Source organism: Thunnus thynnus, chromosome 7 (assembly GCF_963924715.1).
Source record: "Thunnus thynnus chromosome 7, fThuThy2.1, whole genome shotgun sequence".
Lineage (NCBI taxonomy): Eukaryota > Metazoa > Chordata > Actinopteri > Scombriformes > Scombridae > Thunnus > Thunnus thynnus.
In genome coordinates, this window is record NC_089523.1 from 9,762,076 (window position 1) to 10,322,095 (window position 560,020).

The following is a 560,020-nucleotide window of genomic DNA, read 5'->3' on the forward strand; positions in this document are numbered from 1 at the left end:
TTTTTTAATGCCAAAAATAGCGCCAAATACCCATTCATTCGGAAATCAATAGTAATTGGTTGTAATTATAATTAGAAAATGATTTTTGTGACATTTATGTGATTTAAAAAAAAAAAAAAAAGAAACAGGAAATCCGTCTTTTATTTTAATTTTTGATCAATGTCTATGATGTACAGTAATGTCATTCTTGATCACGGCAGAATTACGTCTTTATATGTCTTTGTTAATTGTTGCACAGGTGCAAAGATGAACCACTGTGGTCTGCTAACTGCCAAGAAGGAACCAGGTACAGAGCTGTTAGAAAACACCAACACAGAAACATATGATTTGCAACAAAACCTTTTTTTGTTCTCATGTAAGCTTCAAATGTTGGCTGTAAAGGCTTTTAGATACATAATGGTTTCCTGCACAAACTGATTTTAACTATCAGCTTGGATAACAAGAAAGTACAACTGTTGTGTAGCTAAAAATGTAACAATTCAGTACAGAAAAAAACCTTAATTACAATCAGAAATCATATCTTCACCCACAGAAAAGACAACAGTTGTCACACAGTGTTTGTGTTGTTTCTCTCTGTTTCTCATCAGTTCCTCTGAAGAGCATTGAAGTGGAGCTGGAGGTGAGGGACCATGTGGCTACAGTGGTCTCCACTCTGCTCTATGAGAACAAGGAGGACAAACCACTGGAGGCTGTTTTTGTCTTCCCTCTGCCTGGAGATGCTGCTGTCTGTCATTTCAGTGCTAAGATTGGACAAACACAGATTGTAGCTGAGGTGAAGGAGAAACAGAAGGTGAGCTGGACAGTAAAGACATACTCACTATAATGAATCTGAAAAGACAGTAAACACACCAACCATTACTCACATGTGTCATCTGTACTGCAGGCTCATGAGGAGTATGATGATGCATTGAGCTCCGGTCAGCAGGCCTTCCTATTGGAAGAGAGTGATCAGAGCCCAGATATATTCTCTCTGAGTGTGGGCAGTCTGCCTCCAGGAGAGAGCGCCTCCATCAGGCTGGAGTACGTCACTGAGCTGGCTGTGCAGGCTGATGACGGGCTGAGGTTTTGTCTGCCTGCTGTGCTCAACCCTCGCTACCAACCTCAGGGTAGGAAAACCAGCCAACACTTTCTGCTTAGTGCACATCACACCTGACACAAAGAGTCAACAACAGGCAACAGTGATGCACCTGGTGCCAAGTGCACCCACATACAATGGGGGAAGCCAAAACCTGTTGTGCATCGATAGAGTACATCACCTCAAAACTCCTTTTATGTCTTCCAACCTCTGCCAACTGTGGTGACGAGTAGATCCCAAACAATCTGTGAATTTGAGGCTGAAATCAATATTGACATTTGAGAAACGCTCTTATTCTTTTTTTATACAAACACCTACAGGGGGCTGTGGAGTTGTCTTATAAACAAACAAAAGTTATGTTAATATTCAGTGTGTCTTACTAAAATACACTGTGTTTAAACTGTGTTCAGACTGACAGCATGATTGTTCTCCTCACTGGCGGCCAAGTGTGGGAGGTGTTTCGTTTTCTGTCTTACCACCCTAACAAGGTAGTGTTGAGTCAAATTCAGTTTTATAGTCAATTTGTTTTTCATCTTGCCCTTTGTCTTTGGTTTGTCATTCGCCCTTGAGCTGCCCTCCCAGGCCTGGCTCCAGGAGTGGATTCAAGAGACTGAAATGAGCTTTTCCCTTGTTGGGTGGCTAACACTAGTCCCCATAGAGAGGGTGAGGAGCTCAGACATCTGGAAAGACTGCAGTTTGAATTCAGTGTTTGAGTTAGTTCAGGCATGCGATTAGGATACCCCACTTGCGCACTTGCAATTGGGAGGAAACCCATGGTGTAGACACAGAGTATGCTGGACTATGTAACCCATCTAATCTGAGAATGCCTCAGAACCCTTCAAGAGGGAATGATGATCACAGGGTGCTTGGGCTACTTTGCTTAACTTTCCACCACTGTGTCACTGTGTTTTGAGAACAGTAGGTCACAGTGGCTGCTGATAAGCAGCAGAAAAGTGATGAGTATTCCTTCAGAGTACCTAGTAGTTTTTTTAGTAGTATATTTTTACTTAAAGCAGAATATTTAGGTTGAGGATTTGTTTCCCCTATTTTCCTGGTCAGCCAGAACCTCATCTGGACTGAAGGTTTTCAGCTACATAAGTGGTTTTAATGTCTTTGATCACAACATTTTAAACCTGTTTCATGTTGTTCACAGGTAGTGAAGGTGGCAGCGTCCAGGTGACATCTGTTCCAGCCTCTCTGGTGCCCTACAGTCTGTCTTTCTCTGCCCGGGTGTCTTCTCCTCGTCCAATCTCTAAAGTAGAGTCTAAGTGTTCCCTGGACCCTCTCCAGTACCTCAACACAGAGCAAACTCAGGCCACGGTATGTAGAGTGCTAACGTGTCTGCTGTGTGTGATTGCTCCTCATTACTGAGAACAAGACATCTCTCTATTTATGTTTATGAGTGTGTTTTGTGAACTGCAGGTCAAGTTGGCTGCAGGACACAAGTTTGACAGGGATGTTGAACTGTTGATTTATTACAAAGACGCCCACCAGCCCACTGCTGTGGTGGAAGCAGGACAGGCCTCTGCCAAGCCTGGTGAGTGACAATTAGAGAAGTTGTTACTCTGTAAATAAAAAGTTAATTATCCTCATCCTCAAACTGATGAGTTACATGTGTTTTAATAAATGATAAAAAGCAGATTTCTGGTCATTTTTGTGTCTCTTTCCTGTGTTTCAGGCACTCTGATGGGTGATCCAGTGGTGATGCTGAGCCTGTACCCTGAGTTCCCCCAGGCTGTGATGTCTTCAGTCGTGTCATGTGGAGAGTTTGTGTTCTTGATCGATCGATCTGGAAGTATGGATTGTCCTATGGATAACAGCAACCAGCAAGAGACTCGCATTGGCAGTGCCAGGGTATTCATTATGTGTTAACTTTGTCATAAAATCATTCATAGTGTTCCTCTCACACAGTGGCCTTCACTCTCTTTTCTCTCTTTCTCCAAGGATACTCTACTGCTCCTGCTGAAGAGTTTACCAATGGGCTGCTACTTCAACATCTACAGTTTCGGGTCCAGTTATCAACACATCTTCCCGTAAATCACTGCCTCATTTGACTCAGTCCACAAAAATGTGTTTCAGTCTTTGATATCACTGTTTGCACATGTGTGTCTGTATGTCAGTGCTGTCAGCAGACAGATCTTTGATATTGAGTGATTCAGCAAAACCCCAAATTATGTTTAATCTCAAAGTTTTTTAACATTCACTCCCAACAGGGTCCAAAGTCGCTAGCCAGATTCTTCTCTTCTGTAGTTCCCCAGTGGTTGAACAAGTTACCAAACTCCATTCAATCCGCAGAGTCCCTCTCGATCTTTAAGAAAAAGTTAAAGAACCAGCTCTTTCGCAAACACCTCCGCACCTGAGGGACTGAAAAAAAATGTCATTATCTCTCATGTATTAACTCTCATGTATACGTCGCTTTATATAAAAGTGTCTGCAAAGTGAAATTTTGACATAGTAACATTCCAAAATCAATTGGTCTTGCAAAATGTGGTCATGGCAGCAACAATACAGTTAAGACATGTGGAAGTTTAGGGAAAGACTGCAGTTATGCTATAAAAAAGACATGATATGAATTTCAAATTGAATTGTGGAAGTTGGTAGTGCTACACAACCATCCAACCTCCCCCATTTGTGTGTTTCTGATGGCAGTAAGAGTGTGGAGTACAGTGAGAAGACTATGGAAGAGGCTCTGAAGAAAGTTGAGAAGATGGACGCTGATCTGGGAGGAACAGAGATCCTGGAGCCCCTCAAACACATTTACAGCCAGCCCTGCATTCCCAGTCAACCAAGACAAGTAATACACACACAAACACACACGCACACATTATGCACAGGGGACAGTAGATGTGTCAGTACCACGTCTGTGCTGTTGTCACCTGGTAATTTAGTATATATAAAAGTAAGTGTCAATAACAGAAAGCTAAATTCTTGATGGAAATACACATCATTTATGGAATAATACTAAAAAATGTAAATAGACAATTAATTTAACACGCTCCTACTGGTACCCCTTCATCCACCCATTTTCCGTCACTTTTCTGGTCTCAATGGCCTGGACCACATGGACAAAAATAGCATGTGTGCTTAGAAACAAGTCTTGCACTGTAACCCAAATGTTTTTCTGTTCACTGTGCTTGTTCCATCAAAATAAAGCCCTTACAATGTCCCAATCACCTTTTTACCCCGGATCCACAACAAAGTCTTTAATTAGTAGTATCTGCCACTCAGTCTGATCCATTGTTTTAAATTTAATTTTTGTTTACTTATTCCTACATAATACAGCATACAGTGCATATTTAACCATTAGTAAGTCTAAATTGTTAAGTCTACATTGAAGTGAGTAAGTTGGGACATGTGACAGCTGAATAGCTCTGCATTAAGAGATTTAACCTACATCACAGCTCTTCCCTGTGTGTAGTCTGGTGTAGTTTGTACAGTTTCCTGATGATGTCTGTGGACAGAAATGTTAGTGTGGATCTGTTGTGGCAAGAAGGTTTGGACAGGATTTGGAAAGCTACAGGTGTGATACATCTGGAAAATGTCGCTGAAGCAGATGTGACAGTTCAGCTGTGTTCATTTCACTCACTGATGCTTGCTGACATTTTTTATTAAAACTGCTTCTTGTTTCTGTTATTTACTCGCTGAAAATTCACTGGTTCCTGTGTTTTAATGGAGCACATGAAGTGTTTGACTGCTGGTGTAGTCAGAGCAAGCAAGCAAAGGATAACATATCCTGTACAATCTATAAACAATGGCTTGATTGATCTACTCAATAGTTCCTACTTTTCTGTCCTTTCCAAGTTCAAACCAGTTTAGTAGAGGCTCATATTTAACACACCTATGTTGTTCTATATACATCACTGTTTTATCTACTTGTGTTAACAGCAACCTGACACTGCTCTCAATATTTTGTGGATGACTCATAGCACATGTATGATGTTATGTAACTAACAGTGATATGTAAACACTTCCTCCCAGCTGTTTGTCTTTACTGACGGCGAGGTGGGGAACACCAAAGAAGTTATAAATCTGGTGAGGGACAACTCAGGCTCCCACAGGTGAAAGCACAATAACACAAAATACAAAAATCACCTACACAATTCCCAGAATATGTTCAATGTCTGAATTCTGTGTGTTAAAAACAAAAGTACTTCATTGCAGGTGTTTCTCTTTTGGGATCGGGGAAGGAGCCAGCTCTGCTCTTATCAATGGGTTGGCCAAGGAAGGAGGAGGTCACGCTCAGTTCATCACAGGAACTGACAGGATGCAACCAAAAGTAAGACATGACCATTTATTATTAAAAAATGTGTCTAGACAAAAGACATAATTAAAAATAAATAATGAATAAACATTTTTTATTCTTCAGGTGATGCAGTCGCTGCGATTTGCTCTGCAGCCAGCTGTAGTGGACATCTCAGTCACATGGGATTTACCAAAGGCAGTGTCTGTCACTGTCCTCTCTCCACCCATCACAACAATTTTCCAGGGTCAAAGGTCACTGGTTTATGCTCAGCTCACTGGACAGGTAGGAGCAGCACCATGTCATAGTGAAATACCTCTCTGGTCTGATTTTTTTGCTCTTAAAAACATAAATAAAAGTGTTAAAGTGTAAAGTGTAAACTATGTAGCATCTTCTGTGTCAACATTTAGGAGATTGAATTTTTCATCAGGTATGTAATTAAGATAAGAAGATTGGTTTCTATCACTGTAATGCTCTCTTAGAGTCCAGAGGTAGCAGAGGGCTGTGTGACGGTGAAGTACAGCCTGACAGGTCATCCATCCCAGAACCAGCTTCGCTTCAGTCTCAAACCTGCAGAGGACACTGGGTAAAATAGGGTTTAGTGGTCAGACAGCAAAAGTATTATAAATTAGATACTGACTTTACAATACTGAGTTTATAATGGTTGTTTGAATAAAGTCAGATGGTTTTGTATAAGAATAATTTCATAGACTAATGCTGCATCATTAATAGCCTTCTTTTGATATAAATTTAAGTAAATTTACATTTATATTTAACTCAGTTTTCTAGTTCAGAAAGAGAAAAAGAGACCAAGTACTTGAAATAGAGAGACAGACAAACTGTGTGTGTGTGTGTTGGTATTACACATGTGGTGGGGACGTAAATCTGTTTACACATTCATGCTGTGGGGCCTCACCTCCGCTTAACAAAAATCATTCACTTAAGGGTGAAGACTGGCTTTAAAGTCAAGGTAAGATTAGGGTTCTGGTTTCAGGTCCCCTGAAGTGATGGAAACACGACTGTGTGTGCGTGTGTGTGTATGCGTGCCTGTGCGTGTGTGTGTTACATCTTCCAACAGTGGGTATTTAGAAAAACAAAATTGTATTAATGATGTTTTGCCTCTAATTTCCATATTTTGAAAAGTTGTTAAATGTCCTGACTGGACATAGATCATTCATACAAATAAAATTTAACTCCTCTGTCTCGTCTACAGATTAACAGTCCACAGGTTGGGTGCTCGGACTCTGATTCGCTCCCTTGAGATGGAAGAGAGAGAGCGCAGAGGACAGCAAGATGGACGAGTGAAGCAGAAGGTGGTGGAGCTCAGTGTCCAATCAGGAGTGAGCAGTTCCTTCACCGCCTTCATTGCTGTCAATAAAAGTGATAGCAAGGCGATTCAAGGACCTCTGTTGCGCAGAAATGTTCCAGCACCCAGTGAGTGTTTCTAAGAACTAATAAAAACACTGATGATAGTGTAGAGAAGCATAGTGGTGTAATGCTTTAACAGTATGGAAATCATCATTCTTCATTCACAAATCTACTAATCACTCTTATTATATTATGAGATAAAAGCATTTCATCTGCGCTCACAGTGAATTTGTGTGTGATCATCTGTTCACATACCTGTGTGTGTTTGTAATAAGTTGCACTTTTTCACATTTTGAATATTTGAACATTTTGAATATTTTATGTAATGGTTTTAACTACTTGTTGTGAGTCATTGCAATAAACTCAAAAAACAGTATTTTATTAGCTGATACTTTTTTGTGAAGTAATTCTCATGTAATATTTTCTTGACCTCATATTTTGTATTTTTTTTTTTCATCTTAAGTGATGATGATGATGAGCTGTAGTATGCCTGCAAGACTTCAGAGGTGTGCTGCTCCACCCATGAGAAATTGTAAGTAAAAAGCTGAATTCGAATAAAAAATTTACAAAAATACATTTTTGTGGCAGAAATGCTCTTTAATTTCTTGCAGTTTTTACTGTGAACTACTGTATGTAGGAGTTGTATTGCCTCTGGTAGACTTTAGCAGTCCTGGGTATAGGCAACATATGCAGTTGCTTAGGGCAACAAGATAGTATAGAGAAGCACAATGATGTAATCACTAATATACTAATCACTCTCATTATATTATGAGATAAAAGTATTTCCTCTGTTATCACAGTGTATTTGTGTGTAATTACCTGTTCACATACCTGTCTGTGTTTGTAATAAGTTGCTCTTTTGACTATTGAACATCTTGCGTAATACTTTTAAGTACTTGTTGTCATTGCAATAAACTCAGAAACCAGTATTTTATTAGCTGATATTTTTTGTTTTTCTCATGTAAAATTTTCTTGACCTCATATTCTTTTATATTTTTTTTCATCTTAAGCATTGACGGGCTGTAGTAAGTTGGCTGCTGCACCCATGAGAAATTGTAAGTAAAAAGCTGAATTCGAATATAAAGAAATACAAAATACATTTTTGTGTCAGAAATGCTCTTTAATTTCTTGCAGCTTTTACTGTGAACTACTGTATGTAGGAGTTGTATTGCCTCTGGTAGACTTTAGCAGTCCTGGGTGTAGGCAACATATGCAGTTGCCTAGGGCAACGAGATAGTATAGAGAAGCACAATGGTGTAAGCACATATCTATTAATCACTCTTATTATACTATGAGATAAAAGTATTTACTCTGTTATCACAGTGTATTTGTGTGTAATTACCTGTTCACATACCTGTCTGTATTTGTAATAAGTTGCTCTTTTGACTATTGAACATCTTGCGTAATACTTTTAAGTACTTGTTGTCATTGCAATAAACTCAGAAACCAGTATTTTATTAGCTGATATTTTTTGTTTTTCTCATGTAAAATTTTCTTGACCTCATATTCTTTTATATTTTTTTTCATCTTAAGTGTTGACGGGCTGTAGTAAGTCGGCTGCTCCACCCAGGAGAAATTGTAAGTAAAAAGCTGAATTCGAATATAAAAAAATACAAAATACATTTTTGTGTCAGAAATGCTCTTGAATTTCTTGCAGCTTTTACTGTGAACTACTGTATGTAGGAGTTGTATTGCCTCTGGTAGACTTTAGCAGTCTTGGGTATAGGCAACATATGCAGTTGCCTAGGGCAACGAGATAGTATAGAGAAGCACAATGGTGTAAGCACATATCTATTAATCACTCTTATTATACTATGAGATAAAAGTATTTCCTCTGTTATCACAGTGTATTTGTGTGTAATTACCTGTTCACATACCTGTCTGTGTTTGTAAAAAGTTGCACTTTTGAATATTTGAACATCTTGAATATCTTGCATAAGACTTTTAACTACTTGTTGTGAATCATTGCAATAAACTCAGAAACCAGTATTTTATTAGTTGATATTTTTTTGTTTTTCTTGACCTCATATCCATTTTTTTCTTCTTAAAGTCATGATGGGGAGGGCCGTGTCACAGAGTTTGTCTACGCAGAGTTGTGATTTTGCTGCTCCAGTCATGGGAAGTCGTAAGTAAAAAGCTGAATGGGATGAACACACATCTGAGTATTTCTACGAAAACAGTATATAGATAGAAACACGGAGTAAATATAAAATAATTTTTTGTTGCAGAAATGCTCTTTAAGTTCTTGCAGCTTTTACTGTGAACTACTGTATGTAGGAGTTGTATTGCCTCTGGTAGACTTTAGCAGTCCTGGGTATAGGCAGCATATGCAGTTGCATATGCCAAAAAAAAGGTTAAAATTGGGTAAGTATCTGAAACCCTGTTGATCAGGATGTTGGCAAGCAGTTCTGTAAGGTGTGGAGGACCAGAAATTAACACAAAAGTCCAGGAACTTGGTTCAGAGCTCTGCTTTTTACTGTTTCTCAGTTTCAGAATACATAGTGCAAATGCCATGAATACAAAACAAAGGAGACTCATGAACACAGAGGGAGTTCCACAGCACACAGACAAAAGGCCAAATTAACTAAACAGTGGCTTTAAATACTGCCTGGTCAAACCAGTGAGCTAATATCTTGGGTAAAATTAAACAGACAATTAAAGCTATTAAACATAATGGTGACATTAACATTTTCATTAGAGATTCATTCTCTGGGGAACATAATGATAATATTAATAATAATACATTTTGTTAATAGAGCTCTTTTCAAGGTACTCAAAGGTACTTTACATAAGTTAAAAGGATCCGAAAAAACAAAATACTATGAGCGCAAAGTAGCTCAAAACATTAATCACACATTAAAAGGAGTTACAAAAAAGTGAGTTTTTATTGGTGTTCTGACAATAGACGGTGCAGATCGGTGCAGTTGCCAATGTGTTTGGGGTGCAGTAGAGTAAATCTGTGAGATGTTACTCTGGGTTACCAAATCTATGGGTCTGAAAGTGTTGAACCTTGTCATGATCATAGGAAGTCAGATACCCGATGCTAAACATGAACTAGTCAGGTCTTGGTTTTCCTGCTGAATGCACAGGTGACACAAACCAGAGTCAGGTACAGATCAGCTCAGGGCAACAAGATCCAGCATCAGTCAGTGCACTGTACCATTTAATGCAGAATAAACACTGATTTAACGATTTTTCTGCACTTGTACTGTAACAGTGCAATTCCTTTGAGAAAGCAGGTTTTGTTTGAGTGATGCACAACATAATAGCATTACTGTGTTTAGATTTGTTTAAATGTTTAGATTTTTTTAAAGAAACTCCTCATGTATTTATTAGTATGCTGTTAGGATAAGGTTCACTAAAAGATTCAAAACCATCCTATGTAGATTTGACTCTACTACTTTTCTCTTTACATTGATTTCTTTTAGTGATACATTAAAGGCACTGATCATTTCAATTAGTTTTAAATATTTTTAGTATACTTTTGCTATTGTAACAGTGCATTTCTTTTTGAGAAAACAGGTTTTGATGATGGTAGTTGGGAAGCAGAGCGATATAGTCTGGAAGAGTGCTGTGACGAAGGTGATGAAAGTGATGAAAGTGACAAAAGTGAGAGAGGTATCTGTTTTTTATCTGTGCACAAACTTTATAGACTAGACAAAATGTTCAGATGTTTTAGTGTAAACAGAACCCTCCAGAATTTATCAGCAGGCTCTGTGAAAATAAGCTTCAGTAAAGATTTAAAAACATCCCATTTCGATTAGATTTGACTACTTTCCCGCGGACATTGATCTCTAAAACTGCTTTTGCTCATCATCATCAAGGGTCTATTATCTCTGGAGGGCACAGACATTTATTTTGTCTGTGCTACTGTTTAAATACATGAACAATAATATCTCAAAATCTCTACAAAACTGTCACATATAGCTGTCAGTCCACAGATCTCCTGTGTCAAACAGGATGAATAACTCAACTCCACTTTTCTCAACTTGACAACATGTGAGAAAGACATTATGCTTTTATACACAGTAGTTACTACAACTAAGCTGCATTACTTAAACTTATATTCTACCCAAAATATTTTATCTTGAGAATCATCCTTTGCATAAATGCTTAAATGATTCACATATAAGAGTTAGGCGTGTGCAGGTGGTCACACACAAAACTGTTTTCTCCAAAACACAATGTTGCTAAGTCCACAATGATGCATATAATCTGGTCCAAGTAATGCATGTAAGAATTGTCTTTTATATCAAAGGCTATATTTGTTACAGCCATCTGAATTAAAAAACTTAAATTAAGAAAAAACCCCTTGATGTGAATATTAAGTGCTTTAAATTTAACCATCTACATTCTGAATCACCTTTTTCACCTTGTGATAAAATCTAGACTCGAGCTGGATCACTGTGTTGCTGCTTATAGCGATAATCTTCAGTGTATTTGTACAACTCAGTTATGTATTTTACCAGTCAAGCCAGCATGATATTCTAATCAATGCACAAATTAGAAAAGTAGAAACCAAACACAAATATGTCTTAACTTTGATGACCCTCTACTTTTCCTCTTGTGCCATCAGCAGGTCAAAGTTTTCCAGTCAAACATCTCAACATCTACTAGATGGATTGTCACAAAATGTATTTATTATTCCCAAAAAATGAATCCTTCTGACTTTGGTGATCCCATAACTCCTCTAGCACTCATGGTCCCCAGAGGTTGAATTGTAATGACTGATTTTGTTTTCAGCTCTGAGTTTTCAGTTTCTTGTTGTCCTCAGACTCTATTGATGATGAGGTTGAAGTCGCCATGCCCAAGCAGCCTCGCAGAGACCCTTTGCTGCAGTTGGTGTCCCTCCAGAAGGCGTCTGGTTGCTGGTTGCTTGAACCAGCTCTGGCTGCTGCACTGGGAAAGACCAGCGAGGAGGTGGAAAACCCCAAACCTTCAGCGGTGAGTCATTGAAGAAAATAATAAAGGAATTTATTCTAAAACAGATTTAATGAATCACTTTATAAAAAAATGTTACATACACCATGAAATAAAACCAAAACAAAAATCAGGGCTATACAGTATGTATATAAATAAAAAGACATGCCGAGATATATTGTTCCATAAAAACAATCAATAGAAATTAGTCCAGAAGAAATACAACCAGATTGAGAGATTGTGTATGGTGCCCTCTTGTGGTGTTTTTAAACCACCTGTTAATGATAGGTGTTGACCATATCTGAGAGTAAATCACATGTACTGTACATATTTGAGTGTGCTCTTATTTTATTTAGTATATAATATTGTTACCGCTGTTTTAAGAACTGTGCAGTCACATTTTCATTTGAAATGCTTTGCTGTCTTTGTTTTCCTTGATTTTGTTTCTTTCTGTTGTCTTTTATTCTTTCATTTGCTGATAAAGGTGAACAAGGAAGTGTGGGCCACCATTCTGGCTCTGATCTGGCTTCATGGTTTCAAGTCAGATGTTCAGGATGAATGGGAGCTTCTGGCTATGAAGGCTGCATCATGGCTCTGTGCACAGAAAGGTAATCATCATAATAATAAGTGCTGATCTGATGTTTTTAAATGTGTGTACTGGTTATAATCAGCTGCTACATTCGATGGCTTCTTCTGTGTTTTTTTTTTAGCACCATGTGTGACAGAGTGTGTGGAAGCTGGAAATGCACTGCTGGGTTGCAAGGTGCAGAAAGATTCACTGGGGATTTGAGGTTTTTGTTAAACTGCATTTACTTCATCAGCATTGAATGTTACTACTTTGCACTTTTACTTTTATGATATCTTGTGCCTTAGCATATTTGCACTGTGCTTCATCCATCCAGGATCAGCCATGTAACAAGACAGAATTGTTTTTCTGTGTCAGTGCTTTAATGTTGCTTTGTATCAGAAATGGTTTCTTGTTCCAGAAAATAAAGTTGAATCTTTGGACCTGAAACTTCTTTGTGCATTTAAGCTCAAAGAAGACAACAACACATTTCTCCATGCAGCGTCCCATAAAACTGTGAGAAATCATTGTTGGCACATACATAAGGGATACATGCACTTTACTGGATACTGAATGTACTGAATGTACTCTACACTAAGTCTCATAGATTTATTACAGTGCATTTCTGTTGAAACCAGACCTCAGCCTTTCAGCATGAAGTTGTTGTATACACCTGATCCTGTTGGTCTAATGAGAAGAAGATCTTTGCATAAGACCAGTAGGATCAGCTGCATACAACAAAGACAGAAAGAAAAGATAAATCAAAACAGAAAAGAGATTGAAATAATATTAAAATATATAAAAACAATAATGAAAAAGTTCTGTACACACACACACAAAAGGTTTGACTGGTGCTCTTTTAATTATGTGAGAGCTGTGAAGCTGATGCACTGCAAGTGTTTAACATTTTTTACAATTCTACCCACAGGGGGCGCTACTGTAATATTATAACATTATATTTCTACTATTGTTGTCTTTAATAAAATGAAACTTGGTACACAAGTTGTCCATAAGAAAGTGCACGACATATTGAAGCATGGCACCAATAACTCCACCTTGTATCCATTAATGAAACACCACCATACTACTTATTAACTGCCACAGTGGAGGTCAATGGTAGAGAGGAATAAGATATAGCCTATCAGGCCCTGAATACACATATAATAGCTGTTAGTACTGTAGGATGAGTTTATTTTTGTTTTTTGTTGACAATAAGAAAAATAGAAAATAGATAATATCACCAGACTTATCCTTTAAAAGTGTGATTAGATTATGTCAGATAACTTTATTATTCATCAGAGGGGAAACTAGTTCGGTCACCCATTCACAGTGACAAATAAGAGTCAGGTCAGACAGCAGATGTCATATGAAAAACATACAGTGCAACATACTACCACTATAGTAGTAACGCTAACACACAAACTCAATAATAAATATTAAATCAAGAAAAAACTAAATAAAAACAATGTATTTAATCAAAGGTTGAACATAAGTGACGCACCTGAAAAGTGGACCAAGGAAAAAGGCAATTAGTCATACCCATTTATTTGTTTTGTAATCTTGTTACACTTCACTGGAAAAAAATAAAACAGTTTTAATGGCTTATGGAAAGATCAATAATAAATAAATCAATTCTATACAAACTTCTATTATCACAGTTACAGTACATATATGTCATTGAATCTAATATTACACTCAAACGACCATTTAGAAGTTGGTATTTAGGTGAAAATACACCTTCTATCAGTCATTAAAAAAAAAAGCTTACAGGATGAAACCCTCTAGTCTTAGCTCTTTTAAGGCACACATTTTTTTTCACGATTGTTTAAAAATCATAAATGAACACTGAGTTATTCATGTTATATGAATATATCATTCATGATTTCAGTAGGCTACAGCTCTGCAGTTTCTAGACAGTGTAGGGATTGTTCATGCAGATGTAAAGCAAGAAAAAATGATGATAGTGGACTAACTTTGTCAGCCATTGAGGATGAAAGTCATCAACTTTGACTTAGCCTTTCAGGTCTATGAAACAGAGGAATATGGTATATCAGGCTTTGGAAACACACACAATAGATTTGTTGACAATAAGAAAATATAGAAAATAGTCAGCGTAATCCATTAACAAAAGTTTTTTTGTTGTTGTTGTTTTTTTCATTTGCCATCCACTTACAAAATGATTCTGTGCTATTCATCTCTGATTTTTATACCTTTAATATTTGGCTTTAATCTTATCGTGGAAAGGGTTCAATACTGATGGTAAAAAGAAGAACATTTGACATACTCCTCTCTCAATACTGAAAGGCTGAGATAAATGACCATTTGTTCTTATGGTTAGTTGAATACTTGTTTTGTACCCATTTAATCAAATTCAACAAGCAAGGCCGTGATACCTGATCAAAGGCTTTTTGTGTCTCTAAAGCTAAAGCCATATTCTCTCTACTCTGGAAATGAAGTTATAATATTCAGAATCTTCTCATTAGTAATAAACCCAGTTAGATCAGGATGTATAATGTGTTTTATTGCAGTTCCTTCTCTTTTTGCAAGAATAGATGTAAGCAATCTATAGTCATTTTGTGCAATAGGCCTCCCCCTCTCTACACTTTTTATGTATAACACTTATCAGTTATTCTCACCGGTAGCTCCCCAGATTCAAACACATCAGCAAGTGCTCTTACTAGTAATGAGGTCATTTGATCTGAGAAAGCCTTATAAAATTCATTGATATATCCGTCTGAACCAGGGCTTTTGTCGCTTTTTTGAAAATCTCATTGCAAACTCCATTATTGTCCTGTCTACATTTATTGTATTGTTTATTGTAACGCCTCCTTTGTAGACACACAGAAGGAGCACTTGCTGCTGCTGCTGCTCTGTAGCCGTATTCTGTTGAATGCCAAAAGGGTCACTTTCGTCTCCATTTCCACAGCGTTGATAACCACCAGGCATTTATAAACGCTGAGGAAATTGAGACAAATTGTGACCCTTTTGGCTTTTGATAGTATTCAGATCAAATCAGGCGTTGTGGTGAAAATGCCAGTGCTCCCATTCATTTGAACAGGCTGCAGGGGTTTTGGCTGCAGTGGTGCCACACTGGCCTACAGAAAGAAAATTGATCCAGAATCAACTTTTGGAGAAACACAACTCGACATCACGCTGTGGTGGCCAATCACAGGTCAGACTGATCAGAGCTGTAAAACCCTGCCATGAGGGAATACAAAGATGTAAATCCTCAGTCACGCCTATGGGGTACACTTGATTCCTGCCAAAGTAATGGGTGGGTGGAGCTTGTGTTGCACAGTTTCTAGTTTGCAACTGCACCTGCTAATACAGTAAATAAACTGCTCACAAACTCTTGTGTTTCCTCTAACATGATGAAGTAGACTAACATAATTAAATTGTTTTTTATATGTGTATAATAGTCTGCACATGAGGTATACGGCTGTCAACAGATTTACAATGTTTATATCTTCTCACATGTTCAGCAGAAACTTCTGTCAGTGTCTCTCCACATGTATCTTGTCTATCTGAACTCCTAATTGAAAGTTTAAGTCAAAATCATGGGACACCATGTAAAAGCAGACTGTTTTAGGTTCAGGTTCCAAAAAAAAGAAAAGAAGTGCTGCATACTTACTTGAAGTAAATCAAGTATTGTAGATTTTATGTCCGTTTGCTTTTAAAACTGAAAATTAAGTGTTTCAAATAAAATGAACATGAATGACTAAATTGCAAACTTCACATCTGCTCTATTCAAGTTTTAATCCTGAATCACAGCTGAGTCCTGAGGATGTTTTAGCCTGAAGATGACTTACATTCAGAGTTAAGAGCTCTCAGGCTGCACATAATTTTCATCTGTCGTGCTAGGAGACCCTCATAACCAAACAGTCCTAACACTTGTGAGAAAATGCTTTAAGTAAAAAGCTAAAGAGGGATTAAAAAAGGGCTAAAATGCTTAACTCTGAAAATTTCAACTTGTCTGTTTAAGGTTTTAGCATTTAAGTTGCTCTTACAACTTCTGACTCAAACCATTTACTTCCAAGAAAATCCAGCTCACTGTAAGGCTGTACAGTAGACTTCATTGGCTGCCCATTGTGTTGCTGTCACATGTTCACACCCTGACTTTTCTAAATACACTAAAATTTGCCATCTAAAGTTTAGAGCAAATCAGGAAATCACTAAAGCACAAAATCCTGTATCAGCTTTAAAAATATTCCTGGTTAAAGATCCGTCTTCAACATCTCTGCTGTGATCAGAGTCAACTTCTCCAGGTGCTTTTTCAATACAATCAACTATAATAATCCTGCTCTACATTTCAGAGGAATACTGTACAGACATCACAGAAACCCTGTGTATTATTATGTGACTCACTCTGAGGATTGGAGAACTGACTTTGCATCCATTTGTTGTAAAGTGTGTTTATTTCTCTCCCACTAGATGGTGATGATGTGAATCTTTTGGAGACCTAAACTCAATTGGCAGTAATTTATTGATGTACTGATATAACTAATCTGCACAGACATTGAAGCTGTGCTATGCTCCATGCTGTATGTTTCTGCCTAAACATACTGTCAATGAAATGACCTGTAGCTTTCAAACCGAGCTGCATTCTGTAAACTAACAAATATGTGTGGCATAATACTAGGTAGTCAGACCTGCTCCTCCACACTCAGAGCACTGCTTTGTTTATTTGATCACCTGAACTGCAAGAAAATATTAAAATGCTTTGAAAATGGAAATATTCTTCCACTCCCTAAAACTGCAACTAAAGTGAAGCATCAGACCAGAGTTATTCATCTGAGATACAGACGTACAGCAACAATCTTGTGTTGATTTCACTGACAGAAGAAGAAAGAAGGGTTTAGGCAACTTAAAGCAAATACAGTAAAGCTGCCAGTACACAGAGGGAGGCTAAATGTACTCTCTGTCTCTAACATTTGATCTTCAAGCAATGCTGAATTTTTGTGGTATGTGAAAGTTGTGGGTAAGCTGCTTGCACTCGTTCAAACTATCAGCTACACCTTGTATATCATGTATTAGGTGTGTGATGTCGGTCTGTGATGGTTTGGACCCTTCAAGATTACACCACAACATAAAAATGTTTTTAAATTACATTTTTGGGTGCCACTTTCTGATAAGTCACCCTTTATAAAGGCTCTATAAGCATTAATTAGCATTAATGGCTTTATTCATGGTTAAATAATAAACTTATTAGTTGATTTATCTCCAGTATCAACATTTCTTTGTCTTTTTAGCTCTCAAGTTCCACAGGAAGACCCCTTCCATTAATTAAAAGTCCAATGTTTCTCACTTTCTAATAAGCCGTCAAGTCATTAATATTGATAATTAATAATGGGTCTTGAGTTTCCCAAATTCTAATAAACCAATAATGAGCTAAACTTTGTCAGTCACCTGCTATTATAAATGTTAATAGAGCATTAATAAAGTGCTCTTGTAGCAAACCATCAAGTCTACAGATGTGAATGTTAATAATCTGTGTTTAAATGGATGTAGGTCCTGATGCCCTGCAGCCTTTTTCCAGAAAGTAAGTCATCCAACAGTCCATCTTCATGAAACTGAAATGCATGTCTCTCCTTCCCTCGGTGAGGTTAAAGAAAGCACACACATGAACACATTATGTACAAAGATAAAGCTAATGAACACAGCAAAATAAATGCAAACTATGTGCCTGTAAAAACACACACAAGCACACAAATATTCGCAGAGCTGTAAACCGTCTGAGCTCTGTATGAAGTAAGATTAATTAAAGAGCTAAAAAGACAAAACAAGTTTGCTGCTGGAGGGTGATTTTCCACAACCTGGCAACCCAAATGTTATTCTTATTAATGTCATATAAATGATCTACAAAGCATTTTTAGATTATTCATCTAATCAATTAATGTTTATAAATCCCGTATAAAGAGTGGATAATAAAAAGTGGTACCCATTCATGTATAATAGAGTTTGTGTCTCAGATATAATAAACTTAAGTGCTACTTAAAATCACCTGCTTTTATGATAAAATATCACGTAAAATAGTGTGTTATGTTGCCGCAGAAAGGCACGAAATGTATACTCAAGTATGTAGATAATAATGTATGTATGCAGTCTTTCTATATTAAAAAAGCAGCCACCTTTGTCAAAATAAACTAAAATATGCAGTAAGTAAGAAAATAATATAAATATAATTAAAACATGTATATCAAAACACACACACACACACACACACACACACACACACACACACACACACACACACACACACACACACACACACAAATAGAGAACTGCCAACAACTGTCAGGCATTTTTGTGTGGGCTGTAAAACTTTCTTTGTTCACCTTTTTACCGGATGAAGTGAATTTTATTTTGAAGTTATTTATCATTTCCATTGAAGCAGCTGCAACCTAAAAACATAAAAAAACACTTGTCCCCAAAGATCTTTCAGCACTCAGAGGCATTTCTGAATAACAGCAAGAGTCAGACATTTGTTTTGTTGTCGAGCATAAAGCTTTGGGAATTCACATGCCAAGCTCAAGCTCCACCCACCCGGTGCTCTTTTACAAGGAAATCGAGCGTACGTGACTTTATCTGTATATAAACTCTTTCTAGTTTGCACACAGCCCACAAGTTTGACTGCACATATTTACTGGAAGGACCTCCAGTAAATTGTCTCAGACATCATAAACATTCATCCTCAAAGGTAGGCATTTCCTCTGTGTTTATTTACGTAGACTGAACCATGAGACAGCTGAAAAACCTAATAGTCATACTGATAGAATATTTGTGTTGTGGTGTAATTGTCATTGATTTTAGTGAAATATTGTAATAGCATAAAAACACGGCGAAGAAGGTCAGTTGCTTTCCACAGATACTGACATTTAGCTTCTGTTTTGGTTTGTTAAATCGGAGTGAGATATGAACGACGTTGGTGGTGAATTAATCATTTCTTATTAACCTTCGCGAGTATAAAGCCAATATGACAAACCAGTACCTCAGTCCTCTCTATACCAGCGCTACCTGCAGGCAGTGAATCACAGGTGACAGGATGAAAGACTAAGTTACCTGCGCAGAGAGCAGCTGCGCACACACGCTGTATAGTACCACAAACAGGTTGTGATAAGGAAAAAAGAAAAACTATGAAATCGGGAGATAAACAAGTGCTGGCGGATATGTTATTTATGTACTGATACAGCATGACTACAGGGAATAAAGGGCATATGGAGACGTCGCAACGTTTTGTTTTTCTCTGAACGGATCAGCAAAATCACCCGATCAAAAAAAGAAAAAAATAGCATTTAACACATAATAATGCATCATCAATAGTATATTATTGTTAATATTGTCATATTCAGTCAGTGGTCATACTCTCCTCTCCTCTTTTCACCTTTTAACGTTTCCATCAGGCCAAAAGAGTATTTTTTAATGCCAAAAATAGCGCCAAATACCCATTCATTCGGAAATCAATAGTAATTGGTTGTAATTACAATCAGAAAATTATTTTTGTGACATTAATGTGAAATTTTCTTGAGTGTGAGTGTGAAATCCATCTTTTATTTTAATTTTTGATCAATGTCTATGATGTACAGTACTGACATTCTTGATCACTGCAGCATTAAGTCTTCATATGTCTTTGTTAATTGTTGCACAGGTGCAAAGATGAACCACTGTGGTCTGCTAACTGCCAAGAAGGAACCAGGTACAGAGCTGTTAGAAAACACCAACACAGAAATATATGATTTCCAACAAAACCTTTTTTTGTACTCATGTAAGCTTCAAATTTTGGCTGTAAAGGCTTTCAGATACATAATGGTTTCCTGCACAAACTGATTTTAACTATCAGCTTGGATAACAAGAAAGTACAACTGTTGTGTGGCTAAAAATGTAACAATTCAGTACAGAAAATGACATTAATTACAATCAGAAATCATATCTTCACCCACAGAAAAGACAACAGTTGTCACACAGTGTTTGTGTTGTTTCTCTCTGTTTCTCATCAGTTCCTCTGAAGAGCATTGAAGTGGAGCTGGAGGTGAGGGACCATGTGGCTACAGTGGTCTCCACTCTGCTCTACGAGAACAAGGAGGACAAACCACTGGAGGCTGTTTTTGTCTTCCCTCTGCCTGGAGATGCTGCTGTCTGTCATTTCAGTGCTAAGATTGGACAAACACAGATTGTAGCTGAGGTGAAGGAGAAACAGAAGGTGAGCTGGACAGTAAATACGTACTCACTATAATGAATCTGAAAAGACAGTAAGCACACCAACCATTACTCACATGTGTCATCTGTGCTGCAGGCTCATGAGGAGTATGATGATGCATTGAGCTCCGGTCAGCAGGCCTTCCTATTGGAGGAGAGTGATCAGAGCCCGGATATATTCTCTCTGAGTGTGGGCAGTCTGCCTCCAGGAGAGAGCGCCTCCATCAGGCTGGAGTACGTCACTGAGCTGGCTGTGCAGGCTGATGACGGGCTGAGGTTTTGTCTGCCTGCTGTGCTCAACCCTCGCTACCAACCTCAGGGTAGGAAAACCAGCCAACACTTTCTGCTTAGTGCACACCACACCTGACCACAAATGTGTTTGTTAGTTTACTTCCTGGTAAAGCCCATATGTTGAATATTTTAAATCCTGCATCAGGGGGTGCATCCCAAGTCTCTTAAATTGCATCCACGTTTCCCTCACTTGCGTCTTAGTCCCTCCCACTGTGGATGCATGGAGAGACGCAAGGAAACCAAGCAAGGAGAGAGGAAACAAGGACATTTGTTTTTAGAGACATGAGACGTGCTTTCCTCTGAAGTGCCATGTGAAGTGATGTTTCTGAATGGATGGATCAGCTGGATCAGCTGCCAGTAGACTTTAACAGCTGTAGAAACTTCTGATGGAGTTTGTGTCTACACACATGTGCACTTTGCTGACACTAATAAAGGTGCACAGTTATTACTGCCAGAGCAGCTGTTTCCTCTCTGCAGCCTGTTACATGTTTAACAAACACCTAAATAAAAACCTGCATTCTGCATTTATACCGTGTCCTTCTCAGACGGATAGGAACCATTTCTACTCACAGAATGCGTTTATACTGTTTATTGATTATTTGCATCTGTATTTATTGATAATCCTGATAGTGAATTCATTATTCAATTACCCAGAATATGATCAGGGTGTCCTTTGAACACTGGAAAATATGTATTTGGCCAAATGTTTCAAGGACAATGGAAATTATGTAACTCATATCAAACCCGACGCTCAGGAATTTTCAGCCTCACATGTGACTGAATGGAAATGACGATAAATGATGTAAAATATAAATGTGTTTAACTGTTATTATGGATAAAATTAAAGTCAGGAAGAGTCTGTCTGTCAACAAGGAACAGTTTAATGGAGGAAACAGCTCATGAAAAGAAAAATCTTTCTAATAAATGAAGAAAGTTGTTTATGGTTCTTTTGTTGATCAGGCCGACAATTAACAGATTTTTAACTATATGATGAATCAGAAAACAAATAAAATATAAAACTTTAGAGTGATACACTGAAATTTAATCTGTAATCTGTATCAGATCAGTCAGATCAGCTGCAGCGTCCAATCAATAACTGATATCCAATAAGGGGGCGTGTCGGCAGGTAAAAGACTTCTGTGAAGGCTGCTCTCGTGTTTCCTCGCTCCTCAGAGATCCCTCCTCACTCCTCGATCCTCGCTCCTTTGCAGAAGAAAAGAAATAAGAGACTTGGGACACTTGTCAAAATGGCGCAACAGGAACAACTTCCGGTTCAGGCGAGGAGCGAGGAAAGATCAAATAAGAGACTTGAGATGCACCCATAGATCCATGGTTTACTGATGAGCAGTGTTCTTCTTCTTATTTACTGTTAGCACCACCAATGGTCGATCTAAAAAATAGTATGAAACAATCAACAAGAATATGTAACGTTTCGTGCGTGTTTCCTCCTATAATATATTTCCTAAAATGGCGACCCAGTTGTAAAAACATTGCTTCATAGCACAAGTGGCCAAAAACCCCACAGCCTTTGACACAAACATTTTGTGCAATTATTTTTAAAATTTTAAAGGGTTAGCGTTAAACAAATCAAGATATTCCTTGATTTTCTTGCCTTAGGACAGAGCCAGCTTAGCTCTTTCCCCTTATTTCCAGTCTTTATGCTAAGCTAAGCTAACCAGCTGCATATTTACCATACAGACATGATGTTCTCATCTAATTCTTGGTATAAGACAGTGAATAATTTCACAAAATATCAAACTATTCCTTTAAAGTCACCACACAAACACTTGCATCTCCTGTATTTAAATCTTGTAGAAACAGAAAATGAGATGACATGGTTTAACAAACAGCAAGACCAAGTATTGGAGCCACTCGCTCACCTTCACCAGTTAGCAAACAGTTAGCACTGCATAAGCAGAAGTCCCATTTGAAGCTGCCAGTTTCACACACCCTCCCAGGTCAAAAAAAAGACAGCAGGTGGCTCCCAGAGGTACTGGTGGCTAGCAAGCCCTCTAAGAAGTTATGTTTGCTTTAAAAACAGTGTTACCAAAGCTGGTTGCACATGGTTTGGAGTGGTTTACACATTTCTACAGCACACGCTGTGAAAAAATAACATTATCTTGCATATGTGTTCTAGTGTATTGCAAAGGTTCTTTAACCTTTCAAAAGATCTCTCGGCACTCAGAAGTGAAATTTGTGTCCCGTAGGCCCAGCCACCATAATAGCTACATATATTTAAACTATCAATAAAGGCCGAATCATTCATGAAAACTCTATGAATTATAATGCTCCTACACACACGACAAACACAAGTAACTCTTCTTTAGAATAAAAAGAATACAGACACAGATTTCTGGAACAAACACATCTTCTGAATGAAGATATGGTCAGTTAGAAAGAGTACCTGTTATATACAGTATGTGGTTGATGTGACAGACATCCGTCAGTGGGAGAATTGGGTCATTTGGATCTGGAGGCTGCAGCAAACTCAGTTTGAAGAAGAATCAATGCTGAAAGAAACTAGGTTGCCTTACCGCAGGTGAACAGGAAACACACACTAACCGCATCTACAGGCTTATAACTTTGCATTACAAACTGGAACATGGGCAAATACTTGTCCATAATAACAGTGATCAATAAGGAAGGTAAAGATGTTACAGAATGCTCCTAATGCAGGCCAATATCATTACTGAACACTGTTCAAAGAATAATAACTTCAATTATAGTTAACAGATTAAAGGACATTGTACCTGATATAATAGATAATGATCAGTTTGGTTTCATACTCGGTAGGCTGTTGTCAGATAATATTAGACAGACTTTAAATATAATAGATTATGCACGGAACAATGACACAAATCTCTTATTACTAACATTAGACACATAGAAAGCCTTCGACTGGGTGTTGTGGCCATTTATGTTTGATATTGTAAGTAGTTCTGGTTTCCATGAAAGGTTTAGGATGTGGCTTCAAGGAATGTATAAAAATTCACTGTCTAGAGTAAAGATTAATGGCACGCTGTCCGGAAGATTTTCAATCCATAAAGGGACAAGACAAGGAGACCCTCTTTCAACAATTAAATTCGTAATTTGCATAGAGGCACTTGCAGAAAGTATAAGGAAAAATAATAACATTAAAGGCGTAAGTATAAAAGAAGAACAACATAAATTGGCATTATATGCAGATGATGTGATCATTTATTTAACATACCCAGATGAATCTTTAGCAAATGTAATGGAAAAAATCTCAGAATGCAGCAAGCACTCTAGATATTAATTGAAATTGTATTTAAAGAAAATTAAATATCTTAGAATCCATCTGACAGGAGACATAAAGACCCTGTATATGTAGATAATTATCAAGTTTTGGAAAATAGCATAAATTGAGACAAGACTTCAACAGATGGAAAATGGTACCAGAGTCAGTACTGAGTAGAGTTGAAATCGTGAAAATGATGATTCTTCCACAGTTCTTGTTTTTATTTCAAACCTTACCAATACCCATTCCACACAGTAGTTTTAATAGATGGAATACAATGCTTTCAAATTATATATGGAATTATAAAAGGAGAAGGAAAAAACTCAGTTTGCTAACCCAAACTAATGAAAAGGGTGGGCTTAGCTTTACAGATTTAAGGATCTATTTTTTATGCTACTCAAGTAGCATTAATTTCTTTAAATATTTACAAATAAGGAGATATCTCATGAATCAACAGAGAGAAGAACAGAGTCAGATAATGCATGGGTTACTGGAATTCATAAACAAAAATAGAAACAGTGAAAATAGTCAAATCTCAAAATGTACAAAATCCTACAGGAAGCAAAGGTAAATGTGTACAACACCAAAGAAAAATGTGAAGCGGAACTGGTAACAACAATTTCGGAAGAAAATTGGAAAGAAGCATGTAAAAGAATTTTTAAGACAACACAGTCAAAATATTAGAAAGCATGTGCTTGGAAAATTAATATGAGGCTTTTCGTAACACCCAAAATTATATCACAACAGTATATGGTATATGGTTACAACCATCCGATATTGTATTAGGTTCCATCCCATTATAAATAGAGAGGAAGGGAGATACATATCTGTATACAATAATTCACATAGCCACATTAAAACAAATCACAAGGCTTGGCTGGATGTTAAACTACCATCTATTAGCACCTGGAAACTAACAGTCGAAAGGATTAAAGAAATGGAAAGAATCACTAAGCCTATAAGTTGAAAAACACTGAGGAGGAATTTATAAACTGGGTCATGGAAATAGATGGAGTGGAACAGTAAAAGTAAGAGTACTGCAGAACACTGAATGAGGAGATGGTCAGGTAGAAAGAGTACCTGTTATACACAGTATGTGGTTGATGTGACAGACATTAGTGGGAAAATTGGGTCATTTGGATCTAGAGGCTGCAGCACACTCAGCTTGAAGTAGAATCAGTGCTGAAAGAAACTAGGTTGCCTTACCGCAGGTGAAGAGGAAACACTAACCTCACCTGCAGCTGGCTTCCAGTAAGCACTGTGGTTTACCAGAGTAGTCCTCTCTCAGACTGTTCCCTCTACAACCACACACATAGCTGGTGTTACATGAATTGGACAATGTCTACGTTTACATTTACATTGTAACATTTAAATGAGACAACTTTGGAGTTACGGAAAGGTCAAAGGCCAAAGTTTCAATTAAGGAAGTTCAACTGAACCTGCAAGGTTTAGAAAACTAATCATACTTGACATCTCACTTGTTAAAAAGCATTAAACTGTGTTCAGACTGACAGCATGATTGTTCTCCTCACTGGCAGCCAAGTGTGGGAGGTGTTTCGTTTTCTGTGTTACTACCCTAACAAGGTAGTGTTGAGTCAAATTCAGTTTTACCATCAATTTGATTTTTATCTTTTCCTTTGTCATTGGTTTGTCATTCGCCCTTGAGCTGCCCTCCCAGGCCTGGCTCCAGGGGTGGATGCAAGAGACTGAAATGAGACCTTGCTAGGTGGCTAACACTAGTCCCTATAGAGAGGGTGAGGAGCTCAGACATCTGGAAAGACCTCAGTTTGAATTCAGTGTTTGAGTTAGTTCAGGCATGCGATTAGGATACCCCACTTGCGCACTTGCAATTGGGAGGAAACCCATCGTATAGACACAGAGTATGCTGGACTATGTAACCCATCTAATCTGAGAATGCCTCAGGACCCTTCAAGAGGAACTGAAGATCACAGGGTGCTTGGGCTACTTTGCTTAACTTTCCACCACTGTGTCACTGTGTTTTGAGAACAGTAGGTCACAGTGGCTGCTGATAAGCAGCAGAAAAGTGATGCGTATTCCTTCAGAATATCTAGTAGTTTTTTTAGTAGTATATTTTTACTTAAAACAGAATATTTAGGTTGAGGATTTGTTTCCCCTATTTTCCTGGTCAGCCAGAACCTCATCTGGACTGAAGGTTTTCAGCTACATAAGTGGTTTTAGTGTCTTTGATTACAACATTTTAAACCTGTTTCATGTTGTTCACAGGTAGTGAAGGTGGCAGCGTCCAGGTGACATCTGTTCCAGCCTCTCTGGTGCCCTACAGTCTGTCTTTCTCTGCCCGGGTGTCTTCTCCTCATCCAATCTCTAAAGTAGAGTCTAAGTGTTCCCTGGACCCTCTCCAGTACCTCAACACAGAGAAAACTCAGGCCACGGTATGTAGAGTGCTAATGTGTCTGCTGTGTGTGATTGCTCCTCATTACTGAGAACAAGACATCTCTCTATTTATGTTTATGAGTGTGTTTTGTGAACTGCAGGTCAAGTTGGCTGCAGGACACAAGTTCGACAGGGATGTTGAACTGTTGATTTATTACAAAGACGCCCACCAGCCCACTGCTGTGGTGGAAGCAGGACAGGCCTCTGCCAAGCCTGGTGAGTGACAATTAGAGAAGTTGTTACTCTGTAAATAAAAAGTCAATTATCCTCATCCTCAAACTGATGAGTTACATGTGTTTTAATAAATGATAAAAAGCAGATTTCTGGTCATTTTTGTGTCTCTTTCCTGTGTTTCAGGCACTCTGATGGGTGATCCAGTGGTGATGTTGAGCCTGTACCCTGAGTTCCCCCAGGCTGTGATGTCTTCAGTCGTGTCATGTGGAGAGTTTGTGTTCTTGATTGATCGATCTGGAAGTATGGATTTTCCTATGGATAACCGCAACCAGAAAGAGACTCGCATTGGCAGTGCCAGGGTATTCATTATGTGTCAACTCTGTCATAAAATCATTCATAGTGTTCCTCTCACACAGTGGCCTTCACTCTCTTTTCTCTCTTCCTCCAAGGATACTCTACTGCTCCTGCTGAAGAGTTTACCAATGGGCTGCTACTTCAACATCTACAGTTTCGGGTCCAGTTATCAACACATCTTCCCGTAAATCACTGCCTCATTTGACTCAGTCCACAAAAATGTGTTTCAGTCTTTGATATCACTGTTTGCACATGTGTGTCTGTATGTCAGTGCTGTCAGTAGAGAGATCTTTGATATTGGGTGATTCGGCAAAACCCCAAATTATGTTTAATCTCAAATTTTTTAACATTCACTCTCAACAGGGCCCTAAGTTGCTAGCCAGACTCTTCTCTTCTGTAGTTCCCCGGTAGTGGAACGAGTTATCAAACTCCATTCAATCCGCAGAGTCCCTCTCTTCTTTAAGAAAAAGCTAAAGAACCAGCTCTTTCACGAACACCTCCACACATGATGGACTGAAAACTATTATTATCCACTTCTATGCACTTTATTGCCTCTATGCACTGCCTGTAGGCACCTACATCCTATCAGACCTGAACTTAGCTTCATGACACTTACTCGTGTTGTTCTCCTCCTGAATAGATCCTTGCTTGTGTTGTATTAATTCTCATGTGTACGTCGCGTTGGATAAAAAGTGTCTTCCAAATGAAATTGTAACATTGTAACATTTCAAATCAATTATTCCTAAAAGTTTAGGGAAAGATTACAGTTATGCTATAAAAAAGACTGGATATGAATTTCAAATTGAATTGTGGAAGTTGGTAGCACTACACAACCATCCAACCTCCCCCATTTGTGTGTTTCTGATGGCAGTAAGAGTGTGGAGTACAATGAGAAGACCATGGAAGAAGCTCTGAAGAAAGTTGAGGAGATGGGCGCTAATCTGGGAGGAACAGAGATCCTGAAGCCCCTCAAACATATTTACAGCCAGCCCTGCATTCCCAGTCAACCAAGACAAGTAACACACACACACACACACACACACACACACCTACACACACACACACACACACACACACACACACACACACACACACACACACATACATTATGCAAAAACTTAAGGGTCAATTTTGTGACACAACTATGATATTATGATTTTCCTGATCTTCAGATTTGCTTTGCTTGTTTGTTTGGTATTTATGTGTCTTGTCCCGCACTAACACTGTAAAGGTGGGAGGAGCAACACAAACAGAATTAACTGTGAGGTTAATTCAAATGAGGTAGTGCAGGGAACTTACTTGGACGTTGTGTGTTGAATAGATATCTCAAAACCACGTCTGTTTAATTCTGTTGTCACCTGTTAATTTAGTATATATAAAAGTAAGTGTCGACAACAGAAAGCCAAATTCTTGATGGAAATACACAACATTTATGGAATAATACTAAAAAAAATGTGAACAGACAATTAATATAAAATGCTTGTACTAGTACCTATTCATCCACTCATTTTCCGTCGCTTCTCTGGGTCTCAGTGGCCTGGACCAAATGGACAAAAATAGCATGTGTGCTTAGAAACAAGTCTTGCACTGTAACCCAAATGTTTTTCTGTTCACTGTTCTTGTTCCATCAAAATAAAGCCCTTACAATGTCCCAATCACCTTTTTATCCCGGATCCACAACAAAGTCTAATTAGTAGTATCTGCCACTCAGTCTGATCCATTGTTTTAAATTTAATTTTTGTTTACTTATTCCCACATAATACAGCATACAGTGCATATTTAACCATCAGTAAGTCTAAATTGTTAAGTCTACATTGAAGTGAGTAAGTTGGGACATGTGACAGCTGAATAGCTCTGCATTAAGAGATTTAACCTACATCACAGCTCTTCCCTGTGTGTAGTCTGGTGTAGTTTGTACAGTTTCCTGATGATGTCTGTGGACAGAAATGTTAGTGTGGATCTGTTGTGGCAAGAAGGTTTGGACAGGATTTGGAAAGCTACAAATGTGATACATCTGGAAAATGTTGCTGAATCAGATGCAACAGTTTGTTTTCAGCTGTGTTCATTTCACTCACTGACGCTTGCTGACATTTTTTATTAAAACTGCTGCTTGTTTCTGTTATTTACTCGCTGAAAACTCACTGGTTCCAGTGTTTTAATGGAGCACATGAAGTGTTTGACTGCTGGTGTAGTCAGAGCAAGCAAGCAAAGAATAGGAAATAAATGAGGGATAACATATCCTGTACAATCTATAAACAATGGCTTGATTGATCAACTCAATAGTTCCTACTTTTCTGTCCTTTCCAAGTACAAATCAGTTTATTAGAGGCTCATACATAACACATCTTTGTTGTTCCATATACATCACGGTAAAATCTACTTGTGTTAACAGCAACCTGACACTGCTCTCAATATTTTGTGGATGACTCATAACACATGTGTGATGTTTCATAGTGTGATGTTATGTAACTAACAGTGATATGTAAACTCTCCGCCCCAGCTGTTTGTCTTTACTGACGGCGAGGTGGGGAACACCAAAGAAGTTATAAATCTGGTGAGGGACAACTCAGGCTCCCACAGGTGAAAGCACAATAACACAAAATACAACAATCACCTACACAATTCCCAGAATATGTCCAATGTCTGAATTCTGTGTGTTAAAAACAAAACTACTTCATTGCAGGTGTTTCTCTTTTGGGATCGGGGAAGGAGCCAGCTCTGCTCTTATCAATGGGTTGGCCAAGGAAGGAGGAGGTCACGCTCAGTTCATCACAGGAACTGACAGGATGCAACCAAAAGTAAGACATGACCATTTATTATTTAAAAAATTGTATCTAGACAAAAGACATAATTAAAAATAAATAATGAATAAACATTTTTTATTCATCAGGTGATGCAGTCGCTGCGATTTGCTCTGCAGCCAGCTGTAGTGGACATCTCAGTCACATGGGATTTACCAAAGGCAGTGTCTGTCACTGTCCTCTCTCCACCCATCACAACAATTTTCCAGGGTCAAAGGTCACTGGTTTATGCTCAGCTCACTGGACAGGTAGGAGCAGCACCATGTCATAGAGAAATACCTCTCTGGTCTGATTTTTTTGCTCTTAAAAACATAAATAAAAGTGTTAAAGTGTAAAGTGTAAACTATGTAGCATCTTCTGTGTCAACATTTAGGAGATTGAATTTTTCATCAGGTATGTAATTAAGATAAGAAGATTGATTTCTATCACTGTAATGCTCTCTCAGAGTCCAGAGGCAGCAGAGGGCTGTGTGACGGTGAAGTACAGCCTGGCAGGTCATCCATCCCAAAACCAGCTTCGCTTCAGTCTCAAACCTGCAGAGGACACTGGGTAAAACACAGTTTAGTGGTCAGACAGCAAAAGTATCATAAATTAGATACTGACTTTACAATACTGAGTTTATAATGGTTGTTTGTATAAAGTCAGATGGTTTTGTATAAAAATAATTTCATAGACTAATGCTGCATCATTAATAGCCTTAAAAATTTAAGTAAATTTACATTTATATTTAACTCAGTTTTCTAGTTCAGAAAGAGAAAAAGAGACCAAGTACTTGAAATAGAGAGACAGACAAACTATGTGTGCGTGTGTTGGTGTGTACCAGGTATTACACATGTGGTGGGTACGTTAATCTGTTTACACATTCATGCTGTGGGGCCTCACCTCCCCTTAACGAAAATCATTCACTTAAGGGTGAAGACTGGCTTTAAAGTCAAGGTAAGATTAGGGTTCTGGTTTCAGGTCCCCTGAAGTGATGTAAACACGACTGTGTGTGTGTGTGTGTGTGTGTGTGTGTGTGTGTGTATGCCTGCCTGTGCGTGTGTGTGTGTTACATCTTCCAACATGTTAGTGGGTATTTAGAAAAACAAAATTGTATTAATGATGTTTTGCCTCTAATTTCCATATTTTGAAAAGTTGTTAAATGTCCTGACTGGACATAGATCACTATTTTGCATTCATACAAATAAAATTTAACTCCTCTGTCTTGTCTACAGATTAACAGTCCACAGGTTGGGTGCTCGGACTCTGATTCGCTCCCTTGAGATGGAAGAGAGAGAGCGCAGAGGACAGCAAGATGGACGAGTGAAGCAGAAGGTGGTGGAGCTCAGTGTCCAATCAGGAGTGAGCAGTTCCTTCACCGCCTTCATTGCTGTCAATAAAAGTGACAGCAAGGCGATTCAAGGACCTCTGTTGCGCAGAAATGTTCCAGCACCCAGTGAGTGTTTCTAAGAACTAATAAAAACACTGATGATAGTGTAGAGAAGCACAGTGGTATAATGCTTTAACAGTATGGAAATCATCATTCTTCATTCACAAATCTGCTAATCACTCTTATTATATTATGAGATTAAAGCATTTCATCTGCACTCACAGTGAATTTGTGTGTTATCATCTGTTCACATACCTGTGTGTGTTTGTAATAAGTTGCACTTTTTCACATTTTCAATATTTGAACATTTTGAATATTTTATGTAATACTTTTAACTACTTGTTGTGAGTCATTGCAATAAACTCAAAAACCAGTATTTTATTAGCTGATACTTTTTTGTGAAGTAATTCTCATGTAATATTTTCTTGACCTCATATTTTGTATATTTTTTTTCATCTTAAGGGATGATGACGGGTTGTTGTGTGCCAGGGTATCCTAGCAGCCTTTATGGTGCTCCACCCATGGGAAATTGTAAGTAAAATGCTGAATTTGAACACACATCTGAGTATTTCTATGAATACAGTATATAATAGAAACACAGAGTAAAATACAAAATACATTTTTGTGGCAGAAATGCTCTTTAATTTCTTGCAGCTTTTACCGTGAACTACTGTATGTAGGAGTTGTATTGCCTCTGGTAGACTTTTGCAGTTCTGGGTATAGGCAACATATGAAGTTGCCTAGGGCAACAAGATAGTATAGAGAAGCAAAATGGTGTAATCACAAATCTATTAATCACTCTTATTATACTATGAGATAAAAGTATTTCCTCTGTTATCACGGTGTATTTGTGTGTAATTACCTGTTCACATACCTGTCTGTGTTTGTAATAAGTTGCACTTTTGCGTATTTGAACATCTTGAATATCTTGCATAAGACTTTTAACTACTTGTTGTGAATCATTGCAATAAACTCAGAAACCAGTATTTTATTAGTTGATATTTTTTTGTTTTTCTTGACCTCATATCCATTTTTTTCTTCTTAAAGTCATGATGGGGAGGGCCGTGTCACAGAGTTTGTTTACGCAGAGTTATGATTTTGGTGCTCCAGTCATTAGAAGTGGTAAGTAAAAAGCTGAATGGGATGAACACACATCTGTGTATTTCTATGAAAACAGTATATAGATAGAAACACGGAGTAAATATAAAATAATTTTTTGTTGCAGAAATGCTCTTTAAGTTCTTGCAGCTTTTACTGTGAACTACTGTATGTAGGAGTTGTATTGCCTCTGGTAGACTTTAGCAGTCCTGGGTGTAGGCAACATATGCAGTTGCCTAGGGCAACGAGATAGTATAGAGAAGCAAAATGGTGTAATCACAAATCTATTAATGACTCTTATTATACTATGAGATAAAAGTATTTCCTCTGTTATCACGGTGTATTTGTGTGTAATTACCTGTTCACATACCTGTCTGTGTTTGTAATAAGTTGCACTTTTGAATATTTGAGCATCTTGAATATCTTGCATAAGACTTTTAACTACTTGTTGTGAATCATTGCAATAAACTCAGAAACCAGTATTTTATTAGTTGATATTTCTTTGTTTTTCTTGACCTCATATCCATTTTTTTCTTCTTAAAGTCATGATAGGGGGGGCCGTGCCACAGAGTTTGTCTACACAGAGTTATGATTTTGCTGCTCCAGTCATGGGAAGTCGTAAGTAAAAAGCTGAATGGGATAAACACACATCTGTGTATTTCTATGAATACAGTATATAATAGAAACACAGAGTAAAATACAAAATACATTTTTGTGGTAGAAATGCTCTTTAATTTTTTGCAGCTTTTACTGTGAACTACTGTATGTAGGAGTTGTATTGCCTCTGGTAGGCTTTAGCAGTCCTGGGTATAGGCAATATATGCAGTTGCTTAGGACAACAAGATAGTATAGAGAAGCACAATGATGTAATCACTAATCTACTAATCACTCTTATTATACTATGAGATAAAAGTATTTCCTCTGTTATCACAGTGTTTTTGTGTGTAATTACCTGTTATGCAGTTGTTTGGGGCAACAAGACAGTATAGAGAAGCACAATGGTGTAAAGAAAAAATTATGGGGGGGAAATGATGTATGTTGCAGAGTCTTCTTATATTCATTTATATCAAAGGCTATATTACAGCCACTTGAATTTAAAAAAATAAATTAAGAAAATACACTTGATCTGAATATTTAGTGCTTTAAATTTAACCATCTACATTCTGAATCACCTTTTTCACCTTGTGATAAAATCTAGACTGGAGCTGGATCACTGTATTGCTGCTTATAGCGATAATCTTCAGTGTATTTGTACAACTCAGTTATGTATTTTACCAGTCAAGCCAGCATGATATTTTATGCAATGCACAAATTAGAAAAGTAGAAACCAAACACAAATATGTCTTAACTTTGATGACCCTCTACTTTTCCTCTTGTGCCACCAGCAGGTCAAAGTTTGCCAGTTAAACATCTGTTGTTTGTTTTTTATCAAAATAATGCAGCAATCATTGGATTCCCAAGAACAGACGTTCATGGTCCCCAAAGGATGAATTCTAATGACTTTGATTTTGTTTTCAGCTCTGCCGTCCTTCGGCTCCTTTGATAACAGTTTTGCAGCCGCCATGCCCAAGCAGCCTCGCAGAGACCCTTTGCTGCAGTTGGTGTCCCTCCAGAAGGCGTCTGGTTGCTGGTTGCTTGAACCAGCTCTGGCTGCTGCACTGGGAAAAACCAGCGAGGAGGTGGAAAACCCCAAACCTTCAGCGGTGAGTCATTGAAGAAAATAATAAAGGAACTTACTCTAAAACAGATTTAATGAATCACTTTATATAAAAAAAAAATGTTAAACACACCATTAAAAAAAACTTAAAAAGAGAGACCAAAACAAAAATCAGGGCTATACAGTATGTATAATAATAAAAAGACATGCTGAGAAATTAGTCTGCAGCAGAATTCGAGACCATAATTTAGAGTCATTCCTAGGTGTGATAAACAGTGTGATCGTGGTCAAACTGCAATAACACCAGAACAAATCTTAGAAGCTGTGTTCTGTATGAAGATAAGTGAGACACAATGATGTTGTGGCTGCTCAGTAATAATCAAAGAAATGCAACCAGATTGAGAGATTGTGTATGGTGCCCTCTTGTGGTGTTTTTAAACCACCTGTTAATGAAAGGTGACAGATGAACCATATCTGAGAGTAAATCACATGTACTGTACATATTTGAGTGTGCTCTTATTTTATTTAATTTATAATATTGTTACCGCTGTTTTAAGAACTGTGCAGTCACATTTTCCTTTGAAATGCTTTGCTGTCTTTGTTTTCCTTGATTTTGTTTCTTTCTGTTGTCTTTTATTCTTTCATTTGCTGATAAAGGTGAACAAGGAAGTGTGGGCCACCATTCTGGCTCTGATCTGGCTTCATGGTTTCAAGTCAGATGTTCAGGATGAATGGGAGCTTCTGGCTATGAAGGCTGCATCATGGCTCTGTGCTCAGAAAGGTAATCACCATAATAATAAGTGCCGATCTGATGTTTTTAACTGTGTGTACTGGTTATAATCAGCTGCTACATTCAGTCTAATGATGGCTTCTTCTGTGTTTTTTTCTCAGCACCATGTGTGACAGAGTGTGTGGAAGCTGGAAATGCACTGCTGGGTTGCAAGGTGCAGAAAGATTCACTGGGGATTTGAGGTTTTTGTTAAATTGGCTTTTCCTTCCAGATTGGTACATAGGAGCAGATTTACTCCATCCTGCATTTACTTCATCAACATTGAATGTTACTACTTTGCACTTTCTACTTTTATGATATCTTGTGCCTTAGTATATTTGCACTGTGCTTCATCCATCCAGGATCAGCCATGTAACAAGACAGAATTGCTTTTCTGTGTCAGTGCTTTAATGTTGCTTTGTATCAGAAATGGTTTCTTGTTCCAGAAAATTAAAGTTGAATCTTTGGACCTGAAACTTCTTTGTGCATTTAAGCTCAAAGAAGACAACAACACATTTCTCCATGCAGCGTCCCATAAAACTGTGAGAAATCATTGTTGGCACATACATAAGGGATACATGCACTTTACTGGATACTGAATGTACTGAATGTACTCTACACTAAGTCTCATAGATTTATTACAGTGCATTTCTGTTGAAACCAGACCTCAGCCTTTCAGCATGAAGTTGTTGTATACACCTGATCCTGTTGGTCTAATGAGAAGATCTTTGCATTAGACCAGTAGGATCAGCTGCATACAACATAGACAGAAAGAAGATAAATCAAAACAGAAAAGAGATTGAAATAATATTAAAATATATTAAGAAAATAATGAAAAAGTTCTGTACACACACACGCAAAAGGTTTGACTGGTGCTCTTTTAATTGTGAGAGCTGTGAAGCTGATGCACTGCAAGTGTTTAACATTTTTTACAATTCTACCCACAGGGGGCGCTACTGTAATATTATAACATTAAATTTCTACTATTGTTGTCTTTAATAAAATGAAACTTGGTACACAAGTTGTCCATAAGAAAGTGCAAGACATATTGAAGCATGGCACCAATAACTCCACCTTGTATCCATTAATGAAACACCACCATACTACTTATTAACTGCCACAGTGGAGGTCAATGGTAGAGAGGAATAAGATATAGCCTATCAGGCCCTGAATACACATATAATAGCTGTTAGTACTGTAGGATGAGTTTATTTTTGTTTTTTGTTGACAATAAGAAAAGTAGAAAATAGAGAATATCACCAGACTTATCCTTTAAAAGTGTGATTAGATTATGTCAGATAACTTTATTATTCATCAGAGGGGAAACTAGTTCGGTCACCCATTCACAGTGACAAATAAGAGTCAGGTCAGACAGCAGATGTCATATGAAAAACATACAGTGCAACATACTACCACTATAGTAGTAACGCTAACACACAAACTCAATAATAAATATTAAATCAAGAAAAAACAAAAATGTATTTAATCAAAGGTTGAACATAAGTGACGCACCTGAAAAGTGGACCAAGGAAAAAGGCAATTAGTCATACCCATTTATTTGTTTTGTAATCTTGTTACACTTCACTGGAAAAAAATAAAACAGTTTTAATGGCTTAATGAAAGATCAATAATAAATAAATCAATTCTATACAAACTTCTATTATCACAGTTACAGTACATATATGTCATTGAATCTAATATTACACTCAAACGACCATTTAAAAGTTGGTATTTAGGTGAAAATACACCTTCTATCAGTCATAAAAAAAAGCTTACAGGATGAAACCCTCTAGTCTTAGCTCTTTTAAGGCACACATTTTTTTTCACGATTGTTTAAAAATCATAAATGAACACCGAGTTATTCATGTTATATGAATATATCATTCATGATTTCAGTAGGCTACAGCTCTGCAGTTTCTAGACAGTGTAGGGATTGTTCATGCAGATGTAAAGCAAGAAAAAATGATGATGGTGGACTAACTTTGTCAGCCATTGAGGATGAAAGTCATCAACTTTGACTTAGCCTTTCAGGTCTATGAAACAGAGGAATATGGTATATCAGGCTTTGGAAACACACACAATAGATTTGTTGACAATAAGAAAATATAGAAAATAGTCAGCCTAATCCATTAACAAAAGTTTTTTTGTTGTTGTTTTTTTTTTCATTTGCCATCCACTTACAAAATGATTCTGTGCTATTCATCTCTGATTTTTATACCTTTAATATTTGGCTTTAATCTTATCGTGGAAATTTGTTCTTATGGTTAGTTGAATACTTGTTTTGTACCCATTTAATCAAATTCAACAAGCAAGGCCATGATACCTGATCAAAGGCTTTTTGTGTCTCTAAAGCTAAAGCCATATTCTCTCTACTCTGGAAATGAAGTTATAATATTCAGAATCTTCTAATTAGTAATAAACCCAGTTAGATCAGGATGTATAATGTGTTTTATTGCAGTTCCTTCTCTTTTTGCAAGAATAGATGTAAGCAATCTATAGTCATTTTGTGCAATAGGCCTCCCCCTCTTTACACTTTTAATATGTAACATTGATCAGTGATTGTCATCAGTAGCTAGTAATGAAGTCATTTGATCTGAGAAAGCCTTATAAAATTCATTGATATATCCGTCTGAACCAGGGCTTTTGTCGTTTTTGGCAAATCTCATTTCAAACTCCATTATTGTCTTGTCTGCGTTAATTGTATCATCTTTGGCAACTTAGAGTTTAATGTTCTGAAAGAAGGAGTGAAGTTGCAATGAGGGTTTGTTTCTGACTCAGTAGAGGCCAGTGGAATGAAATCTCAAATCACCAGAGCATCTTTCTGCACCTCACATCCCAGCAGTGCATTTCCAGCTTCTATACACTCTGTCACACATGGTGCTGAAAAAAAAACATAGAACAAACCATCATTAAACTGAATGTAGCAGCTGATTATAACCAGTACACACATTTAAAAACATCAGATCAGCACTTATTATCATGGTGATTACATTTCTGAGCACGGAGCCATGACACCGCCTTCATAGCCAGAAGCTCCCACTCATCCTGAACATCTGACTTGAAACCATGAAGCCAGATCAGAGCCAGAATGGTGGCCCACACTTCCTTGTTCACCTAATTCACCAAATCAAAGAAAAACAGATGGAAAGACCAACAATATGAGTGAAGATTCAAGACCAAAGCTCACTGGACATTGTCCCTACACTGAGGAGTGATCAGCTGCTCACAATATTTACTACAATTTAAAAATAACCTATCAAGTTGCATTCTTACTGTATATCTAACAATAACCCACCGATGCAGGTTTTGGCTTATCCAGCTCCTCGCTGGTCTTTCCCAGTGCAGCAGCCAGAGCTGGATCTAGCACCCAGCAGCCAGACGCCTCCTGCAGAGACACCAACTGCAGCAAAGGGTCTCTGGGTGGCTGCTTGGGCTTAAAGGCTGCATCCTCGCTTAAATCTGTCTCTGAGGAGAAAATCATAGAAAGTGTAATCAGTATAATCTGTGTGTAGCTGCATAGATGTGGGAAAGGGATTGTAGAGATTGTTGGGACTGCTGTCTGTTTACATACATACATGTCCCTCTGAATGTGCAGCTTCTTTAAAAGACATATAGTTTAATAATGTCAATGACATTCAGAAAAAATCATTAACACACTATGTGTTTGCTTACCATTGCTCTGACATGACGCTTTCTGACCACCATTAAAGAAGCCTCCAACTCTGCTGAAAACTGTTGAGACAAAGGAGATTTCAAGCAAATCATCAGGATCTGTTTTTTACGTAATTTTATTTCACATTTAGCTATTGCCTTACTGGCACACATGTCACATCCAGAATAACTTTCAAGATTTGTATTGTAGCCATCTATGTTATGTTTGTTGTAATAAGCAATAAAACCTAAATATATAACCTAAACAAAAACCTAACGAAATAAATAGGTTTGCGTAATTAATAAGACAAATATATTACAACATTTCTATGCAATTTGAATACATGCAGCACTAAACACAAAGTACATGGAATCAGTTTTGCAAGTATTTGGTCATAAACCAAAGTATTACAAAGAAATGTTGACCTGATGATGTTTCCCCTTCTCAGCACAGACACAGGGACGTAGTGTTAGTTCAGGCACAGCACTGAAGTCACGCTAGCATTGCTTCACAATCACTGGCTTTCTTCATTAAGGGAAAATTTTGTTCTCTAGCAAAGTCTTCTTTTCTGCTCTTATTCTTTGAGAGCTCCCTCAAAGAACCATTGTTTCTAGAGAGAGATATTGCTGTTTTTTACATTTAATTTTTCAGTGCTTAATACAACCTAAAGAAAATTCTGTTCACCCCAATTTATTAAAGGAACCTCCTTTAATAAATTTTGATCTGTTTAAGAAATTAGATTGACCTGTTGAAATACGTTCAAGTACCACTACAAGTAATCTAAAAAAAACACAGGAGGAAGATTTACCTGATTTCAGTTTCTTCTTTACAGACTTTCCTGAAAAATGTAAGAGATACATTAAGAAAGTTACAACATTAAAGCGGCTATAATCAATATCGTTCATAAGGACAATGTATCAAATGCAATGTGTGATGTCAAAGGCGTCCCCTGTTGTGATGAGAGAATTCAGGTGTATATTCCTATAGAGAATTAACACACAACTCTGGAGCTCCCCCTGGCTTTTTGGAGCTTTATAGCAAGTTTCGACTCATTCTGTAGCTGTCCGGCCCCGAACTTTACTGTTTTGATTCTCTCTCACCGCTTTTATAGTGTCATTTTTGGTAAAAACAGCTGGCTGTTAAAAGTGCTAAAAACACACTGTACACTACCTGCTTGGCACCAAACGGCACAGACAGTTGACAACTGGCTGGTGAACGCAGTGGAGCATTAAGCAGCTTAAGAGTCAGATATTTCCCTCAGTGTGTAGCCCCCAGCCAATAACAGCGGCCAGGGTGTGAGGCTTCTCCATCTCTCTCCTCTGCTGCTGTACAGAGTGCTGCTGTGTGCTGCTCCTCTGCTGTCTGTTTGACCGTGCAGAGAGACCACAGTGGACCGGGTGTATTTTGGCCTTACCGCGGGGTTATGTGGAGGTGCGGGTGTGTTTATTTGTGCTTTAGACTGTAACTGTTGTGAAACAATCAAAAATAATATTTTATTTATCTGATTCACAGCTTTGTTCTCACTCTTTCTCTCTCTGGTGTCGTTGAGCCAGGGAGGAGGGGCCAACTTTGAATGCTGTGTTTACATACGCCAATTGACAAATCCTGTATAGTATGCCTTTAAACATACAACTAAGACAAACTTGATGCAAAATTAATATTCTGTTCTGTTATCATCAACATAGCTTCCAATTTACTGAAAGGTTTTTTTTTAGATTCTATGATTTTTATTGGCATATTTTGGAGCAGCAACTTCTACATTTCAGCAGTTGCTAGGAAACTTCTCTCACTGCAAAAGCTGCCTCTGTGTTTCTCTGCAGGTCTCGTATCATCTTTTGTTGCAGCTGACAGTGTAACATCACCTGTAGACTATAATATTCTCCTCTAATATCTCTGTGACTGGCACATGACCGCCTCTCATCATGGACTGCGTTGCTTTAGAAAAACATTTTTTAGCATCTAACTTTGTGTCAAAGCACAAATCAAAGCATGAAGCATACTCACAAATGCACACCTCCTCATGAACAGGTGACATTCATCAGGCTGAAACGAGCAATTTATGACAAGTTCATACCACAGCTAGCCTTGATACAGGGAATAATATTCATCACAGTCCTGAGAAGCCCATCAAGACCTTTATCATACAATGATGTCAGGGTCACTTAATAGCACCATGTAGAGGCAAATCTGATCCTCCAGAAAAATTATTTTAAAAAAAAGAAATTTCCCTTTTTGGGATTACACGTATGTGTGTTTGCTTACCATGGCTCTGAAATGAGGCACCAAACTTGTGGGACCAGCCAAAGCCGCCAAAACCTGTTTATGGGGAGATTTCAAGTAACTGATCTGTGTTGTATTCAGAAATAAAACTAGAAATAAAAACCCACATCTGCACAAGCGACAAAAAACAATTCAGCTTTTACAACATACCTGAATCACATGAATCCTCATCGAACCCCAGAGAAAAATCACGCAAACTGCATCCTTTTAAATTTAAAAAACAAAGAGTAGAATATTAAATCTAGTGTTGTCTTGCACAAGAGTTAGTAGACAAAAACTATAAATAAAAATGAAATTTAAAAAAAAATCAAAGCTGTTGGTGACAAATAAGAATTTTTCATTCGCTCTTAGAGTAACACTGACCTAACATTAGATCATTTCTAAACAACAGAGGCCCTTGAATTGCCTGGCCGTCGCCTTTATTGATGGCAATGAAGGCAGTGAAGGAGCTGCTCACTCCTGATTGGACACTGAGCTCCACCACCTTCTGCTTCACTCCATCTTGCTCTTGCTCTTCTCCATCCTCTATCTCCAGGGAGCGAATCAGAGTCCGAGCACCCAACCTGTGGACTGTTAGTCTGCAGACAAGAGAGAGGAGTTAGGACAGGTGGAGCTTACCTTATATTTCTATCAATGCACAATGGAGATCCATGTCGAGTCAATTAGGTCTCTATAGATCAAATTTACTGACCAACTCAGATTTCAACATGCAAGTGCATCAATATCACAGCAACATCAGCAATCTTTCCACCCTGCTACATTGTAAACACAGTACAAACCCTACACTTACAATTCTAATCTAGCTTTCTGTCAAGAGCTCCCTCAGCTTTAATCAACAAAGTCATGATATGGGGACTCCACACTGTTCTCCAAGAGTGTGAAGAGTTCACCAAATTCCACATGCTGGTACAATATCCTTTCAGTTATTAGGATCATATTTATCATTAATTTCACCCATTTAATTTTATTATATTTTTTTTCCAAAGCTTAATTTTTTTTCTATTGGAAACTCACTACCCAGTTCATGGCCCTTCTATTGTCTGACCAAACCCTGTTTTACCCAGTGTCCTCTGCAGGTTTGAGACTGAAGCGGAGCTGGTTCTGAGATGCATGACCTGCCAGGCTGTACTTCACTGTCACACAGCCTTCTGCTGCCTCTGGACTCTGAGAGAGCATTACAGTGATAGAAAACATGTTTAATAATGTGATGACAAACCTGATGAAAAAAAAAAGCATAATGCCAATCTCTCAGTTTACCGATGGGCAAATTCAGCCTCAGATATAAAATAGGTATTTCACTATGACATGGTGCTGCTCCTACCTGTCCAGTGAGCTGGGCATAAATCAGTGACCTTTGACCCTGGAAAATTGCTGTGATGGGTGGAGAGAGGACAGTGACAGACACTGCCTTTGGTAAATCCCATGTGACTGAGATGTCCACTACAGCTGGCTGCAGAGCAAATCGCAGCGACTGCATCACCTGATGAATAAAAAATGTTTATTCATTATTTATTTTTAATTATGTCTTTTGTCTAGACACAAATTTGTTGTTTTTTATGTTTTTTTAATAATAATAAATGGTCATGTCTTACTTTTGGTTGCATCCTGTCAGTTCCTGTGATGAACTGAGCGTGACCTCCTCCTTCCTTGGCCAACCCATTGATAAGAGCAGAGCTGGCTCCTTCCCCGATCCCAAAAGAGAAACACCTGCAATGAAGTAGTTTTGTTTTTAACACACAGAATTCAGACATTGGACATATTCTGGGAATTGTGTGGGTGATTGTTGTATTTTTGTATTTTGTGTTATTGTGCTTTCACCTGTGGGAGCCTGAGTTGTCCCTCACCAGATTTATAACTTCTTTGGTGTTCTCCACCTCGCCGTCAGTAAAGACAAACAGCTGGGACGGAGAGTTTACATATCACTGTTAGTTACATATCATCACACTATGAAACATGTAACATGTGCTATGAGTCATCCACAAAATATTGAGAGCAGTGTCAGGTTGCTGTTTCAGTAACACAATTAGATATAACAGTGATGTATATAGAACAGATAAGGTGTGTCATGTATGAGCCTCTAATAAACTGATTTGTACTTGGAAAGGACAGAAAATTAGGAACTATTGAGTAGATCAATCAAGCAATTGTTTATAGATTGTATAGGATATGTTATCCCTCATTTATTTCCTATTCTTTACTTGTTTGCTCTGACTACACCAGCAGTCAAACACTTCATGTGCTCCATTAAAACACTGGAACCAGTGAGTTTTCAGCGAGTAAACAACAGAAACAAGCAGCAGTTTTAATAAAAAATGTCAGCAAGCGTCAGTGAGTGAAATGAACACAGCTGAACTGTCACATCTGCTTCAGCAACATTTTCCAGATGTATCACATTTGTAGCTTTCCAAATCCTGTCCAAACCTTCCTGCCACAACAGATCCACACTAACATTTCTCTGTCAACAGATATCATCAGGAAACTGTACAAACTACACCAGACTATACACAGGGAAGAGCTGTGATGTAAGTTTAATCTCTTAATGCAGAGCTATTCAGCTGTCACATGTCCCAACTTACTAACTTCAATGTAGCAGCAAATTGCTGATGAAGATCAGGAAAACACCAAACTATGAGAGGGTCATAGTTGTGTAACAAAAATGACCCTTAAGTTTTTGCATAATGTGTGTGTGTGTGTGTGTGTGTGTGTTACTTGTCTTGGTTGACTGGGAATGCAGGGCTGGCTGTAAATGTGTTTGAGGGGCTCCAGGATCTCTGTTCCTCCCAGATCAGCGTCCATCTCCTCAACTTTCTTCAGAGCCTCTTCCATAGTCTTCTCATTGTACTCCACACTCTTACTGCCATCAGAAACACACAGATGGTGGAGGTCAGATGGTTGTGTAGCGCTACCAACTTCCACAATTCAATTTGAAATTCATATCCAGTCTTTTTTATAGCATAACTGCAGTCTTTCCCTAAACTTCCTCATGTCTTATCTGTACTGTTAATACCATGACCATATTTGTAGGAATAATTGATTTTGAAATGTTACAATGTTACAATTTTATTTGGCAGACTCTTTTTATCCAACGCAACGTACACACGAGAGTTAAAACAACACAAGCAAGGATCTATCCACGAGAAGACAACACAAGTAAGTGCCATGAAGCTAAGTTCAGGTCCGATAGGATGTAGGTGTCAACAGGCAGTGCATAGAGGCAATAAAGTGCATTGAAGCCGATAATAACTTTTTTTTTTTGCAGTCCCTCAGGTGAGGAAGTGTATGAGAAAGAGCTGGCTCTTTAGCTTTTTCTTACAGATCAAGAGGGACTCTGCAGATTGAGTGAAGTTTGGTAACTCACTCCATCACTGGGGAACTACAGAAGAGTCTGGCTAGCAACTTTTGAGTTTTTCAGAATCACCCAATATCAAATACCTGTCTGCTGACAGCACTGACATACAGACGCACATGTGCAAACAGTGATATCAAAGACAGAAACACATTTTTGTGGACTGGGTGAAATGGGGCAGTGATTTACAGGAAGATGTGTTGATAGCTAGACCCGAAACCGTAGATGTTGAAGTAGCAGCCCATTGGTAAACTCTTCAGCAGGAGCAGTAGAGTATCCTTGGAGGAAGAGAGAAAAGAGAGTGAAGGCCACTGTGTGAGAGGAACACTATGAATGATTTTATGACAGAGTTAACACATAATGAATACCCTGGCACTGCCAATGCGAGTCTCTTGCTGGTTGCTGTTGCCCATACAACAATCCATACTTCCAGATCGATCAATCAAGAACACAAACTCTCCACATGAGGCGACTGAAGACATCACAGCCTGGGGGAACTCAGGGTACAGGCTCAGCATCACCACTGGATCACCCATCAGAGTGCCTGAAACACAGGAAAGAGACACAAAAATGACCAGAAAACTGCTTTTTATCATTTATTAAAACACATGTAACTCATCAGTTTGAGGATGAGGATAATTAACTTTTAATTTACAGAGTAACAACTTCTCTAATTGTCACTCACCAGGCTTGGCAGAGGCCTGTCCTGCCTCCACCACAGCAGTGGGCTGGTGGGCGTCTTTGTAATAAATCAACAGTTCAACATCCCTGTCAAACTTGTGTCCTGCAGCCAACTTGACCTGCAGTTCACAAAACACACTCATAAACATAAATAGAGAGATGTCTTGTTCTCAGTAATGAGGAGCAATCACACACAGCAGACACGTTAGCACTCTACATACCGTGGCCTGAGTTTGCTCTGTGTTGAGGTACTGGAGAGGGTCCAGGGAGCAGTTGGACTCCACTTTAGAGATTGGACGAGGAGAAGACACCCAGGCAGAGAAAGACAGACTGTAGGGCACCAGAGAGGCTGGAACAGATGTCACCTGGACGCTGCCACCTTCACTACCTGTGAGGAACATAAAATGTTGTAATCAAAGAGACATTACAAAATGACATTACTTGAGCAACTGTGAGGCATTGTTTGAAGCAATGGATGACACAGGGCTATTGCATACAAAACCTTTTCAAAGGAAAGAACATGTATATCCCCAAAACATTTTACAGCTGCTGAAAGATCAGCAATGAATAGGAACACATCTGAGTTATGAATGGACAATGGGCAACTGTGTATTCATTAAAAGACAACTGTCAGAGTGAGAAATATGGGATAATTGTGACGCATGTGGCTGTATGTACAAATGCTGAACTTCATAGTGTATCTCTTCAGCCTAGAAAACTGGGAGCTCTGCATCTGCAAATGTGAATTGGTTATTGCAGTAAAAGTGTGAAAGACAACTTGCTCTCTGTGAATCCATCTTAAAATTTCCACAACAACTACCGTGTCCTTGTGTGTTTTGAAAATCCTCCACACACTTTCACAATCATATTAGGCACTTAGCCAACTGACTTGTCTACATTGAATTTTTTAAAATTTTGCAATGTTGGAAATGTGGAAGTGTAGAAGTGTGGCTATTGGGGAATACTCAACCTTTTTCTGAAACAAATGAAATTTTTTTAGTAATTAGTAAATTAGTAAAAAAACTAAGTAAAAAAAAAATCTGCATTTCGTTACTTCTCATTTTAGTCACATTAGTTAAGTTAAACAGAGAGTCAGCATTAACACACTGCATCCATCTCAGCTTTTTTTACAAACATTTTACAAAGCTCAGAACAAACAACAATCTGAAAACATTTTGTCAGTCACAATGCAATGGCCATGTTTCTACGGATTCAGAAAAGCACAAAATGTGCATCATTTTTTTAGGCAACTTTTGCAAGTTGAACATGATTGTTATGGAAAGTCAAGGTGAAATCTCACTTTCTCCCATATTTTCCTGCCATCTGTAACCTGCTTGGTTCTATGTTCACTCCTCAGTCCAACTAGAGGTTGGAAGACTTTTTACAGCCTGTAGCATATGTTTTCAGAATGTTTACTGTCAGTGTAGTGGACAAAAGTTCTTTTCATTGGTGTACTTTCAGGCATGATACTGTTGGAATGAAATTCCTTGCAGTTATGGTGTGTATAAGCAGAATGTGTTATCTGGTTTTCCTACCCTGAGGTTGGTAGCGAGGGTTGAGCACAGCAGGCAGACAAAACCTCAGCCCGTCATCAGCCTGCACAGCCAGCTCAGTGACGTACTCCAGCCTGATGGAGGCACTCTCTCCTGGAGGCAGACTGCCCACACTCAGAGAGAATATATCCGGGCTCTGATCACTCTCCTCCAATAGGAAGGCCTGCTGACCAGAGCTCAGTGCATCATCATACTCCTCATGAGCCTGCAGCACAGATGACACATGTGAGTAATGGTTTGTGTGTTTACTGTTTTACTGTCAGTAAAGTGTTTTCTGTTTACTGTCTGTCAGATTCATCACTGTGAGTACGTCTTTACTGTCCAGCTCACCTCCTGTTTCTCCTTCACCTCAGCTACAATCTGTGTTTGTCCAATCTTAGCACTGAAATGACAGACAGCAGCATCTCCAGGCAGAGGGAAGACAAAAACAGCCTCCAGTGGTTTGTCCTCCTTGTTCTCGTAGAGCAGAGTGGAGACCAGTGTAGCCACATGGTCCCTCACCTCCAGCTCCACTTCAATGCTCTTCAGAGGAACTGATGAGAAACAATTGATGACTGATTGACTGATATTTGACTTTGACAAGAAAAGCTTTTTGCTCCCTCCCTGATGGCCTAAAACACACTTGCATGGACAAAAATACAGTGCTGCTTGTAAGTTTGTGGCCCCATTAGAATTTTTTCTATTTCTGCATAAATATGACCTAAAACGTGATCAGATTCTTACACAAGTCCTGAAACTAGACAAAGGGAACCCAGTAAAACAAATGAGACAAAAACATTAAACTTATTCATTTATTTATAGAGGAAAATTATCAAATCTTACATATGTGAGGCAAATGTATGTGAACCCTTTCTTTCAGTAAATGGTGTGATCCCCTTTTGCAGAAATAACTTCAACCAAATTTTTCCGTTAACTGTTTATCAGCCCTGCACATCGGTTTGGAGGAATTTTAGCCCGTTCCTCCTTACAGAACAATCTCAACTCAGGTATGTTGGTGGGCTTCTTTGCATGAACTGCCTGCTTCAGGTCTTTCCGCAGCATTTCTATAGGATTAAGGTCAGGACTTTGACTCAGCTGTTTCAAAACATTAACTTTCTTCTGCTCTAACCATTCTTTGGTAGAATGACTTGTGTATTTAGGGTCTTTGTCTTACTACATGATCCACTTTCTGTTGAGCTTCAGCTCACAGACAGATACCTTGACATTTTCCTGCGGAATTTGCTGGTTCAACTCAGAACTCATAGCTCCTTCAATGATTACAAGCCGTTCTGGTCCAGAGGCAGCAAAGCAGCCCTAACCATGATATTACCACCACCGTGTTTCACAGATGGGTTAAGGTTCTTATGCTGGAATGCATTGTTTGCTCATTGCCAAACTTAACGCTTCTTATTCAAGCCAAAAAGTTAAATTTTGGTCTCATCCCTCCACAGAATATTTTTCCAATCACCTTCTGGCTTATCCACGTGGTCTTGAGCAAACCACAGACAGCAGCAATGTTCTTTTTGGAAAGAAGTGGCTTTCTCCTTGCAACTCTGCCATGAACACCATTGATGTTCAATGTTCTCCTGATGGTGAACTCATGAACATTGACTGTAGACACTGCAAGAGAGGCCTTTAGTTTCCTAGACATTACCCTGGGGTCCCTTGTGTCCTCTTGGACTATTACAGGCCTTGCTCTTGGTGTGATCCTCATTGTTCGACCACTCCTGGGGAGGGTAACAATAGTGTTGGATGTCTTCCATTTGTACACAATCTGCCTGATAGTCGACTGGTGGAGTCCAAACTCTTTAGAAATGGTTTTGTAACCCTTTCTAGCCTGGTGAGCATCAACAACTCTTCCTCTAAGGTCCTCAAGAAATATCCTTTGTTTGAGACATGACATACGTCCACAAAGCTGTGTTGTGAAGCTCAGACTTTGATAGTGAAAACCCAGATTTCTCTTCTTTAAATGAGGCAGGGCCTCCCAGACTCACACTTGATTGTTATCCAAATGATTGAAACACCTGACTCTAATTTCCCCTTCAAATGAATTGATAATTCTTGAGGTTCACATACTTTTGCCATGCACAAATATGTAACATTGGATCATTTTCCTCAATAAATAAACAAACCAGTGTAATGTTTTGGACTCATTTGTTTAATTGATGTCTCTTTATCTAGTTTTAGGACTTGCATGGAAATCTGATCACGTTATAGGTCATATTTATGCAGAAATAGAGCAAATGCTAAAGGGTTCACAAACTTTAAAGCAGCACTGTATATCCAAACACAGACACACACCAGACCGTTTGAAACCACCCTCATTCTTGCACAAGATAATACAAGAATACAAACTGAAATAGTAGTCATAGCATGATTAACATTTGGAATTTATGGAGACAAAAATAAAATATAAAAAAAATGTTTTCAGTTCTGTACCTGGTTCCCTCTCAGTGGTAAGTAGACCGCTGGAGTCTTCCATCCTACCTGTGCAACAGGTAACAAGGAGATTTGAGGACTTTCTGCTGTAGTGACAAATAAAAGTGTAATGCAAGTTACTTTAACATTATACTCTGTATATTGTTCAGTAGTTAGGACATTAGTTTGATAGTTTTTTCATTTTCATATGAGTGATGTCATCCAAATAATTTTTCTGATTCTCAACTTTTATCTTAGAGCTTTTCCAGATATTTTTAAGTTTTTTAGTTTAGTTTTCAGATACAGTGGTGGAATGTAACTAAGTACATTTGCTTAAGTAGTGTACTGAAGTGCAGTTCTGAGGTACTTGTGCTTTACTTGAGTATTTTCATTTTTTTGCTATTTTGTACTTCTTCTCCACCACAATTCAGAGGAAAATATTGTACTTTCTACTCAACTACATTTATTTGACAGCTGTATTTACTTTTTACATTCAAAGTTTACATTAAATAATATATAAGCTTATAAAATACAAGACATTGTGAAAGATTAAAATTCCCAAACCTTTTGCCTGGTAACCCCTGTGTCTATAGTTCCTTGTCATGTTGCAGATGTTTGACTTGTTAACAGTTCCACCAAATAAATCATTGTTTGAGGCTCAATGAGGTAAAGCTTTCCAATATTTCACAAAAAGAAAAGTTTAGAGATAAGTCTGAAAAATGCATCAAACTTTGGCAGAACTTTGTTGTTTTTTTTTGTTGTCCTCTACCTGGCTGATTTAATATATCTGTCACAGTCAGGGACATGTAGAGGATGTTAGAGGGCAGGGGGCCACATTCATAAAAGGCAATTTTTGCAGATAATTAAATAAATATATGCCTGTAATGACTAATTTTGCAACACTGTTAAATGGATATGTATATGTATAATGTATGTGTTTAAAACAAACCCATGACTGAGGTTGGTTCAAACACAGCTACATGACATTTAATTAATGATACATGCAAAGAAATGAAGTGTATTCCTGTAAATTCTCCTCACAATATTGCTGACAAAGATGTACTTCCTCTGGCTGCATGGCTGCCTCTCTCACTTCCATATTCATCTATTACCACTTCTACATAGAAGGCATAACTGCTTCAGTAATAATGGACAATAGGAGGATGCTGATATTGTATGGCTAAGATACTATTACTATGTGCCAACAACCAGTTTCATATAGTTCACATATCATATCATAATACTGAGGCTTGGAAGACACCATGCATGTAAGCCACAATTCTTTAGATAAGGTATATTAGACACTGGTTTATAAAAGATTTTAACAGTTAATATTCCTTCATCCCTTCCCTCCCTCCAAAAATGTATGCTTACAGTACACATAATCGTGCATTAGGTGTTACTTTCATGCCTGACATTAATAACACAAACACAATGACAACATCACTGCTGACTATAGTTAATGCAGAAACAATTTGACACTAGAAACTCTGATTAACTTAGCTAACACTGAACGCACCTCATTGGCTGTTTATGGAGGAAAACGTCGTTGTACTTGTTGAGTGTATCATTATCTTGTAGTTTATGGAGGATAAGGATGCTAATCTTTTTTACAACTTTATAACTAACGTAAAAAACTTGGTGAGACGTGTTACGTGACAGTATCCATACCAGCTTTGCATGAGATGTGCGATGACAATAATCACCTCGTGAAGTCCCCGTGAGTTCCGTCAGCAACAGCCACTTTACCTCGAGGTAAACTTTTAACCCTAACATATACTGATATAAATCCTCTGTCAGCTACACTCAGAAACAAGATGAGATTCTGAGTATATTATGTCACTCTGGATGTAGCAGGAATATATATATATTTTTTAAAAACACCCCAGAAAAGAGGAACTTTCTCTCTCGGGAAGCCAAACGGGCAGGTATTCAAGCCCCCTTTAAGATATATGTGCACGTGACTGGTCAGAGGGGGCGACGAGTACTTTCACTTTTGATACTGGAATAATTTTACATTGTAGTATTATTGCTACTTTTAGGCTCTCTTCCACCACTCTTCAAATACTGACAGCTGACTGATAAGTAACACAATAACACAACTGATTTAGCTGCATATACTGTAGATAGATAGATAGATAGATAGATAGATAGATAGATAGATAGATAGATAGATAAATAGATAGATAGGTATAACATTACTGCTCCCCTTAAATATGATAGAACTGAACCTTCCTGGAGGTCGAACTCCACTGTAAATGGTTTTAGCAAACGTTTACTGTAAATAATAAATATCTGTCTTGCTCACATAAAATCAACGTCACAGTGTGTTCTGCGTCATCTTGGACAACTTAACAGATAAACAAAAACATGCGTACCTCTGAAGAGAAATGATTATCAGCCCGGGATAGTTTTAACCTAGTTTCCTCCTGTAACGCTGGATGTTATGTGAGAGAAGAGTTTGCAGGACGATAAAACAGGAACAGTTTAATACTCAGCTGTTCATAGACCCTCACTGCCAAATCTATCACGCCTATGGGGGTACTCTCGATTTAACTACAGCGGCATCAGATGGGTGGGGTTTGTACTCGCTACTCATATTCCAAATCATTTTTGTCTTAGGTTTTTCCACAAAATAGCACACCTTATAAATTCTGAAATTACACATAGCCTACTTCTTCGTCCTCATTGAAACATCCAGAATCTATGAATAAACAAATATTTATATTATTTCAGAAGTTAAACTGCTGCACACAAGACGACTCCTACCTCACTGAATGGTTCATTCTAAGTATTTGTGTGCTGGGGGGTTTCACAGTTTGCATACTGGACCATGATTAGTTTACAAACCAGCTGTAATGTCACAAAATCATGTTGTTAGGCACAGAGAAACCTTCCTCTACAGTGAAAACAGCCTTCAGGTGTCAAAATCTGCACATCATTCTGCACAGTGAAGTTCAAACACCCCAATGAAGTAATGAAGAAATAAGTGAGACACATTTTTGAGTGTTGGGGATTTAGGTGCTCCCCCATGCCTCACAGCTGCTTTTTCTTCATATGTTCAGCAGTCACCTTTGTCTTTTCATATTCACCCTTTAAGACCACAGTGTTTGGTGTGAGTGTAACTCACAATAACTTCAAGTTGCATTAAGTGATTTTTCAACACTGGGTGGCAGTAAGACTCCAAAACAAGCTCACTGAATTGAGTGTGAATTGATAATTCATGACCTTGTAAGTAATAAAAAAATAACAGCTTTACGAAACATTAGTGACCCTAAAGGCTAAAGATAACAAATCACTACCACTTGTTCTTGTTGGCACTGTGGATCAAACATATGTATAAATGCAAAAAGAAAGCACAAAGTAGTTGTATGTAATAAAAATAACTTGAACTTTTTAACTTCTTAGGCAACAGTGAGGCCACAACTTTATGCTGAAAGGTCTGGTTTGTTTTAGTAATAATACAAAGCAACATTAAAGCACTGAGACAGAAAAACACTAATGTCTTGTTACATGGCTGATCCTGGATGGATGAAGCACAGTGCAAATATACTAAGGCACAAGATATCATACAGGTAGAAAGTGCAAAGTAGTAACATTCAATGTTGATGAAGTAAATGCAGGATGGAGTAAATCTGCTCCTATGTACCAGTCTGGAAGGAAAAGCCAGTTTAACAAAAACCTCAAATCCCCAGTGAATCTTTCTGCACCTTGCAACCCAGCAGTGCATTTCCAGCTTCCACACACTCTGTCACACATGGTGCTGAAAAAAAACAAACACAGAACAAGCCATAATTAAACTGAATGTAGCAGCTGATTATAACCAGTACACACAGTTAAAAACATCAGACCAGCACTTATTATTATGGTGATTACCTTTCTGAGCACAGAGCCATGATGCAGCCTTCATAGCCAGAAGCTCCCATTCATCCTGAACATCTGACTTGAAACCATGAAGCCAGATCAGAGCCAGAATAGTGGCCCACACTTCCTTGTTCACCTTTATCAGCAAATGAAAGAATAAAAGACAACAGAAAGAAACAAAATCAAGGAAAACAAAGACAGCAAAGCATTTCAAAGGAAAATGTGACTGCACAGTTCTGACAACAGCGGTAACAATATTATATACTAAATAAAATAAGAGCACACTCAAATATGTACAGTACATGTGATTTACTCTCAGATATGGTCAACACCTTTCATTAACAGGTGGTTTAAAAACACCACAAGAGGGCACCATACACAATCTCTCAATCTGGTTGTATTTCTTCTGGACTAATTTCTATTGATTGTTTTTATGGAACAATATATCTCAGCATGTCTTTTTATTATTATACATACTGTATAGCCCTGATTTTTGTTTTGGTCTCTCTTTTTAAGTTTTATTTCATGGTGTATGTAACATTTTTTATAAAGTGATTCATTAAATCTGTTTTAGAATAAGTTCCCTCATTATTTTCTTCTCTTATTTTTGACAATGACTCACCGCTGAAGGTTTGGGGTTTTCCACCTCCTCACTGGTCTTTCCCAGTGCAGCAGCCAGAGCTGGTTCAAGCAACCAGCAACCAGACGCCTTCTGGAGGGACACCAACTGCAGCAAAGGGTCTCTGCGAGGCTGCTTGGGCATGGCGACTTCAACTTCATCATCAATGGAGTCTGAGGACAACAAGAAACTGAAAACTTAGAGCTGAAAACAAAATCAGTCATTACAATTCATCCTCTGGGGACCATGAACATCTGTTCTTGGGAATCCATCCAATAATTGCTACAATATTTTGATAAAAAATAAAAATGTCAACCTTATAGTTGTGCTAGAGGAGTTATGGGATCGCCAAAGTTAGAAGAATTCATTTTTTGGGAATAATAAATACATTTTGTGACAATCCATCTAGTAGATGTTGAAATGTTTGACTGGAAAACTTTGACCTGCTGGTGGCACAAGAGGAAAAGTAGAGGGTCATCAAAGTTAAGACATATTTGTGTTTGGTTTCTACTTTTCCAATTTGTGCATTGAATAAAATATCATGCTGGCTTGACTGGTAAAATACATAACTGAATTGTACAAATACACTTAAGATTGTTGCTATAAGCAGCAATACAGTGATCCAGCTCCAGTCTAGATTTTATCACAAGGTGAAAAAGGTGATTCAGAATGTAGATGGTTAAATTTAAAGCACTTAATATTCACATCAAGGGGTTTTTTCTTAATTTAAGTTTTTTAATTCAGATGGCTGTAACAAATATAGCCTTTGATATAAAAGACAATTCTTACATGCATTACTTGGACCAGATTACATGCATCATTGTGGACTTAGCAACATTGTGTTTTGGAGAAAACAGTTTTGTGTGTAACCACCAGCACACGCCTAACTCTTATATGTGCATCATTTAAGCATTTATGCAAAGGATAATTCTCAAGATAAAATATTTTGGGTAGAATATAAGTTTAAGTAATGCAGCTTAGTTGTAGTAACTACTGTGTATAAAAGCATAATGTCTTTCTCACATGTTGTCAAGTTGAGAAAAGTGGAGTTGAGTTATTCATCCTGTTTGACACAGGAGATCTGTGGACTGACAGCTATATGTGACAGTTTTGTAGAGATTTTGAGATATTATTGTTCATGTATTTAAACAGTAGCACAGACAAAATAAATGTCTGTGCCCTCCAGAGATAATAGACCCTTGATGATGATGAGCAAAAGCAGTTTTAGAGATCAATGTCCGCAGGAAAGTAGTCAAATCTAATCGAAATGAGATGTTTTTAAATCTTTACTGAAGCTTATTTTTACAGAGCCTGCTGATAAATTCTGGAGGGTTCTGTTTACACTAAAACATCTGAACATTTTGTCTAGTCTATAAAGTTTGTGCACCACTGAAAAAAAAAAACAGATACCTTTCTCACTTTTGTTACTTTCATCACCTTCGTCACCTTCGTCACGGCACTCTTCCAGACAATATGCCTCTGCTTCACAACTATCATCACCATAATCTGTTTTCTCAAAAAGAAATGCACTGTTACAATAGCAAAAATATACTAAAAATATTTAAAACTAATTGAAATGATCAGTGTCTTTAATGTTATTGTGCAATAAATGGTGCAGTGCACTGAACTAATGCTGGATTTTGTTGCCCTGAGCTGTTCTGTATCTGACCCTGGTTTGTGTCACCTGTGCACCCTGCAACACAACTCACAATTGTACTCAACAGCACCCCAAATATGAGTTACTTAATTAATAACTATTTCTGGAATAGACCCCCTCAAAACCCACTCAACTATTACTATTGTATGTATAAAGCACTGCACCTTGGGAATGTCATTAGTTTTTTAGCATAGATATATACATGTAGACACCACATTGTACGCTGATGGTCATTGTATTGAATGTCAATGCTGCTGCCACAATGGTGTGGGGTAGTCGCACTTCCGAATGCATACAAAAATACTGTGAGAGAAGATCCAGATTTCTTCTATTTGTAGTGGAGTGCTTGGAAGAAATGTTCAAGACTTTTTCGTACAAACAGAACTAGTGTTGCAGTTTTCTTTAACAGCATAGGACTAGTGGAGTAGAGTAGCGTAGAGGAAAGCTTTAATGTCCCCGAGGGGCAATTTGGCTTGCAAACAGCTGTCAATAATAAGTAAAAATGGAATCCATACAATACTGACAGAAATGGTTGCAAAACAATCTCTATTCAGGAAAATCTGTTGTCTGCAAATGCTAATTCATCTGTCAGGGCTAACTCTGAATTGTGTTTCAGTAGAAAAAGATTTCAAAGCTTCAGCCCAGCTTTTGTCAGCTGTGATTAGTTTTCAAGTGCTATAAGCTTCAGGACCTTAATGCTAACAAGCATTAGGCTTCAAATCAATAGTGTCAATAAATGCTAAGTCAAAATTATGAGATGCTATTGTATACTTAGGATTTTTTATCTCACATTTATGAGATACTGAGTCATAATAATGAGAAAAAAAATTAATAATGCAAACAAAACTTAGTTTCTTTTTTGCAAATGGCAAAAATGGGCTTCCATAGATATTACAGTAGCACAGACTAGTCGAATGGCCGAACATAAAGCAACAAGTGCCCTCGTTGTATTTTGTGTTCAGTGGATGTAGAAATACACTGGTGTGTGTTCAAAGCGCTTTCAACTTTTTACTCACAAATGTCTGAAGAAGCACATGACATCGTACAGTAGGAGGCAAACATCATCCCTAAGATAAAAAGAGAGTAGGATATTAAATGAAGGTCATTAGCTAGGGCATAAATATCAAACAATAAACCAATAAATTCCTTCATATAAAACTTACAGTTTTTCACAAATTCAATGCAGATCCATTTGTGAGCACCACTGCTTGCTGAGACTTGACTTAATTGCTGAGACTTGTACTCAAAGGAATAATTTGACATTTTGGGAAATGTGCTTACTTGCTTTCTAGAAGCTAGTTATATGAGAAGATCAGTTTTATTCTTATATCTGTTTTTTCAGAATGCGGCTACAGTAAGCAGCCAGTTAGTTTAGCTTTAGACTGGAAACCGCTAGCCTGGCTGTGTCTGCAAGTAACAAAATTTGCCTACTGATCTTCAAAAATTCACTAATTAACACACTGTATTTAATTTTTTTCATCTATACAAAAATTCAAGAGTAAAAACAGCAAATTATGGTTTTACAGGGGTTATATGCTACTCTGTTGAATGAAGAGTCGTATTGATCTTTTAATCGAGCTTTTGGCAAGAATGCAAATAAGTGTATTACATCATATTGAATAAGCACAAGACCCAACCAGGCCAATGTCATGCTTATGCTTTTTTAAATTTCTTTTTGGAGCATTTTATGCTTTTATTAGACAGCACAAGTAGAGACAGGAAATGAGAGAGAGAGAAATGCAAGAAAGGTCCCCAGCCACACATGCAAATGCATTTTTAAAACCATGGCTCAATCCCAGCAGTGTGGCAATATATGTAATAATAGACATTATACTGTAAACATAGACATACTGTATGTGTGTGTGATTTATCTAGAATATCTTTACACATTGATTTTCCTAATCAGAACAATTATTTAGACAATGCAGCATTTAATAAATGCCATTGGATTAGAAATGGTTAAGACTTGAAATCAATGCACAAGTCATTGATCAGACCATGCAGTGCCTCTGTGAAGTTTTTGTTGTTTTCCTCTCAAATATTTGTAGAATTGTTCCCTCATTCCCACAATACATGGACATTAAATATCTAGTGCTATCATCAGGTCTAATTTTCAGTTTGTATTATATGTTTATTTATGACCAAATACCTGTAAAACTAATCGTATCCATCAGCCTCAGCTTGCATGGCTGGTAGACTCTTAGTCTTGTTGATATTCTTAACAAAAACATTATGATTCTTCATGCATAGTTTTACCATAGAAAATGTAGATTTCATCTGATTAAATAAACCAGTGCTCAAAAATATCAAGGTGTGTTTTTAGCCATACTATCCAGGTGCATCACACATAAGGTTTGCCATACTGAGCTGGGAATAAGTAATGTTCTTGGAAACACTCACTGGGTGCTGGAACATTTCTTCGCAACAGAGGCCCTTGAATCGCCTCGCTGTCATCTTTATTGACAGCAATGAAGGCGGTGAAGGAGCTGCTCACTCCTGATTGGACACTGAGCTCCACCACCTTCTGCTTCACTCCTTCATCTTGCTCTACTTCATTCTCAATATCCATCTCAAGGGAGCGAATCAGAGTCCGAGCACCCAACCTGTGGACTGTTAGTCTGCAGACAAGACAGAGGAGTTAACTTTTTATTTGTATGAATGCAAAACAGTGATCTATGTCCAGTCCGGATATTTAACAACTTTTCAATAATGGAAATTAGATGCAAAGTAAAAAAAACATCATTAATGCTACAAAAATCCACTACTGTTTCCCAGTGACCTCTCAGATTTTTTTTTCTTAATACCCAACGACATGTTGGCAGAGGTAACACACACACACACACACACACACACACACACACACACACACACCGAGTCTGTGTATGTGTGTGTGTCTCTCACAGTTAAATATAAATGTAAATGTACTTATAAATTTATCTCAATAGAAGGCTACAACTGAATATTCATTGGTATTTTGAGTTCTTACTGTATTTATAAGTGTAAATATTTATGTTATTTTACTGTACTATGTCACTTTATTTTAGTTACGTTGTACTGCAGTAAATACCATATTTCACATAAAAGCCTATGCTGTATGAACAAACCCTGTTTTACCCAGTGTCCTTTGCAGGTTTGAGACTGAAGCGGAGCTGGTTCTGGGATGGATGACCTGTCAGGCTGTACTTCACCGTCACACAGCCCTCTGCTGTCTCTGGACTCTAAGAGAGCATTACAGTGATAGAAACCAATCTTCTTATCTTAATTACATACCTGATGAAAACTTCAATCACTTAAAACTTAACTTTTTTGGCACTATAACACTGTTATTTACATTTTTCAAAGCTGAAAAATCAGACCAGAGAGGTATTTCTCTATGACATGGTGCTGCTCCTACCTGTCCAGTGAGCTGGACATAAATCAGCGACCTTTGACCCTGGAAAATTGCTGTGATGGGTGGAGAGAGGACAGTGACAGACACTGCCTTTGGTAAATCCCATGTGACTGAGATGTCCACTACAGCTGGCTGCAGAGCAAATCGCAGCGACTGCATCACCTGATGAATAAAAAATGTTTATTCATTATTTATTTTTAATTATGTCTTTTGTCTAGATACAATTTTTTAAATAATAAATGGTCATGTCTTACTTTTGGTTGCATCCTGTCAGTTCCTGTGATGAACTGAGCGTGACCTCCTCCCTCCTTGGCCAACCCATTGATAAGAGCAGAGCTGGCTCCTTCCCCGATCCCAAAAGAGAAACACCTGCAATGAAGTAGTTTTGTTTTTAACACACAGAATTCAGACATTGAACATATTCTGGGAATTGTGTAGGTGATTGTTGTATTTTTGTATTTTGTGTTATTGTGCTTTCACCTGTGGGAGCCTGAGTTGTCCCTCACCAGATTTATAACTTCTTTGGTGTTCCCCACCTCGCCGTCAGTAAAGACAAACAGCTGGGACGGAGAGTTTACATATCACTGTTAGTTAAATATCATCACACTATGAAACATGTAACATGTGCTATGAGTCATCCACAAAATATTGAGAGCAGTGTCAGGTTGCTGTTAACACAAGTAGATATAACCGTGATGTATATGAAACAACAAAGATGTGTTATGTATGAGCCTCTAATAAACTGATTTGTACTTGGAAAGGACAGAAAAGTAGGAACTATTGAGTTGATCAATCAAGCAATTGTTTATAGATTGTACAGGATATGTTATCCCTCATTTATTTCCTATTCTTTACTTGTTTGCTCTGACTACACCAGCAGTCAAACACTTCATGTGCTCCATTAAAACACTGGAACCAGTGAGTTTTCAGCGAGTAAATAACAGAAACAAGCAGCAGTTTTAATATAAAATGTCAGCAAGCGTCAGTGAGTGAAATGAACACAGCTGAAAACAAACTGTTGCATCTGATTCAGCAACATTTTCCAGATGTATCACATTTGTAGCTTTCCAAATCCTGTCCAAACCTTCTTGCCACAACAGATCCACACTAACATTTCTGTCCACCGACATCATCAGGAAACTGTACAAACTACACCAGACTACACACAGGGAAGAGCTGTGATGTAAATTTAATCTCTTAATGCAGAGCTATTCAGCTGTCACATGTCCCAACTTACTCACTTCAATGTAGACTTAACAATTTAGACTTACTGATGGTTAAATATGCACTGTATGCTGTATTATGTGGGAATAAGTAAACAAAAATTAAATTTAAAACACGAATCAGACTGAGTGGCAGATATTACTAATTAAAGACTTGATTGATGAAAGAGGTGATTGGGACATTGTAAGGGCTTTATTTTGATGGCACAAGCACAGTAAACAGGAAAACATTTGGGTTACAGTGCAAGACTTGTTTCCAAGCACATGATCCAGGCCACTGAGACCCAGAGAAGCGATGGAAAATGGATGGATGAATGGGTACTAGTAGGAGCATGTTAAATTAATTGTCTGTTTACATTTTTTTTAGCATTATCTCTTTATCTCTCTATATAAAGCAAGGAATCTCTGTCTGTCTGTATGTATGTTTGTCCTTTGTATATCTTGAGAATCGTTCATCCAATCTGCTTCACACTTGGCAGGTGTATTGCTGGGGATACAAGGGAGTGCACTGTCGAAATTTGGTCCAAATTGGATATGTGACACGTTTAATATTAATAAACTTGGAATAAACAAGCAAACAGCAAGTCGCTCTGCTCTGCAGCTGTGGGGCAGGGCTTTGGGGCTCTGCTACTACATGTCATGAGCAGAGCTGTGCAACCCTGCCATCTCTCTTCATTAAATAACTTTAAATGTTAGGCTTTGTCATGGGTTTCCCAACTCAACTTAAAAAACAAAAGAGAAAAAGAGAGAGAGAGAGACGGCGAGACAGGAGAGACAGCGGTGGAAAGCTTTCTCTGAGAGAGAGAAATCCTTTGAATGACAGAAATACATTATATAATTATTTTCTGATTGTTTCACAGCAGTTATGTTCTAAAGAACAAATAAACAACCATCAAACACTCAACAGTTGATTTACTGTGGAGACAGATGCTCTTTGGGTGCAATTTGGACATGTAACATGTTTAACATTAATAAACTTTGCTCTGTGTCTGAAGGCAGCGGGGGCTGATTGATATAATCACTGTCACATCACAGAGGGGTGGGGCTTCAGGGCTCTGAACAAGAGAGACGAACGAGGGCACACAGGAAAAAAAAAGAGGAGTGCAGGCACGTTTGATTGGCAGCAGAATCAACCAATGGAAGGCCGTAAAATGCTTCTTCGGTTCAACCTCTATTTAGTCTCACTGGTGAAGTTTCTGCCTGGATTAAGACCATTTAATTCATTAAATCCTTATTGTTTTAATTGATACATTACGTTGTTGCTGGGCTAGAAACATAAATACCAAGGAGACAAGAAAAGCAAATTGCTGATGAAGATCAGAAAAAAAACCACCAAACTATCAGAGGGTCATAGTTGTGTAAGTGTAACAAAAATGACCATTAAGTTTTTGCATAATGTATGTGTGTGTGTGTGTGTGTGTGTGTGTGTGTGTGTTACTTGTCTTGGTTGACTGGGAACGCAGGGCTGGCTGTAAATATGTTTGAGGGGCTCCAGGATCTCTGTTCCTCCCAGATCAGCGTCCATCTCCTCAACTTTCTTCAGAGCCTCTTCTATAGTCTTCTCACTGTACTCCACACTCTTACTGCCATCAGAAACACACAAATGGGGGAGGTAAGATGGTTGTGTAGCGCTACCAACTTCGACGACTCAATTTGAAAATCATATCACGTCTTTTTTATAGCATAACTGCAATCTTTCCCTAAACTTCCTCATGTCTTAACTGTACTGTTAATGCCATGACCATATTTGTAGGAATAATTGATTTTGAAACGTTACAATGTTACAATTTCATTTGGAGGACACTTATCCAAAGCGACGTACACATAAGAGTTAATACAACACAAGCAAGGATCTATTCAGGAGAGAACAAGGTGAGAAGGACCATGAAGCTAAGTTCAGGTCCGATAGGATGTAGGTGCCAATAGGCAGTGCATAGAGGAATAAAGTGCACAGAAGTGGATAATAAGTGGAAATAATTTTTTTTTCAGTCCATCAAGTGTGGAGGTATTTGTGAAAGAGCTGGGTCTTTGGCTTTTTCTTAAAGATTAGAGAGGGAATCTGTAGATCGAATGGAGTTTGGTAACTCGTTCCACCACTGGGGAACTACAGAAGAGAAGAGTCTGGCTAGCGACTTAGGGCTCTGTTGGGAAAAAAAATTGAAATTAAACATAATTTGGGTTTTGCTGAATCACCCAAAATCAAAGACAGCTGACAGCACTGACTGACTTTCACACATGCAGTCTATCCCTGAAATGTTCAGGAACTTTTCCTGCATGGGGTCATGTGTGAATGGGAGCAGGGATTGACATTCTGGAAAATCTGTACCACCAATTTCCCACCTCAAGACCTAGTAACATTTCAGGGAAAATGCTGGTATGGCTGTGTTGTGAATAAAAGCAGTAACATTGCAGGTACAAGGACTTAAAGGGTTACGTCTGTCTAACGAAAGATGCTTTCACGTGGAACAAACAAACCAATCACAAGACTCTGCCAATGACGTATTTGAATCCACGACTTATTTAAAGTTGCTTTGCCAATGCCTTCGCAGGTAATTTGTCATGCAAACTTGTTGAATATTAAATACATTACAAGAACATTGTCACCAGAAAAAAACAGCTCCTCACCTGCCATGTTCCTGAAAATAATGGGAGACATATTTTGCTGCATACACGTATGTCTGGCCTTGCCCCATGTTGGGTATTATGGTGGTTGGCATCCATAAGCATTACTACCATCTGCTGGACTGTCCCTTGCCCCATCTATTCCAGCATTGCCTGGCATGTGTGAAAAGGTGAAAGACGGAAATGTTCCTGAATGTAGCTGCATGTCGTAGTAGTGTGTGAAAATCACTAGCGGTGCCTAAAAGGTTATCCAAGTAATTACCAGGACCTACATGATAAAGAGGCTATAGAAACGCACATGTGCAAACAGTGATATCTAAGGCAGAAACACATTTTTGTGGACTGAGTCAAATGAGGCAGTGATTTACGGGAAGATGTGTTGATAATTGGATCCGAAACTGTAGATGTTGAAGTAGCAGCCCATTGGTAAACTCTTCAGCAGGAGCAGTAGAGTATCCTTGGAGGAAGAGAGAAAATGGAGTGAAGGCCACTTTGTGAGAGGAACACTATGAATGATTTTATGACAGAGTTGACACATAATGAATACCCTGGCACTGCCAATGCGAGTCTCTTGCTGGTTGCGGTTATCCATACAACAATCCATACTTCCAGATCGATCGATCAAGAACACAAACTCTCCACATGACACGACTGAAGACATCACAGCCTGGGGGAACTCAGGGTACAGGCTCAACATCACCACTGGATCAGCCATCAGAGTGCCTGAAACACAGGAAAGAGACACAAAAATGACCAGAAATCTGCTTTTTATCATTTATTACAACACATGTAACTCATCAGTTTGAGGATGAGGATAATTAACTTTTTATTTACAGAGTAACAACTTCTCTAATTGTCACTCACCAGGCTTGGCAGAGACCTGTCCTGCCTCCACCACAGCAGTGGGCTGGTGGGCGTCTTTGTAATAAATCAACAGTTCAACATCCCTGTCGAACTTGTGTCCTGCAGCCAACTTGACCTGCAGTTCACAAAACACACTCATAAATATAAATAGACTGATGTCTTGTTCTCAGTAATGAGGAACAATCACACACAGCAGACACGTTAGCACTCTACATACCGTGGCCTGAGTTTGCTCTGTGTTGAGGTACTGGAGAGGGTCCAGGGAGCAGTTGGACTCTACTTTAGAGATTGGACGAGGATAAAACACCCGGGCAGAGAAAGACAGACTGTAGGGCACCAGAGAGGCTGGAACAGATGTCACCTGGACGCTGCCACCTTCACTACCTGTGAACAACATGAAACAGGTTTAAAATGTTGTAATCAAAGACATTAAAACCACTTATGTAGCTGAAAACCTTCAGTCCAGCTGAGGTTCTGGATGATCAGGAAAATAGGGGAAACAAATCCTCAACCTAAATATTCTGCTTTAAGTAAAAATATACTACTAAAAAAACTACTAGATACTCTGAAGGAATGCTCATCAATTTTCTGCTGCTTATCAGCAACCTACTGTTCTCGAAACACAGCGACATGGTGGAAAGTTAAGCAAAGAAGCCCAAGCACCATGTGATCTTCAGTTCCTCTTGAAGGGTCCTGAGGCATTTCTAGATGGGTTATATGGTCCAGCATACTCTGTCTACACAAGGGTTTCCTCCCAATTGCAAGTGCGCAAGTGAGGTATCCTAATCGCATGCCTGAACTAACTCAAACAGTGAATTCAAACTGAGGTCTTTCCAGATGTCTGAGCTCCTCACCCTCTCTATAGGGACTAGTGTTAGCCACCTAGCAAGGGAAAAGCTCATTTCAGTCTCTTGCATCCACTCCATTGACACAACACTACCTTGTCATGGTAGTAACACAGAAAAACGAAACACCTCCCACACTTGGCCGCCAGTGAGAACAATCATGCTGTCAGTCTGAACACAGTTTAATGCTGTTTAACAAGTGTGATGTCAAGTATGATTAGTTATTTTTTCTAAATCTGCCAGGTTAAATTGAACTTCCTTTATTGAAACTTTGGCCTTTGACCTTCACGTAACTCATCTCATTCACTTGTCTCATTTAAATGTTTCAATGTAAATGTAAACATAGACATTGTCCAATGCATGTAACACCACCTATGTGTTTGGTTGGAAAAGTAAAACTGATTGAAAACCACTCTGGTAAACCGCTGTGCTTACTGGAAGCCAGCTGCAGGTGAGGTTAGTATGTTTTTAACCTGCGGTAAGGTGACCCAGTTTCTTTCAGCGTCGATACTTCGTCAAACTGAGTTTGCTGCTGCCTCTAGGTCCAAATAACTCAATTTTCCCACTGACAGATATCTGTCACATCAACCACATATATCACAGGTACTCTTTCTTCCTCACTATATCCTCATTCAGAAGAGGTGTTTGTGCCAGAAATCTGTGTCTTTATTCTTTTTATTCTAAAGAAAAGTTACTTGTCTTTGTCGTGTGCTTAGAAGCATTATAATTCATTTTGCTGTCCTCACTCTGTGATAGATATCAACACAGGTCAGAATGCTTGTGGTGGTGTTCTTGAAATTTCAGCTTCAAATGGGACTTCTGATTATGCAGCGCTAACTGTTTCCTAACTGGTGAAGGTGAGTGAGTGGCTCCAATACTTAGTCATGCTGTTTATTAAACCATGTTGTCACATTTTCTGTTTCCACAGGATGTAAATACAGGAGATGCAAGTGTTTGTGTGGTGACTTTAAAGGAATAGTTTGATATTTTTTGAAATTATTCACTGTCTTATACCGAGAGTTAGATGAGAACTTCATGTCTGTACGGTCAATATGCAGCTGGTTAGGTTAGCTTAGCATAAACACTTGAAATAGAGGGAAACAGCTAAGCTGGCTCAGTCTAAAGGAAACATCAAGGAATATCTTTCTTTGTTTAACTCTAACCCTTTAAAATTTGAAAAATAATTGCAAAAAATGTTTGTGTCAAAGGCTGTGGGGTTTTTGACCACTTGTGGTGCTATGAAGCAATGTTTTTACAACATTTTATTTGTATCATGCACACATAGAAGGAAACATGTGGGAGGTCGCAGCGAAACAATACATATTCTTGTTGATTGTTTCATGCTATTTTCTAGATTGACTGTGGGTGGCGCTAACAGCAAATAAGCATTTCAATGCACTTGCAAAGGCAGTGAAGAACACAGTAAACGATTATGCAGAATATTTTAAATCATGGATCTGTGATTTAAAATATTCAACATATTGCCTTTGCAAATGTTTAATGACGAAGTAAATTAACAAACATATTTGTTAAGGATACACACAGTGCGTTTTAGTAAGAAACACTGGATGTTAACATTTATTTGTTTACAAGAAAACTCTACAGTCTCCTGTAGGTGTTATGAGTTTTGAGGCTGAAATCAGCACAATTGGTAGAGGTTATAAGACGTAGTTTTAAGCCGCTTTTTGCCGAGTTTTGAGATGATGTGTTCCATCGGTGTATTGCACAGTGGGTTTGTGGCTTCCCCTATTGTATGTGGGTGCACTTGGCACCACGTGCATCACTGTCGAAGTAAGACTCTTTGTGTCAGGTGTGATGTGCACTAAGTAGAAAGTGTTTTCCTACCCTTAGGTTGGTAGCGAGGGTTGAGCACAGCAGGCAGACAAAACCTCAGCCCGTCATCAGCCTGCACAGCCAGCTCAGTGACGTACTCCAGTCTGATGGAGGCACTCTCTCCTGGAGGCAGACTGCCCACACTCAGAGAGAATATATCTGGGCTCTGATCACTCTCTTCCAATAGGAAGGCCTGCTGACCGGAGCTCAATGCATCATCATACTCCTCATGAGCCTGCAGATGACACATGTGAGTAATGGTTGGTGTGTTTACTGTCTTTTCAGATTCATTATAGTGAGTATGTCTTTACTGTCCAGCTCACCTTCTGTTTCTCCTTCACCTCAGCTACAATCTGTGTTTGTCCAATCTTAGCACTGAAATGACAGACAGCAGCATCTCCAGGCAGAGGGAAGACAAAAACAGCCTCCAGTGGTTTGTCCTCCTTGTTCTCGTAGAGCAGAGTGGAGACCACTGTAGCCACATGGTCCCTCACCTCCAGCTCCACTTCAATGCTCTTCAGAGGAACTGATGAGAAACAGAGAGAAACAACACAAACACTGTGTGACTGATTGTAATTAAGGTCGTTTTCTGTACTGAATTGTTACATTTTTAGCCACACTACAATTGTACTTTCTTGTTAACCAAGCTGATAGTTAAAATGCTTCAGTTTGTGCAGGAAACCATTATGTATCTGAAAGCCTTTACAGCCAACATTTGAAGCTTACATGAGTACAAAAAAAAGGTTTTGTTGGAAATCATATATTTCTGTGTTGGTGTTTTCTAACAGCTCTGTACCTGGTTCCTTCTTGGCAGTTAGCAGACCACAGCTGTTCATCTTTGCACCTGTGCAACAATTATCAAGGACATATGAAGACTTAATGCTGCAGTGATCAATAATGACATTACTATACTTCATAGACATTGACCAACAATTATAATAACAACAAATATGGATTTCCTCTTTCTTATTATAAATATTTTCACAATATGCTATTGATGATATATTATTATATGTTAAATTATTTTGCTAATCCATTCAGATAAAAACAAAAAGCCATGACGTAACTGCGACGTCATCTATTTACTGTAATCACATACTGTATGAATAAATAAATAAAAAATAATAATTTCACCACTTTTCAGTCTGTGGCTTCATTTTTTTTCAACTTTATTCGTTTTTAAGGTGCGTATGTAGAAATGTATCTCACTATGACGTAACAGACCGAAACGGAAACAGAAACCAGCTGAATTTATCTGCGCATCACTAACCTTCTTCTTAGCCGTGTTTTTTATGCTATTACAATATTTCACTAAAATTTGAGACAAATGTGACGCAGCACTACTGTAGCAGTTGTATTATTGAGGTTTTCCGGTGTATAAAATATCGCTGCTTCTGCTAATAGAGCGTCATATTGAATAAAAACACAGAAGAAATGCCTACCTTTGAGGATAAACGTGTTCGAGACTATTTCACTGTATTTTCCTCTTTTAAGTACGTAAACACAGCTTATGTTTACAAGGCAGGAAGTGTAAATGTACACAGTGCAGTGAGTCACGCCTGCGGGGTGCGCTCGATTTATAGCACCGGCTGAGTGGAGGCTCAGGCTGCTTATGCCATGACTTTCTGCAGCAATATCATTTTACATATTACTATTTGACATATATTGTGCACGTTTTATAAATGCAAGTGTTTTTAAGGCACACTTAAGTTTGTTCTATCTAAGACACAACTTCTAATACACAAAAAAATGTAGAAACAAAATACTGAAGGGACCCCTGGTCCATCAAGTTCTGATAGATGTGATACACCACACACAAGGTGTAGCTGACAGGAGGCAATATTTTAAGTCTGTCTTGAAACATTAGTCAGGTCCCCAAATGAATAGTGACACATTTTTTTTCTTGTCATAATCATTCCTCCTGTTCATACTGACCATTAAAAGATCCCTTCCTAGTGCATTTAGAATATACAGAACCAGTCAAAAGTTTGGACACAATTTCCCATTCTCATGAATGAAAATGTGTGGCCAAACTTTTGACTGGTACTATGGGGGCCAAAAAGATCCATAAGCCTCCTTCTGTGCAAAAACGTATTTAAAAGTTTATCTGAAGCTAATGTGAAGTTTCAGCTGTCCAAATGAGTCAAATCAAGCAGATATTGTTCAACATTAAAGTCTTTTCAGTGTCAAAGTCCCTCTTTTTGTACATCCAGCTCAACAGGGAAAGACCATCTGAGGAAACATGAAGAAGCAGGGGCAGATATCCCCTTGATATGATTAACTCAGACTGCTGAAGCTTCATATAAACTTCAGATAAACTTTAAAATACATTTTTGAAAAAACATGGATTTTGGCCCCCATCACTTACACTGAAAGTGCATTTGAAAGGGATCTTTTAATAGCCAGTATGAACAGGAGGAATGATTACAGTGAGGGAAACCCTTTTTACTATTCATATGGACTGTTGTTTTAAGACAGACTTGAAAAATTGTGAACCTGTCCTTTAATGAAACCTATAAACAACTTTCAAATACAACAAAAAAAATCAGAATCGCCTGATGATCAAATGTTAGAGACAGAGAGTACATCTGGCCTCCCTCTGTGTACTGGAAGCTTTACTGTATTTGCCTTAAGTTGCCTAAACCCTTCTTTCACTTCAGTTGCAGTTTTAGGAAAGTGAAAGAATATTTCCAGTTGAAGTGTTTTACAATTGCAGTGCAGGTGATCAAAACAAAGCAGTGCTCTGAGTGTGGAGGAGCAGGTCTGACTACCTAGTATTATGCCACACATAGTTGTTAGTTTACAGAGTGAAGCTCGGTTTGACAGCTGCAGGTCTTTTCATTGACAGTATGTTTAGGCACACACATACAGCATGGAGCATAACACAGCTTCAATGTCTGTGCGGATTAGTTATATGTAACATCATCGTTATATGACATCAATAAATTACTGCCAAATTTGGCAACATTTTTATTAAATACAAAGAAATCATGGCAACACTAACACAGTTGAGTTGAGGTCTCCAAAAGATGCACATCATCACCATCTAGTGGGTGAGAAATGAACACACTTTACAACAAATGGATGCAAAGTTAAAGTGAGTCCCATAATAATACACAGGGTTTCTGTGGTGTTTGTATAGTATTCCTCTGAAATATAAAACAGGATTATTATAGTTGATTGTATTGAAAAAGCACCTGGAGAAGTTGACTCTGATCACAGCAGAGATGTTGAAGACAGATCTTTCACAAGGAAACTTTTTTAAAGCTGATACAGGGTTTTGTGCTTTAATTATGTTTTCCTGACTTGTTCTAAACTTTGGATACCAAATTTTCTGTGTATTTATTTACAATGGGCAACCGTTGAAGTCTACTGTACAGCCTTACAGTGGACTGGATTTTCTTGGAATTAAAAAGGTTTTAATTGTAAGAGCAACTTTAATGCTGAAACCTCAAACAGACAAGCTGAGATTTTCAGAGTTAAAGTCCACTTCGACTTAAAAACATGTTTTTCTTTTTGTTCCCATAGTTGGATGTTCGAGCTTCAATGTGCAGAATGATGTATGTGCAGCAATCAACATTGGAGGGTTGTTTTCACATTCATCTGCTCTGAGTGGAAGGTTTCTCTGTGCTCATTGAAAATCTGATTTTAAGATGTGTACCTACAAGCATGATTTGTGACATCACAACTTTTAAGAATCCAATCCTGGTCCAGTATGCAACTTTCACAAATGTGATGTGGAACCTTGAAGCCTCCAGTGCACAAACACTGAGAATAGACTTTACAGTGAAGTAGGAAACATCTTATGTTCAGCAGTTAAACTTCTGAAATGAAGAATATTTGCATTTTCATGTGTTCTGGATTTTTTAAGCGTGGGAGAAGGAATAGATTGCATTTTAAGGATTTTAACATGGTAATTATACTTTTTTGTGGAAAAAAACATATCAGACATACATCATTGTTCCAAGAAGAGTATTTTTATGTCTTAATACATGTCTAGAGGGGATCTTTAAACATTTAATTGACGTTATTCCTGGTGACAGTCTCCTCACAGAGATACAACTTGTCTATTCTTCAATAAGATTAGCCTTTTTTTTTTTTTTTTACCCCTCTTTAGCTTTTTAGTAAAAGTATTTTTTCCCAAGTGTTAGGACTGTTTGGTTTTGATGGTCTCCTAGAACGAGCATTTTTTCACAATTATGTGCAGCCTGAGAGCAAGCTCTTAACTCTGAATGTCATCTTCAGGATTAAAATACCATAAAGATTATGAAAAAAGCAGCAATCTCTGGTTGGTTAGTTAAAAAAACATTACAGTTTGGTCCGCAAGATGTGTTTTGCAATTCAGTATATAGCTGGTGTCCCATTGTTTTTAATGCAAAATGAACAGAGCAGGTGTGAAGTCTGCAATTGAGCCACTCATGTTCATTTTTATTCAATTTTAATTTTCAGTTGTATTAGACACAAACAGACATAAAAGGCAGTAATACTTCATGTATGTATGTATGTTCAAATAAATATGGAGCACTTTTTTTGAAAAGTTACATTTTTTACAGGAAAACACCACACTGAAATAAAAAAAAAAAAAGAATAGGATTTAATAACTACTAATGAAGATAGTATTGTGCAATGTTAATGAAGTAAATGCTGTAGAATGGAGTAAATCTGCGATCTGTATGGATCCTGAAGGAGAAGTAGCTTTAATGGAAACCTCAGAGCCCCAGCGCATCTTTCTGCACGCTGCAGTCCAAAAGTGCATTTCCAGCTTCCACACACTCTGTCACACATGGTGCTTAAAAAAAACACAATAAACAAGCCATTAACAGATTGAATGTAGACAAACGAGAACACACTGTTAAAAACATTAGATCAGCACTTATTATTATGGTTATTACCATTCTGAGCACGGAGCCATGACACAGCCTTCATAGCCAGAAGCTCCCACTCATCCCGAACATCTGACTTAAAACCATGAAGCCAGATCAGAGCCAGAATGGTGGCCCACACTTCCTTGCTCACCTAATTCACCAAATCAGAGAAAAAAAACAGATGACATGGAACAGCCACGAGAGGAAGAAAAACATCAAATAGCATAAAGAAGACAACATATCTCAAGAGAAAATGTTGCTGTATGGCTTTGAACAATCTTCCTGACAACATTAAAGGTATAATATGTAATTATTCCACATTAAAATGTCTAAAAACAACTAGACCTATGTTATATATTTTGTTGAGTTGTGTACTTAGATTATCCCAAACGTTTCCAACAATTTTCAAACCTAGAGAAATCTGTAATTTAATCAAAGTAATGGACCGTTTCATTTGGTCGCATGTCAATGGCGTCATACCTCCTCTACCAAAGATTAAACACGCACAAGATGCATACAAGATGTTTGTCCGCTACAATGGCGTCTACCAAAGAGTAACTTACACACATACAAGATAGTACATCGGCGTTGTGGTTGTTCCACAGAAACTGTTATGAATTGACTTTTATTCAGTTTTAAGACACATTTTCATGATAAATTTAGGTCGCTTTTGACTATATATTTTAGCCGGAAGAAGCATTTTAGTCATTGAACGTCTGGATCCTAAGTTATCAGAGAAATAAACTGGGCAAGCGTTAGCAGCAGCTCGGCTAACAGCCCATACCGGACGTCCGGTCGTCGCCGTATATCGTCGGAGAAACACTGATTTTTTTTAGATGAAACAGCTTTATTCAGTGTTTTTGTGTGTAATCCCCGGGTCCGTTTGTTCTGGAGAGGAGGAGACCTCTGTGGGCAATTCGGCTACCGGTAAAAAAACATCCTGAATGATTAACACTAGAGTAATCCTATCCCGGTGAAGCTGGTTATTTAACAATGAAGAAAATAACTCCCATGATCCCTTGCTACTTCACACCGTCATCACACTCCGTCTTTTGTTATTGTTTTAATTGAGCGACCCCTAGCGGCTGAAATTACATATTGCGCGTTCAATTTGATGTACTAAAATAATGAATTTTTGTATACTGTATAATACCATCTTATTTATAATTTATGTTGTGGTGATTTAGTTCCATGCGTTTTACTCTTTCCTCTGTTGGTATATAAACAATGTCATGAAATCAGTTTTTAAATAAGTTCCATCATTCATTTGTGTTTTTTTTTAAATTTTTTACAATGACCCACCAATGTAGGCTTTGGGTTTTCCACCTCCTTGCTGGTCTTTCCCAGCGAAGCAGCCAAAGCTGGCTCAAGCTCCCAACAGCCACATGCCTTCTGGAGAGACACCAACTTCAGCAAAGTGTCTCTGCTAGGCTGCTTGGTCCAAGAGTCTGTGCGTCGTCGCACATTGAAGGAAAAAGACAAAGCAAGTGTAAAATAATAGAATCCTTTTGGATTATTACCGAATGGTATGTATTTGGTTTCTACCCGTTAAAGGGGAGTTTTTCCTTACCGCGGCTGTCGTCAAGTGGTTGCTCATGGGGGAATTGTTGGGTCTCTGTAAATTAAAGAGTATGGTCTTGACCTGCTCTATGTGAAAAGTGCCTTGAGATGACTTTTGTTGTGATATGGCGCTATATAAATAAAAATTGATTGATTGATTGATTGATTTGGAGCGTGATTTCTTTTTCCATTTTTGTTTAAATATGTGGCTAAGCGTATTTGAGTAAATTACTGAACTTAAAAATGTAAGTCACAGTGTTTTATAGGAATATGTCACTTTATTTCTTCAAATCATGCCACTGCTTCCAATTAGAAATAGCTGTCTTCACCTTTTTTCATAATTATTGAAAATTAAACATGAAGCATTCCAGTTTGTTCCAATCAGCAAGATAATTCTGTCTTAACTTTGATAATTGTGCAGACAGTTGACATGAATGAGTGTACTAAATTTCATGCCAATCTACCCAATAGTTGTGTCTTCAATAGCCTCTTAAAAGTTGTTACTTACCATAATAGATTTCTCCAGCAGCCTCGTTATCTAGACAATTAAGATTCATCATGTCCATCGATTTAAAAGAAAATGTGAAGTAGGACATTACTTGTTATACACATAATTAATTGTAATACACAAACCACTATACAAGAAACAAGGGCACAGTTTGGTATAAATACAACTCTACTTAATAACAAAAAGAAACACAAGGCAATTCATTTAAATAGGGTGACACCTGCACTGCTACATACACACATGACATGTCTCACTCTCCATTTAGTCTACCAAACGCAATTTGGCGATCTATCTAAGCTGTAAAATTTCCCATTTCTCCCTCTGCTATGCCAATGCTGCTGCAGCTCTGCACCACAGTATTGCTGCCTGCTGATTCAGCCCAACCACTACCCCAGCATCCACCTGCAGGCACCGGCTAGAGGGACAATACTTACTCATCACTCCCCAGTATCTCATGTGCATACATATCAGCGGAAAGTGATGAGGTTGGAGCCAAACTCTATGTTCTACTTGCTGTAAATTAACATTTCAAATGTGAGTTGTCTGACCGAAATATCTTTAAAGATACAATAATTACATAATAAATCCGAACAGAAAATATAGCGTTTGCAATACTCTCAACACATTCCCAAAAAATGGAAATTTCTATACTGTTTAACACCTCAACCTACAGCCTGAGAATTTATCATCAAGCTGAGTGTGCACCTGTCTTAACCAGGTTGAGGTGACTTGAGCCTTTATTATAACTTCTGAAAGTAATCAATATGAATAATTTTATTCACAAAATTAGTCTGAATAATTTTTCACAAAATTATTCAGATGAGTGCTAAATAAAATTATGATTTATTGGTTTATAGGCTTTACAGTGAGAACAAAAAGTTCTGAAGTTACTGAAGAGAAGTGAACTGAATATTATTAACTCTGTTCCTGATCTATTGTACAGGCCTTTTTATTTATTTATTTTTTGTAATAAATAAAGTCTGTTGTACCAGTATAATGTGGCAGCTTTCAGGGCACAGAACAAACAGTTAAATAGGGTAACTATGTACAATGTAATATCTGCCTTGACATAAATAATGCAACGTGGCAGCTATGTGCATGTGTCTACTTACACCCAGTATCATAAGTGTGTGGAGGCCGGTGGGAGAGAGAACTCTCAAACTGGTACTTCTTCTCAGACATTTTTTTTTTCTTCCTCCAGCCACCTAGCTTCTGCTTCATTCTGGAGAATAATGCTGTGCTGCGGGGAGACTGAGGTGCAGCAACTGTTGAGAGAGCACAGTAAAACACAGCCTGATGCAACTTACGACTTGGACATCTTGGACAACAAATTACATGATATAGCAGAGGTCCTCATACCCGACGCTATAAAATGAAAAACAAAAGAGAGAAGACTATGAGGTCAAGTAAATATTAGATGAGAAAAACAAAAAAATATCAGCTAATAAAATACTGGTTTCTCAGTTTATTGCAATGACTCACAACAACTAGTAGTATTACGCAAGATGTTCAAATATTCAAAAGTGCAACTTATTACAAACACAGACAGGTATGTGAACAGGTAATTACACACAAATACAGTGTGATAACAGAGGAAATACTTTTATCTCATAGTATAATAAGAGTGATTAATAGATTTGTGATTACACCATTTTGCTTCATGGGTGGAGCAGCTGACCTACTACAGCCCGTCAATGCTTAAGATGAAAAAAAATATAAAAGAATATGAGGTCAAGAAAATTTTACATGAGAAAAACAAAAAATATCAGCTAATAAAATACTGGTTTCTGAGTTTATTGCAATGATAACAAGTACTTAAAAGTATTACGCAAGATGTTCAATAGTCAAAAGAGCAACTTATTACAAACACAAACAGGTATGTGAACAGGTAATTACACACAAAAACACTGTGATAACAGAGGAAATACTTTTATCTCATACTATAATAAGAGTGATTAGTAGATTAGTGATTACACCATTGTGCTTCTCTATACTGTCTTGTTGCCCTAAGCAACTGCATATGTTGCCTATACCCAGGACTGCTAAAGCCTACCAGAGGCAATACAACTCCTACATACAGTAGTTCACAGTAAAAACTGCAAGAACTTAAAGAGCATTTCTGCAACAAAAAATTATTTTATATTTACTCCGTGTTTCTATCTATATACTGTTTTCGTAGAAATACTCAGATGTGTGTTTATCCCATTCAGCATTTTACTTACGACTTCCCATGACTGGAGCAGCAAAATCATAACTCCGCGTAGACAAACTCTGTGACACGGCCCTCCCCATCATGCCTTTAAGAAGAAAAAAAAACGGATATGAGGTCAAGAAAAACAAAAAAATATCAACTAATAAAATACTGGTTTCTGAGTTTATTGCAATGATTCACAACAAGTAGTTAAAAGTCTTATGCAAGATATTCAAGATGTTCAAATATGCAAAAGTACAACTTATTACAAACACAGACAGGTATGTGAACAGGTAATTACACATAAATACACTGTGATAACAGAGGAAATACTTTTATCTCATAGTATAATAAGAGTGATTAATAGATTTGTGATTACACCATTTTGCTTCTCTATACTATCTCGTTGCCCTTGGCAACTGCATATGTTGCCTACACCCAGGACTGCTAAAGTCTACCAGAGGCAATACAACTCCTACATACAGTAGTTCACAGTAAAAGCTGCAAGAACTTAAAGAGCATTTCTGCAACAAAAAATTATTTTATATTTACTCCGTGTTTCTATCTATATACTGTTTTTGTAGAAATACACATATGTGTGTTTATCCCATTCAGCATTTTACTTACGACTTCGCATGACTGGAGAAGCATAATCATCACAACTCTGCGTAGACAAACTCTGTGGCACGGCCCCCCACATCATGCCTTTAAGAAGAAAAAAATGGATATGAGGTCAAGAAAAACAAAAAAATATCAACTAATAAAATACTGGTTTCTGAGTTTATTGCAATGATTCACAATAAGTAGTTAAAAGTCTTATGCAAGATATTCAAGATGTTCAAATATTCAAAAGTACAACTTATTACAAACACAGACAGGTATGTGAACAGGTAATTACACACAAATACACTGTGATAACAGAGGAAATACTTTTATCTCATAATATAATGAGAGTGATTAGTATATTAGTGATTACATCATTGTGCTTCTCTATACTATCTTGTTGCCCTAAGCAACTGCATATGTTGCCTATACCCAGGACTGCTAAAGCCTACCAGAGGCAATACAACTCCTACATACAGTAGTTCACAGTAAAAGCTGCAAGAACTTAAAGAGCATTTCTGCAACAAAAAATTATTTTATATTTTTTTATATTCGAATTCAGCTTTTTACTTACAATTTTTCATGGTTGGAGCAGCACACCTCTGAAGTCTTGCCGGCATACCACAGCTCATCATCATCATCACTTAAGATGAAAAAAAATATACAAAATATGAGGTCAAGAAAATATTACATGACAATTACTTCACAAAAAAGTATCAGCTAATAAAATACTGGTTTTTGAGTTTATTGCAATGACTCGCAACAAGTAGTTAAAAGTATTACATAAAATATTCAAAATGTTCAAATATTCAAAATGTGAAAAAGTGCAACTTATTACAAACACACACAGGTATGTGAACAGATGATCACACACAAATTCACTGTGAGCGCAGATGAAATGCTTTTATCTCATAATATAATAAGAGTGATTAGCAGATTTGTGAATGAAGAATGATGATTTCCATACTGTTAAAGCATTACACCACTGTGCTTCTCTACACTATCATCAGTGTTTTTATTAGTTCTTAGAAACACTCACTGGGTGCTGGAACATTTCTGCGCAACAGAGGTCCTTGAATCGCCTTGCTATCACTTTTATTGACAGCAATGAAGGCGGTGAAGGAACTGCTCACTCCTGATTGGACACTGAGCTCCACCACCTTCTGCTTCACTCGTCCATCTTGCTGTCCTCTGCGCTCTCTCTCTTCCATCTCAAGGGAGCGAATCAGAGTCTGAGCACCCAACCTGTGGACTGTTAGTCTGCAGACAAGAGACAGGAGTTAGGTGATGCTTCATGTGTATGAGTAAAATAAAGAGATATACAATCTAGCTACAGTAATCATATATTAGGTTGAAAACATCAAGCAATATCTCAGTATATAATTACCCAGTGTCCTTTGCAGGTTTGAGACTGAAGCGGAGCTGGTTCTGGGATGGATGACCTGCCAGGCTGTACTTCACCGTCACACAGCCCTCTGCTGCCTCTGGACTCTGAGAGAGCATTACAGTGTTTGAAATGATATCTATTATTGTAATCACATACCTAATGAAAAAAATATGTATACAGTAATCTGCTGAGTATCAAAGTACATCAAAATACAAAACAAAGCTCAGCACACTGGGATTATATTACAAGAAATATTCATTTGTCAAGGACCGAAGTGTGCTGCTCATGGTTATACAGAGGAGTTTAATGGCTTCAAATCACTATGTTCGTATAGCTGAATGCTAAAAAAATCAGACCAGAGAGGTATTTCTCTATGACATGGTGCTGCTCCTACCTGTCCAGTGAGCTGAGCATAAACCAGTGACCTTTGACCCTGGAAAATTGTTGTGATGGGTGGAGAGAGGACAGTGACAGACACTGCCTTTGGTAAATCCCATGTGACTGAGATGTCCACTACAGCTGGCTGCAGAGCAAATCGCAGGGACTGCATCACCTGATGAAAAAAAATGTTTATTCATTATTTATTTTTAATTATGTCTTTTGTCTAGATACAATTTTTAATAATAAATGGTCATGTCTTACTTTTGGTTGCATCCTGTCAGTTCCTGTGATGAACTGAGCGTGACCTCCTCCTTCCTTGGCCAACCCATTGATAAGAGCAGAGCTGGCTCCTTCCCCGATCCCAAAAGAGAAACACCTGCAATGAAGTAGTTTTGTTTTTAACACACAGAATTCAGACATTGGACATATTCTGGGAATTGTGTGGGTGATTGTTGTGTTTTATGTAGTTTCACCTGTGGGAGCCTGAGTTGTCCCTCACCAGATTTATAACTTCTTTGGTGTTCCCCACCTCACCATCAGTAAAGACAAACACCTGGAGCAGAGAGGTTACATATCATGGTAGGTTAAATAATATCACACCCCAACACACACAACATCTAGTGAAAGTCATCCACATAACTATCTGAGAGCAGTGCCAGGTTGCTGTTTCAGTGAAGTGGTTTTAATGGTAACGAGATGTGGTGAGTATGAACTTAGAACAAAGCTGTTAGTTCAGGATTGTACTTGTAAAGTCACAAAATAGAACAGTTTAAGAAGTACTGAGTTATGACTTAATGGTATGGTATTGTTACTGACAAGAGATACTGTGTGTGTGTGTGTGTGTGTGTGTGTGTGTGTGTGTGTGTGTGTGTGTGTGTTACTTGTCTTGGTTGACTGGGAATGCAGGACTGGCTGTAAATATGTTTAAGGGGCTCCAGGATCTCTGTTCCTCCCAGATCAGCGTCCATCTTCTCAACTTCCTTCAGAGCCTCTTTCATGGTCTTCTCACTGTACTCCACACTCTTACTGCCATCACACAAATATATGAACACTAATGCACACATATATATACAAACACTGATACCAAAGACTGAAACACATCTTTGTGGACTGAGTCAAATGAGGCAGTGATTTACGGGAAGGTATGTTGATAACTGGACCCAAAACCGTAGATGTTGAAGTAGCAGCCCATTGGTAAACTCTTCAGCAGGAGCAGTAGAGTATCCTTGGAGGAAGAGAGAAAAGATAGTGAAGGCCACTTTGTGAGAGGAACACTATGAATGATTTTATGACAGAGTTAACACATAATGAATACCCTGGCACTGCCAATGCGAGTCTCTTGCCGGTTGCTGTTATCCACACAACAACCCATACTTCCAGATCGATCAATCAAGAACACAAACTCTCCATGTGATGCGACTGAAGACATCACAGCCTGGGGGAACTCAGGGTACAGGCTCAACATCACCACTGGATCACCCATCAGAGTGCCTGAAACACAAGAAAGTGACACAAAAATGACCAGAAATCTGCTTTTTATCATTTATTAAAACACATGTAACTCATCAGTTTGAGGATGAGGATAATTAACTTTTTATTTGCAGAGTAACAACTTCTCTAATTGTCACTCACCAGGCTTGGCAGAGGCCTGTCCTGCCTCCACCACAGCAGTGGGCTGGTGGGCGTCTTTGTAATAAATCAACAGTTCAACATCCCTGTCAAACTTGTGTCCTGCAGCCAACTTGACCTGCAGTTCACAAAACACACTCATAAATATAAATAGACTGATGTCTTGTTCTCAGTAATGAGGAACAATCACACACAACAGACACATTAGCACTCTACATACTGTGGCCTGAGTTTGCTCTGTGTTGAGGTACTGGAGAGGGTCCAGGGAGCACTTGGACTCTACTTTAGAGATTGGACGAGGAGAAAACACCCGGGCAGAGAAAGACAGACTGTAGGGCACCAGAGAGGCTGGAACAGACGTCACCTGGACGCTGCCACCTTCACTACTTCCACTATTTTCACTTCCTGTGAACAGTTTAGAAATGCTTTAATCAAATGGGCATTACATTTCATGTAAGCAGCAGTGAGACAGTAGTGGGAAGAAAATATATAATCTAAATAATAGCTTCTAGTAAAACTAACTAACACTAAGACTAAGAGTCTAGAGCCATGCTAACAATTCTGTAGGTGGTTCTAAGGCACAACAATGCAACTGTAGTGTATCGTCATGATAATAATGGCAATGCTTATTATACCTGTTAACATGCTGATGAACATGTGCAATGTTTGCCATATTGACCATCTTAGTATAGTGTGTTTTTGTTAGCATGCTAACATTTGTTAACAAACCCGAAGTAAAGCTGAGCCTAATTGGAATGTCATTAGTTTTGCAAGTATTTGGTCCTAAACCAAAGTATTGGACATATTTTGACCTGCTGGCGAGATTCAAGGAAGTGTCAGAGGATCACCAAAGACAACAGGACTCATCTTCTGGACACCACTTATATCTATATATAATCCATGGATGGAAATCCATCCAATAGTAAAACAATGTTGCTGTTGTTTTTGGCAGTTTTAGCATGGCAAAAAATATGAATATTTCCTTTAAAATGTCCTTAACCTCCATTTCAGACAAAGCCTAACTGATTTTTGGATGGAAACACTGAAAGTTAGTGTGAATACATTACTACCGTATTTCAAACTAAAGCAGCTTTTGCAGTGCAAGTGTTTTTTCTAGTCATGAGGTATATGACTGTCTGTATGGACATGTGTGGTGTGCACTAAGCAGAAAGTGTTGGCTGGTTTTCCTACCCTGAGGTTGGTAGCGAGGGTTGAGCACAGCAGGCAGACAAAACCTCAGCCCGTCATCAGCCTGCACAGCCAGCTCAGTGACGTACTCCAGCCTGATGGAGGCGCTCTCTCCTGGAGGCAGACTGCCCACACTCAGAGAGAATATATCTGGGCTCTGATCACTCTCCTCCAATAGGAAGGCCTGCTGACCGGAGCTCAATGCATCATCATATTCCTCATGAGCCTGCAGTACAGATGACACATGTGAGTAATGGTTGGTGTGCTTACTGTCTTTTCAGATTCATTATAGTGAGTACGTATTTACTGTCCAGCTCACCTCCTGTTTCTCCTTCACCTCAGCTACAATCTGTGTTTGTCCAATCTTAGCACTGAAATGACAGACAGCAGCATCTCCAGGCAGAGGGAAGACAAAAACAGCCTCCAGTGGTTTGTCCTCCTTGTTCTCGTAGAGCAGAGTGGAGACCACTGTAGCCACATGGTTCCTCACCTCCAGCTCCACTTCAATGCTCTTCAGAGGAACTGATGAGAAACAGACAAACACAAAGACTGTGTGACAACTGTTGTCTTTTCTGTGGGTGACGATATGATTGCTGAGAGTAATTAAGGTTCCTGAATTGTTGGATTTTAACTTTTCCCTCAAGTATGAATGTGTATATTTTATCTTACATTTTAAAAAGCTCATTTCCTGCCCCCAACCTGAGGCCCAAATACACACACTTGTATGGGCAAATATCAGCACACACAAGCCAATATAATCTCCCACAGTAATTATTGCATGTGTACAGAAATGAATAGTAAGGGCATAAATAAGGATTATTTAAATGACAAATTTATTATTTTCACTGTTAATCAATGAATTGCTTAGTCTAGATCATAGTTATCACAAGTTATAGAAGCCAAATTTGAGGTCTTTAAATTGACCATTTAGTTTAATCAGAATCCAAACACCCCAAGATGTTTACTTCGGTGGTGTAAAACAGAGAAAGTAGGAAATCACATTTTAAACGCTGTGATCAGCAACTCTTTGATATTTTTTTTACCAGACATATTATTTACTATATGGTTACACAATTATTAAACTTGTCGTTATTTAGTTATTGACTAATCATTTCAGTACTAACTAATTGGATACAAAAGAAAACAAAAACATACAAAAGAATGCAAACACAATCACAGGTTAACTTAGAAAATAAAGCTAATGTCCTTCTTATGTTATTCAAAGCTGTTTGTAATTACTGCAAGATAATGTGTTTGAACAACCAATTAGTATCACGAAAAGTGTACTGGAAGGTAAAGGTGGAAATCCACTTTTTGAATGAGTAAAACATATGTTTTGTATCAGCTCTGTACCTGGTTCCTTATTAGCAGTAAGCAGACCACAGCAGTTCACCATCATGCCTGTTCAACAAGTAATAATGTTGGAGTCGTTCTGGCTGTAAAAACAATGGTAAAGGGAAGTAAACTCTGTATGACATGACACTGCACAGATGTCCTTCTTATGAAACTGTACGTATGTTTCCATTTCCATTTCCTCCATTATCATTCTTTCATATAAATTTAATTAGCTGCATACAAATACAATATGATAATTCATTTGATGGGTTATGTGTTTTAAATAAGCCAACAGGTGAAATGAATCACAATATGGCATGTTTGAGCTTAGCTGGAATTGGGGGGATCACATAAATAGAAATTATAACTAATAAGACAGTAACCTACATAATACCTAACAATCTGTAGCCTCTATATTATGTAATTTACAAACCGGTGGGTATGTTTGTCCAATCTATAGCCAGAAATAATCGAATATTAAAATAAAAAGATAGCATTTGTAAATGTTGGAGGGCAAAAGGACTGAAAAAAACTCTATAAAAGCAGAATAGTTGACCTGGTACACTAGGTACAGTAGGTTTAACATACACACCAGCAGACATCAACCTTTTCACTATGCTATACAGTCAATAAACATTATTGACAAATTTACTCCAATCATGAAAACAATGCACCAAATGCCTACCTCTGTGCAGTGAGTGTTCAGAGAGAGATACAGAAGGTTTCTGGTTGGGTTTGTATTTAGTCAAACCCAGACCACACCTACTGCGTAATGTTTACAGGCAGTTTGAGTGTCAGGCTTTCTGCCACTGAGACTTTCCGAAATCTACGCCCTCCCTCCAGCTGGCTGCTGCTGGGTGTCCACTCCTCACTAGCTATAGCCTGACAATAAATAAAGCGAACACAAACCTGCTACTTTGTTTATTTTGTAAAGTTTAAATAAAGGGAGCCATCTCTAATCCCTTTGATTTCTAAATTTAAAAGTGACGTAGTTTTGCAGAATAAAATCCGTCTAATTTCAGTTTTATGTCATCAGCTTTGCCCTTAGAAAATGAAACTGCTCGGCTTTCATTCCTTTCCGAGTGCTTCTACAGGAAGTAGCACAGTAATCCACTTTATTAAATCAGTCCTGGCTCTTAAGCATCGATTAAAATATAACATAAACATCCGGAGCTGACGTCTTGCTTCTCAATCTTAATTTCTGGCGCTGCTTGAATCTCATCGGCTTCTTTCGTCATGGAAAAGTCAGCTCTGTTGACGTTATCCAGCTGTTTTGATCTTTATAGGGCCATTCCGTAGAATAAAATAGACTTAAACGACCACTTGAGCGTGTCCATCGGTGACGCCTTACCCTGCTGTCATGGCAACTTCATTCTGATTGGGTCCCTCTTGCATTTTATCAGTCGATGGGTAAAAATGCAAAACATTTAAAATCCAAACATACACGAAGCTAATGATGTGATAAAAAAAAAAAATCAGTCTACCCAACAAAGAGGGTGGTTACAATGTTTAATAATGATGAGCTGTCCATTGCCATTTGCTCACTGCTAGCACCATTGCTTTATTAGTATAATTATATTAAATACACTGCTCCCAAAGCAGGTTGCGCATGGTTTACTGTACTCTACACAGCACATGCTGTAAAAAACTAACATTATCATACTTGTGTATTCTAGTGTATTGCAAAGGTTCTTTAACTTTTTTTGTAAATCTCTTGGCACTCAGAAGTGAAATTTGTGTCCCATGGACCCAGCCACCATAATAGCTACATGTATACTATCCATAAAGGCCTAGTTACTCATGAAAACTATCGAAAAAAGGTGGTTAGTGTGCACATCTGACCCAAGCTAGGTGTAGGACAAAAACAGCATCCAAAGATAAAGAAGAGGTTGTCTGCACAATCTGAAAATTGAAAGTGTGTCAGATTCCTGACATTTGAGTTTTATTTAAGCTTTTCTGTCTATCTGTACCTCAAATTTCAAATGTCATGTATTTTTCTGAGGTTTGAGTTTCACAGAGTGAGGACAACAACATTGTTACAACTAACTCTAACTGTTCTTATAAGACTAAAAAGAATACAGAGACAGATTTCTGGCACAAACACATCTTCTGCAAGAGGATATGGTCAGTTGGAAAGAGTACTTGTTATATATGTGGTTGATGTGACAGACACATGTTTGTGAGAAGAAACTAGGTTATCTTTCCCTATAACTAGGTTTTATATATATATATATATATATGTGTGTGTGTGTGTGTGTGTATATATATATATATATATATATACATACAGACGGGTGACATGTTAAAGGAAAAGCTGGTACAAGTCTGAATGCTTGACCCCTACATTGAAGGGATCTGGTGGCTCTGCTATGCTGTGCTGTGGGGGGCATTTTGCTGACATGGTTTGGGTCCATTTGTCCCTTTAGAGGGAATAGTCACTGCAAATCATTACAAAGTTGTTGTGAGTGATCACCTTTATCCTATGATGAAACATTTCTATCCTGATGGGAGTGGTCTCTTCCAGGATGACAATGCCCCGATTCACAGGGCTCGTGGGGTCACTGAATGGTTTGATGAGCATGAAAATGATTTGGATCATATGCTAATTATTGTATATATACACACAGTATATTTAATTATTAAAGTAATTACTATTAAAGTAAGAAACAACTGGAAGTAGACAAGGGCATAAGAAATACCATAAACAACAAGAAAGAAGTGCTAAAAGGTTAAGTGGTTTAAATGTTGAGGTGTTAATGGAAAAAAATAGTTTTCAAGTGTTTTTTGAATGCCTGAAAACTCATGATTTTACACATTCTTCCCTGACTCTGTAGCTGTGCAGTCAAGCTTCTCACTGATTTACTTCCACTTTCGGTATTGCTCATCAGATTAATACAAAAAACAGACAGACTGTTGGGTTTCTTTGTGGTTTACAATAATACATGCAATATTGTAGACACAAATGTACAGCAAAATATACTATTTACTTTCACTCCTTAACTTAAAAAGGATTAAATGTTTTGGTCTGGACAGCTACACTTTATCTCTTATAAGGTAGTTGAGAAACATGTCAGAGCCAAACCACTGACACAACAAGAACAAAGCTGAAAAATACCCCAATCATTTACTTCATCTCCTTTTACACCGTTCAGTCCAACAAACTGAAGTTCAACACTGTCCCTATTGCGTTGGCTAGCAACTGATGCCCTTCTTTACATTGCCATTAGAAATGGGGGTAACTAGGGAGAGAGGAAGGTGTTGTTAGTGTTTGCATTTTTGAAAAGCAGTGATTTTTTTTGGTTTTGTGAGGAAAAGAGAGAGTGATGGATGCAGGGCAGGGGGGTTGGGAAGGCCTAAGTTGAACACCCTGGCTGGTAATATATGCGGCTCTATTGTGGTGAATCAATGCACCGTGCAATAATGGGGGGTAAGGAGGGGTGCAAGGCTGTAGGGGAGCTGAAATGAGATGTCTTCTGCCTCATGGTGTGACCACTCAGCGTCAACCAGACTCTCATCCGAGCTCAACAAAGTCCTTCTTCCACTTATATCTTGGTTGTTGCTTTTCTCACTGGAGGTGGTCAGAGATCAGAGCCCAAGGAGAGAGAAACATGAAGACTCAATAATTTTGACACAGACAAGAATGTCACGATATCAGCTGACAGGTTGTGGTGAATCTGTCTACACTGTTTGGTTGGTGGTGTTGCTCTCTGCTAAATGCTGTGACAGAGCAAAGTCTGAAGAGAAAGAGTCTAAGAGGATGAACTGAGGTGAGTGTGTAGAAATTCTTAAATTATAAGTGCAGCTTTAATGAAATGTTTGTAGTTTCCTGGTAATATACAAACCATAATTTAAAAATATAATATAGTATGCACTCATTTGTGCAATAAAGCTTTGAGGATAAAAAAATATTTGCACACTCCTAGCTGACATCATTGCATGGTAACAATGAAGAAAGTTTGGTGTGAAGCTAAGCTCACTCAATATTAATATACTGTACTGAGATTCATTAGTTTGTGGATGTGAAAACTATGCAAAAGATGAAGATTAGCAGTTGCTTTAGGTGAACCACAGTACACATGTGTATTAAAATGTTAAGAAAATGCTAATCAGTGCACTTGTATCAGATATTGCTTCACTCCTCCAGAATAAATGAAAGAGGGAGTCTCTGTGTTCTCAAATCAATTAGAACAGATTTGCTGAATGGAGGCAGAGGGGACAGTTGTTTATAGGCTTCAAGCTTTGTTTCAGTTTCTCCCTTGTGAAAGCACTATGAGAACAAAACTGAAGTATTGTATCTGAATGAAGATGACTAAGAACAATGGGACCCTCTGTACAGACGAAGCTGAGAAAAATGCGAGAGGAGGTTTGGGGAGGGGGGAGTGGGGGGTGTTAAGGAGTGGGTGATGACAGAAAAGGACACATGGATGACTGGTGCAAACTGATCAAATTAGCAAGAAACATCACTGGACCATAGGGGTTGAGTCAACTTATATCCATCCATTTAGCAAGCAGGAAACATGCTAGTGGGTGTGTGGTCTAAAACAGGAGAGTAATCATTACTAATGTGGTTAAAGAAGAAATACATAATAAATACAAATAAAAATAAGCTATTGAAAAAAATACTTGACTTGAAAAACTTAAAAGAAAAAAGCAACTAACTCTCAATGGTTAGCAGTGAGTGAAATTTCACACAAACGAAATAAATCTCTCTTCAAATACTGGAGGTGCAACATCAAGGCTAGCAACTTCCACATAGCTTAATTATTAAACTTAACAAGGCTGTCTTGCCATAACTGATGACAAATGCATACAATGAGGAAATAACTTAACACAACTTACTCGTTAACCTCAACATAACAACCACAATCAGTTTCCATGGCGACTATTAACTGAACAGTCTACTTAAAGTCCTGTCACAGTGACTGAGACTGTGGAGACTGTTTGCTATGTGGTAATGGGAATTTCTGGCGCCTTCCTGGGCTGGGTTGCTATGGTGACTAATTGGCTCGTTACCGGTGTGCAATACTTTGGTTCACTCTCAGCTCTCTCATGAGTGTTGTCTCCAGCAGCAGCAGCAGCAGCAGCAGGCAGCTCAGGAAAAAAAAGATGTGTGTGCTGGATGTGTAAATAAGCAACAGTTTCCAACAGTCTCATTTGCTAACAAGTTTGTCACATCAACTTTACAAGGTGATGATGTGTCAGTGGTGTGTTGTGTTTACAGTTTGTTACTCTGCCCCCAAGTGGCCAAAAAATCAGTTAATGCAGGTTTAAGTGAGGATCCACATATACATATTTCAGGTAAATTTCCAATAACCATTTGGAAGTGTAGATTTTAAAAGATTTGATTTGTCACAATTAAAAAACATGTTATGGCATGATACATTTTCAAATATTCCTGCTAAAGGTAAATCTGAACTGTTACCTTCAAATAGGACCATCATTAAATGCCATCAAATTGCAAAAATGTGTTTTATTCTATATAGGTAGGATGTGAAACACCAACCCTATCTCCAAAACATGATGTCAGAGTTGGGCAGAGGAAGAATTTGGGAAAGGACTGGGAGGCAGATGCACTGGTTTATTCTCGCTTACCTTCTCCTCCTGGCTTTACCATGCATGGGCTTCCTCCCAGGCTTTTGGTCACAAGTGTTAACACTGTCCTGGAACTCGCACACACACCAGTACATCACAGAGCAGGCCATCCTCAATGTCACCCTGGAGACTCTGAGGGGCACTAAAGACCAGGGAAGCCATGCAGATGAACAGGTAGGCTGATACAGTCCCCAGGATATTTACTCTTCAGAATAACAAAAAAATAATGTTGAAGACCTACTTTTGGTTTACAAAATTGATTGAACGTGAATACTGAAGAATTGAAGAAAGCTGATATATTTTACACAAAGGGTTCAATGGGAGCTTTGTTACAAGCTGAACAGTTTCAATGAATCCTTGTTGTTAAATATAAAGTAATTATTCTTCTTGTTTGTTCATATTTCATGTAATATTTAAGTACAGAACATCTCATTCCAATTATGACCATTTTCCTCCCAGACTAGACTGGGCCGTGGCTTCTGGAGAGCTGTGGGAGAAGTGGTGAAGTCTAACACAGACATGGACTTCCTGAGCTCCACCAGGTCCAACCCAGTGTATCACTTTGATTCAGAGCGTGTGAACAGTGCTATGTTGATGCTGCGGAAGTTCTGGGTTCAGACTCTGCTCTCAGTGTGGGCCAATGAATACCAAAGTGCCCGTCACAGCTTGGGCCAGCTATTTCACTCCCTGCAGGTACACAGCAGCATTTGAAATGTTGAAATGACATGTTGAAATGACTGCTGTACACAAGACTGAAGTTTGTTAAGGCAATAATGTAAGTTAATGCTTTGTCTTATGCCAGGACTTCTACAGCCACAGTAACTGGGTGGAGATGGGCCAGCGCTCCATATACCTGCACCTGCTGCAGCCAGACGAGCCTCCCATCCCTGTAGCTCAAGGTAATACATACTGTATATTCACATCTGTGAGTATACTACTGCCCACTTTACCACATCAAAAGGTGATCCTAAGGCTGGGAGATAATTCAGTGCTATTGATTATCGGCTTTCAACAGAATCATAGTGTGATGATATGGTCTTGAATGATTTTTAAAGAAATTTAGCTATTAAAGTTTCAGTTTTACACATATTCACAGTTTGATCTCATGTAATGCTTAACAATGGTAGCAGGTTAGTGCTTTGAAGAGCAGTGTGATTATTGTATATTTTATGTGATTTTGTATGCATTTGACCTGTCTTATAGTGATATTGGAAAATATACCAAGGCAAAAGAATCAAGATCAAGAATTTGATATTGTAGCAAGAACTTGGGGCATTTTTCAACAGTTGCTTTACATAAGTTCATGATATGCCAATTAGTATTGCTGTATACTACCACATTTAGAGTCAAATGCACTTATATATTCTTTTTGTAGTATGTACACTCCCTGCTTCTCAATAGGTTGTCTTTATTGTGGTGTATTTCAGTCATTTCTATCTATTGCAGTATATCATGATGATGAAAGTCAACACACATGATGGCCTTGACAACTGTAATGTTTTTTTTCCCTATGTTCTTGTTATAGTAATACATTTCAATTAGGAGAGACAAGAGAATGAAGCAAAAATAATTGTTTATTATACAGATGATATTGATGATTAAGTGTTGTCTTTGGTCTTTGGTGCTTAGACTCTACAAGGAGATTTTGAATCAAGGGACATCAGTCCTGAGCAGCAGCAAGATAAATCCCCCCACAGAGTCCAGACACTGGGGGTGGTGGTGGTGGCTAACGACTTCTGAGAATGATAAGGCTGATGAGGTTGATGAAGTGATGCACTGATGAATCTGCGAAGACTGGGCGTTGATGGGGAGGTGGTGGGGCGCACACGACGGCAACATGAAAGCACTAAGACAGAGAAGGAGAAAACATATTTAAAAAGACAGCTGCAATATGATAGGCTGACGATGAAGGTGTGTCACTGTGCTATTGGTTAGATGTGAACAGCTGATGTCTTAATTGAAGCCCAGGGGAATGACAGCAAGGAAATTATGAATGAGCATGTGTGAGGGATGGGAATGACAGATGGTTTGAGAAATCATACTACAGACCTGAGCATGCAAAAGATGACTGAACTTTCGCTAAACTTCATTTGTCACCATTCAGTATAGCAGCAGGAATGTGGACCCAAATGCAGACAAACAGACAAGACACTGACTTAAAGGCTTAACTAACTAGTTGAGGGGTCAGTGGTTTGTCAATGGAAAGGCAGTTAAAGCAGTTAAACAAAGGTAAAAACACACAGGGTCAGACAGAGAACAGGCAACAATTTGACTGCTTGTACAACCACACTTAGCAACATAAACAATCTGGACTGTATACAGTGAGGATAATGGAAAACAGACGTGCAGGCAGGTCACTGATCAGGTGATGGGTGGAAGCAGGACAACATACTGTGGATAACTTGAGGTGAGGCGTGACAGGTCTGAAAAGTTTCATTATAAATACAGGAGGAGAAAGAAAGAGTCACTGTAACACTTGGTGGTCTAGCTTGGTGATGGAACCAGTAGTTACTGTTGAGCTTCACTGTTAGATTTTATTTGCACTATACAATATCCTAAATCAAATCTAATTGAATTTTTTATATTCGTTCATTTTTAGTTTGCAATCATAACTATGACTTCAAAAACTCATTAAAGCATGATGCTTCAAAATTTGCACAGAATAAGGGCCAAGAAAGTAAATATGTATCCAAGATTTAAAAATGAGGCACTTTAGTGACACTTTTCCTAGTTTCCCAATGTACAACCACTTTTTGGCTGATTGCTAAGATCCCACATTGTCAGACTGTCTTAATGGCTGTATACAGGTGCATCTAACATGTCTTATCTTAACCATGTTTTATTTTCAGTGTTTTCAAAATACAAAGCCACCATGACCAACAGCACAGAAATCCCATAGTAAATACAGATGCATAGTGCTTCATTATGCTGCTCTGCCATGGTACGTTTTTGCACCATGGCATAGTGTTTGTGTCCAGTCAATTGACATGTTGCACGGCCCCTACAACTGATTGAAATTGTTATTTCCACAGATGAATCTCAATGAGAACAAATCTTCTTTTCATACAATGTGACCAGTACAAGGTGTATTTGTACAATGATTAGTGCCATGGTGTTTACTTATCTACTATGGTGAATCTGAAAATACTATCCATTACCTCACAGTGCCATTGTGCGTGACCTTGAACATGATGAGTGATTTGAAACCGATCCAGTCATTAGATCACATTTGATCTCAAACAGCAACATGTACCAAGACTTGAGGAAAAAAGACCTTCAATCCCAAAACCCAAACAAAGATAATAGCAAGTATCAGTGTTTTGAAAAGGGACTGAAATGGCTACTGTAGACATTTGGAGCTTTAATGGGCCTCACCGAACTAAACCATTATCCTTTCTGTCCACAGAAGACACTCCTACCTGTATGGAGTGCTTCAGCTTCACCTGCCGAGACAACCTCCTGCCAAGTCTGACAAACACAGAGCGAAACTCCCAGCTGCTCACCACTGGCTACTTCAGCAATTCTCCTCCAAAACCTCAGGGTATGTCAGTGCAACTTATAGCAGCAGTCTTGCCAAAAAAACCAAAGGAGCAACTAAATGCATTAGGATTGGGCTTCTTACTTTTCAAACTCAAATTTGGGCTCTATTGCACTTTGGGGATGCTATTTCTTTTTCAGGCAAATGTAGTCATGGAGGTATTCTGGACAGAAGCCGCTATATGGGGGCCAAAGGGGGCATCAACAAGGACAGCAACTCACCTGTCTTCTCCCCTCACCATTACCTCCATGTGGAAGCTGCCACTCTGGCTAATGAGGCCACCCTGACTGTACTGAGAGACCTCAGAGACACAGTGGGCAACAAAACCTTCCTCAAGTAGGTTTCACCACTGTTACACTGGTTGCATTTTGCCTAAATAGAAAATACTGAATAATATTTGTGGACCCACAACTTTCCAAATATATCATGTTGCAAGTTTCAGCTGTTAAGTGCATTTAGTATGTCCTAATTTCCTCAAACATTTCAACAGACTTTTCAGTGTGAAGCAGGTCCCTGCATTGGTATTTGTCATTGACACCACGGGCAGCATGTTTGAGGAGATCACCGCGGCTCGCCTTCGGGCCTACTCCATCATCCAGAGGCGAGCCAACAGCCCTGGTCAACCTGGCACCTTTCTGCTTGTGCCCTTCCATGACCCAGGTGAGGGTGAGAATATTGGTCTGTCACAGACTTGAATGAAAACAGGAGCCCTTCGAGGTCTTTTCAGTCAGATATAGAGCTGGAGGGATCTGCCTGAAGAGCTTGACAAATTTATTGATGAATATATTGATTGATTGATTGATGAGTGGCATAAGATCAAAAACCTCAGGTAATATGGTCTGACTTCTCTTTATGATGACTTTTGTGTACAGTTTTGGCCCTTTGTTTCAAAATGTCAATGCTCTCATGCACAAATTGGGGTCCATTACAAAAATCTTAAAGTAACAGTTTGATATTTTGGGTTATACACTTTACTTTCTTTATTGTGGAGAGTAAGATAAGAAGATTGATACTCTCATGTCTTTACAGTAAATGCACCTGGAGCCAATACCTGGTTAGCTTAGTTTAGCACAAAGAGTGGAAACATAAGGACATTATCTCCCTCTGCCAAGAAATAATCCGGCACATAATCTGTAAAACCACAATGTGTCATTTTTACATTTTTACACTCGTGGGTTGTTTTTTTCTACAGATTAAACAAGCAAGATATAACCTCTTAACTAGTGAGCTTTAGAGGTGCTAGTAGATTGTTTGTTCTTTTTGCACAGAGCCAGCCAGGCTTTTTCCCTGTTTCCTCTCAGGTTTTTGTGCTAAATTAAGCAAACTGGCTCCAGCTGTAGCTTCATATTTACATCACAGACATAATCATGGTATCAGTCCTCTCATCTAGTCATATAAACTTTCTGCAGCTGAATAGAGACACAAGACAGAAATCATAGTGTTCGGTACAAGGGAACAGTGGCAACAGGTCTGCACCTACTTGGAATCCTTTGCCATCCCTGACCAATACAAAAACCTGGGAGTCACTGTGATGTTGATTTAAATTTTAATTCATACATTAGCAAAAATTCCAAAACATCCTTCCATCATCTCAGAAATATCTTCATAGCTTTCATAGCTTTATCTTTCAGGCAGATTCAGAAACTCTATCCATGCCTCTGTCACCAGCAGACTAGATTACTGTAAATCCTCCCTACTAAATCCAATCAGCGGCTCCGAACTGAAGACATTTTTGTTTCGTCTAGCTTATAATTTATACTGTGTGCATGCATGCATGCGTGTGTGTGTGTGTGTGTGTGTATAATGTCTGCCTGTATCCACTGTTTCTCTGTTTTATCATGCTGTCAAGCACTTTGAGTGGCTCCTATATTACACTGTGTGCTCTACAAATAAACTTGACTTGGCTTGACTTGCTGCTCAGCAAGAATGTGAATAAGAGTATTTCCCACAATGCTGAAGTGTTCGTTCAAATATGATGTAAGGCCCTCTGAATTTTGTCTTAGCAATTAAATTAAGCTCCAAAGCTGTCAAAAAGTAAATTTAATGGTTAACATTCTAATTGTTATTGTTATTGTTATTGTTATTGCTTGCTCACCATCTAACATCTCTAGTCCCCTGTTCTATGCAGAGGTGGGACCAGTGTTTGAGACCGAAGACCCAAACCAGTTCATGCAGCACCTGCAGAACCTGATGGCGCTGGGAGGAGGAGATGAACCAGAGATGTGCCTCTCTGGCATTCTGGTAAATTTAGATGCTATTTCTTTTGTAACATTCAAAGTAATCAGGTGTGTGTACAGTATGAGAATGTACACATGCAAGCACACACGGCAGGTAATTTCCCATCTTGCTGTGTATTTTCAGCTGGCACTCATTCACAGTCCACCACTGTCAGAGATCTTTGTATTCACTGATGCTTCCCCTAAAGATGCCCACTTGTTTGATGCGGTGAAGGCCCTCGTACTTGAGAAACAGAGCAAGGTAGGTTTAAGACAATTCCACCTTAAATAAAATCCACATTATCTTAAGTAATGTACACATGCAGTTGTCATTTATGAATTTGAGTCTCTTTGTAAGATGAACAGCAGACACCCCTCTTTGTGTGTCCTTTATTATTACTTTATATTTTTATGTAACTGTGACAGCAAGAGGACTGCAATCAAACACATTGTATTTTAACATGTTTCATGTTAGCTCTACAATCGCTCACATTCTGGGCTGATTTTCCCACAGGTGACATTTCTCCTAACTGATGACGCCACCTACATGACAGAGAGGAGAAGGAGGGGGAGGAAGAGGAGAAAGAGGAGGAGGAGGGAAGCTTTGTCTCCTGATCGTTTCTCTCTCTACTCTTCCCTGTCTTCCCTATCAGGAGGACTGACGGTATTCACCACCAACTCTGACATCCAAGATGTCTCTACCATAGTGGAGGATAACATAGCTGTTGACAAGGTACGGCAGCAAGATCCTTTGATGGTTATCAACGTTATACATACTCACTTGACCCAAATCAAACAAGTTCTTAATGCAAATAATTGAAAATTAAATTGATGTTGCTTCCAACTCCTTGTCCTTGGTTGCATACTTCTGTCTACTGGTTGTGACTAGTTCAACCAAAGAGCATTTTCTGCTGTAGCCAAAAATGACACTATGTGAGCGGTGAGAGTGAATCAAAACAGTAAAGTTGAGGAATTGAAAACCAGAACAATGAAAGACTTAAAAGCTCTGTAGAGCCGAGGGGAACTGCAGAGTTGGGCGATAATTCTGTTTGTTCATTCATCACTGCTAATGACCCATTTCACATACAAATAGTCATGTGATCCATTGTTAATGTATACATTTTGGTTATCGCTGCTTTAATTTTCTTAGAGGTGCAAATATGTGCATTTATTGTTCGGATATGCTGAGCACAACAACTTTTTCTCCTTCCTCCCCAGGTGACCCTCCTCCACGTGGAGAGTGACCAAGAGCTGATGTCCTCCCATTCTTTCAGAGTTGACAGCTCCATAAAAAACGTCACCCTACATGTCACTGGCATCCTGAGAGAGTGTATCCTTACAGGTCCTTCAGGTAACTATAGAGTACAATCTATGTAGACTAGTGATGGAGGCCATCCAAGCAGTATGTTTTTTGCATCTTGCAATTACTGTATGTCTACTTTTTAGTTGCATACAGCATATCTGAACAATCCCACCGTTCTTCCATTACCACAACTCTCCTTTGCACTCAATAATAAAATAAGCCCATCTTATGCTACTTTTCAGGCCAAAACCAGTCTCTCCTGAACGAGCAAGGCCCTCTGGCGGAGTTGAAGCACTTTGAGGGTCTGTACCGCATCCGCCTGCTTGCTCCTATTCAGCCAGGCCAGTGGAAACTGTTAACCAAGTGTGATGGACACATCACATTCAATGTAATAGGTAAAAGAAAAAACATGTTAGACATCAAGCAGATCCACTGACAGAAAATTACAGGTACATTGATTATAATGTTCTGTAACTGCACTTGCACTTTTGAACTGCACCCCCAGGTGACAGCAGCATAGATTTCCTGTATTACTTTGCCACTGTAACCAATGAGACACACCCAGGTCTGGCCAGAGTGGAGGGCAGTCCTGTTGCAGGTGAGGAGGGATTTAGCTTCCTTAGATAGTAGTTTTTAAAAAATATAATTAGTTATGTATCAGTGCCACCATGGAATAGTGAGTCCCTGACATTTAACATGCTGCTTATTTAATTTCCCAGGTGCCTCTGCCTTTCTGGTGCTGACTGTGACAGGCCTGGCTCCAGACGAGAAGGCCTCTTTCAGTCACGTGACACTGCTGGGAGCTGAAGGGGAGAGCCTCAAAAAGGTGTGGCTGAACTCCTCTTCCTCCTCCTCTTCTTCATCATCCTATTCTGTGGAGGAGCTGGTTGGCTGGGTGGACTCTGTTCCCAGAGTTCCCTTCTGTGTTCAACTCACAGGCCGAGACAGCAGAGCAAACAAGCTGGAGAGGGTTTCCACAGAGATAATACAGCCCACTCACGTTCAGATACAGGTAACCTAGCGGTGAGGGAAAAAACAGTGATGATGCTAAACAACACCTGGGCTGCCCTCCAATATAATGTTGGACAAAATGTTAAAGAAAATATTCTTCACTGATCAATGTAGAATTATACTGTATAAGTGTTCCTAAATGATGTAGCATAAACTAAAAGCTGCACCAGTCAATGTTGACTGTATATAATGTGAAAGGAGTCACTCATAGTGACAAAACCACAGATTTGCAACTGTACTGTTTTGCTTCTATCGTTTCCAAATGCAGCATGTAGCTGTTTTCAGCAGTAAAGCTGTGGTAAACCCACTGTACTCTTCCTGCCCAGCACCAAACAGCAGACAAAGTTAACGACTAACTGCTTTAACAGCTAGAGTTCATATTGTCAAATTACGGCTGCTTGACCAATTTGTAATACGACTGCATTGGTGGATTTTCTAGAATGATGGACTCATGCAATTTCACACTGATGTACCTTAAATACACAAGATAATCTTACATCTTTATATCTTCAGGTGTTATCCACCCCCCGCCTGGTACCTGGTCATAGCACAATGGTGGACTTTGACATCCTGAACCACGGCCCAGCCCGGCTCTTCAATTTGACCACAGATGATGACTGTAGATATCTTCATACAAGAGGACCTCACAGGTAGAGCTAAAAACATCTATCCTCAGCCATGGAGTGAAGAGAAGGTCACCTTTCTTTAGGACTGCATCTAACGATTATTTTCATTATCAATTGATCTACACCGATTATTTTCTAAATTTATCATTTTGTCCGAAAACAAAATGCCCAAAAATAGTGAAAAATGCCTGTTCTAATTTCTTAAGAGCCCAAAGTGGTGTCTTCAAATGTCTTGTTTTGTCTGATCAATAGTCCAAAACCCAAAGATATTAAGTTTTACTGTCATGTATGACACATCAAATTTAAAACCCTCACATTTGAAAAGCTGAAATCAGATATTTTTTGTAATTTTTCCTTAAAAACATGGCTAAAACAACTATTTGATTATAAGAATAGTTGCTGATTATTTTCAATCGATTAATCGACTAATCGTTGCAGCTCTACCTGTCTTACCATCCATTTTCTTACATGTCCATCATGTACTGCAATATGAAGGCTATTTTAGAAAAGAAAAAAAGTCTCTAAATTAGGTAATGCTTGGCAGTAAAATTATATTGAGGAAATGTAATATAGTCAGCTTCTGTTTTATGACATTTACCAACCAAAAAATTTCAAAGTGATGACAGAACATAATTAAGGTTATTGTGGAAATACGGGCAATTTCGAGTTTCTGTCCCTCAGGTTCCACGTTGCTGAACAAGGGTCTTTCCGGGGTCAGGTGCACCTCCACACTCCTGCCACAGCTCAGGCAGGAGCGACCGTCACCCTGACACTCACTGTGCGTGCTCTCAACTCTGCTGACTCAAATTACGCAGTGACCTACTTGACTGTGGTTCCCCCGGTGAGTATTAACTGAAAACAAATGGACCATTTTATTTATACATAAATCTCTCTTGCACATTGTTGATTAATCTCACACTCTGATCAAAGATTTTCTTCCGTGTATGGCAATGACATCACTTCCTCTGTCTCCTGCAGGATACTGACACATCCCCTCCATCCTGTTCTGCTGCACGAGTGCAGTCCTCCTGCCCTCCCACCTGCAGTGAGTCTAACTGGAGTATATCTCTGGCTGTGTCAGATAGGGGGCGCTCTGGCCTCGCTGCCCTTCAGCTACAGAAGGGTGAAGGCACTCTGACCTTATTCCTCAACCCCCCACCCACAGGGGACAGCCTGGAAGAGGCCCAGCCTGGCCCCGACCAGCACCAGGCACACAGGAACGAGACAACCAGTGGTGGCCACCACCATCACCACCACAAGGCCATATTAGAGAAAGGAGACCCTCCTTTGAATGTATCTGAATGGGTACTGGACTCATCTCAGCCATTGTGGGTGAGGTACACATCCAGCTGCTGCTTTGCTCAGGCTGAGCTGCTGGTGTGGGACACAGCTGGAAACATGAAACGCTGCCATCTAACATCTGGTGAGCAGAGGCAGCAAAGAGATGGGAGTACAGAAACCAGCGGAGCTGGACAGATTACACTCACAGGCTTCTTTTTCATAATGCTGGGCCTGCTGTGGTCTCCTCTAATTTAGGTCGAACTGATTACAAATTGTTTTGCAGGTCAAACTCATCTATGTGTTGATCACTGGGTTCCTGCAGCCAGGACAAAATACTATGCAACGAAGATACATAAATGTGTATCTGTCAGAAAAGTTTTTGAAAACCAGATGTACAATTTAAAATAAGTACGCTTAATGCAAACAGATATGTCTTTAATTGCTCATTATGTGTTTGCTACTGTAATTCTTAAAGGAAGTTCACTGAATAAAGCCATTAATCATTTTAATATTCATGTAAGTCACTTAATTTTTTTGCTTTTGCAACTGCCAGTGCTCTGAACATCTGATACGCTACAGAATACACACACCAGAGAGAACATGTTGGAAATCACTGTAAATAAAGAAAGATTGTGCACAATCTGGCTGGTATGGCTTGATTACCCAGAAAAAACCACACAACTATATCACCCACAGTGTAATTTACTCACAAGGAGGTGAAAACCAAATATTTAATAAAAAAGAGTAAAATGATTTTACTAAAACAGTTTACAGAACGTAGAGGATATGTAGAGGCCTAACAATCTGTAACCAGTGTTGCTGTTGAACAGTAGCCCATAATTAAAACTTACTTCATTTCTGAAGACAATTATTGCCAGAGTAAGTCAAAGTAATAAGAGATATTCTGTCTGATCATTCAACCACCTCAGTTAATGGTACATTCATCAATTCAAAAACCCATAGTTCAAAAGTCATGCACACCACCAGAATGAGCAAGAGAATATAGAAAAACCAACCGGCTGCACTTCACTGCAGCAGCTTGACTGTCTTGTCATTAATTTACATTTCTTTCAACCAGTCTATATACAGACTGACATAGTTCAGGCCTGTTGTGAACTATGTTGACAGTTCAGATAGTTCAGGCCTGTTGTGTCATACCATAGTACTCCAGCATACATAAATGACTTACTGATGAGGAGTATCGTTACTAAACCACAAGACTGCTGAATCTCTTACTAAATGTGTTCCTGAATGTTTTGGAGTATTTTATAAATGGCATTTGATGGCATTTATCTAATTTATAAATATAAGTTTTGGAAACAAGAAATTTGGACTTTTCTAATCAGTCGTTCATGTAGAAATTGCAGTTCATCCTCAGACTGTTTCCACTAACAACTGATTAACTGTGCAGGTGGTTACACATTACATGACATAGAAATAACAGTAAATATAAACACAGGAACATCCCTGGACACAATGTGTAGAGGTTTAGAGGAGGACTGGGTTCAGACTGAGCTGTTGGGTATGTTGAATCAAAAATGTGCAACAACTGACAAGCAAGCCAAGGTGGAGGAGAGAGGACACTGGGACAGTAAGGTGGAGTTCCTCCTGGCTGTAGCGGGAAATGTTGTCGGCCTGGGCAATGTGTGGAGATTTCCATACCTGTGCTACAAAAACGGAGGGGGTAAGCAAATATGTCCATCACTGTTTGTGCCTCAAAAACTGTAATACAGATATGCATTGTTATGTAATTTGTACATTCAGGTGCATTCCTGGTGCCATATCTGGTATTTGTGGTGACCTGTGGTGTACCCCTATTCCTGCTGGAGACCACCATAGGCCAGTACACCCAGGAGGGGGGCATCACCTGCTGGAGGAAGTTATGCCCACTGGCAGAAGGTATACTGTTCAGGACTTGAGTATTGCAGTCTTGGCGTTACTTTTAGTTTCATTATGGAGCTGTTTCCCACTATCTGGGGGGAAAAAGCAATTTGGGCACAGGATAAATGGAGGAAGTCAGCTTTGTTGTAACGTTTCTATATAACTAAAAGTACTAAATCTGGCTCTGCAGGTATCGGCTATGGCGGGCAGGTGATCCTCCTCTATAGCTGCATGACCTACATCATTATTCTGTCCTGGGCTTTGCTCTACCTGGTGTTCTCCTTCAGCTCACAGCTCCCCTGGTCCAGTTGCAACAACTACTGGAACACAGGTAAAAGTGCACACAGTCTATTGATGAATTATACATCAGCAGCTCTGTGAATTTTAACAAGGTCGAAAAGGGGTTAATGATTTTATATCAAGCAAATGAATAACATTTTCATTTAAACACACGTTATGATAAAAATTAAAGAAAATGCCTTCTTCTTTACAAGTAACATTAAAATCTTTTTTCTAAAGAATTATCTGTGTGTTTTTTAACCTTACAGGCGCATTGAGAAACATTTTCTATTCATGAGACGATGGAACAAAACCACAGAATAAAGCACATTATGCCTTTATGCCAACAACTGTGACATGCATAAAAGTTTTGCCCGATGCATTTCACTGTCACAAACAAGGCAAAACACCCAATGAAAACATTTCTCTTTTTTTCTCACCTATCAGAACACTGTGTAGACTTTTCAACAAGAAATAACACCTTTGAATGGACCAACCACACAGACACAACCTCTGCTGCCACAGAGTTCTGGGAGTATGTCTATGTACATTATAATAAATTATTCCTCTAAATTCAATTTAAAACTTGGTCTAATTAAAAATAAATACATTTCACTTGACATTTCATCTAAGAAAAAAACAAGTCTCATAAAACATTTTGTTCTTTTTTATCTTTTTTTCCATGTAGACATCGGGTGCTAGGTATCTCAGGGGGGATTGAGGAGATAGGCAACATCAGGTGGGAGGTGCTGTTGTGCCTTATCACTATGTGGGTCACCTGCTACTTTTGTGTCTGGAAAGGGGTCAAGTCTACAGGAAAGGTATAGCCTATAAGCCCTAAATCTGCAGTAGATGTGTATACAGTACACATTACAAATACCTGAACAGTCACCTTTCCCCCCAGGTGGTGTATTTCACTGCTACCTTTCCCTATGTGATGTTATTAATTCTTTTGATTCGTGGACTCTCTCTTCCTGGGGCTCTACAAGGAGTGCTGTTTTATCTTCTGCCCGAACCCTCACGACTCACAGACCCTCAGGTAGTAGACCGATGATATGCTGTTTATATACTGTAGATGCACAAAATGTACTCACTGTTTCTTTATTGGAGCAGGTGTGGATGGAGGCTGGGGCTCAGATCTTCTTCTCCTACAGCGTGGGTGTGGGCTCCTTAACTGTACTCGGCAGCTACAACACTTACAACAACAACTGCTATAAGTAAGTATTTGTCAGTGTGTGACTGGGCTTGATGCTTGAGGCTTTTCTGACAGATGCACCTAAAGACAACAGCTATTAACATTAAAATAACATATTAAAAAATGAATCATACATGCTGTATTTCTGTGTTTTGCAGAGACTGTCTGTGGCTGTGTTTATTGAACAGTGGCACCAGTGTTGTAGCTGGCTTTGCTGTCTTCTCTGTGCTGGGATTCATGGCTCATGAGCAGGGCGTTCCCATTGCAGAAGTGGCCGAGTCAGGTAACCAGAAATATTCAGAGATTCAACTGATGACAAAACATTGTATCACGTCTGGCAGATTCTTACAGTATGGTAACATGTTTTGGCCTGGCAGATGAGGCCTGTGGTGTGAGGTTAAGAAGAGTAACAGTTGGTTTAAGATAAAAGCAGGTTCAGGAAAGAAAAAAAAGTGGTTTAACAAAAGTTAGGGAGAAATTAGAAAGTGATGAAAAAATGTTGACTAACCTTGTGCTAAGAATTCAAACTACAATTTCCAAGGTCTCAAGCTCCTATTTTGCTTTTTTTCGACATTTTGTCACCACATGACCTTCATTATACAGTGGTGTTTCACTAGGATCCTACACTCCCAAGTATCATGCGAGTAGGCTGGCTAATTCATGATGGGTAAAATCTTTGCTGCCATCTTGAGGACGACCACAGACAGAACAAGCACAGTAACAGTTCCTCTGCCTCAAATCAGTGTGAGCAGGCACACAGTTGGTTGACACAGCAGTTACATTGCATGCATTCCTGCTCTGGTATGCAGTGGGACACCCTTGTATCGCTGCTGAGTCTAGCTGGCAAGTTTTGGGTGTGATCATGGGACTATGCTTGGCGTTCAGGGACTTTGGGTGGGTCTGTGCCGGGGTTTTCCAGCTCATTAGCATTAGTACAGTTCTCTGGTTGATTGCCAGGTGGTCTTGAGATATATTAATTGTATTCTGTAAGCTTATTCGTTTTTTAAAAAAATTTCACTTATTCCCCTATTTTTGTCCCACACTTCATTTTAATCTTGATCCAACCAAAAAGTGTGAATAAAATCTATAAATGATCATTGAAATGATCATTGAAGGTTTTTCCTTAGAGTTTGGGCTGTGTTGTACTTCTGTGTTTCTCTTCTTCCACACTCGCTCCTTCGTTGTGTAAATTGAAAGCATATAGAGGGTGACCAGTCTCGCATCCCTTCTCACTCTCTTGTTCTCCAGGTCCAGGCCTGGCGTTCATTGCATACCCTCAGGCTGTAGCCATGATGCCCCTGCCTCAACTGTGGTCCATCTGTTTCTTTGTCATGCTCATTCTCTTGGGCCTGGACACACAAGTAAGATATGCATAAACTCCATTTGGAAACATACATTTATATTTGGAAATGTACTTATTCTGTCTCGTCTTCTCACCATGCAGTTTGTTGCAATGGAAGTGGTGATGACATCCATCATAGATATGTTTCCCACAGTGATGCGCAGGGCAGGCAGACGGGAATACTCTCTCCTCCTTTTCTGCCTCACATGCTTCTTCTCTCAGCTTGTCATGATCACTGAGGTCAGTATGGAGGGTTATATTTACATTTATTATTTATTATGCCAGTATGGCTATGTATTGCTGCCAAAGAAAATTATATGACCTTTTTTAATTCAAAGATTTCTCATTATAAGAAGATACTTTCAGGTTATAATGACATTTTTCTTATTAAAACATAATAGTTGATATACTGAAATAATGTTAAATAAAATAGGCAGGAATAGGCTTCCATATGTCTTAGATTGACATCTACAGTAAAATAAAGTAAACCCATGTCACATGAATGTCTCGGCTGTTGTCCCCAGGGAGGGATGTATGTGTTCCAGTTGTTTGACTACTACGCTTGTAATGGCGCCTGCATCCTCTTTCTCTGTGTGTTTGAAACCCTGGCGCTGGGATGGATATTTGGTGGGTATGCTGTTTTAAAGATACTCCAGTGATTTAGTGTTGGACTGCCGTAAAGTTTGCAGAGACAGAGAGAGATTTTAAAAAGAATTATAAAAAGCAGCAGAAGCTGCATTATCCTGACTTTTACTCCCTAAAATGGGTCAACTTAAAAAAAAAATGCTTGATCCTTAAAGCTATAATATGAAATTGACTTTTATCCAGTTTTAAGCCACATTTTAAGACAAACTTTTTTTAAACTATATCTTTTAACTGGATGAAAGATTTTAGTCATCGATGGATCTAAATTTATCAGAGAAACAAGCTGTCTTTAATTTCCCTTAATGCAACCAATTTCATTTTTTGTCCTTGTCTGGTAACACACATCATTCAAAATTCTCACCTACAGATTGTAATACAGGCTTTCTGTTATTTGTAGAAAAGTCTTTGTGTCCAAGCTGAAATAAACCTGATGACATCACCCTAATGACATCATCAGGGTTATTTTCTCAGACTTGACAAAGCCACCCCAAGGCTACACAAGACTTCGAATTACACCAAGTTTTTCACAAACATTATATAGTATTTATCCAACCTCATTTCCTATCCAGGGGCAGAGCGGATATATGGCATCATAGAGGACATGACAGGTGTGCACGCCAATTTGTTCTTTAAAATCTGCTGGCTCTACCTCACTCCACTGGTCTCACTGGTGAGTTGGGCTTTCACTGTTTGAGCCTCTGGATCACAATACAAACAACACCTGGAAACAGTAACACATGCGTGCAAAATCCAAGATCATCTACAAGAAATATCCTTTTGTTTTCTCAGGGCTCATTTATATGTTCTCTTGTGGAGTACCAGCCTTTGACATTTAATCGCTGGTATGTGTACCCGGCCTGGGCATACGTGTTGGGTTGGGTGCTGGCCCTCTCCTCCATCCTGCTGGTGCCAGGATGGGCGCTTTATAAGCTGAGCACTGGAACCGGCACCCTCAGTCAGGTGGGACAACTGTGTAACTGATTGTGCAAATGAACTCAAGAAATGGCATGGTATATCTGTCATAAAATAAAGGAATTATATATTTTCTTATTCTAATCATTTTTTTGCGTGCTCCTAAGTAATGACAAGGTTTCATAATATAATAATCCAGCTTCAGTGGACAGAATCCTTCCATCAGCTGCAGGTTAAGACCTCACAAAATGATTCATTCATGAGTCACTTTCCCTTGAAATCAACCGTTTGCAAAATATTAACTAATACATGGAATTTGAGTATGTGCCAATACAAAGCAAAACAGCAATAACGATGTGTGGTCAAACAGATTTTTATCATCATACTTGTATACTCCCATATACACTTCAAGAAGCCCAGCACAATGACTCAGGCTTATTACGAAATGTCAGAAAAGATTTCAGATAAGTCACGATTCACTACCCATCAACAAGAGGGGTATTAATTGTTAGGAATATTTTAGTTCGTATTGTTTTCATGGAAATATGATGTAGGATGGAGGGCCTTTAAAAGATTAAAACTGTTTCCTCTATAGTTTGTGCCACTATGAAGGACCTGAGAAATAGACAACATCACACTACTACTGATATTGATTATTGTATTAAAGGGGAACTATTATGCTTTTACTCATTTTCAGTTATATTTATAATGTTACAATGTTGACTGTTCAGACAGCATCCTTCCATCAGGTGCAAGTTAAGACCTCACAAAATGATTCATTCATGAGTCACTTCCCCTTGAAATCAATCATTTGCAAAGCATTAATACATGGAATTTGAGTATGTGCCAATACAAAGCAAAACAGCAATGAAGGTCTGTGGTCAAACAGATTTTTATCACCATACTTGTATACTCCCATATACGCTTCAGATACAATGACTCAGGCTTATTACGAAATGTCAGAAAAGATATTCAGTGTCATTGGTGAATATTTCTCTCTATTTGTTAGCGTTTCCATCACCTGTGCCAGCCCAACATGGACTTCTCATTGACCCGAAAGAGGGAGGCTGAACTGCAGCACATCAGAGAGGAAGACCTGGAACGCTTTGCCACTAGTTGATACTGCATGAAAGCTTTCCTAATCCTGTATTCTGCAACAACTGCAATTTGTTTTCAAGATTTGGCACTAAGTGTGCTGGTTTCATTGAATGTGATATGCTGCTCTGCTTTCCTCATGCAAATCTAAAATCCGGTGGTCAAAGAAAAACTGGACTTATATTATTTTAACTATATCATATACTGATCATGGATGCTGCACTTGTAAAGAAAAAATGTGATATCATTGCCAGTGTTGTGGAAAAGTTTATCAAAACAGCTCCCATTCATAGATAAATCAGAACCAACTATATATTTATATAAGAAAAAAACATTTTGCAGAAAAAGATTTGATAATCATTTTTAGTCATATCATAATCACCTTCCTATTCCTATTTTTATCTACAATTTAGAGTGAAAAACAACTGAAAATTGTATATTGAAAAACATGTAAAATTCAACAAATCTGTGCGAAAATACAGTTGAAATTCCAATTATAGACATAAACTGGAAATATATTAATAGAAAAAAATAAAACACTCCTTTTTACTACAGTCTTCCTGACAACTGTGTACTGTGTACAACTGTGTACTTAATGTAATTTTCTATTCATAACAAAATGACTCATTTCTTTCAAAGGCAACACAAAGTGCAGAGAGGTTTCTCTGTTACCATGGAGCCCACTGGAAACTGAAACTATTGCATGGCGCCCAGGTGCAGAAGACAGTTGAGCACATACATGTACTTCTCACATGTGCATCACAACCTTGGTGTCTTTTTTCAGTTTCCATGGTAGCAGCTGGACTAATGCAAGGTTATGTAAACTCACTGCTCACTGTAGAGAGCATCATATGAGACTCAATTTGAAAAAAAAAACACATGATACATGATAAGTCATACATGGCTTTATTTAAAAACCTTAAAATTGTGGAAAAATACACAGTATAAACAAACCACTTTGAATTTCAGAAATGTGTGTATTCTTGGCAGTGCCATCTGTCATGAGCACAAGCACAAATAAATGCAAACCATACACATATCACATGCATAAAACCACTGAATCAACATACGTTTATACTGTCAACAGCAGAACAGATGACCACATAACACCACCAAATAGAGATGTAAAACAAGAAAACAAGAACTGAAAATGGACAACAGAACTGTTGCATGAGAGTAAATGGTAACTGATTGATTACCTGTGTTGAATTGATACAGTATGTTGGATTTGCTTTCATTATAATGACACGTGTACTGATTTTGTGAACTGAGTAAAAAGATTAGAACAGCATGATAACCTGTGTGGTGATGTGCCCTGGCTAGGGAAAAAATCAAGTGAAAAAGGAGTTTTTAAGGCTTTGTTGAAGAGTATTTGGATGAAAGGCTTGACAGCGCTCCAGTGTAGCGCAGTCTGTGATGTTACAGAAACATCCTCTCTGAGACGTTAAGTTCCCACTTGTGCTACCAGCTTCCTTAAGGTGCCATTTTTCCACAAGCTTTTCTATTAAGTGGTGTCTTGAAGGCAGTGGTCTTCCATGTTGGACTGCTGGCTCTCTCTCAGGTGAAGTAGGTTATTAGAAACCATTTCTCAGCATTTATCTACCAGGAGATTTATTTATCTTTTCCCTGAATGAAGTTGGTCTAAGGTGACAGAAAAAAGACTGACTGAACTGATAAAATATACTGTAGCTGTAGTTCATCACTGTATTATAATAATTATAATAATAATGATAATAAACTTTATTTATATAGCACCTTTCTTAACAATGTCATGAAGTGCTTCACAAATGGATAAATACAGTGAGACAAAAATATGAATAAAAACAATGAAATAAAATAAAATTCACGCATAGATAAAAAGAATGTCTTAAGAAAAGATTTGAAAGCAAGATTTAGCAAACCTAATCTCAGCAGGTGAATTGTTCCAGAGTTTGGGGGCCTGGTCTGCAAAAGCCTGATAGCCCTTAATCACCAGTCGGACTCTGGGAATGACCAGAGAGACACTATCAGCTGGTCTAAGAGTGTGCCCAGGCTCATAAGGGGTTAATAGATCTTTAATATGATTGTAAAGGCTTGAAGGTCAACAATAAAGTTTTAAAATCAATGCAAAGATGAGCGGGAAGCCAGTGCAGGAAGGCCAGAATTGGAATTATATGATCTTGTTTTCTTGAACTTGAGCATTTTGAACCAATTGAAGGCAATAGAGGGAAGCCGGAGTAATACTTGTGTAAAGTGTATTACAGAAATCTAGACTAGAAAAAAATAAAGACATGGACAACCCTGTGTAAATCCTCAAATGATAAGAGGGATCCAATTTTTGAAACTGACTTTAGTTGAAAGACACATGACTGAACAACCTCCTTTACTTGGTTATCAAAACACAGGCCAGAATCAAACAGAACACCCAAATTTCTTGTGGTTGGCTTATTGTTATGTGATACTACTTCAAGATTGCAGACTATCTGACTGAAAGAACTGGGTGTGGCAAACAAGATGATTTCCGTTTTGTCATCAATAAGTTTGAGGAAGTTTTGAGAAGTCCAGCAATTGATATCAGAAAGGCAGGCAGTAAGTTGGGTTAGGCTGCTGTGATTAGTGGATTGTAATAGGACATATGACCAGGTGTTGTCAGCATAACAATGGTACTCTACATTATGTTTATTGATGACCTGGCCCAAGGGCAGCATATAAACGGAGAACAGTAACGGACCCAAGATTGACCCTTGAGGAACGCCATGAGTGAATTGGGAAACAGAAGATGGGAAATTTCCAACAACAACAGAAAAGGTTCTATTAGACAGATAGGAGTGTAAGAAGTTGGGAGCAGACCTTTTTAAACTTTTGAAACTAAGTTTCAAGATGCTGTAGAAGGATGGAGTGGTCTACTGTATCAAAGGCCACACTCAAGTCTAGCAAGACCAGAATGGAGCTTTCACCTTTATCTGCAGCATGGAGTAAGTCATTTGTCACCTTAACTAAGGCAATCTCAGTACTGTGTAGAGCTCTAAAACCAGACTAATTATCAAAAATGCTGTTAACTCTTATATAAGCAATCAGTTAAGAGGCAATAACTTTCTCCAACCCCTTAAATAAGAAAGATATTTTATTAATAGGTCAGTAATTTCTGAGGTTGAGCAGGTCAAGATTAGGTTTCTTTAACATGGGTTGCACAATTAATAATTGATAAGATGCAGGCTAAGTTCAGTGCTGAAGGAGAAGGAACCGCTAAGAACAGAATCAATAATTTTAAATAAGACTTTGGAGTTATGGGAATTTCTGGAAATCAAACTGGAGAAATAGGCTGATCTTGTCTCTTTCATAGCAGTCTGATAGTTGACCATGTGACTTCTTAGGATGTCAAAGCAGACTTTTAACCTACTAGCCTTCCATATATATGTTCAGCTTTTCTGTATTTTCTCTTGAGGGCCCGAGTGTGTTCACTGAGCCATGCAGAAGGATTATGCTTTTTCTTTTAATTTTGAGAGGAGCAATATGGTCAAGGATGAGGTAGATATTGTTGAGAGAATTAGCCAGAGCATTGGGGTATGGTTGCAACATAAAATAAAATATTTCAAGGTTAAGGTATTGGAGAAAGCTTCACAGAATTTATTGGCAGAATCAGCACTAAGAAAACATGAGAGGACAATGGCAAAAGACTTACCAGTGGGAGGAGATAAAGGTACATTAAAAACAATAGCTTTATGATCTGAGACATAAAAGTCAACAAGGTTCACATTTATGGGGAGAAAAACACTAGTGAGGACCAGATCTAAGGTATGGCCTTTACAATGTCTGGCACGTTGAACAATTTGGTTTAAACTAAAAGACTCAATAAGATCCAGGAAATCACAGGACAGAGGGACAACATACATGGATACTGAAGTCACCAAGAATGAGTGCTTTATCATATTTCGGTATAACAAAAGAGAGGAGCTTACAAAGTATACAAAGCAGAGGAACTGGACCAGAAATTTAAAAAAAAACTTAAAACTTCAAAGGAGTTAAAAGAACCAAAAGACAGAAAAGAGCACTTAAAACTATTTCTGTGGATGACAGCAGTGCCACCACCCTGACCCGAATGACAGGAAAGATGAAAATGAGAAAACTTAAAAGGCATAGCCTCAATTAAGTGTACAGTATCATTAGGAGTGAGCAATATCCCAGTAGCCGTAAAAAGTCCAGGCAATTAGCAGTTATAAAATCATTGCAGATAAAGGACTTATTAGAAAAGGAATGGACATTTAAGAGGCCACGTTTTAGAGGGGCAGGTGACAGAACAGGGAGTTGGGGAGTTGGAGGAAAAAGTTAATATAGGCAGTGATCTCTTATTATGACCACCCCTAGACTGATGAGTTGAAGCAGAAAAACTGGATCTCGAGTTCCAGATAAGAGGGATATGAGAAACTGGAGGCCAACAGGGGGAGCTACCATACTGGACGGTAGGTGGAACAACCTGGTTTGTAGCCTGAGTATGATTCTTATTTACTATGATAGCGGACCAGTAGGGGGAGCTGGAGCAAGGAACACTGTCTGTGCTGGTTGCAGAGTCATGTACTGTAAGGGAAGAAGAGTTTGTGACAAGTGTAGTGGAGTATGATGACAGTCACACAGCTGGGTTAATTAGAGTGTTGTGAAGAATATTGGCAGACACCATGCAAGAACCCAGTCAGTTTGGATGTAAACTGCCTCTTTTAAAAAATGTAGCTTTCTCCCAGAGCAGATTAAAATTGTTAGTAAGACCAATCTTGCACCCTGCAGTGAAGCTGAAGCCAGGAATGGAGCTGAAGGAGTCTGGTGAAACGCCCTAGCCCAGAGTGGGAATGGGGCTGGAGATGAAAATGTATTTCCCATTGAGTTCAGGGACCTTAGAAAGTCTCATGAAACTTTGTTTGAACATTTCAGATTGCTGCTGGGGAGTATGATTAGTGCCAATGTGTATGAAAATCTTTTTAATAAAAATAAGTATTGTGAGAGCAGGTGGGGGGTTTTGACCATTAAAGTTGCAATAAATGACATTCAGCTCCACTAGATGTCAGCAAACAACCATTTGCTATGTAAAGATATAGTGAAGTAATGGCGACCTGGGCAGAGAATTAAGTCACACTCCCTCTGTGCGTGTTGTCGTACGCGCCTTTCTGTCCTTTATTTTGGTAGCCACTCTGGACATGCGTGCATGTTAGTGCATGTAAGTCCCTTCATGTCCTCTGCATCCATTTCCAACATGGCAGCTGCCTCACAAACTTTCTCAAATTACAGCTAAACAGTACAAGAAAATTTGTTTCTGAAAACATACAGAAGAAGACAGAAGTGGTGTTGTACCTGCTTGCAGCTCAAGGTGGCGAAGAACAGGCGGTGGAGCTGTACCCCGCCCTTGGTGGATGGCCTGAGAGCAATGCGGTGTCAGGTGTAAAGGCGACGGAGAGAAGTCTGTCATTGGCATTAAGTGGTACCTGTGTGTAAGCCTCCTGAGGAAACATGTACTGAACTCTAGTCAATGTTAGATTTTCATTGACCAGGGATAAACCATTAAAACCACAGATAATATTCAAAAATAACAATTAAACTCACAGTTTTCTGGTTCTCAGCTGGCTAGCCCTGAGTACTCGCTCTCTCTCTGAAGGCACTACAGATTAAACTAACCGGTAGAACTGTCAGGAGGCATAAAGGTCACTTTCTCTAAGGATTCTTTTCTGGCTTCAAGTTCCCTGCATTGCTCTGTGTGAGACTGCTGTGCAACAAGACAGTTCTGGCTTGGGTCTGATATGGTAGTGAGAAGGGGAGACTGCAGCGTGCCTGAATCCTCCGCAGCTAGTGGCCCATTGTCGTCTCCTGTTGTAATACTCTCTGGTATGCTGGCAGAATCTGGACAAGATGGGATTTGTAAATTCTGCAGGATTTTTAGGTTGGGGTAGCTGCCTGACACTGCCATGGCTCTGTGTAGATTTTCGCAAACCGTGATACCATTCAGGCTGCAGCTGGGGTTGCAGGCGGCCTGGCATAGTAGCTCTGTGTGCTGGCGCAGCTGGGCAATGTCCTGATCTATGACACTGCTCTGGCGCAGCAGCTCCTTAGTGCGCAGTGTAATGTCCAACAAACCTGATTGTTTGAGGATTTCTACAGTGTTGAGGAAACGGTGGTAGCGAGTACTGGTGTTGCCGTTTCTGTCAAGTCCTCTGGTTATGAGGAAGGAGGAGGCAGTGCACATATTGGACACTGATGTGGAGATCTGTCTCGAGGAGGCAGCCGTGGGACTGGAGAAGGATAGATTATCTTTGGTTGAAGAGGAAAATGTCTGCCCAGAGGTCTGGAAAGCTAATTTGGGTTGCTTATAAAGATGCTGATCAAGTAGACTCCCAGCCACAGGTGTGTGATCGCTCTCGTGTTTTGTGCATACCCTCTTGCTCAGATTCTGGGAGTCATTCTTCGATGAAGACTTATCAGGTGGCATCTTACCAGGGTGTGGTGCAATGCGGGGGTAGGAGCTGAGAATGGGTAAGTAAGTGCCACTTATTTTCTTCCCTTTGATGTTTGTCTTCCGGGACAAAGACTTGTGGGGCTGGAGGGTGGCTGGCATCAAGGTGGGCTGCTGGAACAGGATCATATGGGTCCCACCAGACCCAGCAGTCTCTCTGCTTCTATTTCTCCCAAGCAGCTGTCCTCTTTTCTGGATCATGGCTGGCTGGTGGGACAGGGAGGAGAAAGATAACAATCACAAGATGAAGAGAAAACAATTACACAAAGGGCAGTATTGGAAGGAGGGATATGAGTAAATGTTGAATACAAAACAAATCCATGTTCCTCCCTGTGTCTGGCAGATTTAACATGAAAACTGTTCCTTTTAAGTATTGAAATACATTTCTGCAAATGTTTTGTCTGAACAAACCACTCTGCCACATATGGACGCAAAAATCAACACTCCAACCAAAATAACTGAGGGGCTTCAAAGAAGCCAAAGGTCAGGTCAGAGTATTCAAATATGTGCCATTCTCACTGAACAAGTCAGTCACCCTGACCTTTGCCTGACATTTCTCTCTCTGGCATTTTGTGGCTCAACAGCTTCACTTTGCAACTCTGCTTGATTTAAAACATTGTCTGTTCAGTTATTTTATCCCTTATTTTCAGTCCCTCATTCCTGTCTTGCAGGGGTTCCAATGCATTACTGACTCAGGAACATCTAATTTCTACATTAACTACATACTACATTTTGAGAGAATCATAATAAGCAGAGGAATAATGTGCATCCCTAACCTAACTGTCTGTGTCTACCTGTTTAAGTACCATGTCCGTGATGATGTAGATAGGTGGGAGCTCACGGCCTGCTGGCATCAGGGTAGGATTCCCAGGGTTCCCTTGCCCATGTTCTTGGTTTTGGCCAGACTGTGAAGTTTCTGCATGCTCTCTGGACTGGCTTCTGTTGCTCCGCTGGTCCTCCACATCTGTTTGCTGCCAGTCTGAGCCATTGTCTGCAAAAACATGGGAAGGAAGAGAACAGTGATATTTTTGCATGAAGGCCACCAGTCCTGCACATCAAGAGATCTTACTGGAGAAAAATGAACATCATGTGGTTGCTAAAAATGTCACTGCTGCTTCTTCTTTTACATTTCCTCCCACTGATTTGGGAGTTCACCTGCAAAAACAAGTATTCTGCACACACGCCTTTGTAGCAAAGTATTATCCAACACTAAGGCTTGTATTAGATTGAGTAATATAAAGGTCTTATTGTACAGTGTAGTCCGTAAGTATTGGGACAGTGACACAATTATCATCTTTTGGCACTGGATGAAAAAGTTACTTATGGGGTTAAAGTGCTGACTCTCAGCTTTAAGGCTTTTGAGGGTGTTCACATCCATACTGGTTAGACATTATAGACCTTTTTAACCCAGTTGTAGGACAATACAGCAGGATACTGATCCTTAACATACAGCCAGAGCAACCACTTCCTACACTCTACATCTGATGTAGATGTAAAGCTCAACCAATTAAAACTGAGAGTCAGCACCATTACCTCCTTCCCATTGTGGGAGTCCAGACACAACACAACATAAGAAGAACTACCTATATTATGTGATTTTCATAAAACAATTCAGATTTTATAATTATCATTGCCTGCACTAACTTGCGCAGATACATGGGAGTGTATAGGAAATAAATTCTCTGGTTATACAGTGTTTTCAGCGACATTTACTCACCAGAGTAGCCAGAGTCTTTTTCTGAACTGCAGCGAGAGCCCCTTCCACTGGAGTCGTCTGTGTCTTTAGTATCACGTACTGCCAGCAGAGTTGAACTGTTGCTCTTATCTTTAGCATCCTTGCTGGATGTAGCACAAGGACTGCGCTCGCTCAAGCAAGGCTCTTCCTTCGGCATAGTGGACCCTAATGGGAAAATACATTTAGACTGCCTCTGAGTGCCAAAAAATGCCTGCACAGAAACATACAATTTATTACACTACTGAGACAGAACTCTGCCCAAGTTGTACCCTGCCTACCTCCCACTACATGCTGGAATAGAAACCATGATGATTTTCTATTATTATTCTTTCAAATGCAAAACAGTAAAAATATACAAATCAATATAGTCAACAGCTTATAACTATTTAAAAAGTGACAGCTTGTTAGCTACTGGTGTCATTTGAAGCAATTAATGCACATTTCGAGTGCATCACAATTGAAATGCCATAGATGACAATAATAACCACAGAGTTGAATAGATAGCACTGACATCCTTTTTTCCAGCCACACAGTTTCATTCAGAAAAGTAAGAAAAGAGTGCTGTTAGTGTTACATAGCCCCTTAAAAAATATCAAGTAATATTTAATATTGGGTAAAAACATTTTTGTGAAATTTTTCTTAATATTTTGGGCAGCTGATTGCTCAGTCAGCAACTTTTTACTGTTTTTTTCCCCATATAAATGCACAATGGCATATGCTGACTGCTGTGTGTTTGCCTTTGGGGGTGTAACCGTGGCAACTTACGCATATGGTGACATCTTGTGCATACCCTCTATTAACATTAACCTGTGAATCTCAACAAAAATGTTCAATTTCACATTTTCAAGTCATAATGTGAGGTGCATGTAGTTTGCCAGGCTGTCCTTAAAGCCCCTTCAGATAAGTATGTATGAATTGTATCTATTTGAAAAGTGACAAATAACTGGAGACAGAGCTAAAACTCTACAATTACATATATATTTTGTGTAAGATTTGTGAGAAACCTAGAGAAAAAAAATACAAATAAGCCCATGTGTACAAGTTTTTGCGCATGTGTACATGTGCATGCCAACTGTGTATTTACATGGAAGCCAATGAAATGCAAGAATCATGTTGTTTTTGGTCCAAAGATACATATTACTCTGTTTACCTAATTGAAATGCTGTACTGCACACTGACAGGCACAGACATGGAGCAGAGAGAAAATTCATGTATTCTCAGGATAGTTAAGGCTGTAGTTAAACATTAATTTATTCTATTCTGTTTTACACACATGTGCCTGCATGACAACTGTCAATGTTGCCTGAGAATTGAAAGGAAGGCCTTATTAAATGTGAAAATTCCATTCAATGACACTTTGTTGCATCTAGCTCGTACTTCCAGTTACAGAAATTGTAAATGTATTTTGTTGTGCAATCAGTGGCTTTGGGGAGTTTTTAACAAATTAGCCTACTTTCTTGTGTGATGATGACAATTACTGGAGAAAAACAGATAAAAGAAACCCTGATATTCAAATTTGTCACCACTGTGTTTTAGTAAGTGAAGCTGAGAAAATAGCATTTATTTTTAATGATTACTTTATTTCTTCAGTTAAAGATTTGGCCAATACTTTTAATACTCGTCCTATTTTTCTTGTTCCCATATCCCACTTCATTTGTTCTCTTTCACTGAGCTAATGCAAAATGAGGTAATAGCCTAACTATTTTGAATTCACTTAGTAATTCCCATTCCACAGATATTTATGGACTTAATATGCAGTTTATCAAGACAATGTACATGGTTTTATTCCTCTTTTTCTTATCTTATCAATCTCTGTATTCAACTGTCACTTTTTCCATCTTATTGGAAATTTTCTCTAATAGTTCCAGTTTTCAAATCTGATGACCCAACCATAGTTTCAAATTACAGACCAATCTCCATTTACCAGTTACGTGAAAGATACTTGAAAAAACCCTCCCTAATCAAATAACAGAATATCTTGAGATAAACGGTTTTCTTAGTGAGTCTCAGTATGGTTTCCACTCTAACCAATCAACTACATCAGCTTTATTATTTTTTACTGAACAGATCTGCGTTTCCCTTAACCAAGGTGAGGTCACTAAAGCAATATTTATTGACCTACATAAGCCATTCGACACAGTAAACCATCAAATATTACTCAGTAAATTAAACTCTTTTCAATTTTCTCCCTCTGTTTTGAAATTGTTCTCTTCCCATTTATCAAACCTCAGGTAGACCTCAGGTTGTTAAAATTGGTAAAGTAACTTCTTCCCCCTCTGTCTGTGTTATTGGGGTACCTCAGGGTAGTATTCTTGGTCCATTACTCTTTCTCCTGTACATTAATGACGTATTGTCTGTGAACATTCTACATACCTTTTATATGCAGATGATACTGTAATTTTCTTTTCCTCCAAAATACTGATTTGATACACACTAAACTTTCTTCTGATTTTAATTCCTTATATAACTGGTTCCAGGATCATCACTTGACTATAAAAAACCCAACAAAAAAACAAACAAGCAACTGAATGTATGTATTTCCACTCCCCTAGAAAACCTTTGTCTTTGTTCTCATCTCATAGTTCTGGCCAACCACCTTGGTGTTTATCTCAACACCCACCTCACATTTGAAGGAGCATATCAAGAGACTAATAAGAGTTGAAAAAGAAAATACAGTCAGATCAGGCCATATGTTACACTTTCTGTTTCTAGTACATATCTTAATGCTGTCATACTTTCAAAAATGTCTTACTGTCTCTCAATTTGGTAATTTGGATTAATTTGTATTTGGAAATAGCTAGACTCGACAATAGAGCTTATTGAATTCATCTTAAACGTTCTCCTTGGGCGCATCATTGTGTAGTACTTTCACAATCTAAATCATTAAATTTTCATAAGTACTTAGTGGTATTAATTTGTACTATCAACTATATTATCACCTTCTCCCTTCTTAATGTAATTTCACCAAAACATAACTCCATATAAGAGGATTAACCAGAGCTGTTACAAATGAACTGAACCCCACACCTGCTTTTAATAACAACTACGGTTTAAGATATATTTTCTGAACATACACTAAAAATTGGAACAAAATTCCACATTACATCAGAAATCCTCCCTCCTTTTTTACAATTTAAACATTAACACAAATATTTCCTTCTTCTGAATCCAAATTGTAACCACTAATGTCTCAATTATCAACCTCATTGTTCCCTCTAAATTCTGTGTGTATATATGAAGAATACTGTTTGTCTAACCTGTTGACTTTTATTATCTACCTGTATTGGTTTATATTTTTATTGCTTTTTGTCCTGGCTGTGGGGCACCAGGAAACCTGCTGGACAACAGTTTCTAAAGTGAGCCGGGCCCACAGCTGGTAATGCTCTGCTGGTTTTTTCCTGCTAAGAGTAGAATAAAAATGAAAATTACTCTCTGTGTGAACCACAAGGAGCTGAATGTCATGACTCCATGATGGTCAAAGTACAAATCCAAAAGCGGAAGATCATGTAGTACAGAGGTGACTGAATCAGCTGGGGAAATAATCAGCTAGATCACCTCTTATATTTGATCCTAAACGACATTAGATACTCTGTGCTCTCTCTGTATCCAAGGGGAGATGGGAAGATAAGTATCTCCAAGCACACAAAAATCAACAATGCAGCTGCAGCCTTGCACTTAGGTCTACTGCAAGAAAACCGTCTCTGCAGCAAATGTACTGTGCATGTAAACATCTGCAGTGAGGAAATGGGCACTGAGCTTGCTATTAATAAAGTGATTATGATAATTAATGCTGTCCACCTTTAATAAACACCATGTCTCTCGTTTAAAATTCTATGCGACATATATTTAACACTTCTTAAGCCGTGCTTCCGATATTTTCGAGAGGGAGTAAGTAGGTGGAGACAGCACAAGTCGCTTTGAGCTCAAAAGCCACAAACCCCTGTCCTCCTCACCCCTCCTCCCTCCCTCCCCCTATTATGTAACACTCAACTTTGAGTCCGGCCCTCTGTGAACTTCCTCTGACAATGATCGTTAACACACGCAAAAACCACATAAATAATAATACGGTCGAAATTTGAGCGACACTTTGCGTGGTTATCAGACGGACAGCTATTTGAAAGATGAAAAAGTTGAGAATAAATGAGTTTGGACAGGAAGGAGAGGTTTGGCAATACTATCATGCAACATCAGATGAGTATAGCTCCACTATCTAGAGTAGAAAACTTACCTCTGAATATAAAACAGACAATTTTTTTCAATTAATGGTCGTTTTCCCGTTTATGCTGTTTTATGGCGCCGGGTGACGCTTAGGTTAATCTGCAGTGTCATATATTATCTGTCGAAATTACAGTAAAAAAATATATATATACTATATGATAAAACATTGATTTTTCTTTTTGTCAAATATGCGGTCTGATAGGAGTGCAGTGAAAACGGGTAGTTGCCCATAGATAATCTAGATCTGTCAAACTCGTCTGTATACGGTCAAGCATATCCGATTGATTTCAAAACAAAGCTAATAAACTATAGAGATAAACATATATACACATAGAAATACAATAATAAAAAAGGTTTTTATGAATAATACCAAATACTCCATAAGTATTCAGTACATTTCAAAGTAGTGGCCTTGATATACTTCTCAGTCAACACTTACCGAACGTTTTATCCACCACTAGCAACCTTCACGCTTTTGTTTTGAAAAAAGAAAAAAATCAGGTGGCTTATTCCAGTTACCTTGATGCCGCCACTTGACGTCAAGACGAAATGTTTTTAAAAGATAAAGTGAAAAAGCATATTTAATATCGACACATGTCATTCGATCCTGTATGTAGGAAAAACGAAAAAGGCAAAGCAGCTCGCGATGGCGCAAATTAACATGTTGATAAACGTCTTCGTCACCTTAACTGAACCCACGGCCGGCCGTTGAACCGCGAGCCACGAGCTCCATCTGCTAGCTGCACGCCCATTGGTCCATCAAACAACTACGACAGCCAATCCGAGATTAGCGCACATGCAGCAGCGACACAGCTGAAGCGTGCAGAAAGAAAAAGATTCTCCTCATTACAAGACCAGAGTGACGGTTGCAGCTGACTGAGTAATATGCTAAGAACTAACTAGACGTGTTAAGTGTCTAATAACGTTATTGGCTCTTACTCCAAACAGCTGCTGACCAGTGACCACAGATTTGCACACAGGTAACCTGAAACCTCATGAAGCAGTCAAGGTGTTGCTGTGTGTCAAATGGATATCTCTATTAGAAAACTGCAATTTTACAACATGCAGTGTGTGAAATTGTGCATTTGTTCTTTACATTTTAATAAAAGGGAATATTCCTCAGCTGTCCCACATTCTCTACAGTGACTCATTTGGCTTTTCAGCTGTGTTGGCATTCAGCATGTGAGCAGGAGTTGCCAATGATGCAGCCATGCAGTCGTTTTGCTGTCATGTAGGAACTGTTGTCACAGCCTGCTGAACATGGGTTGTCCGAGCACAGTTATTCCTGTCCAAATGCATACGTTTGTGCAAAATAAACATAGCTGTATCTCAGTACTTTGCAGCAGACACTTTATTTTACATTAAAACTTCCTTAAACAACTTGATAGACAGCCCACATCCTCTCCACAAATGACAAGACAAGGACACATCGATACAATTCAAAATATTTTCTAAACTGGCTGCAAGATAAGATCATAAAACAGGTGTGCCACTCAGCTGGCTAAACCACATACATGTAAGTGCGTGCAATTCTTTGTCGAGCAATGTTTGGCATCAAATCTCTCACTCTTCTTCCTAACCCATTGCCATGGAAACTCTTCAGGATCCGTAGCCGAATATATATCGCCTTGGCTAGAGGTTTGCGCCACACAGGAGTGAAGTCCTCAAGTGATACAAGCCTAGTATCACCACCTTGAAGCTTTGGGATATAATTTCTGCCTGTGTTTGTCAGCTATGTCAAGTGCATACGCCGAGCAGACCAGAGGGGTTCTTTAGACCAGGATGTCTGCTGACATGCATGGTTTCTGGGGAGGAGAATTTAATAAAAGTAGCGCTGGTCTCTCGGGTGTGGGCCTTGGTTGCAGCGTTTGCCAAAATGTGCATGATCCTCAGCAGGGCAGTCTCGCTAAAAACAAAGCATACAAAAGATCAAACTGACAGTGAGGATGGATGCTGACAGAACACTTGTACAGTAAAGCTTTGCAGATGAGAAGTAAGGATCACCAAGACGACAGAGCTCAGTGACTACAGTGCTGGTGAAGTCAAGGGCTTCAAAAAAAAAAAAAAGAAAAGGGCACTATGGATAAGAAGCGGTCACTAAACTGTGTGTGATACAAGATGGTTGAATAAAGGGAGTGCATTTTATCAGTCAGGTTACACACCTGCCAACATGGATGCTGGAGGCCAGACACCAGGCAGCCTCCCCCTCTGGTGTCGGAGGCTCCTGCAGGACTTGGCGGGCCAAGCAGAGGGCCGCTCCTGCCAGCTGCACAGGCAGGAACACCACACACTGGCCCTCCAGGAGAGATAGCTCCAGGAGATAACGAGCCATCCACACCACCTGGTGGCACAGATGACATTTCAGACCTCTACATAATGAGAGATAACCTCACTGACACTTCTGCTGAGGACGTGTCTAGCAGTACACATTGTCAACCCACCTTAGCACTGCAGCGGGCAATGGAGGCGAGGAGGAGGAGGAAGTGCAGAGGGGGACAGTAGGACAAATCAAACTTGAGCCCGCAGAGGACTTTTCGCTCCATTCGCAGCAGCTGATGCTTAGTGTAGGTGTGGTCCATCAAGTAGCAGAGTCCAGACACCTGGAAGCACAAAAAGGAAACATCTCTTTGATAAATATGTCCCTAGTTTATTACATAATGACAGATTTGGATATTACCTGTTACATATTTAAAAAAGGTAAAATACATAAATAAAATCTCCTTGCTCTACTCAATGAGCAGCAACAAACCAATCATGGTTTATAGAGATATTAGACACCATGCGCAGTCAGCCAAGTTTAACAGGCTGTAGCTTTGGTGTTGGAGGATTGAGCCAGCATACCTCAGGAAGGAGACACTCTTCCTTCTTTGCAGCAAGGAAGAGGCAAACCATGCCAAGGAGCTGCAGGTTGACTGTGGTCACCTTGATCTTACGCAGGGAGCGGTTGAGGAGGTGTATGGCCAGATAGAGAGTTTCCTCCTGGAAATGCATCATCTCCTGGCAGGAAATAAACAGGGCACACAACATTTAAAACCACTGAAAAGAATATGGTCCTTATTTCAAAGTATAATGGAATAGTTCAGCATTTTGGGAAACAGTTATTTGCTTTCTGCAATTTTACGAGTGTGGTATCAATCTTCTCATCTAACTAGGGCTGCCACAACAATTTTCATAATCCATTAATCTGTCAATTAATTTCTCAATTAACTGATTAGTTGTTTGGTCCAAAAAAAAGAATAGTGAAAAATGTCAGTCGCCATTTCCAAAAGCCCAAGATACAACCTAAAATCTCTAGTATTGTCCTGACCAACAGGCCACAACCCAAAAACACTCAGTTTACTGTCATAGAAGACTAAAGAAACCAAAATATATTCACATTTGAGAGGCCTGAATCAGAGAATCAACTTATCTATTCATTGACTAATCATTGCAGCTCTACATCTAACTCAGTAAGAATGCGAAAAAATAATATTTCCTAAAATGTTTATTCCTTTAATTATTCTCAAGTTAACATAGATGTTTTTAAATTTTCCTGACAGGTCATCTATCTCAAGACAAATAGTAAGAGCCATCCGTTTGCTATGGTGTTGCCAGCTTTTGACAGGTTCTGGTTTAACAATTATATGATCTTACAAATATAAATATTTAGACAAGCTTTGTTTTGAGGAAGGAAAAAACTCACATGAACTTGAATGAGCCAGTCTACCAGGATAGCCCTGGTGGCATCAGTGAAATGCCAGGGCAGGTCAGCGTTGGGAAAAGAGTTTTGGGTTTGAGTTCTCTGCAGGGTGAAAACACAGAACAGGAGGCACACATACACACTACATAACTCAAGAGATCCAGAGCGATAGCAAGTGCTAATCCTCTAGGTTGCCTCTCATATACTACTACTTATAATAATAATAACAACAACAACATTTGTACAAAGCACATTTCAGGTACAATGTTCCTCAAAGAGAAAATAAGAAAACCATACCCCAATACAAATGAAACCATTTAGAGACCCCTGATTCCTGATGTCTCACCATCATGTCCAAGAACATGTCCCAGGCGTACGTCCGGTCCCATATGAGGTCCAGTTTCTCCAGTGCTGTCTCCACCTCATGACGCAGAAAGCTGGGCACCAGTGCCTGTAGGCTGTGAAGACCCTGCAGCCCGTGAGGGTAGAGAAGCACAGGCTCCTCCAGACACCCATCTGCTACACAGGAGGGAAAGGAGGACACGAAGAAATAATATAAAGTAATAACCTCCTACCATCTGACTTTGCTTATATTTCACCACAATCTTCATTTATTGTTATTCTAACATCTTTATTTTGAACTGTGGACTTTCTGGTATGGGAAGAAGTTTATATAAACCTTTGTTATTGATCACACTGCCAGCTGAGCATGTCCGACTGTCCTCATGGAAGCCCATGATGATGCTTTCACTTGTTTGTGCTGATAACCTTCTTTCCTGCAGACAGACAACACCTTACACATCTATGCAATGGGCACGTCTCATCTGCATGCAAATACTCTCAGCTCAGGGCCTTCACATCTTGACAGTATTCATCCAACCACTCATTTATCATGTAAGATTATTAATATGCAAGAAAATGAAGTTAAGAGTTAAGTGTACGTGTTGGGAGAAGGTGAGAAGCAGGACAGTATGCGTACCCATCTGCGCTCTGGCTCCATTTTGACAGGGGCCATCCTGGACTCATCTACTTCTACAGGCTGCCAGCGATCTTTAGGCCCGCAGGCATTAGCCCAAGTTCTTAAGGGGGCTCGCTTCTCATCCGCCTGGAATGACAACAAAAAGTTTTCCCCCCACAGAAACTGATTCTATCAGGGGCACTTTAAAATGCCTGCCTACCCATTTTCATTACAGCCACTGGGACAAAACAATCTGCTTTCTTTGATCCCACTGCCTGTGTGGCTGCTGTTCATTCTCCGCAGGATTCTAATTTTATTGACAATACCGTTCACTCCTAAGTGAACTTGCTCAAATAGTGGTTCATCAAGGCCTAATCAGGGCCTCCCATCACACCTGAGGCAGCAGGTGAACTCGATTACTTTTCTGGCAGTACAAGTAGAAATTAGGCAGTTTAAGAAACAATACTGAAAACAAAGCATAGCACTTAAAAATAATAGTTTAACAAGCCTTGAGCTGAAGTGGAAAAGCTATTAACTGGAGAATTATGTCATTATGAAATCAAGGTTCAATTAATTACTTCATTTGTAAATTTCCCCACCATGTTGCTCAATGAATATTCTCTGCCATCAATTTATTTGGGAAATAAATGAACAGCGACGTCATCAAGGAAAAATACACATTTTGTTTTTTAATAAAGAGATGTTTTTTTTTTTCTTTTTACCAATAACCTAGCTTTAATTGCACATCTGCAGTTCACGCATATATGAAGACTGAAACTTGGTGTTCAGATGGAGATGTTAACAGCAATTAATTGGTAAAGTTTCAGTGGTCTATTGAGCCCACTGAACAGACGCTCACTTTCTTGTGTAAGTCCAGCAGAGGCTTGGAGTCGCAGAAACCGGTCCTGGCCATGATCACAGCCGAAGACAGAGTTCCCGTGCAGGGCCGCTGCAGCTACTTATCCACGGGTGTCGGCGGAGGCCTGGAGCAGAGAGAGCCGTCATGCCGCCCGCATAGCCGCTAATAAAGACAGGTGGGCCGCACTAATTGGGGTGGGGTCATCAACGTCAAGGTAGACAGAAGAACTTCCGGTCGATGCTTAAAAAATGAGCCACGTTTAAAATGTTTCAGAGTAGGCTATTAAGTTAAGTTTTGGGCTTAAATTCTGTGAAATAGCTTGCCATCTTTCTATATAGCAAAATTTAATTGGCTCTTGTAAGTTACACTCATCTGTACAGTCTAACCCAATATTTTATCCCTGCAATTACTCATAAACAAAAATGTTGCTTTTAGTTTGGTGGATGGTTTTCCTCCCTCATTTACATATTTGAGGGAGACAGAATAATGCAAATACTTTTCAATATTATGCAATAAATAAAACACTAATTACAACACCCTCAAAAACTACCCTCTAGTTAAATCAACAGCTCTGACATTGTGTCATAATCAGGACCGTAGCCAGAGTTTTAGAAATACTGAGTCCCCCAAGTGCAACCACAGCCACCCTATGGCATTTTGACTATACAACACAAGACATGTATTCCCACCACATTTCTGTATGAATTTAACTGTTTTTGGGAAGTTCTATCTCCCTACATAATGGCCTAAATGTTTCAAAGCCTTTCCCTGCAGTGCTGGAATTTACCAAATCCTATTTTTTGTGTTTCTGGCCTACAACAGTCCAATTTAAGGATATTGGGCTAGATATCAGAACCAGGCCTACTCACCATGTAAATGTGTTAAATTATGGTTAAAATTCTAACAGCATCGATAATATGACCTCCTAAATGATAGCTACAGCCCTGGTCACTATATACTGAACAATACTACATTGTAAGCTTGACAAAAAACTGCAGAGCTGGTGCAGTGGTTTGCATAAGACTGTACAGGTGAACAAGATATGCTGTAAAATTTAATAAAAAACACACACACAGCTTTTTTCAGTAAAAATGTTTACTGGCACATTATAGTTGCAAATGTTATAAGCTACCATATTGTAGCAGGTATCACCCGTTACATTGTAAAGTCTTGCAAAGGGGGGCTGAAACTGTCTACCAGGACATCGCCCTCCCCTTTAAGATTGCTTTTTTCATTGCCCTCTGAGCCTCAACTAACAGCAACAAGCAAAAAAAGAAAAAAAAATCTTGTTACACCAACATCAGGTGTGACATTCGTGACTGTTGATCACATTCAAATATACAGAGAAGCAAGGTAACCATAGTAAAGCTGCAAATCAAATACTACAAAGCTGCAGGCCTCCCCTTCTACGAATGCTGCATTCTCCATCAAGCTTTTTTTTTTTTTTTTTTTTTTTTTTTTTGGTATTTACACAATAGTGAAGAGGCACTTCTTGTGCCCGTGTATGCCTACAGGAGAGGTCAGAGCTACTAACTTGCATGTTTAGCTGTGAAGCATTGCTTAAAGCGTGGCCAGCAGCGAGGTTCAGTGTATGGCTTCACAACCAATATTAAAAAAGTTCAGCAGCACCCCCTTATGGCCATGATAGCAATGAAGGCAAATCCACAGTGGAGTCCATCAGTGCAGTGGTTCTGATATCCGGCCCTGCTGTTTCCAAAGCAGGACGCTAGGCTAGAAGTATGATGGCTGTGCCTGAGCCAGTGAGAAGAGGTGCTGGAGTTGTGAACTGTAAATCAAAGCCATTTGATCACATTATCATCCGCAGGAACTGGAGCCGCCTGCTGCCCAACGATGAGAATCAAAACCTGCTGCTTTTCTGTGTCTTTATCACTACTTTCACTCACAAATATCTCACAGTCAGCCTCTGGCGCTCTTCCACTCACACAAACTTAAATATAAGCAAATTAATATGTGACATGAGGGGTATCTCCAGAGAATGCTAACTGATGATTTTTGCTGAACCTTTTAAACCATTACTGTGTTTAGTTATTGTCTGAAAAGTAGCATCAATTTTTGAAAGAACAGTGTAAAAATGTAGACAACTTTGTTAATGTAATTGCTTAGGTTTAGGGACCGTTTTTTTCTCGTTTTAAAAAGAATCAAAGTGTATGTATGTATGCTTAAATTATGGTAATTATAAACAGTGAGTCAGTTGCCTTCAGAAAGTAAGAGATCCAACCAGAAATTAACTGCCTATTCAAACCAAATTACTGATAAATACAATCTAAGCTAAATAAGCAATCCTCTATTGGAAACCCCCTTAGAAGAAGAACTTAATCAAAAAGAAAGCAGTTTAAAAACTTTTAATATATATATTTTATATAATGTATAGTTAACAAGACAATGTGTCTTCCAAATTTTGAGAAATAGATGGACAAAGAGAGGAAAAAAAAAAAAAAAAAAAAATCAAACAAAAACAAAACAATGACAAACAAAAAAGGTCTTGATGTTCCTTTAGTGAAGCTCAAAGAGCAACCAACATCTCTTCCAGCAAATGTGGAATATAATATGCCTGCGTCAATATGAGCACTTCTAAATATGCTGTCTTGAGCGTCGGACTCAAAAAGTATGCAGGTTTTTATTTCAACTAAACAATACATCAGCTGGTATTGATTAGTTCCCCCTTTCTGCAGGTTGAAGGTTGGTCAACCAGCTCATGTGGCGTTCAGTTGGATTGTAAACCTGCAGACATACAACTAACGTAGATTTAAGTGCTTAGAAACAGCATCAAAGAAAGCACAAACCAACAACTCTAAACATCAAACGTGGAATCATTTGAAGTGTTAAACGTCCACCAAGTCAGTCAGTATTTGGCCTCATTATAACAACGATTGAACTCTCTCTCTTTTTTTTTTTCTTAAAATACGGGAACATTCAAAAGCTTATTTTAAAAATATTTTAAAAACTTACAATGATATTACAAATAGAAAAATGAACAAAAGATTGGTGCCTAACTCTTCAGCTAGGGAGTGACAATTACTGGACCGAGGACAGCGAATGGCTGTGTTCGTCTACATTGGTCTCTGTAGATGGGCTGGAGAAAAGGCTGTGGTCAAGTGTCTAGTCTCTATTCTCCTCCTTCCTTCCATTCTTACTGTCTTTTAAACACGCTGAGCAACTGGCCTTAATGAAAAAAACTCTGTTGGTCGGTCAGTCAGAAATATTTTACTGTGTATGTGTTGATGCAGGACACAGCGACATGGACTGCTGCATCATTTTGAGTTAAATTAATGCAGCTTTTAAAGCAAAAGGTAAGCCATGCAAGACATCCCAGTTTCTAATCCTGACTGAGTCAATTTAGCGCCAAGCTGGTCACAGCTCACCATAAATTACATGCTTGTTCCCTTTAAAGAAGGCCATTGAGTGTGCCGTGTAGTGTCCTCTCTTGTCGATATTCCAGCAATAGTTCAGAGTTCTTAAAAACATGCATAAAAACAGACACAAATGGATGGTTGAGAATCAAAAACAGTTGTTCATACATTCTCTTGCGCTCATATGCACACTCGCATACATTCAAACATCCACTCGTCCATTCGCATACACACACGTGCAGTGCAAACACAGAAATGGCAACCCTCCTCCCCTTCCCCCTCTTTCCCATTTCCCCCCTACTGTAGGAACGGTCCCACACTTGATTTGTAACAGCAAGTTCCAGAAAGAGCACTTGTTAAAAAAATGAAAATGAAAAAAAAAAAAAAAAATCACAAAAAAAATGCAGAAATATGGCTTTACATTTAAAACCGTAACAATCGATGAAATAAAATTTTGTCCCCCCCCCCCCCACCCAGATCTTTTCCATTTTCCTAATTTTGATTATACTTCTTAAAATTCTATCAAGTACGTTTGTATATATATGCAGTCTATGCATGGGTGGGTTTTGTATGCAAGTGTGTGTGTAGCATGGGTACAGCTGGTAAAGAGGTGGTACTTGCTGGCATAACCTGGTTTCAAAGTGTCAAGGCTTTGATGTGGTGCCCAGTGTAGTGCAGCAGAGGTCCTGCAGGGAAGCCTGAAGCGAACCCTGAGAGGACGTTCAGAGACAAAGCTGCCAGTCTGTCCACACAAACCTGCTGAGGTCAGTCATTCGTGGCCTGTGTGTTCGTTTCATACTCTATGATCCATGGCTTATCCGATTTGCCAGTATGTGTGTGCGTGTCTGTGTGTGTGTGTGAGAGTGAGTTAAAGACCAAATGAAAATGTGTCTTGTGCCAGTTTTTGTTTGTGTCATTCGAAATTCCCCCTCCCCCCCCAGCCCCCCCCCAGCAGTGCAAGTGTGTATGTGGGATTGGGATTGTGTATTAGCCTGCCTGCTTGTTCAAAAGTCTGAGCGATCATTCCCGTACGCTGGCAGAGTATGAGAACTGAGGGAAGTGCGTACGCTGATCTGAATCCTCTGCATCTAAACTGTCATCTGTAATATCCAAAAAGAGAGAGAGAGAGAAAAAAATGCTTATTACCACATAAATCTAGTTGTTAAACACAAATGAAAGATGCACAGAAGCAGATCTACTTACACTTGTCTGGAGGAGTTATTGTAATGGTTTGTGCTGTGAACTCATCATCGAAGTAACGCGTGTCCGTCTCTGATGTTACCTGGGGCTTGAAGGGTGGAACGAGCTGAGGAGGAGATGAAGGAAACCAGTCATTTTAATATTCAGAACATCTTGTTTGAAATGTCAAATCATTAATTTTCTCCTCCCGGTACCTCACCTTCTTTTCAATGACATCCTGCCAGTTGATGGAGGTGAAGAACTTGTGGCTCATTACGTCTTTGGCATCGTCTGGTCCTCCTCCGAGCCTGTGGAAAAAACAACAACACTGTCACCACCCACTCAGCCACCTTTTTTTTTTTTTTATACAGATAATAGTGTAAACACTATCATTAGAAATGTGCAAGCACTTATGCTGTGTTGTTCTCTTATGTCTTGTTTTGACCAATTTCTGGACAAATTTATTCTTCATTTCCTTACTACTTATAGGTGCATGTGTTGGTAAGCCTGCAGGCAGTGCTCAATGTGCTAATATTAGCACTTCTTCGACTGTTACCTGAAACACTGGGGATCGACCAAAACAACAATCAATTATGTCCTTGTCTACGGCCATTACCCTATACCAAAACTAATCAAAAAAGGAGCTAGGGCTTAAATAACGTGGTTTGCTGAAAACATGGTGCCCCCGAGCGCTGTGGAAGATGAGAAGGAAGGTTTCAGAAAACTAATCAAGCACTACAGACGAGGTGCAAAATCCCAGGAAGACGATGTTTTTCTCAAGCTGTGCTGCTGCATCTCACGGAGCCACACATTGAGTTGAATGGATATGTTTGCACAGTGAAACAGAACATAAACAGGAATCATTTCTTTTATCTTTAATGAATAGTGTGTTGTTTACCTTGATATTAATAGATTTTAACACACAAACAGCTTGAGATGTTTTTCTAGATTAGTTTGGTTTTTGGTTGTTGCTGTGCGTGCCATAAAAACATCTTTCAGTGCAAAGCTTCTTAATTTAAAAATATCAGTTGGAGATTATTTAATACGACAAGTAAAGCCTGACTGATAAATTGGCATGGCTGATATTATCAGAAGATTTTAGCTCATGACAGATACAGTAGAAGTGTGTATGTCCGTCTATATCTAACAAGAAGTAGCAGGGCAGAAATGCCAAAAATGTACTTCAGAAAGTGCTTCCATTACATAGTTTCTCCAAATGTTTCATTTTCAACTGTATCTCAATTGTTATTTGTGACCAATTGTTTTTACTAAATTTATGGGATCCCTATCAAAAACAATTATGCTATGTGTTAAAAAATGAATATTGGCTGATATTATTAAAATATTTTCAAAAATCTCAAATAAAGATGTCAGTCTGAAATATATAGGCTGGGTTCTAATAAGAATATCACAAACAGTACCACTGCAATTAATTCTTATTTTGAAAGGCTACATAATACAGTAATTAATGTTATATATTGCTGCAGTAATTTGGTGCCTACTGAGTGTTTAAAGAAACAAACTTGAGCAATATGTCAGTTAATACTAATAAAAAAACATATGCTTTCATTTTAAAGATATATTTGTGACAAATATCTTTACTCTAACTTATTTACAGTCTTGCAAAACAATGATACAATACTATAATGGAAACTACTGTTAGATTACCGTGTGCTCATTTTTACCCCAATTATTCTGCTATCTCAATTTTTTATAAGCCATGCTAGTGGCATGGCTCTGGGGATGGCAATGTCGGTCGGCCTGTCTGTTGTTCAGACGGTCCACCAGTCTGGAGCAGGCTATAGGATGGATGACTGTCATGAAATTATTATTATTATTATTATTATTATTATTATTATTATTAACAGTTCCCAGAGAACAAGGCCTGCTGTCTTTGGTGATCTTAGGACTTCTCCTCTAGCACCATGAGGTCAAAACGTTATGACCAAATAGAGATGCACTGATCGATCATCATTATCTGACAAACTGATATGAATCCTGCTGTGTGTTTCAATCTGCATGGAAATAAGACTTTTATGTACCCACCAGGGTTTATCTGCACCACTGACAAATATTTTATCAGTATTTTACTTTGAGTTGACTTCAATGAACTTGAAAGTTCATCATGTAAAACCAAATACTGTGTTCATGTTTTATAAGAACAATGTTTTATGAACATACAATTGAATTTTCTATTAAAGAAAAGTTATAAAAATGTTTGTATATATAGTTCTTAAAAAGGAAGAAAATTGGAATCCGGCAAAATCGGAATCGGCAGGTCAAACTTTTAACTACATCAAAACCTAGTGTATGGCTGGACCATGTATGGTATATATTAAAAGCTTCATCTGCAATTTTCTGTAGTGGTCTCAGTAATATTTGCTGGTAAAGTATACTGAAGTAACATATCACATGACATGGCTAAGCTACGTTTGAGTAAAAACAAAAAAGGGTATAAATGCAGTTGCAAGAACGATACTTTCAACTCATATCTTGGGATGTCTGATTTGAAAGAGAACTTATTTTAATCTTTAATTCTAATTATAACTTTTCTAATTATCTGTTAACTCCCGCTGCTCTTTCATCTGTTTCACTCTGAGGATTTCTCTTGTTTTTCACTCTGCATTGAGTGTTTTGTCAGAGTGATCGTTACTTGGGGTGCTTAAACTATGTGCTCTCCTTTATGCCTCCATGCACCTTTTTTCGGCCTCTTTCCCGGTTGATGATAATGGAGGCTGCGGTGGAAATTGTAAATGAAAGTTTTGTCAGCACTTTGGGTGCAAGTTCAGGAGGCTTATCTCCACCCAGTTACTTCAGTTACAGTCAAATCAAGTGCACCACAGCAGAGGCCCCACACTAACCTGATATAACAGCTACATGAGTCACATGTTTTACCTGCAAGATTTGTGTTTTAATGCTGTTGTTCAATGTTTGTGATGTGAAAACTTAAGAGAAATAAAAAGTTTGCCTCTTGGTATTAGTTCAGTTATAAAATCCAAATGCACTGCAGAGCGTCTCTCCTGCCAGCTGCTGACAGCGCTGCCAGCCGAAGAGTCAATCATACTGGACGGTAGAGGAGGAGACGGTACGGACACCGGTACGCGTCTGTTTAAACAGGAGTTTAGCCAACTTTACTGCATTTAACACTGCAGCTGAGAGCGTCGGAGCGCAGAGCAGGAAACACAGTTACTGCATCGCACTGCTGCTCTTCTTGCGCTGATTCATTTTGAAAGAGCGATAGCCAATGTGGAAACTCCCAACAAAGCTGACCGACCAATGGTGTAACTCCATCACTCAGTCACTCAGTCAGTCAGTCGGTCAGTCGGTCATGGACAACCGCAGTTATGGGGCTGGTCTGTGGCCGCTTCAGCCAAAAAAAAACGGAAATCGGAATTGGCCAAGAAAATTGCAATCTGTGCATTGCTACTAACATCATCTCTCAGCTGTACTTAGTGTTTCAAACTAGCAGATGTTGTCATGATAAGATGTTAAACTAAGATGGTGAAAATGGTAAATCTTATACATGCTAAACATCAGCATGTTAGCACTGTCACTGTGAGCATGTAAGTATTAAGCTCATAGAACCGCTGTGTTTGCAGCCTCAAAGAGCCGCTAGCATGGCTGTAAACTCTTAGTCTTGTTACTTATTCACTAGTTAGCTCTAAATTATTCCTTAACACAGACATACCTTTGTTTGGGATCCTTTTTGAGCAGGCCGGCCAGCAGGGCCTTGGCCTCAGGAGCCAGGTTCTTAGGGAAGCGGATCTCCTCCATGAGGATGAGCTCAAAGAGACGCTCGTGGTCCTGGTTGTAGAAGGGCAACCGTCCACACATCATCTCGTACATGACCACGCCAAGGCCCCACCAGTCAACCGCTCTTCCGTAGTCATTGTCTTCTAGCACCTGGCAGGGTAGAGATGGGAAGAGTTGTGTGAGAAATAAAACAACTGACGTGTGCAGGACTATCAATAAACCTTTTTACGTTGTTGCACTAGTTCCTGAAATCAATACATTTAGCAAGCTAAGACAAAAAGCTCTGTGGAGACAATTTACATTTTACATCCTGTGACCAGTCACAAATTTCACAGTGAAATTTACAGATAAAAATCAACATCAATACGGCAATCAGCTCTACTGGTTTTCACCAACACTGTCCAACAACAGTGTTGACAATTGTTCCAAAGCTTTCCTACCAGACATCCCACACAAGTTAACATTAAAGTAGTTAGTATCTAGCCCTGTAGCAATCAATGATCATAATTCTGGTCACAAAACATTGATGTCAGAGTCCACAGCCATTGTGGAGTTACCTCAGGTGCCAGGTACTCTGGAGTCCCACAGAAGGTTTTCATGGTGGCACCGTCTGTGATCCCCTCTTTACACAGCCCAAAGTCTGTTATCTTTATGTGACCGTCTTTGTCTAACATGAGGTTCTCCAGCTGGCCAGAGAAAGAGAATCACTTGATGAGCAACCATGACTACATGACCCTAAGAGAGTAGTCAAAGTGTTGAGTAAGAAATGTTCTTTATCAAGAAGCAGCTCTCCAAGAACTGACATAAGAGGGATCTTTTTTTATTATTTGTAACATTTTTATAATGCAATCATCAGCAATGTCATTGCACAAAATTATCTCTTAAATTAATACTGACAGAGTAAGAGGACACCTTACCTTTAAATCCCTGTAAACTACATTGCGTGAGTGTAAGTACTCCAGTGCCGACACTATTTCTGCACCATAGAACCGCGCCCTATCTTCTGTGAACACTCGGTCCCGGGATAAATGAAAGAAGAGCTGCAAAAGAATAAAAAAGTAGACACAGGAATGAGAGAGTAATTCCTCTGTGTGATATTTTATCTCATAAAAATCTGTCATCTCATCTTTGATGGTAATTTTTCAATGTGTGCATTTAAACATTTCTGGGTGCACCTCTACAAGCATTTAGAAAATAGCTTTTTAATCTGAATATTGGATTAACTACCTGCACGGTACATGTAGTAACCAAACCAATTTCTACAATGTATGAGTGTAACAATTAAGTCCAAGAATGATTTGATTTTCATTCAGCCACCACTCAATCTGATCAGGTTGGATTTCAAACCTTAAATCTATACAAAGTGCTGCAGCATTTTACTACAATGAGCCATCTTTCAGAATGTCATCGACACGACAGACATGAATGTAGGTCAGATGAAAAAAAAAGAGAAAAAAAAACAACTTACTTCTCCTCCATTTGCATACTCCATCACAAAGCATAGCCGGTCGTGTGTTTGAAATGCATATTTTAGTGTCTGTGTAGGAAGAGAACAAAAACGCGTCACTGCATGTACTGATTAAATGACACCTTAATATTGGTAAGCTCCAAATGAGGCAATGGTGCGGGCACTGGTGACTGACCGTTAGAAAGGGATGCCGCGTATTTTGGAGAACTCTGCTCTCTGTAACTGTGTGCGCCACCTCATCCTAAAGGAACACACACATGAACACACACACGTTCAATACATGCAGTGAGAGTAATATCACATAGTGAATAGATAGTAATGCTGCGCCAAAACAATTTCAAATATATTTGAATGTGATTAGCACTAACTTTAGCAATGATGACTTCTTTGCGGAGGATTTTCATGGCGTAGTACATCCCTGTGGCCTTCTCCTTCACTAGGATCACTTTACCAAATGTCCCTTTGCCCAGCAGCTTCAGGTAGTCAAAATCACTCATGGTCTGTAGGGATAATAGCCAAAGATACACCATGACAGAAAAGCTCTATGTTAGGCATAATCACCACAAGACAAAGTAGAAAATAAACGGTTAAATAATATGTTGTCCTCTGTTCACTTTAAGGTTGTTTCACCGAAAAAGCTTTGAGAAAGAGGCTTAAAGTTTGAACAACTTGCTCAATAAAGATGAGCTTAGCTTGACAAACACAGAAAACACTCAGCTGCCAGACACTGCTTGTGCAAATACTGACCACTTTTGTGCGGGATTTGGACACAGCAATCTCCATCTCCTCTGTGCCGCTGCTGTCACTTGGTGAGCCAAATTTGATCTCCATGGGCTCCTCATCCTGCTGCTGACTCTTCAGGCTATTCGCCACAGCCTGGATCGATCGCATCCATTCCTCCCTGACCCAGTAGAAAGCACACATTAACCTTATCAAATCTAGCCACTGTCATGTCTAAATTACTCTTAATAGATTCTCTAAGAATATGAAATGGCACGAGTTTTGCCTTAAAATATAAATCGTTGTTAGCAATAACATATTTTAATGAATTTCTTATATTCAGACAGATGGCAAAAAAAGTTGTGCCATCTTAAAGGAAAAAAAGGAGTCGAGTGAGCTAAGTTTAGAAGGTAGAGGATAATCTGTGTACTATTTATCTTGGGGCTGCTGGGATTTGGTACTTGGCAGAGCCGATGTAAACAAACCCCAATGACGATTGCTTGGGTTAGGGGTGAATAATCAGGTCTAATCTGGCACTGAATTCTATTTTGAACATGATGGTCTTTCCTTCTCTTACAAAGTAAAATGGATTTCACTGCCTGTAATGAAAAATGGCCCATTTAGGCTCTCTGTGATTCATTTGTGAGCATGTTTTTCCTTGTGTTTTACTTCCCTTACTTAAAAAAAACAAAAACTCTAGACACAGTAAGACGTACTTCTTTCAAAATATAATTTTCGTTGGCATTATTTCGATATCATTAACGGTTGAACAAAATTGCAAGCACATTTCCGCCGTCGACATTATAAACACTGTCAAATCCATTTTAATCTACAGTGGCGACTCAAGGCTAAGGGTCTAGGACTATGTCCATACTAAGCTCGCTAAATCTGAAAACCCATTTTGTCTTTTTCATTTTGGCCTTCTGTTAAGCCAGTGTTTTTAATGTCCAAAAATGCTTTCCACAGTGGATACATTTAAAAACAGTCTAACTGTGTGTTCCTTTTTTTTTACAAAAGAAACAGCTAGACATGGTCAGTACTGTGTGGCAGTAACGTTAAGAGAACAACTTTTAGTTTTTTTCCACTTACTTTAAATGCCAAATAACTGATCATGATAAAAGATATTCGCTCTTTAACCTGCATTTATGTTTAAGGTTCCTTAAACTGTGGATCACGTGATACCTGATTTTGATTGACATCAATTCCCCATTTTAAACTTGTTCAGTTGTCTGACAAAACAAAAAGAAAAGTATGTAAACGAGAACAACTAAATATTATGTTTTGCTATACTGAAACTCTGAGCAGGAAGAAGACGTTTAGCGGTTTTCTTATTGTTTTAGTGTTTCAGTGTCAATAAACAACTTTTCAGAAATATCCTGAAAGCAATGACGTGGACAGAAGAAGTACTGGCCTAGGTAATTTAAAAGCCCGCTACAGGCTGTGCTCTCACATTTTCACAAAAAGCTGCTTCAACCTCATAGAGAGAAAATGCAACCCTAAGAATAAACGTCTTTTACCTCTCCTCATTGCTGTCCACGTGGAAGGTGCGCTCGATAACCGAGGTCCACTGCAGGCAACGGATGACGAATGTGTTGGGCCTGGGGCGTTCTGTCTTCATCAGCTGGCATTCTACAAAGCAGAGGCACATCAGCTAAGGCTGAGGAGCTGAAAGCATGAACACCAAAACCATCTCTGCGTTTGTCGGCTGAAATGGAGAACTAACCTGCGACAGAGAAGTTGTTGAGTGGTGGGAGGCTGTGATCACTGGACACCTCGGGTTTCTCTTTGTAGCCGATAAAGGAGCCATCGCTCTTTAAGATGAAGTAACGAGGCCTCCATGTTTTAATGTATTCACCTGGAAAAACAGAAGATTCATGAGCAAGCTGAGGGTGAATGTTTGAGTAAACATCGATGCGTTTTGGCTTTAATATTACTAAATACACTACTATGCATCGCAGTATTGTTACCACCGTAAATGACTAAACTAGAGTAAACTACTAATTTTATCAGCCACCTTACAAGCCTACATGGGTGTGTATTAAATAATTTAAAAAGAGATTTTGAGATGGACTATTACTTTAATGTAGACTCAGATGATGGACTGTGAACACAAGGGGCCCCTTACCTCTCTTGTGGAGCCATCCTTCTCTCACAACACTGACTTCATTCATGCTGGGGCAGAAGACTGTCTGGGTTGGGAGGGGGCTGCAGACAAGCTGGTGGAAATCGTGCAAACCGCTTCTACTGGTCAAGTGCCTGACAGTGGCTCAGATAAAATACATGTATCATGTAATGCCTAGAGGAAGAGAACAGAGAAAAATACTGTTGATGCAGGATACACAATGACTCTCATGTTGTCAATAAAATGTGAGAACAACGCTCATGGCAGGCTGGTGTAGCTTCACCAAGTGATCATGAGAACATCAACATTCATTCAGACAAACATCACAAAAAAATACAGAATGTCAAGTGAATACATGAGGAAATAAAAACTTCCACTGACTGACATGTAGGGCTGTGAGCAAAACTGCTGCATGACTTCACTCGCTTAAAACAAAAACATAGCCTAAGGTAATACTGTTTTATTGCACAGACACTTGCCTTTTTGCCTTTAGAAAAGTCAATGTGAAAGGGCATGGGCTCTAAAGGAAGTTAAACTACAGCCAGGGAGGTGGAGGTGAAGACACAAAGTGAAACTGATTTCTCATAACAAAGGAAACTTTCTGTGAAATGCTACTGAAGCCTATCGAGTTGTCACCACCGCAGTGCGCTGGAATACATTCCTCATCTTCACTGTGTTGCCTTGAAACACAACTCCACAACAAAGAAAACTGCTGAAATCTGCACATCTGCTCACCACCTCATATCTGACCATCTGACTCTTACTACAGTGACAGCCAGAATGGGAAACAGATATTAAAACTCCAGACAACAATCCCTGACATCTGCCGGTGTTTCAGTGTCATGATATAAATATGGTAGATCTTGTAACTCTGGTGATGCCATATAGAAATCAAATATGAAACATGTTACTGGTCTAACAATTAGCAAAATGGCTGCAATGCTCTGTATTGTCAAATGTAATAGCCTACTGTACCACAGCTCATGCTGAATGTTTGTGGAGAGGCCTTGGTGATCAGGGTCAGCCCTGAATCAGCAGCTTATGTTAGATAATAGGTTTACCAGAATTTCACAGTATTTCAGTGAAAGTGATGGGGTTGAATATTACAGTGCATACAGTCACCAGGCCACAAAAAACTGTTTGAACTACTTTGTTTACAAAGATAAAAAAGATAAGGCTTCCCTCGACTTCAGACTTTTTTATGGCCATGAGAGGTGCATCTACGGCTGCACAACAACTACTAACTTCTGTGGCTGCTTTAAGAGACAATACAGACCAAGCACTACAACTTTTCACCGCACCTACGTTACAACTTCAATGGACAAAACAAGACATCAACAGCAGCTAACATCTAACTAATGAAGCGTTAAGACAGCTCGGTTTACATGCAGCACACTTGAGGAAACAACAAAGAGACAATAAATAGCAATTTTTTTTACAAGTATAGCTACCCAGGTAAATTGTGCCGTTTTTAATTCATGTCTCAAAAATTACAAACGGCACACAACGCGGCAACAAACGTAAACATGAACATTACGTTAACACATCCTCATCCTTCCAGTGTGGAAGCTAGGCTAGCTAACAGAAGCAAAGTCAACAAACGATACCTTCCAAGTCCAGGACAGGTAGTTAGCTTTTCTATCTCAGTTTGACTGTGAACAACTTGCTACGACACTTCAACCATAGCTGATGAGCAGTTTTGGCCAATTGGCGCGTCAGACAGCACTGAGGACACTGACCATGACCGCATTACGATCAAACAAGGCAGATAGCCAAACTAGCTTTCGAGCTAACAGCTAGTTAGCACGTCAGTTAGCGACTTGCGCTACTTCTCCTCATTGCCCCGGCTTTTCTTACCTCGGGCTTCAGCGACAAAAAAAATATCCCCCAGCTATCGGTCCTTGAAGAGGCTCAGAGGTACGCCGCACAAAGCTCCCACCAGTTATCACTTGAAGCTTGTGTGTATTGAACTCTGTCAATGATCACACAGCTTTAGCGGACTCCTCGCCGAGCTTGTTTTCTCCTCTCACAACAACAGCGGCGGCAGCAGCGGCAGCGGCAAAGGCGGCGACGGCGGCGGCAGCAGCGGCGTGCTCGGTTTGTTGCTACTGCAGTGGTTCACTGAAGCGTGTGTGAACCAGCGAGAGAATAAAGTCAACTGAGCTCCAACTTGATTGATAAATATGCTGAATACGACAACAAATAACTGTCAAATCCTAGACATATAAAAGCGCTTCTTTATGGTTATGGTTAGTCGCCAGCTGCTTCGCGTGGAAGCCCTCCGTCCCAGCCAGACAGTACAGCAGCCCCTCAGACGCACACAAAAAGGAAATGACGTACGAGGCCATAGAGGGTCCACTGCACCTGAACAGTCGGTGTGAAAGTACATCAAGTACTATACTATAACCTTAACCTCACCCCGACTGCACAGAGCTGGAGTACGGATTAATTTAGAGTTAGGCAGTGCAAAAATAGCTAAAAATGCATCTTCCTTCTTAACCAGTGCTCCCTCCTCCTCTATAAACCAACAGTTTCTTTCAAACCTGTTCCTGTTAAGGAATAAAGCACCAAGGATTTCTTTAGATGACCCATGCAACCAACTATTACATACCGTAATTGTGTCTACAGTGGAGTGAATGAAGAGAGAAGCAATGTTATGAAAGTAAGAAAATGTTTATTATTCACAAGTCATTTTCAAAAATGTCCATTTGTGGTATGAACTCAAAGGTGTGGTTCTGTCAGACAGCTTTACTCTGTTGTCTTTGTTGCTTTCGTTGCAGATAGCGAGCGCGAGCATCACTGACTGTGGCTTCATTGTTTCGCTTCTCCAGCTTCTTCAAGACGTCCTCTGTAGAAACCTCTGAAAAAAAGAGCAAAGTTATCTATCAGTTTGTTATTAAGCATGACAGAGCCTAAGCATGTTTTAACTTCTTTCAGTAAAACACTTTATCTAAGGCCTGCTATTTTATTCTTTAAGACTTAAGAAGGTTACAGTTTCCAAATGAATACTTGAGTATGAGTATGAGTAATTCTGAGAACCTGGTTGTCTTTTGGCCGCCTCCCTTGTCTCCCATTTTATCATCTCCTCATCTGTCACTTCTTCTCTTGCAACACTGCTCAGTTCATAAACGTCCACCTCATGGAGTTTTGGTAATAGGTCCTTCACCCACTCATATCGAATAGGACACGCTGTCCGGACATACATCCGTGAGGTCACCAGCACATCATGAAAGATGATCCAGTTCAGCTCTGCCTCCTGGTCAAACAGCTGGGAGCAACAAGGAATACAGATCAAAGGAGAAACCAGGGAGGAAGCATGGAAACTCCAGTTTGGATGCACAGTATCCAAAGGTGATGTGTTTTCTATGAAAACTGACTTTTATTAGAGATCTTTTTAAATTAATTGAAAAATACATTTACCGCTGATGATGGATGAATGTGAACCATGGATCCATGGCCATCCATTGTGCAAAATACCTTTCCAACAGACCTGCATAGCATATAAAAAAATTAACTAAAAAATATTCAAAACAAGCATAAATCTCACATTACTAAAGAGATATTAAAGGAATTCCAAATGAGACTTAAATATGGGTAATTTCAAATCAATCTTGATGATACCTTCTTGCGACGTTGGTGAAGTATCCTGTGCACAGGCATCGTCTGAAGAGTTCACTCTTATTGCCATCAAATGTTTCTACAGGGAAATCTCTCTTCTGGAAGGAGCGAGGATGCATGAATGAACAAAAATTAATAATCGCACTCAATTAGCACAGCAGTATGTTGACGAACTGAGTGCTAAATTTACATAAATTACCGAATGGAGATCTAATCTACAAGGTTCATTATAATTATTAAAGTTATTGTATCATTAACATGAGGAGCAAGATTATAGTTGCTATGTTTACAGTAATATGGTGTATTGGACACACAACGTGCTGCAGTGATAGGAAAATTAATCGGGTAAACTCCTGTACCTGCTGGAGGCGGATGAGGATCTCTCGCAGCTGAGTCTCCACACTGAAGGCAGACTTCAGCGCCCTCCAGTGGACCCAGTTATCTTTACACCACGCTGAGGGTCTATCACTGCAGAGTGCAAGAGCAAAACATTGATAATATCATCACATGACATCACTGATATTTCTTTGTACAAACAAAAAGAAATAATGTAGATTCATCTTGCAGAGGTACTCAGTTAAATACGGTACCTGGATTTACACGACTGGAACACACTCAGAAGTGTGGCGAAGTCGTTCATGCCGCCGCTCTTGGCAGCCAGCGCTCTGTGCTTCTTATCTGCCTCTTTCTGCTTCTCAGGGTGGCCTGTGGAGAAGTGAGAGGTCAGTCAAAGCTGTGTGAACTCCAAGATCATGTCTTCATTCTACACACATACATACTCTATTCACACATGAAATAAGTACATCAATAAATCAAACAGAACTTCGTTCGTTTTTTTCCTCCCTCATAGCACATACTTTTTGTTCTGCTTTAAAGTCCAGTGTGTAGAATTTAGTAGCATCCAGCTGAACAGACTTGGCAGGAATGGAATATAATATTGATAAGTATGTTTTAATTACTGTATAATCCCATGAAAACAAGAATCACTGTGTTTTTGTTACCTTCGAATGAGCCCATTATATCCACATAGAGAGCAGGTCTTCCATGGAGCCCACCATGTTGCGCCACCATGTTTCTACAGTTGCCCGAAACGGACAAACCAAACACTGGCTCTACAGAGGGCCTTTCGCATTTTTCGCGAGTTTTGTGGCCACCTTAGGTTGTCCTGGAAGGGGAGGGTGAGATGAGCGGTATTCAGTTGGTTGCAACTGAATACCCTCTAAATTTCAGGGACTCTAAATTTCAGGGACACATTTAGTTTCTTTCTTACTGTAAATATTAACCTCACCACTAGATTCCACTAAATCCTACACATTGCACCTTTAAAGCTAAATTGCTGACCTGGCCGGATGAAGATGTTCTCTACAGACAGCATGGCGGCCACAGGGAGCAGCAGGTCCTGGCAGCTGAGTGAGGCGGCCTTGAGCAGGGCCCTGGTGAGGCCTGGGTGCAGAGGGAACTCCACCATCAGCTCCCCCAGCTGGGTCACTCGACCTCTCCTACAACCCAAATACCAGACAGATGAAGCTCATGAAATTTCAGCAAGAACTACATAAACCCGCTTCTTTTGTGCTCGGAAAAACTAAAAACTTGATTCAAGTTCACAGGTACAACTGCTCACCTGTCGATGGCGTCGAACTGATAAAGCTGTTTTAGTGCTTCTAGGATAAATCTCTCCTCTGGACAGTCCAGATAAGGGAACCTTAAAAGAAATGAACTCTTCATAATAAATTAATTATGAACTATACGAAAGCACAGAATTACAAACAGACAGGATGGGTAACAGTGTACCTGATGACATCATGAACGCCCAGACACTTGAGTGTGAGTACCACAGCGGTCAGACTCGTCCTCTGGATCTCTGGAACTGTATATTCAGGCATGCACTTCTCCCAGAATTCCTTATTGTAGATCCGAAAACATTTCCCGGCTGAGGTTCTTCCAGCTCGGCCTGCTCTCTGCTGAGCCTCGCTCCTAATCACGGAAAATCCCCCCAAAAATCCAATCCAAATCTCAGTTGGCAAGCTTTTCTCATAGCGTGGTTGTTAGCACGGAAGTGACTTAAACAAAGCTATTTTCAGATTTTAAAATGACATGTCACTTTTCTCAAGACTCACTTTGAAATAGGCACCACCTCCAAAATATCCATGCCCACCCGTGAGTTGTGGTTGAGTTGTTTCACAAACCCGCTGTCTATGATATACCTGGAAAAGAAAGTGTAAGATTTTAATAACATTTAATTCACATCAACCATTTTTTTTGATGGCTGCATATCTGATAAAAGCAGCACACTCACTTTATTCCATTGATGGTGAGAGATGTTGCTGCAATGTTAGTGGCCACCACACACTTCCTTATTCCTGGAGGTGGAGGCTGAAAGATTTGCCTCTGCTGGTCTATGACGAGACCAAAAAAGATGACATCACACTGACTTTATTTAAATTTTTGATGTACTTTGCACTAAAAGAGGTGAACAGCTGCTGTATGTGTTTACCAGTGGGCATGGATCCATAAAGAGGCAAAATAAGAAGGCCCTCCACCGTCTGGTCCTGCACATCATAGCGGTAGTCTATAGATTCTGCTTTTTCATACAGCAAGTCGCAGGCTCGCTCAATCTCTGACTGACCTGTCAAACATGGTGGAATTAATGTGGCAGAATTCATCAGATTTAACATATACTCTCATCTCAGAGCTCCATAATTGTGTCTTACCTGTTAAAAACACAAGAATATCCCCAGCCATTTCACCGGTGTGCACATCAAAGGCTATTTTCACAACCTATGGAGCAAAAAAAATGAAGCATTATAAGCTTTATAACCATAAAGAACAACAAACTTTCTCCAGACTTAAACTCAGTACCTCTTTCACATAACCAGTGCTCTCTGTGTCTTTAGGTCCTACAGCTGAGCCAAACGTGCAGGTGACAGGAAATGTCCTCCCAGGAATAGCAAAGACGGGACAGTCGCCAAGAAAGGCTGAAAGTTTGTCGGTTTCCAAGGTGGCGGACATCACCACCACCTTCAGCGGGAAAGATCGGCCCTTGGTGGCTTTAGCAGGATTGGAAAAGACTTTCTTCAGTAAACCCAGGAGAATATCCTGCAACAAATACAAACGGTTGCTCAATGTGTGTGTTGACGGATGAATAGAAAGCACTTATTGTAGATTTTGTAACATGACAAACTGTATGCATACAACAGTATAGTGCGGAACTTATCAAATTGAGCCAAATAAAATATATTGACTTACTGTGTTGAGGCTTCGTTCGTGGACTTCATCCAAGATTACGACACTGTACTGAGAAAGTCCAGGGTCTGCCAGGATCTCTCTGAGCAAACAGCCGTCTGTCATGTACTTCACCACTGTGTCCTGGCTCAAACACAATCACAACTTCATATTATCAAATATTTACATGAAAGATATTGTATTCTCTGCATTTATATTTAGAGCTGCATTGTTTAGTCAATTAATTGATTAGTCAATCGCCAGTAAATTAATTGCCGACTATTTTGATGGTCGATTCATTGTTGGTTTTTTTTTTTTTTTAGGGGAAATGTCAAAATTCTCTGGTTCCTGTGTCTTAAGAATATTAACTGGTTTCTTCTTCCAAGAAATTAAATGGAATATATTTGGGTTTTGGACTGTTGGTAAAGGCAAAACAAGACGTTATAGGTTGTATCTTGGGCTTTGGGAAACAGTGATTGACATTTTTTCTCCATATTCAGACATTTTGTAGACCAAATGACTAATTGATTAATTAAGAAAAAACAATTGATTAAAGGACAGGTTCACAATTATTCAGGTTTGTTTGATACTTTCAACATTACAGTCTTTTTAGTGCCAAAGTCCCTCTTTTTGTTACTATAATTCCACCACAGCTCAACAGGGAAACACTGTCTGAGGAAACACAAAGAGGGAATTTGATGCTAAAAAGACTGTGTGGCAGATATCCACTTGATATGACTAACTCAGACTGCTGAAGCCTCATATAAGCTTCAAATAAACTTTTAAATGTGTTTTTGAACAAAATAACTGTTGACCCCCCCCCCCCCCCCCCATCACTTACAGTGAAAGCACATTTGAAGGGGACTTTTTAATAGCCAGTATGAACAGGAGGAATGATCACAGCAAGCAAATCCTCTTTAAGTGTTTATATGGACTGTTGTTTTGAGACAGAATTGAAAAATTGTGACCCTACCCTTTAATCAATTACGAGAATAATCATTAGCTGAGCTGTCTTTGTCTCTCACCTGTGTTGTGCAGTCATCAAAGCGTACTTGGTAGCCAACCTCTCTGCCCAGAGTGCACTGCATCTCCTGAGCCACCCTCTGGGCCACTGTGATAGCAGCCACCCGGCGGGGCTGGGTGATGCCAATTTTGCCATCTTTACATAAACCTGCCCACAAAAAGTAAACAGTGACCACTCCAAAATGATTCACATTTTCATCCCACAGCTTACATCTCATAAATTCACGTCAGGGCTGCTGTATTAGTTTAACCAACACAAAAATAGTCCAGTCATCTCTTTAGTTGCAGAATTTAGCTTACCAGGCAGTTAATTAGTTGGTGTACTTCATTGTAATAAGCAGTACTGTTACTTTGACAGTATATTATCATGCGTAAGACATCATAATGACAGCCTACCTGCTTGATACAGATACTGTGGAAGTTGTGTGGTTTTCCCGCTGCCAGTCTCACCGGTGATAACCAGGAAAGTGCTGTCTTTGACAGCCTGGATCAGTTTGGCTTTGTGCTGATAGATCGGCAGATGTTTCGACTCGTTTTCTTTTGAGTCCCATCTCGTTGATTTGGACATAACTGACCCAGCAGATATCAGAATAAGGAGCGGAGCAGACGGAAGAAATACTAACGTTAATCAGGCGGAACACGGCGTAGTTAGTGTCTGTGACCACAGACTGTTTTATGCTTCACAGAATAGATGTTTCTTTTTATTTTACTCCTCTCGTTTGGAAGACGACACGCTCACTCGATAACTTCCGCAAACTAACCCATTCTGCGTTTCTATTGGTCGAGTTGTGGCACGTGACCTAAGCTCCGCCACCACAGTAGAAGGTTTGCTGCCCTTTTTTAAGAAGTCGAACTTTATGTAGAGAAAAATGTTGCAATATTAAATAATCGAATAAATAGAAGACAAAAAGTAAATTTTATTACATAGAAAGCCATAAGTCGATTTGTTGAATTTAATTACATTACATCTGAATATTGACAGTTTTCAGAGTTTAGTCCCTAAATATTGATGCATGTGAAATTTACCCATTGATCAGCTAAGTCAAAATACATCCATGAATGTATTAATTATCCATATATGTATTATTATATATTATTGTATTTTTTATTATATGTATTATTATCTATTATTATATTATATATTTTGCACAACTATCTAAAATAAACAATAGCTAGTTAAATTTTCCCTTTCTAAAGCACAACATATTTAGACACTTAGGTATATGCTATGCAAAATTTTGAAGGATACTTCTCTGACTCTGTTCACTAGTATTTATGTTGAATACAGCAAGCCTTTCCCCTGTGTAATCATGAAATATTGAAGACCAAAATGATATTGCTGCAGAAAATGTGAGACCTTTTTTGGAGGGTGGTTTGTTTTCTACTGCAAATGTTCATTATATTAGCTTGTAGAGCTACTAACATCTCACTAATTTGACAGTTCCTTAAAAGTAGAAGATGCACATCTTAAAGTGACCTCTACAATATATCCTATAATTGTTGTTTTAAAAATCCACAGGAAATGATAGTTTAAAGGAGGACTTTATGAATCCCTCTGTTAAAACATGCAGCTTTTCTACTAGTCATGTTTATCTATTCACTTGTTCAAAAACTTGAAGTGAGAAGTTCATTGTTTATCCATTAAAATGAGGCCCAGTAGCAGATCTAAACAAGGGTTAAAGGTTCTGTATGTAGGAATCAGAAATTCCTTCTCATTAGTGACACCTGTGGCCGTTCAATAAGCTGTAGTCAGCATCCTGGTACTCATGGCATGAGACCATTGCAGGTGATGTCTTTTTCCTTGCTTACACTTCTCATAATTACATAAAAGATCTCTAACATTGTGTTTTGCACTGTGTTTCAGCGAAGCATCTCTCACTCCCAGTCAGTCAGCTCCCCTGCTGTTTGTATGCGTGCTTGCTTGCTCACACACAAACACGCACACAGAGGCTCCTGCTGCGCTGTGGCTGCTGGCCAGTGAGAGCCAATCTGCACCACCCAACTCACACAATATGCATTAATCAACCACCTGAACCTGACCGACCCACAAACCACCAACTTTTTTTTTACCAACCGTGTTTACTAAACACCAGTGGGCTCAGTGAGCTGTGGCCCGGCAGCAATGCGCTGTGGCCGCAGAGCAACACACTGCGGTCAGGCAGCAACAAGCTGTGGCTGGAGAGCAACACGCTGCAGTTTTGTTGTGAAATGTTTGTTTATTATCACCTTGGACTAACAATAGGAAAAACAAAAGGGGGAAGCTATGTTCTGCTATCGCTCTGGAGCTTGTTTTCTGCTCCTTTGTTGAGGAAATATTGTTTTAGCCGTGTGTGCTCAGGAGTGGGTGACTTGTCATTGCAGCTGTGTTTTGTTGTGAAATGTGTAGTGGTTGATGGAAGCAGCTGGCAGTTTCATTAGCTGGAGAGATAATATCTGCAGGGTGTTTCTAGTCGGATGGCGTAGTTTTTGTTGTGTTGTTATGCCGGTGGTTTGTTGACATTAGTATTTGTACCCGTTCACTAATTGGCAATAAAAAATGATTAATACATGTAAATTGCTTCACAATTCTACATATAGAACCTTTAATCAAATAATATCTTCACCATGGGCAATTGTCAAAAATCAGTTGTAATTGTACATTTTACACACAAAAACAATATTTTAGTATATAGTGAAACCCCAAGACAGGTTTTTTGCAGGAAATTGCCTTTGCCCTGACCTGTGACTGCTGGGACCCTAAACAGAACCAAGTGAACAAGTTATCTGGATAACTTTGCTGAGTAAAATCCAAACCCCACTGACATCTGGAACATGAACATGGACTGTTAAAAGTCCTTGACTTCATTTCCCAAAAACATTTTAAGGTTACAGTGATCTTGGGAAATCTTGTGTTTTGGGAAACAGGGCACAGTTCTGGTAAAGATAAATCAGAAAACCTATTCTTAGAATAGGACTCTTGTTGGAACAGGGCTAAAGGCGCACAGCTCTTTTTGATATCAAGTTGTACTGCCGCTCACCCAGGAAGGTTTTGTCTCAGGCACATTGGAATCAAAAGTGGACCCTCTGACAAACTGCAATACTCAAGGTTAATAAAATGAGCAAAGGAGTTGAGTTGATAAAATGAAAATGATATAAAGGGTGCCTAATTTGGCTATTAGAGGGAACAGATTTATTTTCAGTACAAATCATGGACAGTTCTTGGCTCCGCTGTTTCCAATCCTGGCGCCTCCAAACATTACAGAAATGAAATAGCTGCAATTTTATCTGATTCATTAAAGAAGATAAAGAAGAGGTCCGCCAGAGACCACACTGTAATAGAGCCTCTGTCCTGGCCTTGAGGTGATTCTTCTTGATTTACGCCTTCCTGAAAGACATGGAAAAAGCAGTTAATATCCTTTACAGTGTCATTAGCAAGCAAATGGGTAAATCAATACCCCAAGATAGAATCATTAGACAAGAGCAACATAAAAAAGGATCAATAGGCTGCAGGCTTACCATTGCTGCAGGACTGTGAGCAAGCTTCTCCTTTACAGATCTCTATATCGCAGTGGAAATATACCTGTTGGATGACATAATAGTCACAGGTGTCTGCACTCGGATTTGAAGGAAATCATTAAGGATAAAGAAATACCAATGATACTATTTTCTATTTCCGTCTATTTCTCTTACCAGGGTTTCAGCTGTTGGGGGCTTCACAAATGAAAACAGCTTGACCACAAACCATTTGTGGAGAGAGGGATACTTGAGCCCCTTATTGGAGAGAACTGGCAACACAACAGTCCCGTGACTATCACCAGTGAAAGGACACCTGAATTGGGATTCAAGCATGAGCTTCAGTTAACATTTTTTTTCTCTCAGGTGAAGAATATCGGCAGAAATCTACACATTATTTCTAGTGTATTCACCCTTTAACAAGCAGGTTCCATCTTTGTGGATCATGTGGGTTTTTAGTCGGTGTGGCCCAGCAGTCCTGCAGCAGCAGCACCAAATCCTTGTCCCGATGTTTGAGGACAAACACCTCCACATACACGGACTGGCCAAGCTCAGTTACTGTTGGAGGGTCACGAGAGGAATGAAAAGACCTGTAAGTGGAATCTGCAGATGAAAGATTGAAAAAAATAAATATCATACGTAGTTGGCAACAAGAGGGTTTCAGGGTTTTTCCAAGTTTGACTCTGGGACTTCAAGTCATTAATTAATTTTCATGTCAGGCAAATTTTGATGGTACCTTCTACTTTGAAGAGATTTTGTTGAATTAAAAAATATATGAAGAAATACATGAATTGAAAAAAATAAATCTATGTACTTACTGTACATATGGGAATGATGGAAAGTAAAAAAATATAAACTTGACCTTTAGCAAACCTCATTTCAGCCCTCAGAACTCCCTCGCTCTTCAGTGTTGATGGTTGCTCTGATTTTTCTCCCTGAATCTCGATGCCTAGTTGAGTCATTTGTGCCAGTGAGAAGCTGCAGCGCACAGTGAGGCTGAAAAAAAGAAAGAAAATTGAAATTGGTGTCCATTACTTTCAAAAAGCAAAACAAGTGGAACACTCTTTTTCTTACTGGAAAGGAGTGTCACGAAATATAGAGCCTTTCTGCAGATGATGTTTCACCTCAATGTTGACCCAGTAGGTTATAATCCCATCTACTACCTGCAAGACACAACAAAAACTTATTCTAGTTAGTCATAAAAATACCACCTGGCCTATCTAAAGACTGGTAGGTGATTTATCACAGTTACCGTGGACTGAGTGCCACAATCAGTGAATGGAAAGCTGAAAGTGACAGCATCAGTGGATCTTTTTTGTGGTTTACAATTGTGTTGTTCGCCAGAAGGGATCCAGACTGTGTCCAGGTTCAGAGGTGGGACTGTCTCATTCTGGGGAATGGTGATGTTGAACCCATCTTTGTTGCAGAAAAATTTCCTTGATACTGGTGGATAATCATGTTTGCTTTCCTCTGTAGAAAACACACTGAGAATTAATAATACACATAATTCTGGTGACTATATCAAGCATAAAGTCATGATATTTATATGTACACTCAAAATTAATACCTTTAATTTTCCTGTCACAGATGAGGGGTATTGACTTGACAATTTCAACTTTTCCTCTGTCTGCAAGTGCCATGATGACAACAAACAAACTTGTGATATATTTCTAATGAACAGAAATGGAATGGAAAGATTAGAATATGAAAAGTGTATACATCTGCATTAAACAGGAAGAGACAGACAAATTGAAGAGGCTGTTTAGCTTACTTGTCTTCTCACAAAACAGCCATGAGAGGCAACTGTTAAAATAATAAAGGTGTCAGTTTCTCCAAGGAAGTACTGGCACTGTTTTGCTATAGCAATGGCTTGGTAAAATCCACCATGCTCATCTGTAAATTTGGACAAAAAGAGTATGACAAAAACATCAAAGCCTTGTGCCATCAGTGGTCCAGGTACAACATATGCAGATAAATATAGTTTGTGACCTACCTTGAACATAAATGGTTAGAGGAAGATCGGCAAACTGTTCCTTTGGTATGTAAACGGACATGAACCCATCATGGCAAATCAATGTATTATCATTCATAATTTTATAAACTGTTGCTTGAAATTGATTTAAAAGGGTATGGGCTTCACATTTCAAAAGGAGCAGTGATAAAGAAATAAATGTCACCAAAAAGATTAATTGGTAGGTGTTCATCTTTGGTTGTTGAGACTCTGTGAGTGTCACAGGTGGACCAGCTGGTTCTTGTTTGGCTTAATTGGCCAGACAGAGTTAAAGCAACCTAACAACTCAAAGCAATCGCTGAGCCAGCGGTGTCTTTTCAGCTTTTCAGCAGATGTATATCTATGTAGAGTTTGCAGGTTAATCTATATCTGTGTGGGTTTCCTTTACAGTGCAAAAACATGCAGATCAGATGAACCAGGAGTTTTTAACTGACTGTATGTGTGAGTGTGGATGTGTTAGAGGAGCTAAACTGCTTTGGGTCAGAACAGTTTCATAACACACTTCACATCTGTACTATAAATATGTAGCTGGAGCCAGTGGCTGGTTTCTACAAAGACTAGAAAAGGGAGAAACAGCTAGCCTGGCTCTGTCCAAAGGTAACATAATCCACATACCAGCACCTCTAAGGCTCACTAGTCATACAGCGGGTTATGTGCTGGACTATTTCTTGGCTGGGAGCTGTTGCCACCAGTGGAGACTCCAGGAAGTTACTGCTCAAAGCCAAGAAATAGTCAGTGGCTGTAAAACTGTCTTTTTTCACACTTTTTTTGTTGCACAGATGAAACAACAAATGGAACACTAGGCTAGCTTTAGGATTAGAATTAAAAAATACTTTATTGTCTAATTTTGCATGTGCAGAAATCTGCTATTAAAAAGAGTACATTAAAACACATCATATCACAGAGAGTGGTATCAATCTTCTCATGTAACTCTTGAAAGGAAGCAAATAAGTGAAAAAAAAAAATCCTACAAAAATAAGGCCAAATATTGTACTATGACTTTAATATGTGAGACAAACTGAGAAGCAATTTATATGGTCTTTAGCTGTGCTGCTTTTCACGTGCATAAAACATCTCTAACATTCAACACACTGAGCTGTCACATAAGCATAATTTTCTACCACAACTTTGAATTTCATGATTGAACTTTTGGACAGATGCCACTTTGATTTGTCAGACACAGCTGTAAGAATGATACTGGCTGGTTTGATAAGAACATGTACAGACTGTGAAAAGCATTAAAATGCCAGTACATCAGACAAATAGAACAAAACATGAGTTTAGTTTGAACTAATGAATGTAAACATGCATAATGAGTAACTAAAGTTGTGAAAGGATGTTGATACTGAAAATGTTTAAACCCTGTTCTTCATTCTCTACAGTTGGTTGAGGTGGTCTGTGCTCCTGTTGTAAATTGGGTTTTGGTATTCATGATCTAAGAAGGAGAGAAGGGAGAAGTGTGAACGCAGTTTAGTACACAAGTACACCGGTACATGCCCACAGATGATGTCAGCACTCACTGTCTTTATTTTTTTTCTTCCTAACACCTGCAACGAAACAAAACACAGAATGCTTCTGTGAGTAATGAAAAAGGATTTTTTGCAAGAGGCAGATCAATTCGTACAATGCAAAGATATTATTCTGATACATACCACTAAGGATATAGCATGAAAGCTGAGGACAATCAAATCAAAATAAACCTACCTCTGTGCTGCCTCTCTGCCTGAGACGACGCAGCTTGCTGCTGCTGCTGCTGCTGCCGCTGCTGCTGCTGCCGGTTGAGTTCAACCCGGTTTACTGTGTTGTAAAATGAATAAGTAAATCTCTGACAGCATTGAAATGATGTAATAGAATAAGAGTTGGTTATATTACCATAATAATGTCGACTGAGACTTGCTTGCCGTAATCTGCTGATGAGTTCTGGAGAGGTGAGAAAAGATTGAGTTACTCCAGGTCGTCCTTAGAGTCCAAATGATACAAACTGCAGTGATTATACTGATTATGAAGCACCTCTATGAAAACCCTGTTTTCTTCTCTTGCTTTCTGTCCTTTCAAAGTTGCACTCGTTTGGATAAATCCCACTGGTGCTTTGTGTAGGTTGAACCCCTTCCAGATAATGCACAAATCCTGGTAGGACACAGTTATTCCTGGTGGGGTCTGCCTGTACGTAGGCTGGGTCATGGGCATCATTTTCTAATATATAAAAAAAGATAAACTTGAAAATATTGACACAGCCATTTGTTATGTGTCAGGCGGGATATAATGACTTTAGCTTTTTAACGAGATGACTTGAAAGATGACATGGGAAGAAGGGAAGAAGGGAAGCTGTGTGAACGCACCATAAACAGGATTGTTATCATCCGCTCCTGTAGGAAAAGGACACACACTGTGACAGTGACACAGGCTGTTTGTCAAAAAAACAAAATACTTTTTTTTTTTTTTTTAATTATTTATATATCACGTATGTACTGTATACAGTTGAGAGGGTGGTGTGTGTTTGTGTTTTAACGACCTCGCTGCTGCTCACCTACTGGTCCTCTGCCTGATGTCTCAGCTGGAGCACTGACACCTGTAGTGGGACATTACAGAAAGCAACTTAAAAGAATATTTTGACACTTAATAGCAAATAGTATTAGCTTTCTTGACAAGAGTTAAATGAGAAGATCGATACCATGGTAAAGCATGAAAAAAAACCCTTTAATGGGGAAAAAAATGGAAGAAACCTTAGGAAGAGCACCAGAGAAGGGAACCCTCTTCCAGGATGGACAGACATGCAATAGATGTTGTGTGTACAGAATAGAACAAGAAAGCAAACTCACAGAAATACAGCATGGACAAACAGGATGACAAAATCACAGATGGGTTTACATCACACCAGAGGCAACAGATGAATCTACTATGCTAACTGCGTGTTTATCATTCATAGTCCCTCAAAAGATCACACACATGAAAATGTAAAACATACATCCAGACATGTGTGCTATAACTAGACAGGAAGGGTTAAAGAGAGTCAAAGAGTAAAGAGTAAAAACAACAGTGCTTTGAGTAACAGTCTACAGTAGATGGATGCAATGGTGAAATTATTTCTAACCTTCAGTACCTGCACCAACAGGATTGTTCACATAGTCTGGATTTTTGTCATCACAAGGCACTGAAATAGGGCAAACAGAGATTTTATAAAACTGATCATTCATTCATCCATCCAATGACTCAACCAACAGTGTGGACTAAGAGTGTCGGACTGAGAGCAAGTGCAGATACTCACAGATGTATGTAATGCAGCAGTAGCTGCAAGCACTCAGCAGGATCAAAGCAGCCACGCCAACACAGATGTAAATAAGTAGTTTCATGTCTTCGCTCAGCTCATCTGCGTGATAAGTTGTGGTTTCACAGGAAAGATATATTTCACAGGAAACTCTAGCTCATTCAATTGTCCTCTCTCATGGGTTTGCCAACAAGGCTTGTGACCATGGAAGGAAATAGACATATCTGTGCAGCTCAGTGTTGAGAAAACATCACCTAAAAACGGAAATCCTCTTACCTTCTGTATTAATAACCAATTTCACTACAAGACAGTCTTGTCCCTGCGTACAGCAGTAAAACCCCAGGTCAGAGCTTTGAAACTCATCAATGTAGATGGAGTAGTTCCCCTCAGAGCCCTGATTGGGGAAAGCTTTCACCCGGCCATTCCTGGGGTCCAGAAACTTAATACGCCCTTTAGAAGAGAGGTTGACCAGGTGCGCCTCAGGAGTTTGGACCCATGACACCCAGTTGAGGTTACTTTTTCTTAAGTTGCATGGGAGGAGCACTGAGGAGCCAGGTGAAGCGCTGAGTGTCTGTATCTCACAATGCTCACAGAAGTCCCCCTCTGAACAGGATGAGTCAAATACAAGCAATACAAGTTTCAAGTTTAGGTCACTTGTCTCATGCTCAAATAACCAAATGAATAAATTTGTCTGGACATCTTAAGATTAACCGTCAGGGTTAATCAGATAATAAATATTAATAAATATATTAAATGAAAGTGGATAACAGAAAAGGCTATGAATTGAACGAAAGGATAACCATGAATTATTGTATTACAGACGATAGAGATGATAGAGAAATGATTAAATTTACAAATATGTTTGTATGAATTAATTAACGGTTTAAATGTAAAATATAAATCAAAATATATTCACTGTCTAAATTTAAAAAAGAACTTACCATATGAGGACACACACATGAAGCACAGGGCTAGAGAGTAAAACCACCTTTCAGCAGTCATTGTCACTATCTTGTACAGTGTGAACAGAAAGGTGGTTGTGCTGCATGTCAACCCCCCTAAGCATTATGGGACAAAACCACAAGACCATCACAGTTCATGTAGTTGTTTACGGAAATGTCTTTTGGTTTCATATAAACAGCAGCCAAATGTTTCAGATAAGTGTGTTAAACTGTGTGATGATCATGCCAAACATCAATTTCGAATGTTCTGCGATAAATAATTATCTTTTACACAATGAGCATGTGGATGAAAGATATAAAAGACTGTATGACTGTCGCCCAGACCACTTCCTGTTAAAATGTCTTGATGCATCCGGAGAAAGGCAACTGGAAATGTTGATCATCAACTAGGCTATAAGTGAAGCAAAACAAGCACATTTTAAATCTAGATTTTATGTTAGGTAAATATAAAGTATGGGCTTTATTAGATAAAGTGGACAACTACCCAGATTCACCATGTTTGCCTGTTTATTCACAGTAAATACTGATATTTCCACCCAAATAAATTAAGTTTAATTGGTGAGTTTCGAAGGGACTCCTGCTCGCACCTCCTCTTCATTGACCACTGCCACCAGAGCCACTGCTCCCTCCTAGGTTGCCTCCAACTCATCCTGAAAAGGGAATATATGTTCAGTGTATGAGTGTTATTGTACAAATCATCAAGTTTATAAAAAGGCTAATGATGAAAAAGAAAACATCATAATGCCATTGCCTCCAGATTTTTACATGCAAGTCAAAGCAATGTTTAAGATTAAACAAAGAAATGCTGGGCCATAATTCTATTATTATTCCATTAGTATTAGTTCAGCAATGTGGTGTTTGTCATTGTGTATTTTGTTTGTGCTCTTCTAAACTAAGAAAGCTTCTACAATAAGTCCAGGTCCTCACAAATATCACCTCTGATGAATCTGCCTTTAAGTACAGAGGTAGGCCGGCCAGGGCTGCTGTTCTAGCTTCACTGATCTCATCCTGTTTCACAAACAAAGACAAGTTATCCATACAGGGATGTTAGGGTCCGCTGTTCACATTCAACATCAATGTAATGCATTAAAAATATTTTTACCTTTTCCTCATATGCCATCAAAACTTCCTCCATCTTCTTACCAAAACTTCCAGTCTTCCTCTTTTTATAGAGCAGCTGAGGTGTATATTTGTGAAGTTCAGCAAAGAAGGAGAATGGTAGATTTTGATTAGTGAGCCTGTGAAAAACAAAAGCAATATGAGACTGTAAAACTGGATTTTTCAAACATTTTCAGACAAATAGACATACCATATTAAACTACTCAATTCAAAGCTTTTTATCCAGATCAAGCATTCCTACAATGATGAATTTGAAAAAAGTACACTAGCTGAGTGGCTCTTGAAAGGCATGGGTACATTAGCTAGCAAGCTAACAGTTACACTTTTAACATAAAAACTAATGTTACTCAGTAGATGTGACCGCGATTATCAAGTAACTTAATGTTATGAAACTTTTATTTCTGAACCACTAAAGCATGAATTGGCCTTCTTGCAAGCTAACTTATGGCTAATGTTTGCACAACTCAGTTTTCACAACAACTGAAACAGCAAGACAAACAATAACTTATGCAAACAGTAATAAAATAATGTAACAACCGCTGCAGTGCAGCAGCTGCAGCTTGTCAGTTATGTCAGTGCTGAGTGCAAACATGATATATACTCAACATTATAGCAGCCCATCAGCAGGGCTTACATTTTGGTAATGATGTAAAATCAACTTAAAGAAAATTAGTCAGTGAAACAAACTGGAATTATATCAGCAATATTTAAAATGCTCCAAAAATTTAAGTGCACTCAAAACAAATGAGTTATTACTTCAACAATTGATTTTTGAGTTAGGTTAAATTCTGGAGAATGAGTGACTCCAACTTTTCTCCAGGATTAAGTTATGTTAACTTACTTCTTTTATTAAGATATACTGTTAGGTTTTACAGTGTCCCATTCAGGACTAAGCACCAGACCTGGGGCAACAGAGCCTTCTCCATAGCTGCCCCCTCCCTCTGGAACGCTCTCCCCAAACACATCCTAGTCTGCACTGATCTGTATGTTCAAAACACTAATCAAAACTCACCTTTTCAGAACTGCTTTTAATGTGTGAATAATGTTGTGAGCTACCTTGTACTTTTAGTGTGTTGTTTTGATTTTTATGATCCTTTTAACTTATGTAAAGCATCTTTGAGTATCTTTAGAAGTGCTCAATAAATAAAAATGTATTATTATTATTATTATTATCTTTAAACGGCCAGTATGAACAGGAAGGAGTGGTTACAGCAAGGATCATGGGCACCTGACTATAAGTTGAAACATTGTGAACCTTATCTTTAAGGGGTTACATTAACTGAGAGATTAATTCAGTACCTTGGAAAGTGAAAGGTCCAAATTAATTAATTTTCCTTCTTGGCATGATCGTAGGTAAATACAGTATTTCTTTTTTTTTTTTTTTTTACAAGGTTTACAATGTAATTAAAGGGCCACTCCAGTGATTCAGTATTACACTTCCTTGCTTTACTTGGATGTTTGAGCTTCACTGTGCAGATTGATGTGTGTGCAGAGTTTGAGTTTTCATTTGTTGAAGGAGAAAAGTTTCTCTGTGCACACCTTAAATCTGAGTTTAAGGTGTGGACCTATAGGTACATGACATCCCAAATAAAACACTAACAAACACTAAATGTCGTCAATTCTCCCAGATCTACAAAGACAATACCGGATGTCCCTCTGATTTTATTTTTAAGTAGGCCGAGCATTGTGTTATTTTGAAAGGTATTTCCGGATCTTGCGCCTGTTACTGATGCTGACTTGATGCTGGTGGTGGGGTGAAAAAGAGGGCGATGTTGGAATCTATTCGGCGTTTACCCTGAGCTGCTGCACTGAAGCTCTCCGCCGTGTGGACCTGTCTGTAGATGCATGATGGCCGGGAACGTCATGAAAGGACTTTTCTGCTCTTTATTCGACTACAAAACGGAAAAATACATTGTCGCCAAAAATAAGAGAGTTGGAGTTTTGTACAGACTTATTCAGTTATCTATCATCGGTTACTTAATTGGGTAAGCGAATTACTGAGTATTATAACCTCATTCCATATGTTGATCTAAATGACTTAACCATTTGCAAATGATCATAAAAGTCTATTAGTATAGCCTAGAGTTTGTTTGTTTGGAGTGTATGTTGATCATCATACTGTAGGCTATTTTTGTTAAAAACATGAGCAAAAAAGCAAATAAACTTAAATTCAGCAACTCACATAAACAAATTGGTAGCTGATACATTACTGTAGTAATATACTACACCTTAAGTGAATATAAAGGGACAGGACCAGGCAGTAGCCTACTAACTGCTATGAACTTATAATTTACATTCAAAATAGCTTAATTCAGCACCTTTGATGCTATAATCTTTTTCTGTTTTTTACACTAACAACTGTCACAGGACTTTTTTCTCTAATCTTCAGTGTACACCTGTGGCCTGCAGCAGAGCCCAGATAAAAAGGCTATGTTGGCCTAATCTAGTAAGTGAGAAAGTATGTGTTATTTATACAGCACATTTCTAGAGCAGAAGTCACACAGAGCTTAGTAATAAAAGGCAAAAAGAAACAGGCTTATATACAGGACATATAAGTGTGAAAAATAAAATGAAAGATAACACTCAAGAAATCAAGTTTTATAGTGTAGCGTTTTTATAATAGGGGAGAACAGGGTAATATGAGCCACTTTTTACATTTAATGATTTTACTGCAAAATAAAAGTGTATTTGTTTCAAATAATAGTTACTATATATACTTCAGGTTGTTGTGTACCCATGGAAATTAAAACAAGTTATCTAATTATTATGGTTTTCGAACAATGACCCATCAAAAAAAGTTAGTGCTATGGCACAACTTACACCAAGGTAGGGGTAAAATGAGCATGGGAATGGGGTCAATAGTGCTACCATTAAATACTGATATAAAAATGACACAAAATCCTACAATTTTGAGATAATTTTGAACTTTATGAATGCCATCAATTTAACAAAGGCAAAAACTCATACTTTCAATTAAAATTATATGTTTGTGTCCTGTTGTTCAACATGTTACCTCAACATTTTCAGTAAAGATTAAATTGTGATCTTTTTGTGTCCACTACAGAAAGAGTGTGTGTGTAAATGTGCTTTTGTGTATACAGACAGGTGACAAATTAAAGGAAAAACTGGTCCAGGTCTGAATGCTTCACCCCTACAGTGAGGGGATCTGGTGACTCTGTTATGCTTTGGGGGGCATTTTGCTGGCATGATTTGGGTCCACTTGTTCCCTTAGAGGGAAGGATCACTGCAAATCAATACAAACTTGTTGTGAGTGATCACCTTTATCCTATGATGAAACATTTCTATCCTGATGGGAGTGGCCTCTTCCAGGATGACAGTGCCACAGTTCACAGGACACGAGGGGTCACAGTTTGATGGGTATGAAAATGATATGAATCATATGTTATGGCCTTCGCAGTCACCAGATTTCAACCCAATTTTACACTTATGGGAGATTTTGGACCGACCCGTTAGACAGCGCTCTCCACCACCATCATCAAAACACCAGATGAAGGAATATCTTTTTTAAGAATGGTGTTCATCCCTCCAGAAGAGTTCAGAGACTGCAGAATCAATGCCAAGGTGAAGTGAACTGAAGCTGTTCTGGTGGCCCAACACCTTACTAAGACACTTTATGTCGGCTTTTCCTTTCATTTGTCACCTGTCTGTATGTACAGCATGTTTGCGTGTAGCTTAACAGTAGACAACACTTAGGTATTTATTCATCAACATTGTAACACTTGTAACAGGAATCAAACATGAACAGTGTCTCTAGTCACTAGAATATCAGAAAATAATTTTTGGGTGGTAAATTGAGCCATTGACTCCCCAATATCACTGGCACGATTTACCCCACAGCCTCCATTTTGACAAAACTGTTTCACACAGTGGCTCAGATCCACATTAATGCTGAGTTTATGACCTTGTTTTGTAGCTTACACTGACCTAAATTAACATGTAATAATGTCCAAAACTTATCTTTTTTAATTAAGATACAAGACTGATAACTTTAGTAACATGATGAATTCACTTGGCATGACAAAAATCTTTTTTTTTGCTCTGTTTTGCTGACCACTCTCTCCATGTGCTTCAGTCCAAGATGGACTGAGTAATGTGAACTATACTTTCTTAATTTGTGGTCACATGATTATTTTTGTTTTTGGTTACCTAGATAAAGGGAGTGGCTCATTTTACCCACCGGCTCAGTTTAGTTACATTTTAGTAGCACACCAAACAGTACCATAATACTTTTTTTTTTTTTTTTTTTTTTTAAAAAGTGTTTTACGAAACATTTCAGCTGTCTTTGGTAATTCATGTCTTTTCCTAAATCCCCCAAAAAGAGAGGATTTATTAAAAATGGCACACTACAGTAGATGCTTTGAACACATCTTTAAGCTGTTTCTTTTTTTAACATGCTGGTTGGTGTTGTTAAGGTTCACGCTGATTATTTTGAGAGCTGCTTTCACCCACAGGTGGGTTTTTGTAAGCAAGAAAGGCTACCAGGAGACAGATGAGGCCATCCAGAGTTCTGTCATTACTAAACTGAAGGGAACCTCAATGACAAACACCACTGAGTCTGGTCTGCTGGTGTGGGGGCCGGAGGATTATGTCATCCCACCGCAGGTAAAAACATCCTCATTGCAGCACCTACTGGTACATACTCATGTCAAATGTTTTCTCATATAGCCTAGTGGAATAAGTGGTTTGATTTAGACTAACAGTCATTTCATTTCAGTCATTTCATTTTTAGCAAGTAATGTTATTTTAAGTAATTAAGACTGAGTCAAAGACATGCACATAAGAATGGGTACATGAGGACATTAAAAAAAAACTTATTTTCTTTGTTTTGTTAACCAAATACAGACACTCAGACATGAGTAGATGCGTTAAAGGAATAGTTCAACATTTTGGGAATTGTGTTTTTTTGCTTTCTTGCCAAGAGTTAGATGAGAAGATCAATAACGCTCTCTAACCACCCATAAAACCTTAAAGGACAGGTTCACAATTTTCAAGTCTGCCTTTTCTTGCCATAATCATTCCTCCTGTTCATACTGGCCGTCAGAAGATCCTTTGTCATTGCAGCTGAAATATCTGAAATATTGTCTAGTCAGATGAGATCGGCAACTAAATACCAGACACACAGTAGTGTTTTCCAACTGCCTTTAATAACTCTATAAAGCATATCCATACAGGCTCCTTGACCTCTGCAGGAAGAGTGGAGCACCTTGAACATTTCACACAAACATTTTATACTTTCAGCTTCCACCCAACACAACCGTTAACACAAGCACCTTGTCTGCAGTCATACGTCTCTGTCAAGCACCTATTTCCTGTAAGGTAATCAATAACAATCCCATATATGGTGTAATGCCCATCCTATACAACTTTCAGTTCTTGCATTTACAACCCCAAATCAGAAAAAGTAGGGATGGTATGTTAAATTAAAATTAAGACTGAAAACAATGATTTGTACATTTTTTTGACCTATATAACATTGAACACAATACAACAGCACGTTATTTGATGTTTTATCTCACACTTCTTGCAAAATATTTCAAAAGAAGTTGCGACAGTGAAGCATTTACCACATTTTTATGTTGCCATTCCTTTTCACAACACATAAACGATGTTTGGGGACTGAAGTGATGAAGCGTTTCAGTTGTAATTTTGTCCCATTCTTCCTGCACACAAGTCTTAAAGTATGCAACAGTATGGGATGGGGTCTTCATTGTCACACATTCTTTATTGGGGACAGGTTGAGACCGCAGGCAGGCCAGTCCAGCACCCGTAACCATCTTCTTCCGCAGCCATGCCTTTGTAATGTGTGTAGAATGTGGTTTTGCATTGTTTTGTTGAAATATGCATGGGCGTCCCTGGAAAAGATGTTGTCTTGAAGGCAGCATATGTTGCTCCAAAATCTCTATGTACTTTTTGGCATTAATAGTGCCATTACAGAAGTGTAAGTTACCTTTGCCAAGGGCACTGACACAACCCCATACCATGACAGACCCTGGCTTTTGGACTTGTTGCTGGTAACAGTTTAGATGACAGTTCTTTGGTCCGGAGCACACAGCGTCCATTTCCTCCAAAAAAGACCTGAAATATTGATTTGTTTGACCACAATACATGTTTCCGCTGTGTAATAGTCCATCCCAGATGCCTCCAAGCCCCGAGAAATCGATGGTGCTTCTGGACACAGTTAATATATGGCTTCCTTTTGGCACTGTAAAGTTTTAATTGGCATTTGTGCATGTAACTACATATTGTAGTGCTTGACAAAGTAATCCTGATCCCATGAGGTTATATTGCTTATAGATGAAGGATGGTTCTTGATCCAGTGCTGTCTGAGGGTTCGGAGATCATGGTTATTCAACTTAGGCTTGCACCCTTGCCCTTTATGCACTGAAATTCCCCCAGATTCCTTGAATCTTTTAATTATGTTATGCTCTGTAGAGGCTGAAATATCCAAATCCCTTCCTATCTTTGTTTGACGAACATTGTTTTTAAACATATCAGTAGTTTTCTCACACATTTGTTGGAAAACTGGCAAACTGGTGCATCTTTGCTCCTAAAGGACTAGGCCTTTCCTAGATGCTGCTTTTGTACCAAATCACGATTACAATCACTTGTTGACATCACCTGTTTCAAATCACATCATTATTTAATTATTTTACCTCATTACTAGCCCTAAATTGCCCCCGTCCCAACTTTTTTTTCAAATGTGTTGCAGGCCTGAATGTATATTTACAAATGAAATGAAGTTGACCAGACAAAACATGAAATATCTTGTGTTCATACTGTCTGCAATGAAATACAAGTCAAAGTAAATTTAGAAATCACTGCTGTCTTTTTTTACTTACATTTTTCATACCGTCCCAACTTTTTCCGAGTTGGGTTTGTAGTTAGTAGTGTGTAATTTGTCCAATAGTACACTTCTAATATCTTTTTTTTCCTCCACAGTCCCCCTTTTGATTCAATTTGAAATCACACAATTCAATCACAAGTAATGCAGGTGTGTGGTGAGATGTGAGAAATAAAGAGCGAGAAAGCCGCAGCCTATACAATGCTATACAGAAGATGTGTGTGTGTGTGTGTGTGTGTGTGTGTGTGTGTGCGTGTGTGTGTGTGTGTGTGTGTGTGCGTGGGGTGTAAGTGAAAGAGAGGGGGTGGTGGGGGTTGCGTGGGATAATATTTGCTGTGTGCTTCTCTACAGTTGAATTCAAGACAATACACTTTCTTGGCATGAAAGAAAGTGTATTGTTAATATATGGCTTCCTTTTGGCACAGTAAAGTTTTAATTGGCATTTGTGCATGTAACTACGTATTGTAGTGCTTGACAAAGGTTTGCCAAAGTAATCCTGATCCCATGAGGTTATATTGCTTATAGATGAATGATGGTTCTTGATCCAGTGCTGTCTGAGGGTTCGGAGATCATGGTTATTCAACTTAGGCTTGCACCCTTGCCCTTTATGCACTGAAATTCCCCCAGATTCCTTCAATCTTTTAATTATGTCATGCTCTGTAGAGGCTGAAATATCCAAATCCCTTCCTATCTTTGTTTGACGAACATTGTTTTTAAACATATCAATAGTTTTCTCACACATTTGTTGGAAAACTGGCAAACTGGTGCATCTTTGCTCCTAAAGGACTAGGCCTTTCCTGAATGCTGCTTTTGTACCAAATCACGATTACAATCAGTAAGTGAAAGAGAGGGGGTGGTGGGGGTTGCGTGGGATAATATTTGCTGCGTGCTTCTCTACAGTTGAATTCAAGACAATACACTTTCTTGGCATGAAACATAATTTTGATGTTATTATACAATATTAGTTTATTATTTTTGTTTTGTTGTAATTGTTGTTATTCATGATGGTTTGGCAACATTTACTATTAATTTCTCTGCATAAACAATCCATAATTACTGAGTCAAATTTGACCCATAACGCATCAGAAGTAATTTTTAAAAAAATGTTTCTTCATTGGCATTAAAAAAAGATAATGATTAAAATGTGTTTTATTGTATTCAATAGATCATTGTAGAGGATGTATTGAAGCCTTGTTTTGATCAGAAAAAAATTAAAAGCATGTTTCACACATCTAAACTTGAAAATGGGTCAAATTTGACCCTCACACAATAGGAGGGTTATGTTCAGTTATGTGGATGGTTCTGTCTACCCAACCTGAGAGTTTTTATATGGGTTTTGTGGGTTGTCAGATGATGAGTTCACATGTGTTTCCATGTATCCTTGTCCGCTGTAGATAAATCTGTGTTTCAAAAGAACAAGTCCAGTATTTAGCTCATACTGATGTTCTTGGTGGAAAGTTCGGCGTGTTGTAAAGAGAAAACTCCTCTGTAATTTATAGTGATCAGTTCTTGAGCAAGCTGTGATCTTTCTTGCTGAGCAAGTCCATGGTCAATGCACTCAGTTTCTATTTCTAGCCACCTAGGAAGTGATACCTTATCCATAAATCTTTATCAGTTGGGTTTGAGTGTGACAGTGCAAATCACATTCTCAGCTTAGCAGGATGAGTTGAGGTGCCACTGCATCGATGAAATCAAGATACACTAGTCTGAGCCTTTACTGCCCTGCTCATCCATAGGGGGTTGAGGTTGCTGTCCCGCCCACTTGCTGGGGTCACCTGCGGCCTTTCTGCAATGGCTGGCATGGATCCAGGTGGCTCTTTCCGCAATCTTTACTGCAGAGTTGATTACCAGTAGAACCTGGAATGGGCCTGTCCCATGTTGTTTTCGCCAGTTCCACCGTTTGCAGTCCTTAACAACCACCTAGTCTCAGAGTGAGAAGGAGACCTTGTAGAGGAGTTGGCAGTGCTGCTTTCACCTGAGTATGGATAGACTTTAGAGAGTTGGAGAGGTTAATGCAGTAATGCAATAGAATCATCAAACCCCTCTCTCCTTGGGGCGTGTAATTGCCCAGGAGAAGACATCCCTGTGTTCATGGGTCTCCCATAATTATATCAAATGAGAACAAACCTGTTTTAGGTTTGCCGTGTCACCTCATGCTCATTAGCATTCAGGGGACGGCTTTTACCCAATTGAGCCCTATTTCATCACACACTTCAGCCAGTTTGTTTTTGATAAGATAAGAAAACGAACATTTTGGCACAGTTTTCACTCTTGTGTAATAGCATTCTGCTGGGCTTCAACCAGTTCAGCTAAGGAGACAGAAAGGATTATAGGAAAAGAAATGTTAGACGTTTGCATTGCAGTTTGGATTGGAGCTTGTGCAGCTGCTTTTAGTGCTGCATCTGCACTTACATTTCCTCTTGACACTGAATCTTATACTTAGGTGTATGCCTCACCCTTGCACACAGTCACTTCCTGTAGGAATAAAGTCATATTCAGACAAAAATAAAATGTTGCGGTGCACCGCCGCAGGGTTGAGCGGAGGTGTGTGAGGGTATGGGCATGTTTGTGCTCTAGAGTGTAACTGGTGTGAAATAATAAGAAAATAATGTTTCATTGATCTGATTCACTGGCTTTCTCGCTAACTCTGCTCCCTTTCTTCATTCACTCTCTATCTTACTTGACCACAGCTGCTCTCTCTCTCTCTCTATCTCTCTCTCTCGCTCACTGGTGCTCTCAGCTCACTCTCTCTCTTTCTCTCATCTTTTTTAAAAGGAGTTGGAAAGCCGACAGCAGAGCCTAACTTTACTTTTATTTACTGTTATCAAATGAAAGGAAAATGTCCTCCCCACTTCTTAGTAACGTCTTTGTATTCCCTCATGGAAGGTTTTAGCTCTGATCAGTCTGATCACGACTGTCATTAGCTACTGCAGCATGACACTGTGGTGCCGCAGCCTGAATACACTAACCCCATTGAAATGAATGGGAGGACTGGTGTTTTTGCTGCACCGCCTAATTTGGTCTGAATACAGCCTAAAATAGACTCTAGCAGGTTAGAAACTAGTGATGCATGCACTATTTGTTTGCCAGTTGATGTTCTGCACTCATCAACTCTGTACAATGTCCCAAAATCATGTGAAACCCTGAAAGTATACTTGCTGTCTGTATAAATGGTGACCTTTTAGCCTATATGATTCACCATCTCCCTCTGTTGGGAGAAGTGTAGCAGGGTTAAGAATAGTGCAACGAGTTATTGTAACATTTGGAAGGTTCAGCACATTATTGTGATCCATCATTCTGGCAGGGGTCAAATGGTTAGTTTTCTGCTTGAGGCTAATAGGGCTAGTGATGCAGCTGCATCCAATCTGGAGGAGAAGTAAGCAACAGGTCTGAGTTTATGCCCATGCTTTTGCAGCAACACAGAAGACATAAAAACTTTTTTTTTTTTTTTACATACAATCTTTGATGAGGGTCAGGGAGGTCCAGTGTAGGGGCTACAGTCAATGCTTGTTTGAGTTTCATAAAACTGTCCTGTCCTTCCTCAGTCCAGGTCAGTGTGTTTGTAGGTCTCAGTCCATGGTCATGTGCCATGCTCTGCAGAGGCTATGCAATATGGGTGGAGTCAGGGAACCACTGCCTACAGTAGCCCATCATGCCCAAAAATTCCAACATTTGCTTTTTGGTAATTGGTTTTGGAATTTTCAAGATGACTTGGACTCTGTCATCTGACAATTTCTAACCGTCATGGGAAATGATGCGACCTGGCAAGGTTACTTCCTCTTTTACCCACTGCAGTTTAGAGAGGCTGGCTTTGTGGCTTTGTGCATCTAGATATTGTAGCGGTGCCACTGTGTCAGCCTGACAGGTCTGTTTGCTCTTGGAACACAAAAGCAGATCATCTACATACTGGACCAGTTTGCTACCACACAGAGGATAAAATCCTTTCAGATTTTCATGTAATGCTGCTGAATAGACAGCAGGTGATTCAACATGTTCTTGACACATACTGTACGTGTGAAAGGGTATGTCTTGTCTTTGAATGTGAATGCAAACCAAAACTGTGAATCAGGGTGAATTGCAATGCTGAAAAATGCATTTGCTAGGCTCATCTACCACTTTTAAATCTTGGACAAACCTCCAAGCCCTATGTTGGCCTTCCTGTTGCGCCTTTTTGACAGGAAAGATAGATGTGCACACAGGTGAATCTGGACATGGCACAATTACTCCCTTTTCTAGTAATGCATTAAAATTGGTGTTATTCCTTCTATAGCCTCTGGTTTAAGTGGATACTGGGTTTTGCATGGTCTGTAATCAGATTTTAGGTGTGACAATTAAAGGTGCTGCATTCTTCATCAAATCCACATCATATTTGTGTTGGGTCCATAGTTCAGTTGAAACATCTGCCAGCCTTAGATAAGAGACAGTCAATTATGTTATTGGTGTGCTGACATAATTTTGGCCTCTTTGTGAGGGTAGATGCACTGCATGTAATCCCACAAATATAAAACCAAATTATTTATTGTGTATGTTTGTCACGGGTGAGTAAAATATTCCTCCCTTATTTGTCCAGTCATAAATGTCATTGCAGCATGTCACCTATGGTGCAACATCCTTACACTTTTTGTTTGTGGTTTTGTTAGAGACACATGTGGATCAACAGAGGATTTCAGACACCTTTTGACATCATCAGTTCTCTGCACAAAATCCATTTCCCCAAAACAGATGGGCACCAGTTAGCAAACCTGACTCTTTTCCTTCTCGAAACCACTATTTCTCAAATCTTTCATCTGGTCCTGGTGTGTGTTTGACATAAGCAGTGCAGTGTAAATCTTGAATTTGCATGTGGTTTATCCCACTGGTTACATGTTTAGCAAAATATCTCTTCCTGCCACTAACAATTTGGTTACTGCTAATTCTGCTGGTGGAATAATTTTTGAAACCATTAGCATTTCTGTATCATGGAGTGTATGTGTGTGTGTGTTTTCTAACCGTCTGCCAGGCTCCTTCCTGCCCCCCCCACTTGTCGATAGCCAGTCCCTCCTCCTCGGTCTCCTCTCCACGCTCCGTCCCTTGAATTGTTCACTTTCACTTGCATGGAATATCCTGGTCTTGTGGCCAGGCTGCATCACCAGTTCCTTCCACATAACCCCAGCCAATGCCCAGTTTATATTTCAGCAGTTTCTGAATTTCTCCTGAAGTCAGGCGATGTTGGCATATTAGTTCCTGGAGTTTTCCTCAACAGGTGCCCAAATGAACATTGAAACAGGTTTTCCCTTCATAATGCACTTACAATGTAAGTGATGATTGTCGCCGTTGTCCAAATTAGTCAAGTAGATATCTTTCAGTGTTCTTTTTAGTGCCAAAGTTGCTCTTTTTGATATTATACTTCCACCGCAGCTCAACAGGGAAACACTGTGCAAGAAAACACAAAGAGGGAATTTGATGCTAAAAAGACTGTAAATGTGGCAGATATCCATTTGATATGACTAACTCAGACTGCTGAAGCCTCATATAAGCTTCACATCAACTTTTAAATGCATTTTTGTACAAAATGACTGTTGACACACAGCGGATTTTGTGCCCCATCACTTACAGTGAAAACACATTTGAAGGGGATGTTTTAACAGCCAGTATGAATAGGAGGAATGATTACAGCAAAGAATACTATGGACATCTGACTGTTGTCTTAAGAAAGGCTTGAAAAATTGTGAACCTACCCTTTAACTTGTTTTTACATTTCAGTTTTTGTATGGATGAAACAACCTAGATATAATGTGTTAATTCAGATCAATCAATAGGCTTACTTACTGGCAGTCAGGACAGGCAAAGATCTTGAACAAGGAAGCAAGTCAAGCAGTTCAAACATAGTTAGTTTTAAATCAGCATAACACTGGTTACAGGATACAGGCAGGCAACCAAGCAACAGATATGATCTAGTAAATGGGGGTGCTGGTAGTATAACCAAGGGCATTGGTCTGCAGGCAGCAGCAGGGTCAGATGATGTCCGTTGGATAGGAGTGAGAGAGGGAGGCAGTTCAGGTGTCAAAATGACATGGTTGTGAATATAAAGACCAATTTACAATGTTTTCTCTACATTTAGGGTGAAGCTGTCTTCTTTATTGTAACCAATTTCTTAGAGACGCCAAACCAGAAGCTTGGATACTGTGCTGAGGTGAGACTTGATTGAAGTGTAAACTATTGAATGTATGTTTGACTACTGTGCCAGTATTTCCATGAGAAAACTGAACGCCCAGAAAACTGCAGAAAACTCACACACACTTTCAGTGACAGCTGAGAGAGAACTTAATGTTTTTGTAGTGAGCATGTATTGTAGTGTTGGTCATATTTCAATGAATCCTCATCTTTTTGTTCTGGCTGATGAATAATATTTTACGTCCAATTTGCTAGTCATTATTTTGATATTTGAAAAAGAGTAGTAGTGAGTGTGTTAGTGTGCATATCATTTTCTATTCATTTCAAAAACATCTAAATCCATTTTAACAATCTAAGAAAGGTTCTACAGACGAACCTCTGATAGATAAACATCAGACAATATTAGTGTTTAATCCCCTGTTCATTTTATCTTTAGGCTGTATTTTTGGCCAACATAGATTTTGAGGGGACAATCTAAGTGAATGACCAAAGATATTTTTCTTTGCACAGCTACATCAAAGCTCCATAAGCCTTTTTTAATATATATATATATATATATATATATATATATATATATATATATATATATATATATATATATATATATATATATATATATATATATATATATATATATATATATATATATATATATATATATATGTATATATAATTTTAATAGTCAGGACAGACTTAGCTCTGGCCATCAGATCCATAATAACACAGTTGAAAGGTTTGGAGAATTGTTTAGGGGATGTACTTTGCTTGCTCCTCAGGGTAAATATGAGGTTGTGTTTTCAACTTTCAGTATGCCTAACAACATCAACGTTTCCTCTCATGCTGCTGTTTTCAGTCATTCTTCACGTTAAAGTGCCACCATTGCCTCTGTCTACCAAAACAAAGTTGTTATGATCATTATCAGGATGCATATTTTGTTTTGTTGGACACAAGGAAACCTGTGAGTTTTCAGCAATAGCTGGAGGACATGATGTACTGTTTAGTCACTGTGTACTTTCTACAAAACCCCCTCAGCTCGCAGTTTCAAGCTGTCCGAGACTAACTGTTTATTTTAAAGTTGCTTTATTTACTCTCCACTGTCTGACATCTGATCATCTGGAAACTATTCCAGCCAGCCATGTTTCAGAGATACAGTAGGCCATGTATGACTGAGGTTAGGGAAGAACTGGTAATGACCTGTGTTGTACTTAAGTGTAAAGTAAACTGAAAACATCTATACTGAAATAACCTCATATGATTATCTCTCTGTTATCTGTCTCCACAAATGGTTGCTTGAGCCAATATTAAAATGCCATATTGGAGAAGACTCATATTTTATGTAAATTTAACAAAAATCAATCAATGACATCTATCAGTGGGATGGTTGTGTCCCACTTCCATACCAAACACTAACTCTTAGCAGAGTTTGAGTATTCAGTGTGTCTACACTGGAAAAGTGAAAAACTAAGTACACCTAAAACAGTCAGTATGCAAACTAAACAACACTTGATTCTTGAATGTGTTGTTGATGTACAAAAGAAATGAAAGTGGTACAATACTCACAGCTGCTTATAGCAAAAAATGAAGAAAACGTACATTAATTATTACTTTATTAATAGATTATTATTTTTCATAATAAATTACAAATGGTGGTTACAGTTTCAGAAAGATTGCAGACAACAAAAAATTAACATGTTGAATATCTGTAAAAAAAAAAAAAAAAAAAAACCCCATCATAAACACTTTTATCTAATTAAAGTTTAAATTAAAGTTGAATTGGCAGTGACATTCTAAAGTTGCAGTTTTATTGCCGTGAGATGGTGCACATATAATTTAGCTGTATACTATAAAAATTAGTATGCTGTATACAGTTAGTATGTGTCATGTTATTGGGATGCAGCATTTGTTTTGAGTAAAGGAAGCCTACAGACATTTACACATTGCAGCAACCCCATAAAGTCACTATAATTTAGAAATCCATGATGAGTAGAGAAACAGAGTAAGATTGACTATGGCTGATCAGTAGTCCCTCCTGACTTTTCCAGTTAAACAACAAATGGCTCCCATGGTGGTACAGCCATTACAGTCAGAGGACCAGCGATCTGCATTATCTTCCTAGCACTTCGTCATAACAGAAGACTTTTAACTTTTAACAAACGCTGATACCCCCTTCTTCTTTCTGTGAGTGTGTTGCTTCTATTCATCACTTCCCTCGGCTGCAAAAGTACAGAGGGTTCCTGGTATGTAAACTTAACCACTCTCGGTTCTTGCCTTCCTGCCTGCAGCCAAGAAGAATAGCAAAGCTGTACTGCACAAGTACTACAAAGGCATAAAACACTGTTCTTGTAAACATTTTGGATCTCATCAGTGGCAGTGCCCCTGCTTCTAACAGCTTGCACAGTTCAGTGGGAGCCTTAACTGTCATGTTCCAGCCAGCTGCTGTCAAGCGTCGCTAAAACAGTTTTCAAGTTTCTCATGTGTTATGAAAAGGGCACAGACATATTGGAGCTCTGAAGTATCTCATAATGTTTACTTACTAAGTAGAAACTATGAGAAACTAAGTCGAAAATTATATTAAGTTAAATTGAATTTCATGATGTCATCCACAGCAAATGAGGTTTTTGCATCTCACAGTGTGACTCCTGTAACAGGGGTCTTGAGATCACAATGCATTTAATTCCTGAATCAAGTTCTATGCTAAAAAAAATGAGAAAAATGGTTAGTTATGGTTAAAGTGCTTCTTGAACATTTGTCTTTTTATATGGTGTTTGCTCCCAGAGCCCCAAAGTGCTGGATGGACACTGTCAAAATGACAATGACTGTGAAGATGGAAAGATGGTGGTGGCTGGTCATGGTAGGAAATCACAGATTTCAAATTGCCCATAAGTTGATTGACTTAGTGCCATTCAAAAAATGATTTGCATCTAAATTCAGGAAGGTTAAATTATGTCTTGGTGTCACAGTCTTATCCAAATAAATTAAAATGAGTGCAACATGTATGATACAAAATAGAGTAACACACATGGTAATAAGAAAGACAAGGAATATTGTCAGAAATACTTTCCTTGAGTTACCTTAGTTTCTGTCTGTTCAAGGCTATGGGCCAAATGTCACTGAAATGAAATTTGAAAATAATTGGAGAATTTTTTCAGAATTTATTCAAATTCACATGTAATGCCACTTCACGTGTGATGAGCTGCATGACTCATAAGGCAGGTTTTGTTCCACTGTTTTTCTTAAGGAGTCGAGAGTGGCCGATGCTTAAGAGAGGATGAAAACTCGAATGGTACCTGTGAAATCTTCGGCTGGTGTCCCATTGAAAGACGCTTCAAACCACAGTAAGCAATGCAGCTGCATGAAAACCCTTGCAGGCATGAAAAAAATTAAGCTATTAATTACTCTTTCTCTATAATAATCATGGATGTATTATAAGAGCTGGATACCGGACGGAAATGGTGCCCATTCAGTCCAATAACAATTGCTTGGCTGGCGCATACGCCAAAAAAGGTTTCTAGCCTCTGGGTTTGCTTCTGCGTTCTGCAGCCCACTGAATATGTGTAGTGGTGTTTCTCTCGCTCAGCCAACAGACTTTACATTGTGATGATTGAGATTTTTAAATTGCTTTTCTCGGTTCAAGGAAAGTTTTACAAATATAAAACCTCCATAGATCAAAAATTCATAATAGAAAGAGTCATAATTGACCTTGTTTGTATTTCAAGGTGTCCTGTCAGCAGTTTTACAGACATCTCTTTTACAATGGTGGTCTATGGGGAAAATGCTTTGTAATCTGCAAGGGGATTTTTCACTGCAATACTGCGAGTGACCACTGGGAAAAATTGGCTGCAAGACTGAGTGGCAGTGCCCCATCCAGCTCTTATTATACATCCATGATTCTAATGGATTTGATTACCTGCAAGCATGCACACACATCCAGGTGAGGTCATGAGACAACTTTGCATTTCCAGTTTTGTTGATTTACTACATATTTTAATTTCAGTTGAAGGATAACATACTCTTTTATTGGTTGAGAATAGTTTTTATGAGTTGAGAATATTCAAGATTTCTTGATTTTAAAAGGCAGAACTCTGTTGGAAATGTGTTAAAATTGCATAGTGGCAGAAAACAGTTTTTAGTTAGGTGTCGTTTTTTTCTTTCTTTTTTTTTTTAACATGAATTAGTAAATATCATCAGGTCACCATTTTAATTCGTCTCAGCTCAGTTGCAGGCTATGCTGTATTTAATGCAAGCAAATGTTAGCATGCATGTGATAGATAAATTATCAATAGACTGAGGTTGGTTGAAGTTAAGTGTCTCTTTAATTCAAACAACACACATGTTACAGACACGGAGAGTCTGCAGAGTCTCTGTGGAGAATTCTGAAGAGGAAAGGAAATTCACTGGTATATATATTGATAGCCTTGGGAGGCACCTTTAGCTGTTTACAGATTCCTACCAGACCTAGACAAAGCTTTACAGAGCTCTCCCTTCCACATGATATCTATATGACTTTGTCCTGCTGTTACCCTCGGGCCCTGCAGTCCAATATATATATATATATATATCCTTGCATGGTACACAATGTAGGCTACAGATTTTTCTATCACATGTTAATGTTGTCATTGTTCTATGAGTATGTTAGCATGTTTAAATAAGCAGTTAGCACAAAGCACTAGCAGTTAGCTAGCATGACTAGACTTGTTAACCTCACACAAGAAGTCAAACACCAAGACAAACATAAAACATGTCAATAATATACAAGAATAACTATATTTACATGAACAAAATATTGCGTTTTTTGCCCTTATTCCAAAAAGGACAATATTCATACTAAGCTGTTTACATGGCTAATGAAAATGAAAATTCCACTAATATTCCCATTTACATGCAGCCATGCATACTCCGATGAAAATAGGATGATGGATCATCATATTTCATTTCATTCTTTCATTTGTTCAACCACCCTTGTGAAAAGGCTGGTGTTTGGATATTTGCACATATCCAAAAACAGAAACAGAAAAAAACAGAAACCACCTCTTTAAACTTGAAGTCATTTTGCATTGAGTTCCTCAAGAAGTGTACCAGAAGGTCTTTTGGTTTATTCATTTCTGGCTATAAGGTTAGATAACAAGAACAAAATGGTGTAAATGTAGTGGTGACACATTTTCTGTTTTTTTTCAAGGTACATAATGTGTGTCAAATCCTCATGTTTTTTTTTACAGAGGGCCTCTGCTGACGAGCGCTGAAAACTTCACCATCTACATCAAGAATTTCATACAATTTCCTAAATTCAAATTTGTAAAGTAAGTCTTCTTTTAATGTGTTCATAAAACTGTGTTCATTTTTTAATGTGTTAATAAAACTGATCAGGAAACAGTGATGAAAACAGGAAACAGTGTGCACACTCTGTACTGCTGTGCTTTTCTTAACTCTGAGGTCCAACGTTCTGGAAACATCTAATGAATCCTATTTGAAGAAATGCCGATACGATGAAAAGCTCCACCCTTACTGCCCCATCTTTCGCCTGGGAGACATCACCAGACGAGCAGGACACAACTTCCAGGACATGGCCACGTTTGTTAGTGCTCTTTTCAACGACTAGATATAGTCAAGAGTTACTTTATATGCTGTGTAACTTTAAACCTTTAACTATGACAGTATGTCAAGAGCTGAACTTTACACAGAAATCAGTCCTGGTAGATTTTACCAGAGTACACAGAAAAGACAGTTTGTTAATTTGACCTTTTTTGTAACTTGCTCACAGTTACCCCAGAATGAATGATGAAGCATACAGCAAAATACATTTAGCAATATACAGATAATTTCTCAGGTTTATGGATTTTATTTTTCTATAATTTAGGTTATCCTTTATGTTCAGAATCATGATGAGGGAGTATTGAGACAAAACTGTAGAAAATCCTGAGAAAGCACCACAAGAATCCTGTTCTGAACAATTATTTACATACTATAGATGCCACAGATGATCACATTCGTTTTATGTTTTCCAGGGTGGCTCCATTGGCATAATGATACAGTGGGATTGTGACCTTGATAAAGGCTACTCCAGCTGCCATCCACAGTACCACTTTACTCGCCTGGACGTCAATGTCTCCAACAAGAGCATCGCAATGGGATTCAACTTCAGGTGCACCTCAGTTACATACTGCCTATGTTGTACAGACATTTACTTTCTCTTCAACAATGTAGTTATCTTTATTAACATTTGATTTGACGGAAGAGAAAATAAATCTGTATTGTCATATAATACTTTTACAATTAGTTGTACTCTCACGGCTTCATATCGTCCCTTTATTTTTCAACAGACACACTCGGTATTTTAAAAATGCTGCTGGTGTGAGCTATCGATCTCTATTCAAAGTCTATGGTATCCGATTTAACATCATGGTGCATGGGAAGGTATGGAAAATCTGTTTTTCAGGGTGTTGGATGAAAGAGATGAAATTTTCTGTCAAAACAATATGATGTTTTAGGATTTTAGTGAAAACAAACTGACAAAGGTTTGTCGGATCCTGGTTTATATGCAACGTTGAGATAAAAAGATGCCTTGTACTCTTCTTGTCTTGTTATCTTTTATTTCGTCATACAGTACCATGTTGCAAGACTGTTATATACAAGTCTAGGTTCTGTCACAAACAATCAACATGACATCACATTCAGAGACATGTTTAATGAATAAAAGACAGACATAACCTTATAATTCAATATGTATGTGATGATTTTTGTGTTTTAAAAGAAATTATCTTGCATTTCTGCTGTTTGTAGGCCGGGAAGTTCAGCATCATCCCAACAGCCATCAATGTAGGTTCAGGACTGGCTTTGATGGGTGCTGTAAGTACCATTCATAATTTAGTTTTAGAGAGCTGCACAGGATGTTTTGTACTTTGTCACAGTTACATCACTGGATCAAACTTGATTTAACAGGGAGCTTTCGTCTGTGACATGGTCCTTCTCTACATAATGAAGAAGGGCACCGCGTATCGAGAGAGGAAGTTTGAAGGATGCAGGTATGAAACACACAAGTACAGCTACGGATTTTCATATTTCCCTGTATTTATATAAACACACATCACAGCACTTAAATTAGATTGCATGAGGGAAAGTGATAAAGATATTAGTGAGAGGAATCAGCATGGGTCACGATGGAGTGAGAGGTTCTTTAACCAAAAGAAGAATGCTATTTCCTGCATTTATACACATTTCTATCAATCTACCAATTAACATATTGTGATGGAATGTGTTATCCTTCCTTTCATTCAAATGCTATGTATATAGCTGCATTATTAATGCAATATCCCTACCCTATTTTCAACTTCCTCAATAGAAACAAGATTCAAGACAAGATACTTGATATTTTATGATTAATGAAATGTTGTATTTCCATTTTAACTAAAAGATAACTCCTTTTCAAGCGTGTTTTAGAATCATATTAACTTAAAGGAAAAGCATACATTTTTTTACTCATGCACAGGTGGTCATAATTTTCTTGTGGATAATAAAGACCTAAAAGACCACAAAGACCCAGTTTGAACCATGTAATACCACTGTGATGACAAAGTGACACCAAAGATTTGAATGATGTGTCACACGATGCATATTATGGCCAATATTAAATGCTGTAATGAGCTGATTAATATTTGTTGTGATCTTGAAAGAAACACTGTAAAAAAAGGGAGCACATACACACACATACTCACCTAATATAATTGCTCTGATATAGGAAAGTGATGGACAACAGTTTTCTAAGTCTGGAAAGTACAGAACAAAGATATTTGACCTTTGGTGTTGCAGTGGTGAAGCACAGAAGATTAATTTGTATTTCTATATTTTATACATTTAGACAATATTATTCCTCTGAAAAACTTCAAGTTGTAGCAAGGAGACTGAAACATTATGTGGGTCCATTTCCATTCATTGTCAATGGGACAACTATAGTTACACTATAGCTCATTTAATTTCTATTTCTGCTGTTATAAACTGGATATGTTTAACATGTTTAACACATGTAGAATTTTAGCACATCTTTAGCTGTTCTTGGCTACGGTTATTCTGTTTTGACATATGGCTTATCTGCAAAAGGCACAATTTGTCTCTGTTCCACAGAAATTCAAAGCCAGCATCCAAAGACAACGGTGTGGAAGACAGAAAGGGCGCCATGGATCAGGAGACTATGACAGTTTAGTCTTTTACTCCAAGAGACGAGTTTGTAACACGCCCCTGTTGGTAATAGTATAATAATATAAATATACAGACGGGTGACAAATTAAAGAAAAAACTGGTACAGGTCTGAGTGCTTGACCCCTACAATGAGGGAATCTGGTGGCTCTGTTATGCTGGGGGGGGCACTTTGCTTGCATGGTTTGGGACCACTTGTCCCCTTAGAGGGAATTGTCACTACAAATCAGTACAAAGTTGTTCTGAGTGATCACCTTTATCCTATGATGAAACATTTCTATTCTGATGGGAGTTGTCTCTTCCAGGATGACAACACCCCCATTCATAGGGCACGAGGGGTCACTGAATGCTTTGATGGGTATGAAAATGATGTGAATCATATGCTATGACCTTCACAGTCACCAGATCTCAACCCAATTGAACAATTGAGGGAATATCTTTTTGAAGAATGGTGTTCCCTCCCTCTAGTAGAGTTCAGAGACTGTAGAATCAATACCAGTGCACATTGAAGCTGTTATGTGGCACATGGAGGCCCAACACCTTATTAAGACACTTTATATTGGTTTTTCCTTTCATTTGTCACCCATCTGTATAACAATATTATATGAAAACAACAAATACCAGTACAGTTAAAGGTTCTATATGTAGAATTGTGAAGCAATTTACATGCATTGATTGTTTTTTATTGCCAATGAGTGAACAGGTAGTAATGTAATGTAAAAAATGAGACCTTCCCTGACTTTCTCGGTTGTCTGTTACAGCCTGTGGACTGATTTCTATGTGAAGGACCCGGGCTGTGAAAATCCACCCGAAGTGATGTTTCTGCATGCTCCCTAGTGCCTTGCCTCTCTTCCGCTAATGTCAACAAAAGGCCAGCATGATGACACAACAACACAAAAAAGATGGTGCTATCCGACTAGAAATACCCTGCACATATTAAAACAATATTATTGCCTCAACAAAGAAGCAGAAAACAAGCTCCAGAGCGATAGTAGAACATAGCTTACCCCTTTTGTTTTTCTTATTGGTAGTCCAAAGTTCGTAATAAGCACATGTTTCACAACAAAACTGCAGCATGTTGCTTCTCAGCCACAGCTCACTGAGCCCACCAGTGTTTAATGAACACGGCTGGTAAAAACAGTTGGTGGTTTGCAGCTCGGGTCAGGTTCGGTTGGTTGATAAACACATGTTTGTGTGAGTCGGGCAGTGTGGATTGGCTCTCACCGGACAGCAGCCACAGCGCAACAGAAGCCTCTGTGTGTATGTTTGTGTGTGAGCGAGTGAGTGTACGTACATACAGCGAGGGGATTGACTGATTGGGAGTGAGAGATGCTTTGCTGAAACACGGTGCATAAACACAACGTTAGAGATCTTTTATGTAATTATGAGAAGTGTAAGCAAGGAAAAATACGTAAAATAAGTAAGCTCTTTAGAATAGAAAAATGTGAAAATATTGTATCTGGAAGACATTGTTAAAAATTTGCAAGATATGAAGGATCAAGATAAGGCAAGCGGTTTTTTAGTTAATCGTTAGAAAATGAATTTGACCATTACAACTGCTTCGTTACTTGAATGTGCCAAAAATGTTTTAACAAAACTGTTTTAACTAAAAATCAGATTTGCAGATTTCTGAGTAAATATAGACTTTCCATATGATTATCATGATATACGTGTGTTGTGATCTCACATTGCTATGAATGTCCTTTGTGTTTATTGATCTGTCCTCTATCAATATTTATGGATAGATTGAAGGGAAATCTGTAGGTGGACAGAAGATAGATGTTCTGTGAATATATAACATGCTAAAATGATTCGACAGTGTCGGTCTGTCCGATATTTATTGTTGTTGAAGGTCTGGGGTGCTGGTGTGATGTATTGAAGATTACATTGTTTAATGCTTGTTTTTGCAATGACTAAAAATTCCAATAAAGGGAAAATACCTCATACACGAATCAAGCTTTAAGTGCCAGGTGTCAGAGTGGTTCACCATTTCTGTGTTTTTTGTTTACCTACTTAACTTTTTATATATTTATTAATTATCAAAGAATAAAGCTTCACATGTCATCTGAGTAAATGTGCAAATTAAAGTTTTAATAAGAAACATGACATGTTGTGTGGTATGAATGACTTTATCGTTTATTATAATACTACTAACACACAAGAAGAGTTACTGTGCCGCAGTAGAAAACATTGGTCCGCAGTTTCCGTGTGTGTTTCACGGCTGGCTGGTTGAAGTAGGTGTAAACACTCAAAGCTGATAACAAACCTTCACAAACAGTACATATTCAAACACAACGTAGCCTTAGGCTGTCTACACATGGTCTGTGGCAGAATTGCAGTGAAGAAATATCTTTTGTTTACGTGCTGTAACTAATCACACACAATATTTTTTCCTTGAAATGAACTGTGACAACGAGTAAATCCTGTTCTTTGGTAAACATTTCGGGGGAAGTGTGACTAATAACACATTCATCTGTTATCTACTTACCTTCCTTCATTTATTTTTAAACCTATATTCAGCTTTAATATGACTCAGACCAGTAAGATTGAAATGATAGTAAAGAAACAATATCTCCTGCTGTACTGTGACAGAACCTGACAGTATCACTCAGCATTGCCTTCTAGCTTCACATGGTTTATCGTCATTGCTCGATAGGGCTCATTCAGGTGGTCACCCACAGAACAGAATATGTTTGTGGTGTTGTCAGCATTTAAAAATTACATTTAAAAAAATGCAAAAGCAGTTCACTGGAAAATCCACAGACCTTGAAATTGCACCTGCTCGGTGAGTTGTAATTTGAATACCCTCACAACAAACTCGACAACAATAAAAGCTCAGATAGAACCAAAGGCAGCTTGGAAGGCGTTAAAAACACAACACCTAAAATCTAAAACTTGAAAATATGTAAGGAAGAATTTGTGTTTTGGGTAAAACATGTGAACATTTGGTTCCGACCTACCAAATGAAAAAACTCAATTTATGATTCAGAAACTAAATCTCACAGTCTCTATATTGGTGCTCCTATGTTTTCATTTCTCCATAATTAAACAGAATATTTGTTTTTTGTTGTGTTACTTTAGATACTAAATCCTCATGCGTGCACTGTCTTGCACTTCCACATCAATGCCTATAGATGTCACTAAAGGGCAACTGAGCTTTCATGCCGTTGTCACCTTCAGCAGCAACTCACAGCTGGAAAGTTTGTAGATCTGTAGAGGAGGTTTTACAGTTTATCTGATGTATTATTAAAGCTACTTAGTGACTCTTATATTGTAGAATTTCAAAGTAGCAATGTACAGTGTAATATGATCCTTACCTACTGCATAAAGTATGATATATACTTAGGAATATTTATGAAACAGCTATTTTCTGCTTTCAGATGTGTGCCAAGCTGTTTTCTTGACTGGTTAAGTGAATAAAGCATCTTAACATTTCCTGTATTGTGCTGTATGACATATGAGGGAGTTACTGAATTGTACTGTTTGCAAACTGAATTTCTGCTGCAAAAATTGGGCTAAAGTGACTGCAAACATGCTGTAAGACACTGAGACATAATGTTAATTCAGTGCTTTCACACAGAGCCACCACATCAAACTCAGGGAAACATACAGCAAAATAGAGTGTTAAAGGAGATACAAACGGGTGACACGTTTAAGGAAAAGCCAGTACAGATCTGAATGCTTGACCCCACATTGAGGGGGTCTAGTGGCTCTGTTATGCTGTGGGGGGCATTTTGCTGGCATGGTTTGGGTTCACTTGTACCTTTAGAGGGAAGGGTCACTGCAAATCAATGCAAAGTTGTTGTGAGTGATCACCTTTATCCTATGATGAAACCTTTCTATTCTGATGGGAGTGGTCTCCTCCAGGATGATGACAATGCCTCCACCCACAGGGCACGAGGGGTCAATGAATGGTTTGATGAGTATTTAATGATGTGAATCATATGCTATGGCCTTCGCAGTCACCAGATCTCAACCCAATTGAACACCTATGGGAGATTTTGGACTGATGTGTTAGACAGTGCCCAACACCTCTCTAAGACACTTTATGTTGGTTTTTCCTTTAATTTGTCACCTGTCTATACATGTAGCCTATAACACATTTCAGTGAGTTATGTCATTGTTTTCTTTTTTTTAGAAGGATGAATGCAGTAATTAAAACACATTTCAGTGAGTAGTGTATGTTATAATTTTTCATACTTGATATGTAAACTTTGACACTAAATCTGACTGGATATTATTAGATTTTGAGTTTTGTAAATAAATATAGTAAGTACAGTATTTAAATGATGTCATGATATATAGATGAAAAAAAAAACTACATTTCTATAGTTGCATATATATAGTTGTGACACTATCCGGTGTACCTTATGATGTATTTTTTATCAAACCTATAAATGTTATTTATTTGCATTGTTGATGATAATTTTAACAGCCTTTAGGATTATTTGGTATTTTATGTTTTGAAACTACATTTTCACTTTCTCACTATATATATGTGTATATATATATATATATTACTTTTACAACAACTCTGTTAGATTTTTTTCACTGGTAAACAAGTTGGTTATATTAAACAGGTAATTAATTGATTTATAAATGAAATTACATTACTTCATCATAATAATAATGCTGGTAAAAAGCTGATAAGTTTTATATTTAATATACAAAATAAAAAGGATAAAAAAATAAGATAAAATAAACATCTGTTTAAAGTCTTTCCCCAACTTCACATTTAGTTATAAGACAGAACAGAACAGAATTTAAACTAATAGAGTTCGGTATAGTTCCTCTCCTGTCTTATTGTTGATTGTGTAGTTTGTTACCTAACAAAAATACCAACAAATTTGTACACTCACTGTGCTTTATATATATAATCTTTATATACAGTCTATGGTTGGACCACTTTGGCCCAGACTGAAATATCTCAACAACCATTGGATGGATTGCCATGAAATTTCATACACACATCAATGGACCCTGGAGGAAGAATCCTACAGATTTTGGTAATCCCCTGACCTTTTCTCTAGCACTACAAGCAGATCAAGGTTTTCACTTATGCAGTGAAATATCTATATCTATTCGATAGTTTAGGACAAAATTTTGTAAAGAAATTCATTGTTCCCAGAGGATGAATCCTACTGATTTTGGTGATCTCATGACTTGTCTTCAAGTGCCACCATGTGGTTGACATTTGTGGCTTGGAGTGAGTGTTTAAACAACTATTGGATGGATTTCCATGTAATTTGGTGCGGACAGATTATGTTACTCTCAGGATTAATTGTAGATCCAGATGTTTAAGTGTAATCATCAGGTCAAAATTTTAATGTGTCCAATACCTCGTTTTATTTGCAAAGCTAATGACTTTCCCATCAGCCTCAGCTGTACTTTGTGTTTGGTGCTCACACTAACTATAAGATGGTGAAAATAGTAAACATTACCTGCAAAACATGTGATCATTGTCATTGTGAGCATGGTAGCATGCTGATGTTAGCATTAAGCTCAAAACAACACTGTGCAAAAGTAAGCCACAACCTCACAGAGCTGCTAACTTGGCCATGGACTCTTATTCTTGTTTGTTTTTGATGTTTTTCACCACAATTAGGCAAGTTTTGATAAGTTGCAATCGAGCTGTACCAGAAGGGCAATGTTTCTACTACTTCTTTTTAAATTGAACAAGATGGAAAAAGCACAGCTTCTCTTAAATTACACTAAAATAGGCCACTGCCATAATACAATATACTGCAGTGGCTAACAAAATGAAGTACTGTTATGGGAAGGATGTTGCCTCACTGGCCTTGATCACTTCAGCTGAACCAAAGTATGGAGAAATCCAGATTAACCTGCTGAAATCTATGAAGTGGTCTGACGTGAAACTGCAACACAAGACCTTGCTCATTGACAAAAGAATGAAGCAGATGAAATCACTCTTTGTTTCCTTAAGTTTCTTCTTTTCTTTTGAGACAATAGAATTGAAAGTACTGGAATATCTTACACAAGGAAGTGCGTGATTCAGTTCTAGTTTGGTATGTGCTGTGCCAGTATAAAAGTGCCGGAGCAGGAGGTTTGTCCACATACCATCCAACAACATGAAGGTCCTGCTTCTCGCACTGCTGCTGCTGCTGTGTAGCACTCAAGGTGAGTAATCCTTGGTTTATATTGAGATTTTGCATTATTTTTTACTAAAGCAAACGTCAAAATGAGATGAAATATACTTTCATAAGTCTCTTTAACTATAATGAAACTATTTAATTTGATCATTGACACATTACACCTGTGGACGGACATTGTTTGTTTTACAAGAGGAGGGAAAACCTGTCATTGATAATTCCTACAGTACTACTGACCAAATTTAAAACAAAATGATGATGTTATGACTTCATAATATTTCTAAGTAATAAGTTCAACAAATGATAGACAAAAACTCAATTTTGATGGATTTGTTTTCTCGTCAGTGTTCACACTCAGATGCTACACCTGTGAAGGTGAGAACGACGACATCTGCAAGAATGTGTCAGAATGTCCCTCATCAGCCCAGTACTGCAAGACCACTGACATCGGTATGTAGGACTTCATGCTTTCACTTTGTTTTGTTTCATGTCTGTGTTTAAATATGTGTGTTTATCTCTATGTCCCTCTTTTATTACATATTGCAGTGACACTGGAATGGTTTAGTCATTGCATATTGTTGTATTCGTGTTTTAACAGATAACAAACTTTCTCGAACTTGTGAGGATTTTTGTGCTGAAGACCTTTTCACAACCTGCTGCCAAGGAGACCTGTGCTAGACCTGAGGCATCACTCAGCGATTGCTTTCACTTTCTGATGGATCAAAGTTAATTACATAATTACATAAATCTGAATGTGATGGAAGATGATTTGCTAGTTTAAAATGCTTTAATGTGACAGTTCTGTCCTTGATTCCTTTTGCTTTTATTTAAAGACTTTCAATGAAATCTGCAAATTCTGCCTCATTCATTATCTCACAGCCTTCTCAAACTGCACAACGCACTGGTAGTCACAGCTATGTTTTTTTTTTTTTTTTATGAAACAGCACTAGAAGCAGTGCAACCACATATACTAGCTAGCACACATGCACACAAACGCACACTTAATCCCTTCCTGATGTCACTTAGTGGGTCACTGCAACAGCCTACTGCTATGTGGGTCGCTGTCTGTCACTGCTGCAATGTAAAGTTAGACTGCCTTTAGGGATGCATCTGTTTCAAACTCATCAAGCAAAAAAGAATAAATCTTTTAATTGATATCATTCATTTGTTTCAGTTGTTTTTTGTTACAGGTGAGGTGAGAAAAAAGATTTAAAAAGTTCTCAAATTTTAGAGCATATCCATATTGTTTTACACAATCGATGTGCCATCCCAATGGCTAACCCAACTGTGGTAACTGTGCTCAAATTGAGGTCTATTCTGATAACCAGAGACTTTAAAGGTACCCCACCACTAGTGCTGCTACACTTTTGATCGGTGGATCCTTGTTTTGTTTTGATCAATACATGTTCCTGCTGACAGTTTCACTGATCAACAGTTGTTGTCAGTAATGCAACAAGAAACAAAGAAGACTGCTGGCCAAGGTAAACACTGATACAATCAATGCAGGATTCAAAATATTCAAAAAATCTGATTGGCAAAAGGTTTTATGCAGAAGAAAATGCATTCAGTGTGGTTGTAAGGCCTAAAGGATGAACACAATACATTTTTAGGGAGAAACACTCTACAGGGTAACTTTAAACTGGACCAGCAGCCATCAAGAGCTAAATTAAACCAGTTAATAAATGACTATAGGCCAGTTATCTTAGCCATCATGCCCATGTGGGCCCTATTGTACATTGGTTATGGATTATGGAGTGGTTAATTAGTGATGGACTAGCATTTAAAACTTAAGTGGGGTAAGAATTTGTGTATCAGCCCTAGTGTGTCAACCCATGTGGGTCTAAGGGGTCAGGATGGATTATAAGTGAGAACTAGGTGACCGGTCATCCTCAGACCTGTTAATAATTGGGAGAAAAAAAGCGTAAATGCAAGTTCAACCCACATCTTAAAAGGTCTTCCACTTTGGCCCATAAAGGGCCCAGTTGACTTAATGATGAAGGGACGTTTGATCCTGTTTCACCACACAGCCGCACCAATGGTTTCTCTTCAGTAGAGACAATAAAACACCTGTGGCTGACGTGAGTACCTGGCGTGACAGCATTCTCTCACTCTACCATGTTTTCAGAGGAAGACTGGCTATGTCACACCCTGTTACTGTCAGGACCTGGATGTCTGCCCAGAAACAAAACACCAACAACAAACAACAAAGCACATCTTCTTCAGAGGCTGACTGCTCAACTTAGAGCTAAGAATAGTATGCAATTAAATATCAACTTCAATCTACTGCATGAATATGCTGAGTAATTTGGCCATTTTAAAGAGACTCTTAAACTAAGCCAAGTGGTCTGAAGTCAGTGGAAAAGTGATTATTTGGTTAATTCATTTATTTGTAGAACTCATGTTCCATTTAAAACCATTGACATGTTTCTTGTTGCTCGGATGACACAAAGGCATTCACACCAGGTCACTGACATAAACATAAGAATATATCAAGAATGACCTGAGTTGAATGAAAAGGATGGATTCAAAATACTTTTCAACGCCACACATCATTCCACTTATTATATGCATATCATATTGTCTGTCATGTCAGCAGGAAAATATAGGTCATAAGTGTTAATCTCTCCAGCTGTTTCATTTCTACATTAGAGCAGATCAGACACCAGAGGCAGATGATTGGTGGATTAATAACTAGCTGGAGCGCAACCTTTACACCTCATGTGTGATGTGGTTAATACTGTATGCGAAACAGGTAAGAAACAGATAAGATAAACGGAAAAACTTTCCATCGTTTAGAAATGTAATTTTGATCTCTGAAGAGGCTGTAGTTGCACGTAGCAAGAGAGAAAAAAAAGTATTTACACATCTATGCTGCCCACACAGGAAAGAGCTGTGGCTGAGAGTGTGAGAATAGCCTGCCCCACGCTCAGGGCTTATTTGTTTAACGTCTAAATGACAATTGCATGCCTGAGGGCATTGTTGTTGTACTGTAAATGAAGCCTCAAACATATTTTTGGAAGTGCATTTTTCACATATTATAAAAGCTCTTTCTTTGATTGTTGTCACTCCTCGGACAACAGAACCATGTTGGAAGTTTTTTTTGAATTTTTAAAATGACTTGTCCTGGTAATAAGGGGATGTACAGTATAAAATGGATATATGTTAATGTTAAGTTGCATGATGTTATTATTTTGAATAGTGAATCTGACAGAATGACCATTAAAATGTACGTATCGAAGCAAAAATAATAAATCCATAAATGTTTATGGAATGGAAATACTCAAGTACCTCAAGATCATACTTAAAGGACAGGTTCATAGTCTTTCAACTCTGGCCGAAAACGAAAGTCAGGTTCGTGAGACACTGACACACTGAGACATGTTTTTCTTGCTGTAATCATCCTCATGTTCATACTGGACATTAAGAGTTCCCTTCATGATACACTTTCAATGCAAATGAAAATCCAAGGGTCTCCTTCATGAAAAAATGTATTTAAAAGTTTATTTTAAGATAATATGAAGCTCCAGCTGTCCAAATTTGTCCAATCAAGTCAATATCTTTCAAAGTTACTGTCTTTTTAGTGCCAAATTCCCTCTTTTTGTTACAATCCTTCCACTACAGCTGAACAGGAAGACGCTTTCCATCGAGATACGAAGAGGGAATTTTTTACTAAAAAGAGTGTAAATGTGGAAAATTTCCTCTTTATTTGACTCAGACAGCTGAAGCTTCACATTATCTTTAGATAAAATTTTAAATACTTTTTTTCTCAAAACAAACACAGTGGATTTTGGCCCCCATCACTTACAATGTAAGTACATTTGGAGGGGATTTTATAATGATCAATATGAACTGGAGGAATGATTACAGCGAGTAAAACCTTTTTCAATGTTCATTTGGGCACCTGACTGTTGTTTTAAGACAGACTTGAAAAATTGTGAACCCTTCCTTTATGTATGATTTTGAGGAACTTGAGTATTTCCATTTTATGCAACTTTCTTCTTCCACATGTCAAGAAAATCCACTACAGTTATTTTCCAGATATAGACACTGGTTACTTTTTAGTTTAACCCTCCTATTGTGTTTTCAAGTTCAGATGTGTGAAACATACTTTTCATTTTTATCTGATCAAAACAAGGCTTCATTACATCCTGTACAATGGCCTACTGAATACAATAAAACACATTTTGATATATATATACATATATTTAAATGCCTATTTAAAAAAGTTGCATCTGTTTTGCTATGGGTTGTTTATGCAGACAAATGCATAGTAAATGTTGCCAAACCATCATGAATAACAAAAATTACAACAAAACAAAAATGATAGTAATAAAATCCTATAAAATAGTATGCTATAAAATTATGTTTCATTCCAAGAAAGCGTATTGACTTGAATTCAATTGTAGAGAAGCATGCGGCAAACACGATACCACGCACACCCCCCCCCACTCTCTCTTTCACTCACACCCCCCCCCCCTCCCACACACACACACACACTCACACACACTCACACACACTCACATACACACAGACACACAGGTACAGACACAGATACACATCTCCTGTTCCCCAGCTGTATAGCAGTATATAGACTGGGGATTTCTCATGCTTTATTTCTCAAATCTCACTGCACACCTGGCACAGTGTGCACATGCACACATGCACACACACACACACACACACACACACACATCATGATGACACTTGTGTGTTTGACCAAGATAAAATGTTGTTTTTGGAAATTGACTTGACAACATTACACAACAGATGTAACAGCAATTGCTCATTTTAATGTATAAGAAAATATAAACAAGTTATTTTGGGAATAATTTTGTTCATCAGGTCATCTCATGGACTTATTTGCCTGTTCTGTTCATCATAAGCAATAAAATAGACATTGTTTGTTAAATGTGGTCCAAGGTACATAAAATATCAAAGTAAGTATATACATGTAGATATATTATGGTTATGGATGAATAATAAGTCACTCAGCAGATAAAACTTTTCACTGGATGATAATTAATGTTTTTTTCAGTGCTTGTTGATGAATTCAAACACGAGTCAAATTTGACTCATTTCAGTTTTAAACACTGAAGGTGTAAACCATTTTCACAACACAATAGGAGAGTTAAGATGAATTCTCAGCGATTAAATTAATTGTTCACAACCTTTTTGGCATGTGACTTCTGAAAAAAGTGTTGGGGCCTCTTCAGATGGTTTCATTTAAATAAATGGCTGATGAGGTAAAATTATCCAATATTTCACAAAAAGATTGTCCAAAAGTCCAAAAAATTAGTTTTTGTGGCAGAACCTAGTTCTTTTTTTCTGCCATCCTACCCCATTAATCATCTCACAACCACCCACATATGCTGCGATCCCTTGGAGGGAACAAATAGATTAAACTACTAGTTGGTAAAGTAGTTAAAACGGTACAGTGAATAATATATCAAATATTTCAAACTAGTTTCACCAGCCACAGCAGTTAAACCCTGCTTCTGCATTAATGCAATAGTATTAACAATTTAATGATGTCATATATAATAATATATCACTCACAGGGGACAGTTTTTGATAATTTTTACTTTTGATATATTTTTAAAAAATATTTGTGCCAATAATATTTCTGTACTGTACTGAACATGTATTTGTCGCAGTGTATGACATTATACATACATATATATATTTTAATATGTCAAATAAATACTTTTACTTCACAGGATTTCCAATGCAGGACAATTTATTTTTACTTAAGTAAAGTACAGTATCGTAATACTTCTTTCACCTCTGAGTGAAGGTGAAAAGGAGCATGGCTGCTGGTCAAAGCTTCCCTGCAGAAAAAAAAAAAAAAAAAAGGTTCAAAACAAACACTCAGTCTGTTGCTCCACCAATGGTGGGCTTGTTGTCAAGAGTGAGCTCTTCTTTGGCTGGTAGAGTAATGGTGGTCCATCTATTGGATTAGTGGAGGGATTTCACTGTGGTATTAATCTGAGAAGACAGCAGGCAACCCGGGCTGGGCTCACACTGAGCTGTTGTTTCTCTGTCGCTGGCTGTCACTCAGCTTGCTGTTCTCACTTCCATCAGACGCGCCAGTGTGAACTGGATACCTCTCGTCCAACATGAACCTTTTCTGCTTTTCACTGGTAAGAGACACACTTTGCTTCCTGCATTTATACCTTTAAGTTGTGTGTGAGTAGCTGAAGGAGAAACTAAGGAAAACTTGTGATGCAAATGTGAGCTTGGCTCCGAGGAAGACTGTATTGAATAAATGTAAAACATAACATGCTGTATTAACCATGAAGTGTTGTTATCAAAGTGTGTTAGCCTCTAAATAGGCTACACATGATGCTAAAGAGACGACTGTAACTCTAGTGTGACAACTGTCTGACAACAGATCAATAACTGTTTGAACAACAGAGATATTCTTCTGATATGAAGCTGCACTTTTTGCACAATCTATTTCAAAATTGTCTCAAAACTTTAAATACTTCCCTAACTCATCTTATTTATGGGGATTTACCTACAGTACATGAGAAATGTATGAAACAGTAGTATATGTGTACTATTAATTCTGTAAACTATATATTTACTTGATTTGTTGATGGAAGTGATGCTACAGGAGAAAGCAGAGAGATAGTATTGATCAGCAAGGTGACATGTGCAATGACAAGCACACGCAAACACACACACACACACACACACATATGGCCTCTCAGATGCTACTGCAGCTGTTGTGCTACACGTGGGGCTCAAAGGCGTGTATACAGAAACTTGCCTTTGGACAGATGTTGACCAATCATCAGGATTATTAACTTTAAAACATCTTCCTGCAGTAAACAGAGGCTTGAGAAGCGATTGCACTGATTGTCTCCTCTGCTGCTGTTATTCCACATCACGTGTGTGATGATTTCAAACATAACTCATTTTAAATACATGTAATTCGGTACGGGATATTAACTGGCATGACGGATAAAACACACAAGAGCAAACAAGTGAGATAAACATAAACTCACTCAAAAAATACAATACATACACTGCATATTTTAATCATTTGGACACATTATAAGAGTTCAAACCAGAAAAAGCCTGATCTTATAGAATTAAAATCACTCTTATCGACATTAAAGATAGGCCTCATCCTGTCCAGCACACAGATAAGACGTCATCATGAGAGAAATTGGTTATATGTTCCTAGAAGGAATCCAAGCAAGCCAAACAAATATTAATCCACACTGAAATCTGTTCTGAGGAAATTCAGTCCTTCCCTATATCCGTGGTTGACAAGCAAATTTAAAAGAGCTTTGGAGCAGCATCAGCAGCACATCCCTACTGTCATATCAAATTCTCATAACTCTAATTTTGATGCTTTGTGTCTGTTTACTGTGAAATGAAGAATTATGTGCACTGTTATGTCTTTGTGCCCCTGAAGACTGTATTTTTACTTAATTCTGTAAATGCAGGAGCGTGAGGTTTCATCGTGCAGCATGTGAAACCTTTAAAACCTGCTTGATTTCTGCACACTATGCTCTTCATCTTAATCTTAATCACGCAGAATAGATTAAATCCATTCATAAATCATGCCTGCTGCCAAATGTCAACTGTCTGACAGCTGTGTGTCTGTCCACATGGTATCAGGAGGGGTCTATGGACAGCCTGTATGAAGCGGTGCAGAACTCCAGCGACGGCCCACCACAGCCCGTTCCTAGCCGCTCCTCCAGCCGCTCATGCAGCCGTTCCTGCAGCCGCTCCTGCAGCCCGGCCGTCCTGCTGGATGACAATACAAAGTGGCGAGGCTCTGGAAGATCCATTTCTATGGTGAGAAGAACAATCGATACTCTCGAGCATGTCCACAAACATTCATGTAGTACAGACTGTGAGTGGTGGAGCCCTGTGAACAAACACGACCAGATTGAGTGGGGTCACTTCTCGTAGGAATTGGGACCAGATTGTACCTTTAAGATAAAGCTGATTATGAAATCATAATGATGAGCAGAGCCAGTTGACAGCTGCTATTCTGATTATTTTTTAGACAAGCTTGTCATGAAAATTAAATGTTACATGTCATGACACTGAATCTCTACATGAGTCTGCTAAAGAACACAACAATGTATAAAATCAGTTCAGATATGACAGAAAATCAGACATTCAGTACAGATACACACTAACATCTGGCTGAAAATGCTTTCTTTTCCTTCAGGAAATGGCTCCGATGCCGGGGACAAACTCTAACAAAAAGAAAAGAAGGTGAGCTCATCAGAGATAGACACAAACATGCACACACGGTGTTAGCTGCACCAAATGACAATGGGTTTATCTCTCAGGTATTTTTGTTTCTTGTTCCCATATTAATCATGTTCATCAGACAGTGAAATAGTATTAAAAACATCATAATCCTGACAGGCAGTCAAGCTTGTGTCGACTGTATTTAGCCCTCTTTCTATTTCTTTAGTTGCATGCGCATGTGAACCGCAGCAAAACAGTGAAAGGGCTTTCCCCATAGTGTAATAATATGGCTTGAAAGGCTCCCTGTTTATTTTCACTGGGGGTTAATGCTGTAAATCCTTCCTGTAGCAGAGCAGACCGGCTCAGCAGTACTGCCCTCCTCATCCTTACCTCAGCTCATCTATCTGCTTAATACAATGCTTTTTAAGAAGAGGGATTGACATCCCATTAGAAACAATTGCAAAAAAGCTATATATATATATATATATGTGTTACTCAGTGTGAGTGGTAGTGAATGTTTTTGTGTTTTTTTAGAAGAAGAAAGGCCCTGCAGACTGTTGGGCCAGCAGAAGGCAGATTATAGCTTTGGGCTAGTTGGACTAAGAGGATTCAAGGCCCCCCTACTTAGAGTCCCCAGCCTCCTCAACACCTTTTCTCCCCTGGCTTTACTTTAAAAGAAACATGACTCTGTGGTCACATTGTGGTGTTTGAGTCCACAGAAAGACTAGATTGTGCTTAAACAGAGTACACAACTGATGTAATATGTAATATAAATCTACTTTCCTACGATTCAATTTTAGTTTTTACCTTCATGATCTGTGATTTATGTGCTTTATGGTCGTATATTTATGTCTTAATCATGTTTTGTTGTTATGTTGTGTGTTCAGTGACTAAAAATCAACCATATCAATGTGGTTGTTGTAGTGTGTGTTGTACTTATTAATGGCAAATTCATAATATTTCTGTCTCTCTGTTCATTTGACTTTCAGAACACATGTATCTAAATCTGCGTCAGAAAATGAAGCGTTGGGTGAGTACTAACATATTTTTGTGTGTTTTTTATTGTATATCTTTTTAATTCAAAGAGATTTTATTGAAGTGATAAAGTCATTATGTTCATTATTGTCTGAGTGTATTTGCTGTATCTCACGCATTATCATGAACCCTCAGGAAGACTGCAGCGAAATAATTGACCTTTTGAAAGCTGCTAAGAATATATCATTGTCTATTAGATTAAAAGCTACAATTACTTACTCGGCTTCCTGTCCGTGACGCAGATAACACTTTCATTCAGCGTGATGTGCAGCCATGGCCTCCGTTCACCCCGACTTTTCAGATAAAATCCTCAACATTTCTGATTTGTCTCCCTCCACGGCAGATAACCCTGGCTGTAATACTGCAGTCTGGCAGCCTGCCAAGAGCCGAGAAGATTTAGTCCACATCACCAACAATCACAATGAAGGTAAATAGGAAATAAATAGGCTAAGCTCATCTATATGCCAACGTTCATTTGGACTCTCAGCATGACGTCTGAAGACTTTACTCACCACCAATTCACCACCAAAACTGCACCCCAAACTATTTAGTAATGTTACACAGGCCTGCGATAACAACACAAAGCAGTGACAGGCCTTTAAGTTGGAGAAAAAATGTATTAATTAGATTTTTAAGGCAGTGACACAGAGCAGTCACACAACTCAACTGATAACTAACATGACGAAACATATAATTATACTTTGCACCCTTTTAGAGCTGAAAAGGACTAAACACAGAACAGAAATCAAAGGAGGAAAAGGAGCTCATCATTCTGGCACTAAGAAAAAGGAGAAACTGCCTCCAAACCAGGTGAGGATGCTCTTATAAATCCTGCTGTCTTCTCAGCTTCTTCCACTTATTACAAATCTCCTTCAATGGCTATTTTCATATATGTGAACCAAGTGGCACAGCTTGTTATGTTTGGTTTACAGGCTGGTAATTATGAGGGATGGAAGCCAAACCCGGATTGGTCAAACAGCAACCACAAAGACCAGGTGAGTGGCAGAGCATGAACCTGTCTTTCTATGATGTGAGTTAGAACACCTTCCTTTAAACTCTGCACTGCTAAATTACATTTTTGTCCTAAAAACTCACAGATCGATGCATCTGTGTCGATCTGACGTTTAAGCAGCATTAAAATGAAACTGTTGCTGTCAGTTTAGGAGTTTCAAGCCGCCACCTGCTTGTGACAACCAGAGAGCCTCTGGTGGCCTAAATGGCACAATCATTTAACGCAAATGCTGATTGAGTTTTAATACAGTGCAGATGGTCCAAAGAGTGGTACTGCTCTCTCTGTAATCTCTGGGCCACATGGCAGAGAGACATGTGAAAACAAGAGGAGGACTGAGTGTGTGTGTGTGTGTGTGTGTGTGTGTGTGTGTGTGTGTGTGTGTGTGTGTGTTTGAGGTAGGGAGGGTTTACAGGCCTTGTGCCAGGTCACCCAGTGCCCATGCTGACTAATGCCCATCATAGTGAGAAGCAAACAAAGCAGAGCCTGCCAGTAGTGGATCAGCAGCAGTCACAATGTGTCTGTGCTGCTAAATCGTCCAGAGTAACTGTCTGACCCAAATGGGATTTGGACAATGTTACCGGACCTTTTTACTAATAACCACCAAAAAATCGTGCTGAGTCATGTGAGTGCGTCATAATGGGTCAATGACTGTTATTTTTTCTTGTGAGTACCAGAGGAGTTGTCATATTTAGGACTTAAAGTACATACATATAGATTGTCTCTCTGTGCATCATTTCAGAGCGTCCATTGCAACGGAGTGGCGACAGAGTCTAAACCTGCCGTCAAAAGAAATCAAAAGACTGGAAAGAAACTGGGCACAAAGAGCAGGAAGGAGGGGTCAAAGAAAACTCACAACTCAACAGGTGAAACAGCTTTAAACAACAACAAGAAGTTTACTGCCTCCTATTCCTTCCCCATAAACTGTCCTTTTTGACCTTTTTCGTGACTCTAAAAGCAAGCTATGACCAAGTTTTCATAGAAATGTAGCAACTCCATTTCATGAATTACACTTCTGCTTTTAAGTAGGTGTTGTGACATCCTGACTGTAGATGTCTACAATGTCTCCATAAGAGCCAAACAAAACAAGTAAACAAACGCCTCCTCAAACATTTAACTACACATAGGGGTTACCAAGGCAAAGAAGCCACCACAAGAACTGATTGGTCTGTTTCGCTACTTCACTACACTCTTTTTCTGGTGCTGCTTTGAGGTTTGAAATAGTCTCCATCATCTAGTAGAGCCTATTCCAGTGAAAAGCGTGTCTTCACTGTCTTTGTTACTACTCTGTCGTAAGAGAAATGTGTAAAGAGACTAAACAGGATTACTTTGCGTGCATGCAAGTAGTTTTGCGGTGGTGTTACAACAGTTAGCGTGGACAGCATATGCAGAACTATGAATCACTCTCCACTGCAGTGATGAACCGCTTTGAAGCACCTCAACACAGTGCAAAAGTCTATTTCCGGTTCAAAAGAGGAGACCATCAACACCACCAGTCCCTTTCAAATGTCACTTTTCATTTACTTTCTTCCATTCTGTCTTCTGTCTCAGTGCACTCCCCACCAGGAGCTATGAGCCCACCCGTGGGACCTCACTACCTGGATTTACCATACAGGTCAGACAGGAGGCCCTATCTGGGCAAGTCCTCCACCCTCCCCGCTCAGGAGAACACCACCCCAGGCCGCTGCACTGACATGGTCAGCCTCCCTGGTGGAGCGACACCCATGCACACGCACCACCAGCGCTGGAGCAACCCAGGTGAGAGCAGTCCCGCCTGGGGGACCATCCAGCACACCTGCCGCAGGCCACTCACAGAGTACCGTGTGTACTCCCACGACTTCGCCACGCCCCATGGGAAGGAGTGGGAGGGAAGACAGCAGGAGGCAACAGCCCAGGATGACAACTTGAAACAGGACTGTAAACCCCAGATTCCCCCAAAGGTGCCGCGGTCTGTCACTGATGTGGATCTGTCAGAACCAAATGTGAGTTTCTGCTGATGGATATATGTTTTTGAAACCATTAGCCCAGGAAGGAGATCTGGGCATGTTCTGAGACATAGTTTTAGCTATTCTGATGCATAGGTCTTAATGAATCATGCACATTTCAGTGCAACTGCAGTATTGGCTTCTATGCAGCTCTAATGAAGTGCTCTGCTTAAGGCCTTTTTTATTTCTTTGTTTGTGTGGGGCTCTTAGGGTTACAATATCAAACGGCTGTGATATTATATGACCCTCTTCAATGCCACGGATATTTTGGCAGGTCCATCACACACATGATGTGCAGCCAAGCATTCTGAATACTCTCCTACATCAGTTGCTGTTTGATACAATGAGGTGGTCCCTCAGTGCTAATACCACACAATAGTGCAGATTAACCTTAAAGGTCAATGCTTTCGCGTGCACTTGACATCTCTCAAAGCATATAAGACCCTTGCTGATACCCAGTGAGCACGTGCAGCATGCGCCCTGTGTGACACAAAGCAGTTGTCGTAGCTTAACATGACTTTGGAGGAAATTGTCCACGATGAGACGGATGATCCGGAATAAAGATTACAAGATCCCTATGGATCTAAAGTGTCGCTAGTTCTTAGAGATAAAAAGTAATTTCATCGGACATGACGCCTCGTTCTGCATCTTTAATGGTCTGAAACTTTAAACTGAAAACTGAAAACTGTTAGCTGTTAGCTGTTAGCTAAATAATACAAGCAGCAAATTCAGAACACAATGCCAAACAATTAGTTATAAAAGGTATTACAATTGAGCAGGTGTCTTTTTTCAAATGTTAAATATCTCATTTTGGAATAAAACTCTTCAGATGAACAATGGCCTCTCCAAGTGAGTCAGGAGCCTCAGAAGTAATAATCTGGATTGACAGGAGTTTACGGCTGATTGCAAGCAGTGGGATTAGTCAATGGTTTTGTCTGTAGAATTCCCTTTTCTACTGACCGATTGAAACCCCCTTGCAATGTAAACACTGGGGCAAATCCCCATATGGCAACATCAGAGCGATGTTAGGATCCTATCATGTGAGGATCCTGCGTGAGTTACTTCCTCACACTCCCAGATTAACTGTCTGGTTTTTGTGAGAAGGTGACCAGTGGTTATTTTCTGATTCTCTAGAGCAGACACAATCATGTCTTTTATGGTTAAGTGTCTCTCGTACAGACCTTAAAGTACAGACATAGAGTGAAATGTATGAACTTACATACTGAGAACAGAGTTTAACCGGAAAGCATTTCAACACAACAAAGTTACCACTTCTCCGCTATTCCTGTCATACGTCAGTACTTCCTTAAAAGCTTCACCCTGCATTAAGAAAGAAAGGCATAAGATAAAATACTTCCAGCATCATTTACCAAAAGCAAGTTCCTCATTGCTATTTAAAGGAAATTTTGAGGAATATTGAATTTAGGATTGTCTTACACTTACACTTTTACATTATTTCTCTCTATTTTCACCATTAAATAAAAGCTTATAAGTTTATGGACAAATACAATAATTATATTGTCAGTTTGTTCATGTGGATGCAAGTCTACTGACAAAATATGACACAGACTACTAGTGGTTACTTGATTGACTAATACTCCTGTTCGTGTCATTACAGCCCAACTTTAAGCAGATCAACCAAAGCAATACAACTCAATAGCCACTATGACATAAGTTCATCATAAATATCACATATCTTATAAATAACAAACACCACAATGTAAAACTGAATTGTTGCTCTTCCAGGAAGTGATGTTGTTGATGAGCGGGCCACAAAGTGCACACTCAAGCACTTGTGTTTTTCCCTTTCTGAAGCGATTCTGCAACGAGAGATACTGTCAATTGCCTCACATCCTGTGCGTTGTAAGGAAGTGGGCTAGCGCATCAGACAGGCAGCCTCACTGTTAGTTAACACTTGACTGTCAGCAGAGTGGACAGTGGAAATAGAGAAGAGCAAAGACTGAGACTTGACAAAAACACAAAAAGCTGAAAATGTTACATAGGACAGCTTCCAGCGTGTCAGACAGAGGAAAGATCAGCAAACCCAAGGTAGGTGAAAATCAAAACAACAATCTGAATATAGGGACATGACCTTTTGAAGGAAGCGTTTTGTTCAAATGTCAGCTTTGACACAGTCACCTCAAAAGTGTGAAAAGAAACAAGAGCGAAATGGAGAGAGAGACGGTTTATTTATCCGACTGAAGAGTTTCTGTGAAAATTTGCATTGGTTGTACCTGAAGTTACTGCATAACAACATTTAAAAATGTGTTAAAATCTCATTTTGTGAAATAATGATTGAACGCTCCCAGGCTGCTTGACAGTATGTAAGGTCATTTTTTTGCCGAGGCATATACAGAACAATGTATTTTCCACATTAATTTCCGCAATGTAGAACAGTCAAACAGCAAAGACAGTAAAACAAAAATGAAAATCAAGTTGAAGAATGCAGCTTTAAATGTTAAACCCTTCAACTGTCCTGCCATATTTGTGGACAGTGGAGTAAAATGTGTCTGTCAAAGTAGTCGACGTCGCATTAAATCAATCCACAGAGGGCTGTCTAGGACCATGGAGCTCATATTTAACCAGGATTTCCAGGGATTATTCATTTATATAATTATTTTAGTGCTCTGCTGTGGAGATGATGGGGGTTTGGGAGAGATTATAATGACTTTTAGTTTTATGAAAAATTAGGGGCAGGCAAGCGAGAGGAGAGCTAGTACGAGTGCATTACAGCGCTGCAGGTCGCTGGAGGACACAACTGCCTTATTTATGTAATTTCATTCATTTCGAATACTGACAAGTTAGCAAACTGTGCAACTGTGTGGAGTCACATTTTGACACACATTTACCACATATTTTACAAGCTCTCATTTCGATGTAAGTGATGGGGGCCAAAAGCCGCAGTGTGTCCACACAGTCATTTTGTGCATTTAAAAGTTTATTTGATACTTATATAATATTCAGCAGTGTGAGTTAGTCATATCAAGTGGATATCTGCCACATTTGCAGTCTTTTTAGCATAAAATCCCCTCTTTGTGTTTCCTCAGACAGTGTTTCTTTGTTGAGCTGCGGTGGAAGTAGAGTAACAAAAATCTGGCACTAAAAAGACTGTAAACGTTGAAAGATGTCTATTTGATTTGACTTATTTGGACAAAAGCTTCATATTAACTTCAAATAAACTTTTAAATACATTTTTGCATGGAGGGAGGCTTGTGGATTTTGGCCCCCATCACTTCCATTATGAAGGGATCTTCTAATGGCCAGTATGAGCAGAAGGAATGATTATGGCATGAAAAACCCGTTTCAGTGTTCATTTGGGGACCTGACTATAGTTTCAAAAAATTGTGAACACGCCATTTAACTGTCACAACTATTTCAGCACCAAGCATTAACTGTATACCTACATTTACATACTATTTATGTCTGTGGTTTGCTTTTGACTGAAGTTCCCTTTATCTGCGAGCAGAAAAATCAGGAACTCTTTGACTTCCCTTAATAGACAAATATATAGAGTAGATGTAGACCGTTGAATTCACTGGAAAACTTGATCTGTAGAGTGAAGATGCTGCAGGTTTTGAGGAATTTTTGAGCCTTGCGACAATTGAGACAAGAACTCACCAGTACGATGACTTAATGTTGCGTAATACTGTTAAATCTTGCTTCACAAACTGTGCCAGTTTTCTCAATGACATCCTTTGTCTCTGTCTTTGAATCTTCCTCACAGCGCTCCACAAGCTTTGGCAAGTTTGAGGGTCTCAGACATCACTCATCACAAGCCAAGCCAGAGGAAAATGGGACAAATATGGTTTGTAGATTTGTTTGTGTTTATTTTTAGAGAAATGGTGAAAACTCCTATTGTTTAAAAGTGGCAAGATAGTAAAACATTTGTAAAGTAATCGGATAGAGATGCTACAGTTTGCCTCTCATTAAAGGACTGAAAATAGATATTTTCAACCAGTGTAGTTGTATATATTGTGTTCTAAAGTATGACACTGGAAAACAAGTTCATCTTGGGAAAATCCCTTAGCTGTAGAGAAAGTGATGCATTTTGTGTTTATGGAGCAAATTAAATCTAAATGTACTGTCTTTAGTACAATTCTGTATGTTTGGAGTGCAAAACATTAATGAAATGATGTATTTCAGGCAAAGGTGTAACAAAAATGATGAAAAACTAACAAAACAAACTAACTTTTGTTGTTCACAGCTCACAGAGGAGTGTGAGAGTGTGGACCAAAACAAATCAGGACTTGGGAAGAAGATGAAGGCAATTTCACTGACTATGCGCAGAAAAATGGGCAAAAAACATGCCAAGTCCTTCTGTGAGGAGACAGTGAGTCACTAGAAAATAGACACACACAAACACACACAATTCCTATGCAAAATGTAATGATTTGTAGGCACAGATTTCTATCTCATCTATCAATAATGTGTATACACAAATGATCAAAAACCCCCTAACAGCTGCCAAGCGTCATCAAACTCCAGACTCACCGACAGTCAGCCGCAGTTACTGCAAACCACTGCCGTTTTTTCTAAAGAATCTTATCGCTTTCATCTCTTATGAACCCACATCCTCAAATGTGACGCTGTTTCTTACAACACTGACATGAAGCGCTTCACCTTAAGCTTCATCAAAAAGTGTCTTGATGCAGTTTTACTGTAATACCGATGAAGAGATACGACAAAACCTTTAGGGGCTTTGACATTTTCACAACCTACATGTCTCCCTGAAGCTGTTTGTTTCTTCGTCGCCTTTCACTTTCATATGGACTTACAGTTGTCGCAACTAATGTACATTTTGTCCGAGCTATCACTGACACCATTATGATCATGAAACTAATTTTTTTTCTGTACTCTATGACATGCCTCTCAATTAAAATAGTATGTCTTTTTGTTTTTTTTCTTCCCAGGGTGATGAGACAGACAAAGACCCAGAGGCAGAGACAGAGAGTGCCCCTCCAGCTGAGCAAAACTCTGCACAGACCAGCAACTCCTTAGAGAGTCTCTACAGCGGCCAGAGCTCGTCTAGTAAGGACTCTGCTGATGCTATTTTTATACACACATATATATTTACAGCTTCTTTTATTTTGAGGATTCTCCGTGTGATATAGCTCCAGAAACTTTAAGAGTAGTAAATCACCAGATCCATGCATACATGGTGTAATCATACTGTGTTGTGTTGCGTTTGTGGGTGCAGGTGGTGTGACCAGTGAGTCCAATGGTTCTGGTCAGAGGGACAGTCTGAGGCTGGAGGAGGACGGCTCCTACCAGGGACAGTTCTGTGGCAGAGCTCGCGTCCACACGGATTTCGTCCCCAGCCCGTACGACACCGATTCCCTCAAACTGAAGGTAAGATACAACACTGTATGCAGAGTTTTACTGTGAAATAACAACAAGGCCATCACAACTAAGGCCCTGATGTAACGATAAACTGCAATACTGATTAAGACAAAAGTGAAGCATTCCAGCTGAACTTGAAACGGTAAGCAAACACATAGATCAACATCCTGTTCATGATTCTATATATTTTCTATAATTTGCATACTAGGTCGGGGACATCATCAACATCATCAGTAAGCCTCCCATGGGCATCTGGACAGGCATGCTAAACAACAAAGTGGGCAACTTCAAGTTCATCTATGTAGATGTGTTGGTGGAGAAGGAGGAAGAAGAAGAAGTTCCCAAAATCAGACAACAGAAACTGTCCAAAAGACCTCGACCTAAAACACTGCTGGAGTTGCTGGAGCGTCTGAATCTGGAGGTGAGAACAAGATTTGCTCGCCTGAGATTGCCTTGTTGTTTCAGACTGGTGACAAATCAGCAGGTGTTCAAGAACATAACAGGAAAACATTTCAAAGTGTTTTCTGCTTACTCGTCTGTTTGACATCTTGAGGTTAAAAGAAATATGATGTGCAAGATTGTTGTTTTCAGTTTCAGCCAGAAAATACCACAAATTTTAAAAAAAAAGGGAAATTGCACTGAAAACGTGACCACTGAAACATTACCATGCTTCAACAACACAATCTTAAAAATGTACTGTAAGATATCCAGCCATCAATTCTCTGTGGTCTGTTTGAAACCTAAATATTTGTAACATACATCATCTGAAACTCAACGTGTAGCCACCTAAGAGCTGAAATGTGAATGCGTATGTATGTTGATTGTGATGAAGGAACTGTTGTTGTTGCAGGAGTACGCCTCTGCTTTGCTGCTAAATGGCTACCAGACAGTGGAAGACCTGTTGCACCTCCAGGAGAAACACCTGATAGAGCTGAACGTCAAAGACCCCGAGCACAGACGCAAGCTTCTCACCGCTGCTGATTACCGCTACACAGAAGGTCAGGAACATAGAGAGTAGAGATGTGCAGAGAGCCCAGTATTTGTATTTGTATCTATAATTGTTGAGACAGCAAAATTATTTATATTTGTATTTGTATTCAAATAAAAGTGGAAATAGGTATAAAAATCTAGTATTTGTTTTTATTATACTTTTCATTTTAGGATATTAAAATGTTAAAGTGTTTATGAGGTCCCCACACTGGGTCTGAGCTAAAACCAAGCGCATCACAAATATGCAGACAGACCTCCACTTATTTATACACCCATAACACAGAGACAACACAGCATGTAATATTTAGGGAAGAACTTCAAAGGCGATTATTGCTTTGCACTCTTCATTTATTGCCTATTTTTTATAACCTGACTTTGTGGAAAGGAGAAGGGGAACAACAGGTTGTGGAGAGTCCCTTGAGAGCACTTTGTGTGTGTCAGTAGTTTAGCTTTATCTTTGGGAAACACCCCTCCACTCCAGGAGTAATGTCCAAATCAGGAAATGTGTGTCATGTAGCAGGTGGATGTGACTCCCCTAGTTCAGACCTGCTGATAGATGTAAGACTGAGATAGTGATGTAACTGGCCTGCGCGCTGGTTATTTGATATGGTTTTCTTTTTCTTCCTGAAAACAAATCATTTTTAAAATATTTGTATGAAACAAATATTCATTAAAATAAAACAAAATAACCCAAAACACTATTTGTGCTTTGCCAAATAATGTATTTGTATTCAGCCACACGCCTGATAGAGAGTATCTATTATTCTCTCTCACAGCACACTCTCTGTCTTGTCTGACTTGTCATAGATGGAAAAGCACAGATGTTACTAATAACATTACTGATGGTGCTGTTCTGTTCAAGTGTCCCAGTAAGTCATGACAGCATGACAATGAGCCAGTATACACAAAACCAGGACTCTGAAGTTGTAGCAGCATTTTATTACTTACATGTGCTTTTCCTACTGTGACGTGTCAAAATGTCTTCTGTGAAAAAGACTTATTTTACTACTAATGGTATTGTTTTACAAAGACTATCACTTACAAATGATGATGTATCACTAGTTTCCAGTAACGTACTGCAACATCAATGCATATTGTAAGAATGTAGCATTGTATTTATTAAGTGTTTTTACTGCTGTAATCAAGCATAACAACTTTCTGGCACCATGTGGGACTAATTAGTTTGATTGTGATTAAATGTGATGCACCTGTGTGATCAACAGCCAGTCAAAAATGAGTACTTATCACTTTCAGGTAGCTTTAATGACTTTAGTGACACACAAACAGAAAATAGATAAGCCAAGATTAAATTCTCAGAAATAAACTTCCCTCAAAGACGTTTTTTTCAATGACAGATATGCTTGGAAATGTTTCATTACTGATGGAAAACAAGAATTGAAATGGGTTCACTGCTCAAAATGTAAAATAGCGGATGAAAGCTGAGACAATTGTGGCACACAGAATAGAAATACATCCTGCACGCTCTGAGAGGCTTATCAGTGATTTCCTGTTACTCAGATAGAAAGTGCTTAAGAGGGCAGAAGGTGTTCCAGTAATCTGATGTCTTGAACCAGTAGGCTGATTATCACAGAGGCTCACATGAATGAAAATAAAACTACTCCCTGGTGTGAAGAAGGAACAAAACACACTTGCTAGTTTTCTTCAGCCAGTGCCTGCTTTAGTGCATTTTACTTAAGCAGATGTGTACAAGTCACATTAAAGGTCATTGTAATTTCTCTGTTTGGGTGACAGTGTGAATAAACAGATGGTGGCTGCAGTGTGACCCTGCCAAGCCTGTTGACTCACATGACAAGCCAGTAATTTAATCAAGCTGAACTCCATTAGGTTAGTGGTTTGACAACCCGGACATGAAGATTAATAGCTTCTATCAGCGAGGTAGAAAAGTGAAAGAATGGTGGAATATTTTTATTTTGTGAGAGTGGAAAGTGGAAGTCACAGATGATGATCGAGGCATTTTTTTTTTTAAAAAAGAAGAAGAGATGTTATGTGCGTGCTGTTTGCTGGGTCACAGCTGCAGAACTTATTTTAGTATTTGGGTCATTCAGCCAACAACACACCTGTTATCACTTTAATTTAGGCTATTACAACCTTTAATGTTGAAAATAATGTGCAACGCTTTTGCTGCCACAAACATAAATTAAAATTTACGTGTCAAAGAGCATCCAAAGCATCTAAATATGGATTATTTTCCACTGACTGAATCATGTGGCACAGATTTGACTTGACACAGCTTCTTTAATGTGGTTGGAAACAGGAACTTGTAATATTATGACATTTGCCTCAATTCCATTTGCTTTGTGGCCGCAGGTGATGATGTCAGGGATGCGGAGGAGCACAAAACCTCCCACAGTGTACAGGAGGAGGACAGTGATTGTCCCAGAGACTCGGGCTGCTTCATACCATCCGAATGCTCAGACAGCAAAGAGGACGCAGAGCAGCTCACAGATGCTGTGGATTCTTAATGTGCTCATTTGTCAGACAGATACTTTGACATTCGGAATAACCTCATGGAAATGGTTTTAACATTTTTCTTTCAATTTTCGCAAAATGTTATGTGAACATTCCTTATTTTAACAGGCTAGCCACACACTTTCCTAATGTAGAAACTCTGTAGAAGCCAGTGCAATGCATGTAGGAAGAACATGCAATTAATGAAGCACCAATATTCTGAATGTCAACTTATCCATTTGTCACATTACCAAGATAATAATCAACTTGTAAGTTTTGATTACTGAAGGTTTTTTTTTTATGTTGTTGAAAAAAAATTTCATTGATAAGAATATCACTTGTATTTATTGCATTCTCAATCATCATTCAGTGTTTTTGCATATAATGCCTTTATTTATCTCAGCTCATTATGACTGTTCTCATCACATCCAATGTCAATTCAACATCTTGTGTCATCATTTTTCTTTTCCGTGAACGCAGTGATGTTGGTAAAGTGTGATGTTTATGAAATATAATGTCTGGGTTTGAACATGCAAACTCAAATCTTGCTTAAAATGTATACTGTACAGGAAAATGTGTATTTTCTGAATGTGTGTGTGTTTGTGTGTGTGAGAGAGAGAAAGAGAGAGACCCTGTTTGTGTGCTTATGTGAGAGTCAGCATTCATCTGTTCTCACAACTTTTTGTAAATAAAATTAAAGAAATACAAATATGATTTTTTGATTGTCAGTCAGATTTATTTATTTCACCTCTTTCTTTCTTTCTTTCTTTCTTTCTTTCTTTCTCTTTCTTTCTTTTTACCAGTACAGTGCCTGATATATAAGTGACTGATTTCTAAAACTATCAATGTTATATAACTAAACACACATTTGAAAATTGTGATTTATTATTGAATTTAATTTGAATTTATAAAAACATAATCTACATGAATTTTAATTTAATAATTCATCATTGCATTTATTTTTTCCTTATACTATTCAATTTTTTATTTTAATATAATTTAATGTAATTTTCTTTTTCTTTTCTTTTTTTTTAACCTCGACTGCTCTGGCTCTGTCTGGTTGGCTGAGAACACAGTTACGTCACGAAACCTAGCATGTCGCTAGCATTCATGGGAACTGAAGTACAAAGCTAACATCTGCTATACGACCCTTTTCGTCTACGGTATCTTCCATTAACTACATTACCCAGCATCCACCACAAGCAGTCAAGCAATGTTGACGTGTAGTTTATTGGTGGTCTATTTCGCATCACCAGCTGGCGAAGCCGGGCATCATTTAACCGAAACTTAAGCATTTTTACCGACATTTTGTGATTTTTTTGAGTGTTGGGTGATTCCACGACAGTGTGTGGGGATGGCTGGAGAAATGTCTATGATTGGTAAGTTGAATTACATGTATTTTTTAACAGTTATTAGCCAGTAAAGGGATGCTAACCTCAGCTAACACCAAGCGGCTCGGACTTGTCCACCTGTCATACTCGTGTTGTCACAGGTTCAGTGATCCTGGCCTTATTCCTGGCTGGTTATCTGGGCCAGCAGTACTTACCACCCCCCAAACCGAAAGTGATTGGCTTGGACCTGGGCACCACTTTCTGCTCGGTGGGCGTCTTCCACCCGGGCAGTGGAGATGTGGAGGTGATGGCAGATGAAGAGGGGAGGAAGAGCATCCCCAGCACCGTCTCCTTCACCACCACTGCGGTGCTGGCCGGACATGAAGCCGTGGACCTGGCCGACACCAACCCCCAAAACACCATCTACGATGCCAAGAGGTTCATCGGGAAGATATTTGAGCCGGAAGTCCTAGAGCAGGAGAGTGCCCGTTACCCGTTCAAGGTGGGTCATAGTGGGGGAGAGGGAGACTCTGGAGTCAGCCTACGATTCAGGGTTAAGGGGAACATGTCATGAATAATGATATTTAGCGGCTGATTCTCTGTTTTTCACCGCTTGTGAAAGAGTATTAGACATGGTAACAAAAGCTTTTACGCTGTTTAACCCCTCTTCCACTTCCGTAGACCCATTTTTGGAGGGACGGGATGTTTGGGGGGAGATAGCAGGTCAACGGTACATGACACATAGAGATAGTATAACATCACCTGAAAGCTGGGAGCCTGAAGATTAATTTGAGATGCAGTTCAGCACTGTGTCAAGTTTTTCTAGCAATAAATCTATAATGAACATTGTGTTTTGGTCAGGTCCCTATTCAAATTTTGAAAGTTTAGAGTGTGTAAGGGCTTAGAACAATATGATGGACGTATATGATGGTTATTCACATGCTCAGTTATGTCTCATAAGTTGTTTCAACAACTTTTGGGTTGATACCATTTGTTACACAGGTTTGGTGAAAATTTAACCATTTTTGTCCACTCATGGTGGTCATGACATGGTTGTTACCAGTGGATTCCTTACATCACCTAGTTTCATATGAAACCAGTATCAGTATCGCTGTAGCTTTAAAACTTAGCCCACTACAGCCTCTGAAAGACAGTAATGTCACCCGTGGACGCTGGCGTCTTCGGGGAGTGGAAGATGTTAAACCCACTTTCAGATTTGTGAAACCTTTATTTTGCTTATGAAAAATGAAAAACAAGGGCAATTTCACTGATATTTCTCCATTCAGACCACATTAGACCAGATCCAGATCAAAAACCACTATATTTACAGTTGTCAAATCTTAATAATAATAATAATCTAGTCCAGATTTGACAAGTGTAAGTATGGTGGTTTTTGATCTGGATCTGGTCTAATGTGCTCTAAATTGGGTAGAAAGCAGTGAAATTGCCTTTTTTTCAGTTTTTTCAGTTTTCACATACAATGAAGGTTTCACAAATCTGAAATTGTGTTTGAATGAGTCACTGGAGGCTCCTGGTTTAACGTGGTCTGGATGGAGAAATATCAGTGAAATCACTCTTTTTCTTTTCTATTTTCATAAGCAAAATAAAGGTTTCACAAATCTGAAAGTGGCTTTAAACAGCGTTAAGACTTTTGTTGCAATGTCTAACATGCTTTCACAAGTGTAAGTAATGAAAAAACAGAGAATCAGTCGTTAAATATCATTATTTATGTTTCCCTTCACTTTCCCCTTAACCTCGATACGGAATCTGAGTTCATCGTCATGGTAGAGGGTGAGTAGTGGGTGCTGTGGTGGGTGACTTTGTCTCCAGAGGTGTTTTCCTTTCATTAAAGTCATTTCTAAGAGTAATGAGGATACTTTGGAGTTGGTCAACCCTGTATTTGTAGTTTTTTTTATTACCTTAATTTTATTACTTCTACAAAGATGTTTTTATAGTTTTGCATCTCATAATCCAAATAATGAGTAATAATTGTGATTCATTGTCTAACTGTCATCAGACAGTTGTATGTAGGACTGAGTCTACACAGAACTACATGTCTAATAAAAATCAACTATAAATAAACCTTTTGGAAATATAAATAATCTTAATAGTTGTGCATCCCATGTCAAATATGTTTAAACCAGAACCATCATTTATACATAACAGCCTTTAATAAACAGACTGGGCTGCAGCAAAAGAATATTTTCATCATTTCATAAAACTATTGTTTGTTTTCTCTATTAATTGCTTAGTTTATAAAATGTCAAAAAACGATAGAAATAAAGCTGCCATGGTGATATTGTGAAATTGCTTGTTTTGTTCAATTAAGTGTCCAAAATCCAAAGACATTTAATTTATAGTCATTTAAAAGAGACAAGAGCAGAAACAGCATGCCTTCTGAGCATGAACAAGCAAATATTTAGATATTTTTCTTGATAAATGACATAAACAACCTCTGGATTATCAATATTGTTGATTATTAAATTTAAACAACGTAAGTTTGATGTATCGCTCGTTATTTGCTCTCACTTTTGTAATCTCTCCATCCTGACTCACACTCTCCTCTGTCACTCTTTCAGGTGATTAACAACAATGGAAGTGCAGAGTTTGTAATCTCCACCAACCACACCTTCACAGTCAGCCCAGAGTTCATCGGCTCCAGGCTGCTGCTGAAGATGAAGAAGATGGCCGAGAAACAACTGGGCGTGGCCATCCAGAAAGCTGTCATCTCAGTGCCCGCAGAGTTTGACGAGAGACAGAGGAACTACACAGTCAGAGCCGCCAACCTCGCCGGTCAGTTCGTTAATTATTTTAAGATGATGTTGGTTGTCTTAGCACCAGTTGCTGGGTTTAAAAACTCCCTCTCCCTTTACTGTGAACACTAACTCCCTGGTTACTGTCTTGCAGGCTTGGAGATCCTGCGTGTGATCAACGAGCCCACGGCTGCAGCCATGGCGTACGGCCTTCACAAGGTGGACGTGTTCAACGTGCTGGTGGTGGATCTTGGCGGAGGAACGCTGGACGTGTCTCTGCTCAACAAACAGGGCGGCATGTTCCTCACCAGAGCCATGGCAGGTAACGTGTTTCACAACTTAAGTAATAAAAGAAGGGACGTGATATGAGCCCATTGTTGTCTGAAAACGGAGCTTCACATTTTGTTGCTGAGTTCATGTCCCGGTTAAAGGCTTATAAATATCATTCTGTTGATTCTGTGCTTTCTTCTTCTTGATTGAAATTGATAGTAGTTTATAAGTCACAGAAAGAGCAGGTGTGTAACATCTGGATCAGATAATAATCTGGTTCATGTATAATGTTTGTTACCTGCAGTTTTTGTCTAAAGTTTTGTTGCTTAAGGGAACAGTAGACCCATCTTAAGTATTTCTCTGCAGGAAACAACAAGCTGGGAGGTCAAGACTTCAGCCAGAGGTTGCTCCAGTACGCCACAGAGCGAGTCCAACAGGAGTTTGGCGTCCCACTCACTCTCAAAGAGGACATCCACCGCCTCCGCCAGGTCGTGGAGGCCGCCAAGCTCAACCTCACCCTCCAGCCCAGCGCCTCCATCAGAGTGCCCCTGCACCTCCACACCCAAGACAGCTCAGAGTCACCCGAGGGCTCCACTCCAGCACCAGTCCTCTTCCAGACTGTGATCACTCGCGAGCTGTTCGAGGAGCTCAATGAGGACCTCTTCCAGAAGATCCTGGCTCCCGTCAAGACCGTGTTAACCGAAGGCCACCTGGAGAAAGAGGACGTGGATGAGATCGTCCTGGTCGGAGGTTCCACAAGGATACCGCGCATCAGGAGGCTGATCAGCGAGTACTTTGGGAAGGAGCCCAACACATCAGTGGACCCTGACCTGGCGGTGGTTACAGGCGTGGCCATTCAGGCTGGCATCATGGGCGGCTCCTGGCCATTACAAGTCAGCGCTATAGAAATCCCCAACAGACACTTACGCAAGACAAACTTCAGCTAATCTTGATTGAATTTATTTATTGAGAACAACAGGAAGCCAGAGACTTGCCACTGATTTCTAACTGTTTCATGCTTCTCTAATGTGCATCATTTATTATCTGCTGAGTTGAGAAAAATGCACGACAAGACTTTAAAGTCTTATCTTATGCTTCCTTGTTTGTGAAAGGCAGCGTTAACAACAACAACAACAACAAAAATCAGATATTAACATTCCTTTTCAACTTAGAGATAAAATCTGCAGCGGTGAACAGTCCTGTTCTGGTTTTTAAAGTAACAGCTGCTTTTGTTGTGCTCGAAACCTTCAGCAGAAATAACAGAGTGAAATAATGATGAAATGTGACTGAGACTCCTCATAGAATATGAAATCCTCTCTTTCATGTATCGATATTTCAATGATGTTCAATTCAGGGAACAACCACTCTTTATGAGGACTTAAAGACTAGCCAGTACATCTTCAGCTATTTATTTATTTATTCCCGTCAACTGTACGACTGTGTGTGTATGAGAGCGTGTATGAGTGCAGGTGTTTTGCAGGCCTTTAATGTATTGTACATCTTTATATCAAAGGTTGACACATAGTGTGCTTGTGCCTTTTCAGAAAGCTGCTATATTGTTGAAAATTAAGCGTAGAAGTGAACCGCTGCAAGATGGCGTTTCAGGCAGAGACCATAGTCCAGGTCCATGTGACTGAGGTGATTTTATGTTCACTGGAGGTCACTGAGACAGAGACCTCAGTGTAAAGATATGCACAGTTAATTTAAAACAAAATGTATTGCAATATAGACTCTGCACCTCATTCATAAGGTATTCTGGTGAGGTGTAGAACAGATGAAGGTGCATGTTGGTGAAAAGCCTTAATGTTCACACAGTACTGTAACTCTTTAATCATTCGCATCATCCCTCCATTAAACAGAATACAGATTATTCGTCTCAGACAGAGGAGGAGCTCAGTGTTGCACTTTGAGGACTTCCACTTGTTGGCCAACATCACATTTTTGTGTTATAGTGCATGCTTTATTTAAATGGCAATGACTCACATACTTCACATATTTAAGCAGCATATCAAAAGTTAAAAGCAGCCTGTTTCTGCTGCTGTAGGTTGAGTGGGTCAACTCTGGAAGTCTTACAGAAGGACCAAAGCATTTACGTCCAGGTGCCTTGTGTACTTGTAATTGAAAAATGTGTTGCTGTTACATCTGGGATGTTTTGCGGATGTAATCTTTGTGGTTGACAGACTTGTTCACCTTTTCCTATTTTGGTGGACAAATGCTCGTCATAGTACATCCAGTATGGAAGTTGATTTCCATTTGTATTCCAAAAATCTCTACCTTCTTTAGAAAACATAAAACCCAGAACTCTGTATGTCTGAAAGAAAGTATCATTTGCCAAATGTCATTTATGAGTAGATGTACTTTTTTTTTTGTTTTTTTTTGAAATGATGTATTTCTCATGTTGGAACTGAGATCTTGATGTAATAGAGCCTTCAGTAAAGCTGAAGGAAATGTGGTTACACTGTTTGCCTTTCATGCTGTACAAATCACTTATCAGTCCCTGTGGAAACAGGGAGGGAAAAACCCCATGAGACTAGGATCTATTTTTGTATCGCAAGTTTTCCTCATTGTCAGAGTCTAGCCACCTAGAAAAAAAAAAAAAAAAAAACACAAGGAAGTTAAACTGTTCTGACCTGCTTTTCAGCTTATTAAAATTCTGTTTCTCAACTTCTCCGTTGTCTGTTTATTTCAAGAAAAAGTCGAACAAGGTCCATTTTGTGGTTCATAACCCTGACTCCTCCTGTTAACACGTTGATGCGTCCTTGAGCAGAGAACAATGAACCCTAAAATTCATACTGTAGTCTCCTTGTAAGCCTGGAAGCCTCTTCTTAACCCTTTCAAACATCTGATGCAGGCAAACATGTCGGTTCACCTGAAAACCTTTTGAATGTCATAAGAATGGTGTCCTCTAATCTGATGCCTTTACACTAAAATAATAATAAATAACCAGAACAAAACACTAGTAGAAAAACTCTTGTATTAGAAGATTTTTTTAATGTTTACTTCTGAGGCACAGTAATACCCAAAGAAAGAAAAACACAAAAGGCAATCCGTTTCTTGACCCTGTTGTGATACCTGTAGCGTCCCTTCAATTAGCTTAGAGCTTTAGTTTCACATTTAGCACCCACTTCATTGACCTTATAGCGCTCCGTTATACACCAGCAACCAACATGGTGCATTTTGTTTGTTAACACTAAAATAGCACAGACCCGACTACCACTACTGTTAATTAACTCTCACGTTGTTCAAATGTCATTCTTAAGTTGGCTGGAGCGTCTCACACATTATATCAACTTTTATGTACAATAACACACTCGACATACTGTAGCACTGCACACAGGGTAGAAAATATACACCCAGCCAGGATACACGCAATACACTGTACACATCTTTAAAAAAAAAAAAAAAAAAGAGAGAAAAAAGTCCAAACGCATTCACATGAAACATAAAAAGACAACACAAATTATCACCCCCCCCCCCAAAAAAAAAAAACATTTTCACAAGTTCTTCTGGTTGCACTGGGAGCACAGCTCACACAAGTCAGTTGATATGATCATACCTGTCACATGCACCGGTCAGAAGTAGGGCGGGGGGGGGGGGGGTTGGGGGCGTTCAGCCTCTATCAAAATAATTATCTTACATACACCATGTGAATATTTCACTTGGAGGAGAAGGCAGGACTTCTGTAAACAGCTTGTATACATTTTTTGTTTTTGTTTTTAAATATAAATATTCATGTTAGTACTATTATGAACAACAGCACAGTGGAGTGCTGACAGAAGGCAGGAGCATATAAGCGTTTTATCTCATGCTGGAATAAAGCCTAGTTTAAAAAAAAAAAAAAAGGCATTCATCTGCTAAGAGAAGAATTTCATTTACAGTGCTTAAAAAGAAGTAACTGCTTTGGAAAATTAGCTTAAAATGAAGAATCTAGAATCTTGTGTTTAAAAAGAAGCAGGGAGGAGCGGTGGGGGTGGTGGTGGTGGGGAGGGGGGGGCGCTCTGGGACATTTAGATGTGTGAGAGGAGGCTGCAGCTTTGGCGAATGATTTCCATCAATAAAAAGTGCTTGTAGTCCCATGTGATATACAGTATGTCTACCAAGCAAAACACAAACACTATTTACAGAATGTACACAAAGCAACTGGGTGGTTGTTCTCTCCATCAGAGAAGAGCGATCTGTCAGTTCATCCGCTGGACAGACTGTCACGATATCTGGATGCTTGTCGTCTCCGTCTCGCTACCGCGGATTCTCACGGGCTCAATCACTGGCTGATGCCCTGATTGGTGTAGTAGTTGTAGCCAGTGTCCCCATACAGCTCATCAGCACCGCCAACTCCATTCCCCACCTCTGGAGGGCGCCAGAAGACAACAAAAAAAAAAAGTCAGTATTTTGCGATGGTATTGCACCTTTTTCAGTCAGATAACAAAATAAAATGATTAAAGGATAATTGAGTGGAAAAATGAATGAGAAAATGATTGATTATGAATTGATAAAAGCTGCTGACGCTCTGCTTTGTCATAGCTATCAGACTCACCTTTGACCACCAGCACTAGAGGCTGCCTAGACAGACTGGGGCGTCTATAAGCTCCCCCCTACACATGACGTTGTGTTCCAGTGGGAGGATTGTGGGGGAGGTGAGGTGCGTGAAGCGATGCATGGATGGATGGATGGATGAAGGGGAGAGGGGCAAAGTGGGCAGAGAGGCGGCAAGTAACGAGGGATGCAATGGATGCATGGAATTAAAAAAAGGAAGAAGTCACTGATGGCGGAGAAGATGGCAGGATGGACACATCACACACGAAGGATGGAGGAGGCAGGCCGCTACTGGGGTTGACCTTCAACATGGAGGAGAGGAAGAGGAGGAGGAGGAGGAGGAGGAAGAGGAGGAGGAGGAACGAGAACATTCACAGACACTCAGAGAGATGCATGCTGGGATACATGCTAGTCAGGCGTCTGAAATTCAAAATGGCTCGTTCTTTAGTAAAATAAAGTTACAATAAAGTAAAAATAAAAAGGTAAAGTACAGAGAGAGGAATCTGTTTATGAGTTCAGGAGCTCAAACGTCCGACAACAAGAAAAAAAACAAAACAACAACAAACATCCGAGAGTGGCAAACATGTACAAGTTCCCTCTGGTGTCAGTGCGAGGGCCTTACCAGAGAAGATAAGTTTCTCCTTCATGACGTTGATGTCTCTGCTCGACCTCCTGACTGCAGCGCTCAGCATGATCTGTTCAGGGTTGTAGCTGCGCATGCCGCTCATCCGATACCTGCGAGGGTCACACGTTAGGTCAGAAACCACCACGAGACGGGGAGAGGATATACAGAAATACTGCTGCCTCTACTCTCACTGCGGTGGATGATATCTGAATTGTTATAAGAAACAATGGGACTGTGTGTGTGTGTTGAAACATTTCATTGTGTTGTGCTGTGTTAACCGGAGCAGTTTTAGGTTGTTTGATTTGATGATTTGGTTTAAAGGCGACATGTTGGAACATATTTATTCAGTATATTAAGCTCAGTTCAGGCTGGCACAAAACAGCACATCTGCTTCTTATCATATGAACATGTGCACTGTACAGAGGTTTGAGATAAGCACTAAAATATGACACCCTTTATAAAAGCTTTATAAGTTGGAACTAATGGCTTTATTAATGGTTAATAAACCATTTACTAATACTTTACAAATCAGTTAGAAGCCATTATTAGTGAGCAAATTTTGTGTTGCCAGGTTTTGAAAAAGCCTGTTGGCAAGTGTTTACCCTTTCTATTTGCTAAAAGTCTAAATGCTTAATAAGTTAATAATAGCAACAAAAAAAAGATAAATAGTTAAGGTCATATGGTCTAGATTTTGTAGAGATTTTTTTTACAACTTGGTGACCCAAAAGTAAAGAATATTACTTGCTTCCTCAGCATTAGTAAATGATGTATTAACCATAGAAAATGGTGCCAAAATATGTGAGATTATGATTACAGTGTTTGCTGCAAATAAGTAATTTACGTTTCAATAGAACTAACAGAATAGAGCTAATTTTACAATTAAATTCTAAGTATTTTCCCTTTACTTATTGTATAACTATTGAAAATACCCTCTGAATGAATTATTAGGAAAATAAAATTACGTACAGAACATTTTGCTCTGTTCTTTGAAACATTTGAAGAGGAACGTAAGGACAGTGTTTACTTTAAATACACAGATTAGCCTCTAGATTTTTATATCAGTCAGAGCAATTCATTTCCTTTCTGTGGAAACGACATCCTCGCTTTAATGAAAACAGCCTTGATTTCAATTGAATAAACTGAAGAACATTAGTCACAATGGACCTCGACTAATGCACAGCAGCAATAGACACAGAAATGCAAACAAGGGAGACTTGAGTTCATCAGCATCAAAAAAAAAAAGCCAATCCTGAGGTACTTCCCTTAATGAATGCATATCCGTAGTTCACTTTAGACGTTTAGTTGTTTTGCTTAATAAGATGGATAATAAATTTGAAATCTCATTGGTGATTTAATGCTGTTGTGCTGTGTGGGTGGAAAGCAGTCATTTAGGCCCACAAGGATAAAGATGTGAGCTCCTACCTCTAGAGGAGAGAGGGAGACGTGGCAGCAGTGCAGTACAACGATTCAGGTGAGATAGAGAGAGAAATGAGACTGACAAAGTTTAGATGGAGAGAGGAAAAAAAAAGAAACTGATGGAGATCGATGTTGTAATAGAAAGAGGCAGACAAAGAAAAATAGAGAAAGAATGGAAAAAAAGAGATCGAGATCAGAAAGGACGATGGATACGGACAGTGAAAGACAGAGAGAGAGGGTGAAAGGAGAGGAGACTGCGGGTCAGAAGAGGTGACCCAGTTACCTGATCATGTGATAGCTGAGAGAAGATGCCAGAATGCAGCAGAGGAGAAGAGCATGCACATCAGGCAGAGGAAGAAGAGGACGAGGAAGAGGGCGGAAGGACAAAAAAAGGACAAAAGAAGGCGGGAGACAAGAGAGGTCAGTTTAGAAGCCGGCAGAAGCTACTGAAGAGCTCGGCTAAGCAGAGCAAAGCCGCACTGGACCGTAAAAAGAAAGAAAGAAGAAAAAAAAAAAAAAAATCATTGCCCTCCATACCGGAGATGGCAGGAAGACAGGCCATCTGTCTCTGGAGTCATCACAAAAACAAACAAAACCACACTTTCCTACAGAGGAACAGAAATACTGCAGGAGTGTGAGGGGCTTTACAGACTTAAGCTAAGAGAAGACATGCTCATATAAAATACATCTTCTCTGTCACCACCGATTGTGGAGGTGCGAAGGGAGAGAGGACAGCAAATCTACATCATAACAGCTTAGAAAACCACATGAGAAAAATACTCTTCAAGTCAATAACGACAGAATCATTAAATCATTACAACACACAGAAGCACGATTATGTATGAGCTGTCACTGACACGATACTGAGAACAAGAGTGTGACACATTAAATGAGAAATGTATCGTTAATTAGCGATATGCACTCACGTGTGTGTTGGAGTGTTAAAGAGCACAACAAGAGAGAAACTAACAAACTAACAGCAGTGTTTACTTTCCTGACATTAACTCTTGTGCAAGCACTCGCTGTAATGATTCGACTGCTGTTACATCACTGAGTGACTGTACTTACTTCTGGAAAATGAATATTCCTATTACTACAGCAAAGGAGATGAGGTCTGCAGACACCCACATCAGGCGGTATTCATCTGGGCTCTGGGAACACACACACACACACACACACACACACACACACACACACACACACACACACAGTCATGGTATGTCTGAGTTTTGTCTTAAACTTGTTTATGACAGGATCCACCACTGGGTGGCGCTACATGTCAACAATAGAATCTTTTATGTGCGCAGCAACATTCAAACTGTCTTAAAATGATATGTAGCATATTACTCTTGTGAATGAACTCATAATCTAATTTATTATTAATAAATAACAGTTAATTAATATAATAACACAACTCTACACGACAGTAAAAACTGGGATATAGCAGACAGGACTGCAGATGCCACGGCAGCCTGAACTCTCCGCGAACCACCGCAGGGGGCCGCGGTCACGTCCACATGTTGTCATGCGGCGTTCCCATATGGCGGCAGACAGGGAGACCAGGCGAGTGAAACGACACCACGGAGGCCCAGTGTGGGTGCTGCCCATGTTGAGAGGTTTCAGGAGACGACTGCACTAGAAAACTATGAGTCATACACTACAGGTTACACTACAGCGATGATGCTTGTCTGTCTTGTTATTGTGCTGGGACTTCAGATGAATGCTGGAAAAATAATAGGATACAAAGCTCAGCGCAGGAAATAAACAGACTAGATGAGCTCGGTTGAAAGCTGGGATCCCTTGTTGATATCACCTATTAAAATGCAGTTCAGTCAAGCAGAGGAGACACAGCTGAAGGGAAGGAGACACGTAAAAGTGGGACTTTATAGCTTTGAAAATGAGCACATGGTATGAAATATACCTTTCACAGGTGTAGCATATAAAACAATACAGAATTAGGCACTTTAATGTAAAACATGATCTATTTAAAGTAGTGAATACAGTCACTATGGCTGATCAGAAAAGGTAAAAAGAGAAGCCATCAAGAGAAATTTAACTTTATCTACAAAGAAATCCAAAAAAACAAAACAAAAAGAAAACATTGCTCGTGCAGTGGGTCCTTACCATGAGCCAGATGGGGTAAGGCACCTTTTTGAGGATTTGCGGGGCCTCAGAGGAGACAGACGACACCTCGCTGCACCAGAGCACCGAGTACAGCCAGGGCTCGTTGACAGTGTAGAGCGTGAGGTTGATGTCGCTATGGGTGAAGTTTCTGAAAGCAATCGCGCACGTTCAGACACATCTTAAAATATAAATCCATGTGTTAAGGGTAACAACCTGATATGTGTATGTTTTCTTTGTCAGGTCTGTGTTCCTACCTGATTTCCTGTGGGCTGGCCTGGTTGTATCTGAGCAGCAGCCTGCTGATGCCGTACTCTTCGAGGCTTTGAGGACTCAGTTTCTCCACTGAGGTCTGGATCAGACCAGGTGCCAGCTGTCTCACCTGAGCTCTGTGCTCATCTGGAGTCCACATCACCTGCACACAGCAAGTTATGGAGTTATGAATAGCATCGAGTGTAACTGTAAGATGAATTTATAGAGTCATTTTTATATTTAGGGCTACGACTAAATCGACAAACTAATCCTTTTCATTACTGATTAATCTGCTGATTATTTTCTCAAGTAATTGATTAATCATTAGACTATGAATTGTTCAAAACAAGTGAAAAAATATTGAGATATTCAATTTACTGTCATATATTACAAGGAAAAACAGCAGAAAGTCACATTTGAGAAGCTGGAACCTTATAATATTTATCAAAATAGCTGCAGATTAATTTTCTGTCGACCGACTAATCAATAAATTGACTAATCCTTGCAACTCTATTTACATTATTCACATTTTAACCCATGCTGTTTAAGAAAACACACAGCCAGCCTTCACGCTGCACTGAGGACCATATATGATGCTGATTGGGCCGATCTTAACGATGCTTACCAGGCTCTGAGGAACCCCCGACTGCTGCACAGCCTGCAGCGTATCATTGATCCAGCTGTGGTAACAGGGGTGCTCCAGAGGAGGTCTCCTCAGCCTGAAGACCACTGTGCTATTGTGATAGGAGGCCAGCTTTAGGAGCTGCTCCAGACTGCACACACTCTGGTTGGCGATCAGATCCTTCTCTCGCCGGGACAGGCTGTGCAACGTCCAGAAGGGGTCATCCTGAAGCAAAGGGACAGAACCAGTATGAGGATGAAGATGCATTTAACATGGTGAAGCAGTAACACACACCAACTGCTAGAAACGCAATTCTGTTTTTGGAAACATGTAGAAAAACCTGTATTTATTCATAATCCTAATAGGTACTTTGAATAAAAGCATCCATCTAAGTGTTGTGTAGAGCATTTGGACAACGCCTACAGGAAATAGAAATTGTGGCCTGTCTTTACTCCATATCTTTTCTTATTTTACTGCTCCCTCCCCACACTGGAGAAGATGATCAGATGCTCCTTATTTAGGGCTGATGTGCTTCACTTCATTTTACTGAACTCATCATTTGAAATGAGTGGGCATGTAGGAATCTGACTGACGGTGAATTGTTATAACTACTTACAGAAGTAGTTAAAACTCTCCTTGGAATGCAATCTAGCCCACAAAGTGCAAACACGCAATGTAAATAGACTGAGGGGGGAAAGTGGCGGAAATAATGCAGAGTCAAACAAATACTGACACAGCTAAGGCTCAACAGCCAAGGCAAAACAAGATTAACACATTTCTTTAGAAACAAAACTACTCTGTTAGAGAATACATTTAGACAATTACATGTAGAAATACTTCCCACAGTAGGAATTATGATGAGTAGTGGGAATTATATAGACTAAAACTATTTGGCTGTAGAAGGATTAAGTGGAACACAGCAAACTAGCACAGTGCGCCAAAAGCAATGAATGTATATATTCTCCTAGTTACAGAATATGAAGATTAATTCTGTTTCTGCAGGTAATAGCAAAATGTTACAGTTACATAAGAAAACAAAAATGGAGAGGGTTGTTTCTCTATTCTGCAGTATCATCTGCATCCAGGCAGGTGTTTTGACAGTGTGGCCCACTAGTCTAGCGCTTCAGGCAGGTTGAAACAAACTCAATTATCTTAAAGCACTAGTTGACCCTGATCCGCCTGCATACAGGAGAGGATCTCTAAAGCATCCGTGCTGATGAACCCAGAGGACGTCATGAAGGATCGATGAGCGAGGACAAATACAGTAGTGTACAATGACTCGTGACTCGGTGTGACCTTTATCACACATCACTGCAGCACGACGCACTGTCCGTTAAAGCTGCGATGGCTTCAGAATCTCTCTCTCTGTAGTTCTACCTTGAGGAACCACTGTCCTGCGTTGAGCTGCTGCAGATCTGTCCAGTTGAAGAATGAAGCGTCGTCCGTCTGTCTGTCTGGGAAAATTTTCACTATGTCAGTGGTCCTCCGGAGGGTGCGGTCGTGCATCAGGAAAGGCACTCCGTCCACACTAATGATCAGACAGTGCAAGTCCAGTAGGAAAGGTAGAAAGAGGAGAGATGATACAGAAAGACGTGTTAATAATAGATAAACAGAATCAACTGGAGACTGAGAATTAATTGATTAAAATTAGAATAATGTTCCAATTTTGAGCTACAAAGAATCCTTGATTCTGATTGGCCAGATGTTTTTTACTGTCTTTGGTAGAACAGCTTCATCACCATTTACCCCGTCATGGATTATCCCTTTACTGACATTAATGCTTTAATTACAAGTGCATTGATCATTTTTATTAGACGTTAATGAGGAGTGATGCATGTGTTTGTTGGCCAGTGGTGTTCATCTGTACAAATCATATTAACTTCACATACAGAAGAGGGATTTTCCTCTAATCACACAAATTGTTGCTCAGATTTTTATAATAATTCAAACTGAGCTGCCGTTTATACTCAAAAAAAGAAAAGAAAAAAAAAGGATCACCAACTATCTTGTTTCTCACATGTTAAAGCCGTCAGGGGTAAATGCTTTTAAAATGACATCAGATAAGAGCAGAAGAGACAGCAGTTGGTTCGAGGCTAAACTCTTGAAATCACATCAAACGGCATAAAAGAAGGGGAGAGCAGAGGAGACAAGACAAGAGTTTGGCCCACATGCGAGGCTTTGTAAAATACTGCTGCTCAACATTTGACTACCAAATGACTTCCTTTGATTTTCCTGTGTGGACATGAATGTGTATGTGTGTGTGTGTGTGTGTGTGTTTGTGTGTCTGGTCTGCAGCAGGAGTGGAGTCTCACTGTCGCTCTGGCTGTCATCAAGTCTAATTACTCGGCACAGTCAGGAGCTCACCTGTCAGCGGCGTGCACCAATCGCACACCCATTCACCTCTATTAGGACTGTACAGGCAAAACAAAACACACACACACACACACACACACACACACACACACACATACACACAGTGCCAAGGTGGTTGCTAATACATAAAAAAAGAGTCCGCAACTATTTAAGATGCAAGAGTGTATTTACAATAACTTGAACAAACACTTACATGTATACATATATACATGTACACGCCATCAAACAGCCCCAACATACACACACACACACACACTGTACAGTGCAAAGAAACTCCCTTCCATCACCGCACGTGCATGAGCAGACACATACACCCTCTATCCATCGTTCATGACGTCCACTACAGTATCCAGCCTTCCCACTTCCTCCCTCTTCCTGCAAGTGTCTCTGAGCTCAGCCTGTCACCTCCCATTACGTTGATGATGTCATGGCTCCATCTACTGCCGGCTGATCTAGTGATCTGCTGTTGCATCACTTTAGCCTGTTCAATGCTACGGTCATGTTACTGATGTAGTTAAGTGCTGTGAGTATGTGTTGACATTGTTACTTACTGATTTTGAAATAATATTCTTGCTTTGCCTTGTTCTCTCACAACAATTTGTTAAGACTATATAAGTGTCACATTTTTTTTTAACATAAATGACGATGATGATAATGATACATTTACATTTTCATATTAAATTTTCATTGGTAACTTTAATATGTGGCCCAGTTCTGCTATTAATATATTTTGGAAAAAAACTGTGTTTTCTTTACTAATGAAAGAAAACCAGAAAGAGAGGAAAAATCTAGAGAATATATAACCTCTGTTTTGTTTGGCTTCATCAGTCTGCTGTATAGATTGTGTGTGCACGTGTATGTACCTGATAGCTACGTCAGCCTCCAACCCAGTGACGTTCATCTGCAGAGCTCGCTGGAAGGACCATAGTGTGTTCTCTGGAGCAAGCTGAGAACACACAGATACAGTATAAAAGACACATAATGGATCATTACTTGAATGTATTCTACCCCATAGGTGACTTTCTTCCAAATATACTGATATTTTAAAGTATTTAGCAGTATGATATTTTAGCGTCTGCTTTTCCCTACGGCTAGCCTAACACAGACAGGGGTGTTTTGGGAGACCCACATTCTACCGTCCTTGAAGGCACTTCCTTGACACCAACTACGTCACTGTACGTGTCACATGACGGCACTGATGCCGGAAGAACAGCAGATTTTGCAGCTGTGTCTCAGAGACACAGAACAGTGAAAACAACTGTTGTTGTTGTTTTTCACACTATAATCGCTAATTCAGATAGGTAGAGATAAGGTCAGCAAAGCGGCACTTTAAGGTGAAATAACAAATGAAAATGCTGAACACAAATCAAAATTGTTTTATTAATTATTAGGAAGGTTGTTTACCTTGCGAGGCGGCTGGATTCACAAGATCATGAGAATCCATCTTGTCAGGCTTCAAGTTATGTGCCTGCATCATATGAGGACTCTCTAGTAATCTCGCGAATCCAGCTGTCACGCAATGTAAGACGCTGATAGACTGTGATAGACCGATGGTTCATCCAATCACCTGCCAGTATTTTTTGAAAGTGCCTGCCCTTTTCCAAACAGTGTCCAAGGACAACTTCTCAGATGGTTATGTGTAACAAACCATCTGGCGCATCAGGTTAGTAGGTTGCATTACTAAGTCAAAAATAAATATAAATATAAAATTTGTGGTGCATCACAGACATGTATGTGATGTGGAAATAGACTCCTTGCTCTGAGCACAAAGGGATGCAGTGAAATGAAAAAGGGCAGGGCTCTGCATTGCTCTCTTACTCATCAAGTCAAGGTTATGATCAATACTGAGTCAATAGGTTAAACCTCACATACTAGAAAACTATCTTCCTATGTAACCCTGTGTGTAACACCAATGACTGGGAACCAAAGCATAGGAATTATGTTGTAATCAATACAGAGTCCTTCTGGGAAACTGAGTCAAGTCATGTGATTTTTTCCCTCCTTGTGAGAGTTTCTCACAGTCTCACAGAGCCACTCCTAATTTTAGATTCCACTGTAAGGATCGATCACTTAACATAAATACCACAGAAAGCAGGGTGTGTGTTTGAGCATGTTATGAATAACCTTCCTTTTCCTTCCAAGTCTTGCATAATGCAAAGCAGGACATTGTGCCAAGTACATAAATCCCTCTTCAGGTGACATTTAGAGGCAATACAATTAATCCAAGCACATGAATCAAATATAAAAAAAAGGTACAATGTGTTTAGGCATGCATGAATCATATTTTAATGTGGCCTTTCACTGCATACTTGAGATAATCTTTTAAACACTGAGAGAACTGAAAACAGCTGACGAGAAAGCAGTGAATCTGATCATAAGAGGTCTAAAATCAAGCTGCCAAGTCTTTATTTTCACCAGGCTGAACTAAACAGAATCCAGCAGAAAATGTATCCCTGCAATGCATCAGGCAGTGAGCGCTCCAGGCTCTCACTGGGTTATGTATGTGGAATAGACTAGAATAGCCCTGAGAGGTGCAGGACAAGAAAAATGAATGATAAACAAGGGCAACAAATACCTATAAAAAGGCACCACACTTTTTACTTTGCCTTTTCCAAATCAAGGTCAAGTGCATCCTGAACGCTCGGGGTTCATTTTCTGCGTGGTTCAGTGTCATCAACAGTGTTGAGGTTACAGGTTTGATCCCCTGTGCAGCCAATTATCAGGCAGCTACAAGTGTATGAGGATGTAAAAGCATATATAATTTGTTGGAAGAGAGCAGTCACTTATTCCCACATTCTGATTTGGATGATGGATGTCAGCTGACTCACCATGGGGGCTCCCTGGTGACCAATAACAGTGGGGCGTGGTTTGAGGGTGCTAGGGTCCATGATGCATGGGGAACTGATGTACAAGGGCACCAGGTAAAGGCCCAGTAACACACTGAGATACAGCAGCATGACCACCACCTGGAACTCTGTGGAAAGACACAATAACATAGTTATGGTTCATATCCATGATATAACTATAGAGGTTGAAGGAGTAGATCGACATTTTGGAAAAGCAGCTGGTTAGCTTAGCACAGAGACTGCAAACAGGGAGAAACAACTAGACTGGTTCTGTCCAAAGTCAGCCTAGCAGCACCTCAAAAGCTCACTAATTAACGTACTATACCTCGTTTGTTTAATCCTGCAAAAACAGACATGTAAAAATGAAAATTCTGTGTATAGGGAGTTTGGTTACCATTAGACAGAGCCAGGCTAGCTGTTTCCCCCTGTTTCCAGTCTTTATGCTAAACTAAGCTAAAAGGCTGCTGGCTGTAGTTCAATACAGTCATGAGGTTGGTATCAACCTTCTCATCCAACTCTTGGTGTATTTCCCAAAATGGCAAACTATTATTTTAAGCATAAAAAATGTGTATACAGGTTTGTACTGCTTACAAACTTTCCATCTGATTTTCACACACAACATGTTTTTTTGGCAAATACTTGCTGTTAGATTTATATTTGCTTTACTAACGATGTGGCTGACGTAGTTAAAACGCTAAACTAATTTGTCTCTTTTAAGCAAACATCATCAGCATGGTCATAAAAAGACTTGATAAAGCCACAGCACTGACATTCATGTGAAAGCGACAACGTTGAATATTTTATCTTTTGTACCAGAGGGAACAATTTTGTGCGATCTAGGACCCTCGTTTGGAAAGAGATGTGTGATGCAAGTAGTCGCTGTGAATGTGGGTGATGCTCAGTACCATTTATAGCTATGCACGGTGGCCGACAGCTCTGACCTCAGGGGCCAAGGAGATACACTTTCCCATGCAACCACCTCAGTGTAAGCGAGGGATGAAGGCTGCGAGTGCAGGCACACACAAACACAAACACACACACACACACACACACACACACACACAAACACACAGGGGAATGTATTTATTTCAAGGTCAGCTCTGGGGCGGGGTTGAGTAGACAACTCTTGTTACACACAGGAGACTCACAGCCTTCATCCACACACACACACACACACACACACACACACACACACACACACACACACACACACACACACACACACACACACACACACATCCTCTTTCCACCCTAGCACAGATGCTGGAGTGGGAGTAATCTAGACCTTTGCACCTCATCAAGTCTCTCCAAAAGCAGAACCTAAAATGTAGCTATAACGACTAAGCATCTCTTTTATGAGTTTTAAATATTCCACACAGTGCAAACTTGTCTGCCTTGTCTGATATGGTGGAAATTATGTAACTTTTTTAGCTAAATGTATCTTCAGATTAATTAAGGGTAAAAATGTCATGATTTACTTGACAGACTGATTGCATCTACAACAATTACAACTACTATTTCGCAATAATTTCTTCATAAGACCATAAAACTAGATTCAACTGCAACACGCTGACTTTCACTTCTATTCATCAGACATCAATGGCAGTGAATACACACAAAGAGCCGCTAATCCTCAGATAGAGTCTCGAGGAGAAAACAAATCCAAGCTGTCCTGGCTGGAAAACATCACATGAGCCTGTAGGAATGTTCGTTATCTCCGACACCCTGGGTGGAGGTCTTGGCCTCTGTCTACATAGTGTTAATCATTCACCACTCTTCCTGTGCATGCCCGCGTGTGTGTGTGTGTGTGGCAGACAGTTATATCAGGTAAGATTCTGTGTTTGCAGAAGTAAACTTACTAGTTTTTTCTGCACGGGCGACCTGTCCAGCCACAATCCAAGACAGCGCCGTGACCGCAGCAAGAGCCCCGATGTGCAGGAACGGACCTGTAGCCTGGACATGATGTGAGACACAGTGGAGAGGATGAAGGCAGGACACAAAGAAAGAGAAATGGAGACATCGATAAGGGTTAAAGAGAGATGACAGTGAGCAAATGAGAGAAGAAACAAAGACAGAGATGGCAGAGGTGTGGAATTACAGACATTTTCTAGGGTTAAAAGATTGGCAACACTATCCAGAGATAATATTTATAATTTGTGGAGGCGTTTCATTTTAATGACATCAGTTTCAGTCTAATTGCACGTCCATTTCTATCACACATCCCTGATGGTGCAATAATCTCAAAGGGGCACACTAATAAGAATAAGATTGTCAGAACTCCTTAGATATTGTTTAGCTGTTATATCACAGGCACTAGTTTCAATACAGATTCAGTGCAGTGTCACATCTGTATGTGCAGTTTACTTTATTGCACTTTATAGCATATATAAAGCAACATAGATTATGTATATTTAACACAGTTACAAGTGCTTCCATTTGGAAGTATTGAAATTGCTTCTGGCATATGAATATCAGTGTGATGCCAGGTTAAAAATAGACACGAGAACTTTTCCAGATTTGAACGGAAATACTTCACTGAAAGTTACCGGTCATGTCAGAAATAAATGCAACCTGATTTGACTTTCTGCCAGTTTCAAACATTGTTGATTGATGTTGGTTCTTCCTCATGGAGGAAAACTGATTACAGCTCTATTTTACACAGTGGTAAAAGCCTGAGGTGTTATGAGGAAATAAACTGCCTCCAAACTTTGCACTTGGCAACAGCAACGATATCAAGCCATTGAACGTGGCTTTAGGGCTTTCCTGTGTTTCAGTCAGCTGACCTGCAAGGAGATGGGGACGACATCCCATTCTTGTCCCCATGTTTGATTGATAGATATCACCCCAACAATGGTGGTGAGCAGAGCAGCAGTCACCCCTATCTGTGTAGACAGAGAGGGACATAGACACAGAAAATAAAACAGACTGTTACTTTAAAAACACACACACACACACACACACACACACACACACACACCACAGAATAGCCCTGCATGGCTCCTGGCCCTTTCACACGCCAAACGGTGTTTGGTCCCTGTATTTGGGTTGCTGATAACATTCTAGACCAGGTCATTAACTGAGCTTTCACAACTCTCCTGGGACATCACGATCCAAACTGGAAGTTCAGGGGAAGTTCAACTGATCAGCCATAAACGAGCACACACACAGGCACCAAGCGTTTAGTGTAAAACACCACCAGCAACACACACATACACACACACACACACACACACACTGTGACACAGAGGGTAGAGTACATATGTAAAACTCTCCCACTGACTTCTACCTCCCAATTTAAACCTCACACACAAACAACACAGTTACTCAGTCTCACATTTGGCACGTTACCTTATGAAGCCAGTGCAAATTCAACTGTTGGCCAAGTGCAATGTGACAAAGTGCTAAAACCTGAAAAGAGTGCAAAACACAAACATAAGAGTACAACTTACAAAAACAAGTGCGCTGCCTCACAGATCTCAACTTGCTCAACATCAACATGAAAACAGTTCGGTTTGGCGACACATACAGACGATTCAAAATCTGTTTCAACACAATCGAGGCACAAGATGTTTAACACCTCCTCAGTGAATATTTGATGTAGGACTGACCATTAAAAATGCAATGTAGGTGAAGCCAGCAGCGGTGGTGGCCAGGATGGGAACAGTGCCATCACTCCACTCCCCAGAGCGGTTGTAGAGGAACCTGCGGGAACAAGAGGAATAATAACATTTCTCATATTGAGTGCTCGCCAGCTTTTTGTTATTATATTGACTTACAGGCAGACACCTATCATGTAACCTTGATCTTAATGCTTTATTGTCGCAATAAACAGGCCACAGACACAACAAAGACAGCAGCCTCAGTGACCAGAGACACTACTGTTGGGCCACAGGGAGGATTCAAACAAAAGAGATTAAAGTATGTTATTGTTATATTAATGGAGGAGTGGTAAATTATTGATGGCTGGTTTCTGTCTCATGGGGGTGTCTCAGTATGAGGAGCAGGAAGGACTGTAAAGGTGGCAACACAAATATAAATCTACAATATGTCAGTCTAAGCTCAAAAGCTCAATAAGTTCACCGCTGCAAGACAAAGGCAAAGTGTGTGAGTGTACACATGTGCATTGGGCCTATAGCACTAATTACACCCAAAGCCTTATCAGTCATTCAAGGGGCACAGAGCCACAGCAGAGTCACTTAATGCTGATGCTCGAAGCCCTTTGTGAATACATTTATACTGCAGATGGACTGGGACCTTCCCTGCTGCTTAAATCACTAGAACACACAATGGCAGGGATGTCATCTCTGTCATTATCTATGAAACCAGAAAAGCAGGAAGAAAAGAAGGAAATTTATACACTTCCTATTAAAAAGGAACAGCAAATGTCTGTTCACCAAAACTGGCATCTTAAGATAAAAAAACAAAAACAAAAAACAAAAACAAAACAGTAGTTTGATCTGCTGATAAAACTGGACTGGGCGGTTCTTTGCAGAGAAAAACGAGGGTGAGGACTATACACACAGAAAATGATGCTGAGAGAGTGAGAGAGAAACCAGAGAAAAAAATACAGTGGGAAAGGAATGTGAGAGGAGTTAATGGAAGGCAACAGACGATAAGAGGGAAAGGTGACATTGTGGAGGTGGAGGAGAGCTGGAGGAGAGGGGGAGGGGAGAGGTAGTTGGGAAGAAAGACCAGGGTATTTGATATATGGGACAAAGCAGTAAGCATGTTGTAACATATATTATGTATAATTTACAACACACTATATCAAATTTTACCATTATATTACAGAAGAAGTTTGGGAAAAGATCTGACTGGATGCTTTGTGCCTGTAGTGGGTAGTTCCTCTCAAGGAGTCCCTAAAACTGTTTGGTCCAAAAGCGCTTATAGTCTTCTGAAAGGTGACTATATATTGAAAACTGTGAGTCTGTTGTATTAATTTCAGATTGCTGGAGTATTTATATTGAATTTGGCAGCGCTTTTTCTATGAAATCATGTGGTCACTTGTGCTTTATGAATCTTGTGTGCAGGGTGTGTGAAAACAGCTGATTACAGGTTTTATTAAAAAACTTTATTTTTGGTAGCTGTTTGTGATGTTTTATGATGTGGATGATGTTAGTTGTCATTGGGCAGCAAAAAGATGCAAACTTGCATGAATACAATACCTCAAAAATCAAGGTTTTGGCATCCATTTTTTCCCTTATTCAGTCACATAAACTTGTCGTCACGTAAACTAGTGGTCAAGTAAACACAGCACAGGGCTGAGTGATATATATAGTATAGGAAATGTTGGGCGAGGCATCGCACTTATGTAATAGTGTAATCTGTGGAGGGATGGGTGGTCCCTGCTCAGATTAAGGCAGATTAAACTGATGATTTAGGAAATCAACAAGCATGGATAGCATTTATTTACAGCCTAAACAATATGGTGACAGACGTCTGGCGCTTGGTTTGACCGGACAAACCCACAAGAACGCTACGTTTGGTTGAGTACTCACCAGTTGAACTCGTTGTAGTCGTTATGAGCCTCCCACCAGAAGTAGAACCAGACCAGCAGCAGACAGAAGGTAAAGAGGAGGATGAGGGACCACAGTAGCTCCCACTGCACAAACACATACAAGTAAACATCATTAGTTCTGCGAATCAAAGATATTTGTTCAAATAAACAACAAAGATTACACAGATTACACAGATTACACAGTCTCTGTTCCATGTTGTGACAAGAAATGTAGAACCTGAGTGAAATTTGGAGGTTTCTGAATGCTGCCAAAACACTGGAAACTGAAATTGTATCTACTGAATATTACTGGGACAAAGCAATTATGCTTAAAAGGCTTCACAAGCACAACTTCAACTTTACTAAAAATATCTTCAGAGACTATCTATTCATTAGGAGTAAACTTTCTACAAACTTATCCTATGTTGAGCACACAGAGTCAACGTGGCTGCTGACCTTTGCAGAGAGTAAATCCCTTATACACTTTGCTCATTATCAAAGAATGACTTTTAATAACTTCTCATGCAAGCTGACTAATTACTGTCCTCCTCTGTCATGCACTTTTGCACCATGGCAAATATTAAATGGGAACATCTTAAGATAAAGACAGACACAAAAACATCCCTGGGCCATACTCAGGAGGATACATGCACACAGTAAAGCACACCGTCTGTCTTTGTCCGCGTACTTTAAATACATCTACACTTTTGCTGTGACACGGACAAGAACCTTTTCACCTTTTCTTAAAAGCACAGAAAATTGCTCATCGTTTAAAGAATACTCGGTGCACCTAAGAGACCTGAGAAGCAGACGTGTTGGCCCACTTTAACTGTGCTGATAACCCACACAAACACAGCACTGATAGAATAATGAACGTTTCTAGGTTAACGTGAGATAGGACTTTAATCAGCTGACGGGACTGGGTGTAGGAAAACCATACACATACACACACACACACACATATATATATTTCAATCACATTGTTAAATAAAAGCAGTAGTCAGACTTGCTTGATGACTTTAATTCTATGTAATCTGGACAAATCACACAATACGTGTTTTCTAAGAAAATCTCATCTTTAGACCTCCTGGGGAAAGAAAATCACATCACATCAAAATGCCAACTGTAATTACAGTCATTATAGATGTCAAGTGTCTACAATGTCCTCTTGAAGGTCAGGACTACAAATTCTGGTCAAACATATAGGCTACACGTTTACATAAAATAAGTAAGTGCAGTTATATGGTACATCAGTATGTTGTTTAATGCCAACATTTTGATTTGATTGACTAGCCAAAGCAAAAATGCCAAACATTCAGTGTGAAGATTTGCTACTTTTCCTTTTTTTTTTTTTTAATCATTGTAAATTGAGTATCTTTAGGTTGTGCTGGGCAGACAAAGAAATCAATGTGAAGATGTCACTTTAGGCTGCCAGAACTGTAATTTCTCACACTTTACAGACTAAAGGATTAATCATAAACCGGCAGATCAATCCATGATGAAAATAAGTGTTGGTTGCTACCAAATGTCCTCATGTATACAGTATGTGTGCACAGACGTGTCAAGATAAAAACACTCAGTTAAGCAACCCAAGCAAAGCAGCTTGACTGCACCATTGTTGACTGTGCACAGGATCAGATTATTATCGCCTCGACCAGCTGATGACACACAGGTAAGACAGTCTGTTTGACCTGCTTATGTCCGTTCACAACCTCACAGTTTTGTTGAATAAATATAAAAGCTTTTAAATGTATTTAACAGCTTTTTAAAAGAAGTTTGAATCCTAAAAAAAAAAAAAAAAAAAAAATCCTGAAATGATTCCAAACTAAAACCTAGTTGAAGGTCATATTTGAACAGCCTTGTTTTAAGAGCTTTCCCACATTTCACCATTCTGACCTGGGTCAGACTTAATGTGGAAATCATGATGGTACACTGGTATTATTTTATTTCTGGGCATGGTTATGTCATGACAGTGATCAATTGTACAAAAAAAAGGGAAACAAGCCTGGTGGCATGTTGATTCAATCACATCTCATGTTTGAGCGTAATAAAAGCATTATTTAAGAGGGTCATCTTACATCAGACAATATGGGAACAATCCAAATCATTTTGGCTGCACCTCCAACATTTTGGATATGTCTTGTGACAAAAGAGCACAGCCAATCAACCCTAGTACAACAGGGTCTCTGTGGGAGGCATCTGTTTGTGTATGTGTGCGAACATGTCAGGCGTGTTCGATGATGAGAAAACACAGACCCTGGTTCCCATGGTCCTTAATGACTACCTGAAAACACCTGGGAAATCCGACCTTGCTCCTGAGAGGGTACATTGTTCATCTCCCCCGCTCTCTCAACCCTTCTCCCTCACATCCTCTCTGGATTCTGATGGATGCGACCTGAGACGCCCCTGGGAGAGCGGCGACGGTGAGGTCAAAAAGTTACCACTGAAGTCCCTTTAATTAATCAGATTACCTAGTCAGCTATCTCCCAATGTCATCTCTGAGATCTGATGCTAAATCTTGTATTTTATTAGTCATAATTAACTCACGCTGCTATATTAGCTTGAATATAGCAATCACATACTGTACATATCTCTTGAGGCAGTATGATTTCTTATGATTAGTTTTATGCACATGATAAAAACTGCATCTAAATGACAAGTGCAACCATCACCTTTGTCCTTGCTCTGAACAAATCAAAAGAACAAAGACAACATGTTGTGTGCTTCCCAGCATACAGCACAGTGTAAGCTGTAACAGTCTTCTAGGATATAACACACACACACAAAAAAAGGTTTTGAAGAATAACTTGATTTTAGCACCATGTTCGGTCTGATGTTGCCTCTTCCCAGCTCGCTCAGCAGCAGAGCTTTTCCAGTCTGACATGACTTGGCGTGCCCTCGTGACATCACATTACCATTCTGCACGGCAGGCATTTTATTTGAACACAGCACCGCATGGCATGGATCGACAGTGCGGCAATAGAAATCTATCAGAACACCACAAACTCCGGAGAATCAAGACTGTTGAAGAGCAGTGCGTCCTAACAATCACTTGTGCGTTGTTCTGATAATTAATCTGAACAGTCTTATGCCGTTCGCCCCGCGGAGAAATCACAGAAGACAAAGAGGACAAGTTCACCTTGGCAAGATTCAGAGCTGTTGAATTAGATTTAATTCGAATCAAATTATGCGGTGAGCCGTAATTAAAAAAGGTAAAAACCGGAATGACTTTTCAAGACCATCAAGGGCCCTTTCTGTGGGTGCTGTAGAGTAATGCAGTCCAGACAGCCGCCATCGTAAATATATATTTTAAAAACAGTAAACAAATTTGCTCCCTGAACCAGAAACACTGGAAAGGAGGGAAGTCATAGACAGAGATACATGTCACAGTCGAAGCCTCGTAAAACAAATTCCACTGCTAAAAATAGAAGAATCAAACAAATCGAGGCAAAATTCATTGCAGGATGTAAACACTCATTTTAAAACTTAAAAAGGACACGTTCCCGAAAATCCACCGTTTGCATTTTTCTCTAAACTCTGAGCTATAAATGCTATGAACAAACATGTCTAAAGGATTTAGCAGGTCTTTGTAGAGACTTAAGAGTCAAACAGTGTTTAATTTACTATGAGGCTGCACCGAGGGTTCGCTCTGGCAAAATGATGAAAAAGAGAGACTACTAAAAACAGTGAAAATGGTGTGAAACTGATTTAATGTTGCTGACTCACCACTGCATCAGAGAAAACTGCGTCAGTGATTTAACATCTAGGAAAAGCAGGCGTAGAGAGAGAGACAACGGACAACTTTTTTCTCTAATAGTTAAAGACAATTTAATCAGTTACAGTGATGTAAAACTGCAGTCGTTAGCAGCTCTCGTCAGTGGTTTTCTGCTTGAATTTGACTTTCCTGACTTTTATTGGCTCACAGCAGGTCCAGTCTAGTACAGTATGATTGAGGAAGCCAATTATATATTTATTATATAGGCTTATTGATTAAAAAAATACAGTTTACAGTGTTTCTCACAGAATTAGATTCTATCTGTGGCGGTAGCTGACTGGGTGGGGGGGGGGGGCGTTGGTAAATTAATTATTAAATAACACCATATATAAGGTGCTCCACTGCAAATACACATGCAGCTATATACAGCGTGCTAACCTCGACAACCCAGCTGTATTTTGACAGTGTTGTGTTAAGAACATAGACCAACTTATCAGAGTTAACTTGTATGCATCGGGTTTGGACAGATTTTTGCAGGTGTTCATGATACTAACCATTCGTGAACTCCGGTTTGATTCTACTCAGGAATTCAGCCAGCCGTCTTCTCCGCGGGGAAAAGCCAACAACAATCCTTCCTCCCGCACATGATCATGTTTTGATTCAGAGTGCGTACGGAGAGGAGGGGCTGTTCACAGACGGGTCCGTTTTCAACGTGTTTGTGTGTGAGAGAGGTAAAGAGAGAGAGAGTGTGGGGCGAGGGGGGCTGAGTGAATCAATGCGCTGTGTGTACCGCTACTATGAAATAAGATTTTATCCCTTTTTAATAGAAAAAAAAATAGAAAATCAATATGTGGTGGTCAGTGTTGATACTGTGGCAGGCTACCACAAATAAATGATGGGAAAGCCTGCAGTGAATGTACAGAACATGGTAAAAATAAAGGAGACTGTAGCATTAAGTCGTCACTCTGTAATAGTGATTCTATAACGGTTACAGAGCTTTTCTGATATTCAGTTGCTCCACTTTTCCCTGTGAGGGCAACTGCTAATGACTGAACAATATATGCATGCTCACTCTTTTCCCTCCAAGCATGCTTCAATATGTCAAACAGAATCTAGGCTACTCTATAGTGTCATAACCACTGGATGGTTATTATTCATGCTCAGCAGCTTCTCTTACTACATATATATACACGCATGGACAAACACATGCTTGCTATCTGACTCATATACTGTAAACGTATGATAAAACATTCATACATACTGTTAAATTATTTAAAAGAAAGCAAACGGCAATGATATGTATTTTGATTTACATCTGGTTTGCAAGTCAACCGGGGACTGAGTATATTCAGGAGAAGTGATAAAAAATACACATAAAATACTTTCACACGAGTCATTCTGGTGCCTGCAGATTCACAAGACAAGTTGTGTATTGCTGTGTAGCTGCATAAATCTATTTTATTCAAAATTTCAAACCTACAAACACATCCGCAGTATACCAGCCATCTGTACTTTACTCTGACCCCCTTAACAGCAGTACAATCACAGAGGGCAAGCATGTGCATTTCAAGTATAATAACAACACCTGCACACATTTCTATCAGAGCATTGTTTTGTAGGAGCACGGTATGAACTGAGATGACAAACTGATGAAAGGCTAATTAAGCATGTTTGTGTATGAGCTGGCGGATGCAAGGACTACATGAAGAACCTGTCCTTGTACCATGGACAGCACGTCACCATGTACTGCGACACGCTAAAAGCTTCTCTACACCAATGTCACAACATTTTGTACTTGTCAGACTGTGTGTTTCTGATTATGAATTCATGTGTGTTACGGTACATGTTGAAATACGCCGACATTAGTCATCAGAGAGAAGACAAATAGCAACTCCTGTATTGGCGAACTACTGAGAGATGCTGGAAATGTCAGCAGCGGCACGACACCTGAACTTGGAACACTTGTAAATAAGACTGAATTATTATTATTTACTAATTTAGCATTTATTCAGGTTTTTTTTAGCTTTGCACCTAATATAAAACAATACAGAGATTTTCTGTCCCAAAATAGACAGAAAATAAGCAAACTATTCATATACACATGGTAAATCATTCATGGTAGAGATTTACAGGAATAGGCAGGGTACGGCTTTATTTCTGGTACAGCGCACATCTCTGCTATATAGACATCACACAATTAAACAACGCAATCAACTGGGTAAGCCAGCCAGACTCAGTGTGCTGCCATCTAACATGCCAACATTGTGGGGAGAGAAAAGCGTGGGATGGTCCCGAATCAAATTGCTGTCAAATATTAATCCAGACAGAAACAAACAAAAAAAAAAAAAACACAAGCATGTCCGAGCTTGTGAAAAAGCTTTTAAACTCATGTAAACAAAAGGAATTCATTTTTTCAGCTCCATTTAGTGGAAAAAAGACAGAGCTACTTTAGCTGTTATTCTTTTGCTGACAGTGCTGCTTCTGCTGAGGCACAGCCTCACATGCCTCTCTCTTTGCTTCTATCTTCACTGGACTTGACACCTCAGTCCCTTGTCACATTCCTGAGCATATCCAGATAAGTCCCTGGCATTTCACACACGGTGTGCTGCACTGCTCTGTAATGCAGCTATACCACCAATTCACACAGTGTAAAAATGTGTGCAAATGCGAGGAAGATGCTCACTAGAGTAGAAAAATATGACAAACGCCTTCCAAATACTGAGCTGAACCTCCATTTTCTCAAATATTTTAAACATATTCCCCACTTCACTAAAAAAAAAAAAACAAAACAAAAAAAATACAGAAATAACAGTCCATCTGTTTCATGGACAAATAATTCATTCTAATATTTAATGTGTAGCTCTTAGACATTTCAACAGATGATGTTACCATTCCAGCAAACAAGTGTTTTGGGTCAGCAGCCACAGGCTGGCTGACCCTGCATCGCTTGTCCCTTTTAAACCCCTCTAAATCTGATCACTGCTCTGCTCAGAGGGGATCACACTTTTGTTCCAGTATTTGTGTTTTTATTTACCCCTCTTGCAAGGTCAACACGGTCTCTAAAACTGGACTAAGGATTAGAGTTATGTGATTACAGGCAGTGCCAGCCAGCCAGTTAGTCCAGAAACTGTAGAGATGTTGTTGGAATATCATTCTACACACTTAATTTGTGTATGTTTTGCATTTACTGGTTGCCTGGGGTTACCCATTTAACGTACACCACACACTAACAATTATGTATATGTGGCACAATTCATGTAAATTCACAATTCACCTTCATCACCTGCCTATGTCCATGAGGGCCACGCTGACCGTATGCACCGGCTGCACAGGTGTGAGCACGTCTCCACGTGACATCCAGTGTAGTATAAACACACAACCTTCAGCAAAACAAGCCTGAACAGCCACACACCAGGAAGTGGTTTATATTTATAATTATAGCAGACAGAGTAAAAACTCTGTTCAGATACTATCTTATTTACCAGAGCACACTGGTGTAACAGGTGGAAGAGTGAGGAGAGAGGAGGCTCTCGCAGGAGCTTAGAGGAAGGAACCACAGGTGAATTTTGTGTGAACCAGTTTAGTGATTGATTTGATCTGATGGGACAGTAAACAGAGTGTTTGGCTGCTGGAAATTGTAATATTAATATTATTGCATAATTACAATATGGTAGATTTAACAAACTCAGGGAAACAGCTTCAAGGGAGGTTTATTCATAATCAACATCAAACCTACATTAAGTGGACAAGGCTTTGTCCATGTATTTCAAGACATAAGCTATTGCAGATTTATTGTGGATATATGATTTGGTTTATGCAGCCTATAGCTTCAGTCCGATGAGTGAATATGATCCAGAACTACACTCATTGCTTTTTTTAACACAATCTCTAGACAGGATGTGTAGAGAAAGCAGCATGATAGCAGAGCAGCAAGCCGTACAAACTGATGCTGCAGATCTCACCCTGTGAGCAAAAGCAAGAAGCGTTCAGAGGAAACCAAAACCTGATCATTTGTTAAAACAATGTAGTTTTATCTCAAGGGTTTGAAATACTACTCCTAGTGTAATATTAAGAAAAAGGTAATGTAATACCCTTCAAGACATGATTAGCCATCACACCCTCAGCCTCATCTTCTTGTAAGTCATCTCACATCTGATATATTGAAGTTTATGACCTTTCAGTCTGACAGCCGGAGGGAAAAAGAACGGACAAGGATGTGATCGGGCACACAAATGCAGGAAAAAAATGTGGAAAAGTTACATATTGGGCCTTTAAGTCCAACCAAGGAAAAAAGGGAAAACAAAGTGATGATCAACATCTCTACAAGAATTATTTGATTTGAATTCGGCTTATTAATCTCCTCTTCTCTTAACAATTTAAAGTTTGGTACATGAGGCAAATGGAATAACTTGTGGAGTTGCCATAATTTCTACAAACAACTAACTGCTAGTGCTAGCCAACTGTGTTGTCCTACAAAGACAAATGAAGGCAGAGCAGCTTTGCTTCTATTTTTGAAGCCTTTGTGTGACTGAATGGTAAAGACTGGCTAAATGGAAATACTTTCAATTATTACTGAGAGGCCAGATCAGCTTGCACAGTGTGACGTGCGCCGTCTTCCTTGAACACAGACAGAAGCAGTTTCAGTAAGACTCTCAGTCAACCTGAACAGCTCATTACAGTGAACAAAGATGAAAAAAAAGGGGAGAAATATCATGACCCACATGTGAATGAGTCTACAATTGTTTCAAGATGAGATTCTCAGTTCTCACACTTCTGTGATTCACTCAGGTTACGTGTAGCTGATACCTGCTCTTGATTAGTCACAGTTTGTTTACTGGAACTGTTAAAGATGCAGTCTTATATGACATCATTATACTAGGAGGCATTTCTCAATGCAAAGGGCAGCTCTTTAGGTTAAAGGCACTCAAAGCTAAGAAAAGAAACATTAAAAGCTGTCTCACATGAGTTAAAATCTACAGTGACAGTCAAAAGTCTGGGAACACCATCCCATTCACTTGTATGAGAAAGTGTGTCCAAACTTTTGACTGGTACTATATGTTTGGCCAAAATAAGAGTCTGAATAGAAAATAATTATCCATAAGAGTCCAAACTTTTCATTTCCATTTGTTGTTGCGCTGAACTGGTCAAATATGTACCAAACATCAAAAAATAGGACTTCAGACCACAGATGTTCAAACTATAAAAACATGCTCAAAATTAAAATTTACTTAAGTTATATTTAAACCAAATAAAGTATCAACTAACACAAAAATAAATAGTTAACACAGCTTTCCTCTCTCTCTCTATTCTCTACAATTTGACAGCACCCAAACAAGGTGGCACTCTTAGCAGTGGTCTATATTTACAATTATTGTAGACAGCATAATTTTGGCTCGTTCTGTTTTCGGTTCTCTTCACTCATAATGGAAACATACAAGAATGTTGAGGGGAAAAATATCCTCTTCCTGAATCAACTGAAATGGAAATGGACTGCAGCCTGTGGAGAGCATGCAACTGAATGTTTGCTTCTTACACTGGGGTCAAGACAAGTGCTGCTCAACACCATGGTCAAAACAAAGGATAAGCACTGTGAACAAAGTATGCTGACTTGGCACTATCCTATCAGTTGGCCTGAAAGACAACCACTTGCAACAGGAAACAGAGCTACACGGTGTCCACTTTCCTGCATACAGGAGGGGGAAAAAAAAAAAATCAATACCTCATTATTTTGTTCTGCAATGCTTTTTATATCGTCCAAGAACTATCAAGAATAACCACCCTTCCATCTCCGTGTTCCTTGTGTCTGTTTGTTTACACCTCTAATGTAGATTTAATGCAGGCCATATGTTGTCTTTGATGGATCTGTGTGTGTATGTGTGTGTGTGTGCTGAGTGACATGAATCTGTTGTCTGTGTCCTGGGTTTCTGCTTGTCTACAGTATGGTATGTGGGCATAAATAAATTATCCAACCTAGCATCTGAGTGCAAACACGCACATAGGTATGTACTGTGTGTTTGAGTTTGTTGCAGCAACATAACCTGTGTGTCCTTGCTAAATACAAAGGTCGGGACAAATGACTCATCTTGTGTAGGCCGTGATATTTACTCTAGCGTGTGCCTCATAGTAAAAAAAAGCATTATTATTCTTTTGTTGGGAGTTACATGTAACTGTTCTGGTAGTACATCTTGGTTTTAAATTCTATAAGCTACAAATTTGTTAAAAATGGTAAAACTATCATTAAAACGGTTTGTCATAGTATGTAACCATCTATATGTATACATTTAAATGCCCAAAAATCATGTGAATGCCAAGTTTGTCTTTCCAGACTATGATAAATGCATCCCTTATACAGCATACAGAATACTCTGTTTAGTGTTAACAACTGCCCAGCTTGTGGCTCTGTACTACACCCACTCACAAAAAAAAAACATTTGATAGTTACTATTTATTAGAAAATCTGATTTAACTAATTAAAAATGGATGTTGGAGCTGACAGACAACTGGAAACAGAGGAGTATTGTAATGCCATATGAAGCTCTATGTGGAAAGCTGAAGGTTATCGAATAGAGGACAAGCCAGCAAGGACATTTTTCACCAAAGATAATTGTTCTTTGTAAATCAATGTCAAGAGACAAACATGATCAGTATGTAGGGTATCTAGAGACCATGAAGTGTGAGTGCACACTGGTATGGATGCCAACCACAGACTGTAAGATGCTACAGCCTTCTATGTTTCTTTTTTCTCACTGGTATATTCAGTAACAACATATCTTTGAACTTTTTCCACCTCCTACACAGCCACCTTGTTATTCTGAGCTGTGAGAAGACTTGTAACAGCTACATACTTAATTGAATGCCTTAATTTTTATATACATGTTTTTGTCAAAAATGGAGTTGGCAGCTCATTGGAAGATGTTCATGAAAAAATAAGCAGGGACAGCTGTCACCTCTCGATAAAATTCATGTACAAAGGAAAGCTATCAAAAAGCTGAAAATGAATATCATTCTGCATCGATCTCTCACAGGAAAGCTGTGTCGTTATCATGGAAGATGACCTTGAGAAGATGAATCGCACAGAGAATGGGACGATCAGGTCTCATTCTCTACCAAACCTGATGGGAGCACATGCACACAATTGTGAGTGTGCACGTGCTCACAAACCGGCTGTAAATAGCTTCCGCTTATGAGATGTCAGAGTGTGACACAATCAATGGCAACAAGGGCAGTATATTATATTTCCTTCTGCTTTGCTAAACCAGTGTTGTTTGAGCGTACAGTTACAAACAATTAAAAGGAGTTTTCGTCTCAGTCAAAATGTTTTCTATAGATTACTGAATGTAAAAATTTTTTAAAAAGATATTTTTTATTGATATTATGCGGCAGAATCAGTTAAATGTCATTCTGTGCCACATTAACAGGCTGCTGAACACGTATATTATACACCAACCATCATACACATGTGTCTTGCACTGCCTTAATTTCAGCCAAGAAGTGTTTTTCAATAGCCGTTTTAGCTGCTGTATTCACACACAGGCTCAATTGGACATTACACAGACTTTGTACTAGGGAGCTGGCAGGGTAAAGTCTGTCAAGTTCGACTGATTCGGACATTTGTGTTTTCACACACAGCTCCTCTGGGTAATGTCCAGATAACTTCAGGGTTGCAGTGCATGTGTGAAAGGGGCTAATGACTGACAGCCAGATGTACAGCATTTCTGATTGGTTTAATACATCCACAGAAGGGGTTTCCACCCCCCCCCCCTCACCTTGGTGGTGTCATCATGGGAACGTTGATAGCGTTTCCAGCGGCAACCGTAGATCCCAGTGATACATGACAAACACAGCTGGCGCTCATAGACTTGGAGGGGTTGGTGTTTCACCATGCTCCTTCAGTCAGTCCTGCTTCCAGAGCTCTAACATCCCACTGACTACGAAGGATACTGTAAGACAATAAAAAAACAACAACATATGAACTGTTAGTATGAATGTTGATACAAGTTACTGGTTGTTGAGAACAAAAAATTAATGTACCAAAGTTGACAATCGATATGACCAAAAGCCAAAAGTCACTGGAGTAAGATGTCTTGCACTTTGACAGAAAACACATGCTGGCTTGAAAACCACCACACTTTTGAAACAAAGCTCAGCCTCAAATTAAGACCTTGTTTCTCACCTCCTGTTTCCAATGACAACTGAGACTGCTAGGAGCTCTCATCAATATGAACAAGGAAAAAAAAAAAAAGGAAAAATTAAATTGAAAAGGCCTTGGTGAACCAGCGATCTATTGAACATCGCATTAAATTACAGTGACCGTGAATACATCACAGTGTCACTAAATATCTGGGCCAAAAGGCAGCGTGTAGCCAAAGAAAGGGCCGGGCAAAGAAAAGGCCAACAGGCATAACAGGGATGTAATGTAACAGTCACATTTTAGCAAAACCCTTCAATTTACAGTATAAAAAAGAGATTCATGCTGCTTTGTACGGCTGTGATGGTTAACGCTGCAACAGAATCGGCAAGCAGCACACTCTTAATGCTGTGGTGCAGAGTCTCTAAAAACCAAAGTGTTTTTGCATCATTCAGTGTTTTATTTGAAAATTTTAGGCTGGCAAAAAATCAGTTTCATCCTTTAAAAAATTTGACTTGAAACATTTATCTAGACTTCATTTCACACATGTAAACAGGGAGGCACCAGGGTGGCACCCAACCCTGCTCCCAGCCCTTCTTAATGCGGAGGAGCAGCGGAACAGCATAATACTTTTGAAAAACCCAGCATGCCTCCTATGCCTGTCGAACACCGTGGTTGTGAGGCATGGGAAGAAGTACCATGCTGTACGGGGTGTGAATAATCAGTTATAAGTCAGTCCCTCCTCTGAGCTACTACTGATTCAGCACTGAGACTCTGCAATCAGCTATAATAACAATAATGATATTACAGCAGTGCTGACTGTTATCACAAGTTTACCCCTCTCTCCAGGGACATGACAGAGCCTGTTGTGCTGCCGCTGCAGCTGCGAGGCTCTCATCTCGGTTCAATCTGGGGCTGAAAGTTAATGTCGTATCAAAGCATACACTCTGCATAATTAATGTCAGGGTTAACAATCTCTGCTGACAAACAAACATGATTAAAAGTGTATAAAACACAAATCTATGTTTTAACTGGTGATATTCATCTTTCCTTACAGATTGTGAAGCACAGCTAGCATATGGCTAAGTCACATCTGATGTTTCAAAGCAATCCTGCATGTTAACTACACTCTTCCTGCTGTAATCAGGCTGTCTCAGGCTCTGGGCAACTGCTCATTAGCATCTGCTGCAGTGGCCATGTTTCCTGTTATTAGTAAAACTGCTCTGTGGAGGGCGGGCCTGACCCAGGGGTATAATGAACCTGGCCCACCCCAGCAGGACCACAAGGGTCTTTGAAAGGCAGTGTGCAATGCTACTGTGTGGCTTAAAATGAAAAGTGTTCAGTGTCATACACTATACCCTGACCCTAGCTAAATACCTCCAACTACAGATAGTTTGTAATTTACAACAGAGATGTACTGTATCCAAAGAAACAGTATTTGTACCAAGTATAGGAATTGCAGAACAACACTAAAAGGAGAACATCATTTAAGGTTAGAAAATAAACCATTGGGAAGGCCCTTTTTGCAAAAACATTTTAAGCACAGTGACTGAATATAACCCCGGCCACTGGCACGGTTAATGCTGTCTCTGATACGACTCTGTCAAATAAAACCAGGCACAAACTGGATAAATGCAAAGACTTTAATGTCCTTCCACTGGTCAAACATACTACGCGCCAGTGTGTTATCAATAAGCACCTTATCTTATTTGGAGTCTGTACTACTGTATTGCCCAATCTGACCGAGTAGCAACATAGCAGTCTGAGGGATTTGCACACATATCAGATCAGGCACTGCTTGAGTACCGGCATAGCTATTATGCTTGTCTGCTTATTCTTCTAAATAAATCATGACTGTCAGGCGAATGGTGGTCACAACTTTGTAAGCACAGGATTTTGAGTGTATTTTCTTCCAAAATTAGAAATGTGCAAAAATAAAAAATAAAAAAAAAAAGACTGCTCTCTGGGGCTCTAGGGAGGATCTTAGTCTTTCAGTTTGTTGGTCCAACAATCCTGTCTAAAAAAACAAAACAAAACAAAAAAAAACTTTCCATCTACAAGTCAAAATTTCCACTTGTAGTTTCATGAAACAGAAATGATGGAGGAATTCCCATGAAATCCACAATGGATAGACCCACAGATGAATCATCATACAAGAACTTTATCAGGTAATCATTTGCATGTGTACACAAGATTCACCACAACAAATGGTTTCTCTGGTGATTTTCCTTCACCTGTTACACCTGTTCTCCTGCATACAAACATGACAAATAATATTATAAATCAAGTCATCATTGTTACTGGGAGCCCCAAACTTTAATCGTGGTTGAAAATAGGTCAGGTAACAATGAACGTGATAAACAACTTCTGACTCGAGGGGCACTGTCATGTTGTCACTTGTTGACAAATTATAATGTTCAAACCTGTATTCACAGCAGTGCCTCCATGTTGTTAGCAAAGTGGTTTTTGTGGTCTATGTTGCAACACGTTTAGCTCCAAAAGCTTCTATTGCTGCCGGGGTTGCAGCCACTTGTATCCTCAAAGTCAAACATAACACACGTCACTACTACGTCAATTGAGTTAAACATCAAACGGCCCTTTAATTAAAGCTATTTGATGTGGGATATTATCATAATTAGGCAGAGCGGCACTGTGGCTACAGATTTGTCACCTTGAAATGGGAGTCTCATCCATTTTTTACTTCATAATGTAGCTAATATCCCCCCAACCCTCTCCAGGCTGTATAAATACCGAATGAAAAGCCCTGCAATTAATCTGTTTTATCAGCATGATGTCTTACCAGAAAGTCATCAGCTAAGTACGACCCTAATGGAAACAATTAAATCTTGAACGAATGAATTCACAAAGCTAAATTAAACACAGCATCGGTAATGTTCTGCACTTGATTCTTATCTAGGCAACAAACAGTGAAAAATGAGTTGGAAACTGACGACGAAAAACATGTTTTCCGTCTCTAATACAACTTTAAACAACAAATGTACGACAAATGTGCCAGATTTTTTTCTAAATAGCATTGTAGAATTATTATCAACCATCTACAGATGGAGAGTTACTGTACGCAACACTGACAAGTAAACAAAATAAATTATATCCAAAAGTCTGCATTTGCACGGTCATATTTTGCCAACAAGGATCTGACACCTCTGACCACAGTGCAGTGCAGAAATGTGACCACCATACGGAGCGTGGGCTGCACTGTTATACTGACTGTCTATGTTACAGACACAACAACCAAGGAACAAAAGCTGAAACTTGAAATAGAAAAACACTGAGCACGCACAAACAAACAAGAAACAACCACCTCCCTTGTGTTTTGTTGCACATGAGATTTGAACAAATACATCTACTTTGTTAAGCCTTTAAACATCATATCAGTTACTGTTGTCTACATGCCCCCCTTTGTGACTGAAACAAGTGAAATGAAGAAGTGATCAAAGGAGAAGCACACTTTCCAATCACTTGCATGTCTGTCACAAGGTATCTGAACTAAGGTGAAAGAGGAGATATGAGTGATATGTGAGTGCATATGGAAAACCCTTAAACAGCTGTTGTCATCTCCTTTTCTGCTGCTTCATTTCCTCCAATCAAAAGGCACAGAGAGGAAAAACAGTCTGCAGGGGAGGAAATACTTCAGCAGTTTCCCAGCAGAAAACACTGTCTCCTTCTGACCAGGGAACTGAGGGAGAGGCCAAGCAGCAGTGAAGTATGGGACCGAAGGCCAACCCACTACTGAGGAAGAAAGCTTCCTTAAAGGAATAGTTCACAAAGAAAGACCAATGTTCCTTACTTAACCACCACAATGCCATTCAAAATGCCATTGTAATATACCATGTGGACAAAACGACATTAATATCTGTTCAGTGTAATGTAACGTAATCCTAGACAACAGGCTTGCAATTATTACCAACGGTCTGAAGCTAATAATGTTCAGTTATTGAGATTTCTCAGAGAGGTATCAACTTAACGTTTACCTCAACTTTATTCAACTGGTGACTTTTTAAGCCGTAGCGTATGTTGTATTGTTGGACTGTGTTATGGTGCACGAGTTGAACCAACAACTCAACAGAACTCAACAAGAGATGATATTCTAAGCTATAGAAGGTAATGTTTATTGCAGGGCCACTGTCAGGTGTTCCTGATATTTCACTGATCTCTGTATATTATAACAGCATGGGCAACATACATAATCATAAGTGTTCTGGAGCCAAATGATCGCAATGTTGGTCCAGAACTCCCACAGTCCCAACAAAGACTTTTAGGCTACTTGACACAGTGACAGTAGGTTCATCTGAGGTGTCAAAGCTATAAATTGGGGTGAATCAGAAGAATTTGGTCTACAAAAGCCTAAAAAGTTTGCATTTTAAAATTTTGCAGGCACAAACATAAAATTAGATGTGAACACCTTGGTCACACTCCAGGTCATAATAGACTTAATATCATTAAGAATCTATTTAGCTTTCTGCAAATGGGTCTCCATTTAATCTTTTCCTGATCTCAATGTCATGTTTGAATGATCTGAATTGCTTATTGAGATGTGCAATGGATACTGAGTAATAAAGCACTGAAGACTTGGCTGAACCATGTTGCATCAGAAGATGCTTGTGAGGGAGTTGATTAGTGACACATGGGTGATAAAACCCATTATAACAAGCAATGAGAGTCATTATATCAGAGCTGTTAAAGCTGGCTCAGCACTGAAAGCTCAGTTGAATGCTATCACTACAGAGAGAACAGAGAGTCTTGGCAAGATTTAAAAGTGAGTCAGGAAAGACCCATCATACAGTAGCTCATGCTACCCACCTCCTTTTCTGTTTAATCTAAACAAACCACTGTTGCTGCTTACTGTAAAGTAAACCCCATCACTTCCTGTGCACTGTAGGACAGACTCAGACACTGCTTTGAACAGTAAATGAACATGGTTTTATAAATTCGTCATTGGTTCAGTCATTATTGTGTTATATCAGTTGGCAGCAGTGTAGATTGTGTATCCATGTAAAGAAAATTAAATATTCTTATTTTAAAAATTGATTTTAAAGTATAAATTATGTGACTCAACAACTTGTGCCCTGTGTTACACTTGTTTTGTTACCACCTCTGATCAAATCATCTCAAAATACTAAAAAAGGCAGAATTCCAATTGATCCATTCTGAACAACTGCAGATACATAAGAGCAGATTATTAACTGTGTAAAAGAGGTATGCACAGGTAATAAAACAGACACACACACACACACACACACACACACACTAATGCAGGCTAAGCTTCAGACTGCTTTCTTTAATTCCTCGGAGGCCAAGTGAGGTTAACTGGAGAACCAAAAATCTGGGAGCATGTTCTAACTGGCCAGGCGTAGACTACATAATGTGTACAAAATATAACTCCTTCAACTGTTCAGGTGAAGCGAGAGGAAAACTACTGTCACTAGCTGCTTCTGTTAGATTAAATTTGTTCTATAAAAGGAGAGCAGTGGATCGAGGAAAACAGGCGACCTAAAACTCTAAAAAAACTGTGACTACAGGGCAAACATTATATCCCAGCAGGGAAGTCACAGCACTTGGCTATGCCTGCTTAATTTAATATTGATTAATATTACTTTTGGATATTACTTATGGAGGAGCACTTACTCCCCCATAATGCAGCCTACTTACAATATACAGCATTCAATATTAATATATGTGAGAGTGCCAGCTCAACACATTAATGGTAAATTTTAAAGGCTGCACGTACAGTCAATGCTATCATAAAGAGCAGACAGGGAAATCACAACTAAGTTAAAATACATTTCAAAGGCAATCATGGAGTGAGCACTGTAAAAACTGAGGCAATGAGTTTATTCACACTAAATGACACCTGAGAGCAACCGCTTCATTTGCTTTATTTTACCTGAGTGATGAAAATAATCATGCTATGTCATTTGTTGTCTAGCATGTGCCGACAGTTCATTATCTGTCCATGAGCTTCTCTAAGTCAGAAGACATCTAACACTTCCTGATAACAACAACAACAACATAGGGTAGCACATGACCTCTCACTGACCAGCACCAGACGCACAGAACAGCATTTGTTAAACAAAAGTAAGCACTTTGCTCACCGAGTTGTTTCCACCTTCACCTCTTCTCTTTTATAGTGAACAAGCTTTCACAAGTACGACAAGCTGTTGCTCCAAATCTGCAGTCAATGCAGTGACCTTCTATGCTGATATATTTCCAAATATGTGCTCACTTCTCAACATTTTTGTGTCGCAATTCCCATCACTGGTCAGATTAAAGACTAAGAACATACTTTTTGTGGTCTTAAAGTATTGCATGTTATAACAATGCACAATTATACACACAAAGCCTATGTGTTACCTAACAAAAAATATGTTTGGCATGTTTCCACATAATCTCAAACGCAACCATTAACATTATCAGTTCAATCAGTTATCAACATACTTTCTGACCAACCCCTAATGTAAATCACTCCCAATGAGCCAGTGTGGTGGGAAGCAAAGAGTTATTGGCCACAGCCTATAGCCCGCAGCTCCTTTTCATCCCGAGTCTGACATCAAGTCCCACCGCAAACCACTCTCATATTGCCCAGTCAGCTGTACCAGTCAGTCAGTGACAGCCATCACACTTGTAGAAGGAAGGTGATTTGTGATCCTGATGAAACACCGGCCTTTCAGACATCAATCAACAGGGTGAGAGGAGGACTGAGAAGGAAAATAAAACTAACTCACCCCCTGCTTTAAAGTTTTCCAGCTGAGCGAAGTATTTTTTGATTTATGTATCCAGGCATATGGTATTAACTGAGCATTTCTTAGCTTTGGGAGACAAATGACTGATCAGTGAGAGAATCAATCACAGCCACTCGTTCCACTTTGTTAGGGTCCCCATGGGTGATAACATGCCTACAAATAGAAAGGGGTTACAATCAAGGGCCTCCACAGAATATTGAAAGATGAAGGGAGAAATGTTGATGAGTTGACTGTATGTAAGCAAAAAAGCAAGTTAATAAAGACTGACAATGCAGAATGAAGTGCATTCTGGCTAACAAGCAGTTTGCGCTGATGTTAGCGAAGGTTGATGTGAAGGAAATCATTCTCAAGGTCTTTACTCTTCGTTTTCAACACTGACAGTAAAGAGAAAAAAAAGAGAAAGATTTCTATACATTTTGGAGGAAAAGTGATGCAGTTTTCACTTGAAATGTACACAGACATCTTTTGTTATCTAGACTAAGCTGAGAATGAAGTCGCATTATCCTATGGAAATGTCTCCGATGTTTGCTTCTGTGTATTTCATGTCAGACTTTTGTGCACAAAAATATAATAAACAGAAATCTGAGTCAGCATGGGATCTTACCGTCTTTTGAAATCGGCTTGGTGTGTCAGGGCCATGAAAATATTCCTTCAAATATTCATCAGAATGAACAGAGTTTCATCTCTAAGCATGGATGACCTGAGACGCGATGAATGTTCAAGTAACATGAATCGATGTTCGAGTTTCTCCAGCTCTGGCTAGCTTATGACATTGAGATGAAAAAAAAGAATTCAGTATTCAACACATACTTGTTGAAAGGCGCTGGTGCCAGAACATCCTGGCCTGACAAATGAGGATAGAGGGGTATTGCAAAACGCTTACATAAGGGTTCTTGGTTGTTAGTGTCCTCCGTGGACATGTAATGATTTTATATTTACCATTATTACTGTGTCTGAACCTTCAATAACCCATTATACCAATCATCTTGAGTAATTATTTATCCTATGAAATTAAGATGGCGTGAGAAAAGGAGCAGCTCACAATATCAAAGTCATATAATAAACCTGAGATTTAAGAGGCATGCTCCAGCACTGTGCCACGTCAGGTAGTATAAGCAGCGCTACTAAAAGAATTATTGAGGGCAGATACTTTCAAACTGGCCAGCATCATGACAGAACTGGTGGAGTTAGGAAGACGGGGGGGGGGTGGGAGGGTGGTACAAGAACATCTTGACAATCTGACAGCTCATCAGTCTGAAAAAAAATTATGGGTCAGAGATAATCCAAGAAAAAAATAATAATTTAATCACAGTCCACCAGCATCCACAAATTAGAACACTGACAATAGGGAGAGGAAGTGTCATTACTGTCATGCTTTTCCATTATTACAGCTAAACGAAATGAAATAAATGACTGGGAGAAGAGAAGGAAATCCACCCACTCAATTCAGTGTGGACAGACCAACAGGGTGTAAGTGGGTCAAGTGATATGTGGAGATATTGTCGTCATTTTTCATCTGGAGATGAAAAAATTCTCTGTAAGAGTGGGCTTCAACTTACCGTTCGAAGCCTCCTTCCTGGGTGGGAGAAAGTTCTGGTTTCCGAGCAGCAGGGTTTTTATATAATAGGGTGTTGGTCTGATACAGTAGTGTAAGCTGGTTTGATGCTGCAGGGACAGTGCTTGTCAAAGCAATGTGGACACACTCAACAGTGAAAGCCTTATTGTCAGCCTTAGGGGGCTTTGTGGTTGGAGGGGTTGGTTTATTAACAGTACCTGCAAATGCAGTGCTTCTTCCCTGAGGCATCGAATGTTGTATATTAAAAACAGGGATCTGTTTTGAAGAGCAACATCCACAGAGTTCATACTAGTCATCAAGGGCAGAGGCAGGAGTATTCACAAAGCCTAACATGCGTGTGTTTTGGAGAATGAGGAAAGCGGACCACCCAGACACATGTTTTGGTGAAAAGGCGGAAAAGAAGACGTGCAAACATCACAAAGAAACTCCACAGTCACCCGCGCTGGCTTTGAACCCGGCACCTTCCTGCTGTGACGTGACAGTGCTAAATACTAAGCCACGATGCCAAGGTTACAGTAGTGATGGTGTGTGGGTTTGAATAATTATTACCTTACAGACTGGATGACACTGAAGCTTGTCTACTTAATATATATTTGCACCGCGCTTTCTTCTTTCAACTTTAGTACAGCCTGTGATTTTGGATGTCTGGAGGGAAAGTGAAGGGAAGCACTTTAGACCTGGGGCCTGGCACCGTCAGAGAAGAGTGCCAGGCTATGAGGAAGAAAGTGTATTTGATGGTAATATTTAGTAAATGCTTTAAAATCAACAATTAACTAATAAAATGCTTAGCAGAGGAACTATACCTGGTTGCACTTGAACCACCAGGCACATAGTAAATGTATTCAATATTTTTGCCTGAGCTTTAAAGTATATTACTATAGTTATGGATATAATAAAAAGCTTATCATGTCCTTGAATATCTCTTAACAACTGGATGTCCTTTTCAATCATGTAAAATTACCTGCACATTTATGGCAATAAAGTGCATGTCTTAAAGAGTCATTAAATAGTACAGGTAAGTAAACTATGATTAGCTTATCTGTATTAAGCAAACAAAACAAAAAGTGAAGGGTGCAAAGGTGAAAACCAGAGAAGGGAAAAATATTTTTGTTTCTACAGAGACAGCGCAGGAATGCTAAAGAGACAAAAAAGGGCATAAGGGTTAGAGGGATAAAGGCTTTTTTGGGAGAGCGAGAGATGAGAAGATGGTCAATTTGCCTTCTCAGCGTGTCAGTGTTAAGACCAGCAGCAGGTGTATAACATCTGGATTCTATATTCAAGCCTTATATGAAGAGATTTTCATTCAGACAGCTTTACAGTCTCACTGTCCTCTGGATTTGATGTACCTTCCTGCTGATTATTAAAGCCTCGATAATGAAAAAGACCTAAGCTTTAAGCTTCTGTGTGCAGCACACCTGGTATATCAGCAGCTTCCATTAAACAGCCTGTTCTAGCTATTCAAGCATATGATTGTTAAATCACCAAACTGTTCATAAAATGGTCCATAAATCTGGTCATGAAAGAGAAAAATGTGGGCAGATATTTTTGGATACTTGTCTGCTGATGACTCTTGATAAAGTCAGTGGTCCATTTTATATGTCTACAAAATGAATGTGTCTAAAAGGGGGTAAAGGTAACAGATATATACAGTCTATTACAACCACTTGTCACAGCTCTCTAGTCTGCTTTTAACACTTTTCAACAAGAAAGGCAGAAATTAATTTGAGGCATCGAGAAATCTAAAGCGATGTCAGAAAGAGATATGTGTGGACCTCCTCTGGCCTGGCTGCCTGTTGCAGTTGAGAGAAAGTAACTCTGGGGTTGGTTGTCGTGTACTGTAGTGCTGATACTGAGGCCTGGAAAGCAAACAGCTGACAAAGACATCCGTGGCATGCAGAGACACGGTGGGAACTATTGTTGCACTATAACGGCAAACGGACCACTCCGTTGCCTTCGTTCGCTCCGGCCTCCTCGGGTCTGACTGTTTTTTCATGGCCAAGAGGAAGAAGAAAAAAGCGGGTGGATTTGTATGTTTTATCAAGGTGCCATCTGTACGTCTGCATGAGGGCTCTTCACCGCCATCTGTGTGTTGACATCACACCGAGTTCTGTCCTCTACTGCTGTCTGAGCCCGGGAGGCAGGGACAGACGAGCAGGTGCAACCATGGTGAACTTGGCTTTGTGGGAGAGAAACCCAGCTTCCTGCTTCTATGAACATTTGGTTTCTTTAATTCTATTACAGAGCTGATTACACAAAAAAATTAAACAAGAGAACACAAAAGTGACAAAATTATTATCCCAGAAGCAATGAACAGGAAATAGAGGCCAATACCTGACAACTCAGATTATGAGATAACCAGAATAATTACCCTTTTTTCTCCAGCAGAGAGGATTAGACACTAAATATTTCTCACCTAAATTCAGAAACACCTGGATGGATATGAAAACCCATGGAGAGGATCATTCTCGTTTCACAGAATTTACATTTTTTCAGGTGCAGGAGACAATCTGTGGTGGCCAGTCTCAAATGGTGGGAATGTTACCAGGAATGAAAGAAAAACAAACGGACCTGTTATCCAGTCAAGGAGGTATTGTTACTATTTTCAAAGGGGGAACCTCAGCTTTGACAAAATAACCGTGCACCTCCCAGTTTGTATGAGTGTAGGGCTTTGAAGAGAGCTCAAGTTGCAAACTAGCAAAGAACCAAACTAAAAACCAAAGCCTGTAATGTTCCTCTGACAGTCAAATTAATAGCAATTACCTTTAGAAAGTTTACCTGCTCAAATAAGATGAAGCAGAGAAGCTTTCTACCTTTCCACAATATGTCAGTAACTAACGTCCGTCACACAGTGGCCTCGCACAGATTTCATGTACCGCTCAATGCACAATTGTCCAAAGTGACAGGATGCGTTGCAAATATCTGGCCTGTGTGACACAGAGGGGACTCTCGCTTAAAACAGCAGTCGCATTGCTCAGAAACAGCAGGGCTTCGACATTCTCACAGCGGGGTATAGCCTAAATGACACAATGCCAAATGAATATTCTGACTATACGCACTTTTCACAATTTATTTGCTTGTAAAACTGTTTTCGTTACACACCCAAAATGAGTAGAAAATACAAATATGACATATGATGTAACCTCTGAACCCATCAGCACAGTATGTTCTTTGATAGATTGAAAGCTGCAGACAGAGAGACACTGACTGAGTGTGTGTTATCATGTGTGGATAAAGAGCTGTCTTGTCACTTGGTCTGGTGGAAGAATGAGTGATTTTCACCATGTTGGCAACTTAAATTGTTGATTGCATTTGATGTGTGTCAAGTAGGCTTTTTTTCTTAGGCGTGCTGAAGCACAGCTCCATTATGTGACAGATGTCAAAGTCAATCACTGTGTGTTTAAACTTCTGTTTTTCACCTTTCCATGACACCTAAGAGACCCGTACACCTAACCGACTCTGAAGCAATCACAGAATCAGACCGGCTCACACTGTACTGTGTCTCTTTCTCCTCTGTACCGATTTGACTGTAACTGCTGCGTATATGCACCATTACAGCTCTATTAACCCTGGTGAAAAATGTTGAGAAATGTATTACACAATTGGCTGCAGTACAGTAGCAGTGTGACGTAAAGTACTGTTGAAATTACAGTCATCTACTGAGTCCGGGCTGTTATGTACACAGCTTTGTACCCGTGATTTTCTTTCTCATTTTCTCAAGTCTTTAAATCCAATTTAGTCGGCCATTGCTTTTGGATTTGATGTTTGTTATTGCTTCAGTGAGTGGAACCACATGAATTTGTTCTATGTGGGTGCTGCACATTAATAGCAAACACATGCCAGATCTTTGTGGCAGTTCATTATTTTTACAGATGGGAGGCATCAAATCGATCGAAATTTTATCGAAATCACAATGCAATTTTCAAATGAAGTATTGTTGTGCTGCGGACTGATGTCCTGGTACAGATCCCCGCTAAAAATCACACCATAATCATTTTAATGTTTTTCAAAGACAATGAGAATAATGATGTAAAAACAATCATTCCCTCTAATATCACAAAACATATCGCAATTGCAATCTCAGTCAAAATAATCGCAATTGGATTTTTTTTTTTTCAAAAACATTCAGCCCTTGCATAGAAGATATATGCATGTTTTAACCTCATTGTTTCAGGGCAGCCAATAACAATAATGGGCCATTTTTTTTGTCAGACTCGCACTCCCTCTGCACAGCTTCAACAAATCTTACAGATTAGTTTTTTTTTTCCCGGTATATCAAGCTGGCAAATATCCTGCTCGATATTGCATCGAGTGTATTATTATAAGTGTTCATCTGCTGGTCTCTTCTCTTAGGAGCAGCCTTTTAAGGACACAGCACATAATCATAAGTACATAGAGGCAATTATATAAGCAGGGTGCAGCGGAGAGCCTGGGACACAGGATCAATACTGGTCTCAAATGGACAACAGGGTCAGCTACTATGCACATTTTTAAACAGCAGCACAACTACATACCGATAAGCATTAAGATGGTCAACTGCAGCCAAATAGATAAAGAGGAAAGGGTTTGAAAGCTCTGAAATAGAACAAACATTCAGGAGAGAAATATACAACAGTGAGTGCAAACAAGTAGGTATCTGCTGTGCACACTGCTTCCCTCCCTGTTCTGATCTATTATATCTCACTCTATTCTACATCTGTGCTTCTAAAATAACATTTCTGAATTACAGGTGATCTTTAAAGTGCTTTTCAAACAAACCCAAGCCTTTTCAGCACAGCTGTACAGTTTTTGAACGCAACACCTTATCCATTTCCCACTTTAATCCAAGCAAATTTGAAGAATTGTACATGTTATGTGATTATTTATCCAGCTAACCTCAAAATGTAAACCGTTGTATCAATTTCTCAAAGTTCCTCAGCTGAAACTGGAGCGTTCTGAATGTCCAGAGTAATATTTATTTTCTCACGTGCCACACAATATGACTTTCAGTGCCGTGACCTGAAAATATTTTCATAGTGCTGGTTGCCCTCGGGACAGGAGCCCCACTTAATCATATACTCTACTGTACAAGCCAAAAAGATGTTCAGGAAGACAGTGTTCAGCACACTTTGCTTCAAAGCCCTTCAATCCATTAATAGACGTAGTAAAAGAGCAATAAAAAAGAAAGAGCCTTGCGTAGTCACTTTTACTGTCTTGTGTCATCCTGAGTCATCCATCTACTGAAACCGTGACTAAACAGGTTCTAGAAATCTATTTACATTCTTTGGGGATGTAAACAAACGTCCTCTGTCAACTTAAACTGATCAAACACAAGTGTTACCTGTTTTCACTGGAGGTGTAGTAGTGACAGATGGGGAAGTGTTAAAACAGACAAGAAGGAGGCGATGTACCAAATGGTTCCTCACCAATGATCAAAGTTTTACGATGATACAGTGCTACATAAGAGTACATGTAATAAGTAATAATAATCCTTTGATCTTTCTTGGAATGCTAACATACCAGGATCCGGATAAACAATTCCCACCCTCAAGTGAGTAGCAAGAGTGCTACACATGAGCAAGCACAGAATGCATACAATATATACATATATATACATACAAGCTCAGCCTCAGCAGCTTCACATGCATTCATTATTTTGTGATAGACATAAACTGGAGATGGGCAGGTGTTTCAATCAATCCACTTTCTCTCCAAAAGGGGGAAAACCCTTGCTGCCATGGGATACATCATGGGCGTGTCCCATGTTTTAGGGTGCACACTAGGGCGAGAACTGAGCTTATGAGTCATGTGATGGACAAAATTACAAATGAGCTGAATCCTCCCACAGCTGATGACAAATAAGGGTGATGAAAAATGCTCCAACTTGTGTAAATGAAACATGTAAACGCCCGTTTGAGGAAACTAACACCCTTATAGCACGTGTGAGGGATGCTAGTATTTTGCAGGAATGTTAGCTCGGTGTTACCATGGATATTAAAACTCCAAATAGCATGAACCACAAACACTTTTCACACATTGTAACTTTAGTATGTAATTGTAAAAAGGGTCTGAAATTTTGAAAAAAAAAAAGGTCCACACATGCTATTGAACTCAGGTACAGGTAAATGTGATATATATAACAGTTCAAACAAACCAGAAACACTCACCTGTCTGAGGGCTGCTACCACTTTTCTTTGATTTCAGAGTTAGCTTTCCGACGTCAAGTTGAGGCTTTTCTTTCTTTTTCTCACCCCCGACCCTCCCCACTCCCGGGGACAGCCCGTGTCAAAGGTAACGTACGAGAGGTGGGTGGCCGGTAAATGCTGACAGAGCCGAAGTTTTACACCGAAAACAAAAGAGAAACGAGCCGGGTGAGTGCGGACGGTGTCAGTGGTGTCGGTGTAGCGAAAAGAAGAACCGTATCATATTTTCACTCACTTCGTCCTCTAGGTTGTTGTTGTTTTTTGTTTTTTTTTCCTCCGCTCTATAGGTAAAGCGTGTCTCCTTGTTACACCGGCAAAATAATTCAATGGACTGGATAGTGGGAGGAGTGTGGGTCTTTTTTATCTCCAGCCCTCCTGTACAGCGAGAGAGCGTCACCAAGCTGACTTTACTCCTGGTCTGCGCGTTTAAGTCACCTCGAAAATGCCGCTGTTGCGCGTTGAAACGTCGTTTTCATCTACTTTAATGACCACGTCTAAAAAGAAATACATCGGAAGATATTTATGAGGTTTGGGAAACTCCTTGTCAGGATACCTTGCCACTACTCGCATGAGAGTAGTGGCATGAGATCAAGTGAGAGGTAAAGAAGTCAAATGATATGCTATCCTTTGAGGGTTCATTCCACGCGACAGCACGTTCGTAAGCAGAAAATCCGATGTAACCTGAACGCAACAACGTGCAAATAGCATTTTATCAATCTGTTTATTTAGAAAATACAACTAATACACTTTCTTGATATTGAGAGATGATGAACAAGGACTAGTTTTGTTTTTTAACACGTAGCAGAGATTAAAGGTCATGAACAGCCATGTCTAACATACTTGGATGGTGTGTGTGGGTATTTCATAAACACCATCAGATCAACATTATTTCAATAAAGCCAATCTTGGGGTTTTTTTTGCCCCTTCTTTTTTAAGCGTTTCATTCTTCTGAAATGAAAATTCTCTTTCATCAGATTTCTCACTTAGACTGCAAATTACTGGATATGTTTTAATACTTTTATTGGGTGTTTTATTGGGTCCATTTAAACAAGAGACAAGGTCCTGTTTCCAGCATTAATAGAGATCATTGCATCTGATTAAATGAATCACTCTTCAGATAAGTCTCAATGATCCTCAAACCACCAAATTTGTTACTGGCCGTCCACACCCAGTGTACTAAAGGTTTAGACATTGTCATCATTTATCATATCCACAGATACGAGATGACTCATGAAACAAAGCTGATTTATTGATTTTTGTCACAAGAACACCATCTGTAGTCATTATCAGAGACAGTGTGCCATGTCAGCAGGGCCTGGTGATAAGCCAATTGACACACATTGTGACACATTTAGTAGGCACCCCTATTTGGCCTCTAAGTTGGTTGCATTGAGTGCAAGTGGATTGTTGACATTGTACTGACTGCACAGATCAAATTGAATCCCTCATTGAGTGCTGACTGTTAGTCACAACAGTGCTGTGCTGTCCAAAAGTGGCTGCTGGCAACATTTCTTTAAATTCATGTTTAATTACAATGATGCTAGCTTGATTAGATGGACTCATTTTTCTGGGCACCATGACATTAGAACTCATTATTCAAAAGGTGGAAAACCCATAAATGACTGTTTTTTTCACTGAATTGCACACATGAAATGTATTTCATACATACAGCTTAGAGTGATATGTTTAGTGTTCTGTTTATTTCATTCTTGTTATCCTCATGTCATCATGTTAGTAGGGATCACGAAGGATTTTCTGTCATGTTTTTTATGCACCAACACAGACAAATTACCCAGTTAAACTTATTCAGACTCAGATGATCATCCTAGACAATGACAGGTGGGCAGCAGAGCAGGTCTCTGGTGTGTGAAATGACTCACCAGCAAATATAGATACGGTGTTTGAAGCTCTCAACCATTTCAGATCAGTTGCATTTAAGTGGTTAACCTGAACTATGAACATTCCTATGTCAAGTGGAGGAGGAGTTGTGGTTAAACGGTTCAGATTCATCACCAAGGAAACAGTCAGTACAGTGATGTTGCCAATACATTTGAATCATTCTGATGGAAATGAAGAGAGTGTCTGTTTGTGTGTGTATGTGTGTCTCAAGATGCCTTCCATCAGATCAGACAGCATTTTAATTATTTGACATTGCTATTATTCAATAATTCTTGCCATTTACCATTTCTTGAGATTATATCACCACCCTTACATGCACTCATACACAGACACACACACTGTGTCATTGTCTCTCCATGTGCATCTTCAGGTGGGGAAGCAAGGGAAATGTTACTCTCAGGATGATTTCCTGTGGCATATCCCTGTTTGATGTGGCTGACCCGGGCTTCCCTGCTCTTCTCTCCACAGGTTGGCATTAGTCAGCAGCTCCAGCTGCTGAGCTTTGTTTTGAACTCCACCCATTTTAAAATGCCAACCAGCATCCACAGGCAGGAAGGGTAGGACGGCTGGTAGGGGTCTCCTCTGCAGGTGGTGTTATGTAATACAGCAGGGTCGGGCAAAGAGTTTGTGACTGATACCATCTGAAAGGGTATAGAACATGACTGAAGCAGGATGAAGGGGAACAAAGCAGAAATATTGAGAAAACCAATGCAGACAGACAGACAGACTGTATTGTTTAAATGCCAATACAACGGCTTGTTCTGTATTTGAAGGTCTGCTGGAATTTCACAGCAGGGTTTGATCTGGACAAAGTCTTCACATCAACTCTGGAGAGGAACTGAAATAGCATTACTGTAATATTATACTTTATAGATCCGTGGGTATGAAAATTCTTACTTTGATCTGAAACATTATATCCAATATATGAGACAGCTATTCCACAGCTAGTATCCAAAGAGAAATGCTGTACAATGCTGATGTCAGGAGCCAGCATTGAGCTCATAATTGTTTGTTTGAGTTTTTCGATTTTTACTTTAATTTTGTCACATTAAAAAAAATGAAACAAAAAAAAGAGTCTTAACTGATGGGAAGCCACTGTGACAAGAGACACTCTTATTGACAATCAACAGAGCAGCCCAGCTTGTTTCTTTGAAAGTCCTGAGGCTTGTGCATAGCTTTTTGATTGTTTGCATACTATTAGTCACAAACGGTCTGTTGTGAGTTCAACTTTGAGAATGCAATGAAAAAAACTCTGGCATAAGGTATGTCGTTTATTTGGTTGCTTTGCACTCCATCTAGTGGTAGATAGCCCACAATACAATGCAACAGCAGGTAGAATACAGTACATTCTATAGGTAGAATATACATTATAATGGGTTTGTATTGCAATGGCCATCAGAAACTGATGTCGCTTCACATGATGGTTCAGAGGAAAGGATATTTTGCTGCTGCGTCTTCATATATTGTAGACTATCAGAGTTTGTATCCAAGATCATAGGCTTCCCCCAAAAAATGCATTCGTTGGTTGATGTCTTTGGTTTACATGCAAAATTTGTCTTATTGCATTTTTTCCCCTATGTTTGATGTGAAAAATGAAAACTTGCAAATAGCCTGTCTGCATTTTAAGAGTGCCTGATAAAGAAGTTAAATTGAACACCATCCATGGAGTAAAAGAAAGAATGCAAACTTGAATGCGATCTTAATTAATATGTTAATTACTATGAAGAAAACTTTGGTTCCCTTGGAGGAAGCTCTCAAACCTTTCCCACCAAGGGGCATGTTCAGTCAGTATTATGTAAAACAATTAAAAAGATTCACTGGACTGGCGCTGCTCTGTCCTCACACTGTAACAACTTTTCACAAGCTGGAACCAAAATACATTTTTGTTATTCTGCAAAAGTGATAAAAAGACAAAGTGTCTTTAATATCATACATCTACAATTTATTGGCCAGTATGGACTACCTTATGTGATGGAATTTCATTCAGTTGCCCATAACATTAATTTATTACATATTTCATTCAATTAAATCAGACAACTGGGTTCCAAATGTTGTATAATCTGTTGTTTATTAGTAGATATGTGACAGGATACAGACGTTTAACTCTTTTCTCTTAAAATTGCTAAAAATGGAGTGAGCAAAACTTTCTTTCAGGGGAAAGTAAATTAATGTTTCAAGGCTAGTATTGTTGCATAAAACTAATGGATCAGGACTATTCTAAAGATAACATCAATGACTTAATAATTTCCCCTTGATAACACTTTAGTCAGTATATTTCATGAAAAAAGCATATGTTCTTACCTCTCCAGTGGATATAAAATTCATTAAAGATATATAACTGTAAAACATTGCATCATAATAGGTGTCAGATCTATTTGCACCTCATTATAGCCAATGTAAGTCCAGTTTAGATGAACATACAAGGATTACAAACAATAGGTGATCAAGTTGTTCTCTGCACATAGACACAAAACTTCAGAAAGTTACATCATATAGCAGAGTTGAAACATTTCTCAGGTCTTGCGTCATGGACTTGTTGGCAGCTGTGCAGCTGTGCTCTACTTCTTGCAGTGGAGTCTTTGAGGCCAACGTTTTCTCACAGTGTGGAGTCGTGGATGCAGAAGTTTGTTTAATTCAGATAAATACTGTATATATCACTGACCTCAAAACAACAGTAAACAGCAATTCAGCCCATCTGGACAGTATATTGGAGAGGAAAACTCATCAGCAAGAGTTAAACAGGAAAAGAGGTGTTTGTAACCCCCCTCCCCCTCTGATGGTGCTCTCATCTGAAGCACTAACACAGATGGTAAGAAAGGAGAGTGCCCTAGCTCCTCTGTTTGTTCAGCCCCCATAGGTTCTGTCTTCTTCTTCAGTAGAAACTTTCACTTCCAAACAACTGCATATGTAACTGTTGGAAATGTATTTGGATGCTTACCATAGTCCCTTGTGACACAATACTTGTGAAGTCAATACTTCAAAAACACTGATGATCCTGTAAAATTGTTGGTTGTCTGTGACACACATGATTTATAATTTAAATCCAAGTGTATGAACTGGAAAAGAACAAAATTTTACTGAAGGAAACCATATTGATAGATCCTGATTTAGAAACTCCAAGAGAGATGGTAAAAATAACCAAGACTGGTGCTGAGGTTAGTGCAATGACGTCCAGATGTTAAATGGGCTCCTGTCCTCAAATAGAACGCCATTACTGCACCCTCTGAGGTTTGTTATTCCTGCACTTATATCAGATCAAAAAATGTGACGGACTCGTGCTTGATTCATGACTTTACTCACTGTCTTACTTTGAAGTAATCTTTTGACAAACTTTTCATTCTCAGTTATTGAAATATTTCAGATTTTTACTTATATAATTTGGTGTTGTGGCTAAAGCTCTCACATCTGTCCCTATCATATCTACAGTATTTGCGTGCGATGGTGGCTCAGGAAAGTGCTGGAAACTTCTTTATGCTCACACAGACACGTCTACACACGATATATATTTGACAGCAACATAAAGGAGGTACTGTGATAGGAACACCAGAGACGTAGCACAGAGGGTGTGTCCTGTTTGACCCCAATACTTCCTTAAAGAAACAAAGAAAAATATGTGCTTCTGTTTTTAGCAAAAACAGCATTGTGCACTATTCTTGCATGCAATTGATTCATTTTCTGTAAAGCACACATGATAATGCAGTATCACAATTATAAATTTGCCTTGAGATGATGTATTGTAACAAAAATTAATGTCCCCTTTATCACCAATTAACTGTAAGCTCCATTTTCTTCCCCCTTGAGCCTCCTTTTCTTCCCAATTTCACGTCTGTAGAAAATGAAAGGATTGCTATTTCAATGGAGATTATGTGTATTAGGAGATTTGACCCAGAGTTTGCCCTCACTCTGCATATGCTGAGGAATTTCAGGGTAAACTGTAGCTCCTGGGCCTATTTCACACAAACAAAAACCCCTGAAGGGAGGGAAGGGGTTGCAAGCCTGCATCTGTTGGAATTTCAACATTGCAAGGTGGGGTCACTGTCCCCAAAAATCAGTCATATGATATCTGAACTGAGATCAGCATCCTATTCTTCTGGTTTAATGTAAACTTAACAAAATGTACATCATAGTGATCATAACATAGCTATATGGAGTTTGGATTTGGGGATTTTTCCCCTCAAACCTTTGTAGAATCTTCTAGATGCCTCCCCCGATAAATCTCTGAAGGGAAGTCACTCATCAGTTGGCATGTCAGGACAATGTGCAAAGGGCTGCAAACAAGGAGGAGTTGTGGGATTGTTGTTGTGGATTGATGGAATTCCTTTGCTAATAAAAATCATTTGGAATACTCAGACACAATGATCCATAATTTTAATTCTGCTCAAACACAAAAGATAAACTGTACGACTTAAGCCAAAGATTTATAGCGATGATGATATCAAGTTTTGTACATCCTGCAGGATCATTATGGCTAACTGTTCATTATGCAATCATTGACATCAATCAGATTCATTAACGAAACAAGTCAGGTAACAAGTTAACAAAAACTTAATTTGTTTAAAATGTTCTTGTGAAAAATAGGAAATGAGGTCCTGGTCAGAACAAAGCTTAAATCACATTAGTTTTTACGACATTTGTCCCCCAACACCCCCATCCTTCAGCCATCCTGTAATCTGCAGCTGAGTTGGACAGACGTGGCACTGTGGGGGTGGGGGTGGGGGAAGGGCTGGAGACTTCTAAACTTCTGTGAAGCATTGTGAAGCACAGCTACTAATGTATGGAGTTTTTACAGTTTTGGCAGTTCCATACAAAATGAGATATCAGTGAAATAAAGGTTAATGAGTGAATACAATTATTGCTTTTCTTGTTTCTATTCCAAACAATGTACCTATTCACTAGTGTGTTGGCTGCTGAGATTGCAGGATGGTGACCCAGAAAGGTTCAGATTTAACAACTGCAAAAACAGATTAGTTATGCCAGATATTTTCATGCATGAGAATCATTTAATTCTTAGTAAAACACAATCCAATTTTCATCTTTTACATGATGAAACCAGTGTTAAAGATTAAGTCAGCAAGTAGCATTAGGACCTGGGAAGTATCCCCGCTCATCAGCAGCCACAGCTGATCCAGAATCAGATTTTTCACTGAGTTTCTGTCTGGATCAGCTGGTTGGAAAGTTTCAAAGCTGAGTGCAGACCAGCGCTGAGGAGTTAACTTGATCCGACCCCTTTCATTCCAGCCTTTGTCGTTCAAGGGGGATGTCCCAGCTTCCAGCTTCCTGAGGAAACACAGACACCCTCATTTGAATATAACCATTCCCACTTCTAGAAAATTCTCTCCCAGCATATATAGAGCAGGAGAGGGCTTTGCAGTTACACTTTCCACAGGACACAACTCAGAAGAACTCTACGAATCTGTGCCAGGTAAGGATTAAACTATAACTGTCTTTGTTTTCAGGAAGGAATGCAGAGAGAGGGTGCATGGGCTTCTTTGTGTTGTGGTTTAAAGTTACAGCACAGCTTTTTTTCCCCATTTTAACAAGTTTGAAATCTCTGCTATCTCTCTGACTGAGAATATTTTAGTTTGTCTGGTAGGTAGGAAAATGAACTTAAATTTGTTTGCAGGGCTTTTTTCATGCAACTTATCCAAGCGTGATGATAATAAAGCTTTTTGGCTTTTGCATGCTACTCTTTTGCCATCTATTTAAATGCATTCACTGTAAACAGTTTCATTGAAGGAAACTACTGCTTTGTGCACCCAATCTGCCTTTTTTAAAGTGAACTTTAACCTATTACTTCTGAAGTGCTGAGAGGTTCAAATCTGTCTTCTGGAAATGAATACCGCTCAACCGTGGCACATCTGATTGGATGAAAGTTTTTTTCTGGGTCACACACAGCCAATGAAAAACGTTTACGTGTCTGACTGTAGATGAGTGATGAGTAAAAAGTATAGAAACGTAATATGAAATGTTTGAAGGTTGAAAAGTGGGAAGTAAAGATAGGATAGAGAATTTAGAAATCAGACTTTGTAGAAAGAATTTGTCTCCGTCAGAGCCTGAATAATGTTGTGCTGTCTGCTCTGTGTAGTTTATTACATAGCTACACCTCTTGTCTTTCAGAATGAAAATCGCAGACATGAAAACATCTCAAGGTATCCGAGTATGATGCAAAGTGATTTCTGCATTGTCACAAATATATGAATACAAAGATGCAGACATCATATCCTGAGTCACATTCAGAAAGGAGAAAAGACACCAGAGACGTGTTAAGAGATGGAGCTGGTTAGTTACAGCCTTAGGCTAACATTACAGTAGGCCCTTGTTTGAACAAGTGATGGTATGAATTAGATGTAGCCTGCAGGCACACACCCATGTCTTGAAAAGCATCAAAGACCTCATGTCTACGCAGTCAAACTGTGATAACGTGATTTCTTATCCTTATTGCTGAGTTCAGTTTGCATAAATTACAAGAGAGAATAGGGAGGCATCATATTTCAGCTACGTGTCAGCACAGAGCTTCACTCTGAGTGGATAGCAGCTGAGCCTCAGTAGCTGCTGATGTGGCAAGGAAACATGTCTGCCTATAACTGGAGACGTTCTGTGTGGGCTGAGCCAACTCCCTACTACACTTAAAGCCTCACAAACCCGTATCACAGTCCGTGTCCTGGCATTTTCACATTTTCCCTCTGGAAAACATCAATTGATAGTTTTGATGATCTATTTATTCCCCAAACTCACTCTGATGAGATACCACACTCAATACATACAATACACACATGTTTTTAAAAGTGTACTAAGCCAAATAATATTAAGGATGAGTATGTAAACTCTATCTGTTACTTTTGTTTCTTTTTTACAGGCTGTAACTGCTTTTGGAGACAGACAGGATGTGGGTGACTAAAGTTGCAGCTCTTTGTCTGCTGGCCCTCGTGGCCTCTGCAGAGGACAAGAAGCTGAGTAGCCATGCCACCACACTGGCTGACAACAGCGCCAACCTGGCTTTCAGGTCTGTTAATCTGATAACAACTGTGTATATTATGACACTTGTAACATAAAGCTGCTTGATTATAGTCTCAATGATTCCTATGGATGTGCTTAAGCACTTTTCTAGTGACATGAAAACACATGTAAATAATCATTCTTTGGATTTTCAGCCTCTACCACAACATGGCAAAGGAGAAAGACACAGAGAACATCCTCATCTCTCCTGTGGTGGTGGCCTCCTCCCTGGGAATGGTGGCTCTTGGTGGCAAGGCATCCACTGCCTCCCAGGTCAAAACTGTCCTGAGTGCTGACAAACTAAAGGATGAGCATCTGCATGCAGGCCTCTCTGAGCTTCTCTCTGAGGTAAGTACAATAATATTAAATATGTGAGACTAGATAAGACTGATCTAATCTGTCATCTTAAACAAAACCAGTTTGGCATCAGTCTAGACCTTCTGTACCTCTCTTGTCACACAGTTTATATGCTGCTCATTCACAGGTGAGCGATGCCAAAAAACGCAACACTACCTGGATGATCAACAACCGCCTCTATGGCCCCAGCTCCGTCTCCTTCGCTGATGACTTTGTGAAGACCAGCAAGAAGCACTACAACTATGACCACTCCAAAATAAACTTCAGGGACAAGAGGAGTGCGGTAAACTCCATCAACGAGTGGGCAGCCAAGTCAACAGGTGGAAAGCTGCCCGAGATCACCAAGGATGTGCAGAACGCAGATGGAGCCATGATTGTCAACGCCATGTTCTTCAAGCGTAAGAATGAATAGTATCTTTTATTCAAAGGCTGATTGGAGATGTCGGTGGAGTGTACAAATGTTTAACTGAGTTTGTGTTTTGTCCTACAGCTCACTGGGATGAGAAGTTCCATGAAAAAATGGTGGACAACCGTGGTTTCCTTGTTAGTCGCTCATTCACTGTTGGAGTCCCCATGATGCATCGCACAGGTGCGTTTCGCCAAGGACTTTAATGGGTTTTTTTTTTTTTTAATCTTGGAAACTGATTAGGATTTAACAAGGTAAGATATCTGATTGGTCTGACTGCTCTTCACAGGTCTGTATGACTTCTATGAGGACACAGAGAACCGTATCTTTGTGCTGAATATGCCCCTGGGCCAGAAGCAGGCCTCCATGATACTCATCATGCCCTACCACCTGGAGCCCCTGGAACGCCTGGAGAAACTCCTGACCAGGAAGCAGGTGGACACTTGGCTCAGCAAGATGGAGAACAAGGCCGTGGCCATCTCCCTCCCCAAAATCTCTGTGGAAGTCAGCCACAACCTGCAGGTAAATGATCACAATTTGATCTACAGAGGAAGGAAGTGACAATATGAAGCTCAAATCATGCAGTGTTGAACACACTCTGTGTTTTTCTATCTCTTCAGAAACACCTGGCTGAGCTGGGCCTGACTGAAGCTGTGGACAAAGCCAAGGCAGACCTGTCCAACATCTCCGGAAAGAAGGACCTCTACCTGTCTAACGTCTTCCATGCGTCAGCCCTGGAACTGAACATTGAAGGAAACCCATATGACACCAGCATCTTCGGCTCTGAGAAATTGAGGAACCCCAAACTCTTCTATGTAGATCACCCCTTCATCTTCCTGGTGAAGGACAATAAGACCAACTCTATCATGTACATTGGCAGAGTCGTTAGACCCAAAGGAGATAAGATGCGTGATGAGCTATAATTTTAATGTTATGAGCTCTGGTGGTTAGCTTTGTTATTTGTGAAATTATGGCAGGAAACTGTGTGTGTGAGTTCCTTTTTTTTTTTTTTTAGGTATGATTGTTACCTCAAGAGCACATTCCAATAGACAACCTGTGTACTGAATATCTGAGCTAACTGTTTTTAGACACACTAAATCTTAGATTGAATAACCCCCTTGGATTTAATAACACGAACATGCGGCTCACTTGAGATTTCCATAAACAAAACATGCTTATATTAAGTATGATCTCATTTTCTTACATCCTGTTTTTGCCTGTATCGGTCAGCCTTTGGTCCATGTGTGCTTTTTTGCAATATCTTTAATGTTTAAAGAAAAAAAAAGATCCTTGCACAAGCTTGTTTGACAGTTCTGTCTCATTCCTTCCCTCCATGTGCTCAGTTTTTTTATACCTTGCCCGTCTGCACTGAATTGTTCCTCTGCAGTGAGCTGAGCTTGCAGTGGAAAGGGGGGCAAACATCTGGTATCATACTGTGTCATTTTGTTGCTCTAGGTATTTTCCACAAAGAGGCTGTTGGAATTGTGTGATTATGAAATAAGGTGTTCATTTTTCCAATAAAAATAAAGAAAAAGATCATTGTGTGACTGTGCTATTCCTGCAAAGTGTGTTTGAATACCATCCAAACGCAGTTGATACAGTCCTCTGGAGCAATGAGCAGAGGAATGTGAGACTGCAGGAGTTAACATCTAAAAAGAAAAGGATAACAATCTTTCCAGCCGGCTGGAGGTCAAACAGTCCTCCCAGGTCTGGAATGTATGTAGGGATTTGACAATGACGGCTCTATCCTTATCTCACTGATCTGCCATAGACAAAAGACTAAATAATGCCATAGACTAAATAATAGTCAGTGGGATCTTTGTTGGGATGTCCCGAGCAGAGATAAGGCAGACTTTGTGCCAGTGCAGAAAGTGGAGTGCAGGGTCCTCATGGTGAGTGGGTAACTCACCATTAAAAGCTACTATTGCAACTCATAGCAGGTTGGCAAAATAATAAAAAAAAACATATTTTAAAGGTCCCTTTCATGCAGCTTTTTTAGAATGATCAAAATTACATCAAACAAAAATGTCAAAGAATGCAACAGCAATGAAAATCTTATCTAATACTTCCCCCTACAAAATGATGTAACCCCTCTGTAATGTGTGATGAGAGCCACAGCGCCGCCCTCTGGTGGCAAAAAGTTAAATGACTGATTCCATTGTAAGAAAAGACAAACTATAGGGATGTTACAAATGAATGGTTTAATTATTATTATTATTATTATATTTGTAATGTCATATTTATATACATGTGGTACTTTGCATTGAAGTCATAACATACAGGACAAATAACAACATATAAATTACACAATGTACATATTTCTGACTGATTTTGCTGTTGTTTTGCACACCAAGCACTGAATTAAGCTGCTCCTATAGTTAACATGAATATGATGGGATATATTATTATATAGATTATTTCCAAAAATACTGTAGGAAAATAAAAACTATTGAACAAGTTCATGAAATGTTCTTAAATGTCAATAGGTGACTTTATAAGTGGTGTTAAATCAAAAACAGAAATGAACTTCTATCAGATATCATTTTTCAATTTTTTAAATTTGTTTTCATATTATGTTTGGTTTGTGCTCCCATGTATTCCCCTGTTTATGCATTGTTAATGGACTGCTGTGGACTTTCAATCTTTGTTTCAACACTAGATGGTGCTTTACGGTGGGTGCACAGCTTTCAGACACCATGTTTTTGTGAGGGAAAATGCACCCGAACATCTGGGGAAAGAAAACTGTCTTTAAATATTTGTAACAGACCTTTTATGTAGTTTTATGTTAAGCATAAAGTTTGGTGGGAATCAGCTGTAACACTGCCAGATGTGATTAACATTGTACACACAGTTTGCTCTCCCATGCTTAGAAATAAACTGTAATGCTGTGTGCAAAAGCTAATTTGCAATTTCTCATCAAGACATTTTGGCTGGTTGTTATAAATGAAATTACTGTGTGAGCAGGCACGCGCAGATTGTGTTCTTTTGTGATTATATTAAACAAAGGCTGACAGCTTAAGATGACACAAAAAACAAGATTTTAAGTTTTTATATTGCTGAAATGTTGAAAGAAATTGCCATTTCAAATAATTTTCCCAATGAGCTGTACTTCACATAATTTAAGGTTTTGTATTACAGGTCTATTACTGATAGTAAACAAATACAGCAGGAGTATCATATCATTCACAGATGTAGCACAACCAACCAATTGCATTCAGTTTAACGAGAGTTATAGGTGTGTTACAATAGCATCAGTGGAATAAATCACTGACCACTTTAACATTTGTGATTTTTAGGGAATTTTAAGGTCCTTTGTCTCACTAAAGAACCTTAAAATTCAATTGACTATAAAAGAAAAGAAAAAGAGACACACTTTTCATTACTTTAGTTGCATTGCCATTACTTTCCTGACAGCTTAAATTAAACATTAATATTAAAATGATTTGTAGGACTTGACTGACTTTTCCTTGTCATTCTGCTCTAATCTTCAGCTCTCCTTTCCACATACAGTAGAAATAAAAGTGGCAAATTTATCTTTTTCTCTTCTGATAATTATATACAAATAGCAGCTTTTGCCTCCAACTTTGGGTGGCTAATATACAATATTCAGCCATAGCTAAGTAACAGCCTCGGCCCCACAACTCTATTATGAGCTTTCATGACAAACTAAAAAAAAAAAAAAAAAAAAAAAAAAATACAGACAACACGTTAGTACCAGAAAAAAATAACATTTCATTTTGAAATAGGCGTTTGGGGCATATAATCTTCCGATGGGTGAACCTCTTGTTGCCCTGGAATAGGTGACCACTCAGTGGCCAGTGAGTGCAGAGAGGAGTGGATGGGTGCATCCTTCATTAAGGAGTGGTGCACCTTTCCTGTGCAACTGGCAGTAGGTACATAGGCAGGTAATGCGACAACTCTCATTACATTAGCACCGTCATGTTCTGCTGCGTCGGCTGCAGGCAGATTAGCCAGTCGATGGATAATCCTCTTAAAGAAGTCTGCATTAAGCCACAGTGAGAGGCTGGGTGGTGCTCTCTGTCCTCTGCCTGCCCCCTCCCAGCTCTATGTCTCTTTCTTTCTCTGGATCCTCCCCGATGCTCCTTCCTCTCCTCTGGTTTTGTTTCTTTCACATCTTTCCTCATTTTGCTCTCATTCAGATCTTTTGTTTGTCCACCTGCCTGTTGGCCTTGCGAAAAAGTGTCTTGATTTCCTCTGTCACCATTTCCTGCCAGTTGTCCCTGATAAAGACAGAAGTTGCAGTTAAGACCATTATTATACTTTACAGAGAATTTATTCGCAGAGCACTGGGATTAAAACACATGAAACAAGCGTACCACAAAGCATACAAAAAAACCCCCAAAAATAAATGTTGCCACAAATACAGTAAAACAAATAAGTGTTAATTATGAAAGAGTGCCAACACCGTACAATAAAAGTGAATTAACAAAACAAAGAGGGCTTTCCCCAATCTGCTTAAGAAGATGTAGAAGTTGATAAGATCAAGAGATTAATGAGACTAGTAGATCACAAAGCAATCAATAAGATTTAGAAATCAATGAGAGGAAACTGTGTGTGTGTGTATGTGCAGGCTCAGATGTTGCATTTGAACTGAAAGCCATAAAAACCACTGCTCACATCAAACTGACAAGCCAGAGTAACATTTCCACAACACAACACCAGCTGACATGCAGGTCTCTACCTCCTTCACTTTGGACTAAGAGGGCCTTTTTCTCAGCTTTCTTTCTCTTGTATGCAGCTATATCCTCAGGGTTCAGCCCATGATTGTCTTCCCTGAAGTAATATGTGGATAGTGGCAGTTTGCATGTCAAATATTGATGCAGCTATAAAAAATCTCTCATCGTCAAACATCTCTCAATACATAGCTGTGAACTCAAGTATAAAAACAAGCAAGATTTTCCAACCAAAGAAAGATTTCTGGGAAACAGGGTATAGCAATGTCCTTTATGCTTTTAGTTTTACATCAGATGGGAGGTGTCCCTCATACATCATCATTTTTGTTCATCAATACTACATGTCAAAGAGCTAGTAAAAGGGATGATGGTAGAGTTTGAATCTTACCCTGGTTTGATCTCTGGTGGTTTTGGCAAAGGCTTTGTAAAGTTAGTTTTCCCCACAAGCCAGTATGTCTCTTCAATACCTTTACCCTGTAAAGAAAGGTGCATTTTTATGTGTATAAGTAGAATCTGGAAATGTCATAGGCTTAAATGATCATAGGCTGAAATGTTACCTTCAGCTCTGTCTTGCCCCTGACATCTATTTTATAACCTTCATTGAGAGAATGGAGGATCTTCACAGTGCTCATATTCACATGGATTCTATAAGCTGAGGGGAGAAGAGAAGAGAAGAGAAGAGAAGAGAAGAGAAGATGGAAATGAGCAACATTAGACCAAAGCAAAATATGAAACAATGCAACAAAACATAGTAGGAGATGTGTACAGGATTACTCACGCAGCCCAGTGGATTCCATACGAGAGGCAGTGTTGACGGTGTCTCCAAAAAGGCAGTACCGAGGCATAGTCAGACCTACCACCCCAGCAACACAGGGCCCTGCAAATACACATTGACAAAAGATGAAGAATTCTGTAAGAAAAGATGTTTTATAAACTCCATCAATCAACATATATGCTGAGAAATGCTCGTTTTTCTTTTTCTGTTTTGATCTGACGTCTATGGGGACTGGATCTGACACAGACTGTTACTGTGTTGACAGCCATCAATGTAAAGCCTATGTTGATTCCTGTTGCACCAGGGAATATTTTAAGGAATACTAATGTATACTCTGCTTATTAATGTCAGTATTTTTTTCAGACACATTTTTTCCCACCATGCCTCAGCACACTAAAAGGTAGGAGTGACCACCTGCTGCCGACAGCTAGTGCAGCCTAACAACACTGTCTTATTACTCAACACTCGAGCCTTATTTTGACTGCAAAAGTGACAGATGAGATGAAATATTACCTACGAGGTGGACTGAAGACAACATAAGCAGTTTATATCTCAAAATGAGTCACCAGCCACTATAAGTAAGGACAATAATTTCTTCATAATCTGCAAAGGATCACCTGCTCAAATGGAGCAGAGGGTAGTATTGTAAAACAGGGTGATGAGGACTCTGGCTTTGTTCAGGCTTACCTGAGTGGATTCCTATGCGTATCCTAACAGGTACGTCTGGCATGTGCCGCATATGGAAGGTCCCCACTGAGCTGAGGATGTTCAGAGACATGTTGGCAATCTCAGCAGCGTGCTTGTTGCCGTTTCTCTTCGGCAGACCTGATGCTACCATGTAAGCATCACCAATGGTCTCCACCTGGATAACGTCAACATATGTATTTTACTGGGGGCACACAGTCTGTCTGTGTGCACAGTATGTGCAGACACATGCTGCTCAGTCAAGTTCTTATTGTGATTTACCAGTTTAAAGAAAGTTTTAAGAGAGTTTTAAGAAAACTTGCTATCATCTCAGAGTGGCAGGTTGGTACAACAGATTTAATAAAGTTATGTACATGTGACTTAAATCTGCAATAATTACAACATTTTGATCTCCCAATGAAACAATATTCTTGCAAATAAACCCTACGATCTTAAATTCCTAAAATATACATATCTGTGAATATCGCTAAGTTGCAGGAGAAATGCTTTCATAGGTCATAAACTCATTTTTGACCACAGAAGCAGAAAAAGCATGTACTGTATGTATTGATCGCGCTCTCTGACCTTGTAGACGTCATGGTTACTGAGCACGGCGTCAAACAGAGTGTAGAGGTCATTGAGAAGATCGACCACCTCGATGGGATCACTGAGGGAGGAGATGGTGGTGAAACCCACGATGTCACTGAAGTAGATGGTCACCTGGTCAAAGTACTCTGGCTCCACTGTGGCACCGGTCTTCAGAGCCTCAGCCACAGAGCTGATGGGCAGAAGTAAAAAGTTTATAAAGGTTACATTAAGATTTGTGAATTCAAGCTTTAAATTATTGTTAAAATGTTTGGATTTTGCTCGTTTTGGGGGTTGTGTGCATGCTAACTCACGGTGGGAGCATCTCTGACAGCAGTTTCTCTGTTCTCTGTTTTTCCACCTCCAGCTCCTCTGTTCTCTCTCTGATGAGGTCCTCCAGGTTGGAGCTGTACTGCTCCAGCATCCTCAACATGGAGTCGATGATGTTGGTCTTCTTACCCTTGTTGATTATCTTGAACTAATTGTAAAAATATATAGAATCATGTTAAACATCATTTTTTAAAATTTCTTTAGGGAAAAGCTTTAATTTTGCAGAACAAATGGTGCTGGCATCAGTTTGTTTTTGGTATTTAGTGAAGTGCAGCACTTATAAAACTCCCTGAGGCTACAACCTAACATACACTCAATACACAGTACATTTTAACAAGTCTTTGGTGCAATACATAAATATCGAGTGAAAAAAGGTAAAGAAGTTGACAAAAAAATGTTTTCTTATTTTTTAATTTATGCTTCAAATGTGTTTATATGAGTACTGTAATGATAGCTGCTGTTAGGTTCAAATCAATTAGGCCACAATGGTGTCTCCAAAAATGTACCCTGTCAAAGATCTCATCGAAGTCTGGTCTTCGGTCAGGCTGTTCGCTCCAGCATTGCTTCATCAGCTGGATACATTCCAGAGGAGCCTGGTCCGGGGCCACATTGGGGCGACACATTGGAGGAGGCTTCTTCACCTTCCGGATGATCTCTGGTGAGGAGATGGAGGAGATGGGACAAGTAAATCCAACGAGGATGTGTATCAGCATTCTAGTTTTGACACTAGTCAAACTGCTGCACTAGTATGAACTCTGCTGCATTGCAGAAATGGAAAAACACAATAGCCAAACATAAACAGAACACAAATGTTATAAATATTGGTAATATGTTCCTCGAATCTACATGTCTGTCGTCTCAAACTAAAAAAAAACTTTGATATGTCGGTGACGGATGCACACCCTCAGGTGGTAGACCCAGCATGCAGTACGGTGGCCCTCTGACCACCACCTCCTGGAGGATGATAGAAAAGCTGTACACATCTCCCTTGTAGGTCCCTTTACGAGAGTTTGCAAGGTCCCTCAGGAACTCTGGAGCTGTCCAAAATAGATCTGAGAAGAGCAAAGGAAAGGTTTTGAACTAGGGTGGGATATGATATCACTCATTAACAACTATAATATGGCTTTGTGTAGCTTCTTTCTACAAAAATGTACTGTACATACAGTATAGTATATAATGAATAGCATTGAAAGCCCTTTTTTCCAGAGTGGACGTTACCTTCAGGTGGAGGTTCCTCTATAGGAGCTTTCTGAGACTCCAGCAGCTCATTAAAGCCATAGTCTGTAATCTTGAGGACAAAACGCCCGTCTACCACACAGTTACAAGATTTTAGTCGGCCGTGGGGGAAATCCCTGTGGTGAAGGTATTTCATACCCTGAAAGCACATTATATCATTAGTTTTATTTTGTGTAAAGGAAATATTATACCACATACACTAGTGTGTGAGCCTACAAGAATAGTGGTTAGCACCAGTGTAATATTCACCTGTGTAGAACCAGCAGAGTCATTAAAAAACTGCCATGACGACATGCAGAACAAGCAGCAAAAGATTCAGGATTTCATCACCTACAGTGTATTGGTGTTTACCTTGATGAGGTCAAGCACAAGTGAGGACTTGAACATCCAGTCTAGTTTAACATCCTCGTTCCTCAGCAGGTCCTGCAGACTGCCCCGCGAGCAGTGCTCTGTCACCACTGCATACATGTAGCAGTCCGAAAAGAAGCCCAGGAATGGATTCACGTTCTCGTTTCTCAGGTCCTTCATCTGAGAAAGCCGATAAACAAGTTAATGTTTATGGATGGAGGATAATATTACAATAATACCGTGTTAATGAACAGTTTTCCTTATGACTAGAATTACACAGAACCATGTTTGGCTTATTGTCCACACAGGAGAACATACTGTATGCATTTTATGTATGACATTTCCAGAGCTTTTACAAACCATCTAATTAGAGTGCAAATACAGTTGTTGTGTGCCAGTGTGTTTTTTTCACAGGTCAAGACATGTTGCTCTACCTTGGTGAAAATCTTTGTGGTGCTCTGCTTCACCTCCTTGAAATGCCCCTCCTCAAATTTCTTCAGCCACACCCAGTCGCCCTGGAAAAGTGTTGGGGTTTATTATTTCACCATTTCCGGGCAAATAACATATGGGAATAAAAACATTTTAAAATACCTAATTTTACTATTTCCCGTTCATCTTCCTTCCCCAAAATGATATGTGAGTATCTGTTTGTAGATACTGTTGTGATCCTTGATTACAAATCTAGATCTAACAGAAAATATGTGCTTATTTGTAGTTTGTAAAAGTAATTTTATAAAAAAAAATGCTGTGTGTAAAACACACACACACAAACCTAAACCAAGAAGCAGGCAATCTTGCTTGATTGTTATGATGAATTTTACAATCAGAAACCTTAATAACTTCACACAAACACTCTGACCTAATGAAATAAGTGCAGTGACTCTTTCAGCTTGACCCACCTCGTACACAGCAACATTGGTGGTCTCATGAGTTGCTGTCTGCATGCTGTTCACAGATTGAGAGCGTTCTGCAGACTTCTCTTCCACAAAGCTTTTAGATTCGCTCAGATCCTCTAAAGTGATTTTCTGTGTGAAATCAGACACCAGAAGAAGTCTTAAAATCTATGTTTATACCTGCAGACTAAAAGTGTTGAATATGTGAGTCCAAAACAATTTAAGCTTTCATTTCCATCAAGTAAATATACATTTACACCCATGAACCCATATATGTATAACATTGGAGTAAGGTAGATATGATTGCATACTTTATGCTCTGAAATGAATGGATAAAAAATGGACAGTGTAGGTCATGTGCAAAGGTTTGATATTGTTCTTTACCTTCTTGCTAAGCTGAGGGTTGATGAAAGTGAGATCCTCTAAGGTAAGCAGGATCCGATTTGGACCCCTGACAAGCTGGATTTGTTGGAGTCTCCTCCTGCCAGTGAGATTCAGAAAGGATAAGGAACTCTATTCATCCAATGGCAGTGGGTTTCCTAAAATTATCTCAGAGATTATCTTTGGAGCAAAGAAAGATTACAAACACAGAAAAGCTTATCCCTGTATGAGAAACTAATTTCAACTTATTTAAATCCTCTTTTGCCTCCACAAACCATTTACTGTTATTAACCAGTGGCAAAAACTCAAACACCTACATGAGTTTTTATCATTTTACTTTATTATTTATTTACTTTATTACTTATATAACTGAAAACTTAAGTTGTTGATCAGTGGAACGAGGCTGTTTATAACCATTGTCCAGCATCTCTTCCCTGTTTACTTTAGAGATTATCTCTATTCTGCCTCATGCTTTTGAGGCTTATTCTCTCAAATTTTCTCTCCCTTCCTCTCAAGCAAATCTATTATACAACAAAGTGATGAATGAATGCATTGTACCTTGCACAAAATGCTTTAACTCAACATTGTTGAGAAAGATGGAGAATGAATGTAAGCAACACAAGCACAGAGCTGCTTGAATCTATTTGTATTTACAGGCTGTGTACCTGATGTAAAGACTTATGCCAAGCCCTCCTACAGCCAGAGTGAAGATGACAGCAAACACCACTATGATGTAGGTGACCTCCACACCTGGGGATGACAACAGGTAACTTGATGGTGTTGGAAATGAGGGTGAAGACACATCCAAACAAACCTATGAGCATCCATACTCACACTCAAATGAATGTATACACATGCCTGATCAAAGTCTCTTACCCCCTGTGCAGACATTAGTCGTATCGAACCAGCAGCTGGAATCGGACGGCGGAGGGGATCCTCCTGGGAAACTGATGGACCTCCCAGCAAAGCGAAGCACTCCGGACGTAAGATCCACTAGATAGGTCTGGTACAGTTGGCTGCCCCTGTTGTCAGTGTCCAGGATGACGTAATTGGTTTTGACGTCACCACCAGTATCCACCATGATCTTCTGGTTGAAGCCATTGAAGGTTGTGTTCTTTGTGAAGTAGGCCAAGTTTGAGCCTGACAGCCGCATGCCTGCTCTCCTGGCATTGTTGATGGACTTGGCCAGCAGGTATATGCTGTTATAGATGGTCCCAAATAGTGGGTTAACCTGCAAGTAACCAGCAGGGGTGGTTAGCAGGGACACAGGATAAGGCATGATATATTAACATATTATTTCAACCATTTTAAATCGCCCTTTCTAGAAATGTAGAGCAACAAATGAACTGTTTCAGAGTCATACTGATGTAAAAAGTTCACTGATAATGCAGTCAAAAATACTGAGTATATCATGTTTCCAGTATGATAAGCATGAGTTAAAATAAGATATATCTGTGATAATAATAATTCTGTGTAAGCCTTGATGAAAGGCAACAGGAAACCCCATCACCTTGTGCTAATTCCTGGGCATCTTTACTGATATTCATTACAAAATCCACAAAATAATGACCACATTTTGAACAATCAAAATTAGAATATCCTCTTTCTGTTTTCCAAGACTGTGTTTCCTCGATGATCTGAGGTGGAAAATATGCACTTGCTTTGTCAAACTCAGATTGATTTATATTAGTTTAGTTTAGACTACATTATTTATGCATCCAGGACTGTGGATTTTGTCCCTCTTCTCTTACACTGTAGTTGGGCTTGACTTGAAAAAACCTGAACCTATCCTTTAATCCCCTGGCATGACATCCAGACAGTTCCTACCTGCTCTGGCTGCACAGCTAGCGTCAGTTCCTCAGTCCTCTTTGCTGCAGTGTATGCCTCATTGAAGGACAGAGGCTCAGAGGCCACAGTGATAGTGAGCACAGCATCATAGGCTTCCCTCAGCCTGCTGTTGTTTTGCAGGGGGAAGTAGGAGACGTTGGTGTAGGGCATGCTGAAGTGTAGAGTGTCGTAGGGCACAAAAACATACTTCCCTGATGTCAGACCCATTTCTTGTGCCTTGAGAAGAAAAGTAGCTTGCTGCTCCCCTCCAACCAGGACAGAGTGCATGCACATGATGATAACTGAAACACACAAATAGAGATCACTTACTAAAATACTGGTAAGTAAGGGTTGCATGCGGAGTGATAACTCAAATTCACTCAGTATTAATGATTGGACAAGCATAAAATGCCATTAGGGGGACTGAGAAAAGTAATCTACACCTCCAGTGGAGTAAATGTAATGTACTTTATAATGCATTCAAACTTAAACTACTCAGAAAAGTCACTGAATTACTTTTGATAAAAGGGAACATGGTTAATCATGCTGCAAAAAGAACACAACAAAACAGTTTGATTAGCTCAATTGGACAGATGCTTCCGAAGTTACAAGGAATTTCTTCCCATCAGCTGTGGAAGAAATATTCAGATTCAGTGAAAAGTAACAGTTCAACAATTTAAAAATACTCTGTTACAAGAAATTGTCCCACACTCAAAATCCATAGTTAAGTAAAAGTATGTAAGTATTATCAGCAAATTGTACTTATCAAGTATCAAAAGTAAAAGTGCTTGTTGCTGGTCAATGTGGAGATAGTTTCAACAACATTATATAATTTAGGTAGATTAGTGTGGTGTTTCCCAACCTGGGGGTTGTGCCCCCTCCAAAGGGTCACAAGATAAATCTGAGGGCTCATGAGATGAATAATGAGATGGGAAAGAATAAAAAATGTACTCAATAATTTGTGTTCATAATGATTTGGATTTTTATCTTTATAACTATAAATATTGGATAATTGTACCTCTTTCGGCCTTGAACTTTTATCTATACGGGGACAAGAGGCCCAAACTAAAGCAACACTGCTTTTTTCAAGGAGTCAAAAGTGTTGGGAACCTTTGGTTTAATCTTTATCATTGTGTTTTATTTTATAAGCATGTCTTATGTTTTTTTTTGTTGTAAAATCATAATGTGAAAAGTAACAGTAACTATAGCTGTCAGATGGAAAATACAGCAGAGTAAAAAGTACAATATTTTCATATGAAATGTAGTGGAGCAGAATGTAGTTTAACATAGAAATACTCGAGTGAAGTATACTTCAAAATTATACTTATGTACAGTTACTTTCCATCATGTGAGGAGACTTAATCTACTTTCTTAAAACTCCACTTTGTAATGGTTGAAGCTACTTTGATTAATGAGTAATTATCACTGTTGATCAAACATAAAAACCAAATTGCTGTCCCTCCCTGTTCACCTTAACCACAAGGTGAAATCTGCAGTGTCAAAATGGCTTCCTGGTCAGATGGTTCGAGTATTAAGCCTTCTGTACTGTTGGCCTAGAGGATGTGTGCAGCTGCTGGGATGAGAAAATATTCTGTCGGAGCAAATCAGGACAGCTGATGGCTTCTTTTTTTTTTTTTTTGCAAGCCTGCAAGTTCTTCATCAGTGATGTCAGATCTGCTCATTGATTCAACCATGTTTCATATCACAGAAGTCATATGTCATTTACTTCTTAATATCCATTGTGTCTATCTTGCTCAAATGTGACGCTACGGTGATCTCCTCTAGTATCACAGTAACATATAATAATAATAATAATTATTATGATAATTATTATAATCTTATAGGACGTTTTACCAGACTCACCCCTGATCTGTCCTGCAGCCTGGATCCTCCTCAGCGTGCTCTCCACCTCTGTCTCATTCATACCCATATTTGTAACCAGGCCAACGGGAAGACCCTTATTCCTCAGAGCAGCAGCCACTCTCCCCGCGGTATCTATCCAGATATCCTCATTGGATGAGACCACTACAATGTTGGCCCACCTGAAGTGTTTCAACACGGTGAACAAAACCTCGGTGGGAAACGGTACTGTCCTGGCAAACGTCGGATATCCCGTGATGCGGTCCAGCTCAAAGTTAACACAGCCATAAGAGAAAACTGCCTTATCCCAGTTTTTAGCCAGGAGTGAAGCTGCAGTACAGTATCCAGGGTTGGTGGGGCCCACGAACGCATCTGCCATCTTCTCGTAGTAAATAAACGCAGTGAGAGCTTTGGAGGTTTCGCAAGGCTCCTGCAGGATGATGAAGTCCATTTTCAGGCCCAGATCCAGATTGAGGTCTCCGTTTATCCTGTTTACAGCGAGCCTGGCGGCCGCAGCGGGCAGGGCCCTGTAATAAACAGGGTCGCAGTTCCAAGGCCCCAGGACCCCCACTTTGAATATCAAACAGCGGACACAACAAGGGAACGTCAACACTCCGAGGAGCACCCATAACAGAAAGTTATAAAAGGGCAGTGTCGTCAAAGTTGGTCTGCTCTTAATGATGGGCATACATGGATGGTTGGACTCCCATAGCGCCCCTCTGAAATTTGGAGGAATATTTTGCATTGTCCTTCCAGTGTATCCAAGGTAGTGAATCTTTATGTTCACTATTGAATTATCAATTAGACCAGTGACACCTGTAAAACATAAAAAAGTTTTGGAATATATACTTTTGAAAGAGCAAAAAATGGCTGAATGAATAAATGAAACCATTTACCGTTTTTTCAATGCCATCAGGACAGCTTCAAGGTCCGATGAGACAGTCTTACAGGTGTCCTCTCGGTTCTGCCTTTCTGTCTCCACATACACACCTCACCTCACCATCCCCCAATTTTTAATTTTTTTTTTTTTACCTATTCAACCCCGAGGATGCACGGAGTCGCAGCGGTGAAGACACTGCCAAGTCATTGTGTTTGGATTATGGGCTGAAAGTGACAGGTAGAGCTCGGGCGCTGCGTCTGTCGCGTTTGGAGACAACTTCAGCACCCTGGAGAGCTACTTACGTCCCGCAGCCAGCGCCTCTAAAGGCTCCCGTGCGTTTCCACAAACACTTCTGTACACAGGCAGCATATCTGGGTGAAAAAACACCTCTGGCCCCCGGGTTGCTTACACTCATGTGTATCTTTGATTTAAAAAAAGAAACAAAAAAGTCACATATTCCAAAGGGAGTAAGAATGAAAATCCTGTCCAATGATGAGAAGTCTCCACCAAAAAAGAGACTTAATTCAATGAATGAAAATGGAAAAGTCTCGGATGTATTATCAATATGGGAGGCCAGTGTCAGCTACAGGCCCATTCAATCAAATCCCTCCAAAGTGACCTGGAGCCAAAACGTAGGTGTTACTCACTAATCCATTTTCAGTGAGGCACAATATAAGAGGATTGACAACAGGCCTTAGTGCACTCTAAAAGCTTTGTTATCATGTAAGATGCAGAGGCAACAAGGCCTTTTCCCACCATTCAACACAAATCATTTTTTTCTTTTTTGAGTTTTAGACATGTTGATATGGTAGATGGTTAATTCAATTTAATATCATAAAATATGTTAAATATATATATATGTATATATATATATGACATGATATATGGCATATGACACACACACACATATATATATATATATGGAACTGGTCTCACAGACTATAGACCACCACATGTGCACAGATGTTAAGGATACAAACATTTTCTGATCATCTTTCTCACCTCAGCTGTACTGCATGAAGACACTTGAACCGTGCTTTAATTGGGCTAATATGCCAGCAGTACAACAGGTCCCACAGATTAAATGAATTTGAACCCTGGTGGAGAGGGAGTAATTAAAGATAACGAAGGGCTCTCCCTGTGGGTCCCCTGAGTTTGACTTCATTTTGCCTGCGTCAGTCTTTTCAGCTCTTTTTTGAAAAGGCTCCAACAGTGAGCAGCCTGGCAAATGAATCCAGGAACAGCTGGTTGCCACAACACCAACCATGGAAGGCAGTTTTAAAGGCAATACACTGGCTGGATGTAAAACTGAAAAGAAACTGTTAGATTATGCAGTGGTTGCTTGGTGATTAAACCGTACCTCAAATCATTATAAAGCAAACTGCCAGAAAAAAGAAACGAAAATGTGTCATTTATTATAGGGAAACACTGATTTAGGCAATGAAGCTTTTCATGTAATTTAAAAGATCATCCACATATAGTATCATCTTTATGCTGCCTCAGATTAATTCTGATCATCCCATACAGAATATTAGCAGCATAAAAGTGGACACACTGAGTTTATGTGCCTCCACTACATTCCCGATGTCATGGTTTGATGCCTTTATATCCTGCAAAAAGCTATAAATTTAAACTTGTACCAGTTAGGCAACATGCTAAAGCTAGTAAAATGTGTGTGTGTAAATTGTGTGTGTGTATGTGTGTGTGAGACAGAGAGAGAGAAAGAGCAAGAGAGTAAGAGCCCCATCCACTCCTTCTTCTGTTTGTCTGTCTGTCTCTTTTTTTAAGAGTGTGTGTCCCGTGTGTGTGTGTGTGTGTGTGTGTGTGTGTGTGTGTGTGTATGTGTGTGTGTGTATGTGTGTGTGTGTGTGTGTGTGTGTGTGTGTGTGCATGCGTGTATGTGTGTTTGGATGACAAACAGTCCCTTTAAACTCAAATCTGACAAAACTTTGCAAAACACTATGAAACATTTAAAGAAACAGTATATAATCTGTACAGTTCATAGTTACATATCACTATGCATACATGCACATGGAACTGCAGTGATTACACCTTTGTTGACCCATATCCCACATAAGCTGATGAGCCTCTTAAATGTAACACCTTGACACCGCTGTCCTGCAATCCAGGAATAGAGGACAGAAATGACGACTCAGCGCAATGTCCACCCAATGAGTGAACACAATGAATCGGATGCTGCTCCTGAGACAAGCTCTGGGTAGTGTTTTTCACACATTAGTTTCTACGAGCAACATGAAATGATAATTCATGATAAAATATTTCAAAAAGTAGATGAAAAAGCTAGATAAATAATACCAATCAACCAATGATGTATCCAACTAGTAAAGACACATCTCTCTCATTACACAGTGTGCTGCAATGAGGAAAATGCTGTGTGGATAAAAAAAAAAAGGAAATCAATGATTAAACATGTCCTTGGACTGATGGAATAGGATAAATGAGGAGATGGAAAATACACCAGTTAAAGGTGAATGGAGACACAAGGGAATAAAATCACTTAACGGTAATATTTTAAAGTCCCTTATATTTTACATATAAATATTAAGGTGAAGCATGCATGCAAGTCAATTTCACAGGCCAATGGAAATGCCTGAAATAATTGTTATTTATGCTATAATAATAACTGAGAAGGTTTAACCGGTTATCATGAGGTGGGCAATATAGGATCCTTTAAATTCACAATGTAAGATAAAATAGATTTTATTCGACAAGTTAAAGGACCATTGAATTTAGGGAGAGTACACTTACTGGTATATCAAAGCAATATTTGAGGAAGTCTGTGAGTCAAAATTCAGTTGAGTCAGCCACTTAATGACATTAGTCACTACATAATAGTCTTACAGAAACACATTTATTGTTCTTGCACAATTATGGCATAGGTCATGAATGAATGCATGAATTAATGTTACCAGCATCTTTAATTTTCTTTTTTATCTCAATTAGAGGTTATTAAGGTTAAGATGATATGGTTGAGCCTCAACAGTGAATTTATTAGAGGATGTCTTCAGCTCTGGCGCCATCTTGTGGAAAAGCCCTGCAGTGGCGCATTGTCTATTATGCTTGCAACTGGATTCAAGTAAAAGTATTAAAACTACACCCAGTATGAATATTTAATGACAGGAAATTTCTTTGGAAATACTGAAAAACTGTATTCTTACAATGAAAACTTTGTTGGCTACTACTACTTACCCTTCTCAAACACACACACACACACACACAGACACACACACACAGACACACACACACACACACACACACACACACACACGGATACCCTTTATAGGCCCTTTTGTCCATGATTATCTATAATTTTAATAGAGCTTTTTTCAACACATGATGAGTTTGACTGTGAAAATGATTTTAAAAAAAAGAATAAAGTTATGCAAAAGTCTGAATGAAGGTTGTATTTAATAGGCTAATGTGAATGATACCTGACTACTTTAGTCATATTTGAGCTATAAGATATACATCATCATGCACCATGTTTGTCTTTCGCAGGTTCAGATGTTTTTTGTTCCTTTTACAGACTGATAGTGTACTCTGCATTCTGTCTGCCGGAGCTCCTATCTTATCTTAACAGCCTTGAAGAATCCCAGACATTACAAGAACAACAAGGACTGTGTGTGTGTGTGTGTATGCGTGAGACAGAGAGAGAGAGAGAGAGAGAGTACCAGGTCTTCCTCATATTCACACAGTCACATGTGGGGACTTTCCTCCCTTTTTGGGGACAAAAAGCAAGTCCCATTAACTTAAATCTGATTTTAGGGTGAAGTTAGGTTAAAGTTAGGTTAAGGTTAGTGTTTGGATAAGTCTCCAGGAAATGAATGTAATGTCCTCTGAAGTGATGGAAACATGAGTTTGTGTGTGTGTGTGTATGTGCATGTGTGCATGTGTGTATGTGTGTGTGTGTGTGTGTGTGTGTGTGTGTGTGTGTGTGTTTGACCACAAGTAGTCACATGTAGCAACCACGCATGTATGACATTTCTAAATAAGTTCCCCTCTCCATCACAACCTACTGTATGATGTACTTCTTTCTGTCTTATTTTTTTGAGATAACACAATATTATGCAACATCTTGCATGTACCCCTGAGAGTGTAATTGTGTGCATTATGTAGTACTGTATGGGCGTGTGCTGTGATGCTGTCATGTTCTCTTGAGGAAAACAATAGTTGAGGGTGCAGCTGAAGTGTGGAGGCCCCTCAGTATTGTGTGAGCAGCAACAGATGTTCGCCATCAGTCTTCACACTCGACCTCTCTGTTTCTCACCCGACTTTCAGGGAACTTGTTGCAATATTTCATTTAACAGACACAGATTTGATATAGTCAGTGATATCATGTGCAGCAGTTATTTAAATTGTTACACTGCAAGATCTGTCTCTGCAAAAGTTGAAGCTGCATGGGGTGATTTTGTAATTTTGACACACAGGAAAAGTCTGGGTTTCCGTTCACATTAGTTTTAATCAGCTTCATCAAAATGTGAACCACAGGCCAAGTGAAACAAACCGCCGCCTTGTTGCGCAACACCGTCTTTCAGGTTTGCTTCTCATGTGGGTCTGTTAGCGGCGACACCACTAGAGTGCGCAATGACAAGTAGTATCAATTTTGCCAGACAGCGTACCGAGCCCGGAAGTTACACATGTGACTCCTCCAAAATAACAGCGTAACATTTGTGATCGGAGCAAGTCGAGATTCAGAGGTCTCTTATTTATTACAGTTTTCTCGATCTCTTACACAATACAACTGGGCCTTTTAACTAAACACCCCAAACCATGACGCCATCTACCAAAAGACAGACCCATTTCCCAAAACTATAAACACTATTCCCCTGTTTACACTCATGTGCTCGTTTAGAAAGCACTGTCATTTAATATCATTAACTCAAGTCATCACAGCTGGAACCCAATTAACACACAATTCCCCTGGTGGAAACACTAAGAGTCAAAATTGTTCACACACCAATCAGAACCTCAGGATAGATAGATAACAGGGTCATAGGTCAGTTCACTTGTTTTGGAACAATGGATGCACAAAGACCTGAGGCAGAAAACATGTGATTTCTTTCTTCATGTACAAACTTACACAAACTTTTTTTTTCATTGGTTTATATTGATAAATACGTGGAAATTAATTTACTGTTTTCTACGTTCTTTATCAGTTGCATATTTTTACAGTACATTTATTTTTTCACCCAGTTTCAGTTTATTTTACTATAGTACATTAAGGAATTAAACATTTTGAAAATGTACACATGTGTTGTGTCTTTATATTGTGTTCATCATGTAAAGAGGTTGTTCTGGGGGAAAACCGTAAGTGCCATTATTCAATGCATCAGGTTTTTATGGTAGAGCTTTGAAGGCATCTCACTAGTGTGTAATGGCTGTTTTGTAGTCATTTTATGGCTTTTCTGTGATGTCTGAAGGCAATGGTTTTGATGTGGAAGGTGGAAGTTTGTGAAGATGAGTGTAGGCCTACAGTTGTGTTTAGAGCAGTGGTTCTCAAAATTGTTCACATCAAGGACCCCTAAACTGACAAATTCGACCACAAACCCCCATTTGATAAGATTTTGTCCCATGGTCCCCCATTTGATTTTTGCTTTTAGATATTATATTACAGAATGTGTATGAAACCCATGACCAAAATAGTAATTCATTCTGTCATTGTGTTATTTATTGATGGAATTATAGTGAAAATAAATTATTCCCCTTTTTGCTGGGGACCCCTGGAACCTCCTCAAGGACCCCTGGGGGTCCCCAGACCCCACTTTGAGAACCATTGCTTTAAAGTTTTGGGAAATGGAGCAAAATTTCCAGAAATGTATCTTAGCAACCGAAAAAAAACATTATTATTCACTCAGTTATTTCCACACTCTGACGTGACACTATCACCATGGCAACAGTTGCCAACGTAATTAACACAGTAAACAGCTGAGCTAACTGACATGGACAAATCAACAACACCTAAAACATAAAAACAAGGAGTAAAACCATCTTGAAGTTGCATTTAAAGCATTTTTTATTTTGTAAAGGGCTGAAAGGAAGTGCTGTCATGTTGAACCCTGGCGGACTTGATGGTAGTAAAACGAGCCAAAGCAGGCAGGACTTTTATGGGATGGGAACAGACGAGTGTGTCCCAGTGTTTGCAGCTCCTGACAGACTCACGGAGGGATCCGCAGAGCTCATGCAGGGCAACGGGCAGACAAACCGCCTGGACCGAGGAGCGCTGCGGGGGTCTGGAAAATGGGAGCGGTGAAGTGAAACACGGCTGAAAAGCGGACTGTCTGGATGAAAGGCACCAAGGTAAGTTATAACGAACACAAGGAATTCAAGTAGGGCTTCTTATTTGACTCCTCACTGTGTATCAGATCAGTTGTGGCGTTTCGGACACCGAAACGCAGCAGAGCAGCGGACCTCTGTGGTCAGATCAGATTTCACATTGTGGCCTCTGTGTTTAAGAAACCGCCCCTGGACTGTCCCGGCTGAACTGACCAGGCTGTGGCGCGTCGTTACCGCAAATTATTCAGAGACGGGATAAACTTTATCAAGTGTGAAAACTCCCGAGAATGATGCGAGCTGAGGTGACATGCGGATCTGTGATTGACAGCTGGAAGGGGCGGGAGGGTGACACTGAAGGGATCGTTAACGGGATCATAATGCGATAACTGTGTTGGATAATTTATCTGAAAAGGCTGCAGTAGAAGTCTCTGCCACGTACGGCTGCAAGAAATTTGATCTGCGGAGGTGCCCATGCTCTGAGTGTGTACCCGCCTCTTAGTTTAACTCCCCAGCATGGCAGCAAGAGACCCTGTCTGCTTTAATACTGAGAGAGCAGCAGTGACACGTTTGTCACAGTTGGTCAGACTTTTATGATTAAGGAGTGAAAAATAAAAACAGCTGGAAACAGATTGTAAAAGTGACATAATAAGCCATAAAGAAGAGCTCAATAAGGATTCTCTGGTTAGGAGAGCTGCTGGTGTTAAAATAGAAACAGTGGTGGAGGAAGTTATTGTAAAATGCTTTTATTTGTTATATAGCCTAAGTCCTGCATTATAACAACCCTGTCTGTATTATATTATTATAGTCTATTTTATATTTTTGGATCGTTACTACTGGTGGAAGCTAATGTTAGTACTTTACATACTGTTGGGTAGTTTGATTTATAACATTACATCATGTTTTATAAACTGATCACATTTTCTAGGTAAAACTTGAATCTAGTTGATTAGTCGATGGACAGAAGATTGATTGGCAACTATTTTCATAATCGAAAAAACTGGTTTCTGCTTCTTAAATGTGATTATTTAATGCTTTTCTTTGTCAAATAATGATGGTAACCTCAGTATGTTTGGGTTTTGGGTTGTTGGTCAGACAAAACAAGACATTTGAAGATGTCACCTTGGGCTGTGGGGAACTATAATGGATATTTGTCACTGTTTTCGGACATTTTGTCGGCGAAACGATTAAATGAGAAAATAATTGGTAGATTAATTGATAATGAAAATAATCATTAGTTGCAGCCTTATTTGAATGTGCAAAGTAACTCAAGTAAGTAATTCAAGCTGTCAAATAAATATAGTAGAGTAAAAGAAAAGTTGTAAAGTAGAAACATAAAATAGCATGAAATGGAAAGATTCAAGTAAAGTGCAAAAACCTTCAATTTGTCCTTAAGTACAGTACTTGACTAAATGTACAAAGTCACATTACACCACTGAATAGAAACACAACAACAATGTTTTGGCTTCATTATAAAATTGTGAGCATTTTTCTGTTCCGAAGAATAAATAAATATACAATGATATATCATCTTTATAAGAAGCAGTATCAGTCCACTGTTGTTTATATTGGCTATTTGTCAGAATTTTAATTTTCAGAAGTCTGTTTATCCTAAAGGCAACAATCAACAAACTTAATGGAAAGGTCATGCAAGTTTTTGCCAAAGATCCGCCATCACTGTGTGTCATTTCAAAGTTAGTATTTGGCAGCCTCAACGACAGAATTAGTAATTATATCAGGCCATGCTGTCGACCACATCTCCAGTGAATCCTTCATCACTCTTTCTTCTCTTCTTCTGAAATGTGCTTTGATGTATGTGATCAGTCTCCTTGCTTGTAAATGTATTTATTTGCCATAAGTGTTGGTGTCCCATTGCTGCCTAATTGTTTTAAAACACTTAAGTGCCATCAATTTAATTTAAACTCCCGGCCTTCTCCTCAGTGTCATGCATTCATTTGGCTTAAAAGGATTAGTGTGGCATCCATCTTCTAATTACACAGTTTTCAGCCCTCAACTTGAAGATTAAATTGGGACAGAGTGGTCTCAATGACTCGACGAATATATCAGAGCATCGGAGGATACTGAACAAATTGAGGGCTAAATGAGGTCAGTCACAGATGCAAATGAATGTGTTCACTAAATAGATATTATGTCAGGTATGCTCACTCTGTCCTCTGCTTTAAATGCGCATGAAGTTTCTCACCTTCATTGTCTGCACATGTTCATGCATCTGGTTAAAGAAAAGCCAGCTGGAAAAAAAATCTTATCTGATTTCATATAAGTTAATTGACTGTGGGCAATGAAATGAAATATCTGTGGTTCTTTTATATTGACTTTTGACACGTTAAGTGTTTACACTGACAACAACTGCATGGATTGGATTATCACAGTAATAGAGTTTGGATAAGTTTGCATGTAGTTGTAAGGTGTTAAGTTATAATTTAGTAAAAGTCCTGCAATAAAAAGTAATTTCAGCTGTTTACATGAGCTGCAGGTGGGTAAATAAATAAATAAACAGCTAATAGCTGATGATCCCCAGAGGACAGCAGAGGTTGTTGTGCAGCTTTCCCAGAACAAAAAGGTGCGAAAAGACCTCTGAAAGTGAGAAGGTGTCGGGGCGTGATTTCACAGGCCTTTGCCAATTGTCCACTCAGGGGGTTCGCAGCTCTAACTGCCATTGCCGTCGAGTAATTGCGGTAGTTAGAATGTTCCTGATTTGAAGGCAGCGTCGGCAGCAGTTTGCTGTTAGCTGAGATTTACTGGCAGGAGGTCGAGACGAACACCTGGAGCAGAGAGTTCACGATCCTCGCTGAGGCAACAGATGGAGCGAAGGATGCAGGAAGGGAAGGTGAGACGGCTGAATGTGGCCGCAAAACCACACAGAGGCGATGAGCAGCTGAAGACCAGTGTGGTGGATGTAAAAAACATATGAGCACTTGGTTTTACTGGCAGTTTCCTATGTTTAGTCTGCATGTGGTGTCTTTGTGGCTCTGTAACAAGGCTGATCTCTCTGAGGCCTTAAGTTTGCTTGAGGTAAAACAAAACTAGAAATTGCAGAGAAGGCGGAGAGGGACCTTATCATCATTTTTATGACAGTTAATGAGATAATACACAACAAAAAGCGAATTTAGCAGTTGCTATAGAAACTGAAATTGTAAAGCTAATTTCCAAAACACTATGAATGTAATTTGGTCATATCAGGCTGCCATAGAGGATTTCTTTTTTGTCAGTGTTTGCCTGTGATGTTCGTTGTATTCCATGGCTGGACTTTTTAGCTTCTAAAGAGCTCAACCAGAAAAAAGTTAAATAGTTAAATTTTGTTCAGTGAGAGAAAGATTTGTGTGCTCCGGTAGTTTGATTTGACAGTCATAGAGCTTGCCCATTCCTGTTTGGTCAAAACCTGCAGCTGCAGGGATCATCGCCTTCACGCACAGAAACATGCGATCATGCACACACACTCCAGTAGTGTATGATGAAACCATCAGATACTATTTTTTATTTGTACATTATACAAATAAACAACAAATATATCCTCTGTATGTAGCAGCAGAACATAACCTTGTCCAATATAATTATGCATGAAGCTAATACAACAATGTATCCATAAAGTTTACTTTCATTATTACAGTTGTGTGTAATGTGTTGAACACGCCACAAAATAATTCAGCCCATTAAATGAAATAAACTCTTGCACAAGCAGCCAGCAGTAGTTTGGAGTTCAGGGATCACAATAAAAGAAACACTGCACAGAGGTGATCGACTCTGTCCGAGTAGACTTTGAGCCATAGTAATCAGCCTGCATATATTGACCCACAAGTACTTCAACTATGTAACTTCATCCTGTTACATAAGCCAGGATAAATAACGTTAACCCCTTTTAGATACACCTGAAAACAGCCATAACCAGAGTCAGTTTGACTTGACTGCATACTCTAAAGAGACTGTCAGAACATGAAATAAACCTCAGTCTGAAGAACAGAGTGCATTTTTATTTTACTCCTTTTTGCAATGACAAACCAATATGCGTTTCTTTGAAAGGCAGGACTTGCTCATTAAACGGACTTTCTTAGAAACATTTACTCTGTCGCCTCCCACCTAATTCCTTTATGCCTTTGGAGCATTTTCTGTAAATTTTGAATCCAGCTCCACACAGAAATGCTCTGTTTGTTGCGCTGTCATTTAGGAGGAATGGCCTTTCACAATATTAGAAAAAAGACCACTTTGATCCTTTGCACCAAGTGACAGCCCAATTAATAATTGTAGTTTGGTGCCTCCTGCTAAAACCCTGTCACTTAGTTTGACAGATTAGAGATTGATTTAGCTTTAAATCTACATTTGAGGCTGTAATTTTAATTTCTCATGCGAGGGTAATGCTTGACAACTCTGGGTTTTATCTTTGACACATCCTGCTGTGTCATGGCTGGGCAACTTAATCATGACTGCTCATGTCCACCTGTTACACAACTCTTAACCTCTGTCCAATTTTCATAGTTACTTGAGTGTTTGTGTGTGCGTGTGTGTGCGTGTGTGTTTGCGTGTGTGTGCACGTTGCTTAAATTGAACTGGGAAAGTCCACTCAGCTCTCATTTACGCATGACGATGCACAGAGAGGCACTTAGCAACTACTGAAAATAAGGTATAATGGGTTTTCTATGTTTATTCTTGGACTTTGAAAAAAATATTTGAGGTGTGGATCTAAGGTATTTCTATTTTGTCTTCGTTAATTCTCAGAGAACATTGTATTTTTTTGAAATTATTGATGTGGTACATAATTTTATTTCTACATTGTACATCATAGTGTAATTATCCAGATGTGTTTTTAATGTGTAGCTTGTTTTTCTTTCACACTTAATTTCTAAGTTTCTCCTTCTGCTGTTTTTTTAGTTGAAGTGCTGTTATAGTACTTGACCATAAGGTATTGTAATTTTCAAAATGAGAAGTTGTTTCTGTGGTTTTTTTTTTCTGAATATACTCGTGCTCAAGAAGTGGGCATGTCTCATTGTAACTGATGGAAATGCAAGATATTTCAAGGGCCTTGATTCACGAAACACTCAAATTTTCATTTTTACAACCATGCATACTCATTGTAGTGTGTAAACTAAGAAAGTGCAAATGAATTCTTTGATCAAAGAAATTAGGTCACACCCGTTGGGAAGCCAAGGAGGAAGGAAACTGGGGCTACTCAAGTTGCATGATTAAAAGCTGAAAGTCTTTTCACAAAGCTTAACTAAAACCTTGAAGAGGACATTTGAACAGGAACTGCTCCATTAATTTCTAAAATTACATACAAGGTGTGCTGGGAAGTGGTTTGGACAGTGTGTGTACTGATCTGATCTGTTGATTGAGGTTGTGCAGTTTACTCAGACGGTGATTGTATGTAGCTTGAAAGAAGATCTGAACATGATAAAGGATAGTTTCCGTTAGGATTAACTTTCCTAACCTCTATGAGAGAGTGGCATGGTTAAAAAGTTTTCAAATGGAAATAATGAATGTGTTCTTTCTCCAGAACATAATGGCACTCCTCCTGTGGCTTGGCCTGTCGCTGCTGGCATGCGTCCACTCCACCGCCGTCAAGAACTGCCACCCTGGTTGCCTCTGTGAGGTGGAAAGCTTCGGCCTGTTTGACAGCTTCAGTCTGACCAGGGTGGAATGCCGAGGGTTGGGACCCAGCTCCACCATGCCAATCCCCATCCCGCTGGACACTACCCACCTAGGCCTGTCCTCCAACATCATGGGCCCACTCAGTGACACCATGTTAGCTGGTCCAGGCTACACCACCCTGGTTAGCTTGGACCTCAGCAGCAACCATATTACAAGGGTCAGTGTTCAGAGGAACTCACATATAGATCTAAAACTTTTAAATGAAAAAATAGCACATCTATTGTTATACAAATGAGAAGTTCAATTTGCTGCTACGGTGTCACATGGACACAGATTGTGGCTAGTGTCAGCCAGTGTTAGCTAACTTTGTTTGTTTTGTTTTTTTTCTTTTATTATACCAGTTATATGGTTATATATATTATACCATGGTAACAGCAAGTGCTACAGCAAACACTGCTTGAGCACCTTATTTTTCTGAAAGAGAAACCGGTGAATCTGTTTATAGTACAGCCAAACAAACACACATTGTTTAAATAAGTTAGTAAATGATTGGCCTTATTCCATCATGCCATGAGCAACCGCAGTTAGCGCTAACCTCTGTGAAAAATACATTGTGTGTCCTGTGGCTGCTGCACAATAAAAGTCACCTTGTGTTTTTATTAACGTAAAGCATCAGCAGGAGTGAAGCAGGATTTTCCGTTTGCTTCAGCAGAAACTTAATACCACTCTCATATAACGTTAGGTGAGTGAAAAGTGAGCAATGAGGCTGTTATCAATGAGATAAAATTACATTCTATTATATTCATACCTTTCTGTGACTCCCTTTCTGTTTGAAGGCAATTTGGATCTAGCAAGGGAATGGCAGATCCTGCCACCTACAATCAAAAACAACCATATTTAGTATCAGAAATGAATGTAACCAACCAACATTACTGAGTATCCACTGGCATAACGAGTCTTCTCTACTGCTAAGTTTTAGCATATCACAGATATGTTAATTCTTACATTTTAATGGTTTTATTGTGAGTAATTAATAAATTAGACAGTAAGCGTAAGCATGTGCTTTTGGTTAATTTAGACAAAGCTTTTCTTAACTAAACACACACCTAGTGGCCCAGTGTTTATACATCTCAGAGTGCAGTATAAGTCATCACCTATACCAAGAGATAATAGTCAATTTTTCTTCTCTTACTCTGTCTGTCTGTTCCTTGTCTCCTCATTTTTAGGTTAGCCCCAATGCTTTCTCCAAGCTGCGTTACTTGGAGACTCTCGATCTGAGCCACAACAATCTGGAGAGCCTCCCCCCGAGCTGCTTCACTGGCCTCCCTCTGGCTGAAGTTGACCTCAGCCACAACAACTTCCAGGAGTTTGACATGGATGTGTTTGCTGCTAAAGTTAATGGTGAACCTGTTAGTGTGGATCTGTCTCATAACAAGCTTGCGTCAGTCTACATGACTTTGCATGGGAAAGTATTACACATTCAAAGCCTAAATCTGACAGCAAACCGGATGGTGAGCATACCAAGGCTGGCAGGACTTCCACTGAGGTACCTCAATCTGGATGGTAACCCCATCACATGCATCCAGGAGGGAGCCTTTGCTCAGCTGAAAGATCTGGTTTACTTATCCATCAGTGGCCTCCATGAGCTCCAGGAAATCGAGGCACACAGCTTCAGGGGCCTTCAGAGCCTCCAGGTCCTGGATCTCTCCAACAACCCCAAGCTCAATACGCTAAACCCTGCGGTTTTCAGCGGACTTGACTCCCTGCAAGAGCTAAATTTGTCCGGCTCTGGGGTAGCATCCTTACCAAGTAACATGCTGACACACCTGCCCAGTATTAAGAGTATCACACTGGGACGGAGCATCCACTGCTGGAGGACCCAGAAACAGGGACAGTTTCACCGGCAGCTGGGGCAGGTCCAACACAACGAGGTACTGAACTGTAATGTGGAGGGCATTGTGTTGTGAACCTGTGCTGGAAGAAATGGACCACTCCTTAGTCTTGATGCCAGAGCTGTGCCTTCTCTGCTTTGATATGCAAAACACTTTTTTTGTGATAACATGAATCAATTACCTCTGTTCCAAGGTGAAACTTAGGAATATGTCTTAATGGTTTAATGTAGCCTTCATGAACTCTGATACAAGTATGATAAATGGTGTACCTTTTGAAAACATGATGGAAAATGTACAGTATCCTACAGTAAATAGCACAGAATAGTTCCTTTCACATATTAACATTTAGTCTAAACCGGTAAAGTATCTTTCATGAATCCATTAAGTTATGTTTGTTTGTTAAAGTGGGACCATATTAAGAATTATTTGCACTTATTCCAGTCGCAAAGATATTTTTAAAAAATGCACTTACACATGGCCAAAATGTCATCCAGTGTAATACAAAATCTTCTATGCATTGCTTAAAATATCCACACTGAATAATATTTTACGACTGTTGACCACTAAGATTTTTCATTTGACTTTGAATGTGATGCTTTATTTAAATGATTAAATTAATCGTTCGATGTTTTGGGAAATATCCATGTTTGCTGTCTAGCTGAGAGGGAGATGAGAAGATTGATAATGCGCTCATATTAGTCTGTTCAATATGAAGCTGGAGCCAAGAGACAGTTAGGTAAGCTTAGCTTAGCTTAGCTTAGTGTAAAACCAGCTAGGATGGCTCTATCACAACTAACAAAATCAGTCTGCCGCTACCTCACCTCTGAAGCTTATGAATTAACTAATGAACTAATTAACTGTTAATTTAGTCATATTTGTTTCATTCGTACAAAAACCAAAGAGTTGTGGTTGTACGGGAGGTTTCCTCCAGTTTCTGCCGGTTAACATAGCATTGTACAACCACAACCTGTTTTTAAACTTTTGTTTTCGTAGGAATAAAAACAAATGAGTTAAAAAGTTATTATTAGTGAGCTTTAGCGGTGCTCATAGGTGGATTTTTTCATTGTCGGACACAGGCAGGCTAGTTTTGTCCCCCTGCTTACTGTTATTATGCTAAGCTAAGCTAACTGGCTGCTGGCTGTAGCTTCATATTTAGCCTACTGTATAGATGTGAGTGTGTCGATCTCATCTAACTCTAGTGCAGGAAAATGTATAATGGTATTTCCCAAAATAGTGATTTATTCCTTTAACATGAAGCATAAGCTGGAAACTTACAGTAAAGACTTGTTACACAGTGTAACTAAACCTTGTTGAGTGTAAAGATCTTTTCTTGTTACACTCACAAAATGACCATTTTATTACTTGAATTTGCCTCAACAAATGCCAGCTCAAATCTGAGAACATGTTTATTGTGTTCTTTTCATAATGACACTAAGTTTGGTGCACAGCCTACGCAAATTGGGTGCATGCAGCCCTTGACACGGCACTCTCTGACCTGTGTCAGCGAGCAGGCACATTACACAACAGGAGTCAACAAGCCGTGACCATGTTGACCAAGAGTTCTTTTTGACTTGCGGTTAAATTAGTCTCCAGTTGCATAAGACAGTCATTTCAAAACGCATTTGACCAATAAAGTAGGACCACACTTCTCATATTTTAGTCATATGAAGTCATATTTGCCAGTATCTGTTGATGTTTAAACACCCAGGCTGCACTGTGCGGTCTTGTTTAACCTTATCTTGGCATTCCTGTGGTATTTCTGTGGAACGAAGAAGATGATCACCCTCAAGACTGCATGTTAGGGTTTTTGAATGTCAACAATTTGGTGTTTCGGTTTTGAGATTTTAAAGGAAATCCACCTTATCAGTTGGCTAAGTGAAAGTCAGATGAGTCTTGGTGTAGAGGTTTATATTTGTATGTATGTAACTATACTGTATGTAACTTTATATAATTATATATATGTGTGTGTGTGTGTGTATATATATATATATATATATATATATATATATATATATATATATATATATATATATATATATATATGAATCCTATGTGTAATAAATTGACTTTTCTCACACTTGTAGTTGTAATGACTGCAATTACTCATGTTCTATAATAATAGCAACAATTTGTTGGGTGTGTCAATGAAGGGAGACTAAACAGTGAAAACAAAACCACATCCAAGGAGGGACTGTGTCAGTGCAGACACTGTATTTAACATTTTGATAGAAATCCTGTTCCTCAGAGCACTCTGTCATTTATTCCTATGCACAGGACTGACTCATAGCAGGGTGTGTCTCTGCAGGACAAGAGTGAAGCGTAGATCTTAGTGGTTTACCCTCACAGCAGTGTCTTCACTTTTACCACTCAGTAAAATGTTTCACATAAAGCTCTTTTGCTTTATTTACTTGAAAGTGCCTGCATACACAGACACATACACACACTTGTGGTCTTGAATGGCCCTTAAAAATGCACTGAAGTGGGCAGACACGCCAGGGTTTGGCAGGTTACCACGCTACACTGGCCTGGTAACCTGCCAATGAGGTGACTGCGAAAGGAGACAAGTAGAGAAAGGAGAAAGAGGGATTGAGTAAGAGAAAGAGAGCTGGGTTTCAGTCACGGCAGCTTACAGATCTCTTGTGTGTGTCTGGGAATGAGTGTTTGTCCTGTGAGACAGAGAAAGACCTCCTTTCTATGACACATCTTCTTTTAACCTCAAAGACACCCAATGCCAAAAAAGGCTGGTATTTTCACAGATTGCATCAGAGTTTTACATGTTAAATCCTGAAAACTGAGAATATAGAGGACTAGTCATAATTGAGATTTCATTGGAACTTAATTCAGCTAAATGCTTTGGAAGGTCTTGAAACAAGCTAAAATTCCTTCAGTTTCCTCGCGTTTGAGTCTATGCTTGGGTATTTGTGAATGTGACTATTCTCTTCAAGTGGGTGGGAGGCTGCCTGAGAGCCCTCAGTGGATGACCCCATTGCAGAAAACACTTCCAGATGTTTGTACTTTGCTTTTTTTTTGTCCATCTCCTGAAGCGCTGGCATGTTGAGACCTAAGGAACCAACCATCCATCAGAAACTGTCCCGGCTGCTTCCAGTAGCACGGGGATAAACGCTCACTGTGAAATCGCAAAGTCATTTGTGGAATGCAACAGCACAACAAATCAGGTTTCAAACCAAAAGTGAGAGTTTTTTTTTTTCACTTTGGTCCACTTTTTTTGGCTCTTTATATATGAACATAAAATCCCCATTGATCCTGTCGTGTCCTTTACTCCTCTAAACAATATGTGAAAAGCTGAAAATCAGAACTTAATCAGAAAGCTACACTAAATTAAGATCAGGTCACATGTCTATTTACGTATCAGTTTCTCCTCACAATGTGCCTCTGTGTAGCCTGGGACATGCACAGATGTGCCGAAAAGCATCACAAATATGTTGACGTGCAACATGTATGATAAATCATAGACCAGCCGGCTGACGAAAATGATGTCCCACACATGTGTACACTGCTCTGTCCAGAGAAAGCACACGATGAAACCCAATTTGCATGGTCACGTTCTTTGATCTTTTACAGCAAGTGAAAATGACAAAGTTTCTCACAGAGCTGGAACAGGTATGTTGACATTTCTGTTTGACACAGAAAAAACTAAAACCTAGATTAAGTGACAAAGGAATGAAATAACATTTAATTGGAACAGGCTTGTGCAACTGTTCAACCTACCATGATGGTAACTTTCCCATGAAAGTAAAGCAACAGATACACAAATACTTCCACACACCACTGCCGATGAATACACTTCATATTTTATCTTATCATAACATCTTGATTTTGTGGACTGAAGTAATGTCATCACAAAAATACAGTGCTTTCTCTAAATAACCATTGGTCAAAGGAGGAGGGACGGTAATCAGGAGAACAGAGGACCTTTTTTCAGGTTGCTCCCTGTAGACAAAGTTGAAACTGGGTCAACAGAGACTTTGGGTGAGTGAGTTTTGTTTTCAGTCAGATAGCTGATGTCTGATAAAACAGAGTTTGCAGGTATATCTTGTGTGCAAATGTTTGTTGTGACCACCTCCAAACACCAACCAAACAGACAGCAGGTCACATTCATACAAGTTTGAAGAAGATTTGACAAGATTTATTTCTTGCTGCATAATTAATGCTTATTTTTGAAAACAACTTAATTCAGGCATACTGTTTACATCATGGTGGCGTGGGACAGGAGTGAAAAAAATCAAAAGGTAATCATTTGGTTCTCTGCAGTGGTCCGGCTCTGAGATGTAATTACTTCAAAGCAGAGCGAAGCTTTGAACTGTGTGTAATTAATTCAGGCAAGCAGAGCCAGGGTGTCTTTATTAAGTGCTCCATTCTTGCTTGAACAAACTATCAAACAAATGTAATTTGACCTACCCGGATAGATCCTCTGGAGGATCAAGCTATCCAAGCAGCTAATTCACTTTGCTTCAACAATGAGCCCATACTGCTCTGAACACTGCAAGGTTTTACTTTTCAGTCCCACAGGAGGCCTTCAAATCCAAGAATGTTTTTTTTGGAAGAAATTTTATTAAGTTTTTGTTTAGATTGCAAAAGTTAATATCTGTTTATTAACCAGAGTTTTCAGAAAAGTTAAAGCAGATTTGAAACTTTTATTTGACAACAGTGATATTGACATATTGATGCTCTGAATGCCCTCTGGCTTGATCGTGCTGCTGTGACAATAGATGCCAAGGCACTGTGTCAGCGTACTGCAGCTCAGCACAGAGGTTTTGTTTTTCAGACAAACAAAAGATCAGCTCAACTTGTCACAGGACACAAAGATTTGCTTGTTTTTTCTAGGAGCCAGTAAAGCTGTTGAAGTTTGTATGACATTATTGTTCCATCTGTAAATGTCTGCTGAAGATTGGACATTTATATTTGACTTGTAAATGTAATATATCAGTTGAGGTGTTTCTTGAGTATGATCCTCAACATCTGCAGGGGTTCAAGCACATGATTGAATTTAACATCCATATTTAAAACATGATGAGGTCACAAGATGATTGAAAAGACCAAGAGAGATGGAAAAAAATAATTTCTGCAAAACATAATTGTATTTATTTTTTCAGACCATACCCATTACCTTTTCCTAATTAATTAGAGAATGATAAAAGAAAGAATAAACATATCTTTAGATGAACCCATACATTCTAAAAACTGTAGCATTACTCAGCATGTGAAGGAGCAGACAGTGGTCAGTAGTGCTGCACTCTGGCAGTATGGTTGAGCTGATTCTTGCGTTTTGCTAAAAGAGGTCCTAACACTTGAGTAAGGACAGTCTCTGTCAGCTGTTCACAAGTCTGCGTTCGACATCTGTTCCCTCGCTGGAAATGGAGCTCTTGTTTTGTAAAGTAGAGCAAGAACAATTGTTTGTGGGCGTGTTAATGTAACAAAACTACCCCATCTTGTTAAAATGACACCTCCACCTAAATCCCAAATCAAACTGATGATTTGCCCACATTTCTTATTTATCTTTTGCTCTTATGCCGCCATATAAAATTCTAACTACACCTTGTTCCTTATAGGGGGGTCTGGAAACAGTTTAAGGTTATCTATTACTGTATCTAAAACGTGTCATATCAAGTACGTGAGTAAAACAAGCATGACTTCACTTGTCAAGAAACAAATGCTGGATTGTATTACCATCACAGACATCTGGCTTATTTCCATTTTGGCTTACACAGTGTTTTCTTACACAGAGAATAACCATGAAAAAGAAGAATAATAGTCATATAAAATACTTGTAGAAAATGAAAACAAACAATGGGATATTTAAATTATTGCTGGTTGGTATGTATTTTATCATCTTCATTGATAGAATAGAAATCTTTTTAAACTGATGTACTCTTCAGTGATTTGGAATTGGCCAGTAGGGTACTGTTGTTTTTACACCAGAAGGCTGCTTGATCTTTTTGGATGTGTGACTTGATAAATATGGAAATATTCACTGATCATTGGAATGGACTGTTTATTAGCCCATTGTTTTTCCAAACTGTTGTATATTCATTTCAGGGAAAATGTTAAAATCACTTAAAATCAATTATTCATACCTAAAAAATATAAAGAATCCAGTATTCTCAATGGAGCCCATGTCTGCACAAAGCACCAATATTTGCTTTAAAGGGGAACTCCATTGATTTTACACATCAAAGTGTGTTTACAGGTGTTGGAGAGCACACCTGTTCATACAACTAAAGTATGTATGAAGCCTTTTTGTGGCTCCAGAGTGAGCTGATGAAATCTGATAAAGTGCCTCAAGTGATGTGAGTTGAGTCAGTGTCAGCTGGGGCTAAACACTACAAGTCTGAAAAAGAAACAAGTCTTGGTGGATGGATTTAAAGGTACCAGACCTCTGTATCATCTCTGCTTGAGGCTAGAAGCTCCAGGCTACTTTAGTCGCTACAAGCATATCACACCCAAATCTGTACAGTCAAGTGAATCAAGTCGAGTTGCATTGTGGGTAATGTACACATCTGGTTTTGACCGTGTGAAAGAATGTGTGGAATTCTGTCTTCCTTTTTTAAAACCGTCTATTGTGAGTCTAACAATGCTATAGGAGTGCAATGCTAAATCGCTGGAGTGCTCTTTTAATCTTGTGCAATTAATAATTTTATTTGTTCAATTTGCTAATGGTAATTGGTAATGGAAATGGTAATATTGGGGTCAAACACCAGAAGTTTGAGTTGACCTGTTCTTTTAGTTAACATTATCAAATCCAAAAGATCAGCTGTCGCACCGAAGAGATAAAGTCTTTTACTGAATTTATGTCCCTTTTACGACACTGCATCTGCCCCTGGGTGGTATCTGGTTCAATTTATCTAGGCTACTTAGGGCAAAGCACAGCCTCCTCCACAGAGTTCTTCCACATTCCAGTATCTGAGAAGACGAAGCACAGAGACTGCACCTTTTTAGTGAAGCACTGTTTTATAACCTCTATGACCTCTGACTTTTTTTCAATTATATTCAAGGAAAGGGAAGAATAACAACAGCAAAGGGTATGAGCTGAAGAGAATTTAGAAACACTTTTAACTGTGAACAACACACAAACATCATCAGTACTATAAAAATTAAATTGAACAGGAGTTCTGCCGGCCCTGGGGACTACCCGGCACTCTGAAAGTGAGCTAATAATAAAACATTCATGAGTTTTTCAAAATGTAGATAAAAGTTGACTTCCGTAAAAGAGGAAAAATCAAGATCCTGACATTTCATAAGTCCCCAAACCATGTTGCCTGTTCACACTCACAAGAAGCAGCTCAGTGAAGGAGCAGCAGTCTTGCATCATCCTTCTCATATTGGTGGTCTGAGGAGGGAGTTTCCCAGAGGAAAAGGGATATATCCTGATTCTGCTGCCCTCTCTGTCATTCTCCTCCACCTGGTTTCCATCAGGAGTCGCCGGGTTAGACTGTGTAAAGATTTCCTCAAGGGACGCCACTTTGTTTTTTTTTCTTTCATTGCCATTTTTCCTGGACCTCCTTAAACTGTCTCTATCCTTGCTCCACATTTTTACCAACCCCAATGCCTGCAGTTGCTACCTGAAAGCAGTGTGCAAAGTGCTCGAAACAAAAGTACATAAATAAGTCATGTAGACTGTAGCTTTATAAAATTGTTGTTAAAATCAATCTTAAATAAATGCCAAAGGGAAAATAATGCACAGGAAGGATTATAGTGAATTATCTAGCCTCCGGGAGCTCTTTCCAGTCTTGGAGCACTGGTGGTTGAAGCACACTCTCACCTTTGGTCTTGTGTCTTCTTGACTGTTGGACAATAAGAAGAAATTCTTGATTGCTAAACATTGACCTAGCTAAACATAATCAGTAAACCCAGCATCACTTCACATAGAGATGCATTAAAATTCAGGGTTTATGATCTTTTCATCTGGCACCAGTTCAAATCCTCAGTGCTGCATTCTGAATGAGCTGAAAGAGTTGGTTATGGTAATGACTTTTGACTGGGGCAGGAATAAGGAGAGGTGCACAGCTGTAACTGGAATGAGATGAAAAAAGACACTCACATGACCTCTAAAATCCACAAGGGCCAAAAATGACTTAATTTTTTATGTTTCTCAGTTGCACAACTCTACAAAACTTAAAAGTCAATGTCAGCAAGATGATCCCAAGAGTTGCTCAGGTCCTGTGCAAGCTGCCGTGGAGCAAGAGCATGGCAGTGGTAAATATTTAGAACAAGAGACTGTCTTGTTCACTTTTCCCCCCCAAGAAGTGCAAACACATCCAAGTATAGAGGGCAAAAAACTCCATACAATGAAATAAACATTTATTTGAGAAAGCTTGAAATGTTACACCCGCTGTGTTTCACTGTGTGAGTTTCTTTGCAAGACTGGATTTGATCCACTCTCCCAAGCCACAAACATCTGTATCTCTGAACATTATCCTCAACATCAAGGTTAAGTTACTCAAATAGCAAGGATTTTAGACACTTTTCAGCACAGACGTGGAGTCAGCTGTAACAGCACCAGTGGTTGCTGAGCCTCTCTCAGGCTGTGATGTTTGCCTAATGCAATGAGCTCTCCTGCCTTAATGTTTTCTCTGTCACGTCTCACTCCTCCTTTTGAATAGCCCACTGCAAAATTACAATTTCTATTTAAATCACATGAAGCGTTAAGTGCCAAGATAAAAGTGTTATATCATTCCTGACACAAATGATACAATAATCTCAATTTAATGGATAAGAACTATATTATTTTCAGATAAAGTATTTGTGTTTCTGTAAACTAGAGCTTAGACTCACAACGCAAACATCAGTGATGAACACACAGGATTTGTGAACCGGTGACGCAGCCCGCACCACGCATTACCTCGGAAATGAACAAATGAGGTGACTGCTTCACTGCACTGTAATTACATCCACATGATTGGGCCTGTGGATTATGCTGCTTGGCTCAAGCTGTTTCCTAAACTCAAACTAGAGATACTTTACTGACCTTTCAAAACTGGACTGCTCACATGACACAAAATCAAAACTTTCATAAAACATCTCACAAATTCTTACATTTTCCCCTCAAGATTGGCTTCAAGTTATTATAGCAGGCTGCAGGATGAAGATACTGTGTGTAATGGCCCTTTATTAATAAGATTAGTGCTTAGTCTGTTTGATGCATGGTATGTTCAGATCTAATATGGCCCGGGCCAAAGATTTTCCCCAACATTTGTTGTGCTAATGAAGCATACACTCCCCCCACCCCCACCCCTCAAACCTGAGAATGAAGCGACACACTTCATGGTGCAGAGTCTGAGAGCAGCAGGATATTGAAATATGGTGTTGCATAATTACCATGTGTGCTAAATATAACTTCCCCAACTTGTCACAGAGTGACAATTTGGATGCACGTAGTCAAATCAGAAATATTTTCCACTGAACATAAATATACTCAAACTGTTGATAGGAGCGCTCTCTAGTGGAAAAGATTGAGAACTGCATGGCAGAGTTTCCTGTGTAGTAGTTTGAAAATGGAAAAAAACTTTCTGAGAAATTTGTCATTTTTTTCTAATATATATAATTATAATAATTACAGATAATTACAATAATATGTAATTATCCGTTTTGTGTCCTATACATTCAGTTTCTTGCTAAGGTCAGGTATGTGGAACATTTATTGAATTATTTTTGCAAAACTATAAACAAAACTCTTGCAAGATGCATGTAGTAAAGGAGTTTGTTGAACATTGATGCAATAAATAAATAATCATACGTCCAATTCTCAACACTGCTCAATGCTATATGCTGCTATATAATATCATGTATTTTTCATACAATTCTGAGCCAATAGCCCTCTGCACAGTTACATCATCTGATAGTTTGCACAAGAGCTTCAGGAAAAATTGCTTGGAAGAGGATTATGAATCAAACTATTGTCAAAATCACTCCAGTTCATTACACAACATGCAGTTAACATTTCATCAGTGGCTCTCAGGTTTTGGGCTTATCTGACGTCCCACACAAATGAGAAATCAAATACACAAAAGATTTTATAATGAAGACAGACATCTTTATTGTCCTGCTCACAAACCACAGCGAAAACCTTAATTTCTCTGAATATTATTTAATAAATCATGGACCAAATGTTTTCATTTAAATACTGACAAGAAACATGTATCAGTGCTAAAATGACATCAGCAGAATGAAAAGCAGTATGTTAAAATAATCTTGTGGACTTCTAAGACACTGTCCATCCTGTTCTTTAAATATAGATGTCATGTTAACTGTTAAACCTCATATTTTGCTAATCAATAAACTAAACTAAAATATACTAAAAATAAAATACTAAAATATCACTAAATTGGTGACATCACTTTACATTTGGTCAATTAAAACTGATCATTATCCCATCTCTCACTCTCTCTCTCTCTCTCTCTCTCTCTCTGCTCTTATTGTAATTCACAAAACTTGTCTCTGTTGAAATAAGTAATATTAAGTATAAATACTGAGCTCAAAGACCAGCCAAGCCAACTGTTACTGACAAGAAACTTTAATGATAAGGATTCTGCTGTGCGCAGTGTCAAATAAATAGCAACGATCTAAACACACACATTAACGAGGAATTTTCCAGCATTCTGTGTCTGACAAATTACATGACCTACATGTGTCCAGCACAGGTAAAAATAAACATTTTTCTTGATCTGCCAACAACCTGATTAACTGTAACAGATCATCTTTGATTGGCTGCATCTTCCTGAGTTTCAAGTTTCTAACATGTCTGTATGTTTGTGTATAATCTGTGTGTTATGAAGATGTGTTGTGTGCTATGCAGCCAGCTACATTTACATATGTGTATATATTTTAAGCCATGGCTGACAGTTGCAGACCGCCTCATCAGCAGTTGAGAAGGGAGTTCGTTCTCAGGATGCGCATGACCTTCCTTGAGGTGTAACTGTACTCGTACTGCAGGTGTTCATGGAAGAAATACAAGTATCCTGAAAGAGAACAGAGAGGATGACTGTTAGAAAATGTGGTATATCTGGAACAAATTGTCATTCTGTACACTTGAGCTGCACTGAGAATGTGATATTTGATGCTTCACAATACCGTAGTGATAAGCAGCAGCGTCGACTTCGTCATCCATTCCAGGAAAATCGTCTTCAATGGATCTTGGGTAGTCCTTATCCATGGTGCCTGTCGCTTCATCATAGCTGTGGGTGACAAATGACTCAGGTGCTCGCCAAGGATACTGTACTGTGCAGATTCAAAGATTTTTAAAATAACTGAGACATATCACATGTATCATCACATACCTCCAGTATTCCTCATCGGTGAAGAGTAGAGTTTTCCCTGTGTCTCTGATGTAGACAGCTGCATCGATTTTCCTTATGCTCTTGGGAAGTCCAAGCTTATGAATGTACTTCGGGTAACCATCAACAAGGTTATATCCATTCAAAGCCCACATTCGGATCCCTGTAAAAACCCAGGGCAGAATTTTGATTCATGTATACCGTATCAAGTATCTAAGAAATGATAAAATAATATTGCAATAACAATAATAACTCACCGCTAAATATGATGACCACATCCTTCTCTGGGTTCTCGTACGCAGCGTCCACCTTTTTGGGGAGGGATGGCCATGTGGTCTGGATCAGTGTCTCCTCTGGCTCTGGCATCTGAGGATGCAGACGCCAGTAGAATCTGCAGCAATGGCATGATTAATTAGTATGCAAATCTGAAAACTCTTAGAATAATCAACTCTTGCTCACTTTATATGTTATGATGAACAAGATCTAGAGTTTATGTGTTTACTGTACTGTCTTTGTATGTACCACCACATCACTGTTGTATCATACTGACTCTTACTGCACCTGTCTTTGAAGACAATGGTTTCCCCTCTGAGCTCTGTGACAGCGTCGAAACTTAACATGGGGTCACATTTGTTCGGTGCGTCAGGCTTTGGCTTCACCTTCTTTGGATTCGGGTTTGGGCCTGTGATTGGACATCTGGCATTAGTGCACAGTTTACAATAATATTTCCATGAAAAAAAAACAAGACAAAGCTAATGTTTTAAAAAGCATAATTGTGATATGACTTGCAAATCATGCTTTTTCCCACCGTAGAGAGCTTGAATGCCTTCAATGTCGTCCTCAGACAGTGGGTAGCCTGTACCGTATGAGTAGATGGGGTACATCAGGGCGCCCACGTCTGAAGAATGAGACATTCCGAGGGCGTGGCCCAACTCATGGGCTGCCACTATGAACAGGTTGTAAGCTGCAGAGAAGAGATCAATCAAATCATTGTTCAGATAGGCCTCACTGATTCAGTGGTAGTCATTAGACTACAATATAGTGACTTATGTTGAACATTTGTGCATAACTCTTACCTGATGAATCTTTGGTCCAGTGTTCGTCCTCATCAAAGTGAGTGTCTCCTCCGAGTCCTTGGCCAGGTGGGTAAGCATGAGCCAACAGTCCATCTGGCCCATCAAAGGGATTGTAGTCTCCATGTTCTAGAGTGAAGGACAGACAAAATTAAAATATGTTAAACAAAACGTGCACTATTATAAGTCTATTCTTCAGACCATGTGATTACACTTTCAGCAAAAAAAACAACCCAAAAAACAAACAAAAAAAACCTACAAAAACCAACATCATGTATTTTTTTCTGTATCTATTCAGAGCATATAAACAGTATATCAGAATTAACATTATAGGTCAACTGTACCTTTTGTTCCAAAGCTGATCATAATGTCAGCGGTGCCCTCATGCAGCTTCTTAAAGATCAGAGGGGTGACATCAGCCCAAACGTTCAGCGCATTGCGGATGGCTCTGTCTACATCAGCCTTCTTCAGATCTGGTGTATAATTCAATATCCTGAAATATCAGGGGATAGAAGACAAGGAGTGTGAGTGAATAAATTATATAAATAGATGTTCATCTCCTTGCAGGAACATTATGGCCACCCCTGATTGCCTTTAACATTATAGTGATAATATATTTTCGAAGAGCACCTGAATGTGACGTTGTTATTTTGCCATTTAAGGTGTTGAGGGAAGTGATTGTATTCGCCAATATCTGGGACACCACATCTGGCCTGCTTCATCAGGTCCAAAGTATTGTCATCCAGATTCCCCGTCACCTACAGAAGAGGAAACAATAAAGAAATACATGACTTAAATAGATGTGTTGATAAAGTACTGTATAGTTTATCAAAAAGACTACTTTTTGAAGAGTTAGTCTTATAGTTAAGCCCTCTTACTCTGAGGTAGCAGTGCAGTTTTAACATAAAGTGTAATCTTATCTGTGATCTCTTATCTGTATCTGTAATCTTATAGACTCCCCCTACAGTCACAGATTTACACAATAGGAGGACCATCAAAACCAACAAAACCATCATTATTGATCACTGGGGAAGGATCAACCATCAAAAATTTATAACATTAAAATATCTTAAACACATATCATGAGCTTTTTGAAGTTCTTCATGAGATAAAAAGGCTGTCTTATTATTCACTTTTCTCTCAAGTGAATAAAACCAACAGTACTATATTTTCCGCATCTGGTCACCTTTAGTTTGAAGAATTTCTGCATTTCCTTGATCTTGGTCTGAAAGCTACTTGTTGAGCCCTGTCTACCTTGGAGACCAGCTGGAAGGCCATAGAACCGACGAAGGTATTTCTGTATCAAAAGAGAGATGAAAAGAAAGATGTACTGAATCACATAGTGGCATGAAAAATCATGAATGGATTGCTCCTTTCTTACACTGAGGGCAGTGTGAAGATATGTTTTTCTTTTAAATTGATAATTACAGTAGTAAAGCCACACAAAACCATTTGAATAAAAGATCTGAAATAGAGACCGCAGATCTTACCTCTGCTAAAAGCACGTTGTCTGTGTCCTCAGAGGGCAGAGGCAGAGCAAAGGAGTGAGCGACCAGCGCCAGCAGCAGCAAAGCTATCATTGTCATTGTCTCTGTGTTCTCCAAACCACTCATTGGGGTCAAGAAGCTGTGAAGGGTATTTATAGTGGTTTGAGTCCACTTTTTTTTCAAAGGGTCCCAGTGATTCATGTAAAAGCACCCAGCCACTTCCTCCTCCTCTGACTGGTGAGAATGTGCTTGTATCTGTAAAACAACAGTGATTGTGGTTTGGGAATACTTTGAACCTGGCTAACATGTTATGGTAAAACAAAATTGCCATGACTCAAGGAGTTTAGCAATAGATTCATTGAAAATGTCTATGAGGCAAAATGACGCTCTTTTTTTAAGCAAAAAGAGCAATCTTGTGTTTATCTCACTGGCAGATCCAGAAGGGATGAACATTCTTTCCCATTAATGAGGATGTCACAAAATGAGTTATTATCTATTCCCTTGAATATAACTATAATAATAATAAATACTCTGTACAAAATGAACTTTAGGGAAAGATTTCAGGGTGGTGTTTGTTCCATGATAGTCATTCTGAGTCTATTCCAAGACATTATAAGACAAGTGACTAATACACACAAGTCTCAAATAAAAAAAGAGATGACAAAAACAAGAAATCTGAATGAAACATGTGATTTATATGACATTTTATACAACTGTACTTGACATTATGTGAGTACTCTCATGCTGACAAGCTGGCTCCATGCAAACAAATGTTCCCCAAGGGTTTGGTGTGGCAATTATCTGTTGTGCTGATTTAAGTGTTTCCCCAGTATTGTGTGTGATTCAGTCACCAGGATTACACAGAGTAAAAGTAACAAATACGTAAATTATCTTTAATTATGAGAAACTGTAGACTGCAATATGTCACTTACCAGCATAGTAACCCTGCTTACTTCAACAAAAACAATGAATAACTTCTGATTATGACACTGAGGTTACATGGAAAAATGTGATGCAAAATATGAGATAAGAGAGCTTTTTGATCATGAATATGATACAGATATTGTTAATATTTATAAAGCCAGTATCATTGCAGACAATAGGAAACATACACTGAAAGAATGTAACTGTAGTTACCTGTACATCCCTGTTGTCAGGGCAGGTAAAGACATGCTTCCTTTCTACTATGTCCATGTCTGTGCAACAACTAAGGTATATAATTATTAGCTCTTGCCACAACAATGGCATTCCTTAACTTGTACGTAGTAAAAAAAGGTGGAAATGACCATTAGAAATATAGTTCAGAATAACTTTCCTATATCAGATAATCAACAAGTGGCTTTGTTTGTATTTTAATCAGTTATATCTGAGTACATGAGGCACATCTGAGGAGTTGTTGAGCATTTGACAGAATGATTTGACAGGGTCACTCTAAATTCCGGTCATTATCAACATACTTTTGGAAAAAGTCTTATAATGACATCTTTTGCCGAGGGATGAGACTGTATTTTAAAGGATAGGTTCACAGTTTTTCAAGTCTGTCCTGAAACAATTGTCAGGTTGTCCATATGAACACTGAGACACGTTTTTCATGCTATAATCATTCCTCCTGTTCATACTTGCAAAAATGTACAAAAAGTTTATCTGAAGCTAATATGAAGCTTCAGCCATCCAAATTAGTCAAATCAATTCAGTATATTTCAAAGTTACTGTCTTTTTAGTGCCAAATTCCCTCTTTTTGTTATGATCCTTCCACCACAGCTGAACAGGAAAAGACTCTCCGTCAAGACACAAAGTGGGAATTTTTTTTACTAAAAAGACTGCAAATGTGGAAGATATCCACATGATTTGACTAACTCAGATGTCTGAAGCCTCATATTATCTCAAGATAACCTTTTCAGTATATTTTTGCACAGAACGAGGACCGTGGATTTTGTTCCCTATCACTTACATTGTTAGCACATTGAAGGCTATCTTCTAATAACAGCAGGAGGAAGAACGATTACAGCAAAAATATTGTTTCAGTGTTCATTTGGGCAACTGACTGTTGTTTTAAGACAGACTTGAAAAACCGTGAACCTTTTAAGTGTGGAAAATCCCACACTCTGCGTAAAGATGCTGCAGTTAGCAATTTTCATTAAAAAGGATTGGTAGTTATGGTGACAGTGATTTGTGGAGCATTAATTACCCTCTGATAACATTATGAATGCATGATTCATGCATGATTGATTATGATTCATCCCCATGCTCTTCTTATAAGGAATGAAAACATCCCAATTACTGCATTATGATGCATTACAATTGCCGTCAGAAGAATAATAGAAACACAGCAGAAAAATAAATATTCATCTGCATTCTATTAGTGATATCATGTGTAATTTGCAACAAACACTGAGTCCAAACACGTGAGCATCCTGTGGAGACAAATATTTTTGGATTAACATCATTGTTTAGATGGTGGTAAACTGACTGCTTCTGACTCATGGCAGGGGGAAGTTGGCAGTAAGGGGGATTTTTGCTGGTATCTTAAAATGGTCACCGACAAGCACACACAAACAAAATGTGGAAACATGGACACTTTTGATGTGTGTTGTGACCCACTTGTTGTATTTAAAGATTGTGGATGCAGTACTGAGTTCTGAAAGATACAGTTTTATGAACTATGTTTTTGGGTGCTTAATAACATCATTAATGCGGCTTTGAGGACTCAAAACTATGGTGATGGTCCAAAGAGTGATAAAGGAAAATTATTACATGGTTGCTGAGTTAACAAGTATTATCCTGCCTGTCTCTACTAGAAACTCATATTTCTGAAACTGCTTTTATCCTCCCACTGCGAAAAATTCTTCTTACGCAAATGTCTAATGAGATTATGCTTGTATGTGTTTTGCTACCTAAAACCCTTCCTCTTTTTTAGGGAGTACGCTCCTTCCTCTGCCTCAATTACTGCTTCCACCCTCACCACGGCTTCATAAAACTCACCTCCTCTGTCTCCTTCAGTTAATCCCTCATTGTCCTGCACTGACCGTCCTGTGACACTACAGAGATCTCACTCAAAGACTGTGGGGCGTTTAGTTGCATGATAACGGAGAGTACCTACTAGTTTGCATTTATTGCCTTTTGAGACTTCTCCTCTTTTCTCCTTTTCAGGATAGATCAGCACTTTTGTTACATCCAATCCAAAGCCTTCTAGGGTGAGGTGGCCGGTTCTGCATTAGCCTTTAATTGTATTTTACAAGCTGGGAATGATCGAATGTTAGACATTGTAAATTGAAATTATAATCATGTCTTGTGAGGGATAAATAGGTCAAGGACGATGACAAAAAGAGGAAGAAAAAAACACAGTAAATAAAATAATACATAAAAGCATTTTTATGTATATACTCTTTGTTTTGAGGAATCTTTAGCATTTTGTAAAATCATGAAGGAAAAATGGCATGTGTCGATACAAAAATGTTCCCATTATAACATTATATTAACAGTAGAATCAATCTTAGGGTCTTTGCATTTAAAGTATGTAAAGTACCATTTTAACATAAAGTCTGTTGGAAATGACGACTAAAATTTGGATGTAAGGTTATAGTTGAAAAAGTGTTGATATTAACATCAGCAAAATGGGAAACAAAAACATTTTTGTATATGTTATGTAGGATTGTTGTATTTCTCAAGCCGTATTGGGTTGACAGAATGTATATAGTTATGACCAAGTTTTATTCCAGTCACTATTCTCAGTTATTCAGTTCAATTATTGTTCTGTCTTTCTCTCTTTACTGCCATGTTGCATTTGTTGTAGTTGAGCTGTGATGACACATAGCCTACTTGAATGACAATCACAGGCAATGATCCTCTCCATTCAGGCAGAGGACAGTGGAGACAAAATCAGAACCCAGGACAATGGGTACAAGTTCAGGTACCGGTAGGTTAGTCCCTGTAGTGGAAAAGGCCTATTATCGTTAAATCCAGTCACTGGTGTTATGGCCCAGCTCTTTGCAGGAATGGCACTAATCATGCCAACAAAATCTAATTCATCCATGTTACTACTGTACTACTCTGTTATAGTCTTTTGGCTGGGAACATGCAACAAGGTTGTAGAGGGAGGACATGAGGTATGATGAAACCAACCACTTTCCTGCTGTGTCAGAGCAAAGCTGATGTAGGTCAGATTTTCAGGGATAAACAGTAAGGACTCTCATCTGTTCTTGTTCCTTACTGTACCTCACTGCCTATAAGATGCTGATTCTGTTTCATTGTTTGTGTTTTTCCACTGTTTTACCATGTTAACTCAATTATTAATAGTTATTATTATTATTATTTGAAAATTTTGAAAGTTGAGACCAGGTATTTCATTTTAGCTTTTAGGATAACTGGCCCATGTGCCCTCAGATATATTGTATTTCTAAAAAGTCTTGATTTGTTAGAAAATAGAGAGAAAATAATAAAATAATATTCATAGCAGTTTTTATGTCCATGTCCATGTAAGGATTAATGAATATGTTGGCTCCACTTTATTCAGGAAGTGAGTCAAAAAAAATGGTTCATGAACTGGAATCTTCATTCAGTGAGTTCACTGAGTGTGTGATTGGCCATCATTTGAGAGTCATTCAGCTGCACCTACGTTTTGCTGATGAAAGAAAAAAACACCTTAATTTGCAGAGCTGTAATGAAGCCCATTCTTCCTGTACATTTCCAAATGATCAACCTACAACATCACCATAAATGTGCAAATCTGCACTCACCACTTTTCATCTTGCACAAAACTAGCCTCAAAAATGTTTGTGTGTGGATGTTTTTTCCCCCCAGTTTGCTGCTGTATGAACAGTCAGAATTATGTATGAACAGTCAGTCTGTTCATTCATAATTCAATGTTCAATGTTCAAACCATGACCATGTCTTTTGGCTTTTTGTCTATTCTAGAGTGACTCTAGGGATGACAATTACAGTCTGTTGGTCTGTTGAGCCACTACTTTGATCCAAAATTAAATATCTCAACAACTACTGAATGGACAAACAATGAACCCTATAATGACTTTGGTGATCCTCTCACTTTTTATGTAGCACCATCATCAGGTCAGTTCTGGTTTATGATCAAAAACCAGTGATATTCCCATCATCATGGTTGTAATCCTCTGAAGATTAATACCACAGAGTGCTGCAGTTCTATGCAGCTTTCAGCCTTTTTCTTATGAGGACCAAACACCTTGGCCAGCCAATCCCAGACTGTGGCCTAACACGTGTCAATGTTATGCCCACCTACCTGCCCTGCACAAACTAGTAGAGACAATCTAACAAGCCAAAGAGACTAAGATACAATTAAAAAATTAAAAACAAAGTAATAATGAGTTCAACAAGTTGCAAAAAAGAGGGGTGATAGGATGTCCATGTTGCTGTGTTACTCCTTCACATATAAGTAATGTTATGGCAATTGTCTGTGAACATGTTAGCCATTAATTTCGAACTTGAAGATACAAGAAACCCCGGCTTTCCCTGAAAATGTTATTTGCTTTTATAAACTGGTTGCATATGAACAAAATTTGTGAAATGGACAACAGTTGACTGAAAGCCATAGCTTTCTCTATTTTCATTGTTGTTGTTGTCACATAGCTGAAAGATAAAGGTCTGCATTGAGCCACAAATCATGCAAAGGCTTTTTAAACTATGAAACATTGCCACCTCATTGACCTCTATCACACAATAGACTCACATATTTTACAGTGCATATTGGAACTCAAAATAATGTAAATGTAACTGTATAAAACCATGGTGGAATTATACTTTCAGGCACATATGGACCTGGAAATCTGACACGGTCAGTGAGCCACAATATTAGTCAGCCACAACCTACCGTAACAGAGGGCAGCAAAACCAGGAATGATACAGCACAAAATTACATGAAAATATGTGTGCACAGCTAATGAATAAAACAACATCAAGGACTCAAAATACAAAAAAGATGAGCAACTGCTCCAAATCAAACCACAGTGACTGCTGTAGTGCAAGGTCAGGCCCATTCAGCAGAATACAGAAACTGCATGTACTGTATTCTGTTTATAGATAGCCACAGGAGGGCAGCAGAGACTCTAAGCAGGAGACTCATTGTTCCCCAATATTATGTACAGCCTCCTGTTACAATGTTGAAAATCATAGGTTAAATTGAAAGAAGGTAAACTCAGCACTATAATCTTTTTAATGTCACATTTACTCCATTACAAAAAAGAGTATAAAAAGTGTCTCTGTGCAAAATTTGGAAAAAAATATTTTAGAACCACATAAATCAACATTTCTTGCTTATGGGCAATTTTGTATTAAACTGATTCAAGCTCATTTTGTTGGATTTTGCTTGAACAGAATGTGAGTTGGTTTTGTCATAGATTGTGCAATGAGGTGCATACATATTAACACGTTTTACACTCCCTTTCTGTCTACAGATTGTGAAAGCTCTTACAGGAACAAAACATGTTCCTGCTATAAAAATGTAATGTTACGTACATCCAAACTATAATCTGTAGAACTGTAAGCTGTCTTTAGGACAGTTTATAACAGTCTACCATATAGTCTACCATAGTCATTTATGATACTAACACCCAAATTGGATATTTTCAAATTTCACATACAGTGCTGCTTTAAAGTTTGTGAACCCTTTAGAATTTGCTCTATTTCTGCATAGATATGACCTAAAACATGATCAGATTTCCGTGCAAGTCCTAAAACTAGATAAAGAGACATCAATTAAACAAATGAGACAAAAACCACTTGTTCATTTATTTATTGAGGACAATGATCCAATGTTACATTTGTGTGTGGCAAAAGTATGTGAACCTCTAGAATTATCAATTCATTTGAAGGGGAAATTAGAGTCAGGTGTTTCAATCAATTGGATAACAATCAAGTGTGAGTCTGGGATGCCTTACCTTATTTAAAGAAGAGAAATCTGAGTCTTCACTATCAAAGTCTAAACTTCACAACACAGGTTTGTTGACGTGTGTCATGTCTCAAACAAAGGAGATTTCTGAGGACCTTAGAAGAAGAGTTGTTGATGCTCACCAAGCTAGAAAGGGTTACAAAACCATTTCTAAAGAGTTTGGACTCCACCAGTTGACTGTCAGGCAGATTGTGTACAAATGGAAGACATCCATCACTATTGTTGCCCTCCCCAGGAGTGGTCGAACAATGAGGCTCACATCAAGAGCAAGGCGTGTAATAGTCCGAGAGGACAGAAGGGACCCCAGGGTAACGTCTAGGAAACTAAAGGCCTCTCTTGCAGTGACTACAGTCAATGTTCATGAGTTCACCATCAGGAGAACATTGAACATCAATGGTGTTCATGGCAGAGTTGCAAGGAGAAAGCCACTTCTTTCCAAAAAGAACATTGCTGCTGTCTGTGGTTTGCTCAAGACCATGTGGATAAGCCAGAATATGATTGGAAAAATATTCTGTGGATGGATAAGACCAAAATCGAACTTTTTGGCTTGAATGAGAAGCATTATGTTTGGCGATGAGCAAACACTGTATTCCAGCATAAGAACCTTAACCCATCTGTGAAACACGGTGGTGGTAATATCATGGTTTGGGCTGCTTTGCTGCCTCTGGACCAGAATGGCTTGTAATCATTGAAGGAGCTATGAGTTCTGAGTTGTACCAGCAAATTCTACAGAAAAATGTCAAGGTATCTGTCTGTGAACTGAAGCTCAACAGAAAGTGGATCATGCAGTAAGACAAAGACCCTAAACACACAAGTCATTCTACCAAAGAATGAGCACAAGAAAGATAATGTTTTGGAATTTAATCCTATAGAAATGCTGTGGAAGGACCTGAAGCAGACAGTTCATGCAAAGAAGCCCACCAACATACCTAAGTGGAGACTGTTCTGTAACGAGGAATGGGCTAAAATTCCTCCAAGTTGATGTGCAGGGCTGATAAACGTTAACGGATATGTTTTGTTGAAGTTATTGCTGAAAAAGGGGGTCACATCAGTTACTGAAAGCAAGGGTTCACATATTTTTCCCTCCCACAAATATGTAAGATTTGATTATTTTACTCACATTTTGTTTTTTTATCTTGTTTGTTTAATTTGGTTCCCTTTATCTAGTTTTTTTAGGACTTGTGTAAATATCTGATCACGTTTTAGGTCATATTTATGCAGAAATAAGGAAAATTCTGAAGGGTTCACAAACTTTCAAGCAGCACTGTATAGTGGCTTTAAGAGTACCATAATTTGTCTTAGTTCTGTTTCACATGGTGGATATGGCATTTTGCAACAAAACTGAATAAAACTGCATTTTTAGGTGTGCACCATAGATACTATGTTGTGGTAACCTACAGGTTTTACAAAAGACCAAGATATAAATCAGAGGCAGGGAAGAATAGTTGGATCATTTTCAGAGCACGCTGTGATTCTGTGCAGGAGGTGAAAATGACACATGAACATGAAAGGATGAATTTTCAAGTTTGATCGGGATTGACTTTTCCTGAGTGAAGGAAAGTGAAACATTAAATAAAATGAAGTGGATACATTATTAATGTTGACCGGTTTGACCATATCTTTCTTTGGTCTTTCCATTATTAATAAGCTTTAATTATTAATAAACCCATCTGTCAGGCATTGAAAGCTTTGTCTTGTAATTTTGACTTTCACTTCTCCACTTTACTCCTTTTTGTATTTTGATGATGTGCATCATTATAGACAAAAAAAGATGCTGTCAGAGATAGATATTGCTCATCTCAGCGTCACACTGTGAGTGTGAAAGTGTATGTTTGGGACAAAACAGTGATGTTGCCACTGGTTTAATTACCACAGCGGTCAGAATGGTCTCCCCCAGCTTGTAACCTTGCAACTCCAAACTACACTTTCAGTCATCACCCCAGCTTAAAATGACTTCATTACTTCGTCTGTCCTCAGACCATAAAACCAGAGCGACAGAAATTCTGCAGGTCTTTCTGCGAAACAGCATGGCGTACTCTGAAAAAAGACGGCTCATGTTGCCCCGCAGAGGAATGCTGTTGGTCCCATAAAGCTCCACAATGACCAATCAACTGTAATTGTAGCTTGAATTCACTGCGGCACCACCCTTGCCAGTCTAGGCGTCCTGGCTGGCAGCCATTTTCTTTTTCGAAGGCCTTAAATCCACCCCTGCAATTTCAGCCCTTCCAGCGAACTCTCTCATTGAAAGGTCTTACATGCATTTGCTAAAACGGGACAAGAATGGGCTTTGATGGTGTTATTTTGGGAGACCTTGCAGAATGCGTGGGACTGAGCAGTGCCACCCAGCTTATTGTGTTGCATCAGTCAGGAGGGAGTTTAGTTGAGGTTCCTCCACAGAAGCTGTGCTGAGGAAATCATTTACTCAATATCAGATCTGCTTGGTTTCTGATGGTAGAAATATCAACATGTTTGTGCCGACCGCACTCATAGTGACAGTAATGAACACATTGTGCAGAGTGAATCTTCTTCTCTGCTGTGTATTGCCTCATGCTGTAGTTTCACCATTTCTTCAGGATTATCTGTGAGTCAGCACACTGCACTCTAAAATCTCCCAGCCAAAACTCAAGGTTCTTATTCATATCACATTATAATTATCGAAAGTCTCAAATTTGCACAATTTCAATAAAGTGCTAAAACTGTAACCACACACTAAATATTTCATCCATTTTCTGGAGCAGACATGTCACGTGACAAAAATGGTCAAATGTCATGTCTTTCTTTTCTTTTTTCGCTGTCCTTGGCTCCCTGCAAACCCCTCCCTAATTCCATAGTACTGTCTGAGGCTTCTTTTGGATTTGCAAGTGGTATGAGTCACAATAACCATTTAAAAGGCTTTCTCATTAACCAGAACTTCCATCTCCATGTGTTTAAACGAGGCGAATAGTGTTAAGTCTGTGAAATGCATGTCATGCTGCTGTGCTGCTGTGTCTTGGTCTTGCTTATGCCCGGTCCATGTTTTACGGCGCCCACACTTATTCCGGAGGTAGAGAGCTCTCCTTCCACAGAACCACAGGTTGACTTGAAGCTGGCCACAGTAAGTGCATAATTGCATGAGCTGCATTACAACTGTTTAAGACTGGACTGCATGTGACTTAATCTTAAACTTAATCTCTTGTACAATGCCAGAAACATGCCAATTTGAAGGTGTTTCCATTGAGGTTGAGCTAATTTGCAAGGATCCACGCTTGACTGCATGTGGGACCTCGAGATAATGTTTTTATTTCTTTTGTTTTTGCGTGGGTGGGGGGCGGAGGTAAGTAAATGCACTGCCCTCTGAGTCCTTGAAGCCGTTATATTGCATGCTTTAGCAGATTCTCTCAGCAACCTCAATTTTCTCTCTCCCCATGCCAGTTTTATTTCACAAATGTATTCTTGTGCTTTTGGAGGGAAAAAACATATGCATGTGAATTGATTACCAACTTTGCTTGCTAAGTCTTTATTCAGTTTATTGTTTTGAACAGTATTTTTTGTGGTAATTAGAGAAAGTGACAGCTGATGCTGTTAATCTGATCTCCCAAAGGCTGTAGATGAGCACATTTATCTAGAAGTTAAATTACTATGACACATTATATTTACTGGATCCTGTGCAAAATCTTGCTATAATGCATGTTGTAATAGAGAAACCCATTCGCAAGGGGAATAAAAACATCTAACTTTGCGTTAATTGAGTTGTATAAGATCAGTTAATTTATCTGGCTCCTCAGTGCAACGTGACATCTCACATCTACACGCAGGAATACCTTGAGCAGTTCTACCACCTGGAAAAAGAACCTTTGGGGCGCATGAAGCGGAGCGGGCCTTCCTTCATCTCCAAGGTGAAAGATATGCAGATATTCTTTGGGATCAATGCAACAGGTGTGCTGGACTCAGAGACCCTGGAGGTGATGAGGAACCCTCGTTGTGGCGTTCCAGATGTGGAGGAGTACAGCCACATGCAAGGGACACGATGGAACAAGAACGTCATCACCTACAGGTATCAACTGTTTCCTCTGTTGAGAGTCCCAACACAAAGGGCAAGATGCTTTGGATTTTTACATTTGTGAATAAAAGGTGACCTGTAATGATGAAGTGTTTCATGATCAAGTTGCTATTTTTACTTTTTTTATATAGTGGAATAGAATTACTGACAGATATATTGTATGCTCTTGTCTGACCTAGACTGAACTTGCAAAAAATAAAAGTCTGTCCCTAAAATGAAAAAAATGCCGCCAATTTGTGGGGAACATTTTGAGGCAGCCGGCAATAAAATCTTTGGCAGAAATAGGGAATAGCAACTGTCAAAAATCATCATGGTTGACAAATTTTGGGGTTTGGGACTCCTAGCCTCTCCTCCTATGAGTTATTATGGGCTTGTTAAAGTGCCAAGTTCACCATACATGCTGAGACTTATGTAACAATGTCTGAAACGTTCCCATCCATTTCTTTGAAAGTTCTGTTAGAGCCATGTTGGCTGGATTACATACTGAAAAAATATAATTAGAGAGAAACTAAGGAAGTTGGTCATTTCCATTGTTAAGAAATATAAGAGTTGACTTCCATAAGGCTGTGTGACCAAACAATTGAGATGTCCATAAATGTTTTGTAAACCAACAACTTGGGGCAGGTATTGTTCTTCAAATAACTATCACAAGTTGGTGTAACTTTGTAGCATCAATGTTTTTGATTTATCAGATTTATCAGATTCATATTTGCATTTAGGGGATTGTGTGTCTTGATCTTGCTATGACATGTACTCTTTGCTGCCGCAGCATTGGCAGGTACACCAGAGATTTGCCTCGCAGCACCGTCGACTCTCTAATTGAGTCAGCTTTCAGCGTTTGGGCCAGAGCCAGCGGTCTGACATTTGTCAGGATGAACACCCGCAACGCTGACATCATGGTGGAGTTTGTGACCAATGGTGTGTTTGCCTTTTTGTTTCACACATAACAGTGACAGAAGTGCATTATACAGTTTGAGTCATGCTCACAGAAAGATGTCTTACAGTGAATTCTCATCAGTGTGATATGTAAATATAACATGGATATACACATGGGGAGCTTCATTTGTAATTTAACTGCTAACCGTCATCGTGTACTGGCTGCTGCACCCGACTCATTTAGATGAAGTGGACAGAGGCCAGTAATTTTCTTTTGGCATGGTTTTCTCTGTGGTTTCTGTTTCATGTTTGGCCTGGATTATATCATGAAGTACATGGTGACTTGTATCCATTCGACGGACCCAGAGGCACATTGGCTCATGCTTTCGGTCCAGGAGTGGGTGTTGGAGGGGACACGCACTTTGATGATGATGAGCACTGGACAGCAGGAGAAACAGGTGCTAAACTGAAACCACAGTGGAGCTCCAAATATATCTTTGTAGAAAAGGCAATATCTACTTTACTTTTGAAATCTTTCACTTATTTCTATGCATTTTCTTTGTGCTGTTGCAGGTTTTAATCTGTTTGTCGTAGCTGCACATGAATTCGGACATGCTTTGGGCCTGAAACACTCCAGAAACCCAGAGTCACTAATGTATCCGAACTACAAATCTTCCCGTCCAGCCAACTTATTATCCAGAGAAGATATAGCAAATATCAACGCACTTTACAGTAAACAGTCTATCTATCTATCTATCTAAAATTATAGTTTTATTACATTTCTCCTGCTTATATATATGTAAGTAGAACTTGATTCAAAGGTGTGCTGATGTGTGTTAGGTCCAGTCAGAGGTCGTCAAAATTACTTGTCAAGGTTCGGCTGGAGCTCTCAGTATAACCCCTGGCTGTCAGGATCGCTGCGCCCTCGACTCATGCAGGACAAATGTGCTCCAGATGTGACCTTTGATGCAGTGTCCACTCTTGGAGATGCCACCTTCTTTTTCAGAGAAAGGTACATTGATGACTTTTATAACTTTGATCCTCAAGATGATATATTTTCTCTTTGGGAAATGAAATTCATTTGCAATAGTCATTTTTAAAAATGTGTTTTTTTCTGAGGTAACTAACAATATTTTCCCCCACAAGATATCTCTGGATTAAACATAATAAGCAGTATGACATCAAAGAAGGTCCCATCACCAACTTCATGCCCAAGATTGAAACCAGCATCGATGCAGCCTTCTGGGTACCTCGCAGATCCACTGCTTACCTTATTCATGGTAACTGTCCTTTATCATTCAGTGCTGCAATAGCTTCCAATATGTAGTCTGCATCATAAGTTTTAATTGATGTCATTGCATTGCATTGGACCTCTAAACCCGCAAACATTAAATATATCTAGAAGATTCAAAGATATAGTAACTTTGACAATCGCCAAACTTGTGACTGCTCTGCAAAAATTAAAAGATTTCACCGTCCACTTCACAAATAACCCATTAATCCGCAAATTTCCCCTATGTTTTGGCAGAATCCATGTTCTGGACAGTGAAAGGCTCTCTTGTGAAAGGAAAGCCCAGAGCACTCAGCCACTTTGGATTTCCAGCTTGGGTGCAGGACGTTGATGCAGCAGTGCACATAGTGAAAACAGGACGCACCCTATTCTTTATGCATGACATTTACTGGAGGTAAGACAATAAACTAACAACTACAGTACATAAACTGTGGCAATCTTGTAGTTTTTTATAGGCTTCTGGCTCAAATTGGCATGATAGCAATTGCTCTCACTCAAAGGTTCTATTTTCCTTTACATGCACTCACACACAAAATGAAATGAAAGTATAATGGCATAAGGTAGAGTTGACTCAGATCTTACTTAAAAATTTCCTCTGTCATTTGGATCTCACACAGAGAGCAAAGGGCTCAATTTGGACTAAGAGGTTTGGTGACATGATCACATAGTAGCAACCATAAACAAACTTTTTGTCTGAGCTTTGAAAGGCGAAATAGATGGTGATGAGTCACAACTTATGACAATTTCTGTTTACACCCTGTCTTTTCCAGTTACAATGAAAACAGAAGGGTTATGGATTTTGGTTACCCGAAGTACATCAGCGAGGACTTTCCTGGACTCAACACAACAATAAATGCAGCTGTTCATAAAGAGGGTCAGTAATAATTATTACCCACTGTACAGTATGTTTGCTGTGTGAGTTATTCACTGTGAATGATGCACATTCATTTAAAAGCATAGCTTGCAGAAAGCCAAGAAGAAAATGCAAAAAGCGCATAAAAATGTTCCACAACAAACCAGTTAAGTTACATATGCATGGTGTTCAGGTTACTATGTGTGTTAAACTTAGCGGAAAGTATACTTCTTACTTTAGCTTGAGGGGCTTTTGTAAGTTGCATTGTTATTAGTGGCACAGGAATGCTAATTTGCATGCAACATCAGCTGAGCGTAGTGAACTTTTTACAGAACATGTGGTTCCCCTCTGTGATTTAAAATCTATAATTTACCCACTTTACCACTTATAGTCCTTCATATGATATGCTGTAATTTCAGCTGCAAGCAAAAGTGGATTTTTCAGTTCAGATAGAAGCTCATCATCATCATTATCATCATCACCATTATCATTATGATCATCAGCAATGAACAGTAAAAACATGTTGAAGGTGAAATATATCTTAAAGATCTGATTTTTCTCGTCTTAGGTTTCATCTACTTCTTTGTCGGACCACAAGTCTACAAATATGACTACACCCAGAAACAAGTTGTCGGAGTTGACAAAGCGAATACTTGGCTTGGGTGTTGAAATACTGTAATTTCAACAATATGCAAAAGAAAAAAAAAAAGCCTGACGATCTTGATTAAATTAAAGAATAACATGAAAAACACACTGTCCTTCTTCACCTCTGAGTGGAGTTTTATTTATCAGTAGTCATATTTTGTCAAAATAAAGGATTACAATTTAAACCTGATAATGTGTGTGCGTGTGTGTAGAAGGCTCCCAGTATTTGAAGATGAGCTCTTGTGGTTTGTTTGGTTGAAATATTTTTATGAAATATGCACATCACTGTGGTGGAGGCTTATATAAAAACATGCAGCCCAGTGACATGGTGGACCAGCGGGTGTATTACATGCTTTTGCGTGATACCGGGTTGAAACATGATGATGGCTTCTGGTTTATATACTCCAAAACACACTGTACACACACTTCCACCATTACCGACAGAAAGCCCAGACATAGTATGTAGACTTTTCATTGGGAGGTTTCAACCACAAAACCTCCAGAAAATTGGAGCAGATAGAACCAGCTGTAACTACCAGGATTGAGCACTTTTGGGCTGTGTGATTGCCCAACAACCCCTGAGAATACTCCCATATAAAAAATCTGAAGCATGATGGAAATGTGCATTTAAAACATGGAGTTGTTATGGCCTTGGATACCTGTGCTGAGCCTTCTGATGTTTGTAGAAACCTTGTGGAGTCTGCCCATCGATCAGGATCGGTAGCTGAGGCCTGAGGATGTGGAGCTGGCTGAAATTTGTGGATGGAGAGAAATATTCCATCCCCATTTCAAATACAGCAGTTCATACTTATTATAATACATCATTATGAATATGACTTTTGTTTTTGAGGAAACTTTAATTAAAAACTGTGTTGTGTTGCTACAGTGTAATACAGACATGTTTCTTATATATTTCAAAAAAATAATTGTCCTTGTATTAAAACCATATTACAAGTTTCAATATACAAATGCTACTTTCCAGTGTAAGATTATCAGCCTACCACCTCGAGTAGGTCACACAAATATTAAATATTGATATATTCTGCAGCACATTTTGGTTTTGAGCACATCCTCACAGCAAATGAAAACATGCATACTGTACAACCTGATGCCTGCTTCCTGTGTTTGTAATGTATAACCTATGTAATGTATAATGTATAATGTTATGTAATAACCCCATAAGTTATTGAAATTACAATAAAAGAGTGAAAGTTATCCATCCTGACTTCCTGTGATTTGATTGACACTCCTGGGCGAGGGCAATCCTCTATGTCCAGCCCTATCCTTATCTGATTTTACATTTGTCTGCTCTTTATATAAACTTCCTTTTTTTACAATAAGCATTTAAGTAAGTCAAAATAAATTGGTGATACTACTGGCTTTTACCAAGATTCACCTCCTACTTCACAAAATGAAATAAAAAATGTAAAACATTGCTGAGAAATCCCCTCTGGAGGAAGACAATTTAGTAATTTTCATTTTGCTGGGAAGGATTGGCATGAAGTCTGTTTGTCTTTGTATCAGAAAATGCATCTACTTTAACCTCACATCAAACAAATACAGCTTCATACACTGTAACCTGAATCACTGATTGTTTTCCTCCTTAACAAGAAGCTACTCCAACCCTGTTAAAGCTATATGATCTCTGTTTTAAAATCAATTACCTAAACCTTGTGTTGTAATATTAACATTACTACCAGTATATGTGTATGTGTGTACTCTTACATGTATTATCGTTTGCCTCTTTTTTCTGTTGTCGTTTTTATTGACTTTTTAAGTGTACAGAGACTCTCTGGATGATGTGCACTTTAAATAAACTGAAGTTGAGGCAGAGTGCTGAGGAGAAGAGTCAGATCCACGTCAGCTGTGGAGGAGAAGATCAGAGAAATGCAAAATGTCTTTGGTCTGTCAGAGACAGGGTGCCTGGACTCTCACACCCTGGATGTGACAAAGGAGCTGAGGTGTGGCGTTCCAGATGTGGGAAACTTCAGCTTTTACGCCCAGAAGCCTAAATGGAAGAACCACACCATCACATACATGTGAGATGTTTTGAGTCACCTCCCAAACTTGACATGTTTTTTTAAATTTATATCTTCAACAACCTGTTTTTTACTAATTACTGTAACACTGTAAGATTATCATTTTGTTGCAGGTTATGTGGATATTTTGCAGAATTCATTTTTCCGTGCATCTTTGCATGCAGGATTGCCAAATACACTCCAGACATGAGGAGAGAGGATGTGAAAAAGTCTTTTTGTTCAGCCCTGAAGATGTGGAGTGATGCAACCCCACTGAGGTTCATCAAAGTCAACCATGGCAGGGCTGATATAGTCTCCTTCACCCGCAGAAGTTATTATCTTCTACTATGTCTCTTCTATGTTCATCAAGCTACACTCAAAACAGAGTTTCTAATAATGGGGAATAATAACCCCTCCAAAAAAGATGTTGATCTTTTATAAAACACATCATGTAAAGTGTGTCTATATGCACAGTATGAAGCAGTATCTGTTTTTGCATCAGCAATTGGAGATTTCTTTCCCTTTGATGGACCCTGGGGTGTGTGCTTGCTCATGCCTTTCAGTTAGGAGAGGGAACTGGAGGAGACATGGACAGCAGGAAAGCAAGGTTTATCAATCAAAATATGCTTGTAATTCTGTGAGAAGCAACATTATTTAGACGGGGAATTAAATACAAAAGATGATCCTGTAAGTCAAGAATCAGGAACTTATTTCAGATCGTCAAAACAGTGTAATATTTGCCGCGGATGCTTCTTGTTTATTGTTTTTCTCCCAGAATACCTATAAGAACATAAATGAACCGCAGTTGCACTTCTGGCCATAGTCCAATGTGTTGTCACTACAGATGTTGCAGGTACCCTTGACAGCTGATGGAAAGCACCTGTATGACATCACTGATCAGGGTGTGGCTGGATGTACACATGAAGGTTTCAACCTGCAGACAGTAGTGTGGCAGCAGTTTTCATTGAGACTAATATGAAATTTCTGTATTTCAGGTTACAGCCTATTCATTATTGCAACTCATGAGCTTGGCCACTCACTGAGTTTGACTCACTCAAAAGACGACTCTTTCCACCCTGTACTCCAATTACCAGTATCACAGCGGTACACAGTACCCTCTATCCAAAGATGATCTTCTTGGGTTTCAAACACCATACAGTGAAAAACAAATTTAAAACAATTATGCACACAAAATGGAAATAAAGTCATCAGAACGTAGTACAAAATAATATATAATGACATATTTGACTGTTTCTCAGGCAAGCCCAACAGAAAAGTGGAAAAACAACTGGTTCCCAAAAAGTGTGACCCCAAATTTTCTTTTGAAGCAGCAGTTATGATTGGAAATTATATAGTTTTCTTTAAAACAGGTACAGTATGTTTTAAATTATGAAACTGCAAAACTTATTTAAATATGTTTGAACAGCAATCAAGTCTACTTGCTCTTTCCCTCCAGGTATATATGGATGACCTTTTGGAATCGCCTGACAGCGGGCCACAGCAGCACATATTTACCGAGCGTCAGTTCTCACGTCGATGCCGCTTATGACATCCCTGCCAAAGGCGTGGTATACATATTCACTGGTAGGGTAATGGGCAGTCTGCAAAGCATCACTTAGGCCTTGTCAGCATGACAAGGCTGGATTTCCAGTAGGAGAACACAGTGCTGCGCCTAAATTACAGCCTTGTGCAACCTTAAGTGTTACAGTTCATGCAAAAGGCTCATTGAGTTTGGCAGCCCTTGTGGTGTGTTGCTGTTTTTCATAGTGTCCCAAAATGCAGTGACACGGCTGTGTTTTTCCAGGTCATAAGTACTGGGTGGTTCAACAGCTTAAGATGAAAAGTCATGCAGACTCCATCTGTGAGTACAGCTTCTCCTCCAGAGTCAAGCAGGTCGACCCTGTCGTGCACGTCAGTGAATGTGGGAAAAGTCTTCTTCACAGGAGTTTTATTACAGGCAACTCTTCCAATGCCAGCATGCTTCATATTTAAAACATGCTGTATTTTGATCATATATTTTTACAAGAGAACATAAACATTATCAATAGAAAACCTTGCTTTTACCAATCAAGTAAATGAAAAATATTTCAGTATTAAATTGTTAAAGTCTGCCATGAAGTGAGTTCTACCACACAAGCTTATTCAGTTTCAATGTATGAGATATGTTGCCACTTTAAAGGGGACATATTATGCACGTTTCCAGGTCTATATTTATATTCTGGGGCTCTACTGGAATATCTTTGCAGGATTCACAGTTCAAAAAACTGTTATTTATTTTATATTGGCCCTTTATGCAGCCCCTCAGTTTAGCCTCTGACACAGGCCGTTTTGGCTCCTGTCTCTTTAAGGCTCCCCTGCCAATGAGCCCACTATGTTCTGATTGGTTAACTTCTCCCATCACTGGAGGCTCCGTAAACAAACAGTAGTAGAAGGATTTCAACGATCCATAGAACAACCTTCTAGACTATGGAACAGATGTTTGTGGTCATGCGCGAACAATCTGACGTCAGTTCGATGGGTAACTTTGTAAATAAGGCATTCAGAGCAGGCTGAAGCCTGAGTTTTTGACTTTCAGGGAGCATTTCTACATACATTCATCTCAGGTTTTGGAACTTTGAATATGTTTAATATAGATATTCAACATCATAACAGTATAAAATAATGGAAAATCACAAAAAGCATGATATGTCCCCTTTAACATATGATGAATACATTATCAAGATCTACACTGCACAGAGTATTACAAGCAAAAAGCACTGACACTATAACTATCAAACATTTTAATCACCAAACACTTTCTGCACCTAAAGTGAAATTAAAATAGCAATTGAAATGTAGTGTTGGAAAAGAAAAAATAAAATATGAACTGTAGTAACCCTGGATGAACATCATTATATGTGCTGTGTGCACTCCACAAAAAATACTTACAGTATGCCTATGTGCATGTGTCTGAATGATCCAACGTCATGTACAATGAACGCAGGAGAAAGATGGACCCCGGCTTCCCCAGACTCATCCAGAGGGACTGGCCTGGAATCCCCAGAAGGGTCAACGCTGCATTTAAGTTACATGGTAAAAAAAGAAGTTTATGGTCATGAACTCTGTATAACGTGGACCTGAGAAGCAGGATACACATAGAATTTAACTGAAATAGAACTTGTAATTTCTTGTTTTTACCGTGTTTAGGTGGTAGACGGGTGGGGTTTACCGCACTGGACACACTTTTATAGTGAAAACACCATTTGCCCCAGTTTTGGAACAATGTGTAACTCAAGTAGAAATCCTCTATTTACAGCAGAGCACTGTTGTTTTGCGAGGATATAACACATTTCAGATATGAACACACACTCCATGTATGACATTAAATACAGATCAAGTATCTTTTTGCTCTTGTGAGTTAAAGAGCAGTTTTTGTATTATTTTCTGTTGACAGGTAGCATCTTCCTCATCAGTGGGACAAAATCCTACCAGTAAGGCTTCAGACAAAACGGAGTGGGGAATATAATTTCAGTGAATGCTTGGCTGGGATGTTGACAGCGTTGATACAGTGTTGAATGAGTTATTGAGAATACATATCAGTGAAGAAGAACTCTGTTGAAATTTCAAGAAAAGAAATATTATAATCATAAGGCCAAAATAATAGTTTTGTTATGATATTATACCTATATGATATGATTTTACAAATACATCTCTGACGTCACTTTGAGATACAGTGGTGCTTCTTCGTGTCAAGTGCAAGCATGTAGAGTACTGAGAACTTATAATATGAATATCAAGTTGTGCAAGAGTATCAATGTTTGTTTTTTTATATTACATATTGTTTTAAACAGTTCTACTCAGAAGTACTTGATTAAAATTTACATTTAATTCAACTCACTAAATGGTGTATGAAAATTTACCTTAATGTATTTTAAGAAATCTCATGACTATGTGACACATTAGTGTACACATATCTATGTATAAATAAGATGTGCCTTTTCAAAATCAATAAAATTATGTTTTCTTTTTGGATTTCAGATGCTTTTGTACAAAATGGTTATTTTTGCTCTCCAGGGTCATAGCATCACCTGTGCAATCTAATGCAATCAAATACAACAGCTCTGCCATAAATTTTTTGAAGCTTATACATTTTTCAGGTTTTGTTGACATTATCAGAAAGGTGATAATTCTATCTTATGTTTATTATTGAGGTCGTAGTGGGTGGTGGTGTACTGGGGTGCATTATATTGAAAAATGTTCCTAATATTTTGCCACCCTCATGTATGTTGATGGAGTGGACAAAATATTAGGAACACCATTCAATATATACTATATATATATAATTTAACATGTTCCTGTATTGTTGAATTCTGTGCAAATCATTTTGGTAGCATTGGCGCCCCCCAATGGCAGCAAGAGCTAGTTCTAGCTTCTACCTGTGGACTTCAGTGCCTACAAGCAACGTATCATGTTTACCCGCCAAACTGGACTTTGGTCTCTGTACTTTAAAGGTACACAAAAACAACAAGAGATCAATAAGAACAAAAGAACAATTGCAAATTCATCTTTTTGTTGACTGAGTGGCAAACTGAGGTTGAGGTGAAAGTTTTTTTGTTGTTCACGTTTTAATTGGTAACTAGTGAAAGTGTGGTGGTGGTGGTGGTGGAGCAGGTTGAGCATGCTTCATGTCATCATTTATCCATCCAACATGAGAATCTAAAATTGACAAATGGAACAAATCAGTCTCATAGAGGGAGGATGCTGATAAAACACATACATTTATGTTTATTCAAACCTCTTGCCTATACTGCAGCTTTACTGGTTACACATTACACTGCATTTGTAACAATTAGACACAAAAATATAAGATAGTAAAGAAAAAGGAAGATCAAACAGGGGGATGAAATGGTTAAAAAGGTGCATGAAAGAATCTCACAACAAAACACCAAAGTGACAACAGAACAAAACACAATTTAACTGCTTCACAAATGTTTCATCAGTGAAGTTAAACTGATCATATCAGCTCCTCTCACTCACTGTGTTATCAGAGGGGTCACTCTTTACTCCCCCTCCCCCTCTCAAACAGGGGTTTGTCTTAATATTTATTGGACTGCCCCACAGGACACTGCATACTTTTGGATTTCTAGTCAGCTTTTATGAGGACAATACACACATCACACTGTCAAAGCCGCCTTTATACACAGGAGAGTGCATCTTGAGAAGAAAACATTTCAATAAGATGTCTCTCACTGTTTTTTGGATGGTGCTGCTGGGTTGTTTAGACTGGTGTCATGCGGCTCCTACCATTGCCCCAACGGTTTCACCCGAGGACGAAGACTTTGCTCAGGTAATGCAGTGTACTCTGCATAAATATTAGAATCTAGGAACTATCAGAAATAACCTGGTGCATTCAAAGCCACCTTTATTTAATATGGGTGGCTTTGATTTTCTATCTCGTCTTTAAGATGACATTCCAATCCTCTTAAATTTTGGGAAGATGGTTGTGAAATGAGTGAAATCTTTAAATTCAGGCTGTGTAGAAAGATAATGAGCACTGCCATGGTTAGATGAAATGAAATACTACTTGCAATACAACCATCTTTCCTCTCTCTGTATCAGGATTATATTTCTCAGTTCTACGCTGATGTCGGGATGAGGAATTCCTCAATGCGAACCCTCAATAAGAGCTCCTTCAGTGAGGATCTAAAGTCCATGCAGGCTTTCTTTGGCCTGGAGGTAAATACAGTGAACTAAATAGTTTGCTTTTACCTGTATTCATCTTACCAGAGTAATCTGGGATGAAATTCAGTCAGAAAAACAGATCTCTCTGGAAACTGTAGTATGAGCAATTGCATGTCATTTCATACTTCTATGGATAAAATGTTGTATAATGTTGCCTTCTTGTAATCAATGATCATTGCTAATAACTTCAACACTGACAAAGATTTCATTGTAGGAAGTTTAAGATTACGTGTCAATAATTTTCAAATGTCACTTCAAAAATCTCTGTGTGGTTGTTACCTCATCCACTGCCCACAAGGTGACTGGCATCTTGAATAACGAGACTGTGGAGGTGATGAAGGCTCCTAGGTGCGGTGTGTCAGACATCAGCCGATATGGACACTTCTATGGAAAACCCAAATGGGAGAAAAGACTCATTACATACAGGTAACTGGACCTTAGGAGGGTATGACATTGTCACTGCTTCAGTCGCATAATTGTATTTTATGTGGTTGAACATACAAACATCACTCTGGCATGATAATAATGACAAATATGAAAATAGTTCCAACATGATTTGAACAGGATCACTCGGTACACTCCAGATCTGAGCCAGAGTCAGGTGGACTCAACCATTGCCAAAGCCTTCCAGCTCTACAGTGACGTCATCCCGCTGGACTTCAAGCAGATCTACAGTGGCACAGCGGACATCATGATCCTGTTCAAGGGTGGATGTGAGTACGAATGGAACAACTAAACTTTTACTCGGAAATAAATTAAAAATAAAACAATGAAAAAAAAAAACAGTACATAAACAACAGATTGTATTATCTTCTTTGTCCTGTTGCAGATCACGGAGACTTTTACCCTTTTGATGGGGCAGGTGGAGTCTTGGCTCATGCTAACTCTCCTGGACGGGCGCAGGGAGGGGACACACACTTTGATGATGATGAAACCTGGACTCTAACCCGAAGAGGTAAAGTTATTCTGCAGTGTTATTTTAGTGAAGCTGGAGTTGTGGGGAAGGAGTACATCATCTGTGGAGTGCCACTGTAAAGCAGTTTGGTTATGAATAAGAGCTGTGGGGCATGCATAGAAAAATAAAACCTATATATTTAGCAGAATTTTCCTAAGAATTGCATATTTACATCCTTACAGAACAGAAATCTGCAAATAAGGATTTTCTCAAATGTTGTAAATCACTTGAATTGGCCATTGTACCTTATGTGTATCACTTTTTGAGGCCTGACTTGCTTTATACTCTTGTAATTGCTGTGTTCAGGTGTGAATCTGCTGCTGGTGGCGGCTCATGAGTTTGGCCACGCTCTGGGTCTAGATCACTCCAGGGACAGACGTGCACTGATGTACCCCACATATCAGTATGTCAACACAAATGGATACAGGCTGCCAGATGATGACAGGCGTGGGGTTCAAGCCCTTTATGGTAAGCAAAACATTAGATTCAATTAAATGATTCATGTTTACAAAATGTGTCTGATTAATAAAAGGTGACAATGATCTTACATCCATCCACCTTTGTATCAGTCCAGATATTGCAAGCTAAAGACCAAGCAAAAGTCAAGCCAAATTCTTCCTCAACCCTGGCTTTATGTGTACTATATGACAGAAACTTCTATTCAACTAGTAAATAAGGCATCTATGTGTGAATCCATACATTGAATTACATGGAAATTGAATTAGACTGATATTAAAATCTATGAATAAATGTAATTTTTTTTTTTGTGCTGTTAGACATTTTCTTTGCTTTTTCCATCTCCCAGGCAGCCGTACACCTCAGCCAACTACAGCGCCAAAACCCAAACCACCTCCTGGTCCACCAGAGCCAGAGGACCCAGAAGAAGATCCAAATCCAGACCCTCTGCCCAACCCCCGAGATGAGCAGTGTAGCAGGGAGCTGGTGTTTGATGCTGCAACATCCGTCAGAGGAGACCTGTACTTCTTCAAAAACGGGTACGCTTTGGTTGTGTGATGTTGATCTTGCTTATGTGGAACATAAATCCTATATCTTTTTACATTTCAATTTCAATTCCTTACTAGATACTACTGGAGGAAGAGTACAAGCTTCCGCGGAATCCGTTTAATTAAAGTGAGCACAAAATGGTCAGGGATCAACCATGTCGATGCTGCCTTTGAAGTCCCATACAAGGACGTGGTGTATCTTTTTGAAGGTAACGTTCATAAGGTTTTTGATAGTTTAGGAGCCATGAATGGATTTATTGTGAATTTATAATTAATTGTAAATGGGTAATTTTGTGATGTGGTTTATATTTTGGTTATGTATTTGTTATTGCACAGTCTCGGTGATTGATATAATCAGGTCACATGGATATGGGTGGTGATATTCGTATAGTTAATATAAGCACCTGTTCACGTGCATGGCAGCTGGTAATAAAGAGAGAGAGGGTGAATCGGTTGCTGTATTTTTTGTTGAACCCTGTTTTTGTCTTTGATTTTGAGTACATTTTCTGCATGTTATACTAAGTTGATTCTTCATATTTTGATCTCAGAGAATGCTTTTGGTAGCTTGTCAGACAATCAGCAAACAAGGCCCGACCTCAGCCTCTCAGCTGCTTTTTACTTTGTTTCCAGTAGTTGCTACAGTTAGGGTTAAATATGTTCAATATGCTAACTTGGATGAGTACTGTCAAGTACTGTGAAGTTGCACAGGTACAGTAACTCCATATAATAACCAGCAACTGTCTTTCTACAGGTCGTCAATACTGGGGCATAAGGGCTAATGCAAAGACAAAAATATCTGGATATCCAAAGTCTATCACCACCCTCGGCCTGCCCTCCTCAGTCAGTAAGGTGGATGCAGCCGTCTACGTGCCAACGACTAGGAAAACACTCATTTTTGTGAATAACCAGTATTGGAGGTGAGTGATGGTCTTGATTGTCTTGACTTTTATCAATATTGCATGTATCCAGATAAAGATAGCAGACAAAAATGTAGATAAATGTGGAATGTTTAGATATTTTTCAGGTATGGGTACATATCTACAAAGCATTTCTAATAGTCTCTCTGTTCTCTTTTACAGTTATGATGAGGCCAGAAACCAAATGGACTATGGATACCCACGATACATCACCCAGGATTTCCCTGGCATTGGCTCCAAAGTAGATGCAGCATTTGAAAATTTTGGTGAGAAATATTCATTTACTTTTATCCCATTTCATGCAAGTCACCCATTTCACACAAGTCAAGAGCCAACATTGGTTAGAATGACGGAAAATGATGCGTTTTATTTAAAGCCACTCTGTAGTTCCCCTCAGCACTAAGGAGCTTTTGCGCATATATCAGGTCATTGTTTTGATTTTATGGCAGGCAACTTCTGCAGCTACTGTTTTGGTTCACTCTCACCACCCTAACCAACCTCATTTCCAGTTTTTCCAACTCTGTCTGCACCAAACCGCAGACAGAGAAAGTTAGTGACTAGCTGGTGAATGTGCAGATGCATCTGGCAGTTAAATGGGGAGATATTTTCCCAGGAGTTGGTGAAGACCAAGAACAGATCTAAAAAGGACTGAAGTGATTGATTATTGGACTTATATTCATCAGGAAGCATGACTCCAAATGAATATTAATATTGCTCCGTATCTGCTGGATGTGTAAATAGGCAACTGTTTGCCTATGTACACATTGTTCACCGTAACAACTTTATAAGGTGTTTGTAATAAAGTTGTTTTGTGTAGTGTGTACAGCTTGTTCTGCTGCCCCCTAGTGGCCAAAAAAAGTTAATACTTCTTTAAATCCAACTGCATATTTGAATATAAACTGAACCTTGTCTCCCACAGGATATCTATATTTCTCTAATGGCCCCCGACAGAGTGAGTACTACCTGCCATACAAGAGAGTGATGCGTGTCCTGCTCAACTACGGCTGGCTCAACTGTTACTGAAAGCTCACAGACATAACACCACTACCTATGTCCAAAATTTAACTTCAGATGCATGTTATTAATGAGTTGAGTGAATAACAGTATTCAATGCTTTTTGATGTGGAGAACAGTTCTCAGAGACAGATATTGTTTTTCAGACTGACCACTGGTTGCTCGTTGATGTATAGCAAACACCAGGGTCAAACAGAGGCAAAAGGACAGTGAGTGATTGTCATTCGATCAATTCTGTAAATAATCTTTGACCTGTTTAAAGTTGTTTCCGTCTCTTTTTTATTTCTCTGTGTGGAGTTTGCAAAGGAATGTTCTGATAGTAAATGTATTTGCTAAATGATGTTTACTCATTTCAGAAATGCTAAATTGCTCAATGTTGGGTGTAAAATACAGCAAGGGGTTAAAAGTTGTCATCTGAACACACCCCAGGGTTACAAATAAATATCAAAAGTTGGAGTTATGAAAGATCTCCTACAATTTCACTGTCCCCTCTGGCCATAACAGGATCCAACTTGAAGCATATTCTTATTTGCATATACTAACTTGGGTTACACAGTGAAAAAATTAGGAAATAATTTAAGCCATTAGTTGTTCTTAGTCATGTCTGGACTGTTCTTGTGAAATAGTCCTGTCTTGCCTGAACTCCATCTTTTGCCTGCAATTTTAGAATTAGGACCACAGGGCTTGTTTAGCTTAATCTTAGCCACATACGAGGAGATCCAGTATATGAGAGCTGAGTCACTACTGTTTTTATGAACACGTACAAAGTAAGGATTTTATAGTTTAGTATTGCTTGTGTGCACACTCTAGAGTCCTGTTTGAGGCACCTGACAAACACAGGCCAACAAGGTGAACATGTGCAGAAGATAACAAGAACAGGGGAGCTTGAAAGGGTGGTTCACTCAAATTACAACAAAAGATATTTTCTCCTGACTGGACCTTATCTATGATTGCTTTGGTTTTGGCTTTGACCAAGTTTTGAAATATCTATCTCTAAAATTTAGTTGTGGTCTTCACAGCATTGATGCCTCATTAACATCTCTTTCCAGAAACAATGTGTCTCTTGCTCTGGATAATCCATAAAACATGCTGTCAACAGTTTCCATGAAGACTATAACCTCAGTATAATTTTACATTTCTGTGAACACCACTAATGAAATTCAATTCATTGGTGTGGAGGCAGAAATCTCAAAACTTCATCAAACCCAAACTATCCAAATAGATAGCTAGATACCACTTGAGAAAATACTCACTGTACTGTATTTGAGTGAGTAAACCTTTTAATTATGAGATTGATAAGAAATAACTAAATCAATCAGATTTAAGGGAAAGTTAACCCTTTTATTGCCCACAACCATCTCAGAATGACAGAAAACAATAATTCTAATGTAATATGAAGTTTGCAGGTGTTTATTTCTAAATACACCACAAATGAGATCAGTTTGTCTTAATTTCTGACAGTCACCCATGCGTTTAAAGGACTTTTTGTTCTATGGAGGGATAGTCTTTCTTGGTTCTAGGTGTGGCATATTTTTTCTCCACAATATGTCCCTATAATCTGTGTTGTTCACAGCACACAAAAACAACCACACAAACATTTATGTCTGTACCACATAAGTCATTTTGTAACAATGAAGAGAGAGAGAGAGAGAGAAAGAGAGAGAGAGAGAGAGAGAGAGAGAGAGAGAGAGAGAGAGAGAAACAAAATAGAAAATCAAAGTACAGAGAAACATGTTTTTGGGAATTATCTTGACCTTGAGGAAAGATTTTCAGATCACAATGTTGTGAGTTAATAACTGCAAAAGGAGAAGCACTGTGTCCGTCAGGTACTTTTTTGCAAGAGTGCATGTCAGCTATGCCAGGATTTTCAAAATACTGTAGTTATGAAATTCCACAGTTACCTCAACACCTTGACGGATAAATCCTCCTTTAGTACTTCTAGATACCCTTAGAAATGGATGACTGAGAATCTTCAGAGACACATTTATGAATGAAATGCTCAGAAGCCGACTGTTGGAAAAGATGGAAGGGTTACTGCAACAATAACTGGTTGTTGTTACATTTTATTTAAAGAACAATACTTAAAGAGTATAATTTAGATCTTTTTTCACTGTAAATGGCAGCAACACAGACACCCTCTCTAAGATTGTATAAAGTACAGTTTGAATAAAGTACTGGTAAAAGAAATAAGGCACAAACTTGAAGGGTTGATTGTTTCTTTTATTGAAATGTTGCAAATGTTGTGTAAAAATTATGTGTGTCTTGTAAATACTGATTGCAACGTGTGTAGTGATTGAAGGCCGGGCCTGTAAAGACGTACTCAGTTTGGCTAGTTTGGTTACCTCAACATAATGTGCTCACTGTGGTGTAACCTTGGCCAAAATGATGATGGAATGTAGTGTTAAAGGTGCAGTTTGTAGGATTTAGTAGGATCTAGCTGTGAGGTTGCAGATCGTGACAAACTGATTACCCCACCCCCACCCCTTCTCCCCTTCCAAGCGTGTAGGAGAACCTGTGGTGGTTGAAAAAAATGTGAAAGGCCCTCTCTAGAGCCAGTGTTTGGTTTGTCTGTTCTGGGCTACTGTAGAAACATGGCGGTGCAACATAGGGGCCACCGTGGAAGAGGTCCCGCTCCCTATGTAGATATAAAGGGCTCATTCTAAGGTAACAAAAACACAATGATTCTTATCTTTAGGTGATTAAACACTAATTAAATATGGTTATATTCCATTTCTGCCTCTAAATTCTACACACTGCACCTTTAACTGTTGCTTATGCAATAATATAATGTGTAATGTTTGTGTTCAGGTCAGTCACCTCTGTTGTGCCTTCTATCCAGGGTGTTTGGACTGAAAGAGTCCCCAGTTAGTTAGTTAGAATGTTCATGAACCTGATAGATAGTTCAGGGCTTGTGTCCTTTTATATCCCTAAACAAATGAATTCAGTTTGGAGCCATAAGAGAAGAAGATGGTGGGGAGTAGCCAGGTGGGTGCCGGGAGTCAAAGTAAAGCTGATAGAAATGTAAAGGGGAAGAGAACAGTGAATAGTAAAGATAATGCAGTAGATATATGAGGTGTGTGGAATGAAATAAAAAAGGTTAAAATGAAATGAAATCATGGGGTACTGTCAGTGCCAGAATTTAGAAAATTATGGTGGTTTGTTTTGCAGGATTGTAGAGAGGGGTGTTCCGGTGGCCTATTGTGCTTCTTGGATTAACTGCGTCAGTGCCGGGTTGTGGATTGCTCTATGTATGTTTTTCTGTGTGAGGATGATGTTACTTCGTTGGATGGTTTGGAGTCTGGACATGCCGTGGATGTAGTGGGCGCAGATGTACAGCCTTGTTTTGGATGGTTTGTAGTTTGTTGAACTGGTGTTGTGAGGCTGTGGTCCAGGCTGGTGCTGCATATTCAAAGATTGATCTGGTATATGTCTGATAAACCTTGAGGATGATTTCCGGTGCTTTAAGGTGGTTGAGTCTTTGATTGCCTTCTTTTTCCAGGTTATTGATGTGGGTGATCCATGGCATGTTTCTTTGGGATGTGATTCCTTGAAACTTTGCCTCTTTGGCCATGGTGATGGGGGTTTGTGGAGGGTGAGGTGGACAGCTGGTTTGACTTGGGGCTTTCTGGTGAATAGGATGAGCTGAGCTTTGGTGGGGTTGAGTTTAATTCTCCACATATTGGATCAGGTTTCTGTTTTAACAATACATGTGAGTGAAATTGATTTGGAGTGAGTCCAGTAACAGAGGTCATCAGCAAATTGTGAAACGTGTCCTATGGTGGGTGGGGGGTAGTACACATCATAATGTAGAGAAGAAAAAGGAGTGGATATTGTAGACGGGAAGTGGTATTCTGAGTTTTTTGTCCTGTAACTTGAAGAGTAATCCGTCGTGCCACATTTTGTCAAAAGACTTTTCAATGTCGAAAAATACTGCCATGTTGAATTCTTTTTTGGTGAAACTGCAGGTGATTTCTTCTGATAGTTTGAGGATGATAATGGTGGTGAATTTGTTTTTATGGAAGAATAGAGTATTCCCATGTTCTCTATGTACTGTGCTAGGTGTGCAGTGATGGTGGAATCAAACAGTTTACTGTAGGTGTTGGGGTGACAACTATGGCTGTTTTTCAGTTGAAGTGACGGATGGTGAGGCAGGTGGTGAAGAGGAGGGAGAGCAGGTTGAAGTAAGTTTCTGGTGCTTGCTTGATCACGATGGTGTTGATGTTGTCTTCTCCAGGTGCATTATTTGTCATTTTTTTCAGGTGAGCTTTGATTTCTTGGCAGGTGATCAGTTATGTCAGTGGGTGGTCATCTACTGAGGTGAGAGATGGAGAGGAATATGTTGTGGCCTTGTCGACAGTTTCCTTCCATTCATGGTCAAAGTGTGGATCTGAGGGACAGGAGTGAATGTTTTGGAATTGATCTCTGAATAGAGTTGCTTTTTCTTGGTTGTTTTCAACAGTTTGATCTTGATGTGTTAGAGTTGGTATGTTGTTTTTGTTTTGTGCACCGTTCATGTTTTTTTAATTTTCTGCCAGAAACTGCGTGGGTTGGTTCTGTAGTCACTGCCCAGTTTACTGTAGAATGATGTCCATTTTTCTTGTGAGCGCACAGTGAGCTGTTGTCTGATATGGTTCTGGCGCTGGTTTATTTCTGCTTATGTGTCCGGTGATCTGTATTTGAAGTAGTGTCTGTGTAGTTTTCTTTTCCTTTGGATCAGGTGTAGGATGTGGGGTGGGAGCTGTTGCTGTGGTTTGGAGGTGATGTGTAGCATGATGCATGTGTCACATGCCTGGGTGAGTATTGATCCAATGTGTGTGGCTAGATGGTCTAGTGAATGGTGGTGGTGTGGGATCTGAGTGATGTCCGTGGTTTGTTTGATAATGTGCTTCCTGTAGGTTTCCCAGTTGGCTTTTTTGTAGTTGTGCCATGGTTGTTTTGGCATGTGCTAGAATGTGAGGGAGAAAGTGGCAAGGTGGTGAGAGGTCTGGTGACGAGAGTGCCAGGTCCAGTATTTCCATGGTGGAGCTGGCAGAGTGGATGTATGTGGGTTTGTCATTATTTAGGATGGTGAGGTTGGTGGTGTCCAATATTTCTTTAAGTGCTATTCCGGAGTTGTTTGTAGTGTTGCAGTTAAAATCTTGTCTTGGCATTAAAATCTCCCAGTATGAGCACATTTCTGTTGTTGTTAGTGATGGTCTTGATGAGTTTTCCAGAGCATTGTATTTCAGACTATATATGGATGTAATGAGAAGAGTAGTGGATAGATTTAAAAACAGTGTGGTGGCCATGTACTTATTGTTTGCAAGTTCTTCTTGAGTGAGCTTAAAATGAGTTTCATATGCCCTGTTTGATTAAAAAAACCACTCCGCCTTCATGGCCCGCTGGTCATTTTTCATTCAAAAAAGAAAAAAAACAAACAAGAATAAGATTAAATAATTTGGTTTAATGAGCGGGTTAAAAGATGGGACTGTTTAAAAAGTTTGTGTTCTTTATGACTCTTCCCAGCATTTTCTGTATTGTTTTCTCATCTTTGCATAACAATTTGAGGTCTTCATGTATCTTGTTGAGGCTTGTGCTGGGGTTCTGGGGGGTCAGTGGCATATCTTAGGGGGGTGTGGAAGGTGGGGGGGTACCTGGAACCTTGAGCAATTTTGTGGCCTGGAGCTTCTTGGTGCTGTGGTGGTGAGGGCTAGGCAGGTGGGGCAGTTCTTGGAGATGGACGGGTGCTTGCCACCGCAGTCGGCACATTAAGAGTCTGTTCTGTCCTTGTTGCATTGTTTGTGGTGGTGAGTTCCTCAACATCTGAGACATGTGACTAGGATCCTTATGAAGGTGGTGGGTTGTTGAGTAGTTCTGCTGGTGATGCGGTGTGCTTCGGTGATGGAGATGCCTTGTTTTTCCAGTTCTTCTGTTATTTCTTTGGTGTCTGTGTCAGGGTGGATCCCCTTTATTATCAGCTGTTTGGTTTGTTGGTGGCTGGTGTGGCTTTTCTTGCTGGGCCGTATGTAATTTTATGGAATTTATGGAGTCTATGTTGTGTGTAAATATGAGAATGCCTCCTCTTCTTATACAGACTTACTTTCTAATTTTTCTGTTGGTTTGCATCGGATCAATCTTTGTGATCTGGTTCCTTTCGTGCTCTCTTTTTGGGGTTGGAGCTGAAAAGTTCACTGTATTTGCACAACCCTGATGGATGGCAAACCATTTGCCCTGCAAACCTATTTTGTGGTGCAGTGGTTCCTCCTAGTGGTGTGATGGCCTGTGGTGAGTACAGTTCTTTGAGTTTCTGTAATAAAGCTGTCCAATGAGGACAATTGGTTTTTGATGATTTTGTATTTGGTGGCTATCTGCTCGCAGCGGTACAGGTGTGGGTCTTTGGGTAGGTGGTGGTTTGGATTAATTGGTTTTCTGCTGGTTCCCATGTAGTTGTTTCTCTGGTGGTTGTGTCCTGTTGTGGTCTTTGTGTTGGTGTTTTTCAGGTTTTGGGGGATGAAGCATTATAAGATAAAAAACTGAAGGACTGCAGTAGTGTTTGAGATTATGGACCTATCAGGTGTAAAATACAGCATAGGGAGCGGATGCTGTGGAGTGGGACAGAGAAGATAGGGGTTTTAAAAGCAGTGCTTGTGGCTGAATTTCAAGGTGGTTTGTGCTTTAAAACACTTGTAGACTGAAAAGTAGGCAGATGGCAGGAAAAAGTAACAAAATAAGCCAAAATAGATTCATATAAAACAAGTGATTGTAGGTGATTGTTGGGGGTGAGTTTGCTTGATGGCTGGGTGAGGGTGTCAAGTGGAAGTTAATGCGGAAGTAGAAAGATAGACAGACAGAGAGAAAGAAAGAAAGGAAAGTCACTTATCTGTTCCTTGATGGTGGCGGCGTTGGTCTCCTGTTTGGATCTGCTCACTCTTTCGGCTCTGTCAGTCTCTCCTTTTGATTGCCGATCACTGAACCTCATATCACAGCTGTGCCATCTCTGCTGTGCACATCTCTCTTGTTGCTCTCTCACGATGACTGACAGAGTCTCCACCAAATCAGAGCACCAATCCAAAGGTTCGATGAGATACCTTGTGGTAATTAGTGTAGGGGTCTAGTGTACTTTAATCTGCTGTTTTCTATGATTCTATTGTAATGTGTAATATGAATTAAGATCATACATAGTATTTGACTTTACTGCAGTATAAATGTATTTCAATGTATTTGTTATGTTTTGTTGTGTTTTGATGTCAGGTGAGGGGCAGATTCCCCTATACTGTGGTAGGGGCTGAGTTCATTGCCAGTGGCAGGCTATATAATACTACCTGTTTTCATCAGGAACTGTTGCTGTCAGGACGACATGCTGCCTGTGGTCCATAGTATTTTATGTGGAGAATTATGAATGTTATTGTTAGTCTTCATTGTGGGTGAAATAAACACCAGGGGTTCGTTTCACAAAGCAGGTTTAGTGAAAACTCAGAGTCTGTTAACCCTGAAATGAGGGAAACTCTGAGTTTTCCGTTTCAAAAGAAAGAGGGGTAACTCTAGCTTGTTTCAGAGAGAGAGATAACTTAAGCTCTCGGTCAGTTACCGTAGTAAAAGACTCTATGAACCTAACCTGGTCGGGGCCAGGTTTTTCCTCAATGAACCTTGAGTTTCTCTCTGTCTCCGCCCTCTTTCAGAGCCACACACTCCATTTGATTTCCTCATGCATTCAGTCAGCAGGCGAGTTTTGGCGTAGCCTGGCTCTACCGTCTGTCATTTAAAAAAAAAATCATTAAAAAAAATCAGAGTCAGTATATTTGAAGTCCATTGGGCACAGTAGGTGGCGACTTTTTTCACTAACATGGCATGTCCTTTTGAGAACGATCCCGTGGATGAAGGTGCAGCATTACTGCACAGAGAATTAAATATTCGTCGGGAGATGGTTATCAGACCGCGCATAGATGTTCTAGAATTTCCAGACAATTATCTTTTTGAGCTTATGGCCAGCTTCTCTGCCTCCGTTAGAGGTGGCGGTGCTGGACCACCACCCGTTTTACGGGCATCTGCCTTCTTTCTGTTGGCTGAGTAGAAGTCTGTGTTAGTTTAAATAGGCTTAATTATTTAACAGAACATGATGTAGATGAGAAGACATTTATGTGTGTGAAACCAGCATTACGTTGGGGATAAAACAACTGCACAGTCAAACAGCCACTTAATATTTACTTTACAATGTAAAACATGATCAAAATGAGGTACCCCCATGAGATTATGCCGAGGTCTCACCTGTTTGAACAATGTTTTTATATTTCATCCTAAACTGCTGCCAAGTGCGCTTCTCCCCCGCGGGATTGCACCTAAATGAAATAAATTAATAGGCGACCATTCAAGCAGTTTTCCCCTGTAATATTATTGTGATTGCAAAGGACTACATTTAAACTTACGCATTGACCCGAGGAGCAATGTTCTCCCACGCCGTCTCTCTCTCTTTTGCAGCTGCAGCGGTGTTGCACTTCTCTCTGAAAACGTGTTCAAACTCGCCGTATGAGTGCATTAAGATTTCTAGAGCTAGTGGGGTGAAAAACGCAGCCATCCTCTTCCCCATTGCCATGGTGACTCGTTGAATCGGGGCTCCATTGATGCTGGCTCTTCATTGTTGTGGTGCACGCGCTTAACTCCAACTACTCTGAGTTGATTAAGCTGACTCAAATCAGCAGTTCTGGAACCGGAAACTCAGAGTTTCCTATCTCAGAGTAGATCAACTCAGAGTTCAGGATTAGACTCAGAGTTTGTTGAGCCTGCTTTGTGAAACGGACCCCTGGTTGGTCTGCACCTCTCTGCCTCCTGTTTTTAAGTTCCAGCTGCTACACGGCCATCCTAACAGACTCACATAGCCTAATTTTTATTTTACCATTACATGTAAATTAAGGCAACCAGCTGTTAATCGGAAAATGTCACAAAGTAGTGCTTTCACTGTCTGCATTATATTGTAACTAAGAGAAAAACAAAACAAAACAAAACTTGGGCATCTGAGTAGGCCATCTACAGATTTAGCAGAAAACTGTGTGTCACTTGAAGTTTCCACTCTGTGTGTGACACTGAAGTTGCATGTTGGCCCATGTACGTGTGTCTTACAGAGAGAGAAGTTCCACATAGTTTTCTGCTTGTAATCTGTAGGTGGCTCAATATTAACAAAACAGCTTTTTCCTCACCAGGTTTGTGAAACTTCACTGTTGATATCATTTGTGCGCTCATTTTGTCTTACTATTACAAATCTTATCTATACAGTCACAAACTTGAATTTCTCTTTCAGAGGCTTTTGGCTTTCAGAAATGATGACATACAGTACAACCGCTTTGGGATTATTTCACAAGCCCTTTTTTTTTGATTCTCAGCTCTCACTCATAATCATTTCAAGACAATTTTCATCTAAAACATCCTATTCTGCTTGCAATTGTGATCATAAACTTTGTATTTTATTACTTTTCTTTTCTAATAGAAGGCTGATTCAACACTTCAAAACATGGATGTATTAAGAGAACTTTCCTAGTTCTCTTTATGCATCCATGCTTCAAAACCATTGATTTTAAGTCAATGTTCAAAACAAACTATTCCGGATATCCGGTCGGAGTGCTCTCAGTAATAATGTCCGGTAAAACAACTGAGCCACTAACTATAATTCCTCTATCAATCTTCTTTATCGACAAACATTTTATTTTCTTTATTTTTTTTACCGTCGATACTTGCTGTTCGCACCATCTCACAAAAATATTTGTGCTGTACACGCTCCATAGTGCAGCTGTATTCACGACGTTTAGCTTCTCTGCGTGTAAACAACGCGATGAGGACGACTGATGGTTCCGTTTGTCAAACTTTTTTTTCAAGGATGGCGACGGAATGACCCGCCCTACTCTGCCTCTGATTGGCTAGTACTTAATGCCTTCGTTGATTAGGTTTAGAAATGAGAAATAGGACTGGTTAAGGTTAGGGTACGGATATCAGGGTTTAGCCAATCAGAGAATAGACTTGACTTCGCCATCCTAGAAAAAAAATATTGCTTCCGGTTGATACACGACGGAAACAAACAACCCGGAGCACGCACTGATAGAGTGGGTTCAGCTCGTTTGCTGCACTTTAATCGAGGTGTGTGTATGCGTGTGTTTTTTTTATAGCTAACCGCTACTCTTGTCCGTTGTGTTATAAGCATTTGTTAGCAATTAGCAAGTGCTACTGTTTGCTACAACATGACAGAATATCAGGTTTCTGTGTGTGAGTGTTGCTACTGTGTGTTGTTCAGGCACCTGCAGACTGAGGACTGTCTATTGAATGTTCATGTCTCTACAGGGCAGAGGCTCGTCCCTGTCTCCTATGGAGTCACTCAACACTTTTGAATCTGAGATGGAGGCTGATGGACAGGGAAGCTACTCTCTGTTTCCTGCTCTGGATAGCATTGCAAGTCTGTCTGGGACTGCTGAAACTCTGGAGAGGTTGTTGAACATAATGTGATTTTATAGCATGTATGTTATACTTTTACATCCAGCCTGGGCTCACTGCTTATAGATATAGAAGATACACTGTGCAAGATTTAACTTATGTGTACATTTCAGCAGCCTGGAGCACAGAGTGTGACTGCAGCATTATTATTGAGATAGTGTAGATTTGCCCAAAGTGGCCGAATGAAAATAGTTTCAGGCTTGCACTCCTCTCTACTGGCAGGCAAATAAATCAGAATATATATCAAGCTTATTGCAAACAACAACTGAACAACAGCAAGCAAGTGTTTTACCTGGAAAATCCTGAACTTTGGTTTTGGTATCAAGGGAAGGATGCATAGTGTTGATAAAAGCTGTGTTTTACTGTTAAGTTTACTGTGTAGAATTTATAAATGTGACAATATATGATTTCTTTGTATTCTGGATTAGCTTCACTATTTACTTAAATTTGTAATCATACATGCTCGATTTTCATATAGTGTAAGAGTTGCCAAAAATTAAATAATACTATTACACTAGATGACGCTTAACTGTTTTTATTTGCAGCGAACCACCCAGTGAAATTGCAGAGAAGCCAAACCTCACATGGCTCGATGCTGCCCAGGTATCTGACATTCATTCATCATATTTCAGTGTGATTTCTAGTAATAGCGCTTATAGTAATCGACTGCTGTGAGATTTGTTTTTTTGGTAAGTGTTTTCTGTTTCTACCCTTCCTCGTGTAGATTGTGCTGGAGGAAGCAGGACGTCCCATGCACATAAAGGAGATTAAACAGAGAATCATCGACAGGGGACTCGTTCAATCTAAGTACAGCGATTTCTTACAATTTGCTACATTTCTTCTTGCCCTTGTGCTCATTTATGAAAGTTAAACTGTTGAATAGTGGGGATTTTTTAAAAAATGTTAATTGTCAAGTTTCTTAAGCATTTTGGAGATAATCAGAATTGCAAGTTATTTACAATCTTATTGTTCCTCGTTAACGTTGGACAGTTTTAAAACAAATTCATGAAAACCAAGTTTGTGCAAAGAGGCTAAGTGTTTGTGTGTTGTTTCAGGATTGTCCTTTTAAAACTCAAAACTTTATAAAATTACTTCTTATCCTGTTCTCTCATTGGCAGCGCAAAATCAAGTCTGGAGGCCGTCATGTACCGTGAGGTAAGGAGGATTTTTGAGACTCAGTGTGACAGCAGCCCCTGCTGTTGAGTATAATAACTTGCGCTCCCACTCATCATTTGTGTTAGTTCAGTTGAATACAAATGCTTCATCTTTATTTCCATTAGTATCTTTTCTTTGTCCATTATTTTCCATTCTGCTTCTTTTACATCACCTCACCATATTAAAGAGGGGAAGATTTAATGTGCTGTAATCAGAAAAAGGATGCTTTGTGCTCAGATGCACCACACTTGAGCTTAATGTATCTTATAATGAACTGATCTAAATTGACCTCCAGCTTTTTGGGAATCAAATTTGGCTTTTCCAGCCCCGTGCATTGGCCTCAGTCTCACATTATGTTTCAGACACAAAAAGGCAGCAGGAGATTCAAGAGGATTGAGAACAGAAACGGAGTCTTTGCACTGCTGGTGAGTTTTATGGGACACTAATGCCAATTTCACACTAAACCTCAAATATGTTCTGGGATAATGAAAATGCATTTGACCTTTCATGCCTGACTATTTGTCATGGATAAATTCTGGGATGCTGTTATTCACACAAGACTTGGGTACAGAGCTGTAGTTCGATGCACATCACTGCCTAGTGTAATTCTGTCATATAGATGAAACTTATTGATGCTGAAAGTCCCATCTCAACATAATTATGTGATGGGTGCAGCGTCGCTTTTGCAGTGGCGATTGAAAAATATCTGGTGTAATGTCTTAGGATATGTGCTATTTATTAAATTACTGTCTTTTTAAAGCAGATGCAAGGACATGGGGGTAATGCTAATGCAGCTGTGTGGCCCAGAAGAGCACAATTTTATAGCAGAGACGACTAGAAGGCACTCTAACACAGTTATAGTGGCAGTACTCCAAAGCACTAATAACTCCTTATTTATACTATAACTACTGTAGTACCTATGTTTACACTTTCAAAGCTGAGTAGTGTGAGAGCCTGGCAAAGACAGATGTTTTCCTGCATCTGTATGGATCTGAGATAAATTCAGAGTATAAATAATTTCAGCTTGTGCACTTTTTGTTTTCAGTGACTTTCATTGTTTGTCATATAGCAGTTTTAAATATAAGCTACATCTGTTATTATTTTATCATCTGCATTTAAGTGTGTTTTCATCCAGTATCCTGGAGGCAACACCAGCACAAGCCTCAGGTTCTCCCGGTGCACAGCGACAGATCTCTTGTCTTTCTCTCCTCCTCTGTCCTCTCACAGACTGATGAGGAGCGTCAACAGGCCCTGCAGGCCTTCACTGCCCAGTCTTTCCTCGGCTCCCCGCAGCAGAATACCATCTCCAGTTCTGGCTCAGGTACCTCGGGACCCGCCTTCCCATCCCCCACCAGTTCCTTTGAGCATAAGGGAAAGATGAAGAGAGGTCCGCGAAAAAACCAGAATGAAAAGTACAGGCTCAAGTACCTGAGACTGCGCAAAGCAGCTCGGGCCATGATATTTGTGAGTGAACTGTGTATTTATGAAAATTGCTTTTTCTGCATTATGGTTGTTACTGAATAGAATTACAAGAAAACCAAGTTGGAAGTATGTGTCAGATATTTGTATGTTTTCAGATACACAGCTCTAATAATTTGTGTTATAATGATAATAACAGGAGAATGCAGCTCTTTGTGATGAAGTTGCCCACTTAGAGGAGAAGTTTCTGAGAGCAAAGGAGGAGCGCAGGTGAGTCTAAAAATGTGTTTAGCAAGGACTCACCACAGGCTTTGTGATGGTCAAGTCATATTTTGCACATTTTTCACTTCATGTGACATTAAAAAAAAAAAGTCTAATTTTATTAATATTTATTTTCATTTCCAGGTTCTTACTGAAGTCGTTGTTGCAGTACCAGTCTTTGTCAGAGGGAGAGATACTGCCAACACCTGCATCAAGCTCTCATCCAGCTGTGCCGCCTGTTGCATTAACCTCAGGTTCAGCTGGGGCTTCAGGCCTGTCCGGGGGGCATAACCTTACATCAGTGGTGTCAACAGGGGACGAGGGACCTCTTAAAAAACCCAAGAAGGAAAGGAAAGAGCGAGGACGAGAGAACGGAAAGGAGGAACGTGAGTACTACGATGAAGTATTAATGTAGATGCATATTAAAAATAGATGGGACTTACAGGGAGAGCAACAGGATTAATGTGACTCATGTGTGTGTTCATCAGTATTTTATTGTCATGTTTCTTCAGTTCCAAAGAAAATGTCTAAGAAGAGAAAACTAGCAGACGGCTCTCGGAAGCTGGTGCAACCCATCCCTCTGGACTCATCTGGTCGTCCCGTCTTTCCCATCGTACTGGGAGGATTAACAGTCTACAGTCTGGGAGAGGTCAGTGTCTGACATGACTCACATGTAGCAAACGTCCCATTTATAGTTTAGTGGAAGAAAAAAATTGAGTTTTTCCAAAACTGTGAAAGGCAGCTTCACCACAGGTCTCAGTTTTTGGGAACATTGAGAAGCAGAGACTGTTTGCCAGTTTTGACAAGTTTAAATGTTTGCTGTGAGAAAGGTCTGTTGTACCTGCCAACTCACTGGCACATCTTACTGAGACACTTACGTTATTAGTGTTTGAGTCTTCTTGCTGAGACAACTACAACAAACGGCCTATTATGAGTGTAAACTAATGATTAAATAAATCAATATTAACTATATAATACCAAAAAACGTGGGTAAAATGAAGCCTCTCTTAAAGCTGATCACTAACCATGACATGCATTTTACTAAATGCAAACTTTTGACTGCTCTTCAGATCATCACAGACAGAATGTTGTTCCATGACGAGTGTGCCATCTACCCAGTGGGCTTCTGCAGCACTCGAATCTTTGCTAGCATGAAAAACCCTGACCAGCAGTGCCTCTACACCTGCCAAATCAAGGATGGTGGAACAGGTCCACAGGTACACACACAGAGCTAGATTTACTGAGAAAAGAGGGGGGTCAGAGCTGCATGCCCAGCAGCTCTGGAGTGGAGCAGGTGGAGTTGGAGATGGTGTTGATGTGGGTGTTAATACTGAGGTAAATGCAGCCAAACAATGTGCTTCGTTACACCTGGTCTTCAGAGGCTGAGAGTTTTGCTGGCATAACTGACCATCGCAAATTGTGCAACCTTAGTAAATCCAGTAGAATGTGTTACATCCACACCCTGAAAAACTGGCACAAAAGCTGCAGTAAATCTGTTTCAAAGTTGTTAGAGAAATCTGTTTTAAGTACAGAAAATTAAATGTAAAGAGGACATTTGGTCTTCTCCAGTCCAATTGAGCAAAACTGCAGTGTACACTGGTGATAAAGTTTCAGACAAAATCTCTTTGTTTGTTCAGTTTGAAATGGTATGAATGACTAAGTTGCAATGGGGTGTTTGTTTGTAGGATATGTTAGGATGTAGGAGCTTTAAAATTTCCAACATTGTTCCCCCAGTTTGAGATTGTGCCTGAAGAAGATCCTCAGAATGCCATTGTGGCCTCCTCTGCCCTGACGTGCCACTCCAATCTACTAATGACCATTGCATCTGTCAGGTATCAAACTTCATCACAGAGGCTTGTGGTTACATGGCATAATATAGTTTTCAATACATTATGTACTTATTCAACATGTCCTTCTCCTAGCTCCAAGTCTGTTGAGCCCATTGTGCCATCAGGAGCAGACTTCTTTGGTTTCTCTCACCCCACCATCCAGAATCTGATCCAGAGTTGTCCTGGAGCACGCAAGTGTAGCAAGTAAATTCACCCTGCTCACTGAATGTGGATTAGTAGATTATCATATAAAAATAGAAATGAGATTTGTTTTTAAATTGGAGAGAATAGATGACTTGCCCAGTGCTTAGTAGTGGCTGGTTGTCTAGTGTGCAGCCTTCCTGTCAACTACCTACTGGGAATATTTGAGGTCTAGTCATCTGAAACATGCTGATCCAACTTTTCATAAACAAGTAATTAGCAGACATTTATTATTTATTTCTAATTGCTTCTACATTTTTTGCTCATTGTGTTTCCCAGACAGGGACTTAAAAGGAATTTTACAAATTGATCATTGAATTACATGATTACACGCCGAAACATATTTTCCAACCTGTTTGCATCTTGCATGCAACTAGTGTTTAGATTTCTTAATGCATATGAATTTTGTCTGATTTTAAGTACTCATTGGTTATTATGTTCATACAGCTACCGATGGATACGTTTTGAGGTGTGTCGCCCTGGTGATGGCCAAGTTCCTCACAGCCTGTCAGAGGACGACGCCTCTGTCAACTTTGAGGCCTACCAGAGACACCAGGGCTTTGACGAGAACATAAAGACGGAGCACATCCCAGGTTGTTAAAAACTGGTTTCCCATATCTTTGTTGTTACATCTGGTGGACCTTGATTTTTCATGTACAAGAAAAACATTTCACAGCTGTAGAGAGAACGTGTCTGATGATTGAATGTGAAAGGCAGAAGGACACAGTAGCCTTTAGGTTTAACAGCTTGGCTTGTAGTGAGGAGGTCACAGGGTAGAATCCCTCGGTGAGGAGACAAATGAAAAACTGAGTTTTCTTCCTCAACTGCTGTCAAAATATCAGTGGAGCTGCTCAGTGATACTTTGCTCTGTTGGAGAGTGTGAGAATAGCCCTCCTCACCCCATCAAATGCTCCTTTAGGCCTCTGGTGTAAATAATATATCATAAATGTAAGTGGTTACTGTAGGTTAGCTGAAAAAACAAGTATTATAATGCAATAATAATAAGAATATTTTGTTATCTCTTGTATTTATGCTAACATGATTACTCGGCATGACACTGATAGCGAAGCTGCCACTAATTATCCATCTTTCCCTCAGGACAGACACCACAGTCTCCTAGTTCCTCTCATCAGCACCACCTGACCTCCCCCACCATGAAGCCCTCTACCTCCTATTACAGCTCCTGAGATTCTGCTCCAAAGCACCTCTGAAATAACTGATTGTATTCATCAAGAACTCTCATTCTTATTTACCAGATTTACATTTTTTAAAATTCCAAACAATATACATTCAGTGTTTGTCAAACAGAGGTAGATAATAATTCAAACCTATGATATTTATTCTGCCATCTTCTAGCAAGCCCCAGACAAAGCATTACTGGGGATGTGTGCTAGCATGGTTGATGCCAACATACTGGATGTGGCTAGCAAGTTAGCTTCTTGCTCTGTATTTAAAAGTGTATTTGTTACTCGATGACTCAAGCTGACATTATGTTGCAAATATAATTAGTATTGGCCTTTTCATTATTTTGGGATGACACTGGGAAAAAAAAACTGTATTATGCCAAAAGTTTTGGTTCATGGGCAACTATTTGTGATCAACTGTTGGTACCCTACTTAATGTTGCAGTTGTAACATTTTTCCAATTGAAACAACTATTGATCATGTTTGATTAATCAATAATTTGACTGCATTTCCATCTGTTTTTCTTTGAAGTAAAAGCATTGGTTTTGAATGCAACACACCCACACAAACTTAATTGTTGATTTGTCATTTATTTGTGCAAATGATACAAGTCGAAAGGACTCATTTGTGCTATAAACATTTGTTCAAATAAAACATTCTGTCATGATCTACTATATTCATACAGTCCAGCAATTATTGACATTGGTTTTAACAGTGTAGAGTGTTTTATAGGCATTTTGTAATGGCAAATTTCCAAAAGTGGTTTGTTTCTTGCCAGAGTGACAATTAGTTTCTGGTTCAGTGCTTTTTCCAAATGGTTCCTTTGGCTGTTTTGCGGTTAATAACAAATGGAGGTGCAGGTAAATTACTAGTGGCACTGTAGATTGGACAGGCTTTAAAGTCACAGGGCCAGTCTCTCCATGCATATCGAAGAGCAACTACTTTATCAGTATGTGGACAATAAATGGCAGCTAACTCAACGGTAGTATGATCCCACAGGATGATGGGAGCTGGAACCCAGTTGGACTCAGGCCCACATGGAGCTAAACTCTCCGAGCAACAGATCTAGATAAAAAACACAGGATAAGGCAGAGGCAATGACTTGAGCTCAATGATTTATTTAGCAAGACATTTGTCTTGAAAGAAATGATCATATCAAAACAGAATATGGGACAGAAATCTTGACTCACACCAAGTACTCCACTGCCAGCCTTACCTCAAAGATGTCTTTAGATGGTTTGACAAAGACTGTCTGGTTGTAGGTAATGCTGACAAACATTTTAGAGGACATGATTTGGCTGGGAAATGGTCCGAGGAAGGACACGTCCTTGTCATTATAAGCCACTGCCTTTGCTCCCAATGTCAGTCTGGAAGCTACATCGTGCTTGTCACGGGGATGGATCCTGAACAGAAGGTCAAATATCATTTAAACTAACGTAACGTTTCAGTTTTTGGTACATTCATGCAGTCTGTCGATGTGAAATTTCTACCAGCAACTTATATGAGGAGCAGGTTTTATAGATGTTTATAAGTATCTTAAAATCTATCTGGACTAACAGGAAGCTGTATCTGGAGCGTCTGAACATATGTGATGAGAGAGTTCTTTGCTCCAGATGAAACTTTGCATGCAGCATTTTGTACAAAGATAAAGATTTGAATCAGGTCGAGCATGTGATGGGAGCAGAAATTGTCTCTCAAATGAGTTTTACGTGGAATTCTGACAAGTTTAAGAATTGTTGTTCAAATCTATGAGAAGGAGTTGGGACATAAGTGATTAAAAAGTCTTATTTACTTAGAACAGGCATGCACAGGTGCCTGATTGACAGAGTCACCGCAAACAGGGTGCTGACCGGTCAAGTGATGCAGATATTCTCTACAGCTCAAGACAGACGCTAATGATCCCTGCAGGATCTGAAGCGCTCCTAAGTGTAACTCACACATAGGTACGAGCAGGAGTTGAATGCTTTTCAGTGTTGTTAAGATTTCAGGTGCTATAAACAAGATCCTTACGTGCCGTAGGGTGATTTTTCATCCGGCAAATCCATAGCCACAGCCATGAATGTCCTCTTCATCCGAAAGTTTGGGGCAAAGCCTGTGTCGGCTGTCTGGTGCCAACGGATGTCTGGAAAGCCATCATATATGGCGCTTTTTTGGTTAGTGGACAGCTGCATTAAAGAGAAATGATGGATCAGATCTCTCTCTCTATATAGTGACTTTAAAGAAAGCACTATAAGACAAGACCTGCACTATATTGAATATTTCATTTTTGATGTTTTTATCTTTCCATTAGTACTTGTTTCTCTTCTGGAAATTAAAACACAAATACTAACATACTTGGACAAATCCGAAGGGGAAGTCGATAGCGGTCTGCCCTCCTGAGCCCTTGTGAAACGCCATCCTCCAATCATCAATCATAGCAGGGAAAGAACAGTTGTACTGGTCTTCATGATAGACTGCATTTGCCTCTCCTGAAAGTGCGGACAAGTCTCATAGATGCATGTAGTGTGTTTGGCTACAGTGAACATCTGATAACTGTGAAGGAAGACTTACTGTACCTTGGTACCAGATTGCTCCTTTGATGGTCATGTTGAGTAACGGGTGGATCATTGAATTCCACATGACAGAATTGTTCTCAAAGTGGGTGAGCGGTGGAAACATGCTCGTCGAATTCCACATGACAGAATTGTCCTCCAAGTGGGTGAGCGGTGGAAACATGCTGAAAGTAGAAACAGTGCAGTTAGTGCAAACTAAAAGTTTGTTAGTACACCAAACTATTGAGAGCATAAGAAGAGTTACTACACTTGCTCGAGTGCAGTAAAATTAGAAAAGCTTTTTAAATCTATCACCATGCATATCACTGCTCTGTTTTCTCTACACCCTTACTTGGTTTCTGGCGGCATTAGTCCACAGTACCGCAGTGCTCTCGAAGATGACCACGCTTCGATTGGCGTGCCTCCCCAACACGACTCCACCAATCCTATTGGGTACTTAAGGTAATCATACAAGTAACGGCCAAAGATCCAGCACACTGCAGAGAACCCAGGCAGATTATCTGGAAACACACAAACCTGTTAACCAATCAGCAGAATGCAAGCAGGTGGTACAACACATGATTAGATAGAGCACTATGCTTGATATTTAAAAATAATTAGAAAGTATGAATTACCAAATGTGATTCCACGATACTTGTTATACTATACCATAAGAAAATGATGTTGGAACAAATATAATATATGCATGAAACAATTCTATGAATAAATCCTTCTCGTACTTGCTGTGGGCACAGACCAGGGAGACTTCACCTCAATCAGGTCATTCAGCTCAGTGTCACTCCGGTTCAAGGCCACCATGAAAGTCCTCACATGAGGATACTTATCTGCGATGGCCAGCTCCTCTGATTTATTCAAAAGCTATTGGAGATTAACAAATACATGAAAGTTCACAAAACAATCAAATAATACAGTTCCCCCCTAAGAATACTTCCTGTCACTGATGTATTTTTGCAAACTTTCAAACTATTACAGCCACATCACAGCTTGCTGCTTTTTTAACACCAGATGAAAGTTGTTTGAGTGCATGTTACAGATGTTGTCATCTTTCTGGCACTGATACACACAATTCTGTTACACCAAACTAGTTTTTAATCAAAAGCTAAAATGTATTTGCACATACATACTATTGCTTTGTGCTGCACTCACAATTTCAGATAAATATCACACAATCACTTTTCTAACTTTCTATGCTTTTTGTGTGTTTGTGATTCGCTGCAGTAAGACTTATACTGCACATGTATGTTACCATGGTCAAGTATATTAAACAGATAGGTGTACACCTAGCTCAGTCTACCTGAGATACTTCAAAGAGCATGTTGCTTTGTCCTCCGCACAGCCAAACGTCTCCAAACAGCACATCTGTCAGAGTTGCTATGCTGTTGCCAATAAATGCCGACACATTGTAGGGACCACCGGCCTCAACGGGGTCAAGGGTGACTCGCCAGATGCCTGTGTGCGTTATGGACATTACTCATGACAACAGCAGTAATCGATTCATGGACTGTCAACAATATTAAGTGACCAAATTAATATACTGTAGGTGGAAGACACGCTCTGCCAGGGAAAAGGTGGATGCAAGTCAGTAAGACAGCGATCCTGATGTTTTAAACACAGTAGTGGGATTAAGAACTGCAGATGAGTTGCCATAATGAAAAGCAAAATCAGGAAACATGAAACATGCAAAACAGTTGAAAAACAATGTTCTGAGAATCATTTCCAAACCATGATTTTCAGGCCACTTCCTCTATGTCACCAGTCATTGTACAACAGAGGCTCTGGTACAAAATGGTGTCTCTGCCACCGTCAGGATCACCAAGTTTGTTCTCTTTTTCAATCCAGTATCCTGCAGATGTCTGCATAAACTTCCCACCTGACAACAACTGAGTGTATTTACCTTTTGTCACAGTGGCTGAGGTTTTCTGGTTTACCGGTCCTAACAAGAAGAGGATGACCTCTTCACCCTCGGGGCCGTAGCCCCACAGCACAGCTTTCTCTGGAGACTTCTTCAGCACCATGTGGTCTCCGTAGTAGGAGGCAAAGGAAAGTTGTCCATCTATACACACAGACAAGTCTGTTTATGTCCTCTACTGCTGGACAACAGCTCTCAGCCTTCAAAGATGTATTATTGGGTTATCACAACTTTCAAAATGAGTGTAGTGGATTAAAAAAAAAAAAAAAAATCTAGTTTTTATTCTTACAAAGTATCAGTTTATTGTATTTAAATATGAATTGAGGCACTACATCAATTGCATTAAGATCTCTTCCAATTCAAATACAACTAAAACTGTATGTTGATTTTCCTCTTTGAATATTACTTGACTTTTTTTTTTTTTTTAATTCAGATTTATTTATGTACTTTTTCCTCTTTGATGCATGTTTGTGATGTGTATACCTGTTTTGTCCTTTTGCCCTATATGTTATCTGTATGCAATAAAGTTTTAATGGCTGCAACTAAGGATTAGCGATTAATCTGACAATTTTTTCCTTGATTACTCCTTTTGTCTATAAAATGTCAGAAAATAGTGAAAAATTAGAGCCCAAGATGATGTCTTCAAATGTTGTGTTTTGTCTGGTCAGCAGTCCAAAATCCAGATACTAAGTTTTAATGCCAAGTATGACATATAAAAGTTTCAATTAACTCATAAAAGTTTCATACTCACATTTGAAAAGTTGAACCCAGCACTTTGTCATTTTTTCCCTTACTGGGGACTTAACGATTATTCGACTAATCGTTATTTGACTAATCATTGCAGCCAGGGCACAAAATTAGCACCAGCCAAATTCTGGTAACACATTTGAATATTCGTACTCTGACTGCAGCTCTACATTATGATCAGTCATTTATCCTACCACTTAAATTACTTAAGCAAAGTCTTAGAGAATGCCATGAGAGATTATTATGAAAAAAAGTGTAAAGATATCAAAATCCTGATGTAAAACAGCATCAGAAATGTTATTGATAAATCAGGAGGTGCTGTGTAAATGTATGGGACAAAACAGAGGAGGCTGCTGCAGAGTTTACACAGCACAATGCAGTTTAAACCGGACACACATCTTAACAGACTGTAACATTACTCACCACAGGCGTGAATAGAAGCAATAAGTAGAAAAACAGCACACAGTGTTATCGCCATGTCAGTAAACGACCTGCGTCAATAGACCACCGGGCACTTGTGCCTGAGGAAGTCATATGATTTCTGGGCCAGTTCAGCTTGTTCAGTCAGCTGGGGGGGAAGAGTCAGGAAGCTCATCGTTGTCCAACCGCACCTGTGACGTCACCCAGACGCGCAGGCGCAGTACAGTTCCTCTCGACCGCCAAAACATTTCTTGAAATTATTAGGCTCCATTTCCCCAAAACTCTAAACACAAATTACATAAATGCACACTCATCTTAACAAGCTTCCACATCAAAACAAAACTCTCCACTCATAACTGTGTAATCTTACAGAACATAGAATATATATATATATAAATACATATCAAATACACATAAACTACAAAACAGCCATTACACATTGCTGATATCAATTCAAAACACTACCGTGAAAACCTGATACTGCAGTTAATAATGGTGCTTATGGTTTTTCCCCAGAACCTCGATGATGAACACAATAAGACATATGTATACATTTTCAAAATGTTTAATTTCTCAATGTGCTATAGTAGAAATCACATGTTTTCTGCCTCAGGTCTTTGTGGATCCATTGTTCCAAAACAAGTAAAATGACCCATGGCCCTGTTATCTATCCATCCTGCGGCTCTGATTGATGTGCGAACCATTTCAGCTTTTAGTGTTTCCACCTGGGGAATTGTGTGTTAATTGGGTTCCAGCTGTGATGACTTGGGTTAATTAAAATGAGCACATGAGTGAAAACAGGGGAATAGTAGTTTTGGGAAATGGGTCTGTCTTTTGGTAGATGGCGTCATGGTTTGAGATGTTTAGTTAATAGGCCCAGTTATATTGTGGAAGCGATCAAGAAAAAACCATAAAGAATCTCACCGACTATTTGAAATGTCTTAATTATTTATGCCATAATAATTTTTAAAAAATGAATCACCACCACATGAAATCTTGTATGTAGGAAAAACATTACTGCACAGATCTCTTTGGTTTCTACACCAGCTGTGGTTTCCTGTGGTACAATGTGTTGCACTCGTGACTAGACTCAACAGTAACTGCTGGCTGCTGCACATTCACACTTGTTGGCAGTGCAATCAAGATTATTTTGCCTGTGTTCAGTTACTCTGTAGTCTTGCACTTGTGTCTTGTTGAACACATTTGGGGATAAAACAAATCTCAAATTGGTCACTGATCTTTAAAGATTAATTGTATACTTTTTTTTTACCACTTGGGGGCAGCAAAATTCTACAACAAGCTGACAGACACATAAAGTAATTGTGTGCAAAACATTTCTTATAGTAGCAGTGAGAGAGCATGTAACTTTCAGAACTCTTTATCCGATAGTCATTGAGAAATTTCACCCAAAACCACAAATGTCAGCAGAAAAAATGATGTGACAAGATGGCTTATGTAACTGAATTACCCTCAGGCCAAAATTGCAACGAACAATGTTTGTAATAGTATGTGATATTTCAGGTCTGTCCTGTACCAGATTGGTTGTTGTGGCAATGTCTATTCAAGAGTTAAAAAACATGGTGTTTTTTATGTGTTTTTTTCCTTTACTTTATCTTTTCTTTCTTTTTTGAGTGATTCATCTTCTCAAACATAGACAAATGTTGGTGTTTACACACTTTCCCAAATGTTTTGAATGAATAAAATGCTTATATTGGATGGTCTAAATATAGGAACCAGATCACTTTTCAGCCAGCATTATGGTAACAGTTGTTTAATGAGTCTTGGAATTACCAACAATAAAATAAAACATAATAGTCACGTCAAGTCAATGTTATTTATATAGCCCAAAATCAAAAATCTTAAATTTACTCTAGAAGTCTTTACAGTCTGCACAGCATATGAACCATCTATCCTTTTAAACAACTACAGCAAGTGCTTGTGATACATTAAAACTACATAACAGTTTTTTTCAAATCTGCCCCTCAGAAACCTAAAGTCGGATACTACTGTGAGTTGAATCCTCATGAAGGCCAAAGTAATTAACATCTATGGACTGTAACAACAGAATGAAAAATGAAAGCAGCTGTAACATTAATTATCCAATGGTTTACTAGCCAGGTGTTTATTTACCCAAGCATTTTATGTGTTTGCCTGTAGTAAAGACAAATGAACCACCATGTTCTGTTGGCATGCTATTCAATACAAAACTTCAACACTTATTCAGAGATAAGTGATGGATACAGAAAGGAGAATGGGAAAGCTGTTGTTTGGAGCACAACGTAATGAGAAATCTGTATAGAAATGCACAGTAAGGTGACTACAAGTACATTCGGAGGGCTACATGAAATTATTTCCCTTTGCATGAATGCTAAAAGTGATCATTTGACCCTGCAGCCTTCAATGTGCGCCAACCGTGTCATTACACACCTCTTCAAAGGGAGGCAATTTTTAAAATTTCAAATTGCACATTTATCTTAATGTGGTCCCGAGGCTCACACTATGCATGTTCGATATACAGTCAGCAACAGACGTACATGAAACTTGTATCATCAATGCTTTCTCAGCTTTCCATGTATATCCCTTGTAATTTTAGCTTTATGCCTACCCCCCATCAGCCTGACTGCTAATTGACACAGCCGTCAAATCCTACCACAGCCTTGTTATAGCATCTGTGAGACAACTTCTAACATAGTGAACATATGCCACTTTAGACATGATGAAAAAGGAAACAGAATGGGAACTATCTTTCTGAACTGAGTGTTTAGGAGAAATATGCCTCAAAGACACACGCTTGGCTCTATGATGTAAGCACAACATAGTCACCAGAACACATTCGTCAGTTGTAATACATGTTTTTTGGGCCAGCTTGATTGTAATCCTTTTATTCCATTAGCTTTTACATTTTAGTACCCACACACGTCCTGTCTACTATGACGCTGATGGGACAATAGGCTTGTAATCGTGTTCATCAAAGGTAAGGCTCCTTTGGTTCAATTAGTTTCAGTCTCCGAACTTGAAAATACTGAAGTAAAATGTTTTTTTTTTTCAAGTAAAAGGATTTCTTTTCAACTGTCGTTGTGGATTTTGTGCAAAGTATTGAATAGTTTATAATGTTATGTTTACACAAATTTTATAGTTCGCCAATGTGAGGGCTTAAATTTCCAAAACCACATTCTTTTGACCCTTCAGCTTCAGAAATTATGTATTATAATATATCTGTTCTTTAGATTGTTCAGAAAAAAAATCCAGTTTGGATCTTAAGGTGTGATGCAAGAGGACAAACTTTGTTGTCGAAGTTGTGCTCTGTTGACCCTGGAACTGATTTCCCAGTAGATCCACAGAAGCAGCTGCTCTGTGACCTTCCTGTGAAGGAAGGGTAATATAAGCAAATGAAGAGAAAATAACTGCATCTTCTGGGTAATCAAAAATAACTACAGAAGTTGGGTTTGTAAATAATATACTGTAGTTGGTTTCCAGTTATGCTCTCAATAGAATTTCAAATAAGCTATAAAAGAAAATAAGTGTTTATGAAAGTGCACATATTAGAAAAGTACAACTAAATTTGGAGGATTGTTTTGATCTCAGAAGAACAGATTGCCTCCACAAATTAGTTTTCCCCTTTTTCTTATTTGTTTTTATTTGATTTCTTCCTAGATATATTTGCTATAACATGTCACCCTTAGAAAACAAAGCAAATAGGGAATTGTAAGAAAAACGACTACTTTAAAATTCCCCCTCAACATGTATCCTTTACATATTTTCAACCCCACCAGGCGTTTTATGAGCATGAAATTAGTTTTTGACTGACAGTGGAGAAAAGGCCTTTGTAATGTGTAGAGTGTCACATCACCATTCTGCTAATCAAGAAAAAGGCAGGTCTTGCATTGCATTTTTATTTCTCTTTATTTTTCTTAACAAACATGTAACAATAATTAATAAATAAAATATAATATATAAATAATAACAACAATAATACTATATAAATAATATTTAAAAAAAATAAAACTGAGTATATAACCTTTCTGGGTAAAACAAAGCAATTGGTGAAACACTGTATTTGTGCCACATATGCTCCTTATGTGCACTGTACCTGCTAACAAATACAAAAAAATAGTTTTACAGGAATTATCAAAGGTTTAATGACAAGGAAAATATAAGGACTGCAGACATTTAGAGCTTTGTGGCCTGTTACACAGAAATACAAAACAAAAAAAGAATCCAATAATACATTTAAAATACAGTAATAACTTGCCATTGATTGATGTATTAACATAGACATGGAGCTCAGTACAGTTGCTAAGTAATATCATACATCAGGAAGACAAATGGCATTAGAGACACTCTCTGTATGGCAATTACCTGTATGTACTGACAGAGAGAACAATATCTTGCCATGTGCTTTGCCAATTACAGCAGCCTGCACATTTTTCCCATGCTATAAATGAACTAATTGCACACACAAACACACGCACACACACACACACACACACACACACACAGAACAGAGAACAGAACAGAGATCAATAGTAATACACACATGTCTGAGTTTCTCTCTAAAAAAAAAAAAAAATTAAAAAAAGAATTGCATTATTGGCACCTCCCGATCTGTAATTTATTTATCATTTTTCTGTACATGTAGACCAAGACAGCATCAAACTGACACTGCATTTCCATGTGAGTAATGCTCCAATATTATCACTCCACTTCAGAGTCCCAGCCTGTGCTCAAATTAGATTGCAGAAATTGGGTTGAAAATGGCTATCCCTTCTCTAGTGATCCGTGGAATGGGCTCTGGTCTGTTCCATCACATTTTACAGCTAATTTCATGTGGCGAAATGAGAGATGCAAATATGTTTGTGGTATCATGCATGAACCAAGATTTACGACTGCTGTCTAGGGCTCTCATAGGTCTCTTAACACATCAATTCCCATCCATCATGTGATAAATCCCTCGAATTAGCGCCTCCCTTTAAGTCACTCAGCAGCTATTAGGTGCATGAGAGGAGCCTGAGCATCATCTCCATAACCTACAATTGCACTGCGCTTTTAACACTTTCACACTCACTGCCACCTAAATCAGTTTACACATGAGACTTGCCTTGCCCCATTTGTGCCAAAACTACCTGCTGAAAAATAGATGTTTGGGCTACTGTAAATTCACTTTCAATAAAGTCTATTGAAAAAATATGCAACATTTTTCTTTAAAATATGAATGAAACTATTTACCACAAAAAGTGTCCTCATGTCCAATATGTAAACATGTTATTTGAAATTGAGGCTGGGAGATTGGGAAGTGTGAGTCTGCGTATTATAATTAAGCTCTATTGTCATTTTGTTGTTAAAAACATTACTGTACTGTATTACTGTGTGTATATGTTGAATTATCGATCAACAATTAAAGTTAAAAGAAACCTTTAATATGATTTATAGTCTCAGATGTTCCAGCCCTGCACTACACTGTATCTAGAGAACCAAATGACAAGTGCAAATGTCCTGGAAGTTATTTATTGCCTCATGAGCTGCACTCTTATAACACAGAAAAGTAACAAAACAAAATTGCTAGTCACATCCAGCCTCACATAGCGCTCCAGCTCTCAGCCTCCTACACAGATCTAAATTGGTTCCTGGCTTGATGAAAGGCTAAAATGTTGTAGCATTACTTAATAATGCTGCTTTTGCTGGAGGAAATATAGCTGATCAGGGTGTAAGTGCTCACGTATGTTTCACAGTATTTCTGGCATCAGGTATTCAACACACAGTTTCAAATAAGTGTCAATTACTGAAGCCACTGCTGACCTGCGTTCAATACATGTCGGTCAGAAACAGCTGGAGGTAGACGGTGGAGAAAATTGATATTGGTGAGCTATACTGTAATGGCATATACTGTATACAAACATGGCAGCAGTGGCAGGAGGGCTCTTCATCCTCTGGTTATGATGTCTAATAATATTGCAAACAGATATACAAATACAAAGAAGTGCACTCCTTGTTGGATCATAAACAGGGTGAATAACCAGAGGAACAATATGAAAATGACAGCAAAGCAAAATGCAAATGCTATAACATTATTAATGACCTTCTCTATTTCAGTGGCAAGCCATTAGATCATAAACCAAAGCCCACACTGATACAAGCCTCGGAGGAACAATCCTGGCAGATTGTCAATTTAATAAATGGAAGTATGTGGCTCATCAGATATTGTGATTTTTGCTTTGAAGCAAATAGCATAAATTGCAGCTGTGGTTCAAGAGGTGGAGCGATTCATCCACTAATCAGAGGGTCAGTGGTTTGATCCCCGGTTCCTCCAGTCTGCATGTCAAAGTGTCTTTGGGCAAGATATTGAACCCCAAATTGCTGTGTGAGTGTGTGTGTGGATGAGCGAGCATAGAAACATCGTGGGGTGCTTTGGATAGGAAGCGCTGTATCACTCCTGAAGAGCAGGTTGGCACCTCACATGGCAGCCTCTGCCATCAGCGTATGAATGTGTGTGTGAGTGGGTGAATGTTGGCATGTAGTGTAAAGTGCTTTGAGTGGTTGATAAGACTAGAAAGGTGTGATATAAATGCAGTCCATTTATCATTTAGCATAAGTCAATATATCATACTCATTTTTCAAGTTGTAACTCTCATATACAGTGGTGAGAGTGGTACTGTTTATCACTGCCATACATTTAAACGCTGATATCAAATAAGCTGCCTTACTTTTTTTAAATATAGATTTAGTAAATGAAGATAATTTAAATGATATATAATTAGACTCTTTGTTGATTACTCTATTCCTTGTCAAAACCACAGATGAGAGAAGTGAAAATTTGTATTAGCAAAGAAGCTCATATAATCCTTGCACTCATATTTCAAAAATGACATATTAACCCCACCATATGTTTCTAAATACTGTATTACATGCAAATGACAAAGTCAGAACATCAGGGCAAAGTCAAATAAAAGATCAATAAAACAGGCTGATTATAACCAGCATATATGGATAAAACAATAAAAGGTAATTAAAAACAGGCTGGGTTACAGTGAGGAAGGGGGCTGATAAAGTGGCAGGTTGTACAGATTTGTTTTAAGCAATTGTTTTTAAACTAAAATTCCATAATTTTGTGGCATAGTTAAAAAAAGCAGCATCCCCAATTATTAGTACCATTATTATTAGTAATATTATTGGTAAGTTTTGTTTGTTAACTTTCTAGGCATGGTGTGTTGCCAGGCAACCAACCCTCCTCTCCCTAGGAAAACAAAAGACTAGCGCTTTTATATTAGCAGCAGGATTAGACAATAGCAAGCACAGGGACAGACGGTACACACAACTACAATTATTCAATCATACCGGTGAACAATTAGCTGCACATTGACATTTAAATCATTATTTTATCTTAAATGCCTGCTGTTATAAGCTCTACTGTCTGCATTGAGTGATAATGTCATTAAAATGCACATAAAAGTGTGTATGTCTACATGTGTTTGTTGTGGAGGATATAGACATTAACAATGTTTTGGTTTTTTGTCATGATAATCAAAGCACCCTGGGATTTTTTTTCTCCTTTTGCCTTCCTGTTGTGTGAAGCACAGTATATTCTGTATCTGTAATCTGAAAAAAGAGACAAAAAAGAAACAACTCTGTTTCTAGTACTAAGAGTAAAATGCACTGTCTCTCCTTGAAAAGCAGCATTTAAAGTGTATATGTGTGCTCTCAGTGTGTTTCTCTTGCAGGTATGCTCTCCTGAGTTTAATCATGGCTGCTGCTAGCCCTACATCCATGTCTCCTATATCTCTTCCCTGTTTAAAATAGGAACGGCTCCTCCATCATTAACAGGCTGCATCAAAGACACAGGCAATTATACACTTGGTGCATTCACTGTCTTTCGCTGCTCACATTACACACTTCACCTCGATGATTAAGGAGGTTTAAAATAAACAGTGAGCAGACCTACAGCATTAGCATAATAAATTGCTGTAAAACCAGCTGAAGCTGCTGTTTACCTATGAAAGGTTGGCTGTTTCATTTTGAAACATAAGGGTGATTACAGCAGAGATGCCAAATGGATGCTGGACATGCTTCAGATCAGCAGGTGGCACTCTCATGACAGTGAAATAGGCACGGCCCTTTACATTTTGACAGGATGTGATGGTGACTTTAGGAGGAGGAAGTGCGCTACACTGAGGGAGCTGATGTGTTTGCCTTTTAGTTTATCTTAAGCCTTTCAGAAAGGACAACTTCAGTCATCTGGATTATAACAACCGGGTTTCAAAGATAAGCCACATCAGACCAATGCAGATGGATTTTTTTCTTCTTCTCATTTTATTGACAAAACACGTGAATATTGTTTGATGCGCAAGTACTTTATTTAAGAGTTGGTGCATGTAAATTCTATATCCTACTTATAATGGCTTGGATAAGCACCCAGGCCTAACAGTGTGAAATCACTTTAATGTGATTGTTGGATATAGCAGCAGGAGCTGAGATATTGACACACTATACAATAAACACATTACCTTTTTCCCTTTATTTTCCCTCTGCCAGTTCTCTCTTATGAATAGATTTTTTTAAAAAAACAAAAGATTAAAGTGAAGCAACCTAATGAATGCCACAGGGATCAAAATATTAGTTTTTCATGGTATACTGTCATCTACTGTAAGTGGAAGAGCTCTATTAGACGTCCATTCTCCTCCTACTACTCATAACACAGACACGTCTGTGCATGGCGTCTTTGATAATAGTATATATTTTCTGTTTATGCATGTATAGCATTGTTTATGGAACTAAACAGCTTGCACCAAATACAACCATTACCAGGATTAAAACCTGTATCAAATCGGCAAAGCACATAACCACACTCACCGTTCATTAATGACAATATGACACACTATCAAATGGAGTTGTTACATATCCTAATTTATGAGATTGCCTTGCAATTAACAAAATTATAGTGTTTGTCTTGACAGATATTTTTCTCTGTTTCCATGAATATTAAGGATGACAGAATCAGTTTCAGCACACCTGCATGCATCATAAATTCACATCTGCCTTATAGCAGAATGACAATTACAACACTTATTTCTCTAATTTTCATTCCTCAGTGTAGAACAGGTGAAGTGGGGAAGCTGGTCCAGTTTATCAGCAGTAAGCATGTATCTGTACAGGCTTATTGATCTGTCAGGTGAGCAGTTTGCAGTTTACTGTGAAAATAAAATTACACCACAATTCCCAACACACTGTTGTTCTCCAGTAAGAACTGAGATCAGCAGGAATAATTGCCTCCAACTCATACCATTGATAAATTAAAGGCAATAAAGTCCCAGAATGGCAAAGGTCACGCACTGGATGAAATTAGTTGAGTATTTCCAATTTTACCTTGGACCTAAACTCCTGCTGTTAAGAGTCAAGGTCATATATATACTCTTGCCCCCTGTGCAGTTTTCCCTCGGTTGAAAGCACAAGGGGTTTATTGAGCAATTTCCTTCATATACAATCAAACTTGAGTGAGGTGTTAACATTGTAGCAGTAAGAGAAAACATACTCTGACTGTCTTGCTCAGATAACTCTCAACATCAATGAAGTCTGTGAACATGTAGTTAATTTATGAACAAATTGCACTCCTTTAGATCTGGTCAAACCATGCTATCAGTATGACAAAGTGCAAAAAACATCTAAAAATGCTTTCTAAAGTGGTTCAAATTTAATACTATGCAGCATGGAGAGATGCACTTTTTTGAGGCAGCATAGTGAAAGCCTGTCTCCTTTAATTTACAAAGTGAAAGATTCACTCCCTGCACGCACAATTTTTTCTTAGTGCATGCCCAGTCCTTGTGAGATGAAATGGGAGTACGATGCAGAGCAAGAGAGGAAGCAGGGATGCTAAAAGCTTTATCTAAGAAACTGACTTTGAACTGCATCTCCAGTGAAACTGTCAGCATGGACCCTCCCATTTATAAATGAAACTTTAGATTTATGGATGAATGGCCACCATGGCTGTTTACATGTGGGCTAATTATCTATTCGGGCTGATGGAATGTGCAGCTTGTGGTAATTAGTTGATTAGTGTGTATTTAGACCTATAGAGCAGCTTAAATAGCACATCTCGAAAAGACACAGTAAAACACTGTGAGTGGAACCTCTGTCTTAATGTATGTATGTAGTGAATATTGAAAAGAAATGACAGAGACATGATATTTCAATTAAATTCAGATTCCTATAGGTCCACGCAGCATGATCGCTCATTTCAATTTAGAAATGGCAGCTAAAGGCAGAGTGATGCACCACTCATTTTGTGTTAACCACAGATGACATTTGCTTTTTCAACACTGTCTCCTCTATCTACCCTCAGCACAATATTTTAATTTGACAATAAAAACAGGCAGGGTGACAGAGACATGATCACTGATTCTGCTTTAATTGTGTTTGGTAATTTGAAACCCCATTGTGAACCTACCACCTAGAGATCTGGATTACTGGTGTTTTGCATTTAAATGCCTTGTTTGAATTTAGATAGCAAATTAAACATATTAAAACTGTATTTTACTGAATAGTTCAACATTCTCATATTTTGGCATGCATGGTGCACCTGTCTTCCTTTTTTCTGTTATACCCGTCTACAAGGGAAATGAAACCTGAACCTTCAATCAGGAGATTTTAGATTCTTAAGACTGCTGACTACACCAAACTCCACAGAAACAAAGAGCAGCTAATGACGATCTGAGCGGCACCATATTCTACTGCACCCACCTGCACTTTGAAAAGGATGCAGTTTGAAAATGAATGAACTGAACTGAAAGAACTTTTGAGTGTAATGGATGAATCAAAGGGACGGTGTTACCTTTATACTCCAAAGCTCAGAAGAAAGTTTACTGCTAACACACTTATCTTCCTCTCTTCTATTTGAGTGGCATTGAGAAAAGCACTACCCAACTAACTGCCTTAAAAAAAGATCAACACCAGAGAGCAAGCATTGTATAAGTTCAGGTGGGGTTTTGACTAAAAAAGGGTTCATTCACTAACAGAAGTATGTTTTTTTCTGCCCTATAGCACAAAGCATCCATAACAAGGGGTTGATCCAAACCAATGATTCAACAGCTACTACATCAGCTTGAACATTTTTTCTATACATTCTATACCCAATTGTGAAAGTTGAGTTAGAAGAATAAGTCCTTTCCATTCCTGATACACACAAAGCACAATCCAAAACACTGATCTGATTACAACAACCTCCTGTTACACTAATGAAAGTGTCACTCTTACTGTTAATACAGCTTGGTGTCAGTAAACACACAGCTTCCATCACTCCTGTCAGTGCTTCAGTTTTATTTTGGATGGGGCAATTCAGTTGAATCTGGATTACAGACATTGTGCAGAATAAAAACAATAAAAAAAAATATAGTTGCCTCTTCTGCAATACACTTTTTACATGTAGTGTCAGTGTGCAGTGATAACACAGAAAGTATTGTGACATTATACTGTAGCAAAATGTTAAACCTTTACTGTATTTGCAGTGGTGCAGATTGGTTACTCTTTAACACAGTGCTGTGTATTAAAAATACACACAGTTTAGCCTCAAAGCACTTACAGATGTACAAGAAGGTACAGTATGTGCACATCACAACACATCCAATTACAGTTGGGATGAAAAAAAATTCTTTATCTAATTTGGATGTATTAAATCTTTCTTTATTTCTTTTTACTTTACATTTCAAGCAGCACTCAGACTACACTGCTGTCCTCCTGTCTCAGTAAATTAAAAAGCACAGTCAATTAAGAATGCCCTTGAGCTTCATTAGCGCAATGATTTCAGTTACCGGAGTTGAGTTTACACTAGTAATCTTATTCTGGTTACTTCATGATATCATTTTCTTAACTAAAGTCAATCACAATGCATGGGATATGTAGAGATTATATCATATTTGTAGATGCCTTCACAATTGCAAACAATAAAAAAAAATATAGCAAGCACAGGGGAATTCAAGACTTGAATAAATGTGTTTTAGCTTTTCTCATACCTCTCATTAGTTTCTCACCCAATCCAAATGTTGTTACATACCAAGAGAGAAGAAATATATGGGGATAAAACCAGAAATTGCGTACTTAAGGAAACAAGATTTAGTCATAATCACACTGAGAATCCCTGTATGCTCAACAAAGCACCAACACTTTATCTTGGTTATATCTGACAGCACTATCATGTAGGGAAATTCCACAAACAGAGATAGGCCATCGTAAATCAAATGAAGGGGAAATAAGATGGTTGATTCCCATCTAATGAGTCCTCAGCAGCCAGACAGTGATACCTGAAGAATTCAGAGGTACACTGTCGATACCCAGAAAAACAAAAACTTACTCTGTATTTGTTATAGCTTTCCGTGCAAACTATTCATCACACATTTAGAAATTATCTACATTTTTAACAGTGTGTATATATTAAATAGCACATTGTACAAATGTGCCTGTGCTTTTCAACAGCCTTTTTTTTCTGTAGCTTGCATCCCCATTTCTCTGCACTCACACACTGTTATGGATAACAGTCGATAAAGCCCCCTGTAGAAACAAGTGAACAGCTGTGAACAGCTTAGTGCTAGTCATGCTTGTCAACTGTCCAAAAGTCCAAAATTATTCATTTTGATTAACTGCATGACTAGTAATGTCATTGTCAGTTACAACTTTTGTGTGTTACAACAATAACACAAATCTGCTGCACTACACAATCTTACATAACACATGAACCTTTGTTTTAGGAGCCTCTTAGCAGAATAGTTTGATTTTGGGAAATATGCTAATTCGCTCTTGCCCAGAGGTAAATCAAACGATTGAGACCACTGTCATGTTTGCCCATTAAATATAAGGAAAGCCAGGGGGTGGCTAAAGCTTAGCATAAAGACTGGAAACACACAGAAAGAGCTAGCCTGGCTCTGTGCAAATGTAAAAAATACACCTCTAAAGCTAATTAGTTGTTTAATTGTTCATTTGTTTAATCCACACATAAACCAATGTGTAGCTAAAGTGCAGGATAGCTGTTTCCAGTCTTTAAGCTAAGTTAAGCTAACTGCCCCCTAGCTTCATATTTAACAGGCAACCAGAAGACTAGTATCATTCTTCTCATAACAATCAGCAAGAAAGACGGTATGAGTATTTATGAAAATGTTACATTAAGCCTTTAATACTGTTTTTTCTTTATAGAAAAACATTCAGAACAATGTATTCACTGACTTTTACTCATTTTGGAGGCTGGTACACCTTCAATTAAAGGATAAGGCTGGAGATTTTCTATATTTTTCTCACTGTCAACAAATGTGCAGAGCGAAACCAACAATGAATATGTACTGAAGTTCTTTGAGAAATTTACAACAGAATCAAGAGATTGTGATATGTGGCACAACAAGCTAGCGATACTCTGTAAATGGATCTGTGCGTTGCAAGGAACTACTCTCTGGAAAAACATGATTGCTGTTATTAGTCTTTGGAGTCGTTTCTAAACAAAATACCACACCTGTAATTTTCGCGGCGAAGGAACATGATATCACTGACATTTTTTTAATAGTTTTTTTGACAACAACAGAGGTCTACAGCACATATGAATATGATATTACAGGCTTTGGATACACACACAATACTTGTAAGTGTGATCAATTCATTGTTGGTTTGGCTCTGCACATGAGATTCGTTGGCGATAAGAAAAATATAGAAAATTGGCAGACATCCTTTAATGCAGATCTGTGGCAAGAACTGTGTCTCCACTAATTAATAGATGAAATGTCTGTAACGCTGATATTTTGAGCCATTTTACAAATCTTCAAGAAAGACAAGAAGTCTGTGTGTGTCGTTAGAACTTGAGACTTGCCGACTGCTGGCTTGTTCTCAGCTGCTTGACTGTCATGCTTGCCATATGGTAGACTGTGATTAGATGGAAGCAGAGACACTTTACAAAGAAAGACATGACCAGTGTCTAATTAATAGCAGAAATTTATAGCTACCAAGACAGATCTGTGGCTTTTCTGCAAAAAGCATTTTCTTAAGATCATCACACTGTCACAGAACAATGTTGTTGTACCACAGTGTGTGTCATTTGATTATTAACCAGCATGGCGTGGAGGTCTATTTTGGGGTGTGATGTTCTGGTAATATTCCTGGATGCTGGTTCAGGAGCACGCTAACACAAGGAAGAGTGACAACCCACATATTGATATTTACCATTCTGTGCTTTCGCCTCCCACTGATCAAATAAAATTCACTGTGTATAAAAGGGCAAGGTTTATTACACTCGCCCAACACTGACAACACTTAATATGTATTTCTACTGCATATTAAAATTCAAGGCCTGACATAAAAAGTTGCAAATGACATGATGAATTCTTCATCTGTAAGAGTTATTTTTATCTGAATAGTTAAGGCAGATGCATATACAGTATATGCTCCATTTAGTGCAACACATTGCAGAGTGTTACTGTTCAGAAAAGACCATTATTTGAGTAGCTGCCATCAGCGGAGCCCATTCAAGCTCATGCTATCAGTGGCTGATAACCAGATTAGCGGAGGGGTGGGGGAGACGTTGAGAGTGGGTGCTTGCTTAGATAATTTGCCAGTGTCTCTTAGCTGTGTGATAATGAAAAGCAGCTCTAACCAAAAGGTTCCAAATCAATTTACGGATTTAGGCACATTTAGGAGAGGGCAGTGAAAAGGCAAATTGGATGATTACTGTCTGAGCAGATCATAATGGGAGGTGAGTAAGCTCTACTCGACAGTTTTCAAACTTTTAGGAAAAATAAATCTCTTCACTTAGCCGGCCTATCACACAGCAGCATTTTCTTATCAACATACTCTAAAGCTGGTAGTGTGCTATGTGATAGATTTGACGTTTTTGTATGGGAAACAATGCATGTTTTCAAATAAAAAAGAGCAGAGCATTTTGCTTTGATCGTTGTAGTTTGCATAAGCAGGCAAGCAGAACATTTTTGCCCTTCAGTCAGTCCCTGATTGCCTGCAGTTCATCAGCAATGTCACCTGACTAGGATCAAGCTATATATGTGTAACTGCTGAGTAACAGTGAGTATATATCTGTTTGCCTGAAACCACTATAATCAACAATTTGTTCTGATTTGCTACAGAATGGGTCTTGTTATTTTTTGTTCCTCTAATGGTTATGAAAGCATTTTACTTACTTATTACTTACTTATCTTAATTGCTGAGATCTGGAGAACATATTTGCGTGACAAGCTACACAGGTAATGAGATGATCAGACTGGGTGTAAAACAAATATCCACATATTTATATGTACCATTTGAACATACATTGAACGTACATTGAAAGTGAGTGTGGCCAAGATGCCAAAACACAGATTGGCAAGTACAGTATGTCGAAGTTGAACCAGGACATGTCTTTACAAATTCAATGGTCATTTACAATGTAAAGTTTAGGTAAAAACTTTAATGTTTGTTTTCTATATTGTTAATATCCATGTGTGAATGCTACTGTATATTTGGTGGAGCACAGAAGGATGCAAAATAGCTTCCCACCATCAGCACCAACACTGAGCACAAGGCAGTGGAGTAACACTGATGGTGAGTGAAAGAGACATTATGCACGATTCTGTATTTTACATGGGTTGCATGGAGTTTAATGGAATTCACCAGCACTTCAAAATCCCCCTTTTTTTTGTTACTGCACACACGCTTGACATTTATGATAAATCTCCTGGAATGAGTGCTTTGCTTGAATGGTCACCCAGGACCACGGTTTTTCTTGACATGTTTACCTGCTTAATATTTGCTGATCACGCATACTGAACTGTCAAACAGACAGTAAGTTGAAAAGAGCGGTCAGTAAAACAACACATATGCCCTTCAGTTCAGTTTGCATTCACTCTGACTCGTTTGATATGCAGGGTTACTGTAGTTCTGTCATTTTTAGAATATATGTGTATATTTCTGCGCATAGTGTCTGTTATTTGATACATACACAATAGTCCCAACAACAACAATGCTGACACAATATTACACAATACACTGTGACAGTATAGTTGTTAATGGCTATTGTAATCTGTAGATATTTTAATTGAGAGACCTGTCAGACTGCTAAATCTCTCTAATGACCAAGTGGAGACGTAACAGACATGCTGATTGGATATCACAGCAGAACACAAGGAAAGCAAGAACGCCAGCCATCTGGACTCACGTTGATAGATAGAGATGAAAACGAGACACACACTCACACTCATATATAAACACACAAAGAGAGTCCTCTAAAATGCTCTCACAATTATGTAGGTGTATCTATTAACATCAGGTAATGATGTGATGGTAACATATAAACAATATGTGTGCTTATGAATCAGATTTGCAATTGAATGATATACTATTCAATTAAAAATATTTAATTATACTTACACTCATTATGGAATACATGGAAACACAATAAATGTAAGATTAGCTATCCTCTGACATCATGTGCAACAGAATATCTGCAGAATAATTTTGATAATTTCCTTCACAGATCTTTGGCTTAACTGCACAGAACCAAAAGGAAATGAAGCTATAATTTCTCCCTCTCCAGCTTCATTTTGTGTTTCTCAAATACTGCCCTGACACTGAAATGTATTATTGCTTTAAACCAATGAGGTTGAAATTATCACATAGTAACCTCGGCCACAGTGCTGTTCACAAAATTTACAAAGTCAGACATTTATATGTTATGACATGTGAATAAGAAGTACGATAAATAAAATTAACTCCAGTTTTTTCATAAATCTGACAGGGAGAAAAATCTTCTGGGTGAATTTGCATTTCCAGCTGTGCCATTTAAATCGCTAAGAAAAGCCTTTTTCACTGAGAGCTTAAAACAACATCACAGGCATGGAGTGTCGTGCAGGACTATTTTGTGAGCTGCAGTTTGTCTTTAGCTTTGCCAACACCCAGATTTAAGAAAAGATGAAGGACAAATATTATTGCACTCCAAGGTGGAGGACACTGCCATCTCTAAGACCCTGTCCGTCATGGGCAGAGGTTGGGGATATTAGTACCACATGAAAGAAACCTAAAATCTAGCAGCTAGAGGGCCAGTCTTTCGCTTTAGTTTGGCCAAATGACCAAGTGTCATTATAGCTCTGCACAATACTGCCACTAATTTGGATTCATTTCCAATTTGAAGCAGAACCTACTGCAACAAAACACAAATGAATGCTTTGTGTGCCTATGTAAACAAAAGAAAGGGTTTATTTATCAGTATTTGTGCAGATCTCTGTGTTGTATTGTCCATGTCAATAGGCTCCTGCATGTGGAGCACAACTAGCTAAAGGGTTATCTAGAGCACTTTGTTTAGCATCTTATCTGCTTGGCTTGTGTTGTTTAGCAGCAATTATGAGCTTTGACAGTGACCTTTTTAAAGTTCACCAACTTATGTGTGTTTTTTCTCATGCAGCCTGTGGTGGAAACATCAATTTGTCTCACAATAATCCTCCCCATTGTTTACCAGCTGATGTTTTTCTGTGACAAAATTAAGCCCATCAAACAGTTAAGTGTTAAAGGACCGGCATGTAAGATTTAGGAGGATCAATTGGCAGAAAAGGAATGATATATTCATAAGTATGTTTTAATTAGTGTATAATCACCTGAAAATAAGAGTTGTTGTGTTTTTCATTACATTGGAATGAGCCCTTTAAATCTACATAGGGAGTGGGTCCACTTCCACAGAGGTCACCATGTTGCACCACCATGTTTCTACAGTAGCCCAGAACAGACAAACCAAACACTGGCTCTAGAGAGGGACTTTGGCATTTTTCGCAAGTTTCATGGCCACCGTAGGTTCTCCTACATGCTTGGAAGGAGAGGGGGAGGGGAGGGGTATTCAGTTGGTTGCAATCTGCAACCTCACCGCTAGATGCCACTAAATCTTACACACTGCACCTTTAAACTAACAGACAATGATGACACACTTCTGTAATCTCTTGTATTCTGTAATCTCTCCTAGCCAGTCTAATTTTGTATATTTCCTCAGAGGGTTATATTTGACATTTTGACATTTTGACAGTTTGACGTATGTAGCTGTCTACCATGTTGAAAATTTTGAAAATAACAGCATGCAGAGGGAAACGTGCTTGGCTCATTTAATTACTCTGAGAATAAAAGTCTGAGAAATGATTTGCATGTCAATCGGGTAGAATGTGGCAAATTGCATTTCCTGCCCTAAACATGTTTGTATGGAAATGGCTCACTGTAGATTTCTGAAAATCAGGCCTGCAGCAAAAATCTGCTGTTGTTAATACAAGATGATAAATGATTGTGGAGGTAAATTCTCATAATGACAAATTTGTGGAAGCTGGCGAGCCTTATTGAGAGACCTGTTTTGTTGATGGGTGGAACCTCTTTTATGGTCGTTAATGCATCAAAGCAGCGCTTATTGTTGTGCTGTTAAACTTTGGAGATGCAGGACAATTCAAGTGCAAAGGGATAGGGAGTCTCTTTCAGAACATAACAACATAATGAAAATAGTACTTGTTTTAAAATAATTGCAGTGCCCCATGAGTGTGTGTGCTTTTCTGTTAAGGAACAAAATGTTAAAATATAGAAAAGGTTGAAAATCAGACATGAAAATATAAAAAAATTAAACACCTGTCTGTGGTTTATAATTGATCACACATTTTCCTGGTGCTGTAAACATAACACTGAGATTTATTTGACTCATATCTTCAGAATATCACACTCTCTCTGAGATAAATGAAGAATGTCAATTGTTCAAACGAGCCAAAGTTTTATTCTGAGTCTTAAATGGAAAGAAGAATAGAAATACACTATTTTGCACTGAAGACACAGGGATCAGACTGCTGGGGCTAGCTGGAGCCTGTTGAAACCCAGAGAGGAGAGCTAGCACTCCTCCTTATGCTGTAATAACCAGCTGTTGTTGATTGAACCACAGTGCCTGGAGAAGTGCGCAGGCAGATGCTCTGGTGACACAGCGAATGATGAACACCGTCTCCCAGCATCTGTATCACCGTGAATGTATGCACTGACACACAGCTTCTCACACACACACACACACAGATCTCTCAGCTGAGACAGTAATTGTCCACCATGTTGTCCTAGGTCACTTTTGGGGACATTATATAGACTTACATTCATTTCCTGGAGACTTACCATAACTCTAACCTTAACCACTGACCCAGAAATCAGTATTTTACCAATTGGGGATGCAGCTTTTGTCCCCAATTGGACAAGCGGTTCCCGATCAACTGGTCTTTAGTCTGAAATTTGTCCCTGAAAGTAGCCTATGATAGACCCACACACACACACACAGCTCTCAGCTGGGACAGTAATTGTCCACCAGATCAAATGAATGTGGACAATTACTACAGAGGCTCATCAAGAGCACCTCCAGTCTTCCACAGTGGAGTACAAGGACCAGGCTGTTGAGCATCACTGAGCGACACAGTAATGAGGGAGTGATCTGGAGAGGTTTGTTTGATTTTGATTGTAAGCTGCTTGATGTGACTGAGTGGAACATCTGTATTTATTTATTCTTATTTTGGTAAATATTTTGAAACCTGGCTGCAAAAACCAAACTTGGAATTAGCTGAATAACAATGTTATATAATAACGTAACAATAACATCATTTAATCACAAATTTGGTTTTAGCAGTCACAAAGCTATGATACTGCATTGTCTCCACATGGAAGATATATACATGTTAATCTGTTCTTATAATAACTAAAGGCAAATAAAACTGGAGACAAATGTAAATTTGAACACTGTGACCCTCTCCTCTCACACATACATATACAGTATAAACAGTGGTGTCTTGGATTACCCTCCCTGGTTAGGATGGTGCCCCAACGAAGGTTAACACTCACCAAGCTTTGATCATAAGTGAATGACACAGGTCAGACCATGATCACATGAGCCTCACAGTGGGGGATTATGAGCTGTGGCAAATATCAAGTGTATTTTCTTTTGAACAAGACCACCAGCTGTTAGGTGGTTAGTTGATAGATGTTGATAGAGTTTGGGATTGCTTGCTGAGGACTCTGACAAATGACTCTTGTAAAAATTCTGTTTGATATTGTGGTAATCCTTTTGGATGATGAGATCAAAGATCGGTATACCAAGACAGCATTGTAATTGCTGCCACACATCTTAAATTAAACCAGTGGGTTAGTTCAGTGTTGGAAAAATTAGACTGCCATGCAACAATGATGTAATAGTGTTACTTTGTGAGGCATTTATTCCCCACAGTGCTGCAGTTAATCACCGCTGGTTTGTGCAGTCAGAGCTGCATTAAGTGATTTTTGACCACTTGGAGGAGAAAGAATCATAACAAAAGCACAGCAATGAGCCTTAAAAATCATACCCGCTTATCAAGTTCTCAAAGAACTGCCGACATGCACATCCAGAACACACTGAAGTCCTGCTTCAAGGGCTCATTCAACTCCAACAGAAATTATATGGGTCTCTTCAGCTTGCTGGATGCTCAACTCTATTTACTAACCACTAATTTACTTCAATTTTCTGTGGTCTTGGCAGGTAGGGTCCATCATAGGACCAAGCATTGGTTTGCTGGAGTGGATAATCACAAACAATAAGGTTAAAGCTTCACAGAGCTTCAATTTTTCATGTTTTTTATGTATTTAAAGGACCAGTGTGTAAAATTTAGTAGCATCTAACAGAAATGGAATATAATATTCACGTTTTAATTGGTGTATAATCGCATGAAAATAAAAACCGTTGTGTTTTCAATAGTTTAGAATGAGCCCCTTATATCTACACAGGGACGGGTCATCTTCCATTCAGTTGGTTGCAATCTGCAACCTCACCACTGGATACCACTAAATCTTATACACTGGTCTTTTAACGCATTTGCACTAAACTGTCTCCCAGCCTCTTCTTTCAGCAGCTGAAGGATTTACAGGACTGAAGCCTGGTCTACAAACACAAATATCTGAGTCACAGTTTGTTTCTGTTGTTTATTTATTTTTGTCTGTTTTACATCAGACTGCCACCTGAACATGGTAGGCATTGTTTGTAAGAAAAGCATTAAGGAGATGATAGAGTTGAGATAGATTGAACATTGAATATCAACCATGAATTTGGTCCCATCTATTCAAATGAATCTACTGCTCACAAAAAACAACTATCAAACCCTCAGTCAGATAACTTTAAAAAAAAGTTCTAATGTCTTGTGTACACAATCTGAAAATTTCTGTCTCTCTTCTTAAAGAGTGATTTTACATATTCAAATAAACTGCCCTGAATCTATCTACTGTAATATTTTTATGATGCACTGGCTGAAGACAGCAATAATATCAGACTACATATGATAACTCTAATAGAAAAGAGGGCATAAATTAAACTGTGAGTCGATACAACTTCTAACTCTTACACGCCAGAGATCCATGTGCTGGGTTTGTCGATATGTTGATGTGTAGTAGATGTAAAAACACAATGATGCAGATTTTAATCAGTACATCAGTAAGTTAAATCCTATACAGTTTAACAGAGGTTTCAAGTAATTAGATATCAATCCACTGAGTCTGGAGAATAAAATGAACTCAATCTGTACAAGACTGAAAATATAATAATTTCTGAAACATAACTGCCAGTGTTAGTTTAAAAATACATGTAATCTAACACAAAAGTTATTGTTGTTATTACCAAGAATTTATAAGTTCTGACTTATTCATTACTAAATATTTGTAACTGAATTATTTATGAATGTTAAACTGTTGCACTGCACTACACACTTGTTTTACTAATGTGTGATAAATTATTTGTTACTATGTTTGCTAAACATATGCTCAACAGTTGTAAAGGCTTGTGCAGCCTTTAATCAAATACTAAAACTCCTCCTTGTGTATGAAACGTGCATTTTGCAGCTCATTACCCAAAGTTGCAACAATAATCAACAAACACACGAATATGAGTAGCTTATTTATGTATCAATGTATTCATTCTTTACTATTAACTCATAGATTGTCAAGGCTTCAAAATTATTGGTTTTCCATTGAAAAATAAAGGTTTCTTTAATATACTAGGGTGCCAATCTGATTCATTGTCGTGTGCTTTATAAGTAACACATACTGCATGGCCTAAGTGATGTGATCTACAGTTCATGGTGGAGGTTGACACTGCCATTATGTCTTTGGTTTAATCTTTCATTCTGGCAGGTCCAGACTATCAGATGCTGCCATCCAACAGTTTTAATCCCTGCCAGGGCGCATCCCAAAATCAAATTCCCTTTTAGATTTCTTTAATCGCTCTCACTAACCATTTTGGCAGTGTTTTTGTCATTAAATGGGTGAGTTGTTTTTTTAAAGAGAGCTTGAGTGCAGTCATTACCTCTTTCTCTTTTGCATTTTGTCATATTAAAATAATGTGTATTTAAGTTTGTCTGTGAAGATTCTCAGTCATCCAGGTAATCCAAAGAGGGTTGAATCAAGGGCAGTTGGATTTAGTTGTAGATACAAGAAGACGTTTTACCTCTCATCCAAGGGGCTTCTTCTGGTGAGGAGTCTCAGGTATTTAACATCTGTGAAGTTGTTATCAAAGTTATTAATACCACTTGGTTCGTTAGTGCTCCTGGCTGTTGTAACGAGAGTCGTTGGGGTGACCTGAGGCCAGGTGTAAAAGACTGTCGGAGTTGTCACATGAGGCCAAATGTGGATGGTTGTTAAATCTCCTGGGAAGAGATGGAAGGACAGCATTGCAGGTGGGGGATAAGTGGTCTTGTAGACCTCCTTCTCTGTTGAGGGGGGGTTTCTCTTCTTTGATGTAGATCGCCTCCTTCACTCCTCTTTCAAACCATCTGTCCTCCCTATCCAAAATAGATCCATTGTTGTCCTCGGTAAACTGCTGAGTTTTGACCTACGCAGTTGGCCCTCTTGTGTTTAGCCATGCATTTGCTTAATGGTAGTTTAGTTTCCCTGATATACAAGTCTGTGCATTCCTCACTGCATTGGACTGCATACACTAGATTGATTTTCTTGTGTTTGGGTGTGCCGTCTTTCAGGAGGCCTAGTTTCTGTTTCAGTGTGTTGCTGGGTTTAAAAAACACAGGGATGCAGTGTTTGTTGAAAATCCTCCCGAGTTCCTCAGATACTCCAGACACGTATGGAATGACAATGTTGTTGTGTTTATTCTTCTTTTCTCCACCACCTGCAGTGTTGGTGTTCTTCTTGGATCTTGTGGCTGTTTTCACATAGGCTGAGTTAGGGTATCCACAAGCTTTAAGTGCATCCTTCAGGTATTTGTGCTCCTTCTCTTGGGCCTGGGCACTTGTTGGTACATTATCAGCTTGGTGGTGCAGGGTTCTGATAACATCTGGCTTATGCTCCAGTGGGTGGTGAGAGTCAAAGAGTAAAAGTATTGGTCCACATATGTGTGGGAGTTTCCTGTATACTCCAATGTGGAGACTCCTGTCCTCTTCAATGTGGACGCCACAGTCAAAAAAGGCCAAGCTGTTGTTCCTGACATCCTCTTTTATGAACTTGATGTTACTGTCCAATGAGTTAATGTGGTCTGTGAAGGCTTGCACTTCCTGGGTCTTAATTTTGAGCCATGTGTCGTCCAAACATCTAAATCAGTGGCTTAGTACTGTTCTTCTGAAGGAGTTCAGGGCTCTGTTTTCTACTTCTTCCGTGTAGAGGTTGGCCATAATAGGAGATACTGGTGAGCCCATGGCACAAACATGCTTTTGTCTTTAAAAACCCCCATTATACTGGAAATAGGTGATGTTCAGACAGAGGTCCAGCAGTTTGCAAATCTCTATTTAAGTTGTGTATATTATCAAAAACTGTGAGTTAAGGTAAAATGTATAGGCTATCTCTCAAGAACTTTTGCCATTTATGCAATATGTTACTGCTATTATTTGGGTTTATGTGACCCTACATCACATCACATTTCTTGGAATGTGTTTGAAAGTTTGTATCATATCTTATAAGGCTGTGATGATGAAGGCAGAGGATATTAAGACCATTATCAGATCCGATATCAGAGAGAAAGTGCACAATGGCACGTTAACGCTATCTGTTTCAGTCAGAGCAGACAGTAATTGCTTTTACCATGAGCATGCCTCTGGGTTTCCAGATGTAAATTTTTCTATCTATCTATCTATCTATCTATCTATCTATCTATCTATCTATCTATCTATCTATCTACCTACCTACCTATCTATCTATCTATCGATCTATCTATCAAGTTCAGTTGTTCTGAAAAAAAAAGAAAAAAAACACAAACTTGTAGGACAGTCTCACCTCGACCAGCAGTCACAGCAGTATGTTAAGCCATAGGTACTTTACCAGGAGTACTGGGAATATGATGCAGCAGATTCTATTTTCAGCCTCAGCACATGAGCTCCAATAGCTGGGAGGGGTGAGGAAACACAGAGGTGGCTGAAGGTAGAACAGCTTGGTTACACACTTGGCTAGCATACTCAGTTTGAGTAATCAGTGTGCCGGTTAATGAGGACAGATGATACTGTGGTCCCTTAACACAACATCGGGATTCAAATCTTTTTAGCTGTATAACACATAGCTACAGGAGGTTGTGTCAGCAAACTGAGAAAGTGAGTAACTGCAGGAACAGTGGTAATGTGGGAAGAGGAGAGGAGTGGTCAAGGGATGACAGAGCAATCTAAGAATAGGAGACGACAGGACAAGGTGATAAAGGACAGGACGGTGGAAGGAGAGGCAGGAGAGGAGAGGGCATTAGAGAGGAGGACTGAGACAGGATTGGACAGGACGGGGTGGGAGAGAACAGGACTGAGTCATCATTATGGTAATAGAAAGCGGTAGTGAGCGCCAAGCAACAGAACGGCACTGACTCACTCATATGCACTTTCGCTGAAACATGGAATGTCATAGCACCCTCCAGGGAGAGGATTATCAGTCCAAGGTTAGAAAATACATACAGCGCTTCATTTCGTCTGTGGTTCAGCTTCAGGCCGACCCTCTCATTAGACTCCAGAAAGAGATCTGGTCCACTGTCATGTGATGAAACTCTAGTCAGAGTTTTTTTGTGATTACTGCAGCCAAGAATGCTTGATTTTGCCGCGGCTTTTCTCAAAAATTATTATACAATTTGTGATTTTTTATGTGCTCTTATTGTGTAAAAATTGCAGGAATTGGGAAAAATTGCCAGCAAAGGAAAATAATGATTATTTTAAAACTACAACCAATAAAGAGTCAAATGTAATCACTTCCCTCAATAAAAAGCATACTGCAGAACAACTATATTTCAGTGCTAATTCTTAAATTTGTTTTCTGAACATGAGAGCCATGGGCTCAAAGGGAGAGAGAGAGCAGAAGTGGTCGAGTGAGCTAGTGATTGAATGAAGAGAGGGAGCGGTGGTAACAAGAACAAAGCAGTGAATCAGAGAAATAAACCTGTTGTTTTTTTTTTTGGTGGTTAAGTTGTAAAGCACCCCCCCACACAACCCTACGAGAAAGGTGCTGCATTGCTGGATTTGGTAGTGAATGCAGCCTTAACATTACATGTAACCTAGGTGTATGAATGGTACTAAAACAAAATTTGTTTTGTTTCATTATTGTCATATTACAGTTATTAATCTTACAAAGCCACAAATACATACATTACCGCATCACTATGCATCCTACAAACAGCTGTGTTAAAAAAAATTAACACCAAAAATAAGTTGCATCTTTCTTTCACTCGCTCCTAAAACAAAAGCCTGTGCTAACCAGATCAAGATCTTTATAACATGATATAACATGGCGATGGTGCTCATGGGAAATGCAGTCTTCATTCTGGGAAACACTACTGCTTTTGTCCACAGGGGCCACCAAAATCAACACAAAATGAAATTTCCTTGTGGTAACTTCAACATAAAAATATAGTTTCATTTCCAAAGTACCCATTTTTATGTTTGAGGTGGGAAGTTAAGTCCATCTTTGCTGTCTGAACAATGCATCAGCTTGTATTCTTCTGACTAACTGAATGTAACCTCATTTGGGAACATTTGGTAATTGTTTTGTATGGTTCTATGGCAGTAATTTTTGTTGGCAGGTGAGATTTGTCCATCTTCCATCTGAATGTTTGCCTGAATCCTTGCTGAAGGTGCATGTATGTTACCATGACACAAAATGCAATAATTGGTCCAAATCACAAGCAGTCTGTTGATTTGGCCATCTCATGTGGAAAAGTTGCAAAATTGCAAGCTCTCGCAAATATTGGGGAGATTTCTTGAATTTGTTTTAATTATTGTGATCTCAAAATTGCAATTTCCTGGAGGGACTGACCAGTGTTGACTTTCTATGGCATACAACTTTCAGTCGCAAAGCTCCCACCCCTTACTTACTGTTGCTATGTTCTCACATGGCACATGCAGTTTACAATGATAACGTGGCAGATTTACCAATCAAAATTCATAGTAATTCTTGAAAATATTGGTCCTTGACTTCAGACAGAGGTAGACAGATACAAGCTCTAATTTCTAGGAGCCAACTTATTCATTTTTCTGGCTGCAATAACTGTGCAGATTCTGTAAGCTGTAGCTAGCTGGCTACTCAAGCTAATGTTAGCTCTGTGAGTTGGTTGAGAACATTGTCTTCCACTGAATTTTTAATGTTTCTGACTGAATACACATTTTACTTTAAAATGATAATCCTGTAAAAGTCTTAAATATGTACTCGATGACTACATATTGCGCTAACAGACTGTCCCAGGCAAAAACTCACTCACCACTCGATGGTTTATGTAGAGGGCATGGAAATAAAGACATACAGCATAGTATTGTAGTGTAGAGCTAGCTTATTTCATTTCAACATGCTGCTGCTTGTAACTTTAAAAGTGGAACACAGTCTACTGTTTGAAAGTATGATCAAAGCATAAATCTGGTATCCATCTTGCTTGTCAATTGTATTTTCTATGTTTCAGGCTTTCAGGATGAGCATGTGTTTTGCAAATGTTGCACAACATAGTGCTGGCATAAAATATGCATAGTGCTGGCATAAAATGAACAAATGAATTCAAAGTGCCGATTCATTTGTGGGTTTGATGCGCATCGACTCTGTACCAAGCGGCAACCTCTGGGGCTGAAAAATGAAGCCAATGCGGAATGCCAAAAACTGCAGTTCCTTAAATGGCCACTTGAGGCTGGCTCCAAAAGTGAGTCAAACCCCATAGACTCCCATGTTAAAATGCCCAACTTTACAGCAGAAATAAACATATTTACGGCCTCGTACAAAAAACGTTTTTGGTCTCTATAGCTAATTTCCCCTTTCATGACAACTGTACGGGGGTGAATTTTTTTATAACTCACCCGTTAAAATGTAATTAGCTGTAAAGTTTTGCATAATGAAGGACATGGCTGCTTTGAGTGACATGTCTGCCAGCCGCTAGGTGGCTTGTTTCAGCCATTCAGCCCGCCTCTTTGCCCATTTTGATTGGCTTGGAGTTAGGTAGAGTCACGCACTGCCAAGATGGTGATGGCCAGAGCGGCTCACTTTGAGCCTCAAAACTGCTCTTTAGAAACCAACGGGTGACATCATGGTAACTACGTCCATATTTTTATACAGCCTATGCTCTGTACTGATACTTTCTGTTTCCTGGAAATAGCTGTATACTGCCACTCTAAAGTACGACACTTACAAAAGCCCTCTCTTTCACCAGTCACTACTGCCAGCAATAAAAATAGAAACATTACAACCTTAAAGTGTATTAAAATCTTGAGTGCTCTGTGTCAATGTTTACCTGCTTCAAGCAGTGCCGGTGGTGACTGACTAACACATTTGTCCCTTGAACATTACCATAGTTGTATGCTCTCACCTCGCTGCTGTGCTTAGACCATTAAGTACTAAAAACGCGTATACTAGACTTGACTCAACTGCTGCTGATACTGATAGCGGCACTCATACCGACTCGCTGCCCTCAACACATTCCATACACGCTGATCTGAAATTCAAAAATTGAAGTGATAAAATATCAGCTGCATTTAGCATACAAGGCTAATATTGTGGGAGGATAATGAAGAATAAATGTAGTTACCACTTGATACACACACATCTGGTTAGCGTAAACTGCATTATAGTGGCCTGAGAGGTGCGCAGCACCCAGTACTAGAAAACTCAAACTACTTGATACATTTAGAAGTCCGGCCTGGAGTATAATAAGACAACTCAAACACTTGAACTTCCCAGCACTTGGATATCTTGGGGTTTGAATAGAGTTGCTGGAGTGGAGACTTCCCTAAATTCAATAAAGAGCAGGACAAAGCCACTTACATTATCCTAAACTCTAATATAGTAACATCCAGGACTGACTCCCACATAGTGATGAAATGCTTCACCGAGAACATGTTTGTGAATGGGGCTGATTTTCTAACATAATCTGTAGCCTCACAAAAAGTAACTAGCTAGCAAAATGTTGTCCTTGGAAGTAATGCAGGGTTACTACTGTAGGTAGTAAACCCAAATAAAAAGACACAACCCTCCAAACTCTTTACATAACATGTCTCACTCTTACTGCACACGGCTGCAGAATGTGTAGAAATCCAAAGCTTGACAGGCCCGCAGTGCTTAGCTGCCTAGCTGTTATTGGACAGTTGGGTTTAGCTAACAGTCAATCAGCTGCTATTTACTTAAGACACAAAAACAACTGGGCATTAACTGATGTCAGGTTGTTATTTGAGACATGCTTTTATCTTTACATTAAAACGTATCTCTTACCTCAGTAACATTTGATGCTTCTGAGAACATTTACGGCCATTTTTGAAAATAGATTTTCATTGACATCCAAACAAATCTGCTATAATATGCTGGATATTGTTTGACAAAAAGGCAGTAATTTGATTTTTGAGGTTTCATCAGTCAGATCACAAAAGAATAGAATGGGAGGGATCTGGTAAATAGTTTTTTCTTTCAGCAATGTATTACAAGATAAAAAGCAGTCAAATTGGAGAGTGAATTTAAAGTCTTGATTTACATGCATCATCTGTATGCAGTAGTTACAAGGATATTTTCATAATTTTGCAAGCTCAGTTGAACCATTACCACTCTCCTAATGAGCTGCTAATGAGTGTGAAACAGAGTGTGGAGTGCCAGATGCAGTGCCCCTAATAACTCATAATTGTGGTTCATACTGTAAATTACTGCATCACGTAAACTGATGATAAGTATCAATAAGATGTCTTAAGGACTTTTCTACCCCACTTTTTCAATTAGCATACCTGATTTCACAAATGGATTATCTTTGATACAATCAATTTTGCATAAGTTTGCTGTTTTTACAAGAATAATGTCATATGAAAGACCCCAGACACCACATTTATGACATTTATTAGGCTGAGTTGAAACCCAGGGTGTCCCTGCTGTTTCCACAATAAAGCCAATCACAATGTTAATTTGCTATCTTGGGACATATGGCCCATGTCACTATTTTTTAATTGTTGTATAATAACTATTAGATCGTGTTCAGACTGGCAGTAATTGCCTCAAAAAACACACAATGGGCTGTGCTGGTGAGGGTGCACTGCTACATGCACCAACACAGTCGTCTCATTGAAGTAAATGAGGTTTGCTGCATTTTCTGATTCAATACTGTCGCTCTGAATGTGACCTTACCATCACTTCCATCACATCACATTACAACACTCCATTTCTTTTACAGGTAATTTAATTCTTGTGTGGTTTGCATTAATCAAATGGTTAATTCTAACTTGTTTGAAGTAAAAAATGAGCAATATTGTACTAGCAGCATGGCTCAAGGGATAGGTTCCACCACTTTAGTCCAGACTGAAATATCACACTATCAGCAACCACTGAATGGACTGCCATGAAATTTTGTATGTTCATGGATGAAACCTAATCACTTTGGTGATTTCTTGACTTTGTCTCTAGCACCACCAAGTTGACATTTGTTGTTTTGAGTAAAAAGTCTCAACAAATTGTAGATGGATTGCCATGACATTTAGAACAGACATCGGTGTTCTGCTGGCTTTTCATCTAACATCATTATCAACAGGTCAAAATTTTCATTTGTTCAATACGTTGGTGTGACGTCTCACCCTGTTGCAGTGTATTCCAAGCTATGACATCACTGTTGGGTGTGGTTGAAGGCGCAACTCAGCACACTTCTGACCACACCCTTCCACACCCATCAGTGATACTGGCTGTTGTTAGAAGTGCAACAGACTTGAACCTTTCAACCAGAGAGGGCAGTAAAACACTACTGATGGTGTTCACTTACCATGTACACGGATTATTCCTGATGTTTGAATGCCACCCATTTGATCTTTCAAGTACAGCTGGATAAAACCAATACAAGGGATTACTTGCAAGTCCAATGTGACCTAGGGCTTGTTGACGGTCATTACATCTGTCGGGACTGGTGGCTGTCGACCTTTTCTGATATAACTTCTATTAAACTCTTCTGTGTGAGTCATTTCAGGACATTTAGAGGGATTTAACTCTGCTGGTACTGTCATTTGCAAACTGAGCCTTCTTCAGCGAGAGTGTAAAACTGTGGCGATGGGAGCATCTGCACCAACACTGGCGCATGGGAATGGGGGCTGCATACATGTATGTGTTGCATTTAATGGGGGTCATGTCCTCACCTTATTGTTTCGGACCTGGGGGCTTATCTAGAATCTGTAGTGACGCAGAGTCACCATGGCAATGTCATCTTGATGCTAACACCAGTGGGAAGGCTGCCTCTTTAGGTTTCATTCTGCTGTTTTTCTTCTTAACAGCAGCAAAGAGCACTTTGTCTTTAAACTTGCCTCCCTTCATCCTGGGAGAGAAGCGGGTGCCTGGTTAGCCATTTAAGCAGATGCTGTTAATGCCATAAGAAAACATATTCATCTGTTTGTTGGTGGCTCTGGCCAAGCAACTGCAAACCTCTGATAAAACTTTAATGGCCTTTGTATTGGTTTGTCTGCAATCGCTGGGGAGCACCTATCACACATGGAGCACCCGCATTATGGAGCATTTTATGAGTGTTTACTTGGGCTGATAACCCCCATCCTGTCTGGATAGTTGATGCCTTTCAGCCATTCTCAAAGACTCTTCCTTTCTGCTGTTCTTTCCTACTGTCATCCTATCACTCCTTTCTTTATTTTGTCTCCGATTACAATTAACCAGTCAAGTCTAGACAGATAAGGATCTTAACAAGTACCAACAGGCAGAACAGAAAACATTTGACATTGCTCTACCTGGGCTCTTATTTGTCTATTATTTGTTGCATAATACTCAATATAAATTATTCCATATATTACACATTAAATAAAAAGAGTAGATTGTACAGTAATGACAATATTTGTGCTGCATAATGCCATATACTTTTGTTACTTTATGAAAGTCACACCAATGCTTACCTGTCATTGTTATCTTGTTCAGAATTTGTCTGACAGATGGTTATTTTATTGCTGACATGAGCAGCATTTCCTCCATGTCTCAGCCTGACACATTTTTCATTTCTCTCTGTGCTGCTGCTGCTGCACAGCTAGTCAAAAATTGAACTGAGGCCATTTTTATTTTAACTGTAACAGGATGAGGTCACAAGTTCGAGGGGGGCATTGTTTTCTGCTTACTTGTTTTGTCAAGTTGCAACTGTGGACATGTGATTCTGACCTGGACACAACTTATATTTTATAGCACTGTTATCTTTACATGGCATACATTCAAAATAATCTCCACTTATCAAAGCACTCAGGTTACTATATCAGTTTGTACTTTATTCACACTTTTTCCCTTTTGTACGCATGCACGTTAATTCACTCATTACATCTACACCATCACAAACATCAGCTGAGCAACTCTACTATGAAAGATTCATAATGAATCCAATGAATTATTGGATCATGATCGTAATTTGAACTCACACTCACATCAAACTGCAACTGGTAAACTTAGGTAAACATCTCCAAACATAAGAACACAACTGTATCAACTCTTAAAATCAAACCTATTAAGAATGAAAGAAAGAAGAGAAAGTGCCCATCACCCTCAAGAAAGGCAGGCGTGACAAGAGGCAATCAATAAAAGACAAATGGCGTTGGGGCAGGACCTTCAGATCACGCTCTTTTTGACAAATGAGCCCAGCTTTGTGAAACAGACAGTGAAAACAAATACTCTACCTTCTGCCTCAGGCATCGCAATTTTTGTAGGTAAGTGACATTCTTTGGAATGATTGGAGACAAAACAAAAGAACAAAAGATAAATGTGTTATTACTGTGGAAGAGAGAGCATGCTTGCAGCTAAATGTAACTCCAGACAAGAAGTGGTGTCATAAGAGTGAAGTGGTATTTTTAGAGGTAAGATATACAGTGTATAATTATGGATTATGCCCACAGTGGGAAGGAAAAAAAACCCAATCCTTTCCTGGGTCATATGTGTTTGTTTTCAGTTATGCCAGTTTTTCACCACTGAAAGATTCAAAACCAAAGCAAAACCACTACATTATAGACCGTTTCCATTTGAATATCTTTTCTATGGAAAAAGTACAGACAAGCATATTCACATAGAATTTCTGCTCCAGCTGAAAAGATCCTTGAGGGATCCTACAGCATGTTGGGCACTGTCCTTGCCCCCTCATTTTCTAAAAGCCAAATTAAAAATAAACCAAAACAGCTTGTAAGTTGAATGACATTACAATTAGCTGCCTAATTTCTTTCTTCCAATCCAATCTCTTTGGGTATTTTGCGGCAATTGCTCAGCAGTCCTTCACATGGAGAGCGATATAATCTATGCTGTCAGTCAGGCAATGTGACACTCAAGGGAGAACCACAGCTAGTTGATTGACTCAGAACAAACTGCATTACTTGGGGACTAAACAGTGCATTGACAAACAGCACATGCTTCCAGGTGGTGGAGACACGGACATAAACCTAATCTCATCATCTACCAGTCCCTTGGCTTGTGCATGATAAAATTTGTACAGGGACATTGAGTGTAATGTGTTGATAGGCTTATTTGTCACTTTAATGAGGTTGGACGCAGGAAATTTGTGAACAGCTTTTGTTGTCCGTGAGCTCTCTTGTTGACATTTGTGTCCTCTTTCCTTCTCTCTTGTGTCTCTTTGCAGATTTCAAAGTTGTATGCGACTGACAGATGTTGTTTAAATCCATATCTATTTTTAAAGAAGTTAAGGTCAGAGATCCACTCATATTATTGGTCAACATATTATCCTCACTCTGAAAAAAACTAAAAAGAGACAGATTGGCCATCTTAAGCAATTAATGAATAAATCACTAATTTATTTTATACCAGATAAAAGCTATTTAATGTGTTAAAATCCTGTAATTGTCTGCCTCTTAAGCATCTGTGACTGATACCCAGAGGGCCAGCAAACACTTCCTATCTTCCAACAACTCCATCTCATAATGGACTTTTAATGGGAGTATAATAGGTTTTATGGAGTAATGAATTTACTGTAATTGTTGCCTTGGGTGGCAAGAAAACAGCAGCACAGTACAGGAAACAATTTCAACTGGTCCCTGATCGCAGTCACATTCATATTCTGACTTATGCAAAATACATGCAGACATCACATGGAGTGTTCTGCCTGAATATTGCATTGTACATATGGCGTTGATACAGTTTGGATACACCTTCCTATCTAATATAGAAATAAATCCACAGTATACCCAGATAGCAAAATTGCTGTGGCCCAGATCCGGCCCACACCCGACACTTTCGGCACTTTCATCCGGCCCACACACCACATGGAATGATGACACTTAGGTGGTATGCTCCTGTTTCCCAGATCTGGACCACAAGCAAGCTGTATGTCAACCAAGAACAAACCACATAAAACAGAACTGGCCCACATCCAGAATACACATACCTGAGAGCAGGTATGTGTATTACCAAAAAAGGCCCACATTTGATTTGGGATATCTGGGCCATATTTGCTATTTTACATGTAGGCCATTTCAGGCTCACATCCATTTTGTCCAGGCCAGAAGAAGGCCAGCAGTTCCGCATCATTGCCTGGAGTGGCCCACTTCCGTATGCTATCTGGGTAGAAAACATTAACTTTACATTGCTTTTTAGTCCAGGTTGTCATAAAAAAGCTCCTATAATCAATATCAAACAATAAAAATGCTGCGGGATGTATTCAGAAGAGAAACCTAGAAATAGAATTAAGATAATTTTCTCTGCATATGCCACAGTAATGGTCCCACTGAGTTACATTAGTGGCGGCAAATGATTTGTTGATCTTTTTCATTTTTGGTGAATTATAAATGAGTTCATAATTTTGCCCACACATTCAAGTTGCACTTATGAAGCTGCATTTTAATTTGTTTTCACATTCAATATGTACTGTAATGTGAATAGTATGCAGAACACATGCATGAAGATATATACATGTGTGGAGCACCGAAACTGCCAAAATCAAAATAAATAAATGACTCAAATAAATACATATTCCATTAAATACACCAAAAATAATATAAAAAATAAATGTAGGCATTACTTAATTGATAACATGTGACATAAATTGATATTTCTGTTTTAATATGCTTCTGTATTTATTTATCTTTGTATAAATTCTATTTATTTACTTTCCCATTTAATTTTGAATAAAAGTTCAAAATTAAAGCACCTCTGCCAAATGTTATGGTATAACACCTCTAGTCTATTAGCTGCCTCTCTTAAAAGCTCTGACACCGAGTGTCTAGTTGACTTACACCCCTCCACCTGCTCCTTTTAAAATCAAACACTTCTCCTTCTTAGCCTGACCTGCAATGTGGGAGCAAGGCATGTATAGTTAATCTATGCACTCTAATGTCGATCAACCAATAGGCAAAAAGTTCACCCCACGACACACTTTGAATGACAGCCCCCTCATTTGCACAATGAAGCAGAAATGCATAAAGAAATGTAAAAAGAAAATACAGAAATAAGTAAGTTTAGGGAAATAAATAGGGGGGGAAATGCAAAGGGAAAATAATACAGATAAACATATAACTAAATAAATTAATACATTTTAAAATAAATTAAATAATTAATAAAATGGGAAATTAAATGGGAAAGTAAATAAAGAGGGGAACTGATAAAAATAAAGAAAGAAATTGCTCAATAAATAAATTAATATGCTATTAAATGCACCAAAAATATTAAAAATAAAGGTAGGCAGTCATTAATTTATAAAATGTGACATAAATGTATATTTCTGTTATTTTCTGCTTTAATTTGCCTCTGTCTTTATTTACCTTTGTGATTTTGGCAGTTTCAGTCCTCCATATACACCCACACAAACACACACTTGCCAAGCAATAAGCAGCAGATCAAGCTGTGATCATTTTTCAAACTATGTCCTGGATCCAAGAACTACAGTGGTTGACAATTCAAATTTAATTAAACTAATTGTAGCTTGTCACCCTTTGTTAGTACTTATATGTTATATATAATACAACTTTTGTAAGTGTTACTATCAGCCAAATTGGAGAATTGTACTCATGCAGAATTATCAGATTCATTGCAGAAGTTGCAGAGCACCATGGTGCCTCGTACAGTATTAGTGTCTCCTACCAGGTTGGCTGGTCCTGATTAGAGTACTGCTGGTTTCCACTGACTCTGTTAATCCATGTGGTGAGACAGACGCTGTGAGAGCTGATTATGTATCCCCAGTGGCAAAATAATACAGTCTGTTGAGCCTAAAGAGGTTGAAGTGGTCACCTGCTTTGGCTTCAGTAGCAGTATATGGCCACGGATAATTTCAACAGAGATTAAACCCATTTCTGGATTATCTCTTCATAATACACAAATGGTGATAATTTCATGAGGTACTGTTGTGTGTTGCATCATTTGAGATGTGAAAGTAACACTAGAGGGACTGATGTGAGACTGGATTGTATGGTACTAGATGACTCGAGATGTAGGTAAAGTGATATTTTTTAGGATTTGGGCAAGTAAACCAGGGATTGTAAAAAAGGAAATGTTTAAAAATGTTCTGATATTTCATGGTGCATGTATGTGACCACTCAAAACTCATTGTTACAGTACTAATTGTTTCCTTCACTGAGAACATATTGCCGTGATCAGAACATAATGCAGCATATCTACTCCACTGGGAAAATTACACTGCATGACGGTGCTAGGCTGCTGTTTTATAAAATTAGAAAAATAAATAGACTTCCAGTGTAGGTAAGGAGACTGGAGTGGGTGTGATTTGAAAACACAATTGAAAATTTAGTGTTTAATTCAGAGCTCTCACGACCGGCTGTGCACCCATCTGGTTAATAGGGAAAAGGATTTTATTTTCAAGCTGGCTGTTTCGTTTTCAGAAAACACATAAATGGAAGCAGGGAGCCTTATCGGAGTGAAGTATTCTGTTGCATGGGGAGGATATGCTACTCTAGTGCACAATGCATGTATACATACAGTGGATACATGGACACAATAAATTAAGGTTAACAGCAACACCAGTATCCACCAGTCAGTGAAATGGCTACATATGCATACATTGCTCTTTAATGCATAATCAATAAATGTTAATAAAGGTATCGTTAAATTATAAAGTTTCTATTTATCGTCTATTTTACTCTAAATGGGACCATAATTTACAAAATGAACATCATGCTATATTGAAGAAGACTTGAAACTAGCAATTGAGACCATAAACTCATTAGGAAATTGTTTACTGAGGTAGCAAATGAAGTGAGAAGTAGGGTTATTTTCTCATAAACATACAGTCGAACTTCTTTTTGCAACCAGTGGGGTCACCCCCTGCTGGCCATTAGAGAAAATGCAGGTTTAAGTCACTTCCACATTGGCCTCATTTTTTAGACGTGGAGCTTCCTGCTCAGATTTTTGTAATATCTGAGTAACATGGCACTTTGGGAAACACTGAAGTGAATGAATGACTGAAAGAACTACTTTGACAGCCTTTGAGAATCCCAAACTCTCAGGATGAGTAAAAGACGTAGTGAGATCACAATTATCATGTCACAAAGATCCTAGACTTAGGGCCAAATCATTTGTATGTTTAATGTCTCATTTGTAACATAACATCTGTACAGAACCTTCTCTGACAAACTAACTGAGAAAACGTTCATAAAATCCCAGTACCCCCAAACTAATTAAAATATCTTTTGTGCTACCTCCAATGACTCCAATGACAGCATCTACTAATCAACCTTTGATAAGTAATTATGAACAAAGTCAGAAGGAAAATGTGATTATACATGCTCCACTTTGCAGGCTTCTGATGTCAGGACAACAGACTTTCAGTGACATGCTGAATGTATTTTTACATGCCTTGGTGTGACTTTTTCAGAATATTACCTCTCTGGAAGATGTTAGATGTCTGTTGTTAATGTTACCATTAATATTAATACACAGAAACAAAAAAGTGTAGTGACTAAGTGACAAGAGGTCCTTCAATGTCAAGAGGTGTGCGTGCCTTCAGTGTGTGTATGGGTGGATATGTGTACATGTGCATAATGTAGAACATAGATTCCCACGGCACCATGTGTTCTCTCAAAGGAAAACATTAGAGGCTCAAGTAGGTGGAACATCTGCCTTTTGTTACTCAGTTATACCCTGTGGCATTCATGCAATTTAATGCTGCATGCAGGTTTCATACCCTTACCTTAGCTAGTTTCTCCAAATGTTGATCCACCTGAGCATCATCTGGTCTTTTTTATATAAACTACGAGAGGGGTTTTGTTTGTAATCTCTGTTTCGCCATAAAAATATTTATGTGTCTCACAGATGTTTTAATTACTTTACATCTGATATGCTGAATTTGCTATTTTTTTCCAATAGTAGCAGGGGAGTTCTGGCCTTGCAATGGACCTTCGCTTCACCGCATTGCTATTGCTGCTGCTGTGCCTATCACGCTTTTCAATGTGGCACTGCATGTATACAGTTTACAAAGATGGCAATTTTCCATCGAAAATTCATAGTAAATTTTGAAACAATAAATCCTTGATTTACAGCAGGCTTCCCATTTTTAATCAGCAACTGTCATTTTTGCTGGCTGACATGCTTGCAGATTTTATTTGCTGTAACTAGTGAGTTTATTGACCTTGTTGGTTGGAAACTCTAATAGAACAGAGTGTAACGTTATCCTACACTCTGATATAGTCCTGAATGTAATGTAATCCATAATGTAGCTGATGATATGCTAAAAATGGTTTGGCTTTGGAAGTAACAGCAACACAGGTCACTACTGTAGGATCTAGTTAGCTGGACATGCTAACGTCAGAAGTTTACGTTTACGCACAAAAACACACACTTACAGTTTTGCTTTTGTGCCTTTGATTTTGCAAAGATGATCAAAGAAACAAAACCATACCAAAGTATACCAAGCATTGCTTATACTAGAACCCCATGCTTAACACGGGGTTAATGAGAGAAATCCAAAGCTTGATAGGCTTGCTGTGCAATGGTTGCTAAGCTATGATTGGCCTATGACTGTTTGGAGGAGGACTTTAGTAAAAAATAAGACTAGCAGATCTAGCATTAATCAAATCACTAATAATAAGTCTGCATTTGTCATTTAACATCACAGTTAAGGCAATACATCTTGGCTTATCAGTTGTATTGGGTTTATATTTGGTGCTGATGCTGATGCTGTGTATTCATAGAAAAGAAAGCTAAATCTTGAATGGAGTTTTGTGTATGAGTGCATGTTCAGCTACTGCTTCAATGTCATCTTAAAACCTCAGACATTTACCAACCGCACTTGTGCAGAGAACGCTGTACCAACATTGGCATAAACAATTACTTAAATTAATGTTTTTATGTAATCACTTAATTAGGGGAACTGTGTTTTCTATCCAAACCAATTCTAATCTAGATAAATCCATTTGTTTCACTTGCACAACTGCAGAGAGAGAGAGAGCTGCAAGCCATACGTTCATACAACAAACTCACAGCGTGACGACAGTCTCTAATTTAAAACTCATTTCACCGACTGCACTGAAGCATTGTTGCGTCTGTCAACAAAAGGTAAGCTGTGCATATTTTCGGGACTTTTTGAACCAACATCTTTAGTGCATCTATTACCCCCTGAAGAAAAGGGGGGGATAATTACGAGACTGATAAGGCGATGTTTCCTCAGTGAGAGTGTTTAATCAAATTAATTAAAAAACATATACACAATTTCCAAACAAACATACCTAGAGGAACAGATTGGTAGAATACATACCCTGTACAAATTACAACAATATACAGTATTTCTCTGACACATAATTCTCATTTTCTCTACTGTTACTGGTAAATAATATGTAGCTATAGATAGATCAGTAAACTCTCACAAAACTTACTAAAGTTGCTAAATAAACAATATATAAAATACCTTTATATATAGTATGTGTGCATGATCATTCACAAAATGGCAGAAGCACTGGGCAGTTACAGGTTGAACTCTGCTAACAAGCAGGGGCTTCGCTCACACACACATTTTACTATACTATACACCAAAAGTCTAACTTACTCAGTATGTTACAAAAACATTCTTTGACACTGGAAACATATTAAAAAATTATTACAACTACTTTAACACTGTGAAATACTGACCTGAAAAAATGGGGACAACTAATCACGAGAGTGATAGAATGATGTTTCCTCAGTAGGAGTGTTTACTTGAATGAGGAAAATACCACAATTTTCCCTGGGTATTGATGAGAGCAGCACATCCAGGTACTTTGCACTTGCTGATGTATGTGATGTATGCTTGTTCTCGTGTGTGGGTGGAGACAAAAGCAATCCATCTCAGGCTAGCAGATTAAGACTACTTTGCAGATCGTTGATAATACTAGTATGCCAGGATCAGACTACACATATTCAGCCTAATTTTAACACAATTTTGTCGTCGCTGACAAACTTCCAACGTCAGGAATTTCCAGGCAGGAAGAACCTGTTGTCAGTCATCAGTCACCATTTTCTTGATTTCAGTTAATGGTCACTGATGAGTTATGGCAGGTTTCCTGCCTGAATCAGCCTGTGGAGGAGGTGGAGATGAGGCACTGCTCTCCCTGCAGTCTGACACACTAAATGCGGCTCAACTTGGCCAGACAGCTGCTGGACAGCTTTGACTTTCTGTGTCGGTGTATGCATATCAGCACCAGAGAGCTCTTCAGTTATCGTGATAGTGAAACCGCCTGATATTAAAACACGTATCTTCATTTACCAGAGTATACAATTCCCAAAACTCAATCATTTTTCCCTCAATGAGACCTTCTGCTTACATACAGTGAACCTGGTGGCTTTATGTGATGTTCTTGACATGTTAACACATTCGTTATCTCAAGTTCTCTTTGAAGGATAGACAGCCCACACTGTCCTCTTCTTCACACAAGAACGGGTCCACAATCGTTTTTTCTGTCTTTTCTTTTGTCTCCTTTCGGAACACAAGACTGCCAGCATCACACATAATGCTTCTGTAGCCATGATTGACAATTTCTTGACCCTCCTCCCCAACGAACTATGAACTCACGCAAGGTTGTGAATGATGACTGGTCTGGGTCATACTTGTAGTGTTGCCAGTCTCCTGACTAAGACACAGCAAGAATTTATGGCACTATGATTGCCTAATCTGTCATGGTGACCATCAAGAAAGAAAAAATATTGTGTCGTCTGATCCCAGCCGTAGCCTATAGCTTAACTTTTAACATGAATGAAATAAACAATGAAATAAATTTTTTTTACACACATTATGAGTTTTTACTATTTTTAAACAATTTTTAAACACATCTCTTAAATTGTGTCTCATGACCATATGATCTTTTTAACCTTAACACAGAATTCTAATCTTATTACAGACCATGAATGTACTCTTTTAAACTTATAGCAGACCTGTAGTGTAGTATCTTCTAATTTGTCACACATCCGTCCTCTAATGTTATTGATAATGATTGGCAAGACCAGCCTGCAGCTTTTTAAAGAATTGCTGCTTTGGATTAGCGCTTGTTGATATTGATTAGATTGAATATTGACTGGCTCACCAATTTCCTCTCATCCTTCATATAAAAACTTGATTACTACACAGGCAATCATCATCTGGTCTGATTGGATCAGCTCCCGCCACCCACCCATTTGCTCTCTGCCCCTCCTCTCTGTTCTCTACCAGGCCAATTGATTTCTTTGTCTCGTCAAATCCTCTGGACCCCTCCATGTGCCTCAGACCAGAAAGCAATGTATTAAGTGCTTGTTTGGATCAATCTAATGTGCAGTGATAGCACATTCACAAACTGCTGACTGGCCAGCAAAACTCATTAATTTACCATACACTGTTTTCCAAAGATCCCAGGGCTTCATTATGTACATGAAACAACCATAAACTGGACACCTGCAAAGCCTACAGGCGCAGTTTTTCATTTCTGGGAGAAAAACCTACATTAAGATAGAGAGGGTAAGTGATTAGAATAAAACTTCAATTTTCCAACTGGGCAGGAAAATATTCTTGAAATTACTTCAGACACAGCAAGTGAACATTGAAGTACATGCATAAAAATAGAGTATAGAACAAAACAGTGCACCCATAAACAAAGAAATTCCCATTGCCTAAAGAGCTAACAAGATATACATCCTCTTCAAGTCATTCATCAGGAAAATGCCTTAAAAGGAAGATGACAGTTCTCCAAGATGACATTGGTGTAGGGATTATGGATCAATACCCATCAATCAAGCACAATAAATTGGATACCACTGATCAGAGTGTTATCAAACTTTGGGGAGTGATTCAGGTCATTGCTTCGCTGATGCATTTAAGGAATTACACTGACTGGCCTGAAAGGGTCTCTACAAAATTGGTTTAATCGCCTTTACATCACAGATGATATCCCAGATTCTGCTGATTGGCTATTCACAAAACCTAATGGAACGATGCATCTTCACTGACTCCTTAGGGATGACGTGTTTACTGCTGATATATTCTTTAGTGTACTGAAGGATTACATGGTCTGTATAAATTAGGTGCTTTTCATCACTTCATACAGTATATTTCCAAAAGAAGGTGTAAGCATAAATGAGAAACTAGGAATTTGTTCCTCATTCCCTGAAAAATACTACGTTTTTTGTCCAGTAATACCAAAACTTTTGTTGGCCAACAGACATTTTACGGATGGTTTCAGGGCAGCTACAACATAATTCCTTTCAGATTATTCTATGAGTTCCAGCCAGTTGTGCAAACATCTGCCATAATTTGACATCATATAAAAATATCAGTGTTATCAGGAAAACCTCTTACAATGACCTTTATCTTTTAACCTGAACTGAGACATACATGTTTCTTTGAAGGTTAAGAAGGTTTCCTGATCTTGTGTCCTAGGCATATGCAAAATAACACAATTTAAAAAGCTGAATCTATTAAATGGATTCCACAATTTTGTTTTGTGTTTTGTGAATACTTACAGAGCATAGTGAATAGAATGTGTTTTATTTATTCATTTGAGCTTTTTTATAAGTTTATAAAGGTACTCAAACCCAGAGAGTGCACTTGCAGATGCAAACATTTTATGTGCTGCAGCAACACTGACAGCAGTGACCTCTGTACTCGTCTATCAGCTGAAAGCATGCTGTTTTATTATACTGTATATACAAGCTAACACAGTGTCCTTTGAGGCTATGCCGGGTGCTTAATAAAAGGTTTTCTGTGACCCACTGCTGTTTTTAAATGCTCAATTAAATACTTTGGTGAGACATACAAGGAAATGATTCAAAGCAGAACATACAGTATTTCCCAAGAGACATACTGAGAAATACTGTATGTACTGCTTTGGTTACCATGGTAAAGAAAATGAATCATTTTCCTTACCATTGTATATCTCACCAAAGTATTAAACTGAGCATTTAAAAGCAATAGTGGGTCACAGGTGATCCTAATAAAGTGAGTGTATATGTTGAAGGTGAAATAGCTTGTTTGCTCGCTAGTTTTACTATTGAAGATGTTTCTTCACCTATCAAAGATATGTCAATTTTACTGCCATTTCTCAAGTTTAAAATTAAGTTGTGTGCACCGCTAAAGGTTTAATATTACAGTGTTGAGAAAACTGATTTTACAGTCTGCAGTATGAATCAATTCAGTTTTAATTTCTGGGTCACTTTTGAGTGAATTCAGCAAGTATGGTGCCGTGTTTTCAACAACGAAGCGTTTTGAATTCATTACCGCTCTGATTTGCTCATCTAACTGGCTTCTTCTTCATAGCAAGCCTCAGCCGCCATTGCTATGGAGAAGAAGCCAGTTGAGCCAGAAAATCAGATCATTGATATTGTAGTGTTCGTAGCCATCCACCATGCCAAAATCACAGCCAAAACAAGGTTTCTCTGAAACTAAGTTGAAATAATTGAAACTGGTGGTCATAATATAAACATGTAGGATTGTTACTTTATCTGGGAGAGTCCTGTGCTTCTATGCTAAGTAATCTTAAGGATATTGTTTAGAGAAAATGTGTGAGAAAATGAGTGAGCTGCCCTAAGCGCAGCATGCCTGGGCCACGCAGCCTACCTCTATTTGAGCAGCATGTGTGCAACACTGATCTGCTGCGATTCGTACACGTGCAGTGTCCACACAAACAGCGTTGCTGCTGTGGCGCTGCTACTTCTAGCCTTATCTTTCTATGTAGAGTTTGACTTTGATAATGGCCATCAATAATAGAATGTTTCACATCATTTCATTGTAAATTTACTTTATATTTAGTTAAGACAGAAAAAGGTTAAGAAGCATGTGCTCAATTGTGAAAAATAAATAATATGTGAGGTGAAAGCAGTTTTCTTTCTTGAGGCTCTGGTTGGGGCTACTTCTGTGTCAGCCACATACACTCCTCACACAGGACAGATTTTTTTAATTGACTATATTGATTATTCCACCGGTTAAACCCCCACTTTCACTGCCCCAAGTGAAGAAAATCCCTCCAGATGACACCAGGTTCCCCAAACAAGCCAAACAAACCCCAACAAACAAACCTCCAAACTAACTGTCACGAGTGAAACTGACAACAAGTAAGGAGAATAACAACACAAAATCTCTGCCTAGAGGCAGGTAAAACAACAGGCAGGAGCCCCAGTTTGAACTAATATCACAGAAAACAAGCAGGAGTCAAGAAAAGAAGCTCCGTGTGTCACCAACTCTACGTGCTGGAGTTTCCCGCCAGAGAGGCTCCAAGCCCCGGCGTGCACTGGGCAGGCCGACCTGCAGTGGTGACACTTCATATTTTTTTCATGTTTGTGCACGCGCCACCCATAAAAAATAGGCAAGACGCTGAATTTCCAGATGATGCGCCACTGCAGCCGCGTGTGAGATGTGTGTGATGTGGGCTGTGTGGCCGCTCTAACCTGTTAACATGGATGCCTGAAATGAAAAGCAAGAGGTTCTATGACACACATGCACGGCTCACGCAGGCAGTGTGTCCCAGGCCTGAGCGCAGCCCCAAAATAAAACATACATTTACTGGCCCAAGCGTCTCACACTGAGGCTCCAACACTGACCAGAGCACCAACCCACAGATACAAAGAGAAGTAAACTAGGCAGCTAGCAGCTAGTTAGCATGACTAGCATCTTTATCATAGCTGTGCCAGGTTATGTGGAGCCCACAGACTGTATAAGAATGAGGTGTAGTCGGTCTCCGGTTTAACAGCACTGGTGCTGGGCAGTAGTGGTGGGCGATAGTGCAAATTTTGGTTTCAATCCGATACCAAGTGATACAGGGTCAGAATCATCAATATTGATACTGATACTGATACTTTTGATTTTTAGAAGCAGCTTATGTACTTTCATGTAAGGGAGAGCAGTGTGTCATGATTTATGAGGTGACTGCACCATCAATAGGTTAGATCTGAATACATTTTCATGACCATTAAATGATTTGCCAAAGGTTAGCAATCATTGCCACCTGTGAGACCAGGGTTTGACTCCCAACTGAAGCATGTGTTAGAGTTCTTTCAATCCCATTAAAATAATTAATTTAGTTATCAAGTTTCAATAGGCTATTATTTGAATGTCTAAACATAGTCTATATTTCACCAGTCTGAAAATGTAACATTAACCAATGCTTAAGATCTGATTCGAATAAAATATAAATTTCACTACTATATACTTTATACCTGGATAGTCCTTGCTCTTTGAAAAGACTCTCTGTCTCTGTTTTGGGGGTCTGTCTGAGGCATTTCCCTCCTCCTCCCTTCTTCTCTGTCGCAGCTCACGAGTTCTCTCTCTCATGGTTTTTCATGTGTTTAATGTGTTCATTGACAGCTGTAAAATAGCTCCACACAATGCTCCTCTTTCATTTAGCCATCACTGCATTCATGTGTCAGATTGGTGCCGGTAGTCAGGGTGCACGCTGCGCGCCGCATATGTTCATTGTTTGAGTGCACACGCGACATGACAACAGCAGTAGAGAAGCAAAGAGTGCATGCATGAAGATGTGTTCACTGCTCACAGCAATGGAACGTTGCACAGACAGTTCTACTCTTTGATGAGATACAACGTAGAACTTACGTGGAAGAGAGAAAGTCGATCTTATTGACGCTACAATCGATCTTCAAAAATGAAACATAGTTTCTGCAGGATCAGTATCTTGGGATCAATCTGCCCACCCCTACTGGGTATGTGACAGGTGTGTTTACGGTGTTTGTGAGCTCCGAAAGATGTCATGGTGCGGATAGTAAGTCGCACAGCTGATGCACTGTTAGCCTAGCATGCTAATCCTCGGTAAACATATGGATGAAACCATATGTTTGGTCTCTCAGTAATAAGTACGTGTTACTTTACTTTTTCCTTGTGCAGCTGGGTTTCTGTTTTTAGTACAGTAGGTGGTGTTCAAGCAGGACAGTTACCTCATCTGAGCTGAGGTTTGTTCTGCTACCCAAGGTGTTATCCTGATGAGGATGTATTAACTGTCTCAGCAGATGGTGTGTTTGTAAAATGTCTGGCATATAGGCAAACATTAAGCAGTAGAAATTACAATGTAATGTAAATCCTGTGTTAAGCTGCCTCTCTGTGTGCACCTTAGCCATACAACACATCAACATTAATAGAAATGTTAATCATTCCACATGGAGATTGAAATCAATAAGAGAAGAAATACTGAAAGGGTTTTTTTTCATGACTTTCAGGCTGCAGTATCTTCCAGTATTCAGCTTGTTGTATTTTCTGCCATCTTTATCACCACACCAGGAGAGATATCTTTCCCTTTACAGTCTGCTGTGATATTTTTCTGATAACTTCACGGATCAGCTTACTTTGAATATGATACCGGTTCTGCAGTGATGCTTTTCAAGTTGGATGAAAGTGTACTGTATGCCATTATCTAGTGGTGGAAATTAGTTTCTATATAAAATGTTTGTTTGTTTTTTTTTTCCATCTACAGCAGATGGACACGACAGTATCACTGTGCAATCAAATACAACAGCTGTGTACTTTTTCTTGAGACTGTTTCAGAGAGGAGTTAACTCAACCGTAGTACCAATTGAGGTTGTAGTTTCTGGTGATTTCATTATATTATAAGCTATTTCTGATGTTTTGTTCACAGGATATTTATTGTTTGGCTATATCACTGTTTTTGTGTGTCCACCCTCTGAAACAGCCACACTATGTCATTACCTTTCAATACCCTTTGAAGACCCAAAAATTGATGCATTGCAACCCTCAATCTTTCCCTTGGCCACTGCCCTGTATTGCAGCCATAACAGCAGCACTCTGTATGAAAAAAAAGTTTTTAGTTCAATGAAGTATAAGTGCATGATTTCATTTGTAGACATGGCCTTTATCTCCTTTAGATATTTTTAATGTTGGCCATCAGTAATGATTGTATGAAAGGTAAATGCAGTGAGTAACTGTCTAGACAGAAAGCAACAAAAATAATTGTTCTAAGTATTCCATAAAAATATCCTTTAACAGGTGCAATTTACAGAGAGCAAGAGTCAAACTGTAATTATAAATCACATCTATGGTTTATTTTTGCTTTCTTGTAGTGGGTGGAAACAGCTGCTTCTGTGCAGTCTAATGGATTGCAATACAATAGCCCTGCAACCTTTATAATGTTCAGTTGATACTTTTTCAAAATGATAAGGTTTTTGTCATATTTGTTTGGAGCCTTTGTTGAATTACCTTGTAAGGATTATTTTGTCCACACCCCATAAACAGAGGGACTATATTATGCAGTATCACAACACACACTTTTTTTTTAAAATTACTATTTCAGCTTGGTCCAACTGAAACTGTGGCTTTTAGCAGCTATAAAAGATGAAAAATGGTCCACTGAGGAGATATAATAACATCATGCTGTGTGGAGGAACACATACCCATCAATATAACAGCACTTTTGAGCCAATCACATCTTGTCCAAACATGAAATGACTTTCAGAGGTCACTGAAGTGATCTGGCTAATCATATTCACGCTGATACTGACTGACCATCACTCTCTGATGAGGAGAAAATAATCTGCCCCTGCCGCCTTTACCGACCAGTGCCAATCAAAAGAAATTATGTTAAGGCTGCAAGAGTGGAAATTGAATAGAAGTGTGTTTTGATTGAATATGCCCATCCCAATTATGTTGTACCTCTCAGGCATCGAGTTCTCATTATTTCACCTTCCCATCAGAGTGTGTTTCTTCATCAAGGGAAGCAAGTCAAGTGTTGCAGTGAACCCTTGAATTTCATTAGGAGGCTTTATTTTTTGCTCATCCAATTTTCAAGCCCGTTGTATAGTTTCCGAAATGGAAATGTAGTAGAGAGAGGTTTAGTTTACCAGGCTCATTGATCCTTTTCAATGTCTTCTCAGCTGTGAATCCAGTCATACAAAATCTACTTGGTGCTAGTGTTTCTGTATAATATGGAAGGGAAGTACTGAACAATTTTGAAGGAACATATCATTTTACAGTGTATGTCCTGTTTTCTTTGAATCATGTATTAGCTCACACCCACAGTTTTTTAAGTCTTAATTTGTGTCACTACAGTCACTACTTCTATTATTGCACACTGCCTGACGTTGCAATAGTTGGATCACAGTTGTGTAATATATTATGCATATTACAAGACAGGGCAATACAGATTTGCATTCCGACTTTAAAGTTTTCCTTGGGAATTAGCTGAAAAATAAAATGTTCTATATTCGAAACCAGTTGTCACCAATGGTAAACATTTAAGTAACATTATTCTCAAAACTCTTTGAGGTCATTCAGACCTGTCTGCCATCCATTCAGGACATTTTTCACAAATGGTGCATGAGTGAAGCTTCCTCCATTAAAAAGGACCTCTCTTACCCTTCCCACTGCCTCTTTGTTTCTATGTCATGTGGTTGAAAGACTCAGGGCCAGCATGAGCAACAGTTTCTTTTCACTATCTGTTGTTTTGTTTTTAATTTCTGTTTTTACCATTGTGCTCTTGGTGTTGTTTGTGTCCTGTCTCTTTATAATTGCCTGCTGGTGCACCATGACCTCGATGGAATACTGTTTTGTTTATGAGTTTATCTGTGATATAGATTAAATGACAATAAACCTGAATTTTTTTTCAACTTTACTTGTATTTTAGAGCCAAACCAAAAGCAAATGTTCAAAGTTGTCATCAAAAAATAAATGAATCCGTAAGACATCGTACAGAGCATCTTGCAACACTATTATGTTTACTTATGACCTGTACTTAATATACATGCGATGCTGAGGAGGAAATCAGCCTGTGTGACACCGAATGGCACACAGCCCAGCCAGCAAAATGGAGAAGTCATAAAGTATGGAAAGTCACGTACAAAGACTAACCAAGACACTAGGAGATGTTTTGATGATTTGTTGTTTAGATGACAGTGTCAAAGCTAATTTTGTGTGCCCTAATAAAGCAGTGTCTGTGTTCTTTCACACGTTTTGGAATGCACGTATGTGTTGTGTGTCTGGTCTGTCAACATCGGCCATCCTTTCCCCGGTCACCCAGCCAGTGTTAATCAGGCCCCAGTTTGTTTTTGATGGCTCTCATCCTGTGCAGTCCTGTGATGCCAAGGAGCTTGAAAGCCATGACTGGCCAGTGAAGTCTTTGCAACCAACCATCACACAATCACCTACCAGGACTGTGTGTTCTCTTTCCCTCCCTCCGGTCTTCCCAGTCATGAAAAACATGATCATAATGTTTTGGGGTTTTTTGTATCATTTAATGTTAATTATAAAACAAATAAAATTACAAACTCAGATGCTGTTGTTTTTCTCCACTTTCGCCAATGGAAAAGGTCGTTGAATAGCCAGCTGTTGAGTGCATCGGCTTCACGTGCAAAGCTGATAACAATGATCCTCTAATTGTATTTCGCATTAAAGTACACAAATGCATGAAATGACAACAACAGCGATTCAATTATACATAGCGGGTTGATGCGAGAGAGTGTTTTCCAGTATGGATGATAGAACTAATGGAATGGAACCAGCAAATGGAGTACAGCTTCCACTTACTGGCAAAATTGGTCCTGTAGCGTTTCACATTTGTACATGTTGTGCGATTACAGCTGACATGCTGCATGGGGAGTGTATGAATAAAACACAAGCACACACACACACACATTCACACGTACAACTTTCAGAGTGTGAAGGGCATGGTATCAGTCAGTGGAAATAAGCTGCCTTGTCCTTTCTGTTCTCAATGACACATCCTAAAAAGCTTGTTCTTTAAGTACATTTAACCTTGAAGTTTTAGCTGTAGTTTGTCACATCTCAGCCATTCTTAATGTTTTGTATCTGAAACACACTTTAAATGGTTTCAAGGTGGAAATAAAAAAGAAGCTTTAAGTAAATAAACACCTTTTATCACTGTCGCAGGTTATCATTTGTGTTATGGATTAGTTACCAACCTTTAAGAGGATGGGTCTTATCAAATATGAGCCTGTCAGAGGGAAAGAGTGGAGTGGAGAGTGACATGCTGCATAACTTTTCGTTGGGACTGTGATGGACAATGAATGACAACCTTCATCCCAGAAGTATTTTGGTTTAGTTTCTTTCTGCATGTGTTTGTTAAGGTACATGAACTGAAACCAGTGCTGGAGGATCGGCTTGTCCCAAGCATGCTAGTTGACCTCACCGAGGTTCAAGTAAGGCCTGTGCATTCTTTTCTCGTTGTTGGCAACCAAAGGCATTCAGTGTATGCTGTGGCCTGTTAGCTGGCATCGCCTGAAAGTTTAGTGGTAATTAAATCCCCTAGCAACCCCCTAACAACAGAACATTTCACTATTTTTAAGACCTGAAGAGAATGTCACCTAACAAACAAATTAAGATATATTAATGTTGTTTCACAAGATGGAAAACATTTTAATTTTTAGTTTTATTCCTGTGTTTATTGGAACTTCCAGGGGCAACCAACCAAGTCAACATCCTTGGCCAAAACACCCCACTGATTTTGATTGCGGTTCCATATGTGCTCAAATTAGTATTCATCTAAATTTAGACTGCTCACAAAAGAAGACGAAATGCTATATTACTTGGATCTCTCCTATAATCAGTGCCTCTAGCATGCTTCATACAGGAGCAGAATATCCATCACTTTTGCAATAGTAAATCACTGTAAGTTTGTTAATAGAATGACGATGGCCAAAAGGGTAGACAGGCAGATGGATGACCCTGATTCTCGAGATGAGAATTATTGATGCCTCGTAGAGAGACAAATAGTAAACACCATTGTGTTTACTTTAAAGCTATATTTCACTTTTGTCACACTTGTCCCCATGTGACTTCATGGGCAGCTGGCGGTCATTTTTTGTTTGTCCTTAATTTTTTGTTTAGCCTCTGTTAATATAGACATAGTTCTGTATGCATTTTGAAAAAGGATAACCTTTAAAAATGTTCAATATAGAACACATAATAAAAATTCAAATTACATTCTTTTCATTTTTGTTTGACAAGGGAATGAATGCTTCTGTTACATGTACAGGTGTACTTCAACTTCAAACAACATTCATAATAATGTGGTTCATTACATTCTGGCAAAAGACATTCTTTTATATAATCTGCTAAAACACCTTGATGAAGTAAAGTGATTATTGTGCAGATTAGGATGGCTCATTACTGATGCTGGGATGATGCTTCACCGTCATCAGACCAGATTGCTCTGATTGTGAGAAATGTTTGTCAACCAGCTGCTACTTTGCAGCAGTCAAGTATGTCATTCAGAAATGTTGAATAGGACAACATTTTGCTCACAACATATTTAGATTTATGTATATGTAAAATAAATATTGTCACTGTCTTCACTATTTTGTTGATGTCAATGTGGGAATTGATTTCCAGCAACGATCAAAAACAACCTGTAGTGCAGTCAAGGTGCTTTTTTAAAAAAGCATTTTATTCGTAACAAACTGAAACACAAGTGAACTTACAGTGCTTGCGGTCTGTCTATTGCATCTTTTACCCAGTGAGGACATCAATGGACCCTAATCTCAAATTGCTTATTGACTTATGTACCGTGAATTTAAAGCATGATGCATTTCAGGCCACTGTGCTGGTTTTCCTTTGTGTGTAGGGGGTGAGGCTTATTGATTTGCAAGGTTGAAGTCTCATTTAAATCAGGAAAACCATACTGTACCTTCCTCCCACCAAAGGTTGGTACATTAGTATGGATGTTAGTCTCCCATGGCTAAAGCCAAACAAGTGTGGGGTTGTCTGGTATATATTACTTTAGGGTTTGCACAAAGTGACAGTTTCATGATACCAAATTAATGGAGTGAGTGAACCACCTTGGTCTCCCATTGATTCCAATAAGACAAAGCAGTCAAGTGAGAAAAGTAACACAGCTGGCTTCATAAACACGCTGATGAAGGAGTTTCAGCCTCCTGACCTGAAGGATGTTCAGTGTTTACTAGAAGCAGAAATGGATTACATGTCCAGCGATGGATTTACAATGAATAAATTACAAAAAAAGGTGAATGTAATCTGTAAATTACTCTAAAACCAAACCAGATTAAACATACTTATTATTAAAAATACATCAACAATACACAAATTACTACATTGTATTGGGATAGATGGTAAATATTCTTTGCATTGTTCTTAATTATGTGAGCAAAGTCAGTTTACACCAGATGTAAATCCATAAACTACTGCAACTTGTAGTATCACTACATTTTACTTGAATGTAGGTAACACTCGAGTTCATTGACTCTAACAATCCAATTTAAAAAAAAAACACCAAAATATATAGTAATGTGGATGAAATTGCCCACCAGACTGTATATGTTATTCCTTAAAATCGAGAAGGAAATAACAATCTGTTCACTACATCTGCCATTAAGTTTGGATAGAAATAAAAGGCAGTTTTTCTTATTGATAGGTTTAGTCTATGTAAAGCCTATTACTGAGATAACTGCCAACTGGCATGGGGTGTGTACACACTTTTGGAGATATAATTGTGCGATGTACTGCCAGACTCATCTTCCTGTAGCTATGATGAACAGGAAGGCAAAACCTCTGTGTGCTCTGTGCTGGCAGCTAGTGGTGCTTTGGGAACACAAAGCCTGACAGCTAATGCTTCATGTAGTCATTCTTAATGAGGAAAATGTTTTGTCCAGTAGGAGTTGTCGTCAGAAGTCGAATAGAGTTTCAATGAACAGTGCTGTAAAGACGATGACCTGAACTACATTTGTGAAGCTTTTTTAAATACATTGATCACCACAGACTGAGAGGAGCAGGGGCAAATTTCTGTCAAAAGGAAGTTTCTCAGATGCCCTGCTGACTCAGCGGCGTTTCAAGACAGGATTGTAAACCTTTGTTTCTGTCACTGTGAGCTTGTTTTTCACTATTAACTGTTAAATAAAAAACAAATATTTTTAAAAGGGCACTTCCCTGGAAATGCCAAGGGTTTCTGGGCACACATGCTGCTTCCCGGGGAGAAATCTTTAAAAATTGACTTTCTCTAACTCATTTCCATGAGTTAAGTGAGAAAATACAGTATAACTGCATTCCAAATGTGCCTTGTGTAAGATGTAGTCTAAAAGATTCACTAGAGATGCACTAAACTGCTGAAGGAGGTAATCTGTTTATTGATAATTTAGTTTAATTTAAATTTGATCCATATGAAGATCAAATCCAGAATATAAATGGTGTGATAACATGACTTCTAAATGAAGTTTGTCACAATTGTTTCAGTGGTTCTTCTGTCAGAAGAAGCTGCAGACATCTGCTCACACTGGATAAGGAAAGAACACAACATAGTATCCTGTGGCCTTAAATGTGCACTTTTGACTGATGTAATCTGAAAAAAAAAGATGTAGTCAAGGCTTGAATAGTCTGCAGAATATTTGCCCTTCAGCCCCACAGATTATAAACCATTTTTAGCTGATTGCTTGACAGTCACAAAGCCATTTTATAAACTTAGTTTATGTCTTGCAGTGAGGCAGAAAGGACAAAATAAATGCAAACGATAACAAATTTGTACTTTGTGATGCATCTGATTCAGATTATAACCTTCATTCAGAAGCTTTGTTGAGGCTACAGTAAATAACATTGGTTAGTTTATTAAATGATAATGCCAATAGATCATGAAGCATAGTATATAATTTTCTTCGGGACACAAATGTGACTCTCCATTCTGCGCTTCACATAACACAATAATTGATACACGACAGCTACAGTATCCACCTACACAGCTAAAAGCAGCTTCACATTTAGAGTTATGGGAGGTAAAATCAGAATGGTTCAATGGCTCAGGATATAGAGGGGCTAAAAGAAATGCACTTTTCTCTTGCAATTAAGTTTTTTATATATATACTTTATGCTCTTATCATTGCACATCACCCTTTCAGCTATAGCTACTCAATCACAGCCTCAAGGCTTGACTGAGCGGCTCAAGTCCTTGGGTAAGGCAGAATTATTTTTTCACTTTCAAAATGAGCACTAGCTTTCCCATGGTTTTACATCCATATACATAAGCTCTTCAGTACTTGGGGTCTGTACTTTAGTCCTCATAAGTCTGCTGCTGCAGTAATTATCATCATTCAGTGCTGCAGATCTGTATCTGCTTTCATTATGAGACCTCATAAGAACATTATGTTGTGTACTAAAGCACCATGGCTCTCATCGCAGAGTGGGCCACACTGGAACACGCAGTCCCAGAATGTATGCATCGAATAACTCTCGGCTAATGTAATATGATTCATTTCCACCCAGTCAGGAATGCAAGACTCTATAGCAAGAGGATAATATCAGCAATGTGCCTGCATTCACATAATTCACATGATCATCAAAAACACATTCGGTGGCTCTTCCAGGACAATTGTTTGTTCTCTATTGCATCTTTCTGATATTAAGGATGGGGGTAGTATATTGAATGTGTGTGTTATATTAGCACTGGCATTCATTATTTACACTCTGCTTGCCAACATAACAAAGATGTTTCTCACAAAGATAATATGTTTCTAGAAACAGAGCGAGAAGAATTCAAGCACATGATCCTCTTGTATCATGAATGGCTCTTTAAACATGAGCACATTGATTGTGTTATTAGCGGTTTGAAAAGCAATGAAGTGTATATTGATTGTCTGCCAATGCAGAATTGAGGTCAACAGACATGAACTATGCCATCGCTACATGACAAAATGCTCAATCAACAACCAATCTAGCCACTTGGGTGTGCAAATTATTCTTGATTTCTTTGGATGTGAGGACCATCAAATGACAAAACCTAGCAATACTGAATGAATTGTTAAGAAATGCAGAAGTCATTCGATCATGAAAGAAACCACATCTGCTCTAGGGAAATTCAACATACCCCGGCATTTCTATCCTGTTCCAAATGAACTGAAAACTTTCCTTTTAGTGATGTTCATCGGAGCATAATGAAAACCATCTTCACCACATGGAACAAGAAGTTCAGTGGACTGAACATACAGCTTGTAAAGCCAGCGCACAAGTGCAGCATATGAAATATGAATCAAGAAAGGACACATCTACATATGTTTTGTCTACAGAAAAATGTCTACTTTGATAGATTTGAGTCCTCATAAATACCTAGGGAGCTTGTACAGGCTTTTACTTCCTCAGCCTCGCCCATTGTTATGTCTTAATAAATGAAAGTAATCTTGTTGAACCAGGAGAAAGCTTCAGACACTCTAGCACAGCGCTGAATATTTCATTATGGTTTCTACAGTGTTAGCATGCAGTAGCTAATGATGAGGCAAGCCTCCTCTAAGCTGCTTCCATCCCCCAAAAATACTCCCACTTCAGTTTGTCTGGGTGTCCAGGGAATAATAAGGGAACGTTACAAACTGCAGAGCCAGAGATGATAGTGGTACAGACCAAACATCTGTTGTGGCTTGCATTTGAATTCATGTGAAGAAGATATTTGGATGTTGGTACATCATTAGAGATGTGGCTGTGTGTTTTAAACGTGAAAAAACAATTTTTAGGATTTTAGAGACATTAGAATGATTACATAAACTCACAAAACTATCACCAGAAAGATCTCCGCCGGCTACATGTTTTACCCTGTAAATATATATCTAGAGATATACAAAGGTAAAGACAGTAAAGTGCATACCAGCACTGTGCAAATGTCAGTTTGTGAATAGCCGAAGTTCAAATACTGAATACTGTTCAGGAATATCAGCCTTTAAATTCTTTCATTTTGGGTAAATAAAAGCTTTGAGTTTCATATTCCACATGTTTTCTCTGTACCAGGACAAGGTTGAATATACAGACACAAGAAAGTAAGGGGGGCAATCTACAAATAACAGCCACCATCTGTCAAGTTTCCCAGCCTTGGGCCTTTTTTGTTCAAGTGATGGGACCATAGTTTATCCTCAGACACTTGGTCTTGTCTTGTCTGACTGTTTTGTCCCGAGGCTCTTGAGCATTCACATCCTCTTGGTGGTGAGTTTCCTCATTCTCATTTGTCCTTCTGTTCTTTGTCTTTCTGCCACCCTCAGGACTGTAATAATATTCAGGCCCTAGTGGCCCTTGTCTGTAACAATCCTATTTCAAACTCCACTCCGGAGCACTGCCGTTGAGTTTCTACACTTTCTCCAGCAGTCACATGGGATGCAGCTACGGTGCCACAGTTACAGGTCTTGACCCCTCGCCTACTTGCTGTGACTGGGATCTGAGCAGTGCAGGCAGTGCAGGCAGTGCAGGGCCATGCGCGCTGCATTTCCATTTTGTGTCAGAAAGATTAAGATCATTGAAGATGAGGTTGGCACAAAACCGTTTTGTGGCAGACTTAGCATATAAATGGAAAGGAGATTAAATCACCAACAACTAAAGAGTTCATTGTAACTGCCTGATAGGCTATACTGCACAGCATGCACAAGAGGGAAAATGGCTTTTGTTAGTAACTCAAGAAATTATGCTGTTAGGCAATTAAAGCAGAAGCCCTCTGAAGTTAATGGTGAATTTTTCACTTTCCTGCAGAAGACATGTGAGACATGTGAGTTGTTGCTGTTCCCTCTGCCAACCTCTCTATTTGTTGCAGGTTGTCAATTTGCTGTCTTCAGAAGCAAAGTTACTCTAGAAGGCAGAGTGCCTTACAGTCAAGTGTGAAATTCGGAAAGATTAAGAAACTAGAAAGCACTCAGGGACCACATACAGTACCTGTACCTGCTGGTGCAAAATCCTCTGAATTTATTCTAGTAATAGAAAATGTTTGGAAGTTTGCATCTGAATCATGCAGTGATAGGTAAACACGCTAATTTCTGAACTCCAGGAAATAATTACTGCTTTGTATGAGGAGGAACTGTGGGAAATTTGGTGGTCACTGAGTTATGTGTTACCATAAATGTATGGATCAGTTAGTCATAGGAAGAAAATGTGTGCATCTGTCATCTAAATGTGTCTGCACAGCGCATTGAATAATATGTCATTTTAAGTACAGTCCAACTTTGGAAATGGTTTTCAAGAAAATTCAAATATGTATCAAATGTCCCTGAAACCTTTGTGTCATGGTTTAAGGGGCTGGCTATAAACCATAACATCTCTAGCTGAGTTATGTTTACTGACATAAGTGTGACATCCTTGTACTGGTGTTCATGTCCTGCCTCCTATGCGTTGTTAGGTTTAAGCTACTAAAACATTTTGTTTAGGTTTGGGAAAGCAAAACATGGGATGTGAAACACATCTAGCTTCTAGCTAGTCTTAACTTTTTCAGTATTTAAACAGTACCATGACCTTGCCTAAAAGCAAAAACATTAATATTCTTTAGTTGCCAGGAGCACATACTGTAGGGAAAACAAATGAAATGAATTCTGTAGACATGTTGTATTGGAAGTGAAATCTAAATGTTTCCTTGTTATCTTTAAAAAAAAAAAAAGGATTTAAATTTCTTAATTCTGACACAGTTGTATACAGTAAGAGAATGATTTTATGGAGACAGGGATGACTTTGGTAAAAAATGATAACGGAAGAAGGATCCTGTTACTATAAGAGGCTGGGTTCAGATAACTGGAAATGTGCAGTATCAATTTGGACCTTTTACTGTAATGTAAAGCAAAACAATGTGGCTTAAATGCCAAGTGAGTCATCGTTGGAAGCCTTAGGAATATTGCATATGATGGTACCTTTCAGGAATGCCATTATAATCATTCATTGTGTGTTGCTGTTGCTGGAAAATGGCAATATTGTAGGCCTCAGGTGTTTTCACCTTTTGTTGCTCTGAGAAGGCATTTGAAGTCGTTCTGTTCTCCCCCACCTGTAGACAGAGATCAGTGGGAAATTTATTGGTGCTTTAAAACAGCAGTATGCAGCAGTGTGGCTCTCTTTGATGTGCAGATATTTCACCTGCTCGTGCTCCAGCTTGATCTCTCTGTGTGTGTATCTGTGTGTATGTGTGCAAGGACTGGCTAGAGGCTGTCACCAGAGGCCGTGCCTGAGACACCGTTGCCATGGTAACACATTCTCCAATTTGATGACAGGCATGAAAGGCATGTTAAGAGATTGAATGTTTCTGTAAGGGCAGACACACACGTCACTTTCACCCCAGAGAGAGAGAGAGAGAGAGAGAGATGTGTGTGTGTGTGCATATTTCCAAATGCAGTGTATATTGGCCTTTTCTGTTATTTCATATTTGCACTATGCAGGATTTTCTAAAGCTGTGATGGCATTTTGGAGACATTCATTTAAATCCCCATTGAGATTTCAAGTTAAATGATGCTCATCAGTAGGCTATATAATATATAATATAAAATATAATACGACATCCGACTACATTGTGCAGTGTAATGAGTCTCTTTAATGAGCAACTGTATGTCCAATGTGCATCACTTCCCAGCCAAAAATGTGGGCATATCCACCCTGAAATCAGATCAATGAATCTTGACAGGCCATGAATAATTATTCACTTTGATTAAGGCTGAGTCAGTATGCATTTGCATTTCAGAGTGCCGTTGTGTGGCTCACCAAACTGAACCAATTACATTTTTATAACAATGCAGGAATAAAAACTGAAAAAAAGATGATGATAACTCTTGCAAACTTGCAGCTTGTAGCATTTCTTACTTCCTCGAAGGAAAAAAACTGACTAAAGTTTAAAAAAGTCTTGCCTATACAGTACCTTCCCCTCTGCATCTCTCAAACTATGTGTACTTCGAGGGTCTAAGGACAGAGGATGTTGTATATAAGGTTGGCTTGGCTTGACTTGACCTGTTTTCTTTCCTGCTGCATATTTAGCTCATGTCTACTCTTAGACTATTATATTGCTTTCCAGCCTAAGAATCTGAACACATTTGAAACATTTGACACAGGATTAATAAAAACTCTGCATGGTTTCCTGTTTGGTTTGAGAAGCATACTTTTAGTGCGGGAAAAAAGACTGTTTTAGCTCCCTTAATTCACATTCAAGGAGCCAGAGAAGTTGCTTTGAAAAAAACAAATGAAATACAAAGTCAGCACCTACAGGAAACTATTTGAAATTGGCAATAGCCTGGAAAGAAGGAGCCAGGAAGCAGGAGCTTATTGTCCTCTCAGGTGAGCTGCATGACTGGCATGGGAATTTAAATCGCTCCGGATATGAGTATGAATATGCAAGTGGATATGTAAATTTTGGATGCTAATTTGAGATCTATGAAGCCGCTGTCTGTTCTTTGGAGAAAGCAAAAGTTCAACTGGGTTTTGAAACCTCAGCTTAGGCCACAGCCAGTTTATTTCCCAATTATTCATGTCAGCTCATAAAGCTGCATCGCACATCACTGCGTTTCACAGGGAGCAGCAAATTCACAAGCCATGACACAAACACATTGTGCGTGCACATGTCCATATGCAGACACACACACTCAAACACACAAAGTGCACATATGCAGGCAGGCTGAGCTGTGGAAGACTGAGGCAGCCTTCTTTCAGTAGCAGGGTTAATTCAAGACATTAGAAGCGCAGCGTTGAATAATGTTGCGCGCAAATCAAACCCACTGTGTTGAAATAAGTGTTCTTTAGAGACACACATCTACGCCCCATGTCAAACATAACTAAAAAGAGGTCATTCTCAAGCTATAATTACTTCACTCTGCTCAGAGACCTCTGGAGCGGATGAGTGAGGACCTTCAGTCCTCCAGCTTTTGTGAAAATGTACGTTTTTTATGAAATGGTACCCTTGAAAGTCATTATGTTGCATTTCCCTCATTATTTGGAATTGTACTGGACATGGACACGGACTCATGGGCAAATCTCTCCTTATATTGTGTATGAGAGGAAAAAGATCTGATGTAAAAAATATGCAGGGCATTAAAGGATAACACAATGCTGATTTCAGTTTTATGTAAGGAAGAAATGCAATAAATGTGGTGCTCAGTGAGAGACATCTGGGAGGAAAAACAAACCTTTTGGATTTTAGACTTTTCAAGGGCATTAATGGAGATAGAGATTATGATCACTGTACATCCTATAAGGAATGTGCTTATAATTAGGCTTTTGTTGAGCTTCCTTATTGATCTGTTCTATGCCTCAGTAGCAAACAGTTGAAGGCCGCGTTTGTACCCGATAGCTCTGCATATATGTCATGGACAAATGAAAATGCCTGGAGACTGTAAGAAAGGTGAGTGAGAACATCTGTCAATAAAGTTTCGGGAGAAAGGCAAATAAAACAGCTCCACAAAAGCAATTAATTAATTAGCAGACTTTATTATTCACCAGCAATTTTGATAATTGATTCCAGCTTTTGAAAAGTGAGGATTCACTTTTCTTCTGGCTTTTGGTTTTCTGATGGCCGGACAAAACAGGCAATTTCAAGATATCAACTCACGCTCTGGGAAATCGTGAAAGAACCTCTTCCTAACTTTGATACTGCACATCACTGCATAATCCTGCTCTATGTGGGCTACTATTTATACTTTTATGGGAAGATCTGCCATCAATCATGTTCTCAGGGGGGCATCGCTGCTGGGAAGTGCTTTTATGCTTACCTCTGTAAGTAGCAGCCAAGAAAAATGACTGTTTGGTATCTTATGGTAACACATTTACATTACCAAACAGTAGTACTACTGGCTGTATACCTTTATATTATCATATCAAAGTAGGATGTTAAAAGTAGAATGGATCAGCGATGGATGACGCATTCAGCTCTCCATCTATCACACATGAGAAGCAAGTTTCCTCTAGGGCTTCGTTACCCAAAGAGACATCATGGACTGCACATATGTCTGCTGTGCATGGCGGGCCTATTTACCACTTCATAGAGCTGTATTAAACAATGCAGACCAAGCAGCATTATCATTTAAACCTTCATATATTCCTATTTTTATGTTTGGCATTTAGTTTGGGTCAATAGTCTTAGCACTACACAATTAAAGTAATCAGCAGGTGTCAATTGAATACATTAGTTTCAAAGTCGCTGAGTGTCACAAAAAATGGAAAGTTCATTTCCATGTACACAAATCTACAGATTTAATTTCACAAACTGCTGTGAGACTGGGTTGGTAGTGTAGTATCATTGTGCACGATGCAGTGTTGTTCATGCACTAATATACAGAACTAAAGCTGTGGGTTTTGAAACAGTGAATCATTCATCAGTGTCTGACCTCAGGAAGTCTGGACACAGTCAGACACAGTGATGTATGGATCCCATCTGTTATTCCTCTCCTTTTAGATTTAAGGGTTTAAAACATTTAGCTGTGTTGTTTCTTACTTCCTCTTTTTATATGTGTCCAGTTTTTTTGCATCCATACAGAAGGTTGTGACTGCTGGTTAAGGTTTTCCTTAGCATTTAATGCCTGATATAGTTCTAGCGAATGTGGCATCTAATTAACTGTCAGGACTTTGCCAGAGAGAAATGATGGATAATGTGAAAGGGTTGCATTAATAAAACCCAGCCAAGCAGAGTAAAGTGTAGACTTGGGAATAGGGATGCCTGGGCTCTGGGGTACTATTGCATGCAGTTGGGCTTTGCAGATGGAGGCATGTGCGCTTCAAGTTTAAATTGAGCCGGTTGTTGTGTGAAAGGATATTCGCTCACTCCTAGGGTGCAGTGATTGGGGAAGAGTTTAACAGCGGTGTGCAGTCACTGTCATGCTGCAGAGTCATCTGTGATTTACAGTGTAATTAGTGCATAATTTGCCAGCTGGTACATGTTTAATTTGATAAATTGTGTTTCCAACACAAGAAATGAGAGTTGAATCAAATTTTCCTTTGTCATTAATATATTTACTTCTCGCTGTCATCTTGTATTTTGTGTGAAATATGTTTTGAACAGACGTCACAGCAGCCACATCTGTGGGTAACTCTAATAACAATATGCGCTTTCGACACGCACCTTTGAGTTTAATATTGCACCGTTTCCAGGAACATTGCACCTTGTGTTTGAACAGGAACTCTGTGCTTGTAAGGAGTCTACACAGGCCACTGATAACAGCTTAGTAATAAATCAGTTTTAAACGCAGTGGTTCATCTGTATAAGGCACTAAAAAATGCCAAAACAACTGTATGAAAGTGCTATGGCACTGTAAGGTTACCTGCAGAGCTCTTTGTAAGCATGGAAACCAGCTGTAAACCCTGAAGTACAAATTCAAATCAAAATAGTCAGCTACTACTCTCAGCTGGAGACAAAGTTTACGGCCACAAACAGGAAAAAAAGCTCTTTGTCAACAAGCTGACAACTTTTGAAAAGAGCAGAGAGAGCGGATGTACTGTTGGCTCATACACGGATGTGTACGTATTGCCTTTGAGCAGAGATGGGTACAGCTGGGTTTGATAAGAGTGCAATCCATACCCCTGGAGCTGTCATAGACCCAGCTTTCATTTAACATGCCCTTTCCCGCCTGAATCAGTCTGTCTCATGTCACTGAGCTTGACGCCTACATATCTCTTTCTCACCCTTTCTCACTCTCACCCCTCCCATCCTTTTCTCGTGTCTCCCTTTTCTTCTCCTTCGTGTCCTCTCTGTGTCCCTCTGTGTGATGTTGCACCAGCCGCCACTCCCTCTCCTCCACAACCATCAGTACCGCCACTAAGTCTGATTCACTGTCAGGTCCATCTGCCGCTTTCTCCATTGCTGGTATTTGAGCTCACAGCAGCACACAGAGATACCATGACTACTTCCCACTCAGCATCCTTTAACTTACTGACACATTTAGGGTTAGAAAAGGCAGAAACTGCGGTGGAGGTGAAAGAGAGTTGGGATTGACTGCAGGAATGATCAGCTTGAAGACAAACAGCTGACAAATGTAAGAGAAAGGAGATCATAGTGTTGATAATTTATAAAAGCTGATTTTTGTGCATTCCTTTGCTGTGTAAAGTTGAGCTGTCAAATAATAGCTAACACAAATAAGTTATCATGCTGTTAATGTATACACAAAGTATGACAAAGATGCTGTAATGCAAAATTACCATACAGTATTGAGAGGCAAGATGGATAGGACAAGTCATGGTACAATGATTCAGCATTAAAAGTCATGTCATCAGTCCTCGGGGTAATGAATAGTGAAATCCATTTCCATGATAGAGCTATAAATGTCTTCTCCTTTCCAGCTTTGGAGCCTCCTTCCTATAATTCATCTCTCATCTGGGGATGTTTTCTGGTAGGAAACATACTTTTATATGAACGTCACCTCTGACATGTACATGCATGGACCATGTCGTGGTCAGTTTGGATGAATATCATGAACTCCACTGTCTTTTATGGCTCTGTGTGACGCTTACTTCCCTCAGTTTATGCTATCTTCACAGGAAATATTCACATGCTTTTCCACCACAGAGCATGAGCCAAGAAAAAGACTGTATACATATGCACACAGAAATGGAGCCAATGGAAAAATATACAGATTGTAGGGTAATAAATGTCTTTCTTTATGCTTTGATGAAGAAGTATTCACAATGATGATGCACAGTGACATTTTTACAAAAAACGGAGCCAAAGTGAAATTAAAAAATTGGAAAAAGAGTTCTGCAAATACTCAAGTAAAGGCCAGTATTGAAATAATGGCATGCACAAATTAAAGGCCAGCTGCTAATAATGTCCAGGTGAAAAGCACTGAGAGTGGAATTACCTGTAGAATAATGGATTTCAGCACATGTCTACACCTTTAATTCCAGAGTAACGTCATACTCATCACACCACTGTTTGCTCCATTTGTTCTTCTTTTCCATTTTTTTTTTACGAGCGCTTTTAAGCTACCATACAATAAAAGTTCACTTTTCCCTCACATGTTTCAAATTAAAAACAGGAGTATTTTGAGTGGGACCTGCCTGCAGACAAGATGGCGGATCTCAACCATGGAGGACACATGTCTTCCAAGACGGATGTGGTTCTTTTTCGTGGTTTTCATGAGAAATTAGTGACTCCAGCAGGTGGCAGTAATACACCTTCTAAAGAAATGAATGTGGAAAACTATTAAAGAACTGGCAAAATACCATATTCGCAATTGTAAATGTATAAATTCAAAATTGATTATTTTCATTACTCAATAAAGAAACAAAACTGTAGATCAAAATTGATACAAACTCGTTAAAATGGATGAAATGTTTTCAATGTGTAAAAAACAAAACATTTCTTGGCTTCAATTATTAATGACTATTTAAATAAAGGTAATAAATAAAGGTTAAGGAAAAAACTATTGGTTGTCAAAAAGGCTATGGAATGAACTTTTGACAATCTTTTTTTTCATCTCATTATTACTACAGTAGGCAAGTCACAGCATGTCAAGTTTATTTACATACATGAGCATGTTGCATGTTTAAAACACTAAGGGAAATCAAAGTCTTTCATATGATGCAAAAACAAATACATCAAAACAACATTATTACACTCTGATTACAATATAATAATATTATGTATGAGATAATGTGTCTTTATACTAATTACAATTACTGTGAAGATACTATTTATTTGAGTAGCAACAGGTCCATTCAATCATTTGATGAGTTCCAGCAATCATATCACAGTTACCAATTAAAACATGAGCAGTTTTCTTCTTTATCACCCAATTTAAAAGCTCTGACTGAATTTGAATAATTCACAGACTGTATTCAGTCCACATTCCTGCCCATTATTCCAATTAGAAAAAGGTAAGTGAATTATCCCTCCAGTGAAAATGTTTAGCACTGAGTAAGTGCAGTCTAGTATCATTAAACCATTAATACCAATATACCATTTGTGGCCCTTTGAGTTACACTGTGATTGTGTCAAACATTATTGAGCCATTTTGCATCCCTTATAGCAAGTGACTGAATCTGTTTTAGTAGCGCAACAGGTCAGAAATGGAAACAATTTGTAACACTTTTTTTTAGTAAATACAGACTCTGACTTTGATTAAATGTGAAGTCATATTGAAAATGTATCAATCAGCACCCCTTTGTTTCCTCAGTATCTAATGGAATGTAGTTGCTGTTATTATTGCCATTTTACAGTATTGATTTTTGTAGGACTTAATTCAACTTTCTGCTGTTTTCATTGTTTCATCTTGTTAATAGAGTTGGATGTGTGTTATAGGGTTGGTGAAGTGTGAGCATAATAAACTGTAACAGTTGGCAGATATGCCAGGCAGTGGAATAATAAAGTCTGTTAATGTCTGTTTCTAAAAATGAACCTGATGGTTTATATTCTTGTTAATGAAATTAAAGTATTATTATTATTATTATCATCTTTAACTGTTGTGGAAGTATTATTGAAGTTACCTAAATTGTCACATGATGTCTGGCCAGCTGCTGTTCACCCCCTCCCCCCAGATGTTGAGCCATATGTGTGGTATCACCAGAGAAGGGATAAAACCTCAGGATTTTACAGTATTAAACTTGTTTTATCTCAGCTTTGCTGGGAGATTATGTTTCACAAAAGAAACCCACCATCTGTCTGCTGGGCCAGAAAATAGAGGACATTTCCCTGCCCCTTTATGGGCAAAGGGGATCTATGTTGCAGAACAACTGCAGAACAAACACTAGCGACGCTTCATGGGCCAGAAGGTGCAGCTACTTTGGGCCTTTATGAGCTGGAGCATTTCAGACATATTGATGCTATGTAATGCACAATCTGCTTGTATGACTCATAATCGGTTTAAAGTACAACACATGTAAGTCTCTTTTGTAAACTTCGGTAATCAAACAGACAGATTAATCATAAATATGGACAAAGCAATGTGTTGCAATGTTGTATTTCTCTTCTCTCTACATTTCTTACATTTCTTTTGCTGTTGTTTTCTGTTTTTTTTGTTGTTTTTTGTTATTTTGTCGCTTCAGTCAGAGATTACAGATGCCCTGGCACAGACAGGTGTAAAAAAGCATGTCATTTCAACCTTTACAGTCAGTTTGTCTCCTAAATTTAGCACCCTGCCTCACAGTGTTTTTGGATGGTGATATTTGTTCTGCACAACACCCTGAAATGACAAGTGATGTTCAATAAAGTCCACACAAAATGCTCAACTTTCATTCTGATGTGCTTGTAGAAATAAAATCCCAACTTGCAACTATGCAAAAAGACGGCATACCGGATGCCAACGAGGTAGCGCCGATTAAATATTCATCCTGTTCCCTCAGATCCCTTGTCCTCTGTTCCAACAGAAATAATACTTGTGCACCCAAAAACGTCCTTGATATGTCCTTCACAGCACTGAATAGAGGGTTGTGACATTTTGTTACTCCATTGAAAATGTATTTTTATACAGTGCTAAAATGAAAAACAACATTTTTTTAAGGTTGTCAGATGTCATGTACTGTTGTTTATTTTCATATATATTATGGTCTTGTGGGTGTAAAGCACGTGTCATGATCCTGGTGCTCATGAAGCTGTTAAAAAACTGTCAATGAAGTGTGGCTGCCAGAAAGGTTACTTACATTCATTGAAGGTTTTAAGATAAGACTTGAGTTGCTGAATGATGAGTAGCTTGTCTCTTTTCTATCTGGTGAACCTTTGATGGAAGAGTTCAGCTCCTCCAGCATTCAGTCCTTCCAGAGTGTATTAGCTTGGAAAAAAAAGTCATTCTTCATGGATGCATGGTGAAGAGGAGAGTGAGCAGAAAATTAGATTTTTTTTTTCTTCCCGTCAGTATATAAATGAATCTCAGTTATCACTGGTCATTACCCGGTGAGTGGAAGGAGAACTGGGACATCAGGACAGGACAGAGTGAAGGACCAGAAATATTTGTGGAATCACATACAGCAGACAGTCAGTAAATACTGTTTACAAGTGATGAGCTGCAAAAGCCAACATTCTTAGATATGCAGACAGGTTATATGAAGAATTTCATCCCAAACAAGAGAAACTACTTAAACTTTGACAACAACAACATCATGGCTCAAGATGTGTCTTAAATGTTAACTCTGCTGGTCAGTTTCACTTTTCAGTATAGGTCAGCTGGCTTATCACTTTGGTTGACACTGAATTATCTATTAACATGCATTAACATGCAACAGCTTGGTAATTCTCTTTTTTTTCATTAAGCACTATCATCATCAATTGTCATGATCCTCAGGGGATGAATCCTGCGGACTTTAGTGATCCTCTGACTTTTCCTTTAGCCTCACCATGAGGTTGATATTTGTGGTTTTGAGGGTAATATCCCATGTGTCCCACAAAATTAATTCTAATAACTTTGGTAAAACCCTTATTTTTTATGTAGTGCCATCATCTGGTCAGGATGTCACTTTGTTTAATACTTTGGTTTATGACCAAATACTGAAAATATAATGACATTACCATCAGCCTCAGTTGCACTTTGTGTTCAGAGATGATTAGCAAATGCTAACATGCTTAACAGAGATGGTGAACATGGCAAACATTATACCTAGTAACTATCATAACATAATAAACATGCTAGCATACCGATGTTAGAATTTAGCTCCAAGCACTGCTGTGTACAGTCTGACAGAGCCACCAGCATGGCTGTAGACTCTTATTCTTGTTGACATAAAATATGTCAGCAGTGTTATTTTTGCACGTATCCTGTCATCATGATTGTCTTCCTCATCTGTCTAATCAGTCAGGAACGATGTGTTATAACTGAAGGTGTCCAGTCTGTAACGGCAGCCATCTGGGATCCTCAGGGTGCTCAGACAGAAGTGATTCACTCCATCTTCAGGAGCAGACAGCAGCACTGGAAGAAAATCTCACCTAAAATCAAATCGCTTGGATAGTTTTATAGTTTGTATCAAATTAGTCGACCATTAGTTGGTGCACCTCAGGGAAATAAGAAAACCAAAAAAAACAAGATGAAAAAGAAAGGTTCAACATGACACCAGAGCACTGAAGTACTGCTTTCTATTGATTATTCCTCTGTTAGTGGGAAGTGGTGATTGGGGATATGTATAATAGCCCATAATAATAACAATGAGATGGTAAAGAGAGGAGCTTGATCCCCGTTCAGTCCCACTCACCCCAGATTGATGGTGGCACGGGTGGCTTTCCACTTTTTTCTTCTGCAAAATCATTAAGTCCCTGCATTATGGACTTGTTTTTATAGAAATCATTGTTCAAGTTTAATGTTTTAGAATATGGTCACTTGCTGTATGTTTATGTTTTACATAATTAGAGTGACAAAATATGTTTTTTTACAATCATATGTTTTTTTATATTATATTATTATAATATCTGCTGCAGATTGCCCTGAAGCTTGTTTCTATTGTTTTCCTTCACAGAATACAAATGAGCTGTTGGGGAAAGAGGAGGGAGCAGTGCCGAGCTCCATTAGCGCTATCTTGATGTCTTTTTGCGCGATGTGTGTAAATCTCATTTGCACTGGGGCCATATCTGGTGGGATGGAGAAAATTAAACATCTTGAACTTGGGCTTTTTTGAATGGGATGCTCCGAGAGCTCAAAGACAAAATCAAATCTGCGTCTGCTCCTTCCTCCTTTTTTCAATGGGAGCTCTGAAGTCATGATGCCAGCCCATCAGAAACATGCAAATTAGACTGCACAGACTCATATAATCTGATAAACACATCCTCTATTGAATACCGAGTGCCTAAACGCAATTTCTGCAGGAAATTATACTGCTGATGAGCAGAAGATACGTCGTTATAAATGGAGGTATAAAAGGCCATCATGAATCTGCAGTCACAGTCTTATTGTCTTTGAAAAAACATGCTCATTGTGGCACATCCCCCCCGTTGTGGAATTGAAAAAAACTATTTTACCCTCTAATTAGCTAAAAATTCTGACCCAGATATGATCAACTGGATTTGGAAATAGAAGACGATACGCGTGCAGGCAGCATGTCTCCAAGGGCTATCTTATCTGTGAGAGCAGATTCCCTACAGAGGCAACCCACAATCGGCTCTCCCTCCTCCCCTGACGGATCATAACCAAACTGTGCTGTCTGCTGAAATCCAACCACCAAAGTCCTTGAAAGCACAGCAAGAACCCGGAAAAAGAATTAAAGCCTAAAATTAGCTTTAGCTAATCGCGTCACTTGATATTGTGGTAAACTGAAGATGGGGAAAGGCTGTTTATATCAGCTATAGAAATGTGTCATCTCTATTGTTTAAAACAAGGCAGTGAGTGCATTATTTCAGTTCCACTGCATCTTTAAATTCAAGCATCAGAAGTATCAAGCTACTTTGTATCTCTGGTTTTCTCCTTCAAAGTGGTGATAAGGATTTGTTCTTGCGCTATATAGTAGATTCGGTCAGAGATGCGGATCACATCCTGAAGGAGTGGCTGTTTGGATAAGGGGCCGCCGGGCTGATAAGTGTGACTGTCAGCTGACATTGGCTGAGCGGACGATAGCTGAACTCATTAGGCTAATGAATGTGGGGGGGCGGGGGGGGGCGGGAGTGAGCGATGCTTTGGGAGGAGAATCAGGGGCAGGACAGACTGACCCCTTTGAAGATTGAGGGAAGTGAGATATGAGAGACTCAGGTTTGCTGTGTCAGCGTTTCTGCAGCACTATCTGGAAAGTGTCGGGCCTGAAGGCAGATGTGTATGAAATTATCAAGCTGTAAAAACACTTAAAAATGCTTTTTAGGATGGATTCTTAAGAGGAGGATTAATAATGAGCAAGTCTCCACATTTACTTAAAACTTTAGAATGCAACTTTTTTTATAGAGACTTTGTACATACATGATTAAATCCCTTTTTTGTATAAAACTGTCTTTTCAGTAGCGTTTGAGATATTTCAAGACTTTCTGCTTTGGTTGAGGGCAGGAGTTTGTTTTTAATTATGAAACCGAGGAAAGTTACAGCAACAGCAGCCATGTGGAGAGGAAAGAAAAGATCTTGTCCGCATGTTTACTGCAGCAGACAGAACCCATTAAAAAAGCGCAAATAAACATCTGCATGTCTTCTTGTAATGAACAATTCTGTTATCCAGTCTGCTCCTTCTATTCTTGGAGAGGAATTAACAGATGCTGCTTGCTTGTGTCACACACTGAAACGTCTTTTATGTAGACAGTTTATAAAGATAAGTAGGTTAAAGGGTTGGGACGAGAGCTTTCATTAAATACCCAAAAGGAGAAGCTAAGGTTTCAACTGTGGTTGATTTGGTGACAGCCATGGTAACAATAATTGTGCTTTAATACTACAGGTTCCAGAATTCTGGGAGCAGCAGCTGGTTAATCTGTTTGGAATGTTTACAAGTTGTTTTTAATAAAGAGGTAAATCAATGATCCTTTTTCAATCATGCCATTAGCAACCAAGATTGGTTTTCATGCTGCACACACCAGCAAGACACAGTAAAGTTGATTGCCTTTGTGGAGCTGGAGGTGTGCAGCTCTTCCTCTTTGTTCCAGTATTCATTTGTAAAACTAAAAACTAATATGCTGTCAAAAAATGCAGAAAATTACCATGTCTTGTTTTGTACTGTAGATGCATTTTTGATGAATTAAGGTTGTCAGCGCTAACCTCTGTGACAAATATATTGTGTTTCCTGTGACTGTTGACAGTCAGAAACTCAAGACAATTAAATCAAAAGGAATTTTTTAAAGCAACATGTATATTAAGATGATAAAAATAAGAAAAAATAAAAGAAAAAGATGAAAGAAATACACTTAAAGTAACGACAGAAAATTTAAATTTGCCAGTCAGTTAAGGGAAGGTTATTATGAGACAGACGGTTAAACAAACAGTAGGAATTCAATTAATACAATGCTTGACTAACATATCAGCAAGCATTCACTGCATTATAATAAACTCACAAACAAGCTCATAAATGAATAAACACACAGGTAATGTATATACTCAAATACTGTGTGAAGGCACTTTGAGGCTTTGAACAAAGGTGAGGTAAAAGGGTCCTGTGAGGTTTAACCGTCTGTTCTATAAAGGCCTGCATGGGAAATTGCTTCCACAGGGGGAAAATGACTGAGTTTCCTACTGAAAAGACACACACACTGCTGGGCAGAGATGCAGCAGAAACCGAAGGAGAAATGAGGGTCAATGAAAACATCCCATGGGCTGATATTTTCTGGTTCAGCAGCAAAACTGAGCCTCACCAGTAATTTCTCTAAAAGAGCTGATAGTGAAAATAGCCCTCATCTTTATTATAGTTTTGTTCATCACTTTTTAAGTCAGGAAGATTTCACCTTCTAGCTACACTGAATAGCCACACAGCTTCCATGGGTGTGCATTACAGCAATCACTCAGACCAACACAGATCTCTACTTCCATAAAATATCTCAACCCGTTTTCATTCCCAGGGCGTCAGATAGCGCCGCTTTCTCACGTCTGATACTTATGCACAAGGCATCCTTTAGCGTCTGTATGAGACGCACCAGGCTTTCAACTTACTCCAATGTAAAAGCGGTTGGAGTTTAAAATAATGATGTTTTATGGTGTGACAACGCTGTGGTTAAGGTCTGCTTAGGTTTAGGCACAAAAACCACTTGGTTAGGTTTAGGGAAAGATCATGGTTTGGGCTAAAATGACCACTTGAAACATGGTTGGAAGTGGGAAGTGAACAGTGGTCTCCTGCAGCAATCCACCCAACCCACCATCTCTGTATAAGGACAATTGTCACCTTTTATATACGTCATCAGCCTCATGGCATCTATTTTAGATGTTGTGGGAGTTCTTTAGAAGTGTATTAAACCACCCTGAAAAATGAAAAATGACGCTTAGCATTAAAAAGTTACGCTGAGGGGCGTGACAAAGCCTGGTTATCTTTGTTTTTCTCTTTGCATGCTAACCCCCCTTCTCCTGTGTACAAAAGACAATCATTTGATAATAGCTGCAGGGGAAAATATGTCCATAAACAATTCATAGAGTGGGACTTAAAGGTAAAAGGTAACGTAAACAAAACTGAAGTGCGTAAACAGCAGTGGCAGTCTCTGTTTAAAAATACATTGGATAAGAGAGGAGTGTCATAGAGAGCAAAATAAAATTCCCTCTAAGAGCAAAACCTATGCCTCCGCCACCGAGATACGACACATATGACTGTACATCAAATGCTGCAAGTAAAGAAATCACTTGATCATCAAATCTCACATTCTCCGTGTCTCTTCTATGCCAATCCAGCAATATCCCTCGAGCCCTGCAAAGAGAGCTATCCTGCAATATTTTCACTGTTTTCTATACAACATGTATTTATTCAGTAAAAGCTTCACCCAGCAGCATCTCTTGAGTGTATCTGTACAGTCAGTGATCTTTATAACAGAACATGTATGGTACATTTGACTTTATTGCACTTTTTCCCTGAGAACAGTGGAATCTTTTACATAGTAGTTTAGTGGATTATAGAGTGTATAGGCTGGACTTAGAGGAGCGTAAAAAACAGAAAAGAATGGATATGGCACAGTAACACCATGTGGGCAAACAGTGCTTTCTTTTACAGTCCAATTTTATTTTAATTACAGATCCCCAATCACCACATCCAGCTGACAGAGATGTAAACAATAGTATGTAATCAATAGTGTCCCTTGAGTGCTTTGGTGTCATGTTTAAGCCCTCTCTTTCATTGAGTTTTTTTGTTGTTGCAGAACAAATGTGGCGTGATTTATAAAGGATATGATACAATCCCCATATAATTGCATGGAAACAACACTCTCTCTGCCATACACATACCGTACAAAGTGACGTCAAAATATTTTATTTGCTTGCCGCAGCTGGTCTTTCCTAGAAAATCTACCACTGCTCAACAATGTGTTTCATGTTTACAGCAACAACAGTGTAGCAACAGACAGACAAAAAAGCAGCACAATCAGAAAGTGTTTTTCACTTTAATTTTCTTTAACTTTACTAAGAGATTCAAAAGAAAATCTAACACTGATTAATTACTCAGAGGAGGATGAACATGCTAAAAACAGGAGCAGTCATCTTTTGGGTTGGGAACCAGAAACTAGAACCGAATCCAAAATGCCAAGAACCGGGTATCCATTAAAACATTTAAATTTTGGTTCTGCTCATCGCTTCCTAAATGCGATAACCCTTTATTAATGCAAACAAAGGTTACATATCTGCAAGGACATGGCTACACTGCAAATGTCACATAATCACAATGTCCCTAGTTCGATCTAATCGAATAAAACTTGCTTCCCATATTTAACTGTAGCTCTTTCATATTACTGGCAAACCTGTCTGTGTAGTCAATTTCTACACATGGTGAAGCATGCATCGGCTGTACAGATTCATCAGCATCCCACAGGTGGAAATGTCCCCGCATATGTCACTGGTCACTGGAAAAATAAAGCTGCCAAAATGGTCTTAAAGGCTCCTAAATCTAGAAATAAATTAGTCAGTAAATTAGTCAGGCAAACAGTGCTGTTGCTATATCATTGCAGAGAAAGAAATGCAGCAACACTCAAAGCCACTACTTCTTATTTCACTACATGCTGCCAAATCAAAAAAAAAAAAAAAAAAAAATCTATATCTAAGTTGCTGGTGCTCATGACTGCAACCAACTGTAGTATTCTGTCCTGACAGAGCTTTAGTCCCTAGAATAATACCATTTAAGTCAAACTATCCAAAAACTGTGAAAACTACAACTTCCAACAGGGAGGAGACTCAGGGACAGACCCAAAACACACTGGAGGGATTATACATCTCATCTGGTCTTGGCATGCCTCCAGATCCCCTCCAGGAGGAGGTGGAGGAAGTGGCTATAGAGAAGGATGCCCAGGTTACTTGCTTTGCCTGCTGCCACCACGGCCTGGACACAGATAAGGGTTGAAAGATTTGAGGATGGATACTTATAGTACCTGTCCCTGATAACAGGCACTTCAGGTGACTGTAAAAGCTTTGCCACTTTACCACTGATCAAGACCTAAGCATCGGCCTTCCTTAAAGGTGCAAATAGCGCAGAGAAATCAATGCAACAATAACACCCGCTTCACTCTTTGAACAAATCAATGTTAGTCTGAGATGGTTTTTCTTTCCATGAGTTATTGAAGCCCCCTTGCGAGTGAGAAAATGTGGTTTATCTTTGAGCTCCATTCATCACATGGGGTGCACTGGCAGGGCCTCTTCATCGCTCCACACCTCTCCACTTGCTTGTCAATTCCACAAAATCCCCACTGCACTCACGGTGGTATTTATGTGTGGATTTTTCTAGCAAGCAATATTACCTTCACTGTATTCTTAAGGTATAGGAGAGCAATACTCTACAATCCTCTGGCTAGTTTGACAGTTTCAACTGGTCAATGATCAGATTTTCTAATCTCTAGAATAAAGTCTCTACAGTAGCACATAATGGAAGCATTGTTGAGTTGCTGTTTGTTGTATCCTTATTTCTCCGGCCTCTCTGTCACTGAACTCTGCTGTATAATTTTGTAGACACAAAAAATACTGCAAACATCTGTGTAATATGAATAAATAAAACGTTGGGCACAGCTGCATGTTGATTTGTTTTCCTGGACAGCACAGCATTGCTGACTTGGCACCGCTGAGGTTTTGGATACAAGCTCTCTCTCTTTCTCTCTCACACACACTAACACACACACACACACACACACTCACACACACACACACACACACACACACACACACACACACACACACACACCTACACATCAATTTTGCCTCAGTGACAGAATCACATTGATCACAATCAAAACATTTTCAGGACACATTTATTCAATAAATACAAAGTCAAAGTGTATGAGAGCAACAATATTTGGATCTTGGATTCAAATCAGCAGAACTTGTCTTGTTTTCAGCTTGAAATAACTACTGTACCTGTAACTGGGTACATCATAGACAGAGCAGAGACTGTCCACTATACTGTCCTCAACTTATTTCTAAATGCATTAAGATAGAATGTTAAATAAATAAACAGTAAACTGGAGACTCTCTCCACACACATCCTCAACATTTGATAAGCAAGACAGACACTTAATCATTTTATAACCTCCAATCCAAAAAAGCAATCATAGTCATCACAATACAGCAAGCAATGTGGGCGTGAAAGTTAAATGATGAAGATAATTGTATTCTAGCATGTTTCCAAAACATAAGACATTGTGTGAACTGCTTGTTTACACAATGTCACTCCTTGTTCATCCATCATATACCACCTGCGTGAGATGTTCTGGCAGCACAACTACTTTTATTTTTATCGACTCTTTGTTCCATTATTTATATTAAAACTTTATTCACCAGAGTAAGTGCTGAGATCTCAGAATGCGACGACATAACTAAAAATAGATCCAACTGGGATCAAATGATCAGACCCGTATAAACAAGCCGACAGTTCTGCTGTATCAGCTACCACTTTATTTGGAAGTCTAACCAAAATGAGCGCTCCCTAAATGTTGCTAATAATCCCTCATTGCAGGAAAACTGTGATCATGCACTTTTCTACTTCTGCCTTTGTTTTCTTCACCAGATAAGTCTGACAAACTGTTTTTTTGTTGTTCTTGTTTTTTTCAACCTGGATGTTCATCTGCCTGCTTCCCCCATTGGACCTTTTAGCCATGTTGCTGGATTTGGACATCTCAGTAATCATTTTGGTGAGTACAGTGTTATCATAACTGGTAAAACCGATGGCCAGAGCTGAAAATATAAAACTCAAGTTGTACTAAACTGTAGTTTTCCTTTTATTACTAAGCATCTTTTATTTCTGCACTGTATTAATGAAAGAAAACTGAAGACTCTTTGTTTACATGTTGGCCTCTTAAAGGACGCTGCAGCTTAATACAGTGTTAATGCCCCGCTGTCATCAAACTGTCATCTCTTTGACAGAGTAAATGTACAAATGATTGAGTGGGTAAAACCGTAAATAAAATATGAGGTAGGATGAGTTTTTGGCATTGCATTGCATCATACAGCTGGGCTTGTTATCAGAGAGTAACATATTTGAGTTTCTGGACCGCCTGGGAAAAGAAGGGTTTGACAAAAAGAAAAAAAATACAGCCTCTCGTCCCTCATGTTCTGCTGAGGTGCCCTTGATCAACACTCACAAAACAGCCCTTCGCTCCAGTGGAGCAGCTGAGTGGCTAACAGTGGAGGACCGTGGTTGCACCGGGCAACCCCCAGACATGCTGTTGCCTTGAATACACGCAACACTGTGAATATGGAGCAGGGCGTTGCAGGAAAAGAGCATGCATGATCACATGACATGGATAAAGGTCAAAAAGAAGGTGAAAAAATAATTTATTTATTCATGATATTCATATGAAAATGATGTCACAAGCCTTTTTCAAAGGCTCCTTGAAGTGGAATTTCTTTTAACATATATTACATATTATGTTATAAACATAAACTGGCTCTTGTATAGAAACATTTAAAGGACTACTTTATGTGGAACTTGTCTTGATGTCAGTAATGTATCATATTTAATGTACCGTCAGATGCATAATTTATTTAAGTGCTGAAACACGAATAACACCGAACAATTGATCCTCACATCAATGGTGTGGATTGAATTACCTATTTAACCTTGCCATCCTTGCCACCAGTAAACGTACAAAAAAAAAAAAAAAAAAAGCTCAGCTACACCCTGATTCACATTCACAGTTAAAGCACATTGACGTCTTCACATCTGGAAGCTGCAGCGCTGCGACTCAGCAGAGGTTGGGGGATAAATGCTTTGCTCTTATGCTCAACAGTCATTTGCGAGGGAGCTTTTCTTATATTAATACAGCCAGTTAGTCATGGGATTCAGTATGGCAACCTTAAGGTAATACAGTTAGGCCGAAGCTGGCTTCTGTGCATGTTGAAAAACATATTTCGGCTATTTTGAAAATAGGACTGACTTCCGAGGTCATTTTGCAATATTACTGCACAAATCCCAAACTATTTGGGGGCAGTGGGGGATTAGCAGTGAGATTTTGGATTGGAATATACAACATATGTCGGATAGAGTCCTCTAATCAGATGCACATAATTCCTCATCTATCCGCAGTGCATTTCCGTCAACTGCATTCATTAAGGATCTGAAGTGAGTGGAGCTTTGATCTCTTGTTGAAACAAAAATGCTGGCCAAATTCCATATATCAGATTTTGTTTGTGCATCTGTTTGTGTGCGTATGTGTGTGCTAGAGGCAGAGGGCAAGAAAGAAGGCAAAAAAAAAAAAGAGCATTGTGCCTTTGTTTGTTTGAAGCCAGTATTTCATTGATTACCTCAACGGTTTTAAAGGTAGCTGAGGATTTTCCTTTTCCTGCACTGCTTTCTCCGGGTCTCTGAGTGCACTCCAGTAACCTCATCCATAAATTTGAAGCAAACCTGCCTTACAAGCAAATCACAAGCTCGCGAGGCAAAATGGCAAACTCCATTCGAATGCAGAGGATGAATGTTGTTTTTATGCTGCTGTTGCTCTTGGCAGTAATGGAAATAATAAACATTCATATAGTAATACATGGTGTTAGCACTGCACACTGGATGTACTTGTCTTGTCGGAGAAACATTTAATGAAAATCAATCTTTTTAATATACAAAGCAACTCGATCATGTAACGAAACCTAAATATCTTCAGATAAACATTTCGTTTCTCATCGTATCTTTACTGTATTGTCATTTCTCAACAATAATCTATAAGTCTGGATGCCCAAATAATACTGGCACAAAAAAAAACTGCATTTAACTATTTTATAGGACAGTAACCATCAAATTAATTATAGAAATACTGAACGTGGTGAAAATCAGTCTAAAATGATTTTCCTCATACCATCATAAGCTGTCAGAAGTGCAAACATAAGGACACAACTATATACATGCTGTAGCTTCAACATTTGTTTGGGTGGATAGAGAGAATTAATTCTACCCCATCTGTTTTCTACACACCTACAGTATTAAACCCTAAAGCTCTCAAATGGGAGACGGGTATATCACACTTATGTACGGGGGACAAATCAAAGCGTGGCTTTGCTGACAAACTCAGATGGAAAAGTGCTGCCTTTGAATTTCTCCTATTAGAGAGGGAGGCTGTTATGCAGTGAAAAATCGACACTAAAGAGATATTGCTTTCTCAAAACAGAGTGATCTGCATTGGATTTTTTCAGATATGGAAAGCAGGCTCGGGGTCACTGAATAGATCATCTAATATATACAGCAAATGTGTTGTCGAGTTCGGTTTTGAGTCATTTTGCCTGTTTGCAGCTTCCACTTCTAAACTGCCAGCCACAGATGATGATATGTTTTCTTGGACCCTAACCATTTGCCAATGCATACTGATGAAACCACATCTAATATTCAGCGAGTAGAAACAACATGATCATGTCTTATATCACTTCCTGAAATCACACCTTTCACCACTGCAGCATAAAAACTCATTGCTGCGTGAGCACAGTCGCCAGCAAACACCTATTTGTGTAGCGATGCATAATTCCAGCAAGTGTGGTGTGTGGATCTGAAATGTTCCTGTTTCTAAACACTCAAACTACTGGAAATCTGTAACTAGTAGAACTGACCGTTCATACATTATTTGCATATAATTTCAATAATCAATATAACGTCTAAGAATAAATGGATCTGTAATATTAGGATAGGTAATAATAAACATCACAAACATGAAATTTAAATTCTTGCAAATGTGAAAATGTTTTAGTTAATCGACAACCACAGACCCTGCTATTGTAATTACAGATACAAATTTGAATTAGATCAATAATCTATAATCTTTCTTTGTAAAATAAAAACAAATTCATTCTTCCTTGGATCTTAGGATACAATAACATCACTAAAACATCACCAATATGCATTTCACGTATGTAATGCATATACCCCAAAATGGCCAAAACAGTCATTTTGACCATCACGGGTAAAGAAAGCTAAACTGTGGGAAAACAAACTGATTTAAAAAGCAATATTTGTTTTTTAGTGAACAAAAATATCACAATGAAAAGTCATAATGAAAGTATTCTCCTCTAAATGGGCTCACTTGAACAAGGCATTGGGTTGTTTTGGGGACAAACACCACACATCAATTTCACTGACACTTGTGGATCAATAACTCACAGTCAACACAGGTAATCTCTACCTTCCATGCTCAGCTCCCACACACAACCTTGTGACATTTGTCACAAGTGTCCCTTGTTTTCTATTTCTTTTTTTTTTCACAGTTTCTCCACACTTGGCACTGCCTTCTCCTCTCCACCTGCTGCTGCTCCTGCCTGAGTCCTGGCTCTCGCACAATCAGTTGTGTGGCTTTTGCCCTCACGTAGTCGGAGCGAAGTTCATTTGCGGTTTGCATTATGAAGTTCCTCTGTGACGTACTCTCACTGGTGCATTTCTTGAATAGGATGGAAGCATTTATCACAGCCAGGTCAAGGATATTATAGAACACAACCACTGGCTATCTACATGTGTGTGCTTTGTGGGTGCCATTTAATTTAAAACATCTACTCCAACCTTGACTCTGTTGTAGTATGTGATTGTCTCTGGTTCAGCCTTTTGGCCACTTGTGATGGTAACAGCTGTGTGGACAGTGCTGAGAATGCACATATTTTTCCTTGCTTTGCATTGATAGACTGTTAGTGTTGCGTTGTCACTTTTCAGCACCTCTGCGGTGAACAGTGCCCTTTGCTCCCTTATGCATGGGGGGAGCTCTCGTCTGCTCTTATTTACTGTGCCACCCAGGCTGGTTTTCTTGGCCTGTAGTGCCTTGGCCAGTTTGAGGGAAGTAAAAAAAGTTGTCAGTGGTGATGTTCCTCCCCGTCCCCAGGTAAGGCTCAACCATTTTCAACACCACACTGTCTCCTAGTCTCTGACCTGACCATCTTGTCTTTGCCCAGATATGGCGCACTGCTCACCATATATTTGGTATTGACATCAGCAGCGAGTCAGAACTTTATACCGAATTTATAGGGTTTGCTTGCTATATATCGGATGAAGCTGCACCTTGCTTTTGTCGGAAAGAGCTACTCATCAACAGCAAGCAATGCTGTTCTGGATGAAACTCTCCCAAACCTCGGTCACCAGGGCAAACTTGCTCTCTTGCAGGCATGTGCATCTGGTCTCCTTTTTGTTGAAATGCAGGAATCGCATGATTTCCTGGAATCTGTTTCAGAACATGGTCTCCTTAAAAATTGCATAGCCCCAGTCGGCCAACCAAAAGATCACCGAGTCCATGCTTTTTCCACCTTGCGCACCATGAAATTAGACTAGAGCAATGAAGGCCTTTAACTCGACTGTCATATCCCATGAGCCGTCCTCCCATGACTGTGTGTGCCTCAGCTATGATCAGTCCCTGATGTGCTTCAACATGCCATCATCAGCCAAACACAGAAAAGCGGTGACCGCATTTTCAGTGTTGCGCTTGGCGTGTGCTGTGAAGTCTGCAGCTTCTGTCATGACATTCTGACTTTGTCATATTCCTCTTTTTTCACCCGACTGTATAACAGTCCACACCGTTTCATGCCTCTCTGCTAAAGGTGTATTTAGTGGGACAGCCTCTTCATCCAGTGGCGGCCTGAGTGCTCTTGTGGCTGATATATGTATGTGTATATATATATATATATATATATATATATATATATATAACAATAGCCTTATAATATTATTAATAATAATAATAAGAAGAAGAAGAAGAAGAATCAGCATAATGTACCTGGAACATCATTAGCTGATGGAATGACAGCAGATGCAGAATTGGAAATGTCCAGCCAGCTTTTTTTGGAAGGGGAATTATCTCTGAATCACTCTCTGAGCCAGTGTCAGATGAACTTTCAAGAGACTAGGAGACGTCACTATCCAAACCTGCTCCTCCATCAGACTCAGCCTCATCAAGGCTCTGAAGCATGGCTTAAGCCTCCGTGGCAGTCATTCTCCTTCTTGCTGACATTTCATTCTGATATTCTATTTCTGTTCAATTTCATCATAATTTACTCTGTTCTGCCCTTTTCAGAGCTATTGTTTATTTGATTCATAAGCATTGTCTTCAATTATTTCAATTTGGTTTTGGCTATAAAGCTTTCTTTCCTCCTTGGTTTTAGCTCTAAGCAAAAGCTAAGTTTTAGCTTTGCAATAGCGTAAAAAAAACAACTAGAGAAAATAGTTGCTAGGCAACGGTGACGTGCATCTTCAAGAGCAGGAGAAAGGAGCAAACACTGAAATGATACACCGTCTGTATGACGTTATGGTCTCCAAGGTAGAAATACTCAGAACTCTTTTGTGTAATTTTAATAAAATATCAATGTTAGAATAAAATATACACATATTTAGGAAAGTCAGGGTCCTAAAGTTACACAGGTTTTATTTCAACAAGTTATTACATTGCAAAATTTAAAAAAGTTCTAGAGTTAATGATGCAGTGAAAGTGAAAAACTTTCTTGATTCTGTTTTAATCACATTCATACACAAAAATGTATAAAGATGTGTAAAATCAATGGTACTGTTTATGAAAAACACTCCCACAGAAGATATTGTTGCATATATTAGATCAGTCTGTGCTGAAGCAGTATTGACTCACTATTGCACACACATAAGTAGCTTTTCAATCTCTTACGTAGGGTTGTAGCGAGGAAGGCCTGGTCGATCATTTTGCTAAATCAAATTCCACCTAAAGTTTGACTTCTGTGACTAATGGGTAAGTAAATATTTTGATCAAACAGTGAAACTTCACTGCATGCTTCACCATGAGAAGTGTTTGTTTGCCATTCCGCACAAAAAGAGCCTTCTTGTTACTGAGTTTGAGTTGTCTGATATGTCAAAATAAAATCTTTAGGAAGGGTATCAGGTTACAGACAGTCAGTGAATGATTCATAGAGTCCGATTTATCAAAGGTAATATCAAACCAGTGTGAGCACCTGCACAGAAACCTGTCAGAGAGAGGGGAAGGGTTAAGTAAGACATCAATGGAAGATGTCAGTGGGGTTAGAAATGTGGAACTTCCCATCACTGTGTCCAATGGCTTGTTGAGGATTTGAACATCCAGTCACTGGAAAAACCTACAAATTGTCTCTGCTTTAGTGTCTGTGATTGTTTCTGATGCTTTTGTTAGTCTGGCTGTGTGTGTTTTATGTCTTTGTCCATTTTAGAGCTGCAACTAACAAATATTTTGATTATTGATTAATCTGCTGTTATTTGTCCAGTCTATAAAATGTCAGAAAATAGTGAAAAATAAATAATTCTCCACAGTCAAAGGTGACGTTTTCATGACCAAAAGTCCCAAACCCAAAGCTATTCAGTTTACTATCATGTATGACAAAGAAAAGTGTGAAATCATCACATTTGAGAATCTGAAACCAGCAGTTTTTTGGCAATTTTGCTTAAAAATAAAATGTGCTTATAATTACAAAATACTAAACTAAAACAATTAATCAATTATCTAAATATTTGCCAGTTCATTTTCTGTTAATCAACTATTCATTACAGTTCTAGTCCTTTGGTTATGCCCGGTTATGCTTGTTTTCTTTATCTCTGCTTTACTAGGGTCTCACTCACAAAAGGGATCTTGATCTCATCGAGATTACCTGATTGAAGACTATTGTGTTTGTACTTCAATATCTCAAAACCCACGGAGCAATTATTGTAGTTAAATACCAAAGTTTAACCTTGAAATGCCATTATTATGGTAATATAACAGAATCCGCTTTTCAGCTGCAGTGGTTTCTTACAATTACTTTTCATGCTAAAATGAAAGCTCATAGTTCAGCTGTGAAGCCAAATATTTTTTCAGAATTACTGTGAACAAAGAGTGCAAAACCTCTTCTGTAGTAATAACCTCAGATCATCACTAGCCAAGCTGTCTCTTAAGAATTATGTTCATATACTAGTGATTTGGAAATGCATTTGAAGGAAACACAATATCATCCAGAATTTTTTTTTCTTCAATGTAGAACTATTTTTTAATGATGTATCTGCAAAGTCACTGAATAAAACATGCACAAAGGTTTTTCTTTTGGCCATAACTGAACCTGTCTTCAGCCATTACTCCATCGCTGGGCTCCATGGTAACCCATGAAGTATGGTTTGTTTATTATAATTTTGATATTGACAGTCTCATTACATCAGCCAGAATGATGTGACTCAAGTTGTTTGCAGTGTGAATGCAGCTGCAATATCACAACCAAGAAAGGCTCAAAATAGCCTTTTGCTGGGGAGTAAAGGCGAAGCTGGTCTACTGTAGGAAAGAATAACAGACACATACAGTATTTTCATCTGGTGACAGGAGCTCAGCCCTCTTACAGATGCAGGAGTGTCAATCTGTGATTTGTAGCTGTCTAAGGATTTGCCCTTGAATCACAGGCATCAGACGACTGTTTGTTGATCTGTCTGAGTCACTTGTATGCCGAGGACCCTGTCCAACTGATGGCCTAATTCAATGTAAATACAGTCCCTCCTCAGCCTCCCAGCTGTTGCCAAAGACAGCTGTTCATCAGGCAGACTTGGCCTCTCGCCACTCTCCTCTGAGCTTTTGAAAACACCGTTAACAACATTTCTCACATGAATGAAACCACGAAAGGATGATTTGGGTTATTTTCAACGTCAGTCTTATTTTTTCTTTTTTCATTTTGAAGACTGCTTCAGTTCAGTTTGCTTTGTTGGAGACTTTTATGTACTTCCAGTTTGGCACACCAGATTTCCACTTATTCCCTCCCTGAACTGATTAGCATGTACACTCCTCACGTAACTGCTGTCATGTCATATCACACAGTATGTAGTGTAAACATGAACTGCTGGGTGTGAAAACTGATTCACAAATAATTTTACAGTAAGGATGTGGTGCAAGAAAGAAACACTCCCATTAGCAATGTAAAGCTTTGTGTTGAAGTGAAGAAATTAAGAAACAAGAAGTTATAGCCATGCTAGCAGGTGGTTCTGTGAGGCTGTTTAGGCACAGTGGTGTTTTGAGCTAAATGCTAATACAATGACAATGCATGCTGATATTTAGCATGTTTACTGTATTCACAATCTTAGTTTAGCGTGTTAGCATGCTAATATTTACTAATTAGCAATAAGTACAAAGTACAGCTAAGGCTAATAGTAATGCCATCAGTTTTGCAGGTATACAGTCATTAACCAAAGTACACTACTACAGAGTGATATTTTGCCCAGATGATGGTATTAGACACAAAATTTAAGGAAATGTGCAGGCTAGAGGAAACATCAGGGGATCACCAAAGTCAGTAAGAACCATCCTCTGGGAATTATCTGGTCAAACAATTTGGTGCCAATCCATAAACTAGATGTTATATTCATGTGATATTTTAGCTGATGAGTGAAAACTTTGACCTGCTGGTGGCAATAGAGGACAATTCAGGGAGGTATTTAAATAACCAGGATTCATCTCCTGGGCACCATGAATGTTTGCACCAAATTTCATGGCAATCCATCAAACAGTTGTTGAGATATTTCTGTTTGGACCAATGCAGTGATCATTGCCATCTTAAGTGCCAAGCCAACAGCATGGCTAGAAGGAGACAGTTAATTGTCATGATAGGAAAACTAGTAAAAAAAAAAATGCCCGAGTTGATAATAATTAGATTTATACTTCAACAAAAGCACTGATGTTTTTCCCTGAAAGAAAGCAGGACTAATTGGCCTATGGGATTGCAGCATTCATTTCCATTTTAAAAAGGATAATATAATTGATATGAATGCTGCTTAGCTTTTATATCTATTATTTCTGTGCCCTGCAGGCTGAACCTTCAACTATTACTACTCACGCTGTATTTCTTGTTTTCTTGTCAGAGATGACGGTAATTATTAAAGGTCAAGTAAGGTAAGGTCTTCAACTTATTATAAGCTATTCACATGGACAGCAGTATGTAGCAACAGCCTGAAATGTCACTGTTTGCCTGTGAAGTGTTAAATGTATTACATAGGTTAAAACACATAAAAATAGACCACATCAGTGATTAACTTGATTTCTATGTGAATCAGATATAATTGCTTAAATCTTGGCAAAAACTTGTTGTTTCAATGTTGCAGTAACACACTGTGTTTGGGAAATTTGTGTCATCACATAAAATATCATGTGTGCTCCCTGAGCTGTTCCTGCCAAGGGACAATGTCATAGCCACACACCCATTTGACATCATTTCCTTCATAACAGTGAAGTAAATATGACGACACCCATCCAACTGCCCACAAAAGCACTACACCCGTCTGGAAGATGTAACAATTCTCCTCCCAGGACAGAAGTAGAACGACAGACATTTAACTTTGAACACTCTGGTTTCATTTGCTGCAACTAATGAGCGTTTTTACAACATAGAGGTCAGACTAACAGCTATTTCTTCTATAGATGACCAAAATATTTTAGTCCAGTGATAAGGTTTAATCTCATTTCCACAGCTACTCTCTGATTTTAGCTCCAGGAAGGCCACTCGTTTGTTATCAGGAAACAGGGCCAGTGCACCATCACTATCTATCAGTCTCGGGGACTACCTGTGGGGGTCACCTGGCAACACACTCACCTCCAAGTAATGATACAGCCCAAGGCCGTAGACGCAGGGAAGCTATAACGCAGGCTGTTACTGGGCCGGCCACCTGCCCATGTATCAGTTTAATGTTCTTTATAACCATCACATACAAGCTAGTGTCATCCATCCACATCAGGCAGAGTTTATAGTAGAGGTGTCTGCATCAAAGACACGTATGAGTCAGACATTTTAGAGATAAAGTGACAAGCTGAAGAATGACTCAAAACTGCTCCAGTCTGCATATACACACTGTTTTATTGGTCACAAACATACATATTTACACTCTCTTGTATGCAGCTCGGAGAATTAGCATAATTGTGTCTGACATAGCCCTGACACTACCCTTTTCCATTCTCACTCTGTCGTTCCTCTTCCCTGGTAAGTGCGTGCCTCGAGGCCATCCTGCAAGACATGAAAAACACAATTGCGTGAAAGTGTTGGCACCGTTGACTGAATATAGGAAGCTTCTGACAACTAAATTTGATGAAAAAAGGGACCCTGGGAAAGATAATCACTGTAATTGTTTAGACACGGCAGAGAACAGTTTTTCTCACACAGGGACACAGGGAAATTTAAAAGATGTTTCCTGTTCTATTGACATGTATGTTGCTGGTTTTTATTAAATGTAGTTTGTTTTGCGCCCATATATCTGTAGTGGAAGAGAAAAGGCAGGACAAGTGTGTATATAAGAGCATGTTTTTGTCATGTCGCTATGTCATGATCATGTGTTGGAATACAATTTTTTTGCATAGTATGACATACAATGTAGGATATATGGAGAAGAAAACAAATCTTTGCTGTTTGTGGATAGTCTCTTCTTAATGCAGAAAAAAGGCATCTGATTTTAAATAAATCATTCTTAGCACATTCTTCAAATAAATTGTTGTATATCTCAAATAGTAGGTAACAAGGCACACTGATAACACTTTTAAATGCAGCGTACTCTGTTTCACTGATACTGACTGATGAATGCTTTTATTTCAAAATTGATTTTTAGTGGTTTGGAATAGATGATAACTCCACTTATCATCCACCAAAGAAATGCATTTGTGTAACAATTCCCAGAGTGTGTCTAGTTTGCCAGGCAAAGTGGAATTACATTGTCTGGATGCAGCTCACTTCTTCAAAGTCTGTCAGAACATTAGATATCAATGGACCCCCAATGAGGCCAGTGGGGCCTGCCCACCGGGCCTGGCTCCAGCACCAGCAGCAAATAAGGGCCCCTTCCATCTGTTGCCCTTGTTCTGCGTATGTGTGTATGTGTGTGTGGGTGTGTGTGTGTGCGTGCGTGCATGCGTGCGCTGGCCTACTCAACTCCCATCTCTATCATCTGTTGAACTCCAATGCCTCTCTGTTTTCCTCTTATTAGGCCTGAAAAGACGCACCAGATGGCTTGTGGGAAAAAATCATCCTCCTCCAAAAGGGGAAGAGGCACCACCCACAGCGCATGGTACGGCTCTGAAAGATTTAAGACATATATGGCATACTTTAAACACACACACACACACACACAAATACAAAGCACCTCATTGCTTCATGCTCAAGTTGTACAAACAGCATATGTCCCTAGAAAGGATTGACAGCGGCTAATAAATCAGACGATCAAGTCTTAAGGTGGATTCTTGATATATTGACCAGACACACATGACCTTCACTCTGCGGCTATGCAGTGTGTCAGCAAAGGCACTGTGTGTGCCATCATGTTCTGTTCGTAAGCTGAATAGTCAAATCAAGTTTATTTATAGCTCTTTACATGTTTCAAAGGATTCATATATCAAACACACTCAAGCTCACATTCACACTGATGGGTCATTTAGAGTCTTCAGGACACCTGACCTGCACATGAGACCAACACCACTTCACGCAGAAAGAAACAAGGCTGTGATTGAATTCCAGCAAGCAACAATGTGAAGTCAACATGTTGCCCTAACAGGAAATTAATACTGTTGATCTACTGTATGGATGGTTGCTCTTTGTTGTTGAGGCATTTTTCATGTTCATGTTGTTGTCCAGAAAATCAGGTTTCCTGAAGGAAGAAGAATGTGCTGCTATAAGAAGAGTGTTTTTGCATCCAGGCAAATATAAAGAGTGAAAGGCAGTCAATCCTTTGCACATAAACTAAAACTGAATCCTTTCTATTTTACGATGTGCTTTACTGCAGTTTCACAATAACAGTAATACCAACACAGCTTGAAAATATACTGTATGACTGTCTATTTCTCAAATACACCCTGATCAGATCTGATGCTGAATCATCCTTGTACCATCCAACAGCCAAATTTTCCATGTTTCTACCTATGATAAAGCTGCCGTGGAACACTCATCGTTTCCAGTAAATTAATCTGTCAAACCCCTGTGTCACACGCTTGTGTTTTTCTTTTTTTTTTGATTCAGTAGCTCAAGTCATGAGAGTCCAGGCCGACTGACAGACTGAAGCTCAAAATACCACATGACACTTTGCAGCGAAATGTCGCACGCAGCCGTTAGATCATCTGAGGGATTTTCTTCAGGTTATTCTCCAGGCTTACAGACTCGTGCACAACATCATATTAGTGGCCATACTCTAAACAGCAATTTAGTGATTTCAAATCCCTCTTGGCTACTGCCTGTTTTTTTTTTTCATCATAATGTAAGGGCAAAAGAGTCTGAGGGGTTTAATATATCACACATAATTAAAAACACAAATGTGTAGAGATGTCTGTGTATTAGTTGGTTCATTTTCATGCATGTGATACACTCCTTGCCTCTCCCTGTGGTCTTATTTTTCCTGGTGTAATGTCTAGGACCGTAGTTCCCTCCAGCAGATGAGGCCACCTCCATGTTCCAGTCCTCCTGGCAGAGCCCCTCAGAGAGCCAGGTCTGGTCTCCAGGCTCAGAGGAGGTGAGCTGGCCAAGGTGATGTTTTTGATCCTCACACCAGACGCTGTCTCACCTCCACAGCAGACAGGCTCTTTATTCAGTGACGCCTGAAATTAGATGTTGCACTTTTCAGGGGATGGAAATGTTGCAGTGGAACTGGCATTAGGGTAGTCTCTGCCAATCACTGAAGCCACGGTAGCATCTGGAGATTCTGGATGTTCTATTATCCTGAACAACAATATGACCTTTGTCTGCGCATGCAGAATTTTGTTCATTCCACCCACTTTCCACAATATGTCTCTGCATGTGTGCTATTGTGCATTCAGTCATGCACACGGTAATGCTTTATCTGTGACACAGTTGCAGCTCTTCCAGAATTAATTCACCGCTGCCAAAACCAACATATGCTCTTGTCTTATACAGTGATTCTGCATATGTCCAAGCTGTTCTCTTCAAACGTCTTTATCAGGGATGAAGGATCTGTGCAGTGTGGTCATGTATGCATCAAACTGCAAAGGAAACTGACATGTAACAGGAAAGCTCAGTTCAGCGCAGTACTGTATGTTGCTTACTAAACTGACTGTACAGACATATTAACAAGGAGAAAACAGGAATCACAAAAAACAAACAGGGTGAGGTGACTAATAATCTTTTCCTGGACTTTTTCTTTCATTCTGCCTTGGACCACTTCTTCTTCTTCAACACCTCTCTCCCCATCATCTCCCTCCTCTCTCTACATTCCCATCTCCCTCTCTCTGAGCAACTCCTCCTTTCCTTTTCTCTCCATCCCCCTCTCTCTTTTCAGTGCTGCAGCCCACCCTGCTCCGAGCTTTAATGGTACATGCCATTAGAAAGCCCATCTCTGGAAGGGAAGAGGAGGAGGGGTGGTCTCAATCTCAGCTAAGAGGCTACTTTAGTCCCCCAGCATAAGCACATTCACAGATGTCTCTGCGCGCGTAGAGCCGTCTCACCCGTCACGACAGAGCATGCAGCCTGCTTCTGTGTGATCCAACGAGCCGCGGATAGAGAGACAGAGTGACACAGAGAGAGATACATACAAAGAGAGGAAGCGAGGAGAAGGGAAGGAGGGAGAACAAGAGAAAGAAGAGGTGAAGAGCCACAGAGCAAAACACATACATCGCTGCCACTCTGACGCTCACCCCCCCCAACCCCCCCCTCATGCGCCTGTTTCAGCGTGTGTGAGCGCAAGAAGAGGAGAGAGAGAAGGGAGGAAAATAAATCCTGGGAGCTTGAGTCCTCTCCTGGCTTTATATCCCTTTCTTTTTTTATCTCCATCATCCAAGGCATGAAGGCGGGTGTCAGCTGGCATGGCAGAATAAAAGAAAGGGATGCTTTGAATGCTGCCTCTCTTTCGACAAGGGACAAGGAAGAGGAAGGGGGGGACAACACACAGCAGGGACAAAAACAGGATTTCTAGAATGAATGGGAGTCCTTCTGCCGCATGCGCTGGGAATAGCAGTCACACACTGAAGTCTCTGAATGAGGTAAAAAATAATAATAATAATACCACTTTATCTTCCTTTTTTTTTCTCTGCCTGATTGGCCGGCAGGGTTAGATATACATCCGAGAGGCACTTGAAAGCATGCACATGAGCTTGTGACAGAGATGAACCAATTTCCATGCTGATCAGGCTTGGAACAGCAGTGGGGAGATTGCCATCTTTGTCCCTGGGTCGCTGTGTACAGCAGCTCGGTGGAAGTGAGAGGGAAAATCTATGCATGTTGCATGCTGCAGAGAGGCAGTGTGAGCTGGGGGTAGAAGAGGAGTCAGTGTCGGACTGATGAAAAGAATTGCTGATAATCCTCATGATGAGCATTTGGGTGCTGAGATAGCGGAAGGGCACAGAGAGATTTTCTCTCGACTGACCAGCAGAGCTGAAGAGAGGCTCCAATTAGAATTTAGATTCAGCAGGGTTTAGCTGATAAATGCAAATTCAATTCGCTTTTTCATAAAATATGAGTTTGATCTCCTATAGAGAACATTAAAAAAATCCTGTGAAAGAAATAAAATATATGAAGACTCAAAAAAAAAAAAAAGAAGTGAAATTGAGGGATAGAACAAAATGCAGTGCGTGTTTTCTCAAGCAAAGTCTGACAGAGCACTTTCACTGGTGACCCTGGGGAGCCGCACTCTACCTTCCAGATAAAAAATAACAACTTGTCCACAGAAGCGAACAAAAAAGGGTCATTGGGTTGAGAAAAGGAAAGCTTGAGTTGAAGTTAAGTGGGCTGTACTTTCTCATTTCTGACACCTACCTACTGTTGGAAACCACGGCTCTTTGCGGTGTTAGTGGTTGTTCTCTTGACCAGTACAGGTGCACAAGCAACTCTCCTCCCTATTCATGGAGAGAAGAGACAATAGTGCATTGTCTCTACTTTCGTGATGGCATGTTTTGGCTTTTATGATAATTCGGGTGTGCATGTCAACGGTAGGAAACACAACAGTAATATTACTGTTATGTCAAACAGAAGCAGCAGTCTTTGTGTGCATGTTAAACGTGCGTTGGCAATATTGATATTGCAGGGTTCAGTGCTTAATTATATGTACTGTATTTGTGTAGTGAGCTGGGTCGCTCAGTAGTCCCAGTGGAAAATCTTGCACAGTGTGGTTACAGTGCCAAAGGTCTGGGCTCCAATCCTAAATCCTTACTCATGTGTCAAGGCACATCAGACTAACTCTGCCTGGAAGTTCTGACTGGTCCAGTCACAGCACGCTGACACCCATCATGACATCAGACATATTGCGTAAATATGGTTTCTCTCTGGCTCATATTTTCACAAACAAGCCTCTATGTCAGAGAAAAGCAGTATCCAAAAACGTTATTTTGTTACTCAAATGATCCTAAACCTGTGGACACTGCAGGGCTGTGATTAATCCACACTGGGAAATATATAAGACGCTGAGTGACATGAATTCCTCCACAGACAACTGAATCGACTGTTTGTGTCCCCCCCCCCCCCTTTTTTAAACTTCTCCTCATCTGTTCCACGGTGTTCCTACAATACATGATGGCAGCAACACCTGGTGCCTGTTTCTCAGCCCACAGTAAGCTATACTCACATGCAATGAAGCCGTGTGTGTCCCCAGCTGTTTCTCACATGGGTGTTAGCATGCTTCTGTTGCACTGCACTCTTTGACCATGTATATATTTAGTTTATGCTCAGTCTGGCAATGTCAGCAAATAGCATACAGATCTCATTTATGGAAGCGGACGGCTTGTCATTTCGTTCTGTGTTCATGGATACCCCCTCGCCTCGGCCGTACAATACACAATGTGCTGAGGGGCCAGAAATACACACATGATGTGGCTGTATTTATGTCACTGTAACTCATGAGTTACAGTATGGAATAGAATAAAATAGAATGGATCTAAGGCATACTTGTAACATGTTTATGATTTGGCACAAATTCTTTAAAAAATGCATGGTATCTAGGGCTGCAACTAACTATTTTCATTAAATAATCTGTCGATTATTTTCTTTATTCATCATTTGGTCCATAAAATGTCAGAAAATGGTAAAAAAAAAATTTGATCACTGTTTTGCAAAGCCCAAAGTGATATCCTCAAATGTCTTGTTTCATTCTGACCAACAGTCCACAACCCAAAGATATTCAATTTACTATCATTGAAGACTAAAGAAACCAGAAAATATTCACATTTGAGAAGCTTGAATCAGATAATTTGAAAGTTTTCTTCTTAAAAATGAGTCAAAACTATGAATCAATTATTAAAATTGTTACCGATTAATTTAATAGTTGGCAACTAATTGATTTATGGACTAATCATTGCAGCTCTAATTATAACAGCATATTATTATCTTTAATGCATTAATAAAGAAACACCATTCAAGCCTACAGTGAACACCATAAACATTATAATAAACATACATTATAAAACGGGGATACATCTTCTGGATGCAGGTGTTGCATGTCCATACATGTGGAGTACACATGTACTGTTCATCACTGATAGTTGAACAGCATTTCACACATCATTGCACAGTGTAATAATGTGTATGAAGCCTGACAAGACGGAGGAATTAGGCTGTGCACAAATGTTTTGAAAGCTATTGACAAGGCTGCGGAGGTTTAGAAACAGAGGGCAGCGTGTGGGTGCGTATAAAGCACATCTACCTACACTGAGAGTTCGCAGATACAGTTTTTTGAACCTCACTCAACTGGGCAAAATTCACTTATGTTTGATGTCGTTACAGTGTTTGAAGGTAACTGGGCTGCTCTGCAGATTCACTCACGGAGCTGTCCAGCCTTAGGCAACAGAGGTGCGAAGAAGTAGAAAATAAAGCATCGCCTTTATCACGCACAATAGATAGTCTATATGGCTGAACAACCCACAGAATGAAGTGTATACAGTATGTGCTTAGTGTAGGATAGTACAATACAGTAGGTGCAAATAACTGGAATAGCTGACACACACAGCCTCTCACATCTTGTAAATGTAGGCATTGGAAAAGCACACTCCACCTCAGGAACCACTCTCTGCTGTCATGTGCAGCATGTGTAAGGAAAACAGGTGCAGTGATTACTGGAGGAACATTTTCCCCGGTAAATCTTCATGATCATGAATATTTACCACTGACTGCTTCCTAGAGTGATGCCACAGCAGCCTGATCTTTTTGAGGTTATATTACTAAGTCTTCTACAGTCTTAACCTGAATCATAAGGGTTGCATGTTGTCAGTAGACAAGTGCTATATAATATAGTTTCATGTATTCATGCTGTCTGCTGCAAACGCATGCAAAATACTTACATGGAAGTATTTTTGTACTACAGCATTTTAAACTCTTATATTAGGAAGCAATGATTATTATGTATTCACAGTGAAGCGTAGATTGGCTGACTCATACCAAAAGGATCAAGATATTGCATTCAAAGTGCTTAATAAATGAACGTTGAAACTTTCAGTTTGATCAATTTTTATTAAAAAATATGAGGACTAGAAGACCAGATTGATTAAAATGATTTTATACCCCCATGCATCCAAAAGTTGTTGCTTTTCCTGCAGCATCAATATGCATATCATGCAGTTTATAGTAAGAGGTCCACTTGCAACAAGAACAACTCATAAAATGCTTTCGGTAATAAAAAGTAAAGAGATTTTTTTGTTTGTATGTTTTGAAAAGTAAAAACCAAAAATAATTGGCTCTTTAACTTTTATAAATTTCTCAAATGAGTTCCCCACCTCTGCTTGCGAATTCCCTTAGAAGTCCTGGATGTTAATGATAAACTATTATCCTCTTTCACGTGTTATTTGATTTCGTTCAGACGGTATGAATCAAAATTAGAGGGAAGCAAGATCATTAATAAGGAATGGTTGCTCGTAACAAACACAGTAAATATAAGCCATTCTGTCAAAAGCCAGAGTCTAAATTGTATGAAAGTATGTGATGGTATGGCTTGACTGCAGCCTGCAGCGGTCCTAAAGGCAGGGGCTTAAACCGTACTGGGTACATGCCCTCTCTAATGGACAGCTAAGAAGCAAAGTTAAAGTACAATGAAGACTAAGAACAATCTGTTGGGCCTTGCAGCAGTGTTGTTGTACCTCTGTGGATTACACTCCATGGGGCGCATAAAATCTGTCTGGCTGCCCATTAAGACTGCCACTATCCTGGCTCATTACTGTCCTGCTGAGGAATTAGAATAAACTGCGCTCCACAGACTCATGCTGGCAGAGGCTCCCTGCCTTCTCTCCGGCAGCTTCTTCCCCTCCAGGGACAGCAGTTGTTTGCCCGAGGTACGTCAGAGCAGCTTGGAGTGACCGGCAACACAGGATAATTAGATGTTCAATTCCGTCAAACTGCTGTGGCTGTTGAATTCATTCTGACTTGTTTCAGCAATTTCAGCAAGGTTGCCATGTATAATCACAGTGCAGGACATCACCACTCACTTAAATGGCAAATTAGGTTTGAAAACCGTGGATTATAAGAAGGGGATGGGTGGGATACTATTATGAAAGTCGTGAGGCAGTATAGGAGTCGCGATCAACCACATTAAAATCAGAGGCATGGTGTGATTATAGTCAAATTCAAGCTGGATTTGAACAAATGTTTAGTTTTTCATTGTTTCTAGACTCATAAGTGAGCGTCTGTTATTCTGTTTTGGTCAATCTTCTATTTTTCTGCAAGATTTGTTTGAATTTGAGAATTACGCGGCCGTTTATTGGTGTGTCTGTCTCTTTGTGCATGCTGTTTGTGATTGCTTGTGTTATGACTCTGAACAATCCACCTCGTATAATTCAAGTCAAACTCTCTTATGAAAATTAATTCAATGGAAACACCATGTTAAAAGAGCCAGAAAGTCTTCTCAAATGTTATTGTTCATTTAAAACTGTGAGCAATGTGTGAGTGAAGACTGTTGGGTTTTATTGCTCTTTTTTGTTAATGCTATTATGATTTCCTCATGGCCATAAATAAATTCAGCCAGCAGACCCCTTCCTCAAATGAAAGCTGAAATGTCCTTAGTTTTCTGTAATTTGGTTTTTAATTATTTAAGATTTTATTGCAAACATGTAACATTTCAGCAAATGACTACATTTGCTAACAATTTCTGTTTTGAATCTGCTGAACACGTTGGTCTGAACCTCAATCGAATTAATATATATTAATAAAATATATAAATCAAATGAACAGCATCGTTTTTGTTTCACAGGGATTTGTTGCTAAGGCTTGTAATGCTGTTTACTGGTTCAATCAGTAATGCTGAACGACTGAAATAAGTTTCCCCTTTTTCTTGATGAATTTTTTTTTGTATAATCTCATTATGTGTATTTGTGGTTACCCATGGTCCCAGGGGGCAGCCTGCTATGTTAGAAAAAGGAGGTATTTGGGACAGCTGGCAGTGTGGTATCAGTTGTGCTCAAATTCATCAGGCCTGCTGGAGAATAGGAGACGGAGCAAAAACGTTACTGGAGGCATATATTATGTGCACTGCATATACACAGGCACAGACACACACACACACACACACACACAAAGACGCAGTCTACAATATCTACAGGCATAAAAAATAAGCCAAGCTGCCTGAGCTTTACGTCCCCCATTGTCAAATTACTGTACATTCTGCCACACACAGTGACCGAGAGCAGAGTGGAGACTTATTTCCTCTCTCCACTCTCACCTACCTTCAGACATTTTCTTTGAGTGTTACAATTACATAGCATAACAGAGCAGACAGGAAGAGCTCTACTCTGTCCTTCATGGCAAAATGAGCTTAACCTATAATCAGCGTGGTGGTGATGTCGCAGCTTGTGTCTACGGTGAAGTAGGAGCTGCATGGAGCTCACTGTGAGGCTATAGCGTACTGTGTTCTGCCTAATATGAGGTGGGTGAGGTCAGGAGGTTGACACGATCATTTCATGTAATGATAGAGGTCTTCCCTTATCATCGCTGTCCTCACAATGCTGATGTGACTTGACAGAACACTGCTGTGAACACTGTGGTTGACGTCTGTTTTAGATTAAACAGGGAAACGCAGTACGCTGGATGTGTATGATGTCAAAAAATCTCTGCTGACATCCAAAATAAAGTAATACAAGATGTGTGACTCAGATGAAAAATGTGCACAAAAGTTACCAAACTTGCTCTGCAGTGATTTCTGTGTCAGCCAACCTGAAGACCATTGATGATTATAGGATTTTTCTCGACAAAGTCAGCTCTATCCACCGCTGAGTCTACCGAATATGTAGAGTTTTGGCAGTAAATCTTTCTATGAGCTATGTTTTGTGATAAACATCCAGACATTCTAAGGATCGCTAACATAATTACTCACAGATTAGGCAACAGCGATGGCAAACACGCTGCACAACAAAGAAATAAATCCTGGTTTTGAGGCACAAACAAGCTCTCTCAATTACCCTCTTGAGAAAATCCTTGAGGCTTTGTTGTAAATCCCTCAGCTTTAACGAGAACTAAGTGTCCGTCCACCCCTATGACGATCACCTTATGGACATGCTGGGATGTTATTCCAGTAACTTCTCAAACACAACACTGGCCAATGAAAGAAATCACCATTACCCACACAGTGTCGTTCAGCGCGCGCACCCACCCAGTTGCACCAGCAGTCCAGGTCGATGTATCTGACATGAAATGTGCTCAATGAATCAACGACTGGACAAAAGTTTACATCTCAACACCTAGATATCCAACTCCTGAATAAAGAAAACATAGCATAAAGACTATTTCTCTTAATCAGAAACACAGAAAAATATGATAATTCCACCTTTTATAATGTAAATTTACTCGACTCAAGAATTTTCTGCAATCACATCTTGATTAATTATTTCACTAGTATCAATGAGATGAAGAGTGCTGCCCTGCTTTCACTCTGTTATGAAAAATGAGTGAATCTTCTCTCCTTGATAGGTTGATACTGTGGTGATGCTCCTTGTGTTGTACAGACATCGGTTATAGAAGTATCGACTTTAGACATGTCATCATTGTTCACCCTCAAGTTTCAGACACATAATGTATCACAGCACAGACTTTACTTTTTTTTGTAGGAAGTTACATCTTTGTTTTCATGATGTATTGTGTAAATGTCGAGCAGGGCGTTGATGCCCTTTGGATGTTTTAATTGTCAGTGATAATGATGCTGCCAAGGTATAGGAATTCATCAACAGACTCAATTTCAGATTCTAATCTTGACAAGAGGAACTGTTCTGGTGTTATTACTGGAACATACAGGATCTCTGTTTGTAAGACATAAATTATGTCTGTAGGCTCTCTGGTTTGGATGGATGAATGTTTAGATAACTACTTGTTATTTGATAGTCGAGTTCATTGAGATGTTGAAATGGGATGTACTTCTTAAAAGGTTTGATGTTAATTGTCAAAAACACAGAAATCTTTAAGAGGAACAAGAGAGGTAATTACACCCCATTTCACAGTGGTAGACAGTTGGAGAGAGTGTTTTTGTTTTTGCGTTACATGCAAATGCCTCTAATTTCATTAAAATGGTTGTAAGCATCATGTCTAACTAGAGGCACAAGCACACATAAGGTCAATTTACTAAAGAAATAAAGTTATCATAGGATTTATTTCCCACTTTCTCTCATGATTTTGAAATCTAATAAAAGTGATTGAGGGACTTGTCAAGGATGGAGGGAGTTGAAAGTAGTTTATAGTAGAGCGATGCATCCAAATCCGACTGCACACCTTCCACTCCTGCATCTCAGTCCGCCAGTGTTGCGTAAGCTGTACCTCTAGACCTCTGCAAAGAGCTGATGACTGCAAAATAAGAAGAAATGCCAGGGTTAGTGCATTACAGCATCCATTTTCTAAATGATTTTCTAGATCTGAGACCAATCTGATTTACTAATCTACCCCATGAAAACACTATTAAAACCATGACAGTTTTTTTTTTTATCCATCGATGCTGAATGTGCTGAACTCATTTTCTGCCATGGTGCAATCATCCTTGTTACACACTATGAAATAGGATTGGCACAGAGAGGGCTGTCTGGTTTTCCTATTTGGAGTTACTAGGTAATGTAGGCAGCAGTTGTGACTGTTTTGACTGAGTGAGATGGATAAACACTCATTTGCGGCAGGGAATTACTCTAGATTAAATATTAATAAATGTTTTTTTCTCCTTCTGTGTTATATTTACATTTCCAGACCAACAATACCAACACAGCAAAGGCGAAGCTCAAATCAGAGCAAATAAAGACAGAAATGTGTCAATGCAGCCAGAGGAATTTATTTATATTCCACTTCAATGCTGCGGGTCTTGTTTAGTATTTCCAAACATCCAACTCCTGTCAAGGCCATAAATTACCTAAATTAATTGCGTGGAAGTTTAAAGGTGTGTGACTGACAGGTGGAAGCGGTAGGAGAATTGAATGTGCAAAAGAAGCCTCAGCATTTCTGCACTTCAGAGCTGCCAAACAGTGTCAAGAGTTGTGTTGAGGCGTGAGAGATGACAGGCCCTAGCTAGCCGGTTGTTATTGTTCTTGTCATTGTTTGCATGACATTTCATGTGCACCAGGCGCCAATTACCTCACACTCTCTGTGTTGCATCTCTGAATCACACAGGCACACTGGCAATGAAGGCACAGTGTCCCTGTTTTCCACATGAATGCCAAGAAGTTGTGCTAATATACCACTAAAAAGTGTGTTTAAACCAGTGCAGTCTGTTCTTATTTTCCTGGACTCCCAGTGACATGCATTATTTTCCCTGACAAACCCTCTCAATCCCTCCTGCTCATGAGGAAAAGGAAACCTCTTCGATGTGCCTTGTTGTGTGTTTGGATGTCAAAAATCCAACAAATTTTCAAAGTTGATTTAATGTCAAAAGTTTATAAAGAACAAGGTGACCCTATTGGAGCAGTACACGTGCGCGTTTATCTTCTTTTGCTTTAGGCTTTAATTAATAGTTTTATAAGAGTGAGCAGCAAGACTGACCTGCCCTGCACCATCATTAATTTGCTAAGCCATAAGAATTAATTACTGTGAACGAACTGTAAAATACAGATTCATAAAATAGAGCTTAAACAGTCCATGCTCGTAATCGTTTTCATAATAATTTCATAAATAATGTCTGTGTACCAAAGAAATTGTGAATAAGGTGGACTTTACTGAGTGGTTTCCTAAGTTCTACTGATAGAGTGCACACACAAGACAATTTATACATTTAAATAGAAATACATTTTGATTTTACAACATTGCCAACTGACAGATGCCCATCCTCAGCCCTCTGTATTTAATGCTAGCCATCAGTTTTGATATGCAGTTTACATATGCAGTCCTAAGGGCTGCATCACGATGCCCCTTAGGCTACAGCTACTGAGCCTGTCTGTATCATCTGACTATATGATGGCTGTGAACATTATCATAAGATAGTATGTGGGAATTAGTAGAGCAGAAGTGAAGCAATAACTTATGCATTCATTGTACAAAATCTGTAGCTTGTATCAACTGGGCATTAATGCTTCCTCTAACATGCCCTTCATGTTCATATTACTGTAAGGCAAACATTTGAATGCACGATATGTAATTGGAATATGGATTCACTGCTTGAATCATTGTCATCCTGCTTTTGGATGACCTTTAAAATTGGCTGCAGAAAGATTTTGATGCTGTGATTGATAAAAAAATAAAATATAGAGACCTTTAGGATAGGGCAGTGGTGAAATGGTTACCATTTGCAATCAAAGGGCTTCAGATAACAAATAAGTTAAATATCATTAACTGCTGTAAAACCAGCAATAAGTTTTGCCATCAAAATGGATTGAACTTCTTCCATTTATTTGGTTGTCCTGATTCATCCATTTGATTAGCACTACACAGTATCTCAGACACTGTTTATCAGGTTGAAGAAACTCTGTGATGATTATCCTGCGGTGTTTTCAGACTAAAAGTGCACTGATCTGACCCAACATCAGCACATTACAGGCCAAAACTCAATGATATAACTATAAGCTATCAACACCAAGTATTTCAAGTATATTCATTTCTCTGTCTGACAATTGTTTTTTGAATGACTATCTAGTTTTGTTTTTAACAGAATGACACAGCAGTGCACCAAGGGACCCATTACATTGTCTCCCTTCAAAACTCTAGTACAGTTTGAGAGGATTTCAGTGAAAATGAATCAGTATTGTAATCATTTTGCTCCCATAAGAGACTGAAGTGAATGTCTTGTTTATGTCTACCTCATCTTCATGTAGTGCAGAGGGAACAGAGCAAAAGTATGTTGCCAGAGACACTTGTTGCAAATTGCTACTGTGAACCACTGCTGAGTAGATGAAGTGGTAGTTCCATTAAATGCCATTTAGGTATCTCCGACAGCGTAATAACTGTTTGTCCTGCCTGGTGATGCATCTGTGTGATGGGTTGGTTCGTGTAAAGTACTGTATGGTGATCAAAGTGGCTCAGTGAAATTGGCAAAGGCAGCATTAGCTCCTTGGCCTGAGGCGGAGTCCCTGCTGTAGCCACGCTGAGTTTGATGGTATCCAGTGCTCGTACATCTGTGGACCTGATAGGACTCACAAACACAACTTTTGTCAACTAGCAAAAACACTTTAACTGAAATTGGAGTGATTAATCCTCTCAATTCTACCACACTGATACCTAATTTTGCCATTTGCCAACTTCAGTGATCAAATTTGTTATGATATTACCTCATGAAATAATGGGAAATGGATGTTAGCTCAAGCTTTTTGGGATTTAATGAACAGAATAAAAGAGGAAGTTGTTTTTTAGGGTAGTGCAGACACAATGCAGACACAATGAGCACCTAGTTAATTACTCCTCTGAGAGCTGATTTCAAATTTTTTAAATTTATTTATTCATTTTTTAATAATGAGTGCAGGTGTGTGTCTGATGTTTTCCAAATATGTTTTGTCTTTTGTACTTTGCCTGCACTGACATCATAAAACTCAATATCATTGAATCACTAGATCATTTGAATGAATGCCAGTAGGCTCTGCTCAGTTACATGCAGCTCAGTGTAGCGTCATTGCTAAAGATAACTGTAGACAGAACAATGTTCACACTGAAAGAAGGGAGTTGAGTTATAATACGCAGTGGGTTGGAGGCCCGAAACAAATGCCCTTGTGTGATTGATTACACGCTACAAGCTAATGAGATAAACAGAGCCTGAATCGATTCAGTCGGGGAGGAATCATGCCAGAGGGGCATATGCAGCCGTGTGCAATGGCTGTATTGACACGCTCATATTCAAAGACCCAGAGAAAGAGACCAAGCTGCGCTTTTGGCTGAGAACAGAGCTGTGTCCTCTTCTGATGCACGGAGCTGCTTCGCCCACCACTGCAATCAGGGTCAGTGCTTCTCAAATCAAATGTTGGTTATGGGATCTGACAAATTGGGTACTTACCACTTAACAATCACTGCTAAGAAAACCTTTTTCCAGTCAAAGACAAACAAGACAAGGACTGTGTAGCAGGCAGTCATGCATTAACTGATGGGTAATGGAAGGCACCTTTAACTGTAGTTGGTGACAAAGAAAATTACAGTACGAGCATGGATGACCATCAGCCCAATTTAGGGACTATCTGCTGTAGCTGCCGCGGTCTTTGGCTCATTGGCTAATGACGGATCCGCTGATATTCCAAGTGCTGTGGTTAACCAATTAAAACCTTCATGCTTCACCAAGATGACTGTAAGAGGATAAGCAGGGCTGGACGCCATGTGTGATGTTGAGCATGTCTGAGCTGCGTGCAGTGACTCAGAATGAATGGAGGGCAGAGAGAGCGCGGGGCTTTGAGAGGAGGTGACAGTCTGGCCTTCTTCTCATCACATAATCATTAAGATTGCTGTTTTACTCATTCATGGCAATATAACATGCAATTTTGTTCTTCTGTTGAAGTTCAACAAAGATTTTGCTCATAGGCCCATAGTTTCCTGATGGATTAGTTTAAAGTAAAATACTTGTTTCAGGCACTTGGTTACACTTTGACAAAAGACTGCCATCCAGCCAAAAGAGTTACATTTTGATCACGTATCTTCATTTTTACCATGGATTCCAGCGCTGACATTTTTTTTAAACCTGGATTTACCACAGTCAAAGCTAAGCCCTTTGGTGCTCTCTGCTAAGCACAACAGCAGGAAAATACAAGTGGGATCATTGGGGACATTCAGAGGAGGTGTGTTTAATTGATTGCTCTATGATTGTGTCACTCAAGTCTTGTCTGCACACCAAAGGGCAGGAGGGGGTGAGTCATGGAATGGGGAAAGGGGGAAGTAGAAGAGAATCTGGCAGCATTTTTTTACACAGAGGACAAAGGGACGGCAGTGCCTGCGTTGCTTATGTGCTACTAAATACTTAGAGGCAAAACACCACATTCTATCAGTGTCCAGTTGCATAAAATTTCATTTGTTGTAGTGTTTGATCATAAGCCCTTGGGCAGGAAGGCAACAGGGGAACGGCAAGGTCGTCTTAATTCCTCCACAGACGAGCGTTTCACAGAAAAAGACTGGCTTCTGTTTTCATGTGCTTCCAGATTTGCCCTGTGAGGGTGACATTTCCTTTTGCTGCAAAGGATTTAGTGTGTGTGTGCGTGTGTCAACATTAGTCATAATATTTTTATATGCTTTTTTACCATTGGTAAAATAAACTTGAGAGGCATTTATTTAAAGGACTAGTATATGATTTAGTGGGATCTATTGACAGAAATGGAATATAATACTCATAAGCATGTTTGCATTATTGTATAATCACCTTAAAATAAGAATCATTGTATTTTCATTACCTTAGAATGAGCCCTTTATATCTACTTACAGAGCTTGCTATGTTGCACCGCCACATTTCTACAGTGGCCCAGAATGGACAAACCAAACACTGACTCTAGAGAGGGTCTTTCACGTTTTTCACTAGTTTGGCAGCCACCATAGGTTCTCTTGCACACTTGGAAGGGGAGGGGATGCCACTAAATCCGACACACTGGTCCTTTAATAGACAAGAACAAAAAATGCGCGGTCAATTACTGTAAATAATCAGTTAAGTTGAATTAAAGTTGTTAAGTTAAATATGTAAAAGAGTTAAATACAAGATTTTGCTACTGCTGCCTTACATTTTTCAGCCCAATATTTTAAACAGTGCTCACAGGAAGTCAGGCTGAGTGCTGTATAATTGGGCTAATAGCCTCCACAATGAAATCTCTGGTCTTTGATAATGTTTGATAAGTGATTTGCTAATGCAAATAGTTAAATGATGAGTTCATAATTCAGTGAAAAGCACTTTGTATAATTGTTTAAATAATATCCTCTTTGCTCATGCTTTTTTCAGTCATGTTCCAGGTGGTTAGTTTAAAAAAAAACCCACATAACAAGACAATGATCAACAGCTTGTGGTGAAAATCATTCTCAAATAAAACAAGAAGTTGTCGACTCCATGGCTCTTTGGCTGTTCACTATAATAGTGACATTGGTGATAATCATTTGATAGGTAGGGTCCAAATGTGGTTTCTAACATAGTGAATTCAACTACAGAGAGAGAAAACAAGCTCTTACACTATGTACAAAGCAGGAGAGAAGGATGAAAATCAATATGACTTCAGCCACGCCGTACTGCAAATGAAAAGCATGCATGCCACGATAATGGATATAGATTTCTGGGTGTGTGACTCATGTTTTATTCCCATGCAGGCAGTGCTGAAAAGATGATTGATAAGTGCTCGGACAGTGAGTGAATTTCTACATATTGTGACTTCCATTACAAGATGTTCAATCATTGTGGTAAGGCTAGAGAGATAACCACTTGGATCAAATTTTTTTGAGTGGACCATCCCTTTAATATAGCACAGCTACACATGCACAGTACTGAAATTGTGGTTTTCTTGAGTTTCAAATACCACTGCCAGAGCTGCCTGCTGCTATTCTTGTATAATTAGTTGCTGTCAAAGGGCAGGTAAAGACAGAATATAGATGAACTTTAGACTTCTGTTTAAACGGTGGGTGAGAAATAGCGAGAAAGGCAAACACTGTGTGGAAAAGGCAACAAGGAGTAAAGAGAGAAAGAGCAATATTACAATATTTACCATGCTGAGAGGAGCAGGATTGCAGCCTTGAGATGTCTCACATTGTTTGTAATCAGTAAGACACCCGCTCTGTATCAGGTGCGCTTTTATGTGTGTCAGCTTTTCATGGTGGTGTGTTTGTGTGAGGGTCACAATAATGTACAGCTGATACATTTGCAAGTTGTGTAAAATTTGAGGCTGTCTTGGATGCTGTTACCAGGATGATACCTGTGGTTGTCATAGAAGCTGTCTTACAATAATCTGGTCAGATGATGAAACATGGAAAATTAGCAATATGATGAGTTTTAATTTTCCTTATATTTCACAGGAATTCTTTTGACCACCTCAGTAAATTGTGTCATTGTTTGCAGCACAGTGGCTTTTTTTTGCTTTTTTTAAGTCAGCCATACATAAAGCAGCAACAACACTGTAGGTGTCACAGCCCTTGGCCTTTATCATCATTATTACCTCATCAGTTTCAGTGTGGAAGCTAGTTAGCCTAGCTAGCTAGCCTTGACTTAGAGCGGAGTGGAACACAAACTTAATGCCACGATGGATCCTCCCAAACATTGAAGGTTGTTAAGGGGCAGATGTTTGAAATAATAATCATATATAACCCATGCCATCTTGTTGACAAAGGGGAACAAAATTTCTTGTATCAGCATTTGCAGACTATTCAGGGCTATGATGCGCTCCACTGTGACACATTTCCATAGCAGCTTTCCATAGAAGCTTGGACAGCATTTCCAGTAATATGTCAAAAAAGTTTTATTCTCTTTTGAAAAAGGGAAAAATGTGCCCAACAGCTGCAGTATCATTATAGTTTATATTTCCATACACAAAAGAGTGAGAAGAAATTTCAATTCAACTTTTAAGTTTTTGATTTGAGAAAATATATTCCGTTGCTTCTCAACTTTGTTTGGGATGAAATTATGCTCTTTTGTGGCCACTGCACCATGGATGAATAAATTCTGCTCTATCATCTGCACTCTGAATCCTCACCTCTGTAGTCAGAGATAAAAATGTGGCATCAGCTTTGTTGCATCAAATCAAATAGATTGAAACGCCATCTCACAGCTGATCCAAAAGTCAAGTTCCCTTCTCTCTGCTTTCTGGAAAGAAATGTAAAACCCTAATTCAGAGGAGAATGGCATCAAAAAGAAGAAGTGTGACTACTTTCTTCACACAACATTTCTAAATCCCAAGTCAGAAGCTATATTTTCAAAATTCCATCAATTTTCAGTGCATTTCTCTTCCCTTGGATCTCTGAAAATATGAACTAAATAGAAGAATTTGCTATTGTACTTGCGTTGGCTGGACTGTTAACCATCAGGAGCTGAGCCCAGATTCCTCTCCATCAAAATAGCTTTAAAAACATGCTCCTAAATAGACTGTTTTCATGCATTTTTTCTTGCATGTGAGGGCTACACATTGCTTAAAAATGTGAAAATTGGAGAAAGAGGGTTTGGATTTGATTTACCATATAATCTGCACATGAATACTCCAGCCACTAGAATGTCTAAAACCAAAGTGAGCATCATATCAGATACCTACTACCATTATTACTAGGCCTACATGATGGAAAATCCTCAAAACCCTTCATACAATGGCAATTTCACAAATGAGATTTTAAAACAGCTAAATACTCAGATTGACTGAGTAAACTGTCATAATTTGGTTGCAAAATCATTGCTGATGGACTTACTTGATATCAACCACATGACCACTATCATTGACACCTGACACTGAACTACAGTGATGTGTGTGTAACATATCTAAATCATTTAGATTCAGTGTTTATTTCCTGGTTTAATCTGAGCCGACTTTTTAAACTGACTAACATTATCAGCTCAGGTAGTAGCCTAAAGTTTTGTTTTATTGAAGCTGTGGTAACTTAGATGTCAATGTATCACATGATCAGAAAAAAAATTGGATTGGTCATAAAACTTGCCTTTGGTGTTATCACTGTTTGTAGGACTACCAGACTGATAAAAAATAAAACTTTATGGCTATCTAACACAAGACTAGCCTAGTTTGGTGTCGCTAGCCAAGAGGAGGCACAACTAAGCTATCATGATTAACGGTTTAGCTGGCTACAGTGCAATGCAAACTACGTTAGCTGTATATCACTTATGCTCTGCTCATATCATGTTCACATAACTTGGAACTCATACAGACATTTATACACCTTGTTTTCCTGGCTCAGCATGAGAGGATGTTTGTGCCATATATTAATTTCAGCGCTCAGGCCAGGCGACATCCATGTTTGTTTGTTTGTTGTTTACAGTGAAAAGACTCACAGGATGGCTTGTACCTTCTTTCTGTCAGTGTGCCCTCACAACGCATCGCTTTATCACTTCAGCCATCTTCATACATTTCCATTTTGACTTTGTTCAAACTAATACGTGTTTTACATTTTATACTGCTTGTTAGAAAATGTGCAGTATTTGCAGATTTTCAGTAATTACAGTATCTTTGCAATATTTTATTTTATGTATTAGTCATTCAGTGCAGTCAATGAGCACAACAGCAGAATAATAACAATACAAGAACAATGAAATCAAATTCTGAATCTGCAGGCATAACATCAAAAACAACAAACATTCAAACAGCTGCTGAGCATATTAAAAGTTCATGATACACGATGTAATGCCATGATGTCATAAAAGATCCTGCAAATAAAAGAATATAAAGGGGAATCGAGGAAACATTTTCAAACATTGTACCTCATCTTACAAATAACTATTTTATCAATGATCAGTCTTCTGTTGCATCCCTATATATGTTCCAATCTAGACTGATAAATATGTTTCCTTCAGTTCAAAATTTTACCATCAAAACTGCTATCCCAAGCAAAGGAAAGACCTTTGGTTGTTTAATTTGGAGGACTTGTTGGAGAAACTGCATGACCTAATACTGTGTACCTCGTGTTGCCATACAGCTGCTTAAATGAATCTTAAAATTTCTGTTGAGTCTTGGTGCTTTGGTTTGTCCTCAAAGCTGTGTAATGAGAGGTTAGTGAGGCTGCACCCAGCGATAGCGACAGGCTACGTCAGCCAGGGGGGCTAAATCTAAGAAGGTTTAAGCCATTTAAATAAAGAGGAAAGGGTATCCTTTAAAGTGTGGCTGGCGTTAAGCTTCACACAAATCTGATAAGTGCGCTGTGCCCAAAGTAGCTTCGCATAAACCGATCTTATGGCAGCAGGCGGGCATAATGTGAAATGCTCCAATGTGTTATGATTTTCTCAAGCAAGAACACAAGAAAGAAGTGCCAGACACTCAAATACAAATACAGTATTGATCATTAAGTCAGTGCAACATTATAGAACCAGTTTTAGAGACACCCTGTCATCTCTGGAGACATGCAACAGCATTCTGCTTTGTTAACCGCCCAATCGATAAAATCCTATTCACACTTTTTCTTATCGGTGACAGGCAGAGGTAATTAGTGTTGTTGAGAGCTCACTGGGATCTAACTAGAATATAACAGAATATTTTTCAGCCAAATTGTAGCATAGGTATGAAATGAACGATTAAGAGTGTCTATACAATAAAATTAAATGTGATGCATCCAGTGATTTAGGTTTGTTCATGTATATATTGAGCTAAATGAGCCTTATGCTAATGAAAGCTGTTAAAAATCACATGGAAAAAAAACTGTTCAAGCTTTATGGTTTTTTTGACTGATTCTAAACACTAATGACTCATTGTTTTAATGTGTCTCATCCTGAACCTGACTATTTCTATTTAGTGTGGTGCCCTGTCACATTTGTGTAACCTCTCTTTTTCATAATTGTGCAGTCATGAGTCACTAACACCTACACAAGAGTGATCAAAGATAACATTGATAATAAATATGAGGCAGGCTGTGAAATGTGCACCTATATCCCAATCAAGACAATAAAAAACAAATAAGCCCTCAAAACAGTGTTTATTCTGCAAGCAGTGACTGTATGGTATTGTGAGAGCATGGCATGAGAGGATATCCCTTTATCAAAAATCCCTGATGGTACAAAGGAAGAAAAAAGACAAAGGATGAACATTTTCCTCCGGCTCAGATTAGCAAACACAGCACGTAGCCTACAGAGATACAAACACAGAGTTTTCTCACCGTCGAATTATGACAGGAAATGTTAACTCAAATCTATTTGCCCAAGGTAACATCTCAAGGTTAAGAGATGCCACACACAATGTCTTTATTCTGTAAAAGAATGCCTGCTTCTAAAGACCACCTGAGCCATTTCTTTTCTCCAGGGCATCAACCTACATCCATCCAGCCTTTCAATAAGACCAGCAGTGTGTATGGGCCTCCGTTCTGCCTGAAAGCGCTGAGGTTGATTCAAGACACAGTGTCAGCTGCTGAGCCTCCTGTGCACTGCTGTTGGAGGTCATTGTGAACATGCAGGTGTTTTCTCACATGGTATCACCTTGACACAGGCATCCCTGATTTCACTGGGACATAATGTAATTGCAACATAGTCTGGCGTTAGGAAGACATAGCTGAAGCAGGGGATGAACAGACAAGAGGCAATACGCCCAGACCCTATTACTCGGGCATAGGGAGGAGTAGAGAGTAACCTTATCTGCAGATGAACCTTTGCTAGTATGTGAGAGGTTAATTCAATGTCATGCCAGGGAGATAGACAGGGTCCATTCCATTGCCTCATTTGGGAGATAAAGGAGAGATGGTATCGCTTCTCATCGAGGGAGAAGAAAGGCAATTTGTCTATGGATTTATAGCTAATTGTAGATGCATGAAATCCAAAAGAAAGCTTACACATTTCAAGTTGAAAATGAAGTGCCATCCACAAGTAATCCTCTGTTTCAGAAGTTTCAGAATAACAAGCTCAGAGAAATTTATATTATTTTTTTTCACAGCTTTTTTATTATTAAGGGATTGCCATGTTGTCTATAGATTATGATGCATTAATCTAAATTACATTTACAGTACTGCATTCATTTCCCAAAGGTGTGAGAAACACGTAACATAAGCCGGGATGCTCAGCAGCTCCAGTGCTGAAAGAGGGAGAAGAGATGAGAGCCTCATTTGTGCTCTTCTGTTCCCTATGAGAATAGACTTCTGATGCGTTAGGATTTCTTCAACCGCTGCAGCTGCAAAACACATCTGGGCTCCATTTTTTATTGAAACTGCTGTCAAAGCTGTGCAGCTAGTATGTAATCTTGACTTATATTTGACACTTGAAGAGAGGTTGAGTGTGCAGGGCCAGTGTGTCCAAAGACCAAGAGACTTAAAGTCTGCACAGACCTGAAATATCCAAGTCTGAGCTGTCACAAACTTTCCATCACAGGACCCCAATCTGACAGATTCTGTGAAATTTTTATCTGAAAGCTTGTATAGTTATTTTGAGTAACATTTCCCTGAGAAAATCTTTGCCACTCAACTCCTGACATATGTTTAGAGCAGTGTTGGAAGAAGTATTCAGATCCTTTACTTAAGTAAAAGTACCATTACAGCAATGTAAAAATACTCCATTACAAGTGAAAGTCCTGCATGAAAAATCCTAGTTAAGTAAAAGTACATAAGTATTAGCAGCTTGATGTAGTCAAAGTATTGCAGTAAAAGTAGTGGTTTCATCCCTCTGACAGATATATTATTATACATGACATCATTAGATTATTAATACTGAAGCATCAGTGTTTGAGCAGAATGTTACTGTTGTAGCTGCTGGAGGTGGAGCTAGTTTGAACTACTTTATGTACAGTTAGCTAGTTTAGTCCAGTGGTTCCCAACCTAGGGGCCTGGCCCCTCCAAAGGGTCACCAGATAAATCTGAGAGGTCATCAGATGATTAATGGGAGGAGAGAAGAAAAAAACAAAATTCCGATACACAAATCTGTTTTTGTTTTTTTGACTTTTCCCTAATCTTTGATTGTTGTTGAAATATTGGATCATTTGAACTTTTATTGAAATGAAACCATGTGAGAAGTTTAGAGGGAAAAATCACTATTTGGTGGAGCTGTTAACCACTCATAAACATCTGAAATGTGACCTCGACTACACACTACTTTTTGTAAGATGTCAAAAGCCAAAAACATTGGAAACCACTGGTTTAATCTTCAACAATGTGTTGTGTTTTAAAAGCTTGTTATATTATCCATTGTGTCAAATTTTCATCTGAATAGTAACTAAAGCTGTCAAATAAATGTAGTGGAGTAGAAAGTACAATATTTCTGTCTGAAATGTAGTGTTGTGGAAGTATAAAGTAGCATCAAATGGAAATACTCAAGTAAAGTACATGTACCTCAAAACTATACTTAAGTACAGTACTTGAGTAAATGTACCTTGTTACTTTCCACCACTGGCTTAGAGCCGCTGCCAGCTAAACAAAGATATGAAAAACTAACTTATATAAAATGACATGTTCTCAAAACCTGTCGTACTGTTGGTGAAAAATGTCTGCTACCTTTCCTGCAAAAAGGAAGTATCTGACAGAATATAAAAACTGGCCAGCATGATTGTTGTCTTTTGTAGATTTCATCCTTTTCAGATTACTCCACATAACATTAATCCTAATTCACTTGCTTCCGTTGGTGCACTTTTTTAAAAAGCGGAGCCTGTTCCACAAATTACCAGAAGATCAGTCATCAGTGACATAGGGTAGTACAGCTTGTATTTAACTTTTTCCTCGACAAACATGGAAATTTATACAAGTGAGCATTGATAAATGCATCACTTGGGCTAACATGATCTCCTGGAATATCCTGTCTCTTTAAGGCCCCACTCCTGATGAGCCCACTCTGTTCTGATTTGGTAGCTTCTGGAGGATACTTAAACAAACAGTTTTAGTAGGATTTTGCTTCTTTTTCTCGTTCTCTAATCGAAATAGAGACGTCTCAAATACATTTACTATAATACTCGATAAACTAATACTGTTCGAGCAGAGATCTGATGAAATATGTGAGTGGACAACCCATGGAGCAACCTTAGCATCAAAGGCTACAGAACAAAGAGCCATTTCTGGTCATGCACAAACGATATAATGTCGGTTCAATGGGAAAGTGTGGTAACTTTTGACTTGCAGAGCATTTTTACATGTTCACCTCATGTTTTGGGACTTTGACCATGTTTAACCCCTGGGACACACTGGATGCGTGAGCAGCGCGTGTGCTTTTCATGCTTTTCATTTCGGCGCCCATGTTAACAGGTTAGAGCAGCTGCTGCGTTGCTTCATCTAGAGATTCGAGGTCTCGCCTATTTTCTCCGTGTGACGCGCGGTTCTCAGCAGAAATAGACAGGGACCACGATAGAAAGATAGGGCTGCCAGTGGCAGAAGCACCGCAGCAGACACGCTTCCAGTGTGGGCGCTACAAGCGTGAGAGACGCAGCAGTTCAGCGACGCACACGCACTGCTGAGGTTCACGCATCCAGTGTGTCCCAGGCGTAACATAGACATCCGACATTAAAACAGTATATAAATGACAGAAAATCACAAAAAGCATGTTACATCCCCTTTAAAACTCTAAGAATCTGGTCCTGTCCATATTGGACATGGTGCCAGAGCTCTACCAGAGCTGCAGCCTGTCCAGCAAGACTTGTCTGTCTTTTGTGCTGTACATCCACAGAAGCTGATGGATGGCGGACTAAGGACAGAGGCCCTCACTCCATTCATCAAAACCAGACAACCTCTTCGGGTCTGGTGGCCTCAGTGACAAATGAGCACCTCCTGGGGGGGTGAGAAGGGTAGGAGCTCTGGAAGAAGTCCCAGCTTGGTCAAACAGGAGAGACCGCTTATATTTGATCCATATGTTCTCCCCTGGACACTTATTATGCTTACAGTTCATAAAACGCCTCTGAACTTTTTTGTCTTCAGCAGTGAATTGCATGACAAATTGCTCTTTGCACTTTAAGCTCGGTTCAATAACGCTTCAAATTGGTACTTAAAAGTGTGCAGTGAGAATGAGACAGATGTGGCTGAAGGAGGCTGCGGAGACTTGTGTCCATGGAGACTTATCTATGTAAATCACATTTTGTATTTAGAACCGTAAGGAAGCAGGCAGTAGGGAGAAATGATTCTATTTGAAGCCCCGTATCAACTGGAGGCTCCGATTCATGTTGTTAGAAGTCTGTTGAAATGGGAGGAGAGTGCGCTGGTCAGAGGGGAAGAAAAGACCCATTAAGTTACACGTCTAGCCAGGAAACAGGAATAATGCACTTTCCTTTCAGAACGCTGTAAAGTCCTCTGAAAAATGATTGCTTTTTTAAATATCCTAATTCACCTATTATGTGCGCTACACTGAGCAGTAACAGATTTGAAATGTAGCGGAGCCACTTTTAAACCTTTGCTCAAAAATAATAATTTGCTCTCTATATATTTGTATACCCTCAGAAGACAGATTACTGTATTGAATTAACTGCTAAACCTTATAAAACTGTCCATTTTACACATTTATGTAACAGTTTCATATAGCTCATAAATACATTTTGGAAAAAAAGTGATCATTCAAGGGGCTTTATGGCTTTCTTTACCACCAGACAAATGTGGCTCTGCCTGGAAATTAGATTGTACATTGTGAAACAGCAGCATAGAAGCTGTCGAAGTGTTACATACTGTAAAACTACAACATTTCCTTAGTGCTCCAAGAGCTCCATCCAACACATTGCACGTCCACACACAGAGAATGAGGCCACGAAGATTGAAATGTATGATGTTCAATTCAGTTGCTGTATGCACAGACAAGCAATAGAGAGTATCTCATGTTCACTAAAAGCTACATAGTTTAAATCTTGTTGGTCTGTCAATATTTGTATCATGCACCAAGAAATAGCACAGAACAGCAAAAGGGAGACACTCCATTATCACTTACATATCTTATCCAAGGGCACCTTGTTTGTGATTGATGAGGGAGCAGTCCGTTTATTTGTCTTGCTCACCATTGTTATTACAGCTACTGTGTGGATTCTCATCAGTCATGTGTTAGTCACATTTTCAATTCTTCATGCCTCTTAAATTTACAAATATTTACCGTAAAATGAAGATTTCCATCGCTATGGCATTTTATAGCGTATTTAATGTGCTGTTTATCAGTCTTGGTTGGCAGTCTTTCTTATAGCTTTACCTTGTGAGAGTATCTCCATCATGCTCCGTGACAGCTCAACACTCAAACTCGATTCTATTATACTTTTATCTGTATAATTGTCTGCATATTTTATATTTTTATTTACAGGGTGGCTGCTGTTGACCTAGTCAAACAATTGCCCACTTTCACATTCAGCAGGCAGATAATTGGGAGTCGTTTTTCTGGTCCACTGAGGAATGTCAGTCCAATACTCAGTTTATTTGTAGCTGTGCTATAGTCTCCACCAACTACTGGATGCTAACTTGTGATGCAAGTAGTCAGACAAACAAAATTAGTACCTTGTCAAAAGCAGACCGTCTGGGCAAATAGCGTACAGTAGGTTTTTCAGAGCTGCTTTGCTGAAAATGTCTCCCAACAGGGGTTAGGGTCATTTAGAATAAAACCTTAATAATGAAGTAGAGGAGAGAAGAGAACTACTGGCTGATAATTCTTATTTTTGGCATTATGAGCAACCTTTTCACATTAGTAATTTCAGTAATTTTACCCAGCGTTCAAAATATTGATTAATAAAGGTTTAAATTTATATTTGAGGGATAAAACTTGTCAGTGTCTCTGGCTTCACAAAGGCTGAGCTGATCCGCCTCCATTTACATGTCAAGAGAGGAGCTGTGTGTGCACATGCACATACTCACACACTCAAGGACATACATCATGCACGCACACACACATACACACACACACACACATACACACACTGGCTTAATTATGAACTGACTTTGACTCTGACTTTCATTTTGCAGCTTAAGCCATCCGTGCCCCAAATGCAAAGGAATCCATAAAAACTCTTAAACTTCCCAAGATAATTTTATAATTCTTATCACCAGTGGCTGTGATGTGTCTCTGTGTAGTTATAAGATATTTTTTTTCCCTCTGCATTTGTTTTATGAAGACTGATTTGCAAATCTTGTTTGGTCTGATGTTTGCACATGTTATTGATTTTTGCTGAGTGCTCAGGGTTGTAAATAATCACAGTGGATATATTGCCTTTGATGCAAATTTAGCTTTGTTTACTGAGACAGAGCTGTTTAATTGCACTTTGTGCTTAGTGCTCACAGCTGTGTAGCTTCATATGGAAATTTATTGGATTTGAGAAATTTGTTTAGTTTAATTGAATTTTGTGCTTGGCTCTGTTTTGTTTGATAAAGATTATTAAGAAACTGCATTATCATTAACAATGTATGACACAGCATTTACATCATACAGTACTTTCTGACCATAATGTTGCACTTTAGTGTTAAGATTCTGTTTTTGGAAGCATTTCATTTTTTTCTCTTTTTTTGTTGATGACTGCACAGTTTTATAATGTGCATAAAAACAACTGCAGTGTAGTGCAATCTAGTATTGGGAAGAGGAAACCAGCTGAGAGGAGCCAATCTTTCTTCATAAGATGAAATGTATCTCAGAGTGATTTGAAACTGATCGAAAACTCCAGTTGTTTGTTAGTTGCCTGCAGACCCTCTCATTTTCACTCCTGTTGTGCATCTTAACAATAACTTTGTATGCTTTTCAGGTTGCCTCTCATTTTCACTTTCACAGAGAAAAGTTTGAAATCAAAACTGATAACTAGACTCCCTTGCAACTGCAGCCTGTCAGTTGTTTTCAAAATGTTCAAGGTAAAATTTTCAAAGTAAGTTTCCCAAACCCTTGGAAATGACAGGAAAATGCTTCTGTTGCAAGAAATTTAAAGTTCATGTGTTTGCCAAGCTTAAGTATGTGTGAGCAGACTGTATTATATTGGAAGGAGTACACTCCTTACCTGCTGATAAATGTTTCCACTATGTGCTGCAGGCACAAAAAATTCGGAAATGGAGGCCGAACACCACAGTTACCCCTTTGAGATCAGATAAAAGAGTAAGCTTTAGACCTCCATGCCCTCCAATTCAATGTCAGTCGTTCACACTGAGGCCAGTTTTTCTGCAGTAACACTGTGGAGAATTCTAGGTCTCATAGCCACCGCCACAGTACATCCTATCAGTCACTTCATAAAGCCTTTTTTTTATTTTTTTTATTTCTTCTTCTTTTTTTGCCTTAAGCGAGTGTTGCGCATGGTTGAGTGTCCACAGGGAGCTTCACTGAACATGAAGTCTCGGTGTGACAGGTCATTTCCTAAATAGAGGTTACTCTCCTACAACACTTAACCACTGAAGACATACCTGGACACGCTAGACTTATAAATACATACTGCATGTCCATATATATGCATGCTGTATATTCTCATGCATTCATACTGTACAATTATTCAAATGTATTTGGATGAAAGTAAAGGGTGGAAAATGCATGTGAGGTGCACAGTGGATAGGTAATTGGATTCAGTAAGATAATCAAAATTGAAATCTCTCTTGCTATTAATCTGTTCAGTAAAATATGCTGATCATATGATTTATCTTTTCTAACATCGACACTTTGCAGATAGACTCTTTACCTCTGAAATACATCCAACAAGCTCCCTTTTTTTTATCCCAGGCAGTAATTACACCACATTTCTACCTCCAATGTTTGTAATGTGATCTGCTATGTCGGCATATCCCTCCCTTCATTAGAGCTGCTGTCTCACGAAATACTTGCAATTACTGTAGAATGAGGATCTTCGTAATGGCAGGAAAACCTCATCCTGCAAGTGAGACAGAAGCAGTTTCTTCCTAAAGACCAAGCTGACGTATTGCAGCTCTGCAGCAATTAAATGAAAGGAACAAAGAAACCAATACAGTCATTTTCTGAGGCAGGCTCTCCAGGAAAGCAGGCAAAGGAAAGGTGGCTTTGAGCACAAATGATGATCTGTCTTCTGGGTTTGATCACTTTGAGCGTGGCTTTAATGGCTCGCAGTCCAGAGATCACCCATCTGACAAAAACCTATACGTTGATGCCAAGAACAAAGGTCTCGACCGGCAGTCCCCACAGTGTATCAAATCAATTAACAGATCTCTCAACAATCCCCACAGGGTGCATTTTTATGATTTTTTTTCAAGATTATATAGAGTAGAAGCCTTGTTATGAAATGGTAAAATCCATTTGACAGGTTTGCAAAAGGCCTTTTAAAAGACTTTCAGCAAATAGATCCTGGGGGGAGCATAAAATGTGCTGGGCTACACATTTTGAAAAGTTTTAGACACCGTAGCCTCTCCCTATGCTGCCGAATCAGCTATCAGATAAATGAACTCTACTGTACCATCAAATCTCTCAGACGTAAAGATTCAACCACATCCTTTCTGCAAAGTATGATATTTTGCCCGCTCCTCAGTCAGTGGACAGAAAATGTGTCCTTCGCCAAGCGACCGTATGCTGCATCAAATCGAGATGAGATGCCCCCGTAACTCTCAGCAACCTCGACTCGTAACACCCGCTGCCGTCACCAACGATGACCTGTGTTGTTGTGACTACGGAGGAAGCATCATGTAATAAGAATACAGAGGTCAAAATCCACTGATCGGATGTGAAGTAGTGCCTGGGAGAGCACTGAGCGAAGCAGACAGTGCTCTGTCAGGCCTGCTGACGGCAGATGAGGAAGGATGCCTCGTCATTTGTCTCGGTTCTGATCGGACCTGTCAGTAGAGATTCATCTAGTGAGAAATCCGCTGTCTGCTCATGCAGCTTCTATCACAGGTCTCCAAACTTGACTTGAGTAAAAACTTGTCTTGAGTAAATAATAGATCGATAGATAGATAGATAGATAGATAGATAGATAGATAGGTAGAAGTCTTTTGTCTTGTCTAGAAATTAGTGTTTACATCTCTAACTTGCACATGTACGTTATTTTAGCCAAGCATTACATAAAGTCCATTGTTATATATAAACTTGGTGTAGGAGTCATCATTCTGCTCACACTTCTGCTTGTCAGACGATGCCGTGAGGGAACTGTTAACCATGTATTTATCCACACGTGGCAAGTTGTCCAAGCTATGCAGCAGCACTGATCCAACAAGGACATCCATGTTCTTCTTAATGCCTCCCCTCTCACTAAGATTACTTAAGCCCCCAGTTTTATGGGTAGTGGAGCCCTTCAATTTCCCCAAGCTCCTGTAATTATGCAGACTAGGAGTGTGAACCATGTGATTGTGTTCTACAGCAGAAGGTATATTACCTTTTTAGGGTGTCAAGGAGTACCCCGGGGAGTAGCACATAATTGCAGCTCACACAGGATTCAATTGTTAGAGCATGTTAGAGGGATTTTCTTATTGTTTGCTTGACTGCACCGGCGGGTACAGGCGTGCTCAGACTGTCAGGTACAGCTGTGGAGTGAAACACGTGGGTAATATGATACATGATTAGTGGTCAGCTCTAATGTGACATTCACTGCAGTGCAATAGCACACTTAGACATATTTAGGTACTTGAAAAGTTCACCAAAGTAACAGGCATTCATGCACCTCATTACATTTCTGTAAACTGAAAATAGGCTGCAATTTACTGTAAAAGATAGCACAAAAATATGGGAACAAGATGACCATCATGCGAGTGGCTTTGTGAGACTATGTGACCTGATGATTGAGCTTTGTTGAAAAGTTAAGGGCTCACCAAGGTTATTGCATATCATCCTGGGGGGGAAATGAATGTGTGTAACAAATTTCATGACAATTCATCCAAGAGATGTTGAGACATTCCATTCGAATGTAATGGAAACCTCATTGTGGTGCTAGATGAAAAGTCAAGGGATAACCACAGTCATTACTTTACATTACTATTATACATTGTCTGGGAAGCACAACCATCTGTCCCAACTTTTGTGCCAATCCATCCATTAGATATGAAGTCAGGAGAAGATCACCAAAGTCATTGAAATGTATCCTCTTGGCACCATGGATATCTGTACAAAATGTCATGGCAATCTGTCCAATTGTTGTCAACGCATTTCACTAAAAGCCCAAAATGTCTAGATGATAAATCATATCACCAACATCCATAGACTTCATCCTCTGGGCACCATGAATATCTGTACAAAATTTCATGGTAATTCATCCAATTGTTGATTCAAAATGGACCAAAATGGTGGATTGACTACTCGACCAACAGCCTGACATCACCATCCCTTGAGCCTTGCTGCTAGCATGGCTAAAACCAAAAGTGAAACATTATCAAAGCCTTGCAGTTATTACATTGGAATTTCCCAATAAAGTTCTTTCAGCTTCAAGGCAAGTTATTTGAAAATGAAATCTGAAATATAATGCAGCCTAGCCACGACTTCTTACTGTGAGGCATGAGCTCAAGTGTTACAGTCAAGAGTGTGGATAACAAGTGATGAATTTCAATGCATCATTAGCAGCAAAGATCTTTCATGCCAGTAACTGACCTACATAATTCTTGTGATGCACACTAAAGCACTGAGGTCAGCATAGGTGTTGTGAACAATAATCACATACAGTATGATACTGTGAAAGGACAGCAAGGGTTGTTGTCTCTCTACAGTGACTCCCACAATTGTGATAATAGCAGCTCATAAACATTCAGTGCAGAGAGGCAACTAAACTCCAAGGCCAGGGCATGTCGTCACCTCCAATGTTGCCCAAAGTGTCTGGTGACGCTCACTGCTGCTCTTACCATTCTGCCAGTGTAATGATGAGACATGAGGCGAAGCTGCCAAGTGCAAACAGCAGCAGTTACCTACCTGCTAGCTGAGAGTAAAAATGACTCCCCCTTGACCATCTCTCTGGGATCAATTGAACCCTTGCAGAAGCTGCAAATGACCTGGGAGGCTGAGCGACAGCTGTGAAGATGAAAGGCATCTTGTGAGAGGTTGCGGTCGCTTCACTTTGGAAGTGAGTGCGCTATTAGTGTAATGGTACTCAAAATATCAACACCGGCCAGTCATATCAGCCTCTCCAAGGGTAAAGGACTATAGAGATGTACTGAGCCAAGAGTTTCTATTCACACAAGTTCTGTGAGACTGAGCTGGTCATTGAAAGCAAAAAATACATCTCTAAAAATGTTAATAAATACGTAAATAAACAGGAGTAGCTCTTGTCATTATTTGAAATAGAGTGGTGCTATGTTCCAGTAGGACAAGACCAGAAGCTTTTATCTATTTATACTCCAGAGACCAACAGAGATTCACCCAGCAGCACCTTCAGGCTGCTGATGTTATTCCTGTACAGCTCCGCAGCTCTGGCTCAAGCTAGAAATTCTCCACAGGGATCAGTGAATTCCAGAAATGGTGTGGGTGCTGGTGATGGTGGTGGTGTGTGTGGCAAGAGGAAGATGGGTAATATTATAGGGGGATTGCCTGTAAAGCCCCAACCTTCTGCTAGCTGTCCTCTGTCTCTGTCAGAAGTTCTCCCTGAGGGGGATCAGCCGGTAGCGTCAAGGGAAGGCTGTTCAAAAGTATTTTCCTAACTCCTGGAGGATGAATGTTGCTCTGAACCCCTGCCGCAATACAAAAAAGTCCATCAGTCCATGTAATTTTAATGTTTATCTCAGTAGTAAAAAAAAAATGTAATCTGCCAGTGGTGTGAGGAAATGCTATACATATTTTAAACATATTTCACTGCATTTACAGCTAAAATATGCTTGGATCATAGCTGACACTTGAAACAAGTTAAAATTATCTCACTCCATGTTTCATTTATTGAAAGAAAAAATATTTGTAGAGTTCATTTTAAAGTCTAGGAAGAAGCTTCCATTCTGTATTTTCTCTGTGGGTGTAATTTGGGGGAGATAACCAAAGGGAATATCATGCACAGTCTTTTTAAACAAATACATGGTGAGTGTCTCAAAATGTAAAATTTTCAATACTTTAAGGTCAACCAAAAATACATAAAGAAAGGATTCAGTATTTCCCCACCAGTTTTGAGCCAGCATTAGACCAAGTTAGGTCTGAATATAAAACAAATACAAAAAATGTAATAAAACATCCAAACAGATATCCTAAATCCAGGCTATGACCCTGCCAAAATTGCCTGTTATCTCTGTGGCCATAGTCTGACTGGTTTTATAGCTATGGCTTTAAACCAGGGTGTGGAGGGGTGTTGTCATGGTCAGAGCCACATGAATTGATGCAGATACAATATTACCGGTCACAGGGCTGAAACCCTACAACAAGGCCTGATTTTGGTAAAGAAATTGAGCAATTCATTGATATTTGGTGCAGTTTTGTGTATTATCAGTTGAACTATCGCTGCATAGACTGTTATGTTGTTGTAATGTGAAGTCTGTTGGAATTTGAGGTAGTCTGTGTTGAAGTATCAGTTTATTTTCATCCTTTTTTAAAAACATATTATGTGGAACTCCTTAATAAGTAGAAAAGGATAATTGAGAAAGGCAAAAAAAAAAAAAGAAATATGGGATGGAAGGAAAGCGTAAAAAACAATAAATATATATATATGATTTTCTATAGGTCTTCTCTTTCTTTCAGTCTGTCTAAATTCCCTCAGAGTCAATGAAATGCAAATGGACAACAAGATCTTTTAAAGTCACAGTGACTGTCCTTTTCATGTTTTGCTGTTGTTGTCGTAGCTGCCAGCAGGTTCTAAACAGAGTCAACACACCTCTCTTACTGTAATACATTAGGTCCGACAGTAATAAGGATAAAGATATAAGTGCGAGTGAAATAAGTAGTTCTTTAGATTTAACCTCTGCCAAGCTTTTGTTACACGCCATCAGTCCCAGCTGCCGCTCGTTGCCATGACAACCAATGGTCAGGCTGAGCTCAGCACAGTATAGTTTTGGTCTTGAGAAAACCATGTACACAGGGACAAACAAAGACTGCTCTCCAATAGCTGTGATCGCGATATTGACACCAGCCTACGTATTGTCACAAGCATAACAATGATCTTGCTGGTGAGAAGTCTCTGCTGCATCCATCATCCACATCTCATGCTATTTCATTGTGTCGGTGCACAAAGTGCGCAGTTATATTGTATACTTCACAGAATGCATTAGGGTGTTGAGAGATTATTTCTGAAATATCTTTTAAATAAATCACCTTGGAGATAATTACATCACATCATCGCTATTAAGCCTCTGACATTTCCTTTATTCTTTAATGTGAGTATAATGAAAGGCTAACATTAAATTCAACGTGCTTCTATCAAGCTGATAATCGACTAAATGGGTAATTATGATTTAACTGGAGGGCTGAGAGTTCTGGGGGCTCGATGGTGACCTGTACGCCTGATGATTGTTCTTGTAAAAGGACATCCTGTGCTCTGCGGCTTGGCCTTCATTGAGCTGTCAGGAGCTGTGGGGGGTGCAGCGCTGTCAGCCTGCCTGCCCACCTCCACCATCCATGGGATCGATCATGCCGCCGCCTCCTAGAGAAACCCAACCACCACAGCTCCTCCAATTACTGCTGATGGGCCACATCTTTCTCTCAGAATAGGCGTCAGAGCCATACTGCGCCTTTCAGGGCCAGGAACAGAAAGGGAGAGGAAGGATGGAGAGGCGAGCTTGCTGTGGAAAAGAAAGAGTAAGAAGGGATGTGGTGACAAGCGCGCGCAGCTGGTGAAACCTTCCATGTTGAACTTTGCCAAGACGGATGCTGAACTTAGACCCGCGTGTGCATTATTAATATTGACCACTTATGCGAGAATAAAGAAGCATTTACTCACCAACTGACATGCCTGAATTAATCATAGAGCCATACTCAAAGGCACGATGTCTTTTCTTTCATAGCAAACCTGGCAATTTTCATGTAAATGACAGATGTCCTCAGAATAAAAAAGGCCATCAGCCCTGTCATTATCTCTGGCATTATCTGATGCACCATCAAAGATTCAGCAGAGGACAGGCTTTGTGTTTTTTCTCAGCGGGGTATTTCCACTCAATGAAATGATTCCTCAGTGGTCATCATACATACATTAAAAGAGGAATATCGCTATCACACACATAAAAAGAGTAAAAGTGATGTAGGGATGGGGTTATAGTATGCCTGGTGAATTCATGGAGTGTAGTCCAGCTTAGGTCTAACCCTCCAAGGATGCAAAGATACATATAAAACATTATTATGATAGTGACTTCTGCAGAAAATTAGTATGTGCTTCTCCCTGCCCATAGTGCAGTGGATGTCTTTCTTGCCGTGGGCAACTGAGCTAGTATGTGTACTGTATAGTGGTGTGGGTCCATATACTTTAACAGTGTGTGTGTGTGTGTGTGTGTGTGTGTGTGTGTGTGTGTGTGTGTGTTTTATACTGCTGCCCTGCACATGGCTCCCGATGGGTCCATCTGGTGGGAGCAGATTTAGGAAGGATTGTTCCTTCAGGGCTTCTCACAGCTTCTCCTTCAGACTCTGTGTTAGATTATAAAGTATATCCAAACTCATGCAACATGTCGGTACGTATCGAGACATACATCACAATCAAAAGTGCATCAAGGAAGGAAGTTACATTTTTTTATGTTTATTTTATTCAACATCTGCATGAGGCACCGTCTATTCCTGATGATGGATGTATGCATATGTGCAGAATATACAGCATGTGTGAAAGTAAGTGCAGGCTCATCTCTGTTGTGATGGGTTACATTAGCACGTTTGAAGTCAGTCAATACCGACACCACCCTCTCCAGTCTTTTTCTCAGCTCCCTCCCCATCCAATCCTCTGTCTTCCTCTTTTGTCCTCCATCCATCACTGTCAGATGCACGGACTGACATGGTCGCAGTGGTCAGCCCACATTACAGAGCCACCACAGCCCGCCATGCAGTATGAGCTCATCTGAAAATTGTGTGAATGCGTGCACACACCCACGCACATATATTAGCCTGTGTTAGCGTTTAAGTGTTCAGTATCTGGTCATAGAGCAGAACATGACAGAACGGTGGATAAACAGCGTTATCCGCCTGCTGCAGTCCACACACTCTGAAAGTCGGGGGGTTTGCGCCGACACAATCCTGAAGGAGTTCTTGAGTGCATTGCAGATGTTAATGACTCATGAAATGCATTACACTGCTGCCGGGTACAAACCTGATGTCGCCAAAATGTGAACTTTCTAGAAGCTGGGAAAAATGCGGAACTAAATTTTTAAGCTTCATCACAGATCAACGTCACATCTGAAGTGAGGAGGAAAAGTGAAACACAGGAACTGCCTGTATCAGAAAATATTTTATCCGAATATGGAAACAAAATAAATTGCAAGTGTCTTAAGTTTCATGCGTCTTTTGTGTTTACATAAGCATTGCAATTGCCAAATCACCATTACAAACTGCATTTACTGCTGTAACTTTAAGGGGTATTAAAGAAAACAAGATTTTCCTAGTCTTAGGTTGGATTTTGCTCTCCGAGGTGTTTTTGAGTACTGTTAAACAATTAATCTAGTCCTTGTTATTGTTTTACAGTTTTTTATAATGTGATGAAAAAGTGCTGTTTGAAAAAGCCATTCAGAGCTGCACCTCAATGTGATGCCCCTCTGTGAGAAAATAAGGACATTAAATTATAGAATTATTAAAAAAAAAAAAAATTCCTCCTTTTCAGTGTGTGAATTTGTAGATATGGATATACAGTATATATGGATATATAGCAATCACTCAGCCAGCCAATCACAGTTCATGGGTAATGGTCTTGATTTTATAAAGTTTGTAAACTTCACATTCTGTTTAACATAAAGATTAAATAGTATGGTAATAGTATGTCTGCATAAAATGTTTAAAAGACTTTTAATACACATCCTCATTTAAAATCTATCTTGAAAACTATCTTGTGTCCTTTGCGCACACCTCAGTCAATTTGAATTCGGTGTAGTAACCATAGTTACGCATAGCACAAAAGACACATTTTGGGTAAGTGCCTGGTTTTATCTCTGAGCTTTTAACCCCTGATGAGCACAGGCACAGCTTGAGATCCTCAGCCTCCTTTGGTCGCTCCACAGTCTAAGTCTGACAATTATTGCTGTTTGAGCTTTTACCATCATGGTCCCTCAGCGCTGCAAAGACCTGCTGGGCAACTTGGTGTCCTTTAAAATATTTTTAGAAACTTCTCTTTGTTTGTGGGGTTTTTTTTGACTTGAACTCTGATCTGTTTACATCCTAGTCTGTACTGTTTTTATGTTATTTGAATTATTTCATGCATTTCCTTTGTGCAGTTTAGTATATATTTTTTTGATTTTCATTTATTGCCCACGTTTTTGTTCATGTCCTAAGTGATAAATCATTTGTTTATGCATTGTTTATTTGGTGAGTTATTGATAATATACTTAGAACTATTTCTCAAATTGCTATGATTCAGGGGTATACTGTACTGGCAAGGTTTGAACAGCAACCTCAACTGAACCTCAACATGCAATAGCATTGGTGATACAGTACGGTGATATATTGTAGCCTGCCATGTAGGAGGTGGATGCAGGTCTTTCAATCTTAATCAAAGCACAATAACGTGTGATGGAGGTGGAGAAAGTGTTTCTGCATGTGATGGTGTGGGTGCTGAAGAAAAAACTTGCATCATGACTGCAGTATAGATGTCATGCGGCTGCTCTGTTTTATACGCAGTATATTTGAAGTCTATTTGAAGCCTTAGATCTTCAGTGATAACTAAAGGTGCTCCAGTTTAGTGCTCTGAGGCTCTATATTTATATAACTGTACACATAAAGCTAAATATGGAGACAATGCTGTAAGAATTTTATTCCTGTCTTTTTAGTTTATTTAATGCATTTATATCAAGGGTACTTCATATGCCAGCCTATGTTTTCATTCAGTCTCTTTATGTCTCAGTGAAAAGAAAGACAACAGCACTTTTCTTTATTCTGACAACAGGCTTTTAGTCTTTCAACAGCAATTGCAGTGAAATGTATGATACACATCATAATGACATAGCAACAAGCATATGAGGACCGTGCTTGCGTGGGAATCTAAAGCTGTAGCTTGTTTTTTTTTCCTCACTTAGCTCTGCTTCCATGTTTCTGGCGTAGTCCTTTTGTTGTTGTCATTTCACACCAGCGCTGACTGTATATAAATAAGGATGACCATCTCAACTTCCTGCCACTATGCAAAAGTGAAGCCAAAATATCTCCTTGTCATCTTGCTTGTGTGATGTCGTTTGGAGCCAGAGTCTGCGCACTAGAACCAGGCTGACGGCGGGATGACGGCCAGCGGGACACCCCCCTCAGCTGCCGCTGCCTGACACAAGTTTGAGAGCAGCTGTCACAGCTGTCAATTATGACGTCACACCCCCTTTTTCTATTGTCAAATAACTAATTAAAAACAAACTAATCAGAAAAATGAGCACTCGGACAAACATCAGCGTGATAAGTACTACCTAAAATGACAGAAACCATCTTTGGGAAAAATGTATTTGACGTGTACTTTGATATTTTAATTTGGCTCATGTCCCATCCACTAACATGTAAGGGGCGGGATTTATGACCTGTACTGCAGCCAGCCACTAGGGGGTGATTTAGATGTTTTGGCTTCACTTTTGGGGAGCTGTAATGATGTCCATACAGTCAATGGACACCACAGAGCATGTTTTAAAACCTGGGGCTCAGGTCTAATATCTGTGAGTCAGCTGGACCTCCAGAAGGAGGCAATCCCTGTGGTTTTGAGATAATTACTTTCTTCCCTTATGACAACCCTATTGAATTTAGATTAGGCCAATAACAAACCTGCGACAGTGCGTGCCCTCTGCATTGCATCCTGTCAATAGGCTGTTAATGTGCCTGACCCTTGTCTCATTTTTCTCGCCTGGCATCAGCTGGTCCCTCTCCACAACCACAGCGGCTGCCCACAGGCGAGTACAACCGACACTGTGGCAGATGAGGCCGACATAGGAAGTCTCATCAATAATGGAGAGCGGTAGCTGGGGGGAGCCATGCAGAGGAATTGTGGTGGAGTGAGTGAAAAGTGCAGCTGGTGTGTTTGTCCCATTTCTTCTAAATGGACATTTTGAAATGACACTCCCCAGAGGCCATGCATAAGAGGAAGGCATCTATTAATAGCTGATAGGCTGAATAAATTGTCAAATTGTAGTGTAGATGTGCACCTGGTCATATTTGATCATTTATGGACATTTTCCTTAGGTGTTCTATCATCTTTCCCCCCAGAGGGCTGGACAAATGACATGGAAAAAAAGATGTATATTTTTTTTTTTTCAAAGGCAGTGCAGGTGGTTACCATGCTGTTTAACAAAAATATGATACATCCAAATGATTATTCAGCTGAAGTCAGCTACATGGGTGTAGTCCTGAAAGACACACTCCATGAAGGCAAAAACAAAAATCTCATCCATTTCCTGTCTGTCAAGCTGTGTGTAACTTAACCTCATCACAGTCCTCAGAGGAATAGATACACACAATGATTATCTCTCCTGACAGCTGTCCAGATGCAGACAGAAATTCCGTCACCGAAGCACCGAGGATGACCCGGTGGCTGTTATAGTATGGCAGCGTCTCCTCCCAGCTGCCATCCTGCTCATTCCCTTTCCTTCAATGCCCCTCATTGTATTTAGGAAGAGGAGGCCCATTCTTACTCACGTCTCTCGTGCTCTTGTTTCTCCAGGGGACTGCCCTGAGGACGTGAAAACTGTTGGGAGCTTGAATGTCACCGGTGACACAGCTTCCACCCCGTTTGACCACCTTCAGCTGCGCACATCTCTGCTCTCCAGACGGCACCAATTAAGGCAGGCTTGAGACCAGGAGTTGTGACAGTATCGGACGATACCGGCACGAGGAGGACAGGAATACGCTGGAGGTGGGGCCTGAGTTTGCAGCAGACGGGCAGAGGACTGCTTGTAAGTGAGTATCCTATTGTTCTCACTGTTGTGGGGAAACACATTTCCATACAACTGACCAGGGCGATGCAATACCCATTCCCACACATTTGATGTTTTTCCAGTGAAATGGAGTTCATACCCGGGAAGTATTTCATCAAAGAATGAATGCAAGATATTAATTTCTTTGTTAGGAGTACAGTATTTCTATCCAGAAATGTTTTTCAAATATATGAGGATATTTCTTTTCCATCTTCATGTCTTTGTCTGATGAACTGACAGCCGGACTGACCTTGACAATCTTGCTTTGTTGGGGGTTTTTTTTTCACTGTCACTTACATCCCACATGAACAAACACACAGCTGCCTTATTTATTTCTTTTTTTTCTTCCTACAAGGCAGCTAAATTTAAAACTCTGTGAGCATCAAAGGACACACTAAAAGGTAAAAGGAGGATGCCAGTGATAGCACCTCCACCCACTATTTTCCCTCCTTCTCTGTCTCACTCTATCATGGCATGACCCTGCTTTCTGTCTCGCCTCCCGCCCAATAGACGTTCCATTTTCACCACGAAATCCAGCAGAGGAATTAGACGGAGGACAGGGGCAAAATGATCTGACAGATCCACTTACCTCTACTGTCTACAATCCCCTTGGCCTCTGATATTATTAGAAGTTGATATATATGTAGGTGTAGCGCACAGGAGCATGTTGGGAGAAGGTTAGGAGGGGGGAAAGATGGGTTGGGTGAGGTGTGAGAGCTCAAGAGCCGATGCTGCTGATGACAAAGCTGAGGAAATAATCTCAAGGTGTGGAGGCAGTATATGATGAGATAGTGAGGTGGGGGAGGGAAAGAGAGAGAGAGAAAGAGGGGTTTGGCTGTTAAATCACTTGTAGGTTGTGTGGTCTCCTCGCTACCCCAGAAAATATCACTATTTCTTACTGGCAAGTGTAGGGTAAGATGAATCCAAACCTTATATTCTCATATTGCCTTTTGCCCGCGGTGCAAACAAACATAGCTGAAATAAGACAGGTTAGCCCACAGATCTATAGGACTTACATTAACCACAGCGCCCTGGGAGCTCACCACCGGTCAATAGCAGAGCTCAACACTGCTCCAAATATTAAACTTCTATGACTGCTCTGCCAATAAAGAATTTAACTCTTTAAAAAAGAGAGATACACACGAGTTCACTGCTCTCAGAAAATGATTAACAGCAGATCAGTGAAATAGAAAAGATATTTTTCTTAAAAGTCTGAAAATTTTCTTTTTTTCCCAAAAGTGCACTCATGTCATCTAAAATAGGCAGTGGACACAATAACAGCAACACCTTATAGCCTTGACACAAGTTTTCATGAAGCTCTGACAGAGAAGAGTTCAGCTATGTGTTCAAGTTTGAGGACATAGTCTGGGATTTTATTGGGCAGCTTTACTGGATATTATTGCATTATATTTATCGTTCTTTCATGCAATATTCCCACATGGTTTTATATGGTTTTATGTACAGTCTCTCCATCAAGTTTAGAGCAAATAGCATATGTTATGTAATAATTTAGATAGCACTTTCAACCCCTTTAATTGGTGTGAGCTGAATTAGCACTGACAAATCAGCATAGCAGCCTCTCATCATAGATTTATTGATGGCCATGATTGCTGCCAGAGTGAAATCAACTCTTTCTGTCTGCAGGGAAATGTTGGCTGAAATACACACTCCTCCTCTCATACACCGCACACACACACACACACACACATATCCGTATATGCAGATGAGACTTGTCTGTTCCTTCTGGCTGTCTCTGTAGAGCTGTCACACATGCTGCGTCTCGGAGCACCAGGAGACCGGGGTTGACTTGAATTAAACTGAGAGGATGTCCTTTCCAGATCTGCAGAGGGCCACAGAGACACATCCGCCCCCAGAGAGCGCCAGTCAAAAAGAGAGAGAGAGAGAGATAGTGAGAGAAGAGAATGGAGAAAGGGAGGAGAAAGAAGGGAGGCTGGAGATTGGGTTAAGAGGAGGAGGGAGTTAATAAAAAAAAGAGACAGGGAGAAATTGTCTGTGAGAGAGAGGGATGGAAGATGAGGTGAAGGAGGAGGGTACCAGAATAAGAAAGAGGGAGAAGGGAAGGTAAAATTGTGTGTGTGTGTGTGTGTGTGTGTGTGTGTGTGTGTGTTTGTGTGTGTGTGTGTGTGTGTGTGTGTGCAGGCGTGCATGTGAGTGTTTGAAAGAGAAAAAAGAGAGAGGATGAGAGAGAAAGCTCAGAGAATCTAAAGCCTTCAGACGCACCTACAGTAGAATGAAATTCCTACTTTCTATGTGAGGCTATCTTGGGCCAAAGCTGACTAAAAAATCAGGCAAATACACACAATTTAAAATGATAACTGCATGATTATGCATGCAACTTTAGAAAATAAAAAATCTCCATTATGTTATCAGATGAATGAGGTGTTCAAATTTTGCAGTTTAAAATGTTATGCCAGTGTTGCATAGGGATCCAAAGTGTTTAAAATTAAATAAATAAATAACACATTATGAAATCAATTATCATGTGAATGAATACTGACCTAAATAAATCCAGTAATGTGATAATGTGATAACAGCCAGTCACATAAGTGGATCTACCCTTGTTTGTCCTTATAAAAAGTGGCAATGTGAAATAAAACATTGGGAAAAATGTCATTGTGAAATTGAAACAGGCTTTTGAAATATAAACTGCTAGAAATAAATAAATAAAAATGACCTGAAATAGACAGCAATAAACTTAAAAATGTATCAGATTATTTCACAATTTGATGGTTATATATTTATTTTATTTACAGTATATTTATTCATGTGTTTTTTTTGGGGGGGGGTTTGTTCTTCTTGTAATTTTTTTTATCATATGACACAATTTCAGTGACGTATCATAAGCTTTGTCTACAGTAGCAGTTCTTAAGAGGAAAGTATCAGGATTCTGCTAATAAACACTGTAGTCAGCAATTATAGCATAGACCACCATCTGCATGTTGATGACAAAAATATTCAGATGCCCTACTCTACATTAGATACATAAAAAAAAAGAAAGAAACAACACTGGGTGTACTGTATGTGTTAATCTGCCTCAGTCTTTATCACAGCTGCAGCATTCAGACTAATCTCCTAAACAGAGGTACATTAAAGCAGTGTCTAAACGGCTACACAGAACAGTGCAGTGTACGTTTAGAATAGATTACAGTAATGTATATCCTGACCTAAGGCTGCAGAACAGATTTAGAATAGGCCATTATTTTCTATATTCCACCTCCAGGCATTATTATTAACAGTAAGTACATTCCCCATTCTGTTCTAGCATCATGTGTCTCTCCCTTGTCCTGGATGATAAACACGCTAGAGACCAAGGTTTTTGTAGAACAAGATATTGGAACATAAATTATTAAGTGAGAATGCGCCTTCCCCAAAAAAGAAAAGCATTCATTGTATTTCCTCCTTGTGCCTGCACACCAGGCAATCCTTGAACTGCCTGTCTAGATTTCAGATTTCAGCTCGGTGATGCAGGGTGAGCTTGTTACCTTTAATGCAGGGGAGACATTGCTCATCATTGTCGCTCCACCAAATCTACAGTAAGCTCTTTGCAGCATTTCTTCTGCCCTTTTGTCGCACAAGCTCTTTGTTCAGCAACGACACAAACCTGCTACGCAGAAATCCTACAGGCGGCATTTTCTCATTTCAATTTCAGGGCATTAGCTGCTGAATCATTTTCAGATTAATGATGAAATTCCATGCGTGAAGCACAATCATTGTATATGATTACTTACACAGAGGGGAAATGAGCAGTTCAAAGATAATAACACACATTTGGTGGTTTTAGGAAACGCTTAAATGCATCTATATTTACTTGGTTTTTCCACTTCCACTACAATTACATTTGTGCCCTTGGCAGTTTTCTGTAGTGTTAATTCTTACAAGCATACAAATGGCTGACCTGAAGATTTGTGGTGAACAAGCAGCTGCCATGAAAATGCTTTACAAAAGTGTTTTTATGCTTTATCTTATATTCCTCCACTCGTTTCTAAATGTTTGTTTAGACCGTGGCAGAGCTTTGAGCTTGTAAAAAAAAACCTCTCACTAATAAAAAAAAGATAGTAATACAAATATGCAATCATAACTATCTTGTGTGAACTGTTTAAAATACTGAGTGCAGCAGCAGCAGCTTGCAACACCTCTGAACGGGAATTCAATTTAGAGCACGTGTGCAAGGATAGAGATTTGTCAGACATGGATGTATTGTAAGGTTAGAAGGAGTAAAGTGTTGTGCCGTGATGCAACTGTTTGCAATTTCATTGTTATCATGAGAAATGTCTCTTAACGTTTCCCTCTTGAACACTGAATTATTCAGTGCACCGCAGCCTGGTTTTGGAGTGTAAACCATCCACAGAGGAATTGTATGGCACAGTTACTGTAATACACTGACTCCATATGCATTTCTCTTTTATTTAGATGATGTTTCAGCCCTCAGGCCTTTTTCAAGATCAACATATTGATCTTGAAGAAGGCCTGAGGGCTGAAACATCATCTAAATAAAAGAAATACATATGGAGCCAGAGTGTGCAAGACTTTTTTCCTAATCTGAAGTCTACTTCCCGGGATCAGCACCTCACTACAACCTTTAGTGTGCCTTACTTTTTCATTTTATAGTTACTGTAATAAACACACCACATACAAGATGCATGTAGACAGAATGGCAAATCACAGTGAGAAACAAGTGTTTTATTTTAGCACATAAAGGGCCAAAATGAGCACAGTAGATCACTAAAAGTTCAGTATATGAACAACTCCATTCCACCTAAACCAACATGACCCACATAACTGGTTGAGTCTCCCAGACATTTTGGGATTTATCCACGAGCCAGCTGGCTGCAGCGCTGTATGGTACCTGCACACAGTGAGCTCCTGCAAGATTAGATAACTAGCACCGCTCTAAGAGTCAGCAAGGTCCTGGGGAATTGAGAAAGTTGGTGTTGAGTTGTCTGATGAAACCGACATGCAGGCATATGTGTGCACAAAAAAAACCACAAGCCAATATAAACACATTGCACTTGCACACAAATACACAACTGGGGAGATCCTGAAGGCATTTAAAGGACTTAAATCGCCCTGAAGCCCAACAGGCCACATCAGTGTGTGTGTGTGTATGTGTGTCATTAGACAGCCTTAGGCCAGCTCAACTAACACCAGTTAACAGGACAACAGCCTTAACCAAAGCACAAACAACCCCCCGGACTGGCACCATGTCTGTTGGGAGGCAAAGAGGGATACGCCAACATTGTTTCGCCCTACAGCTATACAGCCTCAACAATCCCCTCTGAGGCAATCTCAGTGCTCTGTTTTCTAGCCCAGCATATGGTCACCATGCATGATGTTTAGGGCTTGGGAGAAGTATTTTTAGTTCATATGACAAAGTAGGTGAGCCCACACCATTTGTCCCCATTACTGTTTGTGTTTTACTCCATACTTATCATTCGTTTATTTAGCCAGTATATGTAGCATTGCGTTCACATATTATCTCGAGTTTTGTTTGTGTTTAGCATTGTTTAATCAGAGAAGTATTTAAGTTCACTTATTGTTTAAGTCCTGAGTTTCTTGAGTTATATATTAGTTACCATACCCACCGTGCTTTCCAGGAGACAAAGGGGGAGTGACCATGGATGTATAGAGAGAACCCAATGACTTCCTGCTTTCAAACTCCCACTGACATCACAAGTATTGGACGGGGTTATTTTACTTGGTTAAATGTTTGGTTTAGTATCTATATGATTTGTACTTATTTTGGCTGCTGATGAGAATTATGCCGTGGACGATATGTTTTGTGTAAATAGTGTTGACTAATACAAGTAGCACTGTTAAATGCCAGTTGGTAAAAAGGGAAAAGACACCCCTGCAAGAAGTGTGGCTCTGGGAGAGAGATGCCTGATCATGATCATGCCTTATTTTGAGTTATCTGGAGTTAAGCCAGTTATATTTGATTTGCTTGTATTCATTTCCTTTAAAAAAAAGAAAAACAAAAAAAAAAAAACATTGGACAGAATAAATCTCTCACAAATTTGAATCTGCCTCCTACCACCTTCGTAGCCACTCTGGTCAGGTTTCCTCACACTGAAACATAGTTATTCTCATAAACCATGTTTAAATTTTACAAGGTCAGTTTTTAGTTGCAAAACATTGAACCTGGTAGTTGAAAGTCTGCCCAATCGGTAAGCTATGGGGAGTAGATAATTATTACACAACTCACTGTGACTTGAAACACCTCATCTAAATAAATGAGGTGTTGTACGTTATGTGAGGCACAATTCCAAAAAAGCACGGACTACTAGTTTCAGCTGGTACTAAATGGCCTGCCAATTTTATTTAGAAACGGATTTTGGTGGATAAAAGGTACGCCAGTGATGCCAGAAAAGCTGCAAAATGGAAAATCAGACACAAAACCAAGGTCAAGGGATCAGCCAGTGCTGCATTTACCAGGGGAGCAACAAATCCTGATACCTGTAGCACAATAGGTTGTATGTCAGTCCAAAATGACTTCAACAGAATGAGCATTTGTTAGTATGAATCTAAAACTACTTGGTTAGGGGAGGGCTGCTGTCATACATACACAGAGAACTGAAGGAAGGTGTTTGAAGCTGCATCCTCAATGTGCTGTACGTTTGAGCGTGTGTGCTTGAGTTCTGTGTACTGACTCAGTTCAGAACTGTAATAAAACTCTGTTGTCACTCTGAATTGAACAAAGGAGCTAATCAATAGTGAGCCAGTGAAAATCCTCTCCGATGCTCCACCAAAGGTTATTCCCTAATGCAAAGAGAAAGGGTCATTTCTCTCCACACTGGCTCTCAGGATCTCTAAATCTTCAAGACAAAATGAGCAAGAAAAAGGCAAGAAAAGCCATCCTAACTGAAATCTTATTAAAGATGATGATGATGTTTTTTTGCTGAAACAGTCTCCAAAATGTTGGCTTTGTTCCTAGGATGACTGATGACATTTAAGTTTTGTTTTTTTTTTCTTCTCTGAAAACAAAATTGCTTAAAGAAATTGTTTTACAAAGACTGACAGCACCTGAAAATAAACATGAAAAACTGCCAGAATGATTGTCACCAACGTATACTGTAAATCAAACTATGAAGACACCTAGTGAAAATAAAACCAGTAGCTCTCAAATATACCCTGGATAGTACACTGATGTGGAAAATCTCTCTGCCAGCACTATGATAAAGCACATAATTCAAGTAAACATTTGACATTATTACATGATTACAGAAAGATGAATGGTTGTGCTGAGCCAATGACCTTTCTTCATGCTTAGTACTTCATCCATCCAACTAGAAATCATTGTGTTGCATTAAAGGTCAAAGGGCCAGAGGGGTCAGTCAAACTTCAGGGATACATTCATCAAAGTGATAATGTGTCACCTCCAAGGGGTCGTGAATACATGCCAGTGTTTTTTAGTTACGACCCAAGAATCTGGATTTCAGTACAGTGGAAGTGATGTGATGTTTTGTACACAAAGGGGTTCACCTAAAGCTAAAAATATGATAATTATTATAATCTGCAGGCAGATTGAGATGTTATTCAGATTTAATATGCATGCATTGGCATCTGATGTCAAGTGATGAAAGCCAGTGACTGTAAAAACAGAATTAGTATCATTCTGCATTCTTAATAACGTGTGTGAAGGAGGATTCACTGTGCATTAATATGAGTCTTTAAAGTGGGGTGACTGTGTGAGGAAAAACGCCTTTGATTTGTGCAATCAGCAGACTTTGAACTGTGCAAGAAGGCACAGGCTAAGAACAGTGTGATTGAATGCAGCTCTGAGCACACCTGATTGTAACCCAGTCCCATCCATCACCTCCCCTCTAACTTTGTTATTGTTCAGCCCTCCCTTCCTGTGCACTTTACAGCTGGATGGCCTAATTGGAACCATTTCCACACATAATGTGGCAGCCCCAAGGGGGCTCATTATAGATACTAGGCCGACCCATGTGAGCCATTCTTAAGCCAAAACCTGGGTCCAATGGTTCAGTCCAGTGACAGATACAGTAGGGTTTCCATCAGCCTATAGGCTATTGATCACCATTAGGAGGGAGGAACGTCATGCAGGCTTTGGTGTGTGTGTATGTGTTTGTGTGTTTGTGTGTGTGTCGCTACGGGCACAGGACTGGGCACTGCAGAAATGACTCACCTTTCATGCGTCAAAACTAAATATAAGATAAGAGAACATCTAATAGTAGTGTCAGTAGTTGAAATATAATATGGAATATAACATGTGAGCCGGTTATGGTGCAGAGCTTCAACAATTGGCAAATTGGCAATTGTACTGTGAAAAGCTGAGAAGTTTATACATTTTTAAGAACCATAGGGTCATTTTATTTTTAGCCAGACTCATTTGGAGTCTCTGCTGGTTGCCTGGCAACCTAACAGTGACGACAACCGACTGCGTCTGGCCAAGAAATAGTCGGGCACATAACCCCCAACAAAACTACAAAGTGTTGTTTTTACTGTTCAGTTTTGTATGGATCAAACAAATGTGATATGTGTTAATTAGTGAGCTTTACATGGGCTGATTGGCACGTCTAAAGCTAACAGGACCCTGCTGGCTGTAGGTTCACATTCATATACAGAGGGCCTCACAGAGCAGCTAGCATGCCTGAAGACTCTCAGTACTCTCTTGGTAGACTCACATAATGAAAGTGTAATACGTTAAATTTGAGGTTTGGTTTTAGTACATGTCTGTCCCAGTTATTATCATTATGACATAGCACAGTGTGTCCTCACAGATGCTTACACAGCATTCATGAAGCTGTGTATCACCAATGGATTTGGTTGCCTGCCGCCAGTCACTGCTTTGCTCTTTATCTTGGCAAAGTCATTGCTCCGTTGAGTCAGTGACACCTCTGTAATGTAGCATCAGCAGACACACAGTCGCTGTGTCAACACTGTTCTGTGGGTGTCATCTTTCTGTGCCCCCGGGTGCTCTTTGAATGTGACAGTGCATAGCTGCATACAAGCAAAGCAGAAGGACAAATAATAATAGTACGTGATAAGCAATGATTTGAGAGGCGACCAAAGAGAAGATTATGAAGGCTCGGGTTGAAATGTCAAAGGTGCCTTGTTTTTACATTGAGCTGGAAACTATGCTGACGTGCTACTTCATTAGGCTTGCGTTCAACATCATCTCTTATTTGACATTTTACCAGACATCTCTAAATGTCAGTGCTTTTATGGCGGTATTCAAGAAATAGCATTTGTAGTTGGATATGATAGTGTTTGTAATGTCTTTTTCTTGTTGTGCTTTTTGTGATAGATACTGGCATGTAAGCAAAACTAATTATCAGAAAACACTTTTAATTTTTAGTTCCTGTAACATGTCTTGCCCTATAACCCTGAATGTCTGTCACTGACTGACTGATTGACTCACTGAGTGATGAGGATACACCATTGGTCAGCCCAGTGTTGGAGTTTCCCCACTGACCGTTGCTCTTTCAAAACAAATCGGTGCAAACAGTTCCTATTACGTCCTCAGGGAGCGTTTACAGTGGGATGGACTGAGAGTGAGCACAGTCCTGAAATAAGTTTTAACATAGTTTAACCACTACTTCAGTACACTTTAACAACAAATATTACTGGAACCACTACAGAAAATTGCAGATGAATATTTAATATCCAGGAATTCTAGACACTTCTGACTATCCCTGTAACAAATTGGCCACAATTTTGCATATTGACCATACACAATCTAGCCATATACTAGGTTTTGACCTAGTCTTGTCATTCACAGTGTGTGCACTACAACTTGTAATGTGTCAACACATCAATGCTAATACATCATCTATGACACTTACAGCCTTATGCACACGTAAGGCTTTCACAAAAGGAATGACTCACATGTGCAGTAAGCATGGAAATAATAATAATGATGTACTTGCTAATTACCAAAGCTATTAAATAACTCTCCCCCACAAAGTAGCTGTCTCCTGAGGACTGTGTTTTACTGGCAGGTTCAAAGCTAATGACAGCATGTCATTAGAAGGAAATCATATATACCGACACTAATTATGTAATTAAGAAAACACCAGAGATGGACATGAACAAAGTGGCAGCTGTGTTGAGTCCATAATTGTTATGTACCCGGTTCATCTGCCTGTACATCAGACATATCTTTAAAACTTCTACTTATCCAGGGGGAGGTTTTGCTGAGCACGCACGCTTGTCCTGCAGCACTTCTCTGCCTCACATTTGCACATGCGACTAAACACACTTGACACCTTATAGAGCCACCCAGTTTTCTCATGCTGGTCACAGAGCCCCACTCCACTTCCCCCGCTGGCCTGTCTGTCAAACCTGAGGCTACTGGTGTCCCCATATGTCATTTTTCATATCATCATTCTTGACTCTCAAATCTCACTTTCCCTTTTTACATTGCTCAGGCAGATCAGGGAAAGTATAAAATATCTATCACTGACAGAATTCAATTCATTTGATTTCTGAGTTTCTTCAGATGCCCAGTGTTTCTGATCCTTTGTCAAACTAGCACTTAGTTTTCTTTGAAAAAAAAATCTACTTAGGAAAGCCCATGCACAATCACATGTCTTTTCATTTTTCTCTTCTATTTACAGCAGTAAATAGCAGCCCAAACAAAACTCTCAGCTGCATTGTCACTCTATTGGATCAAATCCCCCAGGTTTAATTAGCGGTGATCAGATTCATAATTATATATATTTTCCCTCCACAAGGGCATATAATTGGGGGACTTTGACGCTAGGGAATCTTTCATCGGAGAAATCCATGGACTAACCCTCATTACAGAACTCAGAACTCAGCAGAGTTAGCATGTTGAAGTCTGAGAGCGAGATGGTGCAGTAGAGAGTTGAACACCTACACTCCCACTCAGGAAGCAGGCTTTAATTAGCTAATGAATCTGGGAGCTCCCTCTGCCAACCTTTGACCTTATGCTGAGGCATAATAAGCCTGTTCAAAGTGCGAGACATGTCACATGTGGTTGAAATCAATGCCCTGTACAACAAAACCAATTTTAATGAGATAAACACTGTGCTGTCCCTTTATTGTAAGTAACTGTTAAAGTCCACATACATGAATCATTCCTGCAGACTCTCCAAAGGTTGTGACATATTGATTTTGTGTCATTTTCAACAAAAGCCTCTGCTTCATGATGGATATTATTGTTGATGGCACACAAAGGACATTTTCTAATTTAAAGTATAACCAAACCTCTAATAGCAGCAGTGAAGAAAAAATCCTAAACCATAATGTTATTAATTTTCTTGGTGCTACAGGGCAAACTATTCATTAAAAAAGTGGCTTGAAGAAAAAGTCATTATTGGCCCAAAAGTTCACACAGAAAATTTAATTTTGTTCAATGTTGTTTTGGGGCGACATTAATTCCCAACTATTAATTACAAGTACAGAGAGTTTAAAGAAAACTGTGAGTAAAACAAGCCAAAGTGTCAGTCCAAAAGTCCTTTTATTTGGTTGAATTAAGATGTTCAATCTGTCGCAGTAGTTAAAACCCACTCTAAAGATATCTTTGACTCATTAATAATCAGGTACATTTTCTAGTAGCCATAATGAGGAGAGACTTTGAGACAGTGCTGTTAATATTCTCTCCCTGTGGTCTCCCAAAGATGACATTTCCCCTAACTCTGTTCTGATCAGAGCTGATCTGCGCTGACCCAACATGGCAGGCCCAGGTCTCAGCGGCAGCCTCTGCAATCCTGACGGAGCCCCTTCAGTCTGCTCAGCCAGCTGTGAGAGGCTGCATCGTGCTCTCAGCTCCAGCATTTGAAATGTGCCCTGGGTGAGCCGGACTATAAATTAGTCAGGATAAGTTAAGGGCAGACTGCGCTAGGCTATCCCCCGCGGTTATTGGCAGAGGAGAACCTGCCTGAAGGTTGGTGCTCTTAAATCTTTTATCATTGCTGAGGCAGCCTGATCCAGGCATGGACTGGGGCCATCGATCAGGGCGAATGCTCACAGCTAATGGGTTATTCAAGATTTCTTGAAAATAAAACAGCCATCCTCATCTAAATCAAGCATGAGAAATAGCACTTGCTGCCACACTTCCTGGCTAATTTTTGTATCAGACAGCATTTACAGTGATTGGGCTCTGATTTCAGGTTGTCATGTTTTTGACTGCTTGCACCTGCTAATCATATTTTATACATCTCTGATTTTTGTATAACTGCATTAATTATAACTGTTGCAGTCAATTGAGCTGGTGAGTTAGAATTCCAGTTAGTATGATTTAAGATAAACTTAAGAATATGACACGATCATAAACAACATAGCTGACTTTCCTCTCACAGTCAAGCAACCACACTATTCATACGGTAGCTGCCTTCCCTGCATTGCTATTATTAGCTCGACTCATTGCAGGCCTCCGTTTCATGAGGAGAGGATCAAATTTTGAAGACACTTACTCCATGGCAGGTGTGAATTGGATTGATGGGACAAGTAACACAAAACTAGTGTGAGGGCGACCTTTCATTGAACCCAAAGCTAGAATATGAATGCTAGCATAGCCAGCACATGCGAGCCAGACTTCGAAGATCATAGGAAAGAATTGAAAAAAACGTTTTGAAGAGCGAAATAATTGCCTACACTGCTCAAGATTTCAAATGAACATTGTACAGTATGTCATCAGTTCCCCCATCTGCCCACAAATGACTTTAATTAGACTGAGAGGAAAAGAGGGTGAAATAACATCCAAACTGATGCAAGTCTCAGTCCATCATGGTCTTTAAATCACAAGATTTTTCTGGAATGCATTCATGAGGCAGCCTCCAATTCCTTTTTATATCTCACTACACATATACAAAGGCATGAATAGTCTGCAACTTGTGAGTTCTTGCTTTTCATGATGGATTAAACTGTGTAACAGTGAAAGTTGTCAGTTTATATCAAAATGTACCAGTGTCAAAAGAAATAAAAGAGAGGAAAGAGAAGAAAAAAGGGGAAAAAAGTACCAGTGTCCTCAAGCCAAACCACTGTACATTTATGATACTTGGTGATGATGTGATTCTCTTCCAGGACTATGTGAGAGGCAGTACTTCAAAAGCAATTAAGCCTGTTTGGATCAATGCCCACAAATTCAAAATTCACATTAAATGACACCCCTAGGCTAAGCTTTTTGGGGGGAGCTGTGACAGTAAGATCAATAATGATCTATTGCACCGACTTGTCATCTAAGGTTCCCCGGATATCCCTGAAAACTGTTCCGAGCTTCACCAACTTGGTCAGAGACCAATGAATTCATAAAAGAAAGTGAACGATCGGACATACCAGGACACAGTATCTCCAGAGAGCTTCTCTTCCCTGCCAACTGGAGAGTACATCAAAATGATGCCACAGCAAAGCAAGCAAGGAAAAGATGTTGTTATTATTGGTCCTCGGGAAATAGGAGATGGTAAAGGCCATGGGAGCTCAGAAGTCAGAGGCAGACTTGATTACAAACTTGCAAACTTGCCCCTGCTTCGTCTTTGAAGACTCAGCTTAACAAATCAGAGGGAGAGAGGGAAGAGGGAAAGAAAGAAGGAGAATGTGTGTGCCTGCCAGCGCTGACCTGATGGCTGTGATATACTTCTGTATTTTTTCATAGCCCAAACAACTGTAATGCATTTCAACATATTTTGACATACATATTTTATATAAAAATGATACAAATATAAGTTAAAGAGAAGAGAATACATGATTTTTTAGGCACAGATATTACACTAAACATTGCCTAGGAGTAAAATTATTTCAGTTTCATTTTTTCCAAGTAGAAGAACTTCCTTAGTTTTTTGGAACAATTTGACAAAGCTGAGGATGAAAGTTCATTCCTTAACTTGCTATTTAACTAGGGGTTTTTTTTCCAGAGCTTTCAACCACATCTTGTGGTCTCCTTTAGCAGATTGAGTTTGCTCAGTTGTCATCGTGTGACATAAGTCACTTTGATCATAACGAGTGATAACAGCAAAGTCCAGTGTCACTGTATAGCCCCATTAGCTATTCTATAACTGAGCAAACTCCAACTATGAGAGAGACTGTATGATATGGTTGAAAGCCTCAGAAAAAAGCTAGTAAGCAAACCTTGAGTTAAGATTCTTTTGTGTTTGTTGTTTGTAGTTTTACAACTAAAGATGTTTAATTATCATTTAGTGCCATCTAGTACGGTAACAATTCAAAAGAAAGCATGAAAGTCAAATGAGTTAAATGAAGATTTTCATAATTAGCTTAACAAGAATGTAAAAAAGCCAATCGTGGCAAACACTACAAGAAGTCAACTTTATATGATATGGAATAAGTTTGTCTCACTGTCTCACAAAAAAGTTCCCAGTGCTTGGAGCCATTTTTGTTCCTATTTCTGAAGCAGGTTTATTGTTAAAGAATAAAAAAAAATACTTTCCAAAACAAATAAAAGTAGATTCAAAGGAAAGTTTAATGAGGCACTCTGTGTTCTCATGTAATGGCTTGGAGGTTTGATATATACACAGTACAATGTGTTTTTATTATTTTAAAGTGGATGCTGTTGTGCTTCCTGGTTTTGTAGTTAGGGGGCTTTAAAATTACAATTTAATTTATCAGAAAGAGGGAAGATTTTAGATGCTCAAGCCCCTGAAAGGGCTGTTTTTGTTTTGTTATGCATGCAGAAAGCTCTTATTTAGACAGAAATGAAGCAACACAGTGATAATATAGAAACTGCTTCTGGAGCTGAGTAAAAGCATCCATGATTGAACTGCTATAATCGTAATCATAAAGTTAATGATCATAAAAAGAGACGGTCTGCTGTGTTTTGTACAACATGAGGTCCTAAAACATGTGAGAGCATCAGAGACATAATACTGTCAATATCTCCCATTATTTTTACCTCAGACACGATCATTTTCTCTGACACTCTCAAACCTGCTGCAGAAATGCTCTGCTTCACCCCCGTGCCTCATCTTTTGGGTGTAATGATGTTAGTTCAACAATCAGTACAACAATTTTCACACGTGGCATTGTTGCTGCGATTCTTTATTAATCAGTGGCAGGTGTTCCCTTCACAGCTGGTTAACTCGTGCTGATGTGAAAGTCTGTCAGGCTTCATTGTCTGCCATTGGCTGTTGCAGTCTGCGGCGCGGGATTGACTGTGTGTGCAGTGTATTCTTGCCATATCACACAGTTCAGGTGCCACAAATACAAACAGGACACCTGGATGCTTGTGGGGCACACAGGCGTCGCAACCAGTCCCTCTTTGCATCGCTCCTGTTGATGTAACAATAAGCAATGTAAACTGAAGGCGTGTTTTATGTATTTGCACATTTATCATCCGCATTCATAGTTCTGTATATTCTGCACACAACAGCACTATGAGTTCCAGCTCCCTTCTGCTGGCAGCGCTTGCCATGTTGTTTTCTTTTTCCAAACATTTTCTTTCAAAAATGTTTAGCACTGAGACACTGCATTGGCCTGTTGGAGGGTCTGAAATGTTGTTGGCAGGTTGTTGTGCTATGCTGTGTTTCCTTCTGTTTAACTCACATCACAATGCATGGAAGAGGGGAGTGTGTTGTACAGAAATCAGCGCGACAACACTGTCATCGTGAGCTTGCATGCATGACAGTACCTGGCAGGGATTGTAAAGTGTTTCTATCACTGCTGTTTAGTTGTTTTTTGTCACTACAGTACTTGTCGCTGTCATAAAAAGCAAATACTGCAGAAGGCTGCACTAACCCATGAAGACAATTTCTAGTGTTTATCTTTTATTCCTTTTTGCACACAGCTGATGTCAACCCTCAGATGTGTGATCCCTCAGTTAAAGAAATTGGACAAGTCAGGCAAACCTAAAAATATATTGTTTTGAAATTTTGTGCACATCAAACACAAACACCTCCTACTGCACCGCTAGGTCACAGGTAATTTGCTTTTTATAGAACAGTATGCTTCAGTAAATGGATTCTGGGACTCCTGCTGTTCATTCCCCAAAAAATCTACATAGTTGCAGCTTATATGATTTTTTAGCACAAAGCCACTAAAAATATAGTCTTCAGCCACCCGGTTTTGGAGCTGATGCAGCATGCAGACATCACTGGCTGAGTGAAGCATAAGCCCCCATAGAAGCAGCGTTCCCTCAGATGTATTTGAATAAGACATGATGCCAGTTTATTTTTGTAACATCCCCCACCCCAGACTGTTGGCAAGCAATGGAGTTGTGACTAAACCTCTTCCAGTTTCCACATTAGATGTAAAAAAAAAAATAAAGGAAAAAAACAGAATGTGTCTCTGCAGTTTCGATTGGAGTCAATGAGCTACAAGCACATATCAATAAATGCAGAATTAATCATTTTACACATGAGCAGAAACACAGCATTGTAAAGCACAGCAGCGGTACACCACGAGGGAGGGATTCCTCCGGTGAACCTGAGTGATGTGCATCCAAATTAGAGATCATTACATTACACTGGCATGCTTTTCCTCAGCAGCATTTTCAGCCCCGGCTCTTTGATGTTAAATGATGAATAGACGTCACACAGCCACACTGAACATGAAGGTGTACATAGCCAAGAATCTCCGTAAGGCATTTGACTCTGAGAACCAGTCCAAACTGCTATGTTTAAACCTGGCTGACTGTCCTTGAATGTCCCATGCTGGTGTGAGTGAGAGAAGCAGGGTAAGGGGGGGGGAGGTGGCACATGAAGGTACACGCTGTGAAAACACAAAGAAAGAAGCACTCACAATCTGTCATCACCGAATCGTATTCACAGAAATATCTTTATCTTCCAGGTCTGGACTAGGAGTTGCATGTCTGTGTGAGTAAACACGGCAGAGGAAGTGGGAAAGGAGATGGTCGGCTGACGTGTCATGAAGGATGTCACCGCTACGTAGCTCGTCCAGAATGCAGTGTGGCCTTCCCAGCTGCGCATCATCAGTGGTGCCATGATCCAGTTATAACTGTGGGTGAGCATCCAGAGTCTTTTTCATTCTCATGATTGTATCAACCATAACTAAATCATCTTACTGTATTCTTGTAGTTACTTAAGAGGCAGAGTAATTTAACACATCAAAGTCAGTTTACTGGTCATAACGGATACTACTCAGCCTGTGAGAACAGTAAAACTCTGTGGCTCTGGTGGAGCCCCCTGATGACATCATAGTAATGTCATCTGGGTTATGTCATCACTATTGAAAGAAGAAAACGCCTGTGTTATAAACTGGAGGTGTGGAGTGAAAATCATAGGCGTTTACCCAGCAGGGAGGGTCAAAAAGAGGCTGCAATAAGGTTGAATTATGATCTTGACTCATATTAGGGATTAAAAGTCCATTCTTTTTAGCCATGCTAGCAGTATTTCTGTAGGGATGGTAATGTTGGTCTGGCGGTCAGTGTGGTTTTGAGTGAACACGTCCTCATTCACGTCCTCTTCAAGATGAATTGTAATCACTTTGGTGATTACTACTTTTCTCTCTTAACTTTTCTTCTAACGCTGTCAGATAAAAAATGTCTGTGTCCAATACTTTGGTTTATGATCAAATACTTGTAAAACGAATGACATTTCCATCCACCTCAACTGTACTTTGTGTTTAGTGCCAATTAGCAAATGTTAACATGCTAACATGCTAAACTAAGATGGAGAACAGGGTAAATATTATAGGCTACAGTACTTACTTGTCATCAGCATGTTAACATCGTCACTGAGAGCATGTGAGCATGCTTACGTTCCCATTTAACTCAAAGCACCACTATGCCTGAGTATATCAGTGCCACTGGCATTTCTGTAGACTGCCATCTTCAACCAAAATCTATGAAAGGCAGTCTGTATTTGCAGCATGTATGCCCCCTCTTGAAAGTGTTTTTTTGGATAACTAGATAATTTGTCAGGTGATTTACGCAGTGAGTTTAGTAGACAAGCAGGGCCCAAGAGTCCAAATATTAGATCTTTTAACATGATATAATGATATAACTCTGGGCATTTCTTCATTAAAAGTTATCATTTTACAGCTATCATGCTAACAGAGATACATAACTGATTTACAGTACTACAGGCATATTTGCAAGGTTGAGAAATCAGTTTCACTTAAAATTTAAGTTAATGATGGGTAGATGTTTAGCATTGGTGTTGGGTTGTGCTGCCTGAATGCCTACCAGATTACATGGTGATCTACTGAAAAGAGGCAGTTTTCCCCTCCGATATGGTTAGAGCTTTAAATAGAGTAGACATGGATTTTTTCATATTGTATACTGTAAAAATTATTTGCCTTTCCAGTGTCTATAAGCATGTATAAATGTTTACATGGTCAAACATTCATCTTTAATAAAGTACTGTACACTGAATAATGAATATTCATGTGGTGGAAGATGTGAGGATGTGTATACTATTGTTCCATCCACTCAAAAACATGCATCCACTGGGCTTGCCAGTGAAATTCCCATGCCATTCATTCAAGAACTGGGGATGTGGGTAACGTCACTTTCAGTACAATATATCAAGCTTCTATATAAGCATGGAGAGCCCTGCACAACAATGTTTTCCACAGAGGACTTTACTGTAAATCACCTCTCCACTGAGGTAGAAAAAAACACAGCTTTAAAACTGCAGGGCCAATTTCTTTATCTGCAGAAAGCACTTATATGGTGTGGGGTTTGTGTCAGAACTCACTGAGGACTTTCTCACCTGATGGCTTGAGCATTAATGGTATCTTTAATGGTGCATTTACAGAGCTCAATAAACATAATTGGCATGTACAATTATGTTAAGCCTCAATATGCTGCCACCTTCCTCAGCAAGTCGAGCAGGATCACTGTGAGAAATGCGACGACTTGTTCCCTCATGTGTAGAGCTGAAATGAATACACCAAACACCTGTGCTCACATTATGTCTGTTTTTCTCCTTTGTTTAATTGAGCAGATCAGCTAATAATGACATTTTACCAGTTAGGGCACGGCATGATGCCAGAAGCCTATTAAGGAGGAGGGGAGACAAACCCTGGAAGAGCCAGGGAGGTCTGTCATCCTTGAATTCAATGTAAATGAGCTATGTGGCGATTAAATACACAGAGCGGACTTGATAATAATAAGGTCTGAAATGCACAGACAAATGCAATTTAGTACAAAGCAACTACATCAAATTCTACATTTGTGATCCATGTATAATGTTCAGTTTTTGTTGAGACTTCGTTAAAAAGGTGCTAATTAAACTCGATAGTCATTTTTGACCCACCTGTATTTCAGTACTATAATCATACAGATCACACAGAAGTGATGGCTACTATAGGCTGCATAATGTTTTTTGGAGATCATTCACCGAGCACTTTATTGGAAACACCTGAGCTCTGCCATGAATTCTACTTTTATGAAGCTTATACATTCACAGTTTTTGTTGATATTGTCAGAAAGGTGATATTCTACTTTATGTTTATTATTTAGATCACAAATGCCCTTTTTACCGCAAGTCCTCAAAGGTCCAATCTTCAAATTTTTATTTGAAGATTGGATTTGATCATATTATGGATTTGATCATAATATAATATACTTGATATAATAGACTTGTCTGGTTCCAATCCTCTGCTTTTGATTTTGCGGGGCAATCCTTTTGATTACATTTGGATCATGAACTGTACCTTTAAAGGAGGAGGTGGTAACGGTTGCTAGTAAGTTGATAATAACAGTGCAGAAAAGGGGCACTGCAAATGTTTTATTAAGTAGGAGATGCATTTAGTGTATTCATTATGTTTGTTTGTCCTAAAAAACAGAATGCATTAAAACTTTGGCCATTTGCAAAGATTTTCTGTTTTTAAATTAAATTGTTACATAGCATGATGAAATGAACTAACATTTGTTTGTAGATGCTACTTCAAGTAATGCCTTTCATGCTGATTAGATTTTTTAAAAGGATACAAAGTTGAACCAAATGATCTGGACTCAGAGGGAAGGGCATATTTGCCAAACTCAGCTCAGCCCGCAGTCTGGTGACATCGCTTCCTGCCATTTGGCCAGAGAATAGTTTCAGCACTGGGCATGAAGTCATCGGCCTGGCAGAGAGCACAAGCTCCTGCTCCATGGCCTCCTCCAGTGGCTTTGACCCTCCTTTAGTTGGCTGTATGCGGTGCACAGACTAGATGCAATGACATATGTCAAGTCGATGGACTCTATTCATTTTCTATGGAGAGCAGCAGGTTTTCATTCCCTAGGATGGTGATGGAATGTTCTGTGGCAACCCTCCCCTACTCTGCCAATGTGGAAGTGCCTTAAATCTGCATTCTTTCTAATTGCCGGTGGTTGCAAAAAGAAGTCCGATTGTATGGAAGTCTATGAGAAAATGACCCTACTTCTCACTTAATATATTACCCTAGTAAACACTTTCCTAATGAGTTTCTGGTCTCAATCGCTAGTTTCAAGTCTTCTTCGATACAGCATGATGTTCATTTTGTAAATTATGGTCCCATTTAAAGTAAAATAGACGTTAAAGCAGCATATGCTTTAGGGCGTGGCTAACTTGTGATTGACAAGTCACTACCATGGCAACAACGTTGATTACGTGACGTAACCATGGTGTAACCCCTGATTCACAGAGTAAAGGTGGAGCTGCCGCTATTTCACAGTGTGTTTTCAGTACATGAAAGTTAATTGTAACATTTTGGTCACCTAAAAAAGTCTTATTCAGTGTTTGGTTGTACTGTAAGACCCTCAAAGGAGTCAGCTGGTCAGTTTTTCTGTAGGTTTTAGGCCTGTTTTTCGCTAGTGAAAATTAGCATTAGCATTAGAATTATCATAGTTAACCATAGACTGTAAATGCACCATGCTAACCAAACTAGCAGCTAGTGCTAGAGTCAGCTCCACCCTCCCGTCCAAATATGGTCACTTCTGGCCCCAAAAATCAAAGAAGGCAACGGTTCAATCCAAGATGGCGACGGTCAAATCGCTAAACTCAAGACTTCAAAACGGCAGTCCACAAACCAGTGGGTGACATCACGGTGACTACGTCCATATTTCTTTACAGTCTATGCTCATGTCTAAACGTAACCAACAAAAGCAATGAGTACTAGCCAATCAGAGGCAGAGTAGGGCAGGTCTTCGCAGAAAACATTCCATCACCATCATAGGAAATGAAAATCTGCAAGGAAGAGATGCAGCCGCGCAGTGCATGATGGATATGGTGCGGCGAGTTGACGGACAATTAGTCATATCTGTATTTGCATAAACACGACTTGACCTCAACTTTATGCAAATGAGTCCATCCAGTGCAATGCACCCAGCCCACAAAACTCAGATCAAACTGTCAAATTAGGCAGTGCTGATAAAATATGAATCAAGATTCTGTTACTGTATTGCCTATTACTCATATTTATTTTACATATTTTAGTGTGCTGTTTATCTGCAATATAAGAAAGTTTTTGACCAGGCCGCCCTTTTTTCCTGCTTGAAAATGGACAAGCCAAAACCAAGCACCGCCCACCTCGCAGTACATCTATCCAATCAACTGCAGTGTTTCCGTGGTAAGCTACGTCATTTCTTTGGAGAGAAAAAAGCAGTCCATCATGATCATGGAGGAAACAGTACCGCCCACCAGCCGGAGCGTTTAGTAGTCCGGTGTGTCCAGATGTATCCTCACCAGAGGCAGTCTGCACACCGCATTAGTCTCAGTCTGTTTACAATCTATTTTTCTTTTAACTTCTTTCACAGTTTTCTGCAAGGGTGGAGCAGCATTCACTTGCTCCATAAACTAATTTTTATGGCTGTGGCACCGCTGCCTCTGCTGCAGAATATTTTATTTTGTTTTAACTAACAGCACTGAGTAAGCCATTATTCAACTTCTATGTCACCATAGCTCTTTTTTCTTTCTTCCCTCAATAACTTTTTGGTCTTAATGAATATGGGTGTCCTCCAGTGTCTAATATGGCGTTTCTGAGGGAGTTAATAATAATTAAGGTCCTGTAAATGTGCTTCCCATTTCCAAGTAATTGAGATTCAGCAACATATGTGTGCGCCTCTGAATGTTTAATGAATCTGGTGCCAAATTAATTTTCTCAATGTTTCCACAAACACAGATGTTACAGGGATGTCACCAAAACTCTTTCAAGCTCCTCAAACTGATTCGGCCTGAAATCCTGTCCTGCAATCCTAAGCTTTTTGATTTTTTTTCTTCAGGTAATGCCGAGCCAAATAACCAATCCTGGAGATGCCGAAGAGAAGGGATATTCTTGCCATCGTGTTGATCGTGTTACCCTGGACTCTGCTCATCACTGTTTGGCACCAAAGCGCTATAGCTCCACTCCTCGCCATTCGCAAGGGTACGCATTGCACTGCACTGCACTTCACAGGCAATATCAAAGCTGAAGTAGGTCCTCGAACCTAACACTACACTTCAGGTTTAGACAACAAGTTGTTCATTTAGAGGTACTCACTGTCCATGACCACTAGCTTCATCAGAGCTCTATAACACTTGTCCAGTCATTGTAAACCTCATCAGTGTGGACTGTTTGTGTGCATGATGAAGACTTAGAAGTTACTGTAGCTCATTCAGATATATTCCACTGCATATACACTCTCATACATTTAGGAGATACTTTTATTATTCTGTCATATAGAATTGATTGTTTAGCTGTGTCTAATATGCATTCTTTTGTCTTATGTTAATAGCTTCCCCAGTACTGAATTTCACAGCATTCACGGCTTATCCATTCACATGCTTTGGCCCATCAATTCAATTTTCTTCTTGGTGTGACGCTCAACCACACACAGCATGCAGTATACAGCAGCATGTTTATCAGCTGTTTTATCCATTTAGGTTTAAACTATTCCCCAATTTCATTTTGCTGCAAATCAATTTCAGAGTTTGTTTGATCAGCAATTTAATATAATCAATGTGTCTGCCCAATTAGCTTCATGGAGCATCTTCTGTCTATGTGTTACATCACTTTTGCGCACCAGTCTAAGTCATTAATACACACTCATGAACCTCCCAATCAACCCCCCCGAGACCTCAAACCAACAATGTAAAATGTCAAGTATGTTGTGGAGTAAACAAACTCAAATTAGAGTGACAGCAAATCAATAATACTTGTTGTCCTCTGCTTATGATGTCACAAATTTACATACAGGTGTTAATGAACAAAACAGGTTTACACATGACCCAAAACAGTCTGGAGTCAAAAATATTAACAAATAGTTATAAACAATTTGCAGTTGATCTTAACACTTAAGATAGTGTCTGATTAATTGGCAATCAGTGAAAAGTACTTTTCCCACCAAATCACATTTTATATTAAAGGTGTCTACCATTTGATGCAAAGTAATTTTCTAATTTCTTATGTGAAAAAGTGAAGACACAATGAAGTATTAAAAAAAATCAAAAATATTTTCCCCCTGTGCTATCTAACCCAGCTCTACCCACAGGCTTCCTTTTGTATGCTCTTAAAAGAGGAGCTAGAGGATTTTGGCAGGGTGCTCGCTGGCAGCCTCTGTTGAACATCTGGCCATCAGCAGATTGTGTTAATCTATGTGCTGCAGAAAAATCCTCTTTATGCTTGAGAGGCGAATGGCACCCGAGCTGAACAGTGACAAAGATTGCCTTTAGCTGTGGCACAATGAAAAGAAATTAACAACCTTAATGATTCTATAATCATATTCTATCCATCATGGCCAAACTGTTGGGGCCACAGTACACCGCTGGAGTCAACTCAATATGTGTCAGCTGACTGATTCACCACTGTTTTACATGCAAGTCTTGAGTACAGTAAGTGGTCACAATTTTTCATTCAGATTCATTCAAAATGAGCCTTAGCTTCTTACACAGGGAAATAAACAAAACAGAAGGAATGTGTTGTGCAGGATAACATTTACTACAGGGCCACAGGTGCTGGGATCTTGTGCAGTGAATGTCAAATGGCCAACATGACTGCAAAGGTTGACTAACAAAAGAAACTCACTTGACCTGATAACTGAAAGTAAGGTCCAACCATACCTCTTTGCTATTTGATTACTACAGCTATCAAACTGCAAGACGCAGCTCACAGTAATCACAGTAATTTTATGTTTAGGCATGTCTGGAGCAAAATACCTTTAAACATGGCTGCTATTTCTTTGAACACAAGGAGTTACTCATGTCAGCAAAATACATGGCTATGTTTACTGTAATTTGAAAGTGACACACCAAGCCTGAGATATTGAGGGGGGCGGGCAGGAGATGAGGGCGCCGTACCATATGTGTTGGAGATTGAGCATGAAAAATGGCATGTGAACTGAATCCACATACCCACATTTTTCTTTCTTTATAAAAAGAACCCCAATGGCAATGCTCGGGGAATAGCCTAGAAATAAGCCTCATCTCTCCCTTTCCTCCTCTTGCGCTGTCTCTCTGTCCATCAGCTGTGTTATCCTCTCACGGTGCCTGCTTTCACTTTTTGCAGCCTGTCACCACCTAGTAAAAGAGATCTTTATCATTCCAGAGAGGCTTGCAGTCCGCCACCACCGGCTCTCAGGTACACTTTACCCCCATTGGGTTTAAGTCACCTGAGGCAAACATACAGAGGGCAGCCCAAGGTTGCACTAATGCCTTACATGTCTTCTTAACCCCAAATCTGCAGATGATGGTGTCGAGGGCAAGAGGGAGGCAGGTGGCCAGGCGCAGGACTCCAAGGAATACTGTGCCTCAGATAAGGACATTGTGGAGGTGGTGAGGACTGAGTATGTGTATACGCGGCCTCCACCCTGGTCCGATGTGCTGCCTACCATCCACATCATCACCCCCACATACAGCCGTCCGGTACAGAAGGCGGAGCTCACACGGCTGGCTAATACCTTCCTCCATGTTCCCAACCTGCACTGGATCCTGGTGGAGGACTCTCAAAGGAGAACGCCTCTTGTAACGCGGCTCCTCCGGGAAACAGGGCTCAACTACACCCACCTCAATGTCGAGACGCCCAGGAACTATAAGCTGCGGGGTGATACCCGGGATCCCAGAATTCCCAGGGGGACCATGCAGAGGAATCTGGCCCTGCGGTGGCTGAGGGAGACCTTCAACGCTAACAGCAGCCAAGCTGGAATTGTCTACTTTGCTGACGACGACAACACATACAGCCTGGAGCTGTTTGAGGAGGTTAGTTAACAACATGACTCCTGCTTTCCTCATCAACATCACTTAAGTGCATAAAACAAACACACACAGTGCACACATATGTGGTTCAGCTCATCACATGTAAATATGTCACTGTTGCTCTGATTTACAAACAACTGCATAAGGGCTCTTAACTGAAAATGTTCATCGCCCTGAATGAAATTGTACGATAGAAATTGCTTATTTATTTATTCAACTTTGACAATCAAAGGCACTATCATTAAAATATGGCTATTTAATAACATCTGGTTGCAGATGTATTTAAATAAAACTTTCTCTTTTTAAGGAAAATTTATGTTCAGATTTCACTTGAGTGAGCAAAGGGTGACTCTGGTGAGGTGGTGCCACACCACTCCAGCTAGGAGAACATGCTAAAAATACACATCTTTCATCTATATAAGGTATTTTAGTTGTGTGTAAACTGACAGATAGCATGACAAGATACAATTAGAGTGATGTTTTATCTCGAGAATGTGTTCTGTATCTCAAGACAGCATTCTGGTGTGTGCATGTTTTGCTGTGTTACATAAAAAGAAAGTACTAGCTTGCATGTACATGTAGCTGATTAGCTAATTTGTAGTTTTCTTTAAGGATATGTTCACTATTTTTCAAATCTGTCTTAAAACAATAGCGAGGTATCCATATGAACATTGAAGGAGGAGGTTCATTCCTAATCATTCCTCCTGTTCATAATCAATATGTTTAAATTAACAATGGATTAAATGACTATTATTATGTAGAAGGGGTCGTTTGTGACAAACCCACAGAGAATTATCATTCACCCAGCCAAGCACCAAACAGCAGACAGACAAAGTTGGCAACTAGCTGGTGAACATCATGGATCATTTAGCAGCTTATTTTCCCCCTGAAGTTGGTGAAGAACAAAAGCAGAGCTACAGAAGAAGGAGAGTGAATATTGGACATTCGCCCGATGGGCAGAGACACGACTCTAAATAAATGATAACGTTGCTCTTGTTGGATGAGTATATGGCAAATGTTTGCTAAGAAGTTCGCTATGCCAACTTTTTAAGGTAAAAGACGTTAGTGTTGTTCTCACAACTTGTTTCTGCTGCCCCAAGGTGGCCAAAAAACTCTGTATCTTACATTAAAACATTCTTGTGAATTCCACTGTAACTACAGATTCTTACCATCTCTAACCTTAATATAACTAATTTCAACTTTAGACATAAACCTAACCATCTAAAGGCTTATACTTAAATGTAGCTTAATTTAATTGTCTTTCTAAACCATACCTTCCTGTTTGGTGAGCTATCACACCACTACTGCCCATATTCAACAAATAGCCTATGGTGTCAACTGTGCATTTTTCAGACTCAGAACCACTTTCCACCTTCCAAATGCTGCATCACCGATGTCCACTTCAGTTTTAGAAAAGCAAACCACGTGCGCAGTGGATGGTGAGTGATTCAGGGGGCCTGGGAGAGTGAACCATTCCCTGCAAAAAACACAGAGGCGGATGGTTCTGCCTGCTTAGAAAGCTTAAAAGCTCGACTAACAGAGGAGTGATTGTCATCGATCAGGAAAGCCACAAATCAGCAAACCCACAGTGATATATTAGCATCAATTTGTGAAAATATGTCTGACTGCACTTTTAAATAGGCTGTAGGAAAAGGTAAGGTGGACAAAATAATATATTGTGTCTCTGAATTTTTATTGTAAGATATTAACAAGCAAATGCAACCTGAATTCAATATTAAGTGTGTATTAGAAACATATTACAACAGCAGTATATTATACCACTCTGCCCAGCTATGTACTGTATTGTAAGCATCTGTGTTGTGTTACTGAACAATAAATTCTCAGTTACTTGAAGCATTTTTTTAGCTCTTAACAAGCATAGTCAGGGATCCGGAGCTAGTGGAGAGAAGTTTGGGCATGTAATCAGTACATCTCAGGCCATCCATCTTGACATCAGTTGAATTACCTGAGCGGACACGGTCTAGGTCCTCTGAGTATTAGCCTCAAATCTTGTTAGTAGTGCAGATGGGGTCCGTAGTAAATGGAGCGCTGGGTATTGACGGGGCCTGTCATTACCTTTCTCTGGGAATCAGGCGAAGTGCTCCGTCTCCCTCAGAGGCCCTCCATCACCTCCAACAGGCCTATTTATGGGCCAGAGTAACGGCCCTGAGGGGGAGAGAGAGAGCGAGGCAAGAGACAGACAGAAAAAGAGCGAGAGAAAAAGACAACGCGACAGCCAGATAGACAGAAAGCTGAGAGTTGACTGCAACTACTACCTATATAGTTTGCTGACACCATTATAAAAACTCAATAGTTTGCTGACACCACAGCAAATATTCAGTTTCTCCACAGCTTGAAAACAAATAGGCGCAGAAGTAACTCCTCCAGTGTGGAGACGAGGTTGAAAGAGTGATGTGTGCTGCTCCATGCACTTAAAATAGGTCAATTGTTTTCTCCTGGTTAATCCAAAATGAAGTATTCTTAGACTTTAAGCTATATAATTAATTTCTTCCAGTCTCGCAATAAATGAAAATCTAACTAAGAAAATATCAGTAAATATAAATAGTGCTAATTATGTGCAAACAAGCTGTGGACATTAAAGCAAATATAATAGTAATAAAGGAAAATAGTCAAAACCACCAATAAACGCTCACTATTGTTAAATATCTAAAATCAGGTAAGATGTTTTTTGTAGGTCATTACCTACAAAAAAAATCATTAACAGTCAATTTGTTATGCTACAAAATTACAACAATAAAAGTATTCTACTGTAGTTTTCATACAAGATGAACAGAAAGTAGCTTGAAAATAACTTTAAATACTGTACATGCATAGATGGTTGTACGGTAACATGTTTAAGCTGAACCTAATTAATTTATCAAGAAGTCTAAAGTGATCCTTCCATATAATAATGATAATTAATAGGTTTTAGGTTAACAGCTTGTGACACTGCATACAGGTTGTGAAAGCTCTTGACTAAGAACATCACCAATTTGCGCTGCCACTAGCATGTAGAATCAGGAGCAGCTTCACAGACAGGAAACACTGCGATGATTCAGTGTATCTATAAAACAATCTGTTCCAGTTGAGTTGTGACCTTTTACCATTATTAGCATGTAAACCTATATCTAAAAAGATATAAATGCACATTATTCATGTTTCAGCTTTTCAAGTTATATTTCAACCAATTAATGTTTCGCCTAAAAGACGATGAAGAAAAAGGTCAAAGTTAAACACTCAAATCTGCAATATTCAGAAATGAATGTAACAAGCCTAAAATTAGGTGCCATTCAAGAGACTACATTATTAACTGCGAAACGCACTTCTTCCACTTCTGCGACAGCGGCAGTGATGCACAGAGCAGCAGCAGTTCACCTGACAGTATACTTCAGATCATGTAACACAAGCCTGCAGAGGGGAAAATAACATACTGACTTGAATCATCAATCTTGTAATTGCACTTATATCCCATCTGCTGCCGGAGAAGCTGAAGTAACACTGCTATTGTATTCATACCCACAATATGAACACAGTCTCAGCCTCTTTCCAGCAGTTACCATCACTGACTTATATATGTTGTCTTTTATTAAATGCACACTTTTTTTTAGGTCATGTCTTAATGAAAATCAAAAAATGTTATGAAAAATTAATTTTCCTCAGTTAAAGTACATCCCTGGAAAGAACTGCATGAATTATTGAGGCTTGATAAAAATGTTTGTTTGCTTCCCGAACCAAAGTTATTTACTGTTTGGTGCTATTTTTTAACCAACCCTACATTAACTTAGTGTACTAATTGATATTAAAACTATATATATATATATATATATATATATATATATATATATATATATATATATATATATATATATATATATATATATGTATAGTGTAAAAGAAAACTGAATCACATGTTATCATTTGATGTATTTCTTCAATATATCATACATGTTTCAGACAGTGTTTAAGTTCAGTTTAGTGTTAGTTAGTGATTTCACACATGTTCTAAATTCCTCTGTGCTATATCTATTCTAAACTTAGTTCTTTGCTGTGTAAGATGAGGCAGTTGTGTGTTTAACAGTTAAGTCTATTCTGTTATACCCTTACCTGAGCCAGTGATAAGATAAACTGTAGTTATGTAGATGTTTATGTGTAAAACTGATAAGCTTTAGAGGATAGTGTGGTTTGTCCTTAATTTAATATAGTAGTGATGTTATGATGTCATAGATGTCATATATGGTCGTGAAGAAAGACTGTTCCTAGGTTATCTGAACTTTTGACTTATGTTTCTATCTGAGGGTTGGTTGCTGACCTGTAAGGTTAGTAAACAGATGTCATAAATTCTGTACAAGTAGTATTTAAGGGACTGGTTAAGTGCCAACCTTTCAGACAAAGAAAAGATAGCTAGGTGGTATGTATCTTTGTCTCCAGAACTATGATGCATTATACTTCTGATTGTATTATTTGATTACATTATTTCATAACCTGACAATGCTCTCTTGTGTGTTTATTGAGTGATCAGCAATTTCCCATTACAATAGCTTATATAATACCCTGCCCTTCTTTATGTTCAAAAGACACTTAATTTGTAATTTAGATCAACAACTGGCTGTTTGCAATGTAAACTGTGATATCCATCAGCTTTATTTAGCTTATTATGAGCTGTATAAATACATTTTAATTGAGACAATTTAAATAATTAATTGGAAGTTAAGTCAGGATCCTAAAACCTAAACAACTGCAGCATTTTTCTGATTGGACAGAATCTTCTGATGGTTGTAGTGGGTGACAATTCAATTTTGTTTCATCTTCTCTGCATCCTGATTAATGTACCTGGTTGCTTGTCTTCTTTCCGCTTTCACAATTTGGGGATTTCTTTTCTTTCTATTTTTACTCTGACTTTTCTGAGACACAGCCACTTCGTCTCTGTAGGTTTCTCACTACTGTAAATGAAGCAAGAAACAGCTTAAATGCACACATACTGTAGTCATGCAAACATATTACAGTAAAAGGGAACAAGAAAAACACATAATATTTGCCAGAGTGGGGCAAGAAAATCTTGGTTGCGTTTTCATTTGCTTGGCTGCCAGCAGAAGAGAGATTTGTGCTGTTTTACTCTGGCTGATATCCCCACCAGAGGCAGCAGGCGGAACACTCATTTTCACATTTTCAGTATAGATGGGAAAGTGACAAGCTTCTTTTGACATTGCCTGCAGAAAGCCTGATTTGTGCTTTCTTTTGATTTAAGGCGTACATACAGTATATCTATGAGGAAAGCTGGCAGGATGGGTTAGTAGCTGGATTCAGATGTGACCTGGCAACAGCTGAGACAACCTTGGGCAATGTACTTAGTGGCGCTCCTCAGCATCCAACAGCAGTTTAGTGAAGTATAGCCAGATATAAATATGGGAAACAGTATGAGAGTAAAGCAGGACATTGACAAAATGACATGTAGTTAGAAAAAGAATGCGATGAGAGATGGTTTTGGCCATAAAATATACATGTGACCCTGTGTTTAAAATTATAGTAGCACAATCACAAGGATGCATGCATGAAAGCACACATTCTCTCTTCCACCATTAACACCCAGAGCTCATTAAGACAGAACATCCTGTCAAATCTTATCTGGGTGCTTGGCACTGTCGTTTTCCCTAAAGCTCAAATCCATGGATTCCCATAAGCCTCCAGCACGCTTCATGCTGTTCAAACTCTGCTGCTCTCTGATCCCCCGAACTGACCACAGAGCAGCCTGTGAGATCACACGCCGATCCAACGCAGCAGCTCATATGCAAAGGACATGTGATTTTCAGAAACACATATTTGAAAATGAAAAAATATACACATGCAAACACACTTGCACATAGAAATGTTCTGTGTATATGCAAGCATTCTTCTAGATACCGTACATGCAGATTCATTTTAAATAGAGCTTCCATAAGATAGTACCAGCATCATTATTTCTGCTGCATTGAGTTTCTAAACCTTCCTCTTCCCTCATTATAAAAACTTACCTTTTATGACTGCAGCAGCTCTTGCTAGAATGGAAAAGACTCACTGAGAGGCAGACAAAGAAAAGGGCGGCGAGATCGTTTGATGCTGGAAGATTAAAGGACAAAATAAATAATTTTTTTTTTTAAAAAGGATAGTGCTCTACCTTAAAGAATCTCCTCAGCCAACCGGTGACTAACACCACTTGTTCTAATGGGCAGGCTCCTTCAAACTCTCACGGCACTGTCTGTGTTAACTCCCATTAAAGATGGTTGTGGCACCCCATTAGCCAAATGGTTAATGCACCACATGACTGCAACGTCCCTGGTTCGATTCCAGCCAGGGACCTTTGTTGCATGTCATACTCATCTCTCTCTCCCCTTGTTTCCTGTCTGCCTCTTCACTGCTATATATAAAGGCAAACATGCCAAAAAAAGAGAAGATGGTTGTGGCTAATTATCTCATTGTAAGGCAGCTGTTGAACAATGTGTGTGTGATCTGCCTTCATCTAACAATGTGTCAGTGGCACATGGCACAATGGCTCGGTCAATATTCACCATCTTTCAAAATGAATAATAGCAGCAGCTTTAAAACCCTCCGTCCGTGCGCTGCTGTAGCGCTGGCAGCCGATGCTCTAATACTGTGTCTCACTGTCATGTACGCTTTTCTCAGATGACTAATTCTCTGTCTTCCCTCTTCCATTTCTCTTCTCGACTGTCCTCTCGCTAGATGAGATCGACTCGGAAAGTTTCAGTATGGCCTGTGGCCTTTGTGGGTGGCTTGCGGTACGAGTCCCCCAAGGTCAATGCGGCTGGGAAGGTTTACGGCTGGAAGACGGTGTTCGACCCCCATCGGCCCTTTGCCATCGACATGGCCGGCTTTGCCATCAACCTGAGGCTCATCCTCTTCAAGCCACAGGCATATTTTAAGCTTCGCGGGGTGAAGGGAGGGTACCAGGAGAGTAGTTTGCTCCGGGAACTTGTCACACTCAACGACCTGGAGCCTAAAGCAGCCAATTGCACTAAGGTAATTCCCCCCTTTTTTAACTTTTACTTCTCATAAGCTGCTTAACTTGAGCTTTTAGTAGTTAAGGGATTTGCTAAACTGTTTATGATAGTAAAAACTGCAGATGAGGGAATTTAAGCTGCTGCAACACACCAATACTATGACCTGCAGTGAAAGAAACTTGAAGAGGTGGTTGGTTTGGTATTTTGTTAAATGTAACTTCAACAGATATTCAGCTTCAGAGTTGAAATCAGGCCCCTTAACTGAATGTCACCTTAGCAACAGAGAGAATTATCTTTTCATGTTATATAATAGAAAGTTGTATAACTTTTGCTACCAACACCATAATAGGCACATTGTCTTGATGATGTAAGGTGCTATTCATTCACAAAAACACAAATGAAGATGTGAGAAACTGTATCTTTGCATTTAAATCAATAAAGTGGGAGAAAGTACTTCCAATGGAATGAGGCCATGAATCTTTCAGAGGATCCAATGGCATCGACACCACAAAACTTTCATTATGATAAGAGTTTGTTGTTTGGTAGCAGCAAACTTTCTTTGATCAATAATCAGGAACAGGGAGTGTCAGTTTTTGATGCCTCAAACTTATCCATGAGGCAACCAGTTTGCACTTCTTCATCCTCCTTCGCATTCCAAGTCCAGTGTTCCTGTTCAACACATACTACGAGAAAGTGCTTGTTTTTGGCAGAAATCCCATGAAAACATGAGCATTTTCTAATGATCAGAATGTAAATGAGTGTAAATTTATTGCTGAAAAGTTGGATATCATTGATTATATTTCTTTCACTGTCCACGTGCACTTCTGCCCACACACACACACACACACACATGTGGTTGAATGAGAGGCTTGAGGGTTAAGCAGCAGCAACACTCTTGTCCGTGCCCACTTCACCATTCCTGCTTACGGCCCTTGGTCTGGGTCACTTCACTAAGCCTCTCTCTGGTCAAAGAGGAGTCAGCCAGAGGGCTTTAGCTTGCCATTATCTACACCGCAATCACCCCTAGACACACACGCACAGAAACACACACACACAAAAAGTGAGACACAGAGAGGGTAAAGGATGGGAGGAGAGAGAGAGATACTTTTAGCCAGCTTTTTCTCCTGCTCTCCCCCAGCCATTCAGAGGGGTAAATGAAAAGAGGGGATTCAGGGAACGGCTGAGAGAGCGGAATTGGAGTTGGGGGAATGGGGAGGTAGGGACGTCACACTGATTACAGATGAGCGCAGGGACAGACAGAAGGGGTGGGAGAGAAACAGGAAGAAAAAATGGAAAGTCGTGCATGGGCATCTCTCTTCCTCATAATCTACCACTTCAGATGCGAGCGTGACTATTAACCTCCCCCTACACCTGAGCAAAGAGGGAGTGGGCTCCTGGCACATCTCAAACACGCCCTATGCATAATTCATGGCCAGCGCCGTGGTGAGATGAAAGGAAGGAGGGCTCCAACACAGAGACGACCAGGGAAAATGAGCTTCACACTTTTTTTTTTCTCTCCCCTTTTCCCCTTGCCATCCTTTTCCTGGATGTTTGTCCGGTCTCTGGGGCCAAATCAACCCAGTCTGAAGGCTCGATAGCACAATAGCATACCCGGGAAAAACGTGCTGTTTTATGTGCAGAGAACTATAGTGCTACCGCCAAGACAAAAGCTCATACATACCATGTCTAAACATTTTTAGTTGAAGGTAGCCATTATCCTATGGTCAGAAGAGGGCTTTACACAGGCCAAACTGCGAGAGCTGTATCATATTTGTAAGATAACACATTCCTGTGATCCCTCTTCAGTCCCATCTAATGTAGGGTTCATGCTCAAGTAGCTCTTTACACATAGACAGGCCCTGTGGTGGTCTCTGTACTGTTTGAGCTATAACTGGAATTGAATGTTTTGAAGAACATGAAGCAGAGTGGGGGCTGAAAGGGAGAGCGGACTCTGAATGAGTGCATTAAGAGAACAGCATGTTACTAATGTTGCTGTTGTTTGTTCCTGTGCATTTTTTCTCACCAGATCCTCGTTTGGCACACAAGAACGGAGAAACCTGTCCTTGTAAACGAGGGGAAAAAGGGATTCACAGACCCCAACGTGGAAATTTGACCATTGCCCCCTCACCCCCAGACCACAGTAAGTAACAATGTTAAAGAAACATCAGAAATACCCTCCATTACTGAGCCGAACTCTCTTTTCACCCTCAAAATATTTCCTTCCTGAATGAAAAGGATTTAGTAGAGGAACTGAAAATGTGATGATCATTTTCGCCTAGTCTCAGCTAGTTAGACCAGGTGTTGTACATTTCTTTTTTAATATGCTTTCTGTTAAGGTGCAATTACAGCAGCTGTGAAATAAACAGGTTCAATTAGCTTAAATGAAGCATTAGCGCTCCTTCTCAGCATATCTTAATCCTTTCTATTGCAGGTGGTTGGCCTTGGACCTGCAGAGGGAAAAACGGCGGAGTCTCTTGATAAGTGCAACCAGCGCTCATGTCTTAATCATCAGAAAAAAAGAAGGGGGGCCTTTGAAGGGGGATTTAATCCTCTTGACTGAATCTGATATTTTTAAAATATGGACTGAAACAGTACAAATGTATCATATTAAAGCACAGATTAGTAAGACGTGGCGGTTATTCGTCATGTCCGCAATTTGAGTGCAGAGGAGACGACATGAAGGATGCCTCACAGGGTCGGTTTGTGTGGACATGACCTGTACCTTCACGGTACAGTGGCCCGCTGGGGACAACCTATCAAAAGAGACAGCACAATATGAAAAGCAAACAGCCAGCGGACTCAACCAAACAAGTTTGAGCAGGTTAAAGAATATCCTTCACCTCAGAAACGGTACACGGTACAAGAGAGAAATTCCTCTAGGATTTAAGGACACGAACTTCATCATCAGCCTGGAGGAAAACATGATTACAAGGACAAATATGTCTCATGTATTTTACCTTGAACAAACAAACATGGCAAGGGAAGGAATGTTCTTTTGATAACTATGAAATGTTTGCTTTAATTTAATTTAATTGGTTTGGGTGTTTTACAAGCACTTGACTTGCTAGTTCAATACTACTGACTCTTACCCACATTTACTCTTGGGTTATCATTGTTCATTTTATAGTGTCATTATAACTCATGCATTTAAGCCAGCCCGTACACTTGAAGAGACTGCTGTTCCGAGACGTATCACTTGTTGCGCTAGGGAGCTGAAACGTACAGTACATGTAAACATAAAAATCCTAACACTACTTCTTCTTAGCACTTAAAAATACACAAATCATGTTCCTTTATGGCAACATGTGTAAATAGTAATTCAACATGAGAACAATCAGAAGGATTAATGACAAATTTTTGACAAAAAGCATTGTAATTACTGTATTTATATGTTAAAAAAAAGTCTCTTCTCTCTCCTCCCTGGTTAATTCATCACAATGACACACAACAAGGCACAGATTCACTCTAGGTTCAACACATGGAAAGAAAAATAGCACATCACCAGTTTAATTTGGTAATAGAAGTTCCAGTTTGTGACACATTCATAACACCTGGACAAGAAAGTCAAATTAGCTATATGGCACATTCACAGTTGCTGACCCCCCCCCTCCCCAATCCCACTGTGAGTGTCACTTTTGAAGTCATTTTAGTAAGTTGATATTTCCCCTTGTCTATGCACGTTCATATATGTACACAAGCCAACGGTTAACAAGGGTCAGCTGTGTGCAAGTATATAAAAGAGTAGGATGAAATGGTATCAAAAGTATCATGTCAGACGCAATAGATAAATCCCAAGAATTTGGTTTTACGAGGCTTGTCAATCCCTCTCCTCTTACTATGATGTGAGGGAGACAGAAATTCCCCAACACATCTGTTGATTTTCAACACAACTCTCCATCGAACAGCTGGTGTAAGTTTTGATTAATATATTAAAATAATTTATGCATGGCCCCAAATATTTGGTTTTTTATAAAAACTATAGCTGCCACTTACAAAATGGTATAATACTGTACATGCTACTCTGAAGTGACAGCAGGCTAAAGAAAAGCACAACGAAAATAAAAAGTCAATCTTATTTTTGCTAATAATTTGGTAGTTTATATCAACACATCTTCAGGATTGTGGACTGTTGGTATCTCGTGTTTTCTTTTTGTGTTAGTATCCATCCACTGTACATTAACTGGATCATAGAAGGGAGTAACTACACCTCCGACGATAGACATCAGTAGCTATGACGCTGTACGGCTGAACACTGTAACAAAGTTATTCTACACCTCTTATAATAGATTCTCTCCCCCTACTTGATTACTTGATAAATCATCCATCTAGTGCAATACACAGTGGTGGTTCTTATCTAACATTGCCCAGCAGAAGTAGCCCCCCTCCCGTCAACACACACACACACATACACACACACACACACACACCTGCAGCACGAAAACTTACAAAGATGTTACAGCCTATCTGGCTCATCACCTGGAGAAACCGTGTTATTACATATTTCGCTTGGAATATGATAAGATACAGGTCTTTCAATTTGTTCTATTCTTCAACTTGTCTCCCATTATTTATTAAAAATCAAATTTAATATATTTATTTATGTATTTATTTCAACTGTGGATGTGCAATTGAATTATAGCACTGTTTGCCCTTAAATATGTACTTTACAGCTGCTCTCTACAACAGCATGCCCACATACAGTACATTATACATGGATTATCATAAAATCAAAAATAGGTTATCAATACCAACAGGCAGACATATATCTTCTTCTTTATGGCACTGCTGTTGATCTAAGTTCTGCTTGAGTGGTCGTTATCAGCTTTTCATATGAATTAATGATTAAATCCACCTGAAATTAATTTAGCGCTATAATAAATTGATACTTGTAATCCAAAACAGGAAAAATGCCAGTGTAAGAATTAAATTGAACACTATCCTTTAAAAATGGCATAAATGGATTTCATTTTATGCTAATAGGATTTCCTGAAATTGATTATGTGAGTACATTATTTGCTTTTCAAATGAAACTCAATTCCTGCTCTCATCTGCTAAATGTTGCTCTTGTAAAGATGCAGGCAAACTAAAAAAAAACAGACCGAAACAGATCCGCATGTGGTTGGACTGGTTAAATAAGATTCTGTGATGTGACTCTCTGGTGTGTCCTGAAGCAGCATCACACAAAAGTTCAAAGGGCCTCACCTTGAAAGTGATGTTTGTCTGACATGAGATTTGATTTTTTTCTGACTCCAACAAAGTGACGTATCAAGCAATATCTAATGCTCATAAAGAATTAGTCTTATAGAACCTACCTATACATCAACTATAGCAGTACAGGTTATTCAGTATTTAAAGTCAGTTAATGAGCATTACCCTCTGAGGGCTTCTGTAAGGCACAATACACTTGACACACAAGTCCTCCCTTTTCCTCATCTTCACCGTCATCTTCCAGCCTCATGTGAATCACATTTTATGCATGTGACTCTTAAGGTTGTTTATTTGCCACAGCAATTCTGTCTCAGAGAAAGATGTTAGTTTAATCAAGAGAAATAAACAACTGAGAAGAACCTCACCTGCTCCTGAGTTTTGTGTTCAATGGACGTATCTACACAGTGTTTCTGACACATTTGACCTGCAGGGTACATAAGCAGCAGCAGAGTGCCTTGCTAAATGGCACATTGATGAAAGCTTCATTATATAAAAGGTGAGGGATATTTCACAGTGAGTTCTGCAAAATGCATTTAATAAGATGACACTCAGTGAGTAAGAATATGAGTGAGAATGTTTCATCTTAAGTCATGTATAAATTGGTTGCTAGCTGTGACATAACTTTCAAAAATAACAGTTTGGGGAGCCAAACGATATCTTAAACCCACGTGCCAATCCTTGGTTAATGTAGATATGACTTTATTTTATTCAAATATGCACACACGGAGGAATAAGTGTGTTTAAAATGAGTGATATATTCAAATATGCTAACGTAACCAAAACCTGAACTGTCATTTAAATCTTCACAATTTACATAATTATAACAGCATTTCATCAAGTTTCAGGTCAGTTGCGTCAGTATTCCACTATGTTTTCTTACTCTTTAATCTAAATAGGTCATATGTTAAAGAGCTAACATTACTTTTCTCCAGTTGTTCAGTTAGCTAAACAGCAGTTACACCAGGTCAGACTTGTCAACCATATTCCACAAATTGTTTTTCTCTTTAATCTTAACAGGTCATATATTAGCAAACTAACGTTACTTTTGGTCAGGTTGTTTAATTAGCTATGTAGCAGTTACACCAGGCAATTAGCCATTGTAGTTCAATATTTAGTAGCAACTGATCTCTATGTAATGCAATTTATTATGCAATTTGTTTGGTTATAACTAGGATAAGTTTGAACTTCTGAACAGTTGCTGCAACTGGCTCCAGGATTTCAGCACCACAGGAAACCTGATTACCCAACATTTTTAGGTTGCCTATGTATTATCTATTAGCTTGTACAATGTAATTTACCTAAATGAAGCCACTGCTTCACTGTGGCATTCAACTTTAAAGACAATTGTGATGATATTCAGGCTGGTTAGCACCAGGCGGAACAGATGAGTTTTCAGAAGGAGTTTTCAAAAAAAAAAAAAAAAAAAGATCTTCAAACACAGCTTGTGATCTTGACTTCTCTGCAGGAGCTCACAGCATATCATAAGAAGGTAAATTTGAAAAAACGAACAGTGTTGTATCAAACAGGCTCTCACTGTGCAGAATAAATAAAGCAGTTCACAAGCTTCATGGGCCTTGGCTACTGACACAGAGGTCAAACCAGTCTTTATTCACAGTTCTTTTTATGCAGCCTGGATGTAATTTATAAATACAGTCTGTGAGAGGAAGACATTTTATAGCACTTATTATAATCAAGAGCCTTCTCTGTCACAATCCTTCGGTCTCCAGTTTTGCAGTATATAAGCGCAGGTTAATTATACTGTTACTAAATTGAATAAAAAAAGGATACAACAGAATGTCATACAGTCACCATGTGAAAAATTGCTTGATAAGTCTGGATCACTGCCGCATTGGTGTTTTCTGATAGAGCACAAAATATCATGCTCACTGATGTGTGTGACTTTTGAGTGCTGCTGGTTGTGGTAGGCTGTGGATGCCTGAGCAGATAAAGGTCTCAGTCCTCCTGAGCTCTGCCATCATCCTCTTCCTCCTCCTCCTCCTCCCCTCTTCCACCCTTCCCTCTCACCTCCTGTTCTCACTGGACATCAACAGTCATGCCATAGTCGGGGCTGCTGGCGAACTGGATCTTACCATCTGTTTCCTGCTCTTCAAACACTATGACCTGTGATGAAGCGAAAAATGCCAGCTTAGCCGAGGTCATGAAAAGACAGTTGGAGTGTGTGTCACAGAAAAGAAAAGTTTAAAAAGGCAGGAAGGAGAAACAGAGATACAGTGAATGTAGCTTACTGCCTTTTCCAGAAAGTGCTGCTGAGTTCAACGACATCAAAGCTATGGAGTGATGAATATCAGTAGCTGTTCACCTGTAATATGCTTTTACTTTACCATTTTAGTGGAGGTGAGCATCATACAGATATGACCAAAGGAAATTGATAGCACTCAGAGAGCATATACATCCACCATCTTTGTTATTTCAGTAATACAAAGCCTTAGTTTTTAATTCAGCATCTGGATTCAGACCTGCATTAAACTACACAGTGACAGACAAACTGTATTTTTTGAGAATACTTAAAACCTGTGAATGTTAGGGCCATCCAACTCTGGACATCTAGAACTAAAACGATCAGTCAATTAATCGATTAATTAATCATCACGTATTAATCTGCAACTATTTTGATTTCAAACAAAAATGCCAAACATTTGCTTGTTCCAGCTTCTCCATTATGCATAACTTACTGCTTTTCACTGTTTAATGTAATTATAAATTGAATATTTTGGACTATTGGGTAAAAAAAAAAAGACATCTGAAGATGACACCATGGGTTCTGGGAGACAGTGATGGGCTGAAGACAATAATCGTCAAGATTAATCAATAATAATAATAATGGTTAGTTGCAGCCCAAGCGCATGTATGTCTAAATTTGCTTTCTATTTCAGGTATCTTGAGATATTTGGAAAACCATTTCTCATATTTTTTTCATATGTACCAACTTTGGGCAAGATTGGATGAAACTGTGTCAGTGTTTTAAAAAAGTGTTTTGCAAAAAGGTTTTAAATATACATGTGCATGTGGCAATGGGTAGATACTACAAATTTTTTTTTTATAACAAACAGTTCCTGAGAGTTCTTCTTTGACCCATGGCATGACTTTCCTTATGGTTGTTATTGATAACAAAAATAAGGGACTGGAGACACCCTCAGTACATAGCATTTCATCGCTTACAATGTTGTTGAGGTCATCCATGCTAAAATGTACTGAGGTGACTTTGATAAAAGTGTCTCCAGAATGTTAAGCAGGTGAAAGTAGAGATAAGACAGAAGTACCTGGTTGTCCCCTCTGTGGAGCCATGGGCCAGGGAGATAGAGAGTTTGCTGAGGACCAATAGACCAGTAGCGTCCCAGATTCCTGCCGTTGATGAACACAACACCTTTGCTCCAGCCCTGTGGACACAACCAGCACCGTGACAACAGATAAATTCAGCCAATCAGATGCTAATGGGTGATAAAGAAACATACTGATGACTACTGATAACACATCGCAAACCTTTCTATCTAATATAATTTGCATCTCTTGCTTAATATGTCCTGAGTTGTTAATTACAGCTTTTAGCTTCTCTGTATCCAGTCACTTTGATTCTCAGTACTTGATCTGTAGGAAAGTTACCAGGTGAACAAAAATACCATGAGAGATATACAGTACAGTTCAACAGGAGGGAAATGATTAGTCAAGAGGCACTTGACTTGTTCAATCAATAACTGCATTATGTAGGAGTGCATACAAACTGGATCATCAGCAGAACCTTTTTCTGTAAAGAGCCATTCAAGACATATCACTGGCTGACTGGGCTGGCGGGGTGTAATAATAATAATATGGGCGATCACATTACATAACATACCATAATCCAGAATATGAATGTCTGATTTTGAGATGAAACCAATCATATAGTCATGTAAATAACACAAATGACAAAGAAATACAAAACTTTCAAATCATCATTCAACCATTGTTTACAAATACCATGCTTTATGTAATATGTTCATTAATATAACCATCAATAGGTATAATTTGGGTGATCGCCACAACACTTCCAGGCTAAATGAAATAATAACGTTATCATGTAAATATATCCAATGAATAACAGTACAAGTGGGCCAGTGCTCAAAAAAAGCTTTTCAAAGATATATTTATCTGGTGACTAACAGGAGCACAATAACAGGAAGACCAGTCAATAAAATGAAATACAATAACACTGCCCTGTATTTAACAAGAGTGGAATCAACTCCACTGGCTTTCCTACTCACAGGGAGTTTGATGAAGATGTCTTTAGGAAATCTGCTCACATACAGCGTGGCCTGGAAAAACCCTGGGAAGGACGGCCGCTGACGCATAGGAATCCAGTGGCCTGAACTCTCAAGTCTGTAAAGAGAGAATACATTGCACATTTCAGTTTGCTCAAATCATTACAGATAATGCTTTTCAGAATACGTTTTATGGCATAAAAACACAAATCTAAGTCGTCATGTACTGTTTAGGTACTTCTGCTGCATGTTTGTTCTAAAAATCTATCAGTCTTGACTTTTAGGAGGCTTGTTTGTTGGCTATCAGTATATCATGTCTGAGTTTATAAGCCTGCAGTAAATGTCAAATGAATGTTTGGACATGGATGGCGGGGGAAATATTCAGATTCACTATCTTTGCTTTGGCTATAGATTATATTTTGCCTCCTAGTAAATTCAAAGGTTGCCAGAATATACTATAACACCAAAACGCTTCTCTTGATTATGCATTTTTAGGGTTCATTTATACAAAGCTTCAGGCTTTGACATTTTCAGGATGGTGCCAGGGTAACACAATTTTGCACTAGATGGGAAGAAACCCTAAAATGGCTTGAAAATATATCTATTTATTTTACAAGGTACAAATATAAACCTCTTAACAAACCACAAGGTCAATTAATCCTAGTGATCCTGAGACCATGATGATCTGTGCAACAAAATGTTGCATACAAAAGGATACACAAAATAATAAAAATCTAGACATTACAAGTACAAACAAAGATGTGGTGATTGGGACAGGCTGTGGGAGGTGTTTTACTTCAGCCTGGTGTTAATGACCCCAATCTTGCATTTGATCAGCAATGAACAATTAAAGAAGACATTATAATTTTTTGTGATATGGGAAAATTATGAGAGACATGCATTTGCACCTTAGGGTGCTCCTGGTCCTGCAAAATGACCTTATGATGTTGTTTTTCCATGTATAGAAATGACCAGACCTAATGACTGTTATCGGATACAGAAGGTGCCACATTATAGATCCCCCTCCATGTTTAACAGTTTGCAACAGATATATTGCATCTAAGACACAAATCTAATCCTGTTTGAATATAAGAAAGGGCAAATCACTGAGCACTTTACTTTTAATCATGTTGGTGGTTTTCTGGTACAGGATACAAAATCCTCCACACCAGACTCTACAACTCAAAACAAACAAACCATACAACAAAACAATAACACAATATACTTATTTAAAATGACAATAGTTCCACAAATAATCACAAATAAACTTCATGATTATATAAAATATCCTTTGTTGACCAGAATTTATCCAGTCTATTTTTTAGAGTTCAACTGAAGGAGCCTGCACTACATCCTCTGGAAGCTTGTTCCATGCATTTAAAGCACCAAGTGTGTCTTTTCAGAGAAACACTTTAGTGGGTATAATTTTAGTCCCTCTTATATCATACGTATTACTCCACAAGTGGATTACAGGCTTGGCTGTGACATTATATATTCCATGAACACTCTATGTTTCCTGTATGCTAGAGTTGGTAACTGTAATTCTCTTAATCTCTCCTCATATGACATGTCTTTCAGACCTGTGTAGCTCTTCTCTGAACCTTCTCAATATCTTCTATTTGTTGTAATTCATGAGGACAACAGACCGAACTTGCAAAATCAAGATGGGATCTCACTAAAGAGTTATATAATGGTAAAAATATTCCCTTGCTTAAATTTTGAAAAGTTCTTCTGATTATCACCAACATAGTTTGCCTTTTTAATTTTTTGTGGAATTCAAGTGAACTATCAACCACTACATCTATATCCTTTTCCTCTTCCATTTGCTGAACCACCAGTTCTCCAGTTGTATAGTTAACTATGTTGTCATTTGATTTCCCAATGTGTAAATGTTCACATTTTTCTGGATTTAATTTCCGCAACCACCCCCAAAACCCCAATTACTCATGCTATGGAGATCTTCTTGCAGATGACCTGTCAGTGTCCTTTGTGATTATTCTAAATATTTTTGTGTTGTCCGCAAGAAGATATGTATCAGATTGTATTACACTTGGTTAATCATTTATATAGACAACAAAGAGTACAGGGCCCAGTACAGATCCCTGTTGAACTCCAGAGGTCCCCAGTTTCCAGCTTGGAGAGGCACCATTTACCACCACCTGCTGTTTCTTATTACATAAAAAGTCCTGTATCCAGTCTGTAACTCTGTTGTTTATGCAATATGATTTTAATTTTGACAGTAGTCTTTTATGAGGAACTGTATCAAAAGCTTTTTGGAAGTCCATATATATGCAATCGACTGACTGTCCTCTATCCGAAGCTGCTGACCACTAATCAAGAACCGTGAGAAGCTGAAGTGTAGTCGATCTTCCAGATATGAATCCATCCATTTCCATTGTCTTACATACTGCAGATGTCAGTCTAACTGTTTTCTGCTATTGATTTGTTTCCTTTTTTGAAAATTGCACTGATTTGTGCCTCTTTCCATTCACAGGGAAAATTGATTCTTCTAACAATTGATTACATAACACTGTAAGGGGTTCAGCAATCACACAAACCAATTCCTTTAAAATCCTAGGATGTATCGCATCTGGCCTTGGTGATTTATAGATGTTAATATTCTGTAGAAGCAGTTTTGTACCTCTGTAGTTATAAAATGTTCTATTTGCTGAATTTTCAATCTTGGCAGTTCAGGTATGTGCCCTTTAGGTTCATTAAAAAACACACCGCTAAAATATTCTGACAATATTTCTGCTTTTTCAATATCTTGGAATGGGGAGTTAGTATCATTCTGACTGGCATATGAGTCTCCTACTGTTGTTTTAATTTTTTCCTCTTATTTGTATAATTCCAGCTAACCTTTGGTTTCTGTTTAGATTGTCTTGCTCCTCTTTATATATATATTTTCAAATATTGTGTTCTCATTCTCACAAAGTTTCTAACCAATACCCCTGTGTGCCTCTGGGTTTTTACTTCTTATTGCCTTTGTCGCAAGATTATTCTTTTCTTTAATTTTCCTTCTTGTAATTCTGTCCAAGGGGAAATTATGTTTTTTATTCAGCGGCCTAATTTTACTGATTGGTACAAACTTGTCCCATACTTCGTTCAACTTAGTCTTAATTAGTCTCCATTTGTTGCCAACATCATTATTAGATAGGTATTGTACCCAATCAAAGTTTTCCAATTCCCTACATGCTTCCTCAAAATTCGACTTGTAATTTTTTCTTATAACTTAATTTCTTACCGTTTTTGTGTAACAAATGACCTTAAACAACAAGACACAATGATCACTTTTACCTAAAGGGCTTAAATATTGAACGTCATCTATCATATTTTTCTCATTTGCAACTATAAGATCCAACACAAGTGGAGTGTCACCACCTTGTTGATTCTTGTACATATTGAAACAACAATGCATTCTGAATACAGTCCAGAAACCTATTATCTAATGATGTAAGATTATTCCCCTTTGCATTGGTTAAACTCCAGTGTATATTTGGCAAATTGCAATCACCCATAATTAATTTATGTGAGTACTTTTCTGGTGACACTTCCTCTATTAGAACCAAAAGATTATCGTTGTTAGTCTCTGTACCAAATTGCTAGTCTCTGTACCAATAAATTATTAGTCTCTGTACCAATAAAACTGTCAGACACATGCTGCTAACTGAAATTCAACTTGCAATGAATTGTGTTTTTATGTAGTGTTTTCATTATTGTATTGACAGAGCTTAAAATGCCGCTCTACGCTTTACAGAAGTTTGAATTCCGCTAGCGCTTTATTTTATGAACACATGCTGTCATCCTTTATAGCCATTAAAACTAAAAAAAGAACTAAAGAAAGTAAACACCAGATTGATCTGTCCACAATAGTTATGATGCCAAAAAGGTGAAAGATTCTCTTTCATGTTGGGCATCTTAAATAAACAGCACACTGGTGATGTAATCTTCTACCTATTGTACTATACTGCTTGTTATTTAGATGCTTTAGATGCTTGACATGAGTCACTGAGTTGGAAGGCTGTGTTTTGACTGCATTTCGCCATCCTGCTCCCATTGTAATTGTGTTAAGCAGGGAGATAATCAGCTGAATTGAATCAGAGGTGAGCACGTGTAATGACAGAGAAACACAAACATGGAGGGAAACTGGATAATAATTGAGAGACACAAACCTGTTTACAAAGCCTGGCTTCATATCCAGACTATGAATAATGAAGTCTCGGAGGAGCTGCTTGTTTAACTCAATATCTCCAACAAGACCTGAAAGAGGAGTCAGAGCTTTCAATTTTCATATGGATCTTAAGATATTTTACATTAACATTTTGTCATTTCGCAGACGCTTTTATCCAAAGCGACTTACAAGTGAGGCAAGACAATCAAGAGTTAGAGGACAGTGACTCTGAAAGACACTGTTAATTAGTGTCTTTCAGGGTCTCTCACTCAGTAAGACTTGTGCTGACTGGAACATCTACAAAGCCATCAATTTATGGAACAATTTGTACCTTTACGCTGCTCATCCAGGGTTTTCCCATAATTCACTCTTCCACTGTTCTCCACCAGTAAACTTAGAGTTCTTTTTCCCTACAGCGGAAAAATACATACAACATGAGAGGCGTAACTGAAATACAGCAGTATTTCTCAATGGAAAGAATTTACAACAAGACAAGAGGCAACAATTCCATTCAGCTGGTTTGGTTTGAGTAACTGATCAAAGCCAATTACAGTGAGCATTTTTCTGTCAGGTTGAAGTTGACTATTCAAATTTGTTAAGATAAACATTAATTTGAGGATTTGCTGTTGGCTTAATACTGGGACCTCGCCGCCAAAAACATCTATCAGCATCCCCTAAAGCTTTCACATGTTGCGTATGGTTAAATATTAACAACTTTATCCTTTTCAAAAAAGCTAACAGAAAACTGGGTCTAAACTACACACACAAGTACACACACACACACACACCATTTACCTTCCCATCAGGGAGTGCAAGTTCTTGTATCTTATAATCCAGAACACCAACAAAATGTTTGTCCACAAAAACCTACGGAGAAAAAGAAAATGAAATGGAAAAACAATATATTTTGAAAAATTAAAATAGCCACATGAGAAAACAATGTAACCATTTTTGTTGCTAACATGAACATACAACAAAGGTACAAGCACAGAGGAAAGGCTCAGCGGGAGCTCGGCAGACTACATGTGAACGAAATGTACAGATGGATGTCTACACTATAAAATAATCTGAACCCCTACCCGAGGTGGAGCATAGATGGATTTGTCTTCACATTATCTTCAGTCTTTTGCTGAAATGTTTAGACATCAATTTTGGAGAACTGCAGGCTTTCATAACAGTGTGACACTAATACCAGAGCAACTAGTCTTAGCCTGAGCTTGTTAATTGTATTCAACAAGTACACTGATGACGGGAGTGATTTACAACTAACAGTTTTCTCACAAAGACAAGTGCAAAAGTTCTCACAAAGACAAGTGTGAATGTGTGATTTTGGAGGCATTACAGTGTTGTTTTTCCTCCTGTCCTTACCAATGCTCTATCTCTGATGTTGTTCCTGGAGTTGAGGGTTCCTCCCCTTGTGATGGTGGTTTCATACAGTGTGTAGCCATATGACTGACCATTGTTATTGTTGACAGGGAGATTCTCCATATTCACTGGCCTTTCTGACTTGAAAGGCTTCCAAATATGCAACAAAAGGAGAGTTATGTGAGACACTTGAAAGTTTCATATATTGTACAAGTATTCAAATGTGCTGCTGAAATTCATATTGTTTTAGATTTTTTTTAAATGGTTATATAAGATTTCCTGTATTTAATGTGAAAACAGTCCCAATCTCAAAACCATTCTCAAGGCAGATGGGATCTTATGATTCCTGCCACACAATCTCCCACTTGCAAGATGGCTTCATCCAAAGTGACGATTTATCAAACCTAATGAAGCTTTCCTGTCTGGCGTTCACAGCAATTCTTTTATTCAGCAACCTTCTTTTGCATACCCTTGGGAGGTGCATTATGCACTCTTCACAAGTCAATAAACACTCCCTGCTTTGACACGATTAACCACCTACCTCCAAACACACAGATACAATATCAAACTCAGACATCCCACTCACTCACTCTGAGGCCACTGAAGAGAAAATGCTCATTTTAAACAAGGCTGTGTGGCTGGTCAGAAGCAAAGTAATTGTCGTCTCAGAGGGAAGCAAATTATTGCGACGGGGAGTGAATAATTAATGTTGTAAGCAACTGCCAGACATGCTACATCTGTTTTGAATATAAATGGCCCTGAAGAGCATGGTGTAAATGGCTGAAGCAAACTGGTGGACATGAAAGTGAGCATACATGATGACACACTCCAAAATGATTGTTTAATAATGAGGCTTTTTTCCTAGCTTTATTCAAGAGCGTAGTCTTTCAATTTGAGAGCATGATTTATTGATTTCATGTTCAGATTTTGTAATTCCTTCCCTCAAACCCTGCCCTCGCACTCAAATAGATCCTGCTTACACTTAGCTTTGCTATGCTCCTGCTCAAACTGTATGTTTGCACTCAGATATATTGTTGCTTGCATACATTTCCTGCTTCAGCCCTTCTCCTCGCACTCAGGCTGCTTCTGTGCGCTTGTGCAACATCTGCTCTAAGATTTGTACTCTGCTCTTGGATTGTTTGTGCAACAACCCTGTCAAACTTCCCCTAACCAATAGAAAGCCAGGTGTAGTGTTGACCAATGAAATGATCCCTGCCTCCTTGAGGGTGCGTTCGCTTTACTTGTTAGAGTGTCCTATACGGGCGGTTAATTTTTAACCTGGTTCATCCAATCCAGCCATCCAGGGCGTTATAAGATGCACTTCCTTTGCTTTCTTGTACAACTTTTGGTATATAAAGACATTTAATATACATACCAGCACCCATAATTTTTTTACTATTATAGCTACATATAATAGTAGCCATATAGCATAACTTTCAATTTGAAGTATTTTTACTAACACAACCTTGTAAAAATACCTTTATGCTGATATGATCACTCGCATTGGCCCTATTTGTAACAGAAAGCTTTGCATTTTTTTTCTTGATTTGAATGTAAAATTAATTTCTTGGTGTGCTTTTACTAACAAAACATTGTAAAAAATTAATTGTTGACCTTATCTAAAGAAAGACTGACTGTTTTGGGGAATTATAGAATTTAATTGGCAGAAAATCTAAAAGCTGCCATTAACTGTAAATTTATTGACAAACAATAATATTCTTCAAAAATAAGAAATGCATGTGAAATTATGTGGAATTTTGCTGCACGTTGTATGTAAATTTCAATTTTTTTTAACAGTGTAGTGAGCAAATCTAATGTGTTAATAATGGAAAACAGGGGGCAAGCAGAAATGCTATGCAGAGTAGGCAGATGTGATAAAGAGCTTGTGCTAGCTGTAAGATAAATGCACACTCCTCAGGCTGAGACAGTCAGAATATAGATTTTCTTCCAGTATTTATTGTAAAGTACTACACTACACAGACCACAACAGGCTGGACACCCACATAATTAACAGCGCATTTCCTTTGAGTTAAACGTGACTGGCTTGTGTATATTACTTGTGTATTTTAATGTATTACTGTTGTCTGTATACAAGCTTGTAACTCTGTTCTGAGCAATGCTACATGGATGATGTTTATTATTTTTGTGCTACAAATGTTGGCACTCTTTGTGTGTCTGTAGCTTACCTTGTCAGTGAAATGCAGAATGTCCCACAGAGACAGGTGCTGCCGGATGACAAGAGGCTGGTGTGCTTTCCTCTCCTGATGAGAGGGCAGTTCAGGGAGAGGCTGGGCTGAAAAGCAAACAGGAAAAATAAGAGCAGGGTTGCAGTTTCGCTGTATCTCAATTTATTTTAATTTTCTTTATCCTTTAAATACCCAGCGCCCCCAAACTAATCTTGCAAAGCAAAGTTTACATGCACACTGAAAATCCCCCAAAATGTACATGAATCTATATATTTTTAAGCATAGCAAGTCAAATATACTAGCCAATGGATGCAGAGTATCTACATAATCACATCTGAGAGAAAGAAATATAGAAAAAGTTGCTTTCAAGTCTAAAAGCTAACTATAACATCTGAGTACAGCTGGTACTAAAGATAGAAGAATGTTTTCTTTAACTTTTTGACACACATAGCTATTAGACCCTCTTCTCCAGACCCAGGGCTGTCACAGGACTGCAGCCTGACTGTGCCACTGAAACCATTTTACATTTACTTGAAGAAGTCTTCATAGTTTGCAGCCTGTGAATCACTCAGTACTTATCATAATATACTCCTGTTCCTTGGAAACTGCTTTCAGGGCTCCATGGGTGAGCCATTTGCCCTCCATAGCAGCATCCAGTTTGCGCTCTATGTTACAAAACAGGCTCTTACAACCATTAACAGAGGTTGCCCATGCCCTCTAACTGCTTTTAAAGGTGCTAAACCATGCAGAGACACCAACAGTCCCTCTGGAAAAGGCTTGACAGCATTTCTTTATCACCAAGTGGTAACAGCTGGATCACTTAGGGAGAGCTTCAAGGATAATGGCCAACACCTTTCTCCTAAATGGGTCTCTGCAACACTTTAGAGCTAGCGCCTTTAGTAGTGTATATACTGTATAAAATCTAAGAAGAGAGGAGGATGTATTAGAAAGACATTTCTATGAAACGATGTCTTAGCTGTCACAAATTTGGATTTTTTTCACACATTATTATACCAAAATATACATAGAATCCTTACATTATCGTCTATAGAATATGGAAGATGAACTAGTAACATCAGTGGTGTGTTGGCTGCATACCATAAGTGTACAGACAGCTTGTGTATAGTCCAAATGCATGTGTAGCAGTGCTCAATATATGCTGTATTTTTTGCAATTTCTGACAGCTTTGAAATAATAAGAAAACCCCAAAGCATAAATGTAACAGGTCTATTTTAAGAGGCATGTTATTGTCAAAGATCAGTGTTAGGCCTTTGACAGATCATCCTCAACCCATGCCAACTAAGTTATGCAAAAACAATGCCACGGGGCACAGAGTAACTGACACAATGTACATGATTTGACAACCCAACAAAAACAAAATATCAAACTGATCTAATTAAAGAATTAGGCCATGTGTTTGTGGTTGCTGGGTAGAACACAAAGCATCCTCAGACTCACTCTGATATCCAGGCCACTGCTCATTGTTCAGCAGACTACAAAACATACGGATGAATCACGCACAGGCAGCCTTTCAAACCATCTTCAATCACCACAACGCTGGGCAAATTATTACTTTTGTTGTGCTGGATTCAATCCCAGATTGCCAAGAGCTACATTTCTACTCCTGGCCACAAAACACTTGAGACTTCTGCCCCCGACCACAAAACCCATGTTTTACAAATAGAGAGAACTGCATAGGCAATAAACATGATACAAGGCGTAGTATGTAATTTTCACAATGGGCGGTAATTGAGGGTCTCTGACTTGGGCAGAAATCTCACACACATGCACAAACCCATATCTAATCCACGCTTGTAATCATATGCAAAGTTATCCTGCTTTAGCCAACAGAGAACAGGTTCTACAAGGAGAATTAACTTAAGTGGGGGAGATGAAAGGAAAGGGAGAGAAAGAGAGACAGAAGATGTGGGGCGCGACTCAGCAACAACACACAACACTCACTGTGGTAGTGGCTGAATAAATTCCTCAGAAGATGGTACTTGGTGGTGTAATCCCCAGCCTCGGATAATGGAGCATCGTAATCTGAAAGATAATGCGCTATCAGAACAGCAGGCTCGGGAGCCAGAGAGAGGTAGGGATGCCTCTTACCGTGGCAGATGCTTTCACTGTACTCCCCTATCAAACATCTTGAGACAGCAGCGGGCCGAGGCACATTTTGGGTTATCTTGACAGAAAATGGAGCCTTTTTGAGGCAATAAGGTAAATGGCATTCAGAGGGGTAAACACAGGTATGAAGATTACTGAAGGTCAGAGGTGGCCTTCCCTACTGCACAGCAGTTTTTCAGAATTCTCCCCTTTTCTGAAGAACGAGGTCATTACAATGTTAAGTACCCTAGAGAAGGATATAAAACCCATTGTACCATCTTTAATTTACATTTCCCACGCATTTTATTAGGTAATGAATTCATTAGTGTGCTCTGCATATTCAAATTTCAAAGCAGTCGAAGGTCAGAGGCTCCTGAGTAGGGATAGCGCCATCTATAGACAAAATATCCTAATCATATTTTAATCTACCTGTCCCACCCACATTTGTTTCAATCTAGCAAGCAGAGACTGAAGGCTCAGACTGACTTTACTGACAGTAATTTAATGGTTATTTTTTCATATCCCTTATAAATTGTTGCAGACTACTTTGATGCAGGATCTGTGGACTTTGACGAGTAGGATAAAACCAGTAGAGTCAGAAATTGTCAGAATCCTTGTGGCATGTCTCTAGTTCAGCTTTGACAAATCAACGCTGTATAAAAAAATATGTCCCCTAACTCTTACAGGGAGTCCTTTTATTCAAATGTTATAAAATGCATACAAACTTGACTCTTGTCCATGAAAGAAAAACAGATTTATTACACATACCATAGCTTGTTACCATAGGTTTAGGTGATGGCATTCCAACAGCAAACGCCCCACTCATGAAGCCGAAATTTGTCCCTCCGTGGAACATGTAGAGATTGATGGACATGTCAAGTTTGAGGATTTCAGTGACCACAGCTACCATATCTGTCAAAAAAGCAAAACACACACCACTGAATGCAGAATGTGTATAATTGATAAATGATTTATTATGACAACTGAGTCAGTCAGAGAGTCACAAATGCAAAGCTAAACATTAGGACACATAAGTAACAAAAAATGTTTTTTTTACTATAGCTTTAACAAGCCAGAGCCACAGTTTCAATAATCCTATTGCCCTCAATTCCACTTCAATTGCAACACGGGAGGACCCCAGCCACATATCCTATTACAGGTCACTATAACTCATTACAGGGCAATGCTCACATCCATAAAGAATTGCCTACCATCCTACATAAATTACCTACAGTATATTTTGCAGTGAACATACCAGGGCAAGTAATTAAGAATTCACATTAGACTTTAGTGGTCAAATTGGACTGATTTTAATGATTTGAACCAAGGGCATGAGCCTCAGTGAATAACAATTGAGCAGCGTGAGTGACAGAGCTGGACTCGGGTTGGTTTCATGGTGGTGGCACAAGCTGTAACTGACTGCTGGGTGTGTTTCAGCCCGCAGAGAACTGAACTGTTAAGGACATGAATATTCCAGCATTTATTTCATAGCTGTGACATTTCATACATGGTGAGGGTCTTTCTACTTTTCCTTTTCTCATTGTGAGGAAAATACATAAGGAAGCATAACTGCTGTCCCTTTCCTGTTCAGATCATGTTTTGATAAGATGTGGATGACTGCTGGGAATGACAAGAGTAGAAAGGAAGCTTGAGGCTCTGCGCTGTGTATATGCAGGATATAATGTAGTGTACATATGAGTTAGCCAGCTTTTTCATACTAATACAGTATTATGACTTTTGATACCTTTATGGCCAATATCAACATCCAGGACAATGTGATCCATCTTAAATAGCTTACGATATATGTGTTTGTGAAATGTAGTTGACAGTTTTGAAAATCTATTAATTGTTAGCAAGCCAAAATATGAAACATTTGCTTGCTGAAGCTTCTCAAATGAAGAGATATGCTGCTTTTCTCTGTTTTATATCATTCCAGATATCAAACGTGGGACAGCCGGGTTCGAAGCCAGGACCTTCTTGCTGTGAGGCAACGGTGCTAACCACTGAGCCACTGTGCCATCTGATAAGAGCAGGGTTATGAGGAGCACTGCCCTGAGTGGGTATCGAACTCAGAACCTTGCAGTCTATCAGGGAAAGCTGACATTAACAGAGCTTAACCACAATCAACAGGGGATCCTGAGAACATCAAAAATGTGGAACGGAAACAAAGAAGATGGAGCCCAGACTCTGGTTTGTGATACTTGGCTCACAACCTACCATGCATGAAAGTATATAAATCTCTGACAAAGCCGCAAAACAAGGAGAAAATGACCATATGCTAAGCTGTACATCCCAGCTGCCCTGAGTGGGCTCTGTGCCTTAAGTGAGCCATAACGTGAGAGAGACTGTCTTACACTTTATCTTACACAACCCACATAGCACTGCGTTTGTCCTTACCCTGTCTTTCCCCCCGAGCACAGAGACTATTTTATTCTCAGCTAAAAAGGTTTGTCTTAAGCCTTTCTTACCCTGAGGCACTAAGACTCTGTCTTGCCCTCAAGACAGTCTGTTTTACCTTTGCTGCACAACACCTGTCTTACCCCAGTCCCAAATTAGCCAGTATTATCGACCATCGGTATAGAGAAAACGGTTTCACCCTCAAAAAAGAATCCATCAGCAGAAATCCAGCCTTACCCTCATCTGGATACCTGTCTTACTGTTATCATGGATCCTGTATCCCCCTCTAAAGAAGTTCTGTCTACCCATCCTACAGTAAGTGTTTGGTACCTTTGCAGCAACTGCAAAAACAAAGTCTGTCTCACCCTCAGCAGTGAAAACATGATGAAGGTTCCCCCAAAGATCGAACCAGCCAGACCAGTACTCCATCACCATCTTCGGCTTTTGAGGCTGGGGGAAAAAAACATGTTTTGGTGTTCCATCAATTTTGGAAAGCAGCATACACTAGCTAAACAAAATGTCTGAATGACCTTTCAGTTTCTTTTAGTTACTACATTGTCTTAAAGATTAAAAATAATTTTGCTGATCTCCAATCATGCGTTTCTATCTCCCATCATACAGGTATATAGCCCTCAACTGTCACTTGGATTTACCTGAACTGTCTATTTATTGGAAAGTGCAAGGATCACAAATGACAAAAAACTGGTAATGACTCAGTCCAAAAGCTACTGTACAAACATGGATTTAACAATAATGAAAAATAAAACAAGTTCTAGCCATTGAGGCAGTGGTACACAAATACAACTCACTTGTACTCCATCCAGATACTTGATGTCATTTGGGTTCAGTTTCTGAAAATTGATGGTTTCCAGTGCTTCAGGCAAAAAAAGGTAAAACAATATCATGTGTTAATAAATTAATAAACAAACTAGCAAAGATTCAATTCAAACTAATACCAAACATGATTTATTTCAGAGGCTCTTTGTTGGCTAGATAGTTTTATGAAACAATTATTGTTAAGAGAAACAACTCAGTCCCACACATGCTCGTCTTTAAAGAACTACTACTAGTTCCACAAAGCACCCGAAAACTCCATAGAAAGCTAAATTATTATTTATTTCATTAATAATTTATTAATATTATTAGTTACTCTTAAATTCACAAAGTTTATAGGCATTAAAATGGTCTAATGTACACTTCAGCATATGGAATCAGCCAATGAGGCATTAAATTTAAACTGTTTACTTTTCTGTGTATATTACATGCAAATTAGGGTTAAGAAACTTGTACAACTTAAATATGATCATAATTATGCTTTAAAACATGTTATGAATTTCAGGGTGAAGGTTTATTCTAACAATACCCCAGAGGATCCTGTCTTGTAATTATGAGGATGGTGACAGTGCATTGTGTGCATTGATAGTAAAGATTCATAATCACAATAACCACTTTATTATGACTTAAAACAATGTTTATTGATGCATGTGCAGTAAAACAGGCAGAAAAATAGAAAAAAACTAAGGATGTTTTATTTTTTCATTGCACTACAATGCTTCTGCCAGTGATACATGCAAAAAGAACAACTTTCTAATACAACACAGAATCCATTGTGTGTTGAATCTGGTTCTGAACTGCAGCTGCCTGTCACTGGGCCACCCACGGCTCAGACCTCTTGTCACTTTGTGAAAAAACTATGCACAAACCATCGTACTGTATGTGTGTGTGTGTGTGTATGTATGCACAGACTTGTTTGTCTGTCAGCCAGACAATACCTCCTTTCACCCCTCCAAGCTTTAGTCCTTCCTTGTTGTCCGAGGTCAGGAGCAGCTCTGTGATGCCCCTTGATGTTAAAGCCTGGAGAGAAGGGAGGTTATAGAAGCACCTTAAAAAACATTTGAAATTCTTTCTGAAAATGAATTGTTTGAAAGAGATTGGAGAGAGGAGAGTGAGTGAAGGACAGAAGGGAGGTAAATGAGCATTTCATGCACTACCAATTATTGTTGAAATAATTTACAGTTTCTTACCTCCTTGATGAAGGGCATGTATTCTTTATCTTTAGAATAGGAGCCATATTCATTCTCCACTTGAACTGCGATAATCGGGCCACCCTTGGAGTACTGTGCATTAATTAGCCAATGAATAGAGGACACATATTAGGGCTTGGCACGAGTTCTTGACCATTCCCACCATCAATACAGCTGAATTTTAAAAACACTGTGAAATGGAAATTAGAGCCTGTTCAATGATGCATGGCACTGACAGAAGGAAAATATGGTGGAGAGGACGCAAATTGAACAATTCAAGTGTCTACAGTGCATTGTATTGCTAACAATTGCTAGAATATGGACAACAGCAGCTAGTTAAAGCCCAGTTTTTGAGAAGGAGGTAATAAAACAGATAAAAATTGACTAAATGCATGATAAAATAAAATAAATAAATATGATAAAACACTATAAAACTGTAGAAGATTCTATAATGAAAAAGATGAATTAACAGAAATGTGTATGCATATAACGAACATGACAACTCAAAAGATTACAATGAAAAGGCTTGTCTATTTTGAGTATGTCTGTATTTTTGTCATATTCTATTAATTATTCAGCCCCATGTTATTTCTCAAGAATATCTTACAGTGTGTACATCAATCATAAAGGTACTTTTGAAATTTGTATTGTGCTAAGATGGAAACTACCTGATGTGGAACAACTTTCTTGATGAGTTGATCGAAGAAGGAGTTGACTGCATCGGTGAATCCTGGGTAAGTTGTTCTCAGCTTCATGTTTTTATCTCGTAGTAGCCAACTGAAAATAAATCACAGCAAGACTTTTAAATGTCCGAAAAAGCAACATATTGCACAATATGTGCTGTGCTGTTAACTCTCTTTAGGTTTTTAGCAATCATGGATAACCGCACCAATCTAAGCATGACTATCATAAAATACGGTGGCAGAGGAAGTAATGCTTCTCTGCATGCCCTTAGAAACACTCTGTTTTGATGATTATCAAATAAATATTACCTCACCCTCACATTTCCTGAAGGCAAAACTACTCCAAAAATACCTACTTCCAGTCTCTCTCCCTCCAACATTTACTCCATTATCTGTCCGAATCTATTTTGATTACAGAATTAAATGAATTCATCCTTTCAGGGAGATACGCCTGTCAGATTGAATTATCGTACTCTGTAATACCTTACACGAAAAGTCTGATAAATCATCAGTAACTTTCATCTGAATCTCAGCAGTGGTTCACTTATATGATGTGTAATGCCCTCCATCTATAATATGTCTCGTGCCGTATGTGAGGCCCTGTTGTCTTCGTATCTTCCAGTATGTAAAACTCTGGATCAGTCTCACCAACACAAATTCCTTTACATTTGCTGTTCAGTACTACCTGGCAACACATTTCGTGAATCTGGCCAAATAGAAGAGACAGCACACTTGAAATAATTCACCTAAATATATATGTATATCAGTGGTGGCTGGTGACTCAAAAAATTGGGGAGGACAGGAGGAAAACCAACATGGAATCTTACAACAAACCGCATCAAACTATATCATTGTCCCACCTGATGAAATCGGAGGGGTGGGGGGCAATTTTATATGCCAATAAAACAATTTGCTTGAGTGAGGAAAAGGCTGCTTCTTTAAAGACATTTAACAGATACATAATGTCTCTAAACAAAGAATTGCTCATTTTAGTCATGGAGTGGTTCAAATGTGTCATTTTACCAACAAAGTGAAATTCAAATTTATATAATTTATAATATGATACAGGTTCAGGTCAGTGCTGAATACAAGAAAGATTGAACACTAAATGTCCACAGATCTATATGTGTAGGTTCACATCAGAAAGTATTAATGCATGTATCAAATACATGACTTACACACCCTATATGTACGATATACAAAATATAGTCTACAAAGCTGACATGTTAACACTAGGGGTGTTAACATGAACACAAAACTCACGATTCGGATTGTATCACGGATTTGAGTCACGGATCAGATCATTATTAGGATCAGCTGAAAAAACGGGAGGAGACAAATAAAACTTTGTTTTCCATTTATTCTGTAACACACTTACAGCAAGAAACAGCAAGGAACTTTTGCCCATGGTCTTCAATGAAAACAACATTTAAGATGTCCAATGTTTAAATAAAATAAAATAAAATAAAATATATAAAATATTCGATGTTCAGTTATTGCAATGTGAGGCATGAAACCTTCCTCTTTTAAACAGTGAATGAAACAGCCTCTGTCCACATCATCAAAACTCGATGATAACAAACATTTACCGCTAACGTCAGTTAGCAGCTAGATGCTAATTAGCTGCTCAGCTGCAGTGCATTAAACAGCAGGTAAACACAACTCAACTGTCACATCGGACCCGTTAGATGCTGGTTTGATCGTTGCTCTTCAAAATCCCTGTTAGTGACATGCTGTCTGCCCATGACTTGTACTTACAGCTTTTTGTTTACTTTGTCTTAACTGAGACATTAAATTTTGCAATTAATCTGCAGTTCATATGCCTGCCAAACCGTGGGGGGCGATCCGTACGGATCATGGATCAACTACAATCTGTTACACCACTAGTTAACACTTGTTATTCTAGTTACTTTAAGCTTATTACTCAATATACAACTCAGCTTAAAAATGAACTAAAGAAACTGTCAGAAGCAAGCAGCCAGACATCCTGCACTCATTCACTAATCACACATCAACAGGTGACTGAACAACCACTCAATTAAAAAGACAGCTCACTATAACTTCAACAAGCAAACTACCCACAACACATTATATGATCTCTGCTGCATTCTTGTTAAGGAGATAAAAAACACAAAAGCCAGACATTTAACCATCAGAGATGAAATTAGCGACCAAAGAGACAGAGAGAGAGAAGCTGTATCTGACTCATGTTATCTGACGTCTTCTTCTTTCTATCATGGAGATAAAGTATTGATGTCATAACGTCCATTTGTAGCTGTTGGTCATCTTGTATGTTAGTTAACAGAACTTTATGGCTGCTCCTTAACCAGTCTGATATCATTAGCAACAATGACAAACAAGCTAACTTGCTTAACTAGTCTGATATCATTAGCAACAATGACAAACAAGCTGTCTCTCATGGTTGTTTCTCCGGTTGCTTCTCTCTCCCCGGCAGTGTCCTGCTGCTGCTGCGCTGCCCAGTCCAGATCATTTCTCCCGTTAGCTTAACAACAGTCCTTAATAGTCCTTCCATGGATGTATAAAGAGTCCTTCAGGCTGCTACAACAAGCCAGCTGTTGCATTGGCTAACGCAAGGAGGTATCTACTGCTGCTACTCTGCCTTACAGTGGAGAGAATTGAAGATGAAATGGAAACTATCATTGGACCAACTTGATGTCAATATTGCATTCTGGTTGTTGATTGGTTAGGGAGGACAGCCTCCCTTGGAGCGTCATTTTACGTGTCATGGCCAATCACAGATTAGCATGAAAAAAAATTAGATACATTAAGTTCAATGTTAGAGATCCTGCCCTGCAGAGGACAGCAGGCACCCGTCCTCCTCTGTCCCCCACTCCACCTCCACCAATTGCGAAAAAAAAATAAAGTTCTCACCTGACCATTTACCAGTTTCTCTAACACTTTAGCTAGACGCAATAATTTAGAGTTTGGACGATAATTATAATAATAAATATAAGCTCACTGGACTGACCCCCTTTATGTAAAGGTGAGAGTAGGCAGTCTTCCAAAGGTCAGGGATGCTTTCTGTTACCACAGTCAGATTAAAATAAAAGTCAAGCATTCAACTAGTAATGGAGCGGCTAATAATAAAAGCCTTGGCTCAAACTGATCAGCAGCAGTGGACTTTTTTGGGTCAATAGAACAAAGAGTATTAAACACTTTATGATTCGTAAAAGACTTCAATGAAAAGGTCTGAATGCCTTATTTGTTTGCCCAGAAACGCGCACTATGATCAGAGACAAGTGGGAGGCAATCCAGCATTTTCAAATAAATAAAATTATAAGATAAAATGTTCATTGAATGCATCACATATTTTCTTTCAAACTGTGGAAGTGGTGGAACCTTGAACAATTTCATTGGGTAAGGATGAAGTAGGTCTATGTAGTAATGATTTAACCGTTTTCCAAAAAATTGCTGGGTTTCCTTTGCTTTCAGATAGTGCAGAGACATAAAATGATGATTTGGCATTTCGAATAACAGTGAATAATTAAACTATGAATTATTTCCAGGAGTTATTTGGATTTAGCCTGCAGCAAAGACACCACTCAATAACATATAACGTGACTGAACATTTCCAAGCCAATTTAAGGAATTAATTTAGCACCCCACTTGCTATGTTATAACATTTTAGAATGGTGCATTAAAATGTAACCACAACTGTAAAGCAGATTTCAACTACGATAAACTTTAATTGTGGCTCTGTGATTTTTACCTGGGTAGTCCCCCTAAATCCCACTCAGCACAGATGTAGGGCCCTGGACGCAGAATCACCCAAAGGCCCAGGTTGGCTGCAAGGCGGACGTAGGCTCTGAGAGAAGGATACAGGATGTGTAAAAGATGGGGTTAATTTATTCACAATACAGTACATTAACAATGTAGATAGAAAGTGGGAACAGATAATCATTCTCAATTCAAAATGTTGATGTGTGCAGATGGAAAATTCACTTATCCAAAAATATTTCACTCAATTTATTTATTGTTTTCATTTTCAGAGCATATTTTTGCCGTTTTGAGAGAACATCCGTTTCTTGCATTAGACTTGATAGTAGTCATACAATGTAATTAAATGGGTTGACACATCTAAATCAATAAATCAAGAATCAATCATACTGATAGTGCACAACTAATTAGTCAAAAAGGAAAACGTACACCTCCTCAGCAGTATCGAATTATTCAACATCCAGTATCTGAGCCCTTTTGCAATGCAACAGTGCCATCTGTAGGAATTCATCTGCTCTGCAACAGATAATTCCCCCACAGGTCTTCCCTCCACTGTTCCTTACTCTAAATCCAGCTGATCTTTAAAGTTAAACACCCCTCGCTCAGGTTCATGCAGGTTCCATGGCACATACCTAGAAAAAGAAATAGAACGTATTTTGTGTGTGCGGCAAGGATTTTAATAGTGATGCATTTGAGTAATTTAGGGAAATTAAAGTTAACTAGTACTTCCAACTCATACATTTTGTCTGCTGTATTTTGTTTTACTCAGATTGTATTTGATATGTGCATTTCTTCTCCAGTAAAAAAACAAATATGTGACACTTTTCATTCTAGTGCTTTAAGGTATCAGTATATTTAACCAGCCATGAGTTTCAGTGGGAGCTTACGTTGTTAGAGTATTTAGACCACAGGCCTTCATCTTCAACAGCCGGTCCTCCCAGTAGGCTCTGGGGACACGGAAGTAATGGATGGAGCCTCCCAGGATGCGAAAGGGCTTTCTCTCCAGAGTGAATTGAGACGAGTTGGCCTTCAGACCTTCCACACGGTTCATTCTTCTTACCTCAGGACGATTCCTGGGGGACCAAAATATAGTTCACAACTGAAAAAGAACTGGTTGAACAAATGCAACTGGATCAAAACGCTGTGAAGACATCTGAGACACATTTCACTGATGGGAGGAAAGCTTGTGAATAAATATTCCTTAGAGCAAAAAAAAAAAAAACCCTTGAGCCCTGTTGCACCTGTTCAGAAATCTCCTTCACAAAGTCATGGTGGAAAAGGTCGCTCTTACAGGTGCACCTCTCATGTGTTGCTGGATGTAATTTTAACACATAAGACTTCCCAGGTTCACCTAAGGCTGAGTATTTTGACAGCATATAATTTTGACAGTCCATCATGTTGCAGCACTAACCTGAGAGCCTTGTGTATATCAGGGCAGCAAAATGACACAACACTAATAGGATATTGCTTTCTGATCAGTAGAAAAGGTTTGAATTGAGAATTAGGCCTATATGGTGAGTTGAAAAACTTTTCCTGCACTCTTTGCAACAGGAAAAACTGAGGTTTAATGCAATGAAAGTTCACCTAACACAACTTGTTGCGTCTCAAGTATTCAATGTCCACTGACAAGCAGGTGTGTCAGGTGAAAGTTCACAGGTAACTTGTTTGGTTTCTTTATCGTATGAATTTACAATGCAATGCAACCAAGAAACTACGCCCAAGCACAGGATATCAGAGAGAGACTAGACCACAAGAAATGGCTGTATCTTAGACTAAACACTGCAAAGTTTCAATGGGCGTGGATTTCACCCAGAAATTCATCTTTCATGCATGACTCCGGTTAGATAAGGCTGATTAGACGTTGGCTCAGTTCAGTCTTCAGTTAGCTGTTTTTCTTAACTTACCTTGTGAACCGATAAACAATTATGGCACCGACAGCAAAGCACAGCAGCAGAAAATATCGTTGCTTGAGGGACAGACGAACACCAAACATTGATAAGCTATCCATTGGCAAATAACACGAGTTGGGTGACAGATGCACCCAGTGCGTATCCAGCGTTTATAAGGCAAATTAAAGCACATATCAATAATCCTCTTTTCAAAAGCTCCCTTTTCTTTCCAGTTTTCTCGACCGACTGAAGTCCTGATATAATGTCACGACTCTGTCACATAAATTCGCGATAATCCAGTTTCGCAAAACCTGTCAAAAGTGACGAGGGGAACTAGCTTGAAGTTATAAGCTATCCCATATTCACATAACGCTAAGATATTCGTACTTCCGGGATAAATAAGTCAAAAAACGAAACACAGTCTATAAAAAATTAAATACAGCTTCCCATTGTGGTTGCTAGTGGATACGTTAACGTGACGGGAAAGCGACCGCAAAAGTTACGATAAGCAAGAAACCGACGACAGTTGGTCGTTAGGGATCATCACAAAACTACACTATTGAAGAAAAAACGCAGAACATTCAAATTCGAAAACTTCCCTTACTTCTTTTTGGGTTTTTTGCTTTTATTATTATTTAAAAAAAAAAAAAAAAAAAGATTGAACATTATCACAATCAAAAATGTTCTCCTCAGATTTCCTTTTTATTATTATTATTATAAAGCAGATAAATGCATATTGTATAGTGCTTTTCTACCAACCATTCAAAGCACTTAACACTAAATACCAACGTTCACCCATTCACACACACATTCATACACTTGATGGCAGAGGCTGGCATGCAAGGTGCCAACCTGCTCATCAGGAGCAATATAGTGCTTTTTATCCAAACACTATGTAATTATTTATTTTTATTTACAAATGTCTCTAATACTTACTCACCCATTCACACACATACTCACACACCGATGGCGCAGGGGGCAATTTGGGGTTCAGGATCTTGCCCAAGCACACTTCAACATGCAGCCTGAGCCACAGCTGCCCCAAAAATACTGTATATCACTGTATAAATATTGTGAAAGTATCGAAGTGCTCAGTCCATGGAGAAATGCACACAGCCTATATTCAGACACTGTGCCTTTAAATTAGCCGTTTTGACTTCCACAAGGTTGTGATGTGACATCTATATGCTCAGTGTTTCCCCTCCCATTGCGGCCTACTCCTCCTGAAAAAAACAAAATATGTTTATCTATATTATTTACCTAAATTATGTGCACTCATTCATTTCAGCTCAGTGTGAGAGTCTCTACTGTGTTTTGTTGTCATTTATAGTTGCGCTAATTTCTCTCCTATCCTGCTTGCTACAATCCGTTACCTTTGGTTGGCCAGGGCGTGTATCACTCAGAAAACAGTCAGCCAATCAGAAGAGAGGGGCGCTGATCAGACACAAAACAGCCTGTTTCAGGCTGAGTGAGACAGAGGGGCTGCATCAATGTCTTGTACAGCTGTAAGTAGGTGCTTTTTGTCTATAAAAACATGCAAATGTTTGTAAATAGACCACAAAAATGAGAATATTAAACTGGGAAAGGGGCACAATATGATCTATTTAAATGTTGTAAATGTAGGAATACGAAATTTTCTTATTGCATTTCTCAAGTTGAGACAAGATAGTATTGTTTTTACATCACAGTCTACGTTTAATTGTTCTACAGTGCCTTTTTAGTGACTGTCTTTTTACATATTTGGGCAAATAGAATTTCCAGGATGCTTTCTAATGAGGTGCAAAATTAAATGTAATTAGAAATACAATGTGCAATTGTCCTGCTTTACCTACCTTATCTACAATACCTAACTGAGTTAAATCTACATAAATTGACAACAAAATTCATCAGCTCCTAGCCTGACTATATGCAATGTCAAGTGACATTTTGCAAAATATTTTGTCAACCCTGTGTCAAAGGTAAAAGTAACTAATTGACCATTTCCTCTCAGTCCATTTTCTTTCATATCCACACACACGCATACTATTGCACACCATGACCACATTTGCACACAGTCCCTTATCTGTAGGCTGTGATTATATTTTGAACCACTAGGGGGCATCAGCACATTCTAGTCTGTATAGCTAAACTTTATCATGAGATCAACATTACTATATACACAATGCTGCCTCCCCTCTCTGACTGGGGGCTAAAGAGCTAGAGGGAGTGAGAGAGAGACAGACAGAGCACTATTATATGTTTGTTCTGAAACAACAATAGTTTCCCTTATCCACAGTGTTTGAGGCCTCCCAGCACTGTCATCCCTTCAAATGCTCAGTGACGAGGCCAGCTTCAAGGTACAGCATTGATAATATTTTTTCAATGTGAATAGGATTTTCTGTATTCTTGAATTTGGAACCTTCCTGTTCAGTCTTGGTAAGATTTGACCTTTGTTATGCTTTTATAGAAGTTTGTTAATTTTGTGTACAATATATTAGAGATACATCATTCGAAGTGGCTTGCTGTTTGTAAAATTGTATTACTGAAACACATGTTAAAATGTCACTTTTGTATACCTTTGAATGTTATCATCCAACACACAGAAAGCAGCAGAACCATTCTTTTTTTTTCTATTCTATTTTATCGAACAGTGTTTTCCTGGCCAGACATCGTCCTGAAGTAAGAAGAATGAGCCGTGTGGAGGGTCTGAGGGCCGACTCCTCTCAGTTCACTCTGGAGGGAGAGCCCTTCCGCATCCTGGGGGGCTCCATCCATTACTTCCGTGTCCCCAGAGCCTACTGGGAGGACCGGCTGCTGAAGATGAAGGCCTGTGGCCTCAATACTCTCACGACGTAAGCTATCACTGAAACTTGACTATACTTCAATTCACAATAATCTCATTGGACTTTTACTGGAGAAGATCAATCATGGATCAGATTGAATCAAATGTGTACAAAATGCTTTATGAAACTGTTTACCTTAAAATAAAATAGAAACAAACAAAATGCCAGGATCTCATGAGCTATTAGACTGTATTATTTCTTAAGGAGGAATTATTTTCTTGCTTGCTTTTATAGATATATACCATGGAACCTGCATGAGCCTGAAAGAGGAACATTCAACTTTCAGGATCAGTTGGACCTCAGGCAAGGCCTCCTTCATCATTTTTGTATTAAATATTTTAAAAAGGCATGCAAAGCAGCTGTTTTGATGTTATTTTTAATGCAAATTAGACATAAAATGTTTCTGCCTTTTCTCAGGGCTTATGTCAGTTTAGCAGCAGAGATGGGTCTCTGGGTGATCCTGCGTCCTGGACCATATATCTGTGCTGAATGGGACTTGGGCGGGTTGCCTAGGTAACACCATCTGCCCTTTAGTTTAAAATACCACCATACATTAGCAGCATGCCACCAAATATAGTTGTCATGTTTTTTTCAGCTGGTTGTTACAAGATAAAAACATGCAGCTGAGGACAATGTATCCTGGATTTGTAGATGCTGTCAACCTCTACTTTGACAAGCTTGTATCGGTGATCAAACCCATGATGGTAAGTGCAACTCACTGTTTTGTCAGAATATTTTATGTCATAAATTTCGTGAAAGAATGATGAAGGGATATTTCATCAATGACGAAGCAAACATATATTTTTCCTTGTGTGTTTTTTTTAAGTTTGAAGAAGGAGGCCCAGTCATTGCAGTTCAACTTGAGAACGAGTATGGATCATATGCCAAAGATGAAAGATACATGCCATTTATAAAAGACGTGAGTTTAGTAATGTCTTGCAGTGTTTCCTTTTCACTGAAATGTTTATATGACATCTGTGATTCATCCACCATGTATGGAACACTTGATTTTCCTTCTCCTGCAGTGTCTCCAGTCCAGAGGCATCAATGAGCTCCTGCTGACTTCAGACAACTGGGAAGGCTTGAGATATGGAGGGATGGAGGGAGGTAATGAAGATATCAAAAGTAACTTTGGAACTGTGTGTAACTTTTTCACTGAATACTGTATGACATTTGAAGATATGCTATTTTGCTCATTTCAGTTCTAAAAACCATAAACCTTCAGAGACTGTCATTTGGAGCGATCCAGTGCTTAGCTGACATGCAGGTAGGCGATGGATGATCTTTGATAGTCATGACATTCTGGCAGTTGCATTCATTGTTGGTTTCCTGTAAAATATGCATTTATTTCTATTTTTGTCCATAGTGTTATATAAGATATTATATAAGTAAAATGTGTTATTAAATTGTTTTTAAATAGGAATGTGGTCTGCTTTGTGTAGCCCCAGAAACCTCTGATGGTTATGGAGTATTGGTGTGGGTGGTTTGATGTCTGGGGAGAGCATCACCATGTGTTCCATGCTGAAGGTATGGCAACACTTTTCAAAAATAATTTTTCCAGGCAACATTTTTGCTGTGCACAATGTCATTTACAAAACACTTATAAGCTCCACAGTGGCCAGTGTCTATTTTTGTCTGATTTTGGATACTCTATTATAATTTAAATCAGAATGTCACACTTCAGCTGCTAGGTTTAGGTATAGTACATTGTTTAAGGACACCTCAACAGACAGAAAGGAGCATTACTGCCTTACTTTACAACTATTTCACTTCTGCATATTGCTCTTTGACTCATTTTGTCTACTATGTAATAATTTATTAGTATATGCTTTCCTTTTTAAATACTACAAACTGCTAGTTTCTTAGTGATGTGTGTGTTGTCCCCTGACAGACATGCTAGCTGTGGTGTCAGAAATCCTGGAGAGAGGTGTTTCCATTAACCTGTACATGTTCCATGGTGGAACCAGCTTCGGCTTCATGAATGGAGCAATGGACTTTGGCAACTACAAACCTCAGGTCACCAGTTATGGTTGGTAGGAATCACCTTCTGTCACCAAAGCTCAAAGACCAAATAACAAAATATGTTTCAGATGTCTGATTGATATGTTTCAGTAGATTTCTGTTAAAGTAAAATGCATTTTTATTGTATCTCTTTCCACCCAACAAATGCATTGCTTCTCACTGTTTTTGTTAATGTTTTCATTGCAGATTATGATGCTCCCCAAACAGAGGGTGGAGACTGCACCACAAAATATCAACTCTTGAGGAATTTATTCAGCCAGTACCACTGTAAGGTCTTTTTAAGCATGCATTTGCACTGATTGCAATACAGATTTTATGAGAAACCATGTACACCTAGCTATTTATTTGATGACTTGACAACCCAGAGCAATTAAGGCTGTCATAATTAGCATTAACTCTGTGTTTTTGCCAACTCATTTAAGCTGAGCCTCTACCTGAAGTGCCCTCTCCTCAGGAGAGGAGAGCATATGATGCTGTTGTCATCCAGCAGTACCTGTCACTGTGGGACAGCTTGCACTTCACCGACAAGGTAAGCTACTGTACAGATGGCAAGCACCTGCCAGATGTATTGATTATAATTCATTATATAATCTGTCAATCAGAAAATGCAAATCCAAATTCCAACTAGACCAGACTGTCAGATAAAACTGAGTGCCATGCTGGGCAGAGAGCAAAATGTAAAATGTGGTGAGTTTCAGACAAACAGAACATCTCTGTTATCAGTCAAGATGAAATCTAGCAACATGCTGCTTTATGCTCAAGACAGATGATTCACACCTGGCAGCTCGGTTTTGGTCTTACATCAAGGTGTCAAAACACCTGCTCCTTTTTTAAAGAAGAAGAAGAAGAATCTGTCCTATACTGTTTGGCAGGCTCATTTATTCCAAGTGTGTTACACAGTGTCATGCACATGCACATGCATGCATGTGTTGTAGGTTGGATGGAACTTCATCAACAGTGCTTGTATGTTGTCCTGCCTGTAGAGCCACACAGCTTCAGATTTCTTCTAATTCTAATGTCTTCAGAGGTCTGATGTTTACTGTGCTTGGCCAGATTCTCGTATCTAATGCCATGAGACTATTCATGCAGCCGTACAGGTCAGAAACGCCAGTGAACATGGAGAATCTCCCTGTCAACAATAACAATGGTCAGTCATACGGTTACACGCTGTATGAAACCACCATCACAAGTGGAGGAACCCTCAACTCCAGGAACAACATCAGAGATAGAGCACTGGTGAGAACATAGAGATGCACCCAAAACTCAGACACACATTCATGTAGAATATAAATTCTAAATATTTATTCAGAGGTTCAGCACAAGACTTAAAAAAAAAAAAGCCACATACTGTAATACGGGAAAAAGGCTGAACCCTTGCTTTGGTTGCTTTGGTTGGTAACACATACATAATCCTGTTATTGTGACTTTTAATGCACTCTAGGTTTTTGTGGACAGACAATGTGTTGGTAGTTTGGACTACAAGATTCAGGAACTGGCTCTCCCTGAGGGAAAGGTACTGACTGTCTTTTATATCTGTATTTTATATCCTCCCCACATTATAGTCCTTGTCCTCAGCCCACGGAACACATACATTTTTAAATAATACTTATGTTAGTTATTTTCTTATGTTAGCCACCAGGGCATGTACGTGTGAAACCTCAAAGAAATACCTCACTAAATAGCCTCAAATTCATACCTGTTACACCTGTTGTACCTGTTAGTCAAAGCTACCCAAATGCTCCTAAGAAGATACTATGCCTTTTTATAAGATGATGTCGAGGTACAATCAGGTAATTAAAGGTAAGCTTAGTCAAGCATTAACTCGCAAATCAAAAATTTAAAAAAATCCCAGTGCATGTTTCTTCCCATTAAGCACTGAGAGAAAGAGATGGTGCAATATCCACCTCATGCATGAATATTACAGGATTTCTTATTCATTATTGAAAAACAATACCTCTTAAATATTTTATCTGCAGTAATAATTCAGCTAAATATTTGCAAACAGTTGTTGGTTATTGTCAGGTATTAACCCAATATGTTGTAAAAGATGGCGAAAACCAGTGTACCTACACTGTTTTAAATGTATGTAAAGCTGTCATAGACCATCATTTTCTCCTTGTCTAGTGGTGGCGAGTGTGAGTCCGAGGGCATTTAATTGTGCAGAATTTCTCAAAGTGACACCTCAGATTTATTCAGGTCATTTAGACAGAGCTCGCAGTGTTCTGTACTTGTCACCGGATACCTCTTGGGTATTGATGCACTGAAATCTTCTCCTGTGCACAGAAGTATCTTTGCTGTCATTTAGTCCCCCCCCCCCACAATCATCAGTAGAGAAGCTTCATTCTTGCAGATGGTGATATTGTTGGTCAGCCTTGGTGAAATTAAATGAGCTACCTGTGTTTTGTTTTGGCCTTGATTGTAACATTGTGTCATATCTTTCATAAGATTTAATTTGACTCATTGAGGATTTTGGTACATTTGAAACAGAATGTGATTCTGAGCAGCTTATATATACAGTATGCACATGATCTGTTCCACTACTTTATCTTGGCATATTATAACAAGCAGAAAAATGCTGAAATGTCTTGCAGTGATAACTTTTTATTGCCCTATTCATTTCCTTCCACATGTTTTTTGCATTTGATCACCAAAGGGAGACAGGACATTGAGTTTACTTGTGGAGAACTGTGGAAGAGTGAATTATGGAAAAGCTCTGGATGAACAGCGCAAAGGTATTCTACCTACAAACATTAGTGCCATACATCGGTTTATTGCTTTTACACCAGTTCAGTCATCTGAATCTACAACTACCAATTGTGCATTGCTTATATAGATTTCAGAGCATATTTTTGGCTCATATTGTACTACAGGTATTGTGGGAGACATTGAGTTGAATCACACGCCTCTGAGAGGATTCACCATCTTCTGTTTAGATATGAAGCCAGGCTTTATGAAAAGGTTGGTTAATAAAATTAAATTTTTCATCTTGTGAAAATGTCTGGACTACTAGATTGTTGACCATTGTAAATTAAAGGACAAATTCACCTTAAAATGCTTTATACCTGTCATAATATGCTTAATAACAAGTATTTGCTAATGCAACTTGAATATCTGGGTCCACTTTGGTGTTACACTTGATGTGGGAGCAGCTGCTTTTATTTACCCATTGTTGTAGTATTGGTTGCAGTCAAATAGATCATGTTCTGACACTGGATGTTGGTGAAAAGCACCAAGGAAATTGTAAGAAACCACAAAATCAAGGAGACAAGACAGGGAAAGTAAAGCCCGACATTTCATTAAAACTCCTATCAGAAATAAGTGCACTGCATTAATTACTGCACAATAAAAAGAATCCGCTGAATGTCACAAATGAATAATAACTGCATAAGAGCATCCCTCACCTTAACATTATTTATCATGATTTGCCAAATCCCTCTCACTGTAGTTTCACATGATTACTATATGTGTTTGAAATTAATTCACCCTTGTTTCAGATTAACAAATTCGGGTCAGTGGAAGTGTGATTTCAAGCCACCCTCACTCCCAGGGTTCTTCCAGGCCAGACTGCATGTGGATGGCTCTCCCAGAGACACCTTCATCAGACTCCCTGTGAGTAGAATGAACCGTCAGCTTTTATGGTGAACAGCGTCTATTAGAAAACATTCTAAAACTAATCTATGATTTCTAATATTTTATATCAATTTATTTTCAGTACAGTGCTTCCTATGCATGTTTAATAAAATTATTATGTGGCTTACATCTTTATTTTTCTGTTTTGTTTCTGTATGTAGATACATGCAGAAAGACACAGCTGTGTGTCATTTGTCACTTTGGTTTTCTAAACAGGATGAGACCAGTGTTATCAAGTTAGTTCATTCATAATACAGTTTCCACGGTCAGGCTATTGATCATAGTGCATCCATCCATAGGGTTGGGGTAAAGGAGCTGTGTTTGTCAATGCGCAGAACCTTGGACGCCATTGGTTCATCGGCCCCCAGCATTTCCTTTACCTCCCAGGACCCTGGCTCAGAAGCGGAGAGAATCAGGTAGCCTATATACCCATGTTGGAACATTGTTGTTGTTTTTTTGCATAAGTTTGTGAGAAATTTTGCATGTGTAGTATGTTACATTAGATTACAAATCATATTGTTTTTTGTTTTCTTTCAGATCATTGTTTTTGAGGAACAAAAAGCAGATGACAAAATACAGTTTGCTGAAAATCCTGATCATGGAAAGACAATTGATGTTTACAAGCTTCCCTTTTGCACACTGCTGTGATAATAATTACTAAAACACACACTTTTACACCACACACACACACACACACACACACACACACACACACACACACACACACACACACACAAGGGCATATTTTATTGATCAGAGTTATTGCCACTTATTCAAATCAATTAATTTACTAACCATGCTTTCAAATGCAATTGTGCAGCAGTATGCAGTTTTTTTCCAAAAGCTTTGATGAAATGTTAAATTATGCCATTGATTATGTTGCCTTCTGCCATCGTACCATAAAAATACTGCAACGTCGTCTCATTTGTCTTGCTTCCTCATTTCAGTGGTGAACTTTGCGCTGATTAGAAATAGCTGTTTGAACCTTTGACAGCGGGACACACCTCACAAGCTCTCATTGGACCAAAGGCTTGTCTGTCATCACCGACACGCAGCCATATCGATTACACCGACGCTTAGTAACCGGAAAATAAGTCATCTGTTTCTTCACAATAAGGGCACAACATTGTTAGGGTGATAAACATTGAAAAAAAAAAAGACTAAATTTGTGGCAAATAATATAGTCACGTTAATGAACTTTAACTGACTATATGAATGTATGAAATTGCGTGTGCATATACCATCGATTTATGCTGTAATGTGTGTGCACTATATTAGCATAGATTTATTTCGAAAGCATCCGGAAGTCTTATATGTACTTTTAGCTAGCTTGACCTGTAAATATATGCGTTGATGTTTCTGTGTTGGCTGAGCGATTGCGGAAAGAGCGCTCGGCCAATTCAAGCCTTCTTAATGCTCTTCACAGCCTTTATTCAGTAACTTTATTTAAGCTAAGTTCACAGTGAATGTATGAGTACATTTATGACTTTTGAAATGGGCGTATAGCAGTTGTTGGAGCAGCTCCACAGTTAGTTGTCTTAGCCTAGCCTAAACTGGTGAGCTGCTGAACTTGACGAGTTACGAGTAGGTTTTGGATATTAAGTTGAGCTAAGTTGACTTTTTACAAATAAAGGTTTGCTCCCACATCCTAACATGGAGTCATTTGTAGCCATTCTTGGATGCTGTGCGGGTTTTGCGGTGGGTGGGCTTGTGTTTGCAGCCTACAAACTTGGCTTACTCTACCAGTTGTTTCACAAGGTAAGTTAGGTTTTCTTAATTCAATAAGGTAATCATAACCTCCATGCATTTCTATTTCTTTGTCTACATGCGTTGTCTTTTAAAGCAGCATTGCACAGATCAGTCATTGCAAATACACCTGCATTCTGTTTCCACCTTAACACAATCACTCGCACCGCTGTAGGCTGTCATAGGTGAAAGGTGAGCTGGGCTCTATTCACGTAAACTTTGACCCGCCTTGTGGTTTTCTAGCACAAAGGGTATCACAACACCTTGGCTGTTAGTGGGATTGCACAAAGCCCAGAGGCACATCACCACTGCAAGCCTGCACAATATGTGGTTATTGTGAAATATGAAAGGCCAGTGCAGTGACTAGATAGTGTGACAATTGACCTTGTGAAGGGTCATCAACCCACACTGAGCTGATTGTTTATCTGATAGAGCTTTCTTCTAGGTTACAAATGTGTTCATTCTATTAAAATAATGAAGCAACAGTCCAAATACTCTTTCCTTTGACTTAACTTTTATTCTGCTTCACTGCAGACTGAGACAAAGAGCCCACGGCATGGTGGTGAAAGTGTGGCAGAGGTCCTCCGCGCCCACGGGGTCAAGTATGTTTTCACCCTTGTCGGTGGACACATCTCACCCATCCTGGTGGCTTGCGAGAAGATGGGCATCCGTATTGTGGACACCAGACACGAGGCCACCGCTGTCTTCGCTGCCGATGCTGTGGCAAGGCTCTCAGGTGCAAATTTATCTCGCATGGATGAAAAAAATGATATGTCTTATTTGAGCTCACATGCTGGTGCCAGCAGTTTTGGAGAATTGAGGAATTGGGTGTGTCTCTTGGGACAGGGCTTACTTGTCAAATGGCATCAATAATGGCTGAGTTTCATTTAGGTGTGCCAGTGTCTTGCCCTTGATATTGCAAACAGCAAGTAGTCATTGGATAACAAATTTAGGATGGACTGTCTCTGTGTCTTATACAGTTGGTCCACTGAATCAGACGTGAGCATGTTTTTTGAGGCTAGCTGATAGCTATCTTGATTGTCTCTCCACCAGGCACTGTTGGTGTAGCAGCAGTGACTGCTGGCCCAGGTCTCACTAACACAGTGACAGCGGTTAAGAATGCTCAGATGGCTGAATCTCCGTTGCTGCTTATAGGAGGAGCTGCTGGTACACTTCTTCAGGTGGAGTGGATTCACATATTGATGCATATATGATTTGAATATACTAGGGCTGCAACTAACAGTTATTTGTATCATTGATTAATCTGCAGATTAGATTTTCGATTAAGGGATGAATTATTTGGTCTTACAAAAAAAAACAGAAAACTGAAAAATTCCCATCACAGTTTCCTAGAGCACAGAGTGACATCATCAAATGTCTTGTTGAGTTGTCTGACCAACTTTCCAAAATCCAAACATATTAAATTAACTAAAATGTAAGACAAGCAAAAGCAGCAAGTTTTCACATTTGAGAAGAAGGAGCCGTCAAATGTTAGGCATTTCTGCTTGAAAAATAACCTGAAAGATTAACAGATTATCAAAATTGTTGCTGATTAATTTCCTGTCAATCAACTAATGGATTAATTGTTGCAGCTATAACTGTTCTCTGCTTTAACAACTAACCTCACCATCAACTGTGCTTGTGGTACAGGGCAGAGGAGCACTGCAAGATATTGACCAGATGTCTCTCTTCAAGCCGCTGTGTAAGTTCTGTGCCTCCATCAGGACTATCAGGGAAATCGTGCCTACGGTCAAGAAGGCCCTGGCCATCGCCCAGTCTGGAACTCCTGGTCCTGTTTTCATAGAATTCCCCATCGACACACTCTACCCCTTCCACCTGGTGTCCAAAGAGTTTGCGGTTAAAAACCCTCCCAAAGGCCTGATGGGAAAAATTGTCTCATGGTATGTTATCAGCATGTCTTGTTACGATGTGTAATAACATGATAACAGTAAAATAAAGTCATACTTTGAGAGAATAGAAGACCGATTGACTTCAGACAAATTACACTTGCCATGTGCACAACTGAAATCATCAATTTTATAGGTCAGTTTATATGCTTAGATTTGTTACATTGTTATACATAATGGAATAGCCTGTATGGCATCCTCTAAGCCCACCAGCCAAGGAAACATACCTTGTAACCTTAGCATCTTTGGTTCAACCTGGACCTTCAATACAACCAGAAACCTTTAGTGTTTTTCTCTCTACTCCATTCATGTCACTTTCAACTGTGAAATACAGGCAAAAATGCAATAATACATATAAAATGATTTGATGCGATGGCCTGATTTCTCGTTAGGTACCTCCATAACCACCTCATTAACCTTTTTGCCGGAGCCTGGGAGACAAGAGATGTTTCTCCGCTTCCTGTTGACATCCCACAAGCCACAGACGATCAGGTAAGTCTGCTCTTAGTATTAAAGGTTTGCTGTTTGGTTCTGAATGTTGTAACATTTTTAGTCAAATACCTAGTTTACAGAGTTTTTTTTTTTTTTCAATACAAATCAGGTTCAAAAATGCATAGAGCTGGTGAGTCGAGCCAAGAAACCTGTTATTCTGCTGGGTAGCCAAGCAACACTACCCCCAACGCCGGCTGATGACATCAGGTAAAGGACATTGTATTATACCCACCTCTTCTCTACTATTCTGTGTCATACTGTTTTTTATTGTTTTGTTGCTTACTGTTGATATTGATGAAGTTTTAGTGCTTAAAATTGTTTTAAAATTCTCTAAATGCTTTAATACAGTCTTTTTACAACTGTTTTGTCTGTTAGTCTTTGGGTGGCATTGAAGTTTTTCTCTGTAATGTTACTGTTTTCATTCAGGCAGTACAAACATTAAAGGGGAGGAGTATCAGCCACAAACTCAAATTCTCTGATGTTTACTCTACATCTAGAGCAATTTGATTTCTTTTCGTGATACTCATCAAAAATGTTTGCCTGCATTACAGGAAGGCATTAGAGGACCTGGGCATCCCTTGCTTCCTTGGGGGCATGTCTCGTGGCATGCTAGGTAAAGCTAGCCCAATCCACATCAGACAGAACAGACGTGATGCTCTGAAGGACGCCGACTTGGTGCTCTTAGCAGGTCAGACATACAGTCTTACAGTTCAGATTCCATATGTTAATATTATGACCTTTATTTTTCAGCCCTGCTAGGGGCATGGCTCTGAGGATGGCAATGTCAGTCTGTCCACTACTGAAATATCTCAACAACTATTCACTGATCCATCCCCTGACTTTTCCTCTACCGCCACCATGAAGTTCACATTTTTGGTTTTCAGTGAGATGTTTGAACAACTATTGGATAGATTGCCATGACCATTCATGTCCCCTTCAGGATGAATTGTAATAACGCTGACCCCCTGACTTTTTATCTAGCAACATCATCAGGTCAAGATTTCACTTTCACAATTTGTTGTTTTGGTTTGTGCCTAAATGTCTGCAAAACTACTCACATTCCCATCAGCCTCGGTAGCACTTAATGTTGAGCACCAATTAGCAACTTATAGCATGCTAACACTAACTAAGCTGGTGAACATACATATTATACAGCTGCTAGCATGGCTGTAGACCCTTTTTCTTGTTTAATAATCAAACCTAAGAAAATGACATGCGGTAATTAATAAACACAAGATGACAGGTGATAACAATTGAACACAGTTATGCAGTGGATAAGTGCTACTGATTTAATATTGAATTTATTTAGTGCTTGATAGAATGACAGCTGCTTCCTTCCTTGCTCAAAGTAACTTGAACCAATACTGGAAGTTGTTTGTTGACATACAGTTAGAGGTTGAACTGTGCTTTCAAAGTAGCCTGTATAGCCACAGGCCATCCATAAATCCTAAAGAAATGTTAACATTATGTTGCTCTGTTTGCAGGCACTGTGTGTGACTTCCGTCTGAGTTATGGCAGAGTTCTGAGCAGACGTAGCAAGATCATCGCTGTCAACAGAGATAAGACGCAGCTGCTGAAAAACTCAGATATGTTCTGGAAACCAACTATAGCAATTCAAGGTATGTTCACAACATGTCATTAATATCCAGGTTTACAATCAAAGTAGCAATGTTTCATTTTATATTAATAGTTTCTTCACTGAACATCCTATAACATTTGTGATCACAGAGTTTTTGCAGCTGACTTGCACTCTTCCAGGGTTTGGCGATAGGACAAAAACATCTGTCTAACAGTTAAAGTCTGAAAATGTAATTATTTGCCTATTTTAGGTGATGCTGGTTCATTCTTAGTGCGGCTTTCCAAAGGCCTGAAGGGCCATCGCTGTCCAGAAGAATGGCCTCAAAGCCTCAAAGCAGGAGATATGACCAAAGAAAACACTAACAGGTAAGCAGAGCTGATGAGTTCACGTTGGTCCCTGTTCTGTGTGTGTTAGTACTGTACAGTCTATGGTCAGAGGTACTGTAAAACTCTTCTTCTCAATTATGTAATTACACTCCATTTTTTGTGATTAAAAACATCTTGATCAGTGAAATTGTTAATGATGAGACAGCAATCATAAGTTCATCAACTAAATTAAAGCAAAGGCATCCATGGATTTCTTTTCTCACATAAATAAGATTTGTTTTTTTTTTCATTTCAGGGCCAAAGCTGATGAAAAGACAGACCACCACTTAAATCCTTTGAAAGTCCTCCACCTTGTGGATGAGCTGATGGCTGAGGACAGCATCATTGTTGCTGATGGTGGTGATTTTGTGGGAAGTGCTGCTTACATAATGAGACCAAGAGGACCTTTGCGCTGGCTAGATCCAGGTGAGATCCTGTAGTTCAGACATCAAGTTGTTTTTGAAGAACAGTTGTGAGTAAAATAACAGATGTTTGGTCCCTAAGATGTGATCATTTCAGAGATATGAATGTGAAATGATTAATCATTGAAAAAAGTCTGTTTATTTGTTGACTTAACAAATACTGTTCTTTTCCCCTACAGGAGCCTTTGGGACCCTGGGAGTGGGAGGAGGATTTGCACTAGGGGCAAAACTGTGTCGGCCTGAATCTGAGGTACAGTACTGACAACAGTCTTTTCTGAAAGTGCTTTGTCTGATCATCTGTTGGTTAATTTGAACCTTTTGTGAATGAAATGCTACTTTGTGTACTTTCCAGGTGTGGATAGTCTACGGTGACGGCTCCTTAGGATACAGTGTTGCAGAGTTTGACACATTCACTAGACACAAGGTAAAATCACTGTTACGATATTGTCATTATGTGTATGTAAGCAACTCAAGTATCTATAGCACATGTGCAAGACTAGAATAAGTATTGCATATAAGAACAACATGGCAGTATCGGTTTATCAGTATCAACAACATACCAATAAGAACTAGAAATTTTCAGAAGAACTTTGAGTCCATCCGCTGCTTGTTGCGTATCTCAGTAAGATTGGATGTGTTCCTCACAAAGACACCCTCACACACACAAACAAATACAGATCTAAAACTCAAATTGTTAATCACAAAGATATAGACCCTCATATACACACGTGCACGAAGTGGTCTATAGTCAGGCACAATTGGTAAAAACACGTGTGTATTTGAAGAGTCTTTAAAAATCTGAGATCATCGATGGACAGGAAGCATTACTCTATATTGAGTTTTGCATTCATTGTGTCATTGATCAGTACTACAGTGGTTGTCTGTAGGGAAAATCTCTTCCATAAATTGATTGTAATGCAACACTTTAGATTTTTAGATTTCACAGAAGTGTGCATAGAACCTTTTTATAAAATGCTGTTCCTCAGAGGCCTTTGAATAGAATTATACACACATTTTGCTATGAGGTGTTGGCCCCTGGGAGCTGTAATGCCTAATTGTTGTACCCTATTAAAGGCCTCAGCCAGTGAATGATCCTTATTCTCTCTTGAGCAATAACATGCATGATATTTTTCTTTCTTTTCGTCCGATATTCCACATTTCACTTTTTTTTTTGTCTTCCAGACACCAGTTATAGCCGTGGTGGGAAACGATGCATGTTGGAGTCAGATTTCCAGAGAGCAGGTTCCCATTCTTGGCAGCAATGTGGCATGTGGCCTCGCATTTACAGGTACATATGCATATGAGTACAGGTTGCATATGAGAACAGAATTAATGTATATTAATGTATAACGTTGACATCAGTTGCTAATTGACAGATTGTATTCTCTGCTCCTTTTTGCAGATTATCACACAGTGGCTGATGGTTACGGTGGTAAGGGCTACCTTGTAGGGCGTGAGGACGAAGACCGGCTGAGCGACATCATCAGACAGGCTCAGAAGGAGAGCCAGGAGGGCAAGGCTACACTTCTCAACGTTCTGATAGGGAAGACCAACTTTAGAGAGGGCTCCATCTCTGTATAGAGCAGCTGTGACTTTCTAAGAGTGTATTCTTCCTCTACCCTCGGTTTCCTTCATAGATTTTTACTACCAAGGTCTATGAAGGATTTCAAAGAATAGGTGGATACTGTTGGATACTGTGTGGAGCCCAGCCCCGACCAGACCTCTGTTAATCCTTTGTGCCCTTAAAGCCATATTTCACTTTGGTAAGAGAAATGACTTTACAGTATACTGATCTCCCATAAGAGTTCATGAACTGTCAGTTGTGTAGTCAAAAATCATACTAGTACTGCATTATTATGAATAAGTTATATTATTATTATTATTACCAGTTAATATACTCTATTATACTAAGTTATTTACTATTATGCAGTAAAATATAGCTCAAGATCTGCCAGCCTTGAAACTAAAGCTTTTATTGTGCTTCATGTGACTTTCAGGTTCATGTTGTGCTAACTCAAAGCATAATTGCTGCATTTCAAGAAGGGAAAGAATGAGAATTTCAAAAATGTTTGCTTTGTTTAGGGATTTTACCTCTTCAGGAGCTCGGGTTTGATTTTTGACCTTTAAACAGCCTATTATAACTAGACATTTCTTACAAATAAATCAGTGATTGAGACGGAGTGCATTGGTTTAAATATGCTAGTATGCCTTTTCTCCTGTTATAAAATGAACACGGAGCCTTTTTTTTTGAGGATATGTGAAATCATACAGCTGTAATATTCTTTATCGGTTGATAATTTGGAATAAATTTGCTAAATGGAAAATAATTTTGAATGTTAAAGACAGACAAATGGTATGCCTTTTAATGTTTGATTGTATCTTCAAATACATTGATATGTATAGATTGAAAAATGTGTCTGCTGATTTAGTTATGTAGTCAAATGATATTTAATACTAACATGTATGCAGTGATGTAGGCTATCAGTTAAAAAATGCCTATACACAATATGTATTGCACTATAATCGTAACTTATTTGCTCACAAGGTGAACACATATGGATCATCTCACTCCAATATATATGCTGTTTTATTTGGTATCTTGAGGGACGTATGTCAGACTTTTGATCATTAAATGTTAATTTGGATTTATTCTCAAATAAATTGAATAAAAGTAGTAATGAGTTTGCTTTTGAATCTAAGTGTAGACTGTTTTGCAGGCACATGTTTTCTTGCAGATTTACATCCAGTTATTTTTACACATCTTTTTTTTTTTTTTGAACAACTCAATGACTACATCCATACAAAGTTCTAACCATAACTTCATGGTTATACAGTTACAGTATTTATAGATCAGTGTTAACCAGCTTGTGCTAACAATGCTACGCAAACATTCAGTTTTGGTTTTAAAAATGCCAGGACTGGATTGTCAGCTTGCCACAGCTGGTCTGCAGAAGAGAGGAAATTACAATAATAATAGCTGCTTTTTTAAAACTTGGTCATTTAGCTTTAAATGCTTTTGTAAATGAACTGTGTCATCTATGTTTGGATTTAAGGAACCTTCACTACACCAAATTCTGTGCAAAATAAGCAACTTTGTTGTTTAATATTACTCATACTCTCCCTAATATTGCTTAATACTCCCTGCAACTTACACAGCCAATCTGGCAAGAGCTGCAATATCAAGTTCTGTAAATATTTTATAAAGTCTGAACCTTCTATTTATGTCAGTGTGGCATAACTTATACTTAGTAAGTAGTATTAATAAATAGTAGGTAGGACATCTACTTTATGGCATCTCTGAGGTGCAGTGCGCTGTGTGTTTTGGAAAAAACTACTAAGAATAGAGAACGCACTTAGCACAGCTGCACCTGCACCCATGGTGCAAGGGGGCCCACAGTCTCAGGGTAAATACACACACACAAATCAGCACTCACTCAGTCTCAGTTGTAGAGTCCATACAACTTCCTCACCCAGATTTGTTTTGGTCTAACTCTGCTAATGGTACAGATGGACTGAGAGACACCAGCTGTGTGCTCATCACTATGAATGAACACTTAAAGCATTAACATATTTGCATGTAATTATTTTCTTATTTTACATACTGGATCACTCCAAACATGAAAAGACTTATAACACTAAACCTTTTTGGAACTAGGTTCATGACTTTTGCCCTGAATACTTCAAAGTGTGGTTTTAATTTTAAACAGGAGATGGCAGTCTAGTAGAGGCTTTACTGAAGTAGTCTATGCTGACGTGTTCCTGTTTAGCATAAGTTATGAAGGAAATCAATGGATGTGTTAGACGAAAACAAAACAGGCCACCAGGAAAAATGTATGCGATGTTGTATTGACAAATGTTTACCTACAACAGCAGCCTATTTGTGATTCAAATATATATTTGTTGAAATATATGAATCAATTATTGTACAGTTTTATTGTTAACTATGAAAGCTCTGCCTTTTAAGGTGTAAATGTGCATATAGGCTTTGCTGACGGTTGTGATACTAATCATTTTTATTGCATGTTAATTATATTGTCTAATCATGCCTTCTCCAAGACAAAAAGATTTACAGACTTCTGAATCTTGCTATGTTTTTTTTTTTTTTTTTTTTTTTTTTTTAATTTCACAGATTTCGGAATGATGCTACATTAGTAAGTGAA

At 39.1% G+C, this 560,020-nt stretch overlaps 30 protein-coding genes, 6 long non-coding RNA genes, 1 other non-coding gene and 1 pseudogene across 73 annotated transcripts; 20 read left to right on the forward strand and 18 right to left on the reverse strand.

The window, feature by feature from the left end:
• Nucleotides 1-115: 115 nt before the first annotated feature.
• On the reverse strand, nt 116-952 carry LOC137185805 (uncharacterized). Its single transcript, XR_010928916.1, has 3 exons — nt 864-952; nt 531-740; nt 116-294 (listed from the first exon to the last, which is right to left on the reverse strand). It is a non-coding gene; the product is annotated as an uncharacterized lncRNA (long non-coding RNA).
• Nucleotides 160-13,132, forward strand: LOC137185800 (von Willebrand factor A domain-containing protein 5A-like). 5 transcript variants are annotated; one of them, XM_067594180.1, is made up of 21 exons: nt 160-286; nt 588-790; nt 884-1,106; nt 2,229-2,395; nt 2,498-2,612; nt 2,754-2,929; nt 3,020-3,108; nt 3,725-3,869; nt 5,054-5,133; nt 5,237-5,351; nt 5,442-5,600; nt 5,798-5,901; nt 6,529-6,749; nt 7,147-7,215; nt 7,694-7,738; nt 8,217-8,261; nt 8,734-8,808; nt 10,206-10,301; nt 11,458-11,627; nt 12,088-12,211; nt 12,314-13,132. In XM_067594180.1, exons 1-21 carry the CDS (start codon nt 160-162, stop codon nt 12,391-12,393), a joined length of 2,628 nt encoding a protein of 875 aa, XP_067450281.1. In that variant the 3' UTR covers nt 12,394-13,132. The 5 variants fall into 5 exon arrangements, with proteins under 5 accessions (XP_067450281.1, XP_067450282.1, XP_067450283.1 ...); XM_067594181.1 differs by having other exon boundaries at nt 10,206-10,292; XM_067594182.1 differs by lacking the exon at nt 10,206-10,301.
• A 5,500-nt stretch (nt 13,133-18,632) lies between these two features.
• LOC137185804 (von Willebrand factor A domain-containing protein 5A-like) lies at nt 18,633-35,060 on the forward strand. Of its 3 annotated transcripts, XM_067594193.1 has the most exons (20): nt 18,633-18,865; nt 19,814-19,861; nt 20,163-20,365; nt 20,459-20,681; nt 26,156-26,322; nt 26,425-26,539; nt 26,681-26,856; nt 26,947-27,035; nt 27,723-27,867; nt 29,352-29,431; nt 29,535-29,649; nt 29,742-29,900; nt 30,098-30,201; nt 30,867-31,087; nt 31,484-31,552; nt 32,069-32,143; nt 32,663-32,737; nt 33,638-33,822; nt 34,434-34,557; nt 34,668-35,060. In XM_067594193.1, exons 2-20 carry the CDS (start codon nt 19,822-19,824, stop codon nt 34,745-34,747), a joined length of 2,445 nt encoding a protein of 814 aa, XP_067450294.1. In that variant the 5' UTR covers nt 18,633-18,865; nt 19,814-19,821; the 3' UTR covers nt 34,748-35,060. The 3 variants fall into 3 exon arrangements, with proteins under 3 accessions (XP_067450294.1, XP_067450296.1, XP_067450295.1); XM_067594195.1 differs by lacking the exons at nt 32,069-32,143; nt 32,663-32,737 and having other exon boundaries at nt 18,637-18,865; XM_067594194.1 differs by lacking the exons at nt 31,484-31,552; nt 32,069-32,143 and having other exon boundaries at nt 18,638-18,865.
• Nucleotides 35,061-35,429: 369 nt separating this feature from the next.
• LOC137185803 (von Willebrand factor A domain-containing protein 5A-like) lies at nt 35,430-51,735 on the reverse strand. Of its 5 annotated transcripts, none has more exons than XM_067594187.1 (21): nt 50,161-50,570; nt 48,476-48,523; nt 46,388-46,590; nt 46,040-46,262; nt 44,726-44,892; nt 44,509-44,623; nt 44,192-44,367; nt 44,013-44,101; nt 43,187-43,331; nt 42,296-42,375; nt 42,070-42,184; nt 41,799-41,957; nt 41,538-41,641; nt 40,841-41,055; nt 40,628-40,681; nt 40,460-40,513; nt 39,006-39,035; nt 38,218-38,277; nt 37,841-38,010; nt 37,536-37,659; nt 35,430-37,425 (listed from the first exon to the last, which is right to left on the reverse strand). In XM_067594187.1, the coding sequence occupies exons 1-21, from the start codon at nt 50,228-50,230 to the stop codon at nt 37,346-37,348; spliced, it is 2,481 nt and encodes an 826-aa protein (XP_067450288.1). In that variant the 5' UTR covers nt 50,231-50,570; the 3' UTR covers nt 35,430-37,345. The 5 variants fall into 5 exon arrangements, with proteins under 5 accessions (XP_067450288.1, XP_067450293.1, XP_067450292.1 ...); XM_067594192.1 differs by lacking the exon at nt 50,161-50,570 and adding an exon at nt 50,833-51,735 and having other exon boundaries at nt 35,431-37,425; XM_067594191.1 differs by lacking the exon at nt 50,161-50,570 and adding an exon at nt 50,833-51,735 and having other exon boundaries at nt 35,431-37,425; nt 48,476-48,558.
• LOC137185806 (uncharacterized) lies at nt 49,975-53,341 on the forward strand. The gene is made up of 2 exons (XR_010928917.1): nt 49,975-50,209; nt 52,949-53,341. It is a non-coding gene; the product is annotated as an uncharacterized lncRNA (long non-coding RNA).
• On the reverse strand, nt 51,870-66,451 carry LOC137185802 (von Willebrand factor A domain-containing protein 5A-like). 2 transcript variants are annotated; one of them, XM_067594185.1, is made up of 18 exons: nt 66,169-66,451; nt 65,696-65,898; nt 65,385-65,607; nt 62,912-63,078; nt 62,695-62,809; nt 62,378-62,553; nt 62,199-62,287; nt 60,647-60,791; nt 58,466-58,545; nt 58,240-58,354; nt 57,926-58,147; nt 57,709-57,812; nt 56,995-57,212; nt 55,611-55,661; nt 54,357-54,443; nt 52,941-53,110; nt 52,331-52,454; nt 51,870-52,217 (listed from the first exon to the last, which is right to left on the reverse strand). In XM_067594185.1, exons 1-18 carry the CDS (start codon nt 66,293-66,295, stop codon nt 52,138-52,140), a joined length of 2,496 nt encoding a protein of 831 aa, XP_067450286.1. In that variant the 5' UTR covers nt 66,296-66,451; the 3' UTR covers nt 51,870-52,137. The 2 variants fall into 2 exon arrangements, with proteins under 2 accessions (XP_067450286.1, XP_067450287.1); XM_067594186.1 differs by having other exon boundaries at nt 54,342-54,443; nt 57,989-58,147; nt 66,169-66,448.
• A 3,328-nt stretch (nt 66,452-69,779) lies between these two features.
• On the reverse strand, nt 69,780-82,502 carry LOC137185799 (von Willebrand factor A domain-containing protein 5A-like). 2 transcript variants are annotated; one of them, XM_067594178.1, is made up of 23 exons: nt 81,705-82,502; nt 81,038-81,120; nt 80,004-80,206; nt 79,688-79,910; nt 78,717-78,901; nt 78,500-78,614; nt 78,183-78,358; nt 78,004-78,092; nt 77,749-77,893; nt 77,341-77,420; nt 77,129-77,243; nt 76,881-77,039; nt 76,487-76,590; nt 76,139-76,359; nt 75,674-75,742; nt 75,124-75,201; nt 74,528-74,602; nt 73,418-73,570; nt 72,306-72,335; nt 71,808-71,852; nt 71,540-71,685; nt 70,265-70,388; nt 69,780-70,161 (listed from the first exon to the last, which is right to left on the reverse strand). In XM_067594178.1, exons 2-23 carry the CDS (start codon nt 81,081-81,083, stop codon nt 70,082-70,084), a joined length of 2,661 nt encoding a protein of 886 aa, XP_067450279.1. In that variant the 5' UTR covers nt 81,084-81,120; nt 81,705-82,502; the 3' UTR covers nt 69,780-70,081. The 2 variants fall into 2 exon arrangements, with proteins under 2 accessions (XP_067450279.1, XP_067450280.1); XM_067594179.1 differs by lacking the exons at nt 69,780-70,161; nt 70,265-70,388; nt 71,540-71,685; ... (1 more) ...; nt 72,306-72,335; nt 73,418-73,570 and adding an exon at nt 73,749-74,002 and having other exon boundaries at nt 81,705-82,498.
• Nucleotides 71,678-73,595, forward strand: LOC137185807 (uncharacterized). The gene is made up of 3 exons (XR_010928918.1): nt 71,678-71,763; nt 72,650-72,790; nt 73,507-73,595. It is a non-coding gene; the product is annotated as an uncharacterized lncRNA (long non-coding RNA).
• A 1,972-nt stretch (nt 82,503-84,474) lies between the features above and the next one.
• Nucleotides 84,475-97,226, forward strand: vwa7 (von Willebrand factor A domain containing 7). Its single transcript, XM_067594214.1, has 17 exons — nt 84,475-84,786; nt 86,503-86,785; nt 87,071-87,304; nt 87,414-87,510; nt 90,018-90,152; nt 90,290-90,485; nt 90,640-90,809; nt 92,278-92,390; nt 92,511-92,627; nt 92,880-93,098; nt 93,584-93,716; nt 93,911-94,063; nt 94,174-94,266; nt 94,388-94,680; nt 95,193-95,329; nt 95,987-96,146; nt 96,284-97,226. The coding sequence occupies exons 2-17, from the start codon at nt 86,537-86,539 to the stop codon at nt 96,839-96,841; spliced, it is 3,057 nt and encodes a 1,018-aa protein (XP_067450315.1). The 5' UTR covers nt 84,475-84,786; nt 86,503-86,536; the 3' UTR covers nt 96,842-97,226.
• Nucleotides 97,227-98,047: 821 nt separating this feature from the next.
• LOC137185809 (sodium- and chloride-dependent GABA transporter 3-like) lies at nt 98,048-104,733 on the forward strand. Of its 2 annotated transcripts, XM_067594197.1 has the most exons (14): nt 98,048-98,270; nt 98,351-98,485; nt 98,658-98,798; nt 99,194-99,281; nt 99,435-99,567; nt 99,651-99,785; nt 99,860-99,963; nt 100,100-100,224; nt 101,190-101,302; nt 101,386-101,523; nt 101,808-101,910; nt 102,498-102,598; nt 102,718-102,888; nt 103,850-104,733. In XM_067594197.1, exons 1-14 carry the CDS (start codon nt 98,063-98,065, stop codon nt 103,958-103,960), a joined length of 1,806 nt encoding a protein of 601 aa, XP_067450298.1. In that variant the 5' UTR covers nt 98,048-98,062; the 3' UTR covers nt 103,961-104,733. The 2 variants fall into 2 exon arrangements, with proteins under 2 accessions (XP_067450298.1, XP_067450299.1); XM_067594198.1 differs by lacking the exon at nt 103,850-104,733 and having other exon boundaries at nt 101,808-101,914; nt 102,718-102,834.
• A 4,159-nt stretch (nt 104,734-108,892) lies between these two features.
• LOC137185811 (CLOCK-interacting pacemaker-like) lies at nt 108,893-117,095 on the reverse strand. Of its 3 annotated transcripts, none has more exons than XM_067594204.1 (4): nt 116,800-117,095; nt 112,125-112,307; nt 111,214-111,398; nt 108,893-110,614 (listed from the first exon to the last, which is right to left on the reverse strand). In XM_067594204.1, the coding sequence occupies exons 2-4, from the start codon at nt 112,297-112,299 to the stop codon at nt 109,571-109,573; spliced, it is 1,404 nt and encodes a 467-aa protein (XP_067450305.1). In that variant the 5' UTR covers nt 112,300-112,307; nt 116,800-117,095; the 3' UTR covers nt 108,893-109,570. The 3 variants fall into 3 exon arrangements, with proteins under 3 accessions (XP_067450305.1, XP_067450303.1, XP_067450304.1); XM_067594202.1 differs by having other exon boundaries at nt 111,202-111,398; XM_067594203.1 differs by lacking the exon at nt 116,800-117,095 and adding an exon at nt 116,371-116,765 and having other exon boundaries at nt 111,202-111,398.
• Nucleotides 117,096-117,689: 594 nt separating this feature from the next.
• On the reverse strand, nt 117,690-122,045 carry ccnp (cyclin P). 2 transcript variants are annotated; one of them, XM_067594213.1, is made up of 9 exons: nt 121,857-122,045; nt 121,019-121,144; nt 120,719-120,815; nt 120,386-120,555; nt 120,043-120,141; nt 119,202-119,357; nt 118,802-118,960; nt 118,523-118,701; nt 117,690-118,266 (listed from the first exon to the last, which is right to left on the reverse strand). In XM_067594213.1, the coding sequence occupies exons 1-9, from the start codon at nt 121,908-121,910 to the stop codon at nt 118,098-118,100; spliced, it is 1,209 nt and encodes a 402-aa protein (XP_067450314.1). In that variant the 5' UTR covers nt 121,911-122,045; the 3' UTR covers nt 117,690-118,097. The 2 variants fall into 2 exon arrangements, with proteins under 2 accessions (XP_067450314.1, XP_067450313.1); XM_067594212.1 differs by having other exon boundaries at nt 120,386-120,558.
• A 2,159-nt stretch (nt 122,046-124,204) lies between these two features.
• Nucleotides 124,205-136,744, reverse strand: akt2 (v-akt murine thymoma viral oncogene homolog 2). 2 transcript variants are annotated; one of them, XM_067594199.1, is made up of 14 exons: nt 136,327-136,744; nt 134,473-134,643; nt 134,071-134,202; nt 133,865-133,976; nt 132,375-132,528; nt 131,996-132,127; nt 131,803-131,868; nt 131,628-131,696; nt 131,077-131,199; nt 130,717-130,845; nt 130,095-130,309; nt 126,627-126,714; nt 126,431-126,533; nt 124,205-126,327 (listed from the first exon to the last, which is right to left on the reverse strand). In XM_067594199.1, exons 2-14 carry the CDS (start codon nt 134,516-134,518, stop codon nt 126,248-126,250), a joined length of 1,449 nt encoding a protein of 482 aa, XP_067450300.1. In that variant the 5' UTR covers nt 134,519-134,643; nt 136,327-136,744; the 3' UTR covers nt 124,205-126,247. The 2 variants fall into 2 exon arrangements, with proteins under 2 accessions (XP_067450300.1, XP_067450302.1); XM_067594201.1 differs by lacking the exon at nt 136,327-136,744 and adding an exon at nt 136,077-136,276.
• Nucleotides 135,583-141,099, forward strand: LOC137185817 (uncharacterized). 2 transcript variants are annotated; one of them, XR_010928921.1, is made up of 4 exons: nt 135,583-136,094; nt 137,001-137,131; nt 137,250-137,820; nt 140,982-141,099. It is a non-coding gene; the product is annotated as an uncharacterized lncRNA (long non-coding RNA). The 2 variants fall into 2 exon arrangements; XR_010928920.1 differs by lacking the exon at nt 135,583-136,094 and having other exon boundaries at nt 136,770-137,131.
• dhx40 (DEAH (Asp-Glu-Ala-His) box polypeptide 40) lies at nt 137,124-143,096 on the reverse strand. The gene is made up of 17 exons (XM_067594196.1): nt 142,729-143,096; nt 142,335-142,480; nt 141,334-141,453; nt 140,947-141,183; nt 140,799-140,865; nt 140,582-140,713; nt 140,384-140,483; nt 140,205-140,291; nt 139,879-140,061; nt 139,709-139,789; nt 139,429-139,586; nt 138,678-138,792; nt 138,447-138,555; nt 138,091-138,185; nt 137,890-137,959; nt 137,509-137,737; nt 137,124-137,329 (listed from the first exon to the last, which is right to left on the reverse strand). The coding sequence occupies exons 1-17, from the start codon at nt 142,898-142,900 to the stop codon at nt 137,208-137,210; spliced, it is 2,223 nt and encodes a 740-aa protein (XP_067450297.1). The 5' UTR covers nt 142,901-143,096; the 3' UTR covers nt 137,124-137,207.
• Nucleotides 143,097-145,484: 2,388 nt separating this feature from the next.
• On the reverse strand, nt 145,485-152,149 carry LOC137185812 (zona pellucida sperm-binding protein 4-like). 5 transcript variants are annotated; one of them, XM_067594211.1, is made up of 12 exons: nt 152,042-152,149; nt 151,377-151,703; nt 151,101-151,202; nt 150,936-150,986; nt 150,363-150,404; nt 150,175-150,201; nt 149,846-150,028; nt 149,708-149,755; nt 149,540-149,632; nt 149,356-149,382; nt 147,818-149,270; nt 147,596-147,717 (listed from the first exon to the last, which is right to left on the reverse strand). In XM_067594211.1, the coding sequence occupies exons 1-11, from the start codon at nt 152,100-152,102 to the stop codon at nt 149,212-149,214; spliced, it is 1,020 nt and encodes a 339-aa protein (XP_067450312.1). In that variant the 5' UTR covers nt 152,103-152,149; the 3' UTR covers nt 147,596-147,717; nt 147,818-149,211. The 5 variants fall into 5 exon arrangements, with proteins under 5 accessions (XP_067450308.1, XP_067450312.1, XP_067450310.1 ...); XM_067594209.1 differs by having other exon boundaries at nt 150,348-150,404; XM_067594210.1 differs by having other exon boundaries at nt 150,927-150,986.
• Nucleotides 152,150-152,624: 475 nt separating this feature from the next.
• On the reverse strand, nt 152,625-153,292 carry LOC137185819 (uncharacterized). The gene is made up of 3 exons (XR_010928922.1): nt 153,165-153,292; nt 152,990-153,070; nt 152,625-152,712 (listed from the first exon to the last, which is right to left on the reverse strand). It is a non-coding gene; the product is annotated as an uncharacterized lncRNA (long non-coding RNA).
• A 1,639-nt stretch (nt 153,293-154,931) lies between these two features.
• LOC137185818 (P2X purinoceptor 5-like) lies at nt 154,932-176,489 on the forward strand. 3 transcript variants are annotated; one of them, XM_067594218.1, is made up of 14 exons: nt 155,033-155,166; nt 155,571-155,627; nt 157,654-157,804; nt 166,144-166,215; nt 168,972-169,047; nt 169,435-169,531; nt 171,413-171,493; nt 171,627-171,768; nt 172,199-172,335; nt 172,514-172,607; nt 172,974-173,039; nt 173,133-173,215; nt 174,312-174,384; nt 175,145-176,489. In XM_067594218.1, exons 3-14 carry the CDS (start codon nt 157,739-157,741, stop codon nt 175,154-175,156), a joined length of 999 nt encoding a protein of 332 aa, XP_067450319.1. In that variant the 5' UTR covers nt 155,033-155,166; nt 155,571-155,627; nt 157,654-157,738; the 3' UTR covers nt 175,157-176,489. The 3 variants fall into 3 exon arrangements, with proteins under 3 accessions (XP_067450317.1, XP_067450318.1, XP_067450319.1); XM_067594216.1 differs by lacking the exon at nt 155,571-155,627 and having other exon boundaries at nt 154,932-155,166; XM_067594217.1 differs by lacking the exon at nt 155,571-155,627 and having other exon boundaries at nt 154,934-155,166; nt 174,312-174,431.
• Nucleotides 176,490-180,369: 3,880 nt separating this feature from the next.
• ly6d (lymphocyte antigen 6 family member D) lies at nt 180,370-181,655 on the forward strand. The gene is made up of 3 exons (XM_067595764.1): nt 180,370-180,521; nt 180,839-180,943; nt 181,092-181,655. The coding sequence occupies exons 1-3, from the start codon at nt 180,473-180,475 to the stop codon at nt 181,169-181,171; spliced, it is 234 nt and encodes a 77-aa protein (XP_067451865.1). The 5' UTR covers nt 180,370-180,472; the 3' UTR covers nt 181,172-181,655.
• A 4,478-nt stretch (nt 181,656-186,133) lies between these two features.
• LOC137185820 (uncharacterized) lies at nt 186,134-192,897 on the forward strand. The gene is made up of 9 exons (XM_067594219.1): nt 186,134-186,633; nt 188,126-188,305; nt 188,688-188,734; nt 189,703-189,743; nt 190,092-190,175; nt 190,464-190,558; nt 190,681-190,743; nt 191,500-191,623; nt 192,309-192,897. The coding sequence occupies exons 1-9, from the start codon at nt 186,610-186,612 to the stop codon at nt 192,752-192,754; spliced, it is 1,104 nt and encodes a 367-aa protein (XP_067450320.1). The 5' UTR covers nt 186,134-186,609; the 3' UTR covers nt 192,755-192,897.
• A 1,692-nt stretch (nt 192,898-194,589) lies between these two features.
• On the forward strand, nt 194,590-202,255 carry LOC137185821 (SAM domain-containing protein SAMSN-1-like). 2 transcript variants are annotated; one of them, XM_067594220.1, is made up of 8 exons: nt 194,590-194,791; nt 196,467-196,547; nt 196,947-197,072; nt 197,653-197,770; nt 197,934-198,091; nt 198,291-198,503; nt 198,933-199,080; nt 201,401-202,255. In XM_067594220.1, the coding sequence occupies exons 1-8, from the start codon at nt 194,735-194,737 to the stop codon at nt 201,553-201,555; spliced, it is 1,056 nt and encodes a 351-aa protein (XP_067450321.1). In that variant the 5' UTR covers nt 194,590-194,734; the 3' UTR covers nt 201,556-202,255. The 2 variants fall into 2 exon arrangements, with proteins under 2 accessions (XP_067450321.1, XP_067450322.1); XM_067594221.1 differs by having other exon boundaries at nt 194,593-194,791; nt 197,940-198,091.
• A 342-nt stretch (nt 202,256-202,597) lies between these two features.
• Nucleotides 202,598-208,563, forward strand: hspa13 (heat shock protein 70 family, member 13). Its single transcript, XM_067594225.1, has 5 exons — nt 202,598-202,920; nt 203,034-203,374; nt 205,452-205,665; nt 205,780-205,947; nt 206,262-208,563. The coding sequence occupies exons 1-5, from the start codon at nt 202,896-202,898 to the stop codon at nt 206,840-206,842; spliced, it is 1,329 nt and encodes a 442-aa protein (XP_067450326.1). The 5' UTR covers nt 202,598-202,895; the 3' UTR covers nt 206,843-208,563.
• Nucleotides 208,564-208,866: 303 nt separating this feature from the next.
• Nucleotides 208,867-252,951, reverse strand: gdpd5b (glycerophosphodiester phosphodiesterase domain containing 5b). Of its 4 annotated transcripts, none has more exons than XR_010928923.1 (17): nt 252,504-252,951; nt 237,662-237,835; nt 226,182-226,285; nt 224,292-224,385; nt 224,032-224,091; nt 223,467-223,565; nt 222,543-222,636; nt 220,666-220,811; nt 218,701-218,783; nt 216,842-216,992; nt 215,468-215,689; nt 214,848-215,005; nt 214,594-214,741; nt 213,538-213,620; nt 211,051-211,163; nt 210,430-210,730; nt 208,867-210,242 (listed from the first exon to the last, which is right to left on the reverse strand). XR_010928923.1 is itself a non-coding variant. In XM_067594223.1 (17 exons), the coding sequence occupies exons 3-17, from the start codon at nt 237,776-237,778 to the stop codon at nt 210,157-210,159; spliced, it is 1,758 nt and encodes a 585-aa protein (XP_067450324.1). In that variant the 5' UTR covers nt 237,779-237,835; nt 252,504-252,659; nt 252,775-252,951; the 3' UTR covers nt 208,867-210,156. The 4 variants fall into 4 exon arrangements, 3 of the variants coding, with proteins under 3 accessions (XP_067450324.1, XP_067450325.1, XP_067450323.1); XM_067594223.1 differs by lacking the exon at nt 210,430-210,730 and having other exon boundaries at nt 252,504-252,659; nt 252,775-252,951; XM_067594224.1 differs by lacking the exon at nt 210,430-210,730 and having other exon boundaries at nt 252,775-252,951.
• Nucleotides 252,952-259,705: 6,754 nt separating this feature from the next.
• Nucleotides 259,706-263,733, forward strand: serpinh1b (serpin peptidase inhibitor, clade H (heat shock protein 47), member 1b). 2 transcript variants are annotated; one of them, XM_067594229.1, is made up of 8 exons: nt 259,754-259,860; nt 260,556-260,587; nt 261,295-261,441; nt 261,590-261,782; nt 261,919-262,189; nt 262,282-262,380; nt 262,487-262,719; nt 262,818-263,733. In XM_067594229.1, exons 3-8 carry the CDS (start codon nt 261,323-261,325, stop codon nt 263,118-263,120), a joined length of 1,218 nt encoding a protein of 405 aa, XP_067450330.1. In that variant the 5' UTR covers nt 259,754-259,860; nt 260,556-260,587; nt 261,295-261,322; the 3' UTR covers nt 263,121-263,733. The 2 variants fall into 2 exon arrangements, with proteins under 2 accessions (XP_067450329.1, XP_067450330.1); XM_067594228.1 differs by lacking the exon at nt 260,556-260,587 and having other exon boundaries at nt 259,706-259,860.
• Nucleotides 263,734-266,226: 2,493 nt separating this feature from the next.
• gucy2f (guanylate cyclase 2F, retinal) lies at nt 266,227-277,275 on the reverse strand. The gene is made up of 19 exons (XM_067594227.1): nt 276,707-277,275; nt 275,814-276,626; nt 273,951-274,252; nt 273,000-273,354; nt 272,789-272,873; nt 272,127-272,223; nt 271,749-271,874; nt 271,284-271,364; nt 270,853-271,029; nt 270,484-270,640; nt 270,168-270,317; nt 269,772-269,920; nt 269,250-269,413; nt 268,936-269,128; nt 268,354-268,528; nt 267,670-267,768; nt 267,449-267,543; nt 267,280-267,365; nt 266,227-266,438 (listed from the first exon to the last, which is right to left on the reverse strand). Exons 2-19 carry the CDS (start codon nt 276,553-276,555, stop codon nt 266,354-266,356), a joined length of 3,318 nt encoding a protein of 1,105 aa, XP_067450328.1. The 5' UTR covers nt 276,556-276,626; nt 276,707-277,275; the 3' UTR covers nt 266,227-266,353.
• A 5,357-nt stretch (nt 277,276-282,632) lies between these two features.
• On the forward strand, nt 282,633-292,554 carry tsku (tsukushi small leucine rich proteoglycan homolog (Xenopus laevis)). Its single transcript, XM_067594230.1, has 3 exons — nt 282,633-283,008; nt 288,488-288,799; nt 289,809-292,554. The coding sequence occupies exons 1-3, from the start codon at nt 282,994-282,996 to the stop codon at nt 290,547-290,549; spliced, it is 1,068 nt and encodes a 355-aa protein (XP_067450331.1). The 5' UTR covers nt 282,633-282,993; the 3' UTR covers nt 290,550-292,554.
• Nucleotides 292,555-300,971: 8,417 nt separating this feature from the next.
• On the reverse strand, nt 300,972-304,432 carry mmp13b (matrix metallopeptidase 13b). Its single transcript, XM_067595765.1, has 11 exons — nt 304,329-304,432; nt 304,025-304,135; nt 303,469-303,596; nt 303,183-303,331; nt 302,842-302,967; nt 302,574-302,729; nt 302,327-302,447; nt 302,023-302,156; nt 301,769-301,928; nt 301,563-301,666; nt 300,972-301,450 (listed from the first exon to the last, which is right to left on the reverse strand). The coding sequence occupies exons 1-11, from the start codon at nt 304,422-304,424 to the stop codon at nt 301,350-301,352; spliced, it is 1,386 nt and encodes a 461-aa protein (XP_067451866.1). The 5' UTR covers nt 304,425-304,432; the 3' UTR covers nt 300,972-301,349.
• Nucleotides 304,433-314,203: 9,771 nt separating this feature from the next.
• Nucleotides 314,204-319,092, forward strand: mmp20b (matrix metallopeptidase 20b (enamelysin)). The gene is made up of 10 exons (XM_067594236.1): nt 314,204-314,338; nt 315,039-315,277; nt 316,053-316,201; nt 316,492-316,617; nt 316,733-316,891; nt 317,000-317,171; nt 317,306-317,439; nt 317,688-317,844; nt 318,221-318,324; nt 318,872-319,092. Exons 1-10 carry the CDS (start codon nt 314,204-314,206, stop codon nt 318,970-318,972), a joined length of 1,476 nt encoding a protein of 491 aa, XP_067450337.1. The 3' UTR covers nt 318,973-319,092.
• A 490-nt stretch (nt 319,093-319,582) lies between these two features.
• mmp20a (matrix metallopeptidase 20a (enamelysin)) lies at nt 319,583-324,440 on the forward strand. Its single transcript, XM_067595887.1, is given in 13 exon segments — nt 319,583-319,668; nt 320,781-320,987; nt 321,152-321,297; nt 321,469-321,506; nt 321,509-321,552; nt 321,554-321,573; nt 321,962-322,035; nt 322,037-322,124; nt 322,226-322,336; nt 322,401-322,550; nt 322,771-322,932; nt 323,928-324,038; nt 324,400-324,440. Coding segments are annotated over 13 exon segments (1,278 nt in total).
• Nucleotides 324,441-326,084: 1,644 nt separating this feature from the next.
• tbrg1 (transforming growth factor beta regulator 1) lies at nt 326,085-347,754 on the forward strand. Of its 3 annotated transcripts, XM_067594233.1 has the most exons (24): nt 326,085-326,292; nt 326,565-326,681; nt 326,986-327,113; nt 327,252-327,400; nt 327,517-327,642; nt 327,949-328,110; nt 328,448-328,637; nt 328,725-328,855; nt 329,398-329,563; nt 329,726-329,868; nt 340,887-341,022; nt 341,575-341,632; nt 341,754-341,836; nt 342,148-342,184; nt 342,547-342,609; nt 343,412-343,648; nt 343,803-343,873; nt 344,009-344,250; nt 344,377-344,513; nt 344,935-345,081; nt 345,599-345,696; nt 345,787-345,897; nt 346,342-346,487; nt 346,993-347,754. In XM_067594233.1, exons 1-24 carry the CDS (start codon nt 326,185-326,187, stop codon nt 347,079-347,081), a joined length of 3,075 nt encoding a protein of 1,024 aa, XP_067450334.1. In that variant the 5' UTR covers nt 326,085-326,184; the 3' UTR covers nt 347,082-347,754. The 3 variants fall into 3 exon arrangements, with proteins under 3 accessions (XP_067450334.1, XP_067450333.1, XP_067450332.1); XM_067594232.1 differs by lacking the exons at nt 326,085-326,292; nt 326,565-326,681; nt 326,986-327,113; ... (5 more) ...; nt 329,398-329,563; nt 329,726-329,868 and adding an exon at nt 340,573-340,678 and having other exon boundaries at nt 340,880-341,022; XM_067594231.1 differs by lacking the exons at nt 326,085-326,292; nt 326,565-326,681; nt 326,986-327,113; ... (5 more) ...; nt 329,398-329,563; nt 329,726-329,868 and adding an exon at nt 340,765-340,794 and having other exon boundaries at nt 340,880-341,022.
• siae (sialic acid acetylesterase) lies at nt 347,649-352,881 on the reverse strand. The gene is made up of 10 exons (XM_067594234.1): nt 352,710-352,881; nt 351,525-351,683; nt 350,925-351,079; nt 350,350-350,488; nt 349,962-350,130; nt 349,634-349,794; nt 349,413-349,546; nt 349,089-349,243; nt 348,295-348,481; nt 347,649-348,143 (listed from the first exon to the last, which is right to left on the reverse strand). The coding sequence occupies exons 1-10, from the start codon at nt 352,762-352,764 to the stop codon at nt 347,877-347,879; spliced, it is 1,581 nt and encodes a 526-aa protein (XP_067450335.1). The 5' UTR covers nt 352,765-352,881; the 3' UTR covers nt 347,649-347,876.
• A 21,461-nt stretch (nt 352,882-374,342) lies between these two features.
• Nucleotides 374,343-415,007, reverse strand: LOC137186853 (uncharacterized; annotated as a pseudogene).
• Nucleotides 415,008-427,581: 12,574 nt separating this feature from the next.
• Nucleotides 427,582-516,424, forward strand: b3gat1a (beta-1,3-glucuronyltransferase 1 (glucuronosyltransferase P) a). 6 transcript variants are annotated; one of them, XM_067594240.1, is made up of 9 exons: nt 427,582-427,825; nt 478,559-478,794; nt 495,555-495,728; nt 500,914-501,056; nt 503,175-503,246; nt 503,352-503,863; nt 510,575-510,871; nt 512,879-512,992; nt 513,284-516,424. In XM_067594240.1, the coding sequence occupies exons 4-8, from the start codon at nt 500,945-500,947 to the stop codon at nt 512,963-512,965; spliced, it is 1,080 nt and encodes a 359-aa protein (XP_067450341.1). In that variant the 5' UTR covers nt 427,582-427,825; nt 478,559-478,794; nt 495,555-495,728; nt 500,914-500,944; the 3' UTR covers nt 512,966-512,992; nt 513,284-516,424. The 6 variants fall into 6 exon arrangements, with proteins under 6 accessions (XP_067450341.1, XP_067450343.1, XP_067450339.1 ...); XM_067594242.1 differs by lacking the exon at nt 427,582-427,825 and adding an exon at nt 441,269-442,045 and having other exon boundaries at nt 495,555-495,724; XM_067594238.1 differs by lacking the exon at nt 427,582-427,825 and adding an exon at nt 441,274-442,045.
• On the reverse strand, nt 447,618-447,760 carry LOC137186936 (small nucleolar RNA SNORA17). Its single transcript, XR_010929148.1, has one exon. It is a non-coding gene; the product is annotated as a small nucleolar RNA SNORA17 (small nucleolar RNA).
• LOC137185834 (uncharacterized) lies at nt 504,846-510,567 on the reverse strand. The gene is made up of 3 exons (XR_010928924.1): nt 508,691-510,567; nt 505,827-506,026; nt 504,846-505,337 (listed from the first exon to the last, which is right to left on the reverse strand). It is a non-coding gene; the product is annotated as an uncharacterized lncRNA (long non-coding RNA).
• A 1,200-nt stretch (nt 516,425-517,624) lies between the features above and the next one.
• Nucleotides 517,625-541,421, reverse strand: LOC137185831 (beta-galactosidase-1-like protein 2). Its single transcript, XM_067594237.1, has 19 exons — nt 540,891-541,421; nt 539,874-540,059; nt 539,550-539,618; nt 538,979-539,074; nt 535,234-535,342; nt 534,566-534,658; nt 534,314-534,395; nt 533,351-533,415; nt 532,907-532,991; nt 530,913-531,056; nt 530,001-530,081; nt 528,039-528,145; nt 525,856-526,002; nt 525,283-525,354; nt 524,819-524,897; nt 524,489-524,576; nt 520,320-520,434; nt 519,342-519,458; nt 517,625-518,181 (listed from the first exon to the last, which is right to left on the reverse strand). Exons 1-19 carry the CDS (start codon nt 540,992-540,994, stop codon nt 518,095-518,097), a joined length of 1,926 nt encoding a protein of 641 aa, XP_067450338.1. The 5' UTR covers nt 540,995-541,421; the 3' UTR covers nt 517,625-518,094.
• A 1,583-nt stretch (nt 541,422-543,004) lies between these two features.
• LOC137185833 (beta-galactosidase-1-like protein 2) lies at nt 543,005-550,279 on the forward strand. Its single transcript, XM_067594245.1, has 19 exons — nt 543,005-543,211; nt 543,506-543,706; nt 543,932-544,000; nt 544,115-544,210; nt 544,293-544,401; nt 544,524-544,616; nt 544,723-544,804; nt 544,900-544,964; nt 545,140-545,224; nt 545,589-545,726; nt 545,906-545,986; nt 546,142-546,248; nt 546,809-546,955; nt 547,161-547,232; nt 548,373-548,451; nt 548,590-548,677; nt 549,214-549,328; nt 549,649-549,765; nt 549,887-550,279. Exons 2-19 carry the CDS (start codon nt 543,543-543,545, stop codon nt 549,995-549,997), a joined length of 1,818 nt encoding a protein of 605 aa, XP_067450346.1. The 5' UTR covers nt 543,005-543,211; nt 543,506-543,542; the 3' UTR covers nt 549,998-550,279.
• Nucleotides 550,280-550,682: 403 nt separating this feature from the next.
• On the forward strand, nt 550,683-558,546 carry ilvbl (ilvB (bacterial acetolactate synthase)-like). The gene is made up of 14 exons (XM_067594246.1): nt 550,683-551,107; nt 551,630-551,831; nt 552,149-552,276; nt 552,746-552,996; nt 553,395-553,494; nt 553,604-553,701; nt 554,046-554,182; nt 554,979-555,113; nt 555,324-555,438; nt 555,695-555,864; nt 556,040-556,110; nt 556,213-556,284; nt 557,043-557,148; nt 557,263-558,546. Exons 1-14 carry the CDS (start codon nt 551,003-551,005, stop codon nt 557,439-557,441), a joined length of 1,869 nt encoding a protein of 622 aa, XP_067450347.1. The 5' UTR covers nt 550,683-551,002; the 3' UTR covers nt 557,442-558,546.
• The last annotated feature ends 1,474 nt before the right edge of the window (nt 558,547-560,020 follow it).

What these genes read in the sequence shown, in the direction of transcription:
- ly6d (XM_067595764.1), top strand. Translation starts at nt 180,473, where the DNA reads ATGAAGGTCCTGCTTCTCGCACTGCTGCTGCTGCTGTGTAGCACTCAA. An exon ending in GCTGCTGTGTAGCACTCAAG is followed by an intron (nt 180,522 to 180,838) that starts GTGAGTAATCCT and finishes TTTTCTCGTCAG; the next exon opens with TGTTCACACTCAGATGCTAC. An exon ending in CTGCAAGACCACTGACATCG is followed by an intron (nt 180,944 to 181,091) that starts GTATGTAGGACT and finishes GTGTTTTAACAG; the next exon opens with ATAACAAACTTTCTCGAACT.
- gucy2f (XM_067594227.1), bottom strand. Translation starts at nt 276,555, where the DNA reads ATGCAAAATATTCCTCCAAATTTCAGAGGGGCGCTATGGGAGTCCAAC. An exon ending in GACTAATGTCTGCACAGGGG is followed by an intron (nt 272,874 to 272,999) that starts GTAAGAGACTTT and finishes TGTCATCCCCAG; the next exon opens with GTGTGGAGGTCACCTACATC. An exon ending in ACGCATAGGAATCCACTCAG is followed by an intron (nt 267,769 to 268,353) that starts GTAAGCCTGAAC and finishes GTGTATTTGCAG; the next exon opens with GGCCCTGTGTTGCTGGGGTG.
- LOC137185800 (XM_067594180.1), top strand. Translation starts at nt 160, where the DNA reads ATGTCTATGATGTACAGTAATGTCATTCTTGATCACGGCAGAATTACG. An exon ending in CCCTCGCTACCAACCTCAGG is followed by an intron (nt 1,107 to 2,228) that starts GTAGGAAAACCA and finishes TGTTGTTCACAG; the next exon opens with GTAGTGAAGGTGGCAGCGTC. An exon ending in CAGAGCAAACTCAGGCCACG is followed by an intron (nt 2,396 to 2,497) that starts GTATGTAGAGTG and finishes TGTGAACTGCAG; the next exon opens with GTCAAGTTGGCTGCAGGACA.
- LOC137185811 (XM_067594202.1), bottom strand. Translation starts at nt 112,299, where the DNA reads ATGCCGAAGGAAGAGCCTTGCTTGAGCGAGCGCAGTCCTTGTGCTACA. An exon ending in AAAAGACTCTGGCTACTCTG is followed by an intron (nt 111,399 to 112,124) that starts GTGAGTAAATGT and finishes ATGTTTTTGCAG; the next exon opens with ACAATGGCTCAGACTGGCAG. An exon ending in CGGACATGGTACTTAAACAG is followed by an intron (nt 110,615 to 111,201) that starts GTAGACACAGAC and finishes CTGTCCCACCAG; the next exon opens with CCAGCCATGATCCAGAAAAG.
- tsku (XM_067594230.1), top strand. An exon ending in GCAGCAACCATATTACAAGG is followed by an intron (nt 288,800 to 289,808) that starts GTCAGTGTTCAG and finishes CCTCATTTTTAG; the next exon opens with GTTAGCCCCAATGCTTTCTC.
- LOC137185802 (XM_067594185.1), bottom strand. Translation starts at nt 66,295, where the DNA reads ATGTCTATGAAGTATAGTAATGTCATTATTGATCACTGCAGCATTAAG. An exon ending in AATTATCAACACATCTTCCC is followed by an intron (nt 60,792 to 62,198) that starts GTAAATCACTGC and finishes TTCTGATGGCAG; the next exon opens with TAAGAGTGTGGAGTACAGTG. An exon ending in ATGGCTCTGTGCTCAGAAAG is followed by an intron (nt 52,218 to 52,330) that starts GTAATCACCATA and finishes GTTTTTTTTCAG; the next exon opens with CACCATGTGTGACAGAGTGT.
- b3gat1a (XM_067594240.1), top strand. Translation starts at nt 500,945, where the DNA reads ATGCCGAAGAGAAGGGATATTCTTGCCATCGTGTTGATCGTGTTACCC. An exon ending in CCGCCACCACCGGCTCTCAG is followed by an intron (nt 503,247 to 503,351) that starts GTACACTTTACC and finishes CCAAATCTGCAG; the next exon opens with ATGATGGTGTCGAGGGCAAG. An exon ending in AAGCAGCCAATTGCACTAAG is followed by an intron (nt 510,872 to 512,878) that starts GTAATTCCCCCC and finishes TTTTCTCACCAG; the next exon opens with ATCCTCGTTTGGCACACAAG.
- LOC137185818 (XM_067594216.1), top strand. Translation starts at nt 155,027, where the DNA reads ATGATGGCCGGGAACGTCATGAAAGGACTTTTCTGCTCTTTATTCGAC. An exon ending in GATGGTGGTGGCTGGTCATG is followed by an intron (nt 169,048 to 169,434) that starts GTAGGAAATCAC and finishes GTTTTTCTTAAG; the next exon opens with GAGTCGAGAGTGGCCGATGC. An exon ending in GAAAGACGCTTCAAACCACA is followed by an intron (nt 169,532 to 171,412) that starts GTAAGCAATGCA and finishes TTTTTTTTACAG; the next exon opens with AGGGCCTCTGCTGACGAGCG.
- LOC137185809 (XM_067594197.1), top strand. Translation starts at nt 98,063, where the DNA reads ATGTGTAGAGGTTTAGAGGAGGACTGGGTTCAGACTGAGCTGTTGGGT. An exon ending in GTGCTACAAAAACGGAGGGG is followed by an intron (nt 98,271 to 98,350) that starts GTAAGCAAATAT and finishes TTGTACATTCAG; the next exon opens with GTGCATTCCTGGTGCCATAT. An exon ending in TGCAGAAGTGGCCGAGTCAG is followed by an intron (nt 100,225 to 101,189) that starts GTAACCAGAAAT and finishes CTTGTTCTCCAG; the next exon opens with GTCCAGGCCTGGCGTTCATT.
- LOC137185803 (XM_067594187.1), bottom strand. Translation starts at nt 50,230, where the DNA reads ATGTTAGGGTTAAAAGTTTACCTCGAGGTAAAGTGGCTGTTGCTGACG. An exon ending in CCCTCGCTACCAACCTCAGG is followed by an intron (nt 44,893 to 46,039) that starts GTAGGAAAACCA and finishes TGTTCCTCACAG; the next exon opens with GTAGTGAAGGTGGCAGCGTC. An exon ending in CTGACAGGATGCAACCAAAA is followed by an intron (nt 41,958 to 42,069) that starts GTAAGACATGAC and finishes TTTATTCATCAG; the next exon opens with GTGATGCAGTCGCTGCGATT.
- akt2 (XM_067594199.1), bottom strand. Translation starts at nt 134,518, where the DNA reads ATGAATGAAGTCAGTGTTGTGAGAGAAGGATGGCTCCACAAGAGAG. An exon ending in AGTATGCAAATGGAGGAGAA is followed by an intron (nt 131,200 to 131,627) that starts GTAAGTTGTTTT and finishes ATTCTTTTGCAG; the next exon opens with CTCTTCTTTCATTTATCCCG. An exon ending in AATAACTCCTCCAGACAAGT is followed by an intron (nt 126,328 to 126,430) that starts GTAAGTAGATCT and finishes TGGATATTACAG; the next exon opens with ATGACAGTTTAGATGCAGAG.
- mmp13b (XM_067595765.1), bottom strand. Translation starts at nt 304,424, where the DNA reads ATGACAATGATAGCTTTGCTGCTGCTGGCGCTGGTCGCTCACTCCTTT. An exon ending in ACAACGTGCTTTTAGCAGAG is followed by an intron (nt 304,136 to 304,328) that starts GTAAGATCTGCG and finishes CTTTTGATACAG; the next exon opens with AAATACCTTCGTCGGTTCTA. An exon ending in CTGGACCAAAGATTCATCAG is followed by an intron (nt 302,730 to 302,841) that starts GTAAGAGTTATG and finishes TCTTCTCTGCAG; the next exon opens with CTTACAACCTGTTCATAGTG.
- vwa7 (XM_067594214.1), top strand. Translation starts at nt 86,537, where the DNA reads ATGATGTCAGAGTTGGGCAGAGGAAGAATTTGGGAAAGGACTGGGAGG. An exon ending in TGTGCCCTTCCATGACCCAG is followed by an intron (nt 90,810 to 92,277) that starts GTGAGGGTGAGA and finishes TGTTCTATGCAG; the next exon opens with AGGTGGGACCAGTGTTTGAG. An exon ending in TGTGCCTCTCTGGCATTCTG is followed by an intron (nt 92,391 to 92,510) that starts GTAAATTTAGAT and finishes GTGTATTTTCAG; the next exon opens with CTGGCACTCATTCACAGTCC.
- LOC137185812 (XM_067594207.1), bottom strand. Translation starts at nt 148,028, where the DNA reads ATGAACACCTACCAATTAATCTTTTTGGTGACATTTATTTCTTTATCA. An exon ending in TTTCGTGACACTCCTTTCCA is followed by an intron (nt 146,821 to 146,898) that starts GTAAGAAAAAGA and finishes TCTTTTTTTCAG; the next exon opens with CCTCACTGTGCGCTGCAGCT. An exon ending in CCCCAACAGCTGAAACCCTG is followed by an intron (nt 145,892 to 146,001) that starts GTAAGAGAAATA and finishes GTCATCCAACAG; the next exon opens with GTATATTTCCACTGCGATAT.
- ccnp (XM_067594212.1), bottom strand. Translation starts at nt 121,910, where the DNA reads ATGGCCAGGACCGGTTTCTGCGACTCCAAGCCTCTGCTGGACTTACAC. An exon ending in TGGAGCCAGAGCGCAGATGG is followed by an intron (nt 120,816 to 121,018) that starts GTACGCATACTG and finishes GTCTGTCTGCAG; the next exon opens with GAAAGAAGGTTATCAGCACA. An exon ending in ACATGTTCTTGGACATGATG is followed by an intron (nt 120,142 to 120,385) that starts GTGAGACATCAG and finishes TTCACCCTGCAG; the next exon opens with AGAACTCAAACCCAAAACTC.
- LOC137185820 (XM_067594219.1), top strand. Translation starts at nt 186,610, where the DNA reads ATGAACCTTTTCTGCTTTTCACTG. An exon ending in CTGGAAGATCCATTTCTATG is followed by an intron (nt 188,306 to 188,687) that starts GTGAGAAGAACA and finishes CTTTTCCTTCAG; the next exon opens with GAAATGGCTCCGATGCCGGG. An exon ending in AGAAACTGCCTCCAAACCAG is followed by an intron (nt 190,559 to 190,680) that starts GTGAGGATGCTC and finishes TTTGGTTTACAG; the next exon opens with GCTGGTAATTATGAGGGATG.
- mmp20b (XM_067594236.1), top strand. Translation starts at nt 314,204, where the DNA reads ATGCATGTCATGCTGCTGTGCTGCTGTGTCTTGGTCTTGCTTATGCCC. An exon ending in GGTGGAGTTTGTGACCAATG is followed by an intron (nt 316,202 to 316,491) that starts GTGTGTTTGCCT and finishes TATATCATGAAG; the next exon opens with TACATGGTGACTTGTATCCA. An exon ending in ATGCATGACATTTACTGGAG is followed by an intron (nt 317,845 to 318,220) that starts GTAAGACAATAA and finishes TGTCTTTTCCAG; the next exon opens with TTACAATGAAAACAGAAGGG.
- siae (XM_067594234.1), bottom strand. Translation starts at nt 352,764, where the DNA reads ATGGCGATAACACTGTGTGCTGTTTTTCTACTTATTGCTTCTATTCAC. An exon ending in TGCTTCTATTCACGCCTGTG is followed by an intron (nt 351,684 to 352,709) that starts GTGAGTAATGTT and finishes CTGTGTGTATAG; the next exon opens with ATGGACAACTTTCCTTTGCC. An exon ending in CTCAGCCACTGTGACAAAAG is followed by an intron (nt 351,080 to 351,524) that starts GTAAATACACTC and finishes TAACGCACACAG; the next exon opens with GCATCTGGCGAGTCACCCTT.
- dhx40 (XM_067594196.1), bottom strand. Translation starts at nt 142,900, where the DNA reads ATGTCCAAATCAACGAGATGGGACTCAAAAGAAAACGAGTCGAAACAT. An exon ending in ACAGTATCTGTATCAAGCAG is followed by an intron (nt 142,481 to 142,728) that starts GTAGGCTGTCAT and finishes TTTTGTGGGCAG; the next exon opens with GTTTATGTAAAGATGGCAAA. An exon ending in TCCTCATCCGCCTCCAGCAG is followed by an intron (nt 138,186 to 138,446) that starts GTACAGGAGTTT and finishes CGCTCCTTCCAG; the next exon opens with AAGAGAGATTTCCCTGTAGA.
- LOC137185831 (XM_067594237.1), bottom strand. Translation starts at nt 540,994, where the DNA reads ATGGATAGCTTATCAATGTTTGGTGTTCGTCTGTCCCTCAAGCAACGA. An exon ending in AGAAAGTTGTTCCACATCAG is followed by an intron (nt 534,659 to 535,233) that starts GTAGTTTCCATC and finishes ATTAATGCACAG; the next exon opens with TACTCCAAGGGTGGCCCGAT. An exon ending in TTCTGCATTTCACTGACAAG is followed by an intron (nt 526,003 to 528,038) that starts GTAAGCTACAGA and finishes CATATTTGGAAG; the next exon opens with CCTTTCAAGTCAGAAAGGCC.
- ilvbl (XM_067594246.1), top strand. Translation starts at nt 551,003, where the DNA reads ATGGAGTCATTTGTAGCCATTCTTGGATGCTGTGCGGGTTTTGCGGTG. An exon ending in CACAAGCCACAGACGATCAG is followed by an intron (nt 553,495 to 553,603) that starts GTAAGTCTGCTC and finishes AATACAAATCAG; the next exon opens with GTTCAAAAATGCATAGAGCT. An exon ending in CGACTTGGTGCTCTTAGCAG is followed by an intron (nt 554,183 to 554,978) that starts GTCAGACATACA and finishes CTCTGTTTGCAG; the next exon opens with GCACTGTGTGTGACTTCCGT.
- LOC137185799 (XM_067594178.1), bottom strand. Translation starts at nt 81,083, where the DNA reads ATGATGGTGAACTGCTGTGGTCTGCTTACTGCTAATAAGGAACCAG. An exon ending in TACTGCTAATAAGGAACCAG is followed by an intron (nt 80,207 to 81,037) that starts GTACAGAGCTGA and finishes GTTTCTCATCAG; the next exon opens with TTCCTCTGAAGAGCATTGAA. An exon ending in AAACCTGCAAAGGACACTGG is followed by an intron (nt 76,360 to 76,486) that starts GTAATTATATAC and finishes TCTTGTCTGCAG; the next exon opens with ACTAACAGTCCACAGGTTGG.
- tbrg1 (XM_067594233.1), top strand. Translation starts at nt 326,185, where the DNA reads ATGTCTCTCACTGTTTTTTGGATGGTGCTGCTGGGTTGTTTAGACTGG. An exon ending in CTGGACTCTAACCCGAAGAG is followed by an intron (nt 327,643 to 327,948) that starts GTAAAGTTATTC and finishes TGCTGTGTTCAG; the next exon opens with GTGTGAATCTGCTGCTGGTG. An exon ending in CAGCTCGGGCCATGATATTT is followed by an intron (nt 343,649 to 343,802) that starts GTGAGTGAACTG and finishes TGATAATAACAG; the next exon opens with GAGAATGCAGCTCTTTGTGA.
- LOC137185821 (XM_067594220.1), top strand. Translation starts at nt 194,735, where the DNA reads ATGTTACATAGGACAGCTTCCAGCGTGTCAGACAGAGGAAAGATCAGC. An exon ending in GAAAGATCAGCAAACCCAAG is followed by an intron (nt 194,792 to 196,466) that starts GTAGGTGAAAAT and finishes TCTTCCTCACAG; the next exon opens with CGCTCCACAAGCTTTGGCAA. An exon ending in TGATTACCGCTACACAGAAG is followed by an intron (nt 199,081 to 201,400) that starts GTCAGGAACATA and finishes TTGTGGCCGCAG; the next exon opens with GTGATGATGTCAGGGATGCG.
- hspa13 (XM_067594225.1), top strand. Translation starts at nt 202,896, where the DNA reads ATGGCTGGAGAAATGTCTATGATTG. An exon ending in TGGAGAAATGTCTATGATTG is followed by an intron (nt 202,921 to 203,033) that starts GTAAGTTGAATT and finishes GTGTTGTCACAG; the next exon opens with GTTCAGTGATCCTGGCCTTA. An exon ending in CAGAGCCGCCAACCTCGCCG is followed by an intron (nt 205,666 to 205,779) that starts GTCAGTTCGTTA and finishes ACTGTCTTGCAG; the next exon opens with GCTTGGAGATCCTGCGTGTG.
- gdpd5b (XM_067594224.1), bottom strand. Translation starts at nt 237,778, where the DNA reads ATGGTGAAACACCAACCCCTCCAAGTCTATGAGCGCCAGCTGTGTTTG. An exon ending in CTTACCCCATCTGGCTCATG is followed by an intron (nt 213,621 to 214,593) that starts GTAAGGACCCAC and finishes GTGTGTTCCCAG; the next exon opens with AGCCCAGATGAATACCGCCT. An exon ending in GGAGAAACTTATCTTCTCTG is followed by an intron (nt 210,243 to 211,050) that starts GTAAGGCCCTCG and finishes GGCGCCCTCCAG; the next exon opens with AGGTGGGGAATGGAGTTGGC.
- serpinh1b (XM_067594228.1), top strand. Translation starts at nt 261,323, where the DNA reads ATGTGGGTGACTAAAGTTGCAGCTCTTTGTCTGCTGGCCCTCGTGGCC. An exon ending in TCTCTGAGCTTCTCTCTGAG is followed by an intron (nt 261,783 to 261,918) that starts GTAAGTACAATA and finishes GCTCATTCACAG; the next exon opens with GTGAGCGATGCCAAAAAACG. An exon ending in AAGTCAGCCACAACCTGCAG is followed by an intron (nt 262,720 to 262,817) that starts GTAAATGATCAC and finishes CTATCTCTTCAG; the next exon opens with AAACACCTGGCTGAGCTGGG.
- LOC137185804 (XM_067594193.1), top strand. Translation starts at nt 19,822, where the DNA reads ATGAACCACTGTGGTCTGCTAACTGCCAAGAAGGAACCAG. An exon ending in AACTGCCAAGAAGGAACCAG is followed by an intron (nt 19,862 to 20,162) that starts GTACAGAGCTGT and finishes GTTTCTCATCAG; the next exon opens with TTCCTCTGAAGAGCATTGAA. An exon ending in AGGTGAAGGAGAAACAGAAG is followed by an intron (nt 20,366 to 20,458) that starts GTGAGCTGGACA and finishes TCTGTGCTGCAG; the next exon opens with GCTCATGAGGAGTATGATGA.
- LOC137185833 (XM_067594245.1), top strand. Translation starts at nt 543,543, where the DNA reads ATGAGCCGTGTGGAGGGTCTGAGGGCCGACTCCTCTCAGTTCACTCTG. An exon ending in ACATGCCATTTATAAAAGAC is followed by an intron (nt 544,617 to 544,722) that starts GTGAGTTTAGTA and finishes CTTCTCCTGCAG; the next exon opens with TGTCTCCAGTCCAGAGGCAT. An exon ending in AGTGCTTAGCTGACATGCAG is followed by an intron (nt 544,965 to 545,139) that starts GTAGGCGATGGA and finishes TGCTTTGTGTAG; the next exon opens with CCCCAGAAACCTCTGATGGT.